General features: G+C 46.7%; 2 protein-coding genes, 3 long non-coding RNA genes and 1 other non-coding gene across 8 annotated transcripts; 4 read left to right on the top strand and 2 right to left on the bottom strand.

The window, feature by feature from the left end:
- The first annotated feature begins 8,230 nt into the window (after positions 1 to 8,230).
- Positions 8,231 to 205,940, top strand: BCL2 (BCL2 apoptosis regulator). 2 transcript variants are annotated; one of them, XM_081562284.1, is made up of 3 exons: positions 8,231 to 8,801; positions 9,011 to 9,849; positions 200,484 to 205,940. In XM_081562284.1, the coding sequence occupies exons 2-3, from the start codon at positions 9,295 to 9,297 to the stop codon at positions 200,616 to 200,618; spliced, it is 690 nt and encodes a 229-aa protein (XP_081418410.1). In that variant the 5' UTR covers positions 8,231 to 8,801; positions 9,011 to 9,294; the 3' UTR covers positions 200,619 to 205,940. The 2 variants fall into 2 exon arrangements, with proteins under 2 accessions (XP_081418410.1, XP_081418408.1); XM_081562282.1 differs by lacking the exon at positions 200,484 to 205,940 and adding an exon at positions 175,687 to 176,841.
- Positions 190,204 to 201,973, bottom strand: LOC145534548 (uncharacterized). Its single transcript, XR_014074739.1, has 4 exons — positions 201,552 to 201,973; positions 194,629 to 194,761; positions 193,831 to 194,025; positions 190,204 to 192,298 (listed from the first exon to the last, which is right to left on the bottom strand). It is a non-coding gene; the product is annotated as an uncharacterized LOC145534548 (long non-coding RNA).
- A 19,365-nt stretch (positions 205,941 to 225,305) lies between the features above and the next one.
- LOC145534546 (uncharacterized) lies at positions 225,306 to 235,072 on the top strand. The gene is made up of 3 exons (XR_014074738.1): positions 225,306 to 225,612; positions 233,181 to 233,271; positions 234,662 to 235,072. It is a non-coding gene; the product is annotated as an uncharacterized LOC145534546 (long non-coding RNA).
- A 47,944-nt stretch (positions 235,073 to 283,016) lies between these two features.
- Positions 283,017 to 540,613, bottom strand: PHLPP1 (PH domain and leucine rich repeat protein phosphatase 1). 2 transcript variants are annotated; one of them, XM_081562281.1, is made up of 18 exons: positions 539,746 to 540,613; positions 429,047 to 429,243; positions 422,360 to 422,485; positions 402,909 to 403,075; positions 378,407 to 378,553; positions 377,045 to 377,275; positions 368,022 to 368,224; positions 366,123 to 366,183; positions 362,542 to 362,637; positions 359,696 to 359,851; positions 344,271 to 344,471; positions 340,504 to 340,666; positions 332,473 to 332,603; positions 329,159 to 329,263; positions 323,135 to 323,329; positions 320,458 to 320,686; positions 315,259 to 315,413; positions 283,017 to 283,228 (listed from the first exon to the last, which is right to left on the bottom strand). In XM_081562281.1, exons 1-18 carry the CDS (start codon positions 540,536 to 540,538, stop codon positions 283,117 to 283,119), a joined length of 3,468 nt encoding a protein of 1,155 aa, XP_081418407.1. In that variant the 5' UTR covers positions 540,539 to 540,613; the 3' UTR covers positions 283,017 to 283,116. The 2 variants fall into 2 exon arrangements, with proteins under 2 accessions (XP_081418407.1, XP_081418406.1); XM_081562280.1 differs by lacking the exons at positions 283,017 to 283,228; positions 315,259 to 315,413 and adding an exon at positions 315,894 to 317,911.
- TRNAE-UUC (transfer RNA glutamic acid (anticodon UUC)) lies at positions 286,188 to 286,260 on the top strand. Its single transcript has one exon. It is a non-coding gene; the product is annotated as a tRNA-Glu (tRNA).
- On the top strand, positions 322,779 to 329,876 carry LOC145534544 (uncharacterized). Its single transcript, XR_014074736.1, has 2 exons — positions 322,779 to 324,627; positions 328,314 to 329,876. It is a non-coding gene; the product is annotated as an uncharacterized LOC145534544 (long non-coding RNA).
- Positions 540,614 to 543,447: the final 2,834 nt, after the last annotated feature.

Genomic DNA, 543,447 nt, shown 5'->3' with positions numbered 1-543,447 from the left:
TATCTCCTAGACTCTGAAGGGCATAGAGAAGAAAGATGGGAAAGAACGCGCCTTTATATTGCTCAGTCCTTAAATAGAAAAGTTGTGGTCACGTTGAGAAGAGATGCCTTGGGTGGCTTGATTGGCAAATTGAACCGTTCTTGCAGTTTGAGCAACTTGAATATGCAAATGGCATAGGATATCCCCTCTGTAATTTTTATGTTTGGATGTTTAAAAAGGAAATTACGTCTTGACTTCTGCCCCACTCTCGATTTTATGACCCCATTTTCTCTCATTCGGCCTGTATTTATTGAATGCCTGTGAGGAGCTTGGTGTCCAGGCACCCTCGATGTGAACAGTACTGGCTGTGAACAGCCTGTCCCTCCCCGTGGGGATTCCATTTCTGGTTTGTTCCTCCCCCGCTCACGTCTTCATCCCTCTGAAGGCTCTGACAAGTCTTCCTGGAGAAAGAGAAACCGCTCCCCATTCCTTTCTTCAGGCTTCTGAACGTTATGCCACCATTATTTGAATGCCAAGCTCTATTCTAGGCTGGGAATGTACACAGGAAAATGTGGTCCCTGCCCTCAAATAGTTTATCATCTTGGGCTGCGGGGGAAACACATGTCGGAAATTACACGGTGGGAACCCCTGGTGCTCCAGTGGCTAAGACCCTGCGCTCGATGCGAGCGGTGCAGCTCCGATCCCGATCCGGTCGGGGAACGAAGAGCCGGCAGAGCTCTGCAGCACTGCGGACAGAAGCGAGATCACCCGGTGGTCCGACAGTAGTAAGGCGTCATGACTGACGTTGGAAGATGTGACCCGCGCCAGCCCCTTCTGTGGGCGCCTTCTGTCTGACTCACTGGAACCATGCAATACCCCTGCCGGGGTACCCCTGCACCCCCATGTTATAAGTGAGGGCACAGGCACGGAGATGAAGTAACTGGACCAAAGTCGCAGCAGCAAAGCGATGAAGCCTGGATCCAAACGCGTTTCCGACTTGGAGCCTCCTGGCCTCCGTGAAACCTCTCGGCGGCCCGAGTGGAACCCCGGCCTGCCCGGGACAGGCGGGGAGGCTCACACGGGAGGAAGCGGTTGAGACCGACCTGGAGGAACGAAGATGAATTTGCCGCAGGAAAGCTGGGTTCCTTTCAGGGAGACGAGCGCATGTGCGAGGGGAAGGCAGGCGAGACCCTGGCGTCTCCCAGGAAGCCGGTGGCGGTAACGCAGCTCCAGGAGAGGGCGCGCGGGGGACCCCTGGGGGGGGGTCTCGGGGCCTGGGGGTCTCGGGGCCGGGGTGTCTCGGGGCCTGGGGGTCTCGGGGCCGGGGTGTCTCGGGGCCTGGGGGTCTCGGGGCCGGGGTGTCTCCGGGCGGGGGTCTCGGGGGGTGTCTCGGGGCCGGGGTGTCTCGGGGCAGGGGTCTCGGGGCCTGGGGGTCTCGGGGCGGGGGTCTCGGGGCCGGGGTGTCTCCGGGCGGGGGTCTCGGGGCGGGGGTGTCTCCGGGCGGGGGTCTCGGGGCCGGGGTATCTCGGGGCGGGGGTGTCTCCGGGCGGGGGTCTCGGGGCGGGGGTGTCTCCGGGCGGGGGTCTCGGGGCGGGGGTGTCTCCGGGCGGGGGTCTCGGGGCCGGGGTGTCTCGGGGCGGGCGTCTCGGGAAGGGGGTCTCGGGGAGGGGGTCCTGGGATTGGGGGCCTCGTGGGGGTGTCTCGGGGCCTGGGTGTCTCGGGGCGGGGGTCTTGGGGCCGGAGTGTCTCGGGGCCGGGGTGTCTCCGGGCGGGGGTCTCGGGGCGGGGGCCTGGGGGCGGGCATGCTTGGGCCACATCACCCACGTGGAGGGGCTGAGGCTGCGGCCTCTGAAGAACTCTGAGCACAAACAGGGAATGCCTGGAGTTTGGAAAGATCATGGCTCTGAAATTTAGGGGTTGCTGAGCCCTTGAGCTTTGGAATAAACATTTTTCATTAGTTTGGGGGAAAAAAGTTAGATACATATTGTTATGGGTTGACTTGTGTGTCCTTAAAAGATCCTGATGTCCTCTTCCTCAGAACCTGTGGATGTGACCTTACTGGGAATGGGGTCCTCACAGATAAAACCAAATTAAGGGGAGGCTATTAGTGTCCTCATCCAATATGACTGGTGACCTCATAAAGATAGGAGAAAACAGAGAAACTGGGAGAACGCCACAGGAAGACAGTGGCACAGATAGAAGTAATGCAGTTGCAAGCCAAGGATTGCCAGCCTCCAACAAAAGCTAGGAAGAGGTAGGAAAGATCTTTTCCTAGAGCCTTCAGAGGGAGCATGGCCCTAATGACGCCTTGATTTGGAACTTTGAGCTGCCAGAACTGTGGGAGAATAAACTTCTGCTCTAAGTCACCCAGTTTGTGGTCCTTTGTTACTGCAGCCCTAGATAACAAATGTACTAACTTTGCTTTTTCTAAATGTGTTCATCAGTTCATGTCTGGGAGATACTGTGTCTTGTGCTAAAGAGCGTAAGAGGGGGCTTGCCTGGTGGTCCAGGGGTTAAGAATCTGCCTGCGAGTACAGGAGACATGGGTTCGATCTCTGCTCCAGGAGGGTCTCACGTGCCCCGAGGCAGCTAAACCCATGTGCCTGAACCACAGTCCTCCAGAGCCTGGGTGCAGCAACTATTGAACCCCATGCACCAAGAGCCTGTGCTCCACAGGAAGAGAAGTCGCTGCAGCGAGAAGCCCCCGCACCACAGCTGGAGAGAGCCCCTGGGCGTGCAGACCTAGTCCAACAGCGAGTAAAGAGCATAAGAGAATAAACATTAGTTATTGCACATAAGAATATAAATTCTTTGCCTGTTCTCAGTACTGTGGTGGTTCATGTTAATCCAACAAGAGGAGTGAGCATTTGAAAAGTGTAAGTTCCTAATCTCAGTTTATTCACTTTAAGTGCCGAGTCATTAATCTGAAAGGAAAAAAATTGCCATGAGTGAATTTACTGTGCTTTCCTTTGTAAATGTTTGCTGGCTAAATTTGCACAATGATGTACCTGCACCTCACTGCCTGTTTCAAAAGTTGTTGCTTAATTATTCCAAACATTTACTGAGCTTTAGGACCCACTGAAAGTTAGCCAGGTGGGTTTCCTGCTTACATCAGGGCTTGTTGGTTTAGATCCCATAAAAGAGGTTCCTGATGAGGACAGGCATGTACAGAAGAGGGGCTCTGGAGTGTAAATGAGTCAGGAATGCTATTACTGTTACCATACTAACTAATGCAGAATTAGTATTATAACAACATTATCATGCAATGTTTGCCACAAAGTATGCAAACCATCTTAAAGCACATGGCACTATGTAGCATAAGCATTTATAATGTATAAGATACTATGTCAATTATATCTCAATAAAGTTGGAAACAATGTAGAAATACTTGATATTGGAAATTAGTGTTTTGGATTGCTTATCTATGCCTGTGAGAAGTTAGTTTTTAAGCAGTTCATTTTTCTTTTATGCAGGCTCTGCTTGTTTTTACTCTCCTTTGTTCATTTTATTTATGGATTTATTTGCACTTGCTTGCCTAACTGCTTTGGGGTCATGTTTTATATTTAACTCTTTCATCTTACCTATTAGTTGTCAATTCCCACTCAGTTAACACTATCTTTCTATCCTTGCTTTAAATAAAAATTTTAATAGTTTGGAAGAATTTGATACATACCTATATTAAATATTAGTATGTTTAGATTAGAATAATGTCCTTTTGGGTTTCATAAACTTTGGGAACATTTATTGGTGATGAATAGATGGGGGGAAAAATGGAAAAAGTGACAGATTTTATTTTCTTGGGCTCTGAAATCACTGTGGATGGTAACTTCAGCCACAAAATTAAAAGATACTTGCTCCCTGGAAGAAAAGCCATGACAAACCTAGACAGAACATTATAAAGCAGAGGCATCAGTTTTCTGACAAAGGTCCATGTATTCAAAGCTATGTTTTTTCCAGTAGTCATGTATGGATGTGAGAGTTGGATTGTAAAGAAGGCTGAGCACCGAAAATTGATGCTTTTTTTTTTTCTTTAAAATACACTTTTTTTATTTTTTTTTTATTTTTTATTTTTTATAAATTTATTTATTTTAGTTGGGGGCTAATTACTTTACAATATTGTAATAGTTTTTGCCATACATTGACATGAATCAGCCATGGGTTTACATGTGTTCCCCTTCCTGGACCCCCCCACCCACCTCCCTCCCCATCCCATCCCTCTGGGTCATCCCATTGCCCCGGCCCTGAGCCCTTGTCTCATGCATTGAACATGGAATGGTGTTCTGTTTCACATATGATAATATACATGTTTCAATGCTATTCTCCCAGAACGTCCCACCCTCACCTTCTCCCTCAGAGTCCATAAAATTGTTCTATGCATCTGTGTCTCTTATTCTGTCTCGCATATAGGGTTATCGTTACCATCTTTCAAATTCCATATATATGTATTAGTATACTGTATTGTTGTTTTTCTTTCTGGCTTACTTCACTCTGTATAATGGGCTCCAGTTTCATCCATCTCAGTAGAACCGATTCAAATGTATTTTTTTAATGGCTGAGTAATATTCCATTGTGTATATGTACCATAGCTTCCTTATCCATTCGTCTGCTGATGGACATCTGGAGAAGACTCTTGAGAGTCCCTTGGACTGCAAGGAGATCAAACCAATCAGTCCTAAAAGAAATCAACCCTGAATGTTCATTGGAAAGGCTCATACTGAAGCTGAAGCTCCAATACTTTGGCTACCTAATGCAAAGAGCCAACTCATTGGAAAAGATCCTGATGCTGGGAAAGATTGAGGGCCCGGGGAGAAGAGGGTGACAGAGGATGAGATGGTTAGATAGCACCTATGCTATCTAATGTGGAGAAGGCAATGGCACCCCACTCCAGTACTCTTGCCTGGAAAATCCCATGGACGGAGGAGCCTAGTAGGCTGCAGTCCGTGGGGTCGCTAAGAGTTGGACACGACTGAGCGACTTCACTTTCACTTTTCCCTTTCATTCACTGGAGAAGGAAATGGCAACCCACTCCAGTATTCTTGCCTGGAGAACCCCAGGGACGGCGGAGCCTGCTGGGCTGCCGTCTATGGGGTCGCACAGAGTCGGACACGACTGAAGCGACTTAGCAGCAGCAGCAGCAGCACGCTAGCTAATGGACATGAGTTTGAGCAAACTCCAGGATATAGTGAAGGACAGGACTATGGCCTGACGTGCCACAGTCCGTGCGGTGGCAAAGAGTCAGACACAACTTGGCAGCTGAACAACATTGGTGATGAAGAGAACTTTCTGAATGATGCTGTTAAATATCAACCAGTAGGTGGCGAAAACTGGCAATAAAACCCTTTTTGTTTGGCAGATTGGAGAATAAAGCAGGGAAGCGCAGGCCTTTGAGACGCTGGATATGATCTCCATTCCCTGCGCCTTGTCCTTTTCCGTCGCTGATACCACCCACCGCTAGAACCCAGCCAGCAAAGCTGGGAAAAGGACCAACCATCGGCTCTTAAAAGTGGAAGACGTCTTGGCAAGTGAAATCCCCCAGTGCCTGCATTTGGGAGGTTCCTGGAAGGCCTCTAGGTTTGCACCTAGGGCTCGTGACTGAGACTGGTGCTCCTCCAGCTAGGTCACCAACATTCAAAACAGTTAATTCACACGCTTCTGAGGAATACCTGCCCTGACACTTTTGGTGGAATCTGATAAGCATGCAACCTGGATGGAGGAGTGGTTTCACTGTTTTGATTGAAGGAGTACCCAGAACATTCCTAGGGATTATTTAGCCTTAGTCAAGATTAATGCAGACCAGTCCTGAGAATGCTGGATTATGGTCAAGGTGCCGCTTGAGTGTGGAAGAATTGGTGGAGTGAAGGAGGGAAGAGGGAAGGCCCTCTTCCACTGGAGCGGGCTCGGTCTCCTCCTGGTCTCCCCCTCGGCAGGAGGACAGCCTTGCTTCCAGCTCTGGCCTCTCGTTTCCTCCCTCACACGTTGGGTCGCAAGCACTGAGGCTTTCAGTTCCTCCTAAGTGACTTCAGGAGTTAAGACAAGCTCTGAGAAGACCCCACCCCAGGACGGGTGGGCTCAGCATGGCTCTCCTCTGTCGCTGTGAGACAGATCCCAGGCCGGCCTGTACCCAGCGCCGCTCTCCAGACCACCGCGCCTCGCTGTCACTGCCGTGCAGAAAAGGCAACCTGTCCCAGCAGCTGGAAGCAGGAAGGACCATCTTCCTTCACTCCTTGCCTGGATAAGACATTTGTACCAGGTACACGTTCCTACAGGCAAGAGGTTGGCTGCATGTTGGCTGACTGGCTGTGATAAATGAAGAAATGAAAATAATCTGCTGTGCTTATTTTACCAAAGAATGAATGTGTTGATTTTAGTCCAGGAAGGAGACCAAATGCAGTGTGAGAACGTAAGTGTACACGCGGCAGTACTCAATCCTTATATTTCTGAGACCACAACAACCAGGCTCCCCGTAAGTTTTACTTGAGCCCTATTAGGTGCTAGTCACTCAGTTGTGTGTGCGCAACTCTTTGCAACTCCTTGCACCGTAGGCTCCTCTGTCCATGGCATTTTCCAGGCAAGAATACTGGAGTGGGTAGCCATGCCCTTTGGCATGGCATCTACCTGACCCAGGGCTCAAACCCTGGTCTCCCTGCATTGCAGGCAGATTCTTTACCGTCTGAGCCACCAGGGAAGCCCAATTAAGTAACCCGCCATGCTATTAGTAAACACTTTTTTCCCTGGCACTTTGTCAAAGGCTTTTAGAGATAAAAATAAGCACGTGCAACTTGTCTGCCCTCTGTGCTTTTTTCCTGGGGGCCATTTGTACTGATGAATTTTTAAAAATGTGTACGTATATAAAGTATATATATGAATGTGTATAAAAATATTAAAAATGTGCACACATATGTGTATATATAGGTTGGTGTATGTATAGATAACTCGAGAAGGTGCGGACGTCTAGAACTGAGTGCTGGACAACCTCGGAGGCCTTTAGAAACCCACCCGCCCTGACTGTGGGGCTAAGGGCCTGAAATTGCCCCGTAGCCCCCCGCGGCTCCTAACCCAGGGCCAAAATGGTTGGGAGCAACGAAAAAATAATCTGCCTGCAATGCAGGAGACCTGGGTTCCATCCCTGTGTCGGGAAGATCCCCAGGAGAAGGGACAGTCTTGTTGCCCGGAGAATCCCATGGACAGGGGAGCCGGCGGGCCGCAGTCCCTGGGGTCGCAGAGCCCCCCGCCACCACTCGCACCGGACAGCGCTCGGCCGCCAGGGCCGTCCATCCGCGGGCCCCGGGAGCCGCGTCTAGCCTGGGCCCGGGTGGGGTCTCCGGAGCGCGCGCTCTGCGTGGACAGCCAGGAAGCAGCTGGAAGGAAACGCCAGGCTCGGGGCTTCCCTCGCGGAGGCGCGCGCAGCGTGGCCTCTCCTCGGGAGGCCGGCGCCGAAGCCCCCTGCTCGGGGTCAGCATCGGCCGAGTGTGGACACCCAGCCTGCGGACACGCGCACACGCCACGCGCGCGCCCGCGGTTAGAAAGGGTCCAGGCGACTCCCGGCGCCGGTTTTCTCGGTGGCCCCCGCCCCCGCGCCTCTGCCCCCGGCAGCCGACCCCCGGCCGCGGGCGGTTCCCCGGGCGCCCCCGGCCCCTCGCGGGCGCCGGAGACCCCGAGCGCGCGCCCGGCCGCGCAGGCCCGAGGAGGCCCCTCGCGCGCCCACTGCGCCGTCCGCGCCCCCCACCCCGGCCGGGCGCGCGGAGCGGGCGGGGCGTCCCGGCCCCCCCCGACCCCCGATTCTCCCGGCCCCCGCCCGCCGAGCCCCCGGCGGCGCGCGCGGTCCGCGCCGGCCGCGGCGCCTTTAACCCGGCCGGGGGGGCGGCTCCGGGGAGGGCCCGTCCTTTCTTCTTTTTTTGAATGAACCGTGTGACGCACTCACAGGAAACCGGGCGGTTCGAGCGGAGAATGAAGTCAGAGGCCGGGCCCCCCGCGCCGCCCCCTTCCTCCCGCCGCCCCGCCCCGCGCCCGGTCCCTCCGCCGCCGCGAAGGTGCGGGCGCCGGGCCCCCCCGGGCGGCGTCCTCGGCCGGAGCGCGCGGCGCGGGGGCGGGGAGAGGGTGCGCGGCCCGGAGGCGGGGTGCGCCGGTGGGGTGCAGCGGAAGAGGGGTCCGGGGGGGGAGAACTTCGTAGCAGTCATCCCTTTTTAGGAAAAGAGGGGGAAAAAAAATAAAGCCCTCCCCCGCCAGCGCCGCCTCCCACCCTCGCAGCACCACACACAGCGCGGGCTCCTCGCGCTCGGCACCGCGGGGCCGGCGCGGCCAGCCTGCGTCTATCGGCAGCTCTTCGGAAAATGCATTGGCCGTTCGGAGTTTGATCCGGAGAGGATCCCCGCCCGCGTTCCCGGCTCGCCCGCCAGCCCTGGCCCGGTGTTCTCGCCCCGGGGAGGCGTGAGGCGGCCCCACGGATACAGATCCATGTGTGTGCCCGCGCGTGTGTGCGCGCGTGAAAATTGCCGAGAAGGGGGAAATCACAGGACTTCTGCAAATACCGACTGAGAAATGGTAATTCAGCCGCCGCCGCCGCTGCCTTCTGTTTGCTCGTGCTCTTGAGATCTCCGGTTGGGATTCCTACGGATTGACATTTCTGTGAAGAAGTCTGGGAATCAAACTGGAAATTCTCCTAATTTTTTGCACCCCCCCCCCCAACTCCTGATTCATTTGGAAGTTTTCAGAGCAGCTCTAACTGGAGAGTTCTGAAGATTGATGGAATCCCTTTGCCTTTCCATTTGTTTTCACAAAAAAGGAAACTTGACAGAGGATCATGCTGTCCTTAAAAAATACAAGTAAGTTCTTTGCACAGGAAATTGGTTTAATGTAACTTTCAATGGGAACCTTTGCGATTTTAACTCTAAGTGCATTAGAGTAAGTTTAATTTCCAGGCAATTTAATATATTCTTCTTAGCGTTTAACTTGTAGTGTGTGCCCTGCTTTCAACCAGCGTATAGAGGGAAACGCACCCGATTTTGACTGATTAGTTTTTTTAACCTTTCAGCATCACGGAGGAGGTAGACTGATATTAACAGTAATTAATAATGTGCCTCATGAAATAAAGATCCAAAAGGAATTTAAATAAAAATTTCCTGCATCTCATGCCAAGAGGGAAACACCAGAATCAAGTGTTCCGCGTGATTGAAGACACCCCCTCATCCAGGAATGCAAAGCACATCCAATGAAATAGCTGGATTATAACTCTTCTCCCCTCTTGCGGGGCCGTGGGGCGGGCAGCGGGGGGCGAGAGGTGCTGTGGGGACCCGGCTGCCCTCCCGCGGCGGAAGGATGGCGCACGCGGGGGGAACAGGTTATGATAACCGGGAGATCGTGATGAAGTATATCCACTATAAGCTGTCGCAGCGGGGCTACGAGTGGGATGCCGGAGACGCGGGCGCCGCGCCCCCCGGGGCCGCCCCCGCGCCGGGCATCCTGTCCTCCCAGCCGGGCCGCACGCCCGCGCCCTCCAGGACCTCCCCGCCGCCGCCCCCGGCCGCCGCCGCGGGGCCTGCGCCCAGCCCGGTGCCACCTGTGGTTCACCTGACCCTGCGCCAGGCGGGCGATGACTTCTCTCGGCGCTACCACCGCGACTTCGCCGAGATGTCCAGCCAGCTGCACCTGACGCCCTTCACCGCGAGGGGACGCTTCGCCACGGTGGTGGAGGAGCTCTTCAGGGACGGGGTGAACTGGGGGCGCATCGTGGCCTTCTTTGAGTTCGGAGGGGTCATGTGCGTAGAGAGCGTCAACCGGGAGATGTCGCCCCTGGTGGACAGCATCGCCCTGTGGATGACCGAGTACCTGAACCGGCATCTGCACACCTGGATCCAGGACAACGGAGGCTGGGTAGGTGCTGTCTGGATGCGAGTCTGTGAGAGACGCCCCGGTCCCAGTGCGGTCGGAGGGGCGGTTGGGGCTGGGCCCAGGGTCAAGGGCAGGCCGGTGGAGTAAAACCAGGGGTGTGGCCTCCCTTTCTCTTCCCCTGCGCAGCACTCTCCCTGCCAACCCTACCGTGATCACCCCTTCCCCGGAGACATTGCTTCCCTTGCGTGCCAGCCACTGAGGTTCAAAGATCCAGCCTTTGCTGTTCAGTAGAACTTGAGGATAAAGGGCATCCCTTCAAGGTTTCCCAAACTAGGAGTCCACGGACCCCCATGATCATGGTACCTGGTTGAGTAGCTTATTGAAAAGGAGCATTTCAGGGACAACTCATAAACTGGACACCAGGCTGAGTCCTGGCTATCTGCATCAGAAATAAGCTCCCCTGGGGGTTTCTGCTTTGTGCTAAAATTTGAGAACCACTGGATTAGAAGAACAGACTCCTCTAGAGGCCCAGGGGCCTGCCTTCTCTGCCTCACTTGGTAAAATCTACCCAAAGAGGAAAACCAGTGTAGCCCCTTTCCCTAGAAAACTTGGATGATTGTGAAAAGGTAGGTTGACTTCCAGAGTCTGGTGACACTGGCCTCCAGTTTGTGCCGTGTTCCTAGTGGGCATGACCACATGTCTTGAAGAACCCTTGGCTATGGGTGTTGGTTTCATCATTGACAGATTTCGCATTGGCCGCATACCTTGTGTTCTATTTCGATAACTTGTGTATGATTTAGAAGTTGACTGGAATTTTTGGTATATTTTATTTTCCACCCTAACCTACAATACACATCATTTGGTGGCATCCTCTGGTGGGCAAACTTGCGTCCAGAGTATCTATATAAAGATAGAAGAATTGATTCTTAGCTGTGGGTTCTCATGCTGTGACTTTAGTTGAAGTGATTGATGCTTGTGTTTCTGAAGAACATCTGTGAGCTGTGTTTTCCTGGTACCGCTGTGCTAGACCGAGCCTCTGTCCTGTCACCAGAAAGTTCTTTTTGTGAGCGTGATTCTTTGAGGGAGGGGTACAGCTCATAAGACTGAAGAAGTGTCATTGACATCCTCACTTCATACCTGAAATGATTAATTTGTGAAAAAGTGAAAGAGGAATAACTCTGGTTCAAGTTTTTTGCAGACTTTTTGTTTTAATCTGAAGAGCTGTCTTTGAAAAAGGATGCCATTCAGTGCCTCCTTTTACAGTCTCCAGGAGGATTACTAATATTATTATTTTATAGGACCTAACAGGAGCAAAAACCTTAGAAGTCACTACACATGGGTTCGATTTCAAGAAGCACGTTACATATTTTATACGGTTTACAAAGTGTGCTAGTATTAGGGGTCTGAAAAGAGAAAAGTCCAAGAAAAGCAGATGACCGACAGGAACATCTGATCCTACTTGACCAAAGTTGACTACATACTGATGCCACTGTTCAGTGTTTAAAAGTAAAAATCCCCATTTAATCTCTAGAATTTATTAATAAATGCTTTTTGTGAATTGTTTGTTTCTTTGAGATCCCATATTATCAGATCTCTAGTAATTCTGGAAGAGTTCTGTAGAAAGTATAAGGAATATTTTTGTTAAATGTTTGATTAAGTAGGTGTTTTTGTTTTTAACCACTATAACCAAAGAGGTAGGGACTTCCAGACGCCAAAAGGATCATTTTGAGACCAAAGTAAAACTGACTGAACAGTTTGACTATTACATACTTTTGTGAAAAAATATTAAAAAATTTTCTTTCTAGTTGAAAGAAAGGCAAGGTGGTAACTGTCATGTGTCAAGTGATTCAATAAAAAGATGGGAAATGGAGACATATGTTTATGATAGAAATTAAGATGTAATCTTGATCTTTGTTTTCAAGTTGTGGTATATTAACATCTCATACAATTGAATTTTCTTTTTAAGTGAAGGCTCGCTTTTTCCTCCTTTCAAAATAGAATTTTCTTAGTAGAGCCTATCTTTGTGGTCAGCAGGTATCTGAGGTTGATAAATGTAGAGGCTACACTTTATGATGCCAAACCACAATGACGTACCGTAGAACATGATAAACTTTTTTTTGACAAAACCTCTTATAGTAAAAATAAATCATATAGAAGCACAAATTGCTGATGGTGAAATGTGTAGCATTCAGGACAACATAGAGATGGATGACTAAATAGGAAAACAAAGGACTTTGGCAGAAAAAAGTGTGAGGAAATGCTATCAGAAATGGACACTTTGGAATAATAACAGAGGTAGTATTATTTGAGAAGTATATTTGGGAGGATGATTTACATGTCCTTTGCAAAGGTGCATTTTGAGCCTAAATTTTTATTTTGAGCATTTGGCATCCAGACAGATTTTCCTCCCAATTTGCACCAGTCAGGGTTGCATCTCACATAATACGTGTCGTGGTGCGGCGTAAAGGACTCGGTGAGGATGGGCAAGTTTCAGAGGAGAGCTGGCACATTCTTTCAACATTGGACAGTAATTTGCACTGGTTACAGGACTCAGTGGATCAGCCCATCTACTGAATCTACTCTACTGGGGGCTTTAGACTCGAAGTCACATTTGTTCTTTGCTGCTGCTGCTTCTGAGGCTGAGGGAGAACGGTTTGCATTCTGTGCTCCATGAACTGCAGAGAGCAGGGCCTTGGATGGTAAGTGCCTGAGAGGTGGTCTCAGAAGTCTGCATGTGACGTAAGCACTGAAGAAGAACTTGGCTGTGGAGTGGACTGTGGCTTTGTCCCTGAGTCTGAATAAAGCATCCAGAGGGAGGCAGGATAGCAGAGCCGTGAGACGGCATCGGTTCTAGGAGACCTGCTTCTCCGCGTGTGGGAGCTCGTGGGCGTCCCCTGGGAGCATCTTGGAGGAGCAGAGCCTCAGGTCCCACCCAGAGCCTCTGAGTCAGAGCCTGCGGTTCGCACGTCTACAGGTGTTGGGTGCACGGAGGGTTAGAGGTGCTGGCTACCATCACCGACCACTGATTCCCGTGACGTCTTTCAGGACAAATGGGAGTCCGGGAGCGGGCCTGCAGCATCCCCTCCCAGTGGCCTCCTGGGATCCGTGGTGTTACCTAGGATGCCGAGTATTTCCCTGTTTCCCAGATGTCTGCTAGAGTGGTCTGAGCCTTGGAAGAGAGAGGCTGGAATGCTATAGAGACAGGAGCGAAATGATCACAAGCTCTGACCTCTCAAGGATGTTTTGCCTGGTAACTATACAATCTGTGGGCCTTCCTCAGTGGCTCAGCGCTAAAGAATCCGCCTGCAATGCAGGAGACAAGGGTTCCGTCCCTGAGTCAGGAAGATCCCCTGGAGGAGGGCATGGCGACCCACTCCAGTCCTGGCAGGCTACAGTCCATAGGGTTGGAAAGAGTCGGACACGATTGAGGCAGCTGAGCGCAAGACAGTATGTGTGGGCACTGGTGGCCCCATTAAAGTAAGACAGCTTTCCCACTCCAGTCAAAGACAGGAAGCTTAACTCCGAATGGCTGCATTCAGTATTGTTTTATCCCTTTGTAACTCAGTTCAAATTTCTGTAGGTGAGTTTAGGGGCCCTGGGACCACTTCACGACCAAGGTGGCTTTTGCAAGCAGAGGGTTGAGATGTAGGCAAGTTGATGGTGACTGGTGTGTTGGGAACTGGGAAACGTGACAACATTTTGCTTCATGTCTTAGGAGAGAGTGAGATATCTGACAGCCGCAAGGATAAGATGCTTTAATAGGTGATTGGCTTCCTTCTGTTGAGATGGTGGGGCAACTTTTTCTTTGTGCTCATGTTTTGGTCCCTGTGGTTTAGGAAGACAGGAACTTACTTCTCCACATCCAGTAGAGGTTAGCTTCCTTTTTATTAGTTGGTCAGCCAGCAGTTTCTCTTTTCTGTCCATAGTCCACATCCACTCAAACGTTTGATTAACTGGAAAGCAAGACCGTTCTCAGGCCAGTGTACAAAATACATGAGAAAACATCGTTTTTCTAGTGGCTGAGCATTAGCTGCTTAAGGCGAGTTTTGGCAGCAAAATGATAGGATTAAAAATAGCCCGAAGATGATCCAGTCTTAAATAATATATTTAATGATGAACTTTCCTTGGGAAAGTGCATCTTTCTGCCTGCGAAGAATCATATGACCCCTTTCAATAATTTATTTTGTGGAAAAAAGATACATTATGGCTCCTAGAGTTTGCAGTCATGTGCTGTTGAGCAATCACATTTGGGGACTTTTGTAAAATTTGACAGTTCACTCAGTTCTCTTTTCTGTTTTAGGGCCTTTGTTGCTGTTTAATGTCAGTTGAAAACATGGTTTTCTTCTGTGCATCCTGTTACTTTTAGCTGTGCTTTCTAGTGAGAACGGATTGATCTTTGCAGCAATCCTTAGTTGAACTGGTACATTTCAGAATCGCTAAATGTCATTAGGCCACATAGTGCACCAGGTAACAGAAAGCCACAGATTTTTTCTTTTTAAGCCAAACTCTTATAGTTTATCTTTCCTCCCAGTCCTAGTCAGCTTTTTGGAGGCTGATCAACCCACTCATAAAGCAGGTGTGTGGGTACTGTGTGTATGAATAGCAGTCTCTCCCACTCAGCACACTCCCACACCCATTTCTGAGGTCATCCATCGTGTCTTCGCAGGAGCAGTATTTCAGCAGTATTGCAGCATTTGTGCTAGAAAAACAACACTGTCTTTGTAGTGTACGAGTAAAAAGGTTTTTTCTACCCTCAGAGATATATTGTATTTGAGGTTCAAAGGTTCTGTTAAACCTTTTTAAAGTAATTTAATAGCACCTGATTCAGGTACAGCGGTAACCTCGCACACGGGTCCCCCTTTCCCCTAGCCCCATACAGGGGACCACTTGGAGAAGTGAGTCCAGCATGGAGCTCTGCTTTCGTCCCTCTTGGTTTGGTTCAAACCAAGTCAGTGCTTGAGGTTGAAACAGGATTAAGGATGAAAGTTAGCTGAGGATGGAGATCGTTGTTCAGCAGACCTGACTGCGTCTTCTCTGTGCCTGGTGCGGGGTCAGGTCGGGGGCGAGTCTTCTGTGTGCCCGGTGCTGGGTTAGGTTGGGGCTCCAGGGAGGACTGCGTTTCCCTGTCCTGCATGCCGTCAGGCCGGGGCTGGAGATGTCATAAATTCTGTTGCCACCCAGCCGGATGAGATGATTCTAAACTCTCAGATTTAGAGGGGAAAAAAAAAGCTAAGTGTGTGTTATTTTGCATACACTTCAGTATTTGTCTGAAAAAGTTATTTCTAACCATATGGCTATTCATATGTGCATTAGGCCTGATTTAACTAGGAGAGAAATATAGATAATTTAAAAAAATACTGTGTTTCACAGACATGTGCTTAAGAGAACTGAAAGGCAAGGGGAGTTCCCTTGTTAAATATTTACCCATTAGGCGCTGTTTGTACGTATTATGAAGACTTAATAAACACTAGTCTGCAGTTTTTAAAGTATTTCAATAATTCTTTTTCAGTAAGGGACAATCAAGCTCTGATGAAGATGGTTAGAATAGATTAATTTGAAGAACTATCTTTCTTAAATCGTTCTGGTATGCAGAAAAGTCAGAGTCGATTTGAACCAAAACAGGGGAGAGATGAAAATAAAAGCTTTTGTTTTGGTTTGGTTTTAAGTTCTAGTCCTATTTCTGTTTGTTAAGAGGCTTCTCTTCCAAAACTCTACATACAGAAGTTCCTAGTCCGCCGTGACATTTGTGTTCCTGAAGAGCAGGTGTTTACCATCTAACGTCTTTTATTCGTGGTCCTGTTCCTTTAATGAAGGTTGTAAAACTTTTGAAATCACGACAAAGCCATTTTCGTTTCTAAAAGTATTTTTGTAGATTGCTGCTTGTTCTGGTCTGCTCAGTTCTGTAGTGCCAACATGATTCCTCTGCTCTTTATTTGCCAGACAAAAGATAAACCCAGCTGTCCTCCAGCAAGCCTGATGACGGGGTGTTTGCTTCTCTCGCTCCAGAGCCACGTGGGCTTTCTCATCAGGACCTACCCGCCCCCCGCCCCGCACCCTGCACCAGCCTCGTCACTTACCCCTGCCTGCCCATCATCCCAGTGCAGGGGGACCTGCAGGGTCGACTCCTTGTGAGCCTCTTAACACGTGAAGGGTGGGCTCACTTGAAGGAAAGAGCACTGTGTCTGGATCGCAAGCGAGATGGGCAGGAAAGGGGTCTGTCCAGGCTGGAATATCTGAACCCTGTCTGCATTCTTGCCACAAGCAGCCAGGCAAGGAAAAATTCTGTGATCAGATATGATGGCTTTCCCTCCAGAGACCATAAATTCCAGCCCTGTGCAGGAAAAAGATAGGATCTGCTGGAAGAGTCTACTGGCTCTGGTCTCTGCAGTGGGAGAGTCGAATGGGGCTGATACTCTAGCCTGAGATGAAGTTTCACTAAACTCAGCGCAGCTAAAGCAGCTTCTGCTGAAGCCCCTACTTCCCCAAACGCCCTCTTAAGCACCTTAGAGAGGGGGTCTCCCTGCCACGTGGGCGTGGCCGTTGGTAGCAGTTACAAACGCACTAAGTAAGGGCTGCTTGGCTGATTTTCTCAGGCAATGGACCAGGTTCTGTGAGAAAGTCCCCTGATATTTCCATTCTGCTCCTTGTTTTGCCTTCAGAATTTCAGAGATCGCGACACATTCCATTTTCAGTTAATAATCAGGTCGTCTGTGCTCTGGAGCTTCAGCACAAGGAGTCAGCTTATGACCGACCCCTCTCGCCTCTCTAGTCCTGGGCCCTAAAACCACCCCAAGGATCCCTGGCCTCAAGTGAAGCTGAAATTTTCCGAGGGAGATTTTACCACTGAGAACAGTACATCTTTCTTGTGACAGTCCCAATTAATGTATTTATATATTTTTAAACTGTCTTTTCTTAAGCTGCAAAAGAATATGGAGAGTTTATGACTTTTAGTGCTTGGAGTGCCGGACCAGGCATCAACGCTGCGGGTTGTCGTTTCTTGACTTTTTCCAGCTCTTCACCAATACTCAGACTTCTTTTGCTTTAAGCACAATGAATGTCATACCCCTATGTATTACCTTTGAAATGGAATTTTTGAAGAGTATATGGGATAAGTACTTAGTCCCCTTAGGTCAGTGCCTCCTTACAATTAGCATAGGAATAAAATTAATTGCATCATTATATCATCATATTTAGATATTGATATTTTAATTCTTGAGGGAAAAAGATCTATAAAGGATGTTCGTTGACACCTCTAAGTCTAAATTTCAGGACTATCTCCTCCCATTTTCTTTATGAATTCCTGCCAAGATTGTCTTTCTTGACCTCTCTCTTTTTAACACTGAAAATTTTTACAGGTGGTTTGGAGCTATTTTATAATACAATTGTAAATATAATAATACAGAGTCACTTACTAAATATTTAAGTGACAACATAAGAAGAAAAACAGTGTGAAGAAATCTTAATCAAGGAAAATGAGCAATTGTTTGCAAATCGTAACCATGAGGAGTTCTTAGCAACGGGCAGTGATGGGAAACGGAAGGGTTTTAAAGATCCTGCTATTGTGTAGGGCACGGACACTGCCTATTTCCATTGAAAAAAATTTATTGAGGGCTTACTATGTGCAAAACTCTATGCCGGGTGTTTCACTTGAGTGAAAAATGTGGAAGATGACCTTTGCATCTAAGAAACTTGCTGACCAGTAGCGAGACTAAGATAAGTGCCGTGTAAATTGCTGTGATCCTTGACACACTTCAGTGGATGGCCCGATACAGGCCAGCCAGAAGGGGATCTGGCTGAGTTGCGTGCAGGAGATGATGGGAAGGAGATACAGGCGAGGGCAGGCCGGGTAGCTGAGCTGGAGGAGGCAGGACAGGTAGGAATGCTTGAAGCGTCCCTGGAGGGTTGAGAAGAGTCTGTCCTGCCTGGGGCGTAGAGGTCCCTGGTGAGGTAAGACTCGTCCTAAGTGGCAAGTTTGTGTTTAACTTGGTAGATGTTAAAGGGATTCTTGAAAGGGTTCTGAGTCAAGGTGGGATGTGTGGGCTTGAGGAGGATGACAGTGGCTGAGGCTGGACAGCGGGAGCCAGGTGGGAGGCCTGACTCAGGGAGGCTGGGGAGCGGGCACACGTGAGGGGCAAGGGAGAAGTGGACCCAGCGGACCGAGCGGACCGAACACGAGGAGGGAGGCAGGGAAGGAGCGGAGGCATGAGTTCAAATCCAGCCCGTCTCCCAGAAGGGTGTGGTCCTCAAGAGAGCAAGGAGTGATAACAGCATGACTGTTCGGTGGGATGAATGGGATGGAGTTAATTGTGGACAATTTCAACTTGAGCTCATAATAGAATCGTCATCGCTCAGTCGTGTCCGACTCTTTGTGACCCCATGGACTACAGCCCCCCAGGCTCCTTAGTCCATGGGATTCTCCAGGCAAGAGTACTAGAGTGGGTAGCCATTCCCTCCTCCAGGGGATCTTCTCGACCCAGGGATCGAACCTCTGTCTCCTGCGCTGCAGGCGGATTCTTTATCACTGAGCCGCCTGGGAAGCCCCGTGCTCCCCACCCATAGGATGCCCAAGTGGGTCTTAAGGATCTGGAGCTCGAGAGAGACGCTGAGGCTGGAGTACGCGCTGCCTTTTCCCAATCCTTGTCGATTACCCGTTTCCCTTCTTCATTTCCCAACATGGTCCTGCCTTCCCCTGCTGGTTCTACCTTCTTTTATTACTGCTGTTTCCACACCACCTTCCCCCCAAAGTCCTCTGTAGGCATGTAGGGCTTGAATGGAGGTGTTTACCTCGAAGTTTCACTCTTCAGAGCTTGGCTCCCCACTACTGGTTTGCCTGCTAAAAAGATAATTCACTGAGTCAGATCAGTGTTACCCCAGCTTCCCAGCAGCATCCTCCCTTTGTAGGGTCTTACAGTCAGGGTGTTCTCCTTCACTGGCACTTTCTCACTTAATAAAATAGTCCTGGGACTTGCCCGGCGGGCCAGCAGCTAAGACTCTGAGCTTCCCCTGCAGGGCGCGTGGATTCAGTCCCTGGTTGGGGAACTAAGATCCTACATGCCTCGCACCACAGCCCCCCCCCCCCTCCAAAAAAGAAAAGAAATAGTCCTCCTACCACATTTAAGCTGCACCCAGCATAGCAGATAATAGGTGCACACAGTGACTGTTGGTTGAATAAATGGATTGTGGCAGAGGCAATTTTTTAATATAATTTTTATTTATTTTACTTTCGGGTCCGTTGGGTCTTGATTGCTTTGTGCAGGCTTTTCTCTAGTAGGGTCTAACAGGGGCTGCTTTTCGTTGTGCTGTTGGGGCTTCTCGTGGCAGCAGCCTCCCTTACTGTGGTTCCCAGGCTCCGGAGCACAGGCTCAGTCGTTGTTGGCACACAGGCTCAGCTGCTCCGCGGCCTGTGGGATCTTCCTGGACCGGGGATCGAAGTGGTGTCCCCGCCCTGGCTGGCGGATTCTTATCCACTGGACCACAAGGGAAGTCGGATAGAGGTGCTTCGGACCCCAAACTCCCCCTCAGGGCTCACGCCCCCGCCTGTTACATAAGGACGCGTGGCCCGCTCCATGAGGTCCCACCAGAGGGACGTATGTGCCACTATGGTGCTGAGGCTGAAGCTCCAATACTTTGGCCACCTGATGGGAAGAGCCAACTCATTGGAAAAGACCCTGATGCTGGGAAAGATTGAAGGCAGGAGGGGAAGGGGACAACAGAGGATGAGATGGCTGGATGGCATCACTGAGTCAATGGACACGAGTTCAAGCAAACTCCCAGAAATGGGGAAGGACAGGGGAGCCTAGTGCGCTGCAGTCTATGGTGTCAGAGTCGGACACGACTGAGCAACTGAACAACAACAAAATGTGTTCCAAATGTCCCGTCCCACTGATCTGTTGAGGTTTAGTGGCACGAAATGAAGAAAAATACCTAAGTGTTTTAATTTCATCCATCATTGAGTTGAAAAAGTATGTCATTCATACCTGAAAAGAAATCTTCTAGATTTTGCTTTATATTAAGCGTTCAACTTTCATAAAAGTCCTTAATGCTAATATTAGAGACTAGCCCTCAGTTGCCGCGTTGTATCTATTTATACAGAAATCCGTGCCCATGGTCTGCGTATACGTGCATGTGTTAGTCACTCAGTCGTGTCCAGCTCTTTGCCACCCCGTGAACTGCAGCCCGCCAGGCTCCTCTGTCCTTGGGGATTCTCCAGGCAAGAATACGGGAGTGGATTGCCGTGCTCTTCTCCAGGGGATTCTTCCAGACCCAGGGATCGAAACCTCGTCTCCTGCATTGCAGGCGGGTTGTTTATTGTCTGAGCCACCAGGGAATCCCTATATATATGCATAGTTGCTCTCAATTCTGCTGTTTTATGTCTTAGACCCAGTTCAGATAGTCTTGAAGTCTACGATTATTTTCATTATCTTGCCATTAAAGAAAGAGGACTCCTGCATGGTTCTCACAGTGGGGACAAAGTGGTTTTTCCTTTCTTATTAACGTTGTAGCTCAAGTATAAAAGAACTATAGCATAAAAGTCACAAGGGTAAGTGGTCCGCTAGTTCTCCGCTGAAAACAAGCAGCCAATGGAAGGTGGGAGTCAGTACAGCTCAGTGTTCCCAGAGGAACGAGAACCCGGGATTCCATTTCCCCAGACTCGGACCACCAAGAAAACCACCAAGGGTGGCAGGGAGCGAACCGCTGGCCTGGCAGCCTGGGGCTCGGCTCTCTGTTCTGCTTGAAGCAAACGTCACAGCCTCTCTGTGGTTTCTAAGAACTGGTGGAATTTGCATGTTTAGAATCCTCGTTCCTTGGCATGAAACAGACTCAAAAGCATCGTTGCTCATCATTTGTCATCTGTTGGAGAAAGAGCGTGTGATTTGTTTACTTGTAATGAAGCTTGACCATACTTCTCCAGGGGCCTTTTCAAAAGAGGGATGTGTCAGCTTAGCGACCTGTCCCCATGAATGAAACCACAAGCAAATGCTCCCCCATCTTCCCTTCTCCCCTCTCATTTCTTCCGAGGCCATCTGTGCCTTACGTCACCACTGCCAGGCCCTCTTCAAGTGGCTTCTCTGTGGGTGAGTTCAGAAACTTCAGATTATAAAGGACACCCAGATAATTGGCCGGTTCTCCAGAGTGTCTGTCCCCTCAGCTGCTGCCAGATCCCCTCTTAATGAGCCCATCCGGTGACAGTGCGGTCTGAGCTCCTCCGGCTCCGTGAGAAAGTGAGCTTCCCTGCTTTTAACAGCTTGCAGCTCAGGGGGGAAAATGACAGCCATTGCACAAGTTTCCTTTGAATGTAGTTTTCTTTCCCATAAATGATACTTGGAGAATACGCTTAAGGGGTTATTAGTTTTCTATTTCATGCTTGGCCTGTGTGTGAGAATAACGCAAGCTGTCACTGCAAATCAGCAGCTAAACACGCTTTGTCTGGTTAATGTGAGCATTTAATATTTGGCTCAATTAAAAATTAACTGATGAAAGTACATGTCAAATGGAATTTGAAAATACCTTTTGTAGGGACTATTGAAAGGGCATGGCCAATGAGTAAATTAGTGGTTTGCAAATGTGGAGACTTTGGGGAAATTTAGTACAAGTTGAGACACTTGACTCTTCCTTCAAATGTCTCTACCTGTTTGGCTCATCGTGAAGTTGAAAAGTATGTCCTTATTTGTATTAGAATGGGCCCACTCGCATCTCTGTGTTTTCTGGTAAAAGAGTGTGCGTATGACCCTGCAATTGAAGCAGATGGAGCAAGAAATGGGTTATCCCTTTATCCTGCTTTTTTTTTTTTTGAGTTGACTGCACACTGTAGGCCAGCTTGGAGAGGTGGGAGCTGGAGTCTAGGGGGTGGAGTTCATTCAACAGCAACTGCAGGAGCGCAGGCGGGGTGCTGGGGCTGGAGACGTGCACCCCCGTCGTCGGGGCGTCAGGGCGTTTATCAGAGCCCGGGAGGTCTTCCCAGGACAGGCGCTGCGGAGGCTGGGCTGGAGGGCCAGAGCGCCTCCAGCAGGCACAGGCAGCAGGGCGCGGCCAGGGGTGGGGACAGAGGGGTCCAGGCTGGCGTGAGGGTGGGGCCCCGTGCCTCCAGCACAGGGAGGGGCGAGGGTTTGATCCCTGGTCAGGGAACCAGGACAACCCCACCCACCCCCACCCCCCCTGCCAAAAAAGAAGGTGAGGCTGGCGTGTACCTCCATGCAGGGGTTTATTCTAGAAAAATTGCCCTGGCTCCACTTGGTTAAGTAGGCCGGTGATGTTAGTGACCGGTGGCGGCTGGCTCGGTAACCCTGCAGACCCTGGGAGCTGACGGACAGACGTGCAGTGAGGACCACAGGGAGCTGCGCGCTTGAAGCCACGCCTAGGACTGGAGTGGAGAGGCTTGTGGGAAGGTGTGTGATCGGCTGAATGCTTCCAAGCATCGCTCACGTCTTCCTCAGTTCTAGTGGTCTCTTTTCTCTAGTCGCTTTGAAAAGAATACGGTCAGTGTTCTGGTTATATACGAGTATTTTTTAAATTCCCCATTCGCTTAAATTAACACTGCCGTATTGAAACTTTTTTGTTAGAATTCACTTGTGAACCTTTTTGTTAGAATGCGGTAAACCTTCATTAACAGTCAGTTACTAAAGGTGTATTTGAAGAAAGAATTCAATTAGGAAAGGCAGGTTTCATCGAGCTGTATTTCCAGGGGAAAACATTACAACGGTGGTCTCTTGCCTTGATGGAGGATTTTAAAGTTTCCAAAGGAATTTCGCATCTATTGGCCCATTTCATCTTCACAAAACTCTAGGCAAGGCGGGGTTATGTTCCCACTTCTCTTTGCCTTTCCCTCCCACACCCTTTTTATTATTTGTTTATTCTTATATGAAGAGAAAACTTTGACTCACAAAGCTACTGGAGAGCCAGTAAGTCCAGAGAAGCGGGAATTCAGTGCGACTCACCGTCCACGGGATGCTTCTCACCGCGCTGCTTCCCGGGGTCTGTTTTCATCAGGACCCCAGATTCCTCAATAGAAACCTAAACAAGTGTATCTAATTTTGGAAAATAGTATCCTCTGCTGCTCTTTATCTCAAGCACTTTCAGGAAAATGTAAATGTAGTCTCAACATTTCAGGTTATTTTGAGATGTTTTTTGTGTTAACGGCAGAGAGACATCTCATGTTTGCCACAGGACGCTCTTGAGCTGGGCACACTTGACCTTGAAACACCTTCTCAGGGGTCGGTAACACGGTGAATGTGAGAATTTGCTAAAACTCCATGTGAGGGTTCTGGAAGACAGCCCCTTTCAGCAGGGACAAGTGGAATTATATGAACGTAAATGATTGCTGCTGATTGGCACCTAGCTAGCAATCTATGTTTTTATTTACTTTTAAGATCAGACTCCTGTCTTTAGGGAACCAACATAAATTTGGTGAGTGAAGGGTTTTTTGAACTGAAACAGTGATGGTGCTTTGATCAGTAGAATTTCCCGAGTTCCTTAGGGCATGTGGATTATACTTTAGTTCAACTTTGTTCATTCAATGAATAATTGCAAGAGTGCTGCGTCTGTAACAGAAATCACGACAGCCAGGGACTATCTCTCATCCCGCTGTGAATCCAACATTGCCGGGAAGGCAGAACAGTAAACAGGCAAGTAGTTAATAACATAATATTGAGGCTACAGCAAAGCAAAAAGAGGGGCATTAGGTACAGGAGTGCCGATGGGGCAATTTAATGTCTTGTATTCTTGAGGTTTTTCCAGTAGTATTGTGATCTACCCAGAGGAGGTTGAGTGGCTTTTCAATTTTTAAAAGTTTTTTATTTTCTGTTGAAGTATAGCCGATTAACAATGCTGTGATAGTTTCAGGTGGACGGCAAAGGGACTCAGCCATACCTAAGCGTGTGTCCCTTCTCCTCTAAGCCCCCCATCCAGGCTGCCACGCGACACGGAGCCAGGTCCCTGTGCTCCACAGTGGGCCCTCGCTGGTGATCCAGTCTCCCTAATTATCTCTTCCGTCCATCCTTCCCTCCTGGCAGCCATGATTCATTCCCTATGTCTGTGAGTCTGTTTCTGTTTTTTGTAAATAAGTTCATTTATATATTTATTTTTATATTCTGCATATAGGGGATATCTATGCTATTTCTCCTTCTCTGTCTGACTTTACTCAGTATGACAATCTCTAGTTCCATCCATGTTGTGGCAAATGACATGTTTTCATTATTTTTAACGGCTGAGTAATATTCCATTTATATATGTACCACACCTTCTTTTTCCTGAATGACTTTTTAAAAACTAACAGCTGAGAACATGGTGTTCTATCTTAAAGTGAATATGTATCTATATATCTATATGTCTATGTTAGTATAATACAGCCTGTATATGAGTTTAAAATGAGTTGCCATGATCAATACAGGATTAAAGAAGACCTGCTATCTTTTAAATTTATTTTTATTTTTTGGCCATGTTACATGGCACGTGGGATCTCAGTTTCCCAGCCAGGGCACAGACCCGTGCCCCCTTCACTGGGAAGCAGACCCCTGGCCGTCGGACCCCCAGGGAAACCCCGGAGCTCCTATTGTTGGCTCAGTGCTCGGAGCGCTTTCCCGTTACCCCTGCTGATCCTGCCACATCCCGCAGCGCCATTCCCACCACATTGGTCACTGGCCTCAGGCAGTGAGAGTCGGGAGGAAGGAAGGAAACTAATATTAATGGGACCTCAACATGTGCCAGACTCTGAGTTGAACACCTTTATGGATAGAAGATTATTTAACCCCAGTAACCTCCCCTCTGAGGGTAGGAAGTAGAATTATAGATGAGGAAACAGAGGTTCTGCAAAATCAAGTCACTGCCTAGTAAGAGGCAAAACCAGATCCTTTTTTAGGCCATCCAAGGGGTCATAGATAGCCTCTGAAACGTCAGGAAATTTTTTTTTTAATAAATTTATTTATTTTAGTTGGGGGCTAATTACTTTACAATCTTGTAGTGGTTTTTGCCATACATTGACATGAATCAGCCATGGGTTTACATGTGTTCCCCATCCTGAACCCCCCTCCCACCTCCCTCCCCAAGGAAATTTTTTTAAATCTAAAAACAGAAATCTATGAAAAATAACAATTTGATGCATGTGACTTTTTGGTTTCTTTTGCATCTTTTTAGGAAGCCAGTTAGCCGTCTTTATTTCAGTAACTAGGAGGTGAAATCTTTCACTCTATGGATTTTTAAAGTTCTTTTAGAGTTAAAAAGAAAAGAGAGAGAGACACACACAGAGAAACAAAGTGTTTCTTCTGTCCCTCTCCTCTTTGGCTCCAATAGTCTATATAAATAGCCTTTGAAAAATATGTAGTAATCACTGTTTCATACCCAGACCAGACACCTGATTCAGAAACCCTTCCCGGGGTCAGCATGTGGGGTGTGTGTGTGTGTGTGTGTGTGTGTGTGTGTGTGTGTGTGTTGGAATAACAAACCCACAGTGCTTTCCTGGTTCAAGAGAAATGATCTCACTGTCCAATTGTAACCTGCCTAATGCCTTAATCAAAACAGGGACAAGTCTGCGGTTTTACCCCTGGTTTGATCCTCGGCCCTTCACTGCTCTTTATTTTAGGCATGAGCTTCGTGTTTTTTCCAAGAGTCCAGAGTTGGAATGACATGTTACTACCCTTTACAAGATGACGATGTATCTGTTTTTATATTTAGCTGTAAATTTTATTCTACTCATAAACAAACCCACCTTCAGCAACTGTGGTGCATCAAGAGATAGTTCTTTCCATCTTCCTTGGTGTAATTTGGATACATTTGGCCTAGAATAGCACAGTATTTCCATCATAACATTTGAACAGGATGCTGCGTTGGTCTCAGGGCTCAGGGAGTGTCCCATGGGCCAGGAAACTATTTTCTTAAAAGAAACTAAAACACCAAATTCTGACAAGATAGGAAACTCTTACTAGGCTCCTTATGAAACTCTCTCCACCACCCCCCCCCATCTCATTGATTGTTATGTCTCTTGATGTTATTAAACACATAGAGATGGAATGTTTAATTTTAGGTTCATGTGCAAAGTGAAGTCACTCACATTCAAGAGGGAAGGAAAAGGACTGTTTTAAGAGGTTCACTTAATAAAGCAAATATGAATTTAAACATTTCAAACATCTCTCCCAGGCACAGCACAATATAACTTCTAGAGTAGACCTTCATGATATTTCATAAGGAAGCAAAAAGGGAAGGCAAATTATTATTCAGGCAGAGGGACAATAGTAACCTTTCATGAAGTGAGACAGAGTTCAACATCCAGCCCTCTAAGCCCTGGGTTCTCTGTTTGCCAAACTGAACACACTACAAGATACACCCTCTCTCTTTTATGGGCCAGACTGCTTTCAAATTATTGTTCCAATATAACCTAAAATGTTTCATTTATAAGCTATAACCCAACAGTATAATATTGAAAAGGCTGCCTATGTGTTCTTTTACAAATCCTTAAAAGTCCCAGTGACTTCAGATATTTGGGATCTTTGTTCTGTTCATGACTAAGTATGTGACCCCGGGGTTGTCTGGCTGGACCTCAGGATGAGAGAAGGGTTTGGAGTCTGTGTCCCAGACGGGCTTCCTGGTCTCCTCTGCCCCCGCTCTCCCTGGGATCATCCATGGTGCCCACGGGGATCGGGAAGGACCACTTTGTCACCGGTATTGTCCCTCATGAGCACAGGCCTGTGGGACTGCAGACACCATTCACGCCTTCAGAGACCTCTGTTTGGGCGATTCTGATGATCCTCAGCCCGACTAGGAACGCGGAAGTAATTCCGAACCCTGCCTTGCAGAGGGATGTCACAAAGCTCATGTGCTAAATTAAAGGTCACACCATCACGCATAAAAGCGTGGCCATCATTCTTAAGAGGTTTGCTTTAAAATACACACATATCTATATTATGTATCTGTACGTGTGTGTGTGTGTGTATCTAGTGATGAGCATACGTAACTGAAGTTTACCTTCTAGTCTTTCTGTGCATGGTTCAGTGCTCTAATGAGCACGTTCACACCATCATCTGGGGCTTCCCCAGTGACTCAGACGATGAAGAATCTGCCCGCAGCGCAGGAGACCTGAGTTCGATCCCTGGGTCGAGAAGATCCCCTGGAGAAAGGAATGGCAACCCACTCCAGTTTTCTTGCCTGGAGGATCCCATGGAGGGAGGAGCCTGGTGGGCTAGGGAGATATAAATAGTATTTACCTCTAGGGGCTGTCGAGACAACTAACAAGTGAATACTGGCAAAGCCCCTATGGTAGTGCCTGGTACACAGTTGGCACTATACAAATCATAACCATTATTGCCATAGAAACAATTTTGAGCTGGACCGTCATCCACGCCCAGAACTTCTTCATCACCCTGAACGCCCTCCTCCCCGTAGGCGCAGGGAGCCACCACCTAAGGTTCTGTCAATGAACTTGACCACTCTAGGTATCTCAGCTAAGAGGAATCATAGAATACTTGTCCGTTTGTGTCTGGTTTATTTTTCTTAATGTAATGTTTTTAAGCTTCATCTATGTTGCAGCATGGGTGGGAATTTCATTTCTTTTTAAGGTTGAATAATTTTCCACCCAATTAAATTAAAAATACATCTTCTCTCAAGGTTAGTTATCATTTTTTCCCAGCCAGTAGACACAGTGGATATAGTTAATTAGTACTGAGTTGGCAGAGGAGGCCAGCAAATTATTGAAAAATTATTTCTAAGAGTCTGATTGCAAGGAACAAGATAAAAATGCTATTAAGATTAGCCCAGGAACTAAAAAACACGGCCATGTGAGGCTCCTCTGTGTGGGGCAGGCGGTAATGAAGATCTTGGCCGCCCCTGAGGTTATCAGTGGGGTGTGAGTGGGGCGGTCTTCCTCCTGAGGATGCTGCTGACTCATCAACTCAGGCTTCGTTTCCATAGGAAGAGTTGAAGAGTTCAGGGAAAGTGGAATAAGTTTCAGAAGTATCTCCATTCTGAATTGTTGTTTTTTTTTTTTTCAAGTTTAGGCTTCAGTCATCTGAAAAATCCACTTAAGTGAAATGATTCATTCCAGAGAGTGAAAGAGAGGAAGGAAAGCAGTAATAGTGTAAAAAAAAAATTTAAAAAGACTGAAGGACCTTGAAGGACTTTTATTTTCCTGCCGTGTTCCTTTTCTTCCCCTACCTCATTTTTCTGAAGGAGAATTGGTAGGAACTCGACTCAAGTGGATATGACTGTTGTAACTTCTGAGGGAGTTTTTGCTGTCTCGCTCCATCTTAATTTTCCCCTCTGTGCACACATTACATTGCTGGCATATTTAGAATAGCCACGTGACACAGAGTAGCTCGTGTGAGGAGCTACTTTATAGTCAATGCCTGAACTCTGAGCATCTGACTCCTGACTTCAATCTGAAAGGCGTGCGTGTCTGAATCTTTGTGACCCCGTGGACTGCAGCCCGCCAGGCTCCTCTGTCCATGGGATTTTCCAGACAAGAGTACTGGAGTGGGTTGCCATTTCCTCCTCCAGTGGATCTTCCCTGCCCAGAGATTGAACCCGTGTCTCTTGAGTCTCCTGCATTGGCAGGTGGATTCTTTACCACCCGTACCACCTGGGAAGTCCTCAATCTGAAACCATCCTACAATGAAATGTCCTTTGTTCATTTCACGTTCTCTGTGCCTGCTAGGGGTCTGGACATGATCTCTGGCCTCATGGAGGGCAGTCTCCAGGGAAGACAGTCACACAAATAAATGTGACAGTCCAGTGAATTTTTTTCTGAGAAAGTTAAGGTGGCTTCTCAGAGGATGAGCCGTTTGGCCTGGGTCTTGAATAATGAGTAGGAGCTTGTCCCATGGACAGTGGGAAAGGCTACCATGTAGGCATTAACAGAGTACAAGAAGGGTCTGCCAAGCTTGGCAGTGGTACAGAGGTCAGCCTGACCACAGTGTGGGGGTTACAGGCTGAAGGAAGGAGATGAAGCTGAGGGCACAGTGAGGCTGACTCATCAAGGCCCTGAATGTCTCTGTGGGGAATTCGGATTTGATTTTTCATGCAGTGGAGATCTGGTGAAGGTTTCTAGCAGGGGTGGTGTGTGTGTGTGTGTGTGTGTGTGTGTGTGTGTGTGTGTGTGTGTGTGTGTGTGTGTGTGTGTGTGTGTGTGTGTGTGTTGGGGGGGCAGCATGGAGTGGGATGGACGATGGGGCAGGGGTCCTTCTTGGAGTGCAGCTGGGCACCCACCCCTGCACACCTGCCCTCTCTTCCCACTGAGATGGGACAACCATGTAGGCATTTCAAAGGCAGAATCAGAGACTTCCTGGCAGTCCAGGGCTTTAGACTCCATGCTTCCGCTGCAGATTTGATCCCTGGTTGGGGAACTAAGATCCCACCTACCAGGCATGCAGTGTCCCCCCAAAAAGGTAGAATCAGCGAGATTCATAGGAGTTGAGGACTTTGGATGCCGTTTGACCATCACTGAACACTGGGGCCAGCACAGAGTGGGTGCCCGTAAATGCCAGCTGTCTCGCCGGTGGCACGCACAATTGCCCATGGGGACGTCCGAGTGGGACTGCAGCCTTCAGGCGGCACCCAGCTGTGCTCGTGATAAAGCAGAGGTTCCTAGGGCGCCCGCGGAGCTGACGCTTCCTGATGTTCTGTCCGCATGAACATGTCTGTTTCTCCCAGCCGTTGGTGAGCTGGGGTTAGGTGCCCTTCATGACCTCTCCCCTCCTTCCACGGTCTGCCGAAAGCTGCTTCTCTTGAGGCCCCAGAAGAGATGACTCAGGGCAAACCTAACCTGCGGCAGGATGCAGAGAAGCCTGTTTAGGAAACCATTTGCCTCCCGTAGACGCACCATCTGAGATGACCTTAGTAGAAACAATGCAATAATCACAGCGACACAGTCTTTTCCCTGGCATAAGAAACCGCTTTTGTAATGAAAATGGAATTTCTCTGGGAAATCGTCCTAGAAAGAGATAGGCAGCTGAAATAAAATAACAAAAATGTTAAATAGTATCGAACAGTTTTCTTCATGTTTTCCCCTTGACACTTGCCTGCCCGGCGGTGTCACTTACGTTGTTCACTCGCCATCTGCAGTCGGACCCCTCGGTCCTGGAGGAAGAGACAGGGAGTGGGGCGCCCCCCCCACGAGTCCCCCTTTACCTCAAGCATGCTTCACAAACAGGCTGCCGCCCGGAGGGGCCGTGGGGGTCAGCGGTGCCCCCGGGGCGGCAGCCTGTGCTCTTCTGGGAGGAAGGGGGGTGAGTTTGGTTTCCCTGGGGGCCCACAGCGTTCAGGTGGGCGTGCACCTGCCTGGATCCGTGCAGTGCCCCCGGGGCTGTGTTTGCAGGCAAAGGTCAGAGTCGTGGAAAATAAACTCTTGTCATAACAAAGGAGGTGGCGGTCAGATCACATCTCAGAGTTCCTTCACGTTTACCCCAGAGGACACCGATTTTCACGTCAGTGTGGGGAAGGGTTCGGTTTCGATGGAGATTCTAACTGGGGGACGTCTCTCTTGCTCTCTCACCCTCGTAACTGAGGACCAACAGTAGTGGCCATCACAGCCCAGAGGGATAGCGCAGCCTGGAAACCCGCCAAGTTCCCTTGGCTCCAACCTTACGCAAATCTGCTTAACAGAATGCAAATGGTTTCGCAGGGATACAGGATCCCGGGCTAAGTGCTGGTCTGTTTTCAGCCTCTCCTGGGCAGTTAGCAGCGGCCACTTCAGAGGCCAGGTCAGCAGTGAGGCCGGTTCAGGATGCCTTAGGCAGGAAGAGCTCGGAGCTCCGTGGAGACCTCGCTGGCCTTTCCTCCTGAGCAGCAGTGTCTCTTCTGGCTCCTGAGACCAGGTTTTCCATGTTGTGAGAACAGGAAGAGTTCAGCAGAGACTGATGGCTTTTGTTGTTGTTGTTCAGTTGCTAAGTTGTGTGTGACTCTTTGCGACCCCGTGACCTGCAACGTGCCAGGCTTCCCTGACCGTCACTGTCCCCTGGAGTCCGCTCAGGCTTTTCAAGCCCTTTACTGCCCCTCTCACCCCAGTCCACCTCTCAGCACTTGGCATCCCACACGTCGACTCACTGCGAGGCACTGTGCTCACCACTGACCAGAGGCTCACGTGCACCAGCCAGCGTGGCCCTGAGTCTGAAATCTACCCCACACGGTCCAGTGCGGACCACCAGGCACGGCGGCTCCGGGCCGTGTGAGAAAAGGTGGAAGTGAACGTCGCTCAGTCGTGTCCGACTCTTTGCAACTCCATAGACTACACAGTCCCTGGAACTCTCCAGGCCAGAATACTGGAGGGGGTGGCCTTTCCCTTCTCCAGGGGATCTTCCCAACCCAGGGATCGATGCAACTGGGCTGTAAAATACACACTAGGTTTCAAAGACTTAGTATTAAAAGATGAATGCAAGCTATTCATTAGTCATTTTTCTGTTAATTGTGTGTTGAAATGATAATATTTTGGATATATTGGTTGGAATAAATATATCCAGTGTGGCTACTAGTAAATTGAAAATGACATACAGGGCCCACATTTTATTTTTATTGGATGCATGAGTCTAGACTGCGAACCGTTTATTACGCAGTGTGGCCCTCTTTTGATTCCCGTATTTGGATATTATTACGGAGGAGGGCAGGAAGACCTTTCCTTTGCCCGCAGATGGCGTGCAGGGCAGATAGTTCCGTGTCTTGTTGGGTAACTTCACCGAGTGGGTTAAAGCCGGGTTCTAGTTGATCCCATTGTGAGGCCCGCCCACACTTATTTTGTAGTTGAATATTTTTCAAGGATAATTTCACTTACAAGTATAATTTCAGACTTTTGACTTATAGTCCACTGCCTGTAAGAAATAAGCTGAAAATTACCCATGGAAATATCTACCATATCGAGATGGTAGAATGAGGTCCTATTTAAAGTAACTAAGTCTGTGTCTGTAAACAGACACAGCCATGTCCTACAGCCCAACATGATGCTTTAATCAGAGATTGTAGCTGGTGTTCAGTGGAAAGAATTGACTCATATAGAATGTTTGTATCCATCAGCTCAAGGGCAGAGGAGGGTCAAGGCGTGTTGTCATGACAAGGGGACCTTTCCTTCTGCTGGAAGTCAATCACTGTCGTGTCCGACTCCTGGTAGCAGGAAGCAGAGTTGGTGCGTCTCACCTGACAGACAGTCTGAGATTGAGTGGGGTCATTCGTGGGATGGAAGGACAGATGTCTGGCGTGGAGGACAGAGCAGCACCCTGGGCTGAAGAGGCAAGAGCTGAGATGCAGGAATTCACACCCAAGTCGCTTTACTCCCAATACTTCTGATGGCAAACGTGCGGGGTTTTCCTGACACCAACAAGCAGTTCTCCAAATTCCTGGACGTCAGCTGGGAGTCTCACACTTTAGCTCAGTTCGGACACTGACCCCCTGGAGTTCGCATCAGTTCCCACGCTCATACCCACGTGTCAGTTCACCCGCACTTTAAGGGCTCGGCCCTCAGGACTGCCCCCACTGTGGATTCCAGTTGGAGGTGTAGGCCACTGAAGGGGTCCTGTAACCCTTCCTCGTGCCTGCTGGTTTGTTAGGACGGCTCACAGGACTCAGGGATGTGCTTCTGATACTGTCGCTGGTTTGTTATAAAGGGTACAGCTTGGAAGAGCTGCGTGGGGAGCAGGATGTGGAGGAGGAGCATGGACCTCCGTGCCCCCTCTGGCTGTGCCAACTGCCAGGCCCCCAAAATCCTCACCCACCTGGAAACTCTCAGCCCCCTGTAGTGGAGGGGCCTTACGGCCATTTCATCGTGTAGACATGATGGATTAATGTCATCCGTGTCTGGCCCTTGGTGATCAACTCCATCTCCACTTCCTCCGCTTTCCCCAGGAGGTCTGGGGTCCCAACCCCCTAATCATGCCTTGGCCTTCCTGGTTGACCAGCCTCCATCCTGAAGGGACCCCCCCAGGCCCCGGGCATCTCATTATCACACAGAGGACACTCGTCGCTGGAGATTCCAAGGGTCAGGAACTGGGGACGAGGCCACAAACCATCACAGGTGCTCCTCTCACCCGTCTCGGCGTGACGAGGATTTTTGGAGCTCTGTGCCTGGAACGGCTCGTTGTGGTGGTCGTCCTCAGTCGCGTCTGACTCTGTGCGACCCCATGGACTGTAGCCACCAGGCTCCTCTGTCCATGGGATTCTCCAGGCAAGAGCACCGGAGCGGGTTGCCATCTCCTCCTGCAGGGGATCTTCCCCCTGCCCGGGGACTGAGCACACGTCTCCTGCTCCCCTGTACTGGCAGCTTCTTTACCACTGAGCCGCTGGGAAGCCGCTGGGACTGGAGACACGGCCAAGTGCCTCTTTTTATGTGTCACAGTGTCACACACCCAACATGGACAGAGGACGGAGCGGCAGACTTCCGGGGAAGAAGAGAGCCGCCGTCAGGGTCACGACCAGGAGGCGGGGTGGCCGGTGAGGTTAGCGCGGAGTTCAGGGCCCTGAGAGCCGAGGGTCTCGGCTGTATCCTCCTGGTCCTCCGCAACCTGCTCTTCAGGCGAGTCACACTCTTTCCTGAGCTTCAGTTACATTATCTGCAAACCAGGGAGTTAGGTTAGAGGGTCCGTCTAAAATTTTGTGATCCTCTGAGGTTGGAAGGTCAGAGAATGAGCTGGGATTATATTAATAAGGAATCCATGATAGCTTAGGATTTTGGTTTTTCCTGCTGTTCTTCCTTTCGTCTCACCTACTTGGGGCCCCTGAGACCCATGGCAAGCATCAGTGTGATGGGTGGTCTGGACTGTTCGTGTGGCCCCAGAGGAGACAGAGGTGGGGTCCGGGTTGCCTTGCGGCTGCAGCCAGTACATGTGTGTTGCAGTGTAGCAGCTGAAAGTACGTCCACTTAATGGTCTTTCTTGGCTCTCTCTGTTCTCCCACTCCCCGTACTCTCTGTGATTTATAATTATTTCTCCTCTCATATCTTGAGAGTCTCAGGTAGCTGTTTTCCCACATGGATCACAGGCTTTAATAAATCACTCCTGTTCTCTGTCTAACACTATCTTGTCTCCCCTCCTGTGAGTTTAAAAAGTTTCTGGGCCATAGACGAACACTGTAAGAATTTAACCACCTTGCCTTTTCAAAGACGATATTTTAATTGCTTTTAGTAGGTGCGGGAGACAAAAGCCCTCGGATCCCGAGGTAGCATCGCTCCGGGAGACCAGGCCCCCGCGGGGGCCCAGCCACCCCCCCACCTCGTCTCCTCTGCCCAGCGCTGAGGAGCCTGGCACGGTTTCTGCTGGAATGAAAAGATTGGCTGAGGTGCCCCCGACAGCAGCCCTACCAAACAGTGTGCAGAAGGTTTCGTCTACATACCAAGGCAGCCTGGGTATTAATTGCATTCTCTGTGATCACAGAAAAGGCGCTGAATTATTCTCTTCACATTTTAAGAATGACAGGCTGCGGCTGTGCCAGCTCTGAGCATCACACGTGGTATCACACGGCACAGAGATGCTGGGTTTGACTGTTTAAAATGCGTGGATGTGACGATCTCTGGTTGGCAGGCAGCTCCGTCTTGAAAAAGGGCTAAAGTTGAACTGTTTCATAACTGGTCCCTGTCGAAGGTCAGGAGCCTGGTGAGGAACGGTTGCCATATGCTGACGTGAGCCATGAGAGCGTTTCCCATTTTGAAACTGTCCTGTAAATTTTGAAGTGGGACTGTTCCGGTGGCCTTGCTGTGGTTCAGTCCCATTTTCCTTTGTGTTTGTGTGGGGGCTGGAGAAAAAGGGCCCCGGGGACTTCCCTGGGTCCTTGCCTTCACCTTTCCCAGGCCCCGTGCCAACGTGCGTGCGTGTGTTCCCAACATCTAGGGTCACAGCCGTGCTCTCCTCGCTGTGGCTCCTTTGAGCCCCAGTTCCTTCTGCCTGGAGCAGCCCCTGTTCATAGCCCGCACGCACAGCTGCACCGTCCGACTCAACGCACACGCGTTTCTCCCCGGTCACTCTCATCTCTGAACCTGCTGAGGCTTTCGCCTGAAGAGCTGTTGGTGAAGACTGAGCTCAGCTGGGAGGAGAGGGGAGAAAGCAGGTGTCAACCCGTGCGGTGGGGTTTTCCTTCGCTGAAAATTGTTATTCTGTGCAACACCCCACCCTCCCTTCTCAGCCCCCAAAAAAGAGAAGTAGAGCTCTGCTGATGTTGAGGCTTGAGTGTGTTTTGGTTGAAGGTGTTCAGTGGTTCAGAGAACCTCTCATTCTGCGCAGTGCTGTCCAGAGAAGTATTTTGATTTCCTAAGACTGAACCTCGACTTCCCTTCCTTCCATCCCCGTGGCTCCTGGACCGCCCTGCAGGGTGGAGGTGGGGGGGGCAGCCGCCAGGAGCCCGGCTTGGCCGCGATGGGGGGAGGCCTGGGGTCAGCCGCTGCACGGGTCACGTGTTCACGGGGTCTTCTTTTTGGAGCGTCCTCACCGGAGTGCTGCCGTTTCTGTTCACTCGCTCGGTCCGCCCTGCGGACCGCAGCACACCTGCTCCCCTCTTCTCCACTGTCTCCCAGAGTTTGCTCAGATTCACGCCCACTGAGTCGGTGATGCTGTCTGACCATGTCATCCTCTGCCGCCCCGTTCTCCTCAGAGCGTGCCCCCAGCCACAGAGAGGCTCCAGAGACCACCGGGGTGGTGAGAGCCGCCCTTGACATCACTCGTCCCCCGCGGCAGGACAGAGGTGCCCGAGGCCTGAGCGGCCCCTGCCTGCGCCCGCGCGCCTCCTGCCGGCGCCGGCTCCTCTTTGCTTGTGTGAGTGTGTGTGTGCGCGTGCTGTGAGGGTGCGTCTCCCTTGGTGGAAACTCCTGCAGGAGGAAACTTTTCTGACAGTCCCTCTCCCCACCGCACACACCTGTTTCACTCACAGAATCACCGAGACCTTTAAGCCAGCCTTCAGTGGCACGTCCTGTGGCTGAAGAGCCATTCATTCGAGACCCCGGGGAAGCGGCTCTGTCTTCTTTCAAAGACCGTTCTGTGTGCTGTCCTGTCCTGAGCACCTGCTGGGGGCCACGCGTCACGCCTTCACCTTCTGTGTGCCCCCTCTTTACCGTCAGACCGCAGCTCCCAGCCCAGAATGGCGTGTGGAAGTCAGTAGAGGAAGGCCGCGTTATTTATAGATCCGCTGCGCTAGCTAGAATCTTCCAAACTGTGTTCTTCTGTCCGTGTTCACATCAACCTCTTAGACCGCCATTCTTTCCTATCTGGGGAGACCGTAAGATTTGTCCAAGCTGGGGTACTTGTGAGAATGAACAGAAGGTGTTAGGAATTATTACTCTGGGACGTCAGGGTAAACCGGGGTGGCCCTGGCAAACTGACACGCACAGTAACAACCCTGGGCATGTCCATCTTTTTAAGAATTGGACATGAATTTTTTTTTTTCAGTTTTGTGCCAAGTCTTCCAGCATTTTTCTGAAAACCAGATACACTGCTTTGTAGGTTTCTGTGTCTTTCTGCTAAAACACCGCCCTCCACGCTTACTCACTGGAACCAGCTTGACTGTGTTCAGTCTCTCTCGAGGTCTCGTCCGACCCTGCATCTCCCACCCTCGGGATGAAGTCAGCCCTCGAGTTTACAGAGCAGGGCTCTCCTGGGAGCTCAGCTCTGCTTTAAAGCGGCTGCGAGCCTTCTTGGACTGTAATTGAACTTCCTTCCCATGGGATTCTTCTCTCATACAAACTCACCTCTTTGTTTAGGCGTCTAAGAATAGGAGGAAGAGACATAAGCTAGGCTCTGTGTCTGTTTCAGCAAGGTTATCTCCCACCTTTCCTACATGAGGAAGGAATGTATCTGAAGAATGCTTGCAGCAGTTTTGTTTGTTTCATCGAGGGGAAAAAAGAACAGTCATGAGTAGCCTAGGACTTTGTTAGTGGGACAGAAATGGTCCCATGTGGACTAATGAGTTCTAGGACTGTTTGCTTGCCTTTGTGCTGTTGAAACTGCCCTTCTTTGCACCTTTACGGGGGGGTAGGTATTGATTTAAATTGCAAACTCCAAGAGGGTGAAAGTGAAAGTCGCTCAGTCATGTCTGACTCTTTGCAACCCCATGGACTGTAGCCCACCAGACTCCTCTGTCCATGGATTCCCCAGGTAAGAGTACTGGAGTGGGTGGCCATTTACTCCTCCTGGGAGCTTCCTGACCCAGGGATCGAACCCAGGTCTTCTGCGCCACAGGCAGGTTCTTTACCTTCGGAGCCCCCAGGGGAGCCTCCCGAGAGGGTTGAGGCCCTGTGTGTTTCACTCTCTGTGAGCGGTGCCCAGGGCAGGGCTGTGAGTCCGTTGACCCTTGATGCGCGTCAGCGTCCATGCTCAGGGTGACCTGCTGGAGAGCTTCACGCCCCGTGTGACAGTAGCTGCCCCACCAGCTAACTTTCCCATCAACACCGTGTTGTGAGTCTTTGATAAGAAAAGTGATGACTTTTTGAAAAATGTAGAATTTTCTTTTTGTAACCACTAACTTCCATCTGCCCGGTCAAAATAATAATACATTTGGGGAACAACTCAGTGATTCTTTCAACAAATAAAGAAGAATGGAAACCCAGCAAACACGCCCCCAAGAACTTGACACTGGAAGAAAACCAGCTTCGTCTTACCAAGTAACTATTGTGAAAACCTTATCCAGTTTTTTTTGCTTTTTTGCACTTTTCAATCTGCAGCTCAAGTAGGCCACAGGAAAAGGATGGCGTACCTTCAAAGGGCCGGTTGGGCTGGCTGGCTTCTTTGTATTCGTGGCAAACAGCTGTGGGTGCCGAGCGCAGAAGGCGGGCTTCTGTTCCATGCGAAGGTGGGAAGGTTCGGTCTTGAGCTGCCTCGATCTTCCGTGGTGGAGGAGGTGGCAGATGTCGAGTGCTTTATCAACGTCTTCGGGGCATTTGAAACGTGTTCCTAATGAGCTGGGGAAGAGAGACGGCGGGACGGCCGTGGGAGGAGAAAAGAAACACGCTTCCCGCACGGTCCTCGGATCTTCTCTTGGTTTGTGTCTGGGCTGCTGCAGAGTAAATGAATCAGGTTGTTTGTTTCCATTGCCTTCTACCGAATAATAGAAATACTGCTCGAAGCCCTGCATTCCTTTTTTCCTGCGGACTGAAGCGGGAATGAAGCCCGTGAGAGGAGAGATGTCCAGAGAGCCCTGGGATGTATTTCCCTCCTTCCCTCACGCTCTCTCTCAAACGAAATGTCAGCAGTGGAGCTTAGCCTGAGCTTCGGTTGTAAAGGACTGCAGCTCTCACCTTGATTATGAATGAGGTGGTGAGGTGTTTCATTTCAAGTTAGAAACGAGTTTTAGGAATTCGCTTTGTGTTCTGGGGAATCTGTTGAGTAAGTGGTTTGGAAGGTCCTTTAATACTGCTAGCCTTGACACACTTCTGTCTGTCCATCAGTCAGTCTCTCCCTCCCTTTTCTTGACTCTCTGGCGAGTGACCTCCATCCCAGCAGCTTGAAAGTCACCACAGGCAGCTGCTTCTCAGATGGGCATTTCCGAAAACTCCAGCTCTGCTTTATATGCTATTTCCTGAGGAACCTTTCCACCTGATTTCCTGTTGGCAGTTCCCATTTTACATGTGATCAAAACCTTGAATTCAGGACTCAATTCCTCGCGGTCCCTCCACCACCTTTCTTGGGCTCAGTGGGTGTCTCTTCACGTGATCACTGTGCTCTCGGTCTCCCAGCTGCGCAGGAGGAGGAGCGTTAGGCGCTCAGTCGTGTCTGACTCTTTGTGGCCCCATGGACTGTAGCCTGTCAGGCTCTGCTGTCCATGGAATCCTCCAGGCAAGAATACTGGAGTGGGTTGCCATTTCCTTCTCCAGAGCCTCTTCCTGACCCAGGGATCGAAGCTGGGGCTCGTGCATTGCAGGCAGATTCGTGACCGTCTGAGCCTCCAGGGAAGCCGCACGTGTGCGGTGGAGGCTGTATCTTCCCGCTTCTGCTCACTCACTCCCGAGTTCCCTGGTTCTCCCCACATCTTGCGCCCCTAACTCCTGCCAGGCGATTCTGTTAACCTGCCTCAGTTTCGCCTCACTCCAGTTTATCTTAAGCTTCGTAACAGAGTTGATCAGAATTCCTCCCTAATTTCTTTTTTTTTCAAAAAAGGACTCCTCCTCTCCTCCAAGATAAGGGATTCCACTCTTTAAGAAAATTCACTTCTAATGGTGAATTTTCAGCTCTCAGCAGCCTTTGCTACTCCTGAGCAAGATTTCCTGCTCTTTAAACCCACCTCGTCTTCCCTGCGCTGGGTGGTGTATTTTCTTGCTGTTTTGCCCAGAAGGCTCTGCTTTCACTTGTTTCCTGAAAGTCTCCATCCCTACGGCTCAGACCTCCTGGAAGAAGGTGACCTGGCTGGCTTCCCCATCTCTGTCCCCTCCTAATCCCTGTTGTGACTCCATTCAAAGCCCCGTGACATGCTCTCTGATGTAGCTTTGATATACAAATGTTTGCCATCTTTTTTCCACCTTCTTGCTGAGCTTATAAACTCGTTGCTATCTTCTGCATTTCTATATTCACAACTTTGCCTAAAAATAATCTCCTACCTGTAATCATATTTGCTGAATGAATGAGGTATAGTACCTTTGCCATGTCTCATTGAAGACCCGTTCACTTCTCTCCTTGCTTCATCCATTCTTCCGACAATCATAAATTCAGAACCTGCTCTAGTGCTAAGCGTGTGGATACATCTGAACAAAGAGCTAAGATCCCTGCCCAGAAGGTGCTTACACTCTAGCTTCTTCTTAAGACAAACCATCCTTGCATTCATGCTCCTCAGCTCTTGAAGAAACAGGAAGCAGTCATTGTAAATGTGATTATACATTGTTCTGTGATTAAACTTGGCTTCCACAAACATTATGCCTTCTTAGTAGTTTACAGCTTTGAGGATCTGATTCTTAAAATTGATGCCACATCCCAGTGGCCATAAGGATGTTGAAAACTCTACTTCTTTTCCTTGCCTGACTGGGAAATCAAGTCATTTTGCAGATTGTTCTGAAATAAGGACAGAGGTCCCCTAGATTTCAGTCTTATCTGTAGTATTGAAACTTTTGCTAGTCTGTGCTTATCTTTATTTGGTTATTTGCTACATGTTGTAAAGCAAAAGGGCTTCCCTGGTAGCTCAGCTGGTAAAGAATCCACCTGCAATGCAGGTTCAATTCCTGGGTCGGGAGGTTCCCCTGGCGAAGGGATAGGCCACCCACTCCAGTATTCTTGGGTTCCCCTGGTGGCTCAGATGGTAAAGAATCTGCCCGCAATGCCGGAAACCTGGGTTCGATCCTTTGGTTGGGAAGATCCCCTGGAGGAGGGTGTGGCAACCCACTTGAGTATTCTTGCCTGGAGAATCCCATGGACAGAGGAGCCACGTGGGCTACAGTCCATGGGGTCGCACAGAGTTGGACAGACTGAGCGACTATGCACAGCACAGCACACAGCGTAAAGCAAAAGCAAAAACAAAACAGCAGTGAGTTACATCTTGGCATCCATACCATGGAAAGCAACTGATTTTCAAAGTTTAAACTGTATGTTATGGGTGAGGAAGAAAAAACTATTGTGTGGATTTATAAAAATATAGTGTGGAAGCATATACATTACCATGTGTTAATTAGGCAGTGGGAGCTTGCCGTGTGACACGAGAGGCTCTGTAACAGCCTAGAGGGGTGGGATGGGTTGGGGGTGGGGAGGCTGGGGACATAGGTGTACCTGTGGCGGATTCATGTTGATGTATTGCAGAAACCAACACAGTATCGTAAAGCAGTTGTCCTCCAATTAAAAATTTAAAAAGGAGAAAAATTATGGCAATGTTAATGACAAATGCATTAATGGAGAATGTGCCTAAAATCTTGATTGGATCAGGACAATTCTCTATTTGTGTTTTTGAATGACTTGTTCACAGGCTCACAAACTGAGACTGCTCTAATGTGCTATTTTCATGTAGGACTTTATAGTCATGAGTTCCTTTTTTTTTATTGTAACTACTGTGAAATGGTATTTGCCGAGAGATTGCTTTCAATGCCCAAACCCAACAGTTTTGTTTTCAAATTCCTGAAAACTAAAAAAAGACATGTTGGTGACATCAATGTTCCAAATTCAAAATATCCACAAGTGGACTCATCAGCTTCCTCCTTGAACCCACTGTTTCCGTGTCTGTTCTGTCTGGTTAATGATATCACCGTCCGCCCAGACAAAGCCCAAGCCCTTAAGTCATTTTCAGCTCAGTTTTCTCATCTGTAAGGTAGAGCTTTCCTGGAGGCAGATCTTTGTTGGGAGGTCCTCTCTGCTCTACATGTCTGCACCTCTGAGGCCCTTCTTCATACGTATGCCCCCTCCTTCTGAATTCCACCTCGGAAATCTCTCTCATCCAGGGGCCCCCCTTCTTTATCCTGCTTCTGCTGTATTCAATTTCTCATTACTTCTGGACCATTCTGTAACCCCTCAGTTGGCCTCCCTGTCATTATATATTGATATACAGTAAAGTTCACTTTTGTGTAAAGTTTGGTGAGTTTTACAGAGGGATAGAGATGCGGCCATCACCATAATCAGGACACAGAACAGGTTCCTCACCCCTAAAAAAATTCTCTTGGGACGTCCAGGGTGGTCCAGTGGTTACGACCCTGCACTTCTAATGCAGCGATGGGGTTCAATCCCTGGTGGGGAAACTGAGATCCAACTGTGGAGCAGTAAAAAAACATTTTTTTTAAAACCTGAAAAATATTTATTCTCATGCTACCCCTTGTAGTCAAAGCGTCCCCCATCCTGAGCCCCTGATAACCACTGACTTTTTCCCACCCCTTCTCCAAAATGTCATATAAACTGGTCTTCCTCTCTTTGAGCACATATTCCGAGTCCATCCCTTCTTTTCACTGATGCCATATCTTTCTCAAACGTATCTGTCCTGGACCTCGAGAAATCCTTCATTTCTCTGAACTTCTGTTTGCTGGTGACTGGGCAAGAGTATGAAGTAATTAGCCCGAAGAATTCATTTTTTAAAAAAATTTATTTGTTTTAATTGGAGGATAATTACCTTCCAATATTGTGGTGGTTTTTGCCATACATCAGAATGAATCGGCCGTTTGGCATACAGGTGTCCCTCCCCGGTCCAGAGCCCCCTCCCACCTCCCTCCCCACCCGAGCTAGAAGAATCCTGTTCCTCCAAAGGCTGGCTCCTAAAGAGGACCCCGAGTGACTCTCATGGAGGCCAGGAAAGCAGTGCATTGCTCTGATTAGGCAGCGGTGCCCTGGAGCTGCTGGGGCAGAAGGAGCGGAGGGACCCGGGGAAGCGGCGACCGCGACCGCGGGCAGCTGAGCGGCGGGCGGGGCGGGGCGGCTCTGCAGGGGGCTGGGATGAGCGCCCCGGAGGGTCCAGGTTGCCTGTGGGTGCCCAGGGACCCCTACACGAGAGACTCCTCTCAAGTCCCGCAGGGCTGGGAAGGCACCTTCTGAGTGGGTCTTCGTGTTGAGAAGGGAGTCGGGACCCAGTCTGCACGGGAGTAATAAGATCTGCTTCACAGGTCACCGTGAAGGTAGCCGGGGCAGTGAGCGGGCACCATGCCAGGCGGGGTTCGGATGATAAGGAAATGCTGAGCTTCTTCCCCTGACTCTGGGCTGTTGGAGCCTCTCCTTTTACGTGTTGCCCTTCACCCCAAACCGACACAAACCCTAAATGGCCCTTGTCTTGGAGTCCCGGGTCCTCCTGGGACACCAGGCCCCACTTTGTGCTCCAGCGGCAACCGCTCCACCTCCTTGAATCCTGTCCCCACTTCAGTCTGAACTGATCTCCCCTTTGTCTGCATTCTCTGTTTTTATACAGTACCTAGGTTTTGTATCGTAATTGTTCATCTATGTCTCTCTCCTCCCTCTTGAGCTGTGTCGAAGGATCTCAGTTCATGGCTGATGAAATGAAATTATTTCCTAAATAATTTGAGAATAGTGAAAAAGAAAGTAAGGTGTCCCCCCCCCCCATCCTGCTCCTACTTTTATGCTCAAGTGGTGGTCTGTGGGGCGGGCTGTGGTCTTACACGTTCCCTGCAGTCGTGACTGTATCAGGCAGTCTGGTTCCAAACAGCTGTCACACAGCCTGCGTTCCTCAGGTGACCCTGCTGTGTGCACAAGCCTAGGACTCAGTCCAGGCAGAGCCAGAGCAGTGACGGCTTCCCGCAGTGACAGAGCTGGGCAGCCTGCTGTTGCGAAGAGTCGGGGGAGGCCCCCCGATGGCGTGGGGCAGCTGACCACCACCCTTCCTCACCCCTCACCCCCATCAAGTCCCGTGTGTGCTGTGAAATCAAAGTTGCCAACAGAAGCCTGGGAACACAGAGACATGCTTGCTAAAGCCATTGAGTGGGTGACCTTCCAGAATCTTCCAAGCCCACGCTGAGACACAGCGCACCCCTCCCCCAAAGGGGGTACCACCTCCACTTCACTGCCTCCCTGAGCCCGTCTGTGAAACCCAAGCTCGGGATTCCGTTCCAGGGCAAGAGCCGGAGCACGTGGCTGAGACATGTTCGGCCTGTGGCCCACACGAGCCCCTGGGGCATCCAGTCCATCCAATCCAGCCCTCAGCATCTGTTCCTGTCTTGTATCTGCCTGTGTTCCATTTACCAAGACGTGAGGAGGATGCCGGCTGCAACTGCCTGTCTCCCAGGGCAGCTCCTACCTCGGCCGTGCATCCTTGGTGAGGATCTGGGGGGTCGCAGGGGCCTCTCCCCGACCCAGGCTCAGTTCCTCAAGAGAAGGCATCAAGGACGGAGTCCCCGCTGACACCTCTCTGCCTCTGCCAGCCCATCCCCAGGATGATGGTCCCCAGCAGCAAACAGCAGCCCTCCTTCCTGGCCGGGGCGGCTGAGTACACAGGGCTCTCTGGCGGGTGAGAAGTCTCCCCTCGTGGTCTTTATTTTTCCATGTAAAAGCATCCTTTCTCTAGCTTCCTTCCCTCCTCAGCTGTACAGACGCCCCTCTCTGTGCCTGGGGTGGTGCAGCTGCAGGTGAGCTGGCTGTGGTGGGCCCTGAAAGACAGGGTGGAGAACAGGGGTGCGGACAGGGGTGCCCGCAGCCGGTGGCCAGAGCCTCTCTCCTCTTTCTTCCCGGCGTTCGCACTCGCTGCAGCGGAGCCTGAGGGGGCAGCCCCTCCGGCGTCCTGAGTCTGGAGCCAGAGCTGCATGCGCCTCCGTGAGCCCGGGAGAAGGACAGTTCTGAGCAACCCCGGGTTCCTCCCCTCCTCGACCCCAGGGCACTGCATCCAAAAGTTTAGTCAAGATGCCCCCATGCCGCTTTAAAGTAAGATACTCAAATACCAAGGAGGCACAGAGTTCTCTGCTCTGAATATTTTTGCTTTCGAATCACAGATCTGAAGTTGCCTTGTTTGGATTTAAAATTCCAAAATGTTGATTATGTTCCCTGTAACTATTGCAAAGGCTGCGTCTGGTCCAGGCCTATGAGATCCAGGGCCACCCTAGCAAAGACCACCTTGTTGTGAATGACCTTGTGAAGAGCCTGCATGCTTTTGGTACAACTCAGATCCTACGAATGTCTACTTTTGGGGCCCCAAATAGGAGAGACTGATGGATACATTTGGGCCCTTTTGCTCGAGAGCCCTGCAGGACTATTCATGACCCTCCCTGTCCCCGTGCGGGGATCCTTGGCCTTCTTGGTTGGGAGGACGCCATGGCTGATCAGGGGAGTTTCCCTTCCTAGCAGCACCAGCTCCTTGGCTCAGCACTGGCCTCTTTCGTCTCACAGAGTGTCCCTGAGTTCCGTGCCCGCGGGCCCTGCCACTGGCCCCCATGCCTGTGGTGCTCACGCTTCAGTCGTGTCCAACTCTTGGCGACCCCATGGACTGTAGCCCACCCGGCTTCTCTGTTTTTGGATTTTCCAGGCAAGAATACTGGAGTGGGTTGCCATGCCCTCCTCTAGGGGATCTTCCCGACCCAGGGATTGAATCCGTGTCTCTTACATCTCTTGCATTGGCAGGTGGGTTCTTTACCACTGGTGCAATGGACTGAATAACTATAGCATCCTCCCCCCAAATTCATATGTTGAAACCTAACCCGCAATGTGAGAATATTTGGAGCTGGGGACTTTGGGGCTGGTGATGAGGTCAGGAGGGAGGAACCCTCAAGACTGAGATTAGCGCCCTTATCAAAGAGACTCCGGAGAGCCCCCTCTCCCCTTCCCACACAAAGACTGTCTTGCGCACCAGGAAGTGGGCTCTCCCCAGACGCTGAACTTGCTGGCTTCTTGATCTAGGACTTGGCAGCCTCTGGAATGGTGAGAAATAAATGTCTGTTGTTTATAAACCACCCCATGTATGGTATTGTGTAAGAACAGCCAGGATAGACTAAGATGCGTGGGCTCTCAACCTTGGCCACACGTTAAGATCACCCAGGGAACGTTTGAAACCCCAATGTCCAGACCGCCACGTGCGAAACAGTGAGCTCGGGGGACCCGCTGCGCAGCACAGGCGCTCTGCGGTGGCCTGGTGGGTGGGTGGGGCGTGGGGGGAGCGGTCCGCAGAGGGGGCATCTGTATGCACAGCTGATTCACAACATGGTGAAGCCACTGAACCCCGATTAAAGAATTCCAGTGCCCAGGCCGGTTCTCAGACCAGTTTACTCAGAATGTTGGGGAGGCAGGGGAGTAGAGGATAGGACCCAGGAATCAGCGTACTTTAAAGCTTCAGAGATGCTCCCCCAGGCAAGGCTGAGCCATCACTTTCATCAGGACTCTGAAATGGGCATCGTTCCCGTTTTGTCGACCCGTGCAGTTGCTGTGACAAGAACTAGGTTCTGGTTGCCCAGGAAAGGAGGGCTTCTTTTCTGTCACTGCAAAGTCTGAAGTCAGATTTTCCACTGGAATAGGAAAAAATGCCAAGTTTATTTTAAAAGTACTCTTGATCTACCTAAAACTAGGAAGTATAAAGCATCCCGTGGGAGCGGTTTATTCTCACGTTTGAATGCATCTCGGCTTCCTCTGCACTGGGCCAAAGGGGCCCCGTGACTTCCTAGGACTGTCATTGAACTGAAAATTCTGGGGTCGTGCATTGGGTGACAGAAAATGATTGAAACGGTTTTTTCACCAGACAGTGGACAGTAATTTGGAGAGACGACAGATCCCCATAAATCGCACTCTTTTCTGTTGTGTTTCCAGACTGGAGGGTACATGAGCAGAGGATTGCTCCTAGTTGATTATGTTCAGTGATTGTTTGTTTAAAACTTTGAGAGAAGAAGAGCAGATGCGGTGCGCTGGCCCTCAGTTAAACACGCGAACGTTTTCAGGCTAAGAAAATAAACAACTAAATTGGTGATTTGTTTTATTACCAAGCTGGTCGAGTTGCAGAGGCGGGGAAGAGTCCAGCTCCCAGACTGGAAAAGGTTAAGTGTTCTTGTCAAGAAAGACTGAAAACTCAAAAAGCTTTACTGTTGGTTGAATGTCACTGAAATCAGCAAGTGATCCATTTGGTACCTACCGAGCAAAGAACTTTACCCGTGACGTGGAATGTTTTTAAATCTGAGAGATGGGCTTTTCGGAACTCTGCAGATGGCATCTGTTCTGGCATTTTGGGCACCATGTTTAAGGCCTTCTGATCTAGTGGGGGTAGGGCTCTGCTCCTAATTACCCAAAAGGCAAGAAAAAAAATTCCCTCGAATAGAAAACAGGGGAGGGGAAACATGTCTTGAAAGTTTCATTAATTGCAAAATGAAGTTAAATGGAGTGTTCAATGAAAGTACTTCTCAGAACCAATGGAGGGTTTCTCAGAAAGAGCCCATTAAAGCTGGATCCTCTAAAGCAGTGGAAATCCCGGGAACAAAAGCCAAATGCCTGGAAATTGAGTTTCCGAAGAATCTCTGAATTGGTACAGCTCGATAATTTACAAAATAGAATGGAATCACTGACTGTTCTAAAATCTGCTCAGCTAAAATGGAATAAGGCGTTTAGCTTACATGGACCACGCAGAGGCAACTCTTGCTAATGTTATTATTTTTTTTTAAACTGCCATTTATTAAACATTTTTCTGTGAGCCAGGGCCTGTGTTTTGACATTCATGATTTTGCTTTTGGTGATTACAAAGATTCAGTGCCTTTCACAGAAGTCATTAGTACATCATGGAAGGGTCCTGATGCCAACTCTTTGGTGTTTGGAGTAAGTAAGATCTGTAATCTGATTCTGCGAAATCTGACGTCTGAAATATTATTTAGCTGTGTGTGAAAGCTAATCTTGAAAATAAGATTTCCATTCCTGTGACACGTTTTACAAATTGGACCTCCGTTCAGGAGGGGAAAAAAGAGAAATAAATGAAGTCTGCTTTCTTTTTAGCTTAAAGCATGGGTTAAACTGGGTATTTGGGCAGATTATTTTCAAGGCCACTGTAGGCCAATGTATATAAATCTGGGGTTTTGAAGATTGGAAGCAATTCAGATAAACCGCCAGGGTAAATTCCTACTCTTTGGCACATAAGAGAAGTAACTGCTAGCTGCATCTCGGGGACTGGAATTGCTGTTTAAAGATAATCAGAATTGCAGTTAGACATCATCAAAGGGTGACCTGAAGCTTAACTTTCTTAATTACACATATCAAGAACTTGGGATACCAACCCTAATTGAAATGAGTGATTAAGTCAAGTAATATCAAGGCCCTTTCACTCAACTACCATCTTTAATTTACCTGATCAGCACTGAGTTCACCTTAGCTAATGAAGGCTGCAACCAAAGTGCAGATAGAATACTTAGTAAATCTGAAAACTTTAGTTACTGCTGTGGACTAATTTTAGTTCACTCTTCACCATAAGAAATTCCTTTAGGTATTTATATTGAGTATTAGATGGAGTAAAAATAGAAACTACGGACAGCCAAATAACCTCGAGCCCGTGTGGACATGCTGGTTCCTCTGTCTTGGGAACGTGTTAAAATTAAGTTCTCTGGTTTGGGGATGTACCTTGCAATGACAGTTGACACCATTTCTTTTTTTTATTTGCCCAGGCAGAGGCTCCATGCCCCTCAGCTTCCCCGTCTCCTCTCTCCCAACCCCTGCAATCCCCCTTCCACTCTGTCTTTTACGGACTGACCACTCGAGGTACCGCACGTAAGAGGGCTTATCTTTATGACTGACTGGTCTCAGTTAGCGTGGCTTCAAGGCCCATCCATGTTGTAGCATGTGTCAGAACTTCTCTTTTTTAAAGATTTTTTTTGAACGGATTTTTGAAGTTTTGATTGAATTTGTTACAATATTGCTTCTGTTTTGTGTTTTGGTGTTTTTGGCCGGGCATGTGGGATCTCAACTCCCTGACCAGGGGTCGAACCTGCCCTCCCTGCACTGGGAGGCGAAGTCTTCATCCACTGGACCGCCAGGGAAGTCCCAGAGCTTCCTTCCTCTTTAAGGTTGAATAATATCCCATCGTCTGTATAGACCACGTTTCTGTTGGGTCACCAATCAAGCGGTGGGACTGTTGTAGATGTGATGCCAGATAGTTGTCCAAAATATTTATATCAGTTTGCACTCCTGCTTGGTATGTATGAGAGTTCCTGATGTTTTATTTACTCTCCAACTTTAGAATTGTCAGTCTCTTTATTTTTAGAAAATCAACTGTGTTCGTAATCATATCACAGTGTTGTTTTTTGTTTTTACTTTTTATATTCCTCTGATTATTAATTACTGATTACCACTTGCTTATCACAGGTTTCTTGGCTGGCCTCTTTTGTGTCATGCCTGTTCAGGTCTCTTGCCCATTTTGTAGCTGTGTTTCCTTGTCTCACTCTTGTGGATTTCTAAGCATTCTTCACCTCTTCTATACTACCTTTCACTAGTCATATGAGTTGCAAATATCTTACTCCCCCTCTGGGACTTACCTTTTTACTCTCTTAACAGCATCTCCTGATGAAAAGAAGTTCTCATTTTTTATTTTAATATTTATTTGTTTGGCTGCGCCAGGTCTAGGCTGTAGCACACGGGCCCTTCGGTCTTGGTTGCGCTGTGCCAGGCCTTCGGTCTTGGCGTCTCAGTGTAGCCTGTTGGTCATCTTTTCCTTTACAGTCAGTGCTTGTGCTTTGCTATCCCAAGGTCACGAAGATTTTTCTTTACTATTAGCTTCTAAAAGTTTTATCATTTTGCCACTGATGTTTACGTTTATGTAGTGCACCAGGAATTGAGTTGTATGAATGTTTTGAGCTGGCGGGGGCGGGGGGGCAAATTTTTTTTTTTCTCATGTGGTTATCCAGTCATCTCAGCCCTATTTACTGGTGAAAAAGCATCTTTTTCCTACTACTCTGCAGTGTGAGATTTTTCAAAAGTTCAGCGTCTGCGTGTGCGGGTCTGTTGATGGGCTCTCTGCTCTGTTCCGCTCGTCTTTTGCCGCCCGTGGGCCGGTGCCCCGCTCTCTCTTCCTTGTTGGGGCTTTGACCTCCAGTAAGGTAAGCTGTTTGCCTCATTGTCTTTTCCTTAAGTGTATCTTGGCTGTCTTTGCCTTTTGGCTTCCATATGATGTTCAGAGTCAGCTCACCAACTTCTACAAAAATACCTGTTGGGATTGTGATTCGAAGAACATTACTTACTGATAATTTCTGAATAAAATTCATTTCAAAGAACAGGGGGTCAGAAACAGAAGAGTGAAGGAGGACATAGCTTGTCCGTCACCAGCCGGGATTTGGCTGTCTTGAAACGTCTGTTTTGGTTTTTGAGTGGCGTTTGTTGGGTATTTGGAATCATAGACCCAGGTTCTTGTTGAGGGACTTGGGCGTCTTGGGGACTCACACCTTCACCTCCGCGGTGTGTGTCTGTGGGCACGGGGTCCTGCAGAGGAGTCCTCACGTCAGAGTCTGTCCCACACAGCTTGTCCTGAAAAGACGGTTAGTTGAAAGGATTCCCCCTCCTCCTTTTCCCTGGCTGCTTTCTCTCGTACCCCTTTTTGACTCTGAAGAGGGCGCAGCGTGAGGAGCAGGGTCAGTGAAATGAAGAGCTCGCTTTGCACCGCTGGTCACCCGGGGTGGGGGTGGGGGCTTGCTGTGACGGGAGCATGCACCCCTTCGTGGAACCTGGCTCCTCCGTTCCTGTTTGATGGTAGGTGTTCACAAGTTGCCTTCATGCGGCAGGCATTGTTCCTGGTGCTGAGGAACAAGAGAAAGTCCTTGGTCTCATAGACGTAGTTCTAGTAGCAGAGAAAGTTGATAAATGATGGAGGAGAAAGTTTAAAGGAGAGCAGGGGGTGCCAGGAGGTGCCGGAAGGCAGCCTGTGGATGTGAGAGATGCCCCGTCCAGGGGGGCCACGGTGTCCTCGGATAGGAGCGGGGCGCCTTTGGAGCTTAAGGGAGGGCTCCGGAGTAGGGGAGGGGGGAGAAGGAGCCCAGACCCAAAGCCGGCTTTCATACCCCATCTGCAGCCACCCTCCTATTACCGTCCTGCAGTTAAACCTGTGGAAAATGCAACCTCCCACCCACATACATTACCAGCCATCACTCTAACGCCTTAACTGCGCTGTCACGGAAGCGCAGAGGAGAGGCAGTTATACTAAGTGTCTCGACACGTCGGCGGAGGCCTGACTACACGGGAAGTCGCAGTGGGTTTTGGGCATCCTTGTAGGCTCCCTGGGCAGCGACAGAGGCAGGCCTGCGGGTGTGTGACGCCGAGACTCGGTGACGATCCGTGCCACCCTTAGCGATGTGATGTCTCTGATGCGGCACATCTTCTTAGTCAGGTTCCAAACAAGACAAGGTCCGTCCTTCCCTGTTGCATTCCTCGCGGTTGGATGTTCATGAACATCGCAGGGGAAACACTTCGTGTTGACATGTCACAGGGCCTTAGGAACGTCCAGTGGACGCTGGAAAACTGCGGGGCATGTGGGGCGTTTCTGGGCTGCGTGGACCGTCCTGGGTGTTTCAGATCGTCCACCCTCAGAGTGAAGCTGATGATCCCAGTTGCCGTGGGAGCCCTGGAACAGCCCCCAGGGGCTCCCCCGGTGCCCGGGGGGCAGCTCTGCTCCCGGGGGACCCGGCAGGTGGGCCTGGCGGACTCTGGCCGGCATCCTGGGTTTTGATCTGTGTGTGAGTGTGTGTGTAATAACAGTTTCATTGACTGAGTGATTTCTGGCTGGGCAGTGTCTTTGCTCTGGTTGTGGGCAGCGGGGCTGCTCTCCCGCTGTGGAGAATGGGCTCCAGGGAGGCTGCGGGCTGCGGTGGGCGTGGCTCCCGGCTCCAGAGTGCAGGCTCAGTGGTTGTGGCACATGCGCTCAGCTGCTCTGGGGCGTGTGGGATCTTCCCGGACCAGGCATCGAACCCATGTCTCCTGAATCAGCAGGTGGATTCTTTGGCACTGAGCCACCAGGGAAGCCCCGTGATCTGTGGTTTAATCTCCTGCATACACATGATGGAGTGGAGACTGAGGTTTAAGAGTCTCTCAGCAAGAACTCACCACCCCCCGTCACCCCCCAGGAGAGCTGCAGAGGTGCGAGCTGACCCAGTCCTGGTCCAGAGTCCGTCTGTCTGTCCTAGAGCGTCTGAATCGCCCATCCCAGGGCCTCCTTGAAACATCTCAGCAGAATTTTGCTGTCCGCTGCAGAGTGGCATCTCTGTGGGGTCCTCTGAACCCCAAACCCTTTATAATAAGTACAGGTGTTGGCCGTCACCTCAGTCAGTACCTTCCCGTACCTTCCCAAACGCCCTCAGTCCGTTTTCAGCCACTTCCTACAGTGAAGATCACATCTATGCAAACTAGTTGGAAGCAGCTTTGCAGCTGAACTTCACACACGTGGGCTGTTTGGCCCGGCAGCCCACCCCCCACTGCCTGACCCCCTCGGGCACACATGCACCTTCTTGGCTGTGCTGCCTTCTGCTCCAGAGTTTGCCTGGGGTCTGCGAAAGCAGAAGCGTTTCCTGTAACTGGAATCCCCTGTGCCAGGCCTGCCAGACAATAGATAGATAATTGGATAAGTCCTCAACTGGAAACTGCTAACAATAACAAAGAAAACTGCATGCGCTGTCGTTGCTGTGCTTCTCCGAGAGGGGCTGTTTGCACATGAAACCACTTAAAACTCATCTTTTATTTCTCAACAACAGTGTAACTCGTTTAGTCATGAAACCCAGGCGCTCTCAAAGCATCTTCTAGAAAAGTCAGGGCTCTCTGGTACCAGAGGGGAAGGGCTTGTTCTAAGTTCTCTTCCATCTCATGGCCCCACGGGTATCGGGTTGAAGGGCAGTACCGGTCATGTCCTGTGGAACGTGCTATGCTTGGGTTCAGGGTTTGGGGCTCAAAGGACACTGTGGGGTTATCACCCTGCAGTGGACAGCAGAGTTTGCATGTGTTTTCATGAAATCTAACGTTATTGAATATGGCCTCAGTTCTTAATGGTCTTCAGATCACCCACACTTTGGCTATCAAAAATTATTTATTGATTTTTTGATATAAAAGGAGATTGGAGCAAACGAGCAAATGTGCACGCCATAGTAGTTCCCATTGTAGCACACCAAGGAATAAGCCTCCCTTGGGGACCGCACACAGATGGTGTGTGGCCGAACCTATTTCTGTTGTCGAGTATATTGCTGAAGGAATGTGTTGGGTCCTAGAATGTCATGACAGCAGGGCTATGCTCTTTGTAGCTTGGGTATAGTGGATTTGGATGAGATGGTTGGATGGCATCACTGACTCAAGGGGCATGAGCTTGAGCAAACTCCGGCAGACAGTGAAGGACGGGGAAGCCTGTCATGCTGCAAAGAGTTGGACTAAGTTGAACACAACTTAGCGACTGAACAACAGCAACCAATTAGGTCGACAAATACCTGGGTTCACCCAAGCGCCTTGAAGTTTCTTCTTTGGGGGAAGGCGGGGTGCACGGCAGAATTGTTGCTGGCTCCACACCCGGTGCCTTTGCTCACGTGTGGCAGGTTGAAGAAAACTTTATTGCTTCTAAAATAAAGGTGGGAAGAATCCAGATATCAGCCTTGGTGGTTATCAGTGTGGGAAAGTGTTATTTAAAATACCATTTGTTGTTGTTTAGTTGCTCAGTCGTGTCCAACTTTGTGACTTGATGGACTGTAGCCCACCAGGCCCCTCTGTCCGTGGGATTCCCCAGGCAAGAATACCGGAGTGGATTGCTATTTCCTTCTCCAGGGGATCTTCCCGACCCAGGGATTGAACCCACGTTTCCTGCATTGGCAGACAGATTCTTTACCACTGAGCCACCAGGGAAGCCCCGTATGTAAGCATACAGCCCATTAATTAAATGGGGAGAATTAAGGTCAAGTTCCATGGCAGATGGACTGAATTAACGTTTCCCAGGAAGTCTCAGAATTCAGTGTATGAAGAAATGATCCAAATCTGGCTTAACCAGAAGATGGTGAGAAAAATTCTCTCTCTGTCTCTCCTGCTCTTAATGGGGGATGGAAAATAAGAATCAGAGCCTCAAAAATGGGGGCCAAGGGAGCAGAGTATGCCCGGGCTCTTCCCATATCCCTTCTTGAAAAAGCAGTCCAGCATTTCCAGAAGTGGCCTTTTCCCTTCTCCCAACTGTGTTGCTCTTCCTTTCGGAGGCATGCCGTTTTAATCCTTTTGGTTCGTTCTTTGCATCCTCTCCTTACTACTCATTTGCTATGAGATGTTTGTAAAAGCGGCAAGAAACAGAAAGCATCTTGACTAGGAAGGTCTGGAAGGTCTTGTCTTCGTCCACTAGCATTGCTGCAGGGTCCAGAAACCAGCGGAGGCTGAACCTCAGAGGAGATGAGACCAGAGGAGGGCTTGGGGGGTGTCAGAGTGAGGAGGGGAGCCCGAGCCTGTGATCACCACCGCAACCTGTTCAAGCTGCAAGGAGCCTAGTCACCTTGCTCTGCACCCTCCTTTCAGAGATAAGAAAACTAAAGTGCATGCCAGGGGCTGAGCCTGCGGGTTGGTGGCTGAGCCAGCAGTCCAAGGGCAGATACTCGAATGAGAAACTTTGTGAAGAAAGGCTCACAGAACTGAAAAGAAAGCATGTTAGTCACTCAGTCGTGTCTGACTCTGCAACCCCATGGACAGTAGCCTGCCAGGCTCTTCTGTCCATGGGATTCTCCAGGCAAGAAGACTGGAGTGGGTGGCCATCCAGGGGATCTTCCCAACCCAGGGATCGAAGCCCAGGTCTCCTGCACGGAGGGGCGTTCTTTACCACCTGAGCCACCAGGAAAGCCTGCTGAAAAGAGGAGAGGAGTAGAATGGACTTAAAGGATTTTTTTTTTCGATAGGCATAGGCTCTTTTCATTCTTTATCATTGTCAATTTATTTTGGTTTGCCTTTGACCTTCACCACCCCAGCTGGGCAGCGTAAATTGTGCTTGTTAATTTGCCCCCCTTGACAAGTTTGTGAAGGCCTCTCTTTTTAAGGAGTTTGTCAAGTTGAGAAGGGAGAGAGTGTTTGTTGTACCTTGCACACCCCGACTCCGTGATCCAGTCCAGAATGGCCTTGGAAGTTCTTAGTGGGCTGACACAAAACAAAACGGCTCTGGTTTGCAAAAGTCTGCCTGGATACATCTCCATGTGCATTGATTGATTGGTTTTGCAGGAAAATCTAGCCAAGACAAGGCCTTCTGACACTGGCATTAGCCTCGCTCTTTATGCGTCCAATTCATACACTCTACATTTTGTCTATAAAATTTGCTGCTTAAAAAGAACTATCGTTTTGTAGAAAGTGGGCTTGGCTTTTTTTTTTTTTTTAGTATATAGCATTATGGAAATATTGCTTCATTCCCAAACCCTCCTAAAAGGTTGAAAAGCTTATTTTTCTTTGATCCCTGTCTTTCCTGTGATTTGAGACTGGGTTGTAAACAAGCCATAATGCAAGGGACTACCAAGAGACACACAACAGAAGCAGGCTCAGAAATAGAAATTGAATTTATAGGCAGTGAGATAGGATAATTAGTTTTTATATTTAAAAATATCCTCAAACCAGAGGAGTCTGTTGTCTCAGATGGAGAAAGGAATTGGGTTTGAATCCCAATACTTTAAATAATAGCTTAGTGGAAATGGCTTTGTATAAAATTTATACATAAATCTGCATATGTGTGTACATATGTATGTAATAAATATCTCTTCCTCTCAAACACAGGAATTAAAGTGTCAGTTTAAATCCAAAAATTCAGATTGCACAAATCATTTATACTTATAATTCCTGGCTGTAAATGTTGTTCATATAGCTGGTTGCCCCACTATCGGTGTTTTTGTTTTTCCTTTGAGCAGTTATTTGAAGTCCCCAATTCAAACAAACAAAAACGAACTCCTGCTTTTTTTGCCTGGAGAGCAGGAACTGTATCTGGTGTTTACTCAAAGTTTTATGTTTTTTATCCAGCTGTTGTTCACTACAGAACATGCATTGAAAACCCTAGATGTAGGTAGAACAATAACAGACAGAAGAGTGTGACGTGTCTGCTGCTGTTAAGTAGGTATGAATTCAGCACAGCTTCCGCAAGGCCAGGGTCTTAGCCACTGTCTCTGTCGTTCTGAATTGTCAGATCCTGGTTTTGGATCTTGAACAGGTTTTTTTTTTTTCTAGGGTTGCATCATGACTTTGGGAGGGCATCCTGTCTGAAATGTGCTGTCTCCCCATCCTGGGTCAATGGGGACAGAGGGAAACAGCCTCTGTCAGCTGGGCTGAGGCCTCCCACTCGGGGAGCCAGGCCCTGGTTGTCTGCCGAGGGCTCTGCTGATGAAGCCGCCACTGCTGTGGCATCTTGTATTCCCGCAGAGAAAAGTCTAAGAATGGGATGAACTTGTAAACAAGGGGAAGCTGAGCCTCCTTCCTTACTTGCTCTGCCTTTGAGCAAAGAGCGGGCAGAAGCTCGTGCCCCTTGGTACCTGCTCTGTGCTTCCTAAGGGCGTTTCATCAACCCTGCAATCTCTGTCTCTTTCTCTGCCTCCTGTCATAAATCTCTGTTTCAAAGGAAAGAAAAGAGAGGGCTGTTAAAGCATAAACCTCTGGGTCAGCTCTTATTACATCACACTCTAAGATGATGTCCCAAACCTTTTGTTGAACTGAAATGCTAGATTGGTTTGAAATAAACGGAGCCATCCGTCGCCTGGGGATAGGAAATCTTTCTGTTGTAAAAGGGTGGCTGCGTGGTTGGTGTGTGCTGTGTTTGCCTGTGCGGAAAGTGGACTGGGCTCCGCAGTAGTGTTTGCCCCGTTGGGACTGAACACAGAAAGCAGTAACCCCCCCTCAAACGCACCTAAAAACTAGAGACAGTTGGATAGGGGAGCTCTTTCCTATTTGTAGAACAGTTTTCATTCAGGTATAATTTCTTTCACTTGCTTGAAGTTTCCAGTGTCAGATCGAGTTTTCTGTCTTGCACCCCAATACCTCACATGCTTGTTTGCCATCTGCTCATTTCCATTGCAAACTGCTCTTTACACAATGTTACTCGGTGTTAATTAGAACATGTGTCTCTTTGTCATTCATCTGGGGAAGGGGGTTAATGATGATTTATATGCCTTTAATTGGTTTTCCTCCAAACTGTTATATGTCATTTATTATTTTACAAGAGCTCCAAGAGAACAGAAAGAGGAAGATAACCTCATTTTTATTCTTCATGACCTTATTTTTAAAAAACCACTGCTATATTTAAAAAGGATAACTAACAAGGACATACTGTATAGCTAGGGAACTCTGCTCAATATTATGTAACAACCTAAATGGGAAAAGAATCTGAAAAAGAATAGGGACATATATATGTATAATTGAATCACTTTGCTGTATACCCAAAACTAACACAACATTGTTAATGAACTATATACTCCAATATACAATAAAAAGTTAAAAAAAATAAAAAGTAGGAAAAAACCAACCTTGGGCTAAATGTTTTAGTGTATAAAAAATATGGCCCTTCACATTATAAAGTAGCAATACATAGAGTGTGTCTTTACTGCTTACCTGTGAACAATTTATTATTAGTTATGTTTGTCAAGTTATTTTTGAACAGGTAACGTGTTCACATGATTCAAAATTTCAGAGGGACTAGCAGATGGTAAGCAACAACAAGGCTCTGCAGGACAGCACAGGGGCTACGGAAAAGGGTACCTGCGTGTGCCCGGACCGCTTTGCGGTGCATAGACACTAACCCAACGTTGTAAGTCAACTGTACTTGAGCCAAAAGCAAGCAAAACTCCAAAAGGTCCTAGAAGGTCTGCAAGGGAGGGGAACCCCCCCACCCCGGGCCATTCCTCTGCCCGAGCACCTGGTTGCCCTTCCCAGCAGCATCTGTGTTATCAGGGTCTTGTACGTATGTGTGTATTAATTCTTGTGTATACACATATATTCAGTACATCAGTATAGGTATATATGGGTGTACATTTAAGTACATGTATGCACGTGTGTGTATATATTATTTTCCCCCTTTTTTACACAGAGGGTGGAAAGCATAGATGCTGTCCGCACGTGGGCTTTTCACTTAAATCCATCTTGGAATTCAGTGCATATGAGTAAGTTAAGAGCAAGTTCCCTCTTTCTTTGTTATTGTGGCCTATTCACTAGTCCCTTACTGATAGATATTTAGACTGTTTCCGATTTGTCCTGGCACAGATAATGACGCAGTGTATAGCTTGTATTAAATTATCTTGAGCGTTCGGAGAAAGAAATCCTAGAGGCAGGATGCCTGCAACCACCAGTGAGCGTGTTTGGCACTTTGATTGATCCTGTCAACTGCCCTCCGTAGGAGTCAGCAGTTGACAGCAGCACCCGCAGTTCAAACAGTCGTCAGCCTTTTCTACATTTGTGAAAAGAATAGGTGAAGTAACTGTCTCAGTTTACGGGTTAGTCCGTCCTGTCTTTTCTCTTGTTTTGAGTGGGGTTGGATATGGTGAACAATGTAAACACTGCATGTATACATTTCAAAGATGGAAGCCTATCTGTGCCTCCCCTCAAAACACTGATAAATTATATCTGGTTTCTAGTAAATTAGACAGCTCATTTCTATACTGCTGTGTGATTAACAGTGCATACGCTGTACACGTTGGAAGATACCTAATATTCTCCCTCATATGATTACTGGAGCACGCTGCTGAAATCAGGTTTCAACTGAAATTATTTTTGAGGATGATGCATTTCAAACTAATCTAATCCAGGCTTTGGTTTATAAGGGTACATTACCTGATATCTTTGAAGATACAATATTTTACGTCAATTAAACGCTGACATGTTCCTTTTTACTGAGAGTACACAGATTCTAGGAAAATCACATTTTGACAAACACGTTGGGGGAAAAAGAAGTCTTTTTGGACTAAAAAATGGTCACTTTTCTCCTGGATATTTCCCTTTGTGTTGAGCTCTACATGAAGCCTCTCGTGGCTGTTTGTGCTGACTCTTGTCTTGCTGAAATAACTGAATTCATCTGGACGACGCCGTGACCCCAGAGGGAGAGAGGAGGCAGGCGGTCTGTTATCATGTTAGGGCTCCTTGTCCGTATTTCTTGCTTGTTCTCTCAAGTCACAGAAATCTCTACAAGTGGGAAAATACATTGTCCATTTCTTGGTCAGACTGAACTTTCTATCTTACATTTTAAAAAGGCAAGCCTGTAATTTACATAGTTAAAGACTGAGCAGTCATCCAGCCTCGCCTGGTGTTTTCTCTCCCTCAAGAGTCCCTCGCTGTGGTTTCTTCAGGAAAAGAGGTGGCTTCTTTGGCAAGTAGGAATTTTGAAAAGTGAGCAGCACTTGCTGTATTTTAATAGTTGGGGTTTCCCTTTGGGATAAGTGTACGTGCGATTGCAACAGACTCGGTGAGTGATAACATTGGAAGCATTCTATTGTCCAGTCAGGAAATCAACTAATTTCTAAAAACAAAATTGCCTTCAGTATCTAATTGGGACTTCTGAATTGCTGAAATAGTCCACAGTGTCATGAGACCAATTTCTACCCTCCTTCTCCGTTCAGTCGCTCAGTCGTGTCTGACTCTTTGCGGCCCCATGAACCGCAGCACGCCAGGCCTCTCTGGCCATCGCCAACTCCCGGAGTCTACTCAAACACTTGTCCATTGAGTCGGTGATGCCATCCAACCATCTCATCCTCTGTCGTCCCTTCCTCCTCCTGCCCCCAATCCTTCCCAGCATCAGGGTCTTTTCCAATGAGTCAATCTTCGCATCAGGTGGCCAAAGTATTGGAGTTTCAGCTTCAACATCAGTCCTTCCAAGGAACACCCAGGACTTATCTCCTTTAAGATGGACTGGTTGGATCTTCTTGCAGTCCAAGGGACTCTCAAGAGTCTTCTCCAACACCATAGTTCAAAAGCATCAATTCTGCGGCGCTCAGCTTTCTTCACTGTCCAACTCTCACATCCATACATGACCACTGGAAAAACCATGGCCTTGACTAGATGGACCTTTGTTGGCAAAGTAATGTCTCTGCTTTTCAATATGCTGTCTAGGCTGGTCATAACTTTCCTTCCAAGGAGTAAGCATCTTCTAATTTCATGGCTGCAATCACCCTTCTTCCAGACGCTCACAATTTTAGAGCCAGAAGGAGATTTGGAGGTGGTCTAGTGAGTTGGTCCCAATTTTGTAGGGGAGGAGGCCAAGCTGAGAGGTTTTACATCATGTGAGTGAGTGAGGGAGGGAATAACAAAACTGGTAACTCTTGAATCCTGGTCCCAGGATCCTGGTTGTTCCAGAAATCTTGCTTAAACATAATTTAATTTTTAGTAGAAAAGTGTATGCTCTTTCAGAAGTCAGTTCTCAGGGCTCTTAGTAAAATCCTTCAGAAGGTGGTCTTTAAGTGAGATTGGTTTCTCCGAAGCCCCTCGGCAGGAGAGAAGACGATAGGACACCCTTTCTAAGAAACACCTAGCTGGTGCAGCTGTTGAGACAGACACATGGAAAAATGAGGTTTCCTGGGATGCTCCCCATCAAGCGGAGATGTGTGTATAGGACAGTGACAACTTTCTAGTGACTTCTGCTCTGTATAGAGACAGACGCAAAAGCGGGGGCAGGAATGTTGGAAAAAATAAAGGCTTCATCACCAGTTAGCAGGGACTGTCAAAAGTAGATTGCTTCACGTAAAGCATTTAAAGAAACCATTTATGAGAACTTTTTCCTATTTTTGGAAAGGAAGGAGGAGGTGGGTAGAGAGAAAAAGAGAGAGGAGAGGAGGGAGTGTAAGAAAGGAGAGAGGGAAGGATAGGAGAAGAGAGGGATGGAGGGAGGAGCCTGGGTCTTACCTGCATCACAGGTAATGTATCTTCTCAAAACTCTTTTACTTGGACCAAAGAGACCATTGCCACTTGGTAGCAGCTGCCTTCACCACAGTCCAGAACCCTTAAGTACTGCAGATTTGTCTGTATTGCTCAGGCTAAGCCCAAATCCATCATCTGAGTTTAGATGTGTGTAGCTAACCTTGGATTACCTAGAAGACCATTTGAACCTCAACACACCTGGGACCTCACCTACCCTCTTACCTCCACCCCCCACCAGCTCTTTCTTCTGAATTCCTTATCTCAATGAGTTGTATCTTGAGCTTCCAGAAACCCAAGACAGACCTTTGGGAATCATTCCTGGTTGCGTCTTCTCCACCCTCCACCCTGCCAGGTCCACCAGCCCAGCAGATCCCACCTCCTTTGTGTCTCCCAGATTCTTCTCCCAAGTCCCTGCTGCCTCTGTTTCAGATCACAGCCTCCTCCTTTCTTCTTGAGTTGCTGCAACAATCTCTAAGTGGCCCCTCTGCCGCCCCAGTTTCTACCTCTCCAACTTGCCTTCCAGACTGCTGCCAGAGAACTTTCTAGGAATGCCTGTCCAATCAAGGAATTCCCCTGCCTGAAATGCTCCGTTTGCCGCCTCTCCCCTACAGAAAAACTGTCCAGTCTGGCTCACGCTCACTCCTTGAGCCCCATCTGTCCCCCCCCCGCCACAGGATGCCCTCCACTCAGCACTGAGCTTTCCTGTCCGCTGCCCTTTGCTGTTGCTCCTGAGTGGCACATTCTGCTTCCGCCTGCTTCCCTCTTTCTGTTCTGATTCCCTCTTTCTGGTCTGATTCCTGCAGATCTTTCTGATCTCAGCTTGAATGGCACTTATTTAAAAGACGCTTGTATACATTTGCTGTGTGCCAGGAGCTGGTCTAAGGGCTTTATGTAGAGTCATTTATTTACTCCTCAAAACCACAAGAGGAAGGATTATCATTCCTATTTTATGGATGAAGAACCTAAGAACTTTGGTGAAAGAGCTTTTCTCACTAGCCCACTGGCTGCAAGGCTGGACCAGAAGCCAGCTTTTGCCACTGTTAGCATTTGATTTTGATTTGTGTGCAGTGTATACCTATACATATATGTATGTGTGTATGAATGGGCTTCCCTGGTGGCTCAGATGGTCAAGAATCTGCCTGCAATGCAGGAGATCTGACTTCCGTCCCTGGGTCGGGAGGATCCCCTGGAGAAGTGTATATACTGTATGTTGGTGTTCAGTCACTCAGTCTTGTCTGACTCTGTGACCCCATGGACTGTAGCTCTCCACGCTCCTGTCCATGGGATTTTCCGGTCAAGAATACTGGAGTGGGTTGCCATTTCCCTCTCCAGGGGATCTTTCCAACCTAGAGGTGAAACCCGGGGTCTCCTGCACTGCAGGCGAATTCTTTGCCACTGAGTCACCAGTGGTAGTATATATATATATGTACACACACAATACATATGCGCTTCGCTGATAGCTCAGTTGGTAAAGAATCCGCGTGCAGTGCAGGAGACCCCGGTTCAATTCCTGGATCGGGAAGATCTGCTAGAGAGGGGATAGACTACTCACTCCGTATTCTGACCTGGAGAATCCCATGGACTGTATAATCCATGGGGTCACAAAGAGCTGGAAATGACTGAGTGACTTTCACTTTCACTTTCTTTTCACAGCATATACTTACTTGGTGGCTCAGGGGGAGGGTGGAGAAGATGCAACCAGGAATGATTCCCAAACGTCTGACTGGGGTTGTTGGAAGCCCAAGATTCAACTCATTGAGAAGGAATTCAGAAGAAAGAGCTGGTGGGGGGTGGAGGTAAGATGGTAGGTCAGGTCCCAGGTTTGTTGAAGTGCAAATGGTCTATATATATAATATATAAAATATATATTATATATATATGCACACACACTTGTTTTCTGAATAGGCATAAGTACATATTATTAAATTTAAAAGATATAAAGTATACAATGGCAAGGGAGTCTCCCGCCTACCCTTGTATTCCAGCCACCGCTTCCCTTCTCCCTAGAGACACCTAGCGTTATCAGTCCCTTGTGTGTCTCTCCATGAGGTACACACAAATGCATATGTGTACGCTACATAACTGTGTTTTGACATTTGTGATCACATACCCTGCTTGCCATTTTTACTGTGCTCTGTTTGCTTAGCAGTATTCCTTGGGGCTTGTTCCATATCAACACATTAAGAGCTTCCTCTCCTCTTTTATGGCTAAATAATAGGCCATTATGGGGAGATGCCATAATTTATTTAATCAGTCTCCTTGGGTGGACATTTAGGTGGTTCTCAGACTTTGGCTGGTGCAAGCATTGCTGCGAAGATCGGCTTTCTATACGCATCATTTTGCATGTGTGTGAGTTTATCCTCTGGATAAAATCCTGGAACTGAAATTTTGGGTCAGAGGGTAAAGACAAGTTATAATTTTGATAGATAGTGCCAGATTGCCTTCCTAACGGATGCATGCGTTTAGTCTCTCATTAGTAATTTATGAGCACGCCTCTTTCCTCACACTCTCACTAACGCTTGTAGAATAAAACGTTTCAGTGCTCACCAACCCTAATACATTGTTTGGTCTGCATTTCTCTTATGATGAGTAAAGTTTGGTATCTTTTAACGTGTTTTGAATTGTTTTGAATTTCTTTTGTATCAGCTGCATGTCCATTTGGTCTTGTTGGGTGTTTTCTTATGGGTTTGTAGGCATTCCTTATATATTAATGAATTTAGCCTTTGTCTATGATTTTTGTTCCCAATAGTTCTCTGGTTTGTCATTTGTCTTTTGTCTTTGTTTAGGGTGTATTTTTCCCAGGCAGAAAATGTTTATTTTCCTGTAATCAGATTTATCGGTTTTTTTTTTCCTTTATAGCCTCAGGAGTTTGAGTCATCGCAAGGCCGGCCTGCCTCACGCCTAGATTATAAAATTCTCTTCCATGTGCATGCATGTATGTATAAAGTTGTTTCAGAGAGCAAATCGGTAGAGTGTAAGAGCTTGGAAAGCAGATTCTGGAGTCGAACTGACCTGACTTTTAGCCCTGGTTTCATCTCTAACTTGTTCTGTAATCTCGGGTGACATCTTGAAGTGGGCTGTTAATACCTGCATCCGAGGGTTACTATGACGACCAGATGCACAGGGCAGTGCCTTGTGTCTGGTTCCCGATGGCCGCCTTTATCGTGATATTGTTTCCCTCCAAGTTCCATGATAGTGGACGTGGAGACCGAAGTCCCTTCTTGTCTCTCCCTGCCCCTCCCAGCCCCACCCCTAGCCCAGTCGGGGCTCTGCTGGAAGTGAGAGTGTCGGTTCTGAGTGCTTCGTTGTTTGCCTTGACTGAGTGGCGAGGCCTGGGGTTCTGGCTGGACCGCCTGGAGCGGGTCGGGTGCCTCTCCGTGGCGTTCAGGCACCCCGCCAGGCCTGCAGCTGCGCTCCCCCGTGGGTCATCAGCGAGAGTCCGCGTTCTTCCTCAGAAGCACCTCGCGGCCCCGCCCTGCAGGCCCCTCACCTCTGTGCCCTGCCCCCCGCCCCGTGGACAGTGTCCCCGGTCGTGTGGGCAGCCACCCCTCTGCCTTTTTGCCCCTGTGGATTGGTGGTGCCCCTCCTGTTCTCATTCACAGGCGGAGAGGCTCCCACGCAGGGCACTGCTCACGCTCCGTGCCCGGACAAGGCTGTGACCGGCGGCTGGGGAGAGGGTAGGCTTTCATTGTAAGAAGTGTAAGCAACTTGGCTCAGTTGGTGTCGGTCCCCACGGACCATGAAGAAAGGGTAATCCCGAGTAGTAAGGTTTTTAGTGGACGATCATCCTTAAAATTTCCATCATGTCAACTTCTGTTAATATTTACTTAAACTTTACTGAATTGTCATAGATGCTAACTCTTTGAAAGAAAAAAAAAAGACTTCGGATTATGGAAGCTGTTCAAAGGCACTGGTATTCTGGACGCAGCCTTGAGAACTAGGAGTTAATTTCCTGACTTGCTCTCTCTCACTCTCTTTTAATTCCTCCTTTGCCTCTTTTAGTATTTCCTCTGCGGACTTCCTTTTGACATCATCTCCTTGATATTCCAGTGGTAGGAGGTGCAGCAAAGCAGTAAGATCATCTCATATTTGATTTTGCCACTATCCTTGTCATTAACAAAATAGCTCTTGGAGCACAAGTGTTGAGTTTCACGGTGGGCTGCACCAAATTTTAATCATGACTCATAGGAGACGTGCTAGGATGTTGCCAGAGAGATGGTTCAAGGGCAAATAGAACCCTCTATTTGTGGGGGGTAGATTACCAAGGTGAGTGAGTCACAGCCCCTGAACTCAAAGGCAGGGCCTACTGTGTGTACGCACTTCACTTAGAATTTTACATTTGAGATTTGCCTATCCTAAAAGATGGGCATCTTCGTTCTGATTGTATGGAAGTTGAGTTGAAGAGAAGTTGACATCGACCGCATCGTGGTCGCAGAGGCAGGATTAAGATAATGAACCTGGCTTCCCAGGTTTCCAGGGTCTTTGCCCGTGGATTGCATTTCCTTCCAGGAACATAGAGTCAAGTAAAGGGAGCAGAGAAATAAAGAAGGACGCGACTGTTTTCAGTGAAAAGTAAAAACAATGACACGAAAAGAAAAGAAAGCGATGGATACCCTGCGTCCTCTTTCTAGTTGGTCACTTTGGCCTGGAATTCCGTCGTGCAGCTCGGATGGTGACCGAGCCAGAGAGAAAGGCCGCATTTCCACCGTCCTGCTCCCCAGCCCCCAGCTTGATAAAAGAAGGCCCTCACCAGCTGCCTCCCCTGCAGGTAACAAAACAGGTTTTAAAAACATGTAATAAAGAAGCACTGCCTGTTCCCTCCTGGCTGCAGTCCCAGGGGAAGTACAATTACACTGGCACCTTCTGGAACCCAGGCTCAAGGAGTTAAATTTAAAAAACGCTTGAGGTTCCTGAGTTCCTGTGGTATGTTGCTAGCATGTTCTGCAGCCTTAAGAACACTTAGCTCTCACGGCCCCCCACATCTCAGGGGGACCATCTTAGCTCACCATCCACACCAGCCACCCCTCAGTGCCAACATTTGCTGTGCTCTTCCCTGGAAGGCTTTCAGCTCCTCTGAAAGATTTCTGTTATCTCCTCTCTCGCTTCCAGAAGTAGCGTCTTTGCCCCAACTGGAAAACTTGCTGTAGTCCTGAGTGTTTTGGAAACAAAATGCGCAGTGAGAGAATTCCTGCCTTGTGAATACTGGATCACTTTGTTCCCTGGCACGACAATCGTTCTTTGTACTAAACATCTGAGAACAGAAGTTCTAAATAACATTTTTACATTCCCTGCTGATGTGAGTCTTTATTTGGGGACAACAGCTCTGTGCTCGTTCCTGACAAGTTCTGCTGTCTTTTCCCGTCTCGAGTGACAGGGACGCGCTTGCGTCATGGGGACGAGCGGCGCCTCCTGCGGCCCGTGGTGGGAGGGCTGGCTGCTCAGAGGACTGGGAGCCGGGAGGCTGCACCAGCAGATACAGCGGGGCCACGTGGGCAGACAGACCAGAATAGCCGCTCGTCCACCTCCTTCCCGGAAATGCAGAGGGGCTACCCCGCAGGTCCGAGGAGGCCTGATTCGGTCAGAAAACGCACTCAGTGTGAACAGCAGTGAGTGGTGGCCCTGGCATGAGGCCCTGCCCTCCAGGGTTCTGCCCTCCCAGCTCCGCTCACCTCAGCGCCATCAGCCAGGTCAGCACGAGTGACTGGTCAACACCCTCAACGCGAAAGCACGGCCCATCATTTCCCTTTATTTTGTACCTGTGCTTGTCCTTTTACTCCAAAGGAAAGGCAGTGTACCCCTGGTGGTCCAGTGGTTAAAACTCTGCGTTTCCGTTGCAGGGGGCACAGGTTCAACTCTGGGTCGGGGGACGAAGATCTCACATGCCACCTGGCATGGCCAAAGGGGAAAAAAAGAAGTATCTGCACTCCCTTCTTTAGGCAAATCTAGTGTTATAAAAATTCAGTTTTGTAAGACAAAGGAGGACACTTTGTTTCTTAGAAAATTTATCACTGCATTCCAAATGGCATAGATAGAATAATAAAAATATGACCCACTCCCCAAGAATGTTTACATTTGTGTGAACGTTTCAGGACCATCCCCTTTTCTTACTGCTTTGACAAGTACACGCTGAGTTGCCCTGCGTGGCTGCCCTGCAGCTCATGCAGAGAGCTCACCGGCTCTGGCATTTTATCACTTTGGGGCAGAGGTATCCTTCCCGCCTCTCATTTCTTCCGTGAATGGTAGTTTCGTGCCTCCCGGGGGCCCAGCGCCGTGCCGGTGCTCTCCGCGTCTGCCTGGTTCCTGCCGGCGGTGGTTGGAGCAGTGATGCTCTTCACCCTGGAGGCAGGGGCGGTGCCTGGTCTCCCCCACATCCCGGCAGCGGTCCCTGATACAGCGAGGGGGGCTCCTGGGAAGCTGAGACACCCTCAGAGGCCTCCTGAGCCTGAAGCACTGGAATCGATAGTATCATTTTATAAGTGAAAGAGCTTTCTACTCCTCCTATTTAACCTTCCGTTGCAAACTCAAATGGGAAAATCACTCCCCGGACAGACCGGCTCAGGGGATAATAAAAAATACCCTTCACGAGGCAGGCTGACAGTACCTGCATTAGTGTTTGGATAAGAACAAGCCCCTCGAGCGGAAATGGAGCCCTTCTTCGGACCTTAATTGATTTTTGTGTTCGTTCTGCCTCTTTTAATTCTTGGTGGAAAAGTGATTTGCAGTGCAAAGTGGCTTTCCATGTTATAGGTGCTGGATTATGTAATACTGTTCTTATCAGAAGATCATTTCTGCTTGTTTTGCCTTTTTTTTTTTTGCCCCTGATCCAGCTCATGTTTATTTTTCCTTTTCGTTGTATTTCCTCTTGTCTATAGAATTATTGTTCCTCTTACGGCTCCCAATTCATCCGTCCGCGTCATCTGCCAGAGGGATGGGGAGAGACAGGATGCACTTGGCCCTTTTTTTTAAAGTCAGTTGGCTGGACATCTTTAAAGAATAGTCACGTTTCTCCCAGTGAGTTTGTTACATAATGTGGAGCCTCCTTCATTACAAGTCTGACCCCTAAGGAACTGGCTTATGTTACTCCCTCGGGATTAAGGAGCCATCGGGGCCTGTACCGTCCTCTGTCTCAGCTGAGCACGGTGAGCCTGGCTCTGGAATGGGCCACCTCCTTTCGGAGGTGCCCTGTAGTGTGAGAAAGTTCTGTGGAAGGCGTGTGTTCCTTCAGGTGCTCAGGCACGACTCTTTGTGACCCCTGGACTGTAACCTGCTGGGCTCCTCTGTGCATGAAATTGTCCCAACAAGAATACTGGCATGGGTTAACATTTTCTCCTCCAAGGGATTTTCCCGACCCAGGGATTGAACTCACATCTCAGGTGTCTCCTACATTGGCAGGCAGATTCTTCACCGCTGAGCCATCAGCGAAGCCCATTCTATAGACCAGTAGCTTCTAAAATCTCTTTTTGTAAAATGAGCTTGTGAAGCCCTCCGTCATGGGCCTCTCAAACAGTTTGCCTAATAAATCTAGAACTCGAGATCTCAAGGGTGTTGGCATATTTCCAGTTATGCTGCGTGGGAACTCCGCTGTGCCCTCATTGCAACGCGTACAACCCTGTGTGTGCGTATGCGTGTGTATGTGAGGACTGAGAAAAAAGCAATAGCCAGTTGTTAGGTGCTTTAGGGAAGGACTTGTTAGGCTTACATCATAACTAAAAAGACAGCGTTTGTTTATGGCAGGATTGATGTGATCAAGAACAAAGACGATGAGGAGGAGCCAGACATGATCAAAGCACATCTAATATCTCAGGTTTCTGGAACATCTGAGTCTCGAGGTTTGGTCTTCATTATGACATGTTGAGAGGTGATGTTTTAAAAGCAAGAAGGGGGAAAGGCCAGCTGTGGAGAAGGGCGGCTGATACAGTGAGAAAGCAGATGTGTGCGTGTCACTTGGAGCCGCTTCTGCGTGGAGCCGCACTCAGTTCTGTCTCGGGGGCTGCAGGGGGCGTTCCCTGAGAGGCCACTTCATATAAGTCGGCCGTCCTGCTCCTTGTGTTGGGTAGGGATTCACACATCCGGTAGCTTTGCCAGCTGCGACTTGATTTCTCGCGGGCCCAGTTCACACCTGCCGTGGGAAGCCCACTCAGGGAACGTCAGCCCTTACTGGGTCTGGACGTCTAAGAGCCTGGAGGGCAGGGCAGGTGAGGCCCCGGGAGGCTGGGAGGGGTTACCCGGAAGCCGGATACCGAGGTGGGAATGCCAGCAGGCGGGTGCCCCGGGGGTAGGGCATTGACTGCAGTCGGATCCTCGTCCTGATGAAACCTGGCGCATTCATCCCGTGTTCATCCACCTGGCACAGCTTCAGCGCCAGCGCCTGGCGAGGTACCCTCGCTGCCTCGGGAGCCGCGCGCACGTGGGCGTGAGCAGTGTGTGCGCACGCGCCGTGTGTGTCCTCTGCCGCTCCCGGCCGGGCGCGCTGGGAACGCTGCCCGCTGTCCCGCCCCTCAGCCGGCTGCCGATGCCCTTGCACCGGGTCCCGCGGTCATCAATAGGCCTCTTCATGTGGGAGGTGACCACACGCTTTGCCACAGCATCACTGGCTGCTGGGCTCAATGTGACCATTCTTCTTAGAGGGAGCTGAGGGCATGGGGCCTCTTCTGTCCATCTGTCCATCTGAGAAAGTCACCGCTCGCATCACGGATCCAAGGGACTTGATCCAGGCCACCAGAGAGCACTCAGCATTTCTTTTTGTGGGTTACATGAAAGTTGATTAGCGAATGATTGTGATTCAGCCCTATTGTGAGGTTTTCTGATGCTGTGTAGGGGGGTCCCGGAAATGTTTGTCAGGCGCTGTTCTGCATGTTCATCGGGAAGGAAGCCTGTGACAGGCTCTCTGAGGTTCTCTGTTTTCACTGGAGTCAATTCTTCATCATCCGTGTCAACAGGGAAAATTACTGTCATTGATGAGACAAACCCACAGAAAGTTCAGAAATACTTGAGACGGGGTCAGCAGGCGTGTGAGCGCACATGTGCACACTCAGCTGCGTGTGTCCCTGAGGACAGATGGGGACAGTGTCCAGGGGGTGTCCACTGCAGGGGGGAGGCGGGCCGGAGGAGGCAGTGGACGTGGGGGTCCTCAGTGCTCAGGGCTCAGCATCGGCTGGGAGGCCTGACCAGGGTCTGTGGTGATGCCCTCAGGGCTGTTTCATTTATGCTTCTCAGAGGTCGCAGTAACCCGTGCCTGTGGTCAAAAAGCCAAAGAGCACAGAAGGCATTTAATACAAAATAAGGCCCCTGCACTGCGCCTCTGCTCCCTTAGACTTGCTTGCCAGTGGCAATGTCTTTTAACCCTCCCACATTCTTTTGGTGATTTAAATAATGTATGTTTATTATCATTATATTATATTATTATATATTATATACATTATAAGTAATATAATATATATTATATTATTATTTAAAGAGTTCATCTCTTTAATGTTTATTGTTATGTGTTATCTATAATATAATAGTATATATTATATACTATATTAATGTTGATGTTATTTAAAGAGTTCCTCATATCTTTAAATAATGTTTATTGTTATATGTTACCTATAATATATATATATTATATTATATATTATTATATTAATATTAGTATACTTAAAGAGTTCTTCATCTCTTTAAATATATGTTTACTATTATTACTTATATATTTCATTATATTATTTAGAGAGCTCTTTTTTTTAAATTTATTTATTTTAATTGGAGGCTAATTGCTTCACAGTATTGTAGAGGGTTTTGCCATACATTGCCATGAATCTGCCATGTATGTTTACCATTTGGACTAAGGTCGTAGGGCTGCTATAGCAAAGTACCGCAGCGAAGGTGGCTCCAAGCAGCGGGAGGTTATTCTCCCACGGTTCTGGAGACCGGAAACCCAGAGTCGAGGTGTCGCAGAGCCGTGCTCCCTCCGAAGGCCCCAGGAGAAGCTTTCCTTGTCCCCCTGGCTGCGGGTGGCCGTCCTGGCCGCTCCCCCTTGGCGGCTGCGTCTCCTCCAGTTGCCTGTGAGGTCATGTGGTGTTTCCTGCTTCTTGTGAGGACACCAGTCATTGGCTTAGAGGACACTCTTACATCTGCAAAGGTCCCGTTTCCAAAAAAGGTCACATTGGCAGGTACCGGAGTTAGGACTGGAATGTATCGAAAAGGGACACTATTTGAGACACTAAGTCAGACAGAGAAGGGGAAATGTTGTATGACATCCCTTGTATGTGGAATCTAAAAAGACATGATGCAAGTGAACTTGTTTACGAAAGAGAAGCAGCCTCGCCGACTTACAGAATGAACTCATGGTTGCCGAGGGAAGGACAGGGGAAAGGGCTAGTTAAGGAGTTTAGGATGGACATGTACACACCGCTGTATTTAAAATGGATAACCAAGAAGGACCCACTGTGGAGCACATGGACCTCTGCTCAATGTCACGTGGCAGCCTGGACGGGAGGGGAGTTAGGGGGAGAAGGGATACATGTACATGTATGGCTGAGACCCTTTTCTGTTCACCTGAAACTGTCACAACACTGTTAATCAGCTATGCTGCTGCTGCTGCTGCTAAGTCGCTTCAGTCGTGTCCGACTCTGTGCGACCCCATAGACAGCAGCCCACCAGGCTCCGCCATCCCTGGGATTCTCCAGGCAAGAACACTGGAGTGGGTTGCCATTGCCTTCTCCAATGCAGGAAAGTGAAAAGTGAAAGTGAAGTTGCTCAGTCGTGTCCGACTCTTTGCGACCCCATGGACCGCAGCCTACCAGGCTCCTCCGTCCGTGGGATTCTCCACGCAAGAGTACTGGAGTGGGTTGCCATTGCCTTCTGCAGTTAATCAGCTATACTCCAATACAAAATAAAAGTTTTTTTAAAAAATGAAGAAAGCGGGGCATGATTCAGCCCCTAATGCAAGCTCTCGGCCTGTGAGCGTTTGCTTTTGTTGACGTCATGCCCCACTCAGCCCCACTTCTCCCCCGAGTCTCTCCCCTCCGTGGTGATGTCACCCTTCCCAGCCCCTCACCCCCAAGGCTGTTGCTTACATTTCAAATGCATTCTTGAAACTTCATTTCTTATTTCGTTAAGCGTAGAGATGATAATTTAATTATCCATTAAAAAGTGGGAACACTATCTCTCCTGACTCCCCTTCTCCCTCCCACCCAACCTGTCAGCTGGGCCAAGACTGGTAACTTCTGGGTTCTTTGTGGCTGGCTGGACGGTTAAACCCTTTGCCATCTGTCCACAGATGCAGAATTGATGTTTGTCTAAAGCTTCTATACAGTGGATCTACAAGTGGAAAAACAGTGAACAAGTTTTCATTCTTTGTTATTATGTGTATGTTTGCTGGATTGTGTTGTCTTTGAATGCTTTCTTCATATGCTCTTTCTCATATGTTTCATGGACATGTGTTTGGTTCCAATAGATGTTTGAACATAACTGTTAGTTTCTCCACTTATTCTTGGCTGGTTAGGTTGGTTCATTAGCACCAACCTAACCAGAAAAGCAATTAGCATCAGAAAGCAATAATTAAAATGCTTTCTACCTTTGGAAGAATGGAAATGTAAGAGTAAGTTTACAGTGCTTTAGAATTTATATTTCATTTGATTTTAGACGGCAGCATACTTTTCCAGCTTAGTTGTAAACTCGATTTATTAGTACAGCTTCAAATTCTTTTGCATTACAGGTTGAAATGAAGCTTTGTGTCTTATTAGGAAATATTTGATCATGTGAAATAATACCCACTCTTTATGGGTCTCTACTCTTTAGGAGTTTCTAACAGCAGGTAACTCATTCTCAGGCAGAGCCAGCCAAACTTGTGGATTTCAAAAGTCTTTTTATTTTACCTTTTTTATTTAAGGACCAATATAGAGCTGCTGACTTCTTATTTTGCCAAGTTGGGATATTAAAAAATCAGCTACTGTTTATTCTCACTGATAAAATAAATTCTGTTTAACACCAAAAATAGGAAGGACATAATCTTAGGATAAGTAGCACAATTTTGTTTTTTAATATTTATCTGGCTGTGCTGGGTCTTGGTTGCAGCTCGTGAAATCTAGTTCCCTGATGAGGGATGGAACCTGGATGGGCCTCCTGCATTGGGAGAACGGAGTCTCAGCCACTGGACCACCAGGGAAGTCCTAAATGGCACGATTTTAAATGAAATGAATCTAACTTAAAAAATCACCACTTTCCCTATTTTCCCCACTTTGTGTAGACTGGTAAAACTGAACTGGATGGAGGGTGTCCTGGATCAACCTTGTTTCATGGACATATGTTTGGTTTTAATGGATGTTTGAACGTAACTCTTAATTTCTCCACTTACTCCTGGCTGGTTAGGTTGGTTCTTCAGCACCTGCTATGAACGACGCTCAACACTGGAGACAGGCTCCGTATGGGGTGAGAAGGTTGAGCTCCCTATTTTGTGACCCCAATCTAGAAATAGACCCCTCGAATGCCTAACTGTGCCGCTAGTCCAGGCCCCTGGGGCAGCCCATAAATATGGGTGTTGAGCATGCGGGCAGACAGGTGAAGGGGTTTCAGTCCACACATGCAAATCTAGCCCTTGTCTGTGACCCTGGAGTGAGTCACCCTCTAACTCTGTCTTAATTTCTTTTTCCATTAAGTGGTCACAAGACAATGTCTGCCCATCTGTGTTCTCCCAGGGTCATTTTGTACTTGAGGTTCTAGAACTGGCAAACTTAAGTACTTGATGGTTAGCCAATGACAGCATTTTGATAGAATTTTTAAACTAAACACAATCTAAAACAGAATGAGATTACTGACTGTTTGTCCCATTAAACAATTTGATTAATTAACCATCTGCTTGAGTCCTTTCTCTCCTTGAAGCACTTGTGTATGGCAGAGTGAGCAGAAGTTGCTCCGCCTTTGCGATCCCAGGGACTGTATAGTCCATGGAATTCTCCAGGCCGGACCACTGGAGTGGGCGGCCTCTCCCTTCTCCAGGGAATCTCCCCAACCCAGGGACTGAACGCAGGTCTCCCTCATTGCAGGCGGATTCTTTACCAGCTGAGCCACCAGGGAAGCCCAGGAATACTGGAGTGGGAGCCTGTCCCTTCTCCCGTAGATCTTCCCGACCCAGGAATCAAACTGGGGTCTCCTGCATTGCAGGCGGATTCTTTCCCAACTGAGCTATGAGGGAAGCACTTACGTACAGGAAGATCATCATTTCGAGCTTTTAGTGCGTCCCCTCGCCATGTGCAATTGAATTTAGTTTCTAGAATGTTCATGTTTTTAATATGACATTGTGTGAAGTCTCCACAAATAAGATTGGAATTTCTTGCTGTGAGGTTTTTTTGTGTGTGTGTAAGAAATGGTGTGTGTGTGTGTGTGTGTGTAACCAACCACGACAATCACAAGTGAAAGAAAAGTATATATAGCACACTGCACTGCCCTGGGACTGTGTGGTTTAGAACACTGAATAGGTGATCTTCACATCATCCCTGAGAAGCAGTTAGACAGCATCTTCCCACGTTTTTCGCACAGGGGAAATCCAAGGTAGACCAAGGTTAAGACATGCATAGCCCCAGTTTACGCAGCAATCCCGTGGCAGAGTAAAGGAAGTCCGGTCTCTTGAAACTGCGTCACCTCTCTTGGCTAGCAAGTGGCATTTCTCGGAGCCCATACTCTTGACTTGCAGGATTCACAGTAGACTAGTTTGATTTTTGAAGAACTGGACGACAGACAGTTGAATAAATGAACCAAGCGTGCTATTTCCAGTTAGAAGTACAGAGTTGTGTCCCTGAACATTTCAGTGCTTGGAGAAATGGAGGAAGAGATGGCTTCGTGCTCCTGAGGGCACCCAGTCCCCATCAGGGGAGGAGCTCTAAACCCGCAGCATCCTTAAATCGATTTATTGGGAGTGTGCTCTGGGTTGAGCAGGCCTCACTGCCACCCCATTTCATTGCTGACCAGTACCAGACCCTACGGGAAAGATCCAGCTGTAATTTTTGGAGCTGGAGACGGTGAGGGGGCTGGCCTTGCCCTTCTCTAGCCCTGTGGCACTTGGCCCTTTGGGACCTTGGCTGTGCGCTCAGTCAAACGGAAAAATGACGTGAACGATGAAAATGATGAAGGCAGAGGACGAGACCGGCCCTTCCCGCCGTGCGTGCTCCGATCACTCCAAACGTGCCCGAGAGGCATCCCACCCAGCAGTGGGCCTTCCCCCGCGGCCACCCTGCTCCAGCAGGGCGAGCCTGGCCGCGCCCCGGCCTGCTCCTCTGTGTCTCGCCTCTGCCCAAGCTCCACGGGGACCCTCAGAAGACCTCATCCCTTGCTGTCGTTTCTTTGTTCCCATCCCGTGGTTTTTGCTGAAATCCAGGGAATATGTTTCGGGTGTGCCGTCAGGATGATGCCTTGTGGTGATCTCCCTAAAGATACGATCCACAATGGAGTTGAAGTCAGATTTTTAGTGTGAAAAAGGAGGAAAGTGCATCTCAAAGGTTTGTTGTTGTTCAGTTGCTCAGTCGTGTCCGACTCTGCGACCCCGTGGACTGCAGCGCGCCAGGCCTCCCTGTCCTTCACCGTCTCCCGGAGCTCGCTCAAACTCATGTCCGTTGAGTCGGTGATGCCATCCAACCATCTCATCCTCTGTCGTCCTCTTCTCCCCTTGCCCTCAATCTTTCCCAGCATCAAGGTGTTTTTCCAGTAAGTCGGATCTTCGAATCAGGTGGCAAAGGTATTGTACCACCACATATTGCATCTTTGCTGGAACACATATTTGGAATGTATCTGTTAACTTACAATACAGACATTGAGAAGTTTTATGTAATATTGGACTATTTTTAAAAAGACTTGCATTGGTGGTCCTGGTCCCAATTATAAGATGTGCTCATCCAAGAAAGATGGAATTCAGTGCAAGAACATTTTAGTTTGTGTCCAGTTATGTTGCACGTGGGAATCATGATAAAGCAGAAAAACCACCAAGCATCACTTTATCTCCCAAGCAAACATTCTAAATAGTAGCGAGTTTGCTGCACATAAAAGGAAGCTTTCTCTCACGCAGAAGCTGGCCAAACACATTGTGATTCCTGAAAGTAAAAGCCCAGAGTCAGAATCACTTAGATAAGCTTTCAGTGGGTGGAAGATAAGCATTAACTTTATATGTATTTCAAAAGTGTAAAAGACACAGGTGGGAAATGAATCCTCCTTGAAAAGAAAGAAATGCCTCGTAGGGTAGGAAAAAAAAAAGAAAACATTCAGTAGTTTTTGGAACTGTGCAAGTCCAGACAGTTTCTTTCTTTCCTTTTTTTTTTTTTTTCTGGTTAGCTACTCATAGCCACAAATATGTATATTATTTCCTTCTTGCCCACAATTATACTAAGAATCATCTTTCTAATATACTGGGGAATCCCAGATAAAAATCTCATTTTCCTAAAAAAACAGACAAGTCTTTAACTCTGGCAATTAAATTCTTCAATTATTCACATCTAGGATGTCCAAGAAATCATCAAATTGTTATAATCGTAGAAGTCTCTGATGTGCACCTCAAATCATTTCCACCCCAGATTTCTACTGTAAGCGGCTGGTGTTCTTAGGGATGTGTTTGCCCCGGTCACTGATGTTTGGAAACAGCACTTAGAAACCTCCATCTCGCCAGTGATTAGGCTGACCCAGTTACGCGATGTTGTGGTAGGATCACAGAATGTTTTAACCCTTTCCTGTGTATATATTTCTGTATTCCCGGGAGGTGATCGTTAGCTGCTCTGAATGTACTTCTCACGCAAGTGTGAGAATTGGGAACCTAGCTTAAGCTCCAGAGTTGGTGTCAGGTCTCAGCCACGTGGACCTGAGCCACCCTGCCTGGACTCAGGCCTCAGCTCTGCCCTTCTCCACCCAGTTCAGGATGTTTCCTTTTCCTCATCTGAAAAGTGCCAATTACAACAATAACACCTTGCTTATTATGTGTTGTGAGTTGTGAGTTAATAGGAGTCAAGAGCTTAGAACGATGCCTGGCCTGCCCCAAACACTGTATCAGTGGCAGCTGTTGTTACTGTCACGATGAGGTAGACATGGAGCTGTGTTCCTCTCAAGGATGATTCTATTTGCCATTAAAATACGTTTTTGTTTATAGAATTGGGGCTTCCCTGGTGGCTCAGTGTAAAGAATCCTCCTGCCAAGCAGGAGACGTGGGTTCCATCCCTGGGTCGGGAATATCCCCTGGAGGAGGAAATGGCAACTCACTCCAGTGTTCTTGCCCGGGAAGTCCTGTGGATGGAGAAGCCTGGCGGGCTATGGTCCATGGGGTTGCAAAGAGTCAGACACGACTGAGCGACTACAGCCACAAACTGTTGTCTATGTGTTCACATAAAGAAGACAGATCTGAAATAGCAGATGCTAGGAAGCTATTTATTTTGCCTATTCTGCTTCCTTCTTTTTTTAAGGAGGAAAAAATTTTCAAAAATTTTTTTGAAAAAAAAATTGTTTTTATTTGGAAACACTGGGTCTTAGTTTTAACACATGGGACCTAGTTCCCTGACCAGGGATCAAACCTGGGCCCCTTGCATTAGGAGTGCAGAGCCTTAATCTACTGGACCACCAGGGAGGTCCCTGCTTTCTGCTTAATTTCTGCCTGCTATACCTCTTTTCCTCTAGATCTAGTAGATTTCTAAGGCATATCTTCTCCATGCCAGACCTACACAGTGACCACGGGGATGTGGTCACTCACAGAGAATGGACATCCTGAAATGTGAAGTCAAGTGGCCTTAGGAAGCATTACAAAGCTAGTGGAAGTGATGGAATTCCACCTAAGCTAATTCAAATCCTAAAAGATGATGCTATTAAAGTGCTTCACTCAACATGCCAGCAAATTTGGAAAACTCAGCAGTGGCCACAGGACTGGAAAAGGTCAATTTTCATTCTAATACCAAGGAAGGGCAATGCCAAAGAATGTTCAAACTGTTGCACAATTGCACTTATTTCACATGCTAACGAGGTAATGCTCAAAATCCTTCAAGCTAGGCTTCAGCAGTACATGAATCAAGAACTTCCAGATGTATTCATACAAGCTGGGTTTAGAAAAGGTAGAGGAGCCAGAGATCAACTTGCCAACATCCACTGGCTCTAGAGAAAGCAAGAGAATTCCAGAAAATCATCTGCATCAGCTTCATTGACTACACTAAAGCCTTTGTGTAGATCACAACAAACTGTGCAAAATTGTTAAAGAGATGGGAATACCAGACCACCTTACTTGTCCCCTGAGAAACCTGTATGCTGGTCAAGAAGCAGCAGTTAGAACCAGACATGGAACAACGGACTGATTCAAAATTGAGAAAGGAGTTCGTCAAGGCTTTATGTTGTCACCCTGCTTATTTAACTTATATTCAGAGTAGATAATTTAAAATGATGGGCTGGATGAATCCCAGGTTGGAATCAAGATTTCAGGGAGGAATATCAATAACCTCAGATATGCAGATGATACCACTCTAATGGCAGAACAGCAAAGAGGAACTAAAGAGCCTCTGGATGAAGGTGAAAGAGGAGAGTGAAAAAGCTGATTTAAAACTCAACGTTCAAAAAACTAAGGTCATGGCATCCTGTCCCATCACTTCATGGCAAATAGAAGGGGAAAAAGTGTAAACAGTGACAGATTTTATTTTCTTCGGCTCCAAAATCACTGTAGATGGTAACTGCAGCTATGAAATGAAAAGACACTTGCTCCTTGGAAGAAAAGTTATGACCAACCTAGACAGCATATTAAAAAGCAGAGACATTACTTTGTCAACAAAGGTCTTGTCTAGTCAAAGCTATGGTTTTTCCAATAGTCATGTATGGATGTGAGAGTTGGACTATAAAGAAAGCTGAGCGCCGAAGAATTGATGCTTTTGAACTGTGGTGTTGGAGAAGACTCTTGAGGGTCCCTTGGACTGCAAGGAGATCCAACCAGTCCATCCTAAAAGAAATCAGTCCTGAATATTCATTGGAAGGACTGATGCTAAAGCTGAAACTCCAATACTTTGGCCACCTGATGTGAAGAGTCACCTTATTCGAAAAGACCCTGATGCTGGGAAAGATTGAAGGCAGGAGGAGAAGGGGATGACAGAGGATGAAATGATTGGATAGCATTACCGACTCAATGGACATAACTTAGAGCAAACTCCAGGAGACAGTGAAGGACAGGGAAGCCTGGCATGCTGCAGTCCATGGGGTCACAAAGAGTCGGATACGACCTAGCGCAGAATAACAACACTAATAATCTAATAATAATCTAGTGAATGAAGAGCTCATGGATAACTTTTTTGAGCTCTAAGAAAAATTAGCATTTTTTATATTTGAAGGATAAAATGTTAGTAGAGGTATAAATTTACCCTTGTAATTTTTGTCTTTTTAAAAAATTTCCAAATGGCAAACTTAAGGAGTGCACTATTTGACACTGACTAAAAAATTCATCTTGACATTCAAGTATAAAATACCCTCTTTAGTCATTTTTTTCTTAATATTACACAGTCATGATTGACTTTTATGTACTAAAATTAAAAATTTCCCCTTCTACCAATATTGAAACTCCATGTTATACCTAAGCTGAGTTGCACAGTAATTATTATAAAGAGCATTATAAATCCTCCCAGGCCAGTATTTTGTTTAATTTGATTATTCATAGACTTGTGACCATTATTATTTGTTGTTGGTTTATTGTTGTCAGTCTTAATACTTGGACCACATGTTGCTTCAGAAACTGTCCTAAAGACAATGCTTCCACTAGTAAATGGAAAAATTACTTAGTGTTCAAAATAACTCAAAAATGCAAATAAAGGAGTTTTTGAATTTTTAAATTTAGATTACTGAGAGAGGAATGTGAAAAAGTATACTCGTTTTATCAGTTGTTTGCATCTGAAATAGTTCTTTCTTCATTAGAACTTAGGAGTTTTGAAAAGTGCGTGTTTTTGATATAAAATGAAAATATGCTACAACCATCGTCATCATCATAGTACCTGTGCTCGCGCCCCTCGTTGATTTCATGACAAAAGTGATCAACATGTAACGAGAGAAGCCAGTAACATCTAACATTAATGGGCATGCAAAGCTTTGCAAATGTATTATGTGTGATAGTCAGTAATAGCAGAATTGAATTCTCATTACTTGACTCACTTGGCTTCCAAGGTGACACAGTGGTAAAGATTCCATCTGCCAGTGCAGGAAACCCAAGAGATGCCAGTTTGATCCCTGGGTCAGGTAGATCCCCTGGAGGAGGGCATGGCAAACCCACTCCAGTATTCTTGCCTGGAGAATCCTATGGAGAGAGGAGCCTGGCGGGCTACAGTCCATAAGGTCACAAAGAGTCGGACATAACTGAACACACAGGCACTACATTTGATTCACATGGTTCCATTTTGATTAATTAAAACAAATTCCATTTCATCAACAGGGAATTCAGAGACCCACTGTCTCCTCCACATTCACGCGTGAGAGAGTATTTTGATGGAACAAAGGCTCTCTGTGTGTTTTCCTGCCTGGCAGCACTGGCCACAGTCTCTGCCACTAAGTTCAGATATGCAAATCCTGGTTTCACATGTAATTCCACATGCTTTTCTTGAGGGCCTCTTTGTGGAGGGAGTGTCATACACTAGCAGGAGGATGTGTTTTGAAATCAGACTATTCTTGGCTCAAACCCTGACACAATTTCTTGCTCACTGTGTGGCCCTGAGCTGCCGTGTCTTTTCAGTTGCCTGACCCAGCAGTGGAGGAAACTCCGAGACGGGAGATGTTTGAGTCAGGTGGGAGGGTGGGGGTGCACGTGCCTGGAGTTAGGTGGGCTCTCTGGGATTTCCCAGCTTCTTTCATCCTCTCTTTCCAAGGAGGGCCCTCCGCTGCGTAAGCCCTGCCTTCAGTCTACCTGGGCAGCAGAGCAGAGGTGCCTGAAACCACCCTTGCCTTCAGGGAGCCAAACTGTATTGTGTCCTGTCATCCAATCCTTTGGCCCCCTGATGCGAAGAGCTGACTCATTAGGAAAGACCCTGATGCTGGGAAAGATTGAAGGCGGGAGGAGAAGGGGACGACAGAGGGAGAGATGGTTGGAGGGCTTCACCGACTCAATAGAGATGAGTTTGGGTAAACTCTGGGAGTTGGTGATGGACACGGAAACCTGGCGTGCTGCGGTTCATGGGGTCACAAAGAATCCGACATGACTGAGCAACTGAACAACAAAAATCCTAGGCCAGTCCCTTCACCATGGGGTCCTTGGTTAACAACCCTGTTGAATTCGGGGCTTGACCTCTACCTTATGTTTCTCTCTAAGAGCACTTCCAGATCCGACTTTCTGTGAGTTGAGTGTGTTACGAAGCAATAGGTTAAAGAAGAGGAAACTCACAGACTGTGTTACGTGGGCAGCATCGAACACAGTAACTATCTTGAAGGTCTTAAGGACAGACTGGATATGATTAGACATGAATCAGAAATTGCTCTAAAAAAAAAAGAGAAAAAGAAATTGCTCTAAAGTCAAGTTCCTCAGGATGTCCTCCACAAAATGCTTAGTTCCTCAAGATGGTAGCAAGTCTGAGTTGAAAAAAGGTTTCTGAAAATCACACGGGAGATTCTGACTTAAGCAGGTTTCTTTCCTGTGCATGCAGGCTAGGTCGCTTCAGTCGTGTCCAACTCTTTGCAACCCTGTGGGCTGTCGCCCTCCAGGCTCCTCTGTCCATGGGATTCTCCAGGCAAGAATACTGGAGTGGGTTGTCATTTCCTTCTTCAGGGGATCTTCCCGACCCAGGGATCGAACCCACATCTCGTATATCTCCTATGTCTCCTGCATTGGCCGGTGGGTTCTTTACCACTAATGCCACCTGGGAAGCCTTTCTTTCCTGTGGGACTTCTCAGCGTCTTTCAGATCCTCAAATACTTTCTGATTGCAAAATGAGGGAGTAGACTCATTGTCTGAAGCTTTTCCAAAACGTATTTCATCATGGAATCAGAGTTATTTTGCACTCAGGTGACACCTTGCCAGACTAGTATTTCATGGGACGTATTTTGCAAAACACTGCTCTATGGTTTTAAACCAGGAATGTGGTAGAACATGGGTGCCATTGATTCAACCCATGAATACACCAAGTGTTGACCACTTGCAGGACCCGCAGAGGCTAGACATGAGTAAGATCCAGTCACTGCAATGAGCCTGGTGACCGGACTCCAGGTGTGAGATTGGTGACCAGGCTTGGGGCAAGAATGGGCTGGCAGACAGGGTCCCAGGTTACTGATGTAGAGTCAGTGAGGTCACGTCTTGAGGGTGAACAGTCCTGGTTTATGCCTTGGGTTTATCTCTCCCTCTCTAAAGTTCTTATAATGGGTATTTTAAAATCCTGTTCATGTTAGTGAAATTCCAAGGAGAGAATGAGCATTCAGTGCCCTCCGTAAATGGAGTCAGTCCAATTGGAAGTTTCATTCAGGAGATTTTACAAACCTGAGCTTTAGTTCTCAGCTCAGTTCTGAGATCACCCCTGCCTCGCTCTGGAACCCAACTCTGAGGATGCCCCACTCCCTTATGTAAAATGGCCTAGTATTTGTATATAACCTACCCCATCTTCCTGAATGGCTCAGCAGGTAAAGAAACCGCCTGCAATGCAGGAGACACAGGACATATGGGTTCTATCCCTAGGCCGGGAAGGTGCCCCTGGAAGAGGAAAGGACAACCCACTCCAGTATTCTTCCCTGGAGAATCCCATGGACTGGGGAGCCTGGCGGGCTCCAGTCCACAGGGTCGCAAAAAGACACGGCTGAGCAGGAGCACGGACTCTGGAATACGTAAAATCCCTCTAAATTACTTACGTTGCCTAGTGCAGTGTGTTGCTGTGTAAACAATTGTAAATACAATGTAAATGCTGTGTAAATAGTTGCCAGCCTGTGGCACATTCATGTCTTGCTTATTGGAACTTTCTAGAATGTTTTTTCTATTTTCCATCTGCGGTTGGTGGAATCGCAGACACGGACCTCGTGGACACAGAGGCCTCTGGTGCTGGGGGTCTTCGCCATCACATCGACACTGGCTCTCAGGTCAAAATATAATCTAAGCAGAGGAGAGACACCACACACAGGCAACTGACCCCTTTACGCGAGATGTGGTTCCTTAAATGTTGCTCGAACCTGATGGCGCCATCTCTGAGTTGTTTTTGTTTTTCCTTATGGATGAAGTACGAACTTGGGCCTCGTGGCAGGTTTTGCTGGGATGAATCTTTGCTCTCACAGTCAGATCTGTGGACTGTTTCACCACTGGATTGTTCTGCCCGTCAGGCCTTAGGAAACATTTTGGCAGGTTGCGCCGTTATTTTGCTCATGTTGTGAGTAGCATTTCTCTTGACCTTTTGTTATTTACTGAAACAGTCCGGCCTGTTTTCTTTTAAGAGAAGCGTGAAATGAAGGGGAGTCTGCTCAGGCTGGCTTTGGTATCGAAAGACAGACTTAAGGAGACTTTTCAAGCGAAGGGGTCAGTGGCCTCCTTATTCCCACGATTTTAAGGGGTCTTTTGGGGGGAGTTTTTTTTCTCACTAAAGCGGATGCATGTAAGGTTTCTCATTTATTTATAATAAAACCTTTCACCGCATCTAAAAGCAGAGCTCTTAAGAGTTTAACCCTGACATCTGGGCATGATGGGAGGAGGTGCCCGGAGCACCTCCTGCTTCGAGCAGGGATGCGACGTGTTTCGGGAGGACAGCTCTGGACTGGTCACTGGGGGTCGGTTGGGTGGTCCTCCCCTCCAACCTCTCCCTACTTGTGTGTCCCACGTGTTTCTCAGCATCTCACAGGGGTTCTTTTTCCCTTCTTCCTGCTCCCCCAACACACACCTGTCTCACTGGTGCTTTTCTGCTCTTTTCCCAGAACTCCCCATTCACTACAGGTAAAGGAAATACCAAGATCTCATTGCATCTTTGAAGATGAGAAAATGTGTGTGTGTGTGTGTGTGTGTGTGTGTGTATGTTTAGATACACATTTGTTCCTATCTCCCCATCTATTTACCAGCTACTGGTCTCGTTCGGCCTCAGACAGAAAATTCAACAGGAAGTTGTATCTTTTCTTTGGGATCCCCATGGCTCTTGAACTCAGCTGCTCACGTTGAAAACATCACTCAAATTTTTGATGTGTTTATTTTCGTAGCCAAACAAAATGATCTTGACATCCATAAGTCAGCCCGAATGATTTCTGTGTCATTTTATAATGACCTGTGGATTTGAGAATTGCAGCAGGCTAAGAATGGGCCATTGCTTTGGAGGTGTTTCATCCACTCCTCAGACATGCAGCTGACAAATAATGACTGCGCTGTCCTCGGTGTTGGGATTCACTGGTGAACAGCAGCCACTGGCTTCTCATGGAGCTCCTGTATGAAGGCAGAGATACAGATGATGCCTTAGTAAAAAAACGTTAGGATTTGGTAGACACCAAAAACATAATGCCCAATAAGTAGGGAGGGGCAGACTAGTTTAGATGATGAGAAAAAGCAGCAGCCTAGAACTTCAAATACAATTAGGCAAAGTTGGGCAAGCTGCTGCTAGACAAAACAGGAACTTTTTCTCATGGCGCTTTTTAGAAAATGTTTTAATTGGAGGATAATTGCTTCACAGTATTGTGTTGGGTTCTGCCATACAACCACTTGAATCGGCCACAAGTACACATACGTCCCCTCCTTCCTGAACCTCCTCCCGACCTCCCACCAAAATCTACAAACAATAAATGCTGGAGAGGATGTGGCGAGAAGAGAACCCTCTTGCTCTGTTGGTGGGCATGTAATTGATACAGCCACTATGGAGGACAGCATGGAGGTTCCTTAAAAAACTAGGAATAAAACCACCATACGACCCAGCAATCCCACTACTGGGCAAACACCCTGAGGAAACCATAACTGCAAACGCCACATGTACCTCACGGCACCCCTTAAACTTCCTGTCTTGCAGCAAGTGTAGACGCAAAACGTTGCAAAGGAGCAGAGAGAGGTCCCAGGCATCCTTCACCTCTCTTCCCCCAGTGGTATTGTTGCATATAGTATAATGTAATTGTAGCATCTAGTCTAATGATTATAGTATACACGGTAGCAACACCAGGAAATTCACATTAGTATAATCTCCAGATCTTATTCAGATTTCACCAGTCTTTAGACGGACTTGTTGTGTGTGTGTGTGTCTGTGTGTGTGTCTGTGTGTGTGTCTGTGTACTTTATCCCATGTCTAGGATCCTAGAGCTACCCCCATGATCAGTATACAGAACTATTCCATCACCATCAAGAAACTCCCTTATCTCATGGCTCTTCTGGTATGAGAAATAGCAGCAGATGTTACCCTGTTTCTCGTCTGGATCATATTCTGGATGAGTCTGCAGTGAGAGAGGTTGGATACATCTCTGAAACCTATCGCTTGGTTTGGCTGCCATGGGATCTGCCTAACTGACTTACAGATGGAGATCCTTGGTCTGACTTGTAGGAAGAGCACTGATAAGCCCAGAAGAAAAAGATTTGAATAAATTGCCCTGACCTCATTTAGGGAGCCTGTCAGTTGATATCAGTTGATTTAAGAGGCTGATACCAGCTCATGTGACCTCCATAGTTCACTTCTAAGAAGAAAACCCTTTCTGATTAAGGCCCCGTTTAACTTTGGGGACTTAATCTTGTGTGTGTGCATTAGTCGCTCAGTCGTGTGCGACTCTTTGTGACCCCATGGACTGTAGCCCGCCAGGCTCCTCTGTCTATGGGATTCTCCAGGCAAGAGTACTGGAGTGGATCTTGCCACACCCTTCTCCAGGAGATCTTCCCGACCCAGGGATCTAACACGGATCTCCTGCATTGCAGGCAGATTCTTTACCGTCTGAGCCACCAGGGAAGACTAAATCCTAAGGGACTTCTGCTATAGTAGAAGCGCACACAGTGGTAACGAGTAAATAGGTCACCTCCTGAGTGGACGCATCCTTACAGAAAAGAGAAGAAATGCTAGCAAGATGCCTCTTTGTGCGTGGACGTGCAGTTAGCAAGAGCTTGAGGTGCAGGCCGAGAGGGAAATAGCAATAAACAGATTGAGGGAGAGACAGTAGATTTAAGGGAAAACATCTGCCTGCATGTGATGTCCAAATGCTGCGTCTGTGGCCTAGGATCACTCTTGTGATGTTTCAAAAAGCAATGCGAGGGGCCCAGGGCGGACTCTGAAAGGTTCTTTTTTCCCTCGAGATATTCTGTCTGCTCTACCCAGAGAGCTGCCGGGGTTCTGATGAAATAACTCATATGGGCTTGCTTCTCAAGGCTGGAGTAGCACTCCTGGGAAGCTAACTTTGGAATGATTGACTCAAAAAGACATGCTACCCGGATTGTTCTAGACACACTCATCAGAGGAGCCCATTTACTTTGCTAAACAAAACCTCTGGAAATCTCCAGATCGACTCCACAAAGGGTTCGTATTTCAGGTGGAAGTTTTCAGCGTTAAAGAAGCTGGAGACGAGAAGAGACAAGCAGATGAGTTCTCAGGAAGCCTCAGAAGAGATTAAGAGCATCTCTTGATGCTAGATTGAACTGCAAATAAGTCCCTGAGCTAAGTATTATTTTTCTCGCATGCGTTACTTGTTTGTGTCTTGTGAAGAAGCTGATTTAAAGGAAATAGAGAGACTCCCCTGGCAGTCTAGGGGTTCAGACTGCGCCTTCCAAACCAGGGGGTGCTGGTTTGATCCCTGGTCGAGGAACTAAGATCCCACATGCCTTGCAGCCAAAAAACCAAAACATAAAATAGAAACAATATTGTAACAAATTCAGAAAATCTTAAAAAAAAAAAAAAAGGAAATAGAGATCTTCCCCTTGGCCCTGTTCTCCATCTCCCTGGATGGAAGCCAAAGAAGCTCATGAGTTGAGGGCTCCCTGCTGGCCCATCATCTCCCCCTACGCCGATGGCACAGCAGCTGCCAGTATGTGAACACCTCACGCTCTGAGATTGTTCCCTCGAAGAGCATCGGCCATCCAGTCCAAACCTGGAAGGTCATCACAACCGAGATGGAAGAGGCAGTCCTCAATTACCGTCAACAACCCTTTTGGAAATTTCACAGTACACTCTTAACTTTACCCTTGCCTCTGATTGTCTAGTTCACATTTCCCTCTTTTTAGCTTGGGGGGAGGGAATCCTCTCCCCTAGAATATGGTTTCTTTTTCTTGTTTTTAAGATGTTTTTATGTGGACCATTTTTCAGGTCTTTATTGACGTTTTTACAGTATTTCTGTTTTATGTTTTAGTTTTTCTGGCCGCAAGGCTCCCCAACCAGGGATCAACTCACACCGCTGTGCTGAGAGACCAAGTCTTAATCACTGAACCACCAAGAAAGTCCTGTTAACTTGTCTTTATTTTTATACATCTTAGTCCCAACCAGAATTGCAATGAGATTCCTATGTGCCTTGACCACATAGGTTTTAAGCAATTGGGAATTTTATCAAATAGGAGTTATGTTTGTATAAATGATATCTCTTCACATACGGGATGCTGGTCACTAGAGCTCTGTTCTGAATGATGGTGACCATGGCCTTCGTGTTTGGCAGCCGGTGGGTGTGGGGGGGCGTGGGATGTTGCGGTGGGAATGGCTGATAACGGGGGTGGTGGCTCTGCAGCGCTGCCAAAGAGCTGTGAGCGCTGATCGCCTGCTCCCTGTGGTCAGCACCCGTGGCCTGTTTACTCCCCACTCTAACGCAAGCACATAGTAGACACTCAAGATTTGCTGAAAGAAATCAGGCCAGATACAGTATGGTCTCTGTTTTCCAGATCTCTCCTCTATCATATGGATGTCCTAGCCCTGTGTTAAAGTTAGGACACCCTGCAAACACGAGATAACTTGCTTCAGGTCACATAGGTTGAATACACTGGATCTGAATTCAGTATTTTCAGCCTCCCAATGGTACCTTCCATTTGCAACTCACGGTTTCTCATTTTCTTAAGGCACAGTGAAGTCACTCAGTTGTGCCCGACTCTTTGTGACCCCGTGGACTGTAGCCTGCCAGGCTCCTCCTTCCATGGAATTCTCCAGGCAAGAATACTGGAGTGGGTTGCTATTCCCTTCTCCAGGAGATCTTCCCAACCCAGGGATTGAACCCGGGTCTCCCGCATTGCAAGCAGACGCTTTACTGTCTGAACCACCAGGGAAGCCCCTTCTTAAGGCACAGAATCCTTCTAATTGTTTGGTCTGGGTGTTGAGGAGACGCTTGGTGTAAGGAAAGGCCCAAATTTCATTTTTTTTTTCTTTCTTCCAAGAAATCTTTAGACCTGTACGTGACACCCTGGTGATGATGGGTCCAGTCTGAAGATCCTCACCTTAGAATAGCCCATCTCACAGATCGTCAGCCGGGCGCTCACGTGGACATGGTCCGCATACCTCGAAAAGCACTAGTTGACTTTTTCCAAGCCAAGCAGTTGACCTTAGGACTTGGCACCCTATGAGTTTACACCATAATTTAAATCCAAATCTTTTTTTTTTGAACTGTAAATACACACACAAGGTGGCTGATAGTGAGGTGAGGAGTAAGGATGAGCAGGGCGGGCGCTCGAGTCAGGCCAGGCGGCAGGCTGCGGCGTTTTGTTTCCGCCGCCTTCTCGTGCTGCCTCTTACTGTTCCGTGTGTTCCCTGAGCTTTTCAGATTCTGTTGTGCTCTTTGCAGCTGGATGTTTTCCAGAGGGTCATCAAGAGAAAGGAGTATCCTCTGCATTAATAACCTCGGGAAGAATTTTAGCTGTAAAATCAGAGAGCAGACCATCTGGTGGAGAACAGGAAAGGCGGGTTGGGGGGTGTGTGCATTTATTCCCTCTTCCAGGAAAGTGTCAAGTTCACCATGCTCCAGCATCACACCCTTCACCCAATAACTTGGAGATCTCATATCAAGTTTGCTCAATAATCATGATGTAAATGGTGAAACTACTACTCTCATTTGGGGAATAAACATTGTTCCTTTTAAAGGCATACAATATACAAAATAAGTGACTTTAAGTTCTTACTTCCTGTTTTTTTTTTAATGAATTCATTAATGTGGAGTTCCCAAACAACTCTTGAATGTTTGCATTTGCTACAATTATTGAAAAATACAGGTGCCCTATGGAAATGTAAAGAATATCCTAAGATGTATAGCAAAGTCAGGGCTTCTCTGGTGGCTTATCTTAGATGGTAAAGAATCTGCCTGCAATACAGGAGACCCAGGTTTGATCCCTGGGTTGGGAAGGTCCCCTGGAGGAGGAAATGGCAGCCCACTCCAGTATTCTTGCCTGGAGAATTCCATGGACAGAGGAGCTTAGCGGGCTACAGTCCATGGACTCACCAAGTCAGACACGACTGAGTGACTAACACCCTCTACTTTCTTTACTATGCCAAAGATAAGCACCGTCAATGGGGAGTCAGAAAACTGTGGCCTGTGGGTCAAACCTGGCCACTTGTTTTTGTGAATAAAGTTTTATTGGAACACAGCCATACTCATTTGCTTCTAGATTGTCTGTGGATGCTTTCCCATTATAAAAACACAGTTGAGTGGTTATAATAGAGACTGAATGCCTTAAAATATTTGCTTTCTACACCTTTACTGAAAGTGTCCCAACTCATCAAAGACATCTCTATGATATTTATTTACTCGCTCATTGTTCATTTGTTCAGTGAGCACCAACCCTGTTAAAGACACTGTGAGAAATGTAGAGATGAAGAAAGCAGGGCGAGGGTCAGGGAGGATTGGGAGGACGGGATTGGCAGATGCAGACTGGGGTAAACAGGGCAAACACACCACGGCCCCGCTGTGCAGCCGAGAACTGCATTCAGTATCCAGGGATAAGCCATGATGGAAAAGAATGTGACAAAGAATGCACATGCCTGTTAAACTGATGAATTGCTGTATATCAGAAATTAACATGAGGTTGTAAATAAACTGTACTTGAACAGAATTTTTAAAAAACTGTTGAACGGCAGCGGGGGACAACAGGCATTTCTTGTCTCTTTCCCGATCTCACAGGAAATGGAACTGAGCGATGCTCTTCAGCAGATTCAAGGCGTTCTCTCCTACTCTTGGTTGACTAAGAGATTTTACAATAAAAGGTGTAAGATTTTAGAATTTTTTTGCATCTCCTGAAATAACTGTATAATTTTTCTTTCATTCTATTAAATGGCAAATTAGAATGGTTGAGATTTTTAAATCAGTCACTTAAGTTAATCTTGTATATTTTTGGAATAAATAAACACAGTTTTGAGAAAAAAATTTTTTTTAAAGAAAAGAAAACAGTCCTTAATGTCCAGGAACTTTCCATGTAACAGAGACAAGTCATGAACTCAAATTGCCACCTCCTGCAACACATGCCACGAGAGAAGAAAGAACTAAATCGCTGTGTGGCTGAGAGATGGCGAGCCCCTGGGCAGGGAGAGGGGCTGGGAGAGGGGGAGGATAGCTTTTCACGACCGTGGCTCCCTCTGACTTCCCCGCGGGAACTTCATGAGAAGGAAGAGTCATTTCCTTCATGGAATTTTATAAATCGTTGCCTCCAAAGGGTGGAAACAATTTAGGATAGTACTTCGTGTCCAGATTTCTTTACCTGGAAGTGTATGTCTTCTGGAACTACGGGGATAATCGTATTTCTAGAAAAATGTGAAAGACTGGAAGGAAGGCTTCTTCCTTCAGCGTGGGAAGACAGAGGGCATTTTCCCTTTTCCCTGTTCCCTGAAGAAAGTTATATTGAATGGCCTGGGTCTTTAACACCCCTCAAATATGAGATGGGTTAAAAACAAGGCTCAGTTGTAGACCCCCGGCCACGACCAAGCATGACTCAGTGACTTGGAATGCCAGAGCCAGCAGGTGTGACGGGAACTTTGGCTGAAGGTTCCAGGCGGATGCCACCTCACCCTGGAAGATTCCGTGTGGGAAGCCTTCCCAAATCCTACAGTTGGGATTCTATTTTTTAATTTTTATTTATTTGTGTTTGGTTGTGCTGGTGTCTGTTGCTGGACGCAGGCTTTCTCTCGTTTTGGTGAGTGGGGGCTCCTCTCTACTTGCAGGGCGTGGCCTCCCGTGTTGGGGAGCACGGGCTCTGGGCACATGGGCTCAGCTGCCCCTTGCGTGTGGAGTCTTCTGGGACCAGGGATCGAACCTGTGTCCCTTGCACTGGAAGGTGTATTCCTCTCCACTGCACCACCAGGGAGGTCCTCCAGGTGGGATTAATGTCTGCCTCTTCACTTGTGACTTACTTGAGGGCAAGTTTCCCTTTTCAATTTCTGCATCCCCAAGAGCACCCACTATTTCTGTTTCCCAAATGTCTATTGAATTAGTGTGGGTTGAAAGCCCCCTGATGCTGTGTATTCAAAATCTAGGTGGCTGATTTTGGCTAAAGAACCCCAGAATTTCAGCTTTATCTAAAAATGAAACAAGTGAGAATCTTTCCATTCCACTGCCATCAGAGGATGAAAAATGTTGGTTCGATTCTGGTCACCCATTCTCTACATTCATGACAAAGCGTCCATGGCAAGTGCAGCTTATTTAGGTTAGAACACAACCCTGGGACGTTTCACCCACTGAAATCATAATATTTTGACTGATAAAGTGAGTATGCTCAGTGAGAAAGGTCCTGAAAGAAAGTGATACTGGACCCCATGAGGTCATTTTAGTCTTTGGAAGCACCAAGCCAGAATCTTTCGCATTTGCTCCCTCTGAATCAGAGGACCCCTGAAGTTAACACCCCTCTCACCCGCATCCCGGGCTCCGCCTTCCCATTACCAAGGAGCCCAGATGAAGCTTTCTCAGTAACCTGGGTACCAATCGACAGGGGTGTCCCCAGCTAAAGAATAGAAGACCAACGCGTGTTCCGGAAGCTCGCCTTGCTTGTCCCCTCCTCCCCCCTCAGCCCTCGGAGGAAAACCCAGCCCTTGTGTAAGAAGAACCCACTCGAGGGCATTTTATCGGCAGATAAAGTCACTGCGGAGACACGCGGTGCTGTCTGCTATCCAAACCGTCTGAAGGAACACAGACTCTCCTGGCTCCTTTAAGGCCCACCGTGTCTTTATGAATGGGCCTGCTTCCTCATTCGCTCTTCCTGTCGGTATCGGGGGGTCAGAGGCCTTTCTTCCAAAACGGGGAGAGAACGCCGGGCATCCACACAAGAGCTGGCGGCACGTCGTCACGGAGCCCGCCTCCTCATGGTCCCTCGGGGATTCTTCCTGAGCTTTTCTGATCTGTAACAATCCCTTTGAAGGCCTACCAACGCTTAGGTGAGATGAAATGACTGATTACCCTGAAGTTCTGTCTGCACTGGAGTCTTTCTGAGCGGCTGCTGATTCGGGCCCGTTGAAAGCATTCGGTGGCGTGAATCCACGGTTTCTGCCCACATCACCGCATTCCTGGGATGCCTTTCTCCGGGCCTTCGCAAGATCATCTGACAGCCGCCTGTGAGGTCAATGAACTTTATACATAATTAAACCTTGGCAGTTAGGAGAATTAATTTTTTTTTTCTCCCCCCAAAGCGGAGAAACAGGACGTGTTACGTGGCCCTCCAGTTACTGAGTAAAAGTTCTCTGGAGTCATCGGGCTAGTCTCACATGATTTAGTGCTGAACCCAATAAGCCAGTGGCTGCATCCTCTACTGGGCCCCACAGAACACTCACCACCCACACTGTTTATTCAGACTCGGATCTGGGCCATTTGGGGTTTAAGCCAGAAGAAAGGGGGAAAAAATCCAACCCTGGAATGAACGCTTTTGAAACTGTGTATTCTTGATGAAATGCGGCCAAGGAATCTTTAAAAAATTCTATTTAAAATCAATTACTGGGATCATATTTTCATTACAATGGATTGTTAGCAACAACTAATTTTCGTGTTTCCATCTAGCTTTGGGCTCTAGGCTGGGACTGGAATGGTCACTCTGTTTTCCTGGCTATCTGATGGCACCACCCAGCTATGCGTGGGTATTGGGCAACTCTGACCAGCAGCTTTCCATAAAACAACAAGGAAAGGTGTGAGGAGGCAAGCAATCGAATGAAAACAAGCCTAGAGGAGTGCAGCACGTGTGCTCCCGGGGGAGGGGCGGGGAGGAAATAATACCGGAGAGAAAGCGAGCAAGGGCAGGACCGGCTATGCCTGGGAGCACGGACACCAGCACCGCCGGTCAGGGCTGCAAAGGTGCCCTCTCGGATGGGTCGGGCCTCCAGAGAAGATTCTGGAAGCTCCCTGGGTTACCCGCCCTGCTCGTTGGCAGTTCCCACCGTCCGGAGACGGAGACGCTCGCTTCTTTGCAGCCTGCCGTGGGCGCCTGTGCTGCTTCAGGGGCTGCAGGGCCGCCGGGCGCGCGTCACTCCGAGGGCGGGCGGGGCCTGCTTGTTGCTGCTTCTGGAAGCTACGATCGGATCGCTGTGTCCACCCCGTTCCCGGGGCCCAAGGTGCGGCTGCGCCGCAGGCAGCCTGGAGCAGCCTTGCCGAGACTGCAGACCGCGGTGCCGTTGCCCTGCCCGCCGGGCGTTGGGTGTGTCCGCAGGAGAGGACATCGCGGCCGCGTGTCCAGGAATGAGCCTCGCACCCACGTGCCAGCGTTAAGGACTTCTCTTTTGGGTTTTAAGAGGTCCTGTTTTTAAGGAAAAGCTCCTGAAAACCGGAAAGGACTCTAGAATTTCCCTGGCCTCAAGGTGGTGGCTCGGCCCCGCAGTTTCTTGAAGAGCAGGGGCCGCACATCAGAGAGCGCGGGGGGCAGCCCTGGACGGGGCGGCCGGCCCCTCGGAGCTGCTGCCCGGGGCCGCGGGACGTCCTCCGAGAGGCCTGCGGTCACTGCTCTCACTTCCCCCGGCCCCTTCCGCTTCCTCGGCAGATGTGCAGGGGACGGGCGGCACCCCCGCGAGGGAGTCCGGCCTCATTGAGAAGTTGTCAGATGACCCGGGCAGCCTGGGGCCTTCCCTTTTTCACTCGGGTTATGTCAGCGCCCTACTCCGGCTGCGGTTTGTTCCAGGGGGAAGAGGTTGTCTTCCCTTCCATCCGCCCGCCCGCGTTTGCAGCAGGTCCCAGTTCCCCGTGTGGATAAATCACTGCATGAGTGGAGTGAGGGCCGCGATCTCACGGGGAGGGATTTGAGCCCACAGACTCCGAAGCCCTGTACCCACCACACCCGTCCCGGTCTCTCTCATCGTCTGTCCGTTGATCCCTTTCCTTAGGGGCCCCTCGGAGTCCAAGAAGACTGGAGTGGGTTGCCATTTCCCTCTCCAGGGAATGTTCCCAACCCAGGGATCGAACCGAGCCTCCAGCATTGGTGTAGATGCAGACATGGATTTTGGGGTCTTAGGGGACAAACACTGTCCCCTAGATGTTGCTGAATTGCTCTCACTTTACACTTCCAGAACCATGTATGACAGTTCTTGTTGACCTGTATCTTCTCCAAATCTCGGTGCCATCAGCCTTTTACATTATTGAAGGATATCTTCTTGTGGTATTGAATTATACTTCTCTGGTTTCTGTTGATTTACGCTTTTCTTTCTCATGATTTTTGGTCATTTGGGTTTCTTTTTCTATGTATTGCCAGTTCATAGATTTTGCTCATCTTTTTGTAGTGGATTTTTTTTTTCTTACAGATTATCAAGCATTCATTATATATCCTATATATTAAAAAAAAAAATCTACCCTTTCCATATCTTGTCTTTAACCTTTGTTTTTGATGTCTCTGTCACATAAGTTTTAAAGTCAAATTGGTCAACATTTTCTTCCTTTTTTGCTTTTTGGTTTGTGTCATTCCCTAGTCTGGGATTGTAAAAATAGTGTCTGTATTTTTCTTAAATATTTTAGAGTTAACTAATTCTCTTGGAATTCATGTTTTGATATAGCATGAGTTAGAGATCTATTTTTTCCCTGTGAATGACAAATTGTCTCAGGACCGTTTAATAAATAGTTCAGTCATTTCCCACAGTTTTTATAACGCTACTGCTGGCACATCCCAGGTTCTTGTACACGGAGGGGCTCTTTCTATTAGCTGCAGCTGTCTAGTTAGCTGCATCAATTGTGTCCTAATTATAAGGCTTTAATAAATGTCTTGATATCTGATAGGACAAGTGTCCATCTTACAGTTTTTCAATATTATCTTGGCTGCTTTTGACCCTAATTCTTCTACATGAATTTTAAAACTAGGTAAAAAACTGGGTTCGTGAAAAACCTTTCTGGGACTTGACTATGAATTATGTTCAATTTATGTATTAACTTAGGAGGAACTGATGTCAATGTTGAATCTTTTCATCTCTGAGCATGAGATATATCTCTATTTAGGTCTTAGGACTTTCAGTGAAGTTTTTTAAAGTTTATTTAATTTAGATTTATTTTTAATTGGAAGATAATTGCTTTATAATATTGTGTCGGCTTCTGCCATACATCAGTATGAATCAGCCATAGGTATACATTGTCCCCTTCTTCTTTAACCTCCCTCCCACCTCCCACCCCATCCCACCCCTCTAGTTGTCACAGAGCACCTCAGTGAAGTTTCATAACTAGTTTTCACTTAACTCTTGCACCCATTTCTTTTGATTCATTCCTAGGTTTGTCATAGGTTATTGCTATCACTAATGGGATCTTTTAAAAGTTACATTTTCTAATTGGTTGTTGCTGATGAGGATGCCATGGATGTTTGTACAATATATTAATCTTGTCTCCAGTATTCTTGCAAAACTCTCCTATGACTTGTAACTGTTTGTAGTTTCTCATGGGTTCCATAGTAGACAGTCTTATGTGCAAATGCTTCTTTTGTTTCTCTATTTCAAATCCTTATTTCTCTTACTTCTTTTCCTTGTTTTATTGTATCAGCCAGATACCTCACATAATGATGGGTAGAGTGGTGATAGAAAATGCATATTTATCTAGTTCCTGACTTCAAACGAAATATGTTCCTAAAATTTATTGTAGGTTCTTAGTAGAAACTGCTTAGTACAAACTTCCTTCTATTCTTGATTGGCTAGGTATTTTATTGTATTTTTAAATTGTGAATGGGTACTAAATTTTATAAAATGTTTTTTTTGCATCTATTGTGATAATTAGTTTTTCCTTCTTAATGTGTCAGTGTGGTGAGTTACAGTAGGATTTTCTAATGTTGGAGTCTTCCTTGAGCTTCTGGGATAAACTTTACTCATCATCACAAACACACACGCACACACACATGTACACTATATTTACCATGTGATAAATATGAGATATGTGATCATGATATATATCATATCAAAAATATGTATTTTAAAATAAATATACATCTATATATGTATTACACTGCTGGGTATGCTTACTAATATTTTATTTAGATTTTTGCATTGATATTTTTAGCTTAGATTGACCTATTGCTTTCTTGTTTTGTACTGTCTGCTTCTTAAATGTATAGCTTTAGACTGAACTGATAAAAATACATTCAGGAGCTTTTGTTCTTTTTCTATTTTTTTGTGTCAGTTTTGGTAACATATTTTCCTAGGAGATTTTCCATTTCATCTGCTTTTAGTTTTATTGCTTGAAAGCAGAAAATTGAATTCTCATACTTCAAAAAAAACTTAACTGTATTTATAGTTATGACTCCTTTTCATGCCTAATAGTGTTTGTTCATGCCTTCCTTTGTTTCTCTTGCTCATTCTTGTTGAATATCTTCTGATTTTACTAGTCTTCCTAAAGAATCCACATTGGTTCCTATGTGTGTTTCTTTGTTTTTATTTTATTGATTTGTTATTATCTTTGTTATTGCCTTCCTACTACTTTATCTTTATCCATTTGTGGAAAAAGAATTTTCTCTTGTTGTCTTTGAGTTTACATTATTGCTTAACCTTTTTATTTTCTTAATCTACATTTTTTCTTGTTTTCTGATCATTGCATTTAGTGCTAAACATTCCTTCCGCTGATATCTAGGGTTTTAACTATTGTTCAGTTCCAAATAGTTTGTTACTTTCATTTCTATTTTATTTAATAGTTTAGCAGCATGTTTTTGAAATTTTAAGATGTACTGGGGTTTGGGGCTGTGGTTTTGTTATTGATTTCAACTTTTATTGTATTTTGGTTGATGAGTGTGGTCTGAATGTTAGCAGTTCTTTGAAGTTTGTTGAGACTTGCTTTGTGGCCTAGAACCTGGTTAACTTTTGTAAACATTTCATGTGTATTCTTTATTTAATGGAGGTTTCTCGTCATATCCATTAAATGTTTGTAATATGGATTATTTAAATTTTTCATTTGTTTTTAAGCTTGATCTATTGATTTCATAGAGATATGTGCTAAAATCGCTCACTATAATTTTGAATTTGTACCTTCATATAATTAAATCAGTTTTGCTGTATATATTTGACATTGTGTGATTAGGTATATGGAAGGATTCTGGTGAATATATCTTTTTATTATTAAGGAATGATCTTCTTTACCACCCCCAAATGCTTTTGGCTATAATGTCTATTTTATCGTATTAATTGAGTCATTCAATTAAAATATATATTTATTAAGCATTTATTATTTGTAGAAACACTTATTATTTGAAAACATTTTTTATGTTTATCCTTCCTGTGACATGTTTTAGGCTTCTCTCTTATAAACAGCTCAAGTTTTATAAAATTCAATCTGAGGATTTCTGCCTTTAATGAATTAGTTTAAGCCATTTACATTGATTATGATGTCATATATTTGGAATTCATGAAGAATCCAAATGTTCTCCATCTAATGTGCTGCTGCTTTACTTATGTTTTATCCCTGTCCTGTCTCCTGTTAGATCACTTGAGTCTTCCTGCTGCTTTCTCTTCCGTGCACCCACTCCCTGCTACTTGGGTGGCAACAGGCCCCCAGCTGGGGCTGCCCTGGTGGCTCAGTGGTAAAGAATCCGCCTGCCAGTGCAGGAGATGTGGGTTCGACCCCTGGGTCGGGAAGATTCCCTGGAGAAGGAAATGACAACCCACTCCAGTCTTCTTGCCTGGGAAATCCCATGGGCAGAGGAGCCTGTCTTAGGAACTTAGCAACTGAACCACCACCACCAGACCCCCAGCCACAGCTGTGCTCAGGGTCCAAGCCCAGGCGGATCTGTTTCATGAAGACCAGAACAAAAGGCAGAACCTGCGTGGGCGCTGTGTCCCCAAGATTTCCGAGTTGGATGCAGTTTTGAAGGAACCAGCTCTCAGGAAGTTAACCTGGGCTGTCTGGATGCCTCTTCAGCCCAGAAGAAAGGGGAGGAGATGGAGGAAACAGCAGGAGAAGGAGAACAGAGAGGAGAAGACAAAGGGGAGATGAAGGCAGTTGTCCCCCCGGTGGCCGGAGAGGACTGAAGTCCTCCGGCAGTGCCGGGAGCCGGGAGCCACGGTGTCCCTGAGCGGTCAGCGGGCCCCCGCCTGCCTGCAGCTGCAGATGCTTCAGACTGAAGATGCCAGGTTTTAGAGAAGGCGTTTGAGCTGTTGAACACCCTTCACACCGAGCGGGAAGGCTTCCACAGGGGCCCTGACGGTGACATGGAGAGCCACACAGCTTGTGCCGTGCTATGTGACGACATCCTGAAGAACTTCAAGGAGCTCAAGAATCCTAGGGGAGAATGGAAAGAAATGACCCTCTCGTTCAGTGGTGGGTCCGGCAGAGACCTCGCTTGCTCTCACTGGGGACTCCAGACTCTCCCCCACCTTCCTCCTGTTGAAGCGTCTCCCTCAGCTGCCTCCCAAGCACAGAAATACAGTCATGCTGTATTTCTCTTTTTCCTCTTGATTTGCAATGTTTTGTTCTGTATCTCAGCTATTACCCTTAAACCTTAAAAATCATGTTTGTTCTAAAGTCTCAAATTCAAGTGTTATCTGTATCTCTATTTGCTTCCCAAACAATATGCTGTGGATTTCTTAGAGAACTAACCTTGACCCCAGTTTCTCTCTATATATATTCTAATAGGACACTGTCGGCTATTTTTATCCTGTATCATCTTGCTTCTGTTCTGTCTGCATACAATTTTTTTTTTACAAATCTACTTTTTAAAATTCATCAAAATGGATGCCATTTTATTTACATTGTGGGTAAGACTATGAAGTCCAGAACCAGACTGCCTTAATTTGAATCCCAGTTTAGTTGTGACTCGCTTAGAATGGTGCTTGGTATGCAGCACAGAGGGGGCCCTCGTCAGTGTTACTGATGTTGCTTCTTGGCTTCTGCTTCCCCAACTCAGTTCAAATTCCTTCTTACTGAAATCCATCTCTGAGTAGTTATTTCATCAAGGATTGTATGAAACTATCTCTGTCAGTCTCTATCTGGAAATATTTTTAATTCACCCTTAGTCTTGAATAATAATTTTCTAGGTATAGAATTCTACATAAATATTTTCCCTCAGCATTTGAAAATATTATTTTGTTGTCTTCAGACATCTATTACCGATGAGGTGCAGTCAGCATCAGTCTATCTTTTGTTTGGAAGTTTTTTTTTTTCCCTCTAATTGTCTTAAAGATCTTCGTTTTTCTTTTTGTTCCTGTCTTTGATGATTGGCAGTTTCACTGTAGTCCTGTTTGGGATTCAATATGTCTCTTGAAGGATTTCTGATATTCATTGACTTTGAAAAATTCTATCAAAATCTCTGAGTATTGTTCCTCTCAGTTCTCCTTATTATCTTTTTAAAAAATTCCTCTGTTGTTTGTTGTTAGACTGTCTTCTTTTTTTGTTTTTTTGAGCAGAGAAGGTTTATTGCAGGGCCATGCAAGGAGAAGGGCTTATGCCCTAAAAAACTCCAAGATCCTAGATCTTGTTCTTCTCATTTTCATATTGTTTTTCTTATTGCCCACATCTCTCTTTTTCTGTGGTCTATTTTTTTTCAGTCTCCCCCTACTGTTTCCATTCCTGTTCTCCTAAAGGTAAATAAGGTCAACAGCTGGTATGCATCCTTCCACATGTGTCTCCAGACTCATGTATAAGCACATGTATATTCCAATAAATTAAGTAACAGTGTTTTGTTGTTGTTTGGAAAAAGTCCGATCATGCCTTGTGCATTACTTTACAACTTGACTTTCTCTGTTAATAGTACATTAAGGATATATTCCAAATAAGTAGATACGAATTTAACCAATTAAAAAAATAGCCAAATAAATTCCATGGTATGGCTGTAGTAGTTTATTCAGCTGTCCCACTACTCATGAACATTGAGGTCATTTTCAGTTTTATGTCTACACAAACATTGTAGATAAAAACATCCTCATACATATTTACTTATGTGCTGGTTCCTTAATTTCTATGGGAACAAATTCTACCCCACGCTACTTCCCCCCACCCCGATTCTCAAGGAAGTCCACTTTCTATATATTAGCATTTTCTTCTGGCATTTCAGGGACTTCCCTGTTGGCTTAGATGGTAAAGAATCTGCCTGCAATGCAAGACCACCTGGGTTTGCTCCCTGGGTCAGGAAGATCCCTTCAAGAAGGGCATGGCTATCCACTCCAGTGTTCTTGCCTGGAAAATTCCATGGACAGAGGAGCCTGGGGGGCTACTGTCCATGGGGTCACAAAGAGTCGGACACAACTGAGCGACTCATTTCACACTTCTGGCATTTCTAAATAATGTGTATGCTGTGATCTTTTATCAATTTTACTCATGATGTCTTAACTTCCTATTATACTAATAGGTTTAGCTCTCTTAATAACCGTATCCATTGCTTTGCCAACCCTGTTCTCTCAATATGATTATATTGCAATATGGGGTTAAATCTGTTGTTAGTGTTTTCAATTTGACCTATGGAAAGAGCATTAGCAGTTAAAGTTTTTAAGTTTAAGTTTTATGAAGTTAATGTCTGTCTTCTAAAGAAAAATTGTATTGGAGTATAGTTGAATTGGCTTCCCTGGTGGCTCAGACAGTAAAGCATCTGCCTGCCATGTGGGAGACCAGGGTTTGAACCCTGGGTCGGGAAGATCCCCTGGAGAAAGAAATGGCAACCCACTCCAGTACTCTTGCCTGGAAAATTCCATGGACAGAGGAGCCTTATAGGCTCCAGTCCATGCGGTCACAAGGAGACTGCACTTCACTTTCATAATTGAATGGCGATGTTTTGTTAGTTTCGGGTGCATACATATACATATACCCATTCCTTTCTACATTGTTTGCCCACGTAGTCCGTTACAGAGCACTGAGAAGGCTTCTGTGGGCTTCACGGTAAGTTCTTACTGTTGTTGCTGTTCAGCCGCCCAGCCGTGTCCGACTCTTTGGGGCCCATGGACTGCAGCGCGCCAGGCCTCCCTGTCCCTCTCCCGAGGGACAAACTCTTAAGTTTGTTTTCTGCATCTTGACTCTACTTCTGTTTTGTAACTGAGTTCGTTTTTACCCCTTTTTAAGATTCCATGTGTCAACAGTATCGTGTGTTAATGTGTCTTGGTTTTTTTGTTTGTTTTCATTTCCTCAGCGCTCTCCATCTTTGTAGGGGAAGCTGTGCTTCCTGTGTCTCTCACAGTCTCACAGGACGCTTTTCCACCAGGCTGATCATACCAGAAAGCCGTGAGTTCTCTTTCTTGGTAGCCTTCCTCCTGGAGACTTCCATTTCCCTCTCATCTGGATGTTTCTTCAGGCCTGCTGCACAGCTGCATGCTGGGATGGCTCTTCCTTGGTGTTCTAGAACTTTCCTTGACGTTTCAGTTGGGTCCCCTTTCTTGAGGCATTCCATGCTTTGGGTGAGCGTGTCCCCCCGCTGGATCAGGATGCTAGCCTAGCGCCGTGGTGGTGCTGGAGGCCCTCACTGTGTCTTTTTCTCGATCCACTGGTCCAGTCAGCTCCCCTCACCACGTCAGCCCTCTGCTTTATCCCTGAGTCAAATCACATAAATTTCCTCTTTTTCTGCTCACACATTTTTGTGACTCCCAATCTATAAGCAGCTTTTCCAAAATGGATCCAAGAGAGAGGTTCACACTTTGAATGTCTGAAAAGACTTTATATGTTTTTTTAAAATATTTTTATGATGTATTTATTAGGCTGCCCCCAGTCTTAATTGTGGCGTGCAGGGTCTTTGATCTTCCTTGTGGCGCGTGGACTCTCAGTTGCGGCCTGTGGGATCTAGTTCCCTGACCAGGGATGGAATCCAGGCCCCCTGCGTTGGGAGCACAGGTCTTAGCCACTGGACCAACCGGGAGGTCCCCTAAGAGGTCTTTATCTTCTCACCGGAAGGCGTATCTGTCTTGTACAAAGAATTGTAGGTCAAAACTAAATTATCTTCAGAAGTGTGAAGGCATCGCTCTTGTACGCTGCCTCCCAGTGCTGCTGCTAAAAGGGTGAAACCATTCTGGTTCGTAATGCTTTCTACCTGACCTTTTTTCCTTCCCCTGCGACCTTGTAGAAGTTTTCCTTTCCCCAGTATTCTAGATTTCATAATAACTCTCCTATGTGGGAGTCTGTTTCGTCTGTTGTGCTGAGCAATCAGCGTGTTCTTTCAAGCTGTCCGATCCACTTCTGGTAGCAAGTCTTTCTTTCCAAAACCCCTGTGACGTGGGTGTTGTCCTTTCTAGACCAGTCCTCTGATTCCCTCCTGTTTTCTGTCTCTTTATCTTTTGCTCTTTTGGGGGATGATTTCTTCAATTTCCAACCTGCCTGTTGGATTTTCATTTCTGTTATTGTTTTAAATTTCCTCTTTTCATCTATAAATAGTCGAGTTTTTTAAAGCATATTCTCTTTTGTTTTCATATGTGACATTCTCTCTGTCTTCTGAAAACAATATTACTCTCTTTTGAAATTCTCTTCTCCCTTCACGGCCTCTGTTTCCTCCCTGTTGCCTTTCGTTTGTTTGTTTGCTTCGAACTTTGTCTTTCCTGTAGAGGCTTTCCTTGCGTGCCTGGTATTCCTTGAGTGGCTGGTCATCTTGAAGAGTGAAAAGCTAATCATTTCTTTGGAAGCTCTGAGGATGTGTGGGGCTTATTGACTTTGAGCATTAGCATAGAATAATGTGTTAATGCCATTTGTTGGGGAATTCCACATGTCAACCCCTAAAAGTCTCCTACCGACGAATCTACAGAGACGGTCAGACTCTCCAGGGAGCACCCTTCCCAACTCCGCTCTGGAAGATGAAGCTTGGCCTGTTCCAGGGCTGAGCGCTGAGCTCAGTGAGACGAGGGGCCAGCATTCAGTGTGCATATTTCTGTTCTCTTTGATGCAAGATATTCCCCAGTCCAGGAACCCTGTCTCAGGAGACCACGCCTCCAGTTTTACCAGTTGGGAGAAAGACCGCTGCCCAGCAGGGTGGAGTTGGGGAAGGGACCTGAGGGCCTGGGAGTGGAAACGTGAACACGTTAGCTGCTTAGTCAAGTCCGACTATTTTGGCTCCTCCATCCACGGGATTTTCCAGGGAAGAATTAAGTGCAGGGGGTTGCCATTCCCTTCCCCAGGGGATCTTCCCGACCCAGGGACTGAACCCACGCCTCCTGCACTGCAGGCGGATTCCTTACCATCTAAGTCACCAGGGAAGCCGAACTGGTTCTTCAGCGACTTTCATCCCAATCACTCCTCCCTTCTGCTCCCTTCCCACTTCCAAAGGTAATTAGTGCTGCCTGTTCCTGGACCTCCTAAGCATCGGTGACTTCGTTCCTGACTTTCCTTATTCCTAGTCTAGGATTCTGCCTTTTTGGTTCTGCTAGTTCTGTTACCACTTGTCCACCTGTTTTCCATCTTATTGCTGGAAATCTTATTGCTGTTATCCCTTCACTGGCACTCCTGTCCTTCTGAGTTTATGTCTTTGAAATGGTCCCTTTCCCTAGTTGTACTGAGGTTTCAGAGGGACCAGTGTTGGATATGGTGTGTTCAGTTCTCCGTTTTTACTTGGAAATCCTGTGTTACATTTTGGTGATTTCCTTAATTCTCTTTTTCCAGTTCACTGATTCTATGTTTGTGTCACTCTACTGTCTAACTTTTCCATTAAGTTATTTTTAGGAGTTCCATTTTGTTCTTTTTCAAGTTTGCTATTTTCTTTCTCTTTTTTAATTCACTCCTATTATTTCATTATGTTTTTTAGTCTTTTTATCATTTTAATACTTTTAAGAAATCTTATTTCATAGTCCGTTTCAGACTGTAGTATTTTTCCAGTTCTTAGATTTTAGTTAAAAAATTATCTTTACAACTGGTCCTCATGGTAGTGGATTCTCGGGGGGGGGGGGGTTGTTGGCAAGTTCATCTTCACCAAGATTTTTTCTCAATGGGAATCTTGTGAGTCCTGAGTTGTGAAATTGTCCTGATGTAATGGTCACATATTTGTTTCTTTCAGTGATCAAAGGTGTTTTCTGATGGTCCTGGAAGTGCGTTTATGTTCATTTCTTGTCCTATACCCAGATACACAGATAATGTAAATTCTGATGTTACAACTGAATGTGGTTCGTGTTTGGGGTTTTGATTTCTCAGAGGCAGCCTGGTCTCTGGCTTGTCTGCCCTTCATCTTGAGGCAGTGGGCAGTGATCTTTGTCCCTTTTTTGTGGATAGGGTGGCTGTAAGATTTATGAGAAGGGCTCAGTTCCACATCCGTCCTTCCACCTCAGTCAGGACCAAGGCCACATCTCTTCATGGGCGTTAGAATCTAATCATTGTCCCTAGATCCCCAAGGGCATTGGTGTGGGTCTGAAACTCACTTGGACACCAAGGAGTTGACTTATTTCTAAAAATCAGGCTTCAGTTTTAGTTTTTCTTCATTTCCGGAGACCATGCTTCTCTCCCTCGCTTCTTTCCTTCCAGGAGCAGCATTGTGATTTTTCTTGAGCATTTCATATCTTTGTAGTGGAAAGGAATCCATAGGATCAGCCCAGTGTTTACCATTTTGCCAGAAATGAACACTCACATCTACTATTGAGCTAAATCTAGAATTAATCAATTAAACTAAACTTAAACTAAATACAACCTGGAATTGACTATAAAGGACCAGAAATTGAAAGGTTCTTAGAGATCACTTCATCCAACTGTAGCATTTTATTGAAGGGAATTGAGGCTCAAAACTGATGAAACCACTTGCCCACAGACACGCGGCCAGTTAGTGAAAAAGCTGAGGATAGAAGTCAAAGTGGCCACTTTTTTCTCACCACATCACAGGGAGGAACACCGTCATCTAGCAGCCAGAGCTTGTCTGCTTGCAAGATACCCCACGCTGATGACTGCTGTGCCTTAAATCACGGGGAGGTCTGGGGAAGGACGCATAGACAACTAGCATTGGTTTCGTCTTGTTTTTAAATCTTCTGGGCTGTAGCATCAGAGTGCTCATAGCATCACCTAAGTGGTTTATTCCTCTGCCTTTTTTTTTTTTTTTAAAGAAAAGTATCTTTTTTCTTTTCTCCTTTCTTCCTTTATTTCCCCTTTTAAGACCCAGTTCAGGCTCCATCATCTCCCAGAAACCTTCCCTAAAGTCCGCAGCCTATCGAGGGTTTTTCCTTCCTCTCACTCCTTTTGAAATTGTCATTTGAACCACATAACTGGCACCAGATCATGAGTCTGTCTGACCCTGTTTAGCTGTTGAGTGTGGATGTGCTTTGTCCCAACCAAGCGGTGAGTCCTGGTTTGCAGAAGCCATGCTTGTGCCTCTTCACCATTTCCCAAAGTGTTTTTCATGATTAATTGATGAGGAAACAACTTAGAGGAAATATGTTCCCTGAGATAGAGCCTGGGTTTGGTGTCAGGAAGCCTGGATTCTGCCCTATTCTTGGCATCAGCCCCCTGGTCTTTTAGAGCAAACCATCTTACCGTGTGGGGACGGGCCACTGTATTCTGACAGTGCACTCACAGACAGAGTGGCCATCTGATTTATCATTCAGATGGGGGCAGTTATGAGAGAGAAGGGGGCAGTTCTGTTAATAATTCTGCAGGGATCACAGATGGCAACTGGGAGTCTTCCCTACAAGCAGGGACATATGGTCACCGTATGTCATAGATCATCTTGATCACTTCAGAAAACTTTGCTCAGCTGCTACCAAAATACCAGTCTTCAAATAAAAAAAAAGATTATCCCTTACAAGAGCTGCCATCCACCAGCACAGCTTCGCAGGTGAGAGGATGTTTAGTTTTCCCAGACGCTCATGTTTTCTCAGCTCCTTTCCTGGCCTTAAGTGCTTGTCGTAACTGAACTTAAAGAAAGTGATGAGTTTGAGGATTATTACCACTCAGGGACAAATGCCTTTATTTTCCATATCAACCCACTCTCTATCCTGTAAGAACAGCCCCAATTTTCAGAGTTCTGAGCTTTGTTTTTTTGGGTGCTTTTGAAACCTATGCTCTTACCTCTAGAATATCCAGTGATAGAGGGAAGGTCTGTGAATGCCTGTTGATCAGTGTGTCTTCATATAACAGTATGTTGCTATTGTTTAGTTGCTAAGTCATATCTGATTTTTTTGTGACCCCATGGACTAGGGCCTGCCAGGCTCCTCTGTCCATGGGATTTCCCAGACAAAAATACTAGAATGGATTGCCATTTCCTTCTCCAGGGGATCTTCCTGAGCCAGGGGTGGAACCCACGTCTTCTGCATTAGCAGGTGAATTCTTTACCGTGAGACCCCAGGGAAGCCCAATATAATGGTGTATTTGGTGGTTTAGCATAGGAGGTAAGGTGTGTGCATGCATGCTAAGTTGCTTCAGTTGTGTCCGACTCTTTGCAACCCTATGAACTGTAGCCCGCCAGGCTCCTCTGTCCATGGGATTCTCCAAGCAAGAGTGCTGGAGTGGGTTGCTATGCCCTCCTCCAGGGGATCTTCCCCACCCTGGGATTAAACCCATGTCTCCCACATTGCAGCCTGATTCTTTACTGCTGAGCCACCGGAGAAGCCCAGTAGGTGAAGGAGGTCTTTAAAAACACACCTTATACGCTCCATGGCTCACTAGCTGGCCTGCTTCTACACCTCCTGCCAGAGTACTCTGTAGGAACACATACAGTAGGTAAAGTCGTACGGGAAAACCTAATGAACTTTTTGGCCACCCAGTGTGTCCTTCGTGTTTGTTAGCTTGAAATTGCTAGGAACACTTGGAAGACGATGATGGCCAGAAAACGCACTTCCCAGTGCTGGTACCTCCACCCCTGCTGGTGCCAAAGGAGTCCTCCCGTGGTTGGCCACGGTGTTGGAATGCAAAGACAAACAGATACAATCTCTTCCCTCCAGGATTTTATGATCTAGAAGCAGCCTTGAAGTCGTAAACAACTAAATCTAAGAAAGTTCAGGAGGAAGAACAATTAGTTTGGATCTGGGGGAGTTGGCTGGCATGTTAGCTAGGTTTGAAAAGTAGGACTTTAGGACAAAGTTGGGTGAAGGCCATTTCACACAGTGGAAATGGCACAAACAAAAACCTGTAGGAGTCCAGCTGCTTGGCATCTGGAATCAGAAGAAGTCCTGTGCACCGGAGGATAAGCTGTAATAATTTGGATGTTCTTTAATGTCAAATGAGGGAACTCAGGTTGTGTTATATAGACGCGAGTCACATAAAGTTCTGGATTCGTGCTGGGATATCAAGCAACTCATGCATGGGGATAATAACCCGGTTGCAGGGAGACCAGTAATGAAGAGACTTTGGTGTTTAGGAGAGATATCAAGAATTAAAAAGGAGGAGCCCCTAAGCGATAGAGAGCGGGCAGTTGGTTGCGTGTAGGGTTGAGCATGTAGGAGAGAAGAACCAAACACACCCCAAGGACTCGCAGGAGAGAGGAACCAAACACAACCGCAGGCAAGGAAGCTGGAGAGGGGCAGAGCTGGGCTGGGAGAGAGTCTGTGATTTCTCGCGCGATCTGAGAGGGGGTTAGGTGAATGGTACATGAAGAAACCGTGAATGGGGCTTTGCATGTAGTAGATGTTGGATAAACCCTGGATTGAAAGAAGGAGGGGATGACAGAGAGGAAGGAAGGGAATTCCTTCTCACTCTGCTCTGTGGGGTTTTCAGGGTTTTAGGAGATCCAGTGGGAACTGTGCCCTGGGGCTCGTCCCATCAAGAAACTTGCCAATACTTGAGAACGTTTTTTGGTTTTTTAATATTTATGCGTCTACGCACTTGGCTGTGCCCAGTCTTAGTTGCAGCGCATGGGATCTTTCCTTGTGGCACGGAAACTCGTCGTTGCAGCATGTGGGATCTCGTTCCTGACCAGGGATGGACCCTGGGCCCCTGCATTGGGAGCGTGGAGTCTTAGCCACTGGACCAGCAGACAAGCCCCAATGCTTTCACGGTAACTGAGTGTACAAACCTGGAGAGGGCTCAGATCGATGAAAGACCCAAAGTGGTTGGTGTCAGATGGAGGCGAGGTGGGCTTTTAGCCCGACGTGGAGGAGGAGAGGGCTGTAGGTGATAAAGAGCCACCCTGAGACCAGGGGCAGCTGCCTGGAAGGCAGGGAGGTGGAAGGGAACGCACCACCCATACGAGGAGTGGAAGAGGTGCGCCTCACCGTCAGAGGTGGTTTTGCTTGTAGAGGAATGTCGTGGGTGGGCGGTGGGGCTCTTCTGAGGCTGGGATGTTGCTTACCTTCTGGAGAGCTTACCCTGGAAGCGAACTCGGTTCTCTGTGACAACCAGTCCGATTCCTGCCCAGTTTTTTTCTGACCATTTGGAATAATAGCAGGGCAGTCTTTTTGTGTGATTAGAAACCAAGTCACGGTGACTTTTCCTCATGAGCCATTTCAAGCTAACTCTCCATAAATCCTTTTATTGGACGTACTGGCCAGTGCTTTGTCTCACAAAATGCCTTTTGGTTCCTTTGCCTCGGTCTTTGATTATTGGGTAAACATTTTAGTTTCGTGATTACATGGTGTTCAGATGGCAATGCATGAATTCGCATCACTAAAATTGTTTGCTTTCAGTTATATTACATCTGCTCCAGGAATGCCAGAAAGCATAAACATGGCTTATTTAGTAAACTACCTCCTTTGGAACATCTGAGAGAGAAAGCATCAAGTCTGGCAGTTGGCATGACGTCTCCTCTCGAAGCAGAGGATTTTGAAGCTGGAAGGTCTTTGGAAGCCGTGCACCTTCTCGAGCATGGTGCCGCCCATCCTCTTCCTGAGCACTTCGAATGAAAGGGGGTTCTTAGAATGTGCCAGCTTTTAGAAACAGGCAAACCACAACTGGATAGAAAACTTAAAATTAATTTCTCCTAACATCGATCAGAAACTTTGAGTTGGCTACAGCCTAAAATGAATGCAAGCCAGAAGTTCCCTGGGAATATTAATATTTTTATTTGATCTACAAAATCCCAGTGTTTGTTCGATGCAGTGCTTGTCAATGACTTGTCTTTTTTAGGGGTGGAGGAAAGCTTTTTACATCGTCTTATCAACAAAATTTATCTTCTATGGTTTCTAGCACTTTGGTCCTTCCCTTGGGTATTGTATTTTTCCTTGATACGGCTTCCAAGATGTGGCTGCATTTAGGGAGGTGATATTGTTAAATAGACTGGTCTCTACAACAGTTACATTCTCTCTAATTTTGGATTAAATCAACCGGCTGACATCTGGCTGTGTTTTTGTGGGCATCCATATAAACTTTACAAAGGGCTACTGAGAACTTGTCGGCTTCCCTGGTGGCTCTGCGGTAAAGAATCCACCTGCCAGTGCAGGAGATACCAGTTCAATCCCTGAGTCAGGAAAGTGCACTGGAGAAGGAAGTGGCAACCCACTGCAATATTCTTGCCCAGAAAATTCCATAAAGAGAGGAGCCTGGGAGTCTGCAGTCCTTGGGGGTTGCCAAAGAGTCGGACCTGACTTAGCGACTAAACAACAGCAGCAGTTGAGACGAAGCAATTCTTCCTCATCACTGTTTCGCTTACTCGTCTCTTTTATTTAGAAAACCTTCAAGGCCCACTGTGTTCCTTCCATATCCACTTCTTAATTATCAACTCTCACTGATCCTATTCCTTCATAAATGATTTTCTAAAATGACTGCATTTATTTTTGGCTGCGCTGGGTCGTCATTGCTCCGTGAGGGCTTTCTCTAGTTGTGGCGAGCCGGGGCTGCCCTCTGCGGCGTGGGCTTCTCAGGAGCACAGGCTCCAGGCGGGGGCCTCTGGGGCTGTGGTGCACGGGCTGAGTTGCTCCCGGGCGTGTGGGATCTTCCTGGCCCAAGGATAGAACCCCTGTCCCCTGCACTGGCAGGCGGATTCTTATCCACTGCGCCACCAGGAAAGTCCCATAAATGACTTTTAATCTGTTTTGGGGGGTTGCTGCATAATATCCTAAAATGTCACTTTGATTACTACCCCCACCCACTTAAGAAGGTTCACGGCATAATTTTTTAAATTATATGTATATATGTATACACATATATTTGGTTCTGACTGCAAAAGCAAGATATGGTTTTTGCAGAAAATCTGGAAAATAGAGAAGAGCAACAGGAAGGAAAAAAGTCACTTAGAATCTACTACCAAAACAGCAGTCTGTGGTTACTGAGTTGATCCACGGCTCAGAAGTTGTCGGCTCTCCTTGCACAGAGACCCCCCAGCCTGACCCCAGCTCTGACGCTGCGCCTTCTCTCTCTGGGGACCTGTACTGCTGTGCGTGGGGCTTTTCATATCTGCCTCCCAATGCTTGTTTTCTGATTCTGCAAACAGTCCAAGAGGTTGTATGTTTTAAAAAATATATATAAGGAGCAAAGCAAAAAATTACATTTAAAAACATCTCAACACCCCGAAATAAAAGCCATTGCCATTTTGTGGACTATCTCAGCATTTTCTGTTTATAGATGTGTGCCTAAGCACACACGATTTCCTATAAATGAGTCCGTGGCATCCATGTGGTTTTTATGGTTGCACTCCTCTTTCATTTTCACTTATTTCTTCCCCCCTCCCTTCCTCCCCTCCACGCTAATTCTTCTCCCCCGTGTTGCCAGTGTTATCAACCTTGTGTGTTATGCTTCTGTACTTCACTCCCCTTTAACACATAAAATTATATTAAACATCTGGATATAACACAAACGTGATTTCTGTCATTGCTTCATAAAAATCAGATTAAATCATATGTTCCTCTCTGCATCTTGTTATGTGTTTCTCACTTTACAGTGATACATGTTGGAATTCTTCCCTTCTTTCTTTTTCATGACTGCATACTATTCCTAGTTTGACCATAATGTAACCTATTGAATGATTCTGTTCCAAACAGTGCTGCAGTCATAGGGACATGCAATGACTTCATCAATGATGGTATTTTTTATTTTGGATAGATATTTCCAGATTGCTTTCTAAATGGTATAGCAATTTCTATTTTCACCAGCAGAGTGTGAAGTAACTTTTTTGGTATTCTTGCATGTGGCTGTGACATTGTCAACCCCGAGAAGCAGTGCTGCTAAATTGCAGGGAAGGGTAAGGAGACGGGGGTCCCTTTGAAGTCCCAAACTTCAAGACTAACATGGAGCCATAACAAGACCATCACAGTAACATATATAAGAGAATTCATTAAGTAGAGATTATGTTTTCTCAAATTGGGTTCTGGTGAAGAAATATTTGTAAAAATGAATCTTATAGCTTAAAGTGTTATTTTATGCTTAGGATCTTTTTTTTTTTTGGCTTTAAACAACATAAATTTATTACCTTACATTCTAGAGGTCAGATATACAATGTAGATCTCACTGGGTTCAAATCAAGAAGTAAGGAGGGCTGAGGAGAACATACTTCTTTGCTTTTTCCAACCTCTAAAGAGTCCTTGTGCCTTTTCTCCATCTACAAAGTCATATGCTTAGGATTTTTTTTTTTTTAAAGCAGACAACATTTGGTTAGCATGGCAGCGAGAAATTTCCCTCTTGGCTTTAGTTTTTTTTTCTTTACAATTTTTGGCAGAACTCAAAAGGTGAAGTGTATCTCACACAATTTCTGAACCCCTGCGTTCAAAATACACACGTGGATGAATGGCAAGGTGGGGCCTGTGAGAGCTCCCACAGCACAGCTTACATTTCCAGTGCTTTGAAAACAGCTGTCCACGTGGTGCTGGAAGTCTGCATCAGGAGGGTGGGCTGGATCCTGCAGCTGGTTTCCCGAGCTGGGCTGTTGCTGTCCGGGCTCTCCTCCGAGACGGGAGCCGGCTGCATTCCCGTCCCTCGTCACGGCCTGTCTGCCCCGACGCCTGGGCGGCCTGGGCGGTCCGCTCTCGGCCCGGAGGCGGGGCTCTGCGCCGTGCCGCTGCCCGTGCTTCTGTCCCCTCTGTCCCTCTGTCCCTCTGTCCCTCTTCCGTCCAGCTCTCCCGCGTTCCTCGCCTTCCCGCAGAGAGACGCGGCGTTTACCGGCGACGCAGCACACCCTCCCTCCGACGTCCCTTGGGTGCAGCCTCGTGGTCGTGGACCTGTCTCAGCGGTTCTCAGCCCTGATTTTTCCGACGATGGCTCTCCACCTGAGGGAAGCTTCCCCCAGCCTCCCTCCCCCCTTTCAGTTTTAATCTGAACTCATTTTGGGTCCTTGAGTCCCTGAGGGCCTGAAGCTTCCTTGTGCTCCGAGGTAGAAATAGATTCTGTCTCTGAGAGAACTCGGACCCGTCTGTTCTGTGCGAAAGACTGTCACCCCTTGCTGTCCCACCAGGAAAACAACCTCTGGATAATTGTGGGTTATCAGAATTGCATGGAGAACAAACGAGGTGGTCCAAAAGGCAGTTCTGCCAGTTTTCAGTGTAGTCTCAATGTCCAGGAGAGTCATGAGCAGGATTCTGGTTCTAATGCCTTAATTCTGTATTTACTCACCTTTAGACACAGCCTAAATTTTATTTTGAGAGAGAGAGAGAGTGTGTGTGTGTGTGGTTTTATACGTACAACTTGACTGAACATAGCTCTGTGGTTTATCTTTTACTGAGAACTGCTTTTTTTTCCCCTTTTCTAAGAAAATGCTCATTTCCTAAACTGAAGTCTTTCTTGAGAGTTTATTAGCAGTGAGGGCTGTTGTGTGAGGGCCTGCTGGTGACACTAAGATCAAACAGTCACTCAGTTCAGGTGACTTTGACACAAATCATATCGACTGAAATAGTGCTGAGCATGTGATGCTGGCGTGTGACATTTGAATATTTGCCAAGAAAAGCACCCGAGTCACTATAACCAGCTGCAAGAGTAACAGATTTGCCTGCTTTACTGTTTTTACATGCATTTTTATGTGAGAATCTGAAACCAACCTTTATAGTTTGGGGAGGGAAAGTAACGTATAGAGTCAGCATGAATCTGTTTACCTGCTTTTCCCTTTCACTGTGTACAGGAATTTAGATCACTTAGTCCTAATCAGGAGCAATGTATAAACTAGGGAACATGGATGTTAACAAGTTTGAATTTTCCATATGTTCTTTCTCTCCCACCCACCTCTCTTGCAGTTCCTTTCCACACTTTTTCGTCCATCTTATAAAGATAGTGATCTGTGTTTGATAAGCCTTGGAATTTAGACCTAAGACACACCTGGGTCCTGGTTGTGTCTTGTGGCTACTTGTCACTATGAGACTCACTCTCTGGCCTTGGTTTTCTAATCTCTAAAATGGGACCCCCTAAATCCTGTGCCAGCTGAAAACATCATGCCTTCCTTCCCCTTCCTCCTTTCCTTTGGGGAAACTCATAATCTTCAAAACTGTTACATTCAGTATCTTTAGGGCTCCTTAGAAGTTTCCTATAACTATAGAGGGCAAGTAGAAATGCAATGTTCTACTATCATAGTCGTTAAAATCCACCCCAGCCCCAGAGTAAACTGGTTACGTTTCTGATAAAAACCTGTGCAGGGATAGGAGAATTGGGGATGGTCTGTCCCCTGGTTTTCACGATGTCAGAGCGTCCCTCTGGTACCTCTGTAAGTGCCTTTGGGTCACGTGGCTCTGTTGTGTTGGCAGGTGTATCATTAGCCAGGGAAAGGCAGAGATTGTAGCCAAGTCAGAGTAACACCACGTGCTGTGATATTTTACATTCAGGAGAAAAAGACTCTACTTGTCAGCACCATCGTTCTCGTCGATTACTGATTTCACTGCACGCGGTAAAGGACCAAAATCAGGCCATACTCCCTAAGATGTAGACCATAAGGCATGGCCAAAGCTCAGTGTTCCGCCAAAAGAGTATTAGTGAAGAATTAAGGTGACCACTTAAAATATATAGTCAGCTTAAAACTGGAAGTAAAGAATGCCAGGTGGCACAGTGGTAAAGAATCCACCTGGCAATGCAGGAGACACAGGTTCCATCCCTGAGCCGGGAATATCCCCTGGAGGAAGAAATGGCAGCCTACTCCAGTCTTCTCGCCTGGAGAATCCCATGCAGAGAGGAGCCTGGTGGGCTACAGTCCATGGGGTCACAAAGAATCGGACACAACTGAGTGGCTGAGCATGCACGCACCCAAAAGATACCACCTACAGAGACTCCATGGGCGCAGAAGACCAGAGCTGAAGGACTGGGTGGAGCAAACAGTACTGGGCGCTCGCAAGAGGCGGTTTTCTGGACAGAGAAGCGTCTGAGCCTAGGACTTGATATTTGGGGCGAGGTGGAGGGAAGTAAAGAGAAGAACTGGCAATTCGGAACTGGGTCAGAGAACAATGAGATCGCGAGTGAGGACAGAGCGTGTGGGCTACAGGGAGTGAAGGCGGGGCCCGGCCTTCAAAGTCAGGCTCAGCGAGAAGCCACCGGATTTATTCCGCGGAGCCCTGCAGAAATGAATGGCAAGAAACGAGAAGCCGCCACCCGGTCTGAATGGCAGGGGAAAAAATGAACTGAGGGAAGCAGAAGGCTTAAGGGCGAGATAAGCTCATTTTGAGACATATGACTGAACTGAAACCCCGATAAAATATTATCTGCAAATCCAGTATCTTGTATTAGTTAGAAGTTCAGTTTCTTTGTGTCTCATTCACAAAAGAGCAGTATGCATTTAAGGGAACATGTTTGCTGGTGCAGACTGCTGGCTGCAGACTCCTTACTGATGAGAATGTTACCAGCTAAGCAAGTTTTAACGAAACACACTGGGAAAGCATAACACGGGAATGAAATTTGAAGCCAACGATAAGGTAATACAGATGCAATGCTAATTTTGCATTCACTATTTTGGAAAGAATAAAAGACTGTTCTCTCTGGGGCCTACGTCCACATTGAGCCCCTTCCTCACCACCAAAGTTATTACCAGGGGATCATAACCCCGAGGCCTCCGTGAAGTACCTCCTGTAGACTCACGTCTGTCCTCCATTCAATAGTCCAGGTCCTTCTAGGGTTCCCCAGACTTCCAGAACCTTCTGGAACCTTCCAGAATCTTCCCTACCTCCCCTTCACTGTCCGCAAGTGTACTTTGGACGTCCAAATCCTGGGGAAAATGGTCTTTAATCCTGCTGCTCCTTTTGGGCTAGTGTCGTGTCTCCTCCCCACAGTTTTTAAGCAGATGATCTGCCTCTGACTCCACCGCCTCATTCTCTGCGCCCCACCCCCACCATCCCTCCTACCGCTCCAGTGGGTTTTCTGTCTCCATCGTTCTCGTGAAACAGCTGTCTTACCAGTTTCTGAGGACATCCAGAGCTGTGCTGGCTTACTTTGCTGGAGCAGCTGGAACCCCAGGAAACATCTCTCTTGAAGCACTAGACCTTGCGTCTGTCGCACAAGCCGTCTTCTCCCTGCCCTCGCCCCGAGCAGCCCGTAGACCAGCTCCGCAGCTCCTCTCTCTCCTCCCTCCGGGTAAATCCAGACGCCGGCGCGGGCCTTCTGCCGTCTGCCTCTCCGGTCACATCTCCGCCCCCTGAACGTTCCTGCCTGTGTGCATATGGTTGCCAAAGCCCTGAGCTCGGACCGTCAGTCCCGTCTCCATCCCGCATTCACCGCTCTCTGCCGGTCACATGCCCCGGAGGGCTCCCCACCATCTCCTCCTGCGTCTCTTCCTCTGCCAGACGCCCCCTCGCCCTGCCGCGCCCGCCTCTGGTCCCGCGTCCCAGCCGGCTTTGACCGCCTTCCCACCGTCTTCCACAACCCACCCTCGCACCTCATCTCCTCCACGTCTACCTCTGTCCTCACGGTGTTTCTAGACTGCCGTCCACGGGCAGGCTCCTGAATGCGCCCTTGATCTGTGTAAGCAGAACGGGTCTAGGTCATAAGTCAGTTCTAGTGAACAGAAGTCAGTCTTGAATCATAAAAACGGAGAGTCATGGACCCTCAATCAGTTCTCAGACTTGGGCCAATTTATAGACCCAGGGCCCTTTGAATGAAGGGGAGGCCGGTTCCCCTTGAGGAGGGACCCTGCTGCACTCCCCCAGATTTATACTCTTAACCTCCCTCCCCGCCTTGCCGCCTTTTACCGGGATGACAGTGTATTGGGGAAAAGGAAGCAGGAGACCTCGAGGACTGCCGGACGTGGGACCCGAATGGACACTGGTTGCAGGAGACCCAGTGCCTCCAGACGGCGACCGCCAGGGAGACCGGGGGCTTGGGGTCAGGGGTCCCTGTGGGGTCAGCTCTCCGTGTGCCCCCGCCCCCGGCGCTGCCAGGGCACCCTGTGACCTTTCCGCTCCTGGCTCAGACCTTCCCCGGGGCCCAGCTCCCCGAGAGAGGCCGGCCTTCCCCACTGGACGGCCAGGCTCTACCGCAGAATCCCCCCCTCTCCAGCCTTCATGGCTGCAAGCCCTCAGCCCAGCGCCCTCCGCTGCGCCCCCTCCACACCGCCCACCCGCTCCCCACACCAGGCATCTCCCTCCTCCTCCCTTTGCTCTTACACTGGTCTCTGCACCTGGAATTCTTTTTCAGTTCTGTGTCTGGATTTGTGTGGTGCCTGTTTTTAGCACAAATACACCACGTCCCCCTTGTAAAGCCTTTTTTTCTCCACTTTAGCTCGTAACAGCCAGGGAAATGAGCTAAAGAGTGTGGATGGATTAATCCACCAGTGCCGGGGACAGGAGGGGTCCTTCTACGAGTGGGTCGTTAACAGCCTTCATAAACAAAAGATTGCCTTGTTTATACCTGTTCTTCAGAGTCAGCATTTCTTAAATCTGCTCAAGGTGGAAGGGAGTGCTTTGTGTTTAAAAGAAAATCATATGGGCAGCACGGAAATAAGAAATGTTCACTTTGTTTCATGCGAGAGTCTAGTCCACGACAGGTGGCCTCTCCACTGGTACAAATAAAGCAGAATCGGCCGGTTGAAACCTATCACAGAGCAGGCAGGCGAATGGCCAGGTGGCGCACCCCAGACCAGATGGGGGTATTTACTTAGACCTTCCGTGCTTCTTGTTAAGAGTCCCTTTAATCAAGAACCTTCTTTTGGATATGAAATCAACTGCTGGGGGTCTTTGAATGTTAGTCTTTTTTTTTTTTTTTTAAGAAATGAAGGTAATTCTCATTCCAGTTTTCCTCTCTCCAAAGCTGAGATTGCATTAAATAGTGTCGGTGGAGTCCATGCAAGCCGGAACATCCCGCTTCCTTTCAGACTTCCATTCGCAGTTCCCAGATCTCATAGTCAAATTGAAACAGTGCAGATATTAAATTGAAAATATTATAAATCCCAGGGATATTTTTTCATGCCAAGTAAGGCAGCGCCACCCTGGGGGTCTGTGCAGACTCTGTGGTCCTCTGGGCGATGGGCTTGCCCACTCAGCCGCTGTGGGGGACCGGGCGGCCTGGACCCTTGGCGTGGCGCTGGGTCTGCAGGAGATCATGTGACGTTCCACGCTGCGTTCGTCCTTGACTGTCTTCGAGTTCTTCTCTCTCTGATGGGACTCGGCCCTGTTGCTGGTTTTCTTCTCACGTCTCTGATGAATGCGTTACCCTTCCCTCTCTGGACAGTTACGAAGTGTTTGTGGACCTCCTACTGGGGCTGGGGCCGCGCTCACCTGCCGGGATCCCTACGAAGATGGAGGGGCCCGCCCGCCCCTGCCTCTGAGCCCTCCGCTGCCTGCTTCTCTTGTGTCTTTGCTCCTCCACAAAGGCTTTTATTTTCATGACTTCCATCATGAAGCTACGTTCCCAGTTCTAGTTGCCCACCTGAAGTTGAGTATTGAACTTCCTCTTGTTTTCCCCCCAATTCAGGGTGTCCTCAGGACAACCAGCTCCCTTCTGCCTCTGTGAGGAGTGGTACAAGCTTCCTTCTTTCCAAACCTGAAATCTGGAAGGCATCTTATGGCTTGTGTTTCTCTTCTGTGCCCAGGAATCAGCCTTCAGCCTTCCTCTGAGAATCTTGCTGATTCTCTCCTTTGCCGTTTCCACTGCCTCTGTTCTACTTGGGCTGACGGCTGCACACCTGACTGACCCATCGGTGAGCTCTGCACGTCCAAGCCCACGTTCCCTTTGTAAATGCCATCTCACCCGTGTCCCTCTTAAGTGGCAGAGCTGATGTCTTACTCTTGACAACATCTAACTCCCCTCCTCGCACACAGCTGGCGCATAACCAGCGCTTGTTGCTCTCTTGGCAGAAGCATAGCGGCATGTTAGCTTGTCAGCCTCACTTTCTGACTTTATTTACCTGTGAAACCTCCAAAGATGATTCCCCGCAGTGACAAAGTCCCCGGTGTCATAGCTGTGGGAAAAGGGCAGCGTTGCAGAGAATAGTGAAACGAATCCACAAACTGGGACATGAAATCAGGGAGGGAAGCCCAGGAATTAGAATTACTTGACGTGGGAGAAGCAGAGATGGTGGGAACTGACAGGAGGGAGACGCTGGTGCCCCGGCTCTCTTGAGACAGTGGTACACACACCGATGATGTGAGCCCTTCAGCCCAGGTGGTCTGCCTTCTGTTGCCTGTATCACCGCTTTTATCTTGGCTTGTGCTGGCGAGCGCAAGCAATAAAGCCACGGCAGGGTGCCGTCGGAGGGTGCGGTCCGGGAAGCCCCAGGGGTTGGGTTGGCCGTGGCCGAGCACATCTGGAGAGGAGGCTGTGAACACAGGGATGGGGGCGACTCAGGCCTCCTCCTTGAGGAGGTGAAGCTTTCATGGGGTCAGACCCGGAGACCGCGAGCCCATGTCAGAAGGGGCAGAGGGGAGGGCCAGGAGGAGAGTTACAGGCTCCAAGTAAGGGATGCTCTCCAGTGAGAACTGTCAAACCCCTAACTGGGTTATGCAGAAAGCTGTGGCCTTCTCTTTCCTGGAAACGCTAGGCTGGAACAGACAAGCCCTTCACAGTGGCCTGAACACCGGCTTCTCTGGGGGCCTGGGGTGGGCCCGGCGTCTCATCCCCACGGTTGGCTTGTCTGGACCTGGCTTTGCAGGGTTAGTCCGCTGCAGGCTGCTGCTTACTCAACCACAGAAGTGAAATTTGTTACTGATGAGAAATAATAAAAGATCTTTCTTTTTCTAGACTTCCTCTATGGGTGTTGTTGTTTTCTTTCTAAATGGGGGAGTTTGTTTTGCCTTTTCTCCTTTCATGGCATTCAAATTTAGCTTGTAGGTATACCCTGCCCTGTGGTTCAGGGTAAGTTGGTAAGAGAAGCCAGCCCAAAATACAACGGGTGCTCACCATTTTCTTCAAAGCTGGTGTGTGGACCTTGTGCGCAGGTGGCAAAGCTAGGCTGCTGAAGATCTTCGACGACGTATCAGCACTAATGGTGGAGACCTTTGGGGATGTCACAATGTTGTCTGTTTCTTTGACTCAACAACCGTTGATGAAGAACGTGCTGTGTGCCCTGCACGGTTCTTGCCAGTTTCAGAAGAAACAGAAATGCGTGAGACACGGTCCCTCCTTTCAAGGCATTTGCAACCCAGCAGGGAAGACAAACTGTGTTTACACATCACCTTGTGTGTTACAGAGAGAGGGTTATTCTGGTTCAAAGGAACACTTGAGACGGATGACATCACGGTAGAATTATAATAATTTGAAAGTTTGCTTTTTCGATCTTTGTCATTTCTGCCTTGGATTAGTATGATATTTTACTTTAAAAATATGAATTCTGAATAGGTAATAGGTTCACGTGGTTCTCATACTGAAACAATTTAGAAACATTTTTATTGATGAGTTTCACTCTCACCATGTCCCCATCTACCCAGTTCACTACCCCCTTATTCCCCAGACACAGGTGACTATGTATGTTAATTTCTTGAGTATATATACAGTGTCTTTTCATGCAAAATAAGTATATATATATATATATATATATTTAAATCTTCCTTTTTCCTACATAAAAGGCTGCCTTGTTCTCCCGTTGGCCTGTGGATTTATCAGTATATCTTGGAGCCTTAGCATGTCAGCGCATCCTTTTCCTTTCTTCATGGGTAAGCTGCTACCTTCATAGTATTTCATTGTTTGGCAGAATATTATGGTGGATCCATTATCTATCGCTGGGTAACAATCTGCTCTGTAACTTAGTAGCTTAAGCTAAAACAACGGTTTTATTTATTTACAGTTCTTCGGTGGGCAGTTGGGACTGGGGTCCGCTGGGTAGTTTTTCTTTCATGGATTTACTGGTATGAATGGGGCCATCTGGCAGCTTGACCGGGCCTCGACGGCCCAGCATGGCTTCACTCACGTGTTGGTGGGAGAGCCCACTGCCGCCCAGCTCCTGCTGTCCAGGAGACTAGCACAGCTTCTTCCCATGATGACTAGGTTCCAAACACAGAGAGGAATTGTGCCCTGATGTAAAAAGGCTTATGAAGGCTCTACTTACAGTGCGTTTGCTAATGTTCCATTACCCAAGCAGGTCACAGGGTCCAGCCCAGCATCAGAGTGAAGGGTCTACCCAGGGAGGGCCTCACTGGAGGCCACTACGTAGCTGTCATCTCCACATTTCGTTAACCACCCCTACTGATGGGCACCTGGTTATTTCCAATCATTTGGTCTTACAGATAACGCTTTAACAGAGAATCTTCTTCATCAGTCAGTTAAAATGTGGGCAGGAGACATTACCAGAAGGGTTGCTGGGGCAAAGGGTAAATGCTTCTTAAATCGTCGATCTAGTCTATTTCTGTTATTTCTCAGGTTATTTTAAGCTGTATTCTTCCGTCACTTGTGTAGGAGCTTTGAAAACGTGAAGAGTTTAGACAGGACACACGTATAAACTGAATTAATTAAAAACTCATTCTTCAAAGGACAAAAGCTAGACTAGAAATCAAATAATTTTGAACAGGGTAACATGTATTTGAATAAATATATTTATTATTGTAACAATGCCTTGCGTTTGTATTGTGCTCACTGTAGAGAAAGTTTGCTTATAGTGTCTTAGTGCTCAGGATTCTATGAGTTGAAGGTATAATTGGCCCCATTTTATTTATATTTATGTACTGTTGTTCAGTCACTAACCCCTGTCCGACTCTGCGACCCCATGGACTATAGCATGCCAGGCTTCCCTGTCCATCAACTCCTGGAGTTTACTTAAACTCATGTCCATTGAGTCGGTGATGCCATCCAACCGTCTCATCCTCTGTCATCCCCTTCTCCTCCTGCCCTCAATCTTTCCCAGCATCAGGGTCTTTTCCAGTGAGTCAGTTCTTCACATCAGGTGGCCAAAATATTGGGAGTTTCAGCTTCAGCATCAGTCCTTCCGATGAATATTCAGGGTTGATTTCCTTTAGGATTGACTGTACATATAATTACTGGTTATATGTAAATGCATATTATATATATATAATATGTGCATAGGTATAACATACATATAAATGTTTCTTCTTTTAAGACTTTGAGAAGTTACCTGACTTGCCCCAGCCGCAGATTACAGTCGGGCTGCGTTTCCAGCCCTGTGGCAAGGACCTTGACCTCTTCCCATGAGCTGCGTCTCTTTTTGCAGGGACGCATGTCGTATCATGTCTCGGGCTTCGCTGGTGGCTCAGTGGTAAAGTACCCTCCTGCCAATGCAGGAGACCCGAGTTCAGTCCTTGGGTCGGGAAGATCCCCTGGAGGAGGAGATGGCAACCCACTCCAGTGTTCCTGCTGGGAAAATGCCTTGGACAGAGGAGCCTGGTGGGCGGCAGTGCACGGGGTCACAGAGTTGGACGCGACTGAGGGACTGAGCACAGCACAGCCCCGTGTCCTGTCTTAGCCTCAAACACATTCGTTTGCTCCGCTTGCTAATTGCCATCTGAATACATCGCAGTCACATGAGATGTCTTCTCAGGAGGCTTTTTTTAAAAAATCAGAAATAGGTCATTTCTAAGTTCTAAATACTTAGAAACATCCCCCAATATTTCTCTTGTTTGTGACATCACTGACAGCTGTATTTTCTGATCTGAGTCACTAGTAAATCTTGAAAGAGGAATTCTTTTTAAGCTCGTGTGCTTGCTTTCAGGAAAGAGGAGGGAGTTATTTTTAAATAAAACCTTGTCTTGGCCCTCCTGCAGCGGACGTGGAAAGTAGACTGTTGAGTTTTTTTTTCATTCACACTCAGACGTTTTCTTAGGGGCTCGGTCACGGCGAAGTGGGCCCCATGCTCAAACCACCCACTTCCCTGAAGCTTGATTGATGAGCAAAGCTGTTCTGCCTGAGGGCAGCCTGTTTGCAAGAGCCTGGATGATGACGGGTCCAACATGCACAGATTTTAAACCAGGTCTCTCATCCCAGGGCTGCAGGCTGCGGGCCAGGATGTTTGTTCTCGAGGCAGGAGAGGGGGACGGATGCACATCAGGAGCAGGGCAAGCTGCATGGATCAGGAGTCACCCCACATTCTAGAATCTCCCCAAGAACGTGGCGGTTCAGGCCAAAGTCATCCTTGTTGCGAGAACTCCTGCTAGTGCCCGCTGCCACGGAGAACAGGCCACGGAACTGGGATGTGCAGGTGAGTGGGAGGAGGCTTAGTCCAGGCCGGTGCAAATAGGAGGGGGCCCTGTTGGACTAAGAATCTCTACACATCAAAGAGACGCGTCCATTTAAAGGAAGGTAGAAATTTGATGCTGAGTCAAAAGAACCTGTGATGGAAGTTTGGAAATAGAACCAAGCAGTGACACTGCGAACAGAATGTGTCGGAGCCGTGTCTTTGCACGTTTGCCTCTCTGTTGCATCCAGCAGTGTCTTACAGAGGAGACTGAGCAGAAGTGCGGAGCCCCCAGATGCAAGGTTCAGTTAATCTTGGAAACCATCTTGCCCAGGCTCCCATTTTAGGAAGACGTAAACTGAGGCACAGGAAGGTTAGGAAAACGGCCTGGGGTGGCTTGCCTGGTAGAGCCAGGTCTTCTAAATCTTGGTACAGTTAGTCGTCACCAGATTGTGCTGCCCAGTGCTCTATGAAAGTTAAGGGAATGAATGAATAAATTAATGTCCTTTTTAAAGAAACTTATTTAAAAGTTGGAAAGGGGCTTTCCAGGTAGCTCAGGGGTAAAGAATCCCACCTGCCAAGCTGGAGACATGGGTTTGTTCCCTGGGAAAACCCCCTGGAGAAGAAAATGGCAATCCACCCCAGTTATTCTTGCCTGAGCAATCCCATGGACAGAGGAGCCTGGTGGGCTACAGTCCATGGGGTCGCAGAGAGTCAGACAGGACTGAGCCGCTGAGAGCGCCCGCAGGTATTTACATGTTATTTATTCAAGTCTTATCCCAGCTGGTACATCCTATTGGTGGTGGTGGGAAAAGGAGGGTTCTAAGGATGAACTGGTTAGTGTGTTTTGAAGGACCTTCAGGAATCTGGGTTTCTCTTAAATGTCAGTATTGGATGAAAAACCTGAACTTTTCTGATGATTTGTTATCAACTCAAGGTGCAGATAGACTAGGAGTCGGGGGAAGTTCAGCCAAGGCTGAGCTTGGTCTGTGTGCTCTGTGGTGAACTGGATATCAGGGTAGCAGGAGGAGGAGAAGTCTTTAAGGAAGAGGCCCCAGTCATGCACTTGATTCCCCCGCAGTGCAGGAGGCTCACTGCCTGCTTCACGCAGAAGGTGCCTGACTTACTCCAAACGGGCTTAGGGCTCAGTGGATTCAGACATTCGGGCAACTGTCACCCCTTCCTTCAAACTTTGATTTTCTTTACACCATGTGGGATTTTCCGTCATCTCTGGCTCTTGACTGGCTGCTGGGACACAGGAGAAACTTTCTCCAGTGCCTTCACAGCGGTGTCTTCTGGAGTCTATTGTCATGAATGCACTCACCTGAGAAAAGGGGCTAGACTCTCCCTCTCCTCTGCAAGGGGTCAGGGTTAGTCGTTATCTCCCTTCTGGGATAGAAATCAGGTATTGTTTTGCCAGCCACTGAACACGTTCTAGAAACCCATTTATCAATATCTACAACACTGCCTCATATTTGGTTTCCTGTGTCGTCAAGAAAAACCTGCAAATAACTAAAAGTAGGGATTCCAATGAAATGTGGGTTCTACTTCACTAGGCTTGGTGTGGGAGGCTGTGTAACTCTAAGAATACCGGTAGTGGTATCTGTCTACATTCTAAGAATTAGGGAGGCGAGGTTTGTACCGAATTAAATCACACTGTCATATCTGTGAGGCTTCCTGCAGAACGAAGGCAAAAATAAACCCAAACAAACAAAACAGGAACGTGTCTGAAAACAGTGAGCCATGTGCTTTCTGAGCAGTAAAGATTTTGCAATGGGCCTGGAAAACTTCTTGCAGACCTGCTTTCTTGAAAGGTGCTTTTGCTGGGCCGGCGGGGGGAGACGTCGACTGTTTTAGTTTTGCCTGTGGTTCTTACAGCGTCTTTACCTGGGGTGTGGTTGCCAGTGTTGGGATTTTCTTGATAAAAAGGGGAGGAGAGATAAGACGCTGCTGCCCACAGCAGGGGCCCGTGGGACGAGTCCAGCTCGGCCATGTCTACGTGTCTGCGTGTGTGTCTCTGTGTCCGTCTGTCTGTAGGTCTGTATCTATCTGCGTGTGTCTCTGTCTCAGTGTGTGTGTGTCTAGGTATCTCTGTGCGTCTCTGTGTGTGTGTGTGTCTGCACTTCTGTGTGTGTATGTGTCTGTTTGTGTGTCCATGTGCCTATGTGTGTCTGTGTTTGTGTCCGTGTATGTGTGTCTGTTTATCTGAATGTCTATATGTGTGTCTGTGTGTTTGTGTCCGTGTTTGTTTGTGTGTCTCTGTGCTTACCTGTATGTCTGTATGTGTGTCTGTGTGTGTCTGTGTGTTTGTGTCCATGTATGTGTGTCTGTGTTTATCTGAATGTATGTGTGTCTGTGAGTTTGTGTCTGTGTATGTTTGTGTGTCTCTGTGCTTACCTGTATGTCTGTGTGTGTGTCTGTGTGTTTGTGTCCGTATTTGTTTGTGTGTCTCTGTGCTTACCTGTGTGTCTGTATGTGTGTCTGTGAGTTTGTGTCTGTGTATGTTTGTGTGTCTCTGTGTTTACCTGTATGTCTATGTGTGTGTCTGTGTGTTTGTGTCCATGTATGTGTGTCTGTGCTTACCTGTATGTCTGTGTGTGTGTCTGTGTGTCTGTCCGTGTGTGTCTGTGTCTCTGTGTGTGTCTTTGTGTGTTTGTGTGTCCGTGTGTCTGTCTGTGCATCTGTTGGTGCGGATGCAGGAATATAGCGTTTCAGACTGAACCTCCTTCCTTCAGCATCACCGCTCTCCTTTCCTCAACCTGAACTGACTTTGTTGTGAGGGCAAACACAACAACTTTCTCACAAAATGAAGACCAAATAATCTGAAAAACTCAAATAAAACCCACCTTATGACCCAACATTAAAAAGCAGACATTCTCCATGGAGAAAGGCCCATCCCGGGCTGGGGAGGGCAGGCCTGTTCAGCCTGAGCCCCCGTCCCGCTTGCCAGCAAAAGAAGTGTCTCCCGGAGCCTCCCACCTCTCTGCACCCGCCCGGTAACGAAGGCCTTTCATCCGACCTCAGGTCCGCGGTGCTGAGAGCGGAACAGAGCTCGCCGCCCGCCAGCCTCACCTGCTTCCCGGCGGGAGCTGCGGGAGGCTGCCCTGCGGGGCCCGTCCCCGCCAGGCCAGGCAAGGCGGGAACTCTACAGGCGGAGCGGCCACGGTTTGGCTTCTAGGTGTTACCTGCGCCGAGTCAGGCAGGGCAGACCAGAAGGTGGGACCATAAGAGCCCCCAGGTCCTGAGTTCTCACCATGTAACAGTCACGGTGCTGGGCTTGCCTTGCTCTATCTGAGTCCGGAAGACCACAGGCTGGTATGAGCATTTTCAGACAAGGGACCCGAAGCTCCAAGAAAGCGAGTGGTCTGTGGACAATGGCACGGCTCCGAAGGGCCAGCCTGGGGCTTGAGCCAAGGGCAAACTCTGAAGACAAAGCTCTTGGTCCCTGCAGCATCCTTGGAAGAAGCCAAGCCCTTAGGGAACATATTCAAGTCAATTTCAGCCCTTATGGGTTTGGTAGCCACGTGTCACCAAGCCATATCTTTCTTTTTTAAAAACTTATTGAAGTATAGTTGACTTAGCCATAACTTTCTTACATGCTTCAGGGAAATGTTACTTTTCTCACTTGGTTTGACATTATCATCCTATTTTCTATTCTAAGAAATCAAAACATGGGAAGAAGATAGATTTGGAAAATTATTTTTGGCCACTTCTTACTGTGAGGTGCAATCTGGGAGATGCAGGTTAGATGCTAAAACATCAGGATTTGTAAGACTGATTATTATATGTATATTGAAGATTGAGGGCAGGAGGAGAAGGGGGCGACAGAGGATGAGATGGTTGGATGGCATCACCAAATCAATGGACATGAGGTTGAGCAAACTCCAGGAGATGGTGAAGGACAGGGAGGCCTGGTGTGCTGCAGTTCACGGGGTCGCAAATAATCGGACACGACTTAGCCGCTGAACAACAGCAACAGCAATTAAGAGGAAAATTTGGTGTAATGTGGAAATCTGAGAATTATAGGAACTCCAAGCGGAGAAGACCAGCAGCTATAATGTTTCCAGGTGTTGGGAATTTCAGGTTCATCTCTACTCCAGCCTTGTGGAAAGGCCCTTGTATTTCACCCCCTGTGATAAAGGCCGTGTGATGCTTTCTTGCTGCCCGTGTTAGCTAAGCATCTTAACGGTAAGAAATGCTCACCTCTCATTGATTTTCCATAGGCTCACTTGACTTTGGTCTTTTCATTTCGAGGTCCAAACAGACCGTGTAGAGGGAGAAACAGTCACGTTCTGTCCCTCCCTCCAGCATGCACTGTAATATGTACTGTGACACGTGTTTCAGTCCCTAGTGATGCCTTCCAATCAGGAAAAAGGTTTTAGGACCCAAGTGACTAAGTTACACGACTGAACTTTCTCCCTCCTCCTGTATTAATGAATATTGACTCTTTTCTTGGCCAAAACTATTTAAAATCTGCACAAATGAACTTTTTCCATAACTGAAACTTTTTAAAGGATATATTTGAAATATCTTGAAGCCTAAGAGAATAGCTTCGAAACAAGTTATGCATTGATTTCCTCTTACCTTGAATTATTTCTCACCTGATTTTCCTGGGGTTGTTCCTGAAACATTCTTTGTGGTTCATTGAACACAAAAAACAAGCCATGTACCAGGTCTGGTGGGGGTGGTTCTAGGGGTGTGGGAAACACTGCATTTGTTTTCATGGAGCATAAGTTTCATGGAGGAAATAAGCCACTTCGACAAATAGCCAAAAGGTAAAATAGAAAACTGTCAAGTGCTGTAGTTTTCAAGCTGATTATTACATAGCTAAAAGCTGGTTAAATTACAGTTTTATTGAATGCTAACGAATTATTACTCCCCTCCTGCATAGAACTTTTTCAGCTCTTTACTTTCTCTGGCTTATAATTACGGTGACCACATTTTCCATACCAAAAATTAAGACATGTGGTCTGACAAAGGATTCTTGTACCACTTCTAGGTGTGAGACCACCCATAGTTAGATTTTTTTTTTAAAGCAGGCTTTTTTAGTCCCCCTTTATAAAAATTAGAGGTTTGTTAAATAGGTGTGTTTTTAGACTTTTCATTAAAAACCTACCATGCAAACAGTATTTTATTTTGTATCTGAATCAACATGTTATATCCTAAAGCACAACTTTACAGCCTAAGGGTATGTGTTAGGCTATTCATAAAAACATACTTCTGCATAGAGTAGTAATACCTGCCATTATCCAGGTGTAATAAAAAACGGTCCCAAGGGTTCTGCTCCGGGTCTTTAATTTTCCTTTTGAAGATAAAGCTCTTTATTTCACTTTCAAGGTTCAATGTTTTTGAACCTTGCAAATGATTACCATTGAGGCATGCCAGATGTGAGCAATTGTAAGCAGTAATTCCTGAAAAGAGGGTGAAGCAGTGACTTTTCCTTCCTTATTTTCCTCCCCTATTATCATCTGTGGTTTCTATACATATGGTTTTTACAACAGACCGCTGGACTGCTATAGTCCAGGCATGGGACTTTCGAGCTTTCAGAGATAAGATAGGACAATGTTGATCATTTTTAAATGTGTTATTTGTTTATTTTTGGCTGTCACGGGCCTTACTGCTGCGAGGGCTTCTCTCGAGTTACAGCGAGTGGGGGCTGCTGTCTCCTGTTAGTGCTCAGCCTCTCACTGCGGTGGTGTCTCTTGTTGGGGAGCAGGGGTTCTGGGGCATCGGGCTTCCGTGGGCTGTGGCTCCCGGGGTGTGGCGCAGGGGCTCAGTAGCTGTGACCCATGGGCTCGGTTGCTCCAGGGCATGTGGGATCTTCCTGGATTAGGGATCGAAGACATGTCTCCCGAGTTGGCAGGCGGATTCTTAACCACTGGTCCACCAGGGAAGTCCCTGATCACATCATTTTAGAACCATGTATTTGACATCTGGCCACCATACTATTATGGAAGAATAAGTTGAAAAAATTTAGGGCACATTTTTGCCAGTGTACATAATAAAAAATATCTAGTGATGTTATTTCACTGGACCCATTGGAAATGTTTGAAGTTTAGTAATTAAGTCCATGTTCTATTTATGTCAATATATTTAAGCTTCTGAATGGCACTGATTACTGTAGGACCCTCTCCTCTCACAAGAAGCATCTTCCCGAGATCACCTCATCCCGGATTAGCTGGTCAATGACCACAGTGACATGTGCTTCTCGGATAACACATGGCATTCTATTTGGCTCAGAACTTAGCGGTTGGCTCTGCTAAAAATAAGTCTTTAATGGTTGATTAGGACATTCATCACGGGGTGCTGATATTCGGGAGTTTTCTTCGGGTCATGAAACATATTTATGGATGGCTGCAGAGTGGATGAACCTCGTTTCTTGGGTGAAATGTGATAAGGATTTCAGGGGTATTTTTGTCCCCAAAAGTAACAGTTAGCAGAAGGATGGGGTCTGCTAGTACTTGGGGGCCCAAATTCTTCCGTGTGTCTAAACACAGAGATGCGCCCGGGCCATGTTCCTGGGGAGGAGCGAGAAGCTGGCAGTTGGGGCAGGAGCAGGGGAAAGGTCTTTTGTTGACTCTGCCATTGTTCAGTCACTCAGTCGTGTCTGACTCTTTTTGCGACCCCAGGGACTGCAGCCCACCAGGCTCCCCAGTCCGTGGAATTTTCCCAGCAAAAATACTGGAGTGAGTTGCCGTTTCCTTCTCCAGGGGATCTTCCCGACCCCGGGGTCGAACCCGCATCTCCTGCTTTAGCAGGCGGATTCTTCACCCCTGAGCCACTCTTGACTAAAGCAGGGTTGGTGTCTTGGCTGTGGGCCTGGGGTCAGAGGCTGGTGTTGCCCCAGGAGCCCGCTGCCCTCAGCACTTCCCACGTGTGCGGGGGGGTGTTCGGGGGCGGGGGCACTTCAGCTGCTGCTGTCCCTGATGTCTCTGGGGGTCTCTCTAGTTTGGGGTCTTTGCAGAAGAGTTGGGTTTCAGTTCATCCGATCACTCCCAGTACCTCCTGTCAGGCTTAGGATGACCCCCAAACTCCTCATCCTGATTTGCAAAATGCTTCGCCCCCGACCCCTTCACACTCTGAAGCCCACGGCTCACAAGTCACAGGGGCTGATTCCTGATGCTTCACACGGCACACTCACCGCTCAGGAGGTGAGCCTTTCACTGCCTGTGACCTCTGCCTGGACCAGAGTCCTCCTGATCATCCTGGGACTGTCCTTCTGGCCTGAAAGTCTCCGTTTAAATGTCCCCTCCTCTGAGAAGCTGACCAGCCAGTCCTTCCCCTCTGCTCCCCTACTTTCATCCTCTGAATCTCTTTACAGTCAGGGCTTGGCATGCTTACTCTTTCAGCCTCTTGAGAGCAGAGACCACACCTGTCTTATTCTCTACGAAATCAGAGCAGCGTCAAATGAAAGAAGGAGGTGCTCAAACTGTAGGTGACTATATTTTTAGATTTTTTTTTAAAAATGAGAGTGTAGTTAATTTACAGTGTTGTGTTGCTTTCTCCTGTACAGCACCGTGAATCAGTTATATGTAGACATGTATCCGCTCTTTCCCAGACTCTCTTCCCATAAAGGTCATTACGGATACTGAGTAGTTCCCTGCGCTCTCTACCAGGTCCTTATTAGTCATCCGTTTCGTATGCAGTGGTGCCCATATGTCAATCCCAGTCTCCCAGTTTATCCCTCCCCTCCTTTCCCTCTGCTTACCATAAAGGTGTTTTCTATACCTGTAACTCCGTTTCTGTTCTGTAATATGTTCCTTGATAACCATTTTTTTTGGTAGATTTCACATATAAGCAATATCATGATATTTGTCCTTCTCTGTCTGACTTAGCTTCACTCAACATGGCAATCTCTAGGTCCATCTATGTTGCTGCAAGTGGCATTATTTTGTTCTTTCTATGGCTGAGTAATATTCCATTGTGTGTGTGTGTGTGTCTGTGTGTGTGTGTGTACACCACATCTTCTTAATCCATTCATTTGTTGATGGACATTTAGGTTGCTACCATGTCCTGGCTATTGGAAATAGTGTAATGAACATTGGGGTGGATGTATCTACTCAGATCATGATTTTTTCTGGCTGTATGTCCAGGAGTGGGATTGCTATCATGTGGTAACTCTATTTTTAGTTTTTTAAGGAATTTCCATACTATTCTCCACAGTAGCTGTTTTAGGTTATCTTATTAATAATGCAAAAGAAATAAACGGTCCTTTTAAAAAAAAAATTTCATGCTCACCTCAACGTTTATTTACTTCTTTTGGTCAGAGATTAATCGGTTACATACAACAGCCTGTCCTAAGGGGATCCAAATGCACTGCTCTCTTAGGCTTTGCAAATAAGCTATCCTAAAACCTTGCTCCCTGGCACTGATTTCAGAACCTCCACTTCATGCATCAGGACCCTTTGGGGCTTGTCCTGGACTTCAGCGCTGGTTCCACTTCTTCCATAAGCCACTGCTCTGCACGGATGCCCGGAGTGACTGATTTCCCGAAACCCGTCTCAGATGCTTAAATGGAGTTTGATGGATTTCACACACGCGAAAAGCACTTTTTCGTTTGAGTAGGTTAGTGACACTATTGAATACAAATGATCTGTTCCTGAATATCCTGGAACCTCATGAAAAATCTTCTGGCTAGAAAGTGGGATATAGTCAAAGACAGGCCTGTCACAGCCCAACCCAGGGGATTGATAGTAACTAAAAGATTCTTCAAGCAGTTTCACTTGCTGGGGCAGCCCCAGGGTTTCTAGAGCTTAGAAACCCTCTCTGGGGGCTAGACCTTCAGAGAGGGAGCTGGGAGAAAGCCTTCTGCCCTTGCAGGGGGAGGCGTGGTGCAGTAGTGTGGTCCTGCTTTCTGAAAAATGAGATGTGGACTCCGGTGAGTAGAGTCTTCACCCCCACAGTACCTTGGTGTCTGGCTTCTAAATGCTTTGTGGAACATGTCCTTGTGCTTGGGGGTGTAACCTTATTAATTGGGGGAGGAAATGTAGATTGAGTTTCAAAAACCTGACTTCTCCTAGAACATGGGAGCAGCCTAGATGTCCATCAACGGATGAATGGGTGCAGAAATTGTGGTACATATATACAGTGGAATGTTACTCAGCTTTAAAAAAGAACGTATTTGAGTCAGTCCTAATGAGGTGGATGAACCTAGAGCCTGTTGTACAGAGTGAAGTGAGTCATGAAGAGAAAGACAAACATGGTATGTTAACGCGTGTATATGGAATCTTGAAAGACTGCGCCGATGAACCTATTTGCAGGGCAGCCATGGAGACGCGGAGAGAACAGACCTGCGGACACAGTGCGGGAGGGACAGGGTGGGATGAACTGAAAGAGGAGCATGAAAACATACACATGACCGTATGTAAATTAGACAGCCAGGGGGGTTGCTGTGCGACTCAGGGAACTCAGCCCAGTGCTCGGTGGCAATCTAGAGGGGTGGGGTGGGAGGGAGACTCAAGCGGGAGGGGACGTATGCACACATATGTACAGGACGTGTGTGCACCTGTGGCTGATTCACGTCGGCAGAAACCAGCACAATATCGTAAAGCAAATATCTTGCAAAAAAAAATGTAAAGAAAAACCTGACTTCTGAAAAAATTTGGGAAAATTAAAAAAATAAATAAGGGGCTACATTTACATTAGCAAATCCCAGAGAATATATATTGCGGCACAGAATCATTTAGTCAAGCTTTGCATTCGAAACTAGTGAATTAATTGCTCTCATCTCAATGGTGTCCAGTTAGCTAGGGGATCTTTATCAAGTGTGGACTTAACAGCTACTTGGAATTTGGACCACAGGAAATGATGGGAAATAGCTCTTTTTCAAGTTTTTTATCCTAGGAGGTGGGCATCTCTTTTTTTTGCTCAGTTTGACAGTAGGTGTAAAGAAAAGAATGTGAACTTTTGATGGTGTGATCGGGGTGAGTAATATGGTAAACCCCAGTTTATCTCAAGTACAGTAAATGCTCTCGTTAGCTAGAAGAGTGAGACGTTCTGGTTAATTCAACCCCTTTTTTTAAAAAAAAAAAACCTAGACCACTTCTCTGACTAATTTTTACAGAATTCAATACAACAAAACACACCCAACTGCACAACTACACCAGACATACGTATGTGTCTTAATGATTCAGAAGATATTTGAGGGTTTCCCCAAGCCTAGGGGTCATCGAGAAACTCATCAGTCGTGTCGGAAATGGCCGTTGGTAGGGATTTGGGGCCGATAGAAGGCTGGCCCGCGACTGCTGGTTGGAAATAGCACCTGCTTTTCCGTGGGGGGAGATGGGGGATGGGGGAGGGGAAGCAGAGAGCAGGCTTTGGTATCGTCACTGCTGTTGGCCAGAGGTGAAGGCCACTTCTCATTTTCCCAGGTCTCATCAGGCAATGTATGAGGCTTTTATTGGGCTTATAAACACTCGCAAATACACAGGCCCTAAAGTGAGATAATGTATATAAAGGATTTAGTGCTGAGTCGAACACACAGAAATCCTTGGTCAACATGAGGTGCCTTGAACGCGTTTGTCTGTGATTCGTTGGGTTTGTCGTTGGAGAGCTCTTCTCACACCTCCTTGGCTGGAGGAACTTGATTTGCCTGAGCTAGGACCTCCCGCGTTGTTTACATTGTTTGAGAACTGCAGGGAACTATCATGAACTTAAGGGTGAATAGTGAAATCAGTTAATAGTATGGCTTCAGATTGTACCTTCATCTCTGGAACAAGAGAGAGAACTGGGCAAGTGTGAAGAAATCTAGTGTTTTTTTCCCCCATGCTGTTAAGAGTCTTGTGAATTTTTGGAGGGTAATTTAACCTTAATTTTGGAAATACTAAGTTTACGTACCCTTTGACTCAGTTTCATTTCTAGGAGACTTTCCTACATATATGTAAGGACATCCATTGTGGCATTATTTTGTTTTTGCAGAAAAAGCCAAAAAACAAACTGGGGAAAAAAAAGAAATATCTATGTAGAAGACTGGCTAAATGAAAGTCAATTGTTTTGAACTGAAATGCAACGGTTTAAAAGCACGTGATAGACATAAAGTCACACAAGAAGATGCCCAATTCTTGCAGAGTGGAAAAGTTGAGGTCTGTATGGAGCATATGATTTCATAGTTGAGAAAAAAATTAGAAACATGCATGTATGCGCATAGCATTTTCCGGAAGGATATACAGTATACTGTTCTGTTACTATAATTTAATAATTGTGAGCATTATGAATTAAAATTATTAATTATGACAAAATACAAATTAAGATTAGTTGAGAAACACATATTAAGTGTTTACAGTAAGATGGGTATTAAATTGCTTAAAGATTTGCTCTCATGTTTAAGTATTTCCTAGCTTGCATTCTAATTTGCTTATTCAGGCTTCTACTCATATCACATATACAGTGAAATTTCAGTTCAACTTGTGTGCATGTGTGTGGTGTAGCTTCAGTCGTGTCCAACTCTTTGCGACCCCGTGGACTGTAGCCCACCAGGTTCCTCTGTCCATGGGATTCTCTAGGCAAGAATCCTGGAGTGGGTTGCCATGCCCTCCTGCAGGGGATCTTCCCTACCCAGGGATCGAATCTGAATCTCCTGTGTCTCCTGCATTGGCAGGCAGATTCTTTACCACTAGGGCCACCTGGGAAGGTTCAGCTTAGGGGCATTCATAATTTCTAAATTGGTATTTTAATTGTATTTCTGACAGTGTAGGAGGTAGTGGTGATCACATTACTTGTTGAACCCCCACCTCTGTATTAAACACTTGTACTTATATTTTCTCTTAACCATACACAATTCTGAAAGATGATGAGGAAACAGGCTCTACCAACTGAAGTGACTCTGCAGGAAGTCTGGGAGCTTCAGACTGGGTCTGGCTCCAGGGATCCTCCTATTTCCATGTGTCCTTCTGCCTAAGATACAGCGGCGCTGCTGAATTAACTTCTCAGAGAGTCTGTTTTGCTTTTGAAACATAATTTTGGAAAAAAAAAGAAAGAAAGATGTAACAGAAAACATGCTTTCATTGTTTGCTCTTCTTGCTTTCTAGCACATTCCACGCATCATCATTAACTCTTCTGTGCTGCACATGTGTCTGATCTTTGAACACAGGCTTAAGGAAGCTGATGGAAACCTCCCAAGCCCCTTCGATTCTGCTGATATTTCCATAGTGTGAACCAACCCCGTGGGCGTGGGGCCCAGTGCAGCGAGCCCTCTAGAGCCACTCCAGCCTTCGGGGCTGGACCCGACTCGGATGAGAACACCATACCACCGTACCATTGTTTACTTTCTTGAGATAAAGAACAGAGGAAAGTACAAGAGTGAAATCTGCTTTTGAAAGCATCCAAGTAACGTCATTTTTATGAGTTGAACTCACTTTAGGTGTGGCCTGGTTTTGCTCCCAGAGGTTCCCGCAGTCTCCGAGCGGTCCGCAGGGCGGCCCCGGGGCGGTGACAGCAGCACCCAGAGGCCCTGCCCGGTCCCCGCTGGCTCCTCTGTGCCCTTCCCTCCCTTCTTTCCTGCACCTCTTGCCTGAGATCGCGTCTTTGTCTGAAGGTGGTCCTGGCATTTCCGACGCAGTAAAATGGGGTTGGCACGGGGGCTATGTTCATGAAATGGCCATCTGACCCAGTTTGATTGATTGATTGATTGATTTGGCTGCGCTGGGCCTTTGTTGCTGCGAGGGCTCTTCCTAGTTGCAGAGAGTGGGGGCTGCGCTCGAGTTGCGCTGCGCGGGCTCCTCTGGCTCCGGTGCGCGCGGACTTCAGTAGCTGTGGCGCGTGCGCGCAGTGGTTGTCCTGCTGGGACTTAGTCGTCCTGAGGCATGCGTGATCTTCCCGGACCAGGGCCCACGGCACGTATGATCTTGCCATAGCAGGGATCGAACCAGGGTCCCCTGCATTGCAAAGTGGATCCTTAACCCCTGGACCGGAGAAGCCCTGACCCAGTTTTATGAAAGACTTTTTAGGGGAAATGATAATGATTCTGAGACCTGAAAGAGAGATAACAGAGGCACCCAGTTATCCAGGAAGAGAGGTCAGAATGTACAGAAGCCCAGAGGTTCTCTCGGAGAATTCTGCCTATGATCCAGCTGTGTCTCCAAGTGTTTTTGAATGAGGATATCGGCTACAGACTAGGTCCTTGACCTTGTTAACGGCTCATCATATCAGTATAACTAGGATACAAAAACATTCCTGGAATCAATGACTTTTTTTCTAAAAATCCCTCCAATATTGTTATTGATATTGTGGGAATTTATGACTCATATCTCCTGCATCTATCTGTCTCCTCTTCCTGAAGTCATATTGGCAGACGATATGCCTGGTCAAGGCGAAAACTTTAGGAACTTGTGTAGAGTGAAGTGATAACTGCCGATTCTTGAAAAGGGACTGCTGGTATAATATCCTTTTTGCAAAAATCAGGAAACGTTTAAGGCTGGAGTTTCTGTTTTCAATAACGAAGATGGATATTCACAGAACAGGAGGACGAGCGAAAACAGAACGCTGCAGCCTCAGACGTGCGCTTGGGCTTGTTCTACTTGTCACTGATGGAGACACCAAAGGACAATTCTCCTTTTATTTCTCTTCCTGTGTCCAGCACTAAGGCATGCTTCTAAACCTTGAGCTGTACTATCTTCAGACAATACACAAACCTAGTTTTTCCCAATTTATATATGCCAGAGTTTGGGGTCTCATCTGCCCTCTGGCTAGTCTAGGAAATCTTTCTTTGGAGTTCTTTTCCTTATTCTGTTTCAACACCTAAATTTATTCATTTAGTTAGTTAGTTTTTGCCTATGAGTACGCAACTGAATGGGTACAGGTCAAATTTGAAAATGCCTGTGTGCCAATGGGCTGATCAACCTGAAAAGGCCTAGTTGTGGCACATGGGCTCTTTTTTTTTTTCAGTCCTGGCACATGGGATCTAGTTCCTTGACCAGGGACCAAACGAACCTGGGCTCCCTGCATTGGGAGCCTAGAGACTTAGCCATTGGACTACTAAGCGAAATCCCTGTATTATGATTTTAAACTGACGGATCTATTCTGGTTCAAGGTCAGCCATAAGTTGAATTGTAAAGAAAAGATAAACAATAATATACAATTTACAATTAATACAATTTGCAGTTAATATTAAGGGATAAGCAGGTCAGATCATGGGCTTCCCTGGTGGCTCGGACGATAAAGAATCCACCCACAATGCAGGAGGCCTGGGTTCGATCCCTGGATTGGGACGATCCCCTGGAGGAGGACATGGCAACCCACTCCAGTATTCTTCCCTGGAGAATTCCTGTGGACAGGGGAACCTGGGGGGCTATAGTCCATAGTCCATAGGGTTACAAAGAGTCAGACACAACTGAGTGACTAGGCACAGCACAGCACACATGGTCAGATCGTATACGGAATGAATTTAGCGAAAAGAAAAACAACAAAATGCTATTCTTTTAATTGACAGCGAATGTCCACTAATTATAAATTAAAGACAGTCAGTAATTCCCTTCAGTAAAAGCCCTAGTTGGAAACTGAGACTCCTGTAGTAAATATTAAGCATCATAGGGTCGGGTACATTAGTCACATGTGTGTAATAAAGACAGTAAATCGACATAACTATGGCTATGATGAAATGTGGATAAAGCACTTTGAACCTCCACAGAAATAAGCAGAGTATAAATAGATAGCATGCTCAGGCAGAGAGAAAATCAAGTGCTATTTTAGCACTCGGGCTAGTGATAATTTATTGTTCAGGCTCTTTGGTTGAGTCAGTGTTTATATGGTACTGTATATTAACTGAGACAAAAATAGTCTGTACACATCACTGTCTTGGACAGATTCCTGAGTGATCAGCAGAAACTGTTCCAACAGACCACTCCCCTACAAGGAAGGGATTTATAATATTTTAAATATTCATCCTAGAAATCCAAGCTGTTTTGACGATTTGTTTGGTAATGTATCTGGTTCAAAGAGGAGCAGTGTGGCACGCGCAATGGAAAAAGGCAAAGCAGTTCACGTTCCCAGCTCTGGGCCCAGATTGCCTGGATTCAGACCCCGCCCTGTCACTTCCTGGCTCTGCTGACCGTGGGCAAGTTCCTTAGCTTCTCTGTGCCGTGTTTTGCTCCTCAGTAAGTGGGGTTACTAACAGTTCTGACCTCACTCTCTTGCTGAGAAAGTGAAATGACTTGATGCAAAAAGCGTCCAGCACAGCGCCTGATGCAGAGTGAGTGTGAACTAACCCTCCTGTCTTTTCTCAACCTTTCCCTTCCGTGTGGAGAGTTTTCTTTTTTTAGCATCTAAAAAGAATGTGTTTATCTGGCCGTGCAAGTCTCAGGTGAGGCGTGCGGGGTCTCTGGCTGTGGCGTGAGGACTCCGCAGTTGCAGTGAGGGCTTTGTTGCTCCACAGCGTAAGGGATCGTAGTTCCCTGAGCAGGGGTCCCACCCGTGTCCCCTTCATTGGAAGCAGAGTCTTAACCACTGGACCACCAGGCAGGCCCCCGTGGGTGGGTGTGTTTAACAGCCGTTCCTTGGTCACGTCGCGCGTCTCATGCGCTTTGTCCCCGCACTGCGTAATCTGCCTGGACGTTATGAAGCCACAGTCGAGTATTTGAACCCAAGTCTGTTTGATTCAAGACCCATCCTTTTTATCATGACACTTAACGGTTCTTTCTCAAAAACACCTCTTTCAAAAAGCCCTTTGAGTTCAACTCCACCCAATTCAGGCTCACTCCTCTATCCATTTGAGCTATATTTTCATTTGCAACTTTGAATATGTTTCATCACTTTAGTTTATATCTCCCCGATATAGATAGAAAATATACATAGAAATTCTGTGTTCTTTTTTATTAATTAATTTATTTAAATTGGAGGGTAATTACTTTACAGTACTGTGGTGGTTTCGCCATACATCGACATGAACCAGCCACCGCTACACATGTCCCCATCCGGAGCCCCTCCCCATCCCCCAGGTTGTCCCAGAGCTCCGGCCTTGAGCGTCCTGCTTCGTGCATCAAACTTGGTCATCTATTTCACATGCGGTAATACACATGTTTCAGTGCTATTCTCTCAAATCATCCCACCCTCGCCTTCTCCCACAGAGTCCAAAAGTCTATTCTTTACATCTGTGTCTCTTATGCTGCCTTGCATATAGGATCGTTGTTACTACCTGTCTAAATTCCTTATATATGCATTAATATACTGTATTGATGTTTAAATCCTGTGTTCTTCAAGAGGAAGCATCTCTCATAACTCCTTCTGGCAATCTTTTTGACTGCCTTTCAGTCTGATTATACCAGAATCAGGCACGGCTGAAGGATTAAACAGATTGGAATTTATATCAGCCATGAAGTTTCCCATATACCTAAGGAGCAGAACAGATGCTCATGGCTTCCATAGAAACCATGCACAGCACCCAAGCCTGTAAAACGCAGGTCATTTCTGAATTACATACAGTCTTCATTCAAGAAGAACTGCAGTAATTCAAGAAGTAGTTGTGGAAGCCTTTGCACTGTCTGTTGGGCCATTACTACAGGAGGATTAAGAGTATGACCTCCAGGAGACCCCCGAGGGGGGCATTACTTGTTGAATTCAGCATCATCCAAGGTCTGAACTTCATCCTGGCAGCCTGAAGATCTGAGTTGTTCATTCCTCAAGGAGAGATCCGTCTCTTAGGGACTGACTCCCATTAACAGCCCACTGGACAGGTGTTCAACCAAAAGGCCAGTATATTCATTTGTAAATGAGACAGCTTGCGCTTTGCTGTCCCAGCCCATACTCTCTCTCTAGGCAGGTTTTCTTTGGAAACCAGATGGGCTTCAGAGGTAGCTTGGCAAGCGCAAGATCTGAACAAAGAAAGTGAGGAGACTGGGTTGGTTTCAAAACAGTGACACGAAGATGACCTCACATACTTATTCCCAAGATTGCCTCGGTTACTCGGCCAAGGTTGGCTTGGAAATGGCCAAGGTTGGCCTCTCCAGTTCACTGGCCTGCAACTGACCAGTCTGCTTTCCGATTGGCACAGTCATCCGCTACATATATCCGTCGGGTTGGAGTCAAAGCTTTCAGGATCAGATCCATCTGATGTCTTCAGAATGCCTTTCCTCCTCTGTTCTGGCCGCCTGTGTGGTCCTAGAGACCGGGTATGTCTGAGGGGCAGGGTCCGGGGCAGGCTCTCGCCCCTGGAATGGAGTGTTGGTGCATTTTGGCGAGCTGCCATCCAAGGCAGCTCAGAGTCAGGCAAGAAGAGAGGCGTGTTCTGTTATTCTTGGTAAAATAAATCACACCACTTAAAGTACACAAGAGACAGGAAGGAGAAGAGAGCAGAGGGGCTCTCTCCGGGCAGTGCTTGCCCTTCCAGCCGTGTGATCACAGACGTCCATGCTGAGTCCTCAGACACACTGGTTTCCAAGCCCCCACGCGTTCAGAGGGCAGCGGCACGGGTCCTCCTTCCTCTGAGCCCCCCGCCCCCCGGCACTTGTCTCCGCTCCGAGGCCAGCCCGCGCCTTCAGCACCTTTCTCAGGGCTGCGTTAGTTCCCGATGTCTTTCAAGCTCCTCTCATGTAGAGGCAGCTTCAGCTCTCCGAGGTCGCCGGGGGCACAGCTGAGCTGGTGGCCGCGTGGGCCCCTCTCGTGGGGAACAGCTGTCCTGAGCCCAGGGTCCCTCCACGGCGCTGTGCCCCTTGCCCACCCCATGGCGGTACTTAGCTGACGTGGAGCCTTGTGAGGGGGGCAGGCCACTCATCAACCTCTCCTGTGGGGGCCCGGCTTCCTCACTGGGGGACCTGGAGGAGCAGACACCCCACCTCTGCCCTTCTCTGCTTGGTCTTGGCCTTCAGCCATGAGAGAGGCGGGTGGAAGGGTCTGGCCCCTCTGCTCTCTGAGCTGCTAACTGGTCTTACTCCTCGTGGAAAGCCTCATGCCTGTTATCCTTCCCTAGCACATCCCGGTCCGTGGCAAATAGTGGGTTTGAGCCGCACCTTCAATATGACGTGGATTTGTCCATTCATTGGTGACCTGCACGCATCGAGCTGTGTGTCCAATGCTGGAGATACGACACATGCTTTCCGCGGCGGTACCACAACCTCAGTGGTCTCATAAGACGCCCAAAGCTTTACTGAGGCTCCCTTTCCAGCCCGTTCACCCCCGGGGGGCCGCATCCATATCATACCGGGAATTCTTTACACGAGTTGTCCTCATCCTTGGCTTCCCTGGAGGCTCAGACCATAAAGAATCTGCCTGCACTGAAGGAGATCTGGGTTCTCTCCCTGGGTGGGGAAGATCCCCTGGAGAAGGGAATGGCAACCCACTCCAGTATTCTTGCCCGGAGGATTCCATGGACAGAGGAGCCTGGTGGGCTGCAGTCCATGGGGTCCCAAAGAGTTGACTTAGACAGATGCCCGAAGTGGGAACATGAGGTTGTGTTGGTCCAAGAAAACGTCCTTAAGGGGACTGACACAGAGCAGAGTGCCATGGAAGGCCTCCTGCCCTTCTCGGGGGTGCGTGTAAGGAAGCTGGGCACGGCTGCAGAATGGGCCATGACGCCAGCCGTGAAGGCTTCTTTATGGTGTCGGTCTCACCGGGAGAGTCTGCACGTCGCTCCCGGTCCAGCTCCTTAATCAGCAGGGAGGCCGAGGTGGCTGCCCTTCCGTCACACCCCGGGGCCACCCCCCGGCCCCAAGGGAGCCACGCAGGCTCTCCCCGAGTCCCTCCGCAGAGACCGGACAAGGCAGCCTGTCCAGGGACTGGGTCCGCCCTGTGTGGTCAGCCGGTGCAGTCGGGCGTTTTCTCAGCAGGTGTGGATGCCTTTTCATGGTGCTTTGTGAAGGACAGTGGCCGGTGGACAGCCACGAGCGTGTTCAAGTGAGCTCTGGGTTCCGCAGGTTGTATGTGGCGGCCTTAAATACGGCCACACGCCTCCATCCCGGCTGCACCCTAAAATCACTCAGCAGTGTGTCACAGGCTGATGCCCAGACTAAATTCCACCAGACTCCCTGTGGTTGGGACCCAGAGTCCCTGAGTGATTATGTGAGCGATTGTGTTAGCAAGGCTTGCTCTGTGGTGACCAAATGGGAAGGAAATCCAAAAAAAGGGGACTATATGGGGCTTCCCTTGTGGTCCCATAGTTAAGAATCCACCTTGGAATACAGGGGTCATGGGTGCGGCCCCTGCTCTGGGGAGATCCCACATGCCTCGGGACAACCAGGCCACAGCTGCCAAACCTGCGAGCTGCAAGCATTGAGCCACGTGCTGCAACTACAGAAGCCCGCACACCAGTGCCTGCGCTCTGCAGAGGGAAGCCCGCAGTGAGAAGCCCGTGCACCACGGCTAGAGAGAGCCCTCGGACGGCAGCAAAGACCCAGAGCAGCCGAAAATAAAGATACTTTGTAAGAAAGAGAGGATATATGTATACGTATAGCTGATTCACTTTGCTGTGTGGCAGAAACTGACACCCCATCATTAAGCAACCTTACTCCAGTAAAAAGTAATTTAAAAGAAGACTGAGGACTAACTGCTGTAAGGAAGGGAGAGAGGATGAAAGCAAAGCAGGGTAAGAGGGAAGAAGGGAATTGAGAAATACAGAAGAAATGCGGGGCTGCCCTGGGGCAGTGGAGAGAGATGGTTCCTAACCAGCAAGTGCCCAGGGCTCCCCGCAAGAGGGAGGTGTGCCAGCTCAGGCCCCCCGGGGTGTGAATATGGGGGATCGAGGCCGTGCTGGGGTCCAGGTGTGGTCAAATGCGGCTGGTCTTGCCATCAGATGAACCACGCACCAGCTGCGTGTCCCAGGACACAGGGCTCCCCTGAGCCTCCCTGAGCTTCTGGGTTCTCTGATGGCCCCTGCAGGGCTGTGCGATGGATCTGGTGGGATGACGGTGGAGGTGATGCACAGGCACTCTGCACATGGCAGCTCCACAGTAAGAAGCTTAAAAAAAATGTCTACTTCTATTTCCATAAAAAGTTACCAGCTCTTCGCATCAGCTATTTCTCCCTGCTCTCCTGAAAGACAGTGGCTATGAAATACTGGTTCAGCAGAGTTAATACAGAGTTCAGAGGCCTGGCTCACAGAAGGACCCGTATTTACATCAGCCCCCTGGGTGACTCTGACACAAGCAAAGTCCCGGAGCCTTTCTGTAAGGAAAGCTGGGTCATCCCGCTCTGTCGTGAGGACCAGAAGGATCAGCTGCAGTAGGCGCCAGGGAGGCTCTGTTAGGGAGCCTCACCACCTCCTACTGGTTTGCTTCACCTCCTTGTTTCCTGAACTTTCTAATGATTTTGGTGAACTTCTGCCCCACCCCAGCATAGACAAGGGCCAGTAGGCAACCGGCAGGGTAATTTTGGCAAGGTTCCACCTTTCATTTACAAGTCAAACTGAGACAGGCTCTAAAACTGGCATCCTCCGAATTAGTAACCCCTCGCCAAGCAAGGTGAGAGCCTTTTCCTCTCTGCCTGCAGAGGCAAGAATGAGTTGTCTTGCTCCCTCTTTGTGGTCGATGCCTCTGAAAGCGTCTTGTTTGGAGCCTTCGATCGTCAGCTGTGAGGTGCAAAGTGAAACAGCACCCTCTCAGTGTTTAGTATTTATTTTTCAAGGCACAAGGCGCCCCTTGGACCACAGTGAGTCAAAGTGTCTGTGCACGGACAAGTCTCCATGGGTACTGCGAGAGTGTTGGCCTGTGGGAGCCCACAAGGACGCCCAGTGGATTTATTGCTTATTGTTTTTGTTGTAACTATAATAGGAAAAAGGATGTGTCTGCCCATAGGAGCAGCTGCTGTACGGGCCTGAGGACTGGGGGCTGGAGGGGCGTGGAGCTTTGGTGATGGAACCCCACGGCCAGCCGGGGTCTGCAGGGGATGGAGGGGTCTCCTTCCTCTGCAGTGTGGTCCCCACTGCTTCTTGGAGGTAGAGTTCCCACTCAGAGCAGCCTGGTCACTCGCTGGCGGGTGGCAGATCACTCACGTGGCCCTGGTAGGCCTGGGAAAGTGGAAATGCCATGGAGACCCAGCCCGGCGGGGCGGGCGGGCAGCTCGCCTCCGCCCCCGCTCCAGGGGGGTGAATACTGTCCCAGGAGCCACTGTCTCACGCGAGAGCAGCCCGTGTTCGTTTTGTTTCATGAAGAGGGAGAAGGGATTCCTGCTGCAGGCTTTGCTAAAGCACAAGAATTCCTAGCAACGCCAAGGGCTCTGCTTTATGGGCGAGACTTTAATTTCTCTTTTCTGTCCTTTGTGATTTGGTGAGGGTGCTGGAGTTTGAAAAGCACCTTTTAAGTGGCCTTTATCTTCCTAAAACTACAATTCATTTTCCATTACCTATCAGGGGTTAATAAAATATCTGCTGGGCATCTCTGGAGTATTTGGAAAGGAGAAGAAGGGAAAAGAAGGAAGAAGTGTTGCAGAAATGTAAGGTTTTAAAATTCATATCCAAAATTGTGCTTAAATGATAGATACCATAGGTTGCCATATACTGAGTTAATGCATGTGGTGGGCGGGGGGTGGGTGTGTGGGGGGGAAGATCCTGGAGTTCTTTTGTGAGGGAAAGGAGTATTAAATAGTCATCAAAATATCTTTTTGATATGTATCAGTATACAGAAATCTCACTGAGAAAACAGAAGGCTAAATGAAGGAACAGTCAGAAAAATGGCACCCATGCCAGTGATGAAATTTAGTATCTGTTGAGCATGTACCATGTGCCAGGCGCCCCTCAAAGCACAGCACATCTTCATAGGCACTTGCTTCCTCTTCTAGCCTGTAGGTCAGACACTACTGTCACCCTCCTCTAGAAAGGAGGAGGAGCCAATCTGATAGAAATCTCTTGACTTCAGCAATCAAGGAACATCGCTTCAATGTCAATGTCCATGCAAGTATCAACGGTAACAGTCAGACCTGGAAGCAGTCAAGCCCCTTGCTGAGAGGTGCCTTTCTTCCTAAGGTGGAGTTGGGGCCCTTCCTCCCACACCCCAGCATGTTGCCCTCTGGAAACCAGAGCCACGGGACTCAAACTTCTCTGGCTTCACCCTTCTTGCCTCATTTTGCAAATGGCACCAGGAGGGAGGGACGTGTGGAGGGGTTCCTCTTCAGAGCTGGGCGTGGGCCGAGATGAGACTCGGGCTCTGGATGCAGCCAGGGCTGCCTCCTGGAAAGCTGGAGTGTCCAGTGTGTGTCTGAGAATCTGTCAAGGCTGCCAAACCAGGCCGCTTTCTTATTGTCTGTTTGACGCTCTCTGGACTCTTCTGCCTTGAAAACTGGAAGCTTTTTCTTTCCCCAACTGCAGCAACTTGGCTGAGCACCTCCCTGGCTCTCAGGAAACGTCCTTTGGTGGGTGGACCATTCCTTCTCGCTCCCCGTTGTGGAATCTTTGTGTATCAAGTACGGGAAAGTAGGTGAAAGGCGTTGCTTGGCGCCCACGCTGTGCTTCAGGAAACCTGTTCAGGGGTCCCAAGCAGGGTCAAGGATGTAAGCAGAGAACCAGCCAGAATATTCTTGCTGCTTTACTATATTTTTAAATGACAGACTTGTGCTTTTCCATCCGTTTTCATTGAGTCAAGTCCCATGACTTCTGTGATCCCCAAATCCTCCCTAAATTCCCACACAACTGGCCGTCCCCAACCCTGCCCTACTCCCTTGAAACCCTCTCCCTTCCCCGCCTGGGAACCTGCCCTTTAAATTGGACATGGCTCGGATTTTAATCTCTCCTCAAAGGCACAGTGACAGTTTCACAACAAAGCAGGCAGTGGGTGGGGGGAGAGAGTTTTGTTTTCTGCTCCCATTAAGAGAGCAACTGTTCTTTCTTTGTCCCGTGGGGCCGAGTCTTGGCAGCAGGCGGGGGAGACCTTGAATTTGGTGTCGCAACATCCATCAGACCCGAGTGAGTCTGGGCTCCTCGAAGGTGAACTGCAGCTGTTTGGATAAAACTCTAAAATCTTGTTTGTGCGATTCTCAGCCCTTGTTTTACCATCACTCTTCCTGGCAGAGAAACCAGGAAGCTTTCCTTTCCCAGGAACTTGGGCAGGTAATTGTTTTCCCAAACTGCATTTTAATCGCTGATGGAAATGGACATTCTTTGCCCTGAGAACCTTCTCCCTCATCTATAAAGCCTATAAACCATCCGCATTCTCCCCGGGCCTTGGATTCAACCCTGAGACTGGATTACAGACCGTCCCTCCCTCTCCGAGATGCATTTCCATCTCTGGTTGTAATTTAGGGCCATTTACATTTCTCAACAACGGTTCTGAGCCTTTTAGTCTCTTGGAATCTTGGAGTGCTTTCCTACTCAGCGGCTGGCCGCGGCCAGGTGGCCTGTGATCTCCAGAGAGTAGGAACTGGCGAAATCTGTTTCTCGGTGTCATTAAGGAGCATAATCTGCCACGAGCCGGTAGTTTTTACCACCGCCAAGTGTTTTCATGGCCCCTGGTCTCCTGTTGGTGTATCAGGAGGCCCCTGGTTTAGGAGACACAACCCAGGAGGCCCCCGGAGGCCCCGATTCTGTTCCCATCCCTACAGCACTGGGACTGAGCTTAGGGAAGCAGCTGATGACCGGCACTGTTTAGAGGTGTGTCCATCCTACACCCCGTGCCAGGGGCTGGGTGGGGCTGTTCTTCGGAGCAGGAGGAGTGGGTTCACTTTCCACCCTTGTCCCCTCCTGGCTTGCTCCTTGGAAGGAAACCAATGCCAAACCTAAACAGCATATTAAAAAGCAGAGATATCCCTTTGCCAACAAAGGTCCGTCTAGTCAAAGCTATGGTTTTTCCAGTAGTCATGTATGGATGTGAGAGTTGGACCATAAGGAAAGTGAGTGCTGAAGAATTGATGCTTTTGAACTGTGGTGTTGGAGAAGGTTCTAGAGTCCCTTGGACGGCAAGGAGATCCAACCAGTCCATCCTAAAGGAGATCAGTCCTGAATATTCATTGGAGGACTGGTGCTGAAGCTGAAGCTCCAATACTTCGGCCATCTGAGGGAAGAGTCAGCAGATTAGAAAAGACCTTGTTGTTGGAAAAGATTGAAGGCGGGAGGAGAAGGGGATGACAGAGGAAGAGATGGTTGGATGGCATCACCAACTCAATGGACATGAGTTTGAGCAAACTCCGGGAGATGGTGAAGGACAGGGAAGCCTGGTGTGCTGCAGTTCATGGAGTTGCAAAGAGCCGGACACGACGGAGAGACTGAACAACAACTCCTCTGGGTGGGGAGAGTGTTCCCCTCCCTGGCGATTGGCCAACCTGCAGACAGGGAGGCTCAGAAACTCAGACACATCCTGGAGCCCTGTTCCTCCAACCCCTCGAGAGTCCATCGCCTCTGCTCACTCTAGGGCTGGGGCTATGTCCTGAGGGTCACTAGAAGCATAAAACCAAGATTCTTATGCGAGACAGAATAAGAGACACAGATGCATAGAACAATTTTATGGACCCTGAGGGAGAAGGTGAGGGTGGGAAAAATAAAATAAAATAAAATAAAAAATAAAAATAAATTGGCTGGTCACATCAAAAAAAAAAAAAAAAAAAGCCAAGATTCTTGAAGAGCAAAGTCTGCCTTGCCAGAATGTCTTCGCTATTCATCAGCAAACATCCGTCTATCAAGCCTGGCGCTAGGTTCTCTGATACCAACAAACTCGCCGCCAGAGATTCCCATCCAAGATCAACTCTGAGGAGGCGAGCCGTGAGCTCCGCCGCCAGGTGGCCTCTCGGGCGCCGGGAAGCGGCCCGTGGTCTCCCGAGGTGGGCTGTTAGGGAGGCAGTGAGGGGAAGACAGGCCGTCTCGGGCTGGGCGGGCAGCCGACAGCAGGGTGGGGGTTCAGGATAGGTATTCGGAGAGACTGCAGGGGCCCCCTGGCATGTCATCCTGGAGGGCCTCTGTGCCTACAGGAGGCCCCAGGGGCGGTTCCACGCGCTGTTCTTGATGTCTGGGTGGGGATGGGTGGCTGCGAAATGCAAAGGTGCGGCCGACTAGTTAAGCCTTCACCTTTCCTCCCCACTGGTTCGGTGGTGAGGAGCCCGCCTGCCAAGGCAGGAGACGTAAGAGACATTCCTGGGTTTGGTGCCCGGGTCGGGAAGATCCCCTGGAGGAGGGCATGGCGGCCCACTCCAGTGTGCTTGCCTGGAGAATCCCTGGTCAGAGGAGCCTGGTGGCTACAGGGCGTGAGCTCACAGACTCGGACGTGAGTGAAGTGACTTAGCAGGCATGCCGTTAGGAAACGCGTTCGGTGCATTCTGCCTGTGGCGGGGCGAGGAGTGTCCCAGGAACCGACTGAAGTCAGGCTTACTGCCCTTCCACACAGCACACACCTACCACTCACTCACTCCTGCACTGACTCGTTCATTCATTATTGCATTTACTCATTCTCTCACTCACTCAACAAACATCTCCTGAGCAAGCGTTTCCTACACGCTGGACACTGCTAGGCAGGCAAACTTCTGTCAGGAGCCGAGAGCAGGAAGCTTCTAAAATCCTAGTCCCCAGAGGCCTGACCACCCGCGTCGCCTCCCAGGCCTCCGTCCGCGCACTCCATGGGTCCCGCATGTCAGAAAGGTGTGCAGAGAGGACCGGAAGCAGGGCCGTCTCTCCGGCCAGGTCCCATCATTATGGAAAAGACTGATTAGTCTGCAAGTGATGTTATCACCAGGGTTCTCAGGACACGGGTTTCCATCGCTGCCGCCGCTCTCTGTTCTAATAAAGGGATGTCCTGTCAGTGGGCCGTGCAGAATGCTGATGGGCGCAAACTGCATACCTTGTCCGGGGACGCACACAGCCAGATGACAGAGGTGGTAGTTGGAGCTGAGGTGGTTTTTTAGAGTTCCCTTTGCTTGAAAATGCCACCCACAGCTTTCACCCACCTTCCCGTCATCCGAGTCAGCTGGACTCCCTTTATCCCAAGTCAGAGCTCTGGTGTGAAAACTTCCCTTGTGAGGCTTCAAGAGTCCGGGGAAGCCGCCGGCCGCTCTGCTCTGAGAGGTGCAGACCCCCGAGCGACCTCAAGAGCAGAGATCACCTGTTGGCAGGTTCTGAGAACGTGTCTGAATAGATCATCTCCTCAGTGGTCCTGGCAGCTCACTGTCCCACGGGGTGTGGGCTCCAGGCCCCCGAGCCTCCCCAGGAACATTTTTGGTCACCTGTGTCCTGGGAGGAAGGGAGAGCAGGGGTCAGAAAATCTGAATTTGAATCTCATCTCTGCCATCAACTGGTAGATTGGTCCAGGCCATCTCTCTCACCCTCTCTCTCTTTTTTAACTGAAGTGTAGTTGCTTCAGGGGCTTCCCTAGTGCCTCAGCAACAAAGAGTCTGCCTGCAGTGTAGGAGAACAAGAGACACAGGTTCGATCCCTGAGTGGGGAAGATCCACTGCAGGAGGAAACGGCACCCCACTCCAGTGTTCTTGCCTGGAGAATCCCATGGACAGAGGCTACAGGCCATGGGGTTGCAAAGAGTCAGACAGGACTTAGCAGCCAAACCACAACCAGCACTACATAGTTGCTTTTCAGTGTTGTGTTTCTACCGCAGAGGGAAGCAGCTCTACGGATACATGCATCCCCTCTCTTGGGGGCGATTTTCTTCCCATTTAGGTCACCACAGAGCATTGAGTAGAGTTCCTTGTGCGCTATATGGTAACTTCTCACTAGTCTCTGGTTTATACTTAGTAGTGTATATACATAAGCAGGGTGACAATATACAGCCTTGACGTACTCCTTTTCCTATTTGGAACCAGTCTGTTGTTCCATGTCCAGTTCTAATGGTTGCTTCCTGATCTGCATACAGGTTTCTCAAGAAGCAGGTCAGGTGGTCTGGTATTCCCATCTCTTTCAGAATTTTCCACAGTTTACTGTGATCCACACAGTCAAAGGCTTTGGCATAGTCAATGAAGCAGAAATAGATGTTTTTCTGGAACTCTCTTGCTTTTTCGATGATCCAGCAGATGTTGGCAATTTGATCTCTGGTTCCTCTGCCTTTTCTAAAACCAGCTTGAACATCTGGAAGTTCATGGTTCACATATTGCTGAAGCCTGGCTTGGAGAATTTTAAGCATTACTTTACTAGCGTGTGAGATGAGTGCAATTGTGCGGTAGTTTGAGCATTCTTTGGCATTGCCTTTCTTTGGGATTGGAATGAAAACTGACCTTTTCCAGTCCTGTGGCCACTGTTGAGTTTTCCAAATTTGCTGGCATATTGAGTGCAGCACTTTCACAGCATCATCTTTCAGGATTTGAAATAGCTCAACTGGAATTCCATCACCTCCACTAGCTTTGTTCATAGTGATGCTTCCTAAGGCCCACTTGACTTCACATTCCAGGATGTCTGGCTCTAGGTGAGTGATCACACCATCGTGATTATCTGGGTCATGAAGATCTTTTTTGTACAGTTCTTCTGTGTATTTTTGCCACCGCTTCTTAATATCTTCTGCTTCTGTTAGGTCCATACCATTTCTGTCCTTTATCGAGCCCATCTTTGCATGAAATGTTCCCTTGGAATCCCTAATTTTCTTGAAGAGATCTCTAGTTTTTCCCAGTCTGTTGTTTTCCTCTATTTTTTGCATTGATCGCTGAGGAAGGCTTTCTTATCTCTCCTTGCTAATCTTTGGAGCTCTGCATTCAAATGGGAATATCTTTCCTTTTCTCCTTTGCTTTTCACTTCTCTTCTTTTCTCAGCTATTTGTAAGCCCTCCTCAGACAGCCACTTTGCTTTTTTGCATTTCTTCTCCATGGGGATGATCTTGATCCCTGTCTCCTGTATAATGTCACGAACCTCCATCCATAGTTCATCAGACACTCTATCTATCAGATCTAGTCCCTTAAATCTATTTCTCACTTCCACTGTATAATCATAAGGGATTTGATTTAGGTCATACCTGAATGGTCTAGTGGTTTTCCCTACTTTCTTCAGTTGAAGTCTGAATCTGGCAATAAGGAGTTCATGATCTGAGCCACAGTCTGCTCCCGGTCTTGTTTTTGCTGACTGTATAGAGCTTCTCCATCTTTGGCTGCAAAGAATATAACCAATCTGATCTCGGTGTTGACCATCTGGTGATGTCCACGTGTAGAGTCTTCGCTTGTGTTGTTGGAAGAGGGTGTTTGCTATGACCAGTGCGTTCTCTTGGCAGAACTCTATTAGCCTTTGCCCTGCTTCATTCTGTACTCCAGGGCCAAATTTTCCTGTTACTCCAGGTGATTCTTGACTTCCTACTTTTGCATTCTAGTCCCCTATAATGAAAAGGACATCTTTTTTGGGTGTTAGTTCTAAAAGGTCTTGTAGGTCTTCATAGAACTGTTCAACTTCAGCTTCTTCAGTGTTACTGGTCGGGGCATAGGCTTGGATTACCATGATATTGAATGGTTTGCCTTGGAAACGAACAGAGATCATTCTTGTCGTTTTTGAGATTGCTTCCAAGTACTGCATTTTGGACTCTTTTGTTGACCATGATGGCTACTGCATTTCTTCTAAGGGATTCCTGCCCACAGTAGTAGATATAATGGTCATCTGAGTTAAATTCACCCATTCCAGTCCATTTTAGTTTGCTGATTCCTAGAATGTCAACGTTTGCTCTTGCCATCTCCTGTTTGACCACTTCCAATTTGCCTTGATTCATGGACCTAACATTCCAGGTTCCTATGTAATATTGATTTTTACAGCATCAGACCTTGCTTCTATCACCAGTCACATCCACAACTGGATATTGTTTTTGCTTTGGCTCCATCCCTTCATTCTTTCTGGAGTTGTTTCTCTACTGATCTCCAATCCAACCAGTCCATCCTAAAGGAGATCAGCCCTGGGTGTTCATTGGAAGGATGATGTTGAAGCTGAAACTCTAATACTTTGGCCACCTCATGTGAAGAGTTGACTCACTGGAAAAGACCCTAATGCTGGGAAGGATTGGGGGCAGGAGGAGAAGTGGATGACAGAAGATGAGATGGCTGGATGGCATCACCGATTCGATGGATATGAGTTTGGGTGGACTCAGGGAGTTGGTGATGGACAGGGAGGCCTGGCGTGCTGTGATTCATGGGGTTGCAAAGAGTAAGACACAACTCAGCGACTAAATTGAACTGAGTATATATGTGTCCCTGTCTGTATGGTATCTTCTCACTAGTCTCTGGTTTATACTTCGTGGTGTGTATATGATCCCTGTCTATATGGGAGCTTCTAGTCTCTAGGTTACGCTTCCTGGTGTATATATGATCCCTGTCTATATGGGAGCGTCTAGTCTCTAGGTTACGCTTCCTGGTGTATATATGATCCCTGTCTATATGGGAGCTTCTAGTCTCTAGGTTACGCTTCCTGGTGTACACATGTTGGTCCCAATCTCCCAGTTCATCCCACGCCACCCTCCTTGCCCTTCGGTGTCCACATGCTTGTTCTCTGCGTCCGTGTCTCCAGTTCTGCTTTGCAAATAGGTTCATCTGTGCCTTGGCCACCTCTGAACACCTCTGAGCTCGAGTTTCCTCACCGCTGAGTTTCTTAGTCCCACGGGGAAACAAGTTTAGCGCCAACAGAGGGATCTCAGATGAACTAGCCAGAACTGGAATTCGTCTGGGATGCTCAGCACAGCTGTGCCAGCTGTTTACAGCCAGCTGAAGTCTGTTCGGGTTGGCTTTGGGTCCACACTATGCTGGTTGTTCAATATGAGTATGACTCCCGGAAATAATTTATGTGAAAGAGTTTGTAGACAGTATAACACACGGCTAGCTCGTTTGATGATGGTGTTTGGATAGTCACCACTGCCAAGTCTAATGTTAAATATATATTTTCTCTATATATATTTTTTCATCATCAGACAAATAAATAGTCTTCATATTAGCGTGTATCTTTTGAGTCTTAACAAAGGAGAAGTAACACAACATTTAGGTTCAAACGTTCTTATCTCGTAGTTTTTCATGAGTCATCCTGATTTTGCAGGAATCATTTCTGAGCCTCAGAGAGTGACTGAGGGATCACTCGTGTTGGCCTTTTGAATGAAGATCGTATTTGGTAAAGGTGACTTTTGACAAGATACGATTCATTCTAGACTTCTCTAGAATGTCCAGGAACCCCTACACTTCATGACATCTTAGGTGAAATGGCAGACAATATCCATTTTTAAAGGGACTTCCCCAGTGGTCCAGTGGTTAAGACCCTGCGCTTTCACGGCAGGGGTCAGGGGGCGTGAGTTTGATCCTTAGTTGAGGAACTAAGATCTCGCGGGCCATGCAGCCCCCTGAAGAGGGAGTGCTCTGTGGTTCTTAGTGGAATGCCACGAAGTTGAGTGTTTTGCTGGAGATGACAAGAGATGTGATTACATTTGAGGAGGGCCACGGAACCCGTTTTTAGGCTGCTTATAAAGGACAGTGATGTTCCATTCTTCAGTTGGGTCTCAGGAAAGAAAAGGACAATTTGGTGCTTAATTTTAGACTAGAATGTAATGGACAGGAGACACACCCACATGCCCCAGGAAAAGAAGAGTAGGGAGACAAAAATAAAAAGCAAACGTGACCATCCCTTCACCCACCCATTGTGCCGAAGCACCTGCTAGAAATCCTAAGCCCGAATCTTGCTTCTCAGTGAATAATGTTTATGCTTCATAGTCTTGTTTGGGTCCCTCATCTTTTTGTGAAACAAGTGCTACCTTAGAAAATATATAATCTGGGTTCGTGAATGACATATGACTCTGGACAGGTCGTTTACCTCTGCTAGGCTTCAATTTTGGCTTCCCTAGTGGCTCAGATGGTAAAGAAGCTGCCTGCAATGCAGGAGACCCTGGTTCGATCCTTGGGTCAGGAAGATCCCCTGGAGAAGGGAATGGCAACCCACTCAGTATTACTGCCTGGAGAATCCCGTGGACAGAGGAACATGGTGGGCTACAGTCCAGGGGGTCGCAAGGAGTCGGACACGACTGAGCAACTAAACACACACACATACAGGCTTCAGTTTGTCCCCTGTGAAATGAGGGTCAAGTCGCCCTGACTCTATAGGGGTTTTAGAAAGAATTCAGTGAGTATATGTGTGTGTATACATAATTATATATCTGTGCATCTCCTTGGAGAATTAAACTGAAGTTATATCCCCTCTCTCCAGAAAAATTCATGAACACAAGAAATTTAGCCAACTCTTTTCAGGGAATTTCTGGACTTCCTAAAACCATAAACATCCTACCTAATAAGGAGTTCTATTATCTAAGGGAGGAAACCCTGGGTTGAATGTCTCTTTTTGTGCTAAAATTTTTATTATATTTTTATCACTTAAAAGGAAACTGTAAATCAAATTTGAGTATTGTCAGTACTGTACAGTAAATATTTATGATCACTGAAAAAAGTAGTGGAAATGTTAGTCACTCAGTCATGTCCCATTCCGGAGAAGGCAATGGCACCCCACTCCAGTACTCTTGCCTGGAAAATCCCATGGACGGAGGAGCCTGGTAGGCTACAGTCCATGGGGTCGCTAAGAGTCAGATACGACTGAGCGACTTCACTTTCACTTTTCCCTTTCATGCACTGGAGAAGGAAATGGCAACCCACTCCAGTATTCTTGCCTGGAGAATCCCAGGGACGGTGGAGCCTGGTGGGCTGCCGTCTATGGGGTCGCACAGAGTCGGACACGACTGAAGCGACTTAGCAGCAGCAGCAGCAGCAGTAGCAGCATGTCCCATTCTTTGTGACCCCATGGACTATAGCCTGGCAGGCTCCTCTGTCCATGGAATTCTCCAGATAAGAATACTGGAGTGGGTTGCCATTTCCTTCTCCAGGGGATCTTCCTTACCCAGGGATTGAACCCTGGTCTCCCCCACCATTGCAGGCAGATTCTTTACCTTCTGAGCTACCAGAGAAGCCTAGGATTTCTAAGCTCAGTTAATAATATACCAAATGATAAAAGGTCTGGTACAAAAAAAAGGTTTTGTATAATTATTATAGTTTATAGTAACAGGGTTTGCTATGTAGTAACAGGAGGGACATTTATATGGACATATATTAATTTATTTCTAAGCTTAACTCAATATGAGGAATAGTTTTTCACTCCTCACTTGTACAGGGTGGAGATGTACTTTTTTCTTTCAATTTGTTTTTCCACGTCTATTTAGAGCAGTCAAAATAGGAAAACCACCACACCGGTCCTAAAATTCACTTCCTCCATCCGTTTTCTGTACTCTGCTCCAGGTTTGATGAGTATAACTTTCTAAACATGTCATTTATTTTTATTTTTATTTTAGTCTAAATGTCCCTTCAAAAATACCAGGGGAAAATATTTTTAGCTTAGCTAAGAAAACAAATATGTTGAAACGACACCCAAAATGTTCAGAAAGAATTGGTGTTTCTAGTGTATTTTGACAGTGAGCCCAAATGATACACGCTGAAACAGATTTTTTTTTCATCTTAGGTGTGTTGATTTCTTCAAGAAATAAGACAAAGAGAACAATTGAGTCCAACTTTTATATTGGAGCTAAACGTTTGTTGTCTTAAAAGATAATTTCAAGGTAGACACTCTACTGCCTTTCTTTCCAAGTTTTTAATTGCTATTTATAGACATCCTGGGCAGAGCCAGTGGAAATGCCAATAATGGTGCAAACGAGGCAAAAGATGAGAAGAATGGATGCTGAGCTCAGCCCCACGCATGCACCTAAAGACAGACTTTTATGCCTTCATGACCTCCTAGGAGACTTTGGTAGAATTGACGGCTTAGGATTCATCAGGTTCCATATTGATCCTTACTCTGAGAGCATGACTTGGTTCTGTACAGATCCAAGGGGTGAAAATGATTCTCTTTTGATTCAAAAATATGATCCGTTTCACCAGCTCTTCAGGGCCAAGCATTATTCCTGCTCCAGAAACAGATGAGTGGGGACCAATGTAATGAATGAATGGATAATACTGACTGAGTAAGTGAAAGAACAAATAAAGTAATTACCCAGTGAGGCACGCCATCTGGCTTCAGAACTTGTTCATTGAGATTGCGTTTCATTCGCTGGGTCTTTAACTACATAGACCTTGACTCAGCCCAGCACTCTGCTTTCTTGGGGTCATGGGAAGAATCTGTGTCTTGGATGCCTTAGCCCAGCTACAGGTCAGAGTTGAAGTCTCTGTTCTATTCATTATATGTATTATCTTCATCTCCTAGAACTTGAAGCATGTTTATCATATATATTTGGCTAGCTTTCTTCCAGATGGTTCTCCAGTTTCATTTTACCCATTGCTTGTGCAGCTCTTTTGTGAGTGCACTTAACTAGACTTGTACAAGAATAAATGACATTATCGATCTGTTGGTCGTTGTCAGTAGCTTCCTTCTCATCTCATGATTACTAGTGCCTTTCTCTTGCAAGACTTCTGAACCCTGCTGGGCCCCCAGTTGCTAAGCATCTTCGCTGTATTTTGTCTAACTTCATCAGGATCTTCTAACCTCTCTAACCCAGGCAGTGAATTGGGCTCATTCACACTGGGCTTGTAGCATTGTGAGATGGACACTATGAAATGTATCGGTGGGCTACTTAAATCCTTTCCCTTCCTAAAAGGTTACAAGGCTAGATCTCTGAAATTAAGGGTTTTGTTTTTAAACCCATTAGGCCAACATGGGGACTAAAACTTGAAAATTGCACATTAGACCATTGGCATGGTGGTAGATTCACATCACACACGTGGCTATGGATTGGGGAGCAAAACATGGATTTTAGACTTATACAAAAAAGCTCACTTTGCATTCAGAATAGAAGAAAACATCGATTATAACAGAGAGAAAAATCCCACAGAAAGTCAGTCTATGCTATTTTATTAACATTATCTCAACGATAAATTAACCCTTGCCCAAAATTTCTCAAAAAAAGTCTATTTACCAAGAATACCTAATGAAAGGGTTGTTTCTTTTGACAGTTAAGTTTTTGGAAGAGGCACCTGATTGGTATATTTCCCTTTGTCCCTATGCCCAGCCAACTGCCAGCAGCAACACAGTGACGTCTGGTGACAAGGCTGGTTGATCCCAGACCCTCTTCACGTTATCACTTGTCTGTGTGTCTCCTTATGTGCAAAAAAGTGCACACGGCTGAAGGTTTCAGAGGGTGCAGGCAGCCCCGAGATTTGAAGACTCTCATATAAAGAGAGGATGTGAGGGGAGACTTGTAGGACAGTGAAGCAGGGAGAGAGAACCTCCAGATGGGGCCCAGTTTACAGTCGTGTGTCAGACTACGACTCTGTATCTCACCGTCCAAGGCGAGGGTTCCCCCCGACCTCGGGCTGGGGTCTGGGCCTTTTCTCCCTGAACACCAAGGATGGCAAAGAAGAAGCTAGATTTGGTGCTGTAGGGTTCTGCAAGGCTAGGTCAAAGGTGGAAAACAATTGATCAAAATAGAAGTAGGGTACTACTTCTACTTACTACTTACTACTTCTGGGTAGCAATTAATACCCCGCTTATTACACACCAGGCACTGTTCCAGGCTCTTTGCTGTATTATTTTATCTCCTTTAAAACCAGGTTCTGGAACTTCTGTGGTGGTCCAGTGGTTGAGACTTTGCCTTCCAATGCAGGGGGATAAAGGTTCAATCGCTGGTTGGGAAGCTGGGATCCCACATGCCTCGTGGCCAAGAAGCCAAAATGTAGAACAGAGACAGTGTTGTAACAAATTCAATAAAGACTTTGAAGACATGGTCCACATTAAAAAAAAAAAAATCTTAAAAAAAACCAAGTTCCTGATTGCTGCCCCATCTGCTAGCTGTTGATTAGCTCCATGATTTATTCATTCATACAGCACTTACTATGTGCCAGGCCCACATTGCTTTACGCATATTACATATAATGACTCATTTGATCCTCACAAGAACGTTGTGAGGCAGTACTATCACAAATCCCACTTTACAGATGAACAGACTGAGGCCCAGAGATGTATTTAGCACCTTGCCCAAGATCATGCCATAGGAAGTGGCTGAGCCGTGATGAAGCCTGCGTTATGCTGTCAGCCACCACGACAGGCTTCTTCTCAGGTGCTGATCACCCACTGATTATAATTATAGTCTGGCTGTCGGTTATATGAGTTTGGTCACTGTAGTCACAAAGAAAACATTGAAAAATATAAAAGGATGTAGACAGATAACCTCTGCTGTCCTCAAAAGATCAAATTTTAGATAAGGTTAAAATTACTTTGATGATATTCATTGGTATCTAGGGCTTCCTGGATGGCTCAGTGGTAAAGAACCCCCCTTCCAGTGCAGAAGATATGGTTCGATTTTGGTCACCTGTGTCATGGGAGGAAGAGAGAGCAGGGGTCCGAAAATCTGAATCTGAATCTGATCTCTACCATCAACTAGTGGATGGGTCCAGGCCACGTCTTCTTTTTTTTTTTTTGAAGTTGAAGTATAGTTGCTTTAGTGGCTTCCCTGGTGGCTCAGTCAGTAAAGAATCCACCTGAAATGCAGGAGACCGCTTGCAGCACAGGAGACTCGGGTTCGATCCCTGGGTCAGGAAGATCCCTGGAGAAGGAAATGGCAAAACCCACTGCAGTGTTCTTGCCTGGAGAATGCGGTGCGCAGAGGAGCCTGGCGGGCTACAGTCCACTGGTCACAAAAGAGTCAGACACGACTTAGAGACTAAACAACAATGACAACAGTTGGTATCTATCTGTAAACCCAAAGGCGACTCTTTGTCTGCATTTAATGGAGAAAACAGACCCTGGGGCGCTTGACAACTCAAAGAAGCCCCCCATGGAGTCAGCTGGGGCACGCCTGCCATGAGGCATTATCAGTTGCCCAGAGACCTGTGGAGCCCTTGTTAGGACTTAAGGATCAGGAGCGGGAGTCTCTCCAAGAGCGTAAACCAGAGCTTCAGAACCAGAGGCCTTGATTCAATGCCGTTAGACCAATAAGCAGCTCTAATCAAAAATAGTTAAGCCCCAGGATAAAGACTGAAGACCACTGAGACAGAGACTTACCTGAGGTGGTCCAGTGGTTAAGACTCTGCCTTCGAATGCAGGGATTTGGGTTAATCCCCGGTCTGGGAATTAAGGTCCCACATGCTGAGGGGTGTGACAGACCATGAGGCTGCCAGTGTGCAGGGTGCCACGTCGTTTACGTTCAGCATTGCGGGTGGCCTGTCCCTCAGGTTTGGATATGGCAGAGAAAGTGCTGTAGCCGTTGGTCAGCTGTGTTTCTAGATACTTCCCTCCAGCTTCCTTTCTCCTCCCACGGAAGATGTGCAGACCATCTAAACAGCCCTGCCATTCCAGGAAGACTTTACACTTAGCAGAAGATAAGGAACCTGTAGAAATTTATGCTACAGAGGCCAAATTAAGTTACCAGTGAGCGAGTGGTCTCCTTTTCCTTCCAGCTGGAAACAGATCAGAAGCTTCAAGGCATTAGAAAATGCAAGCTACATAACAAAATTCTGAGTCCAAGCATCTCATGGAGTTTTGGCTCTTGATGTTAACGATGAATGATTGTAACCCAGGTGTGACTCTCAGTGCAGAGTTGGCAGTCTATTAGAACGGCAGCCAGCTGCAACAATGACCTCTAAGAATATGGAAATAGACCCTCCAGGGCCACCATTTCTCAGCTCAGCGTTTGACCTGGGCAGCTGGTCCCAGTACTGAAAGGGTAGCCGCTGCCTGTGGTCCAAGGACGCTTAGGGGCTCTTAGCAGCAAAGGACACAAGGACGTACAGGAGCCCTTGAAGAGCCCTCTAGTTGGCCCAGCTGCCTCTAGGCAGGACCATCTCACATCTCACCATTTCAGACAAATGAGAAGAATCCTCTTTGCAGACCTCCAGAGGAGGGGCTCCAGGGAGACGGTGCAGGACAGGGAGGCCTGACGTGCTACAGTCCATGGGGTCGCAGAGAGGCAGACATGACTGAGCGACTGAACAGCAACAAGCAAGAGGAGGAACTCCAAACTCCCTCCGTCAGCCTTCACTTTAGCAAAACCATCCTGGGTAGCTAGGCTGTTCCTGCGGCAAGGACAGGAACCTATCCTAGAAAGTTATGCGGTTTAAAAATGTTACAGATGGGTGGATGGATGGATACAGACAGATGATGGATGGAGAAAGAGAGCGAGGTAAATAAATAGATGATGGAGAAAAGGGAGAGAGGGAGAGACAGACCGAAAGGGTGAGAATAGGTGATTGTGAAAGACCGTCAAAGCCCTAGCAATGAGACACTTGAGAAGTATTTATTAAAGAATTATTTGCCAGTGAATCCACCAAAACCTGTGCAAAACAGATGCCTTCTTCTGTCATGTTCCTGACGCACTGCCCACATGCCTCTGACATAGCATCTTATCATGTTGCAGCATTGGGATTTGGTAGCTGACGGTCTGCCTGGCCGGAGTGTGAACTCCTATCTTATTCTTGTCTGTATTCTTAGCATCTAGCCCAGTGTCTGGCTCCATGGAAGGAAGGAAGGAAAAAAGAAAAGAGGGAGGGAAGTGGGTCGACCAATATGATGAGTAAAGTTCCATCTTTAAAGGAGTGGTCATTCCTGATGTTGCAGTCATCAATGTTTTCCTACCCAGACCTAACCTATCTGATGTCCTGCTTCCCCTCAGTCAGTGGTGAGCTATCACACTCAAAGTCAACATGATTACGTATGACTTGCCTGGCGTTGGAAGAGTTTGTTGATACTTACCCCATTTAATACCTTTCTAAGGAACACTGATTCATGTGATGCTGTTTGTCTTGAAATAACTCCACCCCCCGCCCTGTGTTTCATTCGAGTTCATTGTCTGCGTGTGTACGCCTCTCCCATAGCCCCGTGCTGTGGTCTCAGCCAGTGACAGCTGGTGGGGCTCCTGGTAAGGTATCCTCTCTGCCAGGGGTCACGAGCGAACCTTACACAGATGTCCTCGGGCAGTGCGTTTTCTCTCGTTGAGCGTGTTCTGTGTCCTCTGACCCTCTGCCCTTGACACACAACGGCTGACGGAAGCCGTGGGAGTGAAGGTCCCAGCTCCAAAGGCCACTGTGGGAAGTCAGGGGAGAGGCAGCGGAGTCCAGCTGGCACCTGAGGTCTGCTGGCGGGTCCTGGGACCCGGTGAGCCGGGGAAGGGCGTCGTCAGCACCTCCGGCGCCGTGGAGGGAGTAGGGGGCATTGGGGCTGGAGGGGGGCTGGAGGCATTCTCGGAGGGTAGGAGGGGACAGGCCGTGCTGGGGCCTTCACGGCGACCCACACGCCCAAGGTCGGGTTGCCGAGCCCCCAGGAAATGAGCGCGCTGCGTGTGGTCCTGCCCAGGGCCCCCGGCAGCTGACCTGGAGGCAGTGACGTCCTTCTCCCCGCGTCCAAGCCCTTGCGTCTTTCCAGGCTCCGTCTGAGGTTTGTTTGGCCAGGTTTCTCCTCCTCCACGGAATCGCCTTCTCCTTCCCTTGGGGCCCTCTCTCGGGCAGCCCCTGTGGTCCCTTGGTCCCTGGGACGCCTCTCCAGGGCCTTGTACCCGGCAGCCTCCGAAGCCCTGAGCGGCTGCCACGCTCACAGCCCCTTCTGAGGAGCGAGGCCCGCAGCTTCTCACACCGAGTGTTTGGGCCTCGTGGGCCTGCACCCTGGCCGTCATTGATACTGGATTAGGGCCCGCAGTTTAACAGAAGACGCCGGACTTGCTCTGCGGTAGACAGCACAGCTTGGCAAAAGACCTGGCACAAGCACTCTGCCCGTTTGGGGCACTTCTTTGTTTTCATACTCACGTGATATACTGTTTTTTTCATGCCAAATGGTACAAAGAGGAAAATTCAAGTGGTCCATAATTTCGCCACCCAGATTATTATTCAACATGTTAAAACAGGGGAAAAAAAAATAGTAGTCTTATTCACATGCTGTATTTTGTTCATCTGTACTTTAGTTTTTAGACTGTTGCTATTCATAGATCATTACCTCTGTTTCAGAGATTAGTAACTCTTTAAGTTTTAAAAATCATGTTTCTTATGTCAATTCCCGGTTTTTAACTGGCTATATTTCAGTTGGGAACAGCATTATAAAGATTACAAAGAACAGTTAAGTTCCCAGGTTCTCTAAAAAGGACTATTTAACTCAAAATGTATCTTTACCATAACAAACACTGGGGCACACTGGTTTATGACAATAATTGATTCAGTTAGACCTTCCCTGGGAGTCGTCTGTGCTCTGTAAGCTTGTCATACAGTGTGATTGTTATCTGCACTTTCCCTGGGGCTGAGGTCTTTTCTCTTCCTTTGCTGGACCCGAAGGTCCTCAAGTCCAGTGTCTTACCTAATCCTGCCTTTCTCCTCGCTGTTGCAGTTCCCTTCTCCAGGGGGTCTTTCCAACCCAGGGATCGATCCTGAGTCTCCCGCATTGCAGGCAGATTCTTTACCGTCTGAGCCACCACGGAAGCCTGTTCCTGGCTCTTGGATTTCTGTAAATGTGTGTCGAGCAGGTGGACGTGAGGCACACCTGAGCTGATGCCTTCACCCAAGGAGTAAACGATTCCCACAGCTTCGTTTCAGGTTGTGAAGCCCATGAGGATGAGCGAGGCTGGGGATCAGAAGGGTCTCCTGCATTACTGACCACTGAGAACCCAGCCGCCGAGCAGGGCGGTGGAGACGGGGGGACCAGTTGGCCAAGGCTGTAGTTGAGGGATAAACACAGGTGATTCTGGAGGGTTCCCCAGGCCTGAGAGGTCTGAGGCTTGGGGCCTGGGAGGTGGGGATAAAACTGTCCCAGAACAATGAAGACGGAGCCAGAGACATAAAAAGTGACAGCGACGAGTCGAGGGGGCAGAGAAACACACAGACAGAATTATAGCAAATGGGTCCATCTGAACGAGACGGCTTCTGCCAGTGCTGCTCGGCCCCGCACGCCCGTCTCCTCCTCTGGGTTGTAAATCCCTCGTGAGCAGGGTGCACGGTTTGTTCACCTGGGGGTGCCCAGGGCTTGCCAGGGCCAGGAGGGGGCCTGGCACACAGCAGGCTCCCAGGAACAGTTTAGAACCTGAACTGAGTTGATAAAGGAGGATTTCGCTGCCTGTTTTGACAGCATATCCAGGGCTCCCATGGTTTCCATCACCTGGAATATTATGAAGCTCTCTCCTTAAATCTAACTGTACTTCCCTGATACAGTTTAAGTCCATTTCTTCTCAAATGGCTTGCAATGCACGGGATGATTTTTCAGCCGTTCAGGAAGAAGGAATGCTGTGTATAAAGCCTGGATTCAATAAAACCAGATTTTTTAAAAAATAGCTCTTAGCATCTTCTACTACAGACACTGGTCTGGGCAGGGCTTTTTATTTTATTGAATCCAGCTGAATAGCTTGACTACATTAATAATGGGGCCTCATTTCCAACCACTGGCTCACAGTCTTTTCCCCTAAAAGCCTTATGGTACTTAAGCAACTGCTAATACACGAATAATTGCTGGTGGCATCATTTCCTGCCACGATTTGACCACCAGGATGAGGTTTTTCTTCTTGTACCTAATCTGGCGTTCTCAACCAGGCCATGTGTGGCCTGCAAGATCATACTGAAAATGCAGTAAACAGATCTAGCTGCAGCTATGATTTGGGTTGTATTAGGCTTCTTTATGTGGAGAAAATAAGGCTTTGGGGAGATTGTGATGGGTGGACGGTCACATTGGCCTGAAGGGGATGCTCCCTCACGGTGGCCCAGTGGGTTGAACCGAGCATTTCTGCTGAGCATGGTCAGAGCCGTTCTGCAGGGTCCCTGGGATGGACTGGCAGCTTTTACTCCCTTTACTTTAAAGATGCTCTTTTGCTCTCTCAGGACTTCCCTAGTGGTCCAGTGGCTAAGAATCTGCCTTGCAGTGCAGGAGACTCGGATTTGATCCCTGTGGGGGTGTGTGTGTGCTTGGCCACTCAGTCGTGTCCGACTCTTTGCGACCCCATGGACTGTAGCCCGCCAGGCTCCTCTGTCCATGGGATTCTCCAGCAGGAATACTGGAGTGGGTTGCCATTTCCTTCTCCAGAGGATCTTCCCAACCCAGGGATCAAACCGGTGTCTCTTATGTCTCCTGCATCAGAAGGCAGGTTCTTTACCACTAGCACCAGCTGGGCTTCCCTGGTGGCTCAGCTGGTAAAGAATCCGCCTGCAATGAGGGAGACCCCGGTTCAATCCCTGGGTTGGGAAGATCCCTCGGAGAAGGGAAAGGCAACCCACTCCAGTGTTCTGGCCTAGAGAATTCCACGGACTGTGTAGCCCATGGGGTCGCAAAGAGTCGGACACGACTGAGTGACTTTCACTTACTTCCTTTTGGGAACTAAGAGGCGCTTCCCTGGTGGCTCAGACAGTAAAGAATCCACCTGCAATGCAGGAGACCTGGGTTCAATCCCTGGGTCAGGAAGATCCCCTGGAGAAGGGAATGAAAACCCACTCCAGTATTCTTGCCTGGAGAACTCCATGGGCAGAGGAGCCTGGTGTCCCTGGGGTCACAAAGAGTCGGAGACGGCTGAGTGACTAACACTTGCACCTTCTCTTTCTTGGGAACTAAGAGCCCGCCGTGGACCAACCAAGCCTGCATGCCACAACTAGAAAGCCCGTGCCGCGACACGAAGGGCCCTGACACAGCCAAATAAATAATAGTAAACCTGCAAAGAGAGGCTATTTAGTCAGCTCCCATGGAACCGTGCTTCTTTTTTTAAAAAGTTTCCCTGCAGGATGATGCTTAACCATCACTTGAGTGATGATATTTTTTAGTATACCTAACTGGGGCAAGATACCCGTGTAGAAGGCAGATACCTAAAACATACTTGTTGATGGGAATACAGCACAGCACCTAGGAGCACAGCCTGGAGCCTCGTGACCCGAGCTTGCATCCAGCACTTTCTCACCATGTGGCTTTGTATGAGTTACCTGTTCTGCCTCAGTCTTCTCCTGTGAGAAGTGGGGTTAGTAACAGTATCTGCTGCCTCCAGATAAATTGCTGTTTGCTAAATGCTTAGATGCATGCTTGATCACAGTGCTCTGAAATACCTGTTATTACTCATGTTTGTCATTTTGTTGAAAATTCAGGGCACTTGTTCCTCTCCACATGGCCTCCACTTAGGATGCATAGTGAAGATGATCTCCCAGCTGAGGGCTTAAAGTTGGGTAAGACCTCGCATACAATACCTTTTTGGCCAAAATAAAGTATTTCTTTTAACTGGGAACTTTGTGTGCCCATTGCTGTGGGGCTCAGTACCGTGGGGATAAATGGGAACGAAAAACAGGATGCCCCTCCTCAGAGAATCTGCAGTCCAACTGGACAAACGTGACTGTCACGCCTCAAGTGGAGCTGGAGGCAGACAGATGACGCATGGGAGGCATTCCAGAGACGGAGACGCGTAAGGCAGCCGGCCTGGGTGGCCAGACCAGGCTCCTGGAACGGGGTGCTGACTTGAGTGATGGAGGTAGCGAGGTGACAGGGAGTTGGGAGGTGGAGGCAGGGATGAAAGGGGCTGGGGAGCTAGGAGGGAGCGGGTGGGAATGTGGGGGGACAGGCTCAGCTCAGTGGAGAAGTGGTGTGGACAGGCCCGGGCCGAGGGCAGACGGCACCGGAAAGTCAAGGGAGAGAGGCCAGACTGTGGAGGTCTTCACAAAGCAGGCAAATCAGTTTTTAGACTTGGTTGACTAGAAAAAAGGAAGTGAGAAGGAGCTCTCTGCGGGCTCTCTGCGAGCTTGGCAGCTGTGTCTCCCAAGGCCCTTCCCGCCACAACAGTGTCCCCATACCAGGCCCTGCGCGTCCTCCAGTGACGAAGACGAGCTGGAGGCATTAGGCTTCTTCCCCTGCATGAGTTACCAACCGCCACAGACCCCAGGAATGCTTTTCTGTTTTCGGAAAGGCCGTGGTGGCTTGCTTGGAGGCGATGAGGCTGCTGTCTCTACTTCTTCACGTCTGAAATCTCGACTAGGACGCAGAGAGACAGGGTGGTGTTTGCTCAGGTGAATGCTCGTCCTCCTGCGTCTTCCTGGGCTTTGCTCAGAGCTCCGTGATCATCTGCTCACAGCGGAAGAAGTTTACTGGCCCAGCTGCCCGGCTCTTGCCTCCTCCGGTCTTGTCTTTTCTCTTGTTGGAAGCTGTGTTTTGTTCCCTCCTCATGGGCCCATTCCAGCTTGAGTCAGGAGCGGGCGGTCCCCGGCAGCTCATCTGTATCACCGCTCCGTGCCTGTGAAGTGGAGGGAAATAAACAGCGCGTGGGAGGGGGAGTCTGTGTTCTAAGAACCGCTTTGGTTTACACATCTATAGACACACTCACCCAGCACCGCGGGTCACATGGACTGGCTGGTGAAGCTGATCATGAGTCACTTGTAAATTAATCATAGAGAAAGAAATATGTTTCTAAAAGCCAAGCACCGTTGGCTTACACATGAAGCCGGGGGAGTGAACAGGCAGCCTCATAAAGCACTCAGGCCTCCCGTGACGGCTGGCGTGCACGGTGCATCTGGTGGGAAGAGTGAGTCTCTGGGCCCGAGAGTCCCTTGCCGTGCGCTGGAGCTGAGCGTCTCGGCCAGCGGGAACCCCCGCATGGGAGCAGGGGTGCTTGGGATCGGTCCCACCTTCAGCCAGCCTTTCTCTTACAGTCTCACTTTGGCACAACAACTTTTCCATTTTTGTTTAAGATTTTTGTTGTTGTTGTTGTCATTGTGGACCATCTTTAACGTCTTTATTGAACTGGTTACCATATTCTTCTGTTCTATGTTTTGGGTTTTCGGCTTTGAGGCACGTGGTCTCTCTGACCAGGGATGGAAGGTGAAGTCTTAATCTCTGGACCACCAGGGAGGTCCTGAGAACGCATATACACACACACACACGGACTGGAGGATGATCACTTTACAATATCATGACGGCCTCTGCAGTATGAATCGGCCTCGGGCACACCCGTGTGCCCTCCATCCTAAAGCCCCTCTCTTCCCCCTCCCCACCCCGCCCCTCCAGGCTGTCACCTAGCACCGAGAACTCTTGATGGAGGCCTTCAATAACATAGTCAGATGGTGGAGACCAACCATCTGAGCCTGAAATATGGGGAAGCATGTCGGTTGGACAAGAGGCCAGGTCGGGAGGGGCCAAGGAGGGGAGGCCTGGAGTGTCGCGGGGCGCAGGGGCCTCAGCTGAGCCGTGAAGGAGGAGGAATTCCATCCCAAGCAAGACGGGAAATCCATCTGAGCAAAAAGAGCGCTTCAGGGACAAAGGCTGCCCCTTCATTGGATCCGTTGGAAATCTCAACTTTTTTGACACATGCAAAAAATAGAGAAGACAAGAGAACAATCACCAAGGGAGGCCAAGGCTCTGCTTACTAAATTAGCCCAAAGGAGGGATTTCACCAGATGCAAATTGAACAAAGAACAATATGTGTGACTCAAAATATCCGTTATGCTCTTAATGTGAGAGGGTGTGAGGCAGGGAGGTGACCTTTGAAAGGTTTTAAAGTTGTAAACTTTTGTAACCACATTGTTTTGATTGCTGGAAGATTTAAGAAAGGATTACCTCGGGTTACCATTTTGGAAAAGTGATTTAGAAGAAAAAAAAAAAACCTGCTTTCTACATAGTATGTTGGGACTTTTTTCACTCTGTTTTTGCTTTGAAGCCGTACGATTCAAATGTCCATGAAGCAGCTCCGCCCTTCGTGAGAAACGAGACTGGAGGTGCGGCTCCTGCTTCGTCTGGTCTTCTGCCCCTGGCCTCTCTGCCAGAATTCGGGTTCAGTGGGTCGAGGTACCCCTACACGTTCCCCAAAGGACGGTGCCTTTGGCCTTGTTTCTCCTCTCAGCCCCGCCCCCGCCCCTGCCGGTAGGGCTACATCCTCGCAAAATAGAGTCTCTGTCCCTCAACCTGAATTGGTGACTCCGGGCCAGACATTCCCCTGAAGGTCTCCTCGGAAGTTTGGGAAACAGGAAATGTGAAGAAAATGTCTAATTTGCCCAGTCATGTGAACTCCTCTTTCGATGTTGCAATAGAATTTTGGAAAAGAGTGCTCAGAGCCGTGGTTGCACCCTCCTCGTCAGAGAGAGCCTCTGCTCCTTTGAGAATATGGTCAATTTGACTATCCCGCCTCAACTTCCCTCTTTCTGAACATGTTAACCCCGATGCCTGAAGAACAGAACCAGAAAGGAAACATTCTGGGTCTTCAGCGGCATGGTCAGGTTTCCAGCAGGGCTGCTGAGGGGGCCCACGAGCTCGTTGTCCCTGAGAAGTCCCTTGGCATCTCTTAAAAACGCCCATCCCTGCCAGCGTGTCCGTGCAGGCTCACTTCGCATCTCCGGAATCTTCACAACCTATGTTTGCAGTAAATGATTGATGATGAGGCTGGCTTCCCACACATTTGGCTCTGATCATCTCCACGCTGAAACATTCAGATGCAAATAATTTTCAAACTAAATGGCTTCAAGGGATCTTTCTGGAAGGATGGAAAAGCGTCCATATCTTCAGAGGGGAGTGGCTTGCCCAGGCATTCACTTTTAGTCCAGATTCATCCAACTGTACACACACACACAAATGTTCATTTTTCTATAGGTAGATTATACCTTCAGGAAAATGTTTAAGATTAATAAAGTGGCTTGAGTGTGGAAAAAATAAAAAGTAGACATGATGTAAATGACACCACTGAAAGGGATTTCAAAAACATTACGAGCTGGCCAGTAGAGACTAAGAAATATACGTGGGCAGTCTCCCCACCCCACCCCCGTACGGGAAGTCTTTGCAAGGTGAGCAGATTCAGCCCAGCTTGTAGAAACTACAGCTGGTTATGTGCATGCGTCTGTGTTTTCATATGTGGTTTGTTATCTTGATGTCCATTTTTGTTTGGCTTATTTCCCTATTCAATTGGATTTTTTTCTTCTATTTCCTGAATCTGACTCCCCCACAGTACCAGATATCCCAAGCCTTATGAAAAGCAAATGCCCAATAAATGTCCCCTCATCCCCTGGGATGGTGTCCTTCCCCACACTCTGGAACATTCTACTGAAATTAGCCCGTGCACATTGGCCTCCAATGCTTGTGTAAAAATGGAAAGTGAAAGGAGAAACATATACACTTACACTAGTTTTCAGAAAATTCCCAGCTACATAAGTTTCTGACAAAAAAAAGAAGCATCCGTATCAGAACTTTTACTTGGGGAAAACTATATGTTTGCCCCACAAGAAAAATAAAACATGTGCTCAGTAAGTAGTGATATTTATTTAAAAGTAAGAAAACAGCATTTACGACTCTGAATGAATGCGGGTGAGGGGGCAAAGCTTCCCTTCGCTTTCTCTCTCTCTTCCCTCCTCTTCATGGCCGCTCAGAAGAACAGGTGTGGAAATTCCCGCAAGTGTCAACTCTGTCCGTTTACATGTTTGTATACGGAGTTTCATGTGTTTTTTTTTTTTTCCTTCTGACAAGTCAGTCTTTTTGTCATCATCTCAACTTGAAACTAGAGAGGAAGGGAATGGAAGAGCGAATTGCTAATATGAGAGGCTTCTGGAAATTCCCCTTTTATGGTACACGAGTCTTTCTTAAGAATAGTTCTCTTTCAGTTGTGTTTTTGTGATTTTGGTGAAAATCACTTGCCCAGCCCTACCTCTGTTTTGTTTAAGTCTGACTTGATCCCAACTCTCTTTATTTTTCTCAGCTCTCTTTAGAATCAGGGGCTGGAGAAGGCGGGGCAGAGGGTAACTTGATTTCCACTGCTTGGGAGAAAAGAACCCAACTGAGGTACTTAAAAAAAAAAAAAAATCACCTGAGTATAAATCTATCTTCACATGATTTTAGATAATGGATTCATCCAGTATCTTATAACCTGAATGATCTCACGTGAACTGAATGACTCAACGACTGCCCGGATGGTGACGAGCAACTTTATAAAGCACCCCTGGCGTCTTGGGTATTAATGGAGACTGATCGGTTTCAGTTACAACCTGGTTGAAGGGAAGCTGACCGACCTGTTTCCAAGTCAGTACACTACCAGGTGATTCTCAAGGAAAGAAAGCTTTTTTCCCACACCGCTTCGGAGGATGCCTTCTTGAAGATGGGTATGGGTCTCGGACCCTGGGGCTAGAACAGGCTGACGGCCGGTGTGCCTGCAGGTGGAAGGGCCCCTGGAGGGAGCAACAGATCTCACTGTCCCCAGAGTGGCTGGCAGACTGCCTGGGGGGCTCGGAGGGCCCCGGCAGCGAGTGGACTGAGGCCTGGAATGTAGGAGAGTGTGTGACAGCCGGTCCCGAGGCCTGGGCTACCGGGAATATGCTAATTAGAGAGATGCCTGCGAGGGCCGGGTCACTGGGCGGCCAGGTAAACAGTATCGGGTTATTTCTGCGTTGGCAGAGGTAGGCAATGGCTAAGTGCCTTCTGTCCAGTTGTTCTTGGCAGTTACTTATTAATTGCACCTCAAGGCACCACTAGGGTAGACGAGAGAAACGCTCCTCCGGGAATCCTCTGCCCTCCTCACCCCCTAGCGTCCTCACGACCCGCTCCTGCATCTTGGGGACCAGGGGCACCTCTACCTGGGCACCTTTCTGAGAAAAACTAGCCTCCCACGGCCCTGGGGGGCCACAGCCCGCTCCCACCCCAATCCCAGGACCTCTGGACTCTAGGCCAGGTGAGTTGAGACCCGGTCGGAGCTTTTCTTATGAAATCTCTTGACCTCTGAGTTTCTTTTTCCTGCTACGTTGAGCCCCAAATATGTTTGTTTTCTTTCTAATTTTGGCTTTTGAAAGAAAAAAAGAATGGGTACAGTGTAAAAGTTTTCTTGTATCCAGACTGGAAATTCCCTGGTCACCCTGAAACCAGGCAGGTGCAGTTTGTCTCTCTGTCAATAAACAGTGTGTACTTGGCCTGGACAACCTCTGTGGCCACAGTGGGCCCCGGGCCCATCTCGGGTTCGAGAAGAGCCAAGCTGCCCTGTGTCAGAAGCCGGGCCTGCCTCTTGCTCTTCTTCTCTTTTTTTTTGTTTTTGATCTTCTGATAGAGACCACATAGCGTTCTCTTCACGGTATTTTGATGACGTATGACGTATAAACACAGGTGTGACCTTTACGCTGTACACGGCGTTACCATTATAAAGAGTGAGAGAAGATACAGTCAGCTGAGTTCAAGGTGAAAGCCGGAAGCAGCCAATACTAATTTTCACTGAAAACAGCCTCGCAGAGCCAGGCGTGGGTGCCCCTCTAAGGCCTCTGTTCAGTTGCCTCTTACGTTGTTTTATGGACCAACCCCAGGTGAAGGGTTTCCATGGGATGTGCCATCTCTCATGGTCCAGACGTACTGGGGGACACTCACTCTGAGGGCCCCTTGCCCCCTGGGACCACCCTCCACATCATGAGGTGTCTGGTCCTGCCGTCCATGCTGGCTGACATTTCACTTCTCTGGGACTCTGTTTTCTTGCTTAAAATAGAAAAGGACTTGGCCCCTCTTCCCTTGTCTTCTTCCTAACCCCAACTGAGGACTTGGTTCCTTGAGGGGGGGAAACCGTCAGACCCACAATTAATGTAATCGTCTATTTGTGTGAAGGCTTTCTTTATTAACAGCTTCAGGACTGTCTGTGTGACGGAGGGTGGCCTCCGGCTTGGGCTCACGTGAGTTGCCGCTGTGTCTTTTTCTCACCAAGCAGCCAGCACAGGGGAGAGAAAATGGAGAAGCCGGACGGCCGAGCGTTACGGTTCGCTCCTCCAGCCCCGAGCTGCCTCTGGGCAAGCGCTCCGACCAGCGTCTCTGGTTGTCCAAGACGTGGGGAGGTGAGGACTGCAGGCGAAGAGCCCCTTGCGGTCCTGAAATCCACGGGTTGGCAGTTCCTGAGCAGAACAGGAGAGGGGCGCGTAAATCAGGACCTGGAGAGGGCCTCCCAGGCCTTCTCTTTCTGGAGGTTCAGGTGGGCGGGTCGTGGACCGGGGGGTGTCCTTGCAGCGTCAGGTCGGAGGAGGTGCAGGGGGACGCCCAGCCCGGGTGTCTGGGGCAGCCCCTGGGGCTGTGCGGCAGGGCTTCCCGGAGGGCGAGCCTGCCTCCCAGGGCCCAGTGGCAAGGTCGGCCGGCGTCTCTGTTGTCTCGAGGAGACTGGAGCTTCTCCTGGAGTCTAGTGCGTGGAGGCCAGGGCCTCTGCTGGAAATCCTGAGACTGCCGTCTCTCAGCACAGGTTTACCTAGAGTGGTCCGAGCCTGCGGCCTAGTCGGATTCTGTGAGCTGAAAGCGCTGGGCTGGTGTGAATGGAAAAGTTCCTTGCCGTCCCCTGTGTCCAAGGGACGAGCCCTCTGCTGCCTGAGGGCCTTGCCGTCCACTCTTCTTCCTCCCCTCTGTCCGTAGCCCGCCATCTGCCCCCCAGCAGACTGCATGCATGTTCACTGAGGCGTTCAGGGCAATAGGCCTCTGGGCCCCCTCGGGGAAACCCGTGGGCAGGCCGGGCAGGAGAACCAGAGGCCCGGCCGTGTGCAGCGCCCTTTCTCGGTTCCATCCGTGGTCCACACCTGGGAGACCCCCGGTGGTGACCTCCGACCTTAGAGAGAAAGGGGGGGCAGATTGTGGGCAGAAAAGAGAGGCTGTGACGAGCGCTCCAGGGACAGAAAGGAGGAGAGGGCGCTGCGGACCCCAGCGGGCGTCCTGGCCCCCGGCAGGCCCCCTGCCCGCCCTCTGCGCTCCTCCGCGCCGACAGGGGGCAGCAGAGGCGGCAGGCGGAGCCGCCTCATGGACCGGGGCCCCCAGCTGCCCCGCAGGCCGGCCCCGGGCCCCTCTCCCCCACCGCGCCCCTCGCCTCAGCCCGCAGGCCCGCCCCGCTCTGCGCTCCGCCGCCCGCGCCCGCCTGGCTGTGTGTGGCTTCCTGACCCATCTGATACCATCAGCCTCGTGGGCGGCTTCTCAGCCTCTCCAGTGAGGGCGCCTCGCCGCTTCAGGCGGAGCGTCGGTCCCTCGAGGCGGGAGCTGTGCTCGGGCCCCGGGGCCCCCGGGGCCCCAGGGCCCCAGGGCCCGGTTCAGCCCTCTCGGTGGGTGGACAGGCCTGCCCTCCACGCCCCTTCCGAGGGACCCGCTGGGGAAAGTCCTCTCAAGGCCGCTCTCACTCCAGCCCTGGAAGCCAGTGCGCCATGCCCTCGTCCCTGGAGATGAATAAACTGAGGCTCGGAGGGACTGGACATCCCAGGTGGAGTCTTAGAGCTACAGCGTCGTAGACTCAGAAATCCGTCTCAGCGCTCTAGACTCGACCACATGCCACGCAGGCTCAGCTCCAGACGGCCCCGAGATTCTTAGTGTGTCAAGAGTCCGTCTTCCTGGAGCATGGCACAGCCTTTATGGATTGAGCTGTTCATCAAATTGTCGTGATTCCAATTTATTTATTTATTCATCCCACAAATCCTTTCACAGCTTTTACCCAGTGCCAGGCACCGTTGGAAGCTGGTGAATAAGGTGAACGAGATGCAGGCCCTGCCCTTGGGGAGAGGAGGCAAACGGGGGCTGCCAGGGAGCGGCGTTGGGCAGCATGAGAAGCGGGCGTGGTGGGGAGGTGGTGGGGCTTGGGCAAGAAAGGCTGCGTAGAAGAGGTGGCGTTTGAGCAGTCTTTTTTTTTTTTTGCGTCTTCTTTAAAAAAAGTTTTAATTGGAGAAGAGTTGCTTTACAGCGTTGTGTTGGTTTCTGCTGTACAACATCATGAATTGGCTAGAAGTGCACGTGAGCCTCCCTCCTACCACGCCCCATCCCACCTCTAGGTTGTCACAGAGCGCTGAGCGGCGCTCCCTGTGTTACACAGCCGTTCCCCACTAGCGAGCTGTTGTACTCATGGTAGTGTATACATGGCAGTGCTACGCCCCCAGGGTGCCCCAGCCTCCCCGTCCCCCGCGGGACCCACAGGTCCGTCCCCTGCGTCTGGGCTGAGTCCTGAGAAGCATGGAAACGCAGTGTGAGCCAGGGTCAGCTGAGAGGGTGAGGCTTCGGGCTGGCGCTTCCAGCAGCACAGGGAGCTGAAGGTGGGAGACTGTCTTGCGGAGAGGTGGGGCTGAAGGCGTCATCGGGGCCAGCTCACCGGGGATGGAAAACCACTCAGGGCCTGGGAGTGAGAGAGAAGGGTGCAGTTGCTTTGCTGTTTGAGGGGAGCTCCCTGGAAGCGGGGCCAGGAGCAGGCTGGAGGGACAAGGCAAGGTGGGGAGAGCTGGAGCAGTGCAGTGGGACCGAGGGGCCCGGCAGGGGTGGGCCGAGGAAGGGCAGGCGGCCTCACGGCAGCGAAGGGTGGGTGGGGAGCGGAGAGGGGGAAGCGAGGTCACTTGGGGGCTCCCAGCCGGGCTGAGGCTTCAGGGGAGCTGACGGGGCTTCTAAAGGCAGATTTGAGGGAAGCTTAGTGAGCGCCCCTTGGGGAGTGCTGGGTTTGAAGAAATTTGATTCTAAATTAGGATTTACATGGAAAAGACCCTGATGCTGGGAAAGATTGAAGACAGGAGGAGAAGGGGACGACAGAGGATGAGATGGTTGGATGGCATCACTGACTCAGTGGACATGAGTTTGGGCAAATTCCGGGAGTTGGTGATGGATGGGGGGCCTGGTGTGCTGCAGTCCATGGGGTCACAGAGTCAGACACGACTGAGTGACTGAACAACAACAAATCAGGATTAGAGGCTTATAAGAAATTTGGGAGCCGTCAGCCTACAAGCCCGTTAGCGAGGTTGTAGCTGACTTGTTAGGAAGGATATGAGGTGTCAACTCCTTGGGGAAGGTATGTGGCCATTCCCATAAATCTTTGTGAAACAGTGCTGCGTTGTCTTTGTCCCAAAACTAAACTTTGTCCCTAAACTCCAATTGCCCAGAATAGGAAGGTGCAGGTGTGTGAAGAAGGTGGTTTTCATCCTTTCGGTACCATTAAGAGTTACTTGAGTGTCTCTAGCATCCGTATTCAGGTTTCCTCTTTCCAGAGCCACACATGACTTTTAAATATTATTGTCTTATGGAAGGTTCATCTTCCCTTGACTGTGTCAGCTGTCTGTCCACCTCTGCACCTGCCATTGACTTTTTGAAGTAGCTAGCTGTCAGAATATTCCAGGTGGGGACCTCATGGCTTAGGAAAAGTCAGAAGTTTTTTCTGTTGGGGTGGAAATCCCAGCTTGATGAGGACAGGCTAGCCCTTCTGCACTGAGGTCGGGAAGGCATAGCTTTTTCTGACTCTAGAACTCTTGCAGGCTTGTGTCTGGTGGCTCAAAGGTATCAAGTCTAGTTTGAGTTGTTTTTTCAAGAACTTCCCTTGACTAATGATTTAAGGGAATATTAATAAGATCCTCAAATCAAAAACTACAACTCCTGCAAAAAGAACTTTACCAGCTTCAAGCTTTTCACACGGCTCTTTTCATATTTGCATTTCCTATCCCTTCTTTGAAAGAAGAGGAAAATTGAGATTTCTGACAGTTAAACGGAAAGATGAGGGGAGTAGAAGCATTCACAATGACTGATGGCAGTGCCTATGCTAAAGTGCTTCACGGAAGTCATTTATTCTGATGACAACTCTGGAACTAGAGCCTTATTTTCTGTATTTTATGAATTAAGACATGGAGGCTCAGAGGCGTTGAAGATCTCATCTCCCAAGTTAGATTGAAGCATTCCGGGGAAAGAAAAGAGAACAGCGAACTCATCTGACTCGCTGACACTGTTGGGGATTTGCCGAGTGGAGGTCGCAGCCCAGTTCTGTCTTCCGCTGATGCTTGTGCTCCATCCTCACCATCACACTGCCTCCTGGGGGCGACGGGTGGAGTGCAGAATCAGAAGCCAAGCGAAATAGGTTTTCAGGTGACAGAGTGACAGGTGGTGGATCTTCATACAAGTGAACTGGATGCCAGTTCTGAGCTGCCCTGGCACGGGTAGAATAGCGGTGTGCCTAGCTGTGGGTAGAACTGGCATCCAGGCAGCACCCTGCTCCACGCTGTGCCAGCCTCCTGGACCCTCTGCCAGAGGAGCCGTGGCCAGACTGTGTGTGCTCCGAGCCTTCAGTCGCGCCCAACTCTGCGACCCCGTGGACTGCAGCCCACCAGGCTCCTCTGTCCAGGGGATTCTCCCACAGAGAGACTCCCATGCCCTCCAGGGGATCTTCGTGGCCCAGGGATTGAACCCACGTCTCCTATGTCTCCTGCATTGCAGCCAGATTCTTTACAGCTGAGCCACCAGGGAAGCCCTCCATGGTCAGATACGTAGGTAGAAAATACTGAAATTGAAGACTGAAGAGGCATTTTCCCCTGATCACCTACCATCCCAATACAGTGGGTGTCCTAGAATTCCACCAGACCCACACAACTGTATCTTCCAATCACAAACTGGACTCTACTGCCATATTTACAATGGATAACCAGCAAGGACCTACTGTAGAGCCCATGGGACTCGCTCAATGTTAGTGGCAGCCTGGATGGGAGGGGAGTTTGGAGGAGAAGGGATACTTGTACATGTATGGCTGAGTTCCTTCGCTGCTCACCTGAAACTATCACAATATTGTTAATCAGTTATATCCCAAAACAAAATAGAAAGCTTTTTAAAATTAAAAAAAAATGTAGGTGCTGACAGTCGGCTCGTAGGTTATTATCTTTTGCCTCCCGGGAACACATGTTAACCTTTATTATTTAACATTCAGGAGTAGCGCTCTGTAGATAAGTTGGTCGGTTAGGTTGACAAAAGCTGGTGATACCAATGCTAGGAGATTAAAGAAGAGATCTGGCCATCAGGATCCCTTCTGCCTTCACATGACTTGACAAGTAAAATCTCAGGCTTTTGGACTAACTTGGGGAAAGGTTTTGACGAATTAATGAAAAAACCTTTAATTTTAGAATTTCTTGAAAGAGCTGTGTTTTTAAACTTTCAAATACCTAGAATTGGGCACGCAAAGTTTTGCCGAGTGGCAGGTCTGCTTAGCAAGTAGTGACCACATCAAAACGGCAGGCTCGGGCTGCTGGGCTCTGCCCCTCCACCCGTAGCAGTCACATCTCTCTGGTGTCAAGTGCATGTTTTTAAAAATCTTGAACAGTGTTTTCTCTTAGTTAGATAAACAAACTCCTTGATGGCTATTTATAACTACAGGTTAGTGAGTCTCTCATAAGCCCCACCAAGCAGTTAGAACAAGAAGGGGATGTTTTGCAGGTTGGCTGTGGAGTAAAGACTGTCTGTTTTGATCAAGAGCCTGTGTATCGCCCACCCGAGCCCCTGCTTGAAGTTCTGAATTAGTATTTCTTAGATTCTCGTCCAGAGCTCTGCTGCCAGCCACCGTGGATTGTATACATCGGGAGCAGCTATTGCGTCTCCTCCTTGCTGTGTGGGAGCCTGGCCTTGGGGATTCACCAGCGGGCCCATTTCACTCTATTTTCCAGCTCGTTTATCCAAGGGCTCAAGGCACCACCAAAAACCTTCCTATCACAGAGAGCCAGTGTTTGAGGAGCATTTGGTTTCAACTTGCTTGTGTTTGAACACTCATATTTATAATCATGCTAATCTCTGAGGCACTCAGATCACATTAAGAGCTTTATCTAAGGCTGCCAAGGAAATGAGCATGTATCCACAGGGCTGGGAAAGAGGAGAACTTGGGTTGGGCCTCCAGAAATGGAACAGGCTGTGACGTCCATTTCAACGATCCTTTCCAGGAGCTGTTTGTTTGGAAAGCCACACAGCCAGGAGTTACTCGTGGACACGGTTCCCCTCCACTCTCACCCGGGCCTCCTGCGCTGAGGCCCCCAGGCCTGGATGACCTGCAGACCCCAGCCCCTCCTTCGTGGAGCCCACTCAAGGGCCGCGTGGCCGTGACACACCTGCCCAGGGCTGCCTCCTCACATCACCCCCTCCTGCCTTCCTGCACACTTGTCTTCAACCGGGGGAGGAGGAACAGCGGTTTTCCCGAGTCCACCTGAGTTGAGGTCCTGCTGGCCTCCAAGCTGATGCCCGGGAAATCCTGCAGGACAGACAGTCAGGCGAGCAGGAGGCGGCTTGGGATGGCAGGGGGGTGAGCCACAAGGGGAAGCAGCTTAGGGTCAGGACAGATACTGTCAGGGTGAGGAAGGGAATTTTGGGGGGAAGTCTGAACAGATTCATTTGACCCATCTATTAGGCTAATTTATAGAAAATGCACAAGAAGGGGGAAAATTCCCTTTGAGCAACAAGCGAGGTGAAAGAGAAGCAGGGGGTGTCCCTCATCTCATTACAGAAGAGGAAACCGAGATGACTGCTCGAGTCGTTTATTGAAACCACCGTGAGGGCTCAGTGTAGGCAGGTTGAAAAGAGGCCCATTTGCCTTCTCAGTGGAGACGTGGCTTAGGACTTTTTGAAGAATATTGCCTGTTCAATTAGAAGAATATGACAAGAGTCACCCAGTGGAGGCTGGCGAATTCATCTCCATTCTCGAAACCTGCGTAATGTCTTCCTAGGCAGCAAATTTTATGTTGCATTCCAGCATTCCTAGAACATTTACTGGTGGAAGTTTCAACAAAACATGCTCACTGAGCTTCAGGGTTTTTAGGAATCCCATCTGGGTCTACTTGTTCATCCCGACGTGGAGACTGTTGGTGTATCAGCCTAACACAGCTCACTGGGAACCTGGGCAGAGTCTGCTTCGAGAGTCTGTGCCAGGCTGTGGGGCTCAGGAAAGGCTCAGCCGTGTGGCCTCAGAGCCTGGGAGACTGCGCCTTGAGACCAGCTGGATGGGAGCAAAGACAGATGCTAAGAGAAGGTGAGAGGATGGCACATTAAGAGATGCCAGGGAAGGACAAAAAGAGCAGCTGTACATAGCAATAAAAGAAGAAAAATCAGCAAGTCCCTGGTGGTCCAGTGGTTCGATGCTTTCGCTGCTCTGGGCCTGGATTCAACCCCTGGTCAGGGAACTAGCATCCTACAAGTCACATGGTACTGCCAAAAAAATAATAAAAAAATAAAAGAACAAAATCATTATAATGGGCAGTGGACAGAAAAGTGATGTCTCTATTTTTCTCTGAGCCTACCAGACCCACCACTGCTGCTAACAGATGAGGGCAGAGAGCTTTCTGTGGAATCCACTCTTGAAGAGAAGAGAACCCTCAGGAATCTTTCTCCCAGATCTCGGGGTCTTCCGTTTTCAGGCTGACTCCAGCCAAGTGGAGAAAAATCACACCTGGACAAAGGAAATTTATCTCCTCAAATCTAAAAGCCTTATGTCAAGAGAATCCTTACTATAGAGAAAGCTATGGAGCTAACTAAACACTGAATTTGATTCCAACCAAAAACTAGATAAAAGGTTAGAGATCAATATTATTCGTGCCATCTCCTTCCTTCCTCACTGCTAACCCTCAGCCAGGACACTCTGATAATAACAGTGTTATTTTTCATGCCTGAAAGGAAAATCAGAGATTCCATCAAGAAAAAGGCTTTTAAAGGAAGCCTGTGATATTGCAATATTATTTGGGCTCTCCCTGTAAATAATGAATGATTCCAATTTCTCTTAGTATGGGTTGAGGGTGGCAGAATTAAATCTCGCTGGGTTAGAAATAAGTCAAAGCCCCCTAATGTCAGCCAACATTTATGATAGAAGTGAGCTTGATTGTTTTTCTCATAACTGTTAAATGATGTCTCTTTTTCAAAGAGACAGAGCTGTTATAAATAAGCAAATCACAGCTGTATTCAGCTTATGACATCTTGGTTCTGTGCAAGCCTGTTTAGCTGGGAGTCATAGAACTCCGACCAGGGAGGCCGTGTGAGAGGATGGAAGGCGAGATGCTTTATGGCAGAATTCTGGGTTTGAGTCCTGGTTCCGCCATCAAGTGACCCTATGTCCTTGGAAAAGTAACCTCTTCATGATCATCTGTCTAGTAGAGGTGACAGGAGTCACGACTTTTCTATAAGTTGTTAGGAGGATCACACCCAGTTGATGGATATGGAAGAATTCTATCAACTGCAGGGGGCCCCATGAATATTCGTTTACATCTTTATGTACGATTATCGTTTCTGGCTGGGCTGGGTCTTGGCTGCTGTGCTCGGGCTTCCTCTCCCTGGGGGCTGGGGGCTCCTCTCCGCTCTCTGGGTGGGCTTCTCGCGGTGGTGGCTGCGCTTGCACCAGAGCACGGGCTCCGGGCGCCTGGGGGCTCGGGAGATGGGGGGCGTGGGCTTAGCTTCGCCGAGGCATGTGGGATCTTCCCGGACCAGGGATTGACCCCGTTTCCCCTGCATTGGCAGGTGGATTCTTAACCACCACGGGACCACCAGGGAAGTCCACATTTTCATTTTTAATAGGTACCTTTATGTTAATGGAAAAGAGACATGGTTTCATCCTCAATATACATTCACTCTTAATAACTCTTGAAGTGCCCTGCTGCATTCCAGCCAGCAAGCCAGAAACAGACCGGGGCGTTCCGTTGTCACTTCCCAGTATCACATTGCAACGATGTGAGGTTTACTCCTTATCCAACATCAAATGATAATTTTTGGCCTTTAAAAATAAAGAGAAAAAAGCCCAAGAGCCAGAAAGATTAAGAATTAAGTTAATTTTTAAAGTAACAAATCTTTCTGTATATTCCTGTCTCCTTCATATGGTGCTGGTAATTTTTAAAATTAGATTTTCCTCTGGGCATTTCATACTAAAAATGATGAAGTTCCTTGTCCCTTGCAATTGCATTTCTTTTGATTTTCTTTTATTATGACTTGCATATCACTGACACTTTCCCCTTGGAATGTTAAAAGTATACATCATCCAGCTAAAAGGAAAAAATACTGTCTTCATAAAAATGGAAAAGAGAAAGTAGAGGTTCCTCTCTTTCGGTTCCAAACAAGGCAAAGTTCTTTGCTCTTCATACGTGCCAAGGTTGATGTCATAGAACCAAACCAGTTTTGAGTTATCTGCAATGAAAAAAAAAAAGCAGTTCAACAATCTTCTGGATTGAAAAACAAATTTTCCACAGTGTGATATCCCGAAAATGACTGAATGCATTCTCTCTGTAATTTCTGGGGCTGGAAAGAAATAACGGGGCAACCTTGAGTTCCTTGGTGGCTCAGCAGTAAAGAACCTGCCTGCCAACTCAAGAGACACGGGTTCAATCCCTGGGTCGGGAAGATCCCCTGGAGGAGGAAATGGCAACCCACTCCAGTGTTCTTGCCTAAAAAATCCCATGCACAGTGGAGCCTGGCAGACACAGTCCAAAGGGTCACAAAGAATCCTACACAATCGAGCACACGGAACGTGCGCACACACATGGGTACCACATCCATCTGTTCTCTGAGGAATGGATGGAAAAACCCAGAAGATTCCTTTGGTTGATGTACTAACATATCATCGAAAGTTGCCACTAGTGAGTAGTATTTATGGGTGATAAGCAGGATATATCCAGGGAAGGCATCTTTTAGTTTGTCAGAAAACCATCTTTGAGTTATTGAAATTCTGTTTTCATTCCATTTGAACTGTAGTCCTAAATCACTGTTGCGTGGACTTCTAAGCAGGAGTGGATGTGGGAACCTTAGGAGCCCTGCCCAGGAGTCTCATTTCTGGTTCCTTGTAGGTTGGTTGTTGTTTAGTTGCTCAGTCGTGTCTTACTCTTTTGCGACCCCACTGACTGTAGCCGCCAGGCTCTTCTGTCCATGGGATTTCCCAGGCGTGGGATTTCCAAGGAGTGGGTTGTCATTTCCTTCTCCAGGGGATCTTCCCAACCCAAGGATCAAACCCGGGTCTTCTGCATTAGCAGGCAGGTTCTTTACTGCTGAGCCGCCAGGGAAGCCAGTGCCTTGGGGGTTGGGTGCTTCTTTCTGTTGATGCCTAGAGCAGCAGGCACGTCCCTAGCTGCTCTGTTAGGGCTGTGGCCACTCGGCCTGGGGTTCAGGCATCCACTGTGCCCAGAATAGACAGAATGGCAACTCTGGGACTTTTCATGAGAACCAAGAAGGCCCGAGTGGACTATGTCTCCCGGTCTCCCAATCATGTAACCTTTTTTCTGCCTGCTTTTAACGCACAAACACTTAAAATGGAGTCCCAGAATCTGCAAGTTATGAACTTTAGGACCGGAAAGTTATGAACTTTAGGACCGGAAAGGGCCTTCAGAGGACCGGAGGGGCCTTTCTCTTCCTGCCACAAATAAGGCCCTTGCAACCTGGAGCGGTGACCCCCTCGACGGCAAGGAGAGGATCTGAGCCTGGGGTAGCTGATGCTCGGACCCCATAGCTTGCCCACTGTGTGGGTTGTCATGGGAACAAGCATGGTACGATGGGCTTCTCAGCGAAGGCACAGATCTGCTCAGGCTCTTGCCTCTGAGAGGATGTGCTCCCTCATTCAAGATTAGAACTGGGGAATTTCTTACTCTCATCAAAGGTCTTGTAGACTTGATGGCAGTCAAATTCTACATATTTGTAATTAATACGATTGTTTCTATTTCGGCTGGGCTGCGTCCTCCGTGCTGCGTGTGGGCTCTCTCCAGCTGCAGCGAGCAGGGGGCTGCTCTGCAGAGGCGGTGCGCGAGCTCCTCATTGCGGTGGCTCCTCTCGTCGCGGGCCGGGCTGCAGCGGTTGTGGCACACGGCTCATCCGCTCTCTGGCTCGTGGAACCTTCCTGGAGCGGGGATCGAACCTGTGTCCCCTGAACTGGCAGGTGCACTCCTAACCCCTGGACCGCCAGGGCAGTCCTGAATTGATGTGACTGATGTAAAACATTGTGCTCATTTCAGGTGTGCAGCGGTGATTCAGTATACGTATATATTGCAAAATGATCACCACGGTGTCTTATTAACAATGCATCCATCACCACATATAGTTGTAATTTTTATGAGAACTTTTAAGATCAACTTTAAACATACTGTATGAAAGTTGCTAAAAGGAATTACTTATTTTATATCTAGAAGTTTATATAAAAGGTCTTATAGACATGATGGCAGTGAAATTATAATTTTTAACATTTAAAATGACCCTTAATAAAATGACTTTTCCCAACTGATGTGTACCAAGTAGTAAAGGTTACCTATTTGAATCTGTAATTCATCAACCGAGAGCTTATGACTGGTAGTCAGATATCCTTCAAAAATTCTCCAGGTATGAGTGGAATAACCTTAATTTTTTTTCAATTTTGGGAGTTGAGTAGGTGAGGATTACCTCAGAAGACATTTAAATGGTGTTTCAGGTTCAAATGGAAATGGAAAGCACATAAAGTCGTAAGACCTAAGAATGTCAAGAATTTGGCAGAGGTGAAAACTCACAAAGAACGCACACAGTTAGACGTTTTCGCTCTCCGGTTGGCCCATCACTCCCGTGCTGGCATTTAACCCCACAAGGGTCAGCGGAGGGTTCTGGAGCTAGTAGCTGGCTCAGACTCCAGCCGGGACCTCAGGCCCGGCGTCCTCTCCAGGTACCGTGGCCAGGGGGCAACACAGATGCCTCATGTGACCCTGCCCCGTCTCCTGCGAGCTTCAGGTCTGTTCATGCCCACGAGCTGAGTCATTAAACCAGGAGGAGGGCTGAGAGGTCCTTACCAGTCCTTCCTGTGGCCGCCGAGACGGCCCTGGTCCCACAGAGCTCACGTGCAGCCCTCCATTCATCCGAGCGGGTGGGCATCAGTCTCTCCTGGGAAACTCAGGGCAGGCAGGTGGGGGGCTCGGAGGACCGGCTTGGAACCAACATCGAGGCTCCCCTCCCCCGCCTGGTGCCCTGCCGGCAGGATGCCAGGCCTTGTGTGCTGGGGGCAGCGGGCAGCGGGCTTGGCTCAGAGCCATGGCGCACACGAGTCCCTGTGTCTGTCTCGGGGCTGCCGTGGTGGCTCAGGTGGTAAAGAATCTGCCTGCGATGCAAGAGACTGGGTCGGGAAGATGCCCTGGAGAAGGGAATGGCAACCCACTCCAGTGTTCTTGCCTGGAGAATTCCATGGACAGAGGAGCCTGGCAGGCTACAGTCCGTGGGGTAGCAAAGAGTCGGACATGACCGAGCGACTAACACTGCCTGCCCTTGTCCATCTTTAGTTTGCTTAGAGGCCTTGCCCTGAACATGCTCTCTCTCAGCATCCACTCCTGAATCGTTTAAAAATGAAAAAAGCACTTCAAAGTTCAGCCTGACCGTGACAATCACAAACTCGCCCCGCAAACTTCCAGCCTTCCAGACACAAACAGAACATGAAGGGATGAAGTACCCGTCGAGCAGATGGGCTCTGTAAAAAGCTCCGTGGGCAGCTGCCTAGGAATGGAAAGGGTTCTGGCTTTGTTCAGTCATGAAAACACGTCCAAGTGGAAGTCAGCGGAGAGGACCGCTCGCGGTCAGGAGATGGGGTGGCTGAGGCCTGCGAGGGGAGCAGGCTCCCAGGTGGGGTCTGCGCCCGTGGCTGGGCCTCCTGGCCCCCTGCGCTGCCCGAGATGGGGCGGCGTGGACACGGTCGCTGTGACTCAGCAGAGCCTGAGAGCCAAGCCCTCGCGAGGGTCGGAATCCTCTCCCCGGGGAGGCGGTGGAGTCTCCTGTGCTAGTGGGCTGAACAGGACACAGCTCAAGCTGGATTTGTTTTTGAGACGCAGGGAACCTTTCTGCTTCATGTTCCAGAAGTCCCGGTGGAACAACCCTGCAAGGGGGTAGAAGGAGTTTCTCCTTCTGGACTCACATCTCTATCCACATGTCATTTTTATTTTTTTTTAATATATAGTCCACGTGATCACAGAGTCGGACATGACTGAGCGACCAACACGTTCACTTTTTCACTTTCATAGTTGACTTACGATGTTTTAGGTACACAAGGTGATTCAGTTATACGTATACACATATATTATTTCTGAGATTATCTTCCATGACAGGTATTACAGGATGCTGGCTGTAGCTCCCTGTGCTCCACAGTAAGCCTTTGTTGCTTGTTGCATATCTGTTTTTTTAAAATTAGAAACCTAGCTTTCTATGCATACTAAGCCAAACAAGTGGAATCAAAATGTCATAAATATTTTAGGCAAAAATTCATAAGTTTTCTAAAATATATTCTGCACATCCTTTTCGAATGCTCTTGAGGAGGCGCATGTCGGAGCAACCACCAGGGCCAAACCACAGAGAGGGATTCCAGGAAGCTGCACGTGTTCTGGGGGATCCAGACTGCAGAGCCGCTGGGCTAGGGGGCTCTGGAGTCGTGCATGCTCCCTGCTCACGGGGCTGCTTCTGCTACTGCCGCCCTGCGCCCCGCACCGAACCAGGTCTGCACATACAGGCTTTCCCGCCACAGTGTGGCCCCGACCGTGCCTTGAGTCTCATGCCCTGAAATCCAGCACCTCTTTTCTCCCCTGAGGCAGAGTCCTGCAGGCCTGGCACCATACTTAGGAGTTCAACAGTTCAGACTGCAGCTGTGTGACCTTGGGCAAGTTGTATAACCTCTCTGACCCCAGTCTGTTCTGTGTCAGTCGCTCAGTTGTGTCCAACTTTTTGCGACCCCATGGACTGTATCCTGCCAGGCTCCTCTGTCCATGGGATTTTCCAGGCAAGAGTACTGTGGTGGGGTGCCATTTTGTCCTCTAGGGGATCTTCCCGACCCAGGAATCGAACCTGTGTCTCTTGCGTCTCCTGCATTGGCAGGTGGATTTTTTACCACTGCACCACCTGGGAAACCCCCATACTAAACTTGATCTTAGCCAAAAGGCCATGATGTGTAATGTCGTTTATGAGTCATCTCATGGGGTTGGTGCAACAGTTCTCTCTACTCATCCCAGAAGTCAACTTTAAGTAAATGCTGGGATGAGTGGTTTGACTGGGGTTGGATTGCTTGCTTCAGATGCATCCAAAGAAGAAATCAAAGCCAGAGAAATCAGGGCTGCTCTCATGAAAAAGCCCCATGCAGTGCCTGCAAAAGCTGTCCAAAGTTTGCACCATTTTTATTGTAGGAAGCATGTTACACGTGGATCCAAGATCCATGCTCTTGGCCAAGAGGGTCCCTCAGTGGAAATAAAAATTTGTTAGAAACAGAGTCCTACCTGAAGGCTTCACCACCCCAAACTTGAACTTACCCTTGTGACTTTAGGGGAAATGAAGTTTCCAGGGGGAGATTTGCGTCTCTGAGCCATCGCACTTTTCAGTTCAGTTCAGTCGCTCAGTCGTGTTTGACTCTTTGCATCCCCATGAATCGCAGCACACCAGGGCTCCCTGTCCATCACCAACTCCCCGAGTTTACACAAACTCATGTCCATCGAGTCGGTGATGCCATCCAGCCATCTCATCCTCTGTCATCCCCTTCTCCTCCTGCCCCCAATCCTTCCCAGCATGAAGGTCTTTTCCAATAAGTCATCTCTTCACATGAGGTGGCCAAACTATTGGAGTTTCGGCTTCAACATCAGGCCTTCCAATGAACACCCAGGACTGATTTCCTCTAGGATCGACTGGTTAGATCTCCTTGCAGTCCAAGGGACTCTCAAGAGTCTTCTCCAACACTACAGTTCAAAAGCATCAATTCTTCGGCACTCAGCTTTCTTCACCGTCCAACTCTCACATCCATACATGACCACTGGAAAAACCATGGCCTTGACTAGACGGACCTTTGTTGGCAAAGTAATGTCTCTGCTTTTTAACATGCCGTCTAGGTTGGTCATAACTATCCTTCCAAAGAGTAAGCATCTTTTCATTTCATGGCTGCAGTCACCATCTGCAGTGATATTGGAACCCAAAAAAATAAAGTCTGACACTGTTTCCACTGTTTCCCCATCTATTTCCCATGAAGTGATGGGACCAGATGCCATGATCTGAGTTTTCTGAATGTTGAGCTTTAAGCCAACTTTTTCACTCTCCTCTCTCACTTTCATCAAGAGGCTTCTTAGTTCTTCTTCACTTTCTGCCATAAGGGTGGTGTCATCCGCATATCTGAGGTTATTGATATTTCTCCCGGCAATCTTGATTCCAGCTTGTGCTTCTTCCAGCCCAGTGTTTCTCATGATGTACTCTGCATATAAGTTAAATAAGCAGGGTGACAATATACAGCCTTGACGTACTCCTTTTCCTATTTGGAACCAGTCTGTTGTTCCATGTCCAGTTCTAACTGTTGCTTCCTGACCTGCATACAGGTTTCTCAAGAGGCAGGTCAGGTGGTGTGGTATTCCCATCTCTTTCAGAATTTTCCACAGTTTATTGTGATCCACACGGTCAAAGGCTTTGGCATAGTCAATGAAGCAGAAATGGATGTTTTTCTGGAACTCTCTTGCTTTTTCAATGATCCAGCAGATGTTGGCAATTTGATCTCTGGTTCCTCTGCCTTTTCTAAAACCAGCTTGAACATCTGGAAGTTCACAGTTCATGTATTGCTGAAGCCTGGCTTGGAGAATTTTAAGCATTACTCTACTAGCGTGTGAGATGAGTGCAATTGTGTGGTAGTTTGAACATTCTTTGGCATTGCCTTTCTTTGGGATTGGGATGAAAACTGACCTTTTCCAGTCCTGTGGCCACTGCTGAGTTTTCCAAATTTGCTGGCATATTGAGTGCAGCACTTTCACAGCATCATCCTTCAGGATTTGAAATAGCTCAACTGGAATTCCATCCACCTCCGCTAGCTTTGTTCATAGTGATGCTTCCTAAGGGCCCACTTGACTTCACATTCCAGGATGTCTGGCTCTGGGTGAGTGATCACACCATCGTGATTATCTGGGTCGTGAAGATCTTTTTTGTACAGTTCTTCTGTGTATTCTTGCCACCTCTTCTTAATATCTTCTGCTTCTGTTAGGTTCCTACCATTTCTGTCCTTTATTGAGCCTATCTTTGCATGAAATGTTCCCTTGGTATCTCTAGTTTTCTTGAAGAGATCTCTAATCTTCCCCATTCTGTTGTTTTCCTCTGTTTTTTGCATTGATCGCTGAGGAAGGCTTTCTTATCTCTCCTTGCTATTCTTTGGAACTTTGTATTCAAATGGGAATATCTTTCCTTTTCTCCTTTGCTTTTCACTTCTCTTCTTTTCTCAGCTATTTGTAAGGCCTCCTCAGACAGCCATTTTGCTTTTTTGCATTTCTTTTCCATGGGGATGGTCTTGATCCCTGTTTCCTGTACAATGTCACGAACCTAGTTCATGACATCCATAGTTCATCAGGCACTCTGTCTATCAGATCTAGTCCTTTAAATCTATTTCTCACTTCCACTGTATAATCATAAGGGATTTGATTTAGGTCATACCTGAATGGTCTAGTGGTTTTCCCTACTTTCTTCAGTTGAAGTCTGAATCTGGCAATAAGGAGTTCATGATCTGACCCATCGTCAGCTCCCGGTCTTGTTTTTGCTGACTGTATAGAACTTCTCCATCTTTGGCTGCAAAGAATATAATCAGTCTGATCTCGGTGTTGACCATCTGGTGATGTCCATGTGTAGAGTCTTCTCTTGTGTTGTTGGAAGAGGGTGTTTGCTATGACCAGTGCGTTCTCTTGGCAGAACTCTATTAGCCTTTGCCCTGCTTCATTCTGTACTCCAAGGCCAAATTTTCCTGTTACTCCAGGTGTTTCTTGACTTCCTACTTTTGCATTCTAGTCCCCTATAATGAAAAGGACATCTTTTTTGGGTGTTAGTTCTAAAAGGTCTTGTAGGTCTTCATAGAACCGTTCAACTTCAGCTTCTTCGGCATTACTGGTTGGAGCATGCTATGCTAAGTTGCTTCAGTCGTGTCCGACTCTGTGCGACCCCATAGACAGCATAGGCTTGGATTATCATGATATTGAATGGTTTGCCTTGGAAACAAACAGAGATCTCTCTGTTGTTTTTGAGATTGCATCCAAGTACTGCATTTCGGACTCTTGTTGACCATGATGGCTACTCCATTTCTTCTAAGGGATTCCTGCCCACAGTAGTGGATATAATGGTCATCTGAGTTAAATTCACCCATTCCAGTCCGTTTTACTTCACTGATTCCTAGAATGTCGACATTCACTCTTGCCATCTCCTGTTTGACCACTTCCAATTTGCCTTGATTCATGGTCCTAACATTCCAGGTTCCTATGCAATATTGCTCTTTACAGCATCGATTCTTGCTTCCATCACCAGTCACATCCACAACTGGGTGTTGTTTTTGCTTTGGCTCCATCTCTTCATTCTTTCTGGAGTTATTTCTCCACTGATCTCCATTAGCATATTGGGCACCTACCGACTTGGGAAGTTCATCTTTCAGTGTCCTATCATTTTGCCTTTTCATCCTGTTCATGGGGTTCTCAAGGCAAGAATACTGAAGTGGTTTGCCATTCCCTTCTCCAGTGGACCACATTCTGTCAGACCTCTCCACCGTGACCCGTCTGTCTTGGGTGGCCCCACACGGCATGGCTTAGTTTCATTGAGTTAGACAAGGCTATGGTCCCCAAACTTGAACTTATCCTTGTGACCTTAGGGGGAAATGAAGTTTCCAGGGGGATACTTGCATCTCTGAGCCATTGCACTAGGAGAGCATTTGCTGAGTCCTTGAGCTGAGGCTCGGCATTGGGTGGGAGAGTCCGGGGGACAGCAAGGAGATCAAGCCAGTCAATCCTAAAGGAAATCAACCCTGAATACTCATTGAAGGACTGATGCGGAAGCTCCAATATTTTGACCACCTGATGCGAAGAGCTGACTCATTGGAAAAGACCCTGATGATGGGAAAGATTTAAGGCAGAAGAAGAAGAGGGTGGCAGAGGATGAGATGGTTGGATGGCATCACTGATTCAATGGACATTGACTTAAGCAAACTCTGGGAGATGGTGAGAGACAGGGAAGCCTGGCGTGCTGCAGTCCACGGGGGTGTGAAGAGTGGACACATCTTGGCGACTGAACAACAGCAATTGGGTGGAGGAGTGCACTGTCCCAGGGATGCCACAGCCCCCTGAGTCACTCTGAGCACAGAGTGCAGGGCTGGGTGCAGAGTGGGCAACAGCTGTGGGCTCCCATCGTGCAGTTCAGCTCCAGCGGTCCTGCTCCCAGACGTCAGGGCAGGAGGAGCTGTGTGGCAGGGCCTTTGGACGGGGCACCTGCGCTGACCTGCTGGGGCCACATGAGAGCCCCGGGCCGGCCCCTTGCCAAGGAGGAGATGATGGAGGAGGGCCGGGTGTGAGTCAGAGCCCACCTTGGGTCCAGCCGGACACACCCAAGCCCCTCTGCAGGAGAGTCCCCAGGCTCCACTCGGCCAGCCCCGTACGTGTCTGAGCTCACGTCGGGAGGGCCGGCAGGCCTGAGAAGTGCAGCTCCCAGCGCCCGCCGCCCCCCATCGGGCCACCCCCTACCACCCGGCCCGCCACCAGTAATACCGACGGCCTCACTCAGGGTGCACGCGTCCTCTCCTGCCTTGCTGGCGTCCACAGCCGGCTCGCTTCACGGCCAGGGGCCCTCGTGGGGGTCAGCGGTCCCCCAGAGGCTGTGCTGACAGAAGGTTTTCAGCCCCTCCACCCACTCGAAGCCCATCCAGGATCCCGGCTCTCCCTGGGAGTCCTCTGTCTCTCTCTGTCTCTGTATATGTGCATGGGCTTCCGGGGTGGGTCAGATGGTTAAGAATCTGCCTGCAATGCAAGAGCAGGAGACCCGGGTTGGATTCCTGGGTCAGGAAGATCCTCTGGAGAAGGGATAGGCTACCCACTCCAGTATTCTTGGGCTTCCCTGGTGGCTCAACTGGTGAAGAATCTGCCAGCAACGTGGGAGACCCGGGTTCGATCCCTGAGTCGGAAAGATCCCCTGGAGAAGGGAATGAAAACCCACTCCAGCGTCCTGGCCTGGAGAGTCCCGTCTGTGTCTCTGTCTCTCCATCCCCCTCTTTCCCTGTCTCTCTCTCTCTGTCTCTCCCTGTGAGTCTCTTGTCTGTCCGTCCATCTCCCCTTCTCTGTGTCTCTGTCTCCCTCTCTGTGCCTCTGCCGTCTGTCTGTCTCTGTCTCTCTGTCCTCTGTCTCTCTGTGAGTGCCCCTCTCATTCTGTGCGTATTTAAGGCCCACGTCGTCCTGGCAGCAGCACACAGGCCGTCAGAAGGCCTTCCCAGGGAGCGTCCATGTAGACCAGCAGCCACACCGGCAAAGCTGGGCCCCATGTGAACGAACCTGCGTCCAGGACCCGAGCGCGGCGGTGCCCGGGTCTGCGCGTCCGAGGCCGAGGCCGCGTGCTCCTTATGAGGAGAGGTCTGCTCTCCTCCCTGGACGTGGGAGGACTGTCTGTGCGGGAGGAAGAGGCTTGTCGAGAGCTGGGCAGTGCGCCTCGAGATACATCTGTTTCCATTCATGTTGAGTCTTTCCAGGTGAACTGAACTAAATCATAAACTGCAAAATGAAAGCAGACCTCATAGCACGCCCGCATGGAGCCCACTGAGTGAATCACCACCACGCCCCCGGCCCCTCCCGAGCGCTCAGTCTTTCTGGAAGGCTAGTGGGTCCGTGGTGTGCAGGGACCGTCACACAGTGACTCACTGGGCAGCTGGCAACAGGGTACAGCTTATTCTGTCCTGGGGTGCTTCTCTGCAGGATGTGAGCGTCCTGGGAGGTAAAGCAGGGCTATTAATAGCGACTCATTGACCCAGGATCAGCCGCGTCGAGGCAGACGCGGCCCTGAGCCTGTCCTGAGGGAAGGCCCCAGGGCCGACGTGGAGCGGAGCTTCCAGAAGAGACGCCCCTGCTGGTTTCTCAGCCAGTCCTGAAAGCAGGTGTCAGCGCAGGTCCGGCCGGAGGCTGGTGGGCCCCTGAGGATGGCAGCCCTTCCTGCTCCGTCACTGGACACACGCCCTTCAGGTCCGAGGCCACTTTCAGCAAGTTCCTGTTAGGAGTGCGGCTTCTCTGCCCTCTCCCCCACACCACCCTCAGTCAACACCTGCTGATTTAAACCAGCGGAGAGTCAGGCCTGCGGCCCCCGACCTGGGTCTGGGAAATCAGGGCCGCCGCGCACCCCCGCCCATCGGCGGTGTCCCGATGACGGCGCTCAGGCCGCGCTGCGGGGCTGGGCGAGTGTCCGCTCAGCTCCCATCTCCAGCATAGGAATTCACTCCGGGACGGCAGGGAGGGCCCCGCCTTCATGGGGCACGTGGCCGGGCAGCCCAGAGGGGGCGCGGGCGGACCCGGGTGGAGGGCACGCTCGCATCCAGGCAGGTCTGGACCCTGGCGAAGGGGCCACCCCTGTGAGCAAGCGTTCCAGAACAAGTGGGCCCTTCTGTCCAATTCCATGTGGCATAAAAATAGTTTAGTGCCCTTCTTCATGTAGTGTAAAAAATATGATTTTTAAGAATAATTGACAAATTAAAATTCAATTCAAAGTGATTGACTTTTAAAAACTGTTTATTTCCGGCTGTGCTGGGTCCTGGCTGCTGCCTGAGGGCTGCTCTCCAGTTGCAGCGCGGGCTGCTCGCTGCGGCGGCTCCTCCCGTTGCTGAGCACACGCTCTAGGCCGCTGGGCTCAGCATTTGGGCTCGGCAGTTGCGGGGCGCGGGCTTAGCTGCCCCGTGGCACGTGGGGTCTCCCCGGACCAGGGGTCACACCAGTGTCCCGTGTATTGCAAAGCACTGGACCAGTGGGAAGCTATTGGACCACAAGGCAAGCATGACTGCTTGGTTTTAGTATTTCTGTGGTCGTTTGACCATCACTGTTGTCTAACTCCAGAACTGTTTATCACTCTGGCAAAAAAAACAAGTCCCATACCCGTTAGCAGTCATTGTCCATTGTCTCTCTCCCCAGCCCTGGGCAATCACAAATCCACTCCTGTCCCTACAGATTTGTCTATTTTGGATATGTCATAGAAATGAAAGTGAAAGTGAAGTCACTCAACTCTTTGCAACCCCAGGGACTGTAGCCCGCCAGGCTTCTCCGTCCATGAGATTTTCCAGCATGGAAACCCACCCAACTGGAGTGGGTTGCCATTTCCTTCTCCAGGAGATCTTCTCGACCCAGGGATTGAGCTCTGGTCTCCCGCACCGTGGGCAGACTCTTTACTGTCTGAGCCACCAGGGAAGCCTGTAGCGTCACACAGTATGTGACCCTTTACTCCTGGTTCCTTTCATCCAGTGTAACGCTTTCAAGGTGCATCCACGTTGTAGCTCGTATCAATGCTTCACTCCTTTCTATGGCGGCATAGTATTCCATGGGGTGGATGGCACCCTACTCTTTACCTATTAGCTGATAGACGTTTGGGTCACTTCCACTTTGGGCTATTATGAATCACACTGGTGTGAATATATGTGTTCAAGTTTTTGTGTGAGCATATATTTTCAGTTACCTTGGGTGTACATCTAGGAGCGGAATTGCCAGGTCGTGGGGTAACCGTTCAGCTGTCTGAGGAAGCACCACTCTTGTCCACAAAGGCTGTGCTCTCTTCTTTTCCCGTGAGCAATGGGTGAGGTCTCCGCTTTCTCTCCTTCCTTGTCAGCACGGGTTGTTGTCCACTTTTGACGTGAAAGCCATGCTGGTGGGGGTGAAGTGATATCTCATTGTGGTTTCCATTTGCATTTCCCTCAATGACTGCTGAGCTTCTTGACCATTGGTAGATCTTCTTCTGTGAAATATCTATTCAACTCTTTGCCCGTTCTTTAACTGGGCTATCCGTCTGTTTATGGTTGAGCTGTAATAATTGCACTATTTTTGCTTGATATGCTTTCGTTCCAACAAAATTCCACCATAATGGGATATTTCCCCCTAACAGTGCAAATAACATAAGCCCAGAGCAAGAAAGGACCAAGTGCCAGAAAATGCAGGGTGCTCTCGCCAAAAGAAGGTAGTGGAATGAGGAAGGTCAGGAAGAAAAATGAAGTCACTTTGTTTTAAAGCCAAAACCCTGCAAGGCAGTTTCCTGCGGCCCCTGTGCCTGCGAGGTCCTGGGGGAGCCACCCTTTGAAGGAGGACAGCAGCCTTGGTCTCCCGCCGCAAAGCCCAGAGCCCCAGAGGGCAAACGCCTTTTGTTGTTCACTCGCTCAGTTGTGTCCGACTCTTTGCAACTCCATGGACTGCAGCCCGCCAAGCTCCTCTGTCCGTGGGATTTCCCAGGCAAGCACACTGGAGTGGGTTGCCATTTCCTTCTCCAGGGGAACTTCCTGACCCAGGGATTGAACCTGCATCTCCTACATCGGCCGGAGATTTTTTTTTTAACACTGAGGCACCTGGGAAGCCCCAAAATGCATCCACACACACACACAAAGTGCTTTGCATGCATTAGAGAACTCGCCTGCTCACCAGAGCTGCTGTGAACGCGTGAGAATATCAAGGAGCCGTTCTTATAATGCAGGCCTGTGTCTTATTTAACTTTAAGACTCCTCAGCACCTTATAAAAAATGTTTGGTTCCCAAATGAATCAGCGCGTCAAAGATGAGATTTCAAGGTCTTCTACAGATACGGCTTTAGTCTCACGTTGGTTGGTTATCTGAACCTGATGAAGCAAATGGTACAATAATTTAACTTTTTTTTTGAAAGCACATTTTGCTATAGATGCATTGCTTGGTCCATTTCCACAGACACCTTTTGAATCTCTGGACTGTTCTCACCGGCTAAGCCCACAGGTGGCTGAGCCCCCACTCCTGCAGTATTTACATGGCTAGTGCAGCCTGGAATTCCTCACTGCACTTCTCTCCAGACTGCAGCGGCTACCCAGCCCCGGGGCAGTGAGACTAGCAGAACCTCTGGGGTGCCGCCGGGCCAGCAGCCTCTGGTTCTGGCCTCCAGCACGTGGACAGGGCCCACTGCGTTTGAGCTGGCCCCGTGGCTGCGGGGCCCCAGAGCAGTAGACGCCTTTGCAAATGAGTTTCAAACTCTGCCCTGCTCTAGAAGGGAAGGAACCCTTGGCGTTCTCATTTTTCTGCCTTCTCTCTTGCTCCTCAGGGCCCCTGCCTGATTTGCATCCTCAGCTCAATTTGCATCACAAAATACACCCAAACTTCCCTGGACCCGAGGAGGTAGGCGGGCAAGTCCTGTTTGGGTTTCTCATCTCCTGCCATCGTTTCTCTAGCAGGTTTCTGGTTACACCCAGATGACACTTGGATTAGGTTTCATTTTTATGCCCTTGGCTTGTGATGCAACGAGCCCCTCCCCCTGGGCCCAGAGTGCCTCCGAGAGGGAGCCCCCTTCACTGAGGGGCTGGGGGGCCCTGCGGACCTTGGTGAAGGGTCCCACGGCTTCTCATGCTCGCGGGCCCCCACCGTCAGGCCAGGCAGCTGTGTGTCCTTTGGTTACATGCTCCACTTGTCAAGGCTTTTTCTGTTCCCTTTTCCCCCGAGCCCGGAATCAATATTTCTGGAGTAAAGGGGGTGGGGAGGGAGGAAGAGCCCAGGGGACTGGAGTTTGCCGCTGCCCACCGCGGCTCTCTGCTCCAGACGGAACCTTCCAGACTCATTCAGCACAAAGTGGCTGCAGAGGAAATCCTGCCGGGCCAATGATAAGGCGGGAAGTGGAGTCACTTCCTCACCAGCTGCTGCGTTCAGGTAGACACAGCCCTGCCTTCCGCGCGTGTGCTGCGCGGGTCCCTGCACCCGGCAGCCCGGCCGCTGCTCCCCCTTTGATCTCCGCCCCAGTGGGCGTCGGGCCGGCGCTGCCTCCTGGCTTCTGCTCTGCCCTGCAGGTGTCTTCCTCCCTGCGTGGCTTCCTTTTCTTTTTCCCACCATTCCCGCTCTCCTGGGGCTTGGACGTCAGTTGCCTCTGGGCACTGGAGAAGTCATGGGTCCTGTCTGTTGGGGACGAGGCTCATACCCCTTGCTTCCAAGGCGGTGTCAGCGGTAAAGCACCCACCTGCCAGTGCAGGAGACGCAGGTCCGATCCCTGGTCAGGAAGGTCCCCTGGAGGAGGAAATGGCAACCACTCCAGTATACTTGCCTGGAGAAAACCCCACGGACAGAGGAGCCTGCAGTCTATGGGGTCGAAAAAGAGTCAGACACCACTGAGCAAGTGAGTGTGCGCACACATTCATACCTCTTAGTAGATTCCAAGACGAGGGACCACGAGCGGTCTTGATGTTCCCGTGAAGGTCTAGGATCCACTTGGGGCCTCTGATCATCTTCCCTGTCCTGTACAGGGGGCACCAGCGTTGCCTCTATTGTCGCACCCAGAATTACTGCTTTGTTACCTCCACTCAGCATTCTCAGTCTTCACAACACAGGGATCTGCCTGACAGAGGGACAGATGGTTCAGCGGGCTTGGAAAATGCCCCACAGCTTATCCCGCCCTTGAAGACTCCCGGGTGTTCGGGTGGGATAGTATTCAAAATTGTTGAATATCACAATGCCACCACCAATGTGGCATGGACACTGACCAGTCAGATCCAGCGCTGACTGTTCTGAATGATCTGAACTTGAGTTCTTCACCAGAAGACACTAGAAGCTGCTGCAGCAAAAAAGGCATCTGATTTTGTTCGAGTGCAAAATTTATTCGTCCTTTGAATATGCTCCTTTTGAAAAGCAACATCTATTAAGATATGTTTGGAAAGCCTGGTCTACAGTAAGGTGTATTTCAGTTCCACAAGCATATGCTGAATGCCTGACATGTGACAGAAACATGCTCCAGGGATCCAAGGATAAATAAACCATGGTCCCTGCACCTCCGGGTGCTGATAGCTGAGTGAGGGGGAGATAAACATGCAAACAGATGACCTTCAGAGAATACAGTTAACAGGGACTGGCTGAGGATTATTTAGCTCAGCCCAGGGACTTGGAGAAAGTTGCCTGCAGAACACGATTGCACTGAGTTCCTGAGTGAACTGGATGAACTTACCAAGTGACAAGAGCTGAGCAGGACGCTGCGTGGGGAGAGCACTGGGAGCCCGCGTTCCGCGTTAACGGACCTGTTCAAGGACCTGGATTGAAGCGTGGACGTGACAGACTGAGCTCTGAATGGATCCCTCTGGCTGCAGCAGGGAGAAAAGATTGAAGGGTAGGGCACTGTACTAAAGGCAGAGGAGTCAGGTGGGAAATCCTAGCACTGATCCTGGGGAGAGAAGGTAATGAGGCTAGAGAAGCAGTGAGGGGGTCAGATCAGTCGTTCATATCCTGCCCTGTGGAATTCCTCTTGCCCTTACCACCTCAGAGCTCTCTAGCTCGACCTCAAGCTACAGGAAATGTAGCACCTGGATCTCTTTCCCCAGTGGCTTTCTCTGACCCCTTTGCCTGTGCACATGGCCAGCCAGAAGTACTGGAGTATTGATGCCTCCATAGGAGCAGCCCTTAGCCAGTGAATGGACGGGGTCGGTGTATAAATACCCCAGCTCCCTAGCCTCTCGGTGGAATGACAGAAGGTGCATGTTCTGCACTGGCCCTCCGGGGGTCATGTGGGAGGCGATCTCTGTGGAGACAAAATGATAAAGCCACGGGTAACAGAAAATACCAAAGGCGTTTGACAGCAGCGTTTGGCTTCCTCTTAGCATCCTCTGATTTTCTCTTTGCTTCCGCTCCGTGCAGAGTAGAAATGGCGGCAGGCCTCCATCTAGTTGAGTTTCACGTGCACGTGGAAGCACACGATTCCATTCTCTAGACCAGGATCTATTTAAGGGCTCCCTGGTGGCTCAGTGGTAGAGAACCCACCTGCCAATCTAGGAGGTGTGGGTTTGATCCCTGATCAGGAGGATCCCCTGGAGAAGGGAATGGCAACCCACTCCAGTATTCTTTGCCTGGGAAATCCCATGGACAGAGGAACCCGGCAGGATACAGTCCATGGGGTCACAAAGAGTCAGACACGACAGAGCGACTAAATGATAACATATTCATTATCATAGTTTCAGATAGTTTTGTTTTTAAGTTTTATTAATTTTTTCAAGATAAATAACTAGAAGTAGAATCACTAACACATGAACCGTATTTTTAAAGCTTCTGTTGCGCATTTCCAAACATGAATGGCCTCTCCGCTTCCCTGCTCCTGAGAGCCCCTGAGTTGGCTGAGGGCATCCGGGCTCCTGCCCCATCCCCACACCATCCTGTTCAGCGGAACTCAGTGTTCTTCTTCAGTTCTTGCCATTCTGATTCATTTGTTTTTAAATCTCATTTTATTCAGAACCAGATTTAAATGAAACTTTTTTAAGGATCTGAAGGGGAAAGGAAAATCTTGGAGAGCGGGCTGCCTTGAGGGAGGTGTGGGGGCGGGGACGGGGTTGGAGAGGGGCGGCGGCGGGAGGGAGGGGCTGAGGGGCCCCAGCGCAGGGAGAGGACACTCTTACCCTCCCCGCACCTTCGATGACTTGAGCTGCTCTGTGCCTACCTGTTCCGCCCACACCTCCCTGGCCGACTCCCAGCCCTGCTGCCTGGGCCTGGGGTTGGGGCATCAGCCGCCCTGCTCCTCTGAGGTCGGCGCTGCTGGGACTCAGACTCCGACCATCTGTGGCCTCTGAATGTGAAGTCTGTGGGGAAGCTGACTGCAAAAGGGCCTCCAGAGCTGGGGCACTGCCTGCCTGCCCTCTGAGGTCGGGGGCTAACAGAAGGAGAAAGCGCCCTCCCCTGGGGACCCGCCGTGCCCATCCCTGAGGTCGGGCAGAGCCCTTGCCAGTCCCGACACGACCAGGGGCTGCGTGCACCCCGAACATATAGGCAGGGGTTTTGTCCAAATCACATGACGACGGCCCAGGTTTTCTTTTTCCCTCTGTTGCTTTCAATACATAAAATGAGCATGTGTTTATTTAAAACAGCTTTCAGACTTAAACAAATAATGACAGACTGTTCAAACAGACTTCGGAAATCACCCTGATCAGGATGTTTGAAAAAGCAAGAAGACTCCCCCATGAAAATAGCTTTTGGAGCTTCACTCCTGAAACCACAGGGTCTGCCCTGCACTTTAGAATCATAGATGGGCAGATTATAGGGGCTAGATTCCATCTTAGGGGCGGGGGGTGGGGGGACATTAAATGATGCCTCTCAGCCCTAGAGCCTGACTTAATAATCTATGAGGAAGTAGAGCTGGGCGTGTGTTATCGCTTCCAATTTTCCACCAGAACACATCATGTGTGTACATTTGAATTCACGATTTCTTTAGAAATCAACCAAGCATCTTCAGAACCAAAAGCTGACACCTTAGAGGGAGCTGGTCAATTGTTTCTGGAAATTAGCAGGCTCAGCAGACCGTCTGGAGGGCAGGGCAGTGTTAGGAGGATCACAGCAGGTTAGCAAGAGGACAGACCAGAGAGCACAGTGATGTTTCCTCTAGTTCACCCTCAGGGCCACGCTTACAAATGGCCCGAGTCACCTACGTTTATCTTCACAACAACCAGTTTTATGGGTGAGATAAATGAAGCTCAGCCCTGAGTAATTTGTGCAAGGTCACAGGCAATAAAATGTCAAAGCTAGGATTCCACGCAGACCTCCTCCCTTGAGTTCAGCGCTCGTTCCCAGATCCCTCTGTGCTCATTCTTTGGGTTAAGAGATGCTATGTTAGCTCATCCCATTTCAGAAATGATTTCTTTCTTTGTAATGAACATCAGAAACGGGCTGTGAAGCACAGTTATTTATTCAAGGGGCTGGGGCTGGGCAGGGGGAGGGCTTCCCGCCCCAGGGGGCTGGGTGTTGGGAGAGGCGTCTAGTCTGCCCAGGGGCGGGGGCCGTGCACCAGGCACAGCGGCCTGAGTCTCCCTGCTTCTCCTGCCTCCCGAGGGTGGCTCCTGGCCTGGAAAGGTCAGGTGGCCGAGGCCTTAGTCTGTTCCATCTTCCGCCACAGATAACTCCATCGATAACTCAAGGGATGCAGGGTCCAGCCACTGACCCTCTCATGACATTAAGCTGAAGTGCCCAGTGCCGCTCTTCTGAGGAATCTGGGGCGCCTCTGGCTGGTTTGTTGGGGGTTCCAGCCTTCCCATCGTCACCTTCGCTGGACCCGGGGCTTCCAGCCTTCCCGTCGTTAGAGAGAACATCACGGAGGGGCGGGCTGTCAGACATCTGCTTCCGTGTCTGTGGGGCCCGGGGTGCTCTCTGCAAGAGGCAAGTTTCTCTATATCGGCCCTGCCTCCTTCCTGCCCCATTTCCCCACCTTACTTGTAGGGAAGGTAGATGTCCTGACTAACGGTGGTGATCGTTAGCTCAGCTCTGGGCCAAGGGCACTAAGCACGTGTCTCGTTTATGTCTATGGCCTTGCTTTGCTAAGACAAACTTAGAAAACTGTTTAACAATAGATTAAGAAAGAAGAAAACCCTTGCGCCCTCTCCTGGTAAAAGTTAATCTAGTACCTCTGAAGGAAGAGTTCACCCACTTGTAGGGGAGCAGTTACTTGTCCAGGCTAATTAACTGATCTTGTGCTAATTTGACCAAAGCTGTTGACACACTGGATGGGCCATCTGGGTCTTCTGAGGGCCGTGATTACAGAGTTTCTTCTGAACCTTCCTTCACAAGGCTCCTCAGCCTCAGCACCACTGGCGCTTGAGGGGATAACCCTTTGTGCTCAGGCCATCCTGCACCTCGTGGGGTGCTGAAGGGCACCCTGGTCTCTACCATTAGATGCTAGCAGCACCCCCTCACACAGGCCATGACTCCCAAAGACGTTTCCAGGCATTGCCCGGTGTCCCCTGGGTGGGGGGGTGGGGGATGGGCAGGACCACCCCCAGTGAGACCCACCGCCCTAAACCCTTGTCTGCCGTGGTGGGGTTTCGTTTAGTTTTTGTTTTCATGTTTTTCTGGCTACACAGCTTGTGGCATCTTAAGTTCCAAAACCAGGGATTGAACCCATACTCTTGGCAGTGAAAGTGCAGAGTCTTAACCACTGCACTGCCAGGGAATTCCCTCTTGTCTGCTTTTTGTAAAAGACGCCAGGGTCACTGGGGCAGTGAGAGAGTGAGGGTGGCTCAGCACAAACCCTTCACGACTGTGGGAAGCAATTCTGATCAACCGAGTTCAACTGGTCAACTGAGTTCAACTCTGGGAACTTATCTCACAACAAAAACCAAAACAAAACCCGAATGAGTAGATAAGAATTTACAAATAGCTGCTCTGTAACACGGGGAGCCCAGCCTGGCACTCTGTGATGACCTAGAGGGGTGGCATGGGGGAGGAGAGAGGGGCTCAAGAGGGAGGGAATATTTGGGTGCTTGTATGTTGTTTAGCAGAAATCAATACTACGTTGTAAAGCAATTATCCTCCAATTAAAAATAATTTAATTAAAAAATAAAAAGAATTGGTTAAATAAAATATAGCATAGCTACAGATATATAAATACATGTGGTGGAAAATTATGCAGTCATGAAAAATAATTGTGCACATTTATATTTAATAACACAGGAATTTCCCCTAATGATGCCTTAAATGTTCACCTTCAAGATTACTGCAAGATTTCCAGAGGCGGTTGTATGTAAAAGGAATAATTTCAAACAGGCAGAGTATCTGGGTATTGTATTAGGCCAAATACAGAATTCAAACCAATGTTCGATGTTAGAAAACCTTAATCATTAATTGAACAAACATTTCTCAAACACCTACATGTACTAAGACCACGCACAACACTGGGGAGACAAAAATCATACCTGATCCCTCTACTGCAGTACTTGCCCCAAACAGACAAACATGGTAAACCTCATCAGACCCTCCTCCCACAGCGATGCTGGCCATCTCCGTGCGCCACCGTCGCCCTTAGTGAAGCTGTGCGCTCTAATTCCAGGGTTAGGGGGCTAATTGGAACTGTATCTTGTTTTCCCCTGCCTACCCGACTAACCCACCAGGGGAAAGACGCTTCACTCACTGCTTTACACATTCAGATGTGCATGCATGCATGCTCAGTCGCTTCAGTCGAGTCCGACACTCTGTGACCCAAAAGACTGCAGCCCCCCAGGCTCCTCTGTCCATGGGATTTTCCAGGCAAGAATACTGGAGTGGGTTGCCATGCCCTCCTCCAGGGCATCTTCCTGATCCGAGGATTGAACTGGCATCTGCCTGTGTCTCCAGCACTGCAGGCAGATTACCCAACTGAGTCACCTGGGAAGCCCATATATTCAGATAGAGTTGTCCAAATACTCACTGGGTCCAAACAGGGAATCTAATCTTCCCCAACAAATCTAAGAAATGAGCATTCAATGGTCTCAGCTTTTTTCTTACAGCACAAAAACAAAGTAAAGGACTCTTTAAAATGGGTATGAAGAATAAAGAAAACAATGCATGTCAGGCATTTGTTACAAGTGCCTGGCCTATAGCAAGCATTCAGTAAAGGAGTTGGGGTTTTTTTTTTTTATTATTTTTATGAATGTCCATGCTAGCTAAAATTGCAGAGCCTCCAGTATTTCTACTGCTTTTGCTATTTTATTTTTCCCGTTAGCACTTACCACTCTAATACACTCTGTGATACATGTAAGTTTTGTTTACTGTCTGTCCCACTTCACTGGATCAAAAACGTTTGAGCTTTTGGTCTATTTCACTCATGGCTGTATCTCTGCTGTGCCTGGTATGTGCGTAAGGTCTCAATAAGTATTTCCTGAATGAAAGTGAAAAGAGTGGGTCTGAAATCATTATCCCCAAAGCACATCTGACCTTTGCCCTCACCCTCCTGAAGGTGCGAGGCGCTTCAGATGCCTCTCCCCGTCGCTGGCACTGCGCTGGCACTTTTTTTGTTATAGTAACAGGAAATATTTAATACGCTAACACTCTTTTTCTCCCGCCCTCTCCCCTCTGCAGGACGCCTTTGTGGAGCTGTATGGCCCTAGCATGCGGCCCCTGTTTGATTTCTCCTGGCTGTCTCTGAAGGCACTGCTCAGTCTGGCCCTGGTGGGCGCTTGCATCACCCTGGGTGCCTATCTGGGCCATAAGTGAAGTCCACAGGCCTGCCGCAAACAAATATGCAAAAGGTTCATGAAAGCAGTAGAAATAATATGCATTGTCACTGATGCACCACTGAAGCGAAGCTGTGGTCTCTTAAAAAGAAAAAAACCAACCAACCAACCAACCAACCAACCAACCAACAACAACAACACAAACAGCTTTCAGGCTCAACGTTGAATCAGCTACTTACTGCCAAAGGGAAATGCAATTTATTTTTTACATTATTAAGAAAAATAAGATTTATTTATTTAAGACAGTCCCGTTGAATCTCCTGTCTTTGGAAACCCCACCACTAATTACTAAGCCCCTCCTGGATGGCTCTACCTGGCTCTCTTGTGCCTGTAAACACAGATTTTTGTTCCATACTGTTGGCTGGACTGACTCAACCAGCTGAAAAGCAAACAAACTGACAAAGGACCTGACTGTTCCAGAAGCCGGGTTTCTGGCTGTTGGAGGTTAGGCAGAAGGTGTTCATTTGCTTTTTTTTGGGGGGGGGGCGCTTAGAGGGAAGGTGCTCGGAGGGGAGGCCTTTCTTCCCTGGCCTGAAGAAGGGGCACTGCACATATGCTACAGACCAGGTTGGAAGAAAAAAAAATCGGAAACTTATGCCAGCATGAATGTCCATGCTAGATAAAACTGCAAAGCCTCCAGTATTTCTACCGCTTTTGCTGTTTTATTTTTCCCATTAGCACTTAACCACTCTTTAATACACTCCGATACATCTAAGTTTTGTTTACGGGCTGTCCCACTTCACCGGATCAAAAACGTTTGAGCTTTTGGTCTATTTGGACTTCGTATTTGCCAAGACCTCCACCCCAAAGGACCGTGACGGGAAAAATGCCCTTAAACCATAGGAAAGTATTTTTTTAAACTACCGATTGTGCCGAGAAGCATTTTAGCAATTTATACAATATCATCCAGTACCTTAAGCCCTGATGTGCAAAATATTCACATATTTTGGATTCGCTCCCCCTCCAAATACTGGCTCTGTCTGCGTAGGAAACGGAATCCTCTGGACCGCGAGGACGCGGACGCTTTCGGTGCCGTCTTCGGCACCAGGCGCCCCGAGTGCCGGCTTCTCCGCCGGAGGCCGCGGCTGGCAGCCCCGCCTCGGCCGGCCTGAGGCCTCGTCCTGGCGCCGAGCCTTGAAACGAGCCGTGTGTCCGCGGGCGGCCGGGGGAGAAGGCAGGAGGCCTGGGCCCGCCACCCTGGGCCCTGGGTAGGCCCCGCGCCGCCTGGAGTGCGGAGCCGGGCCGAGGCTCTGAGGGCGCGCGTCTCTGAGGAGGAAACTGCGGAGGGGCCGAGGCACGCCGGCCGCCCCAGAGAACCGCGCGGCCTGTGTGCTTTGGGCCGCGGCGCAGGCGCGTTGGCCATGCGGCCGCCGGCCTGTGCGCCTCGGTGCTCGTCTCTGTGGAGGAAACGGAGGAGGTGGTAGGAATCGTCTCTGTGGAGGAAACTGAGGAGGTGGTAGGAATCGTCTCTGTGGAGGAAACGGAGGAGGTGGCGAGGCGGGGCAGCCGCCCTCAGAGAAACGCGCGGCCTGTAGTGCGTTGGGCCGCGTTGCTGGGCCACGTTGGGCCGACGGCCTGTGTGAGCCGCCTGAAGTGAGATTTTTGAAAGACTTGGGGGAGGGTCATAAATTCTAAAGGAAGCGTTGAAACGGATTAACTGACCTATGTCTGTGGAATTACGATGTAAAGCATTATCTTGTCACTGTAGTTTGGTTTTATTTGAAAAACCTGACAGATAGGGATGGGGCAGGGGGCAGGCAGGGAAGCTCCAAGCGTGACATGTGGGGATTATCTATATAACCTGAGGCATTAAAAAAAGGAAAAGAGAAAAATCAGTGCTGGAAAACGCTGCAGGAGTAACAACAGAAGAAAAATCTCCAGCTCATAAACTACAAAATATTTTTTTTTCAAGTTTAGACTCACGCTTGAGACGTATGTGGAGTAACTGTGGCATTATTGCATTATGACATTTATCTGTATACCATTTATCTGTATTAACTTTGGAATGCACTTGTGTTCAGTGTTTAATGCTGTGGTTAATATTTCGAAAGCTGCTTTAAAAAAAAAGATCCATGCATCTCAGCATCTTAAAAAAAATTGTATTTAGTTATGGCCTCTACACTAACTGTTAGCAAAATGATCATTTTTCCCATTTGAGATTTTTGGCTCTTAATTCTATAAAAGCATTTCTGAGGAGGTGAGATAAGCCCTGGTTCTCGGCTACCTGAGACATCCTGGAGCTTGCTGGCCACTCAGCCACTTTGTGTCAACCAATCTACATCCATTTCCATGTCAACAGAATTGTTTATTGTGAGGGACAGTATCTGTTGTCCCTTCGACCCTTTTCCTTTAGGTTCACCTGTCCTTGGCCAAATCAGAATTTAACTTACATCATTTAAGAGTGCGTACATGTTTGGTTAAACCCATGAGGTTCATTCACTTGGAAATCCAGATGGAAAATGACCAGGGGATTAAATTCTGGCTCTGATGGTTTGACCCTTAAAGATGGTTTCTGGGGTCTTTTTCCATGGAAACCTATTTAGAGCCCTCCAACTCTCCTTCCATAGGGTCCTTCTCCGTGGCCATCCTCAAATGCCTCATCCTGAAATGCAGTGGCGCTTAGGCCCCACGCGGAGAAAGCAGGAAACCCATGGTATGAAGCCAGACCTCCCTGGCGGGCCTCAGGGAACAAGACGATCAGACCTTTGAATGATTCTAATTTTTAAGCAAAATGTTATCTTATGAAAGGTTTACACTGTCAAAAGTGATGAATATGGAATATCAAATTCTGTGCTGCTATCCTGCCAAGATCCTTGTAATGGAGTCGGTTTGCAGTACACTCCAAACGGCGAGCTCCTCCAAGCTGCTTTAGAGTAACCATGAAGAGCACGGACATTTTTAATATAAAACTTGTTTGTCTTTGGTTGTTGTTGTTGTTATTGTTCAAATTGAGATTTGCAGAATATTCTAAAAATGTATATATAAAAAAGGTCATAGAGGCTAACTTCAGGCTGGTTTCCTTTGCTGTGGGATTCCATTATCTGGCTTTAATGATAAGTGTTCCTGGTCACCTGACCCCAGAACTGTACAGTATTGTGGCTGCACTCTCTCGAAGAGATCAGACCTTTGAATGATTCTAATTTTTAAGCAAAATGTTATCACTAAGAGTAGTTGAAGTTGCATTTTTCTTGTTGTTAAAAATGTTAGAAGCAATGAATGTATATAAAAGCCTGGGCTAGTCAGTTTTTTTCCTCCTCCCTTTTTGCGTTGTCTCAGTTACCTTGCGCTTGGACAGCAGAGACTCAATTCCTACCTATTTGGTGTGGAGGAGGTATTCACACCAGAACTGCCTTCAGCGTGGTACCCTGGCCACCCAGGTCAGGGTTCAACAGAACACGTGCACTCCCCAAATGGAGGTCAAGGATTCTAAAAAAAAAAGGCCACATGAAGCAAAGCAACCAAGAATCTCCTGGGTCCTCCCAAGCGCTCGCTGCACAGACAGCCCAAAAGAGGGATCAAGATGACAACTCACATCTTCTGCAGCAGACAGCTCATCTCAGATGTTACAGTGGCTGAAAAGTCTTATGGGCTTAAGATTTGGATTAAAGTCACATTCTGAAAGAAGGAAGCACTTTGCTATGGTTCAAGCCAAAACCCAACATCCTCTGCCCCAGCCCACGTATCTCTGTCTACTCAGATATGACCTTCCATTTAGATGTGACTTCTGTTTCATTAGTACATGTTTATGCTTATCATTTAAAGACCTAGTCCTGGCCCAATGTGGGAAATTAGGAAGTGACTGTAAATCAAGAGAAGTTCTAATAAGTAGGATTAAACTTAAGTATGTAGGGCAGTCCCAATACATGTCTGGCTTTTTCACATCAAGGATCTATGGGATGAATTGCAAATTGTCTATATTGGAATTAAACTTATGCTAAAGTGACAAATTTATATATGTGAACTTAAACTCTAATTTCAATTATACTTTTAAGGTAGCGGCTGTTTTTGTACTTCCTTATCACTTATAGTTAGTAATGGACACCTCCTCTATCAGAAAAAAACAGGAAGGGCTTGAAATATAAGCCATTCTAAGGAAATTAGGGAGTCAGTTGAAATTCTATTCTGATCTTATTCTGTGGTGTCTTTTGCAGCCCAGACAACTGTGGCTACACACTTCTTAAGAAATACAATTGTACATTGTCAGGCTTATGAACATTCCAATCAGATCTTTATTGTTACTCAATTTGAATCTTCCCAGGGATTTTTTTTTTTAATTATTATGGGACAAAGGACATTTGTTGCAGGTGTGGGAGGAAGAATTTTCAAATGAGCAAAATATTCTCAAGATTGGATCAGGGTGTGGAGTCTTTCAGAACAGCCAGGACTGTAGGATATGAAATAGAACCAGGTGAGAACTTCACAAGGATCAATCTGATGCCTCCGGGAAAGACTTTATGCAACAAACAAGAAACACTTTTTTTAAGTTCTGTGGTATATTTAGCTTCTAGAGACAACAGAACAACTCAGAGTCCAGCTCTGTATGACAATGCAGATGAACCAAAATTCTAAACATCTGCCATCAATGGTATTAATTTCAAGCCTGGATATGTCTAATGGCTATTTAAACAATAAATTTGCAATTTTTAACCAATGGGATGGTTAATGAAAACCTTCTGGTTGGTATGGACATTATTTCTAAATGCTTTATTGCGCACAATACAGGGGGTGGGGGGTGGGGAAGTGAGACTGAATTGGGTAAGTAATAATAATACAAGTCCTTTATCCTTACCCAGAGAATCATTCTGCTCCATGTCTGTGCTCATAAGACTAGCCTTAGACAGCCATGAAATATACATCTCCTGGGGCAGAAAGAAAACCACATGGAGTATGAATGGTATTGCCCCGATTCATCATAACTACCCCAGGAAAATAGCGGAAACCCAATACATATCCTATTGATGACAAGGTTGTTTTGGGTCCGAAGGTAAGCTCAGCAGACAAAAACACTTGTGGAAGATGGAAAGGCTTAATCAAAAGATCCAGGCCTGTTACTAAATATGACTATAGTGTATTAGTAACTCTGTATTGCTAAACCTTTTAGGGAATCTGCAGTGAGCCTTCCAGCCAGCTCACTTCATTGTGTTTGCCTCTGGGGTCGTGTTTGAAGGCGTGATAGCTAATCACATTTCTTTGGAGGAAGGCTGTTTTTATTATACTATCTTCCTAAGTTTTCAACCAAGTTTTGCTTTTGTTTTGAATTACTGAGATTATTTTCATTTTCAATAAAATAAATGTGTAAAAAGTGGTTTTGTATTGGAAGCTTTTGTTATCAAGATGTTCACACTTCTCCCTTCCATGGGCTGTTTGTAAGATGGATATTTCTTACGGGTGGCTGACATCCTGCAACACCGTACGCACACACAGAAATATATGCTAAGTGAGCTTTAGGTAGTTAAGATAAAGTGAGTCTCTAGTTGGCCAGCGTTAAATATAATGAGGTTTTCTTTGTGTTGTTGGGGAGAGCCACGCTGCCACTCAACTCTCCTTGTCTGTCCAGTTAATATTGTGAAGAAAAATAAAGTACCATGGAAGATACTGGTTGTGCCCTGGAATTGTCATGCGGTGATGTGATTTTGCTCCATCGTTCAAAGAACTTCTTAACAAGCCAGTAGAGCCGCTGGGAGCCTAAACCCCTGGGGGCTCAGGCTATGGATGTGTCCTACTGGAGAAGCCACCTTAGAAGGAGGCTTTATTTCTGGGTTACTCACCCTCCTGGTGTGGACCAGCCTTGAGTTCTAGTTCTGAAGGAAGCCAGTGTGCCTGCTGGCTGTGTTCCTTCACACCAAGTGAGGATACTAGCCTCTGTGTTGTGTAAGATTGTATGGAAGGGGGAGAAAGAATCTAAAAGTTATGGCTTGAAGTGAGTGTTTTAAGATAACCAAAGCAGTCATTTGCTTTGGAACATAAAAACCTTAAATAGCTGGGCACCTGTAGTTGTTGTTCAGTTGCTGGACCGAAGCACGTCAGGCTTCCCTGTCCTTCACTATCTCCGAGTTTGACTCATGTCCATTGAGCCAGTGATGCCATCCAACCATCTCATCCTCTGTCACCCCCTTCTCCTCCTGCCTTCAATCTTTCCCAGCATCAGGGTCTTTTCCAGGGAGTCAGCTCATCACATCAGGGGGTCTAAGTATTGAAGCTTCAGCATCAATCCTTCCAGTGAGTATTCAGGGCTGATTTCCTTTAGAATAGACTGGTTGGATCTCGTAGACCAAGGGACTCTCGAGTCTTCTCCAGCACCACCGTTCGAAATTACTAATTCTTCGGCGCTCAGTCTCCTTTATGGTCCAAGTCTCACATCAGGACACTGGTGTTTCCTTCTGGTACTGCTACCCTAGATAGGCCTCAGTCCTCCAAGTCTCTTCCCTCCAACTCAGCTCGTTGGGCTCTGGTGCCAGCATCCAGTTGTCGAGCCTCTGCTGGCTGCCCGCCCTGGTTCTCAGGACCTTGGAAGGTGGGTGCTGGCTTCTATTTTACAGGCAAAAGCTGAGACTCATAGATAATATACCCAAGTCCTCAAACCTCGTGAACTGCAGAGGCAGGATTTGAGCTTCGGCCTGGCTCCTCCCAGGCCCTCGCTTCCCCAGCAGTGTTCTTCAATCAGCCGCACGCGGGAGCCTTCCAGTGCTGCCTCTGCGAGGGGTAGGCCAGCTTGGGGTGATGGGAGGAATCCCTGTTCTGGGCATCCTGGGGTGCTCTCTGTCCTAGACAGCCCTGAAGGCAGGCCAGTTCTCTCCCACCCTCCCCTCCACGATCGTCTGCAGCAGCTCATAAAACAGGCACACACAGCCGTCCCTTCTGGAGTCTGGCTGTGAGGCTCTGCGCCCTGTGCCGGCAGCCTCGCCATGACTGCGGGAAGCATCGTCTCTTCCCAACTCCGGGTCAGTGAAGTCAAGTTGGCAGCTTGAAATTGGCCCTGGTGGAAGGATTTACACCATAGAAATGAGCACAAGTTACAAAGCAGAGCTTTCTGCCCCCCTTGCTTGCTTGCTTGCTTGCTTGCTTCTTCCTTTTTTCCCAGAGAGCCAGTTTACCTGCACACCCCTAGGCATTGTCCTGGGGTATTAAAACCGCTGGGTTACGGAAAGATAGGATATGAAATCCTTGGGCTGTGTTAGATACTAATGCCTGGGGAGCTAATCCTTTTGCAAATCACTTTTCCAATTCATTGCTTTCAACATAGATGAAAGAACACCCAGTTGAGACAGATGGCAGGTGTAGTTCTGTTTGTGTTATTTTTTTTAATGTGATTTCAGAATATAACTCAAATCCGGAGCTGAGTAACATTGCTATAACAAAACTCCTTCCGCTGCCCCATTCTCAGTATTCGAACGGCATTCCTTGAAGCTTACATCCATAAAAACAAAGAATGGGCTTGAAAAACGGAGAAGAGGCTTACTAGCTCTTTCTGTTAATAGGTAGTTTCTATTTATAGATACATGTCCTTCTTGGTGGGGAGGGGGAGGATGATAAACCAGCCCTATTTATTCCATTATCGTTTATAGTCAGGGACTTCCCCAGTGGTCCAGTGGCTAAGACTCCGAGCTCCCAATGCTGGGGGCCTGAGTTCAATCTCTAGTCAGGGAACTAGATTCCACTTGCCACGACTAAAAGAGTCTGTATGCTGCAATTAAAGATCCGATCGAAGAGCCTGAGTGCCACAACTAAGACCGGGCACAGCCAAATAAATAAATGTTATCAAAAAACCCCAAAACCACTTGTATCCAGTATTTCCAATAAAAGTAAAAATTTACATTTTATAATGGTTTATCAAAATGTATAATATATTTGTATATTTTTCTCAGTTGGGTAATAATAATCATTGTGTGGGCTTCCTTCATAGCTCAGTTGGTAAAGAATCTGCTTGCAATGCAGGAGACCCCGGTTCGATTCTTGGGTTGGGAAGACCCACTGGAGAAGAGATAGGCTACCCACTCCAGAATTCTTCAACCTGGAAACAAAAATACAAAGTCTTATGGGCTTTCCTGGTGGCTCAGATGGTAAAGAATCTGCCTGCAGTATGGGAGACCAGGGTTCGATCCCTGGGTCAGGAAGATCCTCTGGGGAAGGGAATAGCAACCCACTCCAGGATTCTTGCCTGGAGAATCTCATGGACAGAGGGGCCTGGTGGGCTACAGTCCGTGGGGTCATAAAGAGTTGGACATGACTGAGCAACTAACACATGGTCACAAAAACCCATAGACTTACTATGCTGTTGAAAGTTATGAGAAGTTAACCAACTTGAAACTTTTCGTTGTAAGAAATATCATATTAGGATAAAATGGAGGATTAGAGAGATGAATTTGAGAGAAGAAAAGGAACAATGTAAGATTTCCTGGTGTCAAAAAATAACCTGTTCCTGTTTTTTTCATGTAGTTGATGCTGAGTATCAGATTATTATTGTATGTAGGTCCGCTGTCTATGATTGAAAAGCGAGGCAACAAAGTTTTTGTACACTGTCATTTGCTAAAGTAACTTCTCAGACAAATGCGTTATCAGTGTGTGTCAACATTCTATCTCAAACTGGCCTCGATTCAGGGACTTTTTCTGGGAAGAGGCGTTCCGAGATGAAGGGACGGTGCCACGGCCAAAGGCTGGCCCAGGTCTGACGGGCGTGTTTTAAGAGAGCTGAGCTAGAGCCCTGACCGCACAGGATTCCTTAGTCCCATTCAAGTCCATCCAGAAATTACTCGAGCATTTCATCAGGAATCATAAGTACTTCGCAGAAGGGGCTATAAATTACATCATACAAAAAAGTTTTGCCATAAGTAGTTTGGGGACAATTTTCTTTCTCCTACTACTCACAACGAATCCAAAAGAAAATCCTTTGCAACTATTTATATTTAAAATTTAAAAGTTAAAGATCAGCTTGACCATGTTGAAGGGTGGTACATGGCTTTTCACACTTCTTTCAAGGGCACATGGGCAACTGTTGGAAGATCCCTGCCCTGTCTGCCCCTCTAAGCGCTCCCCCTGGACTTTGTGGGGTTTTTTGGCTGCACTGCAAGGCTTATGGGATTTTAGTTTCCCAACCAGGGATGGAACCCAGGCCCCCTTGACAGTGAGAGCACAGAGTCCTAACCACTGAACTGCCAGGGAATTTCAGGAACAAAAAAATTAGTAAATAAAAATAAAGCCCTAGGATTACAAAAATTCAGTTAAATGCACAAGCATACTTCTGTTGTAGAGAAGTGTGGGAGGCAAGTCAGTTTTAAATGTACTATTTTCATTGCATATTTATGCCTTAAAATCCCTTAATTCTGTTTCTTTTGCATTAAAAAACCCTACAAAACTCCAGCTGATCGCCCTTCTTATCCTGCTTGTCCGTTTTCTGCCTGTGTGTCCCTGGCTGTGCTCTCTTGTTTGATCTGTGCTGATGACGTATACGAGCCCATGTCTACAAGGAAAGGCAGACTTCCCTGGTGGTCCAGTGGTGCCAATGCAGGGGACGTGAGTTCAATCCTGGTCCAGGAAGATCCCACATGCCTCGGGGCAACTAAGCGCATGAGCCAAAACTCCTGAAGCCTGGGCGCTTGAGAGCCCATGCTGCGAAACAGAGAGAAGCCGCTGCGATGAGACGCCCGCACGCCGCAGCTAGAGAAAGCCCCGCACGGCAACACAGACCCTGCGCAGCCACACGAACAAACCAAAACCTTCCAGCAGGAAAGACTCTCAGGGCGTGTCCTTTCCTTTTGTCTTTCCTCACCTCTGAGAGCCCTCTGACTGGTCTCCTACAGTCCCCCACAGACTCAGAATAAGAATCTCAGAGCGACTGTCAAAAACTTTGGAGAGCTTGAGATGTCCCCTACTTGGGAGTTAACATGTCAGCCTGCCACCATCTCACAGATGCTGGTGAGAACTTGAAGTTCCTGGGTCAGTGACAAGGACAGCGTGTCACTCACAGCCACGGCAGTAGCCACGGTATCAGCACTTCTGAGATGGCTCTCCAACCCCAGCTGCCACCAAACGACAAGAAGAGGACAGAAGACATCTGCGTGCAGAGGGGCGTGATCTAAGAGAGGCATTCTGCGTTTAGGGGCTTAGGAAGCTCTTATCTTTGACGGTGACCAGTCGGCATATCAGCCCTTTGCTGTGGAAGAAGACACCAGGTCTGTCCTCAAAGGCTATAAAGCTTTGCTCTGGAAGACACTTAATCTCCGCCTTCCAACATCCTTGGACAGGGAGTCTAGAACAAAGAGCAGTCAGCGCCTTGCTTGCAGCGCGAACAGAAACATGAAGACCTAGGGCGACTTGTCTCCTAAGAGGAACCCTGACAAGTCCACCCCTGCTTCAGGTCAGGCCTGAGTGCAAGACAGCAAACTGTGTTCCTGTAGGCGTCACTCCTTGAGGCTGAATGTTCTAGCCACAGTTCTCAGCCCTACTCCGTCCTAATTCCTCCCGTTGGACACACCCCGTGTCACAACATCTCTTTAAAAGAATTACAGAAAATATGATCATGGTTCCTTACTTAAGAGCTGACTGGGTGCTGCTGATCCTCAAAGATAAGATACCCCCTTTTTTTTGATAGTCCTCAGTCTTGAGGGGCAGAGAGGTGGGAAAAGCAAGGGAATAATGTTTCGGATAAAGAGATGAATTGTCAACTCAGGAGGGGAACTTGGTTTAGGGAGTCTCAGTTTCAACACCTTTGGCCCGTCCTTTCTGCTCAGCGCTCTTTGGATGGGTTGATGAGCAGATCCAACAGCTCGACAAACGTTTGTTGAGCTCGACTCCTAGAACAGTGTGGGGTAGAGCCAGTCCTCATCTCAGGAACTCTCTATCCAGTGTCTAATGCCATGCAGGGCCCTGTGGGGTTCCTGGGCGCGTGGTCTTACCGTGTCCCCCATTCCTTTGATTATGGGAAACTGTCTTCATTCAGCGTCCCTGAGTGACCCTGAGTCCCAATGGGCAGACAAGCAGTTGCTAACTAGGGAAGGGAGGGGATGCAAGACCAGGGAGAAACAGTCAAGAGCACCCTTGGGGCAAAGGTCCTGCTTCCCCATCAACAGATACACACGGCGATACCTTTGAGCTATTTTACAGACACCAAAACCCCCAGGTGGGAGAAGTCAACCATTAATGATGTATGCTGCCCACAAGCATGAAGACCCCAGACCACTTAGACCTGAAGGTTGATGATGCTGACTCCTACTTACCTCACCACCAACTCATCAGAAGAATGTCCACGAGCTGATCACACCATCTTTGAAGAATTACTAGAAAACTTCTCATTATCTCCCCCAAGTTGGGATACAGTTTTGAGGGCATTAGCTCACTGAAGCCCCCTTGAATAACACTATTTTTTTCCACTTCACCCAAAACGCGGTCTCTGAGATTTGATTTGGCATCAGTGTACAGAGAAGCCGAGCTTTTGACATCGTGTCTTGCTTATTTAATCTTCTTTTTAAAAAGGTTTGTCAATCAACATTGAATAAGCTCCCCTTGTTTTCTGAGGTCATCTTACATCAATCAGGCTAACTTGCTATTTACATCAGTACACGCTGTCTTCAAAAATGGGTTGGTTTAGGACTTCCCTGGTGGTCCAGTGGTTAAGAATCTGCCTGCCAATGCAGGGGACATGGGTTTGGTTCATGGTCCAGGAAGATGCCACCTGCCCCAGAGCAACCAGGCTGTGCACCACAGCTGTTGAGCCTGTGCCCTAGAGCCTGGAGCAGCCGCCACTGCGCCCACGCGCCCCGGGGCCCAAGCTCCGCAATCAGAGAGTAGCCCCTGCTCGCCGCAGCTAGCGAAGGCCTGAACACGGCGAGGAAAACCCAGTGAAGCCAAAAAATAACAAACAAATTAAAAAAAAAATTTTTTAAAGGGTTGTTTAGGGGCAATTTCCTACAGACAAAACTCATAAACATCTCTTCCTAGCCAAGCTTTGGAACATTCTGTCTGAAAAAACTGGCTTAGATGCTCTGTAGCTATGGATTTTTCTCCACCTTTTCTGTTTTTTCCAAACTTTTGAGCCCACTTCATCTTGGGGCCCAGCAAGTGAGGGGGAGGGGAAGCTGCACAGCCGGGGAGGAGAGCTCAACAGCGAGGGGCCCCGGCAGCCTCGACCTCACTCCCACGGGGAACCGCATGTCCCGTGTCCACGTGGAACTCCTCAGCCAGGGGACCCGGGAAACAAAAGGAGGAATCAAGTATTTACAGGAAAATTATTTCTCACAAGCAAGCATTTGTTCTATAAGCTTTTAGAAATACAATTATTTATCTCCTTTTCCGGGTTTTTCTGTTTTTAATACGAAACACTTTCAAGCCTCCCGGTTGAGTTTCCAGGAAGCAATAATCCATTTTGCCTTGGGTGGAGTTTAGGAAAGAACTAGGTCTCCGAAGTGAACATGTTTCCATTGCCATTGCCATACGGAACTCTTGCTGCTTCTTGAATGTTCTTGCATAACAAGGAGGGCCCCATCCCCCAGGGCAGGGTGGACCAGCTTTCCCCGGCCTTCTGATCCAGGAGTTTCTGTCTTCTCGGAGGCGTCGCTGGACCCCTGCCCTCACTCAGCCTCACCTACTAAGTTGTGTCCAAGGGGGAAACCTCTGGAGCAACGCCCTCCAATAGAAATAAAACGTGAACCACGTTTGTGCTTTTTCATATTCCAGGATTCATATTAGAAATTAAAAACAATACATGGAATTAATTTTAATAATGAATAAATAATTTAAATAACATTTTATTTAACCCAATATATCATATCAACATACAATCAATATGAAGATGAATAAGGTTGTTTCCACCCTTTTTTTCCTTAATATATATATTTATTGAAGTATGGTTGACACAGTATTTCAGGTGCACAGAAAGGTGATTCAGCTATACATACACACATATATTATTTTTCAGATTTTTTCCATTACAGGTCATTACAAGATATTGACTGTAGTTTCCTGTGCTGTACAGTAAATCTTCCTTGCTTGTTGCATGTCTATTTTTTTAAATTAGAAATCTAGCATTCTATTCATACTAAGTCAAACAAGTGGAATTAAAATGTCATAAATTTTTTAGTTAGGCAAAAATTCATACGTTTTCTAAAATACATGTATTATACAAACTGCCCACCAGGCTCCTCTGTCCATGGGGACTCTCCAGGCAAGAACACTGGAGTGGGTTGCCATGCCCTCCTCCAGGGGGTCTTCCCAACCCAGGGATAGAACCCAGGTCTCCCACATTGCTGGCAGATTTTCATCTGAGCCACCAGGGAAGCCCATACAAAAGCTTTTCTACTATACTAGATAAAGACTTAAGAAAGAACATTTAAAAAAAAAAAAAGGAGAAGAGATGGAGAAGCTGGAAAACATAAACTAAATGAAGTTCCACCCTTTTTTGTATCAAGTCTTTGAAATCAGTGTGGAATTGACAGTTGGAGAACATCTCAATTCAAGAGAGCCAGGTTTCAAGGGCTCACCTGCCGCGTGGGGCTGGTGTCTCCCATGTCGCACGGCAGCACTCTAGACTCTGTGCAGAAGTTTACTGCTCACACATAAACAATATGCCTGTAAGATGCCTTCCTCTGCCTGCCCCAGTCCTCCTGCATGCTAAGTCACTTCAGTTGTGTCGGACTCTGTGCAACGCTATGGACGGTAGACCAGCAGGCTCCTCTGTCCATGGACCCCACTCTCTCTACCCCTGTGCTAATTAAGTCAGGAAGGCTGGAAACCATCTTTCTCTCCTACTGCCTCTGTTAGGGGAACCACTGACTGAAACTCTCCACCTTGACCAGGCACGATAGTAACCACTTGCATGAGTTGTCTTAAAACCGGAAGTCCTGGTAAGAACTTGGAACTGACAAACTACCACCAACCAGAAGAATTTGGGAAAGGTCAAGAGAAGAGAGGAGACCCCAGTCCATGCGTGCTACCAACCTCCCAGAATCCTTCTCGCTGGAATCCGTCCTGGCTGAGTGATGCATGCGCCAACAGGAAGGACCCTGAGTTGGAATGACAGACCGGAGACATCCTGGAAACTGACCGCATCACCATAAAGCCGAGACTGTGAGCCGCACGGCAGGGCAGCTCTCCCGGGGTCCCTGGCCCCGCCGCCTTCTGCCTGGTTTCCTTCCCGATTCAGTCTCTTATTCTGTCAGCGTGCTTGCTTCCTCGGACAAGTCATTTCTCAGAGTTAGACAAGAGCTCACTCTCTGGAGAGGGTCCCCCTTCCTGCAAAGCTTCAACCCCTCTGTTTCAGACTTACCCAAAAGAATTCTTACTTTTGAAACATTTGCTCTTAGGTCATATGGGAAACTAGATTGCTGTATGTTCAATCAAAATATTGTAAGCCCTAATGGTGGCCTTTGGACACTTGCTATCAGAAGATCTGGATTCAAATTCCGGCTGGCGAAAAAGTACGAGCTTGGGGAAAGCATTCCACCTTTTTAAATCAGGTTTCTCAGCGGTTCCATGGGCTGTACCATTTGTCCTGGCATGTCCTACCAGCCATCTGGGGCGGTGGTGTGAAGATCAAAATGGTGAATGTGAAGGGGTTTGGAAGTGCCATCCAAAATAGAAAATCATATTATTTATTATTTCAAGGCATTAAAGACTATGCAGCCACAGAAAACCACAACCCACAATATTTACAAAGACAGAGGATTTATATGAGGAAACTGAATCAAAGAAATAAATTCCTATAATTACCCACAATATTAATCATTTTCTTAATTATTTCCAACCTTGACTTTTCATCTTTATTTACTGAGAGAGACAGGGAAAGAGAGAAAATGATAAATAATGCCCAGGATAATAACTGTGGACCTTGGAGCCAGGTACACATCCTGAGGATCCACCTGGGTAACGCCGAACTATCAGCTTCATAACGATCTTGACAGTGACTCTGCAGAGAACATTGCACGTGGACCTTATTTTCAAAGACCCCCAATTTGAGATGTCTTTGGAGAGTTCCTGCAATCTCTCTACCCCATAACCACTTGCATAGTCTTGCCCTGATAGCTTTTAGATTAGTAACATTAGCTTCTAACATTTCCTGTGACACCACTTAAACCTCACCTTCTCATTGTTTTCTTTAAAATGAGATCCGTGTGCAGGGGACAAGGGAAATATGTTGTCTTCACTCCTAAATGGTTCTCTCCCAAGTGTTACTTAAAAACAAAATTTCAATTTTGGACCTTTCCCATTTGCCTTCACTAATTACTTCCTTTATGTCCCACGCAGTGGTACCATAGCTAATTCAAGTTGGAACAGAATTTAGTCTTCATGTCTTCACATTCATTCCCTGCTCATGGGGAAGCCAGGCACACACACTCCACAAAGAGAAACCAGGAAGGGTCTCGGGCTCCATGAGGCCACAGTTGTTGTCACTCTGACCCATTAACATGTGACCAAATTCATCCGTGTCTGGGAGCATAGCGCATGTTCTCATTCTGAAATCCAAACCTGCAAGTTGTTTGTAAATGAAGACCCACCCAATGAGAGGGACTTCCCTGGTCCAGTGGTTAAGAAGCTGCCTTCCAGGACTTCCTGGACCCCGAGCTCCCAACACAGGGGGCATGATTCTGATCCCTGATCGGGGAACTAGATCACACGTGCTACAACTAAGAGTTTGCACGCCTCAACTAAAGATCCTGCATAACAAAAAAAAAAAAAGAGGGAGACTCTCCTGGTGGCTCAGTGGTAAAAGAATCTGCCTGCTAATGCAGGAGACACAGGTTCGATCCCTGCTCCAGGAAGATCCCACATTACTGTGGAGCAACTAAGCAGGAGCGCCACGACGATTGAGCAACTAAGCGGGAGCACCACGACGACTGAGCCTGTGCTCTAGAGCCTGGGAGCCACAACCGCTGAAGCCTATGCGTGCTCCACAACAAGAGAGCCCAGCACAGCGAGAAGCCCACACTCGACAGGGGAGAATCGTCCCCGCTCACCGCAACTAGAGAAAAGCCCCCGCAGCAACGGAGACCCAGAACCCAGTACAGCCGAATACATAATGAAAAATAAGTATTTTAAGAAAAGAGTTGACCTTAAAAACAAAAACACGAATCTGCCTTCCAATGCGTGGGATGTGGGTTCCATACCTGGTTGGGGAACTAAGATCCCACGTGCTGTGGGGCAGTGAAGCCCGTGTGCCCAGCTAGAGAGCCTGTGCCCTGCAGTGAAGATTCAACTAAGCAAAACAAGCAAGCAAACACCAGCCCAGTGAGAACAAGCAAAGGCTGTTTGTTCAGAGCTTGCTGTATACATAGCAAGGGAGCCAGTCACCCTCACTTGCCTCTGGCAGAGACGCAAAGGCAGGCAGAGGAGTGGGAAGGCTTCCTGGCGGGTGCAGTGATGAAGAACACCGGCCAAGGCAGGAGGTACAGGAGACGTGGCTTCAACCCCTGGGTCGGGAAGATGCCCCGGAGGAGGAGATGGCAACCAGCATTCTTGCCTGGAAAATCCCACGGACAGAGGAGCCTGGCAGGCTAGAGCACATGGGGTCACAGAGTCGGACACAAGAGAGCGACTGAGCACGAGCGGGAAGGCTCTCCAGTGGGGAAAAGGAAGCGCTACCCCAGCTGGGGGCTGCCGACCCGGACGCTAAGGAAGAGCCAGTCGGAGGTGGCAGCCTGTGCGCCTGGGTGGGGGGCAAGTTAGACTTCCTCTGCTTGGTCCTGAGTCAGAAGCGAGGGTAAAAATCAGGCAAGCCGTCACTTATTTACCAAATCCTGGCCATTTGGGGCCGACTGCTTCAGAGGCTATCGCTTGGCATCTTGGATGGTTACTGGAGACGAGGTCTGTCGTTCTGCGGTCTGATTTACAGGGAGCGGGCTGTCTTCCTGGGCTGGCGGCGCAGGCGATGGGCGGGTTCCGGAGCTGGTTGCTGTGGATGGTGAGTCAGAGTTCTACTTTTTGTATAATATCTGGCCCTTGCCCCTTTGTGTGTTCAGTCTCTCAGGTGCAAAACAAAGCAGTCAGAATGGCAGAAGGGATCGACGTGAGTGATCAAGAAGTTGTGGAATGAAGTCATCAGAGTTATGCCATATCTTGGCAACCACGCAGCGTTTTGTTAATGGCATCCTCCGAGGCCTTCTCGCCTTCATCACAGCCACACAGCTTGGTGACATTTTTCAGCCGTCACTGTCACACTACTAGAGTGAGTACCTTGGGTGCGCCTGCAGCCCTGGCAATGCCCTTCAGGATCAAGGCTGTGGGGGGCTGGGATGCAGGAATCCAGTCACATGTCTGTGGGTCCCCAGAGTCTTCTGGGACAACGGACTCAGGAGCATCTCTGGTAATATAAGTTTTTAAAGCACATGGTAAAGCCATCTACCATTTATTTGACTTCCGCTTTGTTAAGTGCTTCAGATACACTCTCATTTAAATGTCACAGTAGCCCAATGGAGTGGGTACCGTGACTGCTGTGTCTTATAGGCTCCACTGAGCTAAAGTCAAGGTGTCGTCAGAGCCACATTCCTTCTGGAGGCCCCAGGGGAAGGCTCTACTTTCTTGCCTTCTCCAGATTCCAGAGGCTGCCCCCAACCTTGACTCGGGGCCCCCTCTTTGCATTGCTCCAACCTCTGCTTCCCCCATCCCCTCTCACTCTGACCTCCTGCGTTCTTCTCATCAGCATCCCTGCGACAACACTGGGCCCACCCAGACCACGCAGAGTGCTCCTCATCTCTAGAGCCTTAAATGAATCACACCTGCCAACTTCCCTGGTGGTCCAGGGGTTCAGAGCCCGCCTGCCGGTGGAGGGGACCCAGGCTCCATCCTCGGTCCAGGAAGATTCCGCGGGGTGGGACGGCTGGGCCAAGCATCACCACTGCGGAGCCTCCCTCTGGGGCCCATGCCCCACCACGAGCGAAGTCAGCCCGGTGAGGAGCCCGCTCACCCTGACAAGAGCAAGCCCTCAGGCAACCACTCAGACCAGGGCAGCCGCGCATAATTAGTTCAGTTTATAAAATCACGCCTGCAAAGTCCATTTTACCATGTAAGGTGACATATTCACATGTTCCAGAGATTAGGACGTGGATGTTTTGGGGGGCAACCGGGGTCATCATTCAGCCTACTGCAGTAGAAGCCGAGACTGAGAGGTTAGTTTATTGTCACAGAGCCTCTCGGCTCACGGCAGTGGAGCTGAGGCTTGCGTCTTCCAGCGACATCAGACTTCCTTTCTGAGTTCACCAGCAATGCCTCTGAGGCCAAACTCGGTGCAGGGTCACATGTGCAGAGTGTGACCGTCATCTTTGCCCTTCCCCAGCATCTTGGTCCCCAAGACCACCTGCCCACGCAGTTGTCTCCCAGCCATGCACACTCCTCGCAGGGGAAGACCCGCAATCGGGGCACCACCCCCCCAGGTCTGGGGTCTGCCCCGCTTAGAGCTCACCTTTGCGTCCAGGGCCGCAGTCCTGCAGCTCTCTGGTTTCGGGTCATCCTCCACACACCCCTCTCCCCCGCTCAGGAGCCCTTGAGGTCCCCTGGCTCTTCCTCAGAGCATGCAGGGGGACGCTGCCTTTCCTACAGCCCCTCCTTATAACCCGCTGGAGTTAGGAAGCATGTCTGGTTTAACAGACAATCATCTCCAAGGAGCGTGGAGGCACCAGCCCCTGGATGGTCAGAGTGCTGAGGACAGAAGACCCATTCCGGAAACCGGTACCACATAGACATCTCCAGGCTGAGTCTGGGCAGGAGACGGGCTCAGCTCCAGGGGAGGAGGGCGCTCTTGGCATCGCCACTGAGGCCTTGCCTTCTGCTCCACTTTAACCCTCCCTCTTGACCATAACGGAGGGCTTCCCAGGTGGCTCAGCTGGTAAAGAATCTGCCTGCGATGCAGGAGACCCCGGTTCAATTCCTGGGTCAGGAAGATCCCCTGGAGAAGAGATAGGCCACCCACTCCAGTATTCTTGGGCTTCGCTAGTGGCTCAGCTGGTAAATAATCCACCTGTAATGCAGGAGACCTGAATTCAATCCCTGGGTTGGGAAGATCCCCTGGAGAAGGGAAAGGCTACCCTTTATTCTGGCCTGGAGAATCCCATGGACTATACAGTCCAGGGGGTCGGGGTCGCAAAGTGCCAGACAAGACTGAGTGTGTTAACTTTCACTTGATGATAAAAAATCTCAGGGAGCCCTTACTCAGCCATACCAGGCAGAATTACAAGAGGCCAGAACACTACTGCTGGGCTTGCGAATTCTCCAGCCTTGTAGGCTCCAGTCCTTCGTTGCCCCACCCTGCAGTATTCCATGGATGCTCTGTGCTTCATCTGTATTTTCATGACTTGGTCTCTTGTTTCAAACTCCACTAGTGGGTTTGCTATAATGTGATGCACTTTCTTATCATGTAATTCTTCCCTGGTGGCTCAGTGGTAAAGGATCTGCCTGCCAATGCAGGAGACCCAAGAGACACAGGTTCAATCCTTGAATCAGGAAAATCCCCTGGAGGAGGAAACGGCAACTCACTCCAGTATTTTTGCCAGGAGAATCCCATGGACAGAGGACCCAGTGTGTTATAGCCCATGGGGTCCCAAAGAGTTGGTCACGACTGAACACACACAGGTCATGTAATTCACCCAAGATCCTCCAGGGGATCTTCCCAACCCAAGGATCGAGCCCAGCTCTCCCACATTACAGGCGGATTCTACTGTCTGAGCCACCATGGAAGCCCAAGAATACTGGGACAGAACTTCTTCCACTGTCCCAATACTGTGTCTGTTCAATAAAATAGCATGCCCAGGGCACATCAGCCTTTTATGGTGTCTCCAACAAGTCAAGGCCCAAGAGTTAGAGAGACACACATCTCTTGTGCCAAGAGAAGAGGCTTTGCTCCTTTCTTTGTTGTTTGCTCTTTGTACGAGGATGGGCAAGGGCCTGGTGGAACACAAGGAGAGGTATTCATCACAAAGAGGAAGTTAATAAGAAGCACGGCGAGCCCAGATGCTTTCTTTTATCTTCTCTCTCTACCATGGTTTGGTTAACTGTTGAAATAATTGCAGATCAATCTCACTTAATTAATAACTTAAAACAATGGTCCAGAATTCTCTTTGATCTCCATGGGGACAAATTCCTTGTATCCAGGGGAGCCTAGCAGCAGAGGGGGCTCTCAGAGGAAGTTTCTGGGCCCCCCTCTGGGTGGGGAGGCCTTTTTAAGAGTCCCCAAGTCCTGAATGCCCTGTCTCTAGGGCTCTGTGGAGCTTTGTTTTTCATTTCTGTACCTGAGCCAGGCTTCAGCCCTACCACCCAAGATGAATCCTGGCCCCTCGTCGCACTAGGCACTCCATAAATCCTGGACACGGCTGAGTGAGAGAGACACTTACTGTCTGTCGTGGCCCTAAGTGAAGCTAAGAGTCTATGAAGAGCATTCAGAACACACATGTGTGGTAAGTCTCTAGCACTATCCTCCCATCCTGATTCTGACCAGTGACGCTGACCGACCATGGATGTTAGAACGCTGAGTCCTGTGACTGCCAGGCCTTCTCACCTAATTGATTCTAGTTTCCAAGTGTCCTAAGTGGCATAGCAATATTACTAGCACAATCCAGGAGAGGGAATAAATAAAGCAAATTCTCCAAAAATTAACCCAGACTTCCTTTTTCTTGTGAAATTCACAGGTCACTAAAAAAAGGAAAATAACTTAGACATAATTAACCATGACAGGTTGAGCAACTCCAGAAAGAATCAGTGTTTTGGGGGACTTCCCTGGTGGTCCAGTGGTTAAGAATCTGCCTGCCACTACTGAGACATGGGTTCGATCCCTGGTCCGGGAACTAAGATCCCACGTGCAGTGGGGTGACGAAGCCCATGTGCCACAACTACTGAAGCCTGCCTGCCCCTGCACCCGCCAGAGCCTGCACTCTACGACAAGAGAAGCCCCCGCCTGTTACAACTAGAGAAAGCCCTCGAGCAACAGTGAATACCCAGCACTGCCAAAGAGTAATTAATTTAAAAATAAGAATCAGGACCACCATTATATTAGATTCCTTTACTTGCAAACCAACACAGAATATGGAAACACATAATTTCATACTGCCCAAAGTACTTCTACAGTTTGAGTCTCAATTAAAAGTTAAATATGCGTATGATACAAAAAATTCTTTCAAAAATCAAGTTTGAAATAAAGGACATCCTCAGGATTCCAAAACAGCCAATATATATATTTTTTTCATAAATTCTTGGATATCCTTGGGAAAGTCATTCAACCTTTATGAGTCTCAAGTTTCTTAAAATTCAGCACTGATGAAGCCCCTGGCTGGCTAATCTCTGAAGCAGTGTGGTTCAAGAGAACTTTCTGTAATGACACAAATGTCCTATATCCGCACTGGCCATTATGGCAGCTGCCCTGAGCACATGACGTGCATCCAGTGACTGATGAACTAGATTTCAAATTTCATGTCATTTGATTCCATTTGAATGGCCACATGTGGCTAGTGGCTATGCACTGGACAGGACAACTTTAAGGGGTCCATGTTTTTAGAAAAGTTTTTTATTTTTGGCCGCACTGGGCCCTCTCTGCTGCGTGTGGGCTCTCTAGTTGTGGAGAGTGGGGCTCTCTCCAGCTGTGGTGCATGGACTTCTCACTGCAGCAGCTCCTCTTGCTGTGGAGCATGGGCTCTAGGCTCACGGGCTTCAGTAATTACAGCATTTGGGCTCAGTAGTTGCAGCTCTTGGGCTTAGTTGCTCTGAGGCATGTGGAATCGTCCTGGACCAGGGATTGAACCTGGGGCCCCTGCATTAGCAGGCGGACTTCTATCTTCTATACCACCAGGGAAGTCCTAATGGGTCCATTTTGACATAGGGAAAATTACAAGGGAGGTGGAAGCCAATGTTCTGGGACTGGGTGGCCTTGGGTCTATGGTTAGCTGTCACAACTGCAGGGAGTGACTCCTCTGCTCTCAGCCGTCCAGGTGAATGAGCAAGAGAATGCTGCAGGGGACAGCAAACCACACGCTTGCTCTGTGATTGGCAAGACCACTTAGCATCCAGTGGAGAAAGGAGAGAGGAACTGGTGAGTGCCTTTCAGTTACAACCCGATCACTCATGGCATCAGATGAGAAAGAACAGGACAACTTCTTCCACCATCTGTTTGGCCTTCCTGGATGTTCTGGGTTTTGGGAGAGAAGGTGGGGACTGAGTCCAGCTAGATAAGAGAGCTGGCTCCTTGCTTTCAATCAGAAAGCTGTTAAGATGGAAGTCTATGAACTATGTATTCAATGCAAAAAGCAAAAAGTTAAATGGAGTTAAAATTTTCAGCTTAGAGGCACTCCTGAGCGCCAGAGTCCTGGTTCTCACAACATAAAACCTGCATTAAGACCTCATTTCGTGTTGTATTCTAATCTACCTTTCCTAAGGGATCAATGAGGTCCATCAAGGTATTTCCCTTTTTCGAGGAGGGGGCTGGTGTGAAATACAGTGCGTTTCTACCTTCCCCCAGAGTTAATGTCCTCTCTGAAAGAAACAAAAGCAGCAGAAACACTCATCTGTGCCGTTGTGTTTTGCACAGTCACTCGCCTTTAAATCGTCACATTAAAAAAAAAAAATGCTTTTCAGGCCCTGTGGAGTTAGGTGATTATGTTTAATATAACCTTTGGGGTTTTGGTTTCCTGCAAACCAACAGAGAATATGGAAACATGTAATTCCATACTGCCCACAGTACTTCTACAATTTGAGTCTCAATTAAAATGTTTGTTTACTTATCTGCTAATCTCATTTTTCTTCCCTCAATTCACTCTCTGTAAGCTGGAGTTGGGAATCTGAAATTCAGCCATTTCTGAAATATGACCAAAATGAAACCTGGAGAAAGAGAGCGCTATTCACCGACAGAAAAGAAATATATAAACCCCAAGTGAAAGGCCTGGAGCGTCCTTTAACTTTTTCTAACAGAAAACCATTTTCTATGGAGAAGGTATGTGCACAAAGGAGTAACTTTTTAGAAATTTACCAGCGATTTTATCATAGTAAGTTGAGCCTTGATCCCAAGGAGAATACGTGCTATTATTACTCGAGACACATAGGGCCTGTATTTATTTTCAGAGGAGTTTGGTATCATTTTTATTAGTTGCTCTTCACAGAAAAGCAAAACAGAAACCACCCCGAATCTCTGAGAGGTAGATCAGATTTTATCTTTCTTTTTTTTCCTTCCAAATGAGAAAACCACACAAAGTGATTTGCCCTGGGGTCAGCTAGCCCATCGGTGACTGGACTGGGGTTAGGAGATCTGGTCCCTAGATTCTCAACCTGCTAAGTGGTTCTTGGAGCCAATCCTTCCATCCCCAGTGGGGACACACCATGGGGCACTGAGCAAGCAGTAACTATGCCGACAGATGGGACTTCTCCCTAAATGCTCCCCAGTTTCACCAGCATGAGGGGCTTCCCTAGTGGCTCAGTGGTAAAGAACGTGCTTGCAATGCAGGAGACGTAAGAGACATGTGTTTGATTCCTGAGTCAGGAAGACCTCCTGGAGAAAAGAATGGCAACCCGCTCCAGTATTCTTGCCTGGAGAATCCCATGGACTGTGAATGCTTATTTCACTGGTCTTGACCTCAGACATCGTCTGTCCTTTTATTGTGTTGTTCCACTCAGAAAATGCTTCCCAGCTGATACTAAAGGGAAATAACCCCTTGGAATACTACTCTTATCATTTCAGAGGTCTCCCAGGAGCTCCCAACCATCAGCCCTGCCCCATGGGAGGTGGAGACATCCCATTCTCCCCTTGCCAGAGGGTTTTTCTAAAGCCATGTTTCTGCTGAACGGATCTGGGTTTGTCCCACTAAGCTGTTGTTCAGTCGATAAATTGTTTTCGACTCTGCCACCCCATGGACTGCAGCACGCCAGGCTTCCCTGTCCATCACCAGCTCCCAGAGCTTGCTCAAACTTATGTCCATTGAGTCGGCAATGCCATCCAACCATCTCATCCTCTGTTGTCCCCTTCTCTTCCTGCCCTCAATCTTTCCCAGAATCAGGGTCTTTTCCAATGTGTCGGCTCTTCACATCAGGTGGCCCAAGTATTGCCCCACTCAGAGGACTATCTGATTCTTCTGGCCCTTTTCACGCAACAAGCCGGGCTTTCCTCCAAATTCCATTTTAAAGAACAGGGTCTTTTCTAACCCCATGGGATCCCGAGGAATCCAAAGGAGTGCTCCTGAACCAGGTTTCTAGTCCGAGCACAAAGGGTTTCTGCTTTCCTGTTCTCAGCCTTCCGCTCCTGCTCAGAAGAACTTTATCCCCGGTTGCCTCCTGATCACTCGCCAGGGTCTTTTCAAATAACTGAGTCCGGCCCTCTCCAGCCATATGAGACTGCTTCCTTCTCCTTCTTCCTGCAGTATTCACAGCCATGCACACGTGCACACACATGCACGCACACACAGTCTCCTACCAGGTCCACGCCAATCTGTGACACCAGCCTCCCTTCAGCTTTCATCGTGGGTGTAGACAACTTGGCGCAGCGTAAACCGCAACGCCCAGTCCTCATCCACCTGTCAGCGCCTCCTCATTACAGCCGAGCTCACTTGAAACGAGGGGATTCTTTGCCTCCCACCCCCACAGCCCAAGAGGAGCTGTCCACACAGCAGCTGTCCGTCCGCTTGCCCACCGCGTGGTAACCGGAGGCCGCGGCCTCCAGCTGGCGCGGGGAGCCTGTGGGCGTTTGGGGTCACGGTGCGGGAGACGCAGAGGGGGCGACACGTCCCCGGAGGAGCCACGAAGGCCAGACAGAAAAGACGCCATGAGGACGGAAGGAGCCCAGAACAACGGGGCGGGGCGTGTTCCTCGTTTCCGGTCGGGGTGAAGGGGCAGCTTCCGGGACCCTGGCACAGCTTACCTGTGGTCTCTCACCAGCAGTCTGCTCGCCCTCGACCTTTCTCTCCTGCTTTAAATCTTGGAAACACGCAGAGCAGATAGACCGCCGACACTTAGGGTCTCTGTCACCAAAGACGCTTTCAAATTACTGCTGAGCCACTGGCGGTCTCATAGCGGGGGGTGGCGAGGTGAGCAAGATGGATGGGGAGGTTGGGGATCGGATAAGGGTAGCAGAGCCTGGGAGGTCAGACTGGGGATCTGCCTTGTGGACCACATCCGTTCAACTTCAGCAACGGCGGAACACAGAAGGTGTTCCATACAGCGTGGGGACCAGGGCAGGTCCCTCCGCCCCCCAGAGATCCCCGCCCGGAAGGGAACCGGCATCAGGTGACCCGTGCAGAGAGGCTGCAGCAGGCAGTCAGGGACACTGGCTGGTCACCGGTGGCTCCAGGTGAGACTCGGGGGCACCGTGAGAGCCGTGTTTAGTTCACAGGTGCACGCACCCCGCGGGGGTTTCTTTTAGAGCATCATCTGATCCTCACCGCCTTTATTCCCACTGGGGCTTCCGCATCCTCGAGTGTTCGCGTAGCAGTCCAAACTGCTTTTGTGAGGGACTCGGAGCCTCAGTGAGCCTCCACTGACGTCAGAGAGCAGAGGTGGCCACGGGCTCAGGCTGCAGGGTCCCCCTGCCCCTGCAGGGAGCCGGCTGTGGTCCCTCAGAGCCGAGCTCAGAGAAGCGGAGAGCGCGTTCCCTCCCACGCAGCCCTGGGGCGATGCCCGCGGTGCCCTGGGCAGACCCAGCGGAGGCGTGGGCAGAAGGGCCGTGCCCTGGCGGGCCAGCCAGCTCTCCTGGTCTCAGCGTCGGGCGAGCAAATCTCAGGCTGGGGTGGCCTCTGTGCAAATTCGGGGAGCTCCTGCCCGGGTCCCCTCACTCCAGCCTCCCTCTCCTGCTCTCAGTCACGTGGGGGTTTATTTGTCTCTCTCATTCGTTTTCTTTTTTCCCCTGAGCCCTAGAACTTGTGCAATCAACACTTTGCACAAACGTTATCCTGCTTGGGAATTTAAAAAGAACCCGCCGTGGACGGTCCTTGGGAGGTCCCGTCCCTCCAGGGGTGAGAGGGAAGCCCAGGATTGCGGGGCTGCGTTGGCCTATAACCCGGTCAGAGCACGTCTGATCTCTTCCGCCCTCTTCTATGCGAAGACTGCAGGGCAGCCTGAGGACCTGAGGGGCGACTTTCTGGGTGGCAATTTGGGGACACAGCTGTCAGACAGACTATTCCTTCTTCTTCTCTTTTTTGGTTTCTTTTTTTGAAATAATTTATTTCTAACTGGAGGATAAGTGCTTTACAATACTGTGTTGGTTTCTGCCGTACATCAGCATGAATCAGCCACAGGCATACATGTGTCCCTGGACTTCCCTGGTGGCTCAGGTGGCAAAAACTCTGTCTGCAATGTGGGAGACCTGGGGCGATCCCCGGGTCAGGAAGATCCCCTGGAGGAGGAAATGGCAACCCACTTCAGTATTCTTGCCTGAAAAATCCCATGGACAGACGAGCCTGACGGGCTACAGTCCAGGGGGTCGCAAAGAATCTGACACAGCTGAGCGACTAACACACACATACACGTCCCCTCCCTTTTGAACCTGTCTCCCACCTCCCACCCCATCCCGCTCCTCTAGGTTGTCACTGAGCACTGGGTTTGGTGGAGCAAAAGCCTTCATGAATCCACCAAACAGGCAGGCAGCCCTGGATTCAGGGTCGGCCTCCTGGGCAGGCTCCTCTGCTCGCCCCAAGTGGGGCCTGCGTGCGGCCTCCATCCTAAAGTGGCCCACCCAGCCGTGGCCTAGGGTCGACGACAGCCCAGGGCACCTCCTGAACCAGGAAAGGAAACCAGACCCAGGCTGATGCTTGAAGGCGTGAAAGGAGAATCAGCCACCATCCTCGCCACCAAAAACACACACCCACAGCTCATCAGACCAGCTCAGAAACTAAAAATAGGTGACGCGAGGGGACGGCAAAGGCAGCCCTCAAGGAAGTTCGTTGTTGACCAGAGGGGTTGGAAAAGCAGTCTCTTCCCTCTGTTGGCAAAGCGGCTGATTGTGCAACGTGCGAGGAGCCGGCGGTTATCTGGGACGGCAGTTAAACCGGCGGAGGGGCCCCGCCCGCGGAGCCGCTCTGAGCCGGGCACCTGGGGCCCGCCCTTCCAGGTGCCCTGCTGGCAGGAGCGCCCGCCGCTCTGGGCTTGGCCCCAGCCAGGCTGAGGGCTCTCGCTTCTCCTGGGAGGCCCTGACCACCTCTGATACACACGCCCCCCACCCTCACCCGAACTCGAAGCCTCACGCCCACCAGAGTGTCATCAGCCCTTGGCAGCCAGAATAAAGTCCCAAGTTGAGTTAATAAGTTAACTCTTGACAGGCCACCATGCACCCCTGAGAGATAAGGGAGCCCTCAGCCTGGGAATGAACACTGTCCGAGGTCAGGAGGCTGTGAGGCAGGTGTCTCTGCAAACACTCTTTCCTCCGATCACGGGCACCTTCGCCTGCTGGGTCTCGCAGGAGGACGCACGAAGCCCGGCCCCGCCCGCTGTGCCTCGGGGGCTGCGGGAGTGGCAGCCCTGTCCCTTCTGCAGCCCTGCCCGAGGCCTCGGCCCTCCCCTCCTGCCCCAGTGTCCTGTGAAGCTGGAAGGACTGCGGTGCCTGCCGTCATGCGCTTGAAGATAAACACGGCCCCACACCCTCGGGGTGAGAATCCCAGAGTTCTGGTTTTCTCAGAGATGACTTGGATGACGATGCCGCGGCTTCCCCTCCTCCCTCTTCTCTCATTCCAGTGTCAGGTTCTTTCAGGATGTTTATTTCCCTTGGTGTCCCCGTTCGGGAGGTGGCTGAGCTCACCATGGGCTCTGCTCACCAGTTCTGTTCTAAGAGCTTCGTCTGCTCTTTGGTGCTGGCCCCATCCTGGCTCTCAGCAAACAGCTTCCAGCTGTGAGAGGAGTCGCATGGTTACCAGACCCCAAACCAGTCCCCAGGACAAAGTCACCAGTTCTAGTAATGTCAACAGTCCTTGAACTACAGATATGGGGACAACTGGTCTACCTACAATGCACTTGAGCCAGGAGCCCAGAGACCCTGGGACCAAACCAGGCTCTGCCTCTGATAGGTTCTGTGTGTTGTGCTAAGTCACTTCGGTCACATCTGACTGCGACCCCATGGACTATAGCCCACCAGGTTCCTGTGTCCGTGGGATTCTCCAGGCAAGAATACTGGAGCGGATTTGCTGTGCCCTTCTCCAGGGGATCTTCCTGACCCAGGGATCAAACCTGTGTCTCTTGCGTCTCCTGCATTGACAAGCAGGTTCTTTCATAGGCTTCTAGTAGGCTATTGTGGGCTCTAATAGGCTCTTGGTGGAAGCACTAACCATCCCGGGACTCTGTTTTCTCAGGGTGTAAAATGAAGACATTTCCTCATCTGTAAAGTGACTAGAAAATCGCCCAGGTCCCTTCCAACAACTGCAGACTGTGTCATTGGCTGGATTTGGGCCCAAGCTGGACTGTATGCAGTCCTCTTTTGGGAGCACCACTGTCTTTCCTGCCTTGAGCTTAGTTTCTGTCTAGAAAGTTGTAAGAGTTGAGACAATGAGAGGAGGCTGAGGAGCTGTTCACTCCCCTGAATCAGGGGTTCGGATTGAGGTGAGGGATGCAGGGGTCGGGGTTGGGGAGGATAAACTCGATGCCTAGACCTGACATGTTAACCACTGGATGAATTATTTTCACTTCTGTGAAAAAGACTTTGGCTATGGCTTCACAGAGAAGCCCGCTGCATCGTAAAACCACCGGTGTCATGAGCTGTCTTCTGGAGAGTGGAAACGGGCAGGATGTGGTTTGAACCGTCAGAAAGACGAGGCAGTGCGTTCCTCCTTGGGGAGCCTGAAGCGACCATCAGGGGCAAGAACCAGAGGCTGCGACTTTCTAACTTGGAGCCAACAGTCAAGTCAGGATCGGGCAAACCAGTTGCTTTGTGCCAAGGTGGTCAAAAAACAACATGGAAACATACACGCACAACCACCACAGAAACCGATCAGCTAACAATATTTCTCATTTTCAGGAGTAAAACTTGGCATCTATAACAGCAACTTCTCTGGTGGCTCAGACGGTAAAGGATCTGGCTCCAATGCGGCAGACCCAGATTCGATCCCTGGGTCAGGAAGATCCCCTGGAGGAGAAAATGGTGACCTACTCCAGTAGTCTTGCCTGGAGAATCCCATGGACAGAGGAGCCTGGTGGGCTACAGTCCATGGGTTCGCAAAGAGTCAGACAGGACTGAGCAACTGACTCTTACTTGCTTCCTTACACAGCAGCTTACACACTTTAAGGCACGTTCAAATACATGTAATGCTTGAAGTAACCTACGGAGAAACACACAGGTGTGTTGATACTCCTTTTTTCTGGATAAAAGCAATGAACAGGGCTTATTTATGAAGATGGAAGTTTCAAAGCAGACCCAGGAATCCAGGACTCTTGATCCTTGATCCAAACCTGGTGCCTGGTGCTTCTGAATTCATGTAAATAGAGCCCCACTTCAGAGAGAAAAGCAGATTCCTAAGGCAGAGGCCCCTCGAGTTATCATTTGTTGTCTAGTCACTAAGTTGTGTCCAACTCTGCAACCCCATGGACTGTAGCCTGCCAGGTTCCTCTGTCCATGGGATTCTCCAGGCAAAAACACTGGAGTGGGTTGCCATTTCCTCCTCCAGAGGATCTTCCTGACCCAGGAGTCAAAGCCGTGTCTCCTGCATTGTCAGGCAGATTCTTAAGCGCTGAGCCACCAGGGAAGCCCCTGAGTCATCACAGCTTGTACCATATTCACTGCCGTGAGCCAGGGTCACATCCCTGGCACGTGTCCACCGTCACCTTACTAGCCTACCGAGTCACTCAGCAAAAGTACAGACTCAGTGATTGATTATGATGAATGAAAACACACACTCAAAGGCCGCTCCTCTCCTAAGATTTAGATACAGAATTCTCTGGGCTACTACACCATCCTGCGGTGGGAAGTCTCTGCTGTACCTCCTTTACCAGTTAGAGAGATGACAGTCTTTTTCGTCTATTTCCTGGAAAGGAAAAGCATTGATGTGAGAAGAACAGGAGTTCAGTGTGTACCTAGAAATCGGTCCACAGTTCCCAGAACCGTACCAGTCACTTGGCTTGATCACTTTCCCACCCAGGACTACTCACTCCCACCAGAGAAGACTTCGTCGCAGCTGCAGGGACCTTTCTGACTGAGGGTTTGTGATACTTGACATCTCTGCTGAGAGGAACCGTTTTGAAGAAGGTGACGCCCCTAGCACCTTTGTCAGTTGGATGGTTTAGCCATGTTTTAGGTCACTGTCCTTCCAAATGATTTGGGGGGAGTGACCTGAGGCCTCTGGGCCTGTTTTTTCATCTCTAACTGACGACAACACCCACATTGTGGGTGGTCCTGTAGGTGCTCAGAGGCGCGCCTGGAGTCGGGTGAGTGCCCAGTACGCGGCCGCTTGGTGCCTCTCTTGGGGTTCTTGAAGCAGGCCATCGTTTTTAAACCATAAAACCTCAGCCTGCTTTTTTTCTTCTGAGACATTATCCAGAGCAACAGACCTTGTTTAATGTTTTTCTGGCTTCCTTCCCTCTGTTTGCAATCTCTGGGGAGGAAGGGGGTGGGGAGGGCAGAGGGAAAAGGTTGGATGCCCATGTGTTGCAAGCACCTCAGATTCATCCACTGCATTCCACTCAAAGCACGTGTTATTTTGCGCACATGTAGGCATTTAATATATGATAAATGTGACACCATACATAGGTGAGGAAAGAAAGGACCACTCCACAAATGAAGCTGGAAAACTGGCTAATTATTTAGGAAAATATGAATCTTTCTTTTATCTTTAACCATGTTCCCAAAGAAATTCTATGGATGGATCAGAAATTAATGCCCTTCCAGATCCAAAATCGAATAGATGTACTTCAGAATGAGGAATGCCTTTCTAAGCATAAACGTGATAAAAAGACATACAGATCTGACTACATACAATACAAGTCTGGGAAAGCCACAGAAATCAGGTTAAAGAGTAAATCTCACATCAGATTAAAATATTTATAACATATGTGAAAGCCCATTATTTCATTGGGTCACTTATCTCTTCATTCACCTTTAAGAGCTCTTTGCACATGAAGGAAATAAGCACTCGTGTCTCACGTGTGTCATATGCCATTACCTAGTTGCTTGTGGTATTCCCTGTCTTGCAGAAATTTTAACTCCTATGCAGTTAAATTTGTAAATCTGCAGAAATTAATTATAAGCTGACTTCATTGTATATATATATTCTATGTAGTCACCCTTGATGTCACCTGAGCTCTGTGCTTTGCCAAGAATAGCATAAACTATGCCAAAGAGCTGTTTGTTGTTATTAGAGTTTTAGTAGAGAGGGATTATACAGTATTTTAGACCTAAAGTCTCCTGCTGCCTTAAGAAAAGGGAGGGGGGCAGCTGATAACTATTTTTGTTGGAATTTTGACATAAAGCTGCCATTCATAAAGCCTTCAAGCCCTGTCTGTTTTCAATCCATGCCTTCATTTCTTTGTCTGAAATACCAACCAAGTCGCCAACTCTCATTGAATGTTTTCAGAGACACAAGCCAGGAAAGTTATCACATCCGTGAGTGACAACATGTGACAGGCTCCGTGCGGGGTGGCAGACACTGCATATTCTGTGAGGTTATTCTTCACATCTTTCCAGGTCTCCTCCATCTGGGTAGGCTGGATGTCAATATACCCAGTTCCTTGACTGGTTTCTCATTCTGTCTTTCAAAGCTGGGCATGCGGGGTTTCCTAGTAAGAACTAACCAGGAAGCCATGGAATTCAGCTCTCCTGGTTTCACTGTGTGTGTGTGTGTGTGTGTGTGTGTGCTAGTCGCTCAGTCATTTCTGACTCTTTGCAACCCCCTGGACTGTTATCCGCCAGGCTCCTCTGTCCATGGGATTCTCCAGGCAAGACTACCGGAGTAGGTCACCATTTTCTCCTCCAGGGGATCTTCCGGACCCAGGGATCGAACCTGGGTCTGCCGCATTGGAGGCAGATCCTTTACCATCTGAGCCACCGGGAAACCCTGGTGTCATTAGCTGTTTCTCAATCTCCAAGGAGTTTCCATTAGCTCTGGTAACCAAGAAAGAAAGGAAAAGCCCAGTCGTTTTTTAAAGTCATAACACTGAACTCAATGCATAAGGTCCTCTAATTGACCTCCAGGAAGCTCAGGGACACCGTAGATCACCTGCTAAATGACTTGAGATATTTCAGTTTAGAGAAGGTGTCCGGCTCCCTGACAGATTTGTCTGCCCATAAATTTCTTGATTAGGCTAAAGGCCTCTGCCAATAGAGCCAGGTCTTCAATTCAGCACGTCTTTCATTTCAGCGGGTGTTCAATCTGGGTGACACAATATTTGAATTTAAAATTGTGCTCACAGTTCATTTTCAAGAGATCCATTTCTTAATCTAGGTGGGAGATGGAGACTCAGCTTGGAGTACGATGCTCTTGGAGGTTTCCTAACTGGAACTGAGGGCTGGAGAGAGATCCTCCTGACTTCACACTACCTGCCAAGGATGACTTGTTTCAAGTGTCTCAGTGCTTCTTGTGGGAAAATACAGTTAAACACTTTTTTTTTTAGCCACTCCTCTTGTGAGCGACTAGTCTCTGAATCTATGATTATTATTATTTTATTTGGCTGTGCCGTGTCTCAGTTGTGGCCTGAGGGATCTACGTTTCCTGACTGGTGATTGAATCCTGGCCTCCTGCATTGGAAGTGTGGAGTCTTAGCCAATAGACCACCAGGTAAGTCCCTAAACACTTATTTTTGATGGTCCAGTTCAGGTTCCATAAGACACCACTGAAATGCCCAAAGTAAATTCTTATTATTAATCCCTGGCATTAAAGATAATACAAGAACTTCTCACTGTTTCTCTGCTGAAAACCAGACAATTGGTTAAGAATCTGCATGGAATTAGGGGCTTATTTACCAACTTTTCCACTTTTCAACTATTGAAGTAGAGGTATATGAACAACATAGTTGCTTTTGAATTGTTCTGATTCCTCTTTTTTTTTTTTTAACTCCTAATATTTTTCTATCAAGAAAACCAAGCTGATAATAGTGGAAATGTGAAAACCTTGCTTAGAAATACTTTAAAAAAAAAAAAAAAGCAAACAAACAAAAAGGCCTCCAATTTTTTGGTTTTCTAGAGCTTTCTTTTCCCAAGTAAAGAACCTATTTTCTTCTGGCTAGTTAGTTTCCCCAGCCAAGTATAACTAAGAAGTTCTCTCAACCAGGAAGATTCAGAACAAAAGTAAGTGGGTATAACTATAGATCCCACGCAAACTGAATGGTTTTGGGATAAAATTACTTCTGCCAATGATTCTTTAACAATGGTAGTTAAGACCATTGACACTGGATCAAATATTACAAGCATCCTAAATTAGCTGAACATTAAAGAAACAAGACCCAGCCATTTGACTTCTGGGCTTCACAGGTGGCTCAGTGATAAAGAATGGACCTGCAATGCAGGAGACAAGGATTCAATCCCTGGGTCGGGAAGATCTCCAGGAGAAGGGCATGGCAACCCACTCCAGTGTTCTTGCCTGGAGAATCCCATGGACAGAGGAGCCTGGCGGGCTGCAGTGCATGGGACACAGTCAGACACGACAGAAAGTACTCGGCACACACGCACGCAGGATCTCAGGAGCTGCGGCTCCCGGGCTCTCGAGCTAGGGCCCGGACGGTGTGGCACGCGGGCTTAGCGGCCTGTGGCCGGCGGGATTCTCAGGGCCCAGGGACTGGACTCGCGCCCCTGCACGGCACGTGAGCTCTCAACCCCTGGCTCACCAGGGAAGCCTCCAAGGTGATCACTTGCAGGCAAGTTACCCTGTTGCATCTGGGTCAGGGTTGGACAGGGATCTCTGCCAAGAACGAGAGCCCTGGGGTCCAAAGCTGTGCTTCCTCGGTGTCTCCCCACGTTCTGTGCCGCCACCAGGCACTGCCAGGGAGACAGAAGTGGCTGGGCTTCTCTCCCTCCAGGGGGACCGCCGCACTGACCCACAGGGCTCGGTCTGCCTCCTGCCCTGTCTCGGCTGTGTTTTCTGCTTCACCCAGAGCCGGGCTTTAGACAAGCAAGTCTCCTCGCTGTGCGTGTGGTGTGTCAGTCACTCAGTCGTTTCTGACTCTCTGCAGCCCCGCGGACCGTAGTTCTCTCTCGTGTAGTCGTCTCTGCTCGGACGCACCAGCTCGCCGAGGTCCTGGGCTCTCACCGCTGGCACCAGGGCCGTAGCCTCTCGAGGCTCCAGGTCTAGAACACCACAGGTGCTGAGTGCCTGCGGGTGAAGGGCAGCTTTCACGTTTCTCACACTTCATTTCAGGGCTGTAATGATCTCCCCTTACCGCACCCATGCATCTGGGAGGTTGTTTACACAGGGCAGGGTTCTGCAGACCCTTGGCCGCCTTATTGCTCCCATAGCTTCTCACCACATGCTTTGTTCCTGCTGTGGTCTCTCCCCCACTCTCTTTTTTGTCGTTGCCGTTTTCTCGGTCCCTCCGATACTTCTATAGCCAAATTTCTGTATTAAATTGTGTTTGAAATACTTATTATGACTTATGTTTTCCTGATTGGCCCTCTGATACACCATCCCTGAGCCTGTCAACAGCGTCTGCCTCCCTACACACGGGTGCACACATAGACAGACACACAGACACGCACTATTCTGTGTCCAGCCCTGTGCCGTGTGGTAGCAAAGTGTGATGTGCTTCTGTCCACTTCTAAACCTCCAGAATGTTCTTTTCAGCCAGGTTTGACCTGTATAAAAGGTCTGGCCACGTGTGAAGGGATCTGAACTGGACGATTGCCCCAGACAGAGGTAGGACAGCTGGAGAACATCATTTTCTTAGCGTGGCCCCTGCCCCACCTGGAAACACGCCTCCCTGTGGCCTTAACATCTGTGGCCTTGACTTACAACCACAAAGAGCTGCTCGTTATAAAAAGCTGAATGGAAAGTGTGCTTGTTTGCCCAGGCATTTGCCCGTGATTCATAAAAATGGCCATAACTTCTGTTCTTTGGATGTGCCTTTCATTTAAAGAGAGAAAAGGTCACTGACAATACCCAGACTCAACGGCGGGAGAGAGCACAGGCCAGGTTGGGTCTGAACCTGCATGGGGATCACGGGGAGAGGGGAGCCCGTGACACCTGATTCCCTGCTCGGTCATGGAGGCTGCCGCTTGCCATCCTCACTGCCACTTAGGGACAATCAAAGATAAGTTTTTAAAGGAAGTAGGTGCGTGCGCACTAAGTCACTTCAGTCAAGTCCGACCTTTTGCAGCCCTATGAACAGTAGCCCACCAGGCTCCTCTGTCCGTGGGATTCTCCAGGCCAGAATACAGGAGTGGCCAGAATACAGAATACAGTGCCCTCCTCCAGGGATTGAACCCGCAGCTCTTCCATCTCCTGCACTGGCAGGCAGGTTCTTCACACTAGCACCACCTGGGAAGCCCGAAGGAAGTGGGTAACTTTCCCGGACGTCCCCGGTGTGAGTGAGTAGCAGAGGGGTTTCGGCATCACCCATGCAGGCAAGGGGAGCCCAGCTGCAGGGAGAGCTTGGTGTGCCCTGCTGGGCATCCCCGCTTCAGGCCGCCAGCAGCTCAGGGCAGACCCTGGAGCGGCCAAGGCCAAGCATGCTGCTGCAGACATGGGCGGGAGCCCTCCCCAGCAGCAACGCCCTCCCCAGCGGCAACGCCCTCCCCGCACCGAACGCTGCACAAACAGGGGCTCCGGGCTGGGACGTGGGGAGCCTGACTCAGCACGACCTGCTCCCACCTGAGTCATCTGTCCTGGAGCCATTGCTGAGCTGCGCTTCTCTGTCAACCCCAGGGCTGCCCGAGGAGGAGCTGAAGAGCAATGAGGCAAAATCCTCAATCCCAGAGTCCTCACTCGGCAGAGGAGTGTCAAGATTCCGCCTCCCGCAGAAGCCCACAGCCTCACTTGTCTCTCCATCTGCAAACCACTTCCCTCCTCCAAAGGGCCTCCCCAACAAGGCTCCCTGGACCAGCCACGGAGGGGCCTCACTGGCCGTCAGCTCAGTCTGCGTGCTCTTCCCACGGGCATCCTGGAGGCGGGGAGGGACCTCGGGAGCGTCTTCCACATCGTTTTTTACCAAATACTACACATCCGTGCCGGGCACTGACTATGTGCTGAGCACAAAGTACGAGATGTGAGCCTAATGCTCAAGCAGTTTCCGTGCTTCCCAGCCGGTGCTAGTGGTGAAGAACCCGCCCGCCAATGCAGGAGAAGTAAGAGATGCGGGTTCAATCCCCGAGTCAGGAAGATCCCCTGGAGGAGGGTATGGCAACCCTCTCCTGTATGCTTGCCTGGAGAATCCCACGGACAGAGGAGCCCATACAGCCCATATGGTTGCAAAGAGTCAGATACAACTTAGCTCTATGCAAGCAGTTTCCAATCTAGTGAGAAAAGGAAAACAAAACAAAACAAAACAGCCAAACCAAGTTTCTTCAAGCTCTTGATTCCATGCCCCAGCGAGTTTATTCTACAGAATCCAGGCGGGTGTGGAGAGACCCCTGAACGGTGGAGGAGGACATGCTTCGTGTGGAGATGCAACCTGAGGTTGGCCCAGAAAAACCAGCAGAAGGTGAATGGGAGGGAGGCGGGGAGGAAGAAGAGGTCCAGGGTGCAGGGGACGGAAGAGGCTGCCCGCCGTGGCCTGGAGTGGCCTCTGCCCCGTGCTTCCCAGGACCCCAGACCTGCCGACGGACGAACACCCACTTCCCTTCCCGGGTGGGCGGGCCACGCCTCGCTCTGCCTCCCTGCGATGGGCCCAGGGTCCCCGCCCCCTCCTGTTCCTGGGGGCAGGGGCTGTCCCCTGCTCTGTCCCCAGGCCTGAGCTCAGTACCTGGGGCACAAGGTGAGGGAGTTGGATGGTGACTGAAAGGAGGAAGGCCTGGATAGACAGTGGGCTCACGGGGGGTCTGACCCCTCACCCTCAGCAGGCTCTTGGTGATGTTACAGGACCCCAGGGGAGCAGAGAAACGTCAGCGGGGCGTGGGGGGTGCAGGTACTCCTTCCACGGTGCCTGGGATCTCCCCCTTTCTCAAGCCCCTGCCTCTTTCAGCCCGTCCTGCTTGTCCCTGCAGACTTTGCTCCAGAAGCAGTGACAGCAGTGACTGTCTTCCCAGTGGCCGGGTTTGGGGACCACCCTTCGGGGGGTGGGGGGTGGGGGGGCTGGTTCCTCCTCCTGTGACCCCCCCACCCTGCTCCCGGAGGCCGAGGAGGCCCTGCTGGAGACGCTTCTTCTCCTCCAGGCTCTTCAAACCCTGTTTCTCACTTTCTGGGTCCTAGGAATCCCCGCGCTCTGACTTGCAGGGACCTGACTCTCTGGCAGGCTGGGCTCTGTCTGCAGAGGAGACAGAGCCGTTTGTCCAGCAGGGTCTGCTGGGGGAGCCAGGGTACAGGGTCAGCTCTCAGAGGACCTTGAGCATCACCTTGAGAATTTACCCCGAGGTTAAGGAGAGCCATTAACAAGTTTTCAGCAGGGGAGACACACAGTTAGACCTGTGTTTCAGAAAGATAACCTCCAGCTTTTTTAGCTGTAAAGAGTTGATATTTTTAGCTATGAAGGGTTGCCTGGGCTAATGAATCACTTGTCACAGGTCTTGTCTCATCAGTCCTCATCCATCAATACCCATCTCTAATCCATTATCTAGACACCCTGGCCACCTGGATTTATGGGGATGTGAGGGAGCCAAGTGCAGAATGTGGGGGTGGGGGATTCCAAACTTGGAGCCTTTGATGTCCCTGTGACCTGAGGTGTTCGATCACCCCTGGCCCAGGGTAAAATATGATTTCTCCATAAGCCACTGGGATTTTTTTAAATGTCTCTTTCGCAGCCCACCAGAACTAGGTTGCTGTGTATTTGTTCCAACAGGAGAGGACATGTGTAAACCATCTGATTAAGTTATTACTGGGTAAATCGGGAGCATCTGTCTGCGTGAGCGGGCCTGAGGTCCGCTGTTGGTGATCTGTGGCACGAACAATGGTGTCTTCCCATGGGCGGCACCGGAGAGCCAAGAGATGCCCACCAACTGCTACCCGTGACTTCCAAACATGGGCTCCAGGGTCCCTCTGCTCAGACGGACCCCAGCCCAGCCGTTCACACACTGTGCAACCTTGGACAAAGCACTCTACCCTCTGTCACCTCCTTTGTAAAATAGAAGTGAAAACAGAATCTACCTCATGGGGGTGTTGTGTGGATTTAATCAATATGTGCAAAGGGTTTAGAATAGTGTCTGGTACACAGGAAGCAGATTCTCATAGAATATTATCTCGTCTTCTTATCATTCCACCCCCCCTCCCACCCCCACCACAATCGCCCATCTATGGAGACAGGAGCAGAATCGGACCTATGTTTGTCCGTTACTTGTCCATTGACTCAGCGTGGATTCTTGGTCTGTCCATGTCCAAGCAAAGAGCCCCTGGTTGTGTTCCAGCAGTTCCTACTGGTGCTTTTTCCCAGCTTGACTCCAGAATGCCTGCTTGTCTCCTTGGATCATGTCAACCCCATCTAATTAGTAATTAACACATTTGCAGAGATTTAAGATTGGGTGTCTGGGATAACTCTAAGTAACTGTCTGATGTGAATTAAACCAAGGGTATTTGTGTTTCAAATTTCCAGAATATTCTAAGCACTCCATAATGTTTGGTGAATGAATAAGTGACATGAAGGGCAACAAAAGGCAGCACCATCTGGGCTCCTGTAGATTCATTATTCCATTGCACACATCACACACTGGGGCCGTGCTGTGAGCAGTTATAAAATGATCTCATTTAATTTACTAAGTGTAAACCTTAAATCATACTGTAAAGCAGAACACAGTCATGAAATCACATCAATTAATTCTGGTCAACTGACCAGATACTTTGCTACTTGATAAACTTAAAATGCAGTGTTTATTGATATAGATTAACTGTGACTTAAGGAAACTAAATTTACAGACTTACACAATTGACAAATTAGAGGCTATTTGACTTACCAAAGCAGTCTTCAGCTTTACAAAAAAAGATCCACTGGAAGAATCTATAAATTTCAAACTCTTTGTGAGTGTTAAAAATATAATTCAATTTCTGAAATTCATTTTTTTTCAGGGATACATCCACTGTACAAATAAATCCAGCTCTAAAATACTGCTGTTGAACTTAGTAGAAATGTCCCAAGAGCAAATGCAGATGCTAATGAGTATACAGAACTTGTAAAAGAATAAAATGTAGAAATGTATTAATGGTGAAAGATGGAAAGAAGGATCAAAGGTGACCAAGAAAGAAATTATTGGAAGAGGAAGAATGTCAGAAAGGCTAATGGCCAGACACAATCCAGGCCTGTAGGGGATTCTAGGGACAGCAGGAGTCTACGAATTCATCCCTAGCTTAGGAGAACAAAGAAAGACCTGGCCCCATGGAGCGGGCAGCAGAGAGGATCCGTGTCCCTCAAGTGTCCCAGCCCAGCATGCACCTGGGAGACTCTTCCCCTCTTAGGCCGTGTTCTGTTTCTGTAGGATCTCAGTTCCCCAACTAGGGTTTGAACTCGCGGCCCCTGCATTGGAAGCACGGGATCTTAACCACTGGACCACCAGGCAAGTCTCTTAACTGTCTCTGACAGAGCTGATACCCCAGCAGAGCAGAGACATGATGGAAGCAGACCTTACCGAGCCACTAGCAGAGCGGCTGATCAAGGCGCTCATTTAAATCCCAGTGGAATCAATCTGAAACGGTGTCCTCATGCTGATAGGATTCGGTCAGCGTCTCCCAAGTGTTTTATGGGTTCCACCAGATAACACTCTCCACACATAAAAAGATATTCCACATTCTTAACAATTCACTTGGCACAAAAATAGAGACTCTGAGAACTTTTCTTTTTTTTTTTTTTTTTTTACAAGTAAGCCTATTAATATTTAGAGAAACAGTTCTTTCATCAGACATACTCTGCAAAACCCACCGTTGGTTGAATAACTGTACTCAGATCAGAGACCACTGCTCAGTGTCAGCTGCTGGAAACATTTCTAATCCAGATCAACAGGCTGTGAGCTTGACCCTGGTCAGTTCAACTTTTGTTTTTTTAATCAGTGACTTGTGTAAGGGGTAAAATCCATGCTTATCAGCGATTGGTGGAAAGACAGTTAATGGAACAGAAGGCAGGGTCAAAAATCAAAACCACCCGAGCAATGAGTACTCAGTGTTCCTTTCTGGGTGGCATTTACGTTAACTGCACAAGAGTGTTCCAGGGGAGAGCTGACTCAGCAACCGGCCACGCCTGGACCACAAGCACAGCCTGAGTCAACACCGTAAGGGTAACACAACCCAAAGCCACGTGAACAGAAGTTTGCTGTCCAGACCTTGTCAGAAGTGCACATTCCAGCCTAGAGGCTACATTCAGAGAGGGCCATCTGAGACTGAATTACGTGCGGAAGAGTGAAAAATTCCATTATATGAAAACTATTTGAATCTATTAAATATGCTTAGCGAGAATAAGAGAAAACCAAACGGCTGAGGTACTAATTTGTCTTCTACATATAAATTATCTTATGTACATTGTATAAAACTTGGTTGAGTGCTCAAAGTCTAGATAGTGAACCAAAGGGTAGAAGTAAAATTTCACTCAATATAAGACCACTTTATATTTTGTGTGGTCCAATAATGGAATGCGCTTCCGCAGTGGCTCAGCTCCTGCCTGCAATACAGGAGACACAGGAGCCTTGGATTCGATCCCTGGGTCGGGAAGATCCCCTGGAGGAGGGCACGGCAACCCACTCTAGTATTCTTGCCCGGAGAATCCCATGGGCTAGAGTCCACGGGGTTGCAAAGACACAACTGAGCATGTTCACATACGTAACAATGGACTAGGCTGTCCTCACAAGTAGCGCCCCACCCTGGGAAGCGTTTAAACAGATGCTGAAGGCCCAAGTCTCAGGGCTAAAGAAGAGGTGACTTTCTGCTCAGATTCTAAGTTTTTTTCTGGTTATTTAATTGTATAAGACAAACGCTAAGTCACTTTGGTTGTGTCTGACTCTGCGACCCTACGGATGGACCCATGCAGCCCGCCAGGCTCCTCTGTCCATGGGATCCTCCAGGCAGTAATACTGGAGAGGGCTGCCATGCCCTCCTCCAGGGGATCTTCCCGACCCAGGGATCAAATCCATGTCTCTTAAGTCTAACCTGCATTGGCAGGTGGATTCTTTACCACTAGCGCCAATTGGGAAGCCCATTTAAATAATACTGCTTCGTTGTGGGGGGATGATAGTTGAGATCACCTAGCTTGTCCTTGCCGTAATTCACAGGATCGTGTCCCAAGCCGAATCCTCTCTGATGTATCTGCTTTTAACTCTCAGTTCAACCTGAAAATGAGAAACACTAGCCGCTGAGATGCCCAGCAGTTCCTGCTCTTCCTAATCGCTGTGTCCAGGTCATTCTTTTATACTGTGAGACTCCTACACGTCTTCCCAGCAAATTCCTCTCTCTGTTCCATCTGGCAGACTTGGTTTCTATTCCTGACCAATTAAAGAACTTTGACTACAACCCCTCAGGTCTCAAGTCTAGTGCCTTTTGCAATCTTATCTCAACAGAGGACCGTTCAAGCTTATTGGAGCAGGAATTCTGGTTGTAATTTCATAATATACGTATTTCCTATCCTTACACCTTGGGCTTTGAACTCCACAAATATTACAGCAACAGGACAGGGGAATGTGTGGTTCACCTTATAGTAATTCACCCCCAGGTGTGTTATGGTCTCTGAAGAACCCAAAGAAGGCTGCTGTGAACAGATTTATTTACATTTTCATCATTAAAAAAAAAAAATACATGTCCTGCAAGGCACATTTTTATTTGGAAGGTAGCCCTTCATTATGCAAATCCCAATTTCTCTGTGAAATGTCTCACTAATGGTGTAAGTCTTATACCTATTGTTTCTGGCCTGGAACCAAGAAAATGGCACAGCCACTAAAAGCTCACTTGTTACACAGCTGGTCTGATAGTTAATGAATGGGCTTTATTGGGCTGGAGGGCAGCAGGCCTCCCCAAGCCGAGCTTAGGACCCAGTTGGGTCTCAAAGGTCAGGGGGCTTCGAACGAAGCTCTAACATCATGCCATTACCTCCCGGGCTCTTGGCCGACCAGAGTTTTCTGTTTTGAAAGTAATGGCCTCGTGTTTCTCGTGAACAAGTCCTGTTAGAGATCAAAGCAATCTTTCATAACCTCGTTTTGATGAGTTAAGGGAAAATGAACCAGAAACATGAGGATTAAATGTCCCTTAAAACTCCCCTTGGGATGTAAATACCGAGAAGAATGTGCTGGGCCGAACTACGTATGGGTTTTTATCAGACCCCAACCCTGTGGGGGAAACAGCGCGGGGCTTCTGACAAATTGAGACACGTCTGGGTTTGTCTCTGCCTAATTGGTCTGCATTACGGTCCTTGAGGGGGTCTCAGAATGGGAAGGGCACCTGTGCTCTCCTGGGGGGCTGCCCCCGCCCACCAGGCTTATTCTCGTCAAACGGGCCAAGTGCAACCAGCCATTAAGGTTGTTACTTTTGCTTTAAATCACTCATTACATGAAGCAATTCCAACCAGTTAAAGATGTCTCTTAGGGCTCCAAGCTTATAAGGAAAAATGACTTTGTTTATGTGTTAATTTCTCACTAAAAACACAGTACTCTCAAAGGAATTTCTATAACATATAACCAAAGAGGAATGCTAATTCGATCTGTCTCTTGTTTTGCTTTCAAATATCTTTGTATCTATCTAAACATTTATCCTAAAATTATTAACAAGTCCTTGCCTACAACTAATCAAAAAATATCCTTAAAAGAGGGGTGGCAGAGAGATGAACATCCATGAGAGGAAATTAGGAACACTCTGTCGCTTAAATGTGCAATGAACGTAAAACCATAGAGGTTTTTTTTTTCAAGATTTTTTGATGTGGACCATTTTTTAAAGTCTTTATTGAATTCAACAATATTGAAACAATACTGTTTCTGTTTTACATTTTGGTTTTTTGGCCACGAGGCACGTGAGATCTTAGCTGCCTGACCAGGGATCAGACCTACACCGTCTACGCTGGAAGGCGGAGTCCTGACCACTGCACTGCCAGGGGAGTCCCCATAGAGGGTTTGATTTGTTCATTTTGGTTGAGGTGAAATTCACATGACATAAAAATAACCATTTTAAAGTGAACAACTCAGCATTTAGTACAGTCACCATGTTGTATAACCATCACCTTTACTTGCAAAACATTTTCATTGCCTTAAAAAATGAGTGAGTGAAAGTTGCTCAGTCGTGTTCGACTCTTTTGAGCCCATGGAATTCTCCAGGCCAGATACTGGAGTGGGTAGCCTTTCCCTTCTCCAGGAGACCTTCCCAAGCCAGGGATGGAACCCAGGTCTCCCGCATTACTGGCGGATTCTTTACCAGCTGAGCCACCAGGGAAGCCCAAGAATACTGGAGTGGGTTGCCTTCCCCTTCTCCAGCGGATCTTCCCGACCCAGGAATCAAACCCAGGTCTCCCACATTGCGGGCGGATTCTTTGCCAGCTGAGCCACAGGGAAGCCCCTTAGAAAGTGAAACCCTGTCCCATGAAGCAGTGCTCTGCCATCCCCTCGCCCCAGCCCCTGGCAACCACCAGTCTGCTTTCTGTGTCTGCAGAGTGACCTGCTCATCAGTGGAAACACACAATAAGTGACCACTGGTGTCCGGCTTCTTTCACATGCGATATTCTGAGGTTCATTCACCTTGTAGCATGTATTGATACTTCATTTCTTTCTATGGCTGAATCATGTTTCATGATATATACATACCACATTTGATTATTCACCCATGGAGGACCTTTGAGCTGTTCCCACCTTTTGCCTATTGTGAATAATGTTGCTGCGAACATGTATATACACATGTGTTCACATGTATTTATTTGAACACTTGCTTCCAATTCTCTTGGGCATATTCTAGGAGTGGAGTTGTTAGAAGATCGTTTGATGTTACAAAGACTGTAGCTATGCTCTGCAAGTCTATTTTATTTTCAACACCGTAACACATGTAGGTAACAGTCCCCATAGCTCTCTCCACCGCTCTCTTCACCACTCTCCACCGCCAGCAGACCCACCACCGGTTCCCCTGCACTGGGACTAAACTCAGACCTGGTGTTTCTCTTCCTGATGCCACAAAGAGCGTAAGAAAAAGGGGAGGTTACGGTGCTTGCTGGAGGACTGGTGCTGACTACCGAGGGAAGGAAGAGAGCCACCACCCCAGGAAGGAGCGGTGCTCACGGAAGCGGAGGGCTGACCCCTGAGGGCGTCTGTTTGTACTTCCCGTCCTATGGTCAAGGTTACCAAAGGACTACATCAACTCCACATGGTAAAATCACCAAGGGTTTACCCTTCTCAAGACTAAAAGTTTGGATCATATTCTCAAGCAAAGAATCAACCGATGAAGGTGCTGGTTAAAGGCACGTGGTAGGATGGATATCCAACCACCTTACTCTTATGAACAGTTGCAGAAAAGCAGACTGCATTTTCACCTCCCTTTTTTGTGTCTAGATAGAAGTTACAGTCCTTGGTATATGACCTCCAAGATGAAAACATATATCTACAAAAACCTGTACACTTATGTTCACGGCAGCATTATTCTTAATAGCCAAAAATGAAAACAACCCAAATAGCCATCAACTGATAACTGAATAAATAGATTGTGGATACAATAGAATATTATTCAGCCATCAAAATAAATGAAGTACTTTGGGCATGGAAAAATGTGAGGTCTCCCAGATGCAATAGAAATGACAAAAGTCATAAGGAAATCTGCTGCACAATTTTATGTCAACAAATTTAGAAATATAGATAAAATTGCTAAGTTTCTAGAAAAAATATAACTTCCCAACACTGAAAAACAAATAGAAAGCTGAATAAAGCAATTTTAGCATTAAAAAAAGTTGATCTGACAAATGTTCGCACCTTCCAAACACCTTCCCCTACAATGGCAGTCAGATGATTTTAGTAGTGAATTTTACCAAATCTTCAAGGAAAAGATCATCTTTATAAGGTCTTACAGGTGTCACTAGTGGTAAAGAGCCCACCTGCCAATGCAGGAGATGTAAGAGACGTGGGTTCGATCCCTGGATCGGGATGATCCCCTGCAGGAGGGCATGGCAACCCACTCCCAACAGGGCAACCCAGTATTCTTGCCTGGAGAAACCCATGGACAGAGGAGCCTGGTGGGCTACGGCCGATAGGGTCTCACAGAGTTGGACACGACTGAAGTGACTTAGCACGCACCCACATATGCACAGACAAGAGGAAAGACTAGCAGGTTGCTTGGTCTGGAAAACTAGTATAAGTGTGACAGCAAAGTGAAACAAGGACAGTACAAGAGGAAAAAACCAACAACTATAGGGCGATCTCAGCAATGAATGTGGCTTAGAAGTCGTGAATGAATACAACTGACACACAACCCCCTCAAAACAGAAATATTTTTATAACAAAATATACCATAATCAAAGTTAGAGCTAAAAAAAGAAAAAAACAGGCTTAGAGAAGATATTTGTAGGCGCTATAACAAAGGACTTGGTAAATATATATTTATTTTATCAGATAACTTATATTTAACGGAGAAAGAACCTAAGCAAATAAATAAAAAATGAAAGCACTCCAACAGGAAAGTCGGGAAAAATGAGAACAGGTAATTTTCAAAAGTGGAAATCCAAATACCATTATTACATATATTTTTTTCTTATTTAAAAGATTACTTAAATTACTTAATTACTTAGATTATTTAAACTATTTAAAATTATGGTATTCATATTCTATAATTTTTTCACTTAAAGAGAGCATTTCTGGGCAGTCAAATGCATCTTTCATGCAAAAGTTTATAGAATGTTAGCATCATAATTCTATTTATAAAACATTTGAAAAAATAAAGCAACAATATATCACTTGAAAATATTAAAAATGCGGGGAAAACACCATGAGAAGCTGGAAGCTTGCGCAGTAAAACTATGAAAGTGGTGTCCTTCAAGATAAGGCTGAGGCTGTCAAAGAACCCGAAAGATTTAGTTGCATTGTATTTCTGAGAGAAAAAAAAGACCAAGTTCTGGTAGCTGTTAATGGTTTGGTTTCCCCACTCAGACAGAAATGATACTTTTTTAATGTTCCCCTCTTTTCTTTCTCTAATGTGAGAAAGACAAACTCACTGTTTGATCTATATGTTATAAGATGTTGCAATAACATCATGAGAAAAATAACGGAATGTTCTTGGTATAAAAATTACAGAGGGGAACCCCATGCTGGATTCCTCCCAAGATATGCTTTTAAAAAAGTAAACTTCTGTAGTTTTATTTTCAGTTCAGTTTTGAATTATACATGCACTTCATCCTCACGAAATAAAGAGAGAAGAACATGACGGTTCACTAGGAATGATTTTAGGTCTTAAAAAACTAAAGGCTGCTTTTCCTGGTGGCATTGTCATGTTTTTTTCGATGATTCTACACTTTTGTGTAGCTACAAATCTAAGTCTCCCGAGACCACACTTGTGACACACACTTGTCATTCACAGGCCAAGCCACAGGATGCCACTGTTGGGTTTATGCTACGAAGGACTTTTACTTCAGCTGAGCTGAATGAGGAAAAAAAAAAATCTCTTTCATAAACAGAAAAATGACAATTGTTTAAGATTTAAGATTCAAATCTGATGAGCTCTAACTTTCAGTTCCGTTCAGTTGCTCAGTTGTATCCAACTCTTTGCGACCCCATGAACCAGAGCACGCCAGGCCTCTCTGTCCATCACCAACTCCCTAAGTCCACCCAAACCCATGTCCATCTAGTCGGTGATGCCATCCAGCCATCTCATCCTCTGTCGTCCCCTTCTCCTCCTGTCCCCAATCCTTCCCAGCATCAGGGTCTTTTCAAATGAGTCAGCTCTTTGCATCAGGTGGCCAAAGTATTGGAGTTTCAGCTTCAACATCAGTCCTTCCAATGCACACCCAGGACTGATCTCCTTTAGGATGGACTGGTTGGATCTCCTTTCAGTTCAAGGGACTCTCAAGAGTCTTCTCCAACACCACAGTTCAAAAGCATCAATTCTTCAGCACTCAGCTTTCTTTATAGTTCAATTCTCACATCCATACATGACCACTGGAAAAACCATAGCCTTGACTAGACAGACCTTTGTTGAAAAAGTAATGTCTCTGCTTTTTAATATGCTGTCTAGGTTGGTCATAACTTTCCTTCCAAGGAGTAAGCGTCTTTTCATTTCATGGCTGCAGTCACCATCTGCAGTGATTTTGGAGCCCCCCAAAATAAAGTCTGACACTATTTCCACTGTTTCCCCATCTATTTCCCATGAAGTGATGGGACCAGATGCCATGATCTGAGTTTTCTGAATGTTGAGCTTTAAGCCAAATTTCCACTCTTCTCTCTCACTTTCATCAAGAGGCTCTTTGTTCTTCTTCACTTTCTGCCATAAGGGTGGTGTAATCTGCGTATCTGAGGTTATTGATATTTCTCCCGGCAATCTTGATTCCAGCTGTGCTTCTTCCAGCGCAGCGTTTCTCATGATGTACTCAGCATATAAGTTAAATAAGCAGGGTGACGATATACAGCCGTGATGTACTCCTTTTTCCTATTTGGAACCAGTCTGTTGTTCCATGTCCAGTTCTAACTGTTGCTTCCTGACCTGCATACAGATTTCTCAAGAGGCAAGTCAGGTGGTCTTGTATTCCCATCTCTTTCAGAATTTTCCACAGTTTATTGTGATCCACACAGTCAAAGGCTTTGGCATAGTCAATAAAGCAGAAATAGATGTTTTTCTGGAACTCTCTTGCTTTTCCGATGATCCATCGGATGTTGGCAATTTGATCTCTGGTTCCTCTGCCTTTTCTAAAACCGGCTTAAACATCTGGAAGTTCATGGTTCATGTATTGCTGAAGGCTGGCTTGGAGAATTTTAAGCATTACTTTACTAGCATGTGAGATGAGTGCAATTGTGTGGTAGTTTGAGCATTCTTTGGCATTGCCTTTCTTTGGGATTGGAATGAAAACTGACCTTTTCCAGTCCTGTGGCCACTGCTGAGTTTTCCATATTTGCTGACATATCGAGTGCAGCACTTTCACAGCATCATCTTTCAGGATTTGAAATAGATCAACTGGAATGCCATCACCTCCACTAGCTTTGTTCATCGTGATGCTTTCTAAGGCTCACTTGACTTCACATTCCAGGATGTCTGGCTCCAGGTGAGTGATCACACCATCATGATTATCTGGGTTGTGAAGAACTTTTTTGTACAATTCTTCTGTGTATTCTTGCCACCGCTTCTTAATATCTTCTGCTTCTGTTAGGTCTCTACCATTTCTGTCCTTCATTGAGCCCATCTTTTCATGAAATGTTCCGTTGGTGTCTCTAATTTTCTTGAAAAGATCTCTAATCTTTCCCATTCTATTGTTTTCCTCTATTTCTTTGCATTGATCGCTGAGGAAGGTTTTCTTATCTCTCCTTGCTATTCTTTGGAACTCTGCATTCAAATGGGTATATCTTTCCTTTTCTCCTTTGCTTTTCTCTTCCCGTCTTTTCACAGCTATTTGTAAGGCCTCCTCAGACAGCCATTTTGCTTTTTTGCATTTCTTTTTCTTGGGGATGGTCTTGATCCCTGTCTCCTATACAATGTCATGAACCTCCGTCCATAGTTCATCAGGCACTCTGTCTATCAGACCTAGTCCTCTAAATCTATTTCTCACTTCTACTGTGTAGTCATAAGGGATTTGATTTAGGTCATACCTGAATGGTCTAGTGGTTTTCTCCACTTTCTTCAATTTCAGTCAATTAGGTTCAATTTCAGTCAATTAAAGCTCTAACTTTAAAAATCCTTTAAGTTGGATTTTGAACATCATGTATTGAAATTGCATGTCTTTTATTAATTGCATTTCAGAATCAAGTCAAAACAAAATATTTTGGACCAATTTAAAAATGTGAGCACTCACAAGTGTTCAGAACAAAGCCCTCCAAGAGTTACATTTTCAAACTTCATTTCTATGCCAGCTATATGAAGTAGATTGCATCATTTATAGACTTACAGATATATCTCTGTTGTATATCACTTGCCAAAATTGACAATGTATTCATTCATATTTGAACCTATCTAAAATTGTTTTTTTTTTTTTTAATGGAGCTGATGTAGTTTTGAAATCAACATTTTGGGTAAATCACATTACCTTTTCTTTTGATTTACTCAAAGATACTTTATTTGCATATCTGAATTGGACCACAACAGACAGTTATACTTGGCACTTTAAAATTTCTTTCTGACCTAGTTCCAGACTCTAAGAAGTAATTAAAGGTTTATAAATTAACCATCATAGGTCCCTGAGAAACAAATATTTAAAGGAAAGCATTCCTTTTGTTTTATGAGTAAATACAATGTACAGTAAAGCACTCCCAAAGTAGAATTCATCCTATTAAAAAGTGACTATATTTATGAATATCCGGTCTGTACATGTGGGAAATAAATTATAGTCACTCAGAGACTATAGTCTAATTAGGGACACATGGGTGGCGCCAGTGGTAAAGAATCTACCTGCCAATGCAGGAGACTTGAGACACGGGTTCAATCCCAGGCTCAGGAAGTCCCCTGGAGGAGGTCATGGCAGCCCACTCCAGTGTTCTTGCCTGGAGAATCCCAGGGACAGAGGAGCCTGGCGGACTACATACAGTCCATGGGGTCGCAGAGTTGGACACGACTGAGCGACTAACAACTAACACAATGCCAGGATGGGATGGATCAGGGGAGACAGAAGATGTGGTGACAGAGAGAAGGGCAGTTAAAGAGGAAGATGAGGGCTTCCCTGGAGGCTCAGGGGTAAAGAATCCACCTGCCAATGCAGGAGACACAAGTTCCATCCCTGACCCGGGAAGATCCCACGTGCTGGGAGCAACTGAGCCGGGGAAGCACAGCTTCCTGAAGCTTCCTGTAGAGCCCGCGCTCCACAAGAGACGCCACCCCTCGAGAAGACTGGGCCGCCAGCTGGAGAGCAGCCCCCGCTCCCCACAACCAGAGAAAAGCTTGCCCAGCACCAAATGCCCAGCACAGCCAAAACTAAAGAAAGAAGAATATGGAAGGGAAGGGACTTGCTTCCCGTGAGCAGTAGGGAGAGGGTGACGCCAGCATCAGCATCAAGGATGGCTTTTCCACGATGGCTCCTTTGGGAGCTTGTTTTTCACTAACCCTCAGTGCCGGCAAGCCTTTCAAGTTACAGCATTAACCGTGTGCCCGCCTCGTTATTCTGCCCAAGCTTGCCTGTTGGGCACTAAACTGTCATCGGGCAATAAAGGCAAGGCCCTCGGAAGGTCAAGGCGGAGGCCCCTGGGGGCTCTGGGGAGAGCAGGCTGGCGCATGTGAATCCCTGGGCGTCCGTTCCAGCCCTTCCCGGCACCTGAGCCGCAGGTGATTTAGAGCTAGAGGCGACTCCTAGGGGGTCAGCCTGACTCATAGGAGTGGGGATGAGCAAAGCGAAGGGCTGAGTGGCTGTTAGGCAATACATTTTTAAACTTAACTAAAATACCCTGAGTCTGATATTCAGGATATTGGTTGCCTGAGCAACAGAGAGGCGAGAGCAGCACTGAATTATGACTGGGCTTATCAAACAGAGCTGTTACCGTTTACAGCAGGGCACCAGCGGCTTCGGTGCTGGCTGCCAGACACAATTCAACCTGGAGAAACGAGCCCCAGTGCGATCAAAGGAAAACAGAAGCCCATGGTCAAGGTCCACGCTCCGAGCAGCCCCTAAACTCAGACAGTTTGGAGAACAGGAAATGTGGGCCTTACCGTCTGCCCTTCCTAATCCTATGACCTGTGCGGGGGCTCCGCTTGCCCGTGGGGACATCAGACTGCCCGCTTTCAGGAAGAGATGTTGTTGGGATCCAAGGAACACTCAACAATTATTTTTTTATTAATTTATTTTTTGGTTGTTACCTCGTGGCTTGCTGGATCTTAGTTCCCTGACCAGGGATCGAACCTGTGCCCCCTGCAGTAGAGCCACAAAGTCTTACCCACTGGGCCATCGGGGCAATCCTTGGGGACACCTGGAAGAAGGGAAACACTCTACACAAAAGGTACTGCTGTCCCTCAAAGCTGAAAAACTGTATCAATTGAGGAAGACGAACAACAGAGCTATGATATTTTAATAAGAAATGCCTGTCAGCCAACAGTTTAGATGAATGGATTATCTGAACAAAAACTCAATCTTTAACAACTGTAAAGAAAACCACGTTACATCAATACTCGTCCTCGACATTTGCAGAACCAGGGTCCTGGGTGAGTTGGAGATTTTTCAACAGGTCCCGGGTGGAGACTCATGACGGTAGAGACTCTCTCCTTGATCTCGTTCTGACATCCGACTCCAGGGGAGACCTTCTCCCTGGTCTCGCTCTGACGTCCGACTCCAGCAGAGTCCTTCTCCTCGATCTTGGTCTGACGTCTGACTTGTTTTGCTCACACACTGCCCACCATGCACCCGGGGCCGTGCTGACCCCTCACTGCCGCGTACACGCCATCTCCCTGTCTCTTGGGCCCCCGCGTGAGTTCTCCTCTCCAGCTCCACTGACGTCTTCTGTCTCACGTGCACTTCTCATTGTCCTTCTCTCCTCGAAGATCAGACCAGAGCATCAGTGATGTCCACCCTACATAAGGCACATGGTCTCATGAAACAATCTCTAAGTAAGTTTGAAAACCTAAGAAGTGAATTCACTTCCCTTGCAGTGCTAACATAATTTTCTTTTGAAACTAATCTGCTTCCCCGGATTTCTGCCTTTTATCCTATGGTCTCCTTTGCTGCCTTTAGGACATGAACTCACGTTTCTGAGCAAAAGACACCCAGACCTGTCAGTTCAGCTGGACCCTTGTTCTGCACGTACGTCCAGAGTCCTTCATGGCCAGGACGCGCCACCTGCATGCTCTGACCACAGCTCCTTTGTCCGAAGGAGAAGAGAAGAAATTCAAATGACCCACTGAGCGGCAATGCTGCAGTGCTGGTGGCTACGATGAGGCTCCTGGCTTCTCTGAGTTATGTTTTCCTTGTCCCCCGAGCCCCTGCATGACACAGTGAGCATGCTGCAACGGATGCGTGAAACCAAGGAGCAGCAGGCGCACGCTCTCCATACCTGTTCAGAGGCTGCAGCCAACTGGCTCACGGCTAAGCGCCAAGTGAAGATGGAACCCGCCTTCTGCTTCCCAAGACTGGGCAGAAAGTGGGAACAGTCACAATGTGACTAGGCGCAGCGTGAACCCGTTTCTGCAAAAACAAAGCAAACGTGTCTGTTTCATTCAGTCTGAAAATACGTGTTGATCACCGTGACTGCTCTAACAAACCACTATCAACTGGGTGGCTGAAAACAACAACAATGAATCTTCTCAAAGACCGGAAGTCCAAAATCTGTATCACGGGGCGGAAATCCAGGTGTCAGCAGTGCCCGCTGCAGAGGACTTGGGGACGAGCCTGCTTCTCGTCACTTCCAGCTTCCGGTGACGGCCACCTCCCTTGGCCTGAGGTCATCACTCCCGTCCGCAAGGCCGGCCTCTTGCAGTCTCTGCTCTGTGTCACATTGCTTTCCCCTCCATGAGTGCAGTGAACTTCCCTCTGCCTCCCTCTTACAAGGCTACGTGTCATCACACTTAAGGCTCCCTGGCTAATCCTGGGTAACTGCTGTCTCCAGATCCTTAATCACACCTGCAAAGGCTTCCCTGGTAGCTCAAACATTAAAGAATCTGTCTGCCAATGCAGGAGACTGGGTTTGATCCCTGGGTCAGGAAAATCTTCTGGAGAAGGAAATGGCAACCCACTCCAGTATTCTTTCCTGGAGAATCCTATGGACAGAGGAGCCTGGTGGGCTACGGTCCATAGGGTCACAAAGAGTTGGATGACCCAGTGACTAAGCACGCAAAGGTAACAGTTACAGTTTTCAGAATGAGGGTGGGACTATCTTGGGGTGGTGGGCGTTATCCTCAGACCACTCACAAACACCCGTGGTGTGTCAGGGGCCACGGTAAGTGCTGAGGACACTTCAGGGAACAGCGACAACAGCATCAAGGACCCCTGCTCTCACGGAACTTCCGTCCAGGTTGCACAATGTGCTGTGCGTCTGTGTGCTCCGTCACGTTCGGCTCTTTGTGACCCCGTGGACGGCAGCCCGACAGGCTCCTCTGTCCATGGGATTTCCCAGGCAAGGATACTGGAGCGGGTTGCCATTTCCTCCTCCAGGGGATCTTCCCCACCCAGGGATTGAACCTGCGTCTCCTGCGTTGGCAGGCAGATTCTTTACCACTGAGCCAGCAGGGAAGCCTGTACTTGATACCTAATAATAATGTATTGAATCAATAAATGAATGCATCTTAGAAAAAAGGCATTTTGAGGCAAAGCGTGTGGTAAAGGCATGGAGACTGAGAATTCCAGGGCTGAGCTCCGGAGCGACCAGCGTGGAGAAGGGAGGGGTCCAAGAGGAGGCCAGGACCGCGCACACTGATGCCGGTGATGAAGGCGCAGCGGGGTGAGCGGGCGTCTTCGGGGCTTGGTGCGTGGGACAGGGACTGAGGACTCAGCCACACAAGCGTCACGTGGACCTCGACAGAAGCGGGGCGGGGCGGGGGGGGTGGCGCGGGAGGGGAAACTTAGGTCAGTGAGCAGAACATTATCTGGTTGGGAAGGTACCAAAATAATCATGGTTGTCACCAGGTGGCTAGAAATACTGCTGCCATTGTCACCTTCTCTTCGCTTGACTATATATATATCTATATATATAAATACCTCTTTTAATGTAGTGAATGTCAGCTGATTTTAGAAAAATAAAATGATCTTACATCATAGATGATACAGCAGAAAAAAATTATCTGGAATTGTGTTAGGTTTAACTTTTTTCTAATTTACTTTTAACCTGCTTTTCTCATCTGTCAATGTGTTATGAACGTTTAGAATCAGGCAGAAATGAATGTTATCATTTTTAAAGTTTGGGGATACAGTGTAAAACACCTTTATAATTTATTTAAGCAACTCACTATTGTTAACCGTTTGACTTGTTTCCAACTAAACTCCTGTTGTTGGACAATTTGGTTGCTTCCAATTTGGCACTAACAAACCAACACAAAGCAGAATAACTGGATGAAAATCAGTCAGAGATAGGCTGGGGGAGGGGGAAGGAGGAAAATGACTGAAGTGATTCTGGAAGAACAGGCCGCAGCTAAGGAGATAAAAGGGTAAAAATGTCCCTTGGTGCATAGCGTTTGCCAATATTTGTTGACAGGAAGGAAGAAAAAGAAAAAAGAGAGAGGGAAGGAAGGAAGGAAATCAGCAGTGCTACAAAGTTACTCATTTTCAACCAAATTATTAGTAACAGTCTAGGAATTATTGACTCAACTAAGCTGTTCCTGACAAATCCTGCACTCGTCTCCTTCAGGTGAGGGCTTCTGTGGCCCCTTGAAGAGCCGACGCACACCCCTGGTGGAAACGGAAGGAGTGCTTCTCTTGGTATTTGCAAGGTGACCTTCTAAAACCCAGTGCCTTCTCTCCAATCTCAGGCCAGGTGGTGAGCCTGGCAGAGCCCTGACACAGGCCCCCGGCAAAGCAGGCAGAGGGCACTGCCTCACACCGAGCGCTCGGGTCCAGTGCCAGGGCGGGGCTGGTTCCCGACCCCCAGGGGTGGACGCAGCCCTTACCCTACACCGCGATCACAGCTCCCACGGGGCCTGAGCAGAGCGGGGAGGCGGGGCAGTCTGCGCTCAGGGTCCAAAGCTCAGCTGGGACAGGAGGGAAATGCACAGCCATCCTGAAAATGGTCTGTTTCCCCACTCCAAACTGTCCCCCAAACAGTAAGAACATGCTTCATACGCTTCAGAAGGAAACGGTCTCCGAGCTGTGAGGCCAGGGTCACAGCACCCACGACCTCTGGAACAAGACTGTCCCAGTTCAGACTCAGAAACAAGAGCAAGTCCCGGTGGCAGGTTTGCCCATAAAGCCACAGCGCGAACCCTCATTTCCAAGGAAGGTGCGTTCACTTCTGGCACCTAAAGTTGCTTAGCTGGTTTTTCAGAGTTACAGCATTGAATTCATTCCCAAGTATGAATCAAACCATCAGGCCTTTTATTATCTCAATCTGTGGCCAGGAACAAAGGTGAGAACCCTGCCCGAGTGAGCCTCTTAGAATACACTCCATATCCCACGAGAAAGGACAGCCTGTTCTACCTCTTCTCTGGGCAACAGATTCTTCTTCTTGTATATACGTACGCTTCAGCTGAACCATCTGAAGGGATGTTCCAGGCATCATGACATTTACCCGTAATGCTTCAGCAAGTGTCCTGCAACTCCACCACAACCCTATTATCACACTGAAGAAAATTTGCCTTAATATCTATTTTAAATTAAGATAAATAATAATAATAATGTACATAATATTATAAGAAGGACAGGGAAGCCTGGCGTGCTGCACTCCATGGCGTTGCAAAGCATTGGACCTGACTGAACAACAACATACTTAATAATAATAAATAATAATGTACAGTCCATATTCAAATTCCATAAGCATCTTCAAAATGTCCTTTAAACCTTAAAAAGTTGTACCATATAGTTGCAGTTCATAACGTGTTTTTCATTTTTTTCTCTCTTTTGGTCTCAAAACATTTTAACTTAGGATAGCCCCCTGCCTTTCTGTTTTGTCTTGCCTGGTTTATACTACTTGGATTTTTAAGTTCACACCAACTGTCTTACAGAATCTTCAGCTTCCTAGGATTGCCTAATTTTTCCTTGATGATTAGATTCAGGTAAAACGTTTGGGGCCAGAATGCGGCACAAGTGACGGGGAACTTACTATACTACCCAGGAAGCAGGGGGCCTCGCTTATGTTCTCCCAGTGCTGTTGGAGTACTCTGTAGCCAGCTTTTCAGAAATAAAATGAACCAACCACACAGTGAATGGATCTATATTTTCGAATTGCCCCATGTGCAATGAAAACCCAGTGTATTTTTTCAAAACAATCTTAGGAGCATCAGCTTTTGTGATTTTTTTAATTCCACTGTAAATAACAAGCCTTCTCCATTCCTGTGAAGGGGACGTTTAAAAAGCCTGTGGACTAATGCTAGGCACCTTTTGCAGAATCTGGAATTTCTCATATCAAGACAAAAACCAAACCAAATGAAACAGTACCTTGCAAAAACAGAAAAACCAACCTTCACAAGCTGTGAGTTGTCAATCCAAACTCCAAACCGTGGCAGGTGGCTAAGGACAGGAGGCAGTGCGGTTGTAAATGCTGCCTTCACCCTCCCTAGGGGCGGTGGTTGGTCACCCTGCTCACCTCTCTCACCATATGGGAGCCCTGCACCCTCTGCCAGTCAAGCCCAACCAGCAGACCCAGGCCTGAGGGTGCGCTCACATCCTGGAAACCTCCTCAACACCAGCAGACCCAGGCCTGAGGGTGCGCTCACATCCTGGAAACCTCCTGGACAAAGATCACTGCTGCAGACTGAGAAACGAGCTTTGCTTGTTTGTTTCTGTTTGCTGGGGCTCGGACTGAGCACGAGTTATCTTGGGATCCCCAGCCCACAGCAAATCTCACGGCTCTACACGGGGGCTCAAGATGGATTTGCAGCAACCCCTCCATCATCCTAACGTGACTCTTGCACAAGGTGTGACTTCTGGGGCTGGAATGGGGTTTTCTGTGTCCCCCAAGTCTTCCCTAACTGCTAGAGCTACAAAAAAAAAAAACAAACCAAAACACCCGATTTTGTGTTTCACAGCATTCTTTTCTCTTAATTTTAAAAAAATTTATTTTTAATTGGAGGAAAATTGCTTTACAGTATCGTGTTGGTTTCTGCTGCACGTCAGCACGAATCAGCCATGGTATACAGACGTCCCCTCCATCTGGAACCTCCCTCACACCTCCCTTCCCATCCCACCCCTCAAAGGGTTGTCACAGAGCAGTGGGTTTGAGTTCCCTGTGTCAGACAGCAAATCCCTCCTGGCTATCTAAAACACTTAAACATATCTTTATTTCACTTTATTTTTCTGGCCGAGACTCATGGCATATGGGCCAGAAAACGCAGGATCTTGGTTGCCAGGCCGAGGATGGGACCCCTGCCCCTGGAAGGGAAGCAGAGTCTTAACCACTGGGCTTCAGGGACGTCCTCACGACGTTCTTTTGAGAGCCCTGTGACAGTCCTCTGTCCCTGAGAAGCCATCTACCCGATGAACTAGGTCATAATGAAACATATGAGGCCCTGAGGGGACCCTGGGACAAGAGACGCCACGCTGCACGCCGCTCTTGATCCCCACGCGGGGCTGGCCGGAGCCGCCTCCCTGGCTGCCGATCTGTTGACCGCTCTCCGGCGGTTCTGCGGCCTTTGTCCCTTTCTTCCTCGCCTGCTGCCTTCCTCTGTAAACTGATGACTTTCCACAGCAGTGAACTGTGACTCCTCTCTTCATCTCGTGCGTGCCCACCCAGGGCTTGGTTTCGTGGTGACCCTGAGGCTGCCTTGAAGTGTCTTAGAGACAAAAGTCTATTTTAAGCTGGTAATAACTGAACTTCCATTGCACATGAAAACTCTACCCACTGACTGCCCCCCACACACACACATTTTATGTGTTTGATGTCACAATGTCATCTGTTTACATATCCATTACCAAGTTATTTTACTTATAGCTATTTTAGGGTTTCCTAGGTGGTGCTAGTGGTAAAGAACCTGCCTGTCAATGCAGGAGACGTGAGATTCGGGTGTGATCCCTGGGTCTGGAAGATCCCCTGGAGGAGGGCATGGCAGCCCACTCCAGTGTCCTTGCCCGGAGAATCCCATGGACAGAGGAGCCTGGCGGGCTGTAGCCCCTGGGGTCACAAAGGGTCAGACACGACTGAAGGGACTGAGGATGCACGAGGTGGGTGGAAGCAAAGCAGATCAGGGTGCAGGGCCCCCAAAGCTGGAAGGCTGCTCACTCCCCTTTCTCTCTGTCCTGTCAGGGGGAACTCTTTCTTAGCGGGGCGGTTTCTTTCGGGCACAGAGCAGGGCTGGCCTCAAGGATGGACAATGCAGGCAAAAATGAAGCTGTTCTTCCTTATCACTCTACGCGCTTATCCTCGGGTTTCCCCCATCAAGTTGCTCAGGTTGCGTCAGTGGCCTCCTGTGCCCTCCCAGAGCTGTTTTTGTTCTGAGATTGTTCCTGTTGTTGTTCAGTGGCTCAGTCATGTCCGACTGTCTGAGACCCCATGGACGGCAGCACACCAGGCTTCCCTGTCCTTCACCATCTCCTGGAGTTTGCTCAGACTCATGTCCATTGAGTTGGTGATGCCATCCAATAACCTCATCCTCTGTCACCCCCTTCTCCTCCTGCCCTCAATCTTTCCCAGCATCAGGGTCTTTTCCAATGAGTCAGGTGGCCAAAGTGTCGGATCTTCAGCTTCAGCATTAGTTCTTCAATGAATATTCAGGACTGATTTCCTTTAGGATGGACTGGTTGGATCTCCTTGCTGTCCAAGGGACTCTCAAGAGTCTTCTCCAACACCACAGTTTGAAAGCATCAATTCTTCGGCACTCAGCCTTCTTTATGGTTCGACTCTCACATCCATACATGTTCATGGATAGCTGTCTAATTATTGATCTCTGTTTAGGAGACCCAGGATGGGGTCTCCTACTGTGACATCTTCATTAGGAAGAATTTGGGAGTGGGGAAGGGAAAGGAGATTATTTTCTTTAGCTGAAATTTCAGGCTTACAAAATGGTTTTCAGGAAGAGAAGTAATTTGTCTGAATAAGTTTGAGTGTGTGTCTTAGGATTTTGAATTTGATCAGAGCTTTATTATGATCAAGTAGACAGAGCAGACGTTTTCTGATGGGGCAGCTTTTTCCAGAATCGTAGCATCTTCCGCCTAGATGCAGACCTAGTTCTGTCATACTAGACGGATATTTCAGTCCCCACAGTCCTTATCATGGTTTCTCATTTGGGGGAGATGCACTGCTGATAAGAAAATGGGCTGAACATCCAACCAGTGATCGTGACATAAATACTCTCAAGTTGTGTAAATAAGACTGCTTTAAAGTGAACTATATTTCCAGCTCCTGGCAGCAGCAACCTGAGCAGATGCTCTTTGGGGAAATGCCCTCAATAAATATTAAAGTTGAAAAGAGTTTTGTGAGCTCGGACTCCTCCCCGAAATCACAAAAGACAGGCCTTCTGTAAAATCTAGTTGCAGCTGCCACATCTGCTGCATCTGATTTCCAGGTCATGAACTGTCCAATTCATTGAACTTGAGCTTCACCGTTCAGTTACGAATCCAACTGCAGAACCATAGGGCAGGCAGGTAAATATGAAAGGGAGAGCTGACCTGGTGAAACAGAGACACGCTGCGTCCTGCCGACGGTGGGGGAGAGAGGGGCGAAGGGGAGGGGAGGGGGCGAGTCCCTGACTGCCCGTCCCCTCGTCTGCCCTCCACGTGAGGAAAACGGTCTTCGTTTGACAGAGTGAGTGGAACGGGCCGTGTTCATTGTCTCCGGCGTCCAGTCGGAGGGGAGCCGAACTGAGTGGTGGTAAATAACTACAGGACTGAAGTCGCCTTGCCTGGTGTTACCGTAAGAGTGCCTTGTTTTGTACACACTTCAGATTTATTGAGACAGATGACACCCCTGTGCGTAAATCACTTTGTAAAATTAAATCAGGCAGTTTTCCATAATTCCTTTCGGCCTCTAGGGTACAAGTTAATACGCTAAAGCAATAATTTACTATTAAGTGGGGTCCTGGGGAAGGGTCTGCTCACCGGGAGACGCGTTCGTGAGGGCGCAGTGAGGAAGCGCGCTCAGCGTCTCTCTGCCCCTGTCTTTCTCTGTTTCCGTGTCCAAAAGGGGACAGTTCAGGCTCTGGGTTTGGAGGGGGGAAAGTTGGGCTTTGTGTTTCTGCTTGGAGCAGGGGCTATGTGTTCTCACTAAAGAGGAGGAGACACCACAGGAGGGAGCACGACATTGGTCTTGACCTTGGGTCCAGCAGGATCTGCTGCCTCCGGCCACGCGGGCTTTGTCAGTTTGAGGAAAGGGCAGCCTCGGTGCTCACACCCGGGCTCCTAGGACACTGTGAGCGCGCGTGCTCAGCCGTGTCCAACTCTCTGTGACCCCACGGACTGTGGCCCACCAGGCTCCTCTGGCCATGGGATTCTCCAGGCAAGAATATGGAGTGGGTTGTCACTTCCTCCTCCAGGGGAATCTTCCTGACCCAGGGATCGAACCTACATCTGCATATTCCTGCAATGGCAGGTGGACTCTTTACACTGTGCCACCTGGGAAACCGTACTGTGAATATCAAACACTATTTTCTCTAAGATTGCATTTCTCTTGCATTTCAGTTTAACTCAGGACGCGGCCCTCTTTTAAGTGTTTTAAATCATATTTCCGAATTGCCAAAACATTAACAACCGAATGGTCGCTTAATCCTCAGCAGCTAAAACCAAGAAGCAGAATGTGAAGGGATGACAGTGAAGTATAAAGTTGTGCCTTGAAATTAAAAAGACCCATTTAAGAATTGATGGCTTAAGTTTATTTAAAATGTAATTACTTTGGGCCTTTGTGATGGGGTTCCTCTTTCACGGAAGAAGACAAGAATTCCACACACAATGCCAGTCAGGGGAACCTAATATTCAAGAGAGGATTTGGGTGGTTCGAGATGAAATTAAATCACATGCTTGGATAGGCTGCATTATAAGCAACCTCCCAGCTTCCTTCTCGATTTTCTGGTTCCTCGTCTCCAGCAGCAGCAGGGGCGTCCCTCCTCCCCAGCAGTAGTCGCTGGTTTAATTGCTCTTCTGATGACCAGCCTCCTAATTGCTCTGTGACCCTCTTTCACACCTACCTTTTTCTCTTTATTAAGTCAACAGGGTTTAGACCACCTTTCCCCTCTGTAAGGATCTCTTCTTAGGGCTCTACTGTTTTACTTTTGAATTTAATTTCTTCCTCCAGCAGTTTCTCATTATGTGATTCACAGGCAAAGAGACAAGAAGAGATTGCTCAGGACTGCACAATCACGGTCCCCATGAGATCAGGGTTCACATCCTTATTTTCAAGGGCTGGGGAACACTTCCCTAAACCACGATAGAGGGGAAGGTTCATTAGAGCTGTAAATTGTCCCGAGTTGTTTTAGAAAACAAGGCTTGATTGCAATGGAGATGTTTAAGAAGTAGCAAAATGTCCAGAAAGTCGTTGACACGTGCCTAAGTGTGCTCAGCCTCAAAATCGCGTCTGACTCTTGGTGACCCCATGGACTGTAGCCAACCAGGTTCCTCTGTGCATGGGATTTTCCAGGCAAGAATGCTGGAGTGGGTTGCCATTTCCTCCTCCAGGAGATCTTCCCGACCCAGGGATTGAACCCGCGTCTCCTCCATCGGCAGGCGGGTTCCTTACCACTGAGCCACCAGCGAAGCCCAGCAAAAGGTCCAGAAACTCATGACACCACCATGTGTAAATCAAGGTCTGATCTGCAAAGTTATTGAAAATCATCCCTCTGCCCAGTAGGACCGGAAAGCCCCGTCCTCTCGGTCTCCTTTCAGGAGCTGTGCACACCTGGACGTCGGGACCAGCTCTCCTCCTCAACCCCACCCCTCCACCTCCGCAGCTGGCTGCCTCCATCAGCCCCACAGAGGAGGCGAGAGGCCTGAGTAGCCACCCCAATATGCAGGAGGACTGTCCAAATCGTCCCAGAAGGGCCTGGAGCTCGCATTTCCCGTCGGCTCCCCCATGCCTGCAGAACCGGCGCAAACGTGACTTCAGCGGGCAGACACGCCTGGTGACGTCACGCCGGGGGCGTCAGTGCGCACATGAGCTGGAGTCTGGGGGTGTTGCTGCATCAGGGAGAGAGATCCATGCCTTCCAACCCGGAGGAGGCAGATCAGCCAACGTCTGACCTGCTTCGAGATCTTTGCAAACAGTTCCTACAAGCCTGGTATTGTTCAGATAGCTAACAACACAGTAGCGCTTTGCATAATTGCCTTTCGTCGAAAACTATAAATAGTCCTCTTAATATGCACAGAAGTACTTATACCCCAGATGTTCCCATGGGGAACGGACTGGGGCTGTGATTTCCACCTGCTTCAGAAGCGCTGAGACGCGGACGCTTGACACGCACACTCTTTCCTTTTGCCTCCTACAGAGCCCCACGCCCTCGTCCTCCAAACCAGTTCAGGACGCCCTGAGCCCCCTCCACTGTCGGGCTCAAAGGCACCTGTCGAGATCCTTTGCGTCTTTACGCTCCCGAAACACACCTCAAGTGAAGTCCGTCTGGGAGAAGTGCTCTGACCTCTGCTCCAGGAGAGTGTGTTTCCTGGGTCCCGGGCCTCCTTGCTCCGTTTTGCAGGGTGCTGCAGGCGGTGGAGCCGGCTTCCAGGGTTACCTCATTGGTTCCTTGCTTTTCATGCCTCTTCACATAATCACTGATGGGTGCATCCAGGAAAGAGTCTTTCTCCACAATTTGGATTAGAACCTTGACCAGTAATTACTTGGAGCTTTTTTCTAGGCTGAACTAAAATTTGCAGGACAGACACACTTTGTTTTATTGTGCTTTGCAGATACTCTGGTTTTTACAGATTGAAGGTTTGTGGCAGCCGCGCATGGAGCAAGTCAATCCATGACATTTTCCCAACAGCATTTGTTCACTTTGTGTCTCTGTGTCACGTTTTGGTAATTCTTGCAATATTTCAAACTTTTTCATTATCATTGTATTTGTTACAGTGGTCTGATGTTAATGATCTTTGATGTTATTACTATGAGTTAGGCTTAGGGGACAGTTAGCATTTTTGAACAATAAAACATTTTTTAAAGGTATGTACTTTTGATAAAGTATACTTTTAAGGTATGTACTTTTTTCTAGACACAATGCTATTGCACCCTTAATAAACTACAGTATAGTGTAAACAGGCTTCCCTGGTGGCTCAGTGATAAAGAACCCACCTGCCAAGGCAGGGGAAGGGGGTTTGATCCCTGGGTTGGGATCAAATGGCAACCCTCTTCAGTATTTTTGCCGTGGACAGAGGAGACTGTGGGCCACGGTGCATAGGGTTGCAGAGAGTCGGGCCTGAGTGCTGAGCACAGCACACGCATGCATACACGTCTTACACCCTCGACTGCTGACCACGCACTTGCCTCTGGAGGGGACAGCGGCGGGAAGCGGGCTCCCTGCTCTCTGGGACGTGGGATGGTCCCCAGGAGACACAGCTTAACAGTCACCTGAACTGAGAAAGGAAAGCAGACTTTTTCTAACAGGAAAACACAGTCTAACTTGGCTGACTGATGGGGCAACAGAGGACTGACTTCGTTAATTCATTTACATGAGAGCCAATTTCCATAAATTAAATGAACTAAATGATTGCTCCAGCGTCTTGAATAAAATAGATTGAAGGCCCTTGATAAGGTAATTGCATTTATCAAAAATATCCTATTAGTAAAGGCGTACTGAGATTAACTAACAATATTTAGATTTTCCTATATCTTTTGGGTGAAATAAAATGCCTACATGATAGATATTAATATTAAGTATAGTCAGTTGTCATTTACTAAGTTTTAATATATCCATCCTTTTTGGTTATATTTTCCCAAAATTGAGAAACTAAATAACTCCAATGACTGGATAACAAATCTTTTTTTAAATCAAATGGGTTTCTTGTGGGGCTCTTTTTTTTCTTTTGGCTTTTAATAAAATTGAAGGAGGACCTAACTGAGTTGTCAGCTGATACATTAATAGAATAATTTTTGAAGATGGAGTAGAATGTGATTTTTGAAATATCTCTTAGAAGAAGTTCAAAGGACTGAGTGCCCTTGGTGTAACAAAACGCCCGCTCTCTGTTTATGGGAACAGAGAGCTGTAGAACTTACATACGTACAAACGGAAACTATGAAGAGGGGTGAAGCTGCACCCATCTTACTGCGGCCGTCAGAAATACTCATCTGTGGACGAACCCACCCCTTTAAGAGAAGCGTTTCTAATGACATTTTACTTTTATATGTAACGATTATATAGCAAATCAACATTTGTAATATATTTATATTGTTGTGATCAATTGTGAACTAATAATAATTAAGCGGTAACTCCATTTTATCCAGATGAAAATGAATGCTTAATGATTCACAGTCACTAGAAATTTAAACAGTTACAAATTCCAATTTATATGCATACATCTGTGGCAGAGAAGTATAATTGAGCAATCAATTACTACCTTGAAGCACAGACTTTACATCAGAATAAAATTCTGTGGGAGAAGTAGAATGGAAATGTAGCTTTGAGAAGAAAAAAGAATGACACAGATGTCCCAAGCATTAAGCAAAAGTGGGGTTCACATCCTTTTTTAAATGAATGATGGAAGTTTTCATTCTGGGTCAGTTTGTTTCTCAAACACCAATATTAAAAAGCACCCTGGAAAGTATGTCTTTTGTGACTATTATAGCTTATGATGAAAAATTTACATATCAACCAAAAATGTGTGAGGAGTATCTAGCTTTCATTATTCTATGAGATCCAAGAGACCAGTTTGAAATCCACTGCTCCAGGAGATGTGGGTTTCTTGACACAAGACAGGACAGTTTTTCTGCTTCGTTTCTCTGAGCTTCTGTTAACAAGCAACTTGCCTCCCAGGGGCCACGTGGGACTAAATGCCACCTTTCCTCTGCCTGCGTGTTTGTAAGCTTGAGCAGCGGTCGAACCCTTTTAAGGTGGCACTAGTGGTGAAGAATCGCCTGCCAATGCAGCAGATGTAGGAAACGCAGGTTTGATCCCTGGGTTGGGAAGATCCCCTGGAGGAGGGCATGGCAGCCCACTCTGGTGTTCTTACCTGGGAAATCCCTCGAACAGAGGAGCCTGGCGGGCCACAGTCCATGGGATTGCAGAGTCTGACACAACTGAGCCACTGAGCATGCACGCATTCACACCCGGGTGACAAAGAGATTTTAAACATGAATGCAGACACCTTACTCTGGGAGCAGGATTTATTTTTAAAGTGGTCATCAAACGACCCTGGGATTACTTCCATTAATATTTAAAAAAATTTTTAACCGGAGTATAATTGCCATGTAACGCTGTGTTAGTTTCTGCTGTTTAACAGTGTGAATCCGCTGGAAGTGCACATACATCCCCGCCCACTCCTCCACGCCCACTCTGTGTCATCACAGAGCACCCAGCTGAGCTCCCTCTGCTACCCAGCAGCTTCCCACTAGTATCTACTTGACACGTGGGAGTGTGTACACATCAATGCTACTCTCTCAATTTGTCCCGTCCTGCAAGAATACACAGAAGAATTGTACAAAAAAGTTCTTCACGACCCAGATAATCACGATGAGATCACTCACCTAGAGCCAGACATTCTGGAATGTGAAGTCAAGTGGGCCTTAGGAAGCATCACTACGAACAAAGCTAGTGGAGGTGATGGAATTCCAGTTGAGCTATTTCAAATCCTAAAAGATGATGCTGTGAAAGTGCTGCACTCAATATGCCAGCAAATATGGAAAACTCAGCAGTGGCCACAAGACTGGAAAAGGTCAGTTTTCATTCCAATCCCAAAGAAAGGCAATGCCAAAGAATGCTCAAACTACCGCACAATTGCACTCATCTCACACGCTAGTAAAGTAATGCTCAAGATTCTCCAAGCCAGGCTTCAGGAATACGTGAACTGTGAACTTCCAGATGTTCAAGCCGGTTTTAGAAAAGGCAGAGGAACCAGAGATCAAATTGCCAACATCCGATGGATCATCGGAAAAGCAAGAGAGTTTCAGAAAAACATCTATTTCTGCTTTATTGACTATGCCAAAGCTTTTGACTGTGTGGATCACAATAAACTGTGGAAAATTATGAAAGAGATGGGAATACAAGACCACCTGACCTGCCTCTTGAGAAACCTATATGCAGGTCAGGAAGCAACAGTTAGAACTGGACATGGAACAACAGACCGGTTCCAAATAGGAAAAGGAGTATGTCAAGGCTGTATATTGTCACCCTGCTTATTTAACTTATATGCTGAGTACATCATGAGAAACGCTGGGCTGGAAGAAGCACAAGCTGGAATCAAGATTGCCAGGAGAAATATCAATCACCTCAGATATGCAGATTACACCACCCTTATGGCAGAAAGTGAAGAAGAACTAAAGAGCTTCTTGATGAAAGTGAAAGTGGAGAGTGAAAAAGTTGGCTTAAAGCTCAACATTCAGAAAACTAAGATCATGGCATCCGGTCCCATCACTTCATGGCAGATAGATGGGCAAACAGTGGAAACAGTGTCAGACTTTATTTTGGGGGGCTCCAAAATCACTGCAGATGGTGACTGCAGCCATGAAATGAAAAGACGCTTACTCCTTGGAAGGAAAGTTATGACCAACCTAGATAGCATATTAAAAAGCAGAGACATTACTTAGCCAACAAAGGTGTGTCTAGTCAAGACTATGGTTTTTCCAGTGGTCATGTATGGATGTGAGAGTTGGACGGTGAAGAAAGCTGAGCACCGAAGAATTGATGCTTTTGAACTGTGATGTTGGAGGAGACTCTTGAGAGTCCCTTGGACTGCAAGGAGATCCAACCAGTCGATCCTAAAGGAGATCAGTCCTGGGTGTTCATTGGAAGGCCTGATGTTGAAGCTGAAACTCCAATACTTTGGCCACCTGATGGGAAGAGCTGACTCATTGGAAGAGACCCTGACGGTGGGAAAGATTGAGGGCAGGAGGAGAAGGGGATGACAGAGGATGAGATGGCTGGATGGCATCACCGACTCGATGGACATGGGTTTAGGTGGACTCAGGGAGTTGGTGATGGACAGGGAGGCCTGGCGTGGTGTGGTTCATGGGGTTGCAAAGAGTCGGACATGACTGAGCGACTGAACTGAACTGAACTGAACTCCTTCCCCCACTGTGACCACAAGTCTTTTCTCTACGCCTGTGTCTCTATGCCTGCCCTACAAATAGGTTCATCAGTACCATTTTTCTAGATTCCATACATATGCATTAATGTACAATATTTGTTTTTCTCTGACTTACTTCACATTGTATAACAGAAATGTTTTTTTAAAGTTAGCAACAAAATGAAAATATGAGATTAATAAAATATCTATCGTAGAGCACTTACAGACCCCCATCACATCCTCGGACCCTCAGAGGTCCACGGCCCACTTTGAGAGGCAAACGATGATCTCAGCTGTCACCCACAACCTGACACATGCAAATCTTCCTAATTTAGGAGGTGCAGCAAGGGAAGGGCAGGGGGCCTGGCATGCTGCAGGCCATGGGGTCGCAAAGAGTCAGACACAACGGAGCGGCTGAACAACAACAAGAAGGCATGTAGGGAAGAGGGGTCACGGAAAGGTCTTTCCAGCTAATCCTCTCTAAGCAAGCCAGAGCGAAAGCATCTCCCAACTGCTCACCGTGCCTGGCAGAGTGCCCAGGGCTTGTGGGAAGACGCCATCATTTGTTAAAGCGATTGGAATAAAAGATCCAAGTCATTAAGTCACCCAGGATGAGCCTCTGATTATTACCTTTGTTTCTAAACACCCCAAGCACAGGCTACATGGGCTGTTGTTTCTATCACTCCCAGCTGAACCCTCTACAATGAGATTGCTGTGGTTCCTATAAATGGAAATACTGCATATGAGTTATACATGTTAAAGGCTTCCCTGGTGACTCAGTGGAAGAGCACCTGCTTGCCAATGCAGGAGGTGCACATTTGATTCCTGGGTCAGGAAGATCCCCTGGAGCAAGAAATGGCAACCCACTCCAATATCCTTGCCTGGGAAATCCCATGGACAGACAAGCCTGGAGGGCTACAGTCATACAGTTGCACAGAGTCGGACACAACTGAAGCAACTTAGCATGCACATAAATATTTAAATATAAAATAAAAAGATAAAGAGACACTGGGTTGAGTGCGGTTCTGGGAAACTCATCTTGAAGTCCTGGCAGCCCATCAGGCAGGCTTAGGTTGCATGCTTCTCTTGAGTGGTTTTGGAGGGAGCCAGTGGAGCCTGGAGTCACCATCACTAACCTTGGGATCCTGAATCTTTAGATGTTTTGCATGTGACTCTCTGCCTTGTCCTCCTAACAGCAGCTTCCAGGACCAGGTTTTCTGTAGAGAAAGGAATTTCCTCAGCCTCTTTTCCAAGCTTTTGATTACTACATATTTTCCTTAATAGAGGGTTTTCTCTTTAAGATGCCATCTAATTCCAACTGAGAGGTTTTGTTTTTTTAAAGTAAAGTCACATCTGCCCTATAATTTTTCAGCCCTATAAATATTTTATTTACTTTACCCTTGGGATTATAAGTGTACTTCGCCTATGACTTTTAGAATAATGGGAGGTTAGAACCTTGGAGTTCGTGTAATCCATGCTCCCGTCTGATGGAGGAGGAGACCGAGGGCCAGAGTGGGGCAAGGGTCCCCCAGATTCCAGAGCCAGGCTGTGCACTATTGAGGCTCCTGTGTCTCCTGAGTCCAGTGCTCCTTTCTGTGCAACTCAGCTAGGATATCCTGAGCTTTCAATATCCAAACAACTTCAGGTCTTCCAGCTACATTACCACATGTGCATATGTACATAGCCTATGTGCATCTGCAACAAACATTTTTCTGTGCCACGTGGTCTGAGGACTGAACACACAGGCTTTAGAACTACATTAGCTGGGCTTCCCTGGTGGTCCAGCAGCTAAGAGTCTGCGCCCCCGATGGAGAGGACCCAGGTTCAATCCCTGGTCAGAGAACTAGACCCCACATGGCACATACAACTAAGACCTGGCACAGCCAGATAAATATTTGTAAAAGACAAATAAAAATTTTAAAAAGAGAACTACATTAGCTTGGTTTACATCTTACCCTTCCAACTTACTTGCTCTCTGGCTTGAGAAAGTCACTTAACTTCTCTGAGCCTCAGCTTTCTCCTTTTCCGAATGGCTGTGAAGGCACGCTCGCTTCAGGAGCGCAGAGACACCGCGGCTGTGAAGGGGTTAAGTGAGCCAATGTGCACGCGGTTTTAGCACAGCGTCTGGCACAAAAGAAGCCCTCAATAAATAATAGCTGTTCTTCTGTCATTACCTTCTAAAATATAAACTCACTCACGGCTTTGGGAATAAAATTCTTTGAGAATTCTAAAGGCTTTTAAAGATGTAATCCCTTTCCTGTAACTTGACTTCTTCCCGAGTCCTTCCGGAACACAGCGTGGTGTCATATGCACACACTGATGCACAGTCTCCTGCAAGCAGAGCAGCGGGCCTCCCGGCCTTCAGTAACCCAGCAAGCAGCCCGTTTTTGGTGTCAGCGCTGCTCTTAAGAAACAAGGGATGGACACATCATTTGAAAAAAGACAAAAGATTCTGTTGGATTTAAGAACTAACCTTACTCATTCGGGCTTTAGGACTTTTCTGCTACACTCGAGTTTTTTCATGCTTGACTAACTTTGTTTTTCTTTCTTTCCTTTTCTTCACTTTTAAGTGACGGAATACCACTTCTAAGTTACAGAACTTCCAAATAGTTGTGAACTGAAACCTCTGAACCCAAAGGGGCAAAACTGGGTTGAACAGGAAGGAGCAGCGGACCCCACAGCGCCCGAAGGCTGGAAATAAATCACTGCGGCCCCCAACCCTCCTGGCGGCCTCCAGTTCTCACACCTGGAGGAACCACTTTGAACTCTCCTAGCTGCTGCTTCTGGCAACCGCCTTCCCATTATTACATAATATGCTTATATGGTTTGTTCTTGATTTATCCGTCTTTGATGGTATCGATTCTCTGTTATGATGGATCACTATTTTAAATTAAAGCACATTATTATGACTATGTGAATATTACTCATGTCTTTCCAAACACTCCATCAGTGCTGCCACCTGACCCTCGTGATCTGTTGTTAGTCCCTCAGTCGTGTCCGACTCTTTCGGGGCCCCATGGACTGTAGCCCGCCAGGCTCCTCTCTCCATGGGATTTCCCAGGCAAGAATACAGGAGTGGGTTGTCATTCCCTTCTCTGGGGGATCTTCCCAACCCAGGGATCGAACCCAGGTCTCCTGCATTGGCAGGGGGTTCTTTACTACTGAGCCACCAGGGAAGCCCCACCCTGGTGACCTACCGTCTCAGATATTCTGGGGAGCCTCCTTTTACTTCAGGGTCTCTTCTCCCTGAACCATCTGTCCTCCTGCCCCGGGTTAGTCTGCTGCTCTTCTGTTTTCTGGAAACTTCTCTTCACCCTTTTCCTGGGTTACATCCACTTTCCAGTATCTTAGTTCATTGTCTTCCCTGGTTTAGCCCTTCATCTGTCTAAATGAGCATAAATGTCACTCAATTCCTATGCCAAAATGAATGAAAGGTAGAGATTCTGAGTCCTAGGATGTCTGAAAATCTCTTTTGCCTCACATTTGAGCCAGTTTGATTATCAGAGGGCCAACTTCTAGACTGAATGCATTTTTCTGAGGATTTGAAACACATTACTCCCCCTTTTTTTGCACATAATGTTGAATAGGGCCTCCCTGGTAGCTCAAATGTTAAAAAAAAAAAAAAAAAAAAATCTGCCTGCAATGCAGGAGACCGGGATTTGATCTCTGGGTGGGGAAGACTCTCTGGAGAATGGAAAGGCAACCCACTCCAGTATTCTTGCCTGGAGAATCCCACGGGCAGAGGGGCCTGGCGGATTATAGTCCATAGGGTTGCAAAGAGTCGGACACACGTGAACGACACACATGTTGAAAAGCTGGATACCATGCTTGTTTTTTCCTGGAAAATGTTTAGAAACATCCCTTTACCTCTGCTCTTCACAGCAGCTACCTGGGCGTGTGGATCATTTCTGCGACATTTATTCAGTTCCCTGGCAGCTGTGAGAGGCAGACCCGTGTCTGAGTTGCATGCTACCTTACTGTAAGATGGGCAGCGGAGAGGAAGAGAAACAGCGTGGCGTTTGAAAGCCCTGGGCTTCAGTGGCGCAGCTGACCCAGCCCCTGGGCCGTGGGCCGTCCCCTAACTTGTCTAGGCCTCAAGGTGCCCACCTGTAGAAAGGTGGGAGCAGTCCAAGCCCGTGAATCGTGGAGAATCGCACGAGGGAACACTTTTGCCTGGCTGTTTTCCTGGGCCTCAATTCTTAAGCCAGGTACGGAAAAGGTCCCCGATGTCAGATATTAAATTAGATTTCCTCGGGAAAGACTATTGAGAGGGCTGAAGCCCATGCTAAGCTTTTGAAAACACAGTTTTTGCCATTGGTTTTTAAAATATTTGTTTGTTTATGACTGCGCCGGGTCTCCGTGGCAACACTCGAGCGTCTCTCTGGTTGTGGAGCGAAGGCTTCGAGGCCCCGAGGCGTGTGAGGTCTTGGTTCCCCGACCAGGGGTTGAACCTGCGTCTCCTACACTGAAGGCAGATTTTAACCACTGCACCACCGGGCAAGTCCTCGAAAACATAATTTTGAGAAATGAATTGTCTTGTTTCCCTGTTTCCCACTACCCTGTGTCTACCCAGGCCTTCCTCACCAATGTCTCTGCTGGGCTTCCGTGACCAAGGAGGAGGCTGCCACAGAAGGGTGGTCCCGTGGCTACAGGTTCTGGGGTCAAGGCCCTGGGTCTTTCACTCATATTATCTAGGGCCTGGTGTTTTAGAATTACACTCAAAACACAGGGTAGGTTGGGTACCCTGGGTGCTTGTGTTTTGAAATTTGTAAATGGCCTACTTGGTTCCGAGTCAATTTTTGTGTTGAGGTGAAGCTAATTAGAGCTGAGCTGAAGACGGCGTGGACACCAGGACACTCATTCCTGCAGGCCTGTTGCTTGTACCACTCCAGTGTTAGGCCTGACCTCTAACGGATATTTCCTCCTGCTCATTCAGCCCTGGACAAAGGCTGGACTCGGGACACTGTGGAGAGTGCCCCAGCATCAGGACGAGGGACCCCAAGGGGGGCCGTCACACCAATGACTATGTCACGCTTTACCTAAAAGCTTGCACATTTTCTGGGATGGCCTGAGCACTGTATTTTATCCTTCTGTCTGGTTCCAGGTATTTGGGGACAGATGACTAATATTTTCTAAGGTTGTACTGGTGGTGGTAGTTGCTCAGACATGTACGACTCTTTGTGGCCCCATGGACTGTAGCCCACCAGGCTCCTCTGTCCATGGAATTCTCCAGGGAAGAATATTGGAGTGGGTAACCATTCCCTTCTCCAGGGGATCTTCCAAAGCCAGGGATGGAATCGGGGTCTCCTGCATTACAGGCAGATTCTTTACCATCTGAGCCACTGGGGAAGCCCAGATTATACATATATGTGCATAAATATCTTTTTCCCTCCAGCCTTGAACTTAAATATTAAAGATGACAACCTTATTATTGTTAGAAAGTGTAAGTAAAAGAAAATTCTCGTTTTGTGCACCCAAGCAGAATGACTTCATCAATTTCTCCTTGACTTGCACAAAGGGAATTTGAAGTTAGAGTTCATGCTTTAGGAGGCATTATGTAGGAGACTTTTTTTTTTAATCCCACACTGCACATCAAACTGACTTTTTATTCAACCGTGAATGATACGGGGATAATTAAGATAAGCCTCTAAAATACTGTATGAAGACAAACAGAAATTTCACTTATATAATTAAAAGAGAAATTTTCATAGTGTTTATTGCCAGTGAATGCATTATATAATTGTTTGTCATTATAATTATTGGCGGGCATCATGACTATACAGCACTTTTCAATTCACCCATTTTCCATAATATAGAGAAAACTGGTTCATCTAAACAGAAGAAAACAAAAAACAAAAGAAAGAAAACAGGGCTTGACTGTAGGTGTCCTCTGAAAGAATGATGTCCTTTCAGCCGCGACTTGCAGTGAACTTAGCCGATTCTCAGCTTGGTTTATGCTTTTTTTCTGTTTCTTTCAAGGTTATTTCAGGTTTCAACTCTGACGAAGCTCAGCTTTACTCTATCTGGGTGGAATGGAAAGGATTTGGGAGTGTGGGAGCAACTGAAAAAAAATGCAACACAGCAGGACAGAATCTGCTGAAAAGACAGTAATGCTGGTGGGTGCGGTGATGATGCCTGGGGCCTTGCTCCTCAAATATGGACCCAAACACCTACATCCTTCAGGGGGTCTTGTTAGGAATGCAGACTCTCTGGCCAACAGGCACGTGAAAAGACGTTTAATACTGTTAATCGTCAGAGAAATGCAAATCGAAACCACAATGAGATATCACCTCACACCTGTCAGAATGGCCATCATCAGAAAGAGCACAGGTAACAGGTGCTGGTGAGGGTGTGGGGAAAAGAGAGCCCTGGGCACTGTTGGTGGAGTGCAGATCGGTACAGCCGCTGTGGAACCGTATGGATGGTCCTCAAAAAACTAACAGCAGTACTACTACGTGACTCAGCGACCCCACGCCTGGGCGTAAAGCGCAAGTGTGAGTTGTTCAGTCATGTCCAACTCTATGTGACCCCCTGGATTGTGGCTGCCAGTATATATTTCTGGAAAAAAAAAAACAATAATTCAACACCCCAATGTTCATAGCAGCATTACTTACAATAGCCAAGATATTGAAGCAATCTAGATGTCCATCAACAGATGAGTGGGTAAAGAAGATGTGGTGTATATACACACAACGGTCAAAAAAAATGAAATTTTGCCCATTTGCAACAACATGGATGGACTTGCAGGCTATTGCTTAGTGAAATAAGTCAGAGAAAGACAAATACTGTATGACATCACATATGTGGAATCTAAAAAATACAACAAACTAGTGAATATAACAAAAAAGAAACAGATTCACAGAGAACAAACTAGTGGTTACCAGTGAGGAGAGAGAAAGGAGGAGGGGCAGACAGGAGGAGGGGCTTGAGAGGCACAAAACACTAGTGCAGTTCAGGTCAGCTCAGGTCAGTCACCCAGTCTCATCCAGCTCTCTGCAACCCCATGGACTATAGCACACCAGGCCTCCCTGTCCATCACCAACTCCCAGAGCCTGGACATGAGGTCAACCTCATGTCCATTGAGTCGGTGATGCCATCCAACCATCCCATCCTGTCGCCCACTTCTCCTCCTGCCCTCAATCTTTCCCAGCATCAGGGTCTTTTCAAGTGAGTCAATTCTTCACATCGGGTGGCCAAAGTATTGGAGTTTCAGCTTCAGCATCAGTCCTTCCAATGAACATTCAGGACTGATCTCCTTTAGGATAGATTGATTGGATCTCATTGCAGTCCAAGGGACTCTCAAGAGTCTTCTCCAACACCACAGTTCAAAAGCATCACTTCTTTGGCACTCAGTTTTCTTTATGGTTCAACTCTCACATCCATACACGACTACTGGAAAAACCATAGCTTTGACTATATGGACCTTTGTAGGCAAAGTAATGTCTCTGCTTTTTAATATGCTGTCTAGGTTGATCATAGTATAAAGCAAATAAGCTGCAAGGATTCCCTGTATTGCACAGCACAGAGGAAAAAGCCAATATTTCATAACCATAAATGGAATATAACCTTTAAAAATTGTGAATCACTATGTTGTACACTTGAAAGTTACAATTTTGTACATCAGCTACACATCCAAAAAAAAAAGTTTGAGGGGTTTCCTGGTGTCAGGACTTCCCAGGTGGCGCTAATGGTAAAGAAACTGCTTGCCAATTCAGGAGACGTAAGAGACTCAGGTTCAATCCCTGGGTCGGGAAGATCCCCTGGAGAAGGAAATGGCACCTCACTCCAGTATTCTTGCCTGGAGAATCCCATGGACAGAGGAGCCTGGAGGGCTACAGTCCACGGGGTTGCAGAGTCGGACACAACTGAAGTGACTTCGGACACACACACACACACACACACACACACACACACACACACACACACTGGTGTCTCAGTGGTAAAGAATCTGCCTGCCAGTGTAGGAGACACAGGTTCAACCCCTGGTCTGGGAAGATCCCACATGCCGTGAAGCAACCAAGCCCGTGTGCCACAACGGCGGGTCCGTGCCCTAGAGCCGGGGGCCTCAGTGCAGAGCTCACATCTGTAGCTCCTGAAGCCCGGGTAACAAGAGAAGTTACTGCAGTGAGAAGCCCGCAAACCACAACTCAACGCAACTCACGAAAAGCCTGCACAGCAATGAAGACCCTAGAACAGCCAAGAATAGATAAATAATATAATTTTAAAAAGCTTGAGCAGCACTGATTTAGATCAGAAGTCAACAAACAGTAGCCATGGGCCAGACCCAGCCCAGCCCCTATTTTTGTATGGCCCATTGCTAAGGATGCTTTTTACCATTTTGAGTAGCTGACTATTTATTCAAAAAAGATTATTATTTTATGACATGTGAAAATTATATGAAATTCACATTTCAACATCCATAAATAAAGTTTACTTGAAATATTTTTTAAAAAAAGAATCTGCCATAAAGCCAAGGCAATAGTTAAATAAACCATAAAATGAAAAAAAAACAATTCTTATGTAAAAGTCACAGACTACATATGCAAATATAGTTTTGTTATTAAAAAAAACTTAGGAATAGACTCACAGACATAGAAAACAAACATATGGTTAACAAAGCAGAAAGGGCAGAAATAAATTAGGAGTTTGGGACTAATGGATACACCCACTACTACATACAAAATAGATAAACACACAAGAACCTACTGGATAGTATAGCACAGGGACCTATATTCAATATTTTGTAATAACCTATAATGAGAAACAGTCAGAAAAGAATATATGGATAACTGAATCACCTTGCTGTACACGAGAAACTAACACAGCATTGTAAATCAACAGTACTTCAATGAAAATAAATAAGTAAATAAGATAAGACAGGAATAGGAAAAAAAGAAATGCCGATTCTCGGGCGCCACCCAGACCTAATGAGTCAGATTCTGCGTCTTCACAAAACAGTCATTAGCTCATGAGCAGCGCTGCATTTTGCTTTCTGTTTGAGATCAGCTAATTCAAACATTTTATCAAAGAAGGAATGGCTTTATCTAAGTCACTGGTGGGCAACAAGGTCACTCGCTGTTGCTGATAATACCCTCCAGTGAGCTGGTTAACCCTGCTTCACCTGTACTTACAGCACCCTTTCAAATTCCTAATGCTGTCTATCTGTGTTTGTTTTCTTCTGGATAAATATCTCTAGATTCTTATTTTGTTTCCCCTACCCCAAAACAACTTTGTCGATCCTCTCATATATATGTTCTATTTCATTAATTTCTTTTTACACTTTTAATTAGTTTTTTTATTGGAGTGCCGCCGCTTTACAGTCTTGGGTTCATTTCTGCTCTGCAGCAAAGTGAGTCGGCTGTATGTACACATATGTCCCCTCTCCTTGGATTTCCTTCCCATCTATGTCCTCATAGAGCACTGAGTGGAGTTCCCTGTGCTAAATCAGGAGCCCCTGGTGGCTCAGATGGTAAAGAGTCTGCCTGCAGTGCGAGAGACCCAGGTTCGATCCCTGGGTTTGGAAGACCCAGGAAGATCCTGTGTTGGGAAGATCCCCTGGAGAAGGCAATGGCAACCCACTCCAGTATTCTTGCCTGGAGAATCTTATGGATGGAGGCGCCTGGTGGGCTGCCGTCCATGGGGTCACAAAGAGTTGATCACGACTGAGTGACTTCACTTTCACTTTCTTTCAGGGTTCCCTGTGCTAAACAGTAGGTTCTCTTTAGCTATCTGTTTTATACATGGTCAATCCCAATTCCCCAATCCACCCCACCCCCTTCTCCCCCTGGTAGCCATATGTTTATTCTCTGCACCCGTGTCTCTGTTTCTGCTTTGGAAACAAGTTAATCTGTACCATTTTTCCAGATTCCACATATGCACATTAATATATGATATTTGTTTTTCTATTTCATTCATTTCTGTTTTACCTCTATTATCTTTCTACTGTCTTTGGGTTTATGTTGCTATTTTTTCCCCTAAATCTTTTTTGTTTATTTTTTTATTTGATTTATTTATCTTTAATTGGAGGATAAATGCCTTATGATATTTTGTTGGTTTTTGCCGTACAACAACGTGAACCAGCCATGAGTATACATATATCCCCTTTCTCTAATTCTTGAGCTGGCTCTTTTTATTAAGTCTTAGATTTTATTTCCTAACATAAACATCTGAAGTTATAAGTGTTCTCTAAGTACCACTTTAGCTGCATCTGGTACATTTTGGTACATAATTTTTAGTTACTGCTTAGTTCTAAATATTTTCATTCTATTGTGATTTTTAATTTTTATTTATTTTTATTTTTGGCTGTGCTGGGTCTTCATTGCTGTGCAGGCTTTTCTCTAGTTGCAGCGAGTGGGGGCTGCGCTCTAGTAGCGTAGCAGGCTTCTCATTGTGGTGGCTTCTCTTATCGAGGACCATGTATTCTGCAAGTGCAATTTTTGTTGGCTTTTCTTTATGTAAACTCACATCCAGGAAGGAGATGATATTTGCAACAGAACTAGTTCTATTAGAAACAGTTGCCCTTAGAAGTTTTGAAATGCGCTGGAAAACTAAGCACTAGGATTTCTGAAGAAGCGCCACCAGTGTGAGTCTGAAACAGTTCTCAGTGTCAAACAAGAAGGGGAAGGACAATGGTGTGGCTTGCTTTCAACTCTTATCAAGCTCAAGACCACTCTTCTATAGCAATAAATATTTTGCAATCCCCTTTTGTTACGCTGAAATGAAATTCACAGGCAATATACCTACCCAAGTGCATATGTGAAAAAAAAAAAAGGGATAGAATGGCCTGACTATAACATTAAACAAGTCAAATAGGATAAAAATCCTAAGTATTTTTAATCCATTCATGTCCAGTGGGGAAAACAAACCCCTCTAGGTATTTCAAACAGAAGTAAATTAATCCAGGGAACTGGTTATAAAGGTTTGGGAAGGGCTGAAGAGCAGAGAGGAAGCCAGGCTGGTCCAGGGTCAGGAGCGACATGGAGTCACCATCCCCCAGAAGCAGGAGGGAGGAGAGCGATGCGGGGCCTCCTGTGGCCGGGCGCTGCAGCCGCCACCACGCACAGCAGGAGGCCCAGAGCCTGGGAACCACTGGCTCCCCGCGCTCCTCTCCCAGCCTCCCCAGTGTTTCCTGCTGGCAAACGCTCAACGCAGCCAGATGGGGAGGAATCTAGAAGATATAACTTGGAGGTTTCTGACCCCGGAGATGGAGAGCAGGGCTTGGAAGGGGCTACAGAGCTGACAGATAACAGTTGCAACTTGCAAATTTTCAGGTGCAACTACATTTGAAGATATAATGAAGAAACCAGATGCTTGAATCTACTTTTAAATAAGTTGGACTTAACAGAAGCAAGATAAGGTACCACTATGTTTGTAGATACTTTCTGCATCTGACGTTGCAAATAAAAGGCTGATAAAGTGTCTAGTCAAGGCTATGGTTTTTCCAGTGGTCATGTATGGATGTGAGAGTTGGACGGTGAAGAAAGCTGAGAGCTGCAGAATTGATGCTTTTGAACTCTGGTGTTGGAGAAGACTCTTGAGAGTCCCTTGGACTGCAAGGAGATCCAATCAGTCCATCCTAAAGGAGATCAATCCTGGGTGTTCATTGGAAGGTCTGATGTTGAAGCTGAAACTCCAATACTTTGGCCACCTCATGCGAAGGGTTGACTCATTGGAAAAGACCCTGATGCTGGGTAGGATTGGGTGCAGGAGGAGAAGGGGACGACAGAGGATGAGATGGCTGGATGGCATCACCAACTAGATGGACATGGGTTTGGGTGGACTCCGGGAGTTGGTGATGGACAGAGAGGCCTGGCATGCTGCAATTCATGGGGTTGCAAAGAGTCGGACACGACTGACCGACTGAACTGAACTGAAAGTGTATTTCCCTGTAATGTGTATACATGCTAAGCTGCTTCAGTCGTGTCCAACTCTTTGTGACCCCACGGACTGTAGCCCACCAGGCTCCTCTGTCCATGGGATTCTCCAGGCAAGAATATTGGAGTGGGTTGTCATGCCCTCACGCCCTCCTCCAGAGGATCTTCCTGACCCAGGGATCGAACCCACGTCTCTTACGTCTCCTGCATTGGGAGGTAGGCTCTATACCACTAGCCCACCTGGGGTTCCCTGTGTGTACACTCACTATAGATGCAACAACTACAGTACAGATAGACCCAGGTGGCTAGAATACTGACTCAGATGTTGGGAGTGGCTTTCCTATTGCTGATGAGGTTTTCCAAACGGTTGAGTTGAAAACTCATAGTAAAAAGTATAAACAAAACTCACTAGTTGCATTGCTATAAAATTCAATGTATACTAAAACCAGGCCAAAAAGCTTTGAGGTTAAATGTAAAAAGGAGTTGGGTCTTGGGCTGAAATCATTTTAAGATTTTTTTTCCCACTGTTGTAAATATCCACCAAGACATGCAAAATTTGAGCTGGATTAAGCTTTGCAGAACACCTAATTTCTGGTCCCTTGCCTTCCAAGTGCCAGCTATGCACCCCTCCCCAATTCTCTGCAATCCCACCGTGACTGTGACAGCTGAACATGCCTCCACTGGTTTCCAGTCCTCTCCTAAGTGGCAGTACTGCTCCTCTTAAGACCACTGAGGCAGCTGTAAGCTTTTGACATGGAAACATCATGAGCTATTGAATGAAAAGGAGTTTCTAGAACAGTATTACAGGATGACAAAGGATGAGATGGTTGGATGGCATCATCAACTCAATGGACATGAGTCTGAGCAAACTCCAGGAGACGGTGAAGGACAGGGAAGCCTGGCGTGCTGCAGTCCATGGGGTCGCAAAGAGTCGGACATGACTGAGCAACTGAACCACAAATTACAGGATGATTGTCTTTGATTATTTCAGAAAGTACTTATACATACATGTGAGAAAAGATTTAGCATATAGAAATCAAAGTGTTTAACAACAGTTATCTCTGAGGTTGGAATTTGAGGAATAATTTTTTTTCTTTTATCTTGTTGTTGTTCAGTCTTTGGGACCCCACTGACTGAAGCACGCCAGGCCTCCCTGTCCATCACCAACTCCCAGAGTTTACCCAAACTCATGTCCATTGAGTCGGTGATGCCATCCAACCATCTCAGCCTCTGTTGTCCCCTTCTCCTCCTACCTTCAATCTTTCCCAACATCAAAGTCTCTTCCAATGAGTTGGCTCTTTGCATCAGGTCCTTCCAATGAATATTCAGGATTTTTACAATTTTCTTCTTGGGAAATTGTAAAATGCATTCAACAATAAAACCAAAAACCAACAGGTCAGGCCAGGCACACATATGAGTGAGGATCCTTCTTGGATCAGAGGACCAGTCAGCCCTCAAATCTATCAATAATGGCTGGCAGCTCGACACAGGTACCTGCCACAAGCATTTGCTCAAACTCTGGTCCACCCAGAAACGCTACCTCCTTCTTGCGCATAAACCGTTCTTTGATGTTTACTGAGCCTCCAGAATAGTGAGCAGGGCCTTTCCTTGGACAGGTGCCACTGGTCCAAATTAGGTCATGCTGTATTATACTGTTGGCTTTATAGCATAGGGTTTTCCGTAAGAATCAGAGCCCCCACTGAACTAAGCACTTTGTGATGTGCAAACAATTCATCCTCACGCCTGCACCATGAATCTCAGGTATAAATCCCCTAATGGGGAGACCTAGTCCCAGTCTCAGACAACCACTTCCCTCCATGTGCCAAGTCACGGTGGCAGCACCAGTGAGATGCCTCGAGGCAGGTGGGTTGCAGGCTGGATGTTAGTGGCAAGCCTGTCACTGGGGGCCCTACCAGGGAACGAGGAAGGATGATAGGGTGGGAACACCCATGTGGTGCTGTTGGCAGGTAGCCCGTTGGGATTCGACCCAACACATGGTCTCCAAACCCAGCCCCCAAGACCTCTGCCTTGCATGGGGCCTTGCGTGTGGATCACCAGGCGGGGCTCTACCTGATGCAAACACATCCCTTAAGCCTGAACGCCTGGACCAAGACCAGGGATGGTTTCCAGATGTGGGCCTCGCATCTGGGCCAGCCATCAGAAGGCTGCTTATTTGAACAAAGACCGTAAGAACTGAAAGAGCCCCAAGGTCCAAAGAAGGCTGCCAAGACCTTGCGAGCAGATGAGTGCAGAGCAGACCTTAATTTATGGCTCCAGGAGAGGAAGAAACCCGGGTTTTGTGGCCACATCAACGCATGTGAAGCTAGAGCGTCTGCTCTTACAGGACAGGCGACGGCTTCATCCACGGCATTACAATCAGGGGCTTAGACTCCAGCAAGAGTGGAATTCTGGGCTGAGGATGGGCTTCCGTTTATGACATCCCATCTCTTGACTCCCTGCCCCTTTACACACCATCCCATAACCCGTATTCTCTGGACATATTTTTGAAACACAGAATTTTACAGCTTTTCAGCGTCGTGGCCCCTTTAGTGCACCATGCCCCGTGGACACACTTCCTTCTGTTCATAACCTGTCATGGCACTCCGGTCGAGGTCGCTGCCTAGCCCCGGCTCTGTGTGGGCCTTAAGGACAAGGTCCCCACGGAGGACAGGGGCCCCGAGGACAGCTGTGCCCCGGGGCAAGTCCAGACCCAGGAAGGGCAGGAGCGCGTGCCCACTGAAGGGGGCAGCCTCGTGGGGTCTCAAGATCAGCTCGTGGGTGGCAGAGGAGCGCCAACGTCCTTCGGCGCGCTGGTGCCTGTCTGTCCCATTACCGCGGGGTTCACACGCAGGATCTGTATTTTACCATCGGTGATGCCGTGCGGAAGTTACCGAAAGCTTCTGGCCCTGTTTTGGGGGTACGAAGCAAGGATAAGTGTCCTTTCACAGAGTTAAGGATTCAGTGAGACACTGAATACAGAGTCTTGGCACTTTCTGTCACTTCTGGAGCACCTTCTGCATGCCGGGCACCGTTCTGTGGTTTGAGGATGTAATAGAAAACTAGACTAAAAAATACCTCCACCCTCACAGAACTTCTGCTGCGGAGAAGGAGAAACTATGAAGGAAACAAACATGGAAAGTGACTCTTAGAAGGAAGGGGTGGTCCCCGGGGTGTCAAGTCCAGGTGAGGAGAGGGAGGATCCGTATGCGAGGACCTACCTCACGGGCCTGTGGCCTCAGGCCCCGTGAGCACCGCACAAACTAGACTCTTGCAAGGCTGATGCTTCAGGGAGAAGAGGCTGGAAAATCTCTGCTCCTTGGCCCAGGAAAAGACTAGGAAGTGTATGCCCAGGGTATGCATTTCCTGAATGAGGGGAAAGTGTCTCCTGGTTGAAAACAAAATGAGTTTGGAAGTCCCTCAAACTATTATACACAGACTTGGTAGGAGACCCAGCAATTGCACTCTGAGGTACTGACTCCAAAGAACTGAAAACAGGGGCTTGGGTCCAGTGTTCACAGCAGCACTGGTCACAGGAGGAAGCCATCCAGTGGTCCATCAACAGGTGAGTGGGTACCCAAAAGGTGGAACATGAGTACAATGGAATATTAGTGAGCAAGTACGATAGAATATTACTGAACAAGTGTACAACGGAGCATTACTGAACCTTCACAAGGAGTGAAATTCTGATACACAATAGACGTGGATGAACCTTGAGCACATTATTATATGAAATAAGCCAGACACAAAAGGACAACTGGTGTACAATTCCATGCATACGAGGTACGCAGAACAGTCAAATTTGTGGGCAGCAAGTACACAATGGTTACCAGGGTCTAGGGGAGGAGGAATGGGGAGTTATCGCTGAATGAGACTGGAGTTGCTGTTTGGGATGATGGAAAAGTTCTGTAAGTAGGTCATGGCGATGGCTGCCGAGTATTGTGAACACTGAAAGCCACTGTACTGCACACTGGAAAATAGAACAATATGGTAAATTTTATGTTATGTACTTTTTACCATAATAAGAACAAGAGAAATAAGTCAAAATAAAGTGATTTACCCCAAATCTTAGAGCTAGGGGAGTTTCAGTTGCTGAACCTGGAACCCTGGGATCCAGTTCCCCGGCCCAGCTTTCTCCAGAAATAGAAAGTGAAAGTGTTAGTTGCTCTGTTGAGTCCAACTCTTTACAGCTCCATGGACTGTAGCCCGCTAGGCTCCTCTGTTCACGGAACTAGAAACCACCCTCTTAACAGCGGCCAGCAGTTACAGCAGCAGCAGTGGTACCGGAAGTCGTCAGTTCTCTTCCTCTATTCCTCCTTAACTGTCTTTCCTGTCCTCCCTCTACATCTCTTCTTAGGTGTGGAGTGGTCATTAAGCGATCAGGGCCATGGACAGAGGAGCCTGGTAGGCTACAGTCAGTGGGATCGCAAAGAGTTGTACACAACTGAGCAACTTCACTTTCACTTTCAGTCATTAAGTGAGGGCTTCCCAGGTGGTTCAGTGGTGAAGAATCTGTCTGCCAATGCAGGATCTCCTGGAGGAGGGCATGGCAACCCACTGCAGTATTCTTGCCTGGAGAATCTCATGGACAGAGGAGCTTGGAAGGCTAATCCATAGGGTTGCAAAAGAGTGGGACACGACTGAGAGACCAAACAGCAGCAGCAGCCGTCGTTGACTGAGACCACTCTGTATACTGACCAGGAGCCTGCGCCCTGGAGTCGGGCTACCTGAGTTCAGGTCCCAGCTCTGCCACATCCTGGGTGGGTAGTTTGGGGCAAGTCTCTTAAACTCTCTGTTCTTCGGTGTCCCCACCTGTAAGGAGGGGTAACGGCAGAGTCTCCAAGCCTGGCGTTGTTAGGGCTGCGTGCGTGTTTCCACTGTTAACGCCACAGGGCTAAAAGAGCTGCCTCAGAGGGAGGCTCTCTGGCCAGCGCAGAAGCTTGTTGGACTCTTACACCCCTTCTGCATGATTCTTACAGCCCCAGGACTCTTCTAGAATGCTGCACCTGAGCCAAGAGGAACAGCCAAGATGCACATCCTTACTTACTCAGGGATGTCCAGTGACCTCCAAGTTTCTGCCCCAGTTTCAGGACACAGTTCATAAACTACTAGGCTGTGATGAGAGTGAAAGTGTTAGTTGCACAATCGTGTCCAATCCTTTGCGACCCCACGGACTGTAGCCCGCCAGGCTCCTCTGTCCATGGGATTTTCCAGGCAAGAACACTGGAGTGGGTTGCCATTCCCTTCTCCAGGGGATCTTCCTGACCCAGGGGTCGAGCTAGGGTGTCCTGCATTGCAGGCAGATTCTTTACCGTCTGAGCCACCAGGGAAGCCCTAGGCTGTGATGAGTGCCGTTTAAAAACCAACACAACATTGAAAAGCAATTTTCCTCCAGTTAAAAAAGTAAACAGACAGAATGCGAGACAGAATAAGAGACACAGCATGGAACAATTTTATGGACTCTGAGGGAGAAGGTGAGGGTGGGACGTTCTGGGAGAATAGCATTGAAACATGTATATTATCATATGTGAAACAGAACACCATTCCATGTTCGATGCATGTGACAAGGGCTCAGGGCCGGGGCAATGGGATGATCCAGAAGGATGGGATGGGGAGGGAGGTGGGTGGGGGGTCCAGGAAGGGGAACACATGTAAACCCATGGCTGATTCATGTCAATGTATGGCAAAAACTATTACAATTTTGTAAAGTTTAGCCCCCAACTAAAATAAATAAATTTATAAAAAAAAAAAAAAAAAGTAAACAAAAAAAATTTTTTTAAAAAGTATAAATTAAAAATTGATCTGCTTCAGATCTGCAGCCTAATAAATGGTGGACTTTGACAATAAAAATGAAACCACTCTATTGCTAACAAGACAAAACAAAACTGACGTGTACACAGAATGGTCCACACACTGGGAAGCACATCTCCTGCCATTATCAGTGCTGCCCCCTCTGGGCAGTCAGAGACCTGCAGCCCAAGTCGCCCACTGTGGGGGCTGGGGGTGCTGCAGGCACAGGCCTGACCATATTATGTTTCCCCGACATAAGCCCGCTCCCGATTCTGTTCCCTCTGTTCTCACTAAATGGATTTGTGAGATACTTACAGTGCTCCTGTTCCCATGAAATGAGGCTTAAAGAAAAGAAAAGAAAAAAGGCAGCCAGCCCCTGAGGACCCAAGGAGCTGCCGGACCGTCTGGGTGCTGGGGCCGGCCCCGGGCTCCTGGAGGCCTGAGAGTGCTCCCTCCTGGAGGACATCACTGTCCCTGCTTCACCAGCCTGTGACTCGATGTCTAGAGGCCCGGCGATGAGACCAGTATGCTCCACTCCACTCTTTAAGGCCTTCCCAAGTGGCTCAGCGGTAAAGAACCCGCCGGCAATGCTGGAGACACAGGGGACAGGTTCTCTCCCTGGGTCAGGAAAATCCCCTGGAGGAGGGCATGGCAACCCACTCCAGTATTGTCACCTGGAGAATCCCATGGACAGAGGAGCCTGGCGGGCTACAGCCTACGGGGTCGCACAGAGTTGGACACAACTGAGCTTGCACACAGTTTAAACTTTTGCATGGAAAGGAAAAAAAACACTGTAGGCTAATTTTTTCTAAATGACAAATGTAAAAAAAAAAAATTCTTGCAGTTCATATGATAAATCAGGGATAAAAGTTCCTAATACAGAAAAGAGCACCTAGAAATAAGATGAAAGAAAGAGAAAGAATCCAATAGAAAATGCGGGCAACATGGACAGAAAGCACCCCTGAAACACACTTTCATCCACTGCATTGGCAAAAATCCTAGTTTTTGATACCACACTCTGTCAGCTGGTCTGTGGAGAGACAGGCACTGTGGAATGTTGTTGGTGGCATGTGAACTGGTATTTCCATTATGGAGGGGACTGTGTCTCATCCATCAAAAATCACAAATATGTGGGGAATTCCCTGGTGGTCCAGTGGTTAGGACTCTGTGCTTTCACTGCCGAGGGCCCAGGTTCAATCCCTGGTCGGGGAGCTGAGATCTCGCAAGCTGTGTGGTGTGGCCAAAAAAAAAAAATTATAAATACATGATCGCTCTTCTGAGAATGCATCCTGTGGCGCGGGCATGCACATACGCAAGAGATTGCTCACCGCCACCTTGCCTGTGAAGCAAACTGCGCCCAGCAGGGGGCTCTGCCTAGACCTGGTGCCTCCCTGGGGGGCCCACTTTGCTGCTGAAACCACGGATGCGAAAGCGCTCTACTGCGTCTCTTGAGAAAAATAAGTGAGCTTCAGGACAGTGCATATAATTTGCCACTTTGTGTAGCAAAAGGGGTGGGAGATAAGAATTTATATTTGTATTCTCTTGGCTTTGCAAGGCAAATCTGAAGGGATTTAGGGAAAAGCTAACGAAAGAGTTTATCTGTCAGGTGGGGCCCCTGGATGGGGTCCCCAGGGTAAGGCTTGGAGACAGACTCTCCAGCCTCCCCTTTCTGTATTGACTGCTAAAAGGAAGAAAGGGCTTCCAATTCAGACTTAACTAAGTATATTCTTATAAGGGGGTAGGGCAGATTCGCCTATATCATACCAGGAGAATAAATAGTCCAACGTTTCTGAAATGGACTATTCTGAAATAGTTCAACACTTCTGAAGTGTGAAGATTCGCCTATATCACAATGGGAGAATAAGCAGTCCAACAATTCTGAAATTATGCACACAAAAATTTTACTGGAAGGATCTTGACTGTATGTTGTTCACAGGGAAAAATTACAAATTTTTGAAAGATGGATATGTTAACTAGCCAACAGAAGAGGGTGGGCTGAATTAACTGTGATTGGGTCATAAGATAGAACACTAAAAGCTAATTAAAATAGCATGAAGTACAGCTGACCCTTGAACAACTGGGGTGGTGGGTGCTATCCCACATCCTGCAATGAAAAATCTGCATATAACTTCATGGTTGATCTTCCTATTCATGATTCTACATCTGGGGATTCAACAGACCATGGATCTTGCAGTAAGTACTGTAGTATGTATTTTTTGAAAATAATCCATGCAGTTCAAATCTGTGCAGTTCAAGAGTCAACTGTATACATATTGACACGGAAAGTTGGTCATTGAATGGAAAAACAGATTACATATTTGTATGATTTGGTGTAATATTTGTAAAAATGTAGACAGATATAAATTCTGTGAGAATACCACACCAAAATGTCATCAGTGGTTAGAGCTACATAGTAGGGCGTGATCAATTTAAACTTTTATATTTTACTTATTAACTTTTTAAATATTATTAATCTATACTGGAATTAAAGTTAATTTAAAATAATCTTCCCAATATATGTGTACATTTGAAAAGATAGTTTTAAATGCTGGGATCTTTACTATATATCCTGTTACAGAACCTGCTTTTTCAGCTTGAGCATTCGTTAAATGCTAGTGCTGGGAAACTGAAGGTGGGAGGAGAAGGGGACGACAGAGGATGAGATGGCTGGATGGCACCTCTGACTGAGGGGACATGGGCTTGAGCAAACTCTGGGAGGCGGTGAAGGACAGGGGAGCCTGGCGTGTGGTTGGAGTTGAGAAGAGTCAGACACGACTTGGCGACTGAACAACAGAACACACCTCAGGGGAGCTGAGTGGTGGGACTAAAGGTTTTCATGTCTGTTTGTTTTAGTTTTTTCTCATTTGGATCTTCTGATTTTTCTACTGTCAACATTTAGCTATTTATGTAATTAAAAAATAACAATTTTTAAAAGAAATAGTTGATGGTTTTTGAAGCTCTTTTGGGGCAGTCTGTACACAATTTATGCAAAGCTGGCAGGGCCACAATAACTCCGTGTGGAGAAACAGACGCTGAGGTTAGGAGGTTTGCTGGGAGATTCCGGGCCATCAGAGTGAAGCTGGGTCTGGACCCCCGTTTCTAACACACAGCTGCCTGCTGTGCGCATTCCCGGAGTCCTCCTAGACATCTGGAAGGCTCGGTCTCTGTTCCTGCTCCACCAGGAAAGCGTACAAGGTCGTCTGTGACGCTCAGTGAAAATGCACAAGAGGAAGGGTTCCCCGACACGAGGGAGCATCCCTCAGGAGACACTCGGTTCAGGGCCCCGTATTAAATTACAATAACACTCTCAAGAATTCTCTTCCCACTTTTCCCTGAATAGGCTTACCACTGCATGTGGGCAGATTCACAAATATTTCTAGAGGAAATGATTTCCATTAAAAGAAAAGAAAAGGTAATCCCCAGTTACAGATTTTTAAAAAAATGTTATTAAAGGGTAAACTAATATTTTTACCTCTGGATTTTGACACTTGGGTAGTTAGCTCAGAGGCACTCAGTCTTGGATGGTTGCCATAAGTGAGTTGCTAGATGGAAGAATGATTATTTGAGATGCATTCGTTGAAAGAGGGAAGGAAGGAAGAAAAAGGAAGGTGAGTAGCTGGGAAGGCTTGGGGGAGGCTGCTCGGCTCGGTTGGAGAGATGAACGGAAAATGGCTGGGATGGAAGAAAGATGGTTGGCTCCCAAGCGGGAGGGATGTGATGGAACAATGGGTGGGTGGATGTATGGACAGACTGATGAATGGATGGAATAAATAGATAAAGCTGAAATTGATACTGAAGTATAACAAGACTCTCAATCAAGTACTGGGGCCTGACATAATTCATAATTCTCTTCTGCGGTGCTGATTTAGTTGCTCAGTCGTGTCCAACTCTTACAGACCCCTGGACTATAGCCCACCAGGCTCCTCTGTCCATGGGATTTCCCAGGCAAGAATACTGGTTGCCATTTCCTCCTCCAGGAGGTCTTTCTGATCCAAGGATCGAACTTGAATCTTCTGCACTGCAGACAGATTCTTTACCGCTGAACCACCAGGGAAGCACCAACTCTCTTCTAGGAGGGATGGGGATTTCATAGCTTCATATACGAGTCTCTCTAACAGCTGCCGAAGTGGACTCAGGGCTCTCCACTGGGACCCATCCTCCTCACAACCGTAAAATGGCAGAGAGAGTAAGAAGAGGCTGAGAAGGGGATGTGTAAGAGGTAGCGTCTTTATTTTAGGTGAGGTAGTGAACTGAAACCCCCTTGCAGATAATGAACGTCCGAGCTATTGCTGCTGCTGCTGCTAAGTTGCTTCAGTCGTGTCTGACTCTTCGCGACCCCATGGACTGCAGCCTACCAGGCTCCTCCGTCCATGGGATTTTCCAGGCAAGAGTACTGGAGTGGGGTGCCACTGCCTTCTCCCCAAGCTATTAGAGACTTTATAAAATACTGGGCATTTAAGATAAAATTGTAGACCACAGAAAGGAACAAAAGCAGAGGGCAGGGTCATTAAAACCGTTCAGTGGGATGGGACAGGTCACCCGCCAAGGCTGTGGCCAAAGCTAAATTGCAGTGAGTCATGCCGCCTGCCCTGGTGTTCTTCCTGTCACTTCCCAAACCTTTTTATTCCATTTTATTTTACGAGTGCCAAAAGGTGTGTTTCTAATTTTATTCCTCTCCAGTTCTTTTTATAGTACTCAAACCTGGGTGAATGTCAGGAATATAAAGGCGCGTCCTTTTTCTGGAGTTTGTCAGCCAGGAGTTGAAGCATCCTGAATTTCCTGCTCCTTTGCATCACCTGCTGTTTGCGGTGCCAGCTGCACCTGCGCGGTCTGCCTGCTGACGGCCTGCCAGGCCACTAGCAGAGCTGGCGGACAAGGCACACACTCGAGGGATTTTTTTAGATTCTGTCCCTGTAATGAGAGGCAAAAAAAGCCCCAGGCTTCCTGCAACCCTCCCAAAGTTTGCAAGAGAACCAGGAGGTGGCAGGGTTCATTCAGACGAGGCCAGTGGGCAGCGGGAAGCTCCGAAGCACCTTTCTGGCCCCGAGTTTGCTGGGTCTTTGTGTTGCCTGTGAAAGAAATGTGCTCTCCTGCAGGCTTGGAATCAAGGCGCAATACCAGATGCTGCCTGAGCCCGTCCACACCCTTGTCCTTTCCTTCAGCGATGACAGGCTGGAATTCCAACGGCCAGCACCTCATCCTGTGGCCCGAAGACTTTCGCTTGACCTGGAGCGCCCGCCTTGCAAGCAGTGCAGCAGGCCGAAGTGCCCAGGAGCTGATGCCCCTGGAACAGCCTCCCAACAGCACGGGAGTGTTCACACACCACCCCGGCTCCCTTACCCCCCAAGACAGGACACTCTGAGAGGCACATTCTACACTGGCTTCCAGAGCTTTCTGAGCACGTATAAGCTTCAGTCACCCACGGTGGCAGCCAGTTTGATATCACACGCTTGGCTATCTTCCCTTTCTGGTCCCATGTCCCCATGCCCCTGCCAGCATCTCCTGGGATCACCTTCCAAATAAACTGCTTCATCTGGAGTCTCTGTCTTAGGGCCAGACGCAGAGAGAACCCAAAGACGGGCGCCCACCTCGGCCAGTGGGAGACTGCTGTGGAGGATGGACTAATAGGTGATTTCCTCCCAAAACCAGAAGCGCGCTCCTTCTGTAGTCTGAGCTGTACCACAGGGCTTGGAGGCTCTGTGATGCACTTTGGGGTCCCTCTGGCCTCCGTCTTCCATCCCAGGAGGGGTGAGTTGACAGAGAACCCCAGCCAGAGATGTAAGTAGACAGAGACTGTGTGATGCAGGCACAGTAGTGCCACAGGAGGACCCCCACGTGTTCCTGCGTCCCCATCTGTGAGCGTCCTCCTCACCTGTCCCTCCTCCCCGTGAAGTCGGAGGTGGAGGCACCATGAGAAACGGAGGACAAGAGCGGCCGGGGGAGCAGAAGGCTGCTCTGTGTCCTGCTCGTTTCCTGTGGACTCAGCTGGTGCTTTTTGCTCTGAAGTATATTTATTAGTGTATTTTTTAGGGAGGATCTGTTAGGGGTAAACTTTCCACTTTGGGCTTCCCCGGTGGCTTAGTGGGAAAGAGTCCGCCTGCCAGTGCAGGAGACACGGGTTTGGTCCCCGATCAGGGAGGATCCCACATGCCGAGGAGCAGCTAAGCCCGTTCACTGCAGCTACTGAGCCTGCGTCATGGAGCCGGGAGCCACAGCTACTGAAGTCCGCACGCCCTGGAGCCTGTGCTTCCAAACAAGAGAAGCCACCGCAGTGAGAAGCCTGTACAGCGATGAAGACCCAGCACAGACAAAAATAAATAAATAAAACTATTTTTATAAACTTTCCACTCTTATTTAATTGAAGATGTCTTTATGGTATCCTTGCTCTTTAACCCTTTAGCTAGATTTTGGAGTCTACCTTGATACTTGCTTTCTGTCAGCACATGCCTTTTCTTCTGACTTCTCTTGTTGATGTTGAGAAGGCCGTTTTCAGTTGGGCTGTCGTTGCTTTGTAGGCAAGCCCGTTTTGTTTTTTCATCTCTGGTTTCTTTATCAAGAGAGATTTAATCTCTTTTCCCTCTCTGGTGTTCTGCAATTTCACTTTCATCTGTAGGTGTGCCTTTATTTTTGCTTGTATTACTCAGGACTCCCTGCCGCTTGAGTATGAAGGATCATGTCTTCTGTTAATTCTTTAAAAAAGAACAAACAAAAAAACGACTCAGCCAGTATCTCTTTGAGGATTGCCACTGTCTCATTCTTTCTCTTCCAGCTTAAAATTCCTATCAAGGATACGACAGCTCGTGTTATTCTATCCTTCATGCCTCTTAAGCTCTCTTTAATATTTTCTATCTCCCCTTGGCTCCATCTTCCAATTTACAAACTTTTCCTTTACTTGTGTCTAAGCTGCTGCTTAACCCTATCCACTGAGTGTTTTATTTAAATAATCCTATTTTTCATTTCTACAAGTTCTATTTGGCTCTTCTTCGAATCTATCTGGTCATATTTATCTCCATTTATCACTTGCTCTTCTGTGGTTTATATTTTAAATGCATTACGCTATGCTCTCTGAATACTCCATTACCTACAAGCTACAATGCTTGGTGTGGACACTTAAGTCTTGCTGACTGTGTCCTTTAGCATTTTATAATTATTCATCTTTACTGTGAGCTTGTCTTCCACAGGGATGATCATGTTTTGTTCTCTGTGAGAATCCTGTGCAATCTGGAACACAGAAGTGTCCTTCCCAAGTGGTTTTGGTTTTGCTATTGCCAGCTGCCTGGAGGGAGCTGGAGCAGCTAAAAGTGACCACATCGATACAGCCTCCTTGGGTCCGTCTTCCTCAGCTGAGCCTTGGGACCTCCTCTTCTGCGGGCACAGCCCCCTCGACACGTCCCTGTGGCGCCTCAGGCCACACCCTGTTCTCAGGTCCCATGTCTGAGTCCTCAGTTAATCTCCGAACCCCTCAACGTTCATCAGGTCCGACACAGAGCTCATAAACATCTGCTGACCGAAGGGACTGGGAGAAAGAAGTCCTCAGAGCCTCAGCTTTTGTGAAGGGGATGTTATCTTTCATCCTCACTTTGTAGAACTGGGGGGAGATAGACCTTCAGGATGAAAAAGTACTTTAATTCAACCCATAAGATCACTGCATAAAATGCTTGAAAGTGTTAGTTGCTCAGTCGTGTCCGACTCTTTGTGACCCCATGGACTGCAGCCCACCATGCCCCTCTGTCCATGGGGTTCTCCAGGCAAGGATATTGGAGTGGGTGGCCATTCCCTTCTCCAGGGGATCTTCCCCACCCAGAGATTGAGCCTTGGTCTCTTGCATTGCAGGTGGGTTACCATCTGAGCCACCAGGGAAGGCCCATATTCCTGGCATAAGAGAATCAACTCCCAGGTATGAGGCTCCCACAGAGGCACGTCCCTGTGCCTTCCCTGTGCCTGGTGACGGGGCACCATGCGCTGTCTGCTTTCTTAGCGCTTTGTGAGTCAGCCATGCTTCAGTGGAAAAAGTCCATCATGTAGGAGAACAGGCTCTGAGAGTAACAAACTCTTGAGAGTCACTTGCAAGGGGATAAAAGCAATCAATCCTAAAGGAAATCAACCCTGAATATTCACTGGAGGGACTGATGCTGAAGCTGAAGCTCCTATCCTTTGGCCACCTGACGCGAAGAACCAACTCATTGGAAAAGACCCTGATGCTGGGAAAGATTGAAGGCAGGAGGAGGAGGAGGAGACAGAGGAGGAGACGGTTGGATGGCATCACCGACTCAATCGATGAACAAAAGTGGGCAGACTCTATCTCTCTGGGCAAACTCCAGGAGAGAGTGGAGAACAGTGAATCCTGGCGTGCTGCAGTCCATGGGGTGCAAAGAGTCATACACGACTGAGTGACTGAACAACAAGAAAGTAACAATTTCAAACTTTCCTGAGGTCAAGACTGGACCTGAGGTTGATTCTCTTCTAAATCAAATGGCAGCAGCCAAAGGAGCAGCTCGATGGAGCATTCTCTGAAGACAGTGACCCTATACACTGGCACACGTGTGTAAGCCAGAAGCACCTGCTAAACAGCAGGTCTGACTGAATTTTGGCTCGCTGAGTTCCAGTTACAGGTAGTGTTCCATCTAATACTCAACACTCTATCTGTAAAATGCAAACTACCTCCGAACACCAGAAACTCCTGATGGTGGCAAAGCCATCCTTGTGCAATGCTTGTTCTTTTTTTAACTCAAGCTTTCTGTGCTGGGAAAGGACTGGGACCGCCGTGGTTTTCCTGGCTCCAAAGAGCTGTCTTCCTCTGCCCCCTGGTGGCCTCATGACAAATTCTAAGACCCTCCACGTTGTCCTCAGTCTCTTCTTAGTTTTTATCATTGCTCATGAAAAAAGATTTTCTTAATTTTGCTACAACCTCGAAGTTTCCTACAATAAAAGTGAAATGAATGAAGGGGGCTTTTACTGGAAACTGTGTGCAGTCAGAGGCGTCGTGCTAGATAGACTACAGGAAGTGATCCCCACCCTCCCCTTGCAGGCTTCGTCCTGGGCCTCCCATTCTTGGTGTAAACATTTTCCGGGGCAGCCGTTTGCCATCTGGGGAGCCTCCGCTCAACAGTTCCATCCGGTCTGACCTAGCACGACCACCTCATTCCCAGCGGCGCTGTGCCACCTGGCCCCTCCCACATCAGAGCCAAGCCCGCCCTCGCAGGATGCGGGCACCCCTGCCACCCCAGCCTCCCGTCCAAACCAAGACCGGCCCCCATCGTTTGCCTGGACTCCCAGCACGCACATCCCGTGGGTGTGCTCTGACAGCTCACCAGTGCGGTGGAGACCCGGGGGAACCGGATCCTAGCCCTGAACGCGGTGTTCACGATGTGGTCCAACCCACACCAGCCAGGTACTTCTGGGGAGGTACAGACCTCGCAAACACATCATTATTCACGGCACCACGTCTGCACTAGCTTCTTATCAAACAGGGCATCTGACTGGCTCCTACTGAGCTTGAGTCACCCTCACATCGCCAGTGGCCGGCTCAGCCCGCCCTCATCCAGTCCTCCTCACTTTGGCTTCTGTTTTCCATATAATCGTGGGAACTTTCTGTTCATCCCTGCTTTCTGCCAGGGGATGGGATCACAGTGTGACCATAAAGGGAGCTTCCATCCTGAAGGACACTGACCACAGGGGAGAGCATGTCCTGATAGCAGAGAGACGGGCCGGCCCAGAGGCCAAGAATCCAAAGCGCGCTCTTGGCCCTGACCCTCTCTGCTCAGCAGTGCTGTGGAATCCACCTGACCACACGCTTGGGAGGGTTGAAGGAGGGGAAAGCGCTTTCCAGAGAGGAGATAGTGTAACCTTGAATGGACAGCTGAAGGATACTAGACAGTCTTAGAAACTTTTTTCAGAAAACCACACGGATGTTCAGGAAATTAGCTCTCCTGTTGCCAGCTGGTGGGAACCTCAGTTCATAAATCCACGGGCGTTAAGAAATACCGCCTTTCTCTATTCTCCTTAAATCCAATTCTGAACCTCTGTATTGGTTTCCTAGGGTTGCTGTGATAATGTAAACCATTGTGTGGTTTAAACAATAGAAATGTATTAACACAATGCTGTAAATCAGCTACCCACCAATTAAACAAAGCTGTATCATCTCACAGCTCTGGAGTCCATGGTGTTCTTTGTGTCTCTTTGTCCAAATTTCCCCTCCTGTAAGGACACCAGCCATAATGGATTAGGGCCCACCCTAGTGACCTCACTGTAACTTGTTTACCTTTATAAAGACCTTATTTCCAAATAAGGTCACATTCTGAAGTGCTACAGCTTAGGACTTCAAAATATCTTTTGAGAGGACACAATTCAACCCCTAAGAATCTCCAGCCTGCCAAGTTAACAGGAAAATCAACCTTGACCACCATTAATTAGACACACACACACGTATCCTATAGCCCAAGATTGAGCGTCTGATGTTTGGGGCCGACTCAAAGCACCTGGGAGACACCTCTGTTCCTTTGTCTTTCCTGCTTGCTGCTGAGTGCCCAAGCCTACTCTGTGTCTCCAAGCCAATGGTGAGACACTCATGTTTTGCTTGAGGGCTCCAAACTCTTTGTCATTGTTGGCAACTCCAGTGTCCAGGGCCCAGGCAGTATGGCATCCCACACAGGAATCCTTTCAGAGTGTTGCCACTTCGCCAGAGACCTGGGTCTTGCTAGTCTTGAGCCTACCAACTTCTTTCCTCTCCCCTCTTCAAGCCCTTAAATGCAACTTCTCAAGCAATTCCAAAGAAACAGAGCTGCTGGCACTGAACAGACTTATCTTCAAACCTCCCGAGGAGACGCCACTCAGAGCCTCTTGGGTGCGTGGAATGGAGGGAGGGGAAGACAGAAGACGAAGCACAAAGCTTGCATATCAGCACCTTACCCCGCCAGGCTTCTGACTGCTGCCCAAGGAATAAGCCACAAGCCAGTTCACTGACCAAAGCCAAGCTGGCTGGGGACCGCAGACCTAAACACAGTCTCACTCTCCTCCTCCACATTCAGCTCCAGGACACCGGCGGGCCCGAGCGTGTGATGCTGGGACCTGCAGGTGACCAAGGATGAGTGAGTTCCTCTGGAGTCCCGAAACTCAGGGTCATCAGCAAGGAGTTGGACACAGAGCCTGGAGCAAGAACCAGAAGGAGACAGTGTGAGAAGAGATGGGTGTTGCGGGGCCCACCGTCTCTCCTGAAGAAGAGGGGACCATACGTTTGGGCAGGGTCACTATGGTATGATAAGAAATAACACGGTATCTCTCGGGGATTGGTTTCAGGGTGCCCCCACTCCCACTGAATACCCAAATCTGTGGATGTTCAAGTCCCTCATAGAAAATAGCACAGTATTTGTATATAACCTATGCACATCTTCCTGTATATTTTAAATCATCTCTAGATTACTTCTCACACTCAATGCTATGTAAATACTTGGAGGTGCATGGGAAATTCCAGTTTTGTTTTTTGGAACTTTCCAGAATTGTTTTTGATATATTGAAGTAGATACTTGTTTGTTCATGTTCATAGCAGCATTATTCACAATAGCCAAAAGATGGAAGCAAACTGTCATCCATCAATGGAGAAATGGATACACAAAAATGTGGTCTACACATGCGATATCATTCAGCCTTGCAAAGGAAGGAAAGTCTGATACCTGTTAAAACACAAAGGAACCTTGAGGACATTCTATTAAGTGAAATAAGCCAGACATAAAAGGACAGACATTGCACGACTCCCCTCACATGAGGTGTCTAGCGTAGTCAAACTCTAGGAAGTAGAAGTTCCCAGGAGACAAGGGAAAATGGGAGTTGTTATTTAACAGGTACAGAGTGCGTTTCAGAAGACGCACTGGAGATCTGTTGCACAACAGTGTAAATACACTTAGCACTACTGCACTGTCCACTTACAAATGGTTAAGATGGCACACTTTATGCTATATGCTTTGTAAAATTTAAAAATTTTTAGTGTTTAAAATTTTAAAAATTCTGGATGTGTATGCTGGTGATAGTTGCCCAACACTGTGAAGCTACTTAATGCCACTTAACTGTATACTTAAAAATGGTTAAAATGATGATGCTTTATGTTATGGGTATTTTTCCACAATTGAAAAAAAGACATGTTATAAAGCTGCAGCAACTAAGACGGTGTGATAAGGGCATAAAAACAGACAAATAAACTAATGAAACAGCACAGAATGTCCAGACACAGACCTAAACATATATGATCATCTGACTGATGACCGTGGTGATAGTGCAGTACAATAAGGAAAGACCAACCGTTAATAAACAGTGTTGGATCTACTGGATAACCATATGGGAGAAAAATGAGCCTTGACACCTAATTCACACTACACACAGAAATCAATTCCAGATGGATTGTAGAACTAAATGTAAAAGATGAAATACTAAATCATCTGGGAAAAAACAGAGAAAAATCTAAAATGCACTAACTCTAGAAAGAGAGACTGGGCAGCTAGACTTAATTGAAATTAGAGACTTTTACTCATCAAAGACAACATTAAGAAGGTGAAGGGGCAAGCCTCCGAGTGTAAGGTGACATAGTACATACACCCAACAAGTAATTTAACTTCAGAATATGTAAAAGGTCCTAGAAGTCAACAAGAAAAAGATATGCAACCCAACAGACAAATGAACAAAAGACTTGAATAGTTACTTCACAAAAGAATATAACCAAATGACCAATAAGCACATTAAACATATTAAAAGGTACTCAACATTAAAATAAAATTTTGTAAGGCTTCCCTGGTGGCTCAGCTGGTAAAGAATCCACCTTCAATGTGGGAGACCTGGGTTGGGAAGATACCCTGGAGAAGGGAATGGCTACCCTCTCCAGTATTCTGGCCTGGAGAATTCCATGGAGACAGGAGCCTGGCAGGCTAAGGAGCCTGGCAGGCTATAGCCCATGGGGTCACAAACATCATCACAAAATTAAATTAAAAGACAGAGAATACCTAGGGTTGATGAGATTTTTGGAACAACTAAATCTCATGTACTGATAATGAGAGCATACCTCAGTATAAATACTCCAGAAAATCAATCATCCATATCTACTAAATAGAGAATATGCATACCTTATGATCCAGAAATTCCACTCCTGGGTATAAAATTCCATGGAAATTCAGCAAGAGTGTTAATAGCAACACTATTCATAACCACTTCAAAGAAAAAATGACTAAAATGCCTACTAACAGTAGAATGAATACATAAACTACAGCATAATTCAAAAAATGAAATACTATATAGTAATGAAAAAGAACAAACCATGGTTACACATGATATAAAGGGTGAATCTCACAATGTTGAACAAAAGAAGGCAGATACAAAAGTGACCCCATTGACATGTAGTTCAAAATCAGGGAGGAGTCACCACAGTGCTCGCCGTCAGAAGGGTGAGCCATGCTTCCAGTTCACGGGCTGCAGGTTCAACGCCTGGTCAGGGAACTCAGATCCCGCAGGCCGCGTAGTGTGGGCAAATTGTTTTTAATGCAAAACAGTATGAATGACCGTTAGGAAGGGGAATTTGCAGTGCCTCCTGATATCCCTCACACATTTATCCTTTAACTCAGGAATCCCACTTGTAGAAATCGATCCCAAAGAGACATTGGAAAGGAAAGCAAAGCAGTGTTTTTGCAAAGCATGGTGGCATTATATGTGACAGCAAAACGTAGGAAACAAACCAAACACCCATGAACAGACTGAATAAAACAAGTTGTCCACTCTTGGTGACGCGGTAGGCACACCACTGTAAGAAGCCGCAAGTAAGATCTCTGAGTACAGACGTGGAGAGATCTCTGATACAGTATTAGGTGAAAAAAAAATCAAGGTGCAGAACAGTGTTTGTAATATGCTATCTTTGGGGCTTATCTTAACCGAGAATATTCAGATGTACAAGCTGGATTTAGAAAAGGCAGAGGAATCAGAGATCAAACTGCCAACATTGGTTGGATCATAGAGAAGGCAAGAGGATTCTAAAAAATATCTACCTCTGTTTCATTGACTAAAGCCTTGGACTGTGCGGATCACAACAAACTGGAAAATTCTTAACGAGATGGGAAAACAGACATCCACCTGCCTCCTGAAAAATCTGTATGCAAGTCAAGAAGCAACAGTTAGAACCAGACATGGAACAACAGATTGGTTCCAAATTGAGACAGGAACACGTCAAGGCTGTATATTGTCACCCTGCTTATTTAACCTACATGCAGAGTTGTTGTTGTTGTTCAGTCGCCCAGTCGTGTCTGGCTTTTTGCGATCCCATAGACTGCAGCACGCCAGGCCTAATGTATGCAGAGTACATCATGTGAAATGATCAGAAAGCTCCACCCAGAAGCCTCCCAGGTTCTCAGCACAGCCTCACCTCCAGGGCCCTGGCTGCACAGACATGTGCTCAGAGCCATGTGAGGCTCTGCAATAGGACATACAAAAGGGTTCCTGCTCGATGCGTAATTTGATTTAGTTGCTAACTCGTTTCCCACTCCTTGCAATCAACCGCATGGACCGTAGCCCACCAGGCTCCTCTGTCCGTGGGATTTCCCAGGCAAGAATACTGGAGTGGGTTGCCCTTCCCTCCTCCAGGGGATCTTCCTGACTCAGAGATGGAGCTCACTGTCTCCTGCTTGGCAGGCGGATTTTTACCATCTGAGCCACCTGCGCTTCCCACTCAGAGCTGATTATTTGTGCAGGATTTTATTACAAAGTCTGGTTCACCAGAAACTAGCACCACACTCAGGCCCTGAGGAGAGGAAAATCCCTGACAGATGGACCCCAGAGGGGGCCAGACCAGGGGAGATGGGATGGGCGGGCAACCAAGTCAGCTGAAACTCTGATCAACTGTTAACACAAAGCCTCTTCAGGACCTTTGGGGAGTGTGTGGTAAGCCATGATGGGAGGGGTGTGCTTACCACATGTCCCCAGGGACAGCAAGGAGCTCAAACCAGTCCATCCTAAAGGAAATCAACCCTGAATACTCATTGGAAGGACTGATGTTGAAGCTGAAGCTCCAATACTTTGACCACCTGATGGGAAGAACTGACTCATTGGAAAAGACCCTGATGCTGGGAAAGATTGAAGGCAGGAGGAGAAGGGGACGACAGAGGGTGAGATGGTTGGATGGCATCACTGACTCAATGGACATGAGTTTGTGTAAACTCTGGGAGTTGGTGATGGACAGGGAGGCCTGGCGTGCTGCAGTCCATGGGGTCACAAAGACTCAGACACGACTGAGCAACTGAACAACAACAACCAGGGCTTAAGTGCACAGGCTGAAGGAGGGAGAGGATAAAGGCAGAGGGGCTGCTCCTGGACAAGAGAATGGCCACCCAGGATGGGCTGCTCAGGTGAGTCTGGCTCCAGCACTGTTCCTTAGAGTTCAGGTTCACAATATGGTGGCTCTGACGAATTCTGGCAAGAGGAATCAGTTCTTCGAGCGTCAAAAATCTCTCACTGACAGGTGGTCTGGAGGTGGGAAGCCTCTGCACCTGATAACACAGAGACTGGACAAGGTTCAGGTGTAGTTACATCTGTCTTCAGACTTCAACAGTTTGGCGAGATGATAAATATATAAGTGTTCCTTACACAGCAGGGTGCTGTACAAATGATGACACCTCTATTAAGATGCCCTGGACTTTTAAGTTAGTGGAAGAGACTGGTGTGAATAAAATAAAATAAAATCCTGTGAATTAAAATAAAATAAAATCCTCATGTCAGGCTCCAAGTTCCAGCCAGCTCTGCCACTTTAGATGCTGATGTTTAATTCAAGCCAGTATGAGACGGTGCCTGAAGGAAGGTGCAGAAAGAGAGGAAGCAGGGCAGGGAGGAGACCCTGACGAGGACGCACAGGGCTTCCTGGAGGTGCTGGAACGGAGCACAGTTAACCTCTGGAAAGTATGCGAGGGGACGTGGTGTTTTCTCACCCCACTGAGGCTCAAAGGTTAATTGGTTTGCCCTGCGGAAGGGCCAGGCCTGAGATCCAGAAGCACCAGCTGGATGCCTCACGCACCCTCATTCTGACTGGAAGTCAGAGAGGAGGGGTGTTCTCTCTGCAAGGGTCACCTGGCCACGGGGCTGAGCTCACCTCACCCCCACCCAGGTCCCCCACATCACCCCTGGGGTCCACCCAAGGGTGCCCCTGATGTCTTCCGCCAGCGGTGCCTTCTGGGCCCTGCCCAGGGCCCAATTTCCCTCCTCTGGGGACATGAGTTGCTGCCACTCCGGAGCCGCCACTTCCTGGCCGTGGTCCTGTCACTGTCCCCACGCTCCCCTCAGACGCAGGGTCCCGTCACTGTCCCCACCCTCCCCTCAGAGTCAGGGTCCTGTCACTGTCCCCACCATCCCCTCAGAGTCAGGGTCCTGTCACTGTCCCCACCCTCCCCTCAGACGCGGGGTCCTGTCACTGTCCCTCCCCTCCCCTCAGAGTCAGGGTCCTGTCACCGTCCCCACCCTCCCCTCAGAGTCAGGGTCCTGTCACTGTCCCCACCCTCCCCTCAGACATGGGGTCCCGTCACTGTCCCCACCCTCCCCTCAGAGTCAGGGTCCTGTCACTGTCCCCACCATCCCCTCAGACGCAGGGTCCTGTCACTGTCCCCACCCTCCCCTCAGACATGGGGTCCTGTAACCGTCCCCACCCTCCCCTCAGAGTCAGGGTCCTGTCACCGTCCCCACCATCCCCTCAGAGTCAGAGTCCTGTCACCGTCCCCACCCTCCCCTCAGAGTCAGGGTCCTGTCACTGTCCCCACCTTCCCCTCAGACGCGGAGTCCTGTCACCGTCCCCACCCTCCCCTCAGAGTCAGGGTCCCGTCACTGTCCCCACCCTCCCCTCAGAGTCAGGGTCCCGTCACTGTCCCCACCCTCCCCTCAGAGTCAGGGTCCTGTCACTGTCCCCACCTTCCCCTCAGACGCGGGGTCCTGTCACCGTCCCCACCCTCCCCTCAGAGTCAGGGTCCTGTCACTGTCCCCACCCTCCCCTCAGACGCGGGGTCCTGTCACCGTCCCCACCCTCCCCTCAGAGTCAGGGTCCCGTCACTGTCCCCACCCTCCCCTCAGAGTCAGGGTCCTGTCACTGTCCCCACCCTCCCCTCAGAGTCAGGGTCCCGTCACCGTCCCCACCCTCCCCTCAGACGCGGGGTCCTGTCACCGTCCCCACCCTCCCCTCAGAGTCAGGGTCCTGTCACTGTCCCCACCATCCCCTCAGAGTCAGGGTCCTGTCACCGTCCCCACCCTCCCCTCAGACGCGGGGTCCTGTCACCGTCCCCACCCTCCCCTCAGAGTCAGGGTCCCGTCACTGTCCCCACCCTCCCCTCAGAGTCAGGGTCCCGTCACCGTCCCCACCCTCCCCTCAGACGCGGGGTCCTGTCACCGTCCCCACCCTCCCCTCAGAGTCAGGGTCCTGTCACTGTCCCCACCATCCCCTCAGAGTCAGGGTCCTGTCACCGTCCCCACCCTCCCCTCAGACGCGGGGTCCTGTCACCGTCCCCACCCTCCCCTCAGAGTCAGGGTCCCGTCACCGTCCCCACCCTCCCCTCAGACGCGGGGTCCTGTCACCGTCCCCACCCTCCCCTCAGAGTCAGGGTCCTGTCACTGTCCCCACCCTCCCCTCAGAGTCAGGGTCCTGTCACCGTCCCCACCCTCCCCTCAGAGTCAGGGTCCTGTCACCGTCCCCACCCTCCCCTCAGAGTCAGGGTCCTGTCACTGTCCCCACCATCCCCTCAGAGTCAGGGTCCTGTCACTGTCCCCACCATCCCCTCAGAGTCAGGGTCCTGTCACCGTCCCCACCCTCCCCTCAGACGCGGGGTCCTGTCACCGTCCCCACCCTCCCCTCAGAGTCAGGGTCCTGTCACTGTCCCCACCATCCCCTCAGAGTCAAGGTCCTGTCACCGTCCCCACGCTCCCCTCAGACGTGGGGTCCTGTCACCGTCCCCACGCTCCCCTCAGATGTGGGGTCCCGTCACTGTCCGCACCCTCCCCCTCAGACACAGGGCTTCCGATAGGAAGTGCGGTTTACCAGCGGAGAGGCGTCGCCTCCAGGCCAGCTGGCTCTGGGAACTGGCGGCCCCGCCAGGCCCTGTCCCCCTACCTCGAAGGAGTCTCTCGAGGTGAAGCAACCTGTCAGGCCTTGTTCTTCTATGAACAATTAGTGTTCTGATTTCCATTCATGTTAAATGGGGTACTTGAGTCCTTGCCTCACCCAGAGCTGGAGAAAGAACTCTCCATTTTCTCCCCTTCTCCTCCCACCACTATGATTCCCCCCCAGAAGCACAATGGCATCACCTCAGGTGCTTTCAAAAATACTCATGAAGGTCCCACCCCCAGGCCACTTAAATCAGAATTTCTCAGGGTGCGATCCTGGCATCAGTATTCTTTTTTTAATACTCCCCAAGTACTCTCGTGTAGAGCCAGGGTTGAGACTCACTGCCAAGAAGGGCTTCCCAGGTGGCTCAGTGGTAAAGAACCTGCCTGCCAGGGCAGGAGAACCACAGTGGGGAAAACACAGCAACAGCTCCGATGACCCCATCAGATGCATCGTTCCCAAACCTTTCAGGACTCGTGGAGACGGCCCTTCGTTTCCTGGAGTGGTTAGTCTCATGCCCCCAGTCCTGCCTGACCTCAGACCCTCCTGGCACAAGATTCAGCCCCCAGTGCCCTGGGTCTACTGCAGACGTCAGGTCAACTCTGCCCGTCTCCTGTCCCAGCCTACAGTCTGGTTTCCGGAGCACCAGATCCCGGACAAAGCCGACCTCACAAAGGGATTTATTCTAAAAACCAGTTGCTTAAAGAGAGATCTGCAAGGGGGTTCTCACCATCAGATGAGAATGTGAGGGCACGGGTGCCTGTGACCCTGAGCTCGGGTGTGGGTTTAGCTTAATAACCTCAGATAGGACACTCATCTCTGAACATGTGCACTCAGCTCACTTCATGGTTTTCTCCACATTTGTGTATTGAAATCGTCATCAAAAACAACACACAAGAGACTAAAGCCTCTTGAGACAAAAGTCTCTGAACAGGTGTTAGAATCCTGTTGTCATTGTCCAATTGTTAAGTCATGTCTGACTCTTTGTAACCCTGTGGACTGCAGCACGCCAGTCTTCCCTGTCCTTCACTGTCTCTCACAGTTTGCTCAAATTCATGTTCATTGAGTCACTTATGCTATTTAACCAATCTCATCCTCTGCCACCCTTTTCTCCTCTGGCCTTCAATCTTTCCCAGCATCAGGGTCATTTCAGGTGGCCAAGATATTGGAGTTTCAGCTTCAGCAACAGTCCTTCCAATGAATATTCAGGACTGATCTCCTTTAGGATGGACTGGTTGGATCTCCTTGTAGTCCAAGGGACTCTCAAGAGTCTTCTCCAACACCACAGTTCAAAAGCATCAGTTCTTTGGTGCTCAGCTTTCTTTATAGTCCAACTCCCACATCCATACATGACCACTGGAAAAACCATAGCTCTGACCGTATGGACCTTTGTCAGCAAAGTGATGTCTCTGCTTTTTAATACACTGTCTAGGTTTGTCATAGCTTTTCTTACAAGGAGCCAGTGTCTTTTAATTTCATGACTGCAGTCATCGTCTGCAGTGATTTTGGAGCCCCTAAAGAAGTCTCTCACTGTTTCCATTGTTTCCCCGTCTATTTGCCATGAAGTGATCAGACTGGATGCCATGATCTTGACTTTTTGAATGCTGAGTTTTAAGCCAGTTTTTTCACTGTCCTCTTTCACCTTCATCAAGAGGCTCTTTAGTTCCTCTTCCCTTTCTGCCATTAGAGTGCATCCAGTATATTCTATCAAAATTTCAAAACTCAGTTAGAGCCGCACTGCACTCAGGGCAGCATCCAGTGTGTGTGTGTGTGTGTGTTTGTGTGTGTGCGCGCACGTGCGTGAATAAGCTTTTGGTAGAACAGTCTGGAATTTGCCTTCAAACAGTAATTCTCCAATTTCTTCCTCGAGCATCGTCACTGATGGTCTATTCGGGGGGGACTGCAGCGGGAAGCAGAGCATCCCGCAGTGTGAGCTCACTGCAGAGCCTCAAAGCCAACAGTCTCGTGAGTCCAGACCCCAGATGACCCGGCCTACACACACTGCTGCTGTCACCCGGGCGCGAGTGCCTGCTTCAAGGAACAAAAGCCACAAAGCGCGCTGGACGTTGTGCTCCAAGCTGCGGGCACATGGTGGAGGCTAACCAGTGCTTTTGCCACCTGGGAGTGCGCTGTGCTGAGCAGCTGCCTGTCCAAAGGAAAGAATAAGGTAATTCATTTTCATCTTGAAAACTTCAATATTTAACACACATTCTATTGATATTGCCTTTTGTCCCCAGCTCCTGCCTCCAATATTTAATTGCAATGTATTATAGCTTCAACAAGTTGAATCCATTGAGATTGAAAAATGAGATGTAAAAAAAAAGTGTAAAAACGTATCCTTTGTGGTCAATATTAATCTAGCAAAAGGGTTTTTTTCTGTAAGGAAGCCTGCCAAGAGCAATAGAAAGTGATTCATAGAGTCAGCAGCTTCAGAGAGGTCAGGAAGAGACATAGCTGGCCCTAGGATTTGGCAAAGAGAAGAGAGTCAAGAGGCTGGCGAGAGGGCCCAGAAACGCAGCCTGTGAGAAGAAAGGAGGCGTGTGTGTGACCACCGGGCAGTCAGGAGGGCGGGGGCCACACTGCTGGGGGGGCAAGGACATGACCTCCGCCCTCCCACACCTTGGCTCCCAGCAGGGCCCCTCCCATTTCCTGGAAGCCAATGTTCCCTTTCTGTCAACAACCTCTCCATGACCTAACTATCCTCCACCCTCCAGGCTTCTTTCTGCTTGGGCTGTCCCAGGGGTGACCTTTGGGTGGGAGCCTCCTCAGTAAGAGACTGAATCCCCAGGGTCATTCACCTGTGACCCCTGGCACTTAGTTCACCTGACTAAGAAAGCTGAGGCTAAAAGACGTCAAAACAAAATCTCCCTCGACTTTCTGCAGCCATCATGGCCTGGAATTATCCCAAGCATTCTGTAAGCCCTTCTTGACCTTCAAAAGAAGTCACAGTGAAGGAGGAGGAAGTCATTTACATGTCCACTTGGACATCTGGTTTTGTCACCTGCCGCCTGTGGGCCTGGTACTATTGGTCGCATTGGGGACACTTCACAAACACAGGTGACTTTTCACTCCCATGAAGCTTCCAATATAATGAAGGAATGCTGCACAAAGAATCAACAAGCTCATGTCAGTATTGACAAAGGATATGAAGAAATAAAAATGCAGCCATCTAGTTCAGGGTGATTTCAAAGGGGCCACCTTAGGTTGGGTGGTCAAGGAGACCCTTCTGAGGAGGTGACGTCTGAGCCAGGATCAGATCTGGCTGATGGAGGCGGACAGAAGGAGGCAGAGATGAAACCACCTAAGGAAGCTGCAGTCATCAAGACAGTGTGGTCCTGGCGCAAGAACAGAAACACAGATCAACAGAACAGGAGAGAAAGCCCAGAGACAAACCCCAGCACCTAATCTGTAACAAAGGAGCAGGAATATACAAGAGAGAAAAGACAGTCTCTTCAATAAGTGGTGCTGGGAAAACTGGACAGCTACGAAGGCAACGGTACCCCACTCCAGTACTCTTGCCTGGAAAATCCCATGGACGGAGGAGCCTGGTGGGCTACAGTCCATGGGGTCGCTAAGAGTCGGACACGACTGAGCGACTTCACTTTCACTTTTCCCTTTCATGCACTGGAGAAGGAAATGGCAACCCACTCCAGTACTCTTGCCTGGAGAATCCCAGGGACGGCGGAGCCTGGTGGGCTGCCGTCTATGGGGTCGCACAGAGTCGGACACGACTGAAGCGACTTAGCAGCAGCAGCACATGTACAAGAATGAAATCCAAACACTCCCTAACACACAAAAATAAACTCAAAATGGATTAAAGATGCAAACACAAGGCTGGACATTATAAAATTCTTAGAGGAAAACATAGGTAGAACACTCTATGACATACATTGCAGGAAGATCTTTTTTGATTGACTTCCTAGAGTAATAAAAATAAATAAAAAAGAAACAAATGGATTGAGTTAAACTTAAAAGCTTTTACCTTGCAAAGGAAATCATAAACAAGATGAAAAGACAACCCTCAGAATGGGAGAAAAATATTTGCAAATGGAACAACTGACAAAGGATTAATCTCCAAAATATACAAACAGCTCATGCAGCTCAACATCAAAAAAACAAAAATAACCCATCAAAAAACAGGTAGCAGAAGTAAGACATTCCTCTAAAGGAGACATACAGATCTCCTGACATACACATGAAAAGATGCTCAACATCACTAATTATTAGGGAAATGCAAATCAAAACTACAATGAGGTACCACCTCACACCAGTCAGAAGGGCCATCATCAAAAAATCTACAAAAATAAATGCTGGAGGGGATGTGGAGAAAAGGGAACCCTTTCTCACTGTTAGTCGGCATGTAAACCGATAGTTACTATGGAGAGCAGTATGGAGTTTCCTTTAAAAACTAAAGTGAAATTGTAGGTCACTCAGTCGCAACTGACTCTTTGCGACCCCATGGACTGTAACCCACCAGGCTCCTCTGTCCGTGGGATTCTTCAGGCAGGAACACTGGAGTGGGGTGCCAGGCCCTCCCCCAGGGGATCTTCCCGACCCAGGGATCGAACCCGAACCGGGTCTCCTTCGTTGCTGGCGGACTCGTTACCATCTGAGCCCCCAGGGAAGCTATCAATACATACACGTAACCACAAGGTGAAGACGGGCTCACCCACGAAATGGTTAAACAAGGTGATAAGACACCATCTGGGGGCCAGCCAGGCAGCTCTGACACCTCCAGGCAGTGACCTGACCTGCGGCTGATCACTGGAACCATCTGAGCCCACTTCCTACGGAAACAAGGATTGTAACAGTCTTCTCCTAGAGCTGCCGTCAAGATCAAGCCAACCACTAAGGTAAAGCAGCATCCAACACTTCTTTAAAGCAGGTATGAATTTTCTTTTTAAGATATTTTTGATGTGGACCATTTTTAAAGTCTTTATTGAATTTGTTATGATATTGATTCTGCTGATTCTGTTTTATGTTTTGGTTTTTTGGCCGCGATTTCAGCCTCGAGGCTTGGCTCTTGGCTCTTGGATCTTGGCTCTCTAACCAGGGGCTGAACCCTCACCCCCTGCTCTGGAAGGTGAAGGCTCCCCTGGTGTCCCAGGGGGTCCTGCAGCATATGAATTTAACTCTCACAACTTGCAGAAATGCAAGCAAACAAAAAGGGAAGTTCTGGTATTTTCCTTCCATATCCAACGGTTCTCTGTGCATGGAGGGCCGAACACATGCTCCCAGGAGACCACTCTGTCCTCCAGGCCCCTCCCCGGCGGTGGAGGCTTCCCGCTGGTGGTGCTGGGGCCCCCCTGGGGCCAGCTTCGTCCCACACCATCTGCCTGGGCCCTACAGCAGGTCCTCATGGAGCCTGACTGAATCAGGCCACGTCCATTTCATGTGGTAGGATGAGTTGTGCTTCCTGAGAAAACCCCAAAGGGTGCCTGTTCCAATTTGTCTCCGCTCGGGAAGAATGTCATGAAAGCAGTGAGCTGCCCACCAAGGCGACCGTGGGGGAGATTCATTAAAGGCGTAAGTCAGCTCATTATCCAGGCTGTGGTTTCCACTTGGTTTTGGAAGAATTTACTTGATATTTATTGATTATGGAGGCTGTGAAATGGCTTGTCCTGGGCTAAATAAGCAATTTAAAATAGACATACAGGGAAAAACCTAACCACAGCTAGTCGTCTGTTCCCAGGCCGTTAATAAACACACCCTGGACAGAAGGAGACCCTGCAGGGGGTGGGCGGGCAGCTCACCGGGCACCTCTCTCAGCACGGGGGGCTCGTTTGTTAAGTTGAACCACAGGAAACGCCTAGTCCACACAACAGCTCAGAATCGTTGCACCTGCGATCTGAGGCAGCCTGGCATGGAGTGCCCACAGCAGGACTCAAACAGGGAGGACTCCTCCCGTGGAAAGGAAGGGACCCTCTGCAGACCGGTGACACCACCGCGCCCCACGCCGCCTGCAGCTCCTGCCAAGACCTGAATTAACACAAGTCATGCTCCTCAGCCCAGGGAGGAAACGAACATTTTGTTTAACGGCAGACATTTTGAAACTCAAAGCTCCTTCTGGCTCTGACCGGTCAGAGGGGCTGCCAGGGCAGCAGCACGCGGCCCCTGCGTCTCTCTGTCCCAACCTGCAGTAGAACTGCGGGCAGGCTGGACGGAATCCCCGGAGGCCCACGTCCAAAGCCGCCAGGAGGCAGGTTCTGCTGGCGTCGGGCTCGCGGAGGGGCCCATCTGAGGCCCATGGGGTTCGTGGGGCCCGAGGCCTGGGAGGGGGTCCTGGGGGCGTGTGGATGGGGGAGGCGCCGGGGATGAGACCCCCAGGGAGGAGCCTGGGTGAGAGTGAGGAGGAGCGCGGAGCCTGGCTCTGAAGATCCGGCGAAGAGCCTGCGAAACGGGCCAAAGACAGGGCCAGGGGGACGGGGCCACAGCGCGGGGTCTGAACAAGGAAGAGCGCAGGCTCGCAGACGCCTGTCTCTGTCCTGGAGTGGCCCCGGCCCCTTCGTGGCTGAGCCGCAGCCCTCAGGGCCGCTGGAGGAGACGGAGGCGCTGGAGGCCGCGACGGCCCGGGGCGCCGCGTGGAAGGACCGCTGATGCTCGTTCTGGCGCAGCTGGACGGTGGAGGATGGACTAAGCTCGGGGACAGAGCCTGGAGACCCTGAGGGTGCTTCTAGCAGAAGCCTGGCTGAAGTGACAAGTCAGTGATTTCCAGCAGAGGCCAAGGCGCACGTCCAGCTTGGGGAGGGGCGGGGGGGGCGGTGTCCGACCACTGGACAGCTTGCTCCAAGCCCTCCAGGATCTGCAGAGCCCCTGCCTCCTACTGAAGGAAGCTCATCCTGAGTGTGCAAACTTTTTTTGTTAACAGATGGGCATGTGTATCTCCCGAGGATGGGCTGCGGGAGGGTTAAGCTGAAGCAGAGCAAGCCCTGGGGCCGGTGCTCTGGTGAAACCCCCGCCGTGTCCGTCATCCGCAAGTGGGGACACTGAGGGCTGCTCAAGTGAGGCTCCGCAGCTGGAGAAAAAACCAGACATGCTCCTGCTGGTGTTTGATGAGCAAGGGAACGTTAGTCCTGCTTTCCGCGCAAGAGCCGAGTCTTCAGAGCTCTGCGGGCGCAGGCCCAGCGTCCATCTGCCCCACACTCGCACCGTTGGCGCCTGGCCCACGAGGAGGAGGCGCCATGTGGAGCCGTCAGGGGCCTCAGCTCTGCAGGAAGGAGGAAGACAGGCAGGCAGGCGAGAAGGGCGCTGATGAGAAGCCGCTGATGGCACGTGAGCCTCCTTTGGGGCCTGGAGGCGGGAAGTCAGCAGTGTTATCCCACGGGATCTAGGGCAGAAACGCCTGAAGGTGGACAGAGAAGCTCCGTACGGGGCGGGGCTGAGAGAGCTCCAAGCGAGGGTCGACTCAGACCAGGAGCACGTCTTTGCCCTGACCCCGAGCCCGCCCCTGCATTCTACGCATCTAATACTAACATCTTTCAAAACGTGGTTTATTCCTCATCCCCGTGGTCCTCTCCCTGCGCTCTGGCCACCCCAGCGCTTCTGCTCAGAGTGAGGCTCAACCTCTGCCTGTAAGCACTCGGCAGTTTACGAAGCGGGTCTGTTTGGAGCTCCAGCAAGAAAGCACAGAAGCCCATCTGCAGACGGTTTGGACTCCGCTCAGGGGTGCGCACTGGGTGGGCTCTCGCATCATTTTCTCGGGTCATTCCTGCTCCACGGTGCTCAGCCTGGCTTCCAGTATCGAGAAGGCTGCCACGCAGGCCATGCTGAGGGGCTCGAGCCGCCTGCCCACTGCCTTTTCCTCCCCCAGGACACAGCATCTCATCCTTCAGAGAGTGTATTGATAACGGAAAAGGAGAAAAAAAACAAAACCCAACAGCTTGTAATCCAAGGAACACCATGGTTTTTCTTGGCCGTGACATGCAGCGTGCAGGACCTTAGTTCCCCGCCCAGGCATCGAACTCGCATCCACCCCCTGCAGTGGATGCGTCGAGTCCTGACCATGGGCCTGCCAGGCTAGAGCTGTGATGAGATTTTTAAATTTGAAAAGCAGAGGACTCGTGAAAATGTTTACAGGAAGAGTATACGCAAACGATGGGCAGACAGCATTGTCATACATGCGTAATGAGGTTTCTAGGGGAAAAAGTCCTGTGGGTTTACCTGGGACAGAGGATGGTTTCATCTCCTGAGGAAAAAGTGTGAATGACTGTGCTTAGGGCACCCAGGTGTGGGGGGGGCACTTCTCGTTGAGCCATCACAAACCTGAGCTGCTCTAGGGAGAGGAGTGTTCGAAGGGTTCTTAAAATGTATTGACATCAAACTAACAAGAGACTTCGTTTTGTGTACACAATTTATTCCTGGCTGACATGGCAATTTATTTTACGTGTAAAACTGACTCAAGAACCTCCAAATGTTAACTGCAAAGCAGTTTTCCTAAAGACGCAGAAAAGCAAATGACCTGTAAACGAGTTCAGGAAAAGATAACAGCTGGAGGTGCCCCATTTGGGAAATGATCTGAGCTGCCATTTCAACTTGCCTCCAAATAGATAAGAGCATGAATCAGGAGGAAGTTCGGTTTATTGGAATAAGACCATAGTAATGACTAGAAGGTACTTGAAATTCAGTCTGAAGTCAGTTTTACTTCCGTGGCTTTAGAAAAAGAGAGGAATCACAGTGGGAGCAGCTCTAGTCACAGGCAGACGGGAGGATTCTCCAGGTCTGCCGTTCATGTTTGGACAGAATAGAGCATTGTGCTTCTGATCTAGAAGAACACGAAAGCATAGTGAACTGGAACCCAACAAAAGCAGCGCTTGTGTCTGTGTCCTTAACCCCGGGCAGGGCGCAGTGTGGCTTTCTACTCAACCACACGGCCAGGAGACGGAAAGCGGCCTTGGGCCCCCTTGGGCCCCGTCCTGCTGTTGAAGGTTCAACTTCAGTCCTCTGGGAGGCAGCGGGCAACACGCAGGGCCCGAAACCACCCTCAACTTGCTGAGACCAAGACCTCAGGGCGTCAGCCGGCCTGGGCACCCTAGCCCCCTGCATTTGTGGGCCCCAAGCAGGGGGCCCAGGGCTGAGCACGCGGTGGTCCATGGCGCTTCCTAAACGTGTGGCGTGAACGGACGGTGCAGAATCGGGTGGTGAGGTGGTTGGGGAGCGTGCTTCCTGTCATCGCCCAAAGCTTTGTCTGCTCGATGGAGCTCCTACTTGGTTACCGATCAGGGCAACGGATTTGCCAAGCTAAGTCTGAACTCGGCTGCAATTTTGGTAAGGCTGGGATGGGGGGACAACCTTTAGAGCGATCTTCCGACTCTGCAGCAGCAGGAGTCAGTTCACAACAGGTGAACAGCAACAGTGAAATAAGGCAAGTGTAGATTCAGTTGCCCAAAATGCCTTTTGGGGGATAAATTGAAAGAAAACGAAATTCAGTGACAAGAAATGACAAAACCTCCCTCCTGGAACAGTTGTAACGGCTGTTTCTCTGGGAGTTTTTTGTTTTCTCTCTAGGAGATTTTAATTTAAAAAAGCATTTTTGCTGTGTCCCCAGTTATGTTCTGACTACCCTTAGCTGTTCATTTATAACAAGACAACACTTCCACTTACATAAGGTGCTACTGTCTATCTACAAATTACCTGGTTTGACCATGGGGAGGTAGGAGGGGCAGATACCATAACCATCACGCTTGACAAAAATTCTATTTCCTGACGTGTCCGTGCTCGTGGGAATCCAAAATGCTTTCTGATGAGGTTCGCGTGGGAATTGTTCTTTTTCTCCCTACTGGGCAGTGTCAGCAATGAGCTGACTCAGGTACAATCAGCCCTATCAGATCCAAAGTGTATTACGGTTTTTATTTTTCACCATGAAAGTGAAAGTCACTCAGTCGTGTCCAACTCTTTGCGACCTCATGGACTGTACAGTCCATGGAATTCTCTAGGCCAGAATACTTCAGTGGGTATCGTTCCCTTCTCCAGAGGATCTTCCCAACCCAGGGATCGAACCCAGGTCTCCTGCATTGCAGGCAGATTCTTTACAAGCTGAGCCACCAGGGAAGCCCTTTCTCCACCATGAGGAACAGAGGATTAGATGGATGCTGGAGACTGACTTCCTCTCTCCCAGGTCAATGCTATGATTCCTGTTATACCTCTTGATATGTCTGCACGTTGGTTTCCCAGAAAAAAACAGTGCCCATCACAGGAACCAGTCGTCAACCGTTCCACCTTCCAGAGCAGTACGCCGGGGAACAGTAACATGGTTTAGCATGGCTTCTCTGACTACTTGATAGTGCTTGGGAGCGCTTTCTGTCTCAGGTCTAGGAGTAACCGTAACTGTTTCTTCTGGAAGAGTGAAAGATGGAGAAGGGAGTCATACCCATTTCCACCCAAGTCTAGTCTAACCAGCAGGTGGCGCTACGACAAAGCCGTAGAGAGAAGCCCGGTCCCACCGTTGGGTGTCAGAGCGCCCAGGGCCTCGGGGAAGCCACGGCAGGCACACCTGAGGCTGAGCCCACACCTGCAACTCCTGGGGTCCTCAGTGGGGGGGCTCCGAGTGTGTCAGCAAGGCCCCGGCCTCGCGGGAGCTCCGCAACCCTTTCCCATTCTCTGGCCTTCCCAGAGGAATGAGGGAGTTGGGGGGATAGGGGGAACCTGTGTCCCTCACACTCACCCTGCAGATCCCGTGGCTTTGGGGAGTCTCCAAATACTAAGCGCTTTCCAGCTTTATGAGCAGCTCTACATACAGTATTAGATGCTGCCTCGGTGAGCTTCCCTGGCGGCTCAAATGGTAAGGAATCCGCCTGCAGTGCAGGAAACCCGGGTTTGATCTCTGGGTCTGGAAGATCCCCCGGAGGAGGTCACGGCAACCCACTCCAGTGTTCTTGCCTGGGGAATCCCATGGACAGAGGAGCCTGGCGGGCTACAGTCCGTGGGGTCGCAGAGTCTGACGTGACTGAGTGACTTCACTTTCACCTCAATGGGCTGCAGTGAAGGCCCCTCAGGCAGCTCCGGGCGGCTCCTGGGGAAGAGCAAGGAGGCTGAGCAGGAGCCCTGCACACACTGGTCTCTTTCACTCACTATTGGCCCTACGCTCCCCAAGGGCAAGGTCTCGTCCTTCATCTCCAGAGTCCCTCACGTGTGGTGAGTGGACAGCGGGACTTGCTGGGAGCGCGCCCTGAGCTGCCGGTCTTGGGGAAACAGCCACGCCATGCCCGCGTCCCGTCTCCCCGTCAGCCGCAGAGGTCGGGGCGCGGCCTCGCTGGTCCCAGCGGCCGCCTCTGGCACAAGCAGCTGCCGGGGACCCTCCGTGGACCCCCCAGGTCATGCTGCCTCTGCTGGCCCTGCTTGGGGCGGAAGTGGGCTCCTCTGGAGGTGAGCTGTGGAAGAATGGGGTCCACACGGCCTGTCTGGGGCGGGGGCCACACAAGGCAACTGATGAGCCCTGGCCGCAGGAGGTTCAGGCACCAAGAAGTCAGAGAGCCGGCCCAGAACTTCCGGGGTGACTGAGGCACGAGGTGAGAACGCTGAGCCTCCCGGGTCCGCTCAGATCTGCCCGAAGCAGAGGGAAGATGGGCGGGCCCAGTCTGGAGCAGCGCCTGGCCTTGGGCAGTCTCAGCTCTTGGTCACTGATCCCTCGTGGGGCTGTGCGTGTGCCAAGTCCACTCGCTTCAGTTGTGTCCGACTCTTTGTGACCCACAGACTGTAGCCCGCCAGGCTCCTCTGTCCATGGGATTCTCCAGGCTACAACACTGGCGTGGGTTGCCATGCCCTCCTCCAGGGCATCTTCCTGACCCAGGGATGGAGCCCGTGTCTCTACGTCTCCTGCATGGCAGGCGGGTTCTTAACCATGAGCGCCACCTGGGAAGCCACACTTATGGGGCTGAGATGAGCTCAGTCTTCTTCCGCAGTCTTAGTGGTCTGCACGGCACACAGTGTAAAGTAGCCATGGAGTGAAGAACGGACATCACCAAGACAAGGAGGGGTCCACTCATCTGGCCGCCCAGAGAGGGGCCAGACAGCCCATTACTGAGTCTACAAGAGAGACTCGCTGCTGTGTCCTGTCACTGAACCTGCCAGGTGCCTCTCTGGAGGGCACACCTGAAGAAGGGAAACCATTCTACCTGCAAGCTGGTCCACATGAGGTGCAGCAAAGACCCACAGCGTCTCCAACACATGGGTCAAGATGCAGAGTGGGATGCTGCCATTGGTGAGTGGGGCCAGTAAGCCAGCGAGGAGCACGCGATCCCTTGGAGGACCCACCGCACGGACACTGTTCCTGTGAGGGGTGGAGAGTGAGGCAGTTGGCTCCGAGTTTTCACTCTGCATGTGCACTGTCAATCAGCTATACTCCAATATAAAACACCCCAACTGTATCCAATTAAAAAGATCAACTAACTGGTCCACATGATTGAGGGGCCTGAGAGAAAGGGAAACAAACTTGGCTTCGCGGGATTTTCCCGGGATCTCCTCTATGCAACCTTATCTATTCCCCTTTTAATATCTATTCTACACAGTAACAACCAGAAATAGAAATGCTGTCAACCAACTACACATATTGTTAACTATAGGGTGGGTTTTACTACCTTCATTCAAGGTAGTTTAACCTGTTGGGTTATTTCCTCTTCAAAAGAAAAAAATCAAAGACGGAAGCACCAGATAACCCCAAAGTTACATGCATTCATTTCAAACCCAAGCTGGGCGTGATCATCTGCAAGACACACCTGGCTCCCCCGACAAAAGCAGATGGGTCCAGGACTTGTAAATTTTATATTTATTATACCAAAATTATGACATGTTCATTTGTGCATTCTGCTTTAATATAACTCTCAGTATGTAAAGGATCTAACTAAATGCTACACAATCATGCTGATTGTGGCAGCAGTAAGGAACACAATTAAAAAGTGTCTGCAAAAGGGGCTGGGAGGGAACAGGAGGGGGGGAAGGGTCAGAGGCCCCTGGGGGGCAGGTCCCTTCCAGCGGCCTAAGATCCACCTCATCTGAAGGGCAGTGCCCTCAGCAGGGCTCAGGGGCATCGATGGGGGACCCTGTGGGTTCGGGGACCAAGGGGAGGCAGTTGTTCAGTCTGTGTCCCTTACGCCAAAGCTACAAAACTTCTGAAGCATCACTATACAACACGGAGCTATTTACAATAGAAATTTCTCAATCAACGGTTCTCTCAGAGAAAATTAGTGAATCCCAGTGACTTCAGTCACCTGACAGAGTGAAACAACTCCTAGGAGTTAGTCTCCATATTCTACAAATGTCTATCCTTTTCAAGACAAAAAAAGGAAAGAAAAGAAAACGAAAAAACGTCTTCCCCCACAAAGAAATATAGAATTACAATATTACTAAATCATTTAGCACTGGCAACCTGCCCTGCCTTCCACACAAACAACAAAAAAGCCATTTTAAAAAACATTATCATTAACCGTTTCTCTGTAATATATTAAACCTTTTGTTCTTTGTCTTTACACATCTGATATGTTAGGGGAAGAAGTTAACAAACTGAAATCATATGGGTAAAGCATCACTAGAAGAAAAGTGGTAATTATTATTATTTTTTTAAACGGCCAACAGAAGGGGGGCCTGCAGATAGCGGAGCCGTCTGGAGCCGGCGGGCGGCCCTGGTCTGCGGTGCCGGCCCGGCGCGGGTCAGAGCGGCGTGTCGCAGCAGCAGTCCGCGGGCTCCGCGGGGCCCGGGCGCAGCGGCGCGGGGGGCCGCTGCTTCATCATCTCCTTCACCTCCTCCTCCAGCTCCGGGGGGATGATGAACTGGTCGTCGGGGTCCGGCTGCGCCGGGGCCGCGAAGTATCCGCCTGGCTTGCGCAGCGGCGCGTCGGCGGCCACCTCGATCACGTTGTGGCTGCGCTCCTGGGGGGCCACCGAACCGTTGGCGCGCCGGCGCCCCATGGTCCCCGCGGTCCCATCCGCGCGCCGCGCCGCGCCCAGCTCGTCCTCCGCGGCGCCCACGCCCTCGTCAGCGGCCTCGGGCTGCAGGCTGGGCGCGGGCGGCCGCCGGCGCTCCCCGTCCCTGGCGCGGCCGCAGTGGATGTCCACCGCCACCTCCACGCGGCTGCCGTTGCTGAACACGCCCTCGATGGGCTCCTCATCATCGCTGTCCAGCCCGTTGTCCGAGAAGGCGCTGGAGAAGGTGGCGCTGGACAGCTGCCGCTGGAAGGCGCCGGGAGCGCCGCCGGGATGCAGCGCGCAGCGGGGCTCGCCGGGGCCAGCGGGGCTGCCCTCACCCAGCGCGCCCGGCGGCGGCGGCTCGTCCGAGGCCGTGGAGCCCACCTCGCTGCTCATCTCCGACGTGGACAGCTCGCTGCTCATCTCGGAGGCCAGCCCGCTGCTGGAGGACGGCGCGCCCAGCCCATCGGCCGGCCGCTCTCGAACGGCCACGCCGGCGGCAGGCACAAAGACGCTGGGGCTGGGTGGCGGTAGGGTGCCAGCGGTGGCCAGCTCGCAGCAGCAGAAGCTGTCCTCGGGGACGCTGAGCTGCACGACCACCGCGCTCACGCTCTCGCGGCAGCCGTAGCTCTGCGCCAGGGTGCAGAGCTTCTTGGCGGCGGCCAGCGCGTCAGGCACACTGCGCGCGGCGCCCACGGCCTCCTCCACGGACAGGCTGTCCCACAGCCCCTTGCTGCCCAGGATGAAGAACTCGTCCTGCGGGCTCAAGGCCACGGACTGCACGTGCGGGCGGGGCACCACGCTGGGGTGCAGGAAGGTGTAGCCCAGGATGCGCGTGGACTCGGTCACTCCGTTCACTTTGCCGTCCTGGAAAGAGAGGAGTTGCCAAGCTGATGTTAACACTGAGAGCTGAGGGCTAGGGAGACCGGCAGCTCCCCGGGCTCCTGCCTGGGGCCAGCTCCGGGGCCTGTCTGCCCTGCAGGACTGTCCGCCTCCTGGGAGGGGCTCCCACCCACCTGCCATCAGAACCAGTGGCGGAAGCCCAGGGCAGGCAGGGAGCAGGAGGGACACAGGGAAACGACTTCACTCATCGCCTGGGTTGGGACCTGTCCGCCCCAAAGACACCATCATCCGGCCTGAGTCGGCAACAGGGGTGATCAGCATCTCTGGGAATCCACAGGGGTCCAGGGAGGAAGGGCCTGCTGAGCCAGCCGGGGGGCCCGCAGGTGCGATTCAGAGTGATGGCCCCCATCTCAGACCACTGCCCACAGCCCAGCAACCAGCAGGTGGTAGCGTGGGAAGGTCCAGAAGTGAGTGGAGTTGTAAACTTGAGGCTGAAAGAAATCACCGGGGAAATCGCGGTGAGACTGCGTGGGGAGGAGTGAAGTGTTTGGAGGGGAAGACACTTATTCAAGGAGAAAGGAGGCTCCTGTGATCCCTGAGGTGACTTTCCTGGCAGCAAATGGAGACGATGACGCCTCCTGCTTCAGTCCAGCTGGGTTCCCACCACTTGAACCGTGAACCAAAGTTTCAGACCGTTTGCCAGTAAAAAGCTTTTACTCCGAGGCTGGAGCGAGGAGCCCAGGGTGTTCCTGCTTGGTTCTTTATTCTTCAAGTTCTTCAGCAGAAATGGTTAATCTCTGCACCGTGTACTGTTGCGCATGGAATTCAATACACAGTTAATAATTTAACTCAATCCCATCTGAGACTCTCTGCTCCCTACATGGAGTCTAGTGTCCACTTTAGTCCTCTCTGCTCTTAGAACAGGAAGGGGACTGGAATCGACAGGCAGACTCCTTTCCCCGACTCTCACGGTAGATCCGGAGTTGTCTTTCTCATGGCCCTTGTCAGAGCCTTCCTGGAGTCAGTCTTTACTGACTGCAAACCTCCACCACTGTCCACCTGAGCGTCACACGGCTCCACGGGCTTTGCCAACAAGACGAGACTGGACACCTCCTGTGGGCAGACGCGCATCTACACAGGAATCGCATCGACAGCTCCCACCCATTTCAGGCACACAGCGGTGACCCGCACTGCAGGATGAACGTGTGACGGGAGCACAGCTCTTCCAGCCCGTTCTGGGGGCTGTGTCGCAACCAATCTTCTGTGATGCAGCCCAAGGCCTTTCTCAGCAGCGGCACTCGGACCTTCTGGGCCAAATACTGTGCTGTGGGGCCGCCCCACACTGTGGGAGTCTCAGCAGCATCCCTGGCTTCTACCTGGGCTTCCCTGGGGGCTCAGACGGTAAAGAATTTGTCTGCAATGCGGGGGAAGACCAGGGTTCGATCCCTGGGTTGGGAACATCCCCTGGAGAAGAAAACGGCGACCCACTCCTGGAGAATCCCAGAGACAGACGAGCCTGGCGGGCTACAGCCACGGAGTCGCAAACAGCCAGACACGACTGAGTGACCAACACACTCGCACACGTACTGGCTTCTACTGGCTACGTGCCAAAAGCACTCACTCTCCACCCTAGCTGTGACAACAGAAGTGTCCTCGGACATTACCAAGTGTCTGTGGTGCTGAAGGGGGAACGGCCCCTGGTTGAGAACCACTCACCGCCTTACTGGAGTGCAGCAGGAGGCACCAACTGAAGTGACAACTAGTTAATTTACACTGATGTGTACACTGGCCTTGGGAGGCCAGACAGATACATCACCACACCCACTTTACCGAGGAGGAAACTGAGGCATTGAGGTTGAAAGGTGATGGCCTGCAGGCATCAGAGCCACCAAGACAGGAGGGCGGGCAGTGTGACCTCTGCGGGGCCTGAGGAGGGGATGGGGTGACCGCCCGCCACGACACGGAGAGGCCACCGGGCTGAGCCCCACTGCAGGGCCCTGAGGATGAGATGGGGTGACCGCCGCCCTGACGCGGAGAGGCCACCGGGCTGAGCCCCACTGCAGGGCCCTGAGGATGAGATGGGGTGACCGCCGCCCTGACGCGGAAAGGCTGTCTGACCTGAGCCCTACTGCAGGGCCCTGAGGAGGGGATGGGGTGACCGCCCGCCACGACACGGAGAGGCCACTGGGCTGAGCCCCACTGCAGGACCCTGAAGATGAGATGGGGTGACCGCCCGGCCCGACGCAGAGAGGCCGCCGGGCCTGAGCCCCACTGCGGGCGCCCTGAGGATGAGACGGGGTGACTGCCCGGCCTGACGCGGAGAGGCCGCCGGGCCTGAGCCCCACTGCGGGCGCCCTGAGGAGGGGACGGGGTGACCGCCCGGCCTGACGCGGAGAGGCCGCCGGGCCTGCTCTGTTGCTCTGGACATTATAACGTCTCAGACGCGTGACAGAGTCTGCCCTGTGATGCTGTGGACTCGGGTTTGGAAGCTCGGATCACCTTCGGCGTTCACAGACGCTGAGGGAGACGCTCCCGGTCGTCCCCTACCTGAGGGACACGGCCCTCCTCACCTCGGTGACGATGGCCTTGTGCCGTTTGATTCTCCTCAGTTCCTCCTCGCAGCTCATGACGTACGACCTGGACAGGAGCAGCGGCTTGCCGTTCCGACACAGGACCGTCTGGCACTTGCCCACGTTGGCGGAGGTCAGGGTGAAGGGTCCTCCTGGGTCCACAGGGTCGTGCCTGATGTGACAAAGGACGGCAGCGCCTCCAAGTTTCTGCCCGGCAGTGCCCAGCTTCCTGGAAGAGAGAGAGGGGCTGAGAGCCCGCACGGCCGCCAGACGGTCCCACGGGACAGGGAACAGAGCTCGGGCCCCCGGAGCCTCCACCAAAGCAGGCCCGGCCGAGCCCAGGGGGGCCCGCGGCCCTGCATGCACTCCCCGCCCGACCGAGCTCAGGGGAGCCCGCGGCCCTGCACGCACACCCGTGTGCACACACGCAGGGTCTGCCCCAGCTGGCCTGGCCGAGCTCGGGAGCCCGCGGCCCTGCACGCACACCCGTGTGCGCACGCAGGGTCTGCTCCCAGCTGGCCTGGCCGAGCTCAGGGGAGCCCGCGGCCCTGCACGCACACCCGTGTGCGCACGCAGGGTCTGCTCCCAGCTGGCCTGGCCGAGCTCGGGAGCCCGCGGCCCTGCACGCACACCCCTGTGCACACGCAGGGTCTGCTCCCAGCCGGCCCGGCCGAGCTCAGGGGAGCCCGCGGCCCTGCACGCACACCCATGTGTGCACACGCAGGGTCTGCTCCCAGCTGGCCGGTGCCACTCCACCACAAAAAGCCCGAGGAGCCGCTGAGGGATGAAGCGCCCTCACCCGCTTGGTCCGGCCTGCGGTGCCTGAATCGGCGCGGCCAACGCTAGCGGGGGCGGCTGCGTCTCCCTCACCCCTCTGCTCCTGAGAAGGTCAGGGGGAGCCAGCGCACAGCAGCAGGAGTGAACACCCACTGACGCGTCAGAACGGTTGGTCACCCCTCTCATAGGCTGCTTGCTGGCAGGAGCTTTCAAGCACTGGGTCATTCATGTTCTTGTCCTACACAGGGCGACTCTCTGGACGAACGAGGCCTATCCTCAAATTTAGAGAAAAGACCATCTAATGATGAGCTCTAAAGTGCTCTTACTTGCCATTACTTCATCACGTACTGAATACACAGGACACCTGCAAGTGTTGGCAATCAAAAGGCGTTCAGAACCCCGACGGCAAGGCCCGAGGCTAGCGGAGCCTCGGAATGACCCTGGGCGTGACAGGAGCAGGGAGGTCCAGACGGACAGACTCTGCTGTTCACGAGGGCAGACGCTGTAGGTCAGGCTGGGGGCACCACAGACGGGAACAAGGGCGGCCTGGTCGTAGGCATCAGGACGTCAGCAAAGTGGGCACATGCTTCTCGCGAGGACCACAAGCATCGCCACACGCCCCGAATCCTGCTAACCCACGGGGACAACAAGAGGCGTGCGCGTGATGCGGAGACAGCGGAGGGCAGGCATCTCCGCAGCCCAGCGTGGGCATGTCTAGGCCATCGGCTCCAGGCTCCACCAAGGCAGCATGGCTTTCCTGCTGTCAGAGGCCCTGACTCCTCCAGCGAAGCCGGAACTTGTGCTGTTATCTGTGAGAAGTGCAGCCAGGGACCAGGGTTTGAGGGTCTTAAGTTCTTAAATCTGACCCAGTGCTTGGGGTCCATAAAAAGTATGCCTCTTTGGGCTGTGTGAAGGGTATGTGTGGGGGGGATGTGTGTGTATAATATGTGTTTGCTTTTTCTGAAACAAGATGGTGGTCAAAACAGAAAAGTAGGCAGATGTGCAGACAGACGTCCCTGTCTTATACCTCTCGGCATTAAGGCATTTAGAACAATGACTGGTATATTTAAGGGCTCACTAAATATTAGCTGTTATCAGCATCGATCATTAACTGCACACGCCCACCGGGTCGGCCGCGGCAGAGAACCTCACTGGGCCACCTCTACAGAGCTCTTCAAGAGTCCTCATGCCTGGGGGAGCTGTCAAGGCTTCTCTGGGGCAGCATTCCTCAGCAGACACTTTTTCTAGGCCTGGTGCAAAGATATTTCCTCTGGCAGATTATCAAGGGAGAGAAAAAGAAGAGAAGCAGAAAAGATCGTCATGGTTCCCATGACCTTTGAAGCACTCTCTGCTTCCTGGTCCCACAGGAGCAAGTGTTTGCAGTACAATACCAACAGGCCCGCCCTTTACAACCTACAAAGCCTTTAAAGCGACAAAGAGCGAGCAAGGCTTTGAATGTGGGAATGCTTATGACATTCAGGCCTCAGAGTTAGAGCCAACATTCCACAACTTCCACGGTGACCAGAATCTCTAGGGAAAGGCCTATGCTTCTTCTAGTAACACCGTCTTGAACAGGGCTTCCCAGGTGGCTCAGTGGTAAAGAACCCGCCTGCCAATGCAGGAGATGCAAGAGATGCGGGTTCGATGTCTGGGTTGGGAATATCCCCTGGAGAAGGAAATGGTAACCCACTCCAGTGTTTTTGCCTGGAAAATCCTATGGACACAGGAGCCTGGTGGGCTGTGCAGTCCATGGAGTTGCAAAGAGTTGGACACGACTGAGCACATGCATTCGTGTGCACACACCCACACCCCCCATCTGAAGAAGGCTTTAACTCCTGGCCTTTTAAACTTCGGTCACGGAGAAGAGCGAGAAGGCCCCCGGCAGGCGCGCCAAGGTTACCTCTGCATCACAATGAAGGTGTTGACCATGTACTCCTCCTCGTTCCTTGTCTTCTGCAGCTCTTCCGCCAAAATGTCGCTCATGGTGCACTGCAGAAGGTAGGGCACTTCCACGTTCCGGTCCCCGTCAAACACCCCGTACAGGGCCTCCCGGTTGTCACAGAAGTTATTCACTGACAGGGCTGCCACACACAACCTGCAAAGCAAAAACGCTTCAGTGCTGAGCCAACGCACCTCTTCTCCCCCATCCCCGCCCCAGCTGTGGGTCTCCCCCCACTTGCTCAACCCAGTCTTGTCTCTTTCTTCGTGACTCTGAGCAGAGTAAGAACAGGTAACCCCTCGGCTACTTGATATGAAGAGCCAACTCATTAGAAAAGACCCTGATGCTGGGAAAGACTGAAGGCAAATGGAGAAGCAGGTGTCAAAGGAAGAGATGGTTAGATAGCATCACCAACTCAGTGGACATGAATTTGAGCGAACTCCGGAAGATAAAGGAGAAGAGGAGCCTGGTGTGCTGCAGTCCACGAGGTGGCAAAGAGTCCACACGACTCAGTGACTGGACAGCAGCAAAACTAACCCCAGCTACTTTACGTCAACTGACCTCTGTAAGTGAGGACAAATGATAAGCACATGTTTATGCTTCATGGCTTTCCCCTATTCTTTTCTTCTGATGATTTATTTTTAAGCAGCACTGAAAGACCGTTAGAAGCACGGGCAATAACACCAGATGATGAATGCACAGGTCCACATTCGTTCACAAGACATTTATTAAGGAAAACTTCCACGAGGAGCAAAAACCGAGTCACAACTAAAACACTGGGAAAAGTAAAGGAAAAGTGCATCCTGGTGGGAGGAGAGCCGCCGTCTCTCCACTTAGACTGCTCCGTGGAGCGCACCCGGGTCCCACACACCGTACAAAACGAAGAAACGCCCGGGGAGAAATGAAAAGCCAGGGCATTAATAAGTGGTGAGATGACTTCAGGCAGCCTAACACACAGGGAACTGGGGTCTTCAGAAGAGAAGAGAGACAGGCGGAAAAACGTTTTGAAGAATTAATAGATAAAAGTATTTCGAATCTGATGAAAATGACAGACCTACAGATACAAGCAGCTCAACAAACAGCAAGAAAAGCAAGTAAAAACCTTAACAGGCACATCAAAATCAAATGCTGAAAAGCAGGGATCAAGGCGGGGGTGGAGGCAGAGGGAAAGCACGCCCTGCGAGGAGCAGAGGAGGCGGCAGAGTTCTCATCAGAAACGACGCGGAAGACGGAGCAGCAGCGCCTTCAAGTACTGACAGAAAGACTGTCATCCTTGCTTTCTAAACCAGTGAGAACAGCTTCTGAAAATGAAGGTGCAAAACAGACATTTTCAGATGCACATAAAAAAGACAGCACTACAAGAAATAGGAAATATGTGGAGCAGAAGAAAATGACCCTACCAGATGGAAATCTGGTTCTACACAAAAGAATGAAGTATAGCGGAAATGACAGAGGTGAGTAAATACAAACATTCTCTTTTTCTTATTTTAAAAATCACGTTAGGACAATGGTTCTCGGGACTTCCCTGGCAGTCCACACTTAACACCTGATGCCTCCATTACGGGGGGCACAGGCTCGACCCCTCACTGGGGAACCAGGATCAAACAAACACAAGTACACAAACAGTGGTTCTCAACAGGGGAGGTTTCGGCCCCTGGAGTCATCTTTGCTTGTAATGACTGGGATGGTGGTGATATTGGCATCTAGAGGGTAGAGGCTGAGGGTGCTGCTAAATATCCTAAAATGCACAGGACACCCCATCCCTCCCCTGCTCTCTAATAACAAATAATTATCTGGCTCAAAATGTCGATAATACTGAAGTTGAGAAATACTTTGGGAAATAACTGTTTAAAGTAATTGTGTGGATCACAATAAACTGTGTAAAATTCTGAAAGAGATGGGAATACCAGACCACCTGACCTGCCTCTTGAGAAACCTGTATGCAGGTCAGGAAGCAACAGTTAGAACTGGACATGGAAGAACAGGCATCTGGTCCCATCACTTCATGGGAAACAGATGGGGAAACAGTGGAAACAGTGTCAGACTTTATTTTTTTGGGCTCCAAAATCACTGCTGATGGTGATTGCAGCCATGAAATTAAAAGACGCTTACTCCTTGGAAGGAAAGTTATGACCAACCTAGACAGCATATTTAAAAGCAGAGACATTACTTTGCCTACAAAGGTCCGTCTAGTCAAGGCTATGGTGTTTCCAGTAGTCATGTATGGGTGTGAAAGTTGGACAGTGAAGAAAGCTGAGCACCGCAGAATTGATGCTTTTGAACTGTGGTGTTGGAGACGACTCTTGAGAGTCCCTTGGACTGTAAGGAGATCCAACCAGTTCATCCTAAAGGAGATCAGTCCTGGGTGTTCATTGGAAGGACTGATGTTGAAGCTGAAACTCCAATACTTTGACCACCTCATGCGAAGAGTTGACTCATTGGAAAGGACCCTAATGCTGGGTAGGATTGGGGGCGGGAGGAGAAGGGGACGACAGAGGATGAGATGGCTGGATGGCATCACCGACTTGATGGACGTGGGTTTGGGTAGACTCCAGGAGTTGTTGATGGACAGGGAGGCCTGGCATGTTGCAGTTCATGGGGTCGCAAAGAGTCAGACACGACTGAGCTACTGAACTGAACTGATCCTGGGGGTTATAACAAAAGCAGAGGTAAAACGTGACAATAATGGCACAAAGACGAGGAGGGGAAGTGGAAGTACACAACGTAAGCTTCTGATCACACATGTGAAAGGATAAGATACTACTCAAAGGGAAACCATAATTAACAAGGTCAAGGTTATACTACAGACCCGAAACAAACCACACACACCAATGTGTGTAGAAAGTAGAACCAATGAGAACAAATACAAGAGACAACAAGGAATAAGAAATAACCCAAAAGAATGAATCAAGAACAGAAGAGACAAACAGAAGACAAATATTACTAAACTGGCAGATTTAACCCCAACCACATCAGTATGTTATTGAATATAAAGATGGTCTAGACACTACCCAAAAAGATTCAGATCATATTAAAAAGGAAGACTTAACCATATGCTGCTTATAAGAAATGTACTTTAAACATAAAGAGACAAATAGGTTAAACGCAAAAAGGATTAGAAATGATATACAGTGGCCCCCTAAACAACACAAGTTTAAACTGCATGGGTCCACTTATATGTTAATTGTTTTCCCTCTAATACTACTATACTCCTATAAAATCTCTGCACATGTGGAATCTTGGATATAAAGGGCTAACTGTGAAGTGATGCATGGATTTCTGACGGTGTGGTGTGTTGGTGCCTCTTATTCTGATGTAGTTGAAGGGTCAACTGTACTATGCTAACACTAAACAAAAGGAAGCTAGAGTAGATACATTAATATCAGACAAAATGTATTTCAGCATGAAGAATATTAAGGAAATAGTTATTTTATAGTGATTAAAGGGTCAGTTCCTCACGTGACTGTAACATTCTAACTGTTTATGCACTCAGTAACAGAGCTTTGAAACACATGAAGCAAAAACCGAGGGAGCCACACGGAGAAACAGATGAGCCTGCACTCACACTCTCTCAGGCTCTGACAGAAACGTAGACAGGAAATCAGCGGGGACGGTCACGGCTTGAACAACACTGTCAACAAACGTGATCTAAATAACAACCTACCCAATTTTTTTCCAAATGCACACAAAATATTTACCATAATAAACCAGAGTTTGGGCCAGAAAATGTCTTAATAATTTTAAAAGATTCAAGTGATTCAAAGTATGTTCTCCAACCACACTGGGAAAATTGCTTAGGAGGAAATTTATAGCTCTAAGTGCTCAGAATACTAATACCCTAAGCTCAAATCAGTGACCCAAACTTATACCTTAAGAAGTTAGAAATTTACAAGCACAATAAATCCAAACAAGCAGAAAATAATAAAATTAAGAGCAGAAGTCAATGAAATAGAAAACAGAAAGACAACAACAACAAAAAAAATTCAATGAAACAAAAAACTGGTTCTTTGAGAATATCAATAAAACTGATAGACCTGAAACCACTTTGATCAGGATAAAAAGACAAATGACAAATGTATCATGAGTGAAGGGAGACGTCACTACAGACCCTACAGACAGTAAAAGGAGGATAGTGGATACTATGGCCAATAAATTTGAAAACTAGATGAAAATGGATAAATTCTTTGACAGACATAAATTACTAAAGTTCATTTAGGGAGAAAGAGATAATCCTATATTAAAAAAATCGTATATTTAGTTATAAACCAAAGAAAACTCCAGGCCCAGGTGGAATTTATTGGCAAATACTACCAAAAATTTAGGAAGAAATAATATCAAGGCTATAGAAACTCTTCCAGAAGACTGCAGAATGCTGAAGATGAAATACTCCTCAACTCAGTTTATGAGGTGAGGCCAGCATCACTCTGATATCAAAATTAGACACCACAAGAAAAAAATTACTGTGAATACAGATGTGATCAACAAATTAGCAGCAAACTGAGCCCAGCAGAATGTAAAAAGGGTAATACATCATGACCACATGAAACTTAGCCTGAAAATGCATGGCAGATTCAACATTTTAAAATCAAAACAATTCATTATCTCAACAGATTAAGACAGGAAAAAATATGATCACCTCAACTGATGCAGAAAAAGCCTACGACAAAAAATCTGATACACATTATAAAAACTCTTGGCCAACTAGGAATTGAAGGGACTTTTCCTAACATGGTAAAGGAAGTCTACGCCTTCTGTAATACACCATCTCATACTCTCAGGGAAAGAGGAAAGGACTGTGTGTCAGACCCACAATGTAAGTTCCGTTCGGTTTTCTGACCCAAGGCAACCATAGTTCCACCTTTCATTTTCCGTGAAGGAAAGCTAGCCAGCAGTTCTCAGTCCCGGATGCCCGTCAGAATCACCTGGGGGAGATTTTAAAGGATTCTGATTTAACAGTCCTAGGTTGGATAATGTTCTTTAAAGGTCCTCACCTGATTGATTCTAATATGCACCTAGGGTTGAAGGCTGTTAGCTCTTATGAGGTCATCCTCCACTTCCTGTCCCCCTCTGCCCCCACCCGCTCTGAATACTTTGTGTTCTTATACTTAGCTAATTAAATGATGACTCTTCTAATTTATAGGATCCTTTGCTTTTCTGCTGCTGCTGCCCAGTCGCTCAGTCGCATCCAACTCTTTGTGACCCTATGGACTGTAGCCCACCAGGCTCCTCTGTCCATGGGATTCTCCAGACAAGAATACTGGAGTGGGTTTCCATTACCCTGGATCTTCCCGACCCAGGGATCACACCTACGTCTCCTGCATTGCAGGCAGATTCTTTACCCGCACTGATTATCAGCACCCCTTCATAAAAACCAAGCCTGAAGAGCAGGATTACAATTCTCAAGAAATCAACATCTGCATCTGAGACAGGGAAGGTTGGTAAAAAGAGGGAAGAGAAAGGAATTAAGATGGACAGGACCTGGTGGCAAGACAAGCAGTTAACATAGGGAATGGACATCAAACTCCTGACAAGCTGATTGAGACTGTAAAAAACAGCCCCAAAGAAATGCTGACTGTCAGTACCGTAAGGGATTGCAAATAAGGACAAGCAAGGCTACCTCGGCTGCTTTAATACTATCCCTGTTTTGCTTGGTAAACAGGCTTCAGAGAAAGATAAAGGGGCTTTTCAAAAGAGCGGGGATGCGTTTCAATACTCACGCCTTCTCCAAACACTGGAGTCTCACAGAGACATAATGAGTCAGTTACACCGTCTCCTAGCAACATCTCTCACAAAGAGGGAGGGTGTGATGCCAAGCAGGGCTGAGCAGTAATGTTCCAGCCTAAGTCATGCGGTGGCCTCTCTCTGGGGAAACACGCTGGAATAAAGGTGGCACAGGGAAGTCTGTGCCAGCAATGGGCTTCTCTTTGCCCCCACTAAGGCAGGGAGGCGGGTGGGCAGCAGTCTCATTCCAAAGTTTCAACTTACTTGTTTTTCACCCCTGAAGCTTCAGTGTAGCCATGGCTCCACACGGCTGGAGCTCCAGAAGCATCTCCTGCCGAAGGCTGATCAATCTTGAAACAGCGGATATTACTGATCAGAGAAACAGAGGGGCCAGGAATCATTAAAACAGAACAGGTGCTCATTGCTACCTTTACCTGAGAAACGAGAAACAGCTAAGCACTCTGTACTTACCGTTTCTCACTGTGTTTGATGTGTCTGAAATGTTCATCAGCAGCGAGAACTAGCTACTCATCATAATAAAAACCAAGGGGCATATATACAGAGCACGGAAGTTAGTTTCATCAGCATCAAACGGCGGTTATTAAGGGCCTTCACACTCACCACCCTAGATGGCTGCTCTCTGCTGGGAATGAAAGGCTCTCAACCTTGGCATGAGAACAGGAACTATTTATTTAAGTTAGGTGTGTTCTCACAACATGAAACCCAGATGTGAAAAGAATGAAACCTCAGCTACAATCATACTGTGCTTGGATGACGTGAGAGAGTTCTGCCACATTCATCCTCAAATCCAATACCTGCTCACATCACCCCTTTAAGTATTTATAAAACATTATTGGGGATTGCTGCTCCCTGACGCTTCCAATTCTTTCCTCACTTGCACAGCCAACCATGCTGAGACCAATATCATAAAGTTATGAAATAAATGAGGGGAATTCAATAAATTTCATGTTAACTACATACATATAAGCGGGAAGACAAGTTCTTATCTCACTTGGCTGTGGTATGCTGTAATTGGTCCAACAGGACCCCAAACAGAAATATTAAGAGTAAACCCTCAAACGCAGTTCATTAAAAACCAGCCTACGAGAAAGCATTCAACACCCATGAACACGAAGTCATACAGATATGTAGCAGGTTCTTAAAGGGCTGCCTACCACATGGAGAGATAAATCCTTATTTGTAAACTGCCACTAGTTTTTTCCCCTATTACTTAAGAGAAAGGGTGTATAACCTCAACACCTAAACACTTCCGTCCTGAGCCCAAGAATTTAAATTATCTGTTGGCATTCATTAACTCCAAAATATAATAAACACTGAATACCTTTCCCAAGAAGCAGTCAACTCAGAAGTAAGTCAACATCTAATAATCTTAACTTTGATTCTAGAAATATTTCGTGGCAATTTCTTTGAAATTTAAAACTATTTCATTAAACAGAAGTTTCTACTCTTAATTACCAGAAGGCATTCACTTTTTCATTTATGCTAAAAATCTGAGAAACATAAATATCACAGATGGTGCCAATGGAAAATTCTGAAATCAAATACCTCATTTTACATCAGGGGGATATATCCTCTTATATCCTCTTTGCAAATGCATCAATAAAAGGGGTATTTAAAAAAGACCTGCCCTGATTGCTTTCCATATGGCCTGGTACCACATTTGATCCATGTACCATGGTAAGCAATGCATGGGTTTCTTAAGGCATATCTTACAGCTTCTCACTGCATTTTTTGCTTATTTTTCTGAATTCTAGAGACAAATGGAAGGTTCCTTTCTAAAGACATTTATACTTAAAAAAAAAAAAAAAACAAATAGAACAGAGAGACTTTAAAGAATTCCATTTCCTAGCCTGATTATTAAAGAACAAACTAGCCCTGCCCCCTCCCCCTAATCCTTCCCCGGGAAGCGGCGCTCATCCTCCGCCTGGCTGAGGACAGTGCCAGCGGGCAGCGGTCTGAAGGGAGCGGGCGCTGGCACGCGTGCATCCTGAGAGGGGGCGGAGGGGGTCTGGGAGCTGGGGCTCAACCCCGTGGAGGAGTCACCACACGGACCGACGCTGCCTTGTGGAGAACAGCCCGGCCAGCCCTCGACAGAGGGTCCAAGTTACACGTTAGATACGGAGCCTCTCAGGTTATCAAGGAGAAACAGCTTTCTAGACAGTAAACAGAAGGTCAAGTTTTTACCTACAGAGTGCTCTGATGTCACTGTCTGTCGCTAATCGTTTTGAATCCCGGCGCACACCTGCACGTCACAGCAGGCGCTCCGGCCGCCCCGGCACCACACGCGCTGCGGGGGAGAATCTAACAGGTGCCGCCCCAGGCCTGTATAACAGTGGGTCACTCCACTATCTATACGGTTCTGCATTTTTTTCTAATTACATCATGAAAATCTCCCCGTGTGATTTTATACTCATCCTAAATGTAATGAGAAATATCTTGATAACTATCCCTATGTCTAAAATGAACACATTTCTGATTATTTTTTAGAATAAAATTTTTACCACAGAAAACCTTGATTTAGGTATACGAAAACTTTTAAAAGTCTGACACACAGAGCCCAACAGCTTTTTTAAAAAGCTGTATAAATTGACAATCCTCCATCAGCACCAGTTTGAGAGGAAAAATGTTATCATCTAAATATTTTATTTAATATTTCCTCGATATACTAATAAAGCTGCACATTCATCTTTTCATGTAACTATCTGTACTTTGTTTATTAAATGTTAATGTCCCTTGCTTATTTTCTGTTTGAATGAGTACTTAGCATTATTGACTCATACATAACTACATATGACATAAATATCAAAACCAATCTACATATACTGACTTCTCTTGTGATTCCTCTACTCTCTTTTTTGGCCTTCAAAGTTCTTTTCTGGTTTGTGAACATATTTATATGATTTCTTCTTACTTTTAAAAATTATTTCATTTTATAGATTTAACTCTTTAGTTTAGCTGGAGTTTATTTTGGTGTGCAACAGAAATTTGACTTTTATTTTTCTCCAAAGAGCTGCTTCCATTTATTAACAAATTTTTATACAATTATTTTTAACACAAAATGGCATGTCAGATTTGTAAACACTCAAAAGTTACCTGAATAAGGATGAAATATGTCTTGATAATCCATATAGTCTTAGTTCTGAAAAGTCCCTTAGACAGTGTGTAGACCATCCTCCCTTAAAGATGAAAAAACTAAGGTCTGGACACACTGAGGCACCTGGGCCAAGACGCTGCACCCTGGTGAACAGCGGAGAGAGCTGTAGGTCTCCCGTGTCTTTAAATCTCCCTCACTACTTTGTTTTCATTACTCGCATCTCTTTTTGTCTGGACACTTTCTGAAAAACTTTCTGTAAGGACACATGAGTGTCCAATTATCTGCAAAAAATTTTTGGCTGTCTGTCCATCTTGGTGAACTACAGACTCACAGATCACTTCATTTCAAGTCTGTGCAGACAGACCTAGAAGTCGGACGCTCCCCACTCCATTAATGTTCGCACCGAGTGGAAACGCCCTCCTCAGTGACCAGTGAGGGCTGCGGCACCTCACCAAGGACTCACTTCAGCAGCTCCAGGGTTCTGTGGTCCAGGGCGAGCCGCGGGTTCCCAGTCAGGTCCAGTTCTTGCAGCTTTGGAGGCAGGTTTTCTGGTAACGTGACTTCGCTTAGTTCGTTACAGCTCAGGTCCACGCACTGAAGGAAAAGTGGAAACAAGAAGACACGGCCTGCAGAAGCGGTTCAAGGGTTCTAATGCTCTGTTGCAGGAGAATCAGCCTGACGATTCACTGCACTATGACGGCCAAACACAGGTACTAGGTCTGTCTGCTGTTCAGCCCTAAACATTTACAACGGACTAGGGTTTCCCTGGTGGCTCAGATGGTAAAGAATCTGCCTGCAATGCAGAAGAGCCGGGTTCGATCCCTGGGTTGGGAAGATCCTCTGGAGAAGGAAATGGCAACCCACTCCAGTATTCTTGCCTGGAGAATCCCAGGGACAGAGGAGCCTGGCGGGGTACAGTCCACGGAGTCGCGAAGAGTCAGACACGACTTAGTGTCTAAATCATCACCACCACCACCACGCTTTAGCACCCGAACACAACCAGTGTTAGGATTGTATATCTTTCTTCAGCCTTATTATTATTATAAAAATCATAGATGAAGGTCAATCTCATCACATTTCACTTTTTCTAGGTCTTCTCTCATCACCTTTGATGGCCTTAGTACTTAGTACTTTGATGGCCTTAGTACTTTCAACAGAAGTGCAAGAATTCACTTAATCTAAATGTTAGTGATAGGGACACGGTCATCTCCTTTTTTTTGTTGTTTCTCCAATTATAAATAATGGCTGCATGTCACCTGGACTTGAATGAGACCCTGATAATACTGCTTCATAATGGGCTCTTCTGGTAGCACAGTCAGTATACATCAGTACAGAGAAAACAATGCAACACGGGGGGGTGTCAATACAATCTCCTGATGCTGATGAAACATGAGCTTAAGGACTGACAGGTGTGGGTAACGTAGAAGGCTAAATGGTTGACACAAACGAATTCGGAGGTCAGAGTACGTATCACAGGGAACGAGTAAAGACACTGGAACATCACTGACTTTTATGAAACAGGTTAGCAATGATTTTAATGTTACCTCTAAAAAGATTTAAACTTTTACAATTCCATAGACGTAAAATTGCTCATTCTTTAAATTACCAGATTATAAACCAAGTTCAGCAGGGTATTGGCACCCCACTCCAGTACTCTTGCCTGGAAAATCCCATGGACAGAAGAGCCTGGTAGGCTGCAGTCCATGGGGTCGCTAAGAGTCGGACACGACTGAGCGACTTCACTTTCACTTTTCCCTTTCATGCAATGGAGAAGGAAATGGCAACCCACTCCAGTATTCTTGCCTGGAGAATCCCAGGGACGGCGGAGCCTGGTGGGCTGCCGTCTATGGGGTCGCACAGAGTCGGACACGACTGAAGCGACTTAGCAGCAGCAGCAGCAGCAGGGTATTCATTATAAAGGTGACCTTGGGGACAGCGATACAGATCCTGAGACAGGTTCATGCACCAGCCCGCCCAGGCCCAACTGGTCACCAGTCCTGAACTCCCTGCAGCCAGTTCCGCTCCGTCTAGTTCCGCCGTCCTGTTCTGACCGACGTTACGTTTGCCCTGAGGACTATGACCACTTCCCAACTTTGCTTTCAGCCTCGCTTCCCTCTGATCCCCTCCCCACGGTGCTGCCAGCGTAGTTTTCTGATGTGGTTTGTTCTATCTCATTCCCTCCAGCCTCAGTTTTTCTGCCGCTCCCCGCCACCCTTCAATCTGCCCCCGAAGTCCTCAGCAGGTCAGCTGCAGCCTTTAGCCGGCCCTTCAGCACCTGCCTCCTCTCATGCCGTGGTTCAGCTGTCAGAGGGAGCTCTTGGCCCGTCTGTTCTCACCTGTCTGTGCCCTTGCACACTCTCCTCTGTGAATGGAACTCTTCAAGCTGTCCTTGCCTCATCTCCTCCCACAGCTGATGCGTTTTTAGCACACTGCACAAAGCAGAAGCTCAACCGATGCTTTCACCAAAAGGAAAAACAAACGACTGCCTGCCACTTTGTAGACAATTATTTGTTGAATGAACAAATGAATGGGTCTTAATGGATCTGTTGGGATGGGAACTACAATATACATCTTTGGGTTCAATTCAGTCGAGTAAGTAGCGCTGCAAAGGAATTGATATGTTTTTAAATGTGATTGCTTCTGCATGAGAAGGTAACTTATTTCATTAAGGGAAAATTGAGTAGAGAAACACCCCTAACATAGTTGTGCACACTGAAGGAGGTTTATTCCTAAAAATTACAAGACGTGGATATCTGGTGCCAATCTCTGGTGTTAACACAGATAGTAAGTGCTTTGCTTACAAGTACTATTTCCTGTTCTTTAATAGTCCTCCACAAATGCTTGTTGACTGAATAAGCAAAAGAAGAACTTCAATTTGTAAAAGTGTTAACTGCTCAGTCTTGTCTGACTCTTTGCGATCCCATGGACTGAAGCCCACGAGGCTTCTCTGTCCATAGGATTCTGCAGGCAAGAATACCGGACTGGGTTGCCATTCCCTTCTCCATTAATTTGTAAAGACCCTTCAAGTTTATATACAGTATCTCTGATTTTTCTCAGCTGGATTTTAGATTTAGGAAACCTTATTGGCAACAACTTGACAAAAATGACCATCAGGGTAAAACTTTCTTCAAAAAAATCCTCAATCCACCAATTACTATTTCATTCCTGCAAATAGTAAATTCCCTTAAACACCAAAACTAAATTATTTATAAAACCTGACTTTAATGAAATGCATCCTATATATAAGCCAAGCAATTCCTTTTCATCATTTCTTCTTAAAACTGGTTCTGTGTGCCCCTGGGGAGACTCAGTGCATATCACAAAGTCACAGGACACCTGCCCTGAGCTTCTGGGAGCTTCAGTGCTACTTAGATGACTATGGAGCCTTTACTTTTATATTAAAACTAAAAGAAAGGGTAAAAGGGTAGAACACAAAATTAGCATGTAATTTTAGACCAGAAAGGAGACTTCAAAGAAGTTTATAGGTGATTGCATGTCATATTCCAGACTTCGGGGCATATGATCTCACTTCTCTTCACCCTGTGGATAGGAGACTTTCGAGAGCATGACAGCGCCCACTTCACAGCCAACCTCTCTGAGGACTCACGGTCACAAGTGCTCCTTTCCCTGGAGCATCTCTGAAGGGATGCTTTTCACACACATGACTCACAGAGGGCCAGTTGTACATGTACTTGTACACACAGCCCACTTCATAAGATGAAGCAGTATTTGGTTGGAAAGGGCGTGGCTTTGTGTTTAAAAGACCTGCTGAAATAATTTTTCAAACTTGAGTTAAAAAAACAAACCAATCTGTCGGAGTTAATACATTACCCCAACTCTGAGAGAGAGACTGTTCAGTCCCAGCTTTCCTATGGGCTGTGTGGCCAGTAAGACAGAGAGAAAAGCGGCTTAAATGGCGATGTCCTGGGAGACACTACTTCATGCCTTTCCCGTAGCTTTTGTTCCAAACAGGAATGGATGCTAGATTCCCCAAATTTTAGAAGAATTCCTAAATAACTAATACCCAGACTCCAGGACCAGAAAGACAATTGTTCCTGCTTCCTGGTTTTTGGACATTTCAGTTCCTGGGTGACCTGTTAAGTCTAGAAGGTCAGCTACCCCACCCAAACTGCCACCTAACTGGCCCCTGGCATGTCTGTCTTTCCCTCATCCTCCTTTCTGAAGAATTAATGTCTTTTCTTTCATCCACTTTGACCCACCGCTTCCCCAGGTGCTTTGTGTTTTATGTAAAGACTGAGCTGGTCCTCTCGCTCTCATCTCACTTCAGAAACAACAAACATGGCTTGATTCCAGGGGAAATTTAACCTCCTGGAGCCATTGTTCTCAAGAGTGTGGTGTATTAAAAACAGTTCGTACTCCATTCCCAGTGAAAACAACAGTCCTACAGATGACGTCACTCAACTTATCCAAATGGTTTATTACTTCACAGCACAAACATGAAAACCTTCTGGGGAGAACTTCAAACATTTTAAAATATGCTGTTCACCTAGTGGCCAGAATCAGGACCCTACAGAAAAATGCAAAATTTGACTTAAGTTGCTGGTATATGGTGTTTAAATTTCATCCGCTGTGTCACACATTAATTTCACCTGCTGAAACCACACTTTGAAAACGGTAGGACTATGTCACTAATTGGAAGTAATTCAACAAAGAGCTTGGGTTTTGTTGCAAAACTCCTCCACTATCGCTGTGACCCCCATGGAGTTAGGTGAGGGGCCCCTGGGCAAGAGGGACTGTGCCGCCCACGCTGCTCTCAGGCCACCAGCAGCAGAAGCCTAGACGAGGACGTCGCCCGGGACCAGTCAAGCCGAGTCTGGGCAACGTGGTGACTCGAGGATCAGGTTTTCCTCTTGGGCTGATTAACAGCGGATCTGTATCCAGAAGGTGTGTCGTTTTAGAATCAGAACAGAACACGACCTGCTCCAGGAACACAGGACTGGTGGTGGGGTTTGGAAGAAAGTGTCAAACAATGGTGAAGACAATAATACTAGGGAACAAAGCTTCTACAGCTTTGGGTGCACTTGAGCTCACCAGAAAACTCTAAAAAATTAACTTTTTTCCTACTAGCTTATATGACCTTCTGGCCCACATGGAGAATTTGTTGCCTGACGATCACTTTGCAAGATCTCACTGAATGCACCAAAACAAGCCAAGCCTAGACCTACATTTTACCCAAGATTAGGGGAGGCATGTAGTCTCTGTTTTAGGGGTATGCAAATAATGGCCTAATTTTACAAGTTTCAAAAATTACATTTTAGTATATATATTTTAGTAAGAAAACTTGTTTATCCTTTTAAATGATAATTGATTTTAAAGCTTTGGTAACTGAACAAAGCTGTGAACAAGCCCTCTCCTTTAATGTCTTAAAAGATGAGCCTGCTGGCAGAGAACTAGCTAAATATAACAGGACCTCGTTCTTCTTTAAATTATGTTATCTGCTAATGTTTATCACTGCAATGATTTTAATACTTTTTATGAAACACCTTACAATTACTGTTGTACTTCATTTTCAAGAAGCATTAAGAATATAATCTAGGGTTATTAGTGTCAGTCACTCAGTCACGTCCAACTCTTTGTGACCCCATGGACTGCAGCCCACCAGGCTCCTCTGTCCATGGGATTCTCCAGGCAAGAATACTGGAGTGGGTTGCCATTCCTTGTCCAGGGCATCTTCCCTCCAAACCTAGGGATCAAACCTGGGTCTCCTGCATTACAGGTGGATGGAGTCTCACCATCTGAACCACAATAAAATTTTAACATAGGCTAGAGTATTTCAATTTATGAAAAAAATGATTTCTTTTATATTAAAAACATGCTTTAGGGCTCAGTTTGCAGTGGAGACCCTTATAGGTATTTTATCATTTGTTTACAGCCACTAGTTTTACCAGGAATTTTCTTTTGGATGGTTTAAACGTGTGTAAATACTTACAGAGCTACTTAAAATATTCTCATATGAAATACGAATGAGTTGTTTCTCATGTGAAATAACACTAAAATATCAATCCAGAGTTCTCAAACAATGTAACTATTACTTTTTCAATAACACTATCTGTCCAGGGCTGCAAAGTTCATACTTTTGTATGTAAAGGATACTTGATACTGCTCATCACCACCCCCTCAAATAAAATCTGAACAACAAAATATCTCTTGGTCATGGAATTGCTAGATCAGAAAGACTGGACATTTTTAATGTAAGGAAAATGCTAAGATATAATATCTGGGATTAAAAAAAAAAAACTATTAAAAAATAATACCAAAAGTGAAATTTTAAAAGTGGGTGTAGGACTTCCCTGGTGGTCCAGTGGCTAGGACCCTGCATTTTCAATGCCACAGCCCTGGGTTTAAACCCTGGGGGAGGAACTAAGACCCCACAAGCCACTGGTGTAGCTCCGGCCACACGCCCTCCCCCTCCCCCCAACGCAGGGGCTGCAAAGCAGGGTGCAGAGAGCAGACAACAGGGAAGGAATTCAATGGAACACAAAGGCACCAATTTTAAAAGCCAGGAACCCAAGGAATGGTCTAAGAGAAATTTTGCTTTTGCAGGACAACATTCACATTGTGTAAAATCTAGTCAAAACTTGAAAAGTGTAAACGTCTATCTATATTTTAAACCAGATACTTAAAAGAATCTACAGCTAAGAGTTCGATAACATTAAAAGACAGGTGCAGAAAGTAAGACAGCACACAGGAGGTTAATCCCGAGGCCGGGCTGCACAGGGTCCTGTGTAAGGAGCCCCCGTGACACGCTGCGTCCCCTCCCAGGATCAGCTGGCGAGCAGCCCCTGGCAGGCTCAGCTGTCAGCACAGCTCCTGTGCTGGAATCAGAGAAGCTTGTGCTTAAGTGACAGGTTTCCTGGATTCTGTTGATCATCAGCCAAAACAGTTGCTCCATATAATCAGCATCAGAGCTGACCCCTATGGAGGCCTTGTCACTAATAATAGTCCACATTTAGTGCTCTCATTAGAGTTCTTACTTCTATTTCAGATGCTTTACATGTTTTATTTCATTTCATCCTCACAGCAATACTGCAACTCTGTATTGTTCCCTCATTGTACAGATGAGGAAACAGAACAATTAAGTGACTTTTAGCTGGAATCCAACTCTAGATCTATTCCTCTCAGAAGCCCGCCTCTCACCCACTGTAAAAGGTACCATAAAGCGAAAATACAATACTTCTGGGACTTCCTGCCGGTGCAGGGGTTAAGACTCTGTGCCTCCACTGAAGGGCCCAGGTTCCATCCCTGGTCGGGGAACTAAGATCCCACGAGCCAGATGGCGTGGCAAAAAAAAAAAAGAAAATTCTGCTAGTTTTCAGTAAGTGTTCTAAAATGCCACAGTCATATATGAGATGACAGTGCTCAAATTAAAATACTTCATGGCCTAAAGCACGTGCACACACATACACGCACACACTTATCACATGGCTTGTGCACACCTCAACCACATAAACGTGCTCCTATGATGAAAAATTGTTCGTGCTATTCAGTGTCTCCAAATAGGAGACATCTGTTCCTTTTTAGGAGCTCAGAATATATCCTAAGTCTATAACCAGAGTTTTTTTTCTTTATTAAGCATAAAATGAATAATCAGAAATGCTGAGACACAAATGAAAGAACGTCTTACTCTTTGCGTCAAAAAAAAAAATCGTTAGATGACGTTCCTTCTAGTGAACTGGTTTCATCCTGTGAGACTGCTCGGAGTCAGGAGGTGCAGAAAGTCTCTGCCACCAAGCTGCCGTCTTCATTGACAGAAACCACCTTCTTTTTCAGCACCTCAGCTTCCTTGCCGACCAAATGGGAAATCCTACTTGTCCTGCCAGCGTCATTCAATTCAAAGGAATCTCTGGTCATAGTAACAGCAGTGAGACTACATCTACACAGGGAATTATTACTACTCCACAGTGCTGTGGTGATGCTGCTGTTTAACCAGCAGCGTGGGGTGCAATGGTGCTCTTAGCTCTTTCAAACTCCTATCAAGCCTGGCTCAGTCTCGGAGTCTCATCAACACCTTGGTAAAAGGTACGACAGGTACTCTTAGACAGATGGGAACAAGTGAGGTGGCTATGTGACTGATGCTGTTCAGTCGCCTTGCGACCCCATGGACTGCAGCCTGCTGGGCTCCTCTGTCCACAGGATCCTCCAGGCAAGAACACTGGAGTGGGGGCCACGCCCTCTGCAGGGCATCTTCCCGACCCGGGGATGGAAGCCGGTCTCCCGCGTCTCCTGCAGGCAGACTCTTGACCCCTGAGCCACCTTCCCCACCCGCAGCCCAGGGCTTCTCACTCACTGTTTTGTTTTCCCCTCTGCCCACTCAGCAGTGTGGCCCAGTGGTGAGGGAGGATGGAGCAAGAACAGCAGAGACGTCTTCATTCCGAGGAAACCCAGTGAGGGTGCCGACATCCTGCACCGGTGACTCAGAGGAAACAGGTCTATGCGGACCTGAAGCCTGGGGTTACAGGCTCGGACCACGTACCTTGACTTCCGGGAGCTGCATAACCTCAGGGAAGACTTCGATGCAGTTGGAGTGGGCGGTTACTGTGTGCATGCGCCTGCAGTTCATGATGGTTGTCGGGATGGCCTTCAGTTTATTCCCGCTGAGGTCAATCTCCTCAAGTTCCTCCAGTTTTGCCATTTTACTAAAAAAAGAGAAAATCCAAAGTGGAGAGTCACAAAATAATTAGAAGGAAATTTAAAAAGAAAATACTAATAATAGATAATGAGAACCAAAGGGTAATTTAGTCTGAAGATTCTTTAAAGATGCACATATAATCATTTTAACCAATGATTTGTTAAATCATTTTTTCACTACTGTTTTTGAGGATCAAAGTATTTTAACACCTCCTTTCTTACTACAGGGGCTTCCCTGGTGGCTCAGACAGTAAAGAATCCACTTGCAATGCAGGAGACGCAAGAAACCCGAGTTCAATCACTGGGTCAGGAAGATTCCCCTGGAGTAGGAAATGGCAACCCGCTCCAGCATTCTGGCTTGGAGAATTCTAAGGACAGAGGAGCCTGGTGGGCTACAGTCCATGGGGTCGCAAAGAGTTGGACATGACTGAGAAACTAACACACACACTTTTCTTACTACAAAACAAAAAGTCTTAACTTCAACTCTTTAAATTGGCAACAAGAAGAAAAAAGGATGTCCTTTTCCTATTAAAACTGTGTGTGTCAATTAAGTTATCCTGACAACGATCACTTTGCTGTGTGGCTTAGTCTGAACTTCAGTGAAAATCCTACTCAAACGGATGAAAAGTTAGTGTTAATCCAGGATATGTGCTTTGAAAGAGCTTGGTGTGGGAGCAGGATTTCTTTGTATCTCACGGGCATGCAGAGGAGGAAAGGGAGCGGCTTATACGAAGTTACGCTTCCTCCCGAAACCCCACCCCCCCAAGTCCTCCGACATCATGTGTGATAACAAAGCGGCGGTGAGGAGGACAATGCTTACGGCCATCCGGATCACCTCGGGACCTTCTGTGTGAGTGGGTTAGTCACTCAGTCGTGTCTGACTCTTTGGGACTCCATGTGATTGTAGCCCATCAGGCTCCTCTGTCCATGGAATTCTCTAGGCAAGAATGCTGGAGTAGGTAGCCATTCCCTTCTCCAGGAGATCCTCCCCACCCAGGGATCGAACCCAGGTCTCCTGCACTGCACATGGATTCTTTACTGTCTGAGCCACCGAGAGATCTTCTGGCTGAGCCAAATTCAATCTGTACCCAAAGAAATTTCTCTCAACTTCTGCTAAATATCTACAAAGAAAGCACCTTTCTGACTTTACCTTGATAACACACCCTAATATAATTTCCCTGATAGCTCAGCTGGTAAAGAATCCGCCTGTCATGTGGGAGACCTGGGTTCAATCCCTGGGTTGAGAAGATCCCCTGGAGAAGGGAAAGGCTACCCACTCCAGTATTCTGGCCTGGAGAATTCCATGGACTGGACAGTCCATGGGGTTGCAAAGAGTCAGACACAACTGAATGACTTTCACTTTCAATATAATTTAACGTTTTTATTTAAGGATGTCTTTTATTGTTTAACCTTAACCTATAGTCTAGAATTAACATTAGTTATATTAATCAATAATTACAGTAACCAAATAAAGAAAAATTCCATAGTTAGGAGTTACTTATATTTTCTGTAAATCTAGAGGGAGAAAGCCACCCGCCCACCCCCCCCACAGTCCTACATGCATCTATCACTCCTCCGGCCCCTTTTCCACCACGGGTGATGCCGTAGTCTTAACAGGCACCAGTGAGCGCGATTCAAACCCATGATGTGAGTCATTTCGTTTACAGTTATTGGTATCTTACCTGCCTGCTGCAGTTTCACTTGTCACAATGAACCATCCAAACAATTTAGCAAGAAACCCTTTATTGCCCTTCTGTTATCTCTCAAAAATCAAGGTTACTTTATTTGATTATTTGAAGATATATACCAAAGATACAAGAACTAAGTTTTTATCTTATGAAATCGGATCTGTTAATATCATAAACATTCAACATGGTATTAGGATATGCTATAAACACCCCTGTATGTACAGACTGTGAAGTAATCCATCTATGAAAGCCTGAATTTGTCATCATATTTTGAAAAGAAATGGGAAAAAATCAATAAGGAACAAGCATGAAAAAAAGATTCAAAATATGGAAATCAGGCCCAAGGAAGAAAATGTTAAGGAAATTTCCATGCCTCAACATAGGATGAAGGTGGAAAAAAACCAAGCTTCTGTCTTTAGGGCGGTCCGCAGTGGCCGGGGTCACTGGCGAGAGCCCTCAGGGCCGGAGTGGACGACCATTCCTCCTGCCGGGCTTGGTCACCAACCGTCTCAAAGAGGGCGGTGAGCCCTTTCAGGGATGTTCTTCTTACAGGACTACAGTGTTTTCTTCTAAAAATACCATCTCATTCCATAGTAAAAGAAAAATACGTAACAATTAAAAAGAAAAAAGAAAGAAAAGCTTACACACTAACATCGAATGAGCGGGAGAAAACGAATAAATGTAAACGACAAACTAGAGCCACACTCGCAGTCAGTGCACATCTGGGCCGCCCTGTCTGAGTCAGGGCTTCAGCAGACTGCTGACCTCGACGGCCACACAGGGCGGCTGCGCCAACACGAGCTCAGTGCACATCTGGGCCGCCCTGTCTGAGTCAGGGCTTCAGCAGACTGCTGACCTCGACGGCCACACAGGGCGGCTGCGCCAACACGAGCTCAGTGCACATCTGGGCCGCCCTGTCTGAGTCAGGGCTTCAGCAGACTGCTGACCTCGACGGCCACACAGGGCGGCTGCGCCAACACGAGCTCAGTGCACATCTGGGCCGCCCTGTCTGAGTCAGGGCTTCAGCAGACTGCTGACCTCGACGGCCACACAGGGCGGCTGCGCCAACACGAGCTCAGTGCACATCTGGGCCGCCCTGTCTGAGTCAGGGCTTCAGCAGACTGCTGACCTCGACGGCCACAGAGGGTGGCTGCGCCAACACGAGCTCAGTGCACATCTGGGCCGCCCTGTCTGAGTCAGGGCTTCAGCAGACTGCTGACCTCGACGGCCACAGAGGGTGGCTGCTCCCATTCTCTGCTCTGGCCCACTGCTAAGCCGCAGTTAACAGCGGAGCACTACAGGGGTTGGTGCCTGCGTCTTTGCTGTGCGGTGTGAGCTAGAAGACCTGGCTGTTGAGTGGACGAACGCCAAGGACACAGGAGCAGAGCAAGTCCTGCAGGGCAGGCTCAGCGCGCAGACCCACTCACAGCGAGACCCAGACCACAGGCTCAGACAGACTGAGAAGTGGCATTTTCTGAGAGCCATCAATTATTTCCAATGTCACAGTATCTATGATCAAATAAGCCACTACTGCTTTTTATACCATAAACACAAACATAAAGCTATTAGCTAATTAAGAATCTTCTGGTTCCTAGTTAATGTTCTAATTCTCACTCGCCATACTATGTTAATTTTTTTTTAAAGTAATTTGACTGGTTAATAGGAAGCAAACGAAAAAATATACCTTGTAAATAACACGCTTTGTTTCAAAATCATAGGAACATTCTAGCAACTGGGTCCTTGGATACATTCATATTAGAAAAATAAACACATTCCTCTTTAGCAGAATGTTGATAATGGCTTATAGAAAAGAGGAATAAGCTTTACACTATTTGGAAAATAAACATTTTAGTTTTTGCCTTTCTATCTATGAACCCATTTTCAGAAATGCAATGAAGGATGCCACTCTGTAATTTTCTTTTACCTTGCAGGAAAACTTTGAAGTCGGTTGTAGGCCATGTGAAGAATCTTCAGATGGGGGTGTCCGGTTAATAAGGGCACACATTTATCTGTTAGGTTGTTATTTGTCAAATACAACTCCTGTAAGATGCTGTTGGTCTCCTCTGAAAGTGTGGCTGGAGGAAGGGTTTCCAGTTTGTTTGCAGATGCATTCAGGAATCTCAGGCTATGATAACAAAACACAACAAAATCATGCTGATAAGCCAGAGCTCCACTCCAGAATTCTCAACAAATCTAGAACTTTTCTGATGGATACCTGCCATATTAGAAACTGGGTTTAGAAACATGAATTTAAAGATAGGTTTTAGCTTTGGCAGGCATATAGATATATGACTCCACAATCTATACTGAACACAATAATTACCTAAATGTGCAAACTACAGAGAGATAGAGATCAATTTTTTTTGTTTGTTTTTTGGCCGCACTGTGTGGCCTGTAGGATCTTAGTTCCCTGATGGAACCCTTGCCCCTTGCAGTGGAAGCATGGAGTCCTAACCACTGGACTGCCAGGGAATTCCCCAGAAATAAATTTTCGTGGAAGTACAGAAGTAAAAAGAAGTCATATTTTATAGCTGGTGGGGAGTAGAAAGGAGAGTGATAAGGTAAAGTTAATATTCTGTCTTAAGAAAGAGAAACACAATTGCCTATTTTAAAATAAAAGAGTTTTCATAGCAATAAAACAATTAGAAGTTAGATCACACTACATCACTTAGTGACTAAGTCCTTTTCAGTATGCTGTCTAAACCATATTTTACTGACATATATTCACAACTGCAAGAGATCATTTGTTATGTAGTAAAATAATGGAATGCTATATAGTAGTGAAAATGAAGAACTACATGTATCAACAGGATGAATCTCAAAAATATGATACTAATAAGAGAATCTAGATAACAGGATACACTGCATGATTCCATAATTACAGAGTTCAAAATCAGGCAAAACTAATCTACAGTATTAAAAGTCAGGGAAGGGAGACAGTGTCTAGTAGGAGATGGCTTCCAATTTTTCCAGTATGATACCATTCTGGTTCTTAATCTGGGTGCTGGTCACATGAGTATGTTCACTTTGAGAAAATTTATCCAGTACTCTACTTGCAATAGAAGGCAATGGGTTACCCACTCCAGTATTCTTGCCTGGAGAACTCTACGGACAGAGAAGCCTGGCGGGCTACAGTCCATAGGGTTGCAAAGAATCGGACACAAGTGAGCAACTAACCCTTTCATACTTATGATATGGTCCCATTTCTGTATTTACATTATACTTTTAATAAAATTTACATTGAAACATACATATTAATATACGCTATCAGTAATCCAAATGATAGTGTGAACAACAGCTAAACTATGAAGAATGTTTTTATACCTGAGATAACTAAAACTGTCCAAAACTATAATCCTTCCTTAGTTACTGTGAAACACAGATTAATGCAAAATGCAAAGTTGGAGAACTGAAACAGAATCCTTGCTGGGATCAGGTTCCAAATCACTGAAAAGGGAAGAGAAGGGCGGAGCAGGAACCGGGCAGACAGACAACCCTGCTGCGTGCGGGTGATCTCCAGCATGGGCGCTCCATCGTGGGGCCGCAGTGACCGAGCAGAGACTGCCCAGCCCACAGGACCCACCTGCCACGGTTACCAAGGTCAAAGCTGCCTCGTTCCCCAACCCCTACCTGGAACTAACCACTCTGTTAATGAACTGACTTTCTCTCATTTCAAAACCATTCTGCATTCAGTTTGGGACTATTTTACCATACCTCAGTTAAAAAAGAATAAAATCTTCCTTAAAAAGAAAGACTCTGGAATACCAGGTACAGATATTTTTAATCTAGGATAAAAAGAAGGCTCTGTATTCAGGAGTCAGCACCAAGACTGTTGTTCCAAGCTTTCCATCCACTAATTCAATACTCTCTGATCTTGCAGCCCCCCCACACTTACTTACACACACACACACACACACAACTCCACGATGTAGCTAAGGAAAAGCAGCTTCCCCAAAATAGAACATTTTCCATTAAAGAAACACGTATTCCGTTGACATTTTCTTAAAAAAAAAAAAAAGGAAGTTAGAAAAGGGCTGTACAGACCATGAATAGTCATGGGAAATTACAGTCGTGTGTGCTACAGAGAAGAAAACAAAGGTCACTCATGCAGTTTCTGAAATGGTTTTGAACTAGGAAGGAAACCCATTCCAGCACCATAGTTTTTTAAAGCACTTTTACGACTCTCATTTTATCACCCGACTTAAATACCCTGTTAGGATTTCTCCAGTGTAGAATTAGAAAACATTAAAATGCATTGCCCTAACACATTTTGGAATAGGGCTAACTGAGAAACTGACAATCTCATGAAACACAACTGTCTAGGAAATATGCAGTTATAAACACATGAAAAGAAAAGAAATTAACTCATGAATATTTGCATTATTTTTAGGCCAGGAAAAAAAGGAAATTTGTTTCGAAAAAGGAAAAAAGATTGACTAGTGAATGCTCACCTAGAAAACTACTAAAGGAACTTTAAAAACTCCTTACAACACGAAAGTGATTTCCAGAAAGACCTGTCCACTCATCTTGTTGAAATTTGCCTGTATTGAAGCTTATACTCTCTGTGGGAGACTGAGGGGGGCGGATCCCACATCCTACCCCTCTAGGAAATAAAACTAAGCTGAAACTACATGGGCTGGTTTCGAAAGACTGAGTTTGAACTGAATAAAGCCTGATTGAATCATCTTGTTAGTTCACGGTCAAAGAGCAAACAACTGGGCTAAAAACATTTCTGATTATAATCGTCTCAGGGAAATTAAATTCAATACCCATCCTTCAAGAAATAAAACATACCTGTCACACAACCGCACATTTCAGCAGAAGGCAAATGAAGTTGGTTTAATCATCTGCGTGTTACATCCATCAGAGTTAGCAACTGCTTTAATTCTGTAAAATGTAACTGTTACTCCGGGTAACAGTTTTACTCAATAAACAGGGTGTAAAAACCTACCTTCTGCTTTCAAAACCTTCCAGAGAGTTAAATTCCTAAAGCACTGAGTTAGGTCTCAACTCCATATGGTATGGGAGAACGTCCTCAAGCTTCTCCCTTGTAGATTTTGGCAGTAACTGCATAAAAGACTTGTTTAACAGGCCATGAGACTTTGATCCATAGAATCCACTACCCAACCCTCTCATAAAGACCAGAGGAAAGCGCGCCATTGCCCTCCTTCGGTAAAGTGCTCTTGAGAGACCACAGCTCCTTCTTACTTCCTGTTTCATCTGACCCCCCACCATCCAGAGGTGCCCCCGTTCTATTTCACAGAAGACAGACTGAAGCTGAGAAAAGTCAAATTACTTGGCTGCTGTCAAACAGTAATTAGTGGCTGTGTGTGTGTGTGTGTGTGCGTGTGTGTGTGTGTGTGTGCATACACGTGCAGAAGTGGGCTCAGCCATATCCAACTCTGTGACCCATGGACTGCAGCCCACCAGGCTCCTCTGTCCATGGGATTCTCCAGGCAAGAGTACTGGAGTGGGCTGCCAGTCCCTTCTCCAGGGGATCTTCCCGACCCAGGGATCTTTGCTATCTTGAGCCACCAGGGAAGCTCCAAAAGACCGGTGTCTCTTTCGTCTCCTGCACTGGCAGGCAGGTTCTTTGACACTAGCCCACCTGGAAAGTTAGTGGCAGAGGCAGAAATAAACCCAGATCTCATTGATGTTAAAGACCCCACTATGTGAAAGGGGTAGTGTTCAGTCGCTCAGTCATGTATGACTCTGTGCGACCCCACAGGCTGTAGCCTGCCAGGCTCCTCTGTCCATGGGATTTGCCAGACATGCAGAGTGGAGTGGGTAGTCATTCCCTTCTCCAAGGGATCTTTCCGACCCAGAGATCTTTGCCATCTGAGCCACAAGGGAAACCCCAAGAAAGCCCACGATTACCTAATACAATACTCCAAAATTTAACTGACAGAAACAGTAATAATAAAACATTTTCCTGAGGATGTTTTCATGTCATCTTTCCCCAAACCCCAAAGGTCAAGCAGAGCGCCTGCTGGGCAGTGTGAGGACCACATGTGCCAGCACTTCAAACTCCATCCCTGAAATAACGGGACACACAGCACAGTGCTCAGACTTTTTCTCGGCAGAGTGTGACGCTGTAGAGAAAGGACGCTCACACAGGACTCCTGCCCTGAAGCATCTGAGAGTTGCCCACAACGGCAGGCGGGCAAATCCACTTCCTGGTTCTGGAGCAATCCCTCTGTTCTTCCCTGGCACATTCTGTCCGTCTGTTCTGGCTCCTCTAGTGTTTTCTGTTTTGCTTTTGTTTTTTTTTTAGTAATTCCCAGCACACCCTTAAATTTTACAGCCAAATTCTGTCCTTGAAACAAAGCATAGGATTGGTGCCACAACAGATCTACGTATTTGCAGGCAGACCAAGTATTCTGCATTCGAATTATTTTTTATGCAGATAGGTTCTTCGACTTGTGGTTTATTAACAATGCAAAAGCTTAAGACCCTAAGCACAGTGAAATCCTTCAACTTTTATACAACTCCCTGATTTCTGGCCCTCAAAATTCTTAAAAGGAATCAAACAAAATGCTCTGAATTATTTCTGATGTGTCTATACAACACAATGCTTTTAACAACTTTATCTATCTTCAAAAGACTGACAGCTCTTAAAGCAGGGACTTTCAAACTTTTCATTAGTGGCAACCAAGAGTACAACATGCATTTTACATGACCACCTAGTGAAGATGCAAAATACACACATATAAACAAAGCAAGTTTCTTGCAACAGTATTTAACCTTACGCTGTTTTACACTGATATTTTCTATCCCATTTTTTAAGTGCTGGTAGAAATCCACTAAATTACTACATCCCCACTTATCAGTTTGAAAAAAGGATGCCTATTATTCATTGTACAGCAACACTACTTAATAGTGAGACTGCATGGGAAGAGAAAGTACCTACATACAGCCTAACAGAATGCACACGTTATTATTTGGCAAGGTCTGAAAACGTGCCTGGCTTGGGCAATAAAGATCACAAGCCTATGGAGCAAAGGAACAAAGGTCATACAGACGGAAGACCTGCTGAACAAGAACTCAAAAAGGATTAACTTTAAAAATTAAGCGTAATTATACTAAGAATTAACAATGAGGCAACACTGTAAGCTTATCTGCAGCCCTTATCCTGATTCAGTAGGTTACCCCACTCATGTCCTCTCTCTGGTCCAGAATCCAATCGAGGATTGCACACTCCATTTCCTTATCGTACCTCATACGTCTCCTCCAATCAGTGTAATTTGTTTCAAATGACCTTGACACTTTAAAAAAGTACAATTATTTTGTGGAATGTCTCTCAATTTAGATTTGTTTGATGTTTTATTATCATTAGAATAACGTAATGCACTTCTAGCAAAAACACACAAAAATGATGTTGTGCTCGCATTCTGGAAGATCTGTGATTCTCAACTTTACCTTCCAGATATTCTTATTAATTAAGGTTTCAAACGGAGGAGGGCATGGCAATCCACTCCAGTATTCTTGCCTGGAGACTCCCCTTGGACCGAGGCACCTGGCGGGCTACAGGAGTCCACGCATCCAGAGTTGGACGGGACTGAATGACTAAACACAGCACACAGGTCTTCAACACTCGGAACAGAGTTAGGGATTCTGATGACTGGCCAAGTTGAGCCAGTAGAAATGAGAAAATGGCCAGAAAAGTGCATGTTTAGTAGGTAATCTAAGAGATCCTGAACACCCCTTGATAAACACTATTTTATTTCACTATGGCTATCAAAACATCAGAACTTCACAAGATAGCTCTCTTCCCTTAGGAAAAATAATACAGACAATCTAGCTCTTCAAAATGTCAGAAATTTTCTACCTTTGCCAAAAGGCACCAGTCGTCATGGTCAACTGATCACACTTTCCCAAATCTTCTATTCCCTTTTGGTCCCTTGGATATTTACACACATTCTATCTGAGTCACTAACACTTATGGTCTGTAATGTGACTAATGCTCTGGGGATATTTTAATAATTACCACGTATTTCATTTGTACATATACTCTCTCCTGCTTCCCATCTCCTGGAAATACCTTGTTTTGGTCCAACTAGGGGAAAAAAACAGACCCTAATCTCCACTTACAACAGCAATCTATAACTCTCCTATAAAGGGCCCACTGTGGCTTTGTTAATTAGACTTATCTCATCAGAAGCAGTTCTCTGGCCATGATATAAGAGTGCAAATGCAAAATGGCCCAGGAGTCAGCCACTGCCAAGCTCTCAGGAGGGATGGAAGGATGGCAGCCCCTCACCCACCCACTCCGGTGACCCACGGGGAGTGTCTACTCCCACTCCCGCCCATCTGCTGAAGAACACCGATTATCTGAAACTCTTTTGGAAGTTTCCATCAAGAAAATTCTGAACTCTAGGTAAGATGGGAGGACTAGGCCAGTTAAGATCCAGATTAGAATATTTGCCAGTTTCCCTCACAGAACCAAGTCCTGTCTTGATCACAAGATACAAAATCACAGTCCATTTATTGGCAAATATGGTCCAACATACTTCATATCTGTTTATAGTTATTGAGCTGCCAGTCAAAAGACACAACATTCAAAGAAAAACATGGAGAGTAAACTCATAAACTTAAAATTGCTGATTCAAGTCATAAGAATTTTAATACAATCGGTCTGAAGGTGCTCTGGAGCCACAGCCTTTGAGCGGGTGTGCCCTCAAAACGTGCTCTGCAACGGGGGGGCCCACAGCCCAGAGAAGCCGTGCTCTGCAGCCAAGAGCAGCCTCCGCCCCCAAACCAGGGAAGAGCCCCCGCAGCAGCGGAGACCCAGCACGGCCGAAAAATAACCAAACAAGAGTGTGGGGGAAAAATCTGGTCTCAAGTTTTCAGAGGAAGCCAAAGATATCACTAGAAGTCATCTAATTTAGATTCCTCTCTCTTCTCCAGTTAACTGCTACCGGGTCAAGCAGATTGCAAAACACACCATTCCAAAGCTATAATATCTTACAGGCAATATTATGCAATTAAAACCATGATACTGTGTTTTAGCAGCAAGATTCAGAGCTAAAGAAATCTCCCTAAAAAGAGAGTTCAACCTTTTGCTGTGTCCAACAACACATGTTTTTCTGACCTCTCATGAAGCTTCCAAGCACAAGCTCTATTTAGAGAACTAAACCGTTTTTAACTTATGAAGACTTATATTCAGGCCTTTTCCTCAGTTACAAAACCACAGAACTGGTAACAATAATTTATTACCAGAAAAAAAGAAAAAAAAAGTGAACATCCACATCTATTCTTAAAGATCCGCACTGGGAAGCACACTGAACGGAAGGAGGATTGCAGCAGTCTCACCGCTGCCTGGAGCCAAGCTCTGCATCATACGACAGAATGCCCTTCTTCACATCAGGAGCCTACAGGAAAACCAACCCTATCATCCACGTTCTTCTTTTCCCTCTAGCCCCACATTGTATTAGTTTATTGTGCAGCTATTTTAAACTCAGCATTAGACGGTAAGCACCTTGAGGATTAGTCATTTTTCAACTTCCTGTAGCATCCAACCCAGTGACATAAACTTACCAGGTCAGTAAGACACCGGCCATCCTGAACCAAGTAAATTAAAACAAATCACAGCTGAACCCACCTGCAAGGAGCTTGTGACGACTGTCTCCTAAACAGAAAATTAACAAGGAAACACAAACTTTAAATGATACAATAGACAAATTAGATTTAATTGATATTTACAGGAGTTTCCACCCCAAAACAATCAATTTTACCTTTTTCTCAAGTGCACATGGAACTTTCTCCAGGATAGATCACATCCTGGGCCATAAATCTAGCCTTGGTAAATTCAAAAAAATTGAAATCATCCCAGCCATCTTCTCTGACCACAATGCAGTAAGATTAGACCTCAATTACAGGAAAAAAACTATTAAAAGTTCCAACATATGGAGGCTAAACAACACGCTTCTGAATAACCAACAAATCACAGAAGAAATCAAAAAAGAAATAAAATTATGCATAGAAACGAATGAAAATGAAAACACAACAACCCAAAACCTATGGGACACTGTAAAAGCAATACTAAGGGGAAGGTTCATAGCAATACAGGCGTACCTCAAGAAACAAGAAAAAAATCAAATAAATCAACTAACTCTACACCTAAAGCAACTAGAGAAGGAAGAAATGAAAAACCCCAGGGTCAGTAGAAGGAAAGAAATCTTAAAAATTAGGGCAGAAATAAATGCAAAAGAAACAAAAGAGACCATAGCAAAAATCAACAAAACTAAAAGCTGGTTTTTTGAGAAGATAAACAAAATTGATAAGCCATTAGCCAGACTCATCAAGAAACAAAGGGAGAAGAATCAGATCAACAAAATTAGAAATGAAAATGGAGAGATCACAACAGACTCCACAGAAATACAAAGGATCATAAGAGACTACTACCAACAGCTATATGCCAATAAAATGGACAACTTGGAAGAAATGGACAAATTCTTAGAAAAGTATAACTTTCCAAAACTGAACCAGGAAGAAATAGAAGATCTTAACAGACCCATCACAAGCACGGAAATCGAAACTGTAATCAGAAATCTTCCAGCAAACAAAAGCCCAGGACCAGACGGCTTCACAGCGGAATTCTACCAAAAATTTAGAGAAGAGCTAACACCTATCCTACTCAAACTCTTCCAGAAAATTGCAGAAGATGGTAAACTTCCAAACTCATTCTATGAGGCCACCATCACCCTAATTCCAAAACCAGACAAAGATGTCACAAAAAAGGAAAACTACAGGCCAATATCACTGATGAACATAGATGCAAAAATCCTTAATAAAATTCTAGCAAACAGAATCCAACATCATATTAAAAAGATCATACATCATGACCAAGTGGGCTTTATCCCAGGAATGCAAGGTTTTTTTAACATCCGCAAATCAATCAATGTAATACACCACATTAACAAATTGAAAGAAAAAAACCATATGGTTATCTCAATAGATGCAGAAAAAGCCTTTGACAAAATTCAGCATCCATTTATGATTAAAACCCTCCAGAAAGCAGGAATAGAAGGAACATATCTCAACATAATAAAAGCTATATATGACAAACCCACAGCAAACATTATCCTCAATGGTGAAAAATTGAAAGCATTTCCCCTAAAGTCAGGAACAAGGCAAGGATGCCCACTTTCACCACTACTATTCAACGTAGTTTTGGAAGTTTTGGCCACAGCAATCAGAGCTGAAAAAGAAATAAAAGGAATACAGATAGGAAAAGAAGAAGTAAAACTCTCACTGTTTGCAGATGACATGATCCTCTACATAGAAAACCCTAAAGACTCTACTAGAAAATTACTAGAGTTGATCAATGAATATAGTAAAGTTGCAGGATATAAAATTAACACACAGAAATCCCTTGCATTCCTATACTCCAATATTGAGAAAACAGAAAGAGAAATTAAGGAAACAATACCATTCACCATTGCATCAAAAAGAATAAAATACTTAGGAATATATCTACCTAAAGAAACAAAAGACTTATATATAGAAAACTATAAAACACTGATGAAAGAAATCAAAGAGGACACAAACAGATGGAGAAATATACCGTGTTCATGGATTGGAAGAATTAATATAGTGAAAATGAGTATACTACCCAAAGCAATCTATAGATTCAATGCAATCCCTATCAAGCTACCAATGGTATTTTTCACAGAACTAGAACAAATCATCTCACAATTTGTATGGAAATATAAGAAACCTCGAATAGCCAAAGCAATCTTGAGGAAGAAGAATGGAACTGGAGGAATCAACCTGCCTGACTTCAGGCTCTACTACAAAGCCACAGTCATCAAGACAGTATGGTACTGGCACAAAGATAGAAATATAGATCAATGGAACAAAATAGAAAGCCCAGAGATAAACCCACGCACATATGGACACCTTATCTTCGACAAAGGAGGCAAGAATATACAATGGAGAAAAGACAATCTCTTTAACAAGTGGTGCTGGGAAAACTGGTCAACCACTTGTAAAAGAATGAAACTAGAACACTTCCTAACACCGTACACAAAAATAAACTCAAAATGGATTAAAGATCTAAACGTAAGACCAGAAACAATAAAACTCCTAGAGGAAAACATAGGCAAAACACTCTCCGACATAAATCACAGCAGGATCCTCCATGACCCACCTCCCAGAATATTGGAAATAAAAGCAAAAATAAACAAATGGGACCTAATTAAAATTAAAAGCTTTTGCACAACAAAGGAAACTATAAACAAGGTGAAACGACAGCCTTCAGAATGGGAGAAAATAATAGCAAATGAAGCAACAGACAAACAATTAATATCAAAAATCTACAAGCAACTTCTGCAGCTGAATTCCCGAAAAATAAACGACCCAATCAAAAAATGGGCCAAAGAACTAAACAGACATTTCTCCAAAGAAGACATACAGATGGCTAACAAACACATGAAAAGATGCTCAACATCACTCATTATTAGAGAAATGCAAATCAAAACCACAATGAGGTATCATTTCACACCAGTCAGAATGGCTGCTATCCAAAAGTCTACAAGCAATAAATGCTGGAGAGGGTGTGGAGAAAAGGGAACCCTCTTACACTGTTGGTGGGAATGCAAACTAGTACAGCCACTATGGAGAACAGTGTGGAGATTCCTTAAAAAACTGGGAATAGAACTGCCATATGACCCAGCAATCCCACTGTTGGGCATATACACCGAGGAAACCAGAATTGAAAGAGACGCGTGTACCCCAATGTTCATCGCAGCACTGTTTACAATAGCCAGGACATGGAAGCAACCTAGATGTCCATCAGCAGACGAATGGATAAGGAAGCTGTGGTACATATACACAATGGAATATTACTCAGCCATTAAAAAAAATACATTTGAATCGGTTCTACTGAGATGGATGAAACTGGAGCCCATTATACAGAGTGAAGTAAGCCAGAAAGAAAAACAACAATACAGTATACTAATGCATATATATGGAATTTGAAAGATGGTAACGATAACCCTATATGCGAGACAGAATAAGAGACACAGATGCACGGAACAATTTTATGGACTCTGAGGGAGAAGGTGAGGGTGGGACGTTCTGGGAGAATAGCATTGAAACATGTATATTATCATATGTGAAACAGAGCACCACTCCATGTTCGATGCATGAGAGAAGGGCTCAGGGCCGGGGCAATGGGATGATCCAGAGGGATGGGATGGGGAGGGAGGTGGGTGGGAGGTCCAGGAAGGGGAACACATGTAAACCCATGGCTGATTCATGTCAATGTATGACAAAAACTATTACAATATTGTAAAGTAATCAGCCCCCAACTAAAATAAATAAATTTATAAAAATAAAAAAAAAAAAAAAAAAAAAAACCCTCTTCTAATATTTTAAGCTTCGTGTCTTTAGGATGATCTGCTTCCAACAATGTCGATTAGTAGTTTATTCCTTCCCCTCAAACTAATCAAGCCAAATATACTCTATCCCTACATTTTCCTGAACGTACATTATGCCTCAACGTAAAATCTTAATTAATCTCAATTAAAAAATCTTTAGGTAGTAGATAAAACCTCAATTACTTAGGTTTTGGAAACGGGATAAGTAGAAAAAAGTATTAACCCTTTAAGAGGCAATAAATAGTATGGTACAATAGAGGGAATAAAATCAATATTTTTAATCATAACTTTGTATAGTATGTCATCTAAAAAATTAATTGAATCACTATGTTGTTGTACACCTTAAGCTAATATAATATTGTAAGTCAACCATATTTCAATTTTAAACAGTTCTGGTTTTCTTGTCTTCCAACGAGTGAGATAATATAAGAATGTTGTTCAAAAAGATCTTATCAACGTAACCCCACCTTCTTCATAACCCTGTCTGCCCCAGAGACTCAAACCTTCCTAGCCTTTCTGACTGAGTCAGGACCACAAGGTCAGCGGCACCACTAGCCTGGAGACGCAGCTACCGCACTCGCGGAAAACAAAGGCAGAGCGCCTTTTGGAAAAGCTTCTCACTTCAGCCCCTTTTGGTTGTCTGCTTTTCTTTCACAGAATAGAAGCAGGGCCCCTGCCCTTTCCAGTTCACTCAGCCCCTTACTTACTCCAGAGCATTCCTGGGCCAGAGACGCATTTAACACGGCCTGCCCTCCTCCCAAGACCTGCAGAGACTGTCTACATCCCCCGGAGGCAGCCCTGATTTTTCAAAACAAAGCTGGCTCTGGACAGGCCTGTGCATTCAGACAAGGGTGTTTCTGCCTAAACGCCTTTAGTTCACACTTGCAGGCTCAGCTTTCTCTGCTCTCCTCCATAGCAGTGTCCTCCTTCAGAGGCTCAATTTGGGTCCTAAGTTTTTCACATTGTGTGACTAGAAATATTCCAGCTCACACAGTCGCCCCTTTTCCAACATGCACAGTCCATTTGGGACTGTACCGCATAGACAACACGGGAAGACCTATGGAGGGCCACGAAGCAACAGTCCACGCAGCAGTTCCTGACCCCAGGAGTCAGCAGAATGACCTGTGGAACAACCTAGTTAACGCTGCCCCTTGAGCTCCTTGTGTGAACACATCTGAACATGAACACGGCGCTCCTGGACCCCACTTCGAGCACCCTCAGACACACGCTGTCAGATGTGCCTGGTACCTGGGAGACTCAGGGACTGCTTACTGATGCTTCAGAAAATGAAATGCGTACACAAGTGTTCCTTTAAAATCAAAGCCTCAGAAATGAACAAAGAATGATTACTATCTACTGGAGAGTTCCAGGTCTATATAGCTTCTCTGCGAGCCATGACCTTCCAAGACGCAAATTCACAGTTTATCTCGCTCAAAGACTCCTAACACCCAAATGCACCTACCTATTTTTTTCTACCAATTCAGCATAGATCCCCTGAGAGAACAAGTAGGTTTCCATCACAGAACCCCACCCAGATTTTGCCTCGCTAGCCTCAGGGAAGAAAACGCAAGGTTACAACAGGGGAAGGAACCAGACCCCGCAGTGTTCGTACCAGTGAGAAACAGGACTAGAGCTACTGATAGGCTGTGAATTATCTTCCCATATGAATGCAAAAGCAAGAACAACTTTTTAAATGATCTTGAAACACTGTTCTCTCCATCAGGGCAGTGACACAGCAGCAGCCATTACCAAGGAGCAATCCCACTTTCTCACAATTTCATTATTTCTCAGTAACTCTTCCAGTAGGAATTCATTGTAACTTACATTAAGTACAGAGGATAAGTTTTTAGTGACGAAAACAGAAGGAAAAGAATGAAGGAAATACTGTCTGTTTCGCTCTGGGTGGTGGTTATGGGGTATATATGTACGTAAAAGTTCACGGAGCAGTATGCTTAAGAGTTGTACACATTTATTATCAGAAGTTACATCTGGATAAAAAGATTTCTTTTAAAAAAAGAGGAGGAATAAAAAAATGCAAATCTAAGATCAAGGGTAGTATTTAAAATTCCTTAAATTGGCTATCTTTCATTAAACAAATATTTACTGACCATCTTAAAAAGGCTCCTACACTGTTGGTGGGAACATGAACTGGGACAGCCGCTATGGAGCAGGATGGAGGTTCCTCAAAAAGCGAAAAACAGAGTGACCGTGCAGCCCAGCTCCTGGGCATATGTTTGTAGGAAACTCTAGTTCAAAAAGATACATGCATCTCAGTGCTCACAGCCGCACTATTTAACAACAGGCAAGACACGGAAGGGCTTCCCTGGTGGCTCCGTGGTAAAGAACCCGCATGCCAATGCAGGAGACACAGGTTAGATCCCTGGTCTGGGAAGATTCTCTGGAGAAGGAAATGGGAACCCACTCCAGGATTCTTGCTGGGAAATCCCATGGACAGAGGAGCCTGGTGAGCTACAGTCCATTGGGTCACAAAGAATCGGACACAACTTAGTGACTGAACAACACGCAATGGAAACAACCTAGACATCTGTCATCTGTGAGCATGGCTAGACAAGTCAGCAAGAAATTAAACATAGTATGTATGTGATGAATACGATGGCAGGCTGAACCTGGGGCTTGGGGACTGTTACCTAATTCGGCTCAGGAGAGCCAGAGTTCTTCAATCGCTATTTCACCCACAAAATCAAAACAAAAAAAACAAACATTCTGAAATATTTTTTAAAGCAAAAAGATCCATCATGATGTCTTTCTCGTAGGGAAGCACAGAACTAAATTTAACTCTTGTCTTTATCATGAGGCATAGTAAAAGATCCTTCATCTTGTCGCTAAAGTTATGGTCACTCACTAAAATAAACATCCACAGAGACCAACATAATTCAGGCCACGAGGCTATGGAGTATTTCAGTTTAATGCATAAAGGCTCTGAAGCAAACAAGATGTTCCAAAGTAATTTAACATGCACAGCTACTTACAGCTTTCTTGAAAGAAAGTTCTGCCTGTGGTAACTCCTCACAGAAAAGTTTTCACTTAATGTTTAAACTAACTTCCTCCTCATATCAAAACAATGTCTTTTAATACTTAGTGAACAAGTAATTTAGAAAAATTCGGTCCAAAAAGAAAATAGTTCAAATGTGAGGGGAAACTGTGGTAAAGATGAGAACAATTTAAAAAAAAAGACAATGTCAAAACTCTTGGAAAATCTCTCTGTCGCCCAACGTCATAAATATGTGGAGACAAGAAGGGAGAATCCTGAGATGATCACTTTAAGTAGAGAGTGACCTGCAGGGTTTTGACCAGGTAGCAAATTTCTCACCCTGGTGTTACACACCACCCCCCACGTCACAGGCTTGTTTATGCACGGATCACCGTACTTAAGGAATCAAAATTAGGGAAGACTCACTAAGATATTCCTGCCTCTATCCCCTACAAAATGGTGAGGGAAGTGGCTGGCAACACCATTTTCTTCACAAATCCAGGACAGATACGATAGTCACAAGGAGTGGGTAGCCATTCCCTTCTCCAGGGGATCTTCCCAACTCAGGGATCAAAACAGGGTCTCCTGCCTTGCAGGAGGATTCTTTTCCGTCTGAGCCACCAGTGAAGCCTCCAGTGAAGCCTCGGATAGTCACAAATTCCACTGGAAATGGTCTGAGATCACATAAGATAAAACTGGGCTTCCCTGGGGGCTCAGATGGTAAAGAAGCTGCCTGCAATGCAGGAGACCCAGGTTTGATCCTTGGGTCAGGAAGATCCCCTGGAGAAGGCAATGGCAACCCATTCCAGTATTCTTGCCTAGAAAATTCCATGGATAGAGGAGCTTGGTGGGCTGCAGTCCATGGGGTCGCAAAGAGTTGGACATGAACGAGCGGCTAACACAGCTAAGACAAGACTGCTAACGAAGGGGCACTTCACAAGTCAATGAGCAACCAAAACAAACCACCGGCATTACCTGTCGGCCTTCATCAGGAGGTTGGGCGGCAGCTCCAGGAGCTGGTTGTGTTGCACATCCAAGACCTCCACGGATGTTCTTTCTAGCCTTTCAGGAAGCCTGGTCAGCTGGTTGTGTCCTGCCAGCAGTTTCCGGAGACTACTGTTACAAAACAAGCTGTGTGAACAGGGGCAAAGAAAGAAGGCAACTTACTGAGAGCTCATTTGGGATGAAGGCTTAAAAATGAATGGGAGTAGGAGGAGACTTATAATTACCTTGCCAAGGAACCTAAATTCACCAGAGCAACTGCAAGTTCATTTTAATATAAGCTCAAAGTTTGAGCTGTTCATATTTCAATGCTTTCCATACTTCAGAAAAAAAAGAGGGTGGGAAAAACCATGAAAAGGAGTATTTAACAAAGCAGCTCTACTTAGTGAAAAGGAAAAATGAGTTTCATAGAAGACCGCAAAGGTAGCGGCCTTGTCTCGTCAGACTCACGAGGCAAACTGGGAGAGGCTGCCAGCTCCCTGGGCAAGGTGTACGCCCAGGGCCACCTGGAACACAGGCTGTTTCTACCCACAGGCTGTTTCTATTCCTCCTCTTTTTTAAAAGAAATCTTTTTATCCAGATGTAACTTCTGATAACACAGCTGAGCGATTTTTACCTACAAGATCAACATTCAACGAGGATTCTTTTGTCCAAACTTTTACCAATGCCCACTGAGAAAATGTTACATTTTCCTCAGCTGCATTTCACAGCAATTATTTGTTCCTTTCCCCACTTCCCTGAATCTGACTATTTCCTCATTGGTTTCATCCTGGCCCAAAGTAGACTCCCTTCTAAAGAGAACAGAAGGCGCTCAACGCAGTGTTTTCTTCTGAGCCTTAAACGAGCTGTTGGGAAGCATGACTGTTTCTTCTATGGGTTTTATCAAAACTGCAATAAATGACGGGCTTGTGTTCATCAAAGCAAAATCTGCTTTATGATCACTTGAGACAGCAACCAGTGTAGAAGTAGCGCTGCGTCCAACACAGACACCTGGGGACTGTGGGGACGCGAGGCTGTGATTCACGTCCGGGTCACTTTGAAACAAGCGCTCATCTACACTGACGTCAACGAGTGAGGCCTCCTCACCCACCTCCTGGACCTCACTCACTCTAAAGTTCTTACAGTCACTCTAATTTACAGCCATAACTTTATCAATTTTAAGTATCAAAACGAGAATCTTTGCTCACAAAGATGCTACCGATCTGTCTCAATATGGTGACACCATGGGCCACCATTAAGGATACGCCTGCCTCTGCGGGTTTAGAGACAGGAGGACAAGATGACGCGTCCAGGACAGTCTGCAGTCAGTTCCTGCAGGGCCAGCCTCTGGGACGCTCACTCTAACCAACAACTCTGGGTTTGGTCCACAGAGGAGTGGGATTATCTGTCTCTCTCTCTCTCTCACACACACAGACACACATATACATACACACTGTACCCTTAACTAGATGGATAGCTCAAAGAAGGTAACACAATCTTTATCTTCATTTTTCCACATAAGAAAGTAGATTTCATAACTACAGAATGAGTATACGTGCTAGTGACAGAATTTGTTCACTTCTTTTGGATACGAAGAATAAATAGCTTCTTTTCCTTTCACTACATCTCCAGTTCTAAATATTAATTTCTGTTTTGTCAAACCCTTTCACACACATCACTTAGACAAACAAAGCTTGAATGTTCAAAGGGTTTCTAATGAGTTGCTGTCTTGGCCTGGATATTAGATCAATGACAGGGCTAATACAAAGTTTGCAACTAAACAACATTATTAAATGAGCAAACAATATGTACCGTTCTTGTCCAACGTGTTAAACACACACAAAAACAAATGCTGTTTACATCTGATGACAATGGAGCATCTGGATTTGCTCTGAATAAGCGTTTGTTTAGATCCCCCAAATTCTATACTAGTGCAGAGCAAATGAAAGATTAATTAACGCAGGCAAACTGGATAAGAAATCAGTTATCCTGTATTTATGTAATTGTTAGTTTATTTATACGTTTGTTGCAGCCTGCAGTGACACAGGGGCCTTAATCTCCAATAGGCTACATGTGTTAAATTGGTGAGGTCAGAGAAGGGAAGAGAAAAATAGATGGAAAGATAACAGGACAAGATTTTTTCTTTAACAAATTACTTTTCCTCGTTTGTAGTCACCTTTTGTCATTTTTGCTATCTTCCAAAAAGGTCTCTCTCTCCACCTCCTACACACACACACACACACACACACACACACACACACACACTGCTGTCCAAAGTCCTTTTGATAATGGTGATGGGCTCTGCACTGGGTCACCTAAATGCTGAGCATAAAACTCAGCATTTTCAAATGGACCGAACTTACAGGTTTAATCTATGGCTGAAAAACAAAGTAAAAGCAACAGAGCTTTCCGGGAATTAAAAATGGAAATTTAGTCTTTAAATTAAATTCTTCTCAGATTTCTTCTACGAGAAGATAGACACATTAAGACCATAGACAGAAGGTAAAGACTCTGGAAGAATTAAGATCACACAGGTGAACCAGCCGTATCATTTGCTGCGTCTCTGGACATTTCTTCTGGCTTATTTGAAAAGCTCCACTAGGCATCAGCCTCCACACGGCTTTGCCAAGTCTGGCTGGTGGTCAAAGCTTCAGTCTACCTGTCACCACATGACGAAATGCTATGACTTCAGGGTACCACGAGAGGTAGAGATACTAAATAAGGTTTGAAAGCAAACTCTTTCAGGGGTTCATAACAACAAACTAAACACGGAACCAGCAATTTTTTCCATTGTTCATCTTATTCGAGATTCTCTAACTTAATCTGTGCTTAATACTCACCGTGCAGGAAGTTCACATATTTGATTATGGCCAATATCCAAAACTTCTAGCTTTCGGCTTTCACAGACCCACTCAGGCACGTTTTCTAAACAGTTCCTAAATGTAAGAATATACAATTTCTTCTTTGATTGGAATTTGGCTTAAAACATGGTTCAAAAGTCGAAATAATTACATACAACAAATAAAACTTCAAAGGAAATACTCAATTACAGTGAGTATAAATAAAAAAGATATGTGTAATCACTTTAACCTGAAGCAGGAGGTGATAAGGAATAAGAAATGAAGAAAAAGTAGGAAAGAACACAGTAACATCATTTGTATTATCTCTAAAGTCTAAAAAAAAAGTCTGGTTTCCAGAGTTACTATCCGAAAATGTCTATAAACCCATTTAAGTTCAGGGAGAAGATGTCTTCCATTGGAAAACCAATAAACACATTTTTACACACTTCCAATTAAGGTAAAGAGTCAAATGGCATAAAATAGCTTTGTTTTCCAATCTGCGTTTTTATCGTTAATATGAAAATTTCCCCCAACTCCAGAAGGTACCCTGACACCACTGCCATAAGACAAGAGGAAAGAAATGGTAGCAATGAAAATATACACTGACCCTAAGTCTCAGATTCAATGATTTGAAAATATTTACTTATGCATTAGACAGTAATTATAATTACTGGAAACAAGTAAACTAAACTAATGGTGACTTTAATTGTTAAATGAATTGACCACTTTTTTGATAAATCTATTACTGTATTTGAATGTCTCCTTAGTCATGGACGGTTAGCTTTTCATCTTCTTTTTAAAATATGTGAAATGACTAGGCACAAAAAAAATCTAAAACAGTATGTATGTTATGGTTACAATTCTTTAAAAACAGATGAACAAGTCTATGAAAAGTATGAGGCTTGGAACAAGGATTATAGTAGAATAAAAATTTTTGCTATTATATCAACTTCTCAATTAAAACATAGAAAAGAAGGCATCATTTTCTGCTTAGTGTTTGTATAGGTACATTGCTCTGGTTTTGAAGGTCTACCGACTGACAGACTTAATTATTTTATCGTACAGTAGTCGAGGAGGGCATGGCAACCCACTGCAGTGCTCCTGCCTGGAGGATCCCATGGACAGAGGGGCCTGGGAGACTACAGTCCACGGGGCCACACAGGGTCAGACACGGCCGAGTGACTCAGTGCACACACGCGCGCACGCACACACACACAGTCAGACACGGCCGAGTGACTTAGCGCACACACATGCTCGCACACACGCACAGTCGGACACGACTGAGTGACTTAGCGCACACTCTCTCTTTCTCACACACATACACATCAACCCCTAAAACATCTCATTAAGGTAGGCAAGTGAAAGTACGCTTCAGCATAAGCAAACACCAAATAACAGAACTCCTCTAAGTGATAAAATAGCCTGAAACTTTGACCCTGAGGAACTCCAAGAACCTAGTAAACACCATAATGAGTAACAGCTCAGTTCCTTTGGAAAATGTAAACACTCACAGAGAGGAGGGTGAAATGCCCAGAGCTATGTGAGGGGTCGGATGCAGGGGTTTCTCTAAGAGAAAAAGTCCTACAGTTTGGGAAGTGGATTAGGCACAGCATGTTACAGTACAGATTCTGGACATGAGAATTTTTCTTAAAAAAAAAAAGGTGAACAGCATTTAAGGACAGAATTCAGGGACCAGCACAACACAAGTTTCTAATTCAGTCTCACTTGGGGGCTTCAATGGGAACCAACTAGCAATTATATCCTTTAAAGAAAGGACAAATAGATTCACTCTATGGCCAATTCTCTAGAATAAATCTACTCAAGATATTTACATGCACCCATGAATGCAAACCCCACTCCTGTACTCTTATTTCAGTGCTGAAGATAACAATATTCAAGGCTGATAAAATAAAAAGAACTTAGGTAGTGTCTGACTTAAAGCTCATTAAACAGAAAACTGACATGAATTTTGTAGGAAGTGTATGAAGCACTACTCATAAAGGATTTTACAAATTCAAAGCTGTAATTGTAATCATTCTCACATCAGCTAAATTCTGACACATTCTTACATAATATGATTGAGGATATTATTAAAATATCTAGGTTTGTATACTTTTATGACTAAAGGCAAATTCTGCACCTAACAAATCACACAGCAGCTGTACCCAATTTTACACACTGAGATGAGTTGCCTGTCCCACTGGGAGGGCCACATACTCCTACGGAGTGTGATCATTCAGAAAAGTTTGGATTATTACCTTTGGAATTATGTTAAAAGTTTCAATTTAGTGTGTGGAGATTATGAAAGTCTAATTCACTCCAATACATGCTTTGGGCCTTCAGGGAAAAGTCTACTACAATATTTGTGGAAACCAAACTAAATATGATACACGGCAGTAGAGAATTTGTATACAAGATGAGGAGGTGAGCTTGTGCACCGGTGAGCTGCGCAGAGGGAGCAGGCTGCATGGAAACCCCGCTCTGGCAGTGCCAGCCGCCACTGCTCAAGGGCTCCCTAGTAGGAGACAGGGGGCTTCCCCGGGGGCGCAGTGGTAAAGAACCCGCCTGCAGGAGACACAGGATCAATCCCTGGGGTGGGAAGAAATGGCCACCCACTCCAGTATTCTTGCCTGGAGAATCCCATGGGCAGAAAGAGGAGCCTGGCGGGCTACAGTCCATGGGGCTGCAGAGTCGGACATGACTTAGCCACTAAACAGCGGGAACAGCAGTAAGGAGATATGCACAAAAAGGAGGGAAAAATCAAAGAGATAGAGCAAAAAATATATTTTTAATGAACTTAACATCATTTCAGGGAAAGACATGAAAATACAGCTAATATAATTATAGAAGTACTGGACCTTCCAGCCATACAACCCTCAACTGACTAATCTTTCAAGTGCAAACTTGGCATTCAAACTGGTGTCCACATGGCACCCTGATTCCTCTGGTGCAATCTATAGTATACAAACTGACAGTTACATGTATTTTCAGAGGATAAGTATTCAACACTATTGAATATTAATTTGCATTATTTATCTTTAAGATATAGAAAAATCCTTTTTCAAAATTAATTTTTATTGGAGTATAGTTGTTTTAAGATATAGAAGCAGGGCTTCCCTGGTGGCTCAGACAGTAAAGAAGCTGCCTGCAAAGCTGGAGACCCGATCCCTGGGTTGGGAAGCTCCCCTCGAGAAGGGAATGGCAACCGATTCCAGGATTCTTGCTTGGAGAATCCCCATGGACAGAGGAGCCTGGTGGGCTATAGTCCCTGGGGTCGCAAGGAGTCGGACACGACTGAGCGACTAACACAGCCTTGGTTGTTCTACAATATTGTTGGCTTTACAAGTTGTTTCTATTGAGCAGTAAAGTGAATCAGCTATTTGTATACATGTATCTCCTCTTTTTTGGATCTCCTTCCCCTGAAGGTCACCACAGAGTGCTGAGCAGGGTTCCCTGTGCTGTACAGGAGGTTCTCATTAGTTACCTATTTTATATAAAAAGTTCTTATGCTCAGGTTTAGACAGAATTATCTAGATAATTTTCTCGAAGACCCTAGAGTGCTCCAGGAATTGGCTTCTTACCTTGAGACATCCATGTAGGACAGATAATTCGGAACTGGGCAAACGTCAAGCTGGACAAGTTCTAGGAAGCAGGAAAAAAACAAAACCAAACACATCACCATTCAAGTGACACAGACTCTTTTACGCGTAGAACTGTTCCTGCGCTTTACTCTCCGTTGTTTGTTCAGGCTGGGGAGCACCATATATCCATCTGTTTAAGTCTAAACTACAGGAAGTACAGAGACCTTCTAACTCAGTCACAAGGTCTTAGTCAGAGACTGAAATAAATCACTCCCTCTACTGCCTCTCCCCGCCCCCTCGCTGTGGCCCTCCTCTCCGTATGCAGCCTAATTTTCATCCGGAGGATTACGAACGTCACTGTTTTTCCTTAAACATTCAGGGTTCCTTGCATTTAATCAAATGTGTCCTGGCTTGTGCCTTTCTCACTCTGTGCTATTCACTGGAACGGCACTCCTGAGGATCAGAAAGGACTTCCTCTACTCAAATCCGGAAGCCTCCTTCAAAACTGTATGAAAAGCAACACCCTGGGCTCTGCTTCTCAGATGCCATAGTCTTGAGATGCCCTTCTGCTTTCTCTAAACACTTACCAAGTATTTCAGAGGCTCAGCTTCTCTCTGGCTTCCTAATCTGGCCCCAGCTAACTGTGATGGTTTTGGAAGTCTACTTCTGGTACCAAGTCTCTTCTCTTCTCTAGTTACCTTACGTCCACGGTTTCTGAGCAGATGTCCTACATCGACATCTGTCGTCCCGACTGCAAATTCCTACTAGCTCACACGAAACCACTGCAATAACCTGGGTTAGTGGAAAGGTGGATTACCCCACTCTTCCCCCATTCGGGCACTCTGGACCCTGCTTTCACGGTAACAGTCTTACAGCTTCATTTTCATCACTTGCCTCTTCCCCTAAGAATTTCCACTGGATCTCTAGTGCTTACTGTGCCAGCTTCAGAGTTTCCCCATCCGACTCCAAGCCATGCGTCCCGTAAGTACATCTTACCACTTCCCAGCAGATACCTATGAGAGAATTCCCTTCTGCTCACCTACCAAACGACCCACATTCAGACTCTTTCCTCTTCAACACCTATTTCATGTCTCCCGACTAGCCAAATCCTATAACCCTTTGGTGACCTGCAGTTATCTGAGGTTTGGTTTATTTCTCCACTGAGATGACAGTAAATTCATTAAAACCAAAAAAAAAAAAAAAGAAAAAGGAAAGAAAGAACCCCTCTCCTCTAGCACTCCTGCACTACAGGACACAGAAAACAAGGGCTTGATAAGCATCTGTTCAGCGTGTAGTTTCCATTCAGCTGTCTGAGGGGAAGGGGTAGCAATCTTCATTCACTTCACCAAACATGTGTCCATATCACTTTTTCTTTTTTAGAACTGCCATGATCTCCAAAGTCTAAGGAGGCAATCTTATTTAATGAATAAGGCTCTTGCTTTGTGATGGCCCTGTGGTATATAATGTAGGTTTCTCTTGCGGTGAGGTCCTCTGTTGGTGGAGCAGGAAATCTGAGACCTTGTATGGAATCCATAATAGACCTTCCTTCCACTTTCACTCTCCAGACTGACTACCTTCACAAGGTGGCCCAAGAAACAGTTCACTTCCCACCGCCTCCCACCCCCACATCTGCTCTTCAAGCCGAAGAGCCAATCACCAGCGGGAATAACTTATTTATATGTCACAATATGAGAAAAACAAGTCAGGAACTGTAAGTCCTTCCTTTTTGATTCCTTTAAATACCAAACAGCATTCCTCTTTCATGATTTTTATCTTAGCAAAAACTGACACCTATTTTACTAAACGAGGAAAGAAAGGCCAAAGCCGAGAGGAAGATGACAGCCCTGAGTAAATTCTCGGAACCGAGTGCGGGACGCTGATGCGGTCTCCGCTACACACCGTTACACGAGGCGTAGAGCGCTTTGAGGAAGTGGCCGCACATGTTCAGTGTCGCCAGCTGATTCCTCTCACAGTGCAAAACTTCAAGGTTGTTGAAAACCACAGCATCCAGGTCCCCAAGCTTGTTGTCTCGCAGATCGAGCTGAGTGACATGAGGGAGAAAGTCCACTTCGTCCGCCGTTAGCTTCCTAATGAGGTTCAGCCTTGCGAGAAGGAGGACATAAACAGGCTATAATCAAAGGCCAGGCTGTAAAGAGAAGCCGCCCACTAGCGCGTGGCCGAGGAGGACTTGAGTGCCACTCTGCCACAGCCCCCACGATTTCTTTACTCTCCGTCTCTGCTCTCCCCTCACCAGCCAGCTTCCCGGGCTATCTCTAGCTACAATTCCATGAGGTTTTAACTTTGAAACTATATTCTGAAATGCAATTTAGACCATTAATAGAGTGGAAGAGAAGCACACATTTTGATTTTTACCTTAATTCATTTCAAGGGGGAGAGAATCATTTAAACATTTATTTCCAAGAATCTGGTTGAACGAAGACAAGAAACAAAACCCAGAATACCCTGCTAAGCACACTGCAGCCACACTGAATATTTAAGGAAGGAGAGAGGATAAGCAAGCAGGCAGATGAACAGCCATAAAGGACAAAACTAACAGGTGAGCTTGGAAAAAAATGATGATGAATGGGGACCACCTATGCACCAGAAACAGGCGTGTAAGCGTATCTGAAGTTTCACAGCTGGTTCCAGACCAAGGATTAATTACCAAAACTATCTCCATCTTGAAAATACTGCTTGAAAAAGCAAAACACAGGAAATACTGATATTTGGCATGAAGGATGCACTGCGAACTCACAGAACAAAGGATTGCAAAGGGGCCCAACGAGCTCAGGGTGCAGGGAAAACCTGGCAGAGCCTCGGTCATAAACACTGGTGAGCTCATGGACCAACGCTGCCATGGACGAGATGCCAGGAAGATAAGCAAGTAGTAAGGGGACTAGGAACCAATACAAAAACACATCTAGCTTCAAAGTGGAGAAAAACAGATGAACTCTCTCCAGTCCTAGTTTGCTAGGCTACGCCCAGCTCCTGTACAAACAAACAAACAACAGAACCTCCCACTTCTTACAAAGCCAACAACAGAGTGCTGAGATCATGCATTTGGTTACAAGAGCATTAATACGAGAGAAGGAACTCAGAAAAAAGTCAAGTGCTCTCTGCAGTGGTTTTCAGCCCTTGGGAAAAATAAAATGAAGGTAACTAAATTTTTAAAATTTAAAGAATAAATCTAAAAAAATAAAATGAGAGAACTGAACTAAATTTCCAATAGCGGTATCATAAGGCCATTGGAACACAAGGATGAGAGACAAGACAGCCAAGAGCTGGGATCTGTCAAACTGCAAGAACAGCATGTGGCTTCTTCAAATGTCCCCGAGATTTAAAATTATTTTTTTTTGCTCTTTCTCTTTTCTATTCCAGGTTGTAAGATTAAAAAACTGGCCTCAACTCAGCGATCTGCCTATCTCCAAATACTCACTAGATTACTAGAATATGTACACAGAATCAGTTTAGTTCAGTCACTTGGTTGTGTCTGACTCTTTGCGACCCCATGGACTGCAGCACTCCAGGCTTCCCTGTCCATCACCAGCTCCCGGAGTTTGCTCAAACTCATGTCCATCGAGTCGGTGATGCCATCCAACCATCTCATCCTCTGTCGTCCCCTTCTCCACCTGTCTTCAAATCTTTCCCAGCATCAGGGTCTTTTCAAATGAGTCAGTTCTTTGCATCAAAACCCAAATCTCCTTTTGGATACAAGAGACTATAGGAACTGAAAACTGTCCCATGTTCTCCCTAGTCTACGTTTTAAATCACCTTCATGTGGCACTATCATCTCAGCCCACCCCCAACTCTGCACTATATTAACATGAACATAATTATAGGGCTGATTTAATGAGACAAAAGAAAATTTATAATGACAGGGAGGTTATTGCCACTATTCACTTTAAATTGCCAAGTCTTATCAGGATGCAAATAACAAAAGGTTTCAGGCTCACATAACTGAGGAGATTATTGGAAAGAAATTTTCACAACATTTGCCTCTTTAAAAGTAGTCGTATTTCAGATGAACTTTTAAAGAGGCAAATGTTGTGAAAATTTCTTTCCAATAATCTCCTCAGTTAACAGAGGCATTTTATTTATTTCATCAATACTCATTGAGCATTTATTGTGTGTAGGTCGGCAGTGTGAAAATGTTCTAGTTTCAGTCTGCTGCTCAACACTTTACATATATGACCTTGAGTCATCACCTAAGCCTCCAGGAAGTCTCATTCTAACCTGAACACTGGGGCTGACACATTCCTTGTCCTACACGGCCGCTGAGAAATGAGGGGGACGCATGTGCTGGTGCTCTGCAAACAAGAGGAGGTCACGGAGATGAGACAAGGACGACCCTGGGCTTTGCGTCAGTGAGAGATGAATAAAATAAGGGGTATGCCAACAGATTCAGTAATTCAAACCACATATGCTTTAAAATATGAAACCAAAGGATACAAGTCTGTGATCAGTGTCATGGTGGTGGTTTAGTCGATAAGTCATGTCCAACTCTTTTGCCACCCCATGGAATGCAGCCCATCAGGCTCCTCTGTCCATGGGATTCTCCAGGTAGGAATACTGGAGTGGGCTGTCATTTCCTTCTCCAGGGGATCTTCCCCACCCAGGGATCAAATCTGTGTCTCCTGCATTGGCAGGCAGATTCTTTACTGATGGAGCTACCAGGGAAGCCTGATCAATGTCATAAATGATGTAAAAAATACACAAAGTGGTCAAAAAAAGATGCTATGGGAGAGGAAGCATCTCATCTGAACCCCAAGAGCAGGCAGAATTCCCTGGACGTAAATGGGAGAAGAAGGAGTCCACGAGGAATTGCTGAATGGCCTTTGGACTTTCAGGCTGAGCTTCATGCATGGGTGCAGGGGCCCCTCAGGAGCACAGAGTGAGAACAGGGACCCAAAGGCGGGTGAGTCCTTTAACACTGATCAAGCACTGGGCTGCTGCATGCTAAAACTGAGGGTTCAAGGACACATGCTCCCCTGGTGGCTTAGATGGTGAAAAGTCTGCCTGCAATGCAGGAGACCCAGGTTCGGTCCCTGGGTCTGGAAGATGCCCTGGAGAAGGGCATGGCAACCTTCTCCAGTATTCCTGCCTGGAGAATTCCATGCACAGAGGAGACTGGTGGGCTACAGTCCATGGGGTGGCAAAGAGTTGGACACGGCTGAGCGACTAACCCGTTTTCACTACAGAGACTAAGGATATATAAACGAGAGCAGTGCTTCTCAAGTTATCTACGAGGAAGGACCTATTTTCCAAACTTCTAACCCCTCACAGATGGACACGCACACACTAGGACACAGCTCACTGCCCGAGCGGCTCACCACTTCAAGTTTGCCGATACCTAACCTAATCTGTTCGCTTTACAGTGAGATGCGTTATATGGGTCTACGTGAAGATTGTGGCAATGGTCAATGTTTCTAAGATACTAAGTCTCAATTACTATACATATCTCTTCACTTAAAAAAAAGTTGCAAATAGTTGGTTTGCTAGCACATGCTGGAGGACCACACTCTGGACAGAACCATACTTGGAACCTCATCCTCAAGGGGTTCACAGGCTAGGGGCTTGAAACTAGAAATGAGAGCTTAAGTATCTTGAATTAGAGAACTAAGGTTCTGAGTGAGGCTGTGCTTGAGAGGCTGTGCAACGGCAGCAGACAGCACAGAGAGGAAGCAAGAGCAGCAGTGAGAAGAAAAGTGAAGGCCAGAGAGTGAGACTGGTGCCCGAGACGAACCGACAGCATCTGGGTGGCACACTAGAAAACAGAGTCACAAAGCTTGTGTCAGGATAACCAGTGAAGTCGGAAAACTCACCAGTGGCCACAGGACTGGAAAAGGTCAGTTTTCATTCCAATCCCAAAGAAAGGCAACGCCAAAGAATGCTCAAACTACCGCACAACTGCACTCACCTCAGACACAAGCAAAATAACGCTCAAAATTCTCCAACCCTGGCTTCAACAGTACGTGAATAGAGAACGCCCAGATGTTCAAGCTAGATTTAGAAAAGGCAGAGGAACCAAAGATCAAATTGCCAACATCTGCTGGATTATAGAAAAAGCAACAGAATTCCAGCAAAACATCTACTTCTGCTTCATTGACTATGCTAAAGACTTTGACTCTGTGGATCACAACAAACTGGAAAATTCTTCAAGAGATGGGAATACCAGACCATCTGACCTACCTCTCAAGAAATCTGTATGCAGGCCAAGAAGCCAAAAGTTAGAACTGGACATGGAACAACACACTGGTTCCAAATTGGGAAAGGAGTACGTCAAGGCTATATATTGTCACCCTGCTTATTTAACTTATATGCAGAGTACATCATGAGAAACGCTGGGCTGGATGAAGCAAAAGCTGGAATCAAGATTGCTGGGAGAAATATCAGTAACCTCAGATACGCAGATGATACTACCCTTATGGCAGAAAGCAAAGAGGAACTAAAGATGAAAGTGAAAGTTCAGTTCAATCGCTCAGTCGTGTCTGACTCTTTGTGACCCCATGGACTGCAACACGCCAGGACTCCCTGTCCATCACCAACTCCTGGAGTTTACTCAAACTCATGTCCATTGAGTCGGTGATGCCATCTAACCACCTCATCCTCTGTTGTCCCCTTCTCCTCCTGCCCTCAATCTTTCCCAACATCAGGGTCTTTTCAAATGAGTCAGCTCTTTGCATCAGGTGGCCAAAATACTGGAGTTTCAGCTTCAACATCAGTCCTTCCAATGAACACCCAGGACTGATTTCCTTTAGGATGGACTGGTTGGATCTCCTTGTAGTCCAAGGGACTCTCAAGAGTCTTCTCCAACACCACAGTTCAAAAGCACCAATTCTTCGGCGCTCGGCTTTCTTTATAGTCCAACTCTCACATCTATACACGACTACTAGAAAAACCATAGCCTTGACTAGACGGACCTTTGTTGACAAAGCAGCAAAAGTGAAAGAGGAGAGTGAAAAAGTTGGCTTAAAGCTCGACATTCAAAAAATGAAGATCATGGCATCCTGTCTCACTACTTCAAGGCAAATAGATGGGGAAACAATGGAAACAGTTAGAGACTTTATTTTCTTAGGCTCCAAAATCACTGCAGATGGTGACCGCAGCCATGAAATTAAAAGACGTTTGCTCCTTGGAAGAAAAACTATGACCAACCTAGAAAGCATATTAAAAAGCAGATATTACTTTGCTGACAAAGGTCTGTCTCGTCAAAGCTATGGTTTTTCCAGTACTCATGTATGGATGTGAGCATTGGAGTATAAAGAAAGCTGAGCACCAAAGAATTGATAATTTTGAACTGGGTATTGGAGAATTCTCTTGAGAGTCTTCTTAGACTGCAAGATCAGACCAGTCAATCCTAAAGGAAATCAGTCCTGAATATTCATTGGAAGGACTGATGCTGAAGCTGAAATTCCAATACTATGGCCACCTGATGCGAAGAGCTGACTCATTGGAAAAGATCCTGATGCTGGGAAGATTGAGGCAGGAGGAGAAGGGGACAACAGAGGATGAGATGGTTGGATGGCATCACCGACTCAATAGACATGAGTTTGAGCAGCTCCGGGAGCTGGTGATGGACAGTGAAGCCTGGTGTGCTTCAGTCCATGGGGTCACAGAGAGTCAGACGTGACTGAATGAATGAACTGAACCAAATGAAGTGGTGCTATCAGCAAAAACAGGAATCCATGGGAAAGAACTTGCTGAATAAAGAAAGTAGTCATTTACAGTGACGTGGATGAACCTAGAGCCTGTCATACAGAGTGAAGTCAGAAAAACAAATATTGTATATTAACGCATATATATGGAATCTAGAAAAATGGTACTAATGAATCTATTTGCAGGGCAGGAACAGAGGCACAGATGTATAAATAGATTAGTGGACGCAGAGATGGGAAGGAGAATGCGGGATAAATTGAGAGCAGCGCTGATACACACACTACCACGTGTAAAATACGTAGCTAGTGGGAAACTGCTGTATAGCCAGGGAGCTCAGCTCACTGCTCTGTGACGACCTAGGGGGTGGGGTGGGGGCAGGGGGTGGTGGGAAGGAGGCTTAAGAGGGAGGGAACACCCATATACATACAGCTGATTTGCAGCAGAAACTAATACAACACTGTAAAGCAATTATACTCCAGTTTAAAAATACATTAAAGAAATTAAACTGTTTCACATCCAATTTGGTTAAGTGTGTCAAAAGAAGAAAGCAAGGTGAAATTATCCCACTGGCAGCTGAAGTAGAATTGATCCTAAGAAGAGAAACAAGGGTTAGAGCAAGATAAAGAGTATTTACCATGGAGACGAGAGGTAATGACGGGGTCCCGAGAGCACAGGCGACCAACCCTCAAGGCAGAAAACAGAGAGAGGAGTGATCAAGGAGAGAAACGTAACATTCAGAGTTTGGAGAAGGGCGAGAATATTAACCACACCATAGAAAAAACAGTATCAGTCTTAAATACGTCAACGTGAGAAAAAGAGTAAGATTAAAAGAAAAATGATTACTTTTAATTTGACGTACTATTTCCATCTGAAGGAACAGAAATTCTATCAATAAAATTAGCCCTCGGCTTACAGAAACGAAGTGAAACTCCTCTTAAATCACCCCACTAGCTTCAGTAGAAAATATTAAGGCAGAATTACAAGCAAATCTGACCAGATTTCCACCTTCTCAGCTCAGTAGTCTGGAGGGAAGCAGTTACTCACAATCATTCAACATTTATAGTGCATAAAAGTCTATTCTGGTTTCTAAATATTCTGTAACTGATCTCATCTAAAAAGACCCAATTTGAACTAGAAATGTGAAGACTTTACAAAGTTCTTAATAAGAACAATTGCTTCCAAACATATTAGATTGATCTTGTTTGGAAGCTAATTCATATCAAGGAAAATGATGTCTTCTTATCTAACACGAGGTAACTTAGAAATCCTCTCTCATGCTTGTTAGCAGAGATCAGTATGACCATTGTTACATCTCTGGGTGGCTGAATTTAAAAAGAGCTCAAATTCTTGAATATGAAGGTTTTCTAAACCCAATTGTGTGTGTGCTGTGGGTGCCCAGTCATTGCAGTTGTGTCTGACTCTTCGTGACCCCATGGACTGTAGCCCACCAAGCTCCCGTCCATGGCATTTCCTAGGGAAGAATACTGGAGTGGGGTGCCATTTCTTCCTCCAGGGGATCTTTCCAACCCAGGGATGGAACCCACATCTCCTGCCTCGCCTGCACTGAAGGCAGATTCTTTTGGCACTGAGCCACCACTCAGAGGCAAATAAGGTTAACAAATTCAGAAAGAAAGTTAACAAGACAATGTGTTCAGCTCCCTATCCTGTCACCCTTCAAAAAGTTCTCAAAGTCAGATAAATTGTTACCATTTGGTCTCCCTGAACTAAGAACTGTACATCTGCAAATTGCTAACATGTCCCTGGGTGTGACAGCCTTTATTCCTTCAGCCTGAGGAAAGGTAAAGCAAACCACTTCTCTGCGGGACTGGAATGAATGGGTTCCCTGGGCCAAACCGTAAGAATGAAGATGAAAGTGAAGCAAAAGGCGATGCTGCTACTTTGTACTGATGAACTCTGACAGGCTTGAGGGAGGGTCTGGTGTTATCACCCAGGAGGAAAGTGGGCAGAAAAACAAGGACAGAAAATCCAAAGAGGGGAAAAGATGCCGAGCAGAGAAGGTTCATGAGCAGAAGAGTTCTCACCAGGTAATGAGAACAACATGGAGCATTTGCTGAGAGAGTGACGCGTTTACTCTCTTCCTTCCCAAATGCTATCAACTACGTTGTTATTAACTGTAATCTAGAGATGAGAACACAGCTGCACAGAAATATTAAGTATCTCACCGAAGATTTAACGTGGTCACCACTCCCTGGCTAATGGGGAAGTCTGTTGTTCAGTCACTAAGTTGTGTCCAACCCTCTGCGACCGCATGGACTGCAGCACGCCAGGCTTTCCTGTCGTTCACCATCTCCCAGAGTTTGCTGAAATTCCTGTCCATTGAGCCGGTGATGCCATCCGACCATCTCATCCTCTGTCACCCCTTTCTCCTCCTGCCCTCAATCTTTCCCAGCATCAAGGTCTTTTCCAATGAATCAGCTTTTCACATCAGGTGGCCAAAGTTATTGGAGCTTTAGCTCCAATGGGGAAGTTACTTTCATTGAAAAATATCAAATTGGGCAAGTTAGTATTAAGCCCTAAACCCAATACGTTGCTTTGCAGGAACTCAAAGCCCATCCATATGTAAACTATATACAAAAATACATCCATGATGTAAGCGAGGATGTGGGTGTTTTCAGTTGGAGTTTAGTGTGATCAGAATTCAAAATGCAGGTTCCCTGCTCTTGCAAAGGGGTGAGACTGGAGGCTCTAGCCAAACTCAGGCCTAACAAAAGATGATGAGGTTTACATTTTTATAAAGAACAGTAAACTAAGGGAAGAGCCATCTGGATGGAGAGAAAATTAAAATAAACAAATTAAATAAGTAACAAATTTAATGAATATATTATATTAAGGAAACCAAGGAAAGGGAAAAAAAAAAAGAAAGGAGAGGAGCTCAACGATGTCAGCTGCCTCAAGCCACAGAAAGGGAGCGACGAGGGAGAACAAAATCCACCTGGTTCTCAGGGACATGGTTTTCATTCATCATAAATAGTTTTCTCTGACTTGATGGCCCTACTAATTAAAACTGGGCTCAAACCTGCAAAACCAACTAAGACCTTCAAGATAGATGGTCACTCATCAATGAGGAAAAAAAAAAAATTTAACAAGTTTCAGGGTTCCCTCTGGGGAAAAACAGAGAAGTGGGTCCTAACTGCAACTAACCAGCTTGCTTGTCTAGACAGAAGAATGCTACCAGAAGGGCTACAACTGACGTCCCAGACACAAGCCAACCACTCAAATGGGACAGATTTCTTTAAAGTGGTTACCTTAGATCCACATGCTTAATGTGAGACATTTTTCTTAAAGCCTGTAGCCGAAGAGTCTCCAAGCAGTTTCCAGACATACAAAGCTTATCCACAGCTGTCAGCTTCTCCAGCACCTCTGGAAAGTCAGTGAATTCATTGAAAGAAAGACCAAGATAACTAAGCTGCTGCATGTTCTCCAACTCAGCAGGAAGGGTCTGGAGAAAGTTTCCATCCAACAAAAATGTCTGCAAGCTATTAAAGAAAACGTAAAAGTTATAAAGAGAATGTATACATTTTACATCTTTATTATTAACATGAGAGTTCCGTAAGTATAGATCCTCTTACCAGAAAAAGGAAATACATTGCACTGTCCTTTGCAAAATGCTAAGGGCAGGGCCTGAGGCAATAATACACCAGAGAGAAAAGATCAGAGCCAAGCATCTCAATCTTTTACTGAAAATGAAAATTACGACCAATTCTCTCAACTTGGATAGGCATAAATGGGAATACCCCAAGCTGACTGCAATGTGAATCAGCCTGAATACTCATCTTTCATTGTTATTTTAAAAAATTAACTTCTAAGTCTGACTTTAAACATATGAGAAGATTCTGTACTTCTCTCCTAAAAGAAATACAAATACTGAGGCATCACTTTTCACCTGTACATCCATCCTTCTCTCTGTATAAATGGAAAGAAAAATGTATCTCATAATATTTTCCTAATATTGGTAATAAAGATGTTTAGATAGTAGGATTTGGGGAGCTTCTAAAACATTTATTTTGTATTTGCTATAGTATTTCATAGTATTTATATTCCTGGTAAAGAATCTGCCTGCAATGTAGGAGACCCAGGTTTGATCCCTGAGTTGGGAAGATCCCCTGGAAGAGGAAATGGCAACCCACTCCAGTGTTCTTGCCTGGAGAATCCCATGGACAGAGGAGCCTGGTGGGCTACAGTCCATGGGGTCGCAAAGAACTGGACATGACTGAGCAACTAACACTTTCACTTTCATAATGAGCATGTGTAAGATTGTAAGTAGTTTCGGTTAACAAAAATGGAAGCAAATATGTTAAAAAAAAAATTAACTTCTAAGTCTTAGAATTCAACATAACTCAGGAAATGAGAAAGTAACCAACCCCTCCCTCCATGTTTAGACACATTCATCTGTAGGGATCACTGGTTCTAAACAAGGATATTTTAATTTTTTACAAGATTCTCAAAGAAGCTAAGAAAAGAACTCTACACAAGAACAGGATTTCTTGATTTGGGGCAGAGGTGTCTACGACCAGCACAGCAGGTTAAGTAGCCTCCTGTGCGACGGCCCCAGCGCGGCACCCGGGGTGGGGTCTCGGGGGGCCTGCAGCGAGGTCTGGAGGACCTACTTGCGCATCGCTCCGACGGCGGCCGGGACGGCTCGGAGGGCGTTGCATGACACGTTGAGCTCGGCCAGGGTCGGAATAGTGCAGACCGCTAGTGGGAAGTCCCCTAAATGGTTATTGGAAAGGTTAAGGCTCTTCAACTTGGTGAACCTATCACAAAAACAAAACAGAAAGAAAAGACAAATGTCATAGATGCGTAACAGTACATGACTTCAGCACAGCCTTAGAGATAATCTAGCCCAACTCTAATTCAGCGGAGCAAAAAGAAGAGCCCTCACAGGGGAAGCAAACCGCAGAGCTGGTGCGCACGTCTTCAGATTTTAAGGCTGGTGCTCCACCTAAAAGATGACAGTTCTATTTAAAAACAAGCTAAAACAAGGTTGAATATCTGAGGAGGTGAGTTTGCTGGAGTGAGCCCTTCAGCTTCACGTTGGCTGGCTTAATTAACACATGTGTGAGTAACAGAGAGGAAGGAAAAGTTCTTTAGGATTTCTCTATAAACCCAGACAAGTCAAAAACCCAAACCTGAAATAATAAAACACTTCCCAATCTATCAAATCCACACTCTCTCTGCGGTGCCCAGTCAGCAGCTCCGAGCTGAAGCGGCAGCCACCATCCCTCCCTCTCAATCCCACCCTCAATCCTGCGGGCCACACAGCCTCCCCGGAGGAGCTCTGCTCAGCCCGCTCTAGGCACCCTTTCCTCGCCGCCTCTTCCTGCTGTTGGTGTTGTCGAGTCACTCAGTCGTGTCCAACTGTTTGAGATCCCATGGACAGAGGAGCCTGGTGGGGGGTGACTGTAGCCCACCAGGCTCCTCTGTCCGTAGGATTCCCCGGGCAAGAATACTGGGGTGGGTTGTCATTTCCTTCTCCAGAGGATCTTCCCAGTCCAGGGATCGAAACCATGTCTCCTGTGTTGCAGGCAGATTCGTCACCACTGAGCCACCTGGCGAGTCCACAGCTCTCTCCCGACCTTCTCTCCTTTCCCCCTGTTCTCTTCCCCATCTCCTCGTGCCTACCGCGCAGTCAGGTATTCCTCCAAGATCTGGTCTTCGTCAGTTTCTTCTCTCTCTTGACCCTGTCTTCCTCGGCACGGCTTCACTGCTCCGTGGACAATGCTCTCTAACCCGTCACGGCCCCTCTTCTCTCCCCTGACCAACCGACAGCACCTCCAGTCCAAAACTGAACTTACCATCTTTATCCCAGACCAGCACTTCCTCCTGTTCTATCTTTGTTAATGGGTCTTTCATTTTCTCAGTTGTCCAAGCAATTAAATCAATTCAAGAAGTCATCTCTAAATTCTCACATTTGGCTTTGCCAACCTCTATACGTTTTCTATTTGAGATGTGAATCCAATTGCATTATGTCAATTATTTTAAAACCTGGCCATGCCTAAAGTCTAGGCAAGGTGTACAATGCCTAAAACAGACACAGTATCTTAAAAATAAACTCAATTCAATCCAGTCAACATTTTAAAGAAACTGTCACGTGACTTCTTTACTGAATTCTAAATAAAAAATGTAAAGCTTTGCTCTAAATAGCTATATACATTTTATTCTAGATAGAAAACTGACAATGTACATATTTGACAGATTGATAGCAGTTTTCTTGGATGATGGAGTAATTTTAAAGTAAAAAACAAAGCTTAATAATTACTGCTAAACCTAAATAATAACTAAAAAATTTTTGTATTTTACCATTTGACTCATTAGTCCTTCTTGAAAGAGAATGTTCATCCTCTATTCTGACTATCTATAATCTATCTGACACAAGCTGGAATTACAGCGTCTATTATTTCCAGCCCAGGAGTTCTCAAAGCAAAGTTTGGAGGCAATGGAAGAGGTCCTTAAAACCCTTTCAGGAGGTTCTCAAGGTCAAAATTATTTTCAAAACAACACTAAGATGTCATTTGCCTCTTTTGACTCTCCTTTCCTCCCAAATGTCCACGGGAGGTTTCCAGACGGTACACGTCTTTGTGACAGCACACTTGTTCAGAAGCAGAAACAGACTTGAGAATCCAACCGTCTTCAACTAAGCCAGGATTTAAAAGATTTGCAACAACATAAAACAACGCCATTCTTCTTTTTCTTTGTTTTAGAAGGTTGCTATTTTTCATGAAAAATACATATGTTAACAAGAATGGTGTCTATTTGTTTTCTAAATTAATTACTATATATTAAAATATTTCTCAGCTTAAATTTCTAATATAGTAAATATCAACAGCTTAATCCACAGAAATAAAAGCTGCTCAGGGTCCTCAATTTTTGAGACAGTAAAAGAGTCCTGAGATAAAGTTGCCAGATAAAATATAGGGCTCCAGTTATTTGTATTTCAGACAAACAAATATTTTTTAGTATGTCTCAAATGTTGCATGAGACTTACTTATGCTAAAAAATATATATTCTTTGTTTTTCTGAAATTCAAATTTAACTAGATGCTTTTTTTCCCTTCTAATTCTGGCAACTTCGTCCTGAAATAGATAAAACTGCTGTTCTAGTCCAAACAAAAACAGTACCCTACCGTCTAGATTTGTTCCCTCCTTTGGTAGAACTGGCCACTGTTTTAAAATATGCATGCAATTAAACTGAACTGCTTTTTAAGAAGTTCCTCTATGAAGGAAAAGGATCCTGAACATTATCCAACACAATATAGCACAAAGACTTCAGAAAGTGGAGAATGGAAGGATTATAATTCCAGTAATTACTCACAATGGAAAATGGAATCACTGGCTTTTGGAAAAGTATTTGTCAATAATGAGGGAAAAGGTATATTCATCTATGCAAACAAGTTTACTAGGACCACAACACTGCTGAGAAGAAAGGAAATCAGCAGTGAGCTGAATGAGTAAAAGGCAGTTGACAAACTTAAGTGGAAGAGAAAAGATAAATAATAATAATAAGTACAGGCCAAGAGTCCCTATATAACAAGGGAGTCCAGGCTCCCTCCCCTGCAGCTGTGCTGTCTGGCACAGTACCAGTAGATTCAGGTGGTTCCTGAGCACCTGCAACAGACCAGTCAAAACTGACATGTTTCTCTAATTATAGAATACACACTGGATTTCAAAGACTTAGTACATGCAAGTTCTATCAATTTTTCAGAACCAATCATTTTGATTTTGTGGTTGTTCATTTGCTAAGTTGTGTCTGACTCTCTGCGACCCTATGAACTGCAGCACTCCAGGCTTCCCTGTCCTTCACCAGCTCCCAGAGTGTGCTCAAACTCACGTCCGCTGAATCAGTGATGCCATCCAACCATTTCTTCTGCTGCCCCTTTCACCTCCCATCCTCAGTCTTTCCCAGCATCAGGGTCTTTTCCAATGAATATTCAGGGTTGACTGGTTTGATCTCTTTGCTGTCCAAGGGACTCTCAAGAGTGCTTGCCAACACCACAGTTTGAAACCATCAATTCTTTGGGCTCAGCCTTCTTTATTTATGGTCCAACTCTCATATCCGTACATGACTACTGGAAAAATTATAGCTCTGACTGTACAGACCTTTGTCAGCAAAGTGATGTCTCTGCTTTTTAATACACTTGTCTAGGTTTGTCATAGCTTTTCTTCTAAGGAGCAAGTGTCTTTGAATTCTGTGACTGCAGTCACCATCCACAGTGATTTTGGAGCCCAAGAAAATAAAATCTGTCGTTGTTTTCACTTTGATATATTTAATTAAATCACTTTGACATATTTTGATATATTGAATTAAATAAGTTGTATCAGTAAAATTAATTTCACCTGTTTCTTCTTCTGTTTTCTAATGTGGCTACCAGAAAATTTGATTACTCCTACGGCTTGTATTAGATTTCCACTAGAGAAGCATTCTCTCCATACTAAAAATAAGTAGGATCCTGGAACTCCTCACCCAAGTAACTCCAAACGTTGTTCAGTGCTCGTGCAGGCCTCTTCCCTGGGCCACCCGCCCAGGACACTGCGCCCATAGCCCGAGGAGCGGCCAGAGCCTGGGCACACGGGCTGCTGGGTCCTCGTCCCTGTAGGATGCCAGACGGAGCTGGAGGCGGGAGAGGAGGAGATTCGGGCCACTGAGCCGGGCACCCCGCGCCACCATGTCCAACGCAGAACCACCAGGGGAGCGCGCTGACTAGACTGCCCCCATCCAATGCGGAACCGTTAGGGGAACGAGCTGACTAGACTGCCCCCCGTCCAACGAGGAACCATTAGGGGAGCGTGCTGACTAGACTGCCCCCCGTCCAACAAGGAACCATTAGGGGAGCGAGCTGACTAGACTGCCCCCTGTCCCACGCGGAACCGTTAGGGGAGCGCTGACTAGACTGCCCCCCGTCCAATGAGGAACCGTTAGGGGAGCGCTGACTAGACTGCCCCCCGTCCAATGAGGAACCATTAGGGGAGCGTGCTGACTAGACTGCCCCCCGTCCCACGCGGAACTGTTAGGGGAGCGCGCTGACTAGACTGCCCCCCGTCCCACGCGGAACTGTTAGGGGAGCGCGCTGACTAGACTGCCCCCCGTCCCACGCGGAACTGTTAGGGGAGCGCGCTGACTAGACTGCCCCCCGTCCCACGCGGAACCATTATGGGAACGAGCTGACTAGACTGTCCCCGGCCGGCACCACAGGCACCAGCTGCATGAGTTCTTTTACCTCAGGAGGTCCTGGTAAGGAACACGGAACTACTGAGCCACCACCAACAGGAAGAGCTCGGGGAAGGTCAAAAGGAGACGCCGCACGTCCTCCCACCTCCCAGAGCCCTCCTCTCTGGCATCTACTTTGGCCGAGAGCTGCGTGGTCCAGGATGGACCCGGAGTCAGAATGACTGGTCAGAGACAACCCGGAAGCTAATCCCATCACGGGGAAACCCGAGACCACCAGCCACGTGGCAGAGCAGCTCCTGGGCTCCCTGACCCCGCTGCTCCCTACCCTGGCCTCCCTTTCCAGTAAAGTCTCTCGTTTTGTCAGCCCGTGTGTCTCCTGGGACAATTCATCTCCAAGTGTCAGACAAGAGCCCACAGTCGGGCCCTGGAAAGGGTCCCCCTTCCTGCCACAGAATCCCAAAGGGTCTGGAGATTCTAAACTTGAATCCAAAGGTGGTCATAAAGTGTATGCGTGAAGGCAGGAGGAGAGAATCTGTTTCAGTTAATAGGTTTTAGTTTATTATTATTCACACACTTAGCTATGTGGTCTAAGGCCTCCGTCTGCATGCCTGCCCTGGAACCTACACCCTCCAGGGCTGATCCCCGCTCAAGCACCTGAAACCTCTCACTCTGGGTCCACCTCCGGCAGAGGCTGCCCTGTACAGCCTACCCCCAACTGCTTCTGGAAACAAACAGCATGCAGCAGGCTTGTTAAGCCAACAAAAAGCATGGATTGTTTCTGAGAACTAAAGTTCTTGTTCAGAACACAGTAAAACTCAACTGTTTTGGAAACTCTAACCCTTAGTCTTCTTAGAGGTCCACCTTTTCTTTATGTCTATGGAAAGCAGTCAGGTTATACACACCTGCTAATTCAAAAACCCCTTCCTAGGAAAATAAGAAGGAAGGTCACCTATAACCACCTTCCTCTGGTCTTCAAATGAGTGATACAGATCCCTCAGAGCGACGATTCAGTTAACAGGGAGACAGGAGATCAGGAGGGGCGGATGACCTTTGCTCCCTTTAAAAAACAACGCAGAGGAGAGAGCAAGGTGACCGCACACCTTTACAGAAGAAAAGACTAGAAATCTCTGTCTCCGACAAAATAAAAGACTTTTAGTTCTGTCGTGCTAACAGGTGAGACAGGTAAGTAATCAAATGTGCACAGATCCAGATTCTAAAATAAAATTTGGCTGGCTTTGGAAAAACACATATCTGGTGAAATAGCTTAAATAATTTTATTTTTAAAACTAACATTCAAGTTCAAGTTCAGTCGCTCAGTCGTGTCCGACTCTTTGCGACCCCATGAACTGCAGCACGCCAGGCCTCTCTGTCCATCACCAACTCCCGGAGTCTACCCAAACCCATGTCCCTCGAGTCGGTGATGCCATCACCGACTAACATTAAACATAAACTAACATTAACAGTTCTCAAACCATAAAATTAAACCCTTGAAAAGAAGTTACAGTAACTTCATTCATGTTCAATATAGGAAAGCAGAGGCAAATCTATGCATCAGACAACGGAAGATTCATAAAATTATTTTAAAGATGATTGTGATAATTGTAGTTATCAGTTGATCAATGAAAAGATTACTTTTGATACTTTAGAAATTAAAAGGAAAAGAAGCTGTGTGGGTTTTTTTTTTTTTAATCTGTTACATGTATGGGCTTCCCTGGTGGCTTAGTAAAGAATCTGTCTGCAGTGTGGGAGACCAGGGTTTGACCCCTGGGTTGGAAAGATCCCTTGGAGAAGGGAATGGCAACCCACTCCAGTATTCTTGCCTGGGTATACACACACACAGGCACATACACAGTGCCATGGTTAAACAAAGCTACTCAAAGTAGATACATCAGTTCTTCTCTCTTCTGCTTTCTTATTACATCTTATTAGAGAGTTAGATGTAAACAGATATCAATTACTAATCATTCTAAGTCACAGGTTGAAGAATGGCCTTGGAGCAGTGAGTGGAAAACACTCTTTTCACCCTCATTTCCCCCTACAGAGGGTGGCCTGTCAGCCCTGGAGGACAATGAACACTTTGAGCACGACGCACACTCACCTGCACACTAATTCAGGCACAGCCCACACTCCCAAACTACCCAACAACCTGAAAAGACTGGCTTTACTTTTATAGAGCAAACAAAACATCTTAAGAAAAGAGGTATAACTCATGTTCATTTGTTCTGTAATAGAGTTCAGAATAGGGAGAAGAAATCAAGTTAATATTCATCCACTCTAAGAAACAGTGATCTTAGCTCTCCAAATGAAGTTCCACGGTACAGTTCTGCATTGAGCAAATGGCGGTGGGCAGTGTGAGTGTTAACTCAGGTCTGACTTAGTCTGAAGTTTCCAGGCACACTTCTGTCTCCATCCCAGGTGTCACACAAGAGCACATCAACTAAACACACTTGGTCATCTACAGAGACAAAAGCTTCTGATTGTGTTTTGTGAGAAAAAAGCATCAAAGTCCCTTGCAAACTAGGTATCCTAAAGGCCCTATAGCAAAATGCATGAGGATCTGCAAAGGGTGGGGACTGAGAGGTGAGAGGAGGTCAAAGGTGGGGACAGCACTCGCTAAGCGGACGGAGCGGACACATCACTGCGGCCAGGGCAATGGTATTTCTTCCATTTGCGCTCCTGTACTCACAGGAGTGTGAGACAGAAGGACAGTAACAACGATCCTATCCATTGACACAAGACGTGCTCCGCTCTCCAGGGGCGCAACCTATCACCCTTCCCTTTCTCTCTCCAGCTTCACAGCCATAACTTACCAACAGCAGAGCGGGAAGCGCACACACCTCAGTGCTGCTGCTGAGGGAACAGCAGCCACTCGTCTGTCCCTGCACTGGCCTAGCTTCTTGGTCAATCTAGACAGCACTATAGCGTGCTACGGCATTAGAGTCTTCACTTAACTTTAAATGGATTTTTTTCCTCGGTCACTAAGTTCCCAGCTAACATCTTCCAAGCTACTCTCTCCAAATCATTCAACTCGACAAAAGGGAAGAGTGTTTAGTTCCTTACATTAAACCCAAAGGTTAAAATGTATCATATTCATGCATCTAACTCCTTATATCTCTATTATGTATATTTACTGGATCATAGAGAAAGCAAGGGAATTCCAGAAGGACATCTGCTTCACTGACTACACTAAAGCCTTTGACTAGGTGGATCACAACAAATTGTGGAAAATTCGTAGAGAGAGCACTTTACCTATCTCCTGAGAAACCTATATGCGGGTCAAGAATGGGACATGAACAACGGACTGGTTCCAAATTGGAAAAGGAGTACGACTGTATATTGTCACCCTGCTTATTTAACTTATATGCAGAGTACATCATGGGAAGTGCCGAGTTAGATGAATCACAAGCTGGAATCAAAATTGCCAGGAGAAATATCAATAACCTCAGATATGCAGATGATACAACTATAATGGCAGAAAGTGAAGAAGAACTAAAGAGCATCTTGATGAGGGTCAAAGAAGAAAGTGGAAAATTCGCCTTAAAACTCAACATTCAAAAAACTAAGATTATGGCATCTGGTCCCACCACTTCATGGCAAATATTAATAGAAAGGGAAAAAGTGGAGACAGTGACAGACTTTATTTTCTTGGGCTCCAAAAATCACTGCAGATGGTGACTGCAGCCATGAAATTAAAAGGTGCTTGTTCCTTGGAAGAAAAGCTATGATAAACCTAGTCAGTATATTCAAAAGCAGAGACATCACTTTGCCAACAAAGGTCCTTATAGTCAAAGCTATCGTTTTTCCCGTAGTCATGTATGGATGTGAGTTGGACCATAAAGAAGGCTGAGCACCAAAGAACTGATGCTTTCGAATCATGGTGTTAGAGAATTTTCTTGAGAGTCTCTTGGACTGCAAGATCAGACCAGTCCATCCTAAAGGAAATCAACCCTGAATATGCATTGGAAGGACTGATGCTGAAGCTGAAACTCCAATACTTTGGCCACCTGACGCGTAAAACTGACTCACTGGAAAATACCCTTACTGCTGGGAAAGACTGAGGGCAGGAGGAGAAAGGGACAACAGAGGATGAGATGGTTGGTTGGCATCACCGAATGAATGGACATGAGTCTGGGCAAACTCTGGGAGATAGTGAAGGACAGGGAAGCCTGGCGTGCTGCAGTCCATGGGGTCACAAAGAGCTGGACACGACTGAGTGACTGAATAACAACAGCAGATTTTAAAAACAGATCTACCAGCTGATTTCATTCTGGCCTCTAGAAAAACTGCCTGAGAGCAAGTACTCCTTAGAAAATAAGCAGAAGTCATGTTTTCCGAGGGTAGAAAAGAAAAGGCAAATAAATGTTCTAAGACATCACAGATGAGAAAAACAAATACACAAATGCTGTCAATTCTCACATATCTCCCTGGCCTGGGCTTGTTTTATTACCATCATAGACTTGCTTAATCTTTTCTCCTTTCTCAGCCTTTATCCATTCAATCTACCCATACTCAAAGATTTATATATAAGGTTCTTTCTGTGTCTGAGTTAAAGGGCTATATGCAGCCCGTATTAATTTCAGAAATAAAACCAAATAAATAGCATGATGACTATCTGAGCTTTAGATCCATCTAAATCTTTAGTAAATTTCCTTCCAGGAACTAAGGGTACTAAGACAGGAAAAACTAAGGCATTAGGAAAACCTGACTGTAAAATAAAATGACAGTATGGTGGGAACAGTTCTATTTTAAACACATTCTAAATGTGTTTAAAAGGAGTGTCACACACTGCACTCATGAAGAGGAAACTGCATTTGTCTTACTCAACGAGTCAAAGAAAAATCAATATTACTTTCTGGAGTTATTATTCCCCACAAGTGGGTCAATTATAAAAAGGTTCCCTGGAGACTAGATTTCCATTTCATAGTAACAGTCTGAGTTTAACTTGTTTTTTTCCCTGTAGGGGGACAGGCTAATTCAGGTTGGAAATTATTAGGCTGCAGTATTAAGTAATGAAGGCCCTGCTTGAGGGCTGGAGCTGTAAGCGTAACTCCAGGCTTAGCCCCCTGCTTTCCATTAATTAATTATGAAAAGCAGGCTCTCCCGTGGTCTGGAGAGGCTGCGTCTTAATGAAGAGTGCCAACTGCCAGTGCTCTATAATACAAGCTATATTCACTTTTAAGAGAAAAAGTGCTTTTATCTGGTTACCAAAATAATAGGTAATCATTTTAACAAACTCAAGAAACAGGTAAACAAAATGTTAACAGTCTCCTTGTGGGTGCTCAATCGCCCAGCAGTGTGTGACCCTGCAACCCCACGGACAGTGGCCCGCCAGGCTCCTCTGTCCATGAAATTCTCCAGGCAAGAATACTAGAGTGGATTGCCATGCCCTCCTCCAGGGGATCTTCCCAACCCAGGGACTGAAGCTGGGTCTCCTGCATTGCAGGTAGATTCTTTACCACCTGAGCCACCAGGGAAGCCCTACTTCCTTCCAAATCTCATCCTCCTGAGATAACCAGTGTGCAGAGTTGATATACATCCCTCCAAAGCTTTCTTCCTTGTAAAGCACACACATGAATAAACCGGAGATAACCTCCTTCCCTACTTTTTGAGTGGGATTGTAGCACACACTTTTCCAACTTGCTTTCTCACCTAATACAAACAAGTCGTCTTTCTGCGTCAGTCCCTTAAAGTCTCACTCACTGTTCTGAGAGCTGCATAACACAGAGCAAAGGCACCGCCCTTTATTCCGTCCCTCCACTGATCAACACCGACGACTTCCAGTTGTTTGCTGACAGAAATAATTCAGCCTGTTTGTTTGTGCATCAGTGATTTTTATTTTGCAGCGTTTATGGTTGCCCAATGCCATGGATATTTCTGAAACCCAACAAGCTCTAAAAATTGAGAGATTTTTCTTTGATTCATGTGGTGGCAAAAATGATCTAAACTGATGTGACTATTCATCTGTTGTTCCCTTTAGAAATACAAAGGTGTTTGTTTATGGAGTGCTTTCCCAAACCTTGAGCTAGGTGTTATATATTATACAGTATATGTACTGTATTATGTTTGAAAATCTCTGAAATCTGAGCCACAAATAGCCCCAAGAGTTTTGGATTAGAGATTGTGAACCTGTATTTCTAAAAATATAACTGATGGGTCTAAGAGTATGTACAATTAAACATTTTAAAATTTTCTCATTTTTACACAACTTTTAAAGGTTACTTTCCATTTACAGTTATTACAATGTATTGGCTGCATTCCCCATGTTGTACAATACATCCTTGAGCCTATCTTACACCTAAGAGTTTGTATCTCCTACCACATACTTATTTTTATTAATACATACAGCCAAAAAATAGCGAAAGTTTTAGAAATTCACATTCCCCATCGGAGAGGGTTTCTTTCTACACTATCTTCACTACCTTTAACGTTGGCATCCTTTGCTAATGTTAGTTTTGTTGCTAATCTAATGGGCAAAAAGTTGTACCAGGTCATTTCAACTGTTACTTCCCAATGAAGTTCCTCTTCCTGTGGAGTTCATCTTCTTTGAAATGCGGTCCTACTCCCGTGACTGTTTTTCTCCTGGGTTGTTCACCTTCTACTTACTAATTTGCAGGCGTGCCGTTTGGTGGTCTGCGCTCCATGCGCGTCATATGACACTCCAGCCGACGGGTTCATTCTTTCCCACTCTGTTAATGCTGACTTTAGCCACACACTAATTTTGTTTGTTCAAATTTGGTAACTTTTTCCTTTATGGAATCTATATTTTTCACCTTGCTTGAGAAGGTCCTCTTACCCCAAAGTGGCACAAATATTCTCCTGTATTTCCTTCTAGTATCTATGTATTTTTTACACTTAGGTTTTTATTTCACCTAATATTTATGTTTGATGGAGGTCTAAGTTGCTTTTTTTTTTCCTGGTAACTAAATATGCTAATACTGTTTATTAAATAAACCATCCACTTGGATTTCTATTCAATTTAGATAAATCTCAGGCGCCAGGGGAAGACAATAAAAAGAGAAACGTGTTGCGCTCTTCCAGTAAGAGACGAAGAAAAAGGCTTGGGTAAAACCAAGTTGCGTATATTTTTTTGTTTCTCTTCTTTTTTTCCCAAGAGAATTTAAAAAATCAAATGCCTGTATTTTTTGTTCTTCCTAACAGCCCGCCTTGTGGCCTTGAGTCAGCAAAATGCTTTAATAAAATTATTAGTCTGACAGAGTAACTTTCCTCTTTCAGCTTTAGAAGGACAAATCTTGGGAAGGGTATAAAATGCACACTGAAGGCATTTCTTCTCAAGAAACATTAGTTAAGTCCATGAATGAAAGAGAAGTCCCTCAGCAGCTTCCTGTTCGTCTCCATAGACTCCTCAAACTCCAACTCCTTCAATGTGAGAATTTACTGGCTTATGAACTTACTCCTACACCCTGTTTTAATATTTTTTGCCCCAGTCCAGGAATGATATAGGGCAACCTGGACATGCTAGAATTATTTTATAAGAAAGAAAAATAATTTGACAGACACTTAAGAGCCTCTCTTCTCCTGGATGATGAAGAAAAGAGAGAATACATTTTGCCCCATGTTCTTCTTGGACTCACCTGCAGTTGTGTGGCATGAGAAACATTTGCGTCTTTGGGCCTGCTGCAGAACTGCTGGGAACTTCCACCTTCAGAAAGCATGACTCGGAGCTCTCACACTCCTCTCCACACCCCTGAATCGTACTGCCCTGGCACCGAACTCTCACTGATGACGTCTCCATTCATTTCTTGGGGCAGTACTTTTCCCTGTTGTCCCTTTACAACTTCGGAAACGAAGCCACATGAACTTGTATGCAGGGTTCTGTTCCGAGGCTCGAGCAGCCCGCTGGCTCTGCTCAGGTTAGCACCCACGAGGGTCCTTCTGGGAAGTTCAGCACAACTAATGCTGATGGGGCCCACTACAAGCTTCCAACAAACAGATGTGGAAACAGTGGAAACAGTGAGAGACTTTATTTTGGGGGGCTCCAAAATCACTGCAGATGGTGACTGCAACCACAAAATTAAAAGATGCTTGCTCCTTGGAAGAAAAGTTATGACCAACCTAGACAGCATATTAAAAAGCAGAGACATTACTTTGCCAACAAAGGTCCGTCTAGTCAAAGCTATGGTTTTTCCAGTAGTCATGTATGGATGTGAGAGTTGGACTACAAAGAAAGCTAAGCACCGAAGAATTGAAGCTTTTGAACTGTGGTGTTGGAGAAGACTCTTGAGAGTCCCTTGGACTGCAAGGAGATCCAACCAGTCCATCCTAAAGGAAATCAGTCCTGAATATTCATTGGAAGGGCTGATGTTGAAGCTGAAACTCCAATAATTTGGCCACCTGATGCAAAGAACTGACTCATTGGAAAAGACCCTGATGTTGGGAAAGATTGAAGGAGGGAGCAAAAGGGGACAACAGAGGATGAGATGGTTGTATGGCATCACTGACTCAATGGATATGAGTTTGAGTAAACTCCAGGAGTTGGTGATGGACAGGGAGGCCTGGCATGCTGCAGTCCATGGGGTCACAAAGAGTCAGACACAACCGAGCAACTGAAACAAACTGAACTGAACCAGCTTCTCAACATTCGCGCAAAATAAATGGAAATCACCCCAGCTTAGTCCTCATCACCGTAAATAACTGTCAGTATAAGCAAAACAAGCACAACACCTTCTCATAGGACTAGAAAACAAAAATAAACATATGCATATTTTCACTTGGATAAAATTTAAGATTTATGGCCACAGAAGGATCAGAGCAACATTTTCTTAAGAACTGCCGCAGATGTTAAAAAAGCCAAATAAGTAAACCAAAGCTACAACACACAGACATAATTTTTCCAAAATAATCATCAAGGAAATAAAGAACACTCAAGTGTGGGCAATAATTACAATGGATATGCTGCTGTAAGGGCAAATTAGAGCATTCCCTAAAGAGAAATTTTTACTTTAATCCTCCCTTTTAAAAATAATTCAAACAAGAGGCATTTATTGGTTACTTCCTCTGTGCCAAATCCTAGACTCAGTTAACCCTACGGATCCAACAACTGACAAGACAGAGTTCCTGTCCACAGCAAGGCAGGGGGCAGCGTGCAGGGGCAGGCTGCCGCGAACCCAGTAATCACATTACACAGAGAACCACTCCAAACCACAAGACGGTGATCACATGGAAATAGCAGTCACTAGATTATTACAGGAGCTCTGCACCATCTAAACTCATGAAAACAGTAAGTCGTAAGTGGCATAAAGCTGTCATTTTCTGATACTTTTATTAACTGGCAAGACAACAATCAAAAAAAAAAAAAGATGTTAAGTTACAGTTAAACCTCTCTCTTATCAAATAGTTTCTCACTTTATCCATGACTACATTTTGTCATTTTCTCACCAACAGATCTGCCCATAGTTAGCCAATCTCATCACGATACTATTTGAAGGATGTTTAATACTAACCACCACACTATCCTAGAGAAGGGAATGCCTACCCACTCCAGTGCTCTTGCCCGGAGAATCCCAAGGACCGAGGAGCTCGGTGGGCTACAGTCCATAGGGTTGCAAAGAGTCGGACAAGACTGAGCAACTAAGCACAAAAGCACCACATTAGTAGGACAAATAAGAAAATGTAAAAACATTTCTGTAACAGGCAGAAAACAGACAGCTATTTCTACTTCTCAAAGCAGAGAAGACCCACACAGTATACTTGGATAAAATCCCAGGTGAGTCATACAAGGATATGTAAAAATGAAAACCAGGTAACATCTCTTTCAAGGATATTAGATTACCAAAGGAGATGGTGAACACGAGCTAAGGCTGGAGAGGATACTTATGTCATGAAAACATGCTTAGACATGAAAAGCTTACAAGCTCATATCACAAACAGCCCAGGCATATCTGGTATTTAAACAGAAAAAAATCTAACACCCAAAGTTTAGTAGGTATCATAAAACTCTGATTCTAGCACTGAACCATTCATTCACTGGACACTTTCAGAGTTCTCATTGGGCACAAAGGCGCGTGAAGCATGCACATGCGTGAATGAGGCACGGCTTTCACCCTTCAGGAACTGACGCAGCTTGGGAGTAAAGCTGCTATAATGAAAAGCAGAAGATGAAAACGTACTGGAAAAAAAATACCATGAGTGCTTACAGAAAAGTCACTTGTCTCAAACGGACATGAATAGGCAGATGGGGAATCAAAAAGAGAACATTCCGAAAGAATAGGCTGTGCGACCGTGTCTCAGACTTCAGTACGCACAGCTAGAAGGCAGCGGCCTGTGCCCCGTTATCAGAGGTTCTGATTCAGCAGATCTGGGATGAAACCTAGGAATCTGTTTCTAGTAAATACCCCAGGTGATTCTGATGTACGCACTGCACAAACCACATTTTGAGAAACACTAATTTGGAGGGCAAAAGCTCTATTCCTGGCAAACGGTAAGCAAATACACTCTTAAGCAGAAAGAAAGCTTGTGGTTGTAAAGGATGCTTACGGACTATTCAGAGAGCCTCGAATTCCAGATAAAGACACTGCTATTTAGCTATGGAAATTTCTGAACAGGGAAATAACCTGTCGAGAATGCAGGGACTTGTGTACCACGTGAGTGAATGAACACCACCGTCTCCCTTCTTGTGCTTCCTCTACACACACACACACACACACACACACACACACACACACACACACAGTCTCAACTGCGGTGAAAGTGAGCCTTCTAGCAGAAATTTTTAAACTGGAGGAAAGAACAACTATTTGGAAAGTCAGACTTTCCCTTAGGTTTCTTGTTAATTACGAGTCCCAAAGACATCACCAGGGCGGGATGGGCGTGCCGGTATCGGGAGGCCTCCGTCAAGCACTCTGCCAGCTCCAGCAGCATCGTCCTAAGCCGCCATGGGAAATGACAGCGGGAACCGGACTCCTCCCATCCTAAGCTCTACTGCTCCAGAGGATGGCGAGAGACAGCAAACGTACAAAATTACACTCTTAGGACAAACAGAAACCCTCACAGGCCTTTGTTCTCAAGTTCCGGTGTGTGTTGTCAGAGGTGCTTCAGTTACCCGTGTCTGTGTGACGTGAGGCAGGGGAGAGAGGGAGAAAGAGGCACATCACTGGCTTCCATCCGCAGCCTCACGCTAGCGACCAAAACGTTATTTCAGAAGTCACCAGCAAGGATGTTAGTCACGCTTCCAAGTCCTCAGTTACGATGATATTAACTGTCAACAACCACAAAACTGGCCCACTCGCCGCATGCTTAACCTGTCCCCTGAGAGCTAGGCAGGGGGGAAAGCTGGTTTCCATGCAGAATAGCAAATTTCTGGAAATATTATGTTTAACATTGAACTCTTAACAGTTGAAACTTGAGAGTCCAGCAAAGAGCTCCATGAAAATAAACAGAAGAACAGAACCGGCCAGAATACAATACCCTCGCTGGATTCAAGCCAAGGGTTCTGAAGATTCCTGCTCACTTTTTATTTAAGTTGGGGGGGGGAGTTAAAGAATATCTTAAAGGATCCCAAAAGTCAACAGGGCAAACCGAATTTAATGCAGTCTGGTTGACAGATAAATCTTTTGTTTCTCTCTGAGCTCTCTTCTAAAGACGCTGTACAAGGGAAGAAGAAAATAGGCTCTTACGGCCAGAAACGAGGCTGGGAGCCAGAGCCAAGGAGGGCCCCGTAGGCTATACAACCTCAGTGCCCCAAGCTTTAAGCAAAGGCTTTCCTTTGATCAGATGCTCAGGAAAGGAAAAGGAGAATTGTGTGAGCTGGAAAACTTCCCAAGAGGATCAAAATTCCATCCGAATAGCAAAGCTGTGTAAGAAAGGAACATCTAGTGCTGGGAAGAGTTAACTGGAGGGAAGGCATTCCATACAGTCTCTGAAATTCCTTAGACACTCGGCAGGCCTCCCACCAAACCCAGTAGTGGAAATTCCTTTCCAAGGTTTCCTCTCCTTGAGCAGCAACTGTGCTGTGTTTTGTCTCTAATGCACCGGCTATGCCCTTTCTTCAGCAATGAGCCGCTCCTGTTTGCTTGTAATATTTTTTATATGACAGAGCATCTTCAAAGAAGCTGAAACTGTTCTGAGTACTGCAGTCTATGTCTGGCAAATAAGCTGAAAAAATATTTTGGCATGCCACTCCCAATCCCACTATGTTAATGAATTATCACTATTTCCATTAAGAGTGAGTTTTCAGGAATCACTGACAAAAACAAAAATTAAAATCTCTCTTTCTATAAATACTTGGAGATTTTGGTAGGGATAAGCAATTAAAATGAACAACTGTAGCTCTACAATGTCAAGATCCCCAAAAGAACAGAGCAGGAAATAAGGTCACTTGTTTTTCATTTCACGGAGACTCAAAATGTAGAAAATTGAGTTTTCTAAGAAGAAAGGTACTTGATAAATGCCAGGCATAATTACGAGCTTCTCGATGCTCATTTCTTTACAGCTTTCATTCTTTTACACCCACATACCTGCAAAGCCAACCCAACTTCATTCCCTCACGCCCATCTGAAAGCTTCTCGCCCCTCCCAGCTCTCTCACTCTTTTCAGCTAAAGGAATTCCACATCTAACTAGATCACCTTCGAAGCACCACGGCAAAGCTACCAGAAACATACACATACAAATGATTGCTATCCACCTCTGCTTTCGAGTTTCCTCTGACCCTGCTCTTTGAAAGCCCTGCACGGGATCATCCCCACCACAGAGCTGCAGACCACCCCACACGCTTCAGATCTGTCGGTGCAGCACGACCCCTCATGGAACTGTACTGAGTGACAGAGTAGCTCTTTTAATGCAAAAGTACATTTGAGATGTTTGAACACCAATGTCATTCAGTATAAATAAGTTCACACCGCTTTGATACCGTGCTCAAAACAATAAAACTAAGACATGGGAAGGAAAATTATATTCCTTGAATTTCAGCAAAAACTTGTCCTCTTCACTGACTTCACAAAGAAACTTTAAATTTTATTCAAACAACTCTCCATCGCAAATAATAACAATCTTAGGACTAATACCAACTGCAACATCTAAATGGAACACAGTTAATATAAGCGAAATAGTATCTACCAATAAAATAGAGGTGACTAATGCACCGCAATTCTTACTAACATACAGAATCCAGGAAGAAACCAGTTTGAAAACTACCAAAAATTACTCTGATTTTGCCTCTCCTCTATTTTTGAAAACTAACTGAAGAGCTCCAATGCCAATAAAGGAAAAGCAAACACTGGGAGTTCCAAGAACAATGTTTTCCCTAAAACTGCTGGCCTGTGTGTGGACATCAGCCGCCACCTTTCCAGAATCAGAATGCTGCTGCAAATGCCGTTTTAAATGCTCTGTGAAAACTGCCCATTTGTTTAAGGTGAGAATTTGCAATAGAAAGAATAATTAGGGGGATATGTGGTTAAAAGAAGAAGTCTCACAATGCCTGTTATAAATGCATTATATGTAAAGTTTTTCTCTGGATATCTGCCCTAACACTGCAACCTAAAAATTCATCCCTTGAGATTTGGTAAAAACTTAAAAATAAATTATCCTTTGGTTCTTCTCTAACACACTCCCTGTGAAACACGCACTTGAGATGAACAAAAATTCCTTAAACATACAACTAAAAACAAGAAACTAAATATATGGAGTACCTCAAAAATACCATACTAACTGCATGACCCTAAATAAGTTACACTAGCGCTTTCTGAAGTTTAACTGAGTTTTAAATACACATAATTTCAATTCCTAGTTTGAACACCTGTGTGCACGTACACATATAAACTTACTACTTTGAAAACTTAGCAATAAAATCCTTCATGGATAATGGGGATGGGAGACCCATTATCCCCATTAGTATGTGGTGGTAAAGAAACTGGTTTAAAGCTAGGGGTTTTTTGTTGTTGTTGTTGTTGCTTTGTTTTTAACAAAGGGCAACACAACATCATCCTCACCAAATGCTCAGATCCCACAAACCAAGGCCCCTCAGCCCATCTCCCCCACACTTAATGCCACAGAGACTTAACAAACCTTGGCTGGCAGCGAAAACCTGAAAAGTCTTCCATCTTAAATCAAAGTTACCACTTTATATTAAAAGTACACAGTGTATGGAGAAGGAAATAGCACCCACTCCAGTGATCTTGCCTGGAGAATGCCGTGGACAAAGGAGCCTGGCGGGCTACTGACCACGGGGTCGCCAAGAGTTGGAGAGGACTGAGCGACTAACACTCGCAAACAGTGCCAGCTGACGATGTGTAACATGATAGGTTTTCCTCTGCTTTTAAAAATGCAAATGAGAGATGCTGGATATAAGTACATACTCTACGACTCACATATATTAAGAACAAAAACAGGCAAAACTACTGCATGGTGTCAGAAGTGGGGACAGTGGTCATCCTCGGGGACTGAGAGGGGGGCGCAGGGTCAGTGAGTCCATCAGGGGCTGGGGGGGGCGCAGGGTCAGTGAGTCCATCAGGGGCTGGGGGGTGCGCAGGGTCAGTGAGTCCATCAGGGGCTGGGGGGGCGCAGGGACAGTGAGTCCATCAGGGGCTGAGGGGGGGGTGCGCAGGGTCAGTGAGTCCATCAGGGGCTGGGGGGGCGCAGGGACAGTGAGTCCATCAGGGGCTGAGGGGGGGTGCGCAGGGTCAGTGAGTCCATCAGGGGCTGGGGGGGCGCAGGGACAGTGAGTCCATCAGGGGCTGAGGGGGGGGTGCGCAGGGTCAGTGAGTCCATCAGGGGCTGGGGGGGGGGCGCAGGGTCAGTGAGTCCATCAGGGGCTGAGGGGGGGGTGCGCAGGGTCAGTGAGTCCATCAGGGGCTGGGGGGGCGCAGGGACAGTGAGTCCATCAGGGGCTGAGGGGGGGGGCGCGCAGGGACAGTGAGTGCATCAGGGGCTGGGGAGGGGGCAGGGACAGTGATTTCTATTTCTCAGCCCGAGCACTGGTCACATGTGTTTACTTTGTGGAAACCTATTAAACTGTACATTCATTATACTTCTACAAACAGATTTTTAAAAGATTGTATAAGGAATAATATGAGACCCCAGGTCCTCTCCCCAGTTCCAGCAAGAGAGAGTTTATTCCCTGGGAGAAACTGAGTCCTGGCTCAAAGACATCAGGAGGAGCAGAGAACTGTGTTCTGAACACAGGGCATCAGAGAGGAATCCACAAACTGAGCTCTGGGATTCCAGCTCCTTCTCTACTGCATTCCCCGAACCCCGGCATGAACTGCCCAGGTGGAAGACCAAAGGTCTGCCCTAAATACTACTGACTCACCCTAGGCAGCAGGTTCATAGATACGGTCTTTGGAAGTTCCCCAACGAAGCCAGAAGGCTCACCCTCAACAGCCTTGCTGTGAAGATGCAGAAAGGAGAGACCTCGCCCACAGACCTCGGCACCCGATTCACTTCTCAGGGGCTCCCATTAAAAAGCAACAGAGAGCGAAGGATCCCTGTGCGTGCTAAGTCACGTCAATCGTGTCTGACTCTTCGCAACCCCGTGGACAGTAGCCCGCCAGGCTCCTCTGTCCATGGGATTCTCTAGACAAGAACACTGGAGTGGATTGCCATGATCGTCTCCAGGGGACCTTCCTGACCCAGGGACAGAACCCAAGACCCTTGCGTCTTCTCCGCTGGCAGGCAGGTTCTTCACCACTAGCACCACCTGGGAAGCCCTAAAGGATCACCAGTGAGGTCAAGCTCCTAACATAAAAGTCAGACACCTACACAAACAGGAAAAAAGAAACCAAGGCAGCAGCAGATACATCCTCAGAAAAGGAAGAAGTGCCCCCATTGGGGGGAGGGAGGAGAGGGGACAGAATGCTGCTAAATGCACACTAATCAAACACACAAGCAAGGGCGACCTCTTGAAAAATCAGCACAGCAGAAATTCAGAAGGTTAAGGTAGGGAAACCTTGTTAAGAAGTAGGGCATTAAGAGAGAGGAAAATGAGAGCATCAGAGGACAGACGAGGAGGTCCTGCCTGACCGACAGGAATTCAGAGGAAGAATCTGAGGAAGAAAAGGGAAAATGAAGGGGAGAGACCATCACACAATATAAGGAGAAAGTTCTCCAGAGCTGAAGGACATACTTGTTTTTTTTCAGATCAAGTGTTTATCTTAGTGGCTGAAATGAATAGAGTGCCAAAAAAGAAAATCCTAAAACCTCTTTAGGGTTGTTTAAAAAAACAAAAAAAAAGAGGAAAGAAGGTCTACAAAGATAAGGATCAGAAGAGTGTAACACTTTTTAATAGCAACTATAGAAGCTAAAAAACAATGGTGCACTGGCTTCAAAGTCCTGAGGAAACATGTTTTCATATCCAGAAACCAGTCAATTATCAAACATATGAGAAAATAATTTTAAAGTACAAAGTATGTAATAAATTTGTCTCCCACGTCCCCTTTCTCAGGAAGATCCTAGAAGATCTTCCATTAAAAAGTAGGAGGAAACCAAGAAGGAATCACTAGATACAGGACAACATATGGAAAACACAAGAGACAAAACGGGAATTACCAGGAAAATGATGAAAGGTACCCCCGGACAACAGTTGGGTACTAGACCTCCTAAGCAGGACCTATGCTGGCTCCAGGAAGGAAGAAGTCGCTAGGAAAAGGGAGTTGAGAAGAGGGTTGGAGTTCGGTCACCTTAACAGCGCTAGAGAAAAGGAAAGGTACACTCATCTCTAGGCTACTAACCAGCCAGCGTAAGAAAGGAAATGTAATGGCTGCATTTAAGTTCCTGAGGGATGAATTACAGCTGCATACTCCAAGTGACGTCAGCCTTCAACACCGACTAAACCGAGGACGGACGCCTACACCCCGACAGGGTGAAGGGATCGGGCCCGGGGCTGAGGGGCTGGAGACAAGGGAGGAGAGGCAAATCGCCACTTTTCACAGCGACGCCAACCACGGTCCAATAAAGAAAACTTCAAAACCAGCAGCAGATACATTCTATCTGGGGAGGGGAAGAAGACTGCAAACAGGGAGCCCCGGGAATCAGAAGTTGCTGTCCAGGGGGCAGGACGCGGTGTAAGGAGGGGCTGGCGTTCCAAGCACCTCTTTCTTGTCTTACTGCCTATTAAGATTTTTTACAAATTTATATAAAATATTACTTTGATGGGACAAAAGTTTAAATTTTTTAAAATACAAAACAAAACCAAGAAAGGCACAAAACAGAAGGCAAGAAAACTAAGGAGGGTGACCTGCAGTGGGAAAATGACAGTAAGATGACCATTTCTCCCCAGGTTCTGCAGCAGTTCGGGTGAGAGCTGACGGCTGGCTGGAGAGGGAGTGTGCTGAGAGATGGGAAGCAGAGAAGCGTGGATGCACTGAAAAGCTCTTTATAGATTTGCAATCAATAGATATGGGGGATCAATCAGGAGCTTCTGAAAGCACCAACAGGCAAGGCAATGCCCCCCAAGATCCCTCTACCCAGAGATGTATTTATTTAGTCCATAAATGCTGACTCTTTGGGGCTATCATATTCCCCTATGTTATTAGAAGCGTTTTGATTTTCTTTTTGTTTAGGCTTTAATTTTTGGATTATTATGAAATACATAAATAAGAAAATACAGAAAACAATAATGATCATTCAAGTATGTACTATTCAGCTTTTCAAATATTAACATTTTGAACACTTTGCCTATTTGTCTCTAATTTTTTTTAAAGAAATAAACATTATGGATGTAGCTGAAACCCTCTTCAAACCATTCCCAAATGACATCCCCTTAACCGCCTCCCAGAATGTTAATCTGATTTTGGCATTTCACATCTTCCTCTACCTCGTCTCTAAAACGAAAGTATTGGTTTGGATAAATTCTAATGCCCCTTTCTGTTCTAAGAAGGCAGGATTGAATAGCATGATGCAAAAATTCTTGATGGGAAATACACAAGACTACGTCAAAAAAAATTTCAAATGCCCCAAAGAGACTAAATCATGATATTACCCTTTAGCAAACAAATCACAGTCACTTTATTACAGGGGGGTCAGTAGACGTAGCCCTATCAGTGCGCAGGGCGTAGGAGAGTCGGGGCATATAAGCCCCTAAGTTTGAGAAGCTCCCTGAGGTTTCCTTCACTATAACCGAAGCTACACGGACGAGTAAGGAAGTGCTTGAGCACATCTTTCTGGGTTCTCACTGCCCAGGGGCTCGTTCACTGGGCACCAAACTGTCCCCACCATCACAGGACTCTTCTCTGCCAGTCAGAGCCAAAATGTTCTTTGAAAAAATGCATAATGCCAATTTCACTTTAAAATTGCCCATGAGGAGGCAAGAAAGTTATTTGTATCACATCTCAACCCTTACGCGTGTCTTTTTCGTCTTCTGGGTGAAGAATGGGAAGCACAGAGAAAGCACTCTGCCGTATTCAGGGCACCGATACCCCAAGGAAAACGCCTGCACGACTGTCTGAGCCGTGAGCACGCCGTCCACCTGGTAGCGCAGCTGAGCTCAGAGCCCAGACTCGGGTCCTGTGGACGCTTCTCTACAGTGAGGTGAGGAGGTCACTGCAGGAAGACAACCGGCAGCATTTGTTGCCAAGGGTAGAGTCGGTGTCCAGCTTGCACCCGAAACTTAAAATGCTGGAGAACTTGTTTCCACAGTGAGCCTGAAAACTTCCCAGTACTTCAAGATGTTTTCTGAGGAGATCAGTGGTGATATTAACAACGGCCATTTCTCGAAACTGCATAATGAAGAATGTTAACATTTGGAGTATCTGTATTATCCCAACAAACTAGTGTTTTCCAAATGACCAACTTAATGCAATGAAATGATGTATGGGCAAAGATCCATTCAAAGTGCGAGGAAGACCAGAGGATCCTAATGTAAAAGAAACTTAAAAGTCTACCGAAAGGGTTTTACATTCCACACTGAAACCCACATGTAAGAAATGACCACTTAAATCTGCCTGCAATACAGGAGACCGAGGTTTGATCCCTGGGCCAGGAAGATCACCTGGAGAAGGAAATGGCACCCACTTCAGTATCCTTGCCTGGCGGACTACAATCCACACGGTTGTGAACAGTCGGACACAACTTAACGACTGAGCATATCAAAGAATATTCACAATCATCTGAAAAGACAATTCAAACACTCTTCCCTTCTCTAACATATCCACAGAAACTTCATATTAATACTTAATTGGATTATTCTTTCTGGACGTTAAAAATCATAAACACAGAGTCACAATGGTTAATGATCACAGCTAAATCTCTGATCATTAACAGGCATCTACAAACAAATGAACTATTCGTTCTTTCTTTAAAAGTCATATCCTTCTCGAGTTATTGTCTCATATATTTGCAACAAATACGTAAGCATCAGAGGCTTTATTTATTTACCACAGAATCAAGATTTATCACTGCTCAAAAAAAAAAAAAGAAAATGAAATTAATTTGGTGAATCCTTCAATCTGTCTCAGAAAGATGTAGATTAAAGTCCCTGCCCTCTAGTTATGAAAGAGCAGACCCTTTTCATTTATCAAGTGACTCTTGAAACCTATACACTAATCACCCAGAACATGTGGTATTAATGGATTTAAACTTTAGTTCTTAGATTTCGAAGGAAACATCTTTTCATGGAAAAAACTGACCTTTTTGTCAATTTTGAAAGAAGTATCTGACCAAACCCCTATAGTTCAGAAGTAACACACCAAATATTAACTTTTCCTAGATGCATTTGTAGATTGGTTAAGAAATACAAGTAGTTTAGGAAAAGTGTTCTTCTTGTACAAATGTATCCAGTTAATGAATATCTAAATCATTCATTTCAAAGGCAGGGACCCTGAAAAAAATTTCAGAATGAGAACTGATAGTGTCTTCACTACCAAAGTCCTATTACTCGGCTCTCTGAAAGAGAAACATTACCCGGTGTAGCTTTTTCACTCAGAATAGTCAAGAAACAATCAGAAGCTGACCCCTCCTCCCCTTCCCTAATTATCCACCCGTTTCTGCATGCTCACCTTTGCAGTTCGCTGAGCCCCCTTGCAGTTGGTAGACTGGGGTTCTGCCTTAGAAAGTTCTGTCTTAAATTGAGATGAGTGAGGTCTTGGCTGTAGAAGAGGTTGGCGGGCAGACGCTCCAAGCTGCAACAGGAGAGGTCCACTGAGCTAACGCGCTGTGATGCGACCTACAGGGGATAAAAACCACAGTTCCGTTTCCATAGCATCCTTTATCCTGTAACTGCTCTCCATAGACAGAAACAAGATAACCTCATTTGGGAACACAGACTCGCTATGCAATTAGCACCATTATTCACATCTAAACCAAGAGTATTTAGACAGAACTGAGCGAAGTATTAAAGCATTACCAAGGCAGGAAATAGTGTCCCTCCCTGGAAGGTGCTGACAGTAACCTAGTATAGGAGCCAGGTGACAAGGCACAGATTATCCTATCAGGTTCAGTGATACCTGTAATCCCCTTCAACTACAGGGGTCATGCTCCTGAAAACATTCACGGTAAGAGAACTCAAAACTAAACAATATGAGACCTTAAGAGTGAATACAGGGTTGGAAGACAGACACTAAGATCTAGACTGAACTTAAACAAAACCCTTGTAAATACTGATTTAAAAACAGCACCAAGAAAGGCACACTCCGTGGCCTCACATGTATCTTTACCAACAGCAGCAGCATATAATCAGACCCCACTCCTGCCTGTTGTAAATTTGCCAGGTCACGTCTCCCAGTTTCAGTTTTACTTCATGTAGGTAATCTAAGTGAAATTTACTGTACATCTAAATGTCTATCCACATATTCAAAGTATTCCCAGTTAAATGACTCCTACAATAGCCAGAGTCCCAGGGCTACAGGGCATGCTGGAGGCAGAAACAGCATTGGGCACCTCGTGCTTCTTTCTCTCTCATATTCTGGGAACCACGGTGCCGATTTATGCCATGGACATGGCTTCAGGACCACTGACACAAACCTCGGCTCCCTCTCGCCTCACCAAGGTTGTGGGGTTATTGTCCTAGGATCTGGGTTGATACCTCCCTCATGCTCTTTATCTTCACCAAAGCTTTATGGCAAAAAGTCCACTCCTTATCTGTGATCAGTTTGATGCCCTTTTCTATTACCAAACCCCAGCTTCACTCTTCTGTGATTACAAAAGGCAGCAGAAGATGGTTCTCAGGGGCGTTGGCTCTGGCTCCACCATCCCCGAGCCGAGAGAACCTGAGCACACCACTCGGTTCTCCAAACTCCCACTTGCTCACCCGTCTAACAGGCATGAAGACGACACCTACGTCTGCACAGCTGGCTCAGGGACAGCACTCAGTAGCTGGTGACTGCTCTGACCATTTATGATTGCTAAGACTTCCGAATACACCTTACACTCACCGGAACCGACACTCTCCTGATGCTAAGGAACTGTCAAAGCTAAGGGGACAGTGGGATGCAAAAGGGCTGGCAGGGCTCGACTCAAAAGATTTTACAAAGTAAGTCTGAGTTCACATTTCAGCAATTTCATCTTCCCTTGAATTTTCACCCTTAAGTAAGAAAAAGAAAATCCAAAACAGGGCCAGGTCACCCAGGCAAATCAAATGATGTGAAAAAAAGGCCAGAATTTAATGGGCCTGCAAGGCAGGTGCAGACATGCCACGGCCACACAAGATTCCCTGGCAGGAACCCATTTATGGGAAGTAAGGTTGAAAGGATTACTCGGACTCATTCAGGCGAAAACGTGTGGTGAGGACGTAATGGTGGGTCAGACCTTCCGTTTCCTGAGGGACGGGCGCAGGACGGGACGGGCAGCGGGCACAGCGGCCCGAGTGAGAGCACCTCAAGAGGACGGGCAAGTGCTGTTTGTCGCTGCTGCTTTCTCTAGTCACTTCACTGTGTCTGACTCTTCTGTGACCCCGTGGACTGTAGCCCACCAGGCTCCTATGTCCATGGGATTCTCCAGGCAGGAATACTGGAGTGGGCTGCCATGTCCTTCTCCAGGGGATCTTCCCAATTAATACACTCTATGACAAAAGTTTCAAGCATCGTTAAGGGCAAGGGCACAGAGTATGATCTGAGGAGTCACAGAAGGCTTTCCAGAGGACCTGATGTCCAAGCTCAAGGTTGAAACTCACGTGGTAATCTGTGTTTTTGTCTGCCCCAAATCCTTTTCCACTTCTTCCTGTAACAAGCCTTCAAATGCACGCGATCCTGGTGGGAGCTGCAGAGTATGCTGCTCCAGGGCAGGAGGCGCGTGCTCGCAGCTCCAGCCATCCAAACCACGCTGCTGAACCCGCACACTGATCCATCTTCTTGAGTCAGAAGGCTAACTCAAGGCCTTCCCTGGGATACATATTCTGAACCCAAGAGAGAGAGCAAGCTTGCCACTTAGAGCTTCAGTTAAAATGACTGAACTAGATTTGTATGTATCAACCTGGATTCATTAAAAAAACACTCAAGCCCAAAATAAATCAAAAATGCAAGCTATAAAATTTTACATACAGTACAATGCCATGCATGAAAAAAATTTTAACACAAACACACACAATGGTTCCATATATTATGCATGAATAGTTATATGTGCAATAAAGCTACACAGTATACATTGGTCATTCCCACGTGGCTCAGATGGTAAAGAATCCGTCTGCAATGCAGGAGACCTGGGTTCAGTCCTTGGGTTGGGAAGATCCCCTGGAGAAGGGAAAGGCTACCCACTCCAGCATTCTAGCCTGGAGAATCCCATGGACAGAAGAGCCTGGTGGGCTACAGTCTGTGGGGTCACAAAGAGTTGGACACAACTGAGCGAGTAAGCAGAGCACATCCACCGATCTTATGTCAAACTAATGACAGTGACTCTGCCTCTAGGGAAGCAGGGAGGGGAATGGAAACATAGGAAATCTGGAATCTACCTATAATGTGTATTCACTGTCGAGTAAGAATAGGAAGTATGAAGGAACTACGTCTTCCCAGGTGGCACCAGTGGTAAAGAATCTGTCTGCCAATGCAGGCGACATAAGAGACGAGGGTTTGATCCCTTGGAGGAGGGCACGGCAACCCACTGCAGTGTTCTTGCCTGGAGAACCCCATGGACAGAGGAGCCTGGCGGGCTACAGTCCGTGGGGTCGCAAAGAGTTGGGCACGACTGAAGCGACTGAGCACACGCGCACGTCAGAACGCCAGACGAGCAGGAACTGTAACACTGTTCTCTGTGCTCTCCGTGTGCGTGCGCTTCACTGAGAAACACGCGCACGTCAGAGCGTCAGACGAGCAGGAACTGTAACACTGTTCTCTGTGCTCTCCGTGTGCGTGCGCTTCACTGAGAAACACGAGCACGTCAGAGCGTCAGACGAGCAGGAACTGTAACACTGTTCTCTGTGCTCTCCGTGTGCGTGCGCTTCACTGAGAAACACGCGCACGTCAGAGCGTCAGACGAGCAGGAACTGTAACACTGTTCTCTGTGCTCTCCGTGTGCGTGCGCTTCACTGAGAAACATGCGCACGTCAGAGCGTCAGACGAGCAGGAACTGTAACACTGTTCTTTGTGCTCTTCGTGTGCGTGCGCTTCACTGAGAAAAAAGCAACGTAATCAATATAAAAACTTCAGTAAAAAGGTAAGATCCTGCAGCTCCTTTGAGGTCATCGTAAAGATTCCAGCTTCAGCAAAATGGGCCGTCGTGCAAAGGTTCCACGAAGAGTCTCTGTCTCTGACGGTTAAGTTCCTAGAGCTCCTCGGGCCTGTCCTGCTCACAGCGGCCTGTGCTCCGCGCTCAGGGCGGCCCCTGGGGGCGCCTCCCGGGAGGGTGACATGGTGCTGCTTCACCGCCCGCCCCTCTCAGCAGCCACCTGGCGGCCGGGGCGCTCCTCCACCGGGGACTACTCTGCGGAGGACACATTCCCTTTCGGCTGAAGCAGCAGGCTGAATAAACACTCTCTTTGGACAACTACAAGATAATGATTAAATGTCAGGTCGGATTTGATTTCTTTCCTCATTCTGGACCGCGAGTCTGTTCCTGCTGGAAACCAGGGGGAGGACGGCTCAGGACCAAAGCTCAGCAAGCAAGGGGGCCCGTGGGGATCACGGCGGAATGGGGGCAGGGACAGAGAGCAGAAACGAGATGTGTCCTGACAGCAGCAGGTGGCCAAGGTGACCACGAGAACCAAACCACGGGTGGCACCTCTGCCCTGTGCCAGGCCCTGCAATAAAGGAGATTTAAGGGCTTCCCCTAGATCAGCCTGGGCAGGTAAGGCCACCATGACAAAGAGGTTTTGCTCAACTGCCAGATGAAAAAACTACCAATAGGTCTAACCAAAGAGCCTGTAACCTGCCTACATAGCGCCTATTAAATCTAAGATCTTCCTCAAGATAAGACATAAAAGAAATGAGAAAGCCACGTCCATACCCCTCACAGCAAGTGACCTTTTACTGTGGTTGCTGTTCAGTCGCTCAGTCGTGTCCAACTCTGCGACCCCATGGACTGCAGCACGCCAGGCCTTCCTGTCCATTGCCAACTCCTGGAGTTTACCCAAACTCATGTCCATTGAGTCGGTGATGCCATCCAGCCATCTCATCCTCTGTCATCCCCTTCTCCTTCTGCCCCCAATCCTTCCCAGCATTAGGGTCTTTTCCAATGAGTCAACTCTTCGCATGAGGTGGCCAAAGTACTGGAGCCTCAGCTTCAGCATCAGTCCTTCCAATGAACACCCAGGACTGATCTCCTTTAGGATGGACTGGTTGGATCTCCTTGCAGTCCAAGGGACTCTCAAGAGTCTTCTCCAATACCACAGTTCAAAGGCATCAATTCTTTGGCGCTCAGCTTTCTTTATAGTCTAACTCTCACATTCATACATGACCACTGGAAAAACCATAGCCTTGACTAGATGGACCTTTGCTGGCAAAGTAATGTCTCTGCTTTTTAATATGCTGTCTAGGTTGGTCATAGCTTTCCTTCCAAGGAGAAAGCATCTTTTAATTTCGTCTTCACAGTAACTCAGCACAGTAAGGACTGATCTCCACTTCAAAGATGAAAGTTAAAGAGTCTGCCCAAGGTCGCATGGTAAAAGCCCAGCCACGCAGAGCCTGAATGACAGACTCAAGTTCAAGTCCTACCCAGAGGGAGGCGCCTGTAACTGCCACAGTCAAATGCTAACAAAGCCCTCAGCCCAGAGCAAAGACGGTTTGATGTCATCCCTCATGATGATGAGTGACCATGAGTGAACCACATGTGAACAAAGTCAGGTTTCAGAAAATCAGTTCAAGTCACCATGGTTTGGGAAATCAGTGCTAGTTTGTATCAACAATGACAAAAAATTTTGAGGCTAATAATTTAGAGTCAGTAAATCAAATGGGATATTTTCCCTCATGAGCCTACACACGTTGGGAGATACATTAAAATGCGCATGAATCCAAACCATAGCTTCCCAGCGGTAAAAGAACCCACCTGCCAATGCAGGAGATGCACGGGACATGGGTTTGATCCCTGAGTCAGGAAGATCCTCTGGAGAAGGAAATGGCAACCCACTTCAGTATTCTTGCCAGGGACAGAAAATTCCATGGAGAGAGGAGCCCGGCGGGCTATAGTCCATGGGGTTGCAAAGACCTGGACACGACTGGGTGCACACACACCCCAACCACTGGCTCAAGGGGTCTTCTCTTCCAACTTGAGGGTTGGAACATGTAACACATACGAGCAAAAAGCTCACAGGGCCCTCGAATTATTTCCCCAAGAACACTGCAGATTAACCATAAAAAAACGGTAACATGAACATCAAACTTCCCAGATTACCGACTAGGCGTCTACACATTTCTACCATCCCGCTCAGCTGGACGCTCTCCTCAGCCGTCTCTTTGCCAGCTTTAGGGCCCTCGCATCAACGATCTCTGCTCTGAGTCCGGGTGGGCTACGTTTCTCAACCAGTGCCTCTCTCCTAGCCCTAACCCACCCCACTCTGTGCTTCTGAAATTGTTATCTTCCTTTTGCAACAGGCCTGCACTCTACGTCACTCACATTATTCTTACCGTTAACTTAGTGGACAATCATCTTTCATAAGCAAGGTAAAGTTCAGAATGGCAGCCAGATGGTTGTTTTGTCCCCACTACACTTTAGTGAAGTACAATTTATCCTTATTACACGAAAAGCAGGCTCAAAATTAAACAAAATGATTCTGAAAAGCTTGGTCAAAGCAGCTGAAATAGCATAAATAATTCCGCTTGTGCAAAGTAAAATATTGCTATAAACTGGCTTTATGAGTCATTAATGGCTCTGGCCTAGCCTTCAGTGGTTTGGGAAATTATGCCCTGACTATAGGGAGAGTCTCTGGGGAGTTTACTAAATTTCTGTAAAAAATTCTTAACCTCAGTTTTCTTAGTTTTAATTCTCACCCCACTCCCCCCTTCCAAATGCTCTGGGAAGGCATAAATATATAGGAGAATATAAATTCAGAATAGTGTTTATTCATCTTTACTAGCTAAGTACTCTAACGACTTACTTTCAATTTCATCCTCATCAATAAAAGTTTTATAATACTTGATATAAAAGATTTTCCCATTTTAATAAACTTTAAACTGTCACTGCTCCAAAACATGCAATAATTTCTTTTAAAAAAAATTCTACAAACATAGGAAATGCCTTAACTTGATTCCAGACCTTTTCACAATGACCTCTCATTTCTTGATCCTGCATTCATTATCATTTCATAAAATCTGCTTCACAGCAGATGTGGAAAACCTTCCTATAAAATTAATTACAATATATACATTAATAATGTCCTCATACGGGCATATCAAACTACCAATTTTGGATTTAGTAAGTTCTACCTAAAGTTCTGATATTTTATTATTTCTTTAGGCTTCTCTGGTGGTTCAGACTGTAAAGAGTCAGCCTGCAATGCAGGAAACCTAGGTTTGATCCCTGGATTGGGAATTATTTCTTTGCCTTAAATGAGTAAATGATATGAACTAGCTAAAAATCCAAGAAATAAAATACACAAATTTAAACAGTATTCTAAACCAGCAGATGTAATCAAATACACAAAGACAAAGAGGGTCTGGGGAGGCCGTCACAGCGAAGCGCAAGGGAGAGCGGGGACTCGGAGCGCGAGGTCAGGGGGCCGCGATTTCCAAGAGCAGGCGTACTGAGGCTGTGAGGGACCCGTTAAAATGTAGTTACGGGACCAAAGAATAAAAGAGTACAGAGAGCTGCAGGCTGGAAGAGAAAAGAAGGAAGGAAAGGAGGGAGAGAGGGAAAAGAGAAGAGAAGAGTTAGATGACTGACTGACAGGTAAGAAAACACACAAAACTCACTGTAAAAGGACCAGGGTACAAAAATAAAGCTGGGCTTCCCGGGGAGGGCTAGGCACTAAAGAACCCGCCTGCAATGCAGGGGACGCCAGAGACGTGGGTTCGATCCCTGGGTGGGAAAGAGCCTCTGGAGGAAGAAATGGCCACCACTCCAGTATTCTTGCCTGGAGACTTCCATGGACAGAGGAGGGTGGCGGGTTACAGTCCACAGCATCACAGAGTTGGACAGGACTGAAGTGACTAAGCATGCTCAACAATAAGGAGAAACAGGACTGAGAAATCTAGACCTCGAGTTCCTGCTAGGCGTCCCGACCTCTCTGCCAGGTGAGTGGAGGGGAGGAGTGCCCCCATCAGCGTGTTTACCACCTGCCTCTAGGAAACAGCCTCTGGACTGATATTGGAGAGACACACTCTTCGTCTTCACAACACGGGTCCCTTGAGGGCACAGATCCCTAACAAGTACGATTCAAAAAGGCACGTGAACAGTGCAGAGAGCAGAGACCCCCGGCTGCTCCAGCACTGGCAGCCCCCTCTCGGGACAAGATGGATAGGTCCTCCCAGGCCCCCGTGCGGACTGGCACCGCACCCCCAGGAGCAGGCAGAGCTGCGGGACGTGGCCCAGGAGCTCGGGGGACGGCGGAAACCAGACACGCAGGCCTGGCGCCTCGCCCTCTCGGAGTCACAAGCAGCTGTGAGAGCCTCGGAGAAGGTCCCCAGGCCTCCAGCATTACTCATCGGGTCTCCAGCCTAAGAGCTACCTCCTTTCCACACACAGAAATCCCATTGTGTTTCTCAGTAAGAACAGAAAAATAGGACTTGGCTTGGGTGGAGATCAAATCTGAACTCCGAGTTCCTTCCTATTTCCTCACTGGCAGAATACATGTAAACAAGCTCCTTAGGATGGGACCACCGGAGAGCCGCTGAGTGTTTCCCCACGGGGGCAGCTCCTCCACAAAGGACAGGGGGAAAGATCGCTAACCACAAAAACCCTACATTCTGACTTGCTATTATAAGAAATAACATAAATTCACATTAAACAGAAATATTTCTAAACAGCCTAGAAACAAGCTACTTGGTTTTCTATTTAAAATAAAAATTATACAAACACCTCAATGTTTAAGTTCCAGTCTAACATACAAGGTCTGGCATGTTTAACCTAGAGAGTTCAGTGGTATTTTTTTCAATTATTCTAGTATTCCTTACTTTATAAAATAAATCAGACCAGTGGGTAGAAGAATTTAACTCTTCAGAATAGTTGCAGATAATCCAATACTCTGGGTTACAAATACTGGCCTCTTCCAAGGTAAGTAAATATATCATAGAAATTAAACTCTTAAGACACAGTGTATTTATTTGGAGGGGATGCTTCCTAGGTGGCGCTAGTGGTAAAGAACTCGGCTGCCAACGCAGGAGACAGGAGATGCAGGTTCGATCCCTGGGTCAGGAAGATCCCCTGGAGGAGGGCATGGCAACCCATGCCAGTATTCTTGCTTGGAAAATTTCACGGACAGAGGAGCCTGGTGGGCCACAGTCACAGTCAGACATGACCGAAGTGACTTGGTTCACATGGACACACATACCATGTATTTTTACACTGGTCTAACACTCAGATTAAAATGACTGAACTTCAAAATGTAATATGACCAGATGTAGAGATCTGGTTAAGCATATATGATAAGTTTCTGATGCAGCAATACTTGACCAGTTTTGGAAGAGGTAGACAACAGCAGTGCCCTCAACACCAAAACCGACTTAACCTGACTTGGGTGACTCAGAAGGCATCTCCGACTTCCTAAGTACCTCCTGGTCATCCTTTAGGAAGGTCAGTGATCCATGCAGTGACGATGCTCAGATGCCCTCAGCAGCACTGCAGACTGCCTATAAACCACCTTCTGTTCTACCACTGAGCGGCCCAGAGGCCACTGACAACTGTGTACATGAAGCCCTGAAACTTCCCCTTTGATATTTTCATAAATAAATCTCAGTTGCTATTTGCAGTTTGGTTTGTTTCATCCCTTCAGGCCGCTATAAAACAGTGGAAGTAAAATAAAAGGAAAAGAGCCAGGCAGCAGAACTCCCTGCATAAAGCAAGGCTGGGTACTTCATACCCTGTTCCCTCACGTGTAAGATGGGATGATGACATCTCCTCAAGGGTTATTTCCTTCAGCTCTAAAACCCGGCCCCATACAGTGTTATGAGCACCTACCTCACAGGGATACTGTAAAGCATCTAGAACAGATCTTGGCACAAAGAAAAAAGTTATCAAAATATTAGTTATCATTATTTGTTGTCACTACTACATCAATTCACTTGGCTAAATGATTTTATTATTAACAAAATATACCTATTAACAATTTGGGGTTGGGGAGAAACATAGAGTGTCTTGATTTTGCGGCTGACCTCATGAATGGATAACTGACTCACTCATTTTGGAATAACGTCTAAAGAATGGTAAACAGTGGTCACATCCTCTGCACTCATCGGATGGTGTGGCAAGTATATCAAGAAACAGCAGAGTACCCAAAGGAAAACCGAGAGAAGGAATCTGGGAACCAAGTGATGAGGGAATTGTTGCAATTATCAGAGATGTTTCTCCTAAAAGCAGATTGCCAAGGGGTGGGGGAGGGCGTAGAAACTTAAATAGTTAAGAGTTCATCAAACAGGAGAGGGAGTGCAATGATTACCTTGGGTTAAGCGAGAGAGCAGTGAGCCAAAGGTACAGGGATAAAGATCTCAGCTCACTTCTAAGGAAGAACTGTCTTGTGAGACACCATAGGTGTCTGAAACGCTATAGCCCTTGTTTATTTCAGTTCAGTCGCTCAGTCGTGCCTGACTCTTTGCGACCCCATGAATCGCAGCACGCCAGGCCTCCCTGTCCATCACCAACTCCCAGAGTTTACCCAAACCCATGTCCATTGAGTCGGTGATGCCATCTAACCATCTCATCCTCTGTCGTCCCCTTCTCCTCCTGCCCCCAATCCTTCCCAGCATCAGGGTCTTTTCCAATGAGTCAACTCTTTGAGTGACGTGGCCAAAGTATTGGAGTTTCAGCTTCAACATCAGTCTTTCCAATGAACACCCAGGACTGATCTCCTTTAGGATGGACTGGTTGGATCTTCTTGCAGTCCAAGGGACTCTCAAGAGTCTTCTCCAACAACACAGTTCAAAAGCATCAATTCTGCGGCGCTCAGCTTTCTTCACCGTCCAACTCTCACATCCATACACGACCACTGGAAAAACCATAGCCTTGACTAGATGGACCTTTGTTGGCAAAGTAATGTCTCTGCTTTTAAATATGCTATCTAGGTTGGCCATAATCTTCCTTCCAAGGAGTAAGCATCTTTTAATTTCATGGCTGCAATCACCATCAGCAGTGATTTTGGAGCCCCAAAAAATAAAGTCTGACACTGTTTCCCCATCTACTTCCCATGAAGTGAAGGGATCAGATGCCATGATCTTAGTTTTCTGAACGTTGAGCTTCAAGCCAACTTTTTCACTCTCCTCTTTCACTTTCATCAAGAGGCTCTTTAGTTCTTCTTCACTTTCTGCCATAAGGGTGGTGTCATCTGCATATCTGAGGTTATTGATATTTCTCCCGGCAATCTTGATTCCAGCTTGTGTTTCTTCCAGCCCAGCGTTTCTCATGATGTACTCTGCATATAAGTTAAATAAGCAGGGTGACAATATACAGCCTTGACGTACTCCTTTTCCTATTTGGAACCAGTCTGTTGTTCCATGTCCAGTTCTAACTGTTGCTTCCTGACCTGCATACAGGTTTCTCAAGAGACAGGTCAGATGGTCTGGTATTCCCATCTCTTGAAGAATTTTCCACAGTTTATTGTGATCCACACAGTCAAAAGCTTTGGCATAGTCAATAAAGCAGAAATAGATGTTTTTCTGCAACTCTCTTGCTTTTTCGATGATCCAGCGGATATTGGCAATTTGATCTCTGGTTCCTCTGCCTTTTCTAAAACCAGCTTGAACATCTGGGAGTTCACGGTTCACGTATTGCTGAAGCCTGGCTTGGAGAATTTTGAGCATTACTTTACTAGTGTGTGAGATGAGTGCAATTGTGCGGTAGTTTGAGCATTCTTTGGCATTGCCTTTCTTTAGGATTGGAATGAAAACTGACCTTTTCCAGTCCTGTGGCCACTGCTGAGTTTTCCAGATTTGCTGGCATATCGAGTGCAGCACTTTCACAGCATCATCTTTGAGTATTTGAAATATTTGTTTATTTAGGAGGGAAGAAGTCTGGAAGTCCTTGTTTATTTAGGAGGGAAGTAAGTCTGGAAATCCACAAGGTCCTTCTCAAATCTTAAATGCTAAGTCACTCAACTAAGAGACACTTGATGATGACTAGAACTTAAGGTTAAAGAACACTTTTAAAAAATAAAGTGGCAAGAGACCATCTTATTTATCAGTCTGTCTACTGGCCTCACTGCGAGGCACGCAGGATTATTTCCTGAGCAGGAACCCGGGCCCTGCAGTGGGAGCGAGCCGTCTTAACCACTGGGCTGCCAGGGAAGGCCCAAGACCACTCTGAAAGAAAACGTCAAATCATTGTTAAGGCAATTATTCCAGAAAACTACAAGGAACATTATGTTTTTGGCAAGTACTTCCCAATCTTAAAATCACATACTGTTACTTTAAAACATGGCTGTTAAGTTCCTTTCTTGAAACCTAGAATGTATTTTATTAAAGATTAACAACGACATACAGATAAAACACAGGTGAGGAACGCATTTCTTCCCTTTGCTCAAGTCTGGATGCTAGAAGTGGAGCCCGGAAGCGTGCCTGGTACAGAGAAAGGGTGGGGTAAGTACCCTCTCATCCCGCCTCACTACCCTTACCCTGCAGCCCGGAAGCAGAGGTGCGGAAAGACCAGGGTAGGGAGGGCAGGGGGCTGGGAGGAGGGAGTTGAGGGCCGGTGAGCTTCACAGGGAAGCAGGGAGGCAGAACTGCTTCCCCAAGAGGGGTTCGCTCAGGACGCGGTAAGGAAACTAGCTAGCTTTTTCATCAGCACGAAAGTGGACTGAAAAACTGTGAAGAAAAGAGAACTAGGTCATTTTAAAAGGAAATGACTTAGAATGAAGGAAAAACCCCTCCTTTAGAGATATATTAACTAGGATTTCAGAACCAACAGTTACCATGGTGGGGTGTGGGGGGGGCGGGGATTAGTGATGTGGAAACAAGATGAAGTATCATTATAACTGCAAAGAGATCATTTTATTTTCACTAACCTAATCAGTCTTATGTATTACAAAAACAAAATTTAATGTAATCCAAAGTACTTTACCATTAGTTTAAATTAGTTTAAATTCAAAGCAGAATTTCTAAGCTCCCTAATTTCATAAACTGCTATTTATATCTATAACAAGGAAAGATTCCACAGTATGAATTTCTGTGGAACAAATCCATTACCCTATTGGAAAATTTAGTTAAACTAGTGAGTAACGTAGTCAAGTTTTCCCAGGAAAATAGAATGAACGAGCACAAAAGAAGCCAAACAGGCAGCGCTTTCTCCCTTGTGATTCCCTGCTCCCCGTCACACTGCGCAGAGAGGGTGACGCGGGCACCGTCCCGCCCCACAGACAGGGTGACGCGGGCACCGTCCTGCTCTGTACAGACAGGGTGACGTGGGCACCATCCCCTCCGCAGACAGGGTGACATGGGCACCATCCGCTCTGTACAGACAGGGTGACGCGGGCACCATCCCGCTCCACAGACAGAGTGACACAGGCACCGTCCCGCTCTGTACAGACAGGGTGACGCGGGCACCGTCTGCTCCACAGACAGGGTGACATGGGCACCGTCCGCTCTGCACAGACCGGGTGACGCTGGCACCATCCCACTCCACAGACAGAGTGATGCGGGCACCGTCCCGTTCTGTACAGACAGGGTGACGTGGGCACCGTCCCACTCTGTACAGACAGGGTGACGCGGGCACCATCCGCTCCACAGACAGGGTGACGCGGGCACCGTCCCGCTCTGTACAGACAGGGTGACATGGGTACTGTCCCGCTCTGCACAGACAGTGTGACGCTGGCACCATCCCGCTCCACAGACAGAGTGGTGCGGGCACCGTCCCGCTCTGTACAGGGTGACGCGGGCACCATCCCGCTCCACAGACAGGGTGACGCGGGCACCGTCCCGCTCTACACAGACAGGGTGACACGGGCACCGTCCCGCCCCACAGACAGGGTGAAGTGGGCACCGTCCCGCTCTGTACAGACAGGGTGACGCAGGCACCGTCCCGCTCTGTACAGACAGGGTGACGCGGGCACCATCCCGCTCCACAGACAGGGTGACGCGGGCACCGTCTCGCTCTACACAGACAGGGTGACACAGGCACCGTCCCGCCCCACAGACAGGGTGACGTGGGCACCGTCCTGCTCTGTACAGACAGGGTGACGCGGGCACCGTCCCGCTCTGTACAGACAGGGTGACGTGGGCACCATCCTGCTCCACAGACAGGGTGACGTGGGCACCGTCCCGCTCTGCACAGACAGGGTGACACGGGCACCATCCCGCTATGTACAGACAGGGTGACGCGGGCACCGTCCCGCTCTGCACAGACAGGGTGACGCGGGCACCGTCCCGCTCCGCGCAGATGTCCCTGCAGACGTGTTGCCTCTCCCTGATACGTGCTTCCACCCTGCCTCGGGGTGAAGGCCCGTTCACTCCTCAGGACTCTGCCTGCTCACTACCTCCTCACCCTAAACATTTCATATACTGAATTTTCAAATTTTTCTCATATCTTCACTACAGAATTGGTACAAAAGCAATATTCTAGGTATAGGGGTGACATTTTATAAACTAAAATCTATGTCACTCAGACCCTCCATTCTACTTCAGATTCTACCACAGACATGATAGACTGCCATGGTCTAATGACCCTGATCCTTTATCTAAAGAATGGGTACAAAATGTGAATGAGGAGCTTCCTGCAAAACTCCTTTGAAGCCCTTGGCATCTTGGCAGAACAGGATTGAGTACAACTTCTTACCCTTATAACCCCAATGTAACCAACCACAGCACAACCCGGAAAGACAAGCGACCAGCCACACTGACAAAACACAGCACACTCCCAAAATTACACTTCAGGCTAAGAGGTCAAATATGTGTACAAGATGCTAAGCGACCTTACAGGTTTCCTTGCAACTGCATCAAATGACACAGATCAATATGCTGGAAACAATCCTATTACACAAGAAAGACCTGACTCTGGTTAGTGATGTGCTCTTTGAGTAAAATCTGGACAATAAGACGCTCTTTTTAAGCACATGAAGGCAAAAGTTTGACTGTGACTGACCATATATCTTATTCTTATACAAAGGGTGATGTTTACTCATCATTTCACATGATCTTTAATTCCACACGAGATGGGACTCTGACTGGCCTACGCTATGCATATTGAGGGTGAACCAAAATACCACAGCAACTTCAACATGGTCACTTTTTATTTTTTTTCATTAAATAAAGAAAAAGCCTAGAATTAAAATACTATGACTGACACTAAGAGAGAGAGGGATAAGCACTGTCACAGCCACAGGCACAGTGTTAAGCACTCATCAGCAAGGAGAGAGACCTGTGGGCCTTACGCCGTGTGAACGCACGTGTGGGGCCACACCCGTACACACATCTGGCCACAGGCTGACCTCTGCGAACGATGAGTCACAGGTACGGGGGCAATTATTTCTGCTTCTGAATATTTAACATTTCCTGTAATGAAAAGTTAAAAACACCTCCATGCATACTTCAATTAATTTAATTAAATTACTTGAATACTTATTGCATGGGGCTTGGGGAGGGGGGGAATACAACAGAAACAAGCCAAAAATCCAACATTCCTGCCCAGCACTAAACCAGTGATCTGAGTCCCCTTTCGTCTTCCTTGAAATCAAGAAACAAACTTTCAAGTGGGACAACAGAGTGTTGCAGAAGTGACTAGGACCTTAAAAATAAGTATGTCTTCAGGCAATAGATTCACATGCAGACTCAGTCTGAAAAGAATTCACGGGATCAGTCAGTATGTCTGAAACAAATCCATGCGACAAAGCGGGCCACAAAGGTGGACAGTCCAGCCAGCATGTCTAGAGAGCTCCTCGTGCATCTGACCGGAGCGCCTCTGAAATTTCCTTCCCACAACTACCCCCTCACCCCCACAGCACTATCCCTCCAACCACGCTTCACATGTTCTTGGTAAATGTCACACTGCACTTGAAAATACATGGGTTATTTTCAAGTATCTTTCGATATTTGGTTTCTAACCTAATGGCATCTAGTCCCATCATTTCATGGCAAATAGATGGGGAAACAGCGATAGACTTTATTTCTTGCACTCCAAAATCACTGCAGATGGTGACTGCAGCCATGAAATTAAAAGATGCTTACTCCTTGGAAGGAAAGTTATGATCACCCGAGACAGCATATTAAAAAGCAGAGACATTACTCTGTCAACAAAGGTCTGCCTAGTCAAGGTTATGGCTTTTCCAGTGGTCATGTATGGATATGAGAGTTGGACTATAAAGAAAGCTGAGCACAGAAGAACTGATGCTTTTGAACTGTGGTGTTGGAGAAGACTCTTGAGAGTCCCTCGGACTGCAAGGAGATCCAACCAGTCCATCCTAAAGGAAATCAGTCCTGTGTGTACATTGGAAGGACTGATGTTGAAGCTGAAGCTCCAATACTTTGGCCACCTGATGCGAAGAACTGACTCATTTGAAAAGACCTTGATGCTGGGAAAGATTGAAGGTGGGGGGAGTGGGAACCACAGAGGATGAGATGGTTGGATGGCATCACCGACTCAATGGACATGAGTTTGGGTAAACTCCAGGACTTGGTGATGGACAGGGAGGCCTGGCGTGCTACGGTTCATGGGGTCGCAAAGAGTTGGACACGACTGAGTGACTGACCTGAACTGAACCTAATTCCACAGTGATAAGAGAACAGAGTGTATGATTTCAATACCTTTAGGCCACAAAATTTTTGCACCTTGTTTTATGTCCCTGGATATGTTCCAGTGTCTCCTGGTTTACAGTCTACAGGAACTTGAATAGAATTTGTATCCTGCTATTGTGTGAAAACTGCATAAATCTTAATCGTGTTGAACTGATTCACAGTGCTCATAAGGTCTACTATATCCTTTCTACTTGTCTATCCATTCTATTAATTTTTGAGAGTTTGATACTGAAACTCCAACTAAAAATCTAAAGTTACCTACCTAAAAAAATAATTGTAATACATAGTGGAACTATATGTAACTTTGTTCTGTATTTTCCAAGTCTCCTATAAATGCATTATCATACTTTCATAATTAAAACAAAATTTTTTAAATATTAAAAAAAAAACACTGGACATGTATCCATGTTGGGTAAACAGAGTCCTTTTTACACCATATACAATAGGATGTTTGCTGACTTTCTAAAGCATACCTGCATTAATATTTCAGGGATGCCTTTACAATCGATATTGTATTAAATAATCCTCCCCAAGGAGCTATTTCCTCCACAACATCTACCACTAACATCCGATCCAAATTAAAAACTCTACAGGGACAGCCTTGGGTGTTGTTTTGGCACGCAACACTAAGTCCCCAGATGAAGTTGAAAAAATAATACAAATATAGGAGCCTATCTTGGTAGAAGTCAGCTAATTAATAACCTTTTATAAATGTTCACAGAATCAAATAAAAAATTAGAACAAAGATTAACATTTTTCTTGTAGCTAACATCCAGAAGCATAAACTGAAAATAGCTTTCATTTTAAATTAATGACCTAATTCATTTTAAATCAAAAATCATTGGAATTCACTTCTCTTTATCCTTCCAACCTGACTGGGGTAAGGATGGTCATTAAAAATCAGAAACTCAGATATTTCTTTCTGGTGTTGGTTTGTCTTTCTTTCAGATACTTATTATTAAAATGAATCCTCATTTAAACATCAGGATATGGATAATCCATTCTGTGAATGTTTTGTTTCTCAGTAAGAAGACAAGAAAAAGAAACTGTTTCCATAGTGACTCCAAGTGACTCAACTGTATAACTTCCTAAGAGCTACATGTGAGGAAGAACAGACGATGGAAAGGGGAAGCCAGAAGTGGAAGTGACTTGTGACCGGCAGCCTGCACCCCTCCACGTCCCCAGACACACGCTATCCCAACGGGACTGAGTTCCCACCCTCTTCCCAGCCGTTCCAACCCACGCTCCTAGGAAGCTGGGTCAAAGGAAAAGACCCTATCACAGGACTGTCCTGGACATACAAAGTTTAAAGAGTGTGGCCATATTTTACACGGGCTTCATACCCAAGCAGGGACTTCCCACCCTTACTCCTTCCATAATTCCTAACCTCTTTAACCAGCCCCTCACACCTCATTTCCTTTTAATTCACTAACTATAATAACTTCTAAAAGTCTTGAAATGTGAATCTGGGTTTTAAGGTTGGAGAAAAGGAAGACACTGTATCTATCTAAAATCTGCATTTATTAAAATATTTGCCCTCTGTCCCCCTACCTTGACTTTTCAGAAAGAAATCTTTCTCCCCAGTGTCTGCCATTCTGCATTACTTCACTCCAAAAGGCTGCTGTCAGAGCCCAGGGCAGACAAGGGAGACATGACAGTCAAATATGCTGCGGTGCCCTAGACTCCATCTTGGAACAGAAAAATGACATTAATGGAAAAACTGGTAAAATATAAATAAATTCAGAGCAATGGACCAACATCAGTACATTACTGAGTTTCAACATATGGATCACGGTAATATTAGATGTTTGGGAAACTGAAGGAGGAGTATATGGAGACTGTCTATACTGTTTTTGCAACTTTTCTGTAAATAGAAAATTATTCCAACACAAAAAGTTTACTTAAAAAAAAAATCAACATTTCCATGCAGAAAGAAATTTAAATGGCACCTTGACCAGTTTGGCATTTTATTCTGAATAGAGTGTGGGCCATCAACTTACTGCTCTGAACCCACACAACCACTTAATGTTAAAAGCACAGTATTATATAGTATTTGTCTCCTCACATTGGCAACCGCAAGAGTAATTTCAAAACAATGAGATGGATGTACTGGTTGCCTATTACATCACATTAATTCTACATGCATATCTGAAGGTGAAGTGTCATCTTTCCCATTTTCTCTAGTAGGGGAAGCGTCCTGTACACTTGGAAGCTTCAGCTGCCTATGAGATTGGGAGAAGCTTCTCAGTTCTGTCAAACTAAACCCTGTCCATAGCATCTCTAAAAGGAAAAACTAACGTTCCTAAGAATATCATTATCACCAGAGAATGCAGTCAGAATGATTTTCTAAACAATATTCTCTTTTCTCTTAACTGCTTTACAAAGTTATTCCTTTCAAAGTTACTCATTCACTTGACAAATAATTACATCATGCCGCAGTGTGAATCATACCAAACTTGAATGACAAACTGGATTATAAACTCAAAAATATGAAAGCAAATTCCATTTTAATTCTTCTGCACCCTAGGGAGGTTTCATCATTTCATAAACACCCAAAACCAAGGCACAAAGTACTGCCATCTAACCCACTGTACATAATTCCACAAAGGGGACGTAAAAAATACCCTCACACACAGCACCTGAATTACAACCATTTCTTTATCCTATTTATCACTTTACCATGGGTTCCTGTACACACACACAGAGGTATTTTGTTTCAAAAGTCAAGGTAATTTTACTTAAACAGCGGACTATAAAGCGGTAAAAATAGTTAAGACAAAAAAAGAAATTAAGTCATTCAAAAGACGTAAGCTGAAAAGGTGAAAGGGAGATGGTACAAGATTAGCCTGCTTATCAGAAGAGATGGGCCGAGGAAAAGGGGAAATTTGTGACAACTTCTGGGTATTCTGTGGTTTTCTAGTTGTCCTACCCTGGGCCAGTCCCTTAAATTTCTCAACCTCATGTTCCTTCTCTATACCATCAAGATAATAATGACAGCCTACCTACTGAATTCTTTTTTAAGTATAAACAAAAATGGCAAATGAACACACAAGTTTTAAAAAGCTACTTTTCACGAAAGTGAGCTTTCAAAAAGACTAAACACTGCTAACTACTGGCAGTAGTTGGAGGAAAAAGAAAAAAAACAGAGTGTATAACTATATTTTGCAAGGCAGAAGCAACTCTTGAACCAGCCAGAAGCTGAACAGCACCCTGCTTACCTTGGAGACTTGTCGGAGCCACCTTAAATACTCGGTGAATGTATCAAAACATATGTAGTAGGTCTGGCTTTGAGGCCCAGAAGAACTAAATGCTAAACAGTGCTGGTGCTTTTTCACTTCTTCTACCTATAAAAACAAACAGTGACAAAAACACATCAGAAAGCAGGACACACACATAGCTCATCCCCTCCTCCCTGAACCAGGGGGACTGGATGGCTTTGCATTCACCCCTCTCTGCCCCTCTCACTGCTTCAAACATGGAAGCTCCCAAGTCTGACCAGCCAATCTGAATTACAAGGAAACCAAAAGGGGGTTTTACCTTCGTTAGATTTCCCCTCAGTAGTGAAATTCTCATCTTCCTGTTCAAGACTGGAACAGACTACCTTTCTTATCCTTCTATACTCTCGAGGTTCTTACTTCCTCTTAGGAAGATCTGCAGTTAAGATTTTACTGAAGAATTTTTACTGCAGGTGGATTTTCACTTGGGGACTTTTGTATTGCTCTGAATTACATGCCTTTTTAAAAAGAGGTCTTCAAGCATGTTAAGTTTTTTTTTTTCTTTTAGTTTATTGTGAAATTGAGATTAACCTGAAGCAAAACCCTACCGTGAGAAATTCCAAGTCCCAATAATTCAGTGATACAGTCGAATCAAATTTCTACTCCCAATAAATTCTTCATAAGGCGAAAAAGTCCAAACAATAAAGTAACATGATACTACACACCTATCTTTTACTTAAAGAATGAATGTTTTCCTATGTCTCAATTACAAAAATGACCACAAATCAAGTCACAAAGAAAATGCAAAACCATTCAAAAAGATCAATGTCACACAGACTATGTTCTGGGACCAAAATAAAGTCAAATTAAAAATCAGTAATAAATAAATAAATTAAAAATCTATGTTTAGAAAATTAATACACTTCTAAAAAACTCACAGGTTAAAAAAAAAAAGAAACTGCAGTCAAAATTTAGAAATTCTCAGAACTAGACCATTAAAAATATTAATATTGAAATTTATGGACTGTAATAAAAAGCAGGTACACAGAGGAAATTTTATTTTAAATACTCATATTAGAAAAGAAGGCAGAAGATTAATTTAATTGGCCATGCATCTAGTAAACTTAGGGAAAAAATATCAAAAACAAAAGTGAACTGAAGCAGAAGTAACATGATAATAAAAAGCAGAAGTTAATAAAATGAAAATCAAATACAATAGACAACATTAACAAAGCAAAATAGTAATTCTTTGAAAAGGCTAACAAAATTGAATATCAATTGATATTGATCAATGATATCAATTGAAGAGATATATATTCATAACGAAAAGGAAGACAATATATTAAGCAGGGATTAAAGAGAGACTATTATAAATAATTTTGTGGCAAATTTTTTGAAAAATATATTTTGTTAATGCTGAGTCACTTCAGTTATGTCTGATTTGTGGCACTGTGGACGGCAGCCCCGCAGGCCCCTCTGTCCACGGGACGCCCAGGGACTGAGCCCACGTCTCAGGTCTCCCGCACCAGCAGGCAGGTTCTTCACCACTAGCACCACTTGGGAAGTCCAACACCAAGTCAAGAGAAAAGACACAGATAGTTTTATTACCATTAAAAAAAAACTTAGTATTTTTTTAATTATCAAGAAAAGTTCAGGACCATATGATTTTGTAGGTGAGTTTTATAAAAAATCCAAGAAATAGACCAGTGCAAACTAATCCACCAAACAAGAAAAGAAAAAGACCCCAACCTGTTCTGAGGCCAGTATAACCCAAAACAGATCAGACCAGTAAAAAAAGGAAAATTAAAGGCCAACCTTAGTTATGAATACTTATCTTGAACAAACTGTTGCATCAGAATTCAGCAATACGGAAAAAAATATATCGAGAACAAACGTTGGATTTACCTCAGGAAAGATGGTTTAACGTTACTGGAACTATAAAATCATTAATCACGTTAACAGATTAAAAAAGAAAGTCATATGGTCACCCCCACAGTTGCAGAAAAAGCTTCTGGTAACATTCTCCACCCATTCATCATTCATGATAAAAATTCTTTATCAAACTAAGAACACAGATAACTCACTTAAGCCAACAAAGGGTATTTATCTAAGGCAAACGTCACTGTTAATGATGGGATGTCACTCTCTTACTTCTTTTTGCTCAACACTGCGCTAGAGTGCCGGCCATCACAGCGAGACAAAGACATGCACTGAGGAAGAGAGAAAACGGCCATTATCTGAACATGGACTGATCAGCTGCACAGCAAACATGTAAAAGTCCAGAGACTTTAGAAGAAATTAAGAAAACTTAGCAAGGTGACTGGATATAAGATTAATACTCAAAAATCAACCACATTTCTGTACACCAAAAAGAAAATATTATTTTTTACAAATGCTATTTAAACTGATCTGTATTGACAGAAATCAGTCTGTGTTTTTTGGGAATGGGTAGGAGTGAGCAGAAAAGCAGGACAAAAGGGTACAAAGAAGCATGTTTCTGTTATCGAGATGCACAGCATGTTAACGTACAGTGCGCTGTGTGCCAGCCACACCTCAATAAAGTCTGGTGGAGATGGAGAGAAGCAGGAACACTTGTACCAACGTGGGCATGAAACGGCGCAACGCCCTTGGAAACAACTGGGTCTCCTCCTGTCCGAGTGAACGTGCATATACGCCCCACAGCCCAGCAACTGCATTCCTAAGAGAGGTATTTCTCAAGGCAGGCATCACAGAAATTTTGGGTTGAATATTTTTTGTGTGCACTGTGCAGGACTGTCGAATATTTTTGCCTGACATTTTACTTTCTGAGTCCACGCACTTTAAATGCCAATAGTGTCCCCTTGCAGAAAAAGATACTAGTATTCACCAAGCACACCATCTACTTTTCCCACAGTCTTTGCACTTTAGGTGGACTCATGCGACTAGTCAGTGAGCCATGGGCAGAAGCTGCACGTGTCACCTCTACAGCCAAATATACAAGAGCCAGCGAATGACTCTCCAGTTACCTCTTCCCCCGCCCAAGAGCAAAGGAAGCCACGTTACAATATTGTAAGAGACGGGGCCTCCATCAGGCTGAGTCCCTACATAATTATTTGAAAAAAGAAATCTCCGCCAACCCACACTGGACAAATAGTGTGAGAGAGAAATAACTGTTAGTCATTGAGATCTGGGCGTTTTGTTACTACAGCATAACTAAACCTACGTCAACTGACTATCCATTCATTTGACAATCAAAATGCTTGTACATTTACCAAATGACCCTTCAGGCCAGTAACAAGAGTTAACAACTGCTGCTCTAGAAAAACCACTTGTATACCGGGAGGCATATCAAAATAAGACTATCTCAGGAGCATTTTTCATAACAAACTAGAAGCAACCCAAATGTCCATCAATAAGAAAATAACTTGAGAAATTTTGGAAACCTGGAACACACACAGAGCGTAACATGACAGAGAAATGAAAACGAAACACAGCGAAGCAACAGGGGCTCTCACCCTGAGACACACCCTGAGTGAGGAGCTCAGCCACAGGGAGCCACAAACAGGAGGGTCCCAGTTTCATAAGGTCAAAACAAAGTCATACGATAACATTTATTCAAAAAAGTAAGAGAATAAGGAATACCTATTCAAGGACAGTGGATTTCTCTAGGTTAGGAGGAGGTAATGTGACAGGCAAAACGAGAACTCCAGCAGAAACACTAGTATTGATCCTGCTGTGATTTCTAAAATGAGTAATAAGTTACAGTTACTCGACTTATTATGCTTCCTGACTTGACAAGTACTACCTCAAGGGTTAGTTTAAATAACTTACCTAAATTTTATGTCAAATTTTAAAGGAGAAATTAAACACAATAATTGCACAGTGAACAAAAACTTATTAAATGTTTATCAACAATGAAGCTTTAATAAAGCTTTATTTAACTTCATACTTGAATTCTACATTTGAAAACGTAAACTAATGATCATGCTCACGTGTTGTGTGAAGGTTCACCGCTACAGCGATCACAGCTGGGTTATGACCCAGCTATCTCACTCACCATTTCTAGCTCTTACATAAATCAAACAAAGCAGAACAAAAATTCCTTCACTTTTCTCTCAGTTTTTTAACAACAGAACAGAATGAGAAAAGGAACACAGATTAAAGAATACTCAGACTGCAAAGAGTGAATTATTTTTTCCTACCTTGGTTAACAGGTATTAAAAGACCCAATTTTTCAACATACTCCATTATTTTTAAAGGCGTAGCACAAAACAGGTTTTACAAGGTTTGTCTGTGAGAAAAAGAAGCTATTAACTTTCGATTCACTCAATGGTAGAAGTGCATTCAATAACAGGCCTGGGAAACAGAACAAGTCTCTAGCTCTGAATGAAAATGCTAATTACAACTGGATCCTCTGACCTTACCTGAACACCACTCACTGCTTTCCCGCGGCTGCTTCTCAGAGCGCAATCATCTTTCTGATCTTCTTCTTTAGATGTCCAGAGCTTTTTTGCTCTTCGAGTTCTACCGTAACTGCTACCTCCTTTATCACAAGCCCCCTGATTCGCCCCACAGAACGGAATCCCCCCTTCCACTATCTCCCCCACTACCCTCTTGCACCTCTGTGGAGGACATACTGTGGAGTCCATCCTTCACTTCCAGACAGTAAATTATAAGCTATTCAAAGGCAGAGATGGTGCCTTGGTATTTCTGGGATGCCAAGCAAAGTGGCTTCCCTACAGAGGGTATTTAATAAACAGTTATATTAAATTTGCTTCCGCAAATGACCAACATCACAGAGAAGTTAAGAAACAGACTGTGGCCCTATTAGGAAACCAAACGCTAAATGTGCACTTTTAATGATGAGGTATGGACGTGATGATGATGACTAGGTTTTCAGTAATTCATCCACCCAAAGAACAAGACCTTCAGTGGTAAACTGCCACTAATTCAATGCTCAGACAGAAGTTAAGAAGCCAAGGTTTCAAAATGGATGAATGCAACAGACCTAAACATACCTCACAGACTAGCCAAATGTATTTTTTAACAATCAAGTACTAGAATTAAGACTAGACTAGATAATAGTAGAGGGGGAAAAACTGACATGGGCTGTTTACGCGTAAGGAAAGAACAACTTAACCTTATGAATGAACGTGCTACCCAGCAGGTGAACAAGAAAACCATTCACTACTATACACATCTGTCTTTTCTTTCCCTCTTGATTTCTAATCCCTGGAATCAACAAATCAAATGTTTGCCAATTTAAAAAAATTACTTTAACAAAGTCAATTACTTTATATCTAGTCTATATTCCTCTCTTTATTTTCCATGTCCTGCCTCCTTTCCCATGCCTGTTCGGGGGGAGATGGTAACGAAAAAAAATTTTTAAGGCTTAAAAGAAACCATTTATTTATTTATTTCATTTTTATTCCCGGCTGCGCCGGGTCTTTGCTGCTGCTTCTGGAGAGCGGGGGCTTCTCCTCACCTGGCACCCCGCCCCTCGTGGAGAACAGGCTCTGAGAGCGCAGGCGTCAGGAGCTGCGACTCCCAGACTCCAGAGCACAGGCGCACGGGCTTTGCTGCTCCTTGCACGCGGGGTCTTCCTGGACCAGGGGTTGAACCCGTGTCTCTTGCACAGGCAGCCAGGTTCTTTACCAATCAGTCACCACGGAAGCCCAAGAAAACAATTCTTAATATGGCCCTGATTTCCAAAAACCTGTTTTTTCATCCAAATTTGCCTTTCCCTTTATTAACAGGTTGTCATATCATTTAAAAATCAGGAAATACTGACATATAATTATGGTAATGATACCCTTACCAATGCTTGGGGTTTATAAATAAATCTGGCAAAGACAAGAATAGAACATCTTCCAACGCAACCTCTTTCTATTTTGTAAATGATAGAAATAAAATAGCTAACATGTCCAAAGGAAGCCAGTCAGTATGTTGGAATTATCTATCAGCTGCATCACGGGTTTCCTCTGAAATGAGACGCACTGCAGGTTCAAAAAACATGACTAGCTATAGTGATAAACTAAACATGCTAAGAAAGCAGAATCAGAGATTCCTGCTGAAGAGTCTAACCTTCGATAAGCATGCGTGAATGATCCTAAAGTCATGGACCTGGGGATCACTATACTACACTACAAAATATGTTATCACAATATGAAAATATATCTTCTCATAAATAATTAATCACCGATAGTCTGAGAGACACCAGTGAAATCCCAACTGCTCTATTTTCAGTCTCATAACTATGATGCATGTGAAAGTAAGTGAAAAAGTGAAAGTGTTAGTCGCTTAATGTGTCCAACTCTGTGACCCCATGAACTGTAGCCCACCAGGCTCCTCTGTCCACAGAATTCTCCAGGCAAGAATACTGGAGTGAGTAGTCATTCCCTTCTCCAGGGGCTCTTCCCAACCCAGGGACTGAACCCGGGTCTCCCGCATTGCAGGCAGAATCCTTTACGGTCTGAGCCACCAGGGAAGCCCCAAGACACATATACTAATGAAGCAAGCATCACCAAGGCTTCATGTGAGCCGATGGCAGTGATATATTCCAAAACTCCACCAACCCAAAATGCCCACTGACAGAGGCACGGCAGGAATGACGAGTCAAAGACCACCTACCCCTTACTACAGGAATGGCTCAAAGCAAAGCTCCTCAGGAGGCTGGAAAATCGGTCGGTATTTGGTTTAGTTTCAACTTACTTTCCCACCAATGAGTGGCAGAACGTGCATCTTCCCGGCCACGCTGTCCTTCACAGACGACACGATGAGGCAGGTCCCGCACAGGATGACTTGGCGTCTGGTCCATCGGTTCACCGGCAAGTGCATCTTGCCTTTACGGACATTGTACATTCCTGAGAGCTGAATCCGCTCAGAGCTACCGGTACTGTGAGGTTTTCCTACAACAAGCACAAGCAAACAGTTTAGTCTTAACGAAATGGGTGTTTTTCTCCTCATCAGCATATCAGATAAAGTACCTGGACACCAGAAAAGAATTATACTAAAACCATCTAAATGATGACTGAGGATCTAATTTACAATTAAGAGAATCTGAAACCAGCAGTGATACAACTATGATAAGAACTGCCTCCACATGTGCTTTTTAATATAAGGGAAAAAGAACTTTTTCCTTCAAACCCTAGGGAAAAAGTCATTGTAACTCATCTGCTGTAAGCCCAAGTTTTATTTTCTGCTCTTTCCTTCACAATTTCACTTTACATTTAAAAAAGAAATGACTTCAAAATTTTCATGAATGAGAGAGTTGATTTAAGTACACTAAGAAGAAAATATTATATAGACTGATACAGAAAGACAACATTCAAGAGCTGGCATTTAATGGAACTAATCAGTTTTAATATGATTACCCTGATATTCTTTCTCCTCTAGATATTCAATGTACATTGACGATCAAGGAGATTAAAAATGACTTTTCTAGTAAGAAAATACTACTCTATAAACATATCTAAACTCAGCAGTGGCCACAGGACTGGAAAAGGTCGGTTTCATCCCAATCCCAAAGAAAGGCAATGTCAAAGAATGCTCAAACTACCGCACAATTGCACTCATCTCACACGCTAGTAAACTAATGCTCAAAATTCTCCAAGCCAGGCTTCAGCAATACGTGAACCATGAACTTCCAGATGTTCAAGCTGGTTTTAGAAAAGGCAGAGGAACCAGAGATCAAATTGCCAATATCCGCTGGATCATCGAAAAAGCAAGAGAGTTCCAGAAAAACATCTATTTCTGCTTTACTGACTACGCCAAAGCCTTTGACTATGTGGATCACAACAAACTGTGGAAAATTCTTCAAGAGATGGGAATACCAGACCACCTGACCAGCCTCCTGAGAAATCTGTATGCAGGTCAAGAAGCCAACAGTTAGAACTGGACATGGAACAAAAGACTGGTTCCAAATAGGAAAAGGAATACATCAAGGCTGTATATTGTCACCCTGCTTATTTCACTTATATGCAGAGTACATCATGAGAAACGCTGGGCTGGAAGAAGCACAAGCTGGAATCAAGACTGCTGGGAGAAATATCAATAACCTCAGATATGCAGATGACACCAACCTTATGGCAGAAAGGGAAGAAGAACTAATGAGCCTCTTGATGAAAGTGAAAGAGGAGAGTGAAAAACTTGCCTTAAAACTCAACGTTCAGAAAACTAAGATCATGGCATCTGGTCCCATCACTTCAAGGCAAATAGATGGGGAAACAATGGAAACAGTGACAGACTTTATTTCTTCGGGCTCCAACATCACTGCAGATGGTGACTGCAGCCATGAAATTAAAAGATGCTTACTCCTTGGAAGGAAACTTATGACCAAACTGGATAGCATATTAAAAAGCAGAGACATTACTTTGTCAACAAAGGTCCGTCTAGTCAAGGCTATGGTTTTTCCAGTAGTCATGTACGGATGTAAGTGTTGGACTATAAAGAAAGCTGACTGCCAAAGAATTGATGCTTTTGAACTGTGGTGTTGGAGAATTCTCTTGAGTCCCTTGGACAGCAAGGAGATCCAATCAGTTCATCCTAAAGGAAATCAGTCCTGAGTGTTCACTAGAAGGACTGATGCTGAAGCTGAAGCTCCAATACTTTGGCCACCTCATGCAAAGAATTGACTCACTGGAAAAGACTTTGATGCTGGGAAAGATTGAGGGCAGGAGGAGAAGGGGACGACAGAGCGTGAGATGGTTGGATGGCATCACCGACTCAATGGACATGAGTTTGAGTACGCTCCGGGAGTTGGTGATGGAAAGGGAGGCCTGGCCTGCTGCAGTCCATGGGGTCGTAAAGAATCGGACACAACTGAGTAACTGAACTGAACACGTATCTTTGGGCAGAAATGCTTGCAAATAACAAAACCAGCAGGTTTGAATTTCACTGTCTCTTTCTCCCAGTATATCAGAGTGCTTTATAAAATAAATACTGTACATTACATGAATTTGCTGGCATTGGGCGAGAATGAAGTCTAAAAGGGGTTCAGCTTTTTGAACTCTGGCCTAGTAAACAACTACACAGCTAGCACCCTCTGTGGAGAGCTCCACTGAGTTGCCTGTCTACCCAATGCTAACATTCCCACAATGGGATAGGAAGCCCAGGAGACTTCAAACTGGACGTGACTTGATAGAGCCTGCCGAGGTGGATCAGACCACAGCCACCCACTTTCCCCGATCTGCTAAGTCCACTGACCCGCAGACAGAAAGACGCCCAGGTTCCCGGTCTTAGGGCCCCTTTCTACATCACAGTCTCCTCTTCAAGAGAAGGGGGACAGCAGAAGAGGTTGAGAAGAAATGGAAAGGCATGCGCAAGGCTAAAAATAATAGACAACAGGCAGCTGGATTTCCCAAATCCGATTTCCATGACTGTAATACACTAACATTCTCTAACAAGGGGTCTGATCTAAATATTTACACACCACACATACACACACACACATACACGAATACAAAGTAGCAGGCATTTTGTTCAGCCACATCTGGGTGTGGTGGATTCAAGGCCACTTCTTAACCTGTCACGTGTATACAGACCTGTGAGTAATTACACTGAAGAAAAAGACGACAGCAGAACATAAGGAGAAGGCCTTCAATTCTCCAATCCACGCAAGTCCTAACAAGGCCCCAGAGCAACAGAGAGGACGAGAAAGTCCCAGAGAGAGAGGGCTAAGGCTGGAAGCAGTAGGTAAGAGAAAAATATGGGATATCAACAGAGACTGGCTTTTTACTCCCGCATTAGAAAAGCTCCCCAGGGGCCTGAATAGTCCTGGAACCTAACAAGGTTAGTCTGTCCCAGGAAAGCCCTACACATCCCAGTCTGAATCAAATCCCTCTTATCTGCTCTGAATTTAAATGTCCTTGCTGACTGCTCTCCCCTGCTCAGGTGCTCCCAGCTCAGACACGCCCTCAGAACCAGGCTGTGTATCAACGGCTCTGGGGACCACGAAGAGGAAGGAACCACTGGCAGCGAGGCCGTCACCCCAGGGCACAGCCCTCTGCGTCAGACCTCCTTATTCTACGACGCAAGAAATTATTTTAGCTCTGTCAGTTCTGAAACTTCTCAAATCAGAGGCATTAAAATTGCCCTATGCTCTAATAAATATTCACATCACACAAGGAAGCAATGTCCATCAAGTTAAAGTTGGATCCATTGTTACCACCCGTCCTTTAGAAACATCCTACAGATTTAAGGCATCTCTTACATGATCTGGGAGGAAAGACGGACAACGAGAACAAGTGTCCCAGGCTGAGAGAAACCCGACCACAGCAGAATGATTCATAACGTCCTCTTCCTCTCTGATCACTTGGCACACGGCAATTTGATAAGATGTGACGTATATACACCTATAAATGAGCTAAAAAATGAGTGCACTGATCACCACGATAGTGATCGAATTTCTCAGTGTAGACTTCTGGACCTGGCGTCTTCTTTTTTCTGGTCTTTGTTTTTTGCTTTTTTGCAGGGAGCAGGTATTTAAGTTCAATTTCAACTTTGTACTAGAGTTTGGGCAACGCTATTCCACTATCTAGTTATTCTTCAGTTAGCTTTGGCAGTCTGACCTGCGCTTGCTGATATTTCATTTTTCATACAGTTGACAAAGTTGTCCACAATAGCTCCTTATTATACTCTTAATATTAATAAAAATTTGTAGTTATCACCTCTCTCATTCCTAATATTGGTAATATGACTTTTTTTCCTCTTCTGTAAATAAGTTCATTTGTATATGTTTTAAGATATCACATATAAACAATATCCTATGATATTTGTCCTTCTCTGCCTGGCTTACTTCTCTCAGTCTGATAATCTTTAGGTCCATCCAGGTGACTGCAAATGGCATGACCTCATTCTTTTCATGGCTGAGTAATATTCCATTGGTATATGTATATACACACCACCTCTTCCTTACTCCTCTGTTAATAGACACTTGGATGCTTATACGTCTTGGCCGTTGTAAACAGTCTGCAGTGAACACTGGGGTGCGAGTGGTTTTCTCTGGATATACGCCCAGGAGTGGGATTGCAAGATCCTATGGTAATGCTATTTTTAGTTTTTTAAAGAACCTCCATACTATTCTCTTTAGTGGTTCCACCAATTTACATTCCCATCAACAGTGTAGGAGAGTTGCTTTTTTTCCACAACCTTTTCAGCATTTACTACTTGTGGAATTTCTGATGATGGCCACTCTGACCAGAGTGAGGTGATACCTCACTGCAGTTTTGATTTGCACTTTTCTAACAATTATTGATATTCAGCATTCTCTCATGTGCCTGTTGGTCACCTGTATGTCTTCTTTGGAGAAATGTCTATGTAGGTCTTCTGCCCATAGTGAGTTGTATAAGCTGTGTGTAAATTTTAGAAATTAATCCCTTTCAGTCCACACTGTTTGCAAATATTTTCTTCCATTCTGCAGGTTGCCATCTTGCTTTGTTTCTGGTTTCCTTCACTATGCAAAAGCTTTTGTGATTAATTAGGCCCCATTTGTTTATTTTTGTTTTTACTTCCATTAGTCTGGGAGACAAACTTTTATCAGGCTGATTAGACTTTACCAATTTCATTACACATCACAAAGAACCAGGCTTTGTTTTCATTCTCTACTGTTTTTCTGTTGCCAGTTTCATTTATTTCTGTCCTTATGATTCTTGTTTCTCTTACTAATTTTAGGATTAATTTTTACTTATTTTCTATTTTCTTAATGTGGAAGCTGAGGTCACTTTTCCTTTTCTTAATATACACATTTAAATGCTATAAACTTCCGTCTAAGTACTGCTTTAACTGCATTCCACAAATTCTGGCAAGCTGTGGTTTCAGGTTCACTCATCTTTTCTTTTGCAGTGTTTAATCTACTGTTAATTCTATCCAGTGTACTTTTCACCTCTAAGTTCAATTTGGGTATATGTGGGCACACATACGTACATACACACACACATATACATATGTATGTATCTTCCATGTCACTCCTAATTCTGCTTTCTTTTATATTCATGAATATATGAAACATAATTACAATGGCTGCTTAAATGTACCTGTCAACTAATTCTATCATCTGTATCATTTCTGTGTCAGTTTTATTTTATTGTTTTCTCTTATGGGTCTTATTTTCCTGCTTCTTTGCACACCAGGTCATTTTTGTTTGTAAACTAGTTATTAGGAACTTTATATTGCCGAAAACTGGATATTCTTGTATCTTTATGAATATGATGGAGTTTTGTTCTGGGACACAATTAAGTTAGTCGAAAACAATTTGGCTCTTACAAGGCTTGCATTCTGGGATTTGTCATATTAGACCTGAGCCACATTAAGTCTAGATTTATAATGATAATATTAGCAAGCAATAGTGTTAACTGATGCCTTCTACATTATCAGGTTTCCCAGGCTGGCCGGCAGGAATGGGGACTAGACCCGGCCCCGAGTGAGCGTCGGGGTTTACTCCCTCTGCTCTTCTCCAGGGGTTTTTTAGCCCCAGCCTCACACAGTTTCTTCCTCACACACGACCGATCAGCACGAAGCTGAAGGCTCAGTGACGACTCCCTGCACATCTCCAGGACTCTCTGGATGGTTCTTTTCTCTCCAGCACCTTACTCTTTATGCTCAAACTATATAGCCTCAATGGACTCCCAGCGGTCTCCTGAATGCAGGGTCAATACCAGGTTCTGCTTGGCCCCTCCTCCTCGCAGCCGAAGCCTTCAGCTCTTTCCCTCCACCCTAAGAGGGGGCCCGTGCAGGCTGCTGTGGCCTGTGTGCTTCTCTCAACGTGCGTGTGTTGTGGGGTTTTGTGGCCTGTGCTGCTCGATGCACCGTGTCTGAAAGTTGACTCATATATTTCACCTGGTTTTTAGTTGTTTATTTCTTTTAGGTTAAAGAGTAAATGCAGTCTCTGTTACTCCATGTTGGCTGGAACGAGGTGCCATGTAGTTAAATTTAACTCTCTCAAACAGCTACCATTCACTTTCACAGATTATAAAAGTAAGTTTAACATACAGATTTTAAGGTGTGGATTCTTAATATATTACTATATTGAGAAATTCAGAGAATCCTTTGGGACCAATGGACTAGAAGAGCTATCTGCTCTTGTCTAAAAATACCTCCAAGCTTCAGCATTACCATCGTTCTTTGACTGACAGTAATGAGTATATAAAGAACTTCTAATTTATTACCTTACTTTACAATCAATCCTAAAACAAAAGGCTGAAAGCTAGCTTTCTACCCTTCTTCAAAGTAAAGGACTAAACTTTATGGTCTTTCCCTCCACTCAGAGGTCCTCCTTGACTTCTGTATTTAAAAGTATTAATCTAAGTAGTCTGGGCTTCCGAACCGTTCACTTCTGGTTAGGCGGGGTGTCATTATACTATCTTTGAAAAACAAATGTAAAAAGAATAATCTCTCTGCACCGTCACAAATATGAGAGCTCAGCTGCTGTGGCAGGGGCTGCTCGTGCTGGGGAGCGGGGCTCAGGAGCTCCGGCTGGGGCACAGCCGCTGCCCAGCCTGAAGGCTCTTCCCAGACCAGGGTCCAACCCGCATCCCCCACATTAGCAAACCGATTCCCAGCCTCTGGACCACCAGGTGAGTCCAGTAGGGAATTCGGTTAAATAAACAAACAAACATGATTAGAAGAGAAGTACTTAAAGAAAACGAATCACAGTCTAGCTAGCGCAAAACCACTTTCAGTCGTGTCTGACTTTTTGCGACCCCATGGACTGTAGCCCGCCAGGCTCCTCTGCCTATGGGATTCTCCAGGCAAGAACACTGGAGTGGGTTGCCATTTCCTTCTCCAGGGGATCTTCCCGACCCAGGGATCAAACCCACGTCTCTTACGTCTCCTGCACTGGCAGGCGGGGTCTTTACCCACTGAGCCACCAGGGAGCCCAACAGTCTGTTCTGCTACAATGTGTTTCATTAATACTAATTAACTCATATATCAGCTTCATAGGTGGCGCTATGGTGAAAAAACTCACCTGTCAATGCAGGAGACACTAGAGACGGGTTCGATCCCTGGGTCGGGAAGGTCCCCTGGAGAAGGAAACGGCAACCCACTCCAGTCTTCTTGCCTGGAAATACCATGGACAGAGAAGCCTGGACTGGCAGGCTACAGTCCATGGGGTCACAAACAATCAGATATGACTTAACAACTAAACAACAGCTCATATAGAGGGGAATGAAGTCAGCATGGTACGTATAGCATTGGTCCACAAGGATTTACTCTAGGCAAGGGGAGCCAGAATACTGCGAGTGGAATTATAACTTTCGAAAACAGAGGAAAAAGCCCAGAGCAAATTCAGTCTCAATGCCCACAAGTCAACATTTCTACTCTTAGGTTATTGTGCACTTTTAATCTTCTCTAAGGCAACCCAACTTTCAGACACAGTAAGTGACCAGTCTACACTGTCCAGGTTATCTCCTGAGGTGTCCATTATTATTTCTGTTAGTACTTTGGTTATAAAGATGCTTGAACTTAGAGTCTTGCCTCTCTCAAGTTCTATTTTCGCATAAACCCATTTAATTTCCAACTCTGAAAAACATGAGAAGTTTCAGGAACAGATATAGTAGTGGAAACACCTGCTTTAACTAGAAGACCGCTGAACACCATAGAAATTAGTGTAAATTTGGTTGCTGCCGATTACACGTCTTTGCCAAATATTAATATATCTTAGTGCCTATCATCGTGATAGTTTAAAAATACGTCCACCAGTTTTTAAAAATTCTCCCTCCCTCAAAGGCGGAGCCCAACCCCACTCCCTCTGTCGTGGGCTGTACTCAGTGACTCGCTTCTAACAAACAGAATGTAGCCAACTCAATGGCTGCTGCAACTTCTGAAAAGTGAAAAAGTCAAAGTGTTAGTCGCTCAGTCATGCCCAGCTCTTTTGCAATCCTATGGACTGTAGTCCATGGAATTTTCCAGGCAAGAATACTGGAGTGGGTTGCCATTTTTCCTTCAGGGGATCTTTCCGACCCAGGGATTGAACCCGGGTCTTCTGCACTGCAGGCAGATTCTTTATCATCTGAGCCACTGGTGATTTCTGAAACCAGGTCATAAAAGGCAAACAGCTTCCACCCCACCTCCTCCAGCATTACTCTCTCTGAAGAAGCCAGCTGCCATGTCATAAGGACACTCAAGGAACCCCATGAAAAAGCCAACCAGGTGAGGAACTAAACTTTTCTGCCAACAGCCAGTAAGGACCTGAGGCCTCCTCTGCAGCCATGTGAGCAAGCCATACTGGAAAGACCCTCCAGTCCTGGTCAAGGCCAGAGAGCTCTGCCCCCGGGCACCTTGGCTGCCATCGTCACAGTGATACGGTGAGAATGAGGCCGCTAAGGCACTCCAGAATTCCTGACTCAGAAATTACGAGACCACGAATGTGCTGTTTTAAGCCACTGAGTTGTGAGGCAATTACTAATACAACTTTACTGTGCTAGCTTCACTTAGTTCTATTTACCTGAACATAGTGAAACATTAATAGCCTACATTTGCCTAAAATAATCTACAAAAATATTTACAGAACATTGTGTAACTTAGTGGAGCTTCCCTGGTGGCTCAGCAGTAAAGAACCTGCCCGCTAATACAGGAGCCACTAGTTCGGTCCCAGCATTGGGGAAGATTCCCTGGAGAAAGAAATAGCAACCCACTCCAGTATTCTTGCTGGAAAATCCCATGAACAGAGGAGCCTAGTGGGCTACAGTTCATGGGGTTGCAAAGATCGGACATGACTTAGCAACTGAGCTCACACGGGCCCGCGTAACGTAGAGGGTCTGGTGTGCCCGGAACAGTCAAAGGAAAGACGAGGAACAGCACGTGAAGCAATCACAAGTTCCAGAACTTTGGAGAATGAAAGTATTCATGACAATGTTGCTGTGTAGTCGCTCAGTCGTGTGTGACCCCACGGACTGCAGCCCTCCAGGCTCTTCTGTCCATGGGATCTCCTAGACAGGAACACTGGAGAGGGCTGCCGTTTCCTGACCCAGGAAGGGAACCCAGGCCTTCTGCACGGGCGTGCCAACACAGCACCCAAAAGGAAGGGCTGGTGGGGAATCTGCCATGTCCCTAGAGCAGAAAATGGTCAGGAATGACTGAGAACACTCAACTCTCACCTCATCTTCTCCACCTTCAGAGCTCAGACTGATAAAACTCTGAAGAGCGTTTCTTTTTGCATATAAATCCTTAAATCCTTCCTGACCACCTGCAGTGTCAGAAAGACTGAATTAAATTACCTACCCAGGCTCATTTCAAGAGTGGGCAGAAGGATTTAGATGACCTTATAACAAGGTCCAGAGACCTCAGCTCTGAACTGGCAGCTGGGAATTTTGTGAGTTGAGAGTCTAAGCAAGCTCAGCAACGTATGCTAGCAGCAGCTTTGAATCAGAATCAAGACTAGTTGCTTTTAGCTAATGGAAATGACAGCCAGCTGCTAAATGGAGTCAAGAAGCATTCATTTATGCATCAGATCAAAATATACAAAGTCAACTGCCCAGTAAATCTTGTTTCTTACTGACAGCTACTCAATCTGATAAGGTTTATTTATATCTCCCAAATTAGTGTAGACCCTTATCCTCGAGAAACGCCATGCCCTGAACCTTTCTCTAATCTCTAAGTTCTTGACTACCACTAGAGTTTATAATTTCCCCTATAACAGTCATGAAAACACTGCCTGGAAAACGTGAGCCAGCCCTCCCTTCACACTCTTACAGATTATGTAAACACAGGCCCAAAGTAATTGAGGAAAAAAAAATCCATCAAAGCAAACTCTAATATAAACTACAAAATTAGCTAGCAAAAGTAGCCATGAATTTTTAAAATGTGAAACCCAATGTAACAAACTATAAAACAAAGGAATGAACTCTGCCTGCACAACGTGTCGTGCATGCTGGCGCTCAGTCGCTAAGTGGTGCCTGACTCGTTGCGATCCCAAGGGCCGCAGCACACCAGGCTCCTCTGTCCTCCACCAGCTCCCCGAGTTTGCTCAGTTTCATGCCACAGGGTCAGATGAGTCTAGTATATACCAAATGACATTAACAAAATGCCAAAGCAAATGCTGCATGAAGACAAGCGACAGCAGAGGGCCTCAAACCACCAGGATGATCCCTGGATCATCGAAAAAGCACGAGAGCGCCAGAAAAACGTCTACTTGTGCTCTATTGACTACACCAAAGCCTTTGACTGTGTGGATCACAACCAACTGTGGAAAATTATGAAAGAGATGGGAATACCAGACCACCTGACCTGTCTCCTGAGAAATCTGTATGCAGGTCAAGAAGCAACAGTTAGAACTGGACATGGAACAACAGACTGGTTCCAAATTGGGAAAGGAGTAGGTCCAGGCTGTATATTGTCACTCTGTTTACTTAACTTCTATGCAGAGCACATCATGAGAAACACTGGGCTGGATGAAGCACAAGCTGGAATCAAGATTGCTGGGAGAAAGATGATACCACACTTATGGCAGAAAGTAAAGAAGAACTAAAGAGCCTCTTGATGAAAGTGAAAGAACAAAGTGAAAAACTTGCCTTAAAACTCAACATTAAGAAAACTAAGATCATGGCATCTGGTCCCATCACTTCATGGCAAATACATGGGGAAACAGTGAAAACAGCGACAGACTATTTTTTCGGCTCCAAAATCACTGCAGATGGTGACTGCAGCCATGAAATTAAAATATGCTTACTCCTTGGAAGAAAAGTTATGACCAACCTAGACAGCCTATTAAAAAGCAGAGACATTACTTTGCCAACAAAGGTCCGTCTAGTGAAACCTATGGTTTTTCCAGTGGTCATGTATGTATGTGCGAGTTGGACTATAAAGAAAGCCGAGCGCCACAGAATTGATGCTTTTGAACTGTGGTGTTGGAGAAGACTCTTGAGAGTTTGTTAGACTGCAAGGAGATCCAACCAGTCCATCCTAAAGGAAATCAGTCCTCAATAGTCATTGGAAGGACTGATGCTGAAGCTGAAGCACCAATACTTTGGCCACCTGATGTGAAGAACTGACTCACTGGAAAACACCCTGATGCTGGGAAAGATTGAAGGCAGGGGTAGAAGGGTACGAATGAGGATGAGACGGTTGGATGGCATCACCAACTCAACGGACATGATTTTGAGTAAACTCTGGGAGTTGGTGATGGACAGGGAGGCCTGGCGTGCTGCAGTCCATAGGGTTGCAAAGAGTCGGACACGACTGACTGAACTGAACTGAACCCACCAGGAAAACTTTGCTATACACAGACTGCGAGGCTCCACCACCCAGAGTCTCTGACTCAGTAATTCTGGGTGTGGGTATGAGATTTGCTGATGCTTCAGGTCTGAGCACCACAACTTCAAACCCAGTGAGTTTTGCTTTCAGGTTACCAATGTCTTTTTGACCTGGTGGATCATCAGCGGGTGGCTGATTAACACCGATGGAAGAAGCAGATGAGTGACTCTGGGGAGATGAGACAGACAGGTGGGACGAACGGGGCTGCCTCTTAACTCCCTTCCTTCCTTCCCACGCCTTCCGTCCTCACATGGACTAGATTCGTTTCCCCAGGCATCTTTAACGTTCCCTCCACTCCATCATCAAAATTATTCTCAGTTGTCTCAGTATCTGATGCTCATGTCTCTTCATGGGACATATATTTAGAGAAGCTATTTTTTCAAATGTAGGTTTCATTACAATTTTGCATTCATAGAGACTCTAACCCTTTGCTGCTTTATGAGCATCTCCAGTTCACTTCCAGGAGCCCTCAATGGCTAGCTGGAGTAGTCTCCTCTCATTAACTTCGTATCTGGCAAAAATCCACATTTGAAAAACTTCATCAAATCAACCTGCACCTGTCAGGTCCATGTCCTCACCATCTGTTACTTCCCAGAAGCGGCAGTCTCATCTTTCCCGTGACAATCAGACCATACCCTAAGAGCCTTTTCAACATTCTCCTGAGTTTTCTTTCTCATTTGATGAGCATTCTCCCTCCCTTGGTTAGAAAAGTCACTGAAACAGTTTCATCAACTTTTTGTTGCCATTTCCACCCCAGTGAATGGTAGATTTGCTTGGGTCTATAGGTTTTTTAAGCTTTTTACCACATTTGACGTTCTTAAATTACCTATGACTTCTATTTTCTGCTTTAAAAAAAAAAAAACATCACTTTGGTAGACTTCTGAATTTTCATCACCTGCTTTCTCAGCTGCCTTGCTTTTTGCAGTGCCTCTCCACAAAGGATAACAGCACAAGGCACCAGCATTAAAGAATAAAACACCATTTGTGAAGAGAAGCAGCTGAACTTCGCTGAAATGACCAAGCTGGGCAGCGGGCCCCAGGCTTGATTCAAATTTGTGTCTCCAAAAAATTACGAATTACTATATATCATGAGGTTTTGAAGGCCTCAGGAATAACTAGATCTCAAATCTGAGAATGCCTAGATCCAGTATCCGCTCTCAAAAGAAGAAACAACACACTCACTGCCTCCCAGAGACACACGCTGTGACTGTGTCAGGGGTGACGCACACCGCTGTGGGTGTGGGGGTCAGGGTGATGGCGGGAGACAGCCCCGCAGCCCCAGCGGAGTCCAGTCCTCCCAGGGCGGTGCTTTATGAGGAGTGCTGGGGCATCCAGCCAGGCGCATACACACATAAGCAAACACTAAAATAAGAATTCTGAAGTCCAGCATGAACAATGTTTGGATAATCCACAACATTATTCCTCTCTCAGACACAGTAAAAAAACAAAACAAACCTATATTTCAGTTTACTCTGTTTAGAAGAATAGACTTCAGCCAAGATGCCTTGACAGGGTTACAAAGAACAACGTCTACACAGCCACATTAAGACGCAATGTGACTCAAAAATCTTTTCCACGATGGCTCTGAGAGATGGGGTTAGAGTTCACTTTTCATTTTATAATAAATACTGACAATGTATACTTTGACTTTTATAAATAAAAACAAAAATTTCAAGAGCAAAACAATTTCCTAAAAACCTTATTTTCCACTCCTCTACTGTGTTAGATAACATTCGTTTGACTTCCTACCCTTTTCCCTACAAGGCTGATTACGTCAAAGATGTTAAATCTAGTATATTCAGGAGTTCTAAAACTGTCCTTAAACAACAACAAACATCAGAAATGTCAAACACTCAGCCACATTCCAAACAAATGACTATTCCTCAACTTAAAAGAAATCTCTTTAAAAAATTACAAAATCTCCCACAATTAGCCCATTTCTATAATTTACTTATAGGAAACTTCAAGATATTTATTTTGAACTTTCTCAGAATCACACATACAATCCACTACATTTCCACTTAAATTTTTTCAATTATTATTTTAAGCACAGCTCTATCATGAAAAGTTTAAGAGAAAGGGGTATTAAAAACAAGAAAATAAACATAATCCCAATTTATCCACAGTATTATAAAGATTTTGGTGAATTTTTTCAGTTCTTTTTTAAATTTTGAATCATTTACATACTTATAACATGCACAGCATTTTATGTCCTACTTTATTTAGCCTCTTCAAATTATATCATATACTCTCCCAAGTTCTCAGCCTTTCTAAAAGATTTGCAAGATACTCCATATACTATTGTTTGTTTACTCATTTCTTCATTATTGTTGATTGTTTCTGCATTTTCATTCTATGAATTGCTAGATCAAAGTTCATGACTCGTATTTTTTATGACTTCTAACCCCTCTTCAGTTTTACCAATTCTTCCCAGCCAGCAACTCGAAATCAGCTATAAATCAAAACAAGCAAAAATAAGCATGCCTCTACTATTTTCCCCAAAGAAATGAGTAACTTTTCTAGAAATCCTAAGAACGTGTGGGAAAAAAACAGCCCACTAAGCCATGTTGTTAATCAAAATGAACCCACATCCACTACCCACAATGCAAGTAGGTTTCACATTGTTGATAACTGTAGTTGTGTTTGACTAAGACATGTGAAGTCACTACTTTTCAAAGAAAGGTTAAAAGAAAATTATAAAACAACAAAAAACCTATAATTTACTGGAAAAACACTTTTGTATTTGTACATAGACAAATACAGCAGCATTCTAACTTCATGTAGGATCCCATACTGTTTTTCCTTTCTGTTCCCAACCCCATAAAAGAACAGCTTTTCATCAAACAGGCAAAGTTAGAGGGAACCATTACTCTGCCATAAGTTACTCACTGAGTGTAACTTTAAAAAAGTAGCAAAACCCTAGCAATGGGTAAAAAAAAAACCATTTCCAGATTACCGCACCAAGAAGGAAACAGCTGTAACTGACTAGCATGATCTTTACTGTGCTCGCTATTGTAAAAGCTATTTATTAAGTCTTTCAGATCTAAAATACTGATTTAATTCCTTGGTAACCAAATAATTTATTCTTCCTGGTAATACTTAGTAACTCTTCTGATTTTCAAAGGGATCAGGAACCCGAGAACTTCAGTCATCCTGGGATTCCGAGTTCCTTCAACTACCACACCCCTTGGCTTGGGGATCCCAGTGTCACCCAGACGCTAACACGCGGTTTACTAGGTGTGGCTTTTTACAGTGCGCAGGTCCACAGCCCAGCGCAGTATGCAGGATTACCTAACAAGCACCTGCTGCGTAAACGAAATCACTCTGATATCTGGGCAAAAGAAAGCAGCCAGTTCTCAACACACACGGCAAATTACAAAGACTATGCAATCAATAGCTATGTTTTGTGGGAAAAGAAGGGATGGGAGAGGAAAGAGGTGGTTCACAACCAGTTTCCCTGGCTCTAGGAACTTTGTTATATTATAAAGGGAGACAGCTGCCTGGAATTATCAGCCAAATATTTCAAGGGTCTTCTCCTAGAAACAAGGGTTTTTTGGTTTTTTTTTTTTAAGGAAAAGAGATACTATCAATGGGCAAACATGAGTCATTCAGCCGAAATCATTACTGTATATATACAGTTTTGAAAAAAGTCTGTCTTATTTTCATCATGAAGTATGAGTATGATAATAAACCAATACACATATAAACATTCAAACAAAACAGTTTTGACAAAAGGATGAGTAACAGAGATCATACCAAGAAGAGAAAGAATCAGATTGGAGGATAAATGAAGGCTTGTGTTTAAACAGGATTCACGTCCGTTTATCTGTCACTTTCAGTGTCCCTGAAAGTTAGCAAAATCTGCCTCCAGAACCTGCTGACAATAGGAAAGAAGTGCTTGCTAGCTCATTCTCCAGACTACAAAGTGGTCAGAATAAGAACTCTCAAGAAACGTGAATTTCTAGGTACTACGGAATCTTGTACCAGAAATGCAAAAGTCAGCTCTTCCTTTTCACCATGGTTTATAGAAGCAATATATTACTGTAATGGATTTATTTACAATTGTATTGCAATTCCAGGTCATACTTTTCAATCTTAAGTGACCAAGGAGAAGTTTTCATTTTAGTAGGGCAACAAATTAAAAAAATTCATTACTCAAAACACCCCGGGGAGTTTGAGAGAAATGACTTAGAACACACACTGGAAACACCGAAATCCCACATTCAAAGTAATAAAACAAAATAAAAGCTTCACAGCTACAAAAAATATTCAGATGATGTTTAAAATATAAATGTACCAAAATGCTATCTTGTATACACTAGCATATATCACACACGCTACTTTTGAAGAGACTGGCTGGATGTTCGACATCCCCATTTCATCTTCCTGGACACACAACAATAACCACATCTCCCAGCCTCTCTTGGAATTCAGCTAGAGCTACGTAACTGGTTCTGGCCAACAAACGTGGCCTCCACCACTCCAGCAATCCCTCTGCTCCTTCGCAGGCTCCTCACCCCTGACCAGCTGGATACAGATGGTGCAGGAAGAACTCTCTGAGGAGGCTCAAGGGCATGGGGAACCCCAAGATGGAAGGAGCCCAGGTCCCTCAGCCACTTGAGCTGGAGCTGCCTGACTAGAAACATCAGCAATGGACTAGATCACGGGAAGAAAAGAAATCTGTATTGTGTTAAAGCGTGAGTTCAGCACAGTTGATTGGTGCAGCAGCTAGAATTTCCCTAACACAGTTATTTTCGTTGTTGCTCAGTTGCTAAGTCATGTCCAACTCTTTGTGACCCCATGGACGGCAGCACGCCAGCCTCCTCTGTCCTCCACTATCTCCCAGTTTGCTCAAATTCATGCCCCTTTGAGTCGGTGATGTTATTCAACCATCTCTTCTCACCATATCCCATGAGCAAACTTCCAGAACTGGGAACCCCAACATGCATCAGTAGGTGGCCAAACTTCTATCTTTCTTCGGAGACCCAGGGAAAAGGGCTGTGACTGGGCAGGCTGCCTGTCACGGGAAGGGGCGTGGGGCTGTGATATGAAGGGAGACACTCTTCTCACAGTCACCACAATGGTAGCCAGTTATCAAGAAGAGTGACTCTGAGGACAGCAAACGATCCACCTTTCATTTCTCAATGAGAGTCAGTCTTGGAATCTTAAACGGTGTCAGTTGCCTAGGTCCGCCGTAACAAACCACCACAAACGGGTGGCTTAAGACAACAGAAATCCATCTTCTCACAGTTCTGGAGCCTGAAAGTCTGGAATCCGGGTGCAGGGGGTGCCCCGTGCCTCTCTCCTCACTCCTGGTGGCGACCCTCGACACTCCCTGGCTGTGCCCTGTGATGCCACCGCAGCCCCGCGGACACATCGCCTTCTTCTCTGGGTCTCTGTGCATCCTCTTGCTTTCTCTGGAGGACACCAGTCACTGAACTGAGGGCCCACTTTGGTCCAGGAAGACCGCCTCTTAATTAATTACATCCGCAACAATTCTAAGGTCACATTGCGAGATTTGGGGTGGACATGAACTTTAGAAGGACATCTACTACACTCTTGATACCAGATCTAAAGAAATCTAATTTTCTCTGACTTTACGGCTTTTTAAATTTGAGAATTAAATATAGTACTGCCTTTCTTAGTATTATCAGAGTACATTTTCAATATACTCAGCTTACACATAAAACTCATTTAATCATGAAGTATCACCTAAGATTAAGTAATTCTTGTTAGCAGAGCTCCAGAAAGAATGCTAGGCACAATACAGCATTTTGACTTTTAAATGTTAAAGGCAAAAATACCCCAGCCAAAAAAAGTATCATGTCTCTAAGCATTACATGCAGAAATTCAAACTACTGAAGATACATGAAGCAATTCATGACTTTTGTTTGTAGTCGGGTGATGGGCTTGGCTGAAGTCCAGTAATCAGTACATTAGCAGACTGACAGTGTTAGCACTTCACTTCCCTCTAAGTTAAACAAACCTCATTGTTTATTTAACCGTATTTAAGAAAAGCTCTTAGCACTCGAAGAGGACTTAAAAACCATGAAGATTAACCCTGAAGACTATCACAGTCTTAACGTATTTTTTCAATAATTTTACATACTTTTGCTGCCTATTCACAACTGCCAATAACACCAGCACCCACCAATTAAATAAAGCGACTGGAGGGTGAACTGACATGCCAACACGGGCAGAGGTGATGTGTGTGACGGTTGTAAAACACTAAACAGAACATGGGTGTTCTGTTCCCATGTAGGCGGTGCCAGTAGTAAAGAGCCCTCCTGACAACGCGGGAGATGTAAGAGATGGGTTCGATCCCTGAGTCAGGAAGATCCCCTGGAGGAGGGCATGGCAGCCCACTCCAGTATTCTTGCCTGGAGAATCCCATGGACAGAGGAGGCTGCTGGGTTCTGGTCCACAGGGTCTCAAAGAATCGGCCATGACTGCAACGACTTGGCCTGCAAACAGAACATACTCACTCAGCATACACGCTCATTTAACCAACATTCTGGGTGAGAAAAATCACCAAGAAATAGTCCCCAACATTCAGTTAGTTGCACGACGGGCTGAGAAACACCAATAAAGTTTTTAATTGCTTAAACGTATTCAAGGTCATCACTACAAATCTAACATTCTCACTCTCTTGGGTCAACAACTGTATATACCTAAAAGTAGAAAAGTCAGTAAATCTCGTCACCCCTGTCCCCCAAATACCGCTGAATCTAACAGCTGGCATCTTTTGCCAACAGAACAACAAACTCCACTCTCAGTCATGGTGGCAGTAATTCACATTCTCTGCTATGAGCTGAAATGTTTCAGCTCTACCCCTGGTTGCTGTGAATGCAACCTTATATGGAAACGGGGTCTCTGCAGGTGCAATCAAGTTAAGATAAGGTGATGTTGGACTAGAATAAGCCCTAATCCCATGACTAGTGTCCTTATAGGAAGCTTGGACCCAGGCTCACGGAGGGACAATGGCCATGTGACAGCAGTGGGGGAGACTGAGGGAGACAGCTGCAAAGCCAAGGAGCCCAGGGACTGCCGGAGACCCCAGACGCTAGGAACGGCAAGGATGCATCCCCTCAGCCTGTGGGGGCAGCACTTACAGCCCCCAGAAATATGAAGGAACAGACTTCTGTTGTGTTAAGTTACCCAGCTTGTCATCACTCGTTACAACAGCCCCAGGAAACAGGCGCTGGCAGACCGTCCCTCCCTCCAGAGGTTTGGGGGCAAATCCGGTCCTTGCTTCTCGCTTCTGGAGGCTTCTCTTAAAGAGGAAGAAGGAGACAAGGACACGCTGTCACCAGGACTTGGCCCAACGGCACGAGAAGAGCGAGGTAACCCAGGCACGGCTCCGCAGCAGTGCGCTCCAGGGCCCTGTGCTGCGGATACCACCCGTACTGGCTCCGATCTGTCTTTCACCCGCAGATAACACGCTGAGTCCATGGTCACGCACACAAGCAAAATTCAACCAAAACCAAAACTGTGTTTCATTCACACTGTGGGTATTGAGTTTTGGTTTCTCTCATGGATTTAGAGAAGGAAAAAAAAAGTCTTTAACTTAATATATAGAACAGATTTCTCATGGTTTTAAATAAAGGCTAATAATAAATATATTACTATTACTTCAAACCCAATATCACCATTTCATTCTAAAGTGAGAAGTACGAAGGATGAGACTGGATTGAATGTCAGGAAACCTGAATTTTAGAGCAGGCTTTGCCACTGACCGGCTCGGTGACTTCAGCCAAGTCCTGTACTTCTCTAGGCCTTTATTCTCTCAAGTGGGGGTAGAAAACGGGAACATCAGTGTTCTCAGCAGTCTTAAGTTCCATCTTTCCTGCGATTCAACTCCTAATAAAGCAGTGATCTATTCAGAAGGGAGTCACCTGAATAGTCTTTCCTTTAAGACGGCTCTCGGGGAAAACATACACCCACAGATTATCAGAGGTCCTCCTTGGTACAAAGCTGCAGCTTTCTATGACTTACACGTGAACTCTTCCTCAGATATCTCTTTAATCATTTGTGTTTACAGTGGCTCCCTAGAGTTCCTGACTTTTACAAACAATGGTAATAGCTCCTTCAGTTACTGTTGTACCTTTTTCTGGCTTATCTTCTTCTGAAAGAGGGCAGAGGGACCCCGTCAGATGGGTGTGTAATGTAGCCGTCATTTCTGTGAGCGATCAGCTAAAATTAAGATTTTAAAGATAGAACGCGGTGAGTCTCTGCTCATCCAGCTGTGGGGTTATCACTACGGAGGATGGTCAGGAGTCCAAGTTAATGCTAAAAGGAAAAGCAGCATGCTTTCCCTTTCACAGGCTTTCCAATGCTTACCCTTCATACCTCTTCAGAAGTACTCAAGTCTGGAGAGAATAAGACAGTCACAGTACAGCCATTCTGACCTTCTCTCAAACTAATGACGTGGAGCCCTTTAAAAAGCTACATAGTTATGACTTAATTTTCATTGTGATCCACAGAGGTCTTGTCTCCCCAAAGGTAATCCCTTCAGGGATAAGAGAAAAAAAGAAAAAAAAAATGCAGGTATTTTTGTCTGCAGCAATACAGTTTTGGTTTCCAGCTTGCCTATAAGATACACGTTCTTTTTCCTCTTTCTCTGGCCTCATGGCTTATGGAATCTTAGTTTCCCACCAGGGACCGAGGCTGGGCCCTAAGCAGTGACAGCACAGGAATCCCAACAACAATGGACCAGCAGGGAGCTCCCTAAGATATATATTCTTAAGAAATGAAAATTTCATCAATGATACTCCCATGTAAAATAAAAATTAGAAAAAAGAAAAGAAAAATTCAAATGTAGTAACACTCCAGTCCTCCAGTCCTTACATAGATAGTAAATTGAGTTCTACGTGATCGACCTGAGTATCTCTCTACCTGGCTAGAAGACAGGTTCAAATCCTTAAAAACCTCACACTCTCCAGTAAGATAACCAGGCAAGTACAGTATAATCTGATAGAAACCATGAGAGAAAAAGTACAGTGTGCTAGGAGATCACATTAGATACTGATTCCAAACGAAAGCAATTATTGTAGACAAATACTCAGCACAGAGATTAACAAGTATCTGTTTGCATATAATTAGTGCCACAATTACATGATTTCATGCATGAATGGAACCTGAAGTATGGATTCATGACATCACACTTTCAGCTTCTCAGATCTGTATCTCCAGCCCACCCTGCCCTGAACTCCAGTTTCCTTAAACCATCTGTCTACTTGAATGTCTTCTCTACTCCTCTAGGATAATCCATCTTTGGAAAAGGCAATTCCATTCTTCCTTCCAAACCCATAGAACAGCACTTAACTGTTCTCGACACAGCGTCCAAAAACATACTTTTAAAGACAGATCAGACTGGGTTCATTGTGCTGTTCAAAAGCTTCCTATAACTTCCTAACTCAGAGTAAAAGCCAAAGTGTGTAACAGCCTAGCAGGTTCTACCGAGCTGGCCCTTCACCAACTCCTGGGCCCACAGTCCCATCACACTGGCCCACGTCCTCCCAGCCACAGGGGCCTCCTTGTCGCAAAGAGTTTGAATTGATTGCACACATTCCCATGCCCGAATATTACCCTGGTTATTTCCATTCCCCCTTCTACTCTAAATCACTAAATTCTGAGGCTAACCACATAAAACTTCTACATTAATTTGGGTGTTTCACATTTGGAATTGGGAGCCTTCTATATTAACAATTTTAAGAAGTTTTAAATGGCATTTATTTTTGCCTGTTGGTACTTAACACTAACATGGTTAATTCACTAACTAGCAATGAGTAAAAATATTAAATTACATCATGTAGTAGGATGAATCTATACATTATGCTCCATCAGCTCAGATAAAATCTGGCGGCTGGGACACTAAGTCCTGAGTCAGCAGACTAGCAGGAGAACTCACGCACACCGAGAGCTGACAAACCCGAAGATGGACTAACTTACCTTCAGGAAAAGCACAGACTGCTTGAAATTATACCAAAAGTATGGATCACTATAATAATTACATGTTTTTTAAAACTGTCTCAGGTCTGCACAAATCTCTTATGGAAACCTAAGAATTATTTGAACTTTTTTATTTTTTTAATCTAAGAAAAGTGCTGACAGGAACTTGGAAATCTGAGGGGAGAGGAATTATTGAAATGTGTCATACTTGTTGCAATGGGGTTCAGCCTACATAATTCTATATAATGTAACACATTTCCTCTTGAAGTCTATATTTAAGTCGGAAAACCAATTCTCACCCATGCTTCAAGGCCCTGCTTAGAAACACCCCGTACCTGTGCCTTCCTCTGCCCACTGAATCAACCTCTTCCTCATCTGTGGTCCCGTAACACTTTACACAGACGTCACACTTAAGAGAAAGGTTCATATAAACGTTATAAGTATCAACCTCCGTCTTCTGTTAGCTCAGGAGCAAGAGCCAGGCCTTTCCCCTTTCTATTCTCAGATGACCTTGACGAATGACAAGCACACAGTAGGCATCCAATAAAAGTCTAAACAAATTAACTGAACCAGCTGGAGATAAGAAATATGAAAACACTTCTCTCAAGGAGAAAAATTCAATTTATAAATGGTATTTTATAATAATAAACCAAATACAAAAGACATTGCCTCAATTACCTAAGATATAAAGGCAAAAATAAGCTGAGGAAGAACAATTTAGCCAACACACTATTCAGAAAGAGGAGCAGATTTACAACTAACCAAGTCTATTACAAAGCTTGTCCTTCACACAAACAAAATGCAAAATTTAAAACCTTTGCGTTTTTAGGAGCAAAGAAAAACTAATTACTAGCTATGGATACAAAATTATATACTACGGTGAACAACGAAAATCAAGCATAAAACTTTCCAAGAGACTAGGAATATGATAAAATGTCTTATACTAAATAAAAAAATTTTCATTTTCTGTAGTTATCATTGTTAACAGTAACAAAGTCGTTTATGGCAGCATTAGTCACTTTTGAGTCATGACTGCTGTTTTATACCAAGATCAGAAGAGTGAACGTTCTTCCTTCACTCAGCCCTTGTTCATCAGCCTCTGCTTATCTGAATCTTCAGTCTCACAAGCCATTCGATTCAGAGGTTCAGGTGGAGAGGACGCCCAACCCTGAAGCACGCGCTGCGGACGCCCGCTGAGCGCCCTCCCCAAGCGGGCCCTCCTACCACTCTGCCCCCCCCCAGCAGAATTCTGCAACACACCCTGAACCAACTGTGTCCAAATGCTCCCCTCAGAATAATCCACAGACACAAATACCTTAGCTCTCTTGTAGCTTATCAATACTCACATGGTATATAAGCTAAAATAGGTAACCATGCGAATACAATACTGAGGCCTTCCTGTTTATGCTTCTACTCCCAAAACCACAAGCCTTAAAGCAAATGCTCAACAGACACAATTAAAATTTACTTAAAATTTTAGCCTAGTTTCTTAATTTTATGTCCTTGAGTTTTAGAGTAAATAGAATTAATGGAAAACAGAACTTTGCAGACAAACTGAGATCAATGTTTATAAGAACTCTCCTTCACCACCACTATCTCCTGAGAGATAGTGGTGTGTGCGCACACGTGCATGTGTGTGTGTGCGCATGGGCACACATGCATGCACGTTCAGTTGTGTCTGACTCTTTGTGACCCCATGGATCGAAGCCCATCAGGCTCCTCTGTCCATGGAATTTTTCAGGCAAGAACAATGGAGTAGGTTGTCATTTCCTTCTCCAGAGCATCCTCCTGACCCAGGAATCAAACCCACATCCCCTGTGACTCCTGCATTGCAGCCAGATTCTTTACCCACTGAGCCACTGGGTAAGCCCTATACATTTTACCAACAACTATGTTAAAAGATTAGAGTTTCCATTTCATACTAGAGAAGAAAATTTAATGACTGCATACTACAATAATCCTTCAGTTCAGTTCAGTCGCTCAGTTGTGTCTGACTCTTTGTGACCCCATGAACCGCAGCACGCCAGGCCTCCCTATCCATCACCAACTCCCGGAGTTTACCCAAACTCATGTCCATTGAGTTGGTGATGCCATCTAACCATCTCATCCTCTATTGTCCCCTTCTCCTCCTGCCTTCAATCTTTCTCAGCATGAGGGTCTTTTCAAATGAGTCAGCTCTTCGCTGACCAAAATACTGGAGTTTCAGCTTCAACATCAGTCACAAGAATCCTTAATGACTCTTTAATTTGAAAAACGAAAGCACAATTAATATATTCACCATGCACTAAACCAGAAGATTTTATTATGAAAGGGAGTAAGAGCAGAAATCATAAAAGTAGATTTAAACTAAAAGCTGATAACGTTTGAATAAATAACATACAAATTGAAATTCCTAATGAATTAAGTATTCACCTCAAGATTTTATTTTTGGGGGGTTTCCTCAAACAGCTTCTGACTCTCTTATCTTCCCTTTAGACAACACTTCAGCTCATATAATCCCAAACAAATTTATGGGGAAAATAAAACTATACTTAAGGGCTTTAGATTCAAAGAATTTAATCTCATACTAAGATCTGAGGGCAAAGTTCTGTTTAGATAGATAGGGAATTATGGATTTCAAAACAGATGTTAAAGTTATCCTCAAAGATAACATTTCAACATTGCAAACAATATTTAGATAGTCCAACTACTGAGAGAAGTGGGCTTCCCTGGTAGCTCAGCTGGTAAAGAATCCACCTGCAATGCAGGAGACCTTAGTTTGATTCCTGGGCCAGGAAGGTCCGCTGTAGAAGGGACAGGCCACCCACTTCAGTGTTCTTGGGCTTCCCTGATGGCTCAGTTGGTAAAGAATCCGCCTGCAGTGCGGGGAGACCTGGGCTCGATATCTGCATTGGGAAGATCCCCTGGAGAAGGGAATGGTCTACCCACTACAGAAGTCTGGCCTGGAGAATTCCATGGACTGTAGAGTCCATGGGGTCACAAAAAGTTGGACACGACTGAGCGACTTTCACTCACTTCACTGAAAGAAGTAGTGTATGCATAATATATACAATGCTCTACAAAATTCTCATTTACAATCTTTCCATTTTCCTACAAAATATTTGCCTTGGAAGTATTATTTACCTTTCAGAAGAAAAAGGTTTTCTCAAACTCTTAGGACTAATACAAATAACAACAACAAAAGAATCAACTAACCAATAATAGGAAAGTGTAATATACTTGCTCACCAGTCCCACGGCCATAACCATTTTTTTGCCTTATGTGTAAAAATGAGGACAGCAGGAGAAAAGAAAAAATATAAACAATAAATACTAGGAAGAATAATTTCCTTTCCTTATGAATCTATTAATATATTCTTTTCAGAATCACTATATATCAGTCTAGAAGAATTAAACTAGAAAGGAATCAGGTAATAGAAATCACTGGTTTTCCTGAGAGGCTACCTAAAATTTTATTTACCAATTCTCCACCTGACTGTACACACACACACAACAATGACCTCAAAGTTGGAGGACATCTCTTGTGTCCAACAGAAATGTGAATACATGACTTCTGAGGAGAAAGATCGTATACAAAACTCTTGAGCTTGAGTTTCTGTATTGTTCTCCATAAACAGACAAAGAGAAGTAGATGATCATGCAGAGAAACCAGTCTGTCTGCAGTTTCGTATACTACACCAGAAACAGAACAATCATTATTTCAATTAAGAGCATTTTAAGTCATTTAAAAGTATTGGTGGAGGCGACTGAATTAGATAAAACATTTTGAAGTATTTCATTCCTTCTGATCTGAAACTTAAAAATATGAATCCAAGCTATCCATACGGATGAAGGAGAAAAGAAGAATTGACCTTTCTTTATCTTACACCATAAGTAAGTAGACACTAGGCTTCCCAGGTGGTGTTAGTGGTAAAGAACCAGCCTGCCAAGTCAGGAGATTAAAGAACAGCAAATTCAACCCCTGGGTCGGGAAGATCCCCTGGAGAAGGGCATGGCAACCCGCTCCAGGATTCCTGCTTGGAGAACCCCACGGACGGAGGAGCCTGGGGGCTCCAGTCCAGAGGGCTGCAGAGTCAGACACAACTGAAGCAACTTAGCACAGCACATACACATGGGCATAAAAACCAGTCCTGGAGGGCGTGTGCTGCGGGGAGCCCTCTGCGCCAGCCTGAAGCCCAGCTCTGCCCCCAGGAGCTCCGCACCTCCCGGCAGCTCCCCGAACGGCTCCCGACGCGGGAACTTGGCTGGTGTTCTTTCTTTCAGTGTTTCTGTTCGGGCAGTGCCCAGAACAACGCTGCACACAGTGTAGACTCAAAACCACCGAATCGGTGAATAAAAACACTTAACCTCTCTGGATTCAGTTTCCTTAGCTGTAAATTGAAAATTATATCAAATCAGATTGTTATGAGAGTGAAATAAGACACATATAAACTCTTCACAACATCAGGCATCACAGAAAGCATTCAATAAAGTGAGTTTTTTATTTTACAGCAAGTATATATAAAGACCTTTGTTGACAAAGGTCCATATAGTCAAAGCTATGGTTTTTTCAGTAGTCATGTATGGATGTGAGAGGCTGAGCACCAAAGAATTGATGCTTTCAAACTGTGGTGTTGGAGAAGACTCTTGAAAGTCCCTTGGATGGCAAGGAGATCAAGCCAGTCAATCCTCAAGGAAATCAACCCTGAATATTCACTGGAAGGACTGATGCTGGCTGACACTCCAATGCTTTGGCCACCTGATGCGAAGAGCCGACTCACTGGAAAAGACCTTAATTCTGGGAAAGACTGAAGGCAGGAGAAGAGGGCGACAGAGGATGAGAGGTAGGATGGCATCACTGACTCAATGGACATGAGTCTGAGCAAACTCCAGGAGATGATGAAGGTCAGGGAAGCTGGCATGCTGTAGTCCATGGGGTTGCTAAGAGTCAGAACACGACTGAGGGACTGAACAGTCACAGCAAAGGGAATCCGAGCAAACCTGCACGAGATGACTCCTCTCTTCAGTGGCTTTCACAAGCAGAATCAGCAGTGAGATAATTTACAAATAATTCATTTTACAAGGTTTGCGGTTTACTGCTTAGTTGTGTCGTTCACAGGATTTTTCAGGCAAAGATCACTGGAGTGGGTCGCCATTTCCTCCTCCAGGGGATCCTGACGCAGGGATCAAACCCACATCTCGCGCACTGAAGGTGGATTCTCTACTGCTGAGCCACCAGCTGCTGCTGCTGCTGCTGCTAGGTCGCTTCAGTCATGTTCGACCCTGTGCGACCCCATAGATGGCAGCCCACCAGGCTCTGCCGTCCCTGGGATTCTCCAGGCAAGAACACTGGAGTGGGTTGCCATTTCCTTCTCCAGTGCATGAAAGGGAAAAGTGAAACTGAAGTTGCTCAGTCGTGTCCAACTCTTAGCGACCCCATGGACTGCAGCCTACCAGCAGTGGTGGCAATTTTAAAAATCTGGGTATAAAACTTACATAAGTATTTTGAAATGTACTAAGTTCACAGGCTTAGTAACACATCACCACTGATACAAATGGTATTCATTTCACTAATTGTTTTAGAAAAATTAGAACATAATCCTTAGGCTCATTCAGCAATTTCACAACTTATTATATGAGTCAGCTAACTCTAGAGACCCCATTTTAAGATAAGTGTAGGTACACTTACCCAAGCAGTTCATTCCAAATACTAAATTATCCAGGTGCTTTATAATTGCTTTTTGACACATCTCACTTGTCCAGATGAATAATTTTGGTAGGGAAGGTGCATATTACATAAATACACTTTCTGTCTGATGCAGCTCTTCCATGCCAACCAAACCTACCAAGCAAAATATGTCACCCAGGCTAATCTACAGTTAAGAATTAATTGCTCTGGATAATTATACTTGAAATTAGTTTTAATTCAACTCTCAACGTGCACAAATAGGGAAATGTCTAGTTAAGTGAAAGCAGACAATAAAAATACTCCATAAAATGAAGTTCATCTGAATATCTCTCTGTTGGCACATCTCCTCTCAGCAGTGACGAGAGATCCTTACTTCTAAGGATTAATGCTATCAGGGTTCACAAAGACTCACTACTAAGGCTGAGGCTGCAGACATCTAGAGAAGCTAGCTCAGTACCCATTACTTTCTAGACATTCTAGAAAATAAGGCCAATAAGTAAATAACAGGATCCTTAGCAGACAGGACAAACTCTAAACAATAAAACAAATAACGGGAACCAAGGCAAGTATCAAAGCTCTTTTACAATAGAGATCCACCTTTCTTTTTACATGCTCCGCTACAAGAATGCCCTAATCTTCAGCCATCTTCACATCCCCTGCCCATGAGAGTAATTTTAGCTGCATATAATGAAAGATCCTGGAGTAGGAAATGGCAACCCATTCCAGTACTCTTGCCTAGGAAATCTAACAGGTTACAGTCCATGGGGTCACAAAAGTCAGGCATGACTTAGTGACTAAACCACCATCACCCATAATGAAAGATGCTGAAGATGAGAGCTTGTATGCATTACATGTGATCAATCTAGAGGCAAAAAAAAAAATGTTGAGACCACCACTGTACACTGTTACCTGGTATTAGTAACTATTGAGCCAGGTCTAAAAGATGAAGACTGCACTTGCTAAAAACAATCAAACTACAAAAACTATAGAGTTAGCCCAGATAAATTACATTTATGCAACACAAACTCTAAAGCCTTAATTTATTTGGTCTGATGATGGTGACAAACAGTTCCACATGTATGCTAAATAAGCCCTCACAGATTATGCCGGTGGAATAAAATAAGGATGCAAATTAATCATGGTCAATTTACAGCAAGCTGAAGACTGGTAATAAGAGGTAATAAGAATCACAGTTAATTAGCCACTTGGCTTATTCCTGCATCCCCTTCAAGCCCTTGCTCACATCACAGCGAGGTCACCGACCACTCTGCTCGTTAACACGTCAGCCTCCGTCTCCTCCCTGCTTACCCTGCCTACCTTTCCTCCTCTGTATAGCATCCACTGCTTAAGATCTGCCTCTTCCGCATTATAGTTACGATCTCCTCCCTCCACTAGAATGTAAGCGACTAAGTCTAACTTCTCAGCTGTATCCTGAGCACCTACAACAGTGCCAAGAGTAGTCATTCAATGCCTAACACACAGTGGCCTCAATAAAAAGTTATACAATGAATGGCTGGCTAATATTTAAGGTATGCTTTATTATGATAGGCTCGGATGGTAAAGAATCTGCCGGCAATGTGGGAGAGACTCAGGTTTGATCCCTGAGTTGGGAAGATTACCTGGAATAGGAAATGGCAACCCACTCCAGCATTCTTGCCTGGAGAATCCTATGGACGGAGGAGCCTGCTGGGCTCAAGTCCACGGGGTCACAAAGAGTCGGACACAACTGAGCAACTAACACTTTCAGTTTTAATTATGATAAAAATTGTTTCAGTTGCAAAAGAACCATCTACTCTGAACTAAACAGACTGGAAAATAAGAATTTTATTTACCAGCTTTATTAAAAAATCTTAAGTATCTAAAGATTTAACTGAAACAAACAGGTGAAGGTCAAAGTTAACTGTTGTCCAATAAGATCACATATCTGTACCTTACCCCGTCAACATTCACGGAACACCCACTCATACACAGAATTCTAAGAAGCAGAAATTTGGGCTTAGACTGCCAAAGAAACAGAAAACAGAATGTCTGTTCCCAAGCAATTAACAATCCAGATGACAATATGCAATCCGCAAACGAAACAGTAATCAACAGTTTTCTGAAATAACTCAAATTCTTAACAAGTTCATTTCTATCTTCCAGCAGATGGCTGACCAAAACAGAGCTTTGTTGATGTTTTTAACAAATTTTCACAATGAATAATCACATTCAAATGCTTTCTCTTCTCTCTGCCTACGGACAGCGTCTCTCGCACGCTCTATCTACACGCACCCGACTATGCTCCAGGAAAAGAGCTGTACTCTTTCTGTTCTGATAACCTTCAACTCTTCCCTATTTCAAACACTCAAATACTTCCATCTATGAAGTTCAGCCAAGTTCACCAACTATCTGGCAAAACACCAAAATACAAAGAGAGCCGGGCCCTCAGCGGAAAGAGATGACGGTGAAGCTAAGTTTGAATGATTCCTCCCTTTCCTCTACCAGGTTCCAAGTCTTTCTTTTAATGATTGACTCACTGAGGAACACTACAGCATAGTGTTTCAGAACTACGGATCCGGTGCCAGAGAGCCCAGGGTTGAACCCTAACATCGCCCCTCACTGCTGCTACGTCTTCCTGCCCTGCCCGTAAAATGGGACCTTCCTCATTCGTTTGTTGTGAAAGCAAAGAGGCTGATCTATCCATGAAGCCCAGTGACTGACTCTGCATTTACGGTTGTTAGTAGCCTCTGAATATTATCTTCAGTCTTATAAACTTGGAATTTACTTTTAACAATTTACTTCAACAAAATCCATTATGATCATCTATTTTAGGTGTGTCCAGAAAGTAATCACAGGATATAATCTGCTTAATAAACTGCGGCTTCACATAGGAAATTAATAAGACGGTTGATATGGCTGGTTCTAAGTACGGGAAGCTCCGTGACTGTTCAGAGAGAGACAAGAAAGAGTTTCAGTGTAACACAACAAGAAATCAATGTACCTTGAGTAAAAACATGATACAGCAGCACTGTATTTCCAGAAAACATTACTTCAAGAACTATGTACAGGATAGTTTGTAAACCAGTAGAAGACTGAAAGAAGTCTGAGTGCCGAAAAATTGATGCTTTTGACTTGTGGTGTTGGAGAAGACTCCTGAGAGTCCCTTGGACTGCAAGGAGATCCAACCAGTCCCTCCTAAAGGAGATCAGTCCTGGGTGTTCATTGGAAGGACTGATGCTGAAGCTCCAACACTTCAGCCACCTGATTCGAAGAGCCAACTCGTTGGAAAGGACCCTGATGCTGGGAAAGATGGAGAGCAGGAGGAGAGGGGGACGACAGAGGATGAGATGGCTGGATGGCATCACTGACTCAACGGACATGAGTTTGAGCAAACTCTGGGAGATGGTGAAGGCCAGGGAGGCCTGGCGCGCTGCAGTCGGTGGGGTCGCAAAGAGTAGAAGGCAACCAAGCAGCTGAACAATGACCAAGACCGGAAGCAGAGCAACCTGCAGAGCAGGCAATCACTAACCGACCAGGCAACAGGGTCATAAGAGTTTAGATCACACGGTGACCCTGGGAAGGAAGGAGAGACAGGCCATACTAAAAGGTCTGAGAGTCAGAGGAGCAAGAGGGTACTGGGGGTGGAAAGAAACTCCATCCCTTCTGGAGGATGGAATGGAAGATGAGCTTCCATTGATTTCAGGGGATCACAGGGCTCAACTGAAAAGGTTCCTGCAGAGCAAGGGTCAGCAAACTACTGGCCAGGGACCAAGTCCAGTCTGTGGCTTGTTTTTATATGGCTTGTGAGATAAGAATGACTTAGATTTTTAAAGCAAAATTTTAAAGGGTTGTAAACAAACAATAACAAAACAGGAATATGCAACAGAGGAGATTTATGGGATCTGCAAAGCCTAAAATACTTCCTATCCAGCTCTCTACAGAAACAACTCTGCCAACTTCTGCCCTTAAAGCACTATTAAGGCAGACTCCAAAATAAGCTGGAACTGATGGATAATTCAGAGGTTAGAGGCTGCACAGGGTGAGGCCCATGATTTCCATTTTTTCCTACTCTCTCCTCTGCTACCTCAAGAGAAGAGTTTTGTTTTCTATTTACTTAAATAATCCTGAACATGATTATGAAAGTAAAACTATAATACTCACTAAAAACACTCCCCCCCAACACTGCAAACCCCAGGCCTACAGAGTCCACTCTGAATATTTACATAACAAAGACCAGTTTTGAGCCCTTCATCCTTGTCATCAACAATAAATACAAATAAAATCCAAGTGATTCATGTTTTAAAAAGCTAGTACTTGAAACTGTGAAGTGTAGATTAAAACGGTAACAAACTATCCACAAAAATATATGCTTGTGGAATGAAAACTCATTTTTTTCCAAGGTCCAAAATCAAACTAATATATTGACTTACCAAAAGTTCTAGGCAAGGACTTCAAACTTTCTCCTCACCTCAAAACACACACACACACAAAGCACTCCAAATACATACGAAATATATATATGCATAATGTATCTATATGACATTTCTACTTGTTTTTAAAGAAGGCTGATCACAGTCTTGGAGAGAGCCACTTAAGCCCAGAATACAAATGCTGATTTTAAATTTTTTAAAGAAAACTTACCTTTCAGGAAAGCAAATTAGTTATGGTGAAAAGTCAGTGTACATGTGGGTAACAACCACTGAGACCTATCCGTATCAGGAAACCAAACTGAGGTTGAAGGATGACTAGACACATTGGAAATTAACACCCAAATCACAGGCCAGTGGAGCCCAGTTGGAGTCTTTCAGCTGGTCCACAGCACGGCAGGTAGAACGTGGAACCATCCACACGGTGTGCGAGCTACGGGCACAGGCTTTGGGGTCTGAGGGTCCCGCGTCTGGGTGCCACTTCACCTCTTCCGGTGTGAACTGGGACAAGTTACTAAACCAAGCCTCAATCTGTTCATGTGAAAAATAGGTTAAACTGCTGTCTAAATCGGACACTTGTAGTATTTGGCATAGTGTCTGACATGCAGCAAGCACTCACTCATGGTTAACGAAGGTTATAATGTATGTATACAGAGCTCCATGTCCACCAAACCCCAGCTATGCCTGCTGTCACGGGAGAGCTGAGGAGCGGACTATAGAAGACGGCGCCCGGGCCGCTCAGTGGGAGGAACGGCCACGAAAACCAAGCAGCCGGTGTAGCTCCATCGTCAGGTGACCGGCAGTTACGGTGAGACGGCGCAGGCGGGCAGGGGGACCCGAGGGTGAATCAGCAGTAAGTGGTAAAACCCAGCTTTGAGCCTTTACCGGTAAGAGAAGGAACCGAAAGGGAAGGCAGAGCCTCAGTCTCCCAGCAACTGAAGAGCTGGCAGGAAGCCGGGGAAGGGAGCTCAGGGTGGGAGGCGAGGGGAGGGAGGACGTGCATCTGAGGGGTGAACGGGGCCCCCAGAGCAAGGCAAGGGCTCAGTTTACACACGAGAAAGAGACAACAAGGGCAGGGCTGGGACCCGGCAGCCAGGCTGCCTTGATCTTGGTCACGCTGGTCCCGAAACACCACGTGGAGCTGAAACCACTGCGAGGCTTTCCCAGAAGGGAGGCTGTTAACAGCCACGGCCACAGACCAGCAAGGTCTGGGGCCAGGAACTCTGCTGATGCACAGGAATCTCTTTGGAAAGGACCTGACTCCAAGCTTTACCTCCCATGTCCGGGTCCCCACCATTCCACGAACACGCTCCCTCCGGAACCACCCTGCCCACCCCGTCCCATCCCGACGTCTGTAACGTTCCCCTTCTTCCGTTTCCTTCCACTACTCTAGACTCTTTTTTAATCTCTTTAAATGGGATCCCTTCTAATGGAAGCACCTGTCACCAGGTTCTCTAAATACGGGGGATTTCTATAAACGTGGGTGGTTTCAGCTCTGGCTTGTCAGGCTCCTCACCGCTACTCACCTCCATGACTTCACTCCTAACTCTGACATCTCAGAGTCAGCTCAGATCTCTTTCCTGAACTGTATACTGGTACCTAACTGGCTGTTGGACCTCTCTTCTAGGAAGACCCACAAATATGAAATCTAAATCCAAATCAAACTCACCATCTTCTCACCTCAAGCTTCTCCTCCTCACATATTTTCTCTCTGGCTTCCCCCTTGTTTCTCAAATCTAAAACCTCCCAGTTATCTTGGACACACTGGGGTTCCCCCCCATACCTCATTTATCAGCAGCCAAATCTCCATTCTCAATCTAATCCATCCTTTCCTCCCTCCACTCCCCTTGCAAGCAATTTCATTCAGGCCCGCATTTGACTCACCCAGATGACTACTGCAATAATGTGCCTTATCCATCTTACTTTTCAATTCAATATACCTCATCCTTCCACCCTGCTTGCCAAGAACAGTTCTCTAAAATGCTAATGTCACTAATTCCTCCCCTGTGAAATATCCTTTAATGATCCCTCCACAACCTTCAGATGACAGTAACAATAATTACATCACCACCACTAACAGGAACCAACACTTACTGAGCACTTACTCTCTTCACTTTCCTGTGAGGTGGGTACGATTATCAGCTTCAATTGATGGAGGAGACAACAGATATCAAAGGAGTTGTCCCAGGTCATTAAGCAAGTTAGCAGGTGGCAAAGCCAGGATCCAACCCAGAGCCACGCTCTTACCCGCTGCACAGTAACCGCCTCACCTAAACCCCCAGCACACAGAGGAAAGGTCTTTCACCTCTGCTGGCTCATCTCTCTGCATGTTCCATTTTAGCCATCCATCCCTCTGGTCCAGCAGTACCCCAAACACCCCAAAACGCGCTCACGTCTCACGGATACCCCTCTGTTTGGAATGTTCCTCCTGACCTCCTACGCAGGTTAACCCCTCTTCTCCTCTTACAAAACTTGGTCAAGACATCTGCTCGAAAATGCTCTTCAGGACCGGGGCTATCTCACTCCACTCTGCATCACAGGGGTTGATGAATGAATGGACTCTGCTGTCAGTGCTGAATGGCAGGCAGATGCTGGTATCTCCGTGTTAAAGAGGAAAACTTTTAAAGTGCATCTGGTTCCTTATCAGTACTGATGAGTGTTAGAAGGCTGCTGCAAAGTGTGTGGAAGTCATGTTTCTTAGCACATAAAATCCCATCAGTGAATTCATTACATCATTTTCCGGAACTGATTTTTCTCTGCAAACAGCTAAGTGACTTGCACATCATGACAAGCACCCCCTGTAACCCGCTTCACTGGGTGAATCTTATGCAAAGTTTCCAATGGAATGGTGCTCTCATCTCTGTTTCAGTGGGGAGATTTTATTCTTAACTGCGAGGGAATTTCTTTGTGTGATATTTATAAAGCATCAAATTTAGGGGAAAACCCACTCTTTCAAAAGAGAGGTAAGATAAAGAGGGGGGGTTTAAAAAGAAAACCTTTACTGGATTGTTGAATTATAAAAAAAAAACACAACAACAAAAACTCTAACTCAGAGCTTAATAATAAAAGAGAAGACACGCTTTTAAACTTGTTCATCAACGGATGCTCTTCCGCATTAGACCTGGGGAAGCCCGTTTTCAGAAAAGTCATCAGAAGGCACTAATGGACAAAGGCAAAGAGGGGCGTTCCCAGACGGTGAGGACTCAGCACCGTCACGGCCGGGGCCCTGGGTTCAAGCCTTGGTCAGGAAACTAAGATTCTGCAAGCCGCACAGAGCAAGGCAAAAAAAAAAAAAGGGCAGGGCAGGGGGGGGGAGGTTAGAAGGCAGTGAGAAGAGAGCACACGCAATCTGTTAGACAGAAGGGGCAGGAAGATCAGAACAATGCCATTTAAAACAATTATGAAAAATCATTTATACTAAAAGGACATTGGCAATAAAATCAACTATTTCATATTGGGGAGCATGGAGCACAAATATGATAGCAAATCACAGTTTTATCCTAACACTGAAAAATACTCACCAGAGATTCAATAAGCTACGCCTGAGAATATACTTTTTTCCTAAACTGCCTTTAGGCCCCAGCACTTTGAAAGGTGGGAAACTTTCCAAGTCCAGAAGTAAAACTTAGCCAATACTTTCTACTAGGACTTTAGTTTCCTATTTCTACAACATTCACTTGAAATAAGGTGCCAGCATGGAAAGATGGGTTTGATGTAATCACTCTGATGAAAAAGATGTGTGCTCAAGGTTATGATACAGGAATCTTCTCCTGGCCTGTAGGAATCCAGTCTGATTACACTCAGACTGGAAAAGTGATTTTTATCATTTCTTTATTCATTAACAAAGAAAGTATCTCACTGCAGGAAAAGGTAAGGTGCTCATTAGTATGCAGGGCAGTGATTTTTTGAAAAAGGTGTCAAACCAAGTCCCCTAACGTCTGACCTCCTTCACAGCCTCTCACTTATCTACTTGGATTCTTAACAATTCATGAGAATATCTGCAGTTACTAATCATCCATTTCAATACAAAGCACCATTTTCAATAAAAAGTCTTAACTAGTCACTTCAGTTAACAGTCTTTCCCTATTCAGTTCAGTTCAGTTCAGTCGCTCAGTCGTGTCCGACTCTCTGTGACCCCATGAAACACAGCACGCCAGGCCTCCCTGTCCATCACCAACTCCCGGAGTTTACCCAAACCCATGTTCATCGAGTCGGTGATGCCATCCAGCATCTCATCCTCTGTCGTCCCCTTCTCCTCCCACCCCCAATCCTACCCAGCATTAGGGTCTTTTCCAATGAGTCAACCCTTCGCATGAGGTGCCCAAAGTACTGGAGTTTCAGCTTCAACATCAGACCTTCCCTATTACCCTCTTAAAAATCCTGCCCCCAAAAAAGTTTCAGTCATGTAAGGTGTACTATCTTGCTTTCTTAACAGGACTCCATACACTTGGCTAGTTTAGAACATTTGTCCGAAGACCACGGAAATACTGCAGCAAGACCGTTCAACGATGTACCAAAGGGCTGTCAAGCTGCTGACAGGAAACTGTGTTTCCCTTTGCAGCTCAAATAAAGCACACCTATGCAGAATCAAACAAAACCACAGAGAAATGTGGTAGGAAACTTAATTTTGGATTGATGCTCTTTATTAATGCTTTTTTAAAAATTATATAAAATAAATATGATGGAGCAAAATGGAGCTTTTACGTTAACGTTTCGAGAGAAAGCTTGAGGTTTAACGGCCAAGTCAGGCTGGCCTGCCATCAGCTTCTGTTCCTCCTCTTCAAGTGGGTGAGCAGGCCTGATGACTGCCTTTCTGCTTGTGAGCAGAAACGATGTAACTGCACAAAACTTGTTTTCAAGCAACTCCAATCATCCCACAAAATTCCAAAGAAGTACAAACCAACCAATAATTACGAAGCACTCGCCAAGGCAACAATGAAAGCCAGCCAGTCTCCCCCTGTCTAGCCAACAGCTGCAGAGCGCCTCTGGGGCCTGACACCCGGCTGCAGGGCCTCCCGGTCTCCGCTGCTCCCGACTCTCCACCCAGACGGAGCATTCTCCCCACTGCACCCCGGTGCCGGCCCCACCGGGTAGTAGTAAACAAGGTCCTCCCAGACTCCGGGGGTGAGACCCGGGTCCCCTTTACCCCCCGCGCTCTCCTCACCCGCGCCCGCAGCATCGTGCGCCCTCGCCCCCTCGCGCCCCACAACCACCACTGGGGCCGGGTTCCTGCCCACGACCCCGCTTCTCTCTCAACTCCGGCCACAGCCAACTGCCCCCTCACGGCCCCTGCGGCCCGCACCGCGCGCTCCATGTACACCCCACCACCAGGGGGGACCCTCTTCCTGCCCCACTTAAAGCTGGTGACTTTCTGTGGAACATTCCAAATCCATGTAGTAGTTTTAACAAGAATACGTTGGCTTCCTAAACCTAGGAACCATTAGCTGTTCTAGATTACTAAACTTTTATAGACATTCAAGAATTTATTCTTTTGGCAATAAGTTTTACTCCAATACTTCTGAATAGACCACAACTTGCCCTGCCTTGTCAAAAATCAAATAAATGGTGAACACTTTCTTCTGATTGCCTTGAATCATCATTATTAAAGGATATGGAAGAGTATAATGAATGATATTCATGAGAATGTCCTCGGGGAGTTCTGAGGTCCCGGGCTGACTGGCTCCCACGTTATGACTGCTGCTTCTTACAAACCCCGGGGCTTACACTTCCTCCAGTGTCGATTCGGGCTGTTCAGTGGCCTTCATACTAGCTTCCTGGCTCAAAGCTGTATCTGCAATTGACAACACTGCCTGATAACCAAAACAGTTAGATGTACCTATAGTTTGTATCTTTCTTTTTTCTTTTGCTTGAGATATACTTGATGCTTGAGATGTACTTGCTGCTTGAGATGTACTTGCTGCTTGAGATGTCTACTCAACTTATTCATCAACTGTTCAGAGCTCAGTTCAGTCACGTCTGACTCTTTGCGACCCCATGGACAGCAGCACGCGAGGCCTCCCTGTCCATCACCAACTCCCAGAGTTTACCCAAACTCATGTCCACTGAATCGGTGAGGCCATCCAACCATCTCATCCTCTGTCATCCCCTTCTCCTCCCACCTTCAATCTTTCCCAGCATCAGGGTCTTTTCCAGTGAGTCAGTTCTTCACATCAGATGGCCAAAGTATTGGAGTTTCAGCTTCAACATCAGTCCTTCCAATGAATATTCAGGACTGATTTCCTTTAGGATGGACTGGCTGGATCTCCTTGCTGTTAAAGAGATTCTCAAGAGTCTTCTCCAACACCACAGTTCCAAAGCATCAAGTCTTCAGTGCTCAGCTTTCTTTATACTCCAACTCTCATATCCATACATGACTACTGGAAAAACCATAGCCTTGACTAGACAGACCTTTGTTGGCAAAGTAATGTCTCTGTTTTTTAATATGCTATCCAGGTTGGTCATAACTTTTCTTCCAAGGAGTAAGCATCTTTTAATTTCATGGCTGCAGTCATCATCTGCAGTGATTCTGGAGCCCAAAAAATAAAGTCTGACGCTGTTTCCCCATCTATTTCCCATGAAGTGATGGGACCAGATGCCATGATCTGAGTTTTCTGAATGTTGAGCTTTAAGCCAACTTTTTCACTCTCCTCTTTCACTTTCATCAAGAGGCTCTTTAGTTCTTCTTCCCTTTCTGCCATAAGGGTGGTCTCATCCGCATATCTGAGGTTATTGATATTTCTCCCGGCAATCCTGATTCCAGCTCATGCTTCATCCAGCCCAGTGTTTCTCATAATGTACTCTGCATATAAGTTAAATAAGCAGGGTGACAATATACAGCCTCAACGTACTTCTTTCCCTATTTGCAAACAGTCTGCTGTTCCATGTCCAGTTCTAACTGTTGCTTCCTGACCTGCATACAGATTTCTCGAGAGGCAGGTCGGGTAGTCTGGTATTCCCAACTCTCTTAAGAATTTTCCACAGTTTGTTGTGATCCACACAGTCAAAGGCTTTGGCATAGTCAATAAAGCAGAAATAGATGTTTATCTGGAACTCTCTTGCTTTTTCAATGATCCATCGGATGTTGGCAATTTGATCTCTGGTTCCTCTGCCTTTTCTAAAACCAGCTTGAACATCTGGAAGTTCACAGTTCACGTATTGCTGAAGTCTGGCTTGGAGAATTTTGAGCATTACTTTGCTAGCATGTGAGATGAGTGCAATTGTGCAGTAGTTTGAGCATTCTTTGGCATTGCCTTTCTTTGGGATTGGAATGAAAACTGACGTTTTCCAGTCCTGTGGCCACTGCTGAGTTTTCTAAATTTGCTGACATATTGAGTGCAGCACTTTCACAGCATCACCTTTGAGGATTTGAAATAGCTCAACTGGAATTCCATCACCTCCACTAGCTTTGTTTGTAGTGATGCTTCCTAAGGCCCACTTGACTTCGCATTCCAGGATGTCTGGCTCTAGATGAGTGATCACACCATTGTGGTTATCGGGGTTGTGAAGATCTTTTTTGTACAGTTCTTCTGTGTATTCTTGCCACCTCTTCTTAATATCTTCTGCTTCTGTTAGGTCCATACCATTTCTGTCCTTTATCGAGCCCATCTTTGCATGAAACGTTCCCTTGGTATCTCTAATTTTCTTGAAGAGATCTCTAGTCTTTCCCATTCTGTTGTCTTCCTCTATTTCTTTCCATTGATCACTGAGGAAGGCTTTCTTATCTCTCCTTGCTATTCTCTGCAACTCTGCTTTCAAATGGGTGTATCTTTCCTCTTCCCCTTTGCTTTTCGCTTCTCTTGTTTTCACAGCCATTTGTAAGGCCTCCTCAGACAGTCATTTTGCTTTTTTGCATTTCTTTTTCTTGGGGATGGTCTTGATCCATCTCCTGTACAATGTCACGAACCTCCATCTATAGTTCGTCAGGCACTCTATCAGATCTAGTCCCTTGAATCTATTTGTCACTTCCACTGTACAATCGTAAGGGATTTGATTTAGGTCATACCTGAATGGTCTAGTGGTTTTCCCTACTTTCCTTAATTTCAGTCTGAATTTGGCAATAAGGAGTTCATGATCTGAGACAAAGTCAGCTCCCAGTCTTGTTTTTGTTGACTGTATAGAGCTTCTCCATCTTTGGCTGCAAAGAATATAATCAATCTGATTTTGGTATCGGTCATCTGGTGATGTCCATGTGTAGAGTCTTCTCTTGTGTTGTTGGAAGAGGGTGCTTGCTATGACCAGTGCGTTCTCTTGGCAAAACTCTATTAGCCTTTGCCCTGCTTCATTCTGCACTCCAAGGCCAAATCTGCCTGTTACTCCAGGTGTTTCTTGACTTCCTACTTTTGTATTCCAGTCCCCTACATTGAAAGGGATATCTTTTTTGAGTGTTAGTTCTAGAAGGTCTTGCAGGTCTTTTAGAACCATTCAACTTCAGCTTCTTCAGCATTACTGGTTGGGGCACAGACTTGGATTACCATGATATTGAATAAAACATAAACTGTTTGTTACCTTTCCAAATTCTTTGAAAAATTGTGAAGGCAGTGACTGTATATGCGATCTATGTTTCCTATTAATCCTATATACTGTTTTATCATCAAATTACTAGCCTCACACAGAATTTATTTTAAAATTAGCTGGGAAATAAGTGTACCTACAGCCTTCCTAGGTGGTGCCAAAGGTAAAGAGCCCATCTGCCAATGCTCGTAGACATGAGACGCGGGCTCAATCCCTGGATTGGGAAGATCCCTGGAGAAGGAAATGGCAACCCACTCTACTGTTCTTGCCTGGAGAATCCCAGGGACAGAGGAGCTTGGCGGGCTACAGTCCGTGGGGTCACACAGAGTTGGACGCGACTGAAGTGACTTAGCATGCAGGCAAGCGTACTTCACAGAGGACGGTAAGCACAGTGAATGACATATGGAGCGTCTAAAGCAGAGAAAAAGCCAGAGAATTTAAGTTGTTGCTATGAAAGCATTAAAGGTTTGTATGTTTAGTTTTCTTATATGTAGGTGTGTGTGTGCGTATGCACTATATATAAACATAACTGGTCTCAAGGGGAGCCTGGAACTATTTACCTTCATGAGTCAGAATTTCTGCAGCCACAGATACAAGCTACCATCAGGGAACTGCGGCGTGAAGAAACAGGAGCTGGACAGCTGTGATACCTGGCGCCTGGACAGCAGAGGTGCAGAAGGCCTGATGCTGAGCAAGGAGACACCAACGAGGAGGGGAGGTATAGGCCCCACTGCCACCGGGCCTTCACCTGCAACCTCACCTGCAACCTTCACGGCAGGGAGCCACGCAAAGCCAGTCCTAGAACACCTAGAACATCCCGGTCAGAGTTTAGGATTTTACAAAATCTAAGACACACTTGTGTGCTAGCTTCTTCAAAAACAAAAGCACTGTTTGGCTTTCACTCAAAAACAACTAAAATTACTATTTGATTGGCAAACAGCTACATATACACACAAAAAAAATCATCTCGGATTTTTCAAGCAATAAATCTCTCAGGATAGCACTGTTTCTTGTGAATATGAAATGTTCACCAAGAATGTTTGTTTCTACGAAAAAAGTCTTTCATATATTCACTAGCGCTCAAGGAAAGCAACTACCCCATGTGGTTCAGACTCCTGAAGGATTATTTATAGTCTACCTTCCTCTCCCACATTCCCACGTGCTCACCTGACACAGAGTCAGAGCTGCCCTCCCCGGCTGGTTCACTGCCTTGACACAAGCCTGGATGTGGATTTGTTTAATTTAGTTTTATGGGCTTCCCTGCCACAACGGCGACATCTCCCGAGATGGGAAATAAAGCTAGCACCCCAATGGCAGGTTAAAGCTGGTTTTTCACTCTCTCCTGATTTCCTAACACCAAGTTGGAAGGCCTGGAAGAACTGGTTCCCTTTGCATAACAGAAATAGACATAAGAATACAAATGGGAGAAAAAAAAAAGGGACTATAAGATATAAGAAGTTTCTGCATACAATTAAGCAAGCTACCAAGGAAACAATGGAATGTAAATTTTGGATACTCCCCCCAAAATCATTCTTTAATGTGATTTTTCTGAAGCTTAGTACTAGTTTGCACTCTGTGAACACATATAGTAGCTAATGACTGCAAGAGAAAAGTCAGGAAGGAAGGAATGGGTGGGGGTGGCCAAGACATTCTGAAAGTTTTTACTTGCCTACAGTCCACATAAAAATGATTGGAGTTAACCATATTTCAAAAATCAAGAGCAATTTGCTAAGCAAAAAAGAAAAAAGAAAAAGGAAAAAAGGACACCCTGAGTGAATCATGTTTTCTTTGGAATCCAGGATATCTTTTCACATAAATCTGCTTGCTTTAGGTTTATCCATCCAGTATCAGAAGCAGAAGCTGTGCCTTATCAAGACCTGCTATGGTGATTTTAAACTCAAGATCGGTGTTTTTAAACATGTCAGCTATAACAAGCTTTCCCTACAGTTTATGGTGACACACACCGGGAGACTAAATGAGGACAGCCCATAGGCTTAATTAAAAAAAAAAATCTCACTTATCCATCGCTTGTGAAGGTTCACTTGAACCACATAAAATGATGCTCTGTTATAAATAGCATACAGAAGGAGAAAGCTTTCTACTTTTCACCAGAAGGCACAATTCCAGCACACAGTGAGAAGGGCGGGGCGGGCTGCACACGAGGCCCCTCCCAGGGAGGACAGCAGCCGCAGGTGGGCTGCACCTCCTGCCCCGCCTGCCCCAGTTCCTGCTTTACCACCTCCCACACCCTTGGCATCCAGCTCCTACAGAAAAGCACAAGGGCGCCAAAACATTAACACTCCGGCAGCGAGAGACATCCATCTCTCAGAAATACCACCCGGGGTCTCTGCAACAAGTGATCCAAAGCAATTCAAAGAAAACAAACATAAAAGGCCCTCCCAGCTGAGCTCAAGAGACCATAGCCTTAAGACAGACAGAAAATGCTATTGGCACAACTTCCTCCTAGACAAACTACTAGAAAACAGCAAATGACCCAAAGCAGACATGAAATGTTAGGAAGGTGCTGACTGAATACTCTGCCCTGAAACGTTCTCCCCAAGCCAAGAGACATGGTCAAGACTCTGAACACAGGAAACTCTTAACCAACCTCCTCTCAACCCACCCACCAGATAAGCGCCGTCTGCACCCCTGCAGTGAGACACTCCAGTCACGCCCGCGCACTCTGCGGCCCCCACAGCATCAGAGCTCATCTCTATGTGGACCTACTGAGAGAGAGGTTCAAACCAGACCTGTAAGGCCAGCTGAATTTGTAATAATACTAACTTTCATATAAACAGGGAGCTGTAACTATAAAAGGAAACGTTATTTCCACAGGAACTAAACTGAGGGGCTTCCCTGATCGGTCCAGGGATTAGGAGTCCGCCTTCCAGAGCAGGGATGCATGTTCAATCCCTGGTCGGGGACTAACATCCCACCTGCGAGCTACAGCTAGAGAAAGCCCGTCACCACAGACAGGACACAGCCTGATAAACCGACACAATAAATGCACATGTGACACCATAAATAGATAAACATACACATACACATGGCTTCCCTGGGGGCTCAGCTGGTAAAGAATCCGTCTGCAACGCAGGAGACCTGGGTTCGATCCCTGGGTCGGGAAGATCCCCTCGAGAAGGGACAGGCTACCCACTCCAGTATTCTGAAGAATTCCATGGACTATATAGACCACAGGGTCGCAAAGGGTCGGACACGACTGAGCGACTTTCACTTCACTTCATATATATGTATAACTAAACTGAACGCTTTGGGAAAACCCAATAATCAATTAACAAAACAATATTAAAATAGGTTTGTGGCGAAACTGTAACTAGTAGGACACTAATAAAATTGAGTCCCCTGGTTCTGAGGCAAGAACTAAAATAACTGTTTTGTTACTGGCTTAGTTCTTGGAACTACCAGTCTAGGAATACTACCCGAGGAACTGGTGTTCTCTGCTCCTCTCAGACCCTTTCTTCAAGACGATGTTTCAGGGGTATCTCACCTCCATGCCTCCACACAAAGTCTAGGATAAGTACAAAAAATTACCTGAAACCATTTCATGGTCTGCTTTGACCAACTTCTTCAATTCACTGATTAAATGCTAGTCCCAACCTTATGAAACAAACTTAACACAAACTGTTCAAAGGGACAAAAATAAAACGCCATCACCTGGTTTGACAAAAGTGGCAAAAGGTGTGCAGCTTCCAAAGGTGGTTGCCGAGTAGGCAAAGGCAGAGCGACCATCCGCACCAGTTTCCCAAATTAGTCCCAGCGAGTGAGGCCGCTGTCCAGGGCCACCGCGCCAGACGCTCCTGACTACGTGTGCATGCGGGAAAGTTAACCTCTTATTCCTCTGCTTTGTGAACTGCATCATTAAATCACAGATGCCGGTCTTCTCCTTAGTACTGATCAAGAGAACCATATACTTAAATGAAAAGTCTGTGGCTAAAAGAAAGGGTGACAATAAAGCTTATGGGAGCACCTATTCTTTTTTAAAACATTGTGATAGAAGACACAACAAAAAATTTACCAACTTCACCGTTGTTTTTCCAACTTCACTTTTTTTTTTCATTTTTTATTGAATGATAATTGCTTTTGTTGTTTTCTGTCAAACCTCAGCATGAATCAGCCATAGGGGTACAGATATCCCCTCCCTTTTGAACCTCCCTCCGTTTCCCTCCCCACCCCACCCCTCTAGGTTGATACTGAGCCTCTGTTTGAGCTTCCTGAGCCATACAGCAAATTCCCATTGGCTATCTATTTTACTATATGGTAATATAAGTTTCCATGTTACTCTTTCCACACATCTCACCCTCTCCTCCCCTCTCCCCGTGTCCATAAGTCTATTCTCTATGTCTGTTTCTCCACTGCAGCCCTGTAAGTAAATTCTTCAGTACCATTTTCCTAGATTCCATATATATGCATTAGAATACGGTATTTATGTTTCTCTTTCTGACTTCCTTCACTCTGCATAACACATTCTAGGTTCATCCACCTCATTAGGACCGACTCACATGCATCCCTTTTTATGGCTGAGTAATACTCCATTGTGTGTGTGTACACTTCTTTACCCGTTCATCTGTCCGTGGGCATCTAGGTTGCTCCCATGTCCTAGCTACTGTAACAGTGCTGCAGTGAACAATGGGGTACACGTGTCCTTCTCAGTTTTGCTTTCCTCAGAGTGCATGCCTAGGAGTGCGATTGCCGGGTTTTACTCCTAGTTTCTTAAGGGGTCTCCGGACCCTCTTTCACAGTGGCTGGATCCGTTTACGTTCCCATCAGCTTCACAGGGGCAGCACCTGCCCCTGCAGGACCTCCTCATCCCAAACTAACACCTGTGTCCTTCAAACACTAATTCCCATTCTCCCCTCCTCCCAGCCCCTGACGACTCTAGGCACACACCTCACACAGAGGGAGCCACACAGGATTTGTCCTTCCGTAATGTCCTCAGGGTTGTCTATGTTGTAGCATATGTCAGAGTTTTCTTCCTTTTAAAGACCGAAACGGGGCCTTCCTGGTAGCTCAGACAGCAAAGAATCCACCTGCAATGCGGCAGACCTGGGTTTGATCCCCAGGTTGGGAAGATCTCCTAGAGGAGAGCACGACTACCCACTCCAGTATTCTTGCCTGAAGAATCCCGTGGACAGAGGAGCCTGGTGGGCTACAGTTCATGGGGTGGCAAAGAGTCAGAGATGACTGAGCGACTAAGCATAGCACACAAGGCTGAAATACACTGTTTACCCGTCTGTCCATGACACAGGCACACACGAGGCTGAAATACACTGTTTACCCGTCTGTCCATGACACAGGCACACACGAGGCTGAAATACACTGCTTACCCGTCTGTCCATGACACAGGCACACACGAGGCTGAAATACACTGCTTACCCGTCTGTCCATGACACAGGCACACACGAGGCTGAAATACACTGCTTACCCGTCTGTCCATGACACAGGCACACACGAGGCTGAAATACACTGTTGACCCGTCTGTCCACGGACACTTGGGGTGCTTCTACCTTTTGACTCTGGGGAATTATCTGTTATGAACATGGGTTTATATCTTCCAGATTCTTCTTTCAATTCTTTTGGGGTATATGCATGCCCAGAAGTGGAACTGCTGTATCACGAGGTAATTTTAATTTTTGTAGTAACAAACACATTATTTTCCGTAGCAAATGCACCATTTTATTAATATATTCTCATCAACAGTGCACATGGGTTCCAATTTTTCCACATCTTCATCAACAATGCTTTTTAATAACAGGCATATCATGAATGTGAGGTGCTATCTTGTTGTGTCTGAGTTGCATTTCTCTAATAATTACTAATGTCGAGCATTTTTCATGTGTTTATTGGCCATTTACATTAATACATCTTCTGTGGAGAAATGTTCATTCCTTTGCTCATTTTCCATGAGTTGGGGGTTTCTGTTTCGTAACTCTGACTTTTAAAACTTCCAGGTACCTTTCCTTCTTTTTCCATAAAGAGACCCCCCTCAAGGCACACCCTGGACGTCACCATGCCAGCCAGCACAGCCGGCCGCAGAGATGTAGAGATAAGTGCCAGTCCCTGTCCTTAGTGCAATTCCTGAGAACCCCAAAATAAAGAAAACTGTAAAAGAAAAAAAAAAGTTTTGCTTTGGAATCTTCCAGATTTGGGATCAAATTCCAGCTCTGTTATTTACTACAAATTGAGTAACATCTCTAAATCCCAGTTATCTTATTTATAAAATTCGAATACTATTTAATCACAAGGTGGTTGTGATAATGAAGTGAAATAAAAGTTTATGAAGCTTAGTCCAATGCGGTTTTTTTTTTTTTTTTTTTTTTACTGTATTAGGATTCATTTTCTTTCTCTTTCTGTCTGTCAAACTGATGGTCTAAGGCAGGCATGGAAAGAGAAAAGAGGGTGATAAAACAGATATTTAGGAAGCAGTAATCTCCCTATAAAGTATTCACTTCTTGCTACCTATAAATGATTATAGTTACTAATTATATATGGGTCAGAACAACTGACTGAAAATAGAATTGAAGTGTCAGTTGCTCAGTTGTGTCTGACTCTTTGCAACTCCATGGACTGTACCCCGCCAGACTCCGTCCATGGAATTCTCGAGGCAAGAATACGGGAGCGGGCTGCCATTTCCTTTTCCAGGAAGGAATCTCCTTCTCCTCGTTCCTTCTGCAGGGAATCTTCCACACCTAGGGATCAAACCTGAGTCTCCTGCACGGCAACAGATTCTCTATCTACTGCCTGAGTCATCAAAATACAGATAAAATTCAACTCACTCACGTAGTTTTCAAGACTCACCACTCTTGCCATGCCAAACGAAGGCATGGTTTTCTCTTCTCGAAAACAGAAATGCTGGACAGCACACTCCTTTCTACTCGAAGCTCCAACAAGATAATCCAGGAAAAAGACATGCCAGAAACGTGGCGAAAAAGCACCGTGTGCGGCTGATAGTGAAGACGTTTCAGCATCTGGAGGAGGAGTCCTGGGCTCTTTCTGACTGCGAGGAAGCTTTTTTCACCTCCTGCGCCACTTACGTCTATGCTGATGCCATCTTCCTCTCCAAAAAGCGATGCTACATATCTTAATAAACAGGGTTAAATTTCACTGTCTAGCTAGGTCAGTCTTGCTCAACGCCACCTCTAAAGTCTCATCACTAAGTTAGAAACCAGCGTCATTTTCTCCATCTCTGTCCCCAAGTACTGCCCACAGTTTCTGCTTCTGCTCCAACAAGGAGAGCCACTGCTTTGCCCGCTATAAACACTGCTGTCTCTTTTTTTCTGGATGATGTTAAATATCATTTGTAAATTGTATATGTAATTAAATTTTGGAAAATATCATTTAAGGCAACCAAACAGAGGAACACAGTGGGAATCTTAACACTGCTTCAGCTTCTGCCCAAATCCTCTCGGTCCTTTTGATGATGGTCAGAAGAGTCTTAAGCGGCTCTCTCTCTGCTGACTGTGGCATCACCCTGGCAGTCGCTGCACCGGGACTGTTCCGGGGGAACATCTGAGCTGCTATCACGTGCCTTCTCCACTCCCTCCCCGTCATCCAAACACTGTATTTAGTGAACAATATAAACAATACACCAATTAGAGTCCTTTAAAATTGAGAGTCAAACAGAAAACCATACCAATTATCTGGTTTTCCATGTTTCAGAACAACATAATTTTGGAGCTATGATTTATTTAAGTTATAAATAATGAGTTTTCAAATTATTCTCCCTTCCTCTAGCACTTAGGTCATATTAATCTTTTTTCCGCAAGTACATATATATTTTCTGACTTCATGACTCATTTTGCCCTGAGCAGACCATGCTTCAGTTTCTTGATTATGGCAAACTACGTCAAAAAAGAAGCCACAATTACTAAAGTCCAAAAAGAGACCCCTGTAATCTTCTGTTGATTTAAGCATCAGTGAAAGCAGATTTGTGCCCTAATCCAATTCACTCTGAGAAAGTCAAATTAAGACCCAGTGAAACGACAGGAAAATGCAGACCCAACGATGTAACACACACTGTTTGCTGTTTAGTCGCTCAGTCAAGTCCAGCTCTTTGTGACCCCACAGGCCGTAGCCCACCAGGCTTCTCTGTCCGTGGGATTTCCCACACAAGAATACTGGAGTGGGTTGCCATTTCCTTCTCCGACACACCGAAGCAGGCTATATCCCATTTTGTAAGTCAAGTGAGAGGTTTCTGGCGATCACTTCCTCATTTCTCCGGCACACAGACATACTCGTGGCTTTAGCAGTCTCTGAATTTGCACCCACTCACTTAAATGCAAGATGGCCTGCACTGGAGCATAGACCGTAAGCTTTTCTTTCCTCTAAAGACGAGGGTTTGTGGATGAGGCCACAAAACCTGTGTCATGACTTTACCACAGGTCACCAATTTCTATTCCATCATTTTAAGGCAGGAACTAAAATCAGAACCTGTTCCTGTTTTCTCAAAACTAGCTCAGGGTGAGAACACTAATTACACTAGAAATCTCTGTTCTCCCTTTGAGATGATGCTCCAGCAGTAGGTTTCTTGATCATGAAACTACTGACACGGAGCTATCTGCTTCTTTCCTGAGGTGCTATCCTGCGGGTTATGGGGCCCTGAGCTGTCTGATGACAAGAGATGTCAGAAACAATCCCCTAGTGTGACAGCCAAAGGCATCTCATGGAAGTGAGCGCCTGCCTCTGAGACGGTCCACTCTCTGTCTGTTTCCACACGAAGTCAAGGGTGAGGGCTGTGTGACCGAGAGAGAGCATGCTGGCACAATGCTGCCCCCGGTCTCAGATGCTGGGGCTGGAGCTGCCGGGGCCCCCGCTGCCTCAGCTCTGACAAGCGGGCTGGCAGGAGGTCCCTCCTCGCTCTGGACATCCTTCTTCTCATCCTCAGGCCCTTGGATGAGAAATCAGATCTAGATTTTGACAAGTATGAGTTTGCTAGAAGTATAAATACTCCCTTTTCTCCCATTACTGGGGCTGTTATGCTACTCATTTCACCCTGTATGAAAGATAGTTTAATTAGGTTAAGATAGAACTGGTAGCTGCTTTAAAGAGGGGAAAAAAGGAGGAGGAGAAAGGGCAAAGAAAAGCTTTTCTTCAAGGCTTCAAGTATCGCCTTGATAATGGTGGTATTCACGGACCAAGAAAGATACCCAACTCGGGCGCAGCCCAGTGGCCTCTTGTTGCAATGCCCATGACAATGCGGCATTCATCTGAAGGCTTCCGAGGAGGAGCAGCAAAGTCTAGGAACTACTCAGGTCACTCACCTTACTTTTTTTTTTTTAACTCCAAAAACAAATATTTTAATGCATCAAGTTTTATTTAGCATGGGCACCATTTCCATCTTCTGGCAAGAATGATGTTTTATTGGTCCCTAAACTATTTAAGAGAATCTCATAAACTTTCACCAAAGCTATTTACTTATGACAGCTGAAATCAACCCAAACCATGGTAAGTGCTCAAAATGTTATAAAAGCAAATAAATTCATTTTACTCCAACACAAATTGATGCCAAAAAAACAAAACAGTGCTCTGCTGCAAAAACACCTGATCTTAATCTGTCAAAAACTACACTGCTCTTTGCTACACGACCTCCAGCACTGAAAATTACTATCCTTGCTACTTTCTCTACCCTTGGCTGCATCTTACTCAGGGATAGATATTAAAGTCAGTGAAGAATGGGGTAAAAATCACATATGTTACTGAAATTATCCTTGTAAATTCATTTGTAAATTCTTTGACATACACAAATGCAATGTTTATCCAAAACATGGAGTACGTATGTATATATGGCTGAATTCATCTCAGTTAAATTTGCACATGACGTGCCTACACTACAATGAAACAGTTTTGAGCAAGAATATTCATCAACGGCAGGGAGAGCTCTGTTATGTATTATTCAATCCTTCATACTGTGAGGTCGTATCTTTCAGTATCATACAGCTGTGACTATAAAAAGTGATATCCTTTAAGGCAATGATTTTGTTGTCATTGTTCAGTTGCTTCATCAAGTCCTCCTCTGCGTCCTTATGGACGGAAGCACACCAGGCCCCTCTGTACTGCACTGTCTCCTGGAGCTGCTCAGACTCGTGTCCACTGAGGCGGTGATGCCATCCAACCATCTCACCCTCTGTCGTCCCCTTCTCCTCCCGCCTTCAATCTTTCCCAGCATCAGGGTCTTTTCCAATGAGTTGGCTCTTCTCATCAGGTGGCCAAAGTATTGGAGCTTCAGCATCAGTCCTTCCAGTGAATATTCAGGGTTGATTTCCTTTATATTGTGATCCAATCCTGAAGTATTGTACCAATGTTCAAATATCCCAATTCAATCAAGGAAAACTGCTATGTCTTGTTCCTTACATCTACTGCATATTTTTTGTAATTATGTAAATAAATGGTAGGTAGTCTACCTGATGCTCTGTTGTTTCTACATATCCTTGCAAATGCAGGCAAAAACCACGCTTAGGAGACCACTGCTCAGCCGGACACACGCGTATTTGCTGAGAGGCCATCCTGCCCCAGTGAAGTGGACTAGCATTAGCACACTGAAAAGGAAAGAGGCAGCCAAGCGTTGGTGTAAATATGTAACAAAGACAAACCTCTTCTGTTTCTGAAAAGCATGAAATCATAAACATGGCTGACGGTACATCATCACAATAGGCCTTGGGACAACAGAGAATTCACGGTCACATCCAAAAACAATGCAGAACAACAATGAAGAGCCACTGAACCCCTCACACCGCCACCAGGCACCGTCTGTAATGGGAGTGACTGGCACTTTCTCACCAAACATCCCTTAGTGGCCAAGACAGCTTCTCAGGGGATTCTCCACCCGATCAACGGAAATCACAGTTGAAAGTTCCCCAGCGTATCCCAAACCAACTAAAATCCAGGGACTATAGGTCCTTTGGAGAAGGCAATGGCACCGCACTCCAATACTCTTGCCTGGAAAATCCCATGGACGGAGGAGCCTGGTGGGCTGCAGTCCATGGGGTCGCTAAGAGTCGGACACGACTGAGCGACTTAGTAGTAGCAGTAGTAGTATAGGCCCTCTTGAAGAGGACACACAGCACGTCAGAGCTCTCTCTGGGCTGTGTGTCCACTGAACACGCAGGATGAAAACTGGAGCTTCAAGTGCACAAGACAGGTTTGCTCTGAATCCAGGAAAATTAAAATCATGCACATTTTGAAAGATTTAATAATGATGGGAAGGGTTAATTTGGGGGAGGAGCTGCGTGCGTGTTCAGTCACTTCAGTTGTGTCCCCGTGGGACCCTTCGTGTTGTGACTCCTTGTGACCCCAGGCACTGTAGCCACCAGGCTCTTCAGTCCATGAGATTTCCCCAGAAGAATACTGGAGTGGACTGCCATCCCCTTCTCCAGGGGATCTTCCCGACCCAAGGACTGAACCCGCATCTCCTGCACTGCAGGCAGATTCTTTACCACTGAGCTACGTACCTCCAAATACATGGGTTTCCACATGGAGCCAGAAAGAGGAGTGTAAGGTCACCTCAGAACCTGGGGGTGGGGCCGGGGTCAGAGGCAGGGAGATGGGCTGAGACAGGTCCTCATCAGGGAGGGCCTGACGGGCACAGCAGAAGCCAGAGCTCAGCGCCCGGGGTACCGAGTCAGCTCAGACAGGGACAAGACCCAGCATCTCCAGACAAGCAGGAGGACGCAGCAGACAGCTCCCTGCCTCCTGCCCGTGGCCAGCCTCCTGGAGACAGGCTGAGGGAGCAGCCCACATGAGGGCAAGATGGGAGCAGCACTCTGACAGAAAACTGCACCCGAGTTACGACTCTTCAGCCTGACTGTTCATAAAGCCACCGATTATTGAGCGCCTATAAAGTACGCCAGGTACCTTAGTTAATAAGTCCTCAAAAAATCCTGTAACTTCCCTCATAGCTCAGTGGGTAGAGAATCTGCCTGCAATGCAGACCCGGGTTCAATCCCTGGGGCGGGAAGATCCCCTGGAGAAGGAAATGGCAACCCACTCTGGTATTCTTGCCTGGAGAATCCCATGGACAGAGGGGCCTGGCGGGCTACAGTCCGTGGGGTCGCAAGAGTTGGACACGACTTAGCAACTAAACCACCACCACAAAAATCGGGGAAGGCAAATATGATCAACCCATCTCAGCAAGAAGGAAATTTAAGAGTTGGAAAAGCTACATAATTTTCCCAAATTCAAATAGCCAGTAAGAGGCAGAGCTAACCTGTCAGCCAAGGTATTTCTGATTTTAAAGCTACTGTTGTCAAACTGACAAGAACAAATTGCCTATCACCTCTAAATACACGTTTTCCCCATCTAAACACATAACCCAAAAGGTTAAAGTGACTGGCAGTATGCTGCCTTAGGTTCCGATCGCATTTAACCATTTGTTATGTATCACACTTTGCAGGAGACTGGAAGGACTTGAGATAGGTTACGATACCAATGACCACAATGTCAGGAGGGAAAGAGGGCTGGTCTGCTGAGAGGCATCGCTGTAAACACAGAGGGACCGCGACCCCTCCGGATCGGGTGCTGGCAGCAAGCACAGGCCGAGCACTGGACGGGCCTCAGCGCCGGTCTCCGACCGGCAGCATCGCTGTGTCTGGGAACTCAGAGACCTAAGTTCTCAACCTCATCCCAGACCTACTGTGTGAGCAACTCGGGATGGGGCAATCATCTGTCTCACCAATCTTAGAGGCAAAATTTGGGGCTCAGCAAAGAATCCGCTTGAACTGCAGGAGACCCAGGTTTGATCCCTGGGTGGGGAAGATCCCCTGGAGAAGGGAATGGCAACCCACTCCAGTATTCTTGCCTGGAGAATTACATGGACAGAGGACCCTGGCAGGCTACAATCCACAGGGTTGCAATGAGTTGGACACAACTGATCGGCTAACACTTGACTTGCTTTCACTTTCAGAGGCAATGTTGATACCCTTGCTAAAGTTTGAGGACCACTGAAATACAGAATACAGAGTGGGACATAGTACTCTATAGTATTTCTTAAAACTGACACGTATCTAATGTCAATGGAGAATTATATGAACTTTAAAACTGATATGCTAAAGTAGATACATTAAGCCAAGTCAATTATAAAGTCTCAGATGATTTCCAAAGGTAAAAATGATTGAAATTCTTGAAACAGTGATAAAGCCAAAAACAGCATCCTAAAGACAAACCCTTATTAAAGACAAACCTCCAATAAATCATATATAGTGTTTCATACCACAGGTGCTACCAAAAAAAATTACAAGTGTGGCACACAGACTAGACCATTTTTCAGCCTTTTACATGCTTCAATGTTCTGACAAATTAAACAAATTCGACCTTCCATTCTTGCAAAAGCTTAAAGATATCTGGAGAACTATCCCATATTTACACAACCTATAAAAATTCCCCAAAGTGAAAAAATCACTGGCTCATGTTTGAAATTAGATAATTTTACAGTGTTAAAAGAAAATAGACATTTAGTCATTTCATTAGACCCTATTATTTTATAAATTAGGGAAATGAAGACCAAAAGACTCATGTGACAAACTGGCTACTGACAGAACTAAACCTCTTGAGAGTACCTTGGACGCAAGGAGATCCAACCCGTCCATCCTAAAGGAAATCAACCCTGAATATTCACTGGAAGGACTGATGCTGAAGCTGAAGCTCCAATACTTTGGCTACCTGATGCGAAAAGCCAACTCTCATTGGAAAAGTCCCTGATGCTGGGAAAGATTGAAGGCAGGAGGAGAAGGGGATGACAGAGGATGAGATGGTTGGATGGCATCATTGACTCAATAGACAAGAGTTTGAGCAAACTCCGGGAGATAGTGAAGGACAGGGAAGCCTTGGCATGCTGCAGTCTATGGGGTCACAAAGAACTGGACACGACTGAGCGACTGAACAAAAACTAAAACAGAGTCTGGGCCTTCTGACCTCCAGTCCAGAATGCTGTCAACTACCACTCCACCTCAGCCATGATTTAACTTAATTTTTTTTAAAAAAAGAAAGACCTAATGATATTTCAGCAATTTCCAAAAAGCTTCTAGAACATAAATTTAAAGCTTTAAATATATATATATATATACATATATATACATACATACATACATACATATATATATATATGGGCTTCCCTAGTAGCTCAGATGGTAAAGCATCCACCTGCAATGCAGGAGACCTGGGTTCGATCCCTGGGTTGGGAAGATCCCCTGGAGAAGGGCATGGCGACCCACTCCAGTATCCTTGCCTGGAAAATTCCATGGACAAAGGAGCCTGGCAGGCTATGGTCCAAGGGGTCGCAAAGAGTCGGACATGACTGAGTGACTAACGCACACGCACACACACACATATATGTATGTATTATGTATATTATTTGGCTGTTTCTCTTAAAGAATTGACAGAAATCATGACCTGACAAATTGAACAAAAGATATTGTATCTTTTTGTATCTGCATACCAGCTCCAGTCCCAAGAGACAGTATCTGCTTCTACCCTAACTGAATTCTGTACTGTGTAATGAAATGGTAAATCAATTATTGAGTAATTCAAACAGACAACTGTATGAATTAGTACCTGTTTAGCCACATGTTGCATTTATCACTTTGATTCCGTGAGGATAGTTCTAAGGGTTCCATTCATCTAGGTACAAGGCACCTCCAGGCACAGGGACGCAGCAGTGAGGGCAGGGAGTGACCAGAGGCCAGGCCTGGCTCTCCTGCGGATCCCAACCGGCCCGGGGTGGGGGACGTAGGCAGTGAAGTAGGGTCAGGAGTAGGGCGCCGCAAGGGAAGGCTCTGCTGAAGACTCTGAGGGGGCGACATTCGATCTGAGACCCGGGCAGGCGGTGGAGGGTCTGGAGGAAGAGGATTACAGGCAGAGGTGACCACAAGTGCAAAGGCCGAGGAGTCGTCCCCGGGGGGGCTGGAGGGCAGAAGGGACCAGCCCCCAGGGGACAGGGAGCGAAGCTGAGGCCCCGAGCTTGCAGGTGTGGGAGGGTGTCTGGATTTCATTCTCAGTGCAATGGAAAACCCCGGGAAGGGTTCTAATAGGAGCAGAACGGGATCTGATTACTTATGAACACAACACAGTCATTACAAATTCCAAATGCGCCTGTGAGTTTATCACCCCCCAGCAAATCTCATTACCTGAACTAAAGGTATACAAGCCCACAGCTAACCTCATGGGACCACAGGAGGTCACATTAAGAAGGCTTAATTTAGAATATTTCCATAGCATAGTTTGAGCAAACATGCTAAGGAATGACTCAAAATCTATACCATATCATTAAGCTATAAATATTAAACCAATACATTAACACGTAGTTACTTTACAGGCTAAATTATTTTATTTTATGGATACTCAGCCTGTGTGCTAGTGAGAACAGCAGTCATAAACAATTTAAGGAGATCCCTGTTAGAACTTTAATGCTACCTCCATTTAAAAAATCCTCCAAAGAACAAACTCAATATGAACACCTGCCTCTCTCCCACGGATTATGCCACTGAGTCTTTCAGAGCCTCAGGGAAGCAGTTTCCACACAGTAACAGGGCTGAAAGCGGCACTGAAGTCAGTCTTACAAAGGAAAACAATTTAGAGCAACTATAGTGTTATGGTTATTTTCTGAAGAAGCTGCTTAAAACAGAGAGTGAATAAGAAGGTGATACATAGGAATGAGAACCAAGAAGGTTTTTTTCTTTTTTGAAGAGCTATTTTCGTTGGTTTGAATTTTGCTTTTGCTATTTATTTGATTTTCCGTATTATTTTGTTTGATTTGTACATAGAAAAAAAGCGAATGCTTTTACAGCCTGAGAGAATCAGCTCACAATGTAGGCAGACTGATGATACAAAAGAGAAGGACCAGGTTTCCAAGGAGAGGTCATGAACACAGGTGGAATCGTTACTCTGAAGAATCATTTCAAGCAGTTTCAAATTTACTACAATTTGAAGTGCGTGTGATGCCTCTTTTAAAAGAAAGGATAGGGATCGTCAAGGTATTAGCTCAGTCAAGGGTAAGGGTAGAGATAATTTATTGATACTAAGTGGCCTTTATGTCAAAAGCTTTCACATTTATCATCAACTTAAACATCACAACTTTGCAACTCATTTGTAGGTGATGCATGAGAGGCTCAGAGAAGTCACGTGCCTTCTAAGGTCAAAGCTTCAGCTGGCAGCAGAGTGAGGCTCAGAATGAAGGTGATCGGACGCCAGCGCCCTTGGACTTCCCCACGCCCTGCTACACACGTGACGCTGTGGAGGCGTCTCAGCAAAGCAAGACCTTTCATTCAGCTACAGTAACACGTGGCAAGAGAAAAAAGACTGCCTAGGACCACCTCTTCCATGGCCTCGAATCGAGCCCAGCTAATCGGATCCTAGACAACAGGCAGAGTGAACCAACTTATGCAACAAAAAGGTTGTCATTTCTTTTACTCAATTCACAGCAGCATCAAGAACACCTTTTCACTTCTTTGCATTTCCTCATAGTTAAAATTCTTTGTATTTTCACTAAGAACAAACAAGCAGAATACTCTTTCCCCCAGACACCCTGCAAAAACATATTCAACAGTGCTCTCCCCGAGTCTGGCACCTTGTGGTGACAAAGAAGGATAAACAAAGAGGACACACAAGGAAACTGACAACAAGAAAACATGACATTAGACAATATTCTGCAACAAGAACTTGGACCATAGTATTTTGTTAAAAAAGGTCTGTGACTGTATTCATTCATCTATTATGTTTATGCATCAAGATTACTTCATATGGTTCGTTAGTAGATTGCAAGTTGACATGCTAGAGATAATACTGAAAGGAAATACATAATAACATATCTGGAAATGAAAATATTCATTAGACTGGCCATGCTAATTGGCATCTACAAACCTAGTTTGAATGAAAATGTTTGAAAATTATGGGGCAAAGATGATGGCCTTCTGGTCAACAGAACTATGTTGTGCACGATTTCAAAAAAATCCCTCAAGCATGGCGTTTGATGATGCAAGCGCAAGAAGAACAAGAAGTGATGATGCATTGTTAGACACGTATTTGAATATGGAACCCCTACTTACAAGATGAGCATCTCCAGACGCATGCATAAAAGATGGCCAGCATTTAATTGTATTCAGAGAATGCTACTCACTTTGAATGTTGAGTTCAGTCGCTCAGTCGTGTCCGACTCTTTGCAACTCCACGAACTGAAGCACACCAGGCCTCCCTGTCCATCACCAACTCCCGGAGTCTACCCAAACCCATGCCCATCGAGTCAGTGATGCCATCCAACCATCTCATCCTCTGTCGTTCCCTTCTCCTCCTGCCACCAATCATTCCCAGCATTAGGGTCTTTTCCAATGAGTCAGCTCTTCGCATGAGGTGGCCAAAGTATTGGAGTTTCAGCTTCAACATCAGTCCTTTCAATGAACACCCAGGACTGATCTCCTATAGGATGGACTGGTTGGATCTTCTTGCAGTCCAAGGGACTCTCAAGAGTCTTCTCCAACAACACAGTTCAAAAGCATCAATTCTTCGGCACTCGGCTTTCTTCACGGTCCAACTCTCACATCCATACATGACCACTGGAAAAACCATAGCCTTGACTAGACGGACCTTTGTGGGCAAAGTAATGTCTCTGCTTTTTAATATGCTATCTAGGTTGGTCATAACTTTCCTTCCAAGGAGTAAGCGTCTTTTAATTTCATGGCTGCAATCACCATCTGCAGCGATTTTGGAGCCCACAAAAATAAAGTCAGCCACTGTTTCCACTGTTTCCCCATCTATTTCCCATGAAGTGATGGGACCAGATGCCATGATCTGAGTTTTCTGAATGTTGAGCTTTAAGCCAACTTTTTCACTCTGCTCTTTCACTTTCATCAAGAGGCTCTTTGGTTCTTCTTCCCTTTCTGCCATAAGGGTGGTGTCATCTCTGTATCTGAGGTTATTGATATTTCTCCCGGCAATCTTGATTCCAGCTTGTGCTTCATCCAGTCCAGTGTTTCTCATGATGTACTCTGCATATAAGTTAAAAAAGCAGGGTGACAATATACAGCCTTGATGCACTTCTTTCCCGATTTGGAGCCAGTCTGTTGTTCCATGTCCAGTTCTAACTGTTGCTTCCTGACCTGCATACAGGTTTCTCCAGAGACAGGTCAGATGGTCTGGGATTCCCATCTCTTGAATTTTCCACAGTTTGTTGTGATCCACACAGTCAAAGGCTTTGGCATAGTCAATAAAGCAGAAATAGATGTTTTCTGGAACTCTCTCGCTTTTCCGATGAGCCAATGGATGTTGGCAATTTGATCTCTGGTTCCTCTGCCTTTTCTAAAACCAGCTTGAACATCTGGAAGTTCACGGTTCACGTATTGCTGAAGCCTGGCTTGGAGAATTTTGAGTATTACTTTACTAGCATGTGAGATGAGTGCAATTGTGCAGTAGTTTGAGCATTCTTTGGCATTGCCTTTCTTTGGGATTGGGATGAAAACTGACCTTTTCCACACTGCTGAGTTTTCCAAATTTGCTGGCATATTGAGTGCAGCACTTTCACAGCATCATCTTTCAGAATTTGAAATAGCTCAACTGGAATGCCATCACCTCCAGTAGCTTTGTTCGTAGTGATGCTTTCTAAGGCTCACTGGACTTCGCATTCCAGGATGTCTGGCTCTAGGTGAGTCATCACATGATCTTGATTATCTGGGTCATGAAGATTTTTTTTTTTTTTTTTACCATTCTTCTGTGTATTCTTGCCACCTCTTCGTAATATCTTCTGCTTCTGTTAGGTCCCTACCATTTCTGTACTTTATTGAGCCCATCTTTGCATGAAATGTTCCCTTGGTATCTCTAATTTTCTTGAGATCTCTCGTCTTTCCCATTCTGTTGTTTGCATTGATCACTGAGGAAGGCTTTCTTATCTCTCCTTGCTATTCTTTGGAACTCTGCATTCAGATGGGAATATCTTTCCTTTTCTCCTTTGCTTTTCGCTTCTCTTTTCACAGCTATTTGTAAGGCCTCCTCAGACAGCCATTTTGCTTTTTTGAATTTTTTTTCCATGAGGATGGTCTTAATCCCTGTCTCCTGTACAATGTCACGAACCTCTGTCCATAGTTCATCAGGCACTCTATTTTGAATGTACACACTACTTTTAATGTACACATCTTAAAAATCTAGAAAACGGTGAATAAGAATTTGGGTTCGCTATCCTCATATCCTTATTTAATAGTCAGAATACAGTTGTTTCTCATTATCCTTATACTGTTCTGCAAATTATGTGTAAAATGGCTTAAAAAGAAAAACTTTTGAGGAGCCATTTAACCCAGATTGAAAAATGGTAACAGATTATTTTTCCTGATAAATGGAAGAATAAAGCAGGTTTGAGTCAGCTCTGTGAAAGCTTAAAAGATGTCTTCTGCAAAGATAAAATATGCACTTTTGAATCCTGGCAGGATTAAACAGGAGTTTGTTGAAAATTATGGTTGCCTATCTTCCATCTCCAAAGCAATCAAAGCTAATTACTCTACTCATTTCAGAGTCAGAAATCATCTTTTTCAGCTGGTCAATAATCTTCATGATAAGCTTCAAAACTCTGTAGAACAGCCTGGAAACCAGGGACCACATGAAATCTTCTATAAGACTATTCCTACCTCTAGACTTCTGATTTCACAGAAGTGAAAATTTTGGTCAAGACTTACATCCAACAGCCTATTAAAGTTCAAATGTAATTCCGTCTAATCTACAGCTTCAAATCCCACTGACTACTCTGTTTCTTTAAACGAATCATCTCAGAAACTTTGTATACAGAATGCTAAGTGAATGTGCAGTTCTTAATGATTTTCTAGACATCAAAGTCTGGTACTTTGTAAATGTTTTGGCTGAACCACATGGGCCCTTAGCCTCTTGGCCAGGGGTCGAACCTGCGCCCCTTCACTGGCAGACCCGAGTCTCAACCACTAGACCGTCAGGGAAGTCCTTTTTTCCCTGAATCCTTACCATTATCCTTATTAGCAATCATTTTACACATGATGAATTAAACTTTCAAAAGTCTGTCCCCTATCCAGCAGTGATGATTAAGGAGTGTAGCAGACATCACTAACAGACTGTCATCCCTACAACACGAGACCCCTAGAGAGTACAGCATGTAAACCATTGTTTTGATGCCTATAAAATAACTTAATTGTAGTTTTGATACTTAAAGGCTTACCTAGATATAAACTGTTTATCCTAATAGACCCAGCTTCCAAGATTTTAAATCCTTGTGTTGCTTTTCAATCGTATTTTTTCATCTCCTTTTTCATGATTAGGTAATCATATAATTTTTCATCCCCACCCACATACTTGCTTCATACTATCACTTCGAATGTCTATAAGCAGCCTCTTTCCCAACTGCATATTTCTAATACCAACCACATAACCAAGCTTAGCAGAATTATACTAAAGATAATGACATCTGAGCTCAGTACGGGTTACTGGCACTAATTTGGAAAATTCAGATCATTTTTTCCTGCCTATTTTCCTGTTTCAGCCTATATTCCAGATACACGAATGAGGCTGTGACAGAGTCTGTTGTTGTTTCTGCTGTTCGCAGAGGAATATAATTTTTAAACTCAAATTCCAAGAGTGTTATAAAATAGCCTTCTCCAGCCCCAGCAACGATACCATCCCTGAGTTATTTTCCAGAAGAGGCTCAATAAGGCCGTACTTCCTGCCTCACAGGTCAGGGCTGGTTCCGTTTTGGGATCTCCTCCGTCGCATTCAGCCTCTGACTTCTCAAGGTGTCCACTCACAGATCCGGGGTTGAGGAACAGGAGAGAATGTTGTCTTTGTAACAGTTTTCATTTTTGTTTTTCTTTAATCACAGCAGCTGAAATTTTGCAGCCAAGCTGTGGCTTCTTTAACTACCACACTGCAGTTCTCCAACTTTTCATTTTAGGCTTCTCTGCGTAGTTTCTTTCTAAAGTAGACAGTCGATAAATTTACAAAACGGGGATTCTTGGCAACCCCCTTTTCCCAGACGCAGAAGTGCTAGCGGGTTCTCATCCCTCTCCTAGGAGCCCTAAGATGCCTTGAGCCTCACATCAACCCTCTTCTCCACGTTCTATGTGGTAATTAGTGCCAGCCAAACACTGCATCTTAGCATCTTTTGTTCCAAACCACTTCTTGGATAAAGGGGCCAGGTTTTAAGTGGGCCACTTCTTGAACCGATTAGCTTTCTGCTATTATGTTCTATAAAACCATACTTGGGGTGAGGGAGGGACAATTTCTCTAACATAAAAGCACATGCTGTATCTTCTCCTCTGTGTCCCCAACCACATGCTACCGCCAGGTTCAAACAGCTGCTGCCTACTTCCCTAGTCAGAAATGCAATTAGATACAAATGTTTTCAGAGAGCTCAGTGCCTGTGCCCTAAAGCTCCGCGGCAGCAGTAACTCTCATGAGTCATTACTGAGGGTTCCACGCCTAGGCCGCAGGTGAGTCAGGCCCCAAGCCATGAGGGCACCTCACTTCACGCGCTCAGAAACGGAATCGGGCTCTGCCCCGTATGGACGGCATCGTTCACATGTGGAGGAAAGGACCAAACACAACAGAGAACTGCAGATGACTCTCTAGTCTCACGTAGTAACGAGTGCCTTCCCTCCAACTCTAGGGCTCCCCCGTGGGAGCCGCTGTGGTTTGGCTCCCATGACCCAGCGTGAGCCCACTTCCCACCGTGAGCCAAGGGCTTCTGAAAAGTCATCCCTTCGAAATTACTCATTTTAGCTTTAACTTTCTCTGTTCTCATTGGTAAATTAACTTTCTTGATCTGATACTGCCTGATTTCAGTATTCTGGGGCACCACAACACTACGTTAGAGCCTGGTACCGAAGCTTTACTTGAAGAGACATCTATGCCATTTGCTCTTCCCACTCGCCTCCCCCCACCAGCACTTCCAGGAATCCAAGGGTTTGGCAGAGGGCTGGCTGCAGGAGCTAGGATTTTATCTGTGGATGGCAGCGAATTATAAAAGTAACAGGTCCTAGCTTGTTTCCACCTTCCACTCCCAAGAATATTCATAAAGCTATACATTTGGGCTTCCCAGGTGGTGCTAGTGGTGAAGAACCCACCCGCCAATGCAGGAGACCTAAGAGAAGCAGGGTTGATCTGTGGGTCGTGAAGATCCCCTGCAGGAGGGCCTGGCAACCCACTGCAGTGTTCTTGCTTGGAGAATCACAGACAGAGGAACCTAATGGGCTACAATCCATAGGGTCGAAAAGAGTTGGACATGACTGAAATGACTTAGCACCCACGCATACATTTGTAGACAGTTTAGTTTTCAAAAATGGTTGTCTTTTACCCTCAGAAAACAGCCCCTCAGAGTCAGTGATCAGTGACTTGATTTAGATGAAGGCTTTGGAGCTGAGGTGAAAAGAGATTCAGTACCTATCACACCTGTGCACCCATCCCTCACCCCAGCAAAGTTTGGAACTAGTGAGAAACAGACAAGAAACCAGACAGAAGGAGGTAAAAACATCAGCTTTATTACTAACAAAGCCTTGGCTGGACAAGGTGGTACAGGTCAGCTGGCCAAGCGGTCTTGCTACTGTTTCAGCGCTGTTGCTACTACTGTTAGGCCGCTTTACCCACCCCGTCACCTTCCTGCAGAGGCCTGCCCTGCAACACTGAGAGCGTGACGGGGCAGGGCCCCACGCAGCCTGTCTGCAGGACAGGACAAGCTGAACCAGACGACATCCCCTGCCAGAGGGAGCAGGGAGGGCGGGCTCCCGGCCCTGATGCTGGCAGGAAGCTCCAAGGCCCCACACTGCTCTCTCAGACTGAAACGTTTCCCTCTCCCCTCCGTCCAAACCCTGTTCACGTGCATTATTCACACTCTCTTCAACCCTCCTGTTTGTAGAAATCTTTGCTTACTAAAAACTAGGTGACAGGGGCTTCCCTAGTGGCTCAGTAGTAAAGACTCTGCCTGCCAATCCCGGAGACCCAGCTTCAACCCAGTCCAGGAAGATCCCACAGGCCATAACCCCTGAGCCGGGGCTCAGAGGCGGGAACCGCAGCTCCGGACGGCCAAGCGCCTGGAGCCGTGCTCCACAACGAGAGAGAGGCCAGAGAACAGCTCACCACAACCAGAGCGAAACCCACACAGCAACAGAGACGCGGCACAGCCAAAACTAAAATAGACAGAATAAAAAACGGATCCTCTATAAATCCACTTACACAGCCCCAGAACCTGTAGCAGACTTCCCCATGCCAAAAAGCAACGAACAATGGAGGGCTGTTAACTCATCTGCATTCTTCTCTGGGGATATTTCAAGACACGTGACCCAATGTCTTAGATATGATGATGATTACTAATATCAATGCACACATCAAACATGAGTGAAGCTTAATTTAAGCATAAACACAAGTTTTAACATTTTCTCCCCACATCCAAATGCATGTATCTGCATTTTCCATACAGTGTGAGCTCCCCTCTTTAGAGACCACCACCTCCAGCAAAGGGCTTCCCAGTTGGTGCTAGCGGTAAAGAACCTGCCTGTCAGTGCAGGAGACCAAAGAGACTTACTTGGGTTCAATCCTTGGGTAGGGAAGATCCCCTGGAGGAGGGCATGGCAACCCACCCCAGCATTCTTGCCTGGAGAATCCCACTGACAGAGAGAAGCCTGGCAGGCTACAGTCCATGGGGTCGTAAAGAGCCAGACAGGACTGAGGCGACTTAGCACTCATGCACACACACACCTCCAGCAAAACGGAGTGACTCTGCAGCCGGACTTCAAGGGAAATACTAGTAACTGGTAGGATGTGGAGAAGGAAATGTTGCAAGACCTGAGACCCAAAACAGGATGGTGGTGATAAACATGACAAGGCTATGAATGCAACGATACAGGTCCAACAACAGGATTTGGAAAAAGGTTAGAACTGAGGGTCTAGAGAAAGGAAATGAAGGAGGAGACAGAACTTTAGATGATTTCAAGGTAACAATCTTGAATGACAGAGAGCATGTCAGCATTAATAACTGCATTAATCAGAAATAAAAATGGACAAACAGCAATTTGAAGGCAGTGCATGTAGACGGAAGAGACCCTTGAGAAATATTTCCATTAAAAGGACAAGTGGAACAGAAAGTAATGAAGGAACTGAAAATGGTCAACACAATACTCAGAAAGAACAAGGATGGTAAACTGTCTTAGCAGCCAAGGTAATGGGAAAGCATTTTAAAAGGATGAGATGATCTTCCGTGTCAAATACTGCCAATAATTACAGGAGACAAGAGACAGAGACGTTAACGGATACGGCAAATAACTAACAAGGAACACGAGCATCCACTGAAGGTTTGCCACTTCCAGGCACACTGTTGCAAGAGCTTTACAAGCATTAACTCATTTAATCTTCCCCAGAATCCAGTGAGTAAGTGTTATTACCACCCCCACTGAGATCACTTACATAATAAAGGCAGAGTCCAGACTGGATGAGGCTGAGAACAAATCAGAGTCGAGAAAGAAGAGCGTCAAGGATGTTTGCTTATCCCGGGGTACCCGGGAGAGCGGGAGCAGGCGGTGGGAAGGGGTTTGGTTTTGAGGGGTTTTGGTTTGTTTTAAGATGGAGGCCATCTGAACCCTTTGAAGCGTTGACGAACTGAAGTGACAGAATCTAGGTCTGCCCAACAGGAAAAACGTCCGAGACCACTGGGAACAGTCAGGCTTACAGAGAACAGGAGCGCGATCTCGAGCACCCGGAGAGGAGGTGGGGAGGACACACGGGAGAGACTGGCGCACAGGGCACCGATCGAGCGGGGTCGCAGGGCACCGAGCGGGGTCACAGGGCCACATGGGGCCACAGGGCACCGAGCGGGGTCACAGGGCCACGTGGGGCCACAGGGCACCGAGCGGGGTGGCAGGGCACCGAGCGGGGTGGCAGGTCCACGTGGGGTCGCAGGGCACCGAGCGGGGTGGCAGGGCACCGAGCGGGGTGGCAGGGCACCGAGCGGGGTGGCAGGTCCACGTGGGGTCGCAGGGCACCGAGCGGGGTGGCAGGGCACCGAGCGGGGTCGCAGGGCCATGTGGGGTGGCAGGGCACCGAGCGGGGTCGCAGGGCCAGGTGGGGTCGCAGGGCACCGAGCGGGGTGGCAGGGCACTGAGCGGGGTCGCAGGGCCACGTGGGGTCACAGGGCACCGAGCGGGGTGGCAGGGCACCGAGCGGGGTCGCAGGGCACCGAGCGGGGTGGCAGGGCACCGAGCGGGGTCGCAGGGCCACGCAGGGTCACAGGGCACCGAGCGGGGTCGCAGGGCCATGTGGGGTGGCAGGGCACCGAGCGGGGTCGCAGGGCCAGGTGGGGTCGCAGGGCACCGAGCGGGGTGGCAGGGCACTGAGCGGGGTCGCAGGGCCACGTGGGGTCGCAGGGCACCGAGCGGGGTTGCCACCGCACACAGGCACCACGAGGACGACTGAGACAGGTGAGAGCCGGGCGGGTGGGATGTCCCGCGGGGGGCAGGCGTCCTGCCCTCCTTCTGCTGCAGCCCGTGGGCAGAGCGCGCAGCCCTGGACTGGTACAGGCGGACGAGGCTTCCAGAAGGTGCGCTGCGTGTCCACAACCTACGGAGGAGGCGGAGGCCGAGAGCAGCAGGCGCTCAGGACTCCAAGGCAACCTGCCGGGTCACTCGCCTCCCTCTCCTCTCCTGCCAGCACCCTGCTCCCTGCTGAATCCCAAGGGGTCAGACAACACGGGGACAGGCCATTACACTACAGTTATTTCAGAAGCAGTCGGAATCGCAGAGACAGAAGATGTTCAAAGAGCTGTACAGGTGGTAACCACATTCGAGGAATCTGGTGTGTGACGTAAAATTTGTCCAAAGACGCCCAGCTGGGAAAATGGTAAAAACCAAGCTTCAAAACCACGTACAGTGTAATAAGTATAATAAGAATAATAAGTATAATAAGAAATACTATAATATTTCTTATAAGTATAATAAGAAATGCCAGTATAATAAGAAATGCCATTAAAGATAATAAATGCTATCATTTAAGTCACTGCATACTGAACAGAAACTATTAGATCTTTACTAGGTCTTAGATCATCTGATTATAAACGAGAATACAACCGAGTGTTTACTGCCACAGTAAAGGTAGAAAGTCTAAGGCCATAAAAGCGGGGAAGAACCTGCAGCAAAAAGGCTTCGAGAGCAGGACTGCAGGCTGCAGGTTCAGAAAATGACGGCGATTCAGCGGAACGGGGACAGGGGACTGTGTACATCACGCTAAGGAGGAGCTACGCTTCACTCTATGCAGAAACGTGGGCACAACATTGCCAGACTTTCTGCTTATTTTTGAGAGATATTGGAAATAAACTCACTTTCTAAAGACAATGACAATTTTTTAAGCATGTCCTGCTCAAACAATATAAATCCGTGGACCACTAGCATCCAGTCCCTGAAACTGCTAGACAGAAACTACTATCTGCAGGCACCACTATTGTTTTTGACAGAAACAGATATAGACAAGGATGGAACCCAAAGCCGGGTGAGGTGAGCTCATGGCTCACCGCTCAAAGTGCCATGAGAACAGCTAGAGACTATGGAGTGGGATCAATTACGTGTCTGTTACGACGAAGCTGAAATTAGTTATTAGCAACATGCTTCATTCTCCATTTCTTCAGTTGTGAATTTTCCCAAAGTTAAAGAGAGAGAGAGGGCAAAAGAAAGAGAGGGAGGGAGGAGGAACAGATCAGCAATAGAGGAACAATTCTGATGTCCAGGCACAACCTACTCTCAGGCGGTTAAGCCACCAGTTAAGGAAACTCTGTAACATCACCAATTCTGAACCCTTAATATTTATTTGGGTAGTGGTGGGAAATCCCAGGCTTACACCACCTTCTCAATAAATTTCTAACATTTCAGAAGTACACTGATGTTCCTAAAAAGATACATACAAGTATATACATAATAGTTCTGAAGCAACATAAAAGACGCAATTAAACACAATGATGAAGCAGAGATTTCCAATAAATGAAAAATGATTTCATCCTGTAATTACATATAGATACTCAGGAGGCTTGGATGTTGACGGCCAAAAAATCTAATTACCAAACAGGGTAAAAACATAAGAGAAATTTTTGAACAACTAAATTTATATTTTCTCCCAATTATTTCAGTATTTTGATGGCTGTTCACTGTGAACACAAGTATTTGAAGTGATTCATTTTTAAAACCAAAATGGGAAGATCCCTAGTTAACCCATCTGTCCAACAGACCTGAAAAGGAAAGTACTTCAGGGTTTAGAAAACAAATAATGGGGTTAGAGATAAAAGACCCAGTAACCAAAAACTATCAGTGGGAACCTCACATAAGGGTGAAGGAAACTGATCATCAAAACCAGGATACTACGCTGTGGGCTTGCCAACCTCGTATGGAATTAGTCATTTTCGTTTGGTTCTTGATCTTAGCCAACGAAGCACAGCCAAGGGAAAGTAACCCTCATCAGTGTGTGACAGCTCAAGCAAGATCTTGAAATTTAAAACAAATATTTCACATATTCAAGGGATTTTAACAAGTGTTATTTAAACAAATGGCACAAATGAGAGCATAACCAGTACAGTTAATTCTTGTTATTTAAACAAATGGCACAAATGAGAGCATAACCAGTACAGTTAATTCTTCCTATCTCTCAGTGCATTCCAAATCGGTTGCAGTTTCAAAGAAACATGTTTGTGAATGCATTCAAAACAATTTAGCTGCAAACATGAGCATCTCAGAAAGTATGAAGTAGCCCAAGAGTTAAAATATGTTTTCACTGGACAGGTAAATGGTGACTTTTTAAGTTTGCAAAGAAAACATTTTCCCAAGCTTTACTTGAGGCCTCAAGACAATTCTCTTTACCTATGACTCTTCTGCAGGAACGTTTCCGTAACAGCATGGCCACTTGATAAACTCCACAGCGTTACCAACACTCAGACCTACAAGCACTGGATCCTACAACACATCAACTAGAACACTGTGTCATCCTATTTGCTGCTGCTGCTGCTAAGTCGCTTTAGTCGTGTCCGACTCTGTGAGACCCCACAGACAGCAGCCCATCAGGCTCCGACGTCCCTAGGATTCTCCAGGCAAGAATACTGGAGTGGGTTGCCATTTCCTTCTCCAGTGCATGAAAGGGAAAAGGGAAAGTGAAGTCGCTCAGTCGTGTCCGACTCTTAGCGACCCCATGGACTGTAGCCTACCAGGCTCCTCCGTCCATGGGATTTTCCAGGCAACAGTACTGGAGTGGGGTGCCATTGCCTTCTCCCGTCATCCTATTTAGATGATGTTTAAAAATCTGCTCTAAGTTACCTCAAGGACTATTTTCTTCATTCTCAATATTTCCCAGAAAGGAAGACTCAAAAATTCAACTAATAAAATTCCCATATAAATCCTGTTTTGACTTACAAACATCTCAGTTGGTTCTTATAAAGATCACATTGGTATCAGACACAAGATTTTCCTTCTTTCTTGGTTTCTAAAGAAGTGGATTCAACAAGAGCCTCCATTCTGCAGAGATGTAGCCTCACACCCTCCATCACAGAATCACCAAACGAAAAGAAGTTAATTCGCACTCATTATCCTCAGAGGGAAAGAATTTTCATAGTTGGGAGGAAAAGAAGAAGACTGCTTCGTTTTTTTTTTTTAAACTCTTAAGGAAGTAGTTATTCCAGTGGTACAAGTTTTCCACATGAACATTCAAGTGTAGACCTTAACCGACCTTAATCTTTCCTGCAATGGATTTACTAAGGAAAGTAATAAACTTAACAGCAAGATGTTTCAGCTCTGCCTCAGACCAATTCATGGACAAACATTTAGAAAGTTAAGATACCAGTGCCTCTTCACTTCAGCAAAAACAAACTCTTCTTTTTTTGTTGTTGTTGGGTACTTATGGGTTTCTGTAACTACACAAAAAAGTACAGGAAGAATAAAGATTTTGCTTTTGTATTATGTTTTTTTGGTTAAAAAAGATAAGTTCATCAAAAGTTTCGCTAAAAGTTAAAAGTTCTGTTAAAAGATAAGTTTCACTAAAAAAGAATAAAAATGAGGAAGAAATTCATAGTTCTGACCTTCCTCTCACTTTTTTCTAAGCAAGATATAAACTACACCAAAGGTGAGAAAAGCTAAAAGGAAAGATGAAGACGAGACTAGTGGCATAACAGCATGGTTGGGTACGGAAAGCTGCCCCTTTATTAGACACCTGTGTGTGCGTACACACTGAGACCTTCAGCCATGGCTGATTCTCTGCGACCCTATGGACAGTAGCCCACCAGACTCCGCTGTCTGTCGGATTTTCTAGTCAAGAATACTGCAGTGGGTTGCCATGCCCTCCTCCAGGGGATCTTCCCACCCAGGGATCAAACCCACGTGCCCTAGGTCTCCTGCACTGGCAGGCGGGTCCTTTACCATTAGTGCCACAAGGGAAGCCCAATCAGCCACACATTCTTCATCACGTTACTCTGCTTCTCTTTGCCGGTGCTCTCACCTTGGAGATAAATGTCAGTTCACTGTCCCTGAAGGAGGTGTTCCATTTCATCTTTAAAAGAAAAGCTATGCATTCATTTCCTGGTTGACAAGGTGACAAGGGTATGATTTACTTTGATAAACATGCCCTGAAAGGTTAAAAAAAATAAAAAAGAGTTCACCACTAAGTCAAGCAATTCTCTCATCCAAGTAATAAATGTTCTTAGAACTGGGAAAAAAGATAACTGCTATCTGATAATAATGGACTTTACATTCACAGAATATTTTTCAAGTACTTGGAGAAGAAAAGCATTTTACACTCGTGGAAACCAGTTCTTGGGGGTCAAACTGCAAGCTGTCTTCACCATTCTCTAATCTAGGAGTATTTATTGAGAAGTGCCCATAATCTGGAACTATCCACAGCTGAAAACTAATTGAACTTACTCCTCTCAAACCCTAACACACAAATGAAAAAGGCCTTGCTCATAAAAACAGATACCTTAAGGGTCTAGAGTCAAACAGGCGAGATGAAAAGGTAATTGCAAGAAGTACTCCTCACAGGTCGATCTGTTCATACAAGTCTGCAAACAGGTGAAAGAGCAAGCCAGGGAGGAAGGCTGAGAGCTAAAAGGCAGTGCGGGAAACAAGTGCGGGGCGGCCCAGAGCAAGTACCAAGGCGATCGGGTGTCCTCGGCCAGGAGAGGAGCTGCAGGGCTAGCCCCCGGAGTCCTGCTAAAGAATCAAAGAAAACCAACAAACATAAAGCCATAAGGAGATAAAGCACACAGCAGCGCACTGAGCCCAGACAGGAGGAGCTACCCCGCGCCCGAGGTCAGGGGTGGTAGCCAAGAGGACCTGCCCTGGGCCGGAGGCCAGGGGTGGCGGCACAGAGGAGCTACCCCGCGCCCGAGGTCAGGGGCAGCAGCCAAGAGGACCTGCCCTGGGCCGGAGGCCAGGGGTGGCAGCACAGAGGAGCTACCCCGCGCCCGAGGTCAGGAGCAGAAGCCGACAGAGCTACCCCACGCCCGAGGTCAGGGGTGGTGGCCGAGAGGAGCTGCCCCGGGCCGGAGGCCAGGGGTGGCGGCACAGAGGAGCTACCCCGCGCCCGAGGTCAGGAGCAGAGGCTAAGAGGAGCTACCCCACGCCCGAGGTCAGGAGCAGAGGCCGACAGGAGCTACCCCGCCCCTGAGGTCAGGGGCGGCGGCCGAGAGGAGCTACCCTGCGCCCGAGGTCAGGAGCGGCGGCCGAGAGGAGCTACCCCGTGCCAGAGGTCAGGGGCAGAGGCTGAGAGGAGCTACCCCGTGCCCGAGGTCAGGGGCGGTGGCCGAGAGGAGATACCCTGTGCCCAAGGTCAGGAGCAGAGGCCAAGAGGAGCTACCCCGCGCCCGAGGTCAGGAGCGGCGGCCGAGAGGAGCTACCCCGTGCCAGAGGTCAGGGGCGGAGGCTGAGAGGAGCTACCCCGTGCCCGAGGTCAGGGGCGGTGGCCGAGAGGAGATACCCTGTGCCCAAGGTCAGGAGCAGAGGCCAAGAGGAGCTACCCCACGCCCGAGGTCAGGGGCGGCAGCTGCATTTTGTCAGAGCAGCCATGAAGAGAGACCCCACGTCCAAGGTAAGAGAAACCCCAGTAAGATGGTAGGTGCTGAGAGAGGGCACCAGAAGGCAGACAGACTGAAACCACAGTCACAGAAAACTAACCAATCTAATCACATGGACCACAGCCTTGTCTAACTCAATGAAACTAAGCCATGCCACGTGGGGCCACCCAAGACGGATGGGGCATGGTGGAGAGGTCTGAGAGGTCTGACAGAATGTGGTCCACTGGAGAAGGGAATGACAAACCACTTCAGTATTCTTGCCTTGAGAACCCCATGAACAGTATGAAAAGGCAAAAAGATAGGACACTGAAAGATGAACTCCCCAGGTCAGTAGGTGCCCAATATGCTACTGGAGATCAGTGGAGAAATAACTCCAGAAAGAATGAAGGGATGGAGCCAAAGCAAAAACAATACCCAGCTGTGAATGGGACTGGTGATAGAAGCAAGATTAGATGCTGTAAAGAGCAATATTGCATAAGAACCTGGAATGTTAGGTCCATGAATCAGGGCAAATTGGAAGTGGTCAAGCAGGAGATGACAAGAATGAACATCAACATTCTAGGAATCAGCGAACTAAAATAGACTGGGATGGGTGAATTTAACTCAGATGACCATTATATCTACTACTGCGGGCAGGAATCCCTTAGAAGAAATGGAGTAGCCATCACAGTCAACAAAAGAGTCCGAAATGCAGTACTTGGATGCAATCTCAAAAATGACAGAATGATCTCTGCTGGTTTCCAAGGCAAACCATTCAATATCACAGTAATCCAAGCCTATGCCCCGACCAGTAACGCTGAAGAAGCTGAAGTTGAACAGTCCTATGAAGACGTACAAACCTTCTAGAACTAACACCCAAAAAAGACGTCCTTTTCATCATAGGGGACTGGAATGCAAAAGGAGGAAGTCAGGAAACACCTGGAGTAACAGGAAAATTTGGCCTTGGAGTACAGAATGAAGCAGGGCAAAGGCTAATAGAGTTTTGTCAGGAGAACACACTGGTCACAGCAAACACCATCTTCCAACAACACAAGAAAAGACTCTACACATGGACATCACCAGACAGTCAACACCGAAATCAGACTGATTATACTCTTTGCAGCCAAAGATGGAGAAGCTCTATACAGTCAGCAAAAACAAGACTGGGAGCTGACTGTGGCTCAGATCATGAACTCCTTATTGCCCAATTCAGACCGAAATTGAAGAAAGTAGGGAAAACCACTAGACCATTCAGCTATGACCTAAATCAAATCCCTTATGATTCTACAGTAGAAGTGAGAAATAGATTTAAAGGACTAGATCTGATAGACAAAGTGCCTGATGAACTATGGATGGAAGTTCGTCACATTGTACATAGGACAGGAATCCAGACCACCCCCAAGAAAAAGAAATGCAAAAAAGCAAAATGGCTGTCTGAGGAGGCCTTACAAATAGCTGAGAAAAGAAGAGAAGCGAAAAGCAAAGGAGAAAAGGAAAGATATGCCCACTGGAATGCAGAGTTCCAAAGAATAGCAAGGAGAGATAAGAAAGCCTTCCTCAGTGATCAGTGCAAAGAAATAGAGGAAAACAACAGAATGGGAAAGACTAGAGATCTTAAGAAAATTAGAGATACCAAGGGAACATTTCATGCAAAGATGGGCTCAATAAAGTACAGAAATGGTAGGGACCTAACAGAAGCAGAAGATATTAAGAAGAGGTGGCAAGAATACACAGGAGAAGTGTAAAAAAAAGTTCTTCACGACCCAGACAACCACGATGGTATGATCACTCACCTAGAACCAGACATCCTGGAATGTGAAGTCAAGTGGGCCTTAGAAAGCATCACTATGAACAAAGCTAGTGGAGGTGATGGAATTTCAGTTGAACTATTTCAAATCCTGAAAGATGATGCTGTGAAAGTCCTACACTCAATATGTCAGCAAATTTGGAAAACTCAGCAGTGGCCACAGGACTGGAAAAGGTCAGTTTTCATCCCAATCCCAAAGAAAGGCAATGCCAAAGAATGCTCAAACTACCGCACAATTGCACTCATCTCACACGCTAGTAAAGTAATGCTTAAAATTCTCCAGGCCAGGCTTCAGCAGTATGTGTGAACTGTGAACTTCCAGATGTTGAAGCCAGTTTTAGAAAAGGCAGAGGAACCAGAGATCAAATTGCCAACATCTGACGGAGCATCGAAAAAGCAAGAGAGTACCAGAAAAACATCTATTTCTGCTTCATTGACTGTGAAGCCTTTGACTGTGTGGATCACAATCAACTGTGGAAAATTCTGAAAGAGATGGGAATACCACACCACCTGACTTGCCTCTTGAGAAACCTGTATGCAGGTCAGGAAGCAACAGTTAGAACTGGACATGGAAAAACAGACTGGTTCCAAATAGGAAAAGGAGTATGTCAAGGCTGTATATTGTCACCCTGCTTATTTAACTTATATGCAGAGTACATCATGAGAAACGCTGGGTTGGATGAAGCACAAGCTGGAATCAAGATTGCTGGGAGAAATATCAATAACCTCAGATATGCAGATGACACCACCCTTATGGCAGAAAGGGAAGAAGAACTAAAGAGCCTCTTGATGAAAGTGAAAGAGGAGAGCGAAAAACTTGGCTTAAAGCTCAACATTCAGAAAACTAAGATCATGGCATCCAGTCCCATCACTTCATGGCAAATAGATGGGCAAACAGTGGAAACAATGGCTGACTTTATTTTGGTGGGCTCCAAAATCACTGCAGATGGTGACTGCAGCCATGAAATTAAAAGACATTTACTCCTTGGAAGGAAGGTTATGACCAACCTAGATAGCATATTAAAAAGCAGAGTCATTACTTTGCCAACAAAGGTTCGTCTAGTCAAGGCTATGGTTTTTCCAGTGGTCATGTATGGGAAAGTTGGACTATAAAGAAAGCTGAGCGCCGAAGAATTGATGCTTTTGAACTGTGGTGCTGGAGAAGACTCTTGAGAGTCCCTTGGACTTCAAGGAGATCCAACCATTCCATCCTAAAGGAGATCAGTCCTGGGTGTTCATTGGAAGGACTGATGTTGAAGCTGAAACTCCAATACTTGGGCCACCTCATGCAAAGTGTTGACTCATTTGAAAAGACCCTGATGCTGGGAAAGATTGAAGGCAGGAGGAGAAGGGGATGACAGAGGATGAGATGCTGGATGGCATCACCGACTCGATCGACATGGGTTTGGGTGGACTCAGGGAGTTAGTGATGGACAGTGAGGCCTGGCGTGCTGCAGTTCATGGGGTCGCAAAGAGTTGGACACAACTGAGCGACTGAACTGAACTGACCAAGTGTGCTACACTGCCTGTTTTAGGGAACAGTACCCTTCCTGGGTATTTCAGAGGCTGGATAGAGGAGTGAAGCTCAACTCTACAAGAACAGCATAGAAACAAGGTTTTCAGGAATTAAAATGTGGCTATCTCATCAAAATGGGTAGAAGTTGGGGCTGCCCCGGTGGCTCAATGGTGAAGAATCCTCCTGCAATGCTGGAGACACAGGAGACATGGGTTCAATCCCTGGGTGAGAAAGATCCCTTGGAGGAAGGCATGGCAACCCACTCCAGTATTCTTGCCTGGAGAATCCCATGGACTGAAGAGCCTGGCAGGCTACAGTCCATGGGGTTGCAAAGAGTCGGACACGACTGAGCAACTGAGCAGAAGCGCATCACCAGTCTAGCTCGCGCTCAAGAGGCAGGGAGGAACTAGAACACGTCTTTTTCTAAATCTCAGAGAAATATCAAGCCTTATTTGAAATACAACAGGAAAAATGACTACAACATTACTGATGTATCTCTAAGAGAGCAAAAAATGAAATAAAAACTGAAGTTACACTGGAGTTTTATCCCATCCAAGCAAAAACTGAACTGTTGCAGAGACACTAGAAGCAATGGCCCATTTCTGGCTTGTTTAGTGTAGGCGGCTGATGAGGTAGGAGATCTATAAACTGATGATGCAGCTGAGGGGTCACCCTGCGGGCTTAGACCTTCTGGGCACTTGGGAGGGCTGCTCTTCTTGGCTCCTTGTGGTTGTGTGGGACCGGGTCACGTAAGCCGTGAGATGATGTTCTCTGGAACTCTTTCCCCTCTGCCAGGCAACTCGCAACATTCCGGAGAGCATCTGCTTCGTCAGCCTGGATTCCTGAGTGCAGACCCCCTCTCACCCCCACCCACTGGCAATGCACAGTCAATAACACAAGTAGGAATTAAACCTTTGCTATTTTAAGCCACTAAAATCATTTGGGAATTTTTAGTGTAACATAAGCTAGTCTAACCCCCTGATGGCTCAGTGGTAAAGAATCCGCCTGCAGTGTAGGAGACCCGGGTTCGATCCCTGGGTTGGGAAGATCCCCTAGAGGAGGGCATGGCAACCCACTCCAGTATTTTTGTCTGGAGAATCCCATGGACAAGAGGAGCCTGGTAGGCTACAATGCATGGGGTTGCAAAGAGTCAGACATGACTGAGTAACTAAGCACACATATACAAACTAGGCTAAAACATTTTAAAATAAAAAGAAAAACAAATGAAAGAAATGTTAACCTGAGTTCCCAGTTAGCACACATAAAAAGGAAAAAATAAAACCGTCTCACAAATCATGTTTCTGTTTACCCAGATGTGAAGAAATGGCAAGAAGAGCTGGTGAAGGGAAAACAGGCGAGAACCATTACCTGAAGGGAGAGCGGTCCTCTAAGAAACCCCTGACAGTGAATGTCCAGCTCAACAGAACCAAAGCAGTTACAAACGATCTTACCAGGACAATACTAAAGCAGCCTTCTATCTAAACTTTTCCCTCTTTACTCCAGGGACAGGAGTAATTTATGGAGAAGGTTGGTGCAGGTAAAAACCTGAAAAGAAAAGAGCAAGGGCCAGGGGGCTCACAAAGCATGATGGGGTCAGATTCTGGACATGCCGGCCAGTCACAAACGTCAAGTGCTTTTCAACTTTTCCTCATCTACACAGAATGAACGGATTATAATGATCATCTGTCCAAAGGACAGCAAAGAAAGAAATACAATGTCTAAAGCTTTACAGCCTACAAAAAATAATTATTAGCTCATTTGACTCCTCAGTTATTCCAAAGCGCTACCTGGCTAACTCAAAAACAAGAACCTGCGAGGTGTTCATTTCAAGAAGCCTGTTTTAGTCCTAGAGACACATCGGGGATCCCGAAGAGACAGCACTCTTTCCATCACGCAGCACAGAAACTCGCCGCTACTCGCGCCGCCCCTCTCTTAACTTACGTGTGGAATTTGGTACACGGCGTGTGTCATCAAGGTCCTCTTCCAGCAAATCAGGGGAGAAACGACAAGGCCATTACCCTCTGACACAGAAGCTGCGCAGCCCAGCTTCTGGCGTTTCTGTCCGAAGGGCCCCACTGCCGTGCCCGTCAGCCCAGGCGGCTAAGCTTCTAAGACGCCTTTTAGTCTCTTCCAGCACAAGCCCCCAAACCCTCTCCCCTCTCTGAGCAAAACTGCTCACCAGACAGCTTTCTGTGAAAGCAAACACATTTCATGACAGATCCCGGGCGGGAAAAGCGCTTCAGAAAGTGTGGCGGCCACAGCCTCCCCAGCTCCAGGAGCGGCCAAACTCACAGAGCGGACCGTGCGTGCACTGCTGCGTGCACACACGCACCCTACGGCCCCACACCCCCCTTTACACACACACACACACACTCACAGAGCGGACCCTGCGTGCACTGCTGTGTGCACACACACACCCTACGGCCCCCCACCCCCCTTTACACACACACACACACACTCACAGAGCGGACCCTGCGTGCACTGCTGCGTGCACACACACACCCTACGGCCCCCCACCCCCCTTTACACACACACACACACACACACTCACAAAGCGGACCCTGCGTGCACTGCTGCGTGCACACACACACCCTACGGCCCCCCACCCCCCTTTACACACACACACACTCACAGAGCGGACCCTGCGTGCACTGCTGTGTGCACACACACACCCTAGGCCCCCCACCCCCCTTTACACACACAGACACACACACACACACACACACACACACACACACACACACACACACACACACACGGCCTGGCGCTGGCCCCGGGCACAGTCAGCTGGAGTGACAGGACAGGTGTCGCACGGGATGGAAGGCGCCCCAGAGCGGAGCGGACAGCTGAGTGGGGCTGCTCTGTGGGCACGCAGGTCCTCTCCGTGGGCCGCACAGCGGGCACCCCGCTCGCCTGGGGAGGTGAGACGGAGGGCGCGGGAGAACAGCTGCGGGCGGGGAGGGGCGGGGCCGGGCGGGGAGGGGCGGGGCCGGGCGGGGAGAGGAGGGGCGGGGCGGGGCCGGGAGGGGCGGGGCTGGGACGAGCTGCCAGCACTCAGCAGGCCGAAAGCGGGCCTGCTCAAGGAAATCAACTCAACTCCAAGAGGCAACTTCGAGGAAAAGCAAAAGCCGCATCCAAAAAAATCTCTGTGGAATCTTTTTCTTTGGCCCATGATAAGAAACTTTATAAAACAGTCCATTTCTCTAAGCAGAGTCACAGAGAGGGAAAAAAAGCCAAACTTCTATTAAAAGTCATTATCTTGAGGAAACTACCCTTCTTCATCTAATTGTTTGGAAGGTATGTAAACAACAGTCACACCAGGCATGTCATATCCTGAATAAGGTCAAGTTCATCCAGAGTGTCAGGAACATGAGTATGGCGTGTCCCGTTTCAATATTTATGCTGCAACCAGTAACTAATCGGAGAAGGCAATGGCACCCCACTCCAGTACTCTTGCCTGGAAAATCCCAGGGACGGGGGAGCCTGGTGGGCTACAGTCCATGGGGTTGCAAAGAATCAGACACGACTGAAGCGACTTAGCAGCAGTAACTAATGAACTTCAAAAGTCCCACTACGTAGCAGGGCACCTGAGTGCATCTACACACAGTTCCTGACATGACACTGATCACATTCTTAGAGGCAGTGAATAGAGGACTCAGACACCTGTCAGGGAACCAAATCAGGTGCCAGCAGTACTCACACTGTCTGTACCGCCTATGGAACCCTGCAGAGGCTCAACATACAACCGTTATCATACTATTATTAAAATAAGTCCTCAGTTATTTTCCCCTAATCAAATTCACCATATATTTCATAAGTCTTCTTATATGACTTATATAGACCCAGTTGATTATCAAAAAAGAGCCATTTTTTGGTTTGAAATGATAAAACATTTTAAAACATTTAGAATAATGTGAACATAAATACCTTCAACAACTATATTTTAACATAAAACATAAATGTGTATTCATTTATCAATCTTTTGACTCAGAGCCAAGTACAAACTCATAACGCATTATCTACACACTGTTCCTGTTTCTTTAAAGTGGGAGCCGTTCATTTGTTCAACAAATGTTGAGTGCCCCACTCAGGCCAACCACTGTTCTAGGAACTGGTAAGGACTTTGCCCTTTACTCTGAGACAAAAACCATTAGTTCTGAGAGCAGTGTCGTGATCTGACTTTTATGAACCTGGTTCATTTGGCTGGGAAGCAGGGAGATAGGACATTAAGAGGCTGGTGTAATAAATCCAGGAGAGACGACGGGACTTGAACTGAGGAGGGAGCAGAGGAGACAAGACAAATCCTGGATATATTCTGAAGAAGGAGCCAATAGAGTATTCAACTCAGCCAGTAGGGGAGGACTACAGAAGCGCACAGGAAACAGTCTCCCTGCCTTGCAGGGATGATGTTACAGAAAGTGCACAGGGGGCAACTGAGACAGCTGCTGCGTCGAACAAGCCTTGCCTCATCTGAGGACAAATCTGCGAAACGGTCCCTCTTTAACCCTCCAGCAGCACCTGTCTGAACCAGCCAGGACGGTAACATGTGTAGCCCTGCCCGTTGTTGTTTAGTCGCTCAGTCGTGTCCGACTCTCTGCAATGCTGTAGATCGGATCCCGCCAGGCGCCTCGTCCATGGGATTCTCCAAGCAACAGTCCTAGAGTGGGGTGCTATCTCCTCCTCCAAGGGATCTTCCCGACCCAGGGATCGAGCTTGGGTCTCGTGCACTGGCAGGTGGATTCCTCACCACCGAGGTCCCAGGAAGCCCGAAATACGCAGTCCAGTCCCTGACAGCGCACTTACCCCTCTTCAGTAAGACGGGCTCCAAACACACGATTAGAGTGAACAAGCTTGAACGCATGGACTTCCTAACATCTCAGGTTCTTCAAAATAACTGCTGCTGCTGCTGCTAAGTCACTTCAGTCGTGTCCGACTCTATGTGACCCCATAGACGGCAGCCCGCCAGGCTCCCCCGTCCCTGGGATTCTCCAGGCAAGAACACTGGAGTGGGTTGCCATTTCCTTCTCCAGTGCATGAAAGTGAAAAGTGAAAGTGAAGTCGCTCAGTCGTGTCCGACCCTTAGCGAACCCATGGACTGCAGCCTACCAGGCTCCTCTGTCCATAGGATTTTCCAGGCAAGAGTACTGGAGTGGGTTGCCATTTCCTTCTCCGTCAAAATAACTATACCCATCTAAATAAGTTATTACAGGGATTAAATAAAAGTGCAATTCATTGAAACCTTACTGAAAGAACCCCTGCTTCCTGTCTCAGGTGTAAGGAAGGGGTTCTGGGGAGCACCCCAACCCCGGGGTTGACAGCCTGGTCTACGTCAGCAGCACCCCAGTACTCACGCAAAGCACAGCTCACAAAGCCACAGCAACATACTCTGGGCAGAGAGCAGAGAGGCATTCCCACCCTGGCACTAGCCTACCTGTATGAACTTACAGAAGATCTCTGGCCTTTCGCGGCCTCAGCAGCACCTGAAAACAGAGGACTTAACACCAGGCATCCCCTCGTGCCTCCTCAAACCTGCGTCTTTTATTTCTTCATTTCCACTGGAGCTGCAACCCAATGTCATTTTTTTTACCTTAAGTCCTCATCCTGTCTTCATCAAACCTACAGGCTCTTCTTCGAAGCATCTCCGAACTTGCTCTCCTTTACCCCCTTTTCCACTCTTATTGCCTGGTTCTCTGTCAAATTAACTTCTAACTGGTCTCCTTGTTTCTGTCCCGCTTATTCTGCCCGAAAGCAACCTTTCTGAAATGAATACCCTCTGTCACTCCCCTCAGCTTTCCCCACGCCTACAAAATAACCTGCACGCTCAACACAACCGGCAAGCAGAGCCCCTGACACGGTGCTACAGTCACCCCCTTCCACCCCCTCCAGCGCAGCCTTCATTCCAGCCACTCGAAACGAGCCACCTTCCCCAAACCTGCACATTCTCAGGCTCTCGGGCCTCTGTTGAAGTTTCCCGCCTCCACCTACAATGAGGCTGGTATCCCAACTTTCTTCACCTGGCCAAGTGCTACATCTCCTAGACACCCTCGACCAGCTGCACCTCACATCCTTCACTTGCTTAACTTCGCGGTTTCCGTGGAGACGGCAGCCCCGCGTCCCCAGGCTGAGGGACCCCTCCCTTCGCCGTGCCCCCAGCACAGCACCCATGCCCACGCCTCCCAGAGCGCCGTCCACGGGGCTGCGGGGGCTCTGGGCAGCCAGGCCCGGCCCCCAAGCCCACGTGCGCTCCCCAGGGCCTCACGACGCCCGGAACCCCGCAGAAGGTGCACGCACGCACGAGAAACACGGCAGGCTCCAGCTCGGCGGGCTGCTCCAGGTTAATTAAACGCCTCACACGGCATTATTTTTCCAATTATTGGTTTGTTTGTTTCTCAGTCTTGGGAATCACAGTGTTCTTCCCATAAAAGCCTGCTTCTTCCTTTAAAGTTCTTGGTGGTAGGTATATTCTATGGGATTAAATCAAAGACCTCCATTTTTGCTCCTTAGGCTATATATTCTAGATCAAGGCTTTTGAACTTCAGCGTTATTAACAGAGCCAGACAATTCTTTGTTGTGGGGGGCTGTCCTGTGTTTTGTAGGATGTTTAACCGCACCCCTGGCCTCGATTCAGCTAAAACTTAAAGCAGTCATTTACATAAGCCTATATCCTAAAAGATAAATATCACATCATGACTAACTATTGAAATAAAGCTATTGCTATAAAGCTGAGAACTAGTTTCTCAAAAACTGTAACATTCGTTAGCAAATACGACAAATGATACAGAAAGGGAATGCAAAAAAGGGAAGAAACTAATTTAAATATCATGATTTTATCTCAGAAATCACTTTCCTGAGGCCTGGAAACAAAAAAGCTTGAGAATATTGTATGAAAATATGACCTGTTTCTCCTTGGTAAATTATTTTAATATCTAGTCATCAGTAAACAAGACAACCTCTGGTGCAACATTTACTATAAATTCAACTAGAAATATTTTTATCCGCTTTCCATAGTAGAAAAGACAATGTAATCTAACTATATACTTAAACATACTGCAACACATTAGCATTCTCACCTCACCGAAAAATGAAAACAAAAACTGAGCATTATTTCTCTCTTTGAAAACTACTGAATATTCAAAATCCTTTGTCTTGCCTCTATTACCTGGTTTCCTATGCATCCAGTCAAGGCCTCCATGTGTCAGAAATTCTGCTTAACAAACCCATTAAGTAACTATTTTTTGTGTTTGTTTTAAAAATGTATAACACAGTACAAAACACAGCACAACAAGCAGCTACATGCTTCCCTTTCCTTTCGCTTTCATCTAATTGTTCACCCCTCGCTTTTCACTGAAGGTTTTACAGAAACCAGGGCTGGCCTGATTTGGGTTTGTTAACTGCATGGTCAGCTACAATAAGGACCCACTCAGAAGCTAGAAATAATACCACACACCTAGAAGTCCCGAAAAAGACACTAAGTACGTAACAGGAAGAGACTAACCCTGGAACACCCTCTGATGGCTTCTCCAATTCATTCATCAGGATTTCTAGGCGCCCCCCCCGAAAAATAAATAAAACCAAACTTCCCTTTTTTTACAGAACTACCCACTAACCAAGATAACATCCGGGCAATTCAAAACTGGGGCAGTATTTATTTACTCACAAGTCCATCTATACTCATCAATCCTGTATTTTCCACCATCACCAGCCTCTCAGAAAAACCCAAAATCTAAATAATCCCAGCTCTCTTCCGTCAGTGCATACCTATTTTAAAAACTGCAAACGTAAGCAGCAATTCAGCACCTATTTATCAAAGATCACATATTCAGAACCAAATCTAAAATAGTTTCCTTATTTTCTAAAAAATCTGCAGACGGAGGCAATAAAAAACATTCCTGGTCTCTTTATATTCCCTCGTTCAGATTTTCAGATGTTCACTCTTGTGTCTCTGTGTCAGCTCCCAACTTGACTGCTAATACAACCTCAGAGCTAGTCTTTACTGGGAGTGGGGGGAAGGTCCTTTAATACGTTCAGTTGAAGGAAATAAATCCTCTGGAATACACTGCCATCTATTCTTCCAGTGCCTCCTACCCTCATCTGACCCAAAATGCTTTTTCTGAGTGTTCTAGTACTATTTGTAAATAGAGGCCAGAGGCAGACACAACTTTTCTGTGATTCACCAGGAGTTATCAATCCACTGAGTCACTTGAGAACTTCCTTTAGAGCTATCTTCTTGAGTTTGCTTTTTGTCTGGGGTTTGGTTTTGTTTCGCTTTGCTTTTAAGGAGCAAAAGCAGGAAATGGAGGCGGAAGAAAAGCCCCACGCAGCCCTCTGCCCGCCCCCCCCCGCCCGCATCCACCCCCAGATGAGTGTGAGAACCCCAGCAGTGAGAACACCATGAACGGGACCTGGCGTCCAGACAGGAAAGATGCACAGGACTCTGAACGCTCTGAATAAAGCTGCTATGCAGCCACTGAATTAAAGGAATTCAGGAGCTCCACAAAGGGCCTGGCTATTGAATGGATTCGGTCTTTTCTTCTGCAGTATAATCAGGCAGCACACAGCGAAAGCCTTTCCCAAGAACTGACCTCACTAACAAGGCCAGAAGACTCTCCCCCGATTTCTCCCCCAGAGCTGAGCTGTTCTTACTCTTTGACAAGCATTTCACCAGGAGGTTGGCTAGATAAAATAATTTCATCCACCCATACGAAGTACAAATTCTCTCTTACCTGGAGGTCAACTTCTGAGGGACCTTTGAGTTTGACTCCTTCACAGATTCCCATACAAACAAATTATTTTAGAGACAGTGTTCAAAACAGGGAAAGACTACCTTCTTCCTCCCACAAACACCCACATGCTTCATACTTACTTCAAAACCATGATAATAATACTAGAGAATATTTCCAGATCAATTGTGCCGACTAGATTTACGGTAAGTGGAAAAAACTTATCACACAGCTCAGTCAGATACACGGTTGTCCTAAGAATCAATCCAAGATTCACTCTGGATCACCTGCAGCTAAGCTGCAATTCTCAAAAGTCAAATGGGAGTCACCACTGCCTCAAAACAAAACAAACCGACCAACAAAAGCTCAAACCAAAAAAAAATGCAGACCATACTCTGGGTCCCTGAGGAATCAGAGACACGTGAGAAACAGTGTTTGAAGGGAACAGTAATTCTTGAACCTGAACCCTTTCGTTTTCTCTTTTCATTCTCCTGTCAAGGCCCTCCACCCAAAATGGGGTGACTTGGGATCTAAACCTTTAAAAAGAGAGGAAGAAACAGCTTTTTTGAGATGCAGAAAAAAAAAAAAAACCTGTTATAATGAACTGCAGAAGAAAGTAGAGACCCCAGACCCCTAACAAATTCACCCTCCTACAATTAGAACTGTAGAATAGTCTTTGCATGACAGCAATAAGTCAAACAAGTAGCTGAAAGTACAGGAAAACGAGCAATAAATTCAAAATACAAAAATTCAATAGAATTCTAGAGAGAAGTTGAATCTAAGAGCTCTAAGAACAATAAAAATGTAAGTGCCAGGTTTTCAAGACTGTAGCAGATTTTCCCTCAATGCCTCAATGTATATGAAACAAAGTGGTTATATCAGTGAACACAAAACAAGTATCATGGACATGTGTGTATGTGTGCAGGGAAGGGGAGGGAAGGAAAGAAATTATTACCAGACTTCTCTAAGACTAAGCCTGGTGAGGATGTGAACTACTTCTGCCTCATTCACAACTTTGTCCCCAGTGAACACTTACCTGTACCTGGAGGCAATCGACAAACCAAGTGCCGAAAGAAAGAAGTTGGAAAACGGGTATTATATGTATTGAAAGTTGTTCAGTCGCTAGGTCATGTCTGACCCTGCGAGGACTGCAGCACACCAGGCTTCCCTGTCCTGCACTATCTCTGTCTGGGGTTTGTTCAGACTCATGTCCATGGAATGGGTGATGCCATCCAGCCATCTCATCCTCTCTCACCCACTTCTCCTCCTGCCCTCAGTCTCTCTGAACATCAGCGTCTTTTCCAATGAGTGGGTTTCTTCTCATCAGGTGGCCAAAGTATTGAAGTATTATGAGCTGTGTTTCCCATAATTCATATGCTGAAGGCTTCACCTCTGTACCTCAGAATGTGACTATATTTGGAGGTGATTTAAAGAGGTGATTAAATTAAACTGAGACCATTAGAGTGGGCCCCAATCCAATCTGACTGGTGTCCTCACAAGAGGAAACTTGGATACACAGAGGCACCAGGGTTGCAAGCACAGAGGAAAGGCTTCCGTGAGGACAGTGAGAAGACAGTTTTCCTGTGAGCCAAGGGGAGAGCCCTCAGAAAAACCAAGCCTGCCCTTGAACTTGGACTTCTAACCTACAGACTCCCAAGAAACACCCTTCCGTGGTCCGGCCGCCCGGTCTGCGGTCTGTTACGCAGCAACTGGAAGCTCCCACAAGGGCAAAGGAACTGGGGAGCAGGGAGAAGTGGGAGGAAGGAGTCAGCTGTTAACCGACGTGCTCTACGGTTCAGAACTTACACTTTCCCCTACACGCGTTTTCATAATGAAACCAAAGTGTTTTGGTATTTTTTTCATAATGGGGGGGGGGTGAAATTTGTCCTTTTCTCCCAAATCTCAAGAGGTCTGGAGTTTGATAAAATGAGGCTGTAAAACCTGAATTCTTAAAACAAATTCTCCTTGTGTATCTATGTATTTAGAGTACCAGTAAGCCTATGGGTAAATCTAAGTATGTGTTAACTAAATAAAAGTAATAGGATCTAACTTCAGGGGTAAAAAGTCAAGAAAAATAGCAAAGATAGCTAGTAAAAATAACATGAATGATAGGTAAAGGATTATAAAAGTCTAAAGCCTTTTTTGCTGTTTTTAAGGAGAGGATGCTGAAGAAATGGTGACTATAAACTTTTTAGGTCACATATTCAAGTATTTTAAGATAATCACTAAAATAATAAAGCAAATTATAAAACAGTAAGTTTTACTTTCAGATAAGCAATAAGTAAAATGAGAGCTGGAGAAAACCTTATTGAGAAAAATCAAAACCTAAAAAGATGAGGGGAACACAAAATTAAAAACAGATAGAAATGTAAGTACACAGACTGACTTTCCAGACTCTCAGATTAAATTCTGAGCCTGTTATCTGCTGTTTAGAAGGGCAACAATAGCAGTGCAGAAAGAACATAAAGGAAAAAATTTATCAAGTAAATATTAACCAAAGAAGGCTAAGAGAATCATATTAACATCAAACAAAATAACCATTAAGGCAAAACCCACTTTTGAAAAGAAAATATAGTCATATAACAATGAGAAAAAGATGCAGTCAACAAGATTAAAATTCTGGATTCACCTTTACTTTATCAACATTGCCTCAAAATACATGGAGCAAATATCAAATGAATTAAAGGGGGAATTTAATGAATTCACAACCACTGAGAAAGATTTTAACATACTCTCAATAGATTGAGCAGTCAGAAATTAGTATGGCTACAGAAAATTTGAATGACATAACTAACAAGCATGATCTAATAACATATCTTCCCAACCTAGGGATCAAACCTGGGTCTCCAGCATTGCAGGCAGGTTCTTTCCTGTCTGAGTCACCAGGGAAGCCCATATTATAGCCCAACACTCAACAAGTAGAATGTATCTTTTCAAGCTGACATGGAGCAATTATAAAAACATACCAGGGCACAAAGTCAACCTCAACAAATACGAAAGAATCAGTACCATAAAGGCACCTTCTCTGACACTTGTGCCAAAAAATTAGAGATAAATGATACATTTTAGATTCCTAAAATTCTAATGCATTTGAAAATGCTGAAAAGCCCTTCAAAAGAATTGATAAAATAAAGACCACAAAAAAATTACAAAGAACTTAACTGCATATCAAATGAAAACTATAGATAGCTGGTGAGAAGTTGCTATATAACCCAGGGAGCTCAGCCTGGCGCTCTGTGATGACCTAGAGGGGTGGGTGGGGAGGGGAGGCAGGCTCAGGAGGGGGTTGATGTACCTGTAACTATGGCTGAACAGCAGTGTCATATGGCAGAAACCAGCACAACACCGTAAAGCAATTTTCTTCCAATTAAAGAATAAATTAAAAAAAAAAGAAAACTAATACACCTCATATTAAAATGTGTGGGATGTCACTGAAGTGTATTAGAGATATTTATGATCTGCTATAGACAGCTATGGGTCCTCCCCAAATTCCTGTGTTGAAACCTAATCCCTAATATGATGGTATGAGGACTCGGGGGCTTTCAGAGATGATTAGGTCATGAGGATAGAGCTTGCCTTAGGATTAGCCCTCATATATAGAAAGAGACCCAGGCAGCTCCCTCTCCCCTTCAGAGGTATGAGGTCACAAAAAGTCAGCAGTCCACAACCTGCAAGAGGGTTGTCACCAGAACCCGACCATGCTGGCACCCGGATCAGACACTTCCAGTCTCCAGAACCACGAGGAACAAATTTCTGTGATGTACAGCCTATCCAGTCCACGTGATACTTTGTTACAGCAGCCTGAAATGCCTGAATATGGTCTTAGAAAAGAAGGGCTGAAAATTAATAGGCTGAGCATCTGACTTTAGTTAGGAATAAAATATAAGAGAACTCCTATTAAAAAACATGATGGAATTAAAATAAAAGCATAAATTAAATATGGGAGGAAGGGAATAATAAAAGTTTCAATAAAACCTAAAGTTGGTTCTTTCAAAATGCAAATAATAACAGTTACAAATCCATGGTGAGACCCACAGTAAAGAAAAGGCATACTGCAAAATGTGATAGATTTCAATAGTGCTGAAAAACAGATGTCAAATGTTTTTAGAAAGCTGCATCTTCCCAAAACTTACTACAGAAGAATTAGAAAACCTTCATATAGCTATTACCATCAGATAAAGGGAAAGAGGTGGCACTAGTGGTAGAGAACCCAGCTGCCAAACCCTGGGTGGGGAAGATCCCCTGGAGGAGGGCACGGCAACCCACTCCAGTATCCCTGCCTGGAGAACCCCACGGACAGAGGAGCCTGGGGGGCTACAGTCCACAGAGTCGCAGCTGGACATGACTGAAGCAACTTAGCAAAGGGAACATCACTATAAAAGCTGCCAGTTCCAGAAAGTTTAAGCAAATTCTACCAAACCTTCAAGGAACTAACAGGTAACTTCTATCTTATACAAACTGTTACAGAAAAAATAAAAAGGGGGAATATTCACCTTCTGAGTGAAACCAAAACAGGGAAGAACAGTTCAAGAAAGGAAGTTTAAGCCAAATCTACTTGTGTAACATAAATAAAACACTACTAAATATAAAGTGTTAACTAATTGAATTCAGCAAGGTAATTTTTTTAAACCTCAAGAATGCATGGATCACTTAACATAAGAAAAACCTAAATATATTATTTGTCACATTCCACGGATTCAAGGAGGGGAAAAACACCACCATAAGATCTCTAGGTTACAAAAAAGTAATCAGTAAAATCAATATTCCTTTTATGATTTTAAAAACAAACTTCTCACACCATTCTTAACACTTATAAATTTTGTCAACTAGAATCAAATCAAATGGCAAAACATATTCACTTTAAAATAAAGAATAAATTTCAAAGTTTCCTACCACCAGCTTGCTTCTTTCAGCACTGTATTAAAAGTTCTAACTGGTGTAACAACAAGAAAAAGAAATTACATGTGTAAGATTCAAAATAATACCACCAACTATTTGCAAGAGATATGGGTGACTATACAAAATAATTCATACAAATATACAAACTACTAAAACTAAAAGTATCTCAGCAAGGTTGCTAGATTAAGATCGAAATGCAAAAATAAACTGCATTGCTGTGTACCACCGAACAATTTTGAAAACTGTGAACCCACCACTTTTAAATAATAATTTTTTTAACATATGATATACAAGAATGAATCTCATGAAGCATGTTCTAGATTGCTGACATCATGAGGTGTACACAGGGTTACAGCTTTAAAACAATTACATGTGTAACAAATAATGCAAAATGTTAAATTCAGCAAGGCTAGGGACAGTTACACAGGTGTTCTTTATGCTACTCAACTTCAGGGTTGAAACAGCTCACAAGAAATTATTTTAAAAGAAAAAAAATACTGCAAAGCTAAGATTATTTGGACAAAGGCAAACTAAATTAATTGTTATTTATGCACATCATTCAAATAGTATCCACCTCACAATTCTCAAAGGCCATTAGAGGCAGTATGTGGGAAAGGAAGAAGAAAATCAGGTTGCGTTAAAAAAAAGAAAGAAACAGCAGCAAGGAAATGCTAACATCTGATGCTTCACTATAAAAAAGTTAGTTTTCTTCCAACTACCTTTCTCCAATTATCAATACCTAAGGCAGTTCATTAGGCACACATTACAGTCTTCCCTGGGGGCCTGGAAATAAATCCAGTGGTGGACCATCTAGATTTAACATCTCTGACACCGTCTGTCTCTGACTCAATTCATTTGAAATTAGTATAGGATTTCAGTTTCAAATCCACAATTTAAAGCAGTTTTCCTCCAAATGGCAAAGATTCTTCTTTATGCAAAAAAAAAGAAACACTGGCTAACATTTACTATCAGTAACTAACTTTAAAAAAAAAAAACAACAGAAACTAAAGGGACAACAGTAACATTAAGAATTTTCCTTTTAATCAGCAAAGTCTCAGAGATTTGATCCACTGATTCTTATTTCAATACTGAAAGTGCTCTGAAAAATGTAAAGCACTTCTACATACAAGATGGTGGTATTATTACTGCTGTTCTCACTGTGCGTGCCCAGTCACTTCAGTCGTGTCCGACTCTATGGACTCATACGGAAGACCCCATGGACTAGCCCGCTAGGCTCCTCTGTCCGTGGGATTCTCCAGGCAAGAACACTGGAGTGGTTGCCATGCCCTCCTCCAGGGGATCTTCCTGACCCAGAGATTGAACTGGCATCTCTTATGTCTCCTGCACTGGCAGGCGGGTTCTTTACCACTAGCGCCACCTGGGAAGCCTCGTTCTTACTAAAACCAACTAATAGGAAAAAGCCAATTTCTTTCAGCATCACAGTACTTCCCTGTAATACTCAACCTCACTATGTGAAGATACCACACACTTTCAATAAGAGTTTATCACTTCTCACCACCCACAAACACCACTGAAGGAGTCTGTCAAAATGAAACTGCTTCCTTTTAATAGTAGTAGTTGCTCCTTTCAGTACACAGTTAAAGATGTGCAAAATGAGCTAGACTTCTTAAGATCCCCTGGAGGAGGGCATGGCAACCACTCCAGTGTTCTTGCCTGGAGAATCCCACGGACAGAGGAGCCTAGCGGGCTAGTCCATGGGGTCTTCCGTATGAGTCCATAGAGTCAGACACGACCGAAGTGACTGAGCACGCACAGTGAGAACAGCAATAATAATACCGCCATCTTGTATGTAGAACTGCTTTACATTTTTCAGAGCACTTTCAGTATTGAAATAAGAATCAGTGGATCAAATCTGAGACTTTCTGATTAAAAGGAAAATTCTTAATGTTACTTCTTAATCAGTCAGTGTACTGATGGCTGAGGGTCATCCAAACTACATTTCACACAGTATCACTACCTCAGATGGTGCTAGAGCATGCTTACTGGTATTTGTTTTTCTGTTCTTTTACCCCTGATAAATTAAATATCCTCTGAGTCGAAGTGTACAGAACTTAACCTCACTTACACTTTTTATAAAAGGCGCCTGTCAGAAAGCAAGAAAAAGTTCAGGCAGGCTTCCTACATGCCAAAAAAGAGACCAAAAACCTCAATTATAATTTTTAAAGGACGTGTAAGTATAACAGAAGTAAGATTATTAAACCCTGAAATGCAACAGCATTTTTAAAATTATTTTCAGTAATATCCAAATGCCAGATTTCAAAGCCTCACCAAATTATGCCAGATGCAGCTCCTAAAGGAGCCTCAAGTCTGTGCACTTTTTCCCAAGCTGAATTCCTCTCCTCTTTCACACTTGCTGCAAGTCCTCGTTAACAGAGGATATGTTCCAAACGAAGAATTAAACTGCAAGTTCTTATGGCAAAATAGGAAAGCCCAGCTAGTCTGTTTCCCAACAAAGAGTAGATGAACTGAAATCTCTTACTAGGAAATCTATCCCCAACTCACCTGTTACTGATGTATGAGATAAACATTTGCAAACCTATACAGAAGTTACTTCTAAATTGTGTAGTGTAGCGTGTGTGTGCACGGTCAATCGTGTCTGACTCTTTGCAAAACCATGGACTGCAGCCCACCAGGCTCCTCCGTCCATGGAATTTTCCAAGCAAGAATACTGGAGTGGGTTGCCATTTCCTCCTCCAGGGGACCTTCCCGACCCAGGGATGGAACCTTCATGCTCTGGCAGGCAGATCCTTTACCACGGAGCTATCCGCGAAGCCCACAGTGGTGGTATGACACACGGGAACTCCAGCCGCTTCCTGCTAACACGTGCTAATGAAAGGAGCAGAGAGACAAACACGACGGAAATTCAAACTCGGGCACCCATCATGTGATTTCTTTTCCTGTTTTATCTGGTAGTTTGTTTGCTGGCTCCTTTCTTCCTCCACTCATTCAACAAGAATTTATTGAATGCCTACTATGTGCCAAGTATTCCGTTAGGTTCTAAAAGTGTACACACCAATTTCCACAGGGCATGAGAATACAACGCAGTAATGTCTTATGATCGATATACAAAGTACAGTCGGAACACGAGCTGGCACTCTGACCTTCTTCTGAACAAACATCGATTGTTAGATAGGGAAACAGCCCAAACATCAGCTTAGAGTAAAACATGCGCAAAAAGTCAGAGTTAAACTATCATGCATAAAATTTAAGGGCGACCAAGCAGACAAAAGCAACTGCTGTTGCACTAGGGCAGGGCTCACAAAGCCCACCAGTCCTTTCAGGAGGCCTCTGAGGGAGAGCTCAGCGTCCCCCGGAGCAGACAGGCGCCCTCTGGGGGGCGTTGTCACCGCTCATCACTGCGCCGTGGGCATCGCCCCAGGAGCCCAGGACGCCTGGACCTTCTGACTGAAAAGAAGAAAAACAGAAACCTTGATTTTTACGGGTAACTTTACGATGTTGAACTGATGGCAGTTAATTTGAAAATATTTCAAACCGTGTCACCAAACACAACAGGTCCTTGAGCCCCGTGTGACACACAGCACCAGCTCAGGGCCTCTGTGCCAAGTCCTGCAAAAGAGGATCCGCTGGACTCACCGATCAGTATCAAAAAAGAAAAACCAAGTAAAACTCAAAACGGAAAGAAAAAACCCAGAAGTACATACCCAAATTCTCAACGTACTCCTGTAAACACCACGAGGATGTAGTCACAAAACTCCAGACTATGGGAAACACTACAGAACAAATAACCTGTTTTTCCCAACAAGTAAACTGCAAGGGAAAAGGAGTGGGAAGGGTGGAGAGGAGAGAAGGGGAACTGCAGTGAAGAGACTTTGAGACAGAACAGAACAAAATCACGGACACGCTGAACACCTTCGGATCATACTTCACACAAAAGTTTAAGACCACTGTAAATCTGAACACTGACTTCACTGAAAAATGGGAATTAGTGTTAATTTTTTTAAACAAAATCACAGTATCATGGTTGTTGCTAAGAGTGTTTACGTTTTAGAGATACTTAAGTTGAGAAAAATGTAGAGATGAGATGATATGAAGTCTAGGATTTGCTTCCGAGTAATCGAGGTGGAAGAGATAAAGGAAGAACGGCACAGCAGAGACTCACTCTGGACGTTCAGCAGCGAGTGCGCAGGAAGTCGTAACCTTCTTTTGCCTACTTTTAAAAATTTTTTTATACTTTCCATAATGACAACAAAATCCTAAAATAAAGAGCTGTTTTTAATCTCTTTCCTGTGTTCTATCACGTGATCTCATTAAAAAAGTAGGAAAATGATTGAAAAGATGACTGACCACGAGAGGGTAAAGGGAGAACAAAGAGTAACAGCTTCAATAATAACCATAAAGAAACTAATTAACCTGCCTTTAATTGAAAAATAATCGACTCTGTGCACAAATGACCTCAGGACCTCTCTCACTGATGGATTAAAAAGTGTAGGGAAAGAAACCCTACGCAGCTATGATCTCACTGAACGTCTCCCTAACAGGATATAAGACTTGTAACACTGTATCACGCTCTCATTAAAATGGAAGTGGTTGCTGACGTGTCAAGAGAACACCCTGAATCGGTGTTTTTCGATTTCCCCAAACACGCCTGATGTTTAGCTTAGCTTAATGCTGGGGAGAGTTCAGGAAGTTAGAGTGTACAACGGGGAATGTTTAGATACTCATTCACTGAGAGATACTAACTTTTCTAAGAAAGGGAAAATAAGTGGGCTACGGTGGGACAAAAAGAGGGTAAAATGAAGCTTTCTGTAAAAACTACTGTGAGACCAGTTTAAAAAAACAGGCCCTTTCTTCTCACACCATGGCCCTGTGTAGCTGGGGAGCACCTTGGGTTCCCAGCGCAGTCAGCGCAGCCCTGGGTGAGGTGAGGATGCGCCTGGGGCAGCGCAGACAGGCAGAGCAGAGAGGTGCTGTCAGGAGTCCGGAACAGAGGCTGAGCGAACAGGGGAGACGGGGCTACTTTTACCCCGACTTTATCCTTCTCACAGAGGAGATGAAAGGAAGTTATAACATGGCACCTGTCCTGGAAAGAGACACACCTAAATGATGTTTGATAATTCAGTGGAATGCTTTCCTGTTAGATTTATAATCAGTTCCAAAACACTAACTGTGGCCTTTAAGACCCTTACAGCCAGATACAACCAAGAGGGCGTATCTACCAATCTTGCATTTCACTTAAGGGGAAGGCAAGGCAGCAGCGTGAAGACCACAGCACGCGGACCTGCCAGAGCGCGCCTACCGTGGGACCTGTCGCCCTCACCAGCCTCGCCCAGCGCTCCTTCCCACCCTCCCTCCAGGTCTTCACTGAATGTGCTGGGCTCCCTACCTCAGGGCATGTGTCTGGCAATTTACCTTGTTTGATATGAAGAGTTAATTACTGTTTGATACAAAGAGTTAACAATTATGTTTCTTTCTATCCTATTACCCAAAATGTCTTTACTAAAATCTTACAGAAACAAACTCTGCAACCAGAATATAACATAACTAGATGAAATAGTTACTTCAGTAAATATTGGGGCAATTATATTCTTAACAACAACCTAGCTGTGCTTTTCATTAACCACATTAACTGTGTTTCAATAACCACAATTTGAAGTCTCAGAATCCAGCCCAGTGCTGAGCACAAAACACAAATTCAACACGGACTACAACTCACAAGAAGAAAAACATAGGAGCATTTCAGAATAACTGTCTCCTATAAAATCTGATTTATATCTATCTAAACATAATTTATCATGCCTTCATGCTCACTTCAGAAATAGATTCAAGCCACAAGTCACTCTGACCACCTAGGAATGGAAAGCACATTCTTCAGAACCAGCCTTCACGTCTGCAAGCTTCATTGGTACGTCATGAGACAACAAAAGAAAACCATCACAGGAGTTTTCACTACTCCCTAAGTGATTTTTAAACAGCAAGGAAACAGAAGCTAATGGCAGGCATGATCCCAGCTTCGTCAAAGCGTTTCTGGAGGTTTCTGACACGTCTCCACGTCCATACACCCCCAGCCCAGTGGCCCACCAGCGCCTAAACATACACTTAAGAGACGGGGAGGAGGGAACCACTGGGCCACTCAGACGCACCGCCCGATGCAAGCACGATGCAAGCACAGCCAGCCCGCAAGCGAGTCGCAAGCGAGTCGCAATCGTCCCCACCTCTGGTTTACCATCCTCCCCTCCCCTCCGCACGCAGGAAGATGCAGATGCCTTAGGACAGTCAAGAAAGGATCGCCCTACAGAAAATTCAGTGTAGACGGAAACCCCATTCTAAGTTCCCCAAAGCGGGCACGAACAATTATCAGCGGACTGATCCACTCAAGAAAAAGCACACTACACACAGTAACCATTGAGACTTGACTTTTCTCACCTTCTCAGCAAGAAAACTGAGGCCCGGCTTCCTGGATGTCTGTGTTTTGACTCGTCCTTCCTAACAGTCTCAGAGGACAGGCGAGCCTCGTCCTGCCCGCGGTGGACTCCACGAGGGCTCGCGCTTCCCCCCCCCCCCGCCCCCGTCTTCCTTCTTCCAGGACTTTCCCCTGTTCACTCCCCCCTTTCCAGTCGGCCATCACCCTCCTCTTTCCCCTTTGAGGAGACGAGAAACACCACTCAGGTTTCCTCCTTCAGGACCACATCTCTTCTCTCTACTGAGGTGCAGCTTCCATCCAGTGAAGCACAGAAGCCATCAGGGTACACTTAATACGGTTTGGTATATGCATATACCCAGGAAAATAAAACCCAGAAAAATGCAAAGAACATGATCAACAGCAGATGGCTCAAGCCCCTCTCCATCAATGTCACCCTGAAAGGTAAAACTAGGACAATCTCCCGCCAAAAACTCACGTTGCCTGGTAACCAACCTTCATACAAATGCCATCGAGTATCCCTCTTTACATCTGAATTCTTTCACGCATCAGAGTCCACTACACCACTTTTTAAACATGCATTCCTCGGAGTTGCTTCCATAGCCCTCTCCTCACTCTACCCGTTTGACCGAGCAATTTCATTCGACACAAGGACTGTAACACCTACCTAAACATGACAATCCCTGAGCGCTTCAGACATACCTGGATGTCTTTCAGGTACCTTACATTTAACACAACCCAAATCGAATTCACCGTCTCTCTCCCTCACCCTACAGCCAATTCCTGCTCCTCTCTTCTGCATGTTGGTGAGGGGACTGGAGTCACCCAAACTAGAGAGACTCCAAGTCACACTAACACAGGGTGTGAGGCCTGCGGCTCCGTCACACGACACCCGGCACAGGGTACAGCGACACACCTCCCGACAAGGAGACACTCAGGTGGCCCTGAGTGAACGATAAGGAGTGAACAGTAAGCGCTGCACTATTCTCTCCCCCCAACACACAGTCGTTCGGTAAAGACGCTAGAATCATACGTTCCAAACAACTTCCACATCTGCAGCCCCTTCTGCTCTAATATTCAAAACCATCTCCCACCTGCCCCAGCGGCAGCCAAGCTGATTAACTCCCTGCCTGGTAAAAACCACACTGTACAAACCTCAAAAGGAGGCGACTCTCCGTTGCAATGAATTCTTTCTCTCCTATTGGGCTGAACTCCTTGAGGCAAGGCCATGCCTTCTTTGGAACTTAGCTTTAACCGAGTACTTTAAATGTTGACTAAATGCCTGGAGAATCCCATGGACAGAGAAGCCTGGTGGGCTACAGTCCATGGGGTCACAGAGAGTCAGACACGGCTGGCTGACTAACACGCGCTGAATGTCCCTGAGGCCGTCTCCAGGCTCTGGTCTCCCTCCAGGCCTCCCAGTAAGGCCCTACAGCTCACGCCCGAGACACAGCTCCCAGTAAGGCCCTACAGTCCACGCTGAGACACAGCTCCCGGGTAAGGCCCTACAGCCCATCCTGAGTCACAGCTCCCGGGTAAGGCCCTACAGTCCACACCTGAGACACAGCTCCCGGGTAAGGCCCTACAGTCCACGCTGAGACACAGCTCCCGGGTAAGGCCCTACAGTCCACGCTGAGACACAGCTCCCGGGTAAGGCCCTACAGCCCATCCTGAGTCACAGCTCCCGGGTAAGGCCCTACAGTCCACACCTGAGACACAGCTCCCGGGTAAGGCCCTACAGTCCACGCTGAGACACAGCTCCCGGGTAAGGCCCTACAGCCCATCCTGAGTCACAGCTCCCGGGTAAGGCCCTACAGTCCACACCTGAGACACAGCTCCCGGGTAAGGCCCTACAGTCCACGCTGAGACACAGCTCCCGGGTAAGGCCCTACAGCCCATCCTGAGTCACAGCTCCCGGGTAAGGCCCTACAGTCCACACCTGAGTCACAGCTCCCAGTAAGGCCCTACAGTCCACGCTGAGACACAGCTCCCGGGTAAGGCCCTACAGTCCACACCTGAGACACAGCTCCCGGGTAAGGCCCTACAGCCCACACCTGAGACACAGCTCCCGGGTAAGGCCCTACAGCCCACACCTGAGACACAGCTCCCGGGTAAGGCCCTACAGCCCACACCTGAGTCACAGCTCCCGGGTAAGGCCCTACAGCCCACACCTGAGACACAGCTCCCGGGTAAGGCCCTACAGTCCACACCTGAGTCACAGCTCCCAGTAAGGCCCTACAGTCCACGCTGAGACACAGCTCCCGGGTAAGGCCCTACAGTCCACACCTGAGACACAGCTCCCGGGTAAGGCCCTACAGTCCACACCTGAGACACAGCTCCCGGGTAAGGCCCTACAGCCCACACCTGAGTCACAGCTCCCAGTAAGGCCCTACAGTCCACGCTGAGACACAGCTCCCGGGTAAGGCCCTACAGTCCACACCTGAGACACAGCTCCCGGGTAAGGCCCTACAGTCCACACCTGAGACACAGCTCCCGGGTAAGGCCCTACAGTCCACACCTGAGACACAGCTCCCGGGTAAGGCCCTACAGCCCACACCTGAGTCACAGCTCCCAGTAAGGCCCTACAGTCCACGCTGAGACACAGCTCCCGGGTAAGGCCCTACAGTCCACACCTGAGACACAGCTCCCGGGTAAGGCCCTACAGTCCACACCTGAGTCACAGCTCCCGGGGTCTCCCGCTCCGGCCTGTGCCCTCTAATCAGCCGCTCCATGCCGAGGCTCCATGCTCCTACCGCCCACCACACCCTCACCTGGGGGGCCTTTCTCCATCGGCCCAGCCTCCCCCCGCCCAGTCCCCACTCACCCTCTAACACCCCCCACCCGCCGCCCCTCCCACACACCCGGCCCTTCCACTGGGCTCTGCTCCCATACGCCTGTTTCACACGAGGGGTCCTCTGGAAGTCTTCCCAGAGCATCCCCGGAGAGTGGGTTTGTTCAGCTTCTGGGTCCCCTTGGCACTCAGCAATGCCTTCATTAAGGCAGTTCAAGTTTTATTGGACTTGTTTACGCAAATTATATAACTGTTTATGCAAACTGTCTATGTCCCCCACCCACACCTCAGACAGGAAAGCCTCAACGTTCAAAAGGCATTCATCCTGAGAGCTTCAAAAATTTAACAGAAACACTCTTTTTAGACCTCTTCCCTTCCATCCAGGGCCACAGCCCCACCAGCATTTACTCTGAGTGTGGAAAAGGAGCTCTTACCAGAAAACCAGGTAAATAAAAAAGGTTTATATCATCTTCCTGAGAGTTACCATAGATATGAAAAACAGTAGAAAGCAAAGGGACCCACTGAGATCTGGAAGCTGGATGGTGAGCCAAGTCCATTTGCCAGCTGAACACATGATTACTGTCAGCTTAAAGCACGTTACCATTTCAAACTCATCCTCAGCAAAATTCATCCTCAACTGCAAAATATCTGTAAATACGAAGAGCAGGAGACACATCTTCATTCATTCTCATATCACCAACTCCCAACTGGAGTCCTAATCCTCCAGTTTGACGTAACTAATCAGTGAAACCCCCATACAACCTTTTGCTGCCTACTGTCAGGAACTGACCCACAATCCTTATCAAAGGGAAACGTGTCACCTTTGAGCTTCTATATTAGCTCCTGAGCCCTGTGGCGCCTGCATTCGTCTCCTCTTCTCCCTCCACTGCTCTAGTTGCAGCCCTCAGCCTCTCCCGGAACCAGGCAGGCTCCCAGCGGTTTCCCTCCTCCGGGGCTCATCTCTCCCACTCTCAAGTCCCAACACTGGCACGTCTTAAACTGCACTGTGCAAACAAATCGCCCGGGAATTTTGTTAAAAGGGCAATTTTTCAGGAAGTCTGAGGTGGGCCTGAGAGTCTGCATTTCCACCCACTCCCAGGAGATGTTGCTGCTGCTGTGCTCCAGAGCTCACGTTTCCAGGGGCACCATCTCCACCAGGCGCCGTCCTGAAACCAAGGACGCGGCGAGCAGGCAGCGAGCAGAAGCCAGACGGCCGTCGGTGCGGGCTGGGTAACTGCAGGTCTCCACACTGGGTGAGAGACTGGACTAGACCCCCTGGTCCCGCCCAGCGCTCACGTTCTCGGCCCTCCCTGGAATATCCAAGACGCTGTCACCCATTTTTCACCCATGAGGCTTGGCAGAGCTAGTCCCCAGCAGGAATTATCAATGATCACGTTCGCCAGATTCTAAATGATTAACAGTAACCATCTGCAGACAATGCTGGTTTAGTCCAATATTACAAAAGTTTCTAAAAGATAAAGAAGATACTGTGCAAGCGGCTATACAGTTTTACTTATGAAAGTACCTTAAAGATAAGTGATCACCACCACTTCCCTGTATCCATAGTATTATCCAGAGGTCAACACCACTTGGGTTAATCTCTCCGTTTCTCAGAACCAAGAGGCTACTGACCATTTTATCTGGTTGGGGGCTAGGGTGGGAGACCTCATGAACACGCATGGAAGCAGGAAGCAATGAGAGTTCCCAATTCTCTATCAGCAGCTGCAAGTCAATCTGAGCTAAAACAAAAACAAAACCCCCAGCATTCCAAGTGTAGTGACTACAAGAGGATCCCTGCTCTCAGAAATGGACCCTTGTGTGGTATCTTCACAATGACATCACTTCTTAGCAGCTCCAACATACAGGTTTATAAAACTTTTGTCATTGTGCATTTATCAATGTGTACCTGTGTATTCATTGCAAACAATCCGCCTGCCAATGGTGCAGACTTGGGTTCTATCCCTGGGTGGGGAAGACCCCTGGAGAAGGGAATGGCAACCTACTCCAGCATTCTTGCCCAGGAAATCCCACAGACAGAGGAGCCTGGTGGCCAACAGTCCAAGGGGTCACAAAGAGTAGGACAGGACTCAGCGACTACATAACAACAATTTATCAATGAGACAATATTGCTCAGATTTTCGTTAAAAACATCAAGCTCTTCTTAGGACTTAGTTACAAGTGAAACTGAAGCTCCAATACTTTGGGCACCTGATGCGAAGCACTGGCTCATTTGAAAAGACCCTGATGCTGGGAAGGACTGGGGGCAGGAAGAGAAAGGGAGGACAGAGGATGAGATGGTTGAATGGCATCACTGACTCGATACACCTGAGTCTGAGTAAACTCTGGGAGCTGGTGATGGACAGGGAGGCCTGGCGTGCTGCCGTCCATGGGGTCGCAAAGAGTTGGACACGACTGAGTGACTGACCTGACTGACTGACAAGAGATTTTTAGTGTCTACAATCACAAAGGCTAATAGTAACTATTCCCCTTATAATTACACTGATGCCACCAGCATTTCTGTTAGCATCCCCCATAAAAATCAGTTTGTTGGGTGTTGATACTATTCTAATGAGTTAACTGAGAGGTCTCTAAAAACTTGTCACAGAGGACAGAAAGGTGCAACTGACAGTGGAAAATACACACTGGCAGGTAATTAACCTGAATGTTGATTAGCCTGAAGTACAAGTATTTTCATTTTAATCAGAAGCATGACTTATCTTAGTCAACCAGGATCTGCATAACTTTTTTAAAAAAGCAGGGTGTTTATCATCCTTTCAGAACCAACATAAAAAACAAAACAAAGATTCTTTCTAGTGTCATCGTTCAAATTACTACATGAGACAATGTCTCACAGAGACATTTTGTCTCAAATTTGTAACAGGCCGTTAGCGCAGACTTCATTTACCGTCAAGTGTAGCCCCGGTTTTACAGCCGTGGATAAAACAGTTGTTGTTGCCCATGTGAACACTCAAGAGTTGTGTTTCCTCCTAGTCCACTTAAGAGGTTTTTTCAAAATGCCTCCACCAATGACAACTAAGACAGTAGATGGGCAAAGTTAAGGATAATACCCTCAGGTTATGACCAATTCCTCATCTTCCAAATTTTACATTAATGTGGTTGGTCTACATGCCATTAAACTAAAAGGAAGTATCTCGTTCTGGAAGATAAAGACAGCATCTCCCATAAACCTCGTAAATCCGATCCGAAGAAAGCAAAACCTTCATAGGCCTTACAGAAAGAAATAAGAGACGGACTTTCAAGAGTTCTGGAGGCCCCCCGCCAGGCTCAGGGCAACCTTGAGCATATGCATACCGGCCTTTTCAAGAAAGCAAAATTAACACTTGCTTAGATCCTCACAAATGATGATACCCAGTTAAGCCCAAATGATCCAAATGGGTAAAAGGGTTGATAAATCTTAAAGAATTCATCTGGAATTACTAACCCTAAACTTAGTCCGACTCGACTTTGATCTACTAGTAATTCATGGTTACTTCTGCAAACAGTTCAGGAGGCCAGAGTTATGGCAGAGTCTGCCCCCTCTCGTCCTTCAAGATGGCTCAAAGGTCTTCTGGGGACACGTAAGTAGGGTCAGGAGCCTGTCCTTTCCTGTGACTACAGTCATGGGTGAACCCACTGCCTCTATCAGAACATTTTCCACCTTTGTTTTCTAAACACTGGCTCACTTGTTTCCACAAACATGCCCTCAGATCTACAAGTATTTCAAGGGATCCTAGAAAATTAAAATTAGTTATCTATGAATCAAAAATACATATGACATGGTAGGTACTCATAGTAATTATGGGATCAATTGAATGAGTGAAAGTGTATAGTCTGCCAGTGTCACTGAGCAATAGCATAGCCCATCTTCCTTAATGAGCCCTAATTACCTCTAACTAAAATTTGTGGCAATTTACCCGTGCTAAAAATAACAGCACCAAACTACATCTGTAGAACATCTCACGTTTACAAAGCACTTCCACATATATCATCAAATCTGAACCTCACAGGAGCCTGGTGGGCTGCAGTCCACGGGGTCGCTAGGAGTTGGACACGACTGAGCGACTTCCCTTTCACTTTCATGCATTGGAGAAGGAAATGGCAACCCACTCCAGTGTTCCTGCCTGGAGAATCCCAGGGACGGGGGAGCCTGGTGGGCTGCCATCTACGGGGTCGCACAGAGTCGGACACGACTGAAGCGACTTAGCAGCAAGAGCAGCAGCAGCTGAACCTCACGAAGGGCTCTGAGACAGATTTTTTTTTATCACCTCTTCTCTCTAATAAATGAGGCTTAAGGAGATTAAAGGGTTCCTCACAGGTCTTGCATCAAGAAAGGAGGAGCCGGCAGTCAAATCCAGGTCTTAGTTCCTCCATCAGGGCTCCTTCAGCCTCAGACCCAGGGCCTGGGTGATACGGGTCCTGCTGTCCTAGGTACTTGCCCTCACCCCATTTGATCTTAATGACCCCGTGTGGCTCAAGGTCATTACCTGCCTCCACAAAACAGGAAAGAGCGACCCAGAGCTCCGGTCTCAGGGCCACAGTCAGAACACAGTTCTCAGCTTCAAGTACTTCAGAGTGCATGCTCCCCAAATGCTGATCTGCTCAAACTGGTCCCTGAAGGTCATTAAGGACAAGGTTTTCACATTCGGCAAGTCAAGCTATTACACACTGCTAAGTGCTAAGTCGCTTCAGTTGTGTCTGACTCTTGGCGACTCTGACTCTGTAGCCCACCAGGCTCCTCTGCCCATGTGATTCTCCAGGCAAGAATATTGAGAGTGGGTTGCCATGCCCTCCTGCAGGGGATCTTCCCCACCCAGAGATCAAACCCGTGTCTCTTTTGTCTCACTGGCAGATGGGTTCTTTACCACTAGCACCACCTGGGAAGCTGCAGGCTTGACAAACCCAGAGTACTAAACAAACTGCTCTATTAACTCGGTCTACCTGTAACCCTCTGGTGCTAACACTGTCTGCCTCACCGGGTTGTTATGAGGATTAAATGAGTTCATATTTACAAAGCACTTAACACAGTGCCCAGCACATGGTAAGAGTGATATAAATGTCTATCAGTTAAACAACAGAAAACATAAACGGAGGAAAAGTGACAGTTTAAGTCACTAAAGAAATACTCGGTTATTCAACAAAACGTCGGGGGACCACTTGCTCGTCCCTGCTTCCTTTCTTAAACAACACAGGCTGAAACGAACTATAAAATACCACAGGAAAATATGGGAAATGTCTTTTACATTTGCCCACCCCTCCTAAGTCTTGGGATGGGGAGGCCTTCCTACGCATGACACAGAAGCCTGAATACCTAGAGGAAAAGACTGACATAAAAGCAGTTTACCCCACCAGCGCCTTCAACCCACAAGTATACCCACCGCCTCCCATCACTCCCCCCCCCAACGGAGAACGTGCGTGCGTGTATCATGTACACGTGTGTGTGAGGCAGAGTACGCATCTCCTCCAACTCCAGGGGGGCTCACTTCTGCCCCCAAGGAGAGACTCAGTTTATTACATAAACCTGCACATCGGCTCCCTCAGCCATGTCCCCTCTCAGAGACCATCCAGAGATTGATTCCATATCAAACCTGTGCTCAGGATAAATGAGTATCCGGTGTGCTCCTACTCCTACTCGGAGACCAGGGCCGGCAGGGAGGGGCGACCCCACGCCGTCTGTCCCATCACTGGTCCTAATCTTCTCCAGAAAGGTGCTCTGCTTCGGCTGGCAACCTCAGGCTGATTGCATTAGGTCCAAAGATGTCCCTTTCTCCATGACAAAAGGCAGGGGGTTCAGCTGTTTCTAAACCCACAGAGAGGCCTTACAGAAATTAAAACAACGGCAACATTTAGTCCTTCTAATCTGAAGAACAGACCCTCCAACGGAGCCCCAGGCCGTCAGGAGCTGGGAGAGATCTCACACGTGCTCTACCCCAAGCTCATCGTTCTGCTGAGGAGGGGCTCAGAGCCCAGGGCAGGTTAAAATGGAGGCCCACAGGCACTGCGAGCTTCCCTACTCATAGACCCGTTTCTGTAAACTACAGACCGGAACAAAGTTACTCACACCCGACCTCAGGTCACAGCAGCCAAACCCCAAAGCCCTAAGATGCGGCCCCTACTCAAGTGCGAGTAGTGTCAGCCGCTCGGTCGTGTCTGACTCTCTGCAACCCCATGGACTGCAGCCCGCCAGGCTCCTCCACACTCCTCCGTCCACGCGATTCTCCAGGCAGGAATACTGGAGTGGGCAGCCATTCCCTTCTCCAGGGGATCTTCCCAACCCGGGGATTGAACCCGGGTCTCCGACACTGCAGGCAGACTCTTTAGCATCTGAGCCACCAGGGAAGCCCATTCGAGTGCTAAAGTACAGCCAAAAAGCACTGCCAACATATGGTTAGAAACAAAGAAAGAATTCCTTGAGGATGTATTTCTCATACATGACAGTAAAAGTCAAAAACTGGTTCTATGTATAAAATCACACTCTTTGGAACATGTGTCAGGGGTGAGCTGACTGTAAAACCCAGATAATCATTAAATAGGCAGTGGAAACCAGAACAGTTCATACTTTGTTTCGCTGTATTTAAAAGCATGCCTGGTATCTGAAAGAAAACTCAAACATTCTAACGTATTATTAATGGAGGTAGACGTGAAAAAATACACTCTCCACCTGTTCTTCATCAGAGGTACAAGCCAGCAGAACTAGACACCAACAAGCACAAAATTCTTCCTGCTTGAAAAGACCGTGGGGCGGGAGAGGGGGATACAAGTCAACCAATTCAAATTATCCCAAATTTCTAGATTTTTTTGCCATTCGTTATTGACATGGTCCAAACCCAAATTTCAAATTTTATTCAATTATCAACCAAATGCTTTCACGTAACTGGAAAGGAGACTAATTTACTTCTAACAAGCTTCATTTCAGAAAATACATGTCACAAATTCTGGATCTGGGGGACTTCCTCGGTGGTCCAGGGGTTAAGAACTTGCTCTGCGTAAACCCATGGCTGATTCATGTCAATGTATGGCAAAAACCACTACAATATTGTAAAGTAATTAGCCCCCAACTAAAATAAATAAATTTATTAAAAAAAAAAAAAAGAAAATACATTTGCAAGGATGAAAGGCAATTAAATGTTCCTGCTGGAAAAAAAGAAAAAAAAAAGAACCTGCTCTGCAATGTAGGGGTCAGGGGTTTGATCCTTGGACGGGAACTAAGATCCCACGTGCCACGGGGCATCCAAGCCCGCGAGCCGACTGAAAGATTTCACACGATGTGATAAACATCTCCTATACCGCAACGAAGACCTAAGGCCGTCAAACAGACAGCTTTTAAAATTCTGGATTTTTTTGTGTTTTGCTAAAGTATCGTCATCTACAAACTTACAAAATATGTATAATGTATAACCAACAAACAGTATTTCACACCAACAGAACTTCTAAGTCCCAAACTCTAAGCTCACTGTAAGACACTTTATTATTATTAGTAGTAGTAGTAGTAGTAAGACACTTTATTATTATTAATACATTTTACAATGTATTAAAGCAATCTCAAGTGTAAAAATACAACAGGGAAACATTTCAGCATTAATGTGGCATTATGGGATGGTTATCCTTTGCTTCATTTAACATACTAAAAGACACACCAGGCATATATTATATATATATATATAAAACAAAACAATTCCACCTCTAAATTGACATGTAATTACCCTTCAGTAATCCGGTAACCATTACTATTCTTGATTCTAAAGTACAATTACCACATAACTTGAAAGAGCTGCTATTTCATAGTTAACCAAATATCCTAATGTTCTTTAATCAAACTATCATTAAAGTCTGTTTTTTCCAGGCCCCAGAGTTTCAATTTATGAAAATCTTCCAAAGCCTAGAGAGGAAGTTTCATAACAACCACTCACACAGACTTAGGTTATATGCAGCTAATACGTCTAAAGAAGCCATACGGTCAATTTTCCTTGGTTTTAACTCTACTATCTTTAGAAAATCAAAGCAAAGTATAAAAAAGAGTCGGCCCAATAAGCAGAGGGACCCGAAGCCAGACTCAAAACCTCTCATTACCAGTGCTGTCCCTGAAGCCTGGGGTGGAGTAGGTTTTAGAAGGTGAGACTTTCAGAAAAAAAAAAAAGGCTTCATTTACCCAGACTATTTTGGACGTTTTAATAACATTTCTTTCTCTTTTTCAAAACGTCAGCATCTTTAAAGAAAAGGCTTTTCTATTGAGGGGCTTCAGGCTCTCTCGACTGTCACAGCACAATTAAACCCTTCTCCTGTCCAGACAGACGGAACCGTGTTAAATCTGAGAGGCCTCATTTGATAGATGCCTCATTAAATCCATCTCAAAGGTGAGGTAAGAGGTGCCTGTGGAAAGGAGGGGGGCACACCTGTTAACTCTTATGAAAACAGAGAGAATCTCAAAATCCACATAGAGCCTCATTCATGTGAAGGTGGCAACAGAGTGAAGCGTACCTGCCATCTTCTGCCCTGGGAGAGGGGTGGGGGTGAGGGGTGTGTGTGTGAGGGGTGTGCGTGTGCGTGTGTGTGTGTACCACAACCCCTGGGGACCTATGCCCTGGGAGAGGGGTGGGGGTGGGAGTGTGCGTGTGTGTGTGTGTGTGTGTGTGTGTGGGAGTGTGTGTGGGAGTGTGTGTGGGGGGGGAGTGTGTGTGAGTGTGTGTGTGTGTGTGTGTGTGTGTATAACACAACCCCTGGGGACCTGCCCTGGGAGAGGTGTGTGTGTAACACAACCCCTGGGGACACAGGAAGGGAGGCCGAAGATTCAGGACACACACCATCAGCTGCTTCACAAAATTTCACAGATTCAACTCGACAAATGTTTAAACTAAAGTGCCAAGTGTTATAGGAGCCTTGGATCATACACAACCCTCAATAAATGCTATGTTACCAAGAAATCAAATTCAGCATTTTATAAAGAAAGAGAACAAGAAAATAAAACATCTTACACTTAAAAAATAATAAGAATCTTGGGATAACCAATCATTTAACGTGGCTGATTTAACAATCTTACAGATACAAAAAAGAAACTTCATAAACTTATCTACACTCATCTCCTTTCCCTACAATTATTTCAATGAATGTTTAAAAAAAAAACAAAACACTGTTTTAGGAATAACTATGAAATTTAGGGAGAGTACTTACTCTCTAGCCCAATATAGAAATTACAAAAACTGAACAGCATAGTGACATTAACAAAGCACTATTGATCACTAAAGTACAAATAAGTTCACTTCAAATAAAAGATTTGTGCAAATCTTTCATGATAGCTATTTTTGATATTTACAAGTAAAGCTATGTTTTAAAGGAACTGAAATGTCACACCACCATCTTCAAAACTTATCCACTTTTCAGATGAAGTGCTAATACTCTGTAGCCAGTGATAATTTTACTGTTCAACAACTGAGGCATGCTTAAGCAAGAGAATTAAGAATCCTTAGGTGAGCTGTATTTCACACCAACTTGAATGTACGCATGACTGTTTGCCACCAGGATCCTTTCGTACTTTCTGTATTGTCCCCTCATTGTCCAGTCCTGTTTCTTTATGTTAAAGGCAGCACGATAACAACAGAACCATCCACCCTTTACAAGGAATGCCGCCTGGGACTGGAGGGTAGTATCACCTCGTCACCAGCAAACAGAGTGCATTTCCTGAAAGCTTTTAACCAAGTTAAAAATCCAAACATAAAGGAGATTCAGCATCGACTCATGGAAAGTGACATGAATTGTAAGGCAGAACAAGCATGCTCTCTTAGCTCTGCCAAGAACTGAAAAACCACAAGCAAGAATCAGAACTCTTTACACATCAGCTTCTCTGTCTGAAAAGAGGACTGACACGGACTCCTCCCTAACAGTGTTTCTGAAAGGACACGAGATAATTTATGTGAAAGCTCTTTTAAGATTTTTGATGATAATAAACCCAACATATTAATAGACGTTATCAAACCACAGTTAACAAAGGACAAGACAGCATGCACTTTACATTCAGAACAAGTATAAAATATAAATGTAAAAAAACAAAGTTAAACCCTTTGTTCTGAAAAGGAGTGCTTAAGCACACGCTGGTGTCACATGTTCATACCAGGTTACTCAATACTGCTGTAATTATAGTAATAAGACACTGCTCGTCAATATTACAGCTTAATGCTGAACCGTCCCTTCTTGATTTCCACATAGGAAACCATGTAAGGCTGGATCATTCCCAGAAGAGAAAAGGAAGAAAAATAAGAGCGGGTGAGGAGCCCCTTTTCCAGAGCGATCCCAGAAAGTCACACATAGAAATATCTTGTCCAAGGTTCACCAGGCACAGTGCGTGCGCTCTCTGTTCTGTCAACTAGGATGTCAACATCCTTTCCCCGTCACAATTTGAGCTGAAATAGCGAGATGACTAAATCAACAGGTAGAAGAGAGTGAAAAATATAAAAAACATACCTTGTAACACTGCCCTTGATCAATGACTCAGGTGCCCCCAGGGAGTCGAAAACACAGCCTGATTATTGAGCAACATAAATTCTTGAATTTTTTTTTCCACTTAAAATTACTCTCTTTCAGGTAAAATTTAAGATGGCTGATCTTAAAAGGAAATTAAATGTTAATGAACCTAACAGACTTAATACTTCACACAAGTTATTTCCGATAAAGCCACAATTAAATTTGTTCTTATTTTAAGTCAGCTAAGAGCATGGCTGCTTGAGAGGAGCAGAAACGATTTTCAAACTAAAGTTTCTATCACAGCTCTGCAATCACAAAGAACCCTGAGTCCAAAGCCTTTCAGTTCATTAAAGACTTTCATTTTACTCTGCCTAAATAAATATTTAAATATTTAAAGCAACCACAAATGGTTTCCAAAGCTTTTTTGAGACTCACTTGGGCCAGGTTATAAACACTAAAATTTAATTGAAAGGTGACCTCAAGAGAATGAAGTTCTTCCCGGACAAGAACTTCTCAAAAAAAGCAACTGATCAACAGACAAACTATATAAACAACAGGTAACAAGCTCAATTTAAATACAGGAAAACATTCAAAAGCCTTCAAAGGCAACTTCCTAGTCTATCCTTAACTCCATCTACACATATGAACAAAGTGATACAAAGCAACAAATTTCGAAGTAAGTTATATGTAAAATTCTAAAAACAAATGTGGTAGGAAACAACCAGTCAAAGGGTCTTGCCTAAAACAAATGTTAATTCTCTTCTTTGAGGAAAAGAATTACTACATAACACTTTCTTGTTGGGTGTCCTACATTCCAAAGGGGGTAATTTCTAGGAATCTCCTCCCACCTTAATGCAAACCTCCATGACATGTGCAGTCTTGATAATGTTCCTGTGGTAAGCGAGACCACCTTATAACAAAGTCCTTTTGTTCATCAACAACTACACTTCCTTGCAAAGGTTCAAGTGGACTCATGATATGGTAAATTTTGCTCTATGGCAAATAAATAGCAACAGAGATATCTGATATATTAACTTTGGCTTAAAATAAATTCAATTTTGTATAAAATGTGCAATTAGACATCTTGATAACAATCAGGCACCTTCCTTCTAGGAATCCTGTATACAGGCTTCATACTCAAGAATAGGCTGGATACTGCGTGTGGCTTCCCCATTTTATTAGTTACCTTTACAAGCGTATACACAGAGGGGTACATATATTTATGCTGCGCATACTACAGCAGAGCAAGTTAAGTTTAGAGTGAAGTAGCAATTACTGCTTTTCATGAAGAATAGAACAAAAAGATTAAAATGAGCACACCAGAAATTTGAGATTTAACCAGAAAGATAATCTGTCAACTTTACAACGAGATAAGTTTAAAAAACAAAATGCAAATAAAAAACAAACAAACCTATATATCATCCACTTCGAACATTTTAGACACACTTGAAGAGACAGTCAAGGGGAATCAAAGATTTAAATGCCATGACTAGGACACCTAAAACCCTTCCCATGGACATTTATCATGATCAACAATCCAATCATGAGGAAAAATTGAGGCATGCAAAGCTCTTTCCATGCAAAATATGTTCAATATGTTCAAAATATGCTTAACATAGCCCTTGCTTCTTTACACACACACACACACAGACATTTACCATTCTCATGTTAACAAAATACTCATTCCAAGCATGATTACCATTTAATGCTTTCATAAAATAACAGTATTTTATAAATTACATGAGCCACAAGAGAATATAGTTGTTACTCCTACATTAAAAAAAAAAATCACCTATTTTCTAGGCCATAATCTTTTTAAAGACTTGTCATCCGGTTGGGACATTATCTTCAGGTACTGCAAATGCTATTGTATTACGATATGGTTTTCTTTATGAGGCCAAAATCCATCAGAAATCCACTTGAATTATAGAAAAACCTCAATTAAACATAAAGGAACATCTCACCAGGAATGCTACCAGTCTTGCATATCTCAAGGTAGGAGTAAAGAGCTCTTCATTCAAACTGACTAAACTGCTACTAGAACACAGGTGTGGACCAAAAACATTAAGTTGCAAAGAATGGCTACAGATGAATGCAATTACAAGCGTGATTCTCTTCCCACCACCACCTACAACCTAAGTGGAGAAGTAATTTACTACTTTAGTAAATTTAGGGAAGATGTAACTCCCATTTAACTATTGCACTAACCTTGTTTTAAATAAAATTCCTTACCACTAAAACACAATTCTTCAAACCAGCAGAGGAAAAGAACATAAAGTACTTATTAAGCTCAAATATATAGCCAGGACCCATAGCTCCCTAATTTAGCACCAGCCACGTCTTTAAAAGAGAAACACTAGTCACCCCTGGTCAAGAACTTGATCTAATGTATCAATTCTATCCCAATGTAAAAATTTAAGATCTTTAATTTAGAAATGAAAAAAGGATGCGGAGGATTTCAGATCACACTCAGAGACAGCAATCAAAAGTCCTACTGTGACCCCTATGTATCCCTATTGGAAGTCACATTGTCAGTTCTGGCTATCAAGGTTAGAGGGGAGAAACTAAGAGAAAGAAACAGGCAAAACCACTTCTGATGCAAGAAGTACACTTGCAGAGGAGACTGAAATAAAGCCAAGAAGCGCTAAGGAAAAGTATCACTAAAGATGATCGTGGCTGCCGGGTTCCATCGAGGACTAAGTGGGCAAAGGACAGGACGGGGAGCAGGAGGAGGGCATCGGCCGACCCGGTCTGAGCTCGGGGCGGGCGCTGAGTGCTCCCGAACTTTTCCCTTGGTCCTTTTTCTCCGCTGGTTTCACAGCACGTGAAGTTGCCCTGAAGCCTCAAACGGCCACAAACCCCGCGGAACGAGGCCCGCGGGGCCCCTCTCAGGAGCGTGTGCAGCCGGGGCCCCGCCGCCTCCCCCGCGCCCGCGGCGGGAAGCGCTCAGCTCGGTCCCACCAGTCGTCCGCGCGAGCGGCCAAGGGCTAACAGAGCCCCGAGGGTGCGCGCGGCGCGGGCGCAGGTGACCGTCTTACCTGCGTAGAAGCGGATGAGGCAGCCGACCTCCGAGTCCAGGCCCTCCTCCTGCACCCTCCACAGCGCCCCGAAGCCCAGCTGGAAGAGGTAGTCGTTCTGGATCTGCAGCGGCTTCTCGTCCGCCTCCAGGCGCCGCGCGGTTTCCCCGTGCAGCTGAACGTACAGGGTGGGCGGCGGGGGCGCCTTCTCCACGGCCGCCGCGTCCCCGCCCGGGCTCTCCTCCGCTGGCCGATCGCGGGCGGCGCCGCCTGGGCCCTCGACGCCCCTCCGGGCCGTCGGCGGCGGCGGCGGAGGCGGGGAGGCGGCCGGAGAGAGCGGCCGGGCGCTCGAGGAGCAGCCGCGCAGGCGGGGCTGGCCCAGGTCAGCCTCGAGCTCCTCGGACGACGACGAGCAGTAGGGCTCCGGCCGGCCCGACGCGCCCTCGGCGCCGGGGCTCAGCCGGGGGCTCTCGGGCTCGGGGTCCGGGCCCGCGCCGTCTGGGGCCCGCGGGGCGCCCGGGCTGCAGCCCGCGGGCGCGGGGCCGGCGCGGCGCGGCGGCGGCCCCCCGACGGCGGCCAGCGCGGCCCTCCCGGGCGGCGGCCCCGCGGGGCCCCGGCCCGGCACCTTCAGCACGCCGCCGGCCCTGGGGCCCGCCTGCAGCAGGCGGGCGGCCACCTCGCCGGCAGTGGTGTCCAGCGTGCAGAGCACCGGGCGCAGGCGGCTGGCGGCCGGGTGGCGGTCGAGGACGTGCACGCAGCCGCGCTGGAGCTGGTGCCGCACCCAGTCCCGATCCGACGGCTGCAGCGGCAGCATCTGCCGGGGCCGCGGGAGGAGCGCCCGGCGGTCCAGGCTCCGCGAGCACGGCGGCGCCGCGGCCGGACCGGGGGCGGGGAGGTCGGAGGGGCGCGGGGCGGCGGCGGCAGCGGACGCGTTCCTCTTCAGCCGGCCTCTCCTCAGCAGCAGCGAGCTAGCGCCGGGCCCCGGGGCGGCCCCGCTGGCGGCGGGCAGGGGCGCCGGGCCGCGCCGCCGCCTGCGAGCCGCGCCTCCCGCCCGGCCCGGCGCCGCGGTCAGCACGGGCCCGGGGCCGCTCGCCGCGGCCCGGCCCTCCGCGCGGGTCTCCGCGGCCGCGGGCTCCATGGCGGCGGGGCTCGGCGCGGCCCCGGCTCGGGGGGCGGCGGGCGCACAGCGAGCGGGGGGCGGCGGCGCCGCCACTGGCGTTCGCGCGGCCGTTCCAGGCGATTATGTGGCGGCTCCGAGCGCTCCGTCGGCGTCTCGGTGTTCCATCCCGCGCGCCCGCCCGACCGCCACCGCCCCCCGCCTCGCGCCGCCGAGCCAGCAGCCGAGCCGGCCTCATTGAATATTAATCGCGCGCCGGGAGCGCCGGGCGGGAGGCCGGCGGGCGGCGCGCCTCATGAATATGCATCGCCCGCGTGACGGCGACCCCGCGGGCGGGCGCGCGGGGCGGGGCCTCGGAATAAACAAGCGTGACGGCGTCGGGGGCGGGTCCGCGCGGCCAGGCCCGGGGGCTTCCTGCGCGGGCCCAAGAGGGGAGGCGGCCGGGAGACGGGCGGCGCGCGATGCCGCCTGGGAGCTGTAGTTCCAGGCCGCGGTCGGGCGTCCCCGAGGGGACCGTGGCAAACTACAAGTCCCAGAGATCCTCCAGCGCCGCCCCGCCGTGCGGCCCGCCGCGGGCCCCGGACAGTGGGTCTGGTGCCCTCTGCTGTTGGAGTCGGTGCTCGGGGTTGTTCGGTTCCTGAACTTGTAGTTACCCGCCCATTCCTGCTCCCCGAGGCTTTCACTTTCCCCGCTGGTTGAGACAGCGCTCGAACAGACTCCAGACGGCACGAAGGTCCGGGCGCTCGGTCTTCTCTCACCACCACTGAACTCGCCCGGAGGCAGTCGTGCCGCCCCGGCCCGGCCCTCTGCGGCTCCTGTGTGAGGAGAAAGGGCGCGGGCCGGGTCCCCGTTTCTCCCTGCGCAGCCTGAGGTCCGAAAGGACGGAGGACACAGACAGCGAGGGGAAGCAGACGAATCGCTGGGACGGAGACACGTGGGACAGAAGATAGGGGCCGTGTGTTCTCTCTTAACGTCTTCCCTTGGCTTTTCCTTCAATATTCAGGAAAAAAGTACATTCTGCGACCACAATGTTAGTCGTGACGTAAAAAGTTGTACTTTCTTGTCGATTAAAACAATATTGTAGGCTGGATTAGAGCAGCTTACTATTTAAAAGAATTTAGTAAACCTTTTTAACTGACTTACCTTTCCTCCGTATTGTTTCGTAAATCGGGATTTTTACATGTAAGACTTCTGCAGCTGCAAACAATCCCGGGCCTGCTTAACATCAATAAAGTTACTAAACCTGGTGGTGAATTGGGGGTAGGGGGTTTGAGGAAGGAGGAAGGAGAAACAGAGGGGAAACTTGTAGCTGAAATAATGGAAACTAATACTTGAGTTTATCTACACAGTTTCACTGAAGAGTAGAAGAAGTTACAGGACAAAAAAAAAATTATCGTGATTCTTAAAATTCCTATAGATGACTTTCTATATTTTTCTTTCGAATTGTTACCTCTTGGCCTCATGAAACATGTTTATTCCATTTCAATTCAATCAACAGCTCAGAGGTTTTTAAAATTAGGGAGAATGCAAATTTTTCCAAGAGACATAAGATACCATTAATTTAACAAACAATTATAAACATATACTAAGCAGTATGTCACAGCAGTGGGATAAATCAGACACTGTCCTTGCCTTTACAGAGTTTATAGTTTAGAAACAAAGAGGTTCAACACGTGAGGGATGTGGAAGAGGGGAAACACCAGGTGTCATGGGAAGAAATAGAAACAAGGGAATTGACCTAGTCTAGGAGTCCAACCGGAGAAGGTAATGGCACCCCACTCCAGTACTCTTGCCTGGAAAATCCCATGGACGGAGGAGCCTGGTAGGCTTCAGTCCACGGGGTCGCTAAGAGTCGGACACGACTGAGCGACTTCACTTTCACTTTTCCCTTTCATGCACTGGAGAAGGAAATGGCAACCCACTCCAGTGTTCTTGCCTGGAGAATCCCAGGGACGGCGGAGCCTGGTGGGCTGCCATCTGTGGGGTCGCACAGAGTCGGACACGACTGAAGCGACTTAGCAGCAGCAGCAGCAGCAGGAGTCCAACAATACAGACCTCACTTGGGGCGCAATTTTCAGAAACAAATGAAACTGAGTTAAACTTTAAAAACACATTAAACTTCAGTACTAAAGCATGGACTGTTTACATTTCTTTATATTTGTCAGTTCCTTCATTGATTCCTATAAACCTCTTTAACTTTTTGTATATTAAGAAATACATATTAACTCTCATATATCTGCTTTCTAGAGTTATTTTTATGTAGCTAACGTAACAAAACTAAAGGGGAGTTTGTTCCAGTCAGAGATAATGTCACCCCTGGCCCAGGGTCCACTCGCGTCCTCTCTCGGGTTTCAGCGCTGTCCTTAATCAGCTCTGGGCCCTGTGCAGTCTCACAGTCACCACCACTCTGCCTTTCTGTCCTCTAGGAACTGTGTTTACCCCTTGAAGGTATATGTAACCAAAAACTTCCCCCGGAAAAAATTAAAGAAAAAGCAGTGGCCAGAGAATTGAGTATGCAAAGCACTGGAGCAGGGAGAGGCTGGAGAGTCTTCCTACCTGCCTGCCAGACACGGCATGAGGGGCTACTAACACTGGGAGGAGATAGG

Source organism: Giraffa tippelskirchi, chromosome 14 (genome assembly GCF_054371585.1).
Source record: "Giraffa tippelskirchi isolate mGirTip1 chromosome 14, T2T-mGirTip1v1.2.pri, whole genome shotgun sequence".
In the NCBI taxonomy this organism is placed as follows: Eukaryota; Metazoa; Chordata; class Mammalia; order Artiodactyla; family Giraffidae; genus Giraffa; species Giraffa tippelskirchi.
This window is presented reverse-complemented; position numbering and strand designations above follow the sequence as displayed.

Coding starts and splice junctions, on each gene's coding strand:
- BCL2 (XM_081562282.1), top strand. CDS start 9,295: ATGGCGCACGCGGGGGGAACAGGTTATGATAACCGGGAGATCGTGATG. Junction 9,850..175,686: donor TCCAGGACAACGGAGGCTGG/GTAGGTGCTGTC, acceptor GATCCTTTCCAG/GAGCTGTTTGTTTGGAAAGC.
- PHLPP1 (XM_081562280.1), bottom strand. CDS start 540,538: ATGCTGCCGCTGCAGCCGTCGGATCGGGACTGGGTGCGGCACCAGCTC. Junction 403,076..422,359: donor GGCTCCGACAAGTCTCCAAG/GTAAGCAGGGTG, acceptor TATCCCCTGTAG/GTCGCATCACAGCGCGTTAG. Junction 323,330..329,158: donor GCTTCAGGGGTGAAAAACAA/GTAAGTTGAAAC, acceptor TTTGCTTTGCAG/GTTGTGTGTGGCAGCCCTGT.